This window comes from Hyla sarda, chromosome 1, assembly GCF_029499605.1.
Source record: "Hyla sarda isolate aHylSar1 chromosome 1, aHylSar1.hap1, whole genome shotgun sequence".
Classification (NCBI taxonomy): Eukaryota; Metazoa; Chordata; class Amphibia; order Anura; family Hylidae; genus Hyla; species Hyla sarda.
This window is the reverse complement of record NC_079189.1, coordinates 486,030,727-486,607,442: the sequence shown is the minus strand read 5'-3', so window position 1 is coordinate 486,607,442 and position 576,716 is coordinate 486,030,727. Positions and strand designations below refer to the sequence as shown.

Below are 576,716 nucleotides of genomic sequence, written 5' to 3'. Positions count from 1 at the left end.
TGACGCTGCAGCTCAAGGAGGGTGTGCTTTGCGGTGTACGAATGGCTGAAGTGCATGCAAAGCTTCCTGCCCATTTTTAGAATGTCTTGCAGATGGGGGGAACGCTTTAGGAACCGCTCGACAACCAGATTGAACACGTGTGCTATGCAGGGCGCATGACTCAGGCTTCCTTGACTCAGCACAGACAAGATGTTCTTCCCATTGCAGAGAAAGCCATGATTTGATTTCTTGACAAATCACTTTGAGCAGCTCCTCCCCTGTGTGACTCCGTTTGCCAAGGCAAACCAGGTGAAGAACAGCATGACACCGCCGTTCCCTGGACACTTGGTATGCTGAAGGGGCACTTTGACTTTTCCGTGCAGTGGAGGCTGAGGACATGGTGGAGGATGAGAGGCAGACATTGTTGCAGGCCCAATGGCGAGAGAGTGTGGAGGTGGAAGCGGCAATACCTGGCCAAGTTGCTGGTGTATTAAGCAGGCGACTTCGTAGGTTAGAGTGGGGTTCAGCGGCGCTGATCGGAACAGGCACAGCAGGTGAGGAAAGAACAGTTTATTTGGTAAAAATGCGACGTGTTTCACTGCGCTTGCGTGGTTTCATCAGGCATGACAAGAAGAGCTAAGGAGGAGTCTTATATACAAGGTAAAATTTTATTTAAATTCAAGCCATCAGTTTTCTGAAAGGTGCAGAGTAACCACTTGAAAAGGGAGGGACTGCAGCACCAGCAACTTGGACAGGAGCACATTCAGCTTCTGCCCTGTTGGATGAGTGGGTGCATACTGTTGTCTCTTGGAAATCGCTATGTTGATGGATTGCTGACTGAATGACTGATGAGAAGTAGAAGGAGCAGGAGCATCTGGACCAACAGAAGATGGGAATGACAGACAGCTCCCTTTGCTGAGGTGGTGGAGCCTTGGTTGGCTGAAACAGGGAGTGGCGCGCCACTGGGTGATGCAGCAGGCTGGACCACCACATCGGAGCCACGGTTCTCCCAGGCCGCTTTATGGTGACGCTGTATATGTTGACGCAGGGCCGTGGTGCCAACATTAGGACCCTGGCCACACTTCACCTTCTGCTGACATATCTTAAATGTGGCCATGTTAACCTCCTCTGGATGCTTGACGAAAGACTGCCACACCGCCAAGTAGCTGATCCCCCCCCCAACAGTCCGCACAGACTGACTGACTGCTACTGCCGCGGACTCCGGGAACCCCTGCTCCACTACCTCCCGGGCAGGTAGGCTGCCGCAAAGCAGGTGGTCTACCCCGGGCATGTTTGGCTCCAGACTTCCCACTGCTGCCACCCTGCTGACTCCCACCCATACTACCATCTTGCTGGCTGAGCTGCCACCTCAGGGGCAATCTGCACCCCTCTACTCCTGATGATGAGGGTTGCAGATTGCCTGTGAGGTGGCAGCTGCACCTGGCTCCCAAGTGTGATCGGCTTCATTATCGAGTTGTGTCTGCACATCACTGATGTTATCCTCAAAATCCTCAATGGTGTCTGTTTCAGGAGCCTGAACGCTCGCAACACCACCTCCCAAGCCACACTCCTCTTTACTACTTGCCCACCTAGCGGAGGAAGCGGCAGATGTCTCCTCCACATCTTGGCTGGGCAGTAGCTGCTGACTGTCCTCTAGTTGATCATCCTCACTGTATAGTGGAGCTGAGCCCACAGCATACAATACTTCTCTACGTGAGGGAACAGCATAGGACAGAGGCAGTTGGAGGACGGGGACTGTTCCTGGGCCATGCCAACTGAGGGTTGAGTCTGAGGAACCCACCGATTGTTGACTGGGGGTGTCGGATGTCACTTGGGATGAAGTGGAAGACCGAGTTAACCCATCAATGACGGCAGATGGGTTGCTGGTCGAGACACGACCGCTAGCTGATATCGGGAGTTCAGGCCTCTGGATGCGACTCCTGCTCCCACGTGCCCAGGGCCGGCGTTAGGGTGGGGCATCCTAGGCAGTTGCCTAGGGCCCCCATCCAAAAGGGCACCCCTGAAAAGCTTTAGGGCATTACTAACAATACTCAATTTTGCGCAAAATCGCAGCGTTTTTTGCCGTTATTTTACCACGAATTTGTGAAAAATGCAGTATTCAGGGCCTAAGGCACTAACACTCCTCCCCCCACGTTCGAAGGAACGCAGCAGGCAGCGCTCCACTAGTAAATCCCCCTCACATCCTGCTTGCGCTCCACTGCTCAGGGGCCCAGGCGCTGCCAGCACTTTTTTTTTTTTTACTTCTACTATGTGCTGAGGAGGCCAGGGGCTGCTGGGAGCTTCTACTGACGTGACCCTGGTGCAGAAGCTACGCAGCCTCAGCCAACCCGATCTTCAGCAATCACCTCCTGGGGGTAAGGAGAGGCTTTGGGTTGGGGATGTGTATTGTATATGTATGTGTATGATTTTGTATGATGTGTGTATATGTATTATGTGTGCATGATAGATTTGTGTATGTATGATGTGTGTGAGATGTTTATCTATGATGTATGTATGTATGAGGTTTGTTACAGTGTGTCACCCCAGTAGTAAGGAGATTAAATGAGGAGGAGGTGTGTTACAGTGTGTCACCCCAGTAGCAAGGGCATTACATGAGGAGGAGGTTTGTTGCAGTGTGTCACCCCAGTAGTAAGGATATTACATGAGGGGGAGGTTTGCTACAGTGTGTCACCCCAGTAGTTACGAGATTACATGAGGAGGAGGTTTGTTACAGTGTGTCACCCTAGTAGTAAGGTAATAACATGAAGAGGAGGTTTGTTACAGTGTGTCACCCAAGTAGTAAGGTCAGTACATGAGGAGGAGGCTTGTTACTGTGTGTCACCCCAGTAGTAAGGTGATTACATGAGGAGGAGGTTGTTACAGTGTGTCACCCCAGTAGTAAGGATATTACATAAGGGGGAGGTTTGTTACAGTGTGTCACCCCAGTAGTAAGGAGATTACATGAGGAGGAGATTTGTTACAGTGTGTCATCCCAGTAGTAAGGAGATTACACGAGGAGGAGGTTTGTTACTGTGTGTCACCCCAGTAGTAAGGAGATTACATGAGGAGGTTTGTTACAGTGTGTCACCCCAGTAGTAAGGAGATTACATGAGGAGGGGCCGCAATTTCCCCATCCCCCCCCTATTAATTTCCCCCATCACTATTAAGGACATCCTTATGTCCCGAAAGATCTTTTCGTGACACAAGGTTGCTCCCATTAACTCTCTGCGGCCCTGCATTAACTTTAAAAATGCAGGGGCTGCCGGGAGATAGCGCATGCCGGGACGTCACTGACATCCCGTGCGTGCGCCCATAGGAACGGAGGTGCGGAGCATCAAGCAGGAGGACGCCCGCTGGCCAGCATGGTAAGTTACCAGCGGCACGTCATCTTCAGTGCTCCAACCACTGCTCCTCTGGAGGAGCAGTGGTCGGAGCACTGAAGCAGGGCAATACATTGACATACAGCCTCCAGCCATACACTGTATATGGTTGTAGGCTGTATGTCTGTGGGGGGGGGGGGGAACATACTGCCAGCCTTATGTGGGGGAACATACTGCCAGCCTAATGTGGGGGAACATACTGCCAGCCTAAAGTGGGGGAACATACTGCCAACCTAATGTGGGGGAACATACTGCCAGCCTAATGTGGGGGAACATACTGCCAACCTAATATGGGGGAACATACTGCCAGCCTAATATGGGGGAACATACTGCCAGCCTAATGTGGGGGAACTATACTGCCAACCTAATGTGGGGGAACATACTGCCAGCCCAATGTGGGGGAACATACTGCCAGCCTAATGTGGGGGGAACTATACTGCCAGCCTAATGTGGGGGAACATACTGCCAGCCTAATGTGGGGGAACATACTGCCAGCCTAATGTGGGGGTAACTATACTGCCAACCTAATGTGGGGAAACTATACTGCCAACCTAATGTGGGGGTAACTATACTGCCAACCTAATGTGGGGAAACTATACTGCCAACCTAATGTGGGGAAACTATACTGCCAAACTAATGTGGGGGGGGGGCTATACTGCCAACCTAATGTGGGGGGAACTATACTGCCAACCTAATGTGGGGGAACTATACTGCCAAACTAATGTGGCGGGGGGGAACTATACTGCCAAACTAATGTGTGTGGGGGGGGGGCTATACTGCCAAACTAATGTGGGGGGGAACTATACTGCCAAACTAATGTGGGGGGGAACTGTGCTGCCAACTTAATATGGGGGGAACAATGCTGCATACTTAAAGGGGTAGTCCACTGCCCCAGCGTTCGGAACATTTTCAGTAGGCCAGGGGCGGGTGAGGCAGGGGAAGGGGGGGTGGCAACAAAATGGGTCAGGTCACCAGATGTTTCTGTCACAGAAATTCCATTTTCTGTGTCCGCACAGAATGCATAGCTGTCTATGAGACGCTGCATTCCTGTGCAGTCCCAGTGCCAGCATATTATGTTGGTGTCCTGCAGTTTGCAGAATATCTGCACGGAGATTCTACATGTGGACATTCTGTCTGTGAACTTAGCCTTATAGTATATGTGGGCGCTATTACTGATAGGTAGCATTGAGAAGATCACTGTTTATCTGTGTGCGGTGACTATTACTGTATAAAGAACAAAATTACAATATAAGGTTAGGGCTACATGGCAAAAATGGGTCACACAGTCAAAGATCGCCATGTAGTTCTCCTTGAATGGTGCTGAATCTCAGCTAATGTAAGTAAATGTGGTCACACATAGAGAAATCCAGCACAAATCAGTTCTTGCTCTTTAGGTGGTTTATTAAACCCATAAAACAGCATCATAAAATGTATGGCTTTCTGTGACCCTTTGGTTTCCTGTCACCATACATTTTATGATGCCGTTTTGCGCTGGATTTCTCTACGTGTGTCCTTACAATTGGCTGTTGCTCCACAGGTGTCCGTGTACTTCCGTCTTGCAAAGGGGGGAGCTGATCTGCACTAAATGGGGTCACATTGCGACCCCCAAATTACCACAGCCACAAATTTATCCTGGATGGAATTATTATGTTTCTCATGTTGTAGTCACAGCCATTTGTAGTTTTCAGCGCAGTCTCCTTTACTTGCATTAGCCGAGATGCAGCACAATTCAAGGGGCGCAACATAGTGATCTTTGGTCACGCAATCTAGGGGCCCCATTTTTCATTTTTGCCCAGGGCCACACTTAGTCTAAAACCAGCCCTGCACGTGCCCCTACTCTGCTGTGACCTCTGCCTGCACCTGATACATTTAGGCCTCTGCCACTCCTCTGTGCACGGCCTGGCACTACTCTGCCTGACATACTTATAGAACAGTGGTGTGCATATATATTTTACTTTTTGTAGAGCAATACGCCCCTATACAGCTGCAACAGAAACTTGCAGAACACTTAATGTGTGAGTATATATCCCTGCTTTACACTAACAGGCCACTATATGCTTTAAACAGAAAACACATACAACAGCGGAGTGCGTCAATATTTTACTTTTTATAGAGAAATACGTGTTTATCTTGGAGTGATTTCAGGTTTACTCCGTGAATTTTTACTCTGATTTACTAATCTGTCGCACATCAATTTCATTTTGTGTCGCACGGGTTGAAATTTGTGTTGCACACTAAATTGTGAAAGGGAATGGCCATGATTGATCAGTATTTTTTTTTAACCTTTTTTTTTTTGGTTGGGGCTGCCTTGATAAACTTTTTTTTGGTTGCAATATACCCTGAAATCTGTTGAATTGTAATTGAAAAAAATATTTAAAAAGTATTAGATTACAAAAAATATAATCCTGATTGTGATGTATTATGTACAAATTTTTATTATAAACTAAAAGGTTAATAAGTAATAAAAATGGGTAATTAACAGATATAATAATATTTCCAAAAAATGGGTTTAAGTAATATACAAAGGTCTATAAAAAGGTTTTCAACATAAACACTCGGTTTTAATTACTTTACCGACTGCTCAAAGCTGTAGGGTTTTGGTTTCAACAAACTCACTTTATTTAATGTATTTTCTCACACACTCAGAGTGATTTCTTTAGTTTTTTCGGGAACATGCCCCTTTTTTCAAGAACCACGCCCCTTTTGTAGGGTTTTAAATCCACTCGGAGAGATGCTGGTTCATGTCGGTAAAATGTGTTGCATAAAGTGTCGCACGAGCTGTGCGATACAATGAACCACGTGGTGTAAACCACGGCACAAAGAAAATGTGGTCGATACTTTTTGCTCCAAAATAGATTTTTTCTTTTTGGCGCAAAATTCTTTGAGAATCCCCCCTTCTGTGTACTTTAAAAAGATTCTTTGGTGCACACTGCTACTCCAGCGGGAAAATGCCCCAGCTCTCTGAAGTGTAAGGTAGAGAAGGAGTGCACGGTAGAGCAAAGGGGGGGGGGGGGGGGGGGCGATTTGCACAAAATTTATCAAAGGAGTGCACAACTTTACTAAATCTTGAGCAAGAGTGTAAATTAGACAAGCAGTGTAATCTGTGGGTAGATCTGTGTCTACAATAGACACCTAATGATAAATCTCCCCCATTGAGTGTTCCGCAAGTTTCTGTTGCAGCCGTATAGGGGCGTATTTCTCTATAAAAAGTAAAATATAGATGCACTCCGCTGTTGTATGTGTATTCTGGTGCAACCGTACCGGGGCGTATTGCTCTTAAAAAAAGTGATATAAGATATAAAATATATACGCACTCCGCAGTTCTACGTTTTTTCTGGTTAAAGCTAATACGGGGGCAGTAAGTGTAAAAGCACTAAAAGACTTGCGCACTAGATTGTTACGCTTATTTCTGGTGCAACCGTACTGGAACGTATTACTAAAAATAAAAGTGAAATATATATGCATGCACACCGCTGTTGTACGTGTTTTCTGTTATAAGCGTATAGTGGCCTGTTAGTGTAAAAGCAGGGAAATATATACACACATTGCGTGTTCCGCAAGTTTCTGGTGCAGCCGTATAGGAGCGTATTTCTCTATAAAATGTAAAATATAGACACACTCCGCTGTTGTATGTGTTTTCTGTTTCAAGTGTATGATGGCCTGTTAGCCCTCATTTACTAAGGTAATCCCATCACTTTTTATCGGGTTGTGCGACTAAAATGTCAGTTTTGTAAAAGTGGGCATGTCCACGTATATTGTCTGCTTTACATGATATTTTCAAAGGGGTGAGAATCCAGTTTACGTCAAAAATTTCACACCAGCTTTTTGATAGTGTAGAAATCACAGAAATGGTTGTAGTTTTATTTATTTATTTTTTTTTTTTTGGGGGGGGGAGATGTTATGTAATATAAAAATAAATAATTATTATTGAAAAATGTTATTAAAAAATATATATATATATATATTTTTTTTTTTTCTTGGTCGCTGCACCTGCACTCTTAAGCTCAGAAATGTTTTATTTATACAGTTATCGCTTGTCTGGGCACTAGTAACCATGGAATATTTCGTGAGATGTTTCCACCAGAATTTTCTTGGATGTAAAAGTTGGCATAAAAATTGCTGATTTTGGCACCAAACTCGGAAATTTTAGCGCAAAATAATAATAATAAAAAAAAAAACAATATGGCTGCAGCAAAAAAAAAATATTTTGGTGCAAAAAAAAAGTGGTGCAAAAAGCACCAAAGAGACCTTTGAAAATGTGAGGAGAAAAAAAAAAGGTGTGAATAATATCGCTGGAACAGAAATTACAGTAGTTTTTGAGAATCTCCCCCAGAATATCTGGGTTTAAAAAATTTGTAATTTTGCTGAACAATCTGTCCCCTTACCTATATATTAGGGGTGTGAATCGCCAAGAATTTGGCGATTCGATTCGAATCGCGATACCAGTGTGGCGATTCGATATATCCCGATATATCGCGATACCGTCTAGGTGACGATACATCGCGATATATCGCCCACCTGGGAGCATTCATAGATCCCAATAGACGCCGCTGTCAGCTTTGACAGCGGCGATCTAGTACTCCGGTGCTCACTTTTTTTTAATGTTATCCCGTCCGGGCTGCAAAATAAAATAAAACGCACTTTATCTTACCTGCCAACGAGCCCGCGGAGCTCCGTTACACTCCGGTACAGGTGTTCGGTCCCCTGGCTGTATTCTTCTTACTTCCTGTTAGTCCGGCACGTCACATGGAGCTTCAGCCTATCACCAGCGGAGGCGGGACATCACTGCGGCCAGTGATAGGCTGAAGCTCCATGTGACGTGCCGGACTAACAGGAAGTAAGAAGAATACAGCCCGGGGACTGAACACCTGTACCGGAGCTCCGGGGGCTCGTTGGCAGGTAAGATAAAGTGCGTTTTATTAAAAATTCCACATCCCTAAAAGAATCGATTCAAAAATATTTTGAATCGATTCTGTATCGGCAAATGAAAAATCGCGATTATCGCGAGAATCGATTTTTTCTTACATCCCTACTATATATCAGTGTTTACCAACCAGAATGCCTCCACGTGTTGCAAAACTTGGAATGCTGGGAGTTGCAGTTTTGCAAATGCTGCAGGCACCCTTGTAGCAAAAATTAGTGTGCAACATGGGTATGCAGCAGATTTGAATTTGTGGTTATGTGTAAGCATAACCACACACACATGCAACTCTGCTACATACACCTGATCACACACTCAGCTCTGCTACATACACACACACACTCAACTCTGATACATACACACTCACACACTCAGCTCTGCTACATGCACACATTCACACACTCAGCTCTGCTACATACACACATAAAACACTCAACTCTACTGCATACACACACTCGACTCTGCTACATACACACACACTCACACACTCAGCTCTGCTACATACACACACTCACAGACTCAGCTCTGCTACATACACACATTCACACACTCAGCTCTGCTACATACACACATAAAACACTCAACTCTACTGCATACACACACTCGGCTCTGCTACATACACACACACTCACACACTTAGCTCTGCTACATACACACACTCACAGACTCAGCTCTGCTACATACACACATTCACACACTCAGCTCTGCTACATACACACATAACACACTCAACTCTGCTACATACATACACTCGGCTCTGCTACATACACACACACACACTCACACACTCAACCCTGCTGCATACACGCAATCACACATAAACATAGACCTAACAGCTGTACCTCCTTCTCCCTCCCTGCACATACAGTGATATATTCTTAGCTGTATGGTCACCATGGTTAGATTACACAGGTGCAATCTCCTGCACTCATCAAGAACAGCAGGGAGTTTGAATTTTACACAGTTTGAAGTCTGAACTGTGCCAGGAAGTATTTCACCCGCTATATAACCCGGTGTATTATCCCAGTGTATGGGGTTAGACTGCGGGTGAAGGGTGATCACAAGTGGTCCATAAACATGTTTTTAAAAGGTACTTGGAAAGGTTTTAAGTATCTCAGAGATAATCTGACTGGCAGAAGCAGAGTAATCTCCCTAACTCACTCTTTGAAAAATGAAATCGATGATTTAGAGCACCTTCATATTTTAACACAAAACAGAGGTAAAATCTTTGATACATGTCCCCCAATATGTGTATATATTTCCCTGCTTTTACACTAACAGGCCACTATATGCTTGAAACAGAAAACACGTACAACAGCGGAGTGCGTATATATTTCACTTTTTTTTTGTAATACGCCCCAGTACGGTTGTACCAGAAATAAGCGTAACAATCTAGTGCGGAAGTCTTTTAGTGCTTTTACACTCACTGCCCCCTATTAGCTTTTACCAGAAAAATTACTCAGAACTGCAGAGTGCATATATTTTTCACAGTAATACACCCCAGTATGGTTGCAACAGAAAAAAGCGTTATCTCTCTCTCTGAACTGTCCCTGTCTGCACCATGGTTGCTTGCAGTCTTTGAATGGGGATTTCTCCCACTTCTGTACTCAATTGGCAGACTTTGAAACAACTTCTAAACTCTCCCTGCCTGCCTGCAGTGATGCGGGCATTAGGTTAACAGATTTGCCCTGTGCTGATCTGTATTGTCAGTAACGCTGATTAGTGACCACACAGTGTCTGCTCTCTCTCTAGCCAGAACGAATGCGGGCTTAAGGTGAATGGATTTGCCGCTGTAAAGATCTGTATTGTCAGTAACGGTGACCCACAGTAACGGTGCTCTCTCAGCAAATGCCCGTCTTCGGCAATGGCTGCCGAATATATTGGACTATGACATCAAAGGGCTGGGTGGCTGCTGATAGGCTGCATGTCGCCATGTGATCCTGCCTACCTGCCTTCCCAGACTTCCTTGCCTCATGTCTTCACACGTGTAGCTGCCATTTTAGCCCCCCGGCACGCACAAATGTAGTAAATAAAGTGATTTGTTACCACGAAGTGCGAGGAAATTCGGGTTTGTTCAGAAACAAATCAAATTCGGAACGAATTCGACTTCGTCAGCTTCGATTCTCCCATCTCTATTTATGGCACCAGTTGATTTAAAAAAAAAAATTCCACTGGAATATCCCTTTAATGCAGATCATTAATCCAAATTTACTTAATGGGGAACTCTGTTGAAAACTGGAGTTTTCCATCTTACCTATTTATAAGAACGTCCTTCAGATTAGACTTCAGATTTTTCGTTTTGTTTCGTTTTGGATAAAATTTTCGGTTCGGTAATATTTTTGCTTTTGATTTTTCGGATACATTCGGTATTCGGGTGTTCGGTTAGATTTTTCGGATACATTCGGTATTTGGGTTTCTATTTTCTTTCGGATATATTTGGTATTCGGGTACATTTGGGTAAATCTTTTTTAAGCAGGGGACCATTGTCGGGAGCGTGTGTGTGCAGGAAAAGAGGGCAGCCGCAGAAATCGGAACATTGGAAGACAGGTAAGAAATATAATTTTATGTGATTTATTATTAATACATAATGTAATGTTGAATGAATGAATGAGTAAATGAATGAATAAATGATTGATGTATTTGATCGATGTGTTTGATTGTCGGGTGATTCATGTATAACATATCATGTCACTTGCGCTAATACTGTTACTGTTACCAGGGTGCCTCCAGCTGTTGCAAAACTACAACACCCACCCTGCATGCCCTGACAGCCAAAGGCTGTCTGGGCATGCTGGGAGTTGCAGTTTTGCAACAGCTGGAAGCACACTTTGGCAAACATGCGCAATGCTTTTTAATTCATTTTCAAATTCCGCCCGCTTTTTTCAGAAATGGGTTAGTAGGTCAATGACATGCATAGTAATCGCTGTGGGAACATTTTTCATTCATAAAACCGCAGGCTTAATTGGATAATTGCCGTTTAGGACGTTGGGACCCAAAACGTTCTAAACGGCAATTATCCAATTAATTGCCGTTTTTGTACAGTAAAATCTCCCTTAGCCGACACCTCCCAATAGTGGACAGTTTTTAATTCCTCGGCAGAGTCCCATAAGAATTAATGTATTTTATGTGCCGGCCCTACCTTGTACACAGGGCCAACATCAGGGGGTACAGCTAATACCCCAGTAAGGGGCCCAGGCCCCCGCTGCACCCCCCTGCAGAAGCCCCAACACAGAAGCAGAAGAATGAAGTGGTCTCCGGCTTCTGTAAGTGCGCCAGCCACATCATTCAACCCCCTCCTTCCCAGATCCCCTCATGCCACTTTATTCCCCTGTGCCAAATCATCCCCCCCCTTATTTACCCCTGTACCACATCATTTCCTCTTAATCTCCCCCTATGCTTTTTAATTCCCCCTTTATTGCCCTCTGTGCAAATTCATCACTCCCTCTTTACCACCCCCTGTGACATTTTATCCCCCCTTTATCCCCCTGTGCCACTTCATAAAGGGGGTAATAACAGGGGAATGAAATGGCACGGGGAGGGGGGTAATCAAGGGGAAATTATGTGGCACAGGGGGTAAGGGGGGGATCATTTGGCACAATGAACGTGGGAATAGCATGGCACAGGGGGGGGGGAATGATATACAGGGGAGATTAAAGACACTAGGAGATTATTCTGTAATATTGCTTTTTATTGTGTTTTATAGGTAATTACACTCTGGAGTGAGTACAGTGCAGTATTTGGTCATATAGAAAGATTTTTGAGCCTTTTTTCCCAATAAGGGACATCTCTCAATATCGGACACTTTTTTATTCCTTGTGAGTGTCCGCTATTGGGAGATTCTACTGTACAGTAATTTAATCCTAAGAGTCTGTTTACACCAGTGTTAAATGTTGTGCACTGCATTAGTAAATGACATAATGGATGCACTATGTTCATGAGCCTAGCTACAGGGGGGTGCAGAGGTAACAGTGCCTGAAGGGCCTAAAGGTTCCAATTCCACAAAAGAACAATGGCCCTTCAACTTGCAATGGTCTGTGGTTACAAAATTTTCTACCAACAGTTGTCTTTTTTTTGTCCAGTTTAACTTTAAATCATACTGAACATACAATGTCATAGGTAGTCGGGATCTGCAGCACACGTAACTGGCTAGAAGATCCAGCCAATATATGGTTTGCTGATGCTGCTGGGCCTGGGCCTAAAAAATTTTATGGTAGCATTAGCTACCATAAATCTTCAATTTAAATTTAAAAATGTATTTCTTTATCTTAGGGATTGTGAAGCCCTAGTGTCTGCTCATGCTGCTGCCAGCTCCAGGCTGTGTTATCGGCAACTATGCTGTGCTGTGTCATTCATCCAATATATGGTTTACTGATGCTACAGCCACCTCCAGGCTGTGCTATTCATCCTATATACAGTTAACAGATGCTTCAGCTACCTCCAGGCTGTGCCATTCAGCCGCTATATGGTCTCCTCATGCTTCAGCCAAATCCATGCGGTGTCATTCAGCCACTATATGGTCTCTTCATACTGAAGCCACCTCCAGGCTCTGTCATTGTGCTGCCATGTGATATGTGACTCTTTGTTAGATTTGGTCCTTTGTACCCAAATGCCGGGGCCCGAGACACTTAAACTTGGGAGTTAAAATTTCAATTTCATAATCCTCAATTTCAATTTAAAACTTACATTTCTATTTAAAAATCTTAAATTTCAATGGTTTTCTCATGCTTCTTCCAACTCCAGGCTGTGCCATTCAGACACTATATGGTCTCCTCATGCTTCAGCCACTTCCAGGTAGTGTCATTCAGCCAATATATGGTTTTATGAAGCTGCTGCGCCTGAGCCTGGGCCTAAAATTTTTTATGGTTGCACTAGTTACCATAAATCTTCAATTTAAATTTCAAAATGCATCTTTTAATCTTAGGGATTGGGAAGCCCTAGTGTCTACTCATGCTGCTGCCACCTCCAGGCTGTGTCATTCAGCCACTATATGTTCTTCTCATGCTTCAGTCACATCCAAGCTGTGTCATTCAGGCACTACATGGTCTCCTCATGCTGCCAACACCTCCATGCTCTGTCATTCAGCCACTATATGGTCTCCTCATGCTTCAGCCACATTCAAGCTGTGTCATTCAGCCACTATATTGTCTCCTCATGCTGACAACAACTCCACGCTGTGTCATTCAGCCACAATATGGTCTCGTCATGCTGCAAACACCTCCACGCTATGTCATTCAGCCACTATATGGTCTCCTCATACTGATGCCACCTCCAGGCTCTGTCATTGTGCCACTCTGCAGCCATTGTGCCGCTCATTCTAAAAGCGATGCCTGCAATCTGCATGTCATACTGAATAACAGTATTATTTCGCTACCCCAGCACAATCCATATGCATTAGAACAAAGCAAAGTGTTCTACACCCCTTTTGAGGCTCTCTGTAGTCCAGAAATAGCCTTTTGTAATATAGATTCAAAAATTTTTCTATAAATTCGGCGGATCGGCCGAATCTAATTTTTCAAAAGTTCGCTCATCTCTAAAAATCAACATGCAGAGAGACAATGCTAAAAATTAATAATTTTGGACATTAAAAAGTTCACATTCATTTATATCACAACCTCCTACAGTATAGAAAGACCTAAACAGGAATTACAAGACTCAGATTACATTGACTTCTTTCTATCAGTGACCACAAGTATAATTGTTACCATGAAACGTTAGCTCATAAAACTTCACGTGAAATCAAGATTTGCTATAGAAACCAGATAAACATTATTACACTACAAATCAGATTCGAACAGTAAACAATGTGGGTCATGCAATCACTATGTTTCTTAAGGTCAGAATTGTCAGTGCACAGTCTTCTGCATACGGTAATAATTCTGTAAAGACTGAGATCATTCAGTAACAACCAATTTTACGTGTAAATTTTTTAAAAATTTTAAGAAATTTTAATTTTTTCCATGATTAACCCCTTAAGGACACAGCCCATTTGGACCCTAAGGATAAAGGAAATTTTCATTTTTGTGTTTTAGAGAGATATATCTCTTTTATTTTTTTCTATCTACACATCTATATGAGGGTTTGTTTTTTTGCTCAACTAATTGTACTGTGTAGGGAACCCTATAATTTTCCCATAAAATATACAGCACAATGCAAAAAAATATTATTTATTGTGGAAAATTAAAAAAGCTGCAATTGTTTTTGCACAGTGCACTTTACGGTAAAACTAACATGTTTTCTTCATTTTGTGGGTTAATGCAATTATACCCATGTTTACATTCTTTTCGATTATTGTACTACTAAAAAACTAATTTTCTAACAAGTACGTTTAAAATTGCCCTATATTGACCACCTATAACTTTCTAATTCTTCAGTATATGCTGCTTTATGAGGGCTGATTTGTTTTGTGCTGTGATCTATAGTTTTTATTGGTACCATTTTTGCAGTTACAAGGATTTATTATTATTATTAATAATAATAATAACAATGACAATGTCTCTCTCTAAATATATATATATATATATATATATGGAGAGAGAGAGAGAGAGAGAGAGAGAGAGAGAGAGAGAGAGAGAGAGAGAGAGAGAGAGAGAGAGAGAGAGGGAGAACATATTTTTAAATTCTTTTATTTTTTTATTATTAATTCAATTGATTTGATGCAATACTTCAGGGCTGTGGTACTAATGCATGAGACATTTATACTGACTAATACTTCCCTTCCGGGAGCTGGTGTCTAAATATTCTCTTTCACATCAAGCAGAATTTTCTTATCTCCTGATTAAACATTATGCCTAGTCCTTTTCCTATGGTGCCAATGTTTCCCTCCATACAGACTTTAAGCTTCTGTGCTGTTCTAATGCCTCTACTAGAGACCTAATGGCAGCTTTATATTTCATCTTGCTGTTTTTTTCTTCCCTTAAATGACTTGCCTCGCCATTCTTTCATGCTAAAATGGGAAGAATACCTGGGTGAACCCTTAACTGATACTGACTAGGGAATAATTTGGACTAGGGCTTAAAGGGGTACTCTGGTGTAAAACAATTTATTTATAATCGCCTGGTGCCAGAAAGTTATACAGATTTGTAAATAACTTCTATTAAAAAATCTTATTCCTTCCAGTACTTATCAGCTACTGCATACTACAGAGAAAGTTCTTATCTTTTTTAATTTATTTTCTGTCTGTCCACAGTCCTCTCTGCTGACACCTCTGTCCATGTCAGGAACTGTTCAGAGCAGGAACAAATCCCCATAGCAAACCCCTCCTGCTCTGGACAGTTTCTGACATGGACAGAAATAATACTGTTAATTCATAGAAGTAATTTACAAATCTGTTTAACTTACTGACACCAGTTGATTATAAATAAATTGTTTTACACTGGAGTAGCCCTAGTCCAAATTAATCCCTAGTCAGTATCAGTTAAGGGTGCACCCAGGTATTCTTCCCATTTTAGCATGTAAGAATGGCGAGGCAAGTCATTTAAGGGAAGAAAAAAAGCATATAGAGCTGCCATAAGGTCTCTAGTAGAGGCATTAGAACAGCACAGAAGTTTTAAGTCTATATGAAGGGAAACATTGGCACCATAGGAAAAGGACTAGGCATAATGTTTAATCAGGAGATAAGAAAATTCTGCTTGATGTGAAAGAGAATATTTAGACACCAGCTCCCGGAAGGGAAGTATCAGTCTGGTCCTGTGGTCCACAATGTCAGCAAGTTGGACAGACCCGTTTGTAACCAAGGAGCGAATGTCAGGGGAGAGCACTCAGATGCTAGTGGAAACCTGCGAGAACAGAACCTCTGAATCAGAATTAGAAGCTCACAAGTAGGAGGGTTGTAGGTCCCCGACATCAAGAGAATATTTGGGTAAATATATAATAATTGGAATAAGCAGGGAAACTTGACCAAGCCGAAATCCTGTAGAGATGAGTGGCTCAATAACACCAGAGAAGATCTGGAACTGCCAGGCCTCCCAAATTTTTTCCCTTCTAGAAGAACAGATTAACCCCTTAAGGACTGAGCCCTTTTTCACCTTAAGGCCATTTTTTGCACATCTGACCACTGTCACTTTAAACATTAATAACTCTGGAATGCTTTTAGTTTTCAATCTGATTCCGAGATTGCATCCTTTCTTGGTGAAAAATCCCAAAATTTGATGAAAATTTAAAAATTTTGCATTTTTCTAACTTTGAAGCTCTCTGCTTGTAAGGAAAATGGATATTCCAAATATTTTTTTTTTTTTTTTATTCACATATACAATATGTCTACTTTATGTTTGCATCATAAAATTGATGAGTTTTTACTTTTGGAAGACACCAGAGGGCTTCAAAGTTCAGCAGCAATTTTCCAATTTTTCACAAAATTTTGAAACTCGCTTTTTTTCAGGGACCAGTTCAGGTTTGAAGTGGATTTGAAGGGTCTTCATATTAGAAATACCCCATAAAAGACCCCATTATAAAAACTGCACCCCCCAAAGTATTCAAAATGACATTCAGTCAGCGTTTTAACCCTTTAGGTGTTTCACAGGAATAGCAGCAAAGTGAAGGAGAAAATTCACAATCTTCATTTTTTACACTCGCATGTTTGTGTAGACCCAATTTTTTTATTTTTGCAAGGGGTAAAAAGGAGAAAATTTTTACTTGTATTTGAAACCCAATTTCTCTCGAGTAAGCACATACCTAATGTTAATTGTTCGGCGGGCGCAGTAGAGGGCTCAGAAGGGAAGGAGCGACAAATGGTTTTTGGGGGGCATGTCACATTTAGGAAGCCCCTATGGTGCCAGAACAGCAAAAAAAAAAACACATGGCATACCATTTTGGAAACTAGACCCCTCGGGGAACATAACAAGGGGTAAAGTGAACCTTAATACCCCACAGGTGATTCACGACTATTGCATATGTAAAAAAAAATTCCCTAAAATGCTTGGTTTCCCAAAAGTTTTACATTTTTAAAAAGGGTAATAGCAGAAAATAACCCCCAAAATTTGAAGCCACATTTCTCCCGATTCAGAAAACACCCCATATGGGGGTGAAAAGTGCTCTGCTGGCGCACTACAGGTCTCAGAAGAGAAGGAGTCACATTTGGCTTTTTTGAAGGAAATTTTGCTCTGGGGGCATGCCGCATTTAGGAAGCCCCTATGGTGCCAGGACAGCAAAAAAAAACACATGGCATACCATTTTGGAAACTAGACCCCTCGGGGAACGTAACAAGGGGTAATGTGAACCTTAATACCCCACAGGGGTTTCACAACTTTTCCATATGTAAAAAATAAATAAAAAATTACCTAAAATGCTTGGTTTCCCAAAAATTTTACATTTTTAAAAAGGGTAATAGCCCAAAATACCCCCCAAAATTTATAACACAATTTCTCCCGAGTACGGCGATACCCCATATGTGACCTTAAACTGTTGCCTTGAAATACGACAGGGCTTCAAAGTGAGAGCGCCATGCGCATTTGAGGCCTAAATTAGGGCCTTGCATAGGGGTGGACATAGGGGTATTCTACGCCAGTGATTCCCAAATAGGGTGCCTCCAGCTGTTGTAAAACTCCCCGCATGCCTGGAGGCTTCGTTTTGGAAACAGTGGCGTACCAGACGTTTTTCATTTTTATTGGGGAGGGGGGCTGTGTAGGGGTATGTGTATATGTAGTGTTTTTACTTTTTATTTTGTGTTAGTGTAGTGTTTTTAGGGTACAGTCACACGGGCGGGGGTTCACAGTAGTTTCTCGCTGGCAGTTTGAGCTGCGGCAGAAAATTTGTCGCAGCTCAAACTTGCAGCCGGATACTTACTGTAATCCTCCGCCCATGTGAGTGTACCCTGTATGTTCACATTGGGGGGGGGGGGGGGGGAGAGAAACATCCAGCTGTTGCAAAACTATAACTCCCAGCATGTACGGTCTATCAGTGCATGCTGGGAGTTGTAGTTTTGCAACAGCTGGAGGCACACTGGTTGTGAAACACCGAGTTTGGTAACAAACTCAGTGTTTTGCAACCAGTGTGCCATCAGCTGTTGCAAAAGCTACAACCCCCAGCATGTACGGACAGCGGAAGGGCATGCTGGGTGTTGTAGTTATGCAACAGCGGGAGGCATACTACTTTGGCTGGGGATGCTGGGGATTGTAGTTATGCAACAGCTGGAGACACACTGGTTTGCTACTTAACTCAGTGTGCCTTCAGCTGTTGCAAAACTACAACTCTCAGCAGTCACCGACAGCCAACGGGCATGCTGGGAGTTGTAGTTATGCAACCACCAGATGCACCACTACAACTCCCACCATCAGTCCCACCATCACTGAGTCTACCCTGTCCCAGGTAAATTGGAACACCCGAGTTAGTCCATTGGAGGGGGCACAGTTCCGTGGACCCCATTGTATGTCCAAGGCTGGAAAATTCCCAGGCTGAAGCAATTGTGTATGTCATTGCTGTTCAGTCGAGAGACTAACTGTGTTTTGTGGGAGAACCACTGTTTTTTCAGGTTGATGCAATGTTAAAGAAAGTGCCTAGTGGATTTACCAAGAACTCCTGTAACCATTTGCGTAAGTGTATGTGCCCAGCTTATAGCCGTGATCCTTTACAGAGAACTCTAAATGTACCCAGACTGTGGAGCCTTACTCTAAAAATATATATTCAGAGTAATATATTTTGTTGAATCCTTTTTGCACAGGTGAATGCAAATATAGGCAGCGTAATAAAGTGTATATAGCGGGTTTATACAAAAATGTCTGGAATGTTGCATGTCTTTTTGTCCATGGCAATTTATATAGGAGGTATCCTGACTAGGTCAGGAGAAGCGTATTTACTACCTCACAGCAATGACAGTTACCAGCCAGGTACAGAGTATAGTGATAGTACCTTTGTATAAAGTTATCAGTATACAATTCCGTGAGATCTAGTCAGTCTAGCATAGATAATGCTAATGTCATGTACATAGTGCTTTGTGTATAACCTAGTCAAATGTCATGCCTAGGTAGGACTGTTGCTAATAAGTCTATTATTCCAGTCCATAATAGTCAAATGTCTAACCACTTTCCTGTCTATCATGTACAGGGTGCTCTACTGGCCAGAGACTTCTCCTGGGAGATAGATAAACAGTGACAGAGAGACCATGTATAAAGGTAATATTGTTATGTTGTCTAAAAATGTGTATCCTTGTGTATAATGTTCAGGGAAGAAGTAGCTATAACCAAAGGGCCCCAGCAGCTAAGGCATTCGGGTAGAAAGCCTCCGGCAGCCCGATCCGACTCAAATGTATGCAGTTGCAAGACTCAAAAACTTCACATGTCTAACCATCCCAGTTATCCATACCCTTGCTAACAAAGTAGCCTGTAAGGACATTCTAACCAATGCTACATGGACTTGTCCCCGGATATTTGTTGTTTATTCCTGAGCCCTGAGAAGACCATTCAGTATCAATGCCCCAGGAACTGTTTGTATCCCCAAGCCCCAGTGGTCACTTTAATGTCGTCCGCCGTCCAGGACTGGGCACCGAGGATGGCTGTATTTAAGAGAGGAAGTTTGTGGTGGCCCAGTACAGGAGTTGCATCCCTGTACCCTTGCTTCCCAGTCAGGAAGCCTCCATACAATGACCCCTGCCCCCCCCCCTCCTGTACCCTATGTATGTTCCTAAGTGCCTGTGTTGTTTAGTGTATTGCATATAAAATCTGTTATGCCTTTAAGAGATGTTGTCATGTGATTGTAACCAGGGAAGGTACCAGTGACCATTTGACCTCCAGGGTGACATATAGGAGCAAATTGTCCCAGTCTACCATAAGCCCTGTGGTCTCTGAAGTCACTGGTCATCTCCGTGGACCTAGCAAAGCTGTATAGACTGTCAGGGCCGCCATTAGGAATAGAACCGTAGTGTCTGGGCTCCCTAATTTCATGCAGCATGACAAGTCACAAAATGGCCATATTTTGGCATGTAAATGGATAAACAAGGGGGTCTGTAAATCATCTTTTATTCAAAAAGTGAGGGTCCAGCTGCTGAGATCCTACTGATCAACAGAACAAAGGAACAAAAGAGTTTTCTTGGTCCTCAGAGATAAGGTCAGCCATTGCTATTAAATACTGCGGTATAATATTTGACACCAATGGTTTCTTGCACTGTGGATCTACAATCAAGCTGTGAATTATAATATACCAGAACAAAGTGCTAAACTTTTCCCTAAGAAATTCAACATATATTTCTAGGGTGTATTCACATAAGAAGTATTCTGCCCATAGTTGATGCGCAGGATTTGAAGCTGTAGATTTCAATGTAAAGTAAAATTATTGAACACAGCATCAAATATACACAAAATACTGTACATGTAAATACACCCATAGGCACATTTAAATATAGATTATATACATGCAGCGGCGGATGAGCTACTATAGACAGACCTTTTCACAAAACCTTGCCCCCCCCTACCAACCTCACATTATACCAAACAAAACTAGTATACTGATACCACAATAAGATTATTACCACTACATAAAGGACAAATAATACCCCCACAACATTATTATACATTACCACCACACAGTGACCAAATATATGCATCCAGTACCTATACAGACTTCCTATCCATAGTGCTCCACACTGTGATAATGCCTCTTAAATAGTTTGCCCCCACACAGTAGTTACTCTCCTAATAGTATCCCCTTCAAGTAGATTGCCCCCTATAGTGGCCACACACAGTAGAACGAATCTCTAGAGGTGCCATCTTTAAGGATGCAACTTGAATACAATAGAGCATTCCATGTAATGATATTTGGATACTTATTATCTGGAAGCCCAATATCTTATGGATTATGTTGAGGATATATTTGTGGAACACTAAGTCACTGCATTTTTAGCAATGACAGCTGCACTGATGGCCGCCATTCATTTGTAAATTGAATATTTATATATATTTTGTTACCATTGATATCTATTTGTACACATTTTAACTTACATACTTATTAAAAGTTATATTTTAGGTTCCCTTTATATAGTTTATTTAGTGATTCGATAATTTGGGAGACCAGCACATTTATAATCATTTTTTCAGTAGTTAGCACACACAGTAGTTACCCCCATAAAAGTGCTCTGACACAGTAGTTTCCCCATTTATAGTGCCCCCACACAGTGGTGACCCCCTAATAGTCCCCACAGTAGTTTGATCCAAATATAGTGCTCCTCACAGAAGACAGTAGTGATGTTCTGATATCAGTATCAGTGCTGTTACTGGACATTTGCATGAGGTCTTGTACACGTACAAATGTTCCTGATACATATTTCAATATCTGCTAGGGGTTTGAGGAAAGAAGGGGCGCAGAGAAGCATGGTGAGCAGTGGTGTCACTGAGTTAGTGTGAGGAGCGATGAAAGCGGAGGCAGGGAGACGGTACAGCTGTCATACTAAGTGACAAGTGGAGGGAGGACAAACAGCATCACTTCTGGGGTTAGGGCTTCTGGTAAATTAGAAAGCTGGGTGACAAACAGTACAGAGTGCAGGGCTCACAGTACTTCTTTGGCTTTATGTGTACTGCCTGGCACCAAGCTTACCCAGTCTCCTGAAGAGAATATCTGTCTGGTGAGGGAGCTGCTTTAAAGACATAAAGTACCAGGTGTCACAATAGTAGTCTGCCATTCTGGAGACTTATAAAGCTGGGGAAGTACTGTAGGTCCTGTACTAAGACTCCTGAATGGCAGAATACTAGTGTGACACTTCAGCTCCTTTACTCCATGTCTCCTCTCCAATATGGCTGCTTCACCAGACAGATACTCCCTTCAGGAGACTGGGAAAGCTGAGTGACAGGCAGTACACATAAAGCTGGGGCAATAGTGTTAGCCCTGCACTGTGTACTGCCTGTCACCCAGTTTTCCGAGTCTCTTAAAGAGAGCATATACCCATATAGTGACCCACACAGTGGATACACATGTACATACACACACATTACCTGTATACAATTACAATACTAACAGACATGCAAACACAATTAGGCACAGGATATTTACACACATACACACTTACTTTTTATGCAAGATTAGGCAGTTTTAAGGGGTCCACATCTTGTGTAGCCACCAGCTTCACTGTCACACCTGCAGCCCTCTCTTCCTCCTTTTCCCCAACTGCAGAGCTGTATGTGGGGAAATGCTGAGCCTGGGAGCTTCCAAGCAGGTAAGTCCTGCAGAGTCCATGTAGGGCAGGGGGAGGTTTTTACTGACATGCAGTGTGGAGTGCAGGAGGAGGGTGACAGCCTGCGGGCCCCTGTGCACAGTGCTACAAGTTCGGGCCCCTGACAGCAGTACTGCCTGTACTGCCCTGATGGCAGCCCTGAAGACTGTTACATCTATCGGACTCAGTAAAGCTGCCGTTCCATAACTTGGCATCGGAGTCATTATTTGTCCCCGTGCCTAGCCCAGGATGCAGCGGCCTACCTTGGGTGGTGAAGCGGTTAAACCAAGCCCTGGTGTCATCAACACAAAGGGTTAATGTTGTCTTCCCCTAGGGCAGTGGTCGGCAAGCTGCGGCTCGCGAGCCACATGCGGCTCTTCACGCACTTTAATGCAGCTCTTGCAGTGCGGTCGGGCCGCGGCGGCCGCCCATGCACACTGGTAACATACAAGGGCCTGATACTAGTATCAGGCCCTTGTATGCATAGCAGCAGCGGCCGCATAGTGCCAACCACTGCTGTATACTAAAAACCAGGGTGCCTCCAGCTGTTGTGAAACTACAACTCCCAGCATGCCCGGACCAGCAATGGTTGTCCGGGCATGCTGGTAGTTGTAGTTTCACATCAGCTGGAGGCCCCCTGGTTATTAGTATACAGTATTAGTTTTTACCTGCTCTGGCCGCCCCCGTCTGCAGCTGCACACGGGAGCCGGCCCGGGCAGATAATCATAGATTTTCCTATGCCGGACATCCCTGTGTCCCGAAAAATCTTTTCGGGACATAAGGATGTCCGCGGGTCACTAACCATTCCCCGCCCGCCGCGCGTCCTCCTCGGGTCCTCCTGCGGTCTTCCTGCGATCCTCCGCCTCTCTATGGTTGTACGCACGGGACCTCAGTGACGTCCCGTGCATACAACCATAGAGGCGCAGGAGGACCGGAGGAAGAAGCACGCCGGCCGGAGCCTGGTAAGTGACCGGCGGCACGTCATCTTCAGTGTTCCGGTCACCGCTCCTCCGGTGATCCCCGGCCAGAGGAGCGGTGACCAGAACACTGTGGGGGGCAGTATACAGACATACAGCCTCCAGCCGTACACTGTATATGGCTTGAAGGTGTATGTCTGTGGGGGGGAGCTGCCTACCATTGTGGGGGGAACTATACTGCCAACTATTGTGGGGGAACTATACTGCCAACTATTGTGGGGGTGTCAGGATCCGGGTACTGTGAGGATACTGGTGGTGGATCCTCTGTGTCAGTGGGGTGATGACGTGGGCCGTACCAGGGTAACGGAGTCTAAGGAGTTACTGGTATTCACCAGAGCCCGCCGCAAACCCCGACTGACGGCTGAGATAGGCGCGGTACAAGGGATTAGGCAAGAGCAAGGTCGGACGTAGCAGAAGGTCAGGCAGCAAGGATCGTAGTCAGGGGCAACGGCAGAAGGTCTGGAACACTGGCTTGGGACATACAAGGAACGCTTTCACTGGCAAAATGGCAACAAGATCCGGCAATACAGGGAAGGGGAAGTGAGGTAATATAGACCAAGGCACAGGTGAAGTTACTAATTTGGGCCAGGCGCCAATCAGCGGCGCACTGGCCCTTTAAATCGCAGAGAGCCAGCGCGCATGCGCCCTAGGGAGCGGGGCCGCGCGCGCTGGGACTGGACAAACGGGGAACAGGTTAGGTAAGCAGGCTGGGATGCGAACCGCGAGCGGGCGCGTCCCGCATCGCGGGTCGCATCACCGCCAGAGACACTAGCGCAGCGCTCCCGGTCAGTGGGTCTGAGCGGGACACTGCGAGCAGGTAAACTCTGCGAGCGCTCCGGGGAGGAGTGGGGACCCGGAGCGCTCGGCGTAACAGGGGGGACTATACTGCCAACTATTGTGGGGGGAACTATACTGCCAACTATTGTGGGGGAACTATACTGCCAACTATTGTGGGGGGAACTGTACTGCCAACTATTGTGGGGGAACTATACTGCCAACTATTGTGGGGGAACTATACTGCCAACTATTGTGGGGGGGGGAGCTGCCTACCATTGTGGGGGAACTCTACTGCCAACTATTGTGGGGGGGGGGAGCTGCCTACCATTGTGGGGGAACTATACTGAACTATACTGCCAACTATTGTGGGGGAACTATACTGCCAACTATTGTGGGGGAACTATACTGCCAACTATTGGGGGGGGGGGGAGCTGCCTACCATTGTGGGGGAACTCTACTGCCAACTATTGTGGGGGGGAGCTGCCTACCATTGTGGGGGAACTATACTGCCAACTATTGTGGGGGGGAGCTGCCTACTATTGTGGGGGAACTTCCTAATATTGTGGGGGGGGGGGCTGCCAACTATTGCGGGGGAGCTGCTGACCTAATGTTTGGGAGCTGCTGAACTAATGTGGGGGAACTGCTGACCTAATGTGGGGGAGCTGTCTATTATTGTGGGGTAACTGCTGACCTAATGTGGGGGAGCCGCCTACTATTGTGGGGGAACATTCTGCCTACCTAATGTGGGGGGAACTATACTGCCTACCTAATGGGGGGGGGGGGACTACCAGGTACCGTACATCACGGTAGGAGGGGTAGTCTTATACTGTGAGTATATCCCAAACTCTATATTTTAACTGTGAAAGTTGGGGGTCGTCTTATACGCCCAGTCGTCTTATACACCGGCATATACGGTATATGTGAGGGGCACATGTCAGGGGGCATTATATGTGGGGGCACATGACAGGGGGCATTATAAGTGAGGGGCACATGTCAGGGGGGTATTATATTGTGAGGGGCACAGGACAAGGGGTATTATATATAAGGGGCACATGTCAGGGGGGCATTATATATGAAGGGCACATGGCAGGGGGGCATTATATGTGGGGGCAAATGACAGGACCCCCCCCCCCTTTCATGTGCCCCCACATATAATAAAAACTTATTGAAACTAAAAACAGTGTACCATCCTATGTATTTTCGGTTTTAAAAATGTGGCTATCAAAATACATTTCAATCGTGGTTTTGGCGAGATTTGGCTCAGTTGAAAAAAAAGGTTGCCCACCACTGCCCTAGGGTAATTCCATCTGCCCTCATCACACCCTCACCACATTGCTCATGCTAGAAGACTACATGTAACAAAAAAAGGAAGAGCTCTTCCTTTAAGAATAGTTTCTTCTTTAGAATATAATTAATATTTGTATTAATATTTTAATTTCTGGGAAATAAATAAAAGCAAACCCAAAGAAAGAAAGTGAAATATGACACAGACTAATGTTACATCTCCGGCTCTGCTCTATCTCCAGCTTTGTCCAGAAGTGTTTCCTGGACAAAGCCCCCTGGGCAAAACGCATCGGAGTTGTGGTGGGTTACTGGTCCTTGTCTTGAGTGGTCTTTTTCTTGAGTGGTCTTTAAAGTTTGATAGGTTATGTAATTTATGTGTTTAAAGGGTTATCCACTATAAGGTGATTTTAGTACGTACCTGGCAGACAGTAATGGACATGCTTAGGAAGGATCTGCGCTTGTCTTGGGGCTAAAGTGCTATGTCATGAGATTACCATAACACTGTGGCTAGCTTTTTGTGAACTTTTAATTCCTGTTTGACTTTTCTTTTTTTGACTACAAATACCACAATTCCATTTTCCTCCATCCCACACATCAGCCCCCCCACCCATTGAAACATAAATGAGCTGTATCCATTAAAAGACCTGTAATTTTCAATCAGGGTGCCTACAGCTGTTGCATTAGTTGCAGTTGATCTCTCTCCCACCAAACGATCCCTCCACCCATTGAAGCAGACAGGATCCCTGTCATCAGCTGACTAGTGAGTCAGGTCTTGGCCGCATTGCAAGCTGGGAAAAATCCGAGACAGCAGTCATTTTGCATGCTGTTAAAAATAAATAGTGTGGTGAAAATCAAAGAAGAATTGTGAGAAAACTGTCACATACATGTACAGACACTATATTATGAACTACACTAACTTTACAGCCTCTGTAGCATAGTCAAATAGTCTTATTTAAAAAAAAATCCTGGAATACCCCTTTAAGACCAAAGGACCCAACTATTTGGTTTACACTATTTGCATCCCCCCTTTTTCTGTCAGAGGTATTAATATTAGACTGAACTAATATGTAATTTTTGGTTTATAAAAAAAAAAATACTATTATATGTCTGCATGAGATGCACCTTACTAAACAAATAGTAAAGTTATAACTATTGCATAGATTAAAAAAAAATAAAAAAAAATACTATTCTGTAAATATTGTACTTCCCATTCTAGAGGTGTAAGTTTTCTCCAGACATGGAAGTGTAAGATCACTGGTTGTCAAATAGATGATGAAGTGTGATATATTTTATTGCAGTATAATACTGAGGGAGTAATCTGGGTATTAGATGCCATATACATTCTATACATCCTATTTTTTAAATGGTAGAATGAATTGACCTGTTTTTGCCCTAGGTGAATTTAATAATGTCATGGATGAGAGGTGAGACAGATGCAGACAATGTGATTTACAATCCTCATGAGGAAAGACACCTTTTGTAAAATTTACTGACTGAGTTGGGATTTATTGATATCTGGAGGCTCACAAATACAGAGGAGTTGAAATACTTATGTTTTTTTACTAGTTCATACAATGTGTTTTTAGGAATAGACTATGATGATGATTTTTAATACTGTCCATAAAAACAGATCATTCCCTAATTTTAACAATACTTCATTGTCTTCATTATCTTCATTCCTATGATGTGTTGTCTAGAGCTATGGAAAGGGAATTGTCATCAGAACATTACCTGTTGTTTAAATCAAGTTTTTATGTAAAAAAAAAAATAGTTTTGAACTTTTTCTAATTATCCATCTTACTATCTATATTTTGAAATAACCCTGAAAGCTTGCAACTTCCATTCTGGCCACTAGGCCTGAAACTAAGCTGAGACTTCCTGTTTTGTACAGATCACTTTCCAGAAGTCTTTTCCCTATCATTACACACAGGATAAGGCTGCATTCACATTAGGTTTAGGCACTTCGGCTGCCGTGTCCGGCTGGAAAATTTCAAAACCGTGAGCTCCTGCATCCCAGCCAAACTGGCGCCAAAACCCATTCACTTTAACCGCTTAAGGACTGAGCGATTTCACGTTTTTGCATTTTCGTTTTTCCTCCTTGCCTTTAAAAAATCATAACCCTTTCAACTTTGCACCTAAAAATCTGTATTATGGCTTATTTTTTGCACCACCAATTCTTCTTTGCAGTGACATTAGTCATTTTCCAGAAAAATCCACTGTGAAACGGGAAAAAAAATCCATTGTGCGACAAACTTGAAGAAAAAATGCCATTTTGTAAATTTTGGGGGCTTCCGTTTCTACGCAGTACATTTTTCAGTAAAAATAACACTTTATCTTTATTCTGTAGGTACATTCGGTTAAAATGATACCCTACTTGTTTAGCTTTGATTTTGGATTACTTCAGAAAAAAATCATAAATACATGCAGGAAAATTTATGCGTTTAAAATTGTCATTTTCTAAGCCCTATAACTTTTTAATTTTTCTGTATTCAGGGCGCTATGAGGGCTCATTTTTTGCGCCATAACCTGAAGTTTTTAGTGGTACCATTTTTGTTCTGATCAGACTTTTTGATCACTTTTTTGTGGTATAAAAAGTGATCAAAAATGCCCTATTTTGAACTTTTGAATTTTTTTGCGCGTACGCCATTGAATGTGCGGTTTTAAAAGCGGTATATTTTTATAATTCGGAAATTTCCGCCCGCGGTGATACCACATATGTTTATTTTTATTTGCACTGTTTTATTTGGTTACTAGGAAATGCCGGGTGATTTAAACTTTTAATTCAGAAGGGAATACCTGAAAGGGTTAACTTTTTTTTTTACACTTTTTTTTTTTGCGAGCTCATAGCTCCTATAGGGACCTATGAGCTTGCAATAGCTGATTGCATACACAGATTGTTGCCTTGCCGTTGCATGGCAACAAGCTGTGTAATCGGCGGTTGATTGCTCCAGCCTGTAACTCAGGCATGGAGCAATCAATCAGAGCCGGGACGCCGATGGAAGAAGGTAGGGACCTTCTTCTCTCCGGGTAGCTGATTGGGGCATCGCAATTTTATTGCGATGACCCCGATCAGCCCGACTGAGCAGCCGGGAAGCATTAACTTTCACTTTCAATGCGGTGCTCAGCTTTGAGCGCCGCATCGGAAGGGTTAATAGCGCATGGCCGAACGATCGCGGCCACGCACTATTAGCCGCAGGTCCTGGCTGTGAATAGGCACGTTATAGACAGGGACCGGACTTAGGACGTACTCATACGTCCTAAGTCCTTAAGGGGTTAATGAGCTGACCGGAGTCAGACAGTAAATTTTTGCCCCGTATCTGGTTTTGTGACCGGACCAAAAACCGTGGTATACTTCGATTTTAGGCCCATTCACAAAACCGGATACGGGGCAAAAATTATCCAACCAGAGTCACTGTTTGACTCCGGTCAGCTCATTAAAGTGAATGGATTTCAGCACTGGTCCGGCTGGAATATGGAAGCTGTGGAAAACCCTACAGATCAGAGCATGTGTAAAAAAAAAAAAGCAAAATGTAGGGAAAAGTGCAAAATGTAGGGAAACCTTAGTAAATACCATGGAAAAAATTGTAGGGAATTAAAACCCACAAAGAAAACTACATCCCACTCTTAGTAAATCAGGGCCAACGTATGGTAATGTTACGAGGGCACTAATGCCAGGCTGTCTGGTGTTGAGGCAGCACAGTATTAAGAGAGAGCAGAGAAGTAAATATGTTTTTTTGTTTTTGTTGTTCTGCCCCTCTCTGCTAACCAGAAGACACAAGGAATAAAAAGGACGGAAAATATCATTTAGGGTGGTTTCTAATTAAAGTCCACAGACTTAAAGTAAAAGATGACTTGCTCTTTCTATTCATACAGGTTTATAGGTATGATTTACAAAGGTCCAGCCGAGCATATGCATATTTGCATGCAGATTCAGCAGCCACAGAAGTGGCATAGAGTGGAACACTGTACAATTAAAAGAGGTGTTATTACTCAACTTTGTATAATGGGTGTTTTAAAAAAATATATAAATATGCCAATGTACATATACTTATTATTTTAATCAGATACTGGTGACTAGAGATGAGAGAATCGAAGTTGACAAACCCGAATTTGTTACAAATTTCATGAAAAATTTGATTTGCAACGAATATGAATATCGCGCAAATCGCTTCATTAAACTCCATTTTACAGCGTTCCAGGCTATTGGAGACCAAGATGGCGGATCCACATGTGAGTACATGGGGCAGGGGATTATGGGAGGGCGGGAAACAGCGGCGGGAATGAAGATAGGCGGGCTGACCCTGAACCACATGTGAGATGCAGCCTATCAGTGTTCACTGACCCCTGTGATGTAACAGCCCTATATAATCGGCGGCCATCTTGCCTCTCTTCATTTCATCTATGCACTCAGATGGAGAGGACGGGACTGTGTGTGTGTGTGTGTGAATAGCTCATACCACAGCGTTACACTGCAACTGCTAGTCACATCAGCATTAGGGAAAGGCAGGAGTGCAGAGTGCTGTGCTGTTACACTGAGAAGGATGATTGATTGCTAAACCTCCTATTCACGTTATTGAGCATTGCAGCAGAGAGGGGCAGATAGCTGTCAGCTGCCTCATATAGATCTCCAAGCTGCCTGAACTTTCTGAAGCATCTTATCTCCTCATTTTTCAGCCCAATTGAGTTTTTTTTTTTTTTTTTTTGCTCCACAAATCTTCTGCTGCTCAGAATTGTGTGACAGAGAGCAATTTACGGTTTAATCCCTGTATTTTTTTTGTTTTTTTGTGGTGCTGCACTGTTGGGTCCTGCTGCTGTTCAGAAATATGTGATTGTTCAGTGGACTGTAGTGCATTTGTACCATTTTGTACCTGTTAATCTGTCAAGGGGCTACATACTGTGCAAGTCCAAACAATAGTATTCACCAACTGCTTTTTTTTTTTAAATACAGAGTTTTTTCTGCATATAGTTACGCATATTACTGCCCTTATCAGTGCATACCACATAGGTACATCCAAGTATTGTACCATTTAGTACCTGTTAATCTGTCAAGGTGCTCCACACCGTCAAAGTCCAAACAATAGTATTCACCAGCTGGTGTTTTACAAAAATACAGAGTTTTTTCTGCGTATAGTTACGCATATTACTGCCATCATCAGTGCATACCGCATACGTACATCCAAGTATTGCAATATTTAGTACCTGTTAAGCTGTCAAGGTGCTCCATACTGTCAAAGTCCAAACAATAGTATTCACCGGCTGGTGTTTTACAAAAATACAGAGTTTTTTCTGCATATAGTTACGCATATTACTGCCCTCATCAGTGCATACCGCAAATGTACATCCAAGTATTGTACCATTTAGTACCTGTTAATCTGTCAAGGTGCTCCATACCGTCAAAGTCCAAACAATAGTATTCACTGGCTGGTGTTTTACAATAATACAGAGTTTTTTCTGCGTATAGTTATGCCTATTACTGCCCTCATCAGTGCATACCGTATAGGTACATCCAAGTATTGTACCATTTAGTACCTGTTAAGCTGTCAAGGTGCTCCATACCGTCAAAGTCCAAACAATAGTATTCACCGACTGGTGTTTTACAAAAATACAGAGTTTTTTCTGCGTATAGCTATGCCTATTACTGCCCTCATCAGTGCATACCGCATAGGTACATCCAAGTATTGTACCATTTAGTACCTGTTAAGCTGTCAAGGTGCTCCATACCGTCAAAGTCCAAACAATAGTATTCACCGTCTGGTGTTTTACAAAAATACAGAGTTTTTTCTCAGTATAGTTACGCATATTACCGCCCTCATCAGTGCATACCGCATAAGTACATCCAAGTAGTGTACCATCTTATACCTGTTAATCTGTAAAGGGCCTACATACTGTGAAAGTAATCACCTGCTGCTGTTCTAGACAAATACTGTTTAAAGAGTAGTGTAGCGTATTGTAATACCCTCACTACTCAGGCAGGCAGAGAAGTGCCAGGACGTGCACAGAGGAGTGGCAGATGCCTAAATACTTCAGGCAGATTTGGAAGCAGACTTGGGGCAAGTGGCAGCAGGAGTCGCAGCGAGAGGCCTGAGCTCCCGTTATCTGCCAGTGGTCGTGTCTCGACCAGCAACCCATCTGCCGTCGTCGATTAGTTAACATGCTCATCCACATCATCACAAGTGACATCTGACACCCCCAGTCAACAGTCGGTGGGTTCCTCAGACACAACCCTCAGTTGGCATGGCCCGGGAGCAGTCCCTGTCCTCCCGTTGCCTTTGCCCTATGCTGTTCCCTCTCCTAAAGAAGTATCTTATGCTGTGGGTTCAGCTCCACTATTTACTGAGGACAATCTAATAGAGTACAGTCAGCAGCTACTGGACAGCCAAGAAGGGGAGGAGACATAAGCTGCTTGCTCCGCTAGGCGGCCAAGTAGTGATGCGGAGAGTGACGTGGGAGGCGGTGTTGCAAGTGTTCAGGGTCCTGAAGCAGACACTGTTGGGGAACCTGAGGAGGACATCAGTGACGTGCACACACCTGTTGATGATGATGAAGCCGATTGCATTTGGGAGGCGGGTGCAGAAGGGGCTTCATCATCATCAGGAGAAGAGAGTTGCAGGTTGCCCTTGAGGCAGCAAGACGGTAGCACGGTTGGCAGACAGCGTGGTGGCAGGAGTGGAAATTCAGGAGCCAAACGTGCCCGAAGGAGACCACCTGCTTCGCGGCAGCCTACCTTTCCGAGAGGTAGTGGAACAGGGGTTCCTGTAGACGGCGCCAGTAGCAGTCAATTAGTGCGGACTGCGGGTGGGAAAATCAACTACTCGGCAGTGTGGAAGTTTTTCTTAAGGCATCCGGAGGAGGTTCACGTAGCCACATGCAAGATCTGTCGGCAGAAGGTGAAGCGTGGCCAGGGTCCCAATGTCAGCACCACGGCCCTGCGTGAACACATGCTTCGCCACCATAAAGCGGCCTGGGAGAACTGTGGCTCTGATGTAGTGATCCAGCCTGCTGCATCACCCATTGGCCATCCGCTCCCTCCTTCATCCAGCCAAGGCTCCACCACCTCAGCCGAAGGGAGCTGTGTGTCAAACCCTCCTTCTGTCGCTCCTGCTTCTCCCGCTTTTAGTCAGCCATTCTGCCAATAATCCATCGGCGAAGCCATGTCCAAGAGACAACAGTATGCGCCCACTCATCCAACGGCGCAGAAGTTGAATGTGCTCCTGTCCAAGTTGCTGGTGTTGCAGTCCCTCCCTTTTCAAGTGGTGGACTCTGCCCCTTTCAGAGAATTGATGGCTTGTGCCGAGCCGAGGTGGAAAGTCCCAAGCCGTCATTTCTTTGCGAAGAAGGCAGTACCAGCCCTGCATAAGTTTGTACAAGAGAAGGTGGGCCAGTCCTTGAGCCTGTCGGTGTGTTCAAAAGTGCACGGCAGCTCCGACATGTGGAGATGTAACTACAGGCAGGGACAATACTTGTCTTTTACGGCCCACTGGGTAAATGTGGTTCCTGCACAGCCACAACAGCAACTTGAACAGGTCACACCGCTTCCTGCTCCACGCTCTCGCTCCCAGGCAATTGGTCCTGTTACAGTGTGCGACGCCGCTTCCTCATCCTACCCGGTGTCCTCGGCCTCCGCTGCACATCCAAATCTCGGTGGCCCCTCATCGTACCATGTGTGTAGGGCACGGAGGTGTCAAGCTGTTCTTCACATGGTTTGCCTTAGCGAACGGAGTCACACAGGAGAGGAACTGCTAAAGTTCATTCATAAAGAAATCCGAGTATGGCTTACTCCACGAAATCTGGAAATGGGAACCATGGTGACCGACATTGGGAAGAACATCATGTCCGCGCTGCGACAAGGAAGTGTGAAACATGCGCCCTGCATGGCACACGTGTTGAATCTGGTTGTCAAGCACTTCCTCAAGTCTTTACGCCATTTGCAAAACATCCTGAAAATGGCAAGGAAACTGTGCATGCACTTCAGCCACTCGTACACCGCCAAGCACACCTTCCTTGAGCTTCAGCGTCAGAACGGTATCCCACAACATAGCCTTATTTGTGATGTTGCCACACGTTGGAATTCCACCCTTCATATGTTGGACAGAATATACGAACAAAGAAAAGCCATCACTGATTTCTTGATGATCCAAGCAGATAGGAGTACTCCCCAGTGTAACTTCAATGTGAACCAGTGGCAGCTCATACGTGACACCTGCCGTTTGCTGAGGCCCTTTGAGGAAGCCACATTATTTGTAAATCGCTTGGATTACGCCATGAACGACGTAATTCCACTCCTACATTTCCAACAACAAATGAATGAAACCATGGCTGGTCACGGCAATGGAGACGTTGCGCCTACATCAGAAGGCTACATGAGCCCTGTGAGGGCTGAACTGGAGGAGGAGGAGGATGAGGGGCAGAGCGGAGAACAGTTTAAGTTGGATGAGATGGCCAGTGTTTCTTGTCATCGGACAGTAGAGGAGGAGCAGGAGCAGCCAGAGGAGCTGGAGAGTTATGAGGAAGGCAAGACAGAGGACCCAGACACACTGTGGCAGTATGCAGTGGAGATGGAGGCAAGTAGTCCCTCCGAGTCACTGGCGCAAATGGCACGATGCATGCTCAGTTGCTTGCGTAGTGACCCCCGAATTGTCAAAATTCGTCAGCGGGATGACTTCTGGATCTCCACATTATTAGACCCTCGCTACCGTCCCAGAATGGGGGCCTTTTTTACACCCACTGAGAGGGAGGACAAACTGACCTACTATAGAGAGATTCTACGTAGTCAGTTGGCCGATCGGCCACATGGTCCATCCACTCGCAGGTCTGACTCGGGGGGCCCTCTGCGCTCACCTTCCGCTGCCATGGCTGCTGGGGAGGGGAGGGGGGGCAGGAGCAGTACCAGCTTAATCAGCAGCAGTCTGAGTCTACAGTCGTTGATGAGTAGCTTTCTTCACCCGAATAGTGAAGCAACTCCTCAGCAGCAGGTAGACATGGAGCAGGATGTGAACCAGCAGGTGGTAGCATACCTTGACATGACCATGCCAACAACCATTGAAGATCCGCTGGACTTCTGGGCAGCCAAACTTGATTTATGGTCGCAACTAGCAGAGTTTGCCGTGGAAAAGCTGTCCTGCCCTGCCAGTAGTGTGCCATCAGAACGGGTGTTTAGTGCGGCCGGGGCCATAGTCACCCCAAGGTGAACTCGTCTGTCCTCTAAAAATGTGGAGAGACTGATGTTTGTCCAGATGAATCAGGGATGGATCAGCCAGGATTTCCACCCACCAATGCCAGATGCCTCAGAGTAGATTGACCATGCTGCTACACCAACATATCCCAATTATGGTTGGTTATGAAACCCTCTTTGGTACTGCCATTGCCTGTTCCTGGCTCATCCTGTTTCTTTCAGGAACTACTTGCCTCACTGATGCTTCTGGCCTTGGGCCTTTAATTTTTGGAGGTTTAGCAGTAGTTAAATACATGCTTAATGCAAATGTCAACATTGATCTTTAAATGTAAGGGGTTATGAAACCCTCTTGGGTACTGCGAATGCCTGCTCCGGACTAATCCTGTGCCTTTCAAGAACTACTTGCCTCCCTGATGCCTCTGGCCTTGGGCCTTCAATTTTTGGATGTTTAGCAGTAGCTAAATACATGCTTAATGCAAATTTCAACATTGATCTTTAAATGTAAGGGGTTGTGAAACCCTCTTGGGTACTGTAAATGCCTGCTCCTCACTCATCCTGTATCTTTCAGGAACTACTTGCCTCACTGACGCTTCTGGCCTTGGGCCTTTAATTTTTGGATGGTTAGCAGTAGCTAAATACATGCTTAATGCAAATGTCAACATTGATCTTTAAATGTAAGGGGTTGTGAAACCCTCTTGGGTACTGTGAATGCCTGCTCCTCACTCATCCTGTGTCTTTCAGGAACTACTTGCCTCACTGACGCTTCTGGCCTTGGGCCTTTAATTTTTGGATGGTTAGCAGTAGCTAAATACATGCTTAATGCAAATGTCAACATTAATCTTTAAATGTAAGGGGTTATGAAACCCTCTTGGGTACTGCGAATGCCTGCTCCTGACTCATTCTGTGTCTTTCAGGAACTACTTGCCTCCCTGATACCTCAGGCCTTGGGCCTTCAATTTTTGGAAGTTTAGCAGAAGCTAATACATGCTTAATGCAAATTTCAACAATGATCTTTAAATTCTCGGTGCTCTGCTAGGGCCTTCTCTTACCCCGCCGGGGACGATCCGAGGACCTCACTAAACCATCCAATTGGTAGTAGAGACATGAGGTGTGTACAAAGGGCAGGGACTTAATGAGCCCGAGCTTATGACCCGCACTTAGTTGTGATTCTTCTTTCCTGGCAAATAATTGCAATCCCTGATCCCTATCGTGAACGGGGTTTAGCGGGTTAACCACACCTGTCGGTGAAAGATAGACACACGCTGGTCCGTTCAGTGTAGCGCGCGTGCAGCCCCGGACATCTGAGGGCATAACACACCTGTTAGTGCTCGATCTCGCGATTGATCATGCAATGTAAGGGGTTATTAGAGCCTCTTGGGTACTGCTGATGCCTACTTCTGACTGCTCCTGTGTCTTTCGGGAACTATTTGACTTCATGATGCTTCTGGGCTTGGGCCTTTAATTTTAGGATTTTTGAAATACATACATACATGCTTAATTTAAATTTCAACATTTATGGTGCAATGTATGGGGTTATTAAACACTCTTGGGTAGTGTTTTTTTCAAATTTTCTGATAAGTATCACAGTAATAACCATTACACCATTGAACGATTGTTGCGCATGATTTTTTAAGTAAAATTTTCTAAAAAAAATACGCAGAGGGATGAACTCTGCTTCTTTATTTCATAAAAAATTATTTTATAGAAGAATGTCTTTTGGTGGTCCACCGTCCTGCATTATAGAGTCTTCTGGACATGTGCTTGTTGTTAAACAAAGGTACAAAAATAAAAAATGGCCGGTCAGAGCTATGGAGACCTTGCGCGTACATCTTACGGCCACATGAGCCCTGTGGGTGCTTGTGAGATTAGGTCCTTTGTACCCACACGGCGGGGTCCGGGACACAAATTTTTATTTAAATAAAAAAAAAAAAAACACACATTTCAATGGTCTCCTCATGCTGCAGCCAACTCCAGGCTGCGTCATTCTGGTAATATATAGAGAGCACTCGCTATCCAAAATTTTCGTTAAAATTTTTGGTAAAAAATGTTTGTCTTTTTTATTAGGGATTGTGAAGCTTTGGTGCGTACTCATGCATCAGCCAACTCCAGTCTGTGTCATTCAGGCAATATATGGTTTACTGATGGCGCTGCTCTGCTTGGGTCTGGGAATTTCTAATTTTCTCATAGGTAGCATCCGCTATCCAAACGTCTTTTTCATAAATTTCTACAATTGTTGTGTTTTTTTGGGGTGGATTGTGAAGCCCTAGTGTGTACTCATGCATCAGCCAACTCCAGGCTGTGTCATTCAGGCAATATATAGGTAGCACCCGCTGTCCTAAATATTCTTACTTTTTTTTTTTTTTAATGGTTGTTTTTTCTTTGGGATTCTGAAGCACTGATGTGTACTCAATGCTGCTTCCTGCTACACTCTGTCAGCCCGTTGGTCCTGTGACAGTGTGCTACTCTGCCTCCACATCCTCCACTGTGTCTTAAGCCTCCACTGCCCGAACAAGTCTCAGGGGCCCTTCAGCATACCATGTGTGCAGGTCACGGCGGCGTCACGCTGTTCTTCACATGGTTTGCCTTGGTGAGAAGTCTTGGAAACAATGGCCGGTCAGGGCAATGGAGACTTTGCACCTACATCTCACGGCCACATGAGCCCTGTGGGGGCTTGTTGGATTTGGTCCTTCATACCCACATGCTGGGGTCCGGGACACGCAAAGGTGGTTTTAAATTTCAAATACAAAAATGATGGTGCTGCTGGGCCTGGGTCTTTTTCAATAATTTGGTTTTTTGGGGGGGGGGGGATTGTGAAGCACTGGTGTGTACTCGTGCATCAGCCAACTCCAGGCTGTGTCATTCAGGCAATATATGGTTTAATAATATATCACTGGGAAATTATTCTTCAATAAGAACACCCCTTTCCCCATGAGACTTCTCACTAATAGGGTGTATTGATAAAGATGCCCTTGGAGAGAAAAATTATGCTATATATGTGAAGTTAAGGAACATCCAATAAGGCAGTGATGCAAAAATAATATATAACTTTTATTCTGATTCTGTATCTAAAATACGAAAATTGTAAAAGTCCATAACTGGCAGTATAATTGGTCAACACAGGACCGTGCTCAAAAGATGGGTATAGGGTAACAGGTGAATACCTATATCTAAATAGTCCTACCTCATCCTAGGACTATCCCTCACTACGTTTAGTGTGGGTGGGGGTGGGGTTTAGTGATTTCCACTCGCAGGTGGTTGGCTAATTATTCTCTCATACTCCTGTCCAACGCGTTTCTCCCACTTGTTTTAGGGGTTCATCAGGGAACCGAGGAGGAGATACTAGGCTACCAGTATATAATCATATCACACCAGGGTACATAGAAATAGGTATATATGGACTAAGTTCAAATCAGTAGATAGTCAAGATCAATAGATGGTCTAATACCGACCAGATAAGCATTAGATAGAAGAGATAGATGTGTCAGTCAGTCACTGGCAAGTTGGAACCACAGTTGATGTCCAGATTGGTAAGTTTGCAGTCCGAAACAGTCATTCGGAGTGCTGTATACACCGTCAAAGAGTCCAAAATCAGTCTAATAACCACAAGCCACCATGTCATAACTTTAAATTCAGTAAAACATAAAGATTATTTATATGTAACACCACAGCCATATATGTGTCATCACATCCATGTAGGTTCCAATATTGGCAATAACATAGAGTGGTTGTTACTTCCACACAAAAATATAGTGCCACTCAGGTTCTATGCACATGTAGATGAACTTGGTTTTGAATAACCATGTATGAGGGCTTGGGTGGTTAATTCTCCTATGTAGACTGGCGGTGTTTATTGTTTATACTCTGGACCATGTGATCCCAGCAAATGATAATGCCCTGGTGGATGTACTGACAGATTGCCATCTAAGGTCTAATTAGACCTTCCACTTTGGGGCCCTATCCTTGGCCTCTAGGTGCTTGGACATCGCTGGATGGAGGTGATGTATGAATATGAATATATGGTTTACTGATGCCGCTGTGGGGCCTGGGTCTGGGAATTTCAAATCTTCTTATAGGTAGCACCTGCTATCCAAAGTCTTTTTCAAAAATTTCTAAAATTGTGGTGTTTTTTGGGGGGAATTGTGAAGCCAACTCCAGGCTGTGTCATTCAGGCAATATATGCTTTACTGATGTTGCTGTGGGGGCTTGTTGGATTTGGTCCTTCGTATCCGCACGATCCGGGACACGCAAAGGTTGTTTTAAATTTCAAATAAAAAAATGATGTCGCTGCTGGGTCTGGGTCTGGTGATTTACAATTTTCTCATAGGTAGCACCCGCTATCCAAAATCCTTTTTCAAAAATTAAAAAAATTGTGTTTTTTTGGGGGGGGGATTGTGAAGCCCTGATGTGTACTCGTGCATCAGCCAACTCCAGGCTGTGTCATTCAGGCAATATATGGGTAACTGATGCCGCTGTGGGGCCTGGGTCTGGTAATTTCAAATTTTTCTCATAGGTAGCACCCGCTATCCAGAATCTTTTTCAAAAATTTCTAAAACTGTTGTGTTTTTGAGGGAGGATTGTGAAGCCCTGGTGTGTACTCGTGCATCAGCCAACTCCAGGCTGTGTCATTCAGGCAATATATGGTTTATTGATGCCGCTGTGGGGCCTGGGTCTGGGAATTTCAAATTTTCTCATATGTAGCACCCGCTATCCAAAATCTTTTTCAAAAATTTCTATAATTGTGGTGTTTTTTGGGTGGAATTATGAAGCCCTGCTGTGTACTCGTGAATCAGCCAACTCCAGGCTGTGTCATTCAGGCAATATACGCTTTACTGATGTTGCTGTGGGGGCTTGTTGGATTTGGTCCTTCGTACCCACACGATGGGGTCCGGGACACGCAAAGGTTGTTTTAAATTTCAAATAAAAAAATTATAGCGCTGCTGGGCCTGGGTCTGGTAATTAAAAATTTTCTCATAGGTAGCACCCGCTATCCAAAATCTTTTTCAAAAGTTTATAAAATTGTTGTGTTTTTGGGGGGGATTGTGAAGCCCTGCTGTGTACTCGTGCATCAGCCAACTCCTGGCTGTGTCATTCAGGGAATAAGTCTACTTTTTCCCCTCCACTCCAACCTGGAGGGTCAATTGACCTCTTTGCCTCTGCAGTCATAAGAGATGTGAAAGCTCTCATTTATCCGGCAGCCACAGCCAACTTGACACAGAAAGAAAAGAAAGCACTGGCATGGCTAAAAAACAGGCCAGATATCGTCATAAAAAAAGCCGATAAAGGTAACAACACAGTCATACTCACAAGGAACCAATATGAGAAAGAGGCACATCGCCAGCTCAATGACTCACGGGTATCAGAGGGTAAAAGAGGATCCCACTCCAAGAGTTCTAAAAAACCTACAAACCTTCCTGAGAAAACAGGTAGAAGTAGGCACTCTATCAAAAAGGACAGCTGAAAACCTTTTTCCTGAACACACATCTAAACCGCAGTGGTACTATTTGCCCAAAATACATAAAGACAGTAAGGACCCCCCAGGGCGCCCCATCATGTCAGGAAATGGTTGGGCAACCGAATTTCTTTCCGAATATGTGGATTGGATCCTCCGTCCCATTTTGATAGACATACCGTCTTATTTAAAAGACACAAATATGTTCCTTGAAGAGCTACAGCATGCTACCTTCGACCCAGATGACAGAATAGCTTCCATCGACGTGGAATCACTTTATACCCGCATTCCACAAGATCTTGTAATGGCCACCATAAAAGAGTTCCTAATTGCAGCTAGCAAAACAGAACAAGTCATCGATTTTGTCACAGAGGCTCTGAGTTTCATTCTTAAAAATAACTTTTTTCAATTTGACGGACTTTGGTACAAACAGTGCACGGGAACGGCAATGGGGACACCAGTCTCCTGCACGTTTGCCAATATATTCCTGGCTTTTTTAGAAGCTAAAATGATCTATTCAGAGCAAAATCCCTTTCTGAGGCATCTCAAGATGTGTAAAAGATATGTAGACAATGTCTTCATAATAATGCATGGTTCTGAAGGAGATTTTAAACAGTTTGTTGCATATCTTAATGAGTATAATCAAATGAACATATTCTTCACCTCAGTCTATAGTGAAACAGAACTCCCTTTCTTGGACCTAGTGGTGTCCATGCAAAGTGGCTCAGTAACCACAAAAGGCTATAGAAAACCCTCTGCCCCCCTTCTGTACTTACATTACGATTCTTTCCATCCGTCACATACTAAAGAAGCGGTCCCCTATAGCCAATTCCTACGCCAGCGAAGGATCAACAGTAGAGAAGAAGATTTCCTCATACAAGCGGACACATTAAAGTCCCATCTAATTGCGGCTACCCTAAAAAATCCCTGGATATGGCTCTAGAGAGAGCAAAAAATACATAGAATATGAACAAAGCAGAAAGTTTTCTTTTTCTTTTAAATACAGCCCCATGGCCAGTGAAATCAGACGGGCAATCTTCAGACACTGGCATCTGATTGAAGAAGACACAAGTCTAAGAGAGATAGCCATCAACAAACCAGTAGTGGCATATCGGAAGACTACGACAATCAAAGACGTCTTAGTACGCAGCACTTATAAATCCCGTCAAGAAACCAAAAAGACCTGGTTGAATGGATCAAACCCCGTCGGCAACCACAGATGTGGGACTTGCTCCTTTTGCAAATTTCTTCTCCCAGGGAAGAACTATCAAATCGGGGGACACGAAGTCTATGTAAAAGACTTCATCACCTGCCGAAGTGACCACGTAATTTATTGCATAAAATGCCCCTGTCAAATGTTCTACATCGGTTCTACCACTAGATGTATGTTCATCAGGTTCAGAGAACATTTTAGACTTACCAGATTGGGCACTGGAGTGCCTAGAATCTCAAGTGACATCAGAGAGCATCATGATGGTGACCCTTCTGTCCTTTCTTTCTTCGGTCTGGAGAAAATAAAAGCAGCAGAACCTGGAAAAAATAAAAAAAACTACATTATTGCAAAGGGAAGCCAAATGGATCTCCAGTTTGAATGCGGTCAGCCCAGCAGGTTTTAATGAAAGAAATGAACTAAATGTATTTCTCTAACCGGAACTCTGATACACAATTCGCTTTTTATATGTAAAGTTTTTCACCTATCTGCTTCCCCTGTCTACCCTTCCCTTCTTTTTCTTTTGCAGGCGGGAGTATAAATTAATGTTACATTCGTAATTTTGTATGTTCACATGTTTTTTCATATGTCACTTCATCCTTGACCCCCCCCCCCCCGCATGCTTGACTGCCTTACATCCCCTCGTCTGATGAGCGCTGGGAGTTCCCATTTGCAACAGCTGGAGGGACACATACCTATGCCCACCGTGGCAGCCTCTTCTTCCCCCAATATGCTGTTGCGTTCCGGGACCGACGGTTTCTATCACCGCTCGTACCGGCACCCTCGATGCGCCCTTCATATGTTCGCTAATACAAACAGCTGGAGGTACATACAATGTAGCCCATAGTGGCACCCGCTCTCCTCCAGCATAGACGGGATGACAATCAGGAGCGCATCACTCGCGCCTGATTGGTAGTTGCAGCTGTCAGTCACCACGGCGTAGTTCTGACACGGCCAGATAAGAGGATATTACCTGGCCGTACACACTGGTCTGTAAGGCGTGACCAAGCGGTTTTTGCCGCGAAACGTTGCCGCAAGGGCTCCTCGGAGCTCTCTCTCTCCTGTCCTCCCCACAAACCTCACTGTACTTGGATCATCACATGGATTGTTTATGGATCTGAAATAAATCACTGGAAAGGGTGAGTGCTGCGCTGTGATTCTTTTCTTCTATATTGTCACACCTCTGTCTAAGTGCCACTGCACCTCCCAAGTGTACTGTACAGTTACCCCCGATAACAAAGACTATTGCAAGACCTGGTGCTGAGCACTTTCCTTCTCTGTATGCATACACAATATATGGGTTACTGATGCCGCTGTGGGGCCTGGGTCTGGGAATTTTCAAATTTTCTCATAGGTAGCACCCACTATCCAAAATCTTCGGTTTAAATTTCTTAATTCATCTTTTAATCTTAGGGATTGTGAAGGCCTAGTGCCTACTCATGCTGATGCCAGCTCCGGGCTGTGCCATTCATCCACTATATGGTGTCCTCATGCTGCCAACACCTCCACGCTGTGCCAGTCAGCACCTATATGGTGTCCTCATGCTGCCAACACCTCCACGCTGTGTCATTCAGCCACTATATGGTGTCCTCATGTTGCCAACACCTCTACGCTGTGCCATTCAGCCACTAAATGTTCTCCTCATGCCGCCAACACCTCCACGCTATGTTATTCAGTTACTATATGGTCTCCTGACACTAATGCCAACACCGGGCTCTGTCATTGTGCTGCTGTGTGGCAGTGATTCTAAAAGCGATGCCGGTAATCTGCATGTTATTCTGAATAACAGTATTATTTCACCACCCCAGCACATTCCATATGCGTTTTAGAACACAGCAAAGTGTTCTATACCCCTATAGAGGCTGTATGTAGGCTAGAAATAGCCTTTTTTAATATAAATTCGGATCGAAACAAACTTTTTCGGAAAATTCGGCGAATTGGCGGAATCGAATTTTTGAAAAGTTTGCTTATCTCTACTGGTGACCCTACAGTAAAATGCATGACAAAGCAGAAAAGTTGTACAAAAAGAAGTTTCAGCCTACTGCAGTGTTTCCTAAGCGCAGTGTTTCCTAAGTGTTCCCGCTGCCAGTGGCGTTGCGACCGGGGTGCGGCCCGCACCGGGTGACACCATCCTGATGGGGTGACACCAAGTACGCCTCCGGCCCTCACTTGCGCTGTTTCTGTGATAGCAAACAACCTCCCCCCCCCCACTCGCGCTGTCTCACTAGTCTCCGTACTAGTAGCACCCCCCCCCCCCCCGTCACCTGCACAGTGAACCGGCCTGCGCCCCCACGTCTTCTGTTGCGCCGGTCCGATGTCACTCCGCAGGGCCGCGCAGGAGGACGTGAGTGACGTCACTAGCAGAGCGCCCGGAGAGAAGGAGCGCTTCGCTGGATGGGTAAGTGAGTGTGTGTCTGTCTCACTCGATCTCTGTTTGTGTATCTCTCTCTCTGTCTGTGTGTGTGTGTGACAGTGACTCTCTGTGTGTGTGTGACTCTCTGACTTTGTGTGTGACTGTGTGTGACTCTGTCTGTGTGTGTGTGTCTCTCTCTCTGTCTGTGAGTGTGTCTCTCTGTGTGTGTGTGTGTTTGTGTGTGTGTCTCTGTCTGTCGCTATATCTGTCTGTGTGACTCTCTGTGTGTGACTCTCTGTCTGTGTGTGACTCTCTGTCTGTGTGTGACTCTGTGTGTGTGTGACTCTGTGTGTGTGTGTGTGTCTCTGTCTGTGAGTGTGTCTCTCTGACTGTGTGTGTGTGTGTCTCTCTCTCTCTATCTATCTGTGTGTGTCTCTGTGTTGTGTGTGTGGTTTTTTTTTTGTGTGGGGAGAGGGGGGGGGGGGGGGGTTGAACCAGCGATCTAATGTGGGGAGACTTTGACCTATTGTGGGGAACATGCAAGGGAACCTGCGGCCTAATGGGGGGAAACTATTACCAAATGTGGGGAATCTATGCTACCTAATGTGGGGAAACTGCTACCTAATGTGGGGAATCTGTGCTACCTAATGTGGGGAAACTGCAACCTAATGTGTGGAATCTGTGCTACCTAATGTGTGGAATCTGTGCTACCTAATGTGGGGAATCTGTGCTACCTAATGTGGGGAAATTACTACCTACTGTGGGGTAACTGGTACCAAATGTGGGGAATCTATGCTACCTAATGTGGGGAAACTGACACCTACCTAATGTGGGGGAACTGCTACCTACCTTAAGGGTACGTTCACACGCGCTGATTTTTTTGCGTGTTTTCCACTGCGTATTTGAAAGTGGGCGGGTTCTTCTCGGCTGTCCGCAGCAGATTTTCTGCGGCGGAATGTACACTGCGGAAAATCCGCCACAAGCCCCATTGGAGTCAGTAGGGACTGTGGCGGAATTTCCGCAGCGGAAAATCTGCTGCGGACAGCCGAGAAGAGCCCGCCCCCCTTTCAAATATGCAGCGGAAAACCCGCTAAAAAAATCCGCCCTTGTGAACGTACCCTAAAGGGGTAGTCCAGTGGTGAAAAACTTATCCCCTATCCTAAGAATAGGGGATAAGTTTGAGATCACGGGGGGTCCGACCGCTGGGGCCCCCTGCGATCTCTCTGTACGGGGGCCAGGCTCTCCGGCCAGATAGCAGGTGTCGACCTCTGCACGAAGCGGCGGCCGACATGCCCCCTCAATACATCTCTATGGCAGAGCGGGAGATTGCCGAAGGCAGCGCTTCGGCTCTGCCATAGAGTTGTATTGAGGGGCCGTGTCGGCCGCCTCTTCGTGCGGAGGTCGACACGCCCCCTTCCCGCGGGCTGCAGGGGGCCCCAGCGGTCGGACCCCCGCAATCTCAAACTTATCCCCTATCCTTAGGATAGGGGATAAGTTGTTCACCACTGGGTTCACCACTGGACTACTCCTTCAAGTGGGGGAACTGCTGCCTACCTAATGCTCCCCCCTGGCAGTAGCACCCTCATCTTCCACCAGCAAACCCCTCCAGCAGCAGCAGCAACTCCATCAGCAGATCCTGATGGTGGATGATGGGGGTGCTCCTGCCAGGAGGATGATGCTGCCAGGGGGGATGGCCAGTAGCACCCTCATCATCCTCCAGCAACACCCCCCCAGTACTAGCACCCCCATCATCCACTAGCAACACCACCAGATTTATATTCAGAGGGTACAGTATGTGGCAGATTAATATTCAGAGGGTACAGTATGTGTTGGGATTATATTCAGAATGTACAGTGTGTGGTAGTATTATATTCAGAGGGTACAGTGTGTGGCGGTATTATATTCAGAGGGTACAGTATGTGGCAGATTTATATTCAGAGTGTACAGTATGTGTTGGTATTATATTCAGAATGTACAGTATGTGTTGGTATTATATTCAGTGGGTATGGTGTATGGAAGGTTTATAATCAAAGAGTATAGTGTATAGTTGTATTATATTTAGAGGGTACAGTGTGTGGCGGTATTATATTCAGGGGTACAGTATGTGGCAGATTTATATTCAGAGGGTACAGTATGTGATGGTATTATATTCAGAATGTACAGTATGTGGTAGTATTATATTCAGAGGGTACAGTGTGTGGCGGTATTATATTCAGAGGGTACAGTATGTGGCAGATTTATATTCAGAGTGTACAGTATGTGTTGGTATTATATTCAGAATGTACAGTATGTGTTGGTATTATATTCAGTGGGTATGGTGTATGGAAGGTTTATAATCAAAGAGTATAGTGTATAGTAGTATTATATTTAGCGGATACAGTGTCTGGCAGGTTTATAATAATACTTGTTTTCATATAGAGGATGAGAATGCGCTGACATAGTGAGGAGACGTCTGGGCGTCACATTCTGCAGAGAGAAGTTTTAGCTGGACCAGGTACCATCTGAATTAGATAAGGGAAGACTATAGAGAAGACGTCACCGGTAGTCACTGATAGAGATGAGCGAATTTACAGTAAATTCGATTCGTCACGAACGACTGTGGATACAGTCCTAGGAGACTCTCTCTTAGGACTGTATCGACCTTTTCCAGCCCACCGGAGCACCTGAAGGCTGAACTAATTTATGCAGGAAAAGTCATCAACTGCCGAGCCGAGAAGTTTGTGACGAATCGAATTTACTGTAAATTCGCTCATCTCTAGTCACTGATATCATTGTACATTCTCCTCACTATAGAGAAGACGTCACCTGTAGTCACTGATATCATTGTGTATTCTCCTCTCTGTGTCCTATCAGAGCTGTAGTCACTTGTCAGTTCTACAGTTATGATGAGTGAAACTACAACTCCCAGCATAACCTTACCACTGCATAAAGGGGTACTCTACTGGAAAACATTTTTTTTAATCAACTGGTGCTACAAAGTTAAACAGATTTATAAATTACTTCTACTTAAAAATCGTAATCCTTCCAGTACTTATTAGCTGCTGTATAAGTGATTCACAGGAAGTTCTTTTCTTTTTTAATTTATTTTCTGTCTGACCACAGTGCTCTGTGCTGACACCTCTTTTTTATTATAAAAGTACAAAACAAGTTCATTTCACTGTAACAAAATTAACAAAACTGAACATAACAACAAACTATTCATCTCAAAATAACAACTTAAACCGGCCAGCCCAGATAAACCAAAAATAAATAAATAAATCATTACCTACTATAGTCCAACACACACACACACACACACATACCTAATGAACATAAATAAAGCTTTCCTCGCTGGGATCAAAAACTAAAAATATCCAAACTAGGAAACATAACCACACTGCCCCCCCCCCCCCCCCCCCTAATAACAAGACAAAAAATATGGCTAGCTGCCGTAACAAAAATAATCCAACTTGGATAACAAAATATATATTATTTTTTTATACATCTATATTTTTTTTCCTTTTTTATATACTATATATATATATATATATATATATATATATATATATATACATATATATACATACACATATCCACATACATACACATACACACATACATACATATATACATACACACATTTTTTCTTTTTTTTTCTTTTTTGTTTTTTAACTAGTACCTAGGGCACATCAAAAGAAAACCCTCTCCATAGGAGAGAAGCCCTACTGGTACCAAGACTGCCATACTCCAAAGACCTAATCTTCCCAAGGTCACCGGTGATATTCCTACAGACCTCCACCTCGGAGAGGATTTTCTGTTGGGTTGACACTAAACACCGTGCGTTCCACGTGTAGTACCTAACCACTAAACTAACTAAGAATAAAGTGCCCCGGTCTCGGCCACCCAGGGACCTGAATGCCCCATAAGCCCACTCCGGATAGGTAAGGCCGGCAAGTTGACTCCAGCCGATGGAAGCGCCCACCCGGTTGTAAACCCCTATATTAAAGGGACAATGAAGCAGGAAGTGGTCCATGCTTTCCAGCGTGTCCCCACACTCTTCTCGGGGACATCCCCGGTCATCAGAGTTCCTACACTTCAGGTTGTCCCTTACATATAGCTTCCCCTGAAAGCAGCGCCAGGCCAAGTCCCAAAACTTCTGGGGGATCCTTTTCATGTTCAAAAGATACAACCCCACCCTCAGATCCCGACCTGGGCAGTCCCTGAGCGCCAGAGGCTTCTGGAAGTGGGTCAACAGAACCCGTTTGTCAAGGAACTGCCTTGACTGGGTCCTGATCTCCCACACTCCCAGACCCCACCGACGTATCGCCTTCAGAGTCGGGGTAGCGTAAGCCGGAAGATATCCATGGGGCGTACGGAGGTCCTTCACTTGCCCTCCTGTCTCCCATTCCTGGAAGAAAGGCCGAAACCATTCCCTGCAGGAGAGTACCCACGGAGAAGCCCTCTCTGACCAGAGGTTTGCGATGTCGGCTTTCAAGAAGGTGTTCGTAAAGAACACCACAGGGTTTACCATAGATAAACCCCCTAGTCTCCTCGTGCGGTATGTAACCTCCCTCTTGGCAAGGTTCATCCTGTTCCCCCATAACAGTTGGAAAAACAGGCTGTAGATCCTAGTGTAGTAAGCCTCTGGCAAGATACATACACTGCCCAGATAGATAAACAAGGGGAGCAGGTACGATTTGATCAGGTGTACCCTTTCCCTGAGGGTCATAGACCAACCCTTCCACTGGTCCACCTTCTGAGCGGCATCCTGGAGCTTACCATCCCAGTTTTTGGTGGGATAATCATCCTGGCCGAATGTGATGCCTAAGACTTTTGCTGATTCTTGGGGCCCTGGAAGGGTGTCCGGGAGATCAAACATGGGATCCCCCCCCTCCCAGCCAGAGACTTTCACACTTATCCCGGTTGATCTTAGACCCGGATGCCTCCGAGTAGCGGTCCACCTCCGACATCACCACACCGACCTCCTCTCTCGTGGAGACGAAAATAGTGACATCGTCAGCGTACGCCACCACTCTCTGGGTGACAGCCGGCTCCGCCAGACTCATCCCGACTCCCGCCAACGGCCCACAATCTACCCTCCGGATGAAGGGATCGATTGCGAACACGTATAAAAGCGGGCTCAAAGGACAACCCTGACGGACTCCGGACCCCACCTCAAAAGAGCGGCCAGACCACCCGTTCACCAGCGGGAAACTCTCTGCCCCTGCATACAAGATCTTAAGCCAATTAACAAAAGTAGTTGGTAAGCCATATCTCAGGAGGACGGACCATAGGTACTCGTGGTTTACCCGATCAAATGCTTTGGCCTGATCAAAGGACAGAAAGTACCCCTTCCAAAGACCTGCACTACTCCGCTCCACTGCCTCCCTGACACTAAGGACAGCACTTAAGGTGCTTCGGCCTGGAACAGAGCAGTGCTGAGCCCCCGAAAGGAGCCGGGGTGCAAACTTCACCAGCCGATTAAACAGTATCTTGGCCAGAAGCTTCCTGTCCGTATTGAGAAGAGCCATGGGCCTCCAATTCTCAATCTGGCTAGGATCTTTACCCTTTGACAGAAGAATCAGGGCTGACCTCCTCACTGACTTCGGCAGAGTACCCGAGGAGAGACACTCATTGAATACCTCAGTCAAGAGGGGAGCTAAAGACTCCTTAAAGGTCCTGTACCACTCGGATGTTAAGCCATCCGGACCTGGTGACTTCTTGGGGGCGAGCCCCTCGATCGCCAGTCTCACTTCCTCTTCCCTGATTTCTTCTGCCAAAACATCAAGAGAGGGGTCTACCTCTGGCTCAGGAATGGTTTCAGTCAGGAAAACCGACATCCTGTCTCGATCTAGATCCTTCCTCCCCAAGAGGTGCGAGTAGAAGGATCTGACGACCTCCAAGATCCCTGATCTGGACCGATTCAGAGATCCTGTACTATCAATCAGTCCTGAAATGACTTTACTACTCACTGACATCTTACAGTTTCTGTAAGGGTCGGGCGAGCGGTACTTCCCGTAATCCCTCTCAAAAACCAAAGATGCGTGTCTATCGTACTGACACCTCATCAGCAAGGATTTCACTCTGGAGATATCCTCTCGGCTACCTCCAGTCGAGACGAGAAGCTCGAGTTTCCTCCTCAGACCCTGATACAAGCGATACCTGTTCAGGGACCTGAGGCTCGAGAGCTGGCGGAAGAACCCCGCAACCCGCTTCTTGAATATCTCCCACCACTCTGACTTACTACTACATAGGTCCAGTAAAGGTACCTGACTCTGAAGAAAATCCTCAAAGGACTGTCTTATCTCCACTTCCTTCAGGAGGGACGAATTCAGCTTCCAATAACCTTTTCCCATCCGGGGGGTCTCTGAAACATTCAGGGAAAACAAAATCATACAGTGATCGGAGAACTCCACCTCAACCACGGACACTGCAGAAGAGACGGCTTCCTCCTTTAAATAAAACCTATCTATCCTAGACCTGCGACTACCTTGATGATAGGTGAAACCCGCGTGGCCCGAGGGGCTCCGGATGTGGGCGTCCTCTAGGCGAGCTTCTCTAGTTATGCTAATCAGTGCCACACTATCACAAGTCAGCGGATCATTGGAGCCTCTCCGATCTTGGGACCTCGTGACATTATTGAAGTCCCCTCCAAAGATCACTTGCCGACTCGTAAAAAGAAAGGGCTTAATCCTCATAAAGAGATCTTTACGGCCCCGCTTAGTTTGCGGGGCATAGATGTTAATGAGCCGGAGCTCTTGTCCCTTCATGAAGACATCTAAGATCAGGCACCTCCCCATTTCTAATTCAATAACCCGTCGGCATTCAACAGGAGCGGTAAAAAGGACCGCCACCCCACTATACGGCTCAGCTGCAAGAGACCAGTGGGAGGGGCCGCGCCTCCACTCTCTTCTGGCTTTTACCAGAGAGGCTAGATCTGACAACCTGGTCTCTTGTAAAAAGAAAATATCGGCTTTAACACGGCCGAGAAAATCAAAGGCTGCAAATCTAGCCGTATCCGACTTTATGCTGGCACAATTAATAGATGCCAGCATCAATGGGGGGAGTGCCGCCATACAGGGTGATTAAATTAGACGGCCACACCCTTTACTTTTGCTTCCCTTTCTTTTTCGCCCCCTCATCCCCTGAAGAAGACGAGAGGGCAGGACCACACTTAGACCTTTTTTTGGATTCAGATTGATCCATTTGATCCCCGTCTCCATCCGGCCCCGGTCTAGCCCTGCCCTCCGAGGAAGGTGTCCCGAGAGGACAGGGCCCAGTTCCCCACAGAGGCTCTTTCTTCCTAGGCACCCCGCCCTCACCTTCCCCCTCCAAGGAGGGGGAGGAGATGGTATCGAGGACGAGGTACCGGTTTGACAGGTCAATCAGAGGGGGGGCAGTCAGGCTTCCGTTTTGGACCTGGCCCGTAGTACAAGGAACAGATGACTCTGACCTCTTCTTTCTCCCTTTCCTTTTGCCCTTATCTTTCTTTTTAGGCCTCTCCCCACTATCCTCATCCACACTTTCATAGTGGGAGGAATCAGAAAGGTCGGCCATATTGCCATCGTCTTTGCGCAGTCTCCTGATCTCCTCATCTAGCACGTTCTCCTCCAGGGCTTCAGCAGTTACAGGGCCAGCTTCAGGAGCAGGGGCTGAAGCTACCCCCGCCACCTGGGCACTCTCCAGCTCCCTACTCCTTCTACGATTTTCCTCCCGCCTTAGTTTGGCGGGGCCCTTTTTCCTCCTCACTAGCCCTGTTGCGCCCCCATCCCTGCTCATACCCTCCCCAGCCGAGGCAACTTCACAGCTCTCCTCAGCCGGAGCGGCCGCGCACGGGTGAAGGCGCTAGGACAACGGCTAAAAGGGTGTCCGAGGACACCACACCAGATGACCCACCCCACCACACAAAGCGCAGACCTGCACAGTACAGGCTGCGCTAAAGTGGGGGGGGCTGCCACACCTGTGACAGACCTTAGGCTGCCCCTGGTAGAAGACCTGAATCCTATCACGTCCAAGGAAGGCGGCTGACGGAATGTGGGCAACCGTACTGCCTGAACGCTTGAGTTTGACGGAAAACGTCCAGGCCCCGGACCAGATCCTGTGCTCATCAAAGTTTTTCTTGGGCATGTCCGTCACATCCCCATACCGACCGAGCCAGGTCATGATGTCATAACAAGAAAGCGACTCGTTACGGGTCAAAACAGTCACTTTCTTGACAGAGTTCTGACGGGAAATCGCCTTTACGGTGAAATCCCGCCAGCCGGGCTCGTTCTTCGCCACTTCATAGTTTGACCAGAAGAGTTCAAGACCCTCTGGCCGAACAAAACTGACGTCAAACTCAGACGAACCGTAGGGGTGAATCAGGGCAAAGATGTCACTCGCCCTGAATTCCATCTGAAGGAGGAGCTCAACCACTTTAGCGCGAGGTGGACACGCATCCTCGCCCCTCCAAATCAGACGGACCACATTCCTACGGTTATTGTCCTGCCCGGGTGTCGGGAGGGACCAGACCACCTCCCCATTCCGCTCTCGGAAAGCCCCCAAACCGTGTCTCTCTATCCAGAAAGACAGGTCGACCTCACCCCTTCCCTCTACCTGGATCGACCTGTCACCCCTGCGTAGAGCCTCCAGGAGGTGCTGTTGCAAATGGCCCCCAGGGCCGGACAGAGACGGGGACCCCCCTGAACCCCCGGCAGCGACATTAGCATAGTTCCTGGGAGCAGTCACTGCCGGGGGGGCAGCCGGACCAGACCCAGAGCCAGAACCACTTACAACACCATTCACACCACAACTCTCAACCTCTTTATTTCCAGCCATACTATTACCACTCCCATCAACATTCACTCCACTGACACTCCCACATACACTCCTCTCACCCACAACACTACTACACCCATCAATATCACATCCTACATTTTTGTCCTGACTAACAAATTCTGGGCTGGCTGGGACTTGTAGTATGGCTGGCTTTAGTAAAGTCCTTTGTGCTGGCTTAGCCGCTGCTGGGGTGGACGCCGATGGCTTCTCCTTCATGGCTGCTATCACATCCTGATTCTGGGACTGCCCCACCGGGCGCACCCCAGCTCCTCCCACAGCGCCAGCACCTGCTTCACCCGACTTCACAGGCTCTGTGGATAATCCCGGCGCCCGGACACTTCCCCCCCTCACAGGGGAGTGCCGGTAATGCCCACAGTACTCGGGGAACCGCCCCCCGAGCACCCAGGGGCATAACTTGTGCTGCCCACCATGAGCCCATCCTGCCCCTCCCTACCGGCAGGATGGGTGGGCTTCACATCTATTGCGTCTGCAGCTTTTACTGACGCCATGCTGTATCCCCCATGCTGGCTCCGTTCCACCACAGAAACGGAGTCTGGCAGTTTAGAGGACCCAGCAGCCTGAACCAGCTTTGCAGCTGGCCCAGACTGCTGGAAAGGACGGAACACATAATGCACAGTTTCCTGGGTCTTCTGTTTTTTTGCCTTTCTTTTTACTAATGTGTCATCACACTGGTCATCACCAAATGTAAAATTCTGGAGGTGGGCTGGGGACTCCTGCATCACTATAGCCCTCAGCAATCCCCCAGCCTCACTCTCCACATCATCATCCTCACTATCGCTTAGCGGTAGTGCCACCTGAGCCGGCTCTATGTAGCTGTCCTGAGTCTTAGTGGTCTGGGTGTCACAGGGAGTAGGGTCAGGCAATACATCATCCTCCACAACCTGTACACTTTCCTCCAACTTCTTCTCCTCCACCTCCTCCTCCTTTACACCAACACCACCATCCTCTCTTTCTTCACCGCCACTACTCTCCCCATCATCCACTTCCACCTTACCTGGGGATTTCATGGCGGCAAACCGATCCTGGTTCTCCATCTTTTCCCTGAAGAGACCGCTTCCAGGATCTCTGCTCTCCTCTCCTCCATCTTTGCAATGTCTTTCTTCAGGGCTGCAATCCTCTTTTTCAGTTCCAGTTTATTCTTTTTGGACCCAGAGCATGCCAGATTCTGGGTTCCACGCAGGTCCTCTCTCATCAACCTAAGCTCCCTACCGCAGCGGTCGTATTCCGCAAACCGTGCGGTCATGCGGGAGCAGTAGGTCTCGCTGGACTCTTCGGGCCCTCTCTCAGCCCACAACTCAATACTTTGCCTCCTCGCCTTCCTTCCACTGGATCTCTGGCTGGCACCCATTACCGGAGGAGCCGAGCCTGCATTGCTGCAGACTCTGCCAGATCTTCTTCCTCCGGCCGGAAAAATGGCTGTCGCTGTTTTCTCTCCACCCCCCGCCAGCCTGGAAGAACGGGGAGTGGAGACCAGGGGCTCCATGCAGGGAAAACTCTCCCAAGGAGCCTGCCACACCCCTGGGAAAGGTTGGTGAATCACCTGCTCTGCCTCTGGAACTCTGGAGAAACACAAAAAGGGACACACCCAAAGCTGCTTCACACACAACTGCTCCTGGCTACTGTGTTCCACAGGAAGCGCTCTCTGCTGACACTCTTTTTTTATTATAAAAGTACAAAACTTATACAAAAACACAAAACAAGCTTAACCAGCTATAACATAAATAAGAAATACACTGGTACCAAAGAACAAAAACAAAACCCTGCCTAACCGGCCAGCCCAGCTTTACAAAAACCTAAAATATGCCAACCCACCTAACCGAACCACACTCACACACATAACAAAAATGAACAAAAAAAAAAAAAAAAATAGCGCTTGGCTTATCAAAATATGAAAATAAAATTTAGCACTACCTGGCTACAACTCAAAATCATCCATATTCGGGAAACACAAAAAAAAAAAAAAAAAAAAAAAAAAAAAAAAAATTATAAATTAAAATTAAAATACAAAAGCACAACTTGGCTTTGCAAAATATAAACATAAACATAAAATTTAGCACTACCTGGCTACAAAAAAAAAAAAAAAAAAAATTTTTTAATAAAATAAACAACGTAACAACATGAGAAAATCAAGTAAACCACGTAACATAATAACTGGTCCGACTGCCATGACTACTGTAATGCTGTAATATAGAAACAAAATGAAAACAATATATAAACAATATACATACAAAATCACATGAACATAATAATATAGTATTTAACTAAAAATAAATATATATACACTAAAGAAAACCTACAAAAACAATAGAAAACCCTACCAAAATCCCTACACTAAAACTGTACCCTCTCCCACACCACCCCTCCTGCACATGGGTCAGAGTCCATACCGTTCGTACACAAAGTCCTGTCCCTAACTGACCCATGTCAGGTCCCCAAAAGAAAAGCAAACACCACCACCCACAAATACACCCTCCCCACCTAGCACTCCTCCCAACCAACTTACACACAGACTTATACATACTAACATATACACACTAAACCAAAGCTACCTTTGGCCCAAGTTTGGTCGCCTGTAAGCCCTTCATACCATATCAGCTTAAAACAAAACAAAAAGCTAGCGTGTGCATGCATTAGCCCACCACCAGGAAGAAGGATGGCAGACTTGATACATCAAAATAATTTTAAACTCTTTCCCTAACTCCCCCCTACAATTTTCCCTAATTCTATCCCTCCATTAAAACTGACCCTGCTCTCACCCTATCACTATCCCTATAACACTGCCCCTAACCAAAATAAAGGTACTCTACCTAAAAAGGTCTAGTACCTAGGGCACATCAAAAGAAAAACCTCTCCACAGGAGAGAAGCCCTACTGGTACCAAGACTGCCATACTCCAAAGACCTGATCTTCCCGAGGTCACCGGTGATGTTCCTACAGACCTCCACCTCGGAGAGGATTTTCTGTTGGGTCGACACTAAACACCGTGCGTTCCACGTGTAGTACCTAACCACTAAACTAACTAAGAATAAAGTGCCCCGATCTCGGCCACCCAGGTTCCTGAATGCCCCATAAGCCCACTCCGGATAGGTTAGGCCGGCAAGTTGACTCCAGCCGATGGAAGCGCCCACCCTGTTGTAAACCCCTATATTAAAGGGACAATGAAGCAGGAAGTGGTCCATGCTTTCCAGCGTGTCCCCGCACTCTTCTCGGGGACATCCCCGGTCATCAGAGTTCCTGCACTTCAGGTTGTCCCTTACATATAGCTTCCCCTGAAAGCAGCGCCAGGCCAAGTCCCAAAACTTCTGGGGGATCCTTTTCATGTTTAAAAGGTACAACCCCACCCTCAGATCCCGACCTGGGCAGTCCCTGAGCGCCAGAGGCTTCTGGAAATGGGTCAACAGAACCCGTTTGTCAAGGAACTGCCTTGACTGGGTCCTGATCTCCCACACTCCCAGACCCCACCGACGTATCGCCTTCAGAGTCAGGGTAGCATAAGCCGGAAGATATCCATGGGGCGTGCGGAGGTCCTTCACTCGCCCTCCTCTCTCCCATTCCTGGAAGAAAGGCCGAAACCATTCCCTGCAGGAGAGTACCCACGGAGGAGCCCTCTCTTTCCAGAGGTTTGCGATGTTAGCTTTCAAGAAGGTGTTCGTAAAGAACACCACAGGGTTTACCATAGATAAACCCCCTAGTCTCCTCGTGTGGTACGTAACCTCCCTCCTGACTAGGTTCATCCTGTTCCCCCATAACAGTTGGAAAAACAGGCTGTAGATCCTAGTGTAGTAAGCCTCTGGCAAGATACATACGCTGCCCAGATAGATAAACAAGGGGAGCAGGTACGATTTGATCAGGTGTACCCTTTCCCTGAGGGTCATAGACCAACCCTTCCATTGGTCCACCTTCTGAGCGGCATCCTGGAGCTTACCATCCCAGTTTTTGGTGGGATAATCATCCTGGCCGAATGTGATGCCTAAGACTTTTGCTGATTCTTGGGGCCCTGGAAGGGTGTCCGGGAGATCAAACGTGGGATCCCCCCCTCCCAGCCAGAGACTCTCACACTTATCCCGGTTGATCTTAGACCCGGATGCCTCCGAGTAGCGGTCCACCTCCGACATCACCACATCGACCTCCTCCTGTGAGGAGACGAAAATAGTGACATCGTCAGCGTACGCCACCACTCTCTGGGTGACATCCAGCTCCGCCAGACTCATCCCGACTCCCGCCAACGGCCCACAATCTACCCTCCGGACGAAGGGATCGATTGCAAACACGTATAAAAGCGGGCTCAAAGGACAACCCTGACGGACTCCGGACCCCACCTCAAAAGAGCGGCCAGACCAACCGTTCACCAGCGGGAAACTCTCTGCCCCTGCATACAAGATCTTAAGCCAATTAACAAAAGTACTCGGTAAGCCATATCTCAGGAGGACGGACCAGAGGTACTCGTGGTTCACCCGATCAAACGCCTTGGCCTGATCCAGGGACAGCAAGTACCCCTTCCAGAAACCCGCACTACTCCGCTCCACTGCCTCCCTGACACCAAGGACAGCACTTAAGGTGCTTCGGCCTGGAACAGAGCAGTGCTGAGTCCCCGAAAGGAGCCGGGGTGCAAACTTCACCAGCCGATTAAACAGTATCTTGGCCAGAAGCTTCCTGTCCGTATTGAGAAGAGCTATGGGCCTCCAATTCTCAATTCGGCTGGGATCTTTACCCTTTGAGAGAAGAATCAGGGCTGACCTCCTCATTGACTTCGGCAGAGTGCCCGAGGAGAGACACTCATTGAATACCTCAGTCAAGAGGGGAGCTAAAGACTCCTTAAAGGTCCTGTACCACTCGGATGTTAAGCCATCCGGACCTGGCGACTTCTTAGGGGCAAGCCCCTCGATCGCCAGTCTCACTTCCTCTTCCCTGATTTCTTCTGCCAAAACAACAAGAGAGGGGTCTACCCCTGGCTCAGGAATGGTTTCAGCCAGGAAAGCCGACATCCTGTCTCGATCTAGATCCTTCCTTCCCAAGAGGTGCGAGTAGAAGGATCTGACGACCTCCAAGATCCCTGATCTGGACCGATTCAGAGATCCCGTACTATCAATCAGTCCTGAAATGACTTTACTACTCACTGACATCTTACAGTTTCTGTAAGGGTCGGGCGAGCGGTACTTCCCGAAATCCCTCTCAAAAACCAAAGATGCGTGCCTATCGTACTGACACCTCATCAGCAAGGACTTCACTCTGGAGATATCCTCTCGGCTACCTCCAGTCGAGACGAGAAGCTCGAGTTTCCTCCTCAGACCCTGATACAAGCGATACCTGTTCAGGGACCTGAGGCTCGAGAGCTGGCGGAAGAACCCCGCAACCCGCTTCTTGAATATCTCCCACCACTCTGACTTACTACTACAAAGATCCAGTAAAGGTACCTGACTCTGAAGAAAATCCTCAAAGGACTGTCTTACCTCCGCTTCCTCCAGGAGGGACGAATTCAGCTTCCAATAACCTTTTCCCATCCGGGGGGTCTCTGAAACATTCAGGGAAAACAAAATCATACAGTGATCGGAGAACTCCACCTCAACCACGGACACTGCGGAAGAGACGGCTTCCTCCTTCAAATAAAACCTATCTATTCTAGACCTGCGACTACCTTGATGATAGGTGAAACCCGCGTGGCCCGAGGGGCTCCGGATGTGGGCATCCTCTAGGCGAGCTTCTCTAGTTATGCTAATCAGTGCCACACTATCGCAAGTCAGCGGACCATTGGAGCCTCTCCTATCTTGGGACCTCGTGACATTATTGAAGTCCCCTCCAAAGATCACCTGCCGACTCGTAAAAAGAAAGGGCTTAATCCTCATAAAGAGATCTTTACGGCCCCGCTTAGTTTGCGGGGCGTAGATGTTAATGAGTCGGAGCTCTTGTCCCTTCATGAAGACATCTAAGATCAGGCACCTCCCCATTTCTAATTCAATAACCCGTCGGCATTCAACAGGAGCGGTAAAAAGGACCGCCACCCCACTATACGACTCAGCCGCAAGAGACCAGTGGGAGGGGCCGCGCCTCCACTCTCTCCTGGCTTTTACCAGGGAGGCTAGATCTGACAACCTGGTCTCCTGCAGATACAAAATGTCGGCTTCAACACGGCCGAGAAAATCAAAGGCTGCAAATCTAGCCGTATCCGACTTTATGCTGGCACAATTAATAGATGCCAGCGTCAATGGGGTGAGTGCCGCCATACAGGGTGATTGAATTAGATGGCCTCACCATTTATTTCTTTTTCCCCTTCTTTTTAGCCCCCTCATCCCCCGAAGACGACGAAAGGGCAGGACCACTCTTACATCTTTTTTTAGACTCCGATTGGTCCATAAGGTCCCCGTGTCCGTCCGGCCCCGGTCTAGCCCTGCCCTCTGAGGAAGGTGCCTCGACAGGACAGGGCCCAGTTCCCCCCAGAGGCTCTTTCTCCCGAGGCACCCCGCCCTCACCTTCCCCCTCCAAGGAGGGGGAGGAGATGGTATCGAGGACGAGGTATCGGTTTGACAGGTCAATCAGAGGGGGGGCAGCCAGGCTTCCGCTTTGGACCTGGCCCGTAGTACCAGGAGCTTCAGAGGGCTCTGACCTCTTCTTTCTCCCTTTCCTTTTGCCCTTTTCTTTCTTTTTGGGCCTCACCCCACTTTCCTCATCCACACTTTCATAGTGGGAGGAATCGGAAGGGTCGGCCATATTGCTTTCCTCTCTGTGAAGTCTCCTGATCTCCTCATCCAGCACATTCTCCACCAGGGCTTCAGCAGTTACAGGGCCAGCTTCAGGAGCAGGGACTGAAGCTACCCCCGCCACCTGGGCACTCTCCAGCTCCCTACTCCTTCTACGATTTTCCTCCCGCCTTAGTTTGGCAGGGCCCTTTTTCCTCCTCACTAGCCCTGTTGCGCCCCCATCCCTGCCCGTACCCTCCCCAGCCGAGGCAACGTCACAGCTCTCCTCAGCTGGAGCGGCCGCCGCATGGGCGAAGGCGCTAGGACAACGGCTGAAAGGGTGTCCGAGGACACCACACAGGTGGCACCGGATCTGCCGACAGGATGCGGCCAGATGACCCACCCCACCACACAAAGCGCAGACCTGCAAAGTACAGGCTGCGCTAAAGTGGGTGGGGCTGCCACACCTGTGACAGACCTTAGGCTGCCCCTGGTAGAAGACCTGGATCCTATCACGTCCAAGGAAGGCGGCTGACGGAATGTGGGCAACCGTACTCCCTGAATGCTTGAGTTTGACGGAAAACGTCCAGGCCCCGGACCAGATCCCGTGCTCATCCAAGTTTTTCTTGGGCATGTCCGTCACATCCCCATACCGTCCGAGCCAGGTCATGATATCATAACAAGAAAGTGACTCGTTACGGGTCAAAACGGTCACCTTCTTGACAGCATTCTGACGGGAAATCGCCTTTACGGCGAACTCCCGCCAGCCGGGCTCGTTTTTTGCCACTTCGTAGTTCGACCAGAAGAGTTCAAGACCCTCCGGCCGAACGAAACTGACATCAAACTCAGACGAACCATAGGGGTGAATCAGAGCAAAGATGTCATTCGCCCTGAATTCCATCTGGAGGAGGAGCTCAACCACTTTAGCGCGAGGCGGGCACACATCCTTGCCCCTCCAAATCAGACGGACCACGTTCCTACGGTTATTGTCCTGCCCGGGTGTCGGGAGGGACCAGACCACCTCCCCATTCTGCTCTCGGAATGCCCCCAAACCGTGCCTCTCTATCCAGAAAGACAGGTCGACCTCACCCCTTCCCTCTACCTCGATTGACCTGTCGCCCCTACGTAGAGCCTCCAGGAGGCGCTGCTGCAAGTGACCCCCGGGGCCGGATGGAGAGGGGGACCCCCCGGCAGCGACATGAGCATAGCTCCTAGGAGCAGTCACTACCGGGGGGGCAGCCGAACCAGACCCAGACTCAGACCCAGGACCACCATTCACACCACTACACCCACCAACATTCACACCACAATTCTCATCATCCATACCAGACTTTGTATTCATACCACCACTACTCCCACCATTATTCACTCCACTAACACTCCCACATGCACTCTTCTCATTCACAACACTACCACACCCATCATCCTCACCCCCTACACTCGCGTTGTGCCTAACATATCCTGGGCTGGCTGGGACTTGTAGTACTGCCGGTTTTAACAGAGTCTTTTTCGCTGGCTTTGCTGTTGCTGGGGTCGACTCTGATGGCTCCTCCTCCATGGGCGATGTTACTGCCTGAGCCTGGGGCTGCCCCTCCGAGCGCACCCCAGCTCCTCCCACAACGCCATCACCATGTCTTCCCGACTGCACGGGCTCTGAGGCTGGCACTGGCACTCGGACACTCCCCCCCCTCACAGGAGAGTGCCCCGCAGCACCCACAGAACACACAGACCGACCGTTTTCCACTCCCGATGCCCGGACACTCCCCCCCCTCACAGAGGAGTGCCCTGCAGCGCCGGTAATGTCCACGGCACTCGGGGGACCGCCCCCCAAGCACACAGACATATCACTTATCTGGACACTCCCCCCCCTCACAGGGAAGTGCCCCTCAGTGCCAGCAACACCTGGGGAACCGCTCCCCAAACAAACAGTAGCATAGCTTGCCCCTGGTGCCTGGACACGCCCCCCGCCACCCTGGGGCGCTCCCGCAGCACCAGGGCTGCTCACCTTAAGCCCAATAGGACTTGCTGGCTCTATAGCGTCCTCTGCCGTCTTGGACGCCATGCTGTACCCCCCTTTCTGGCCCCGCTTCACCACAGAAACGGGGACTGGCAGTTTGGGGGGCCCAGCAGTCTGAACCAACTTTACAGCTGGCCCAGACTGCTGGAAAGGACGAAACACATAAGTCACAGTCTCCTGAACCTTCTGCCTTTTCTTCCTTTTCTTTACTAGATCATCTTTACCGAGATCCTCACCAAAGGTAAAATCCTCCATACGGGTAGGGGACTCCTGCTGTATAATGGCTTGCAGCAAACCCCCACTGGCCAGCTCCTCCTCACCGCTCTCCTCTGTCTCCCCATCACTGGAGGGTAGCGCCACCTGGGCTGGCTCAGGGTAGCTATCTTGGGGGGGCTGGGGCTCACACACACTAGGGGTGGCATCCATTTCACTTCCCACAGCCGACTCTCCGCCATCTTCCTCCCCTCCTTCCTCCTCACTGCTCTCCTGAGGGCAGCATGCACCATACTTCCTTTCCTTGAATCTCTCCTCATTAACCAGTTTTTCTTTTAGGAATCCTGCCCCCTCAGAGATTTTTCTTTTGGCCTCCTCCACCTCCGCCACCTCTATCTTCAGAGCCCGCACCTGGGCAGTGAACTTCTGCCTCTTACCTGTAGGGCCCTGGTCAGCCTGGTAGCGGGCAAATCTCAGGTCCTCTCTCAGAGTCCTCAGCTTCCTGCCCAGCTCTTCGTACTCCGCCATCTTTGCTTGTATCCTTGAGCCATATGTCGCCAATGACTCCCTTGGTCCCCGTGCCCCCCATTGCTGGGGTTCCGGGGTAACAGAAGGACCGCTGGTCTTTGCTGATGCCTTATGTCCCTCTGATCCGGTCAGGGGAGTGGGCTCCACATTTCTGCGGGCCCTGCTGGAACGTCTCACCCCGACCTTGAATCCGGCTGTAGACACTTTCTTCCCCCCTCTCGCCAGCCGGGAATGAGAGGTAGAAGCCCGAGGCTCCATGCAGGAAAGCCCTCCCAAGGAGCCTGCCACGCTCCTGGGAAAGCCCGATGTAAAAACCTGCTTCTCTGCCTGGAAGTCTGGAGAGCAAATGGAGCCACACCCGACAGCTGCACACACTGAAACCACAGGATGTGCTCTCTGCTGACACCTCTGTCCATGTCAAGAACTGTCCATAGTAGGAGCAAATCCCCATAGCAAACCTATCCTGCTCTGGACAGTTCCTAACATGGACAGACAGAGCACTGTGGACAGACTGGAAAGAACTACACAACTTCCTGTGGAGAATACAACAGCTGATAAGTACTGTAAGGATAAAAATTTTAAATAGAAGTAATTTAAAAATCTGTTTAACTTTCTGGCACCAGTTGATATAAAAGTAAATGTTTTCCAGTGGAGTACCCCTTTAAGTAATTCTGGGAGCAATTCTGGGAGTAATTCTATTTAAATGGTGAAAACTTCTTTAACACTTTCCTATTCTGTGGCAGCTGGTATATCTGATTATTATTCTGGAATTTCTCACAATGCGCTACAACAGTGGTGTCTGTCACAACAGGCTAAAAACTTACTGAGGGAGGGGGGGGAGGTATGGGGTGACACCATTTTCTACCGCACCGGGTGACACCAACCCTAGCAACGCCACTGCCCGCTGCCTCAGCGTTGGGAACATTTTGTTCAGGCGGCAGGGGTCGTGATGTCACGGCCACGCCCCTTGTGCTGTCATGGTCACGCCCCCTCAATGCAAGTCTATGGGAGGGGGCATGGAGGCCGCCATGCTCCCTCCCATAGACTTGCATTGAGGTGGCGTGACCGTGACATCACCACCCCTGCCATCAGCACCCAGGTTTTAAACGAATGCTGGGTGCTGCACAGAAATCACGGGGGTCCCAGCTGCGCGATCCCTATGATCAGACATCTTATCCCCTATCCTTTGTATAGAGGATAAGATGTTTAGGGATGGAGTACCCCTTTAAGTACCCCAACAGGTCATGATTTAAGGATCTCTCATACAGAGAACACTTGTGGTGATGCCTGATGCACTGAGCATAATTATATTACTTGTGAAAGACTAAGGAAATCCTAAAAACATGACATGCTAGGGGAAGTTGAGGACCGTGCTTTGGAAACATCGGCCTATTGTGTGTGCTCTAGTGGCCAGTTTGAAAACTGCAGTACAGTACTATAGTATTTATTTTCTCTTTCTCTTTCCAACTTTTTTCTTGATAGATTTCCTTTAAATACTATGAAATATTTAAGCTATTCACCCTTGGGCCATGTTTGCTATAGCTGAGCAATTTATTTTTGCTTAGGTACAAGCAGCAATTGATCCACGATGTTCTTTTTTTTTTATTATTATTTTTTTTTTTTTGGAAAGTGACAAAACTACTGTATATTAAGGCTTTACTGCTGTGGGCATGTTTCATTCCTCTGCTATATATCAATGTGCTGGATTTAAGCCGCATTTATTTTAAAAAACCATTTAATCACATGCAGCTGACCGGCATTCCTCTATAAACTGTATTTCACATACCAGCAGTAGACCTTTAATCCCCACGCATGTGTGAGTGTGAAATAGTAGTGTCAAGACGTACCTCTAATTCTTGAGGCAAGCATTTAAAACTAAACAGTTCTTCACATGCTGCCTTAAAACCCTGTGTCCCTGGATAATAAACAAACTCCTTTCCAGACATCACAAATGAGTGCATGTGCGTTTACGTTAGAGTTTTATCCAAAAAAACAAATTCTATAGACTGAGAATGTGAGTATTTCAACAAATGTGGGTCTGAAAATGGATTTAATTACACCGAGGCCATAAAGTTGAGGCACCTCTAAAATGATTGCAGTGTTAAGTATGCATATCTATCAGCCAAAAACTCCCAAGGAATTAATTTACAGTGACAAGTTGTTCTGACACACCCTTTCTATTCCAGCTAAACATCTACCATATCATATGTAAATATGTGGAGGGGTCACATGGTAGCAGAGAAGGTTTTGTAAAATGTCTGGTTTGCATTTAATGGTGAACATACCAAAATGAAAAAACAGAAATAGTGATATATATATATATATACATACATATATATATATATATATATATATATATATATATATATATATATATAATTATCTAAATGTGGTCTGAACGTCATTGGAACAGCTGCCTATATTTTAGTAATGAGCCTTATAATAAACATGTCTTTATAAGTGTAGCATCACCAATCCTCTTATAGAAGTCCTGGAAAAGACAAGGCAGAGCAAGCCCACTACATGAATAAAGTATACACAGATTTGTGAGAAAATGTATAAAAAAAAAGGTAGGGATATGTATTTGCAATGATTAAAGCAAGGATTAAAGAGCCTGTCTGGCAATGAATAAATGGGACAGGTGTAATGCCTGTGGTCGGCTCCCGCTGGGATGCTGTCACTCATTGCCACCTCCTGATCAGTGCCTCACTCTCTTTTCTCGACCATATTTCTCTGTTGTGGTTCCTGGTCTGGCCCAATTCTTTCCTCCACCTATCTTGGTCCGGCACTACCCATCTAAGGCTGATCTACGCAAACACATGTGCATGAGTAACATTGCAGTTTTTTTATAACAAAGGTTTTCTGAGAAGCTGTTTGATTCCCATTCCTATGTTGACCCATACCTGATCTCCTGACTCTGCCTGAACCCTGTGTACTGAATCATCTGCATCTGAGTGCCTGGCTGGACATCTTGGGTGAGTTTTACAAGGCACTGGGGCAGCAAACAAAAAATAAAGCTTTCACGCTTAGTGATAAAAGCACAAAATAAATCCTGCTGTTTCTGTGCTAACTATATAGAAATCATCCCTTTCTATACAAGTGGCTTACTACCAGCTACCCAACAAAGTAGACAACAAATGTGTTACACAAGTCACAATGTCCCCTTTTTTAGGCTGCAAACCTTTCAGATCCATGTGTCAGCAGATAAGAACCATTCGCTCCATCTAGTTTGCCCATGAGTGGTACAGGTTCCTCACAGCCTCAACTTGCAGACTACACCTAGTTTTAAAGCTCAGTAACTACCTGTCTTCAGCCCCTTTACTGATCTGGGCCTAACTGAAAAAATATCCTGGCCCAGGAAGGGGATGAAAGGGCACACTACCAACCTGTCTTTCATCCCATAAAAATCTGGACTCGAAAATAGGACTTACCAAAGTACTTAGCAAGTTAAGTCTTGCCAAGGAACTTAAGTATTTCTTGATTCCTCATATGTCAGCTTCTCAGGTTTCAGAAAGTGCAAATCAAACATGGTAGGTGATGGCCCTGGTAAAAATAAATCTAAATTTTTTGAGACAGAAATGGGAGATTGAATTTTATTACCACACACACTGTAACAAGCCCCCTCCTCATATAATTAGCTTACTACTAGGGTGGCACACTGTAACAAACCTTCTCCTCATTCTGCTGGCTGAGCGAGTGGTTCTGATGCTGGTTGTCTAACTTTCTTGAGGCAGGCAGAGTGCCCCCCATCAACAGGGCACTCTAGGTGGCTGCTTGTTTTGCCTATAGGCAGAGCTGGCCCTGGATGCCTCTCCCTATGCCAGTCACTGTACTGAATGCCCATTCAATTCAGAATACAATATGAACTCCACACTCTCACCCACTAAGCTCTCCACAGTGCACCTCCCTACATCTCTTCCATCATCTCTGTCTACTACCCTACCTGGAGCCTACATTCTGCTAATGACCTACAACTAACATCCTCCATAATCCAAGCCTCTCACTCCCTTCTCCAAGACTTCACTTAGGCTACACTAGTTCTTTCTAATGTGCTACCTCAGAAAATCAGACTTATTCCCAACACACAAAAGTCATGTCTGACCACAGTCCAACTGTACTTAAAGTCACATAACATAATGGTATCCACATCTTACAGTTTGACCACTGCTGAAAAATTTACCAACTACCAACATCCTTACCATATGGTCATATATAGCAAACTTATTTCAATTATTTTGAAAACTTTTTCATGCATCCATTTTTTTTCATGCAAAAAATAACCTCATTCACATTTGTGAAATGACCCTTAAGGGCAGGACAGGGAAGTGCTCAGTGACAAGATCAGAACCAAAACTGGAGTCAATAGCTAGAGACATGGTCAGAGCCAGGAGGCAACTTCTGGGTCAAAGTCAGTAACTATATCAGAGTCAGAACTAAGGCAGAACATTAGAACTAGAATCAGAACCAAAAGCAGGAAACCAGGAAACAAGCCAGGGTCAGAACATAGTAGAGACAATGCATGTGAAGCACAGGGGGGGGGCTGGAAGAAGCACACACCTACTGTGCGAAAACGGCTGTTTGCCTCTGAGCACCCCGCATCAATGAAGTCTCCCTGCTGGAACGGAATGCCCTAATGAGTATATACTACAGGAACGGTGAGTGCATAGCTTATATCTGTTTATGGATTTGTTGTATTTTTTGTCTAGCTCTTTATGAGCATTGCACCCCATTCAGTAGTAATTCCACATTGTTATCAGGCCGCTGTCCTGTTTATATTTCGGCTTTCCCCGGACTATGCATGTGTATGGACTATTTTTGACAGTGCCCTCTGTTTCCTTTTCTCTATAATGCATGTGAAGCACAGGACTTACAGTCACTACACTCCAGCTTCCTGATAGGCTACCCAGTCCTGCTGTCAGTGTGGCTGGTTGCCATGGCCCCTGAGTGGCGCCGTCAGGCCACAGAGGAGAAGCAAGAGAGATTAATGGTACAGTGCGGACAAGTATGTTACATTAACCTTAAAAGATTAAAGGGGTATTCCAGGCCAAAACTTTTTTTTATATATCAACTGGCTCCGGAAAGTTAAACAGATTTGTAAATTAATTCTATTAAAAAATCTTAATCCTTCCAATAGTTATTAGCTTCTGAAGTTGAGTTGTTGTTTTCTGTCTAACTGCTCTCTGATGACTCATGGCCTGGAATACCCCTTTATGGTATGTGGTGCAATTTAAAGCATACCTCCAGCGATGGTCCTGGCAGCAGAATATAGACTTGCATGGGACTTCTGATGGGGCAAGCCTCGAGCTCCAAGTTTCCGCAAAATTTAAACACGGATCCTGCCATAGGGACCATCATCAGGGGTACGCTCTAAACTGTCTGTATTTTGGCAGGGACAGAATTTTATGGTGTGATGTTTAACTGGATATTTTTTTCGATTGCATAAAGCCTTTATATATATATATATATATATATATATTGAAGAGTTTCTACACATGGACATCTTGCCAGATGTTCTTTGCTCAGTGAACAAGGAACATATTGCCATGAATGTAAATTAAATCATCTCAAGTGGATCCAACAGTGCTAAGGATTGCAGTCCCAGATAAGGAGTATGGAAATTTATTGCCTTTTCATTGTGATTTGGTCAAGTGAGGTGATGACCCCAAGATCTTTGTGCAGACAGATTTCCTTGGTCATAAAATACAAAATTCTTGCTTTTTTATCCAAACCTTTGCTCATATTCTTCTTTGTTCACAATGTGCTCTCTGATCTGCTTAGTACACATGGGTTTATCTTCATTATTTCATCTTTCTTGTTCTTATGACCCAGGATGTAAAGTAATCTTCACAATGATGTCTAATAATGAGAATTGATGATCATTACTATAAGTACTGTACTGTTACAGTTAGGTGGATTATGTATCCATATAATACATGAGCTGTGATCCTATAAGAGATATGGGAACATTTTCCTTAGAGATCAATATGTGAGCAGCTCCAACAGAGACTGTAGAGACTGTAGCTGTGGGTTGTACACTACAACCAACATACAGTTTACACATTGCAGTTTCCTTTATTTGTTGTTTTTTGTAATAATAATAAAGGTCCACATATGTGATATGCCGGCTTTTAGGAATAAATACATGTAGGGTCAGAAAAGATCTACAAAATCTTAAAAATGATATTACATACAAGGCACCTTCAAACATTATAGATATCAACATCATTCATAGGCATATTGGCAATGAAAGCTTGGCTTACAAAGGATTATATGCTGCCAAAACATATTGGATTTGTTTAGTTTGGTGTTGTGAATTCCTATTCAATGTAGTAAGTTTTGTTGCACTAATATCCACTGGGTGCATTTATTTGGCTTAATTTGTTGATGGTGGGGCTCCTATCCAAAGATCACAGGAAGTGGTGACCAGCTAAATGGTAAGAGAGTGGCTGGTAATGGACATGTTTCCAGGAGAAGTCATAGTACATTGTCCTGTCACACATGAGAAGATGTCATAGGTTGTCTTTATGGATACAATTGTATTATCAATACTCAGGTCTTAGAAATGATGTCTGCTTGTGTATCTGATGTTTCCTGTTGCAGTCAAAATTATTTAACCCCTATTGTAAATTAGGTGAATCTCCAAAATCTAAGAAGTTTCAGCTGTTTGCAAAAAATAAATAAATAAATGATTTAACACGACAGTAAGAGGTTTTTCCAAACGCAACACAAAAATGTCACAAAATGACTGCTGTAAGCTCAAATTTTTTTAACCCATGGATAGAATCCCTTATGAACCAGATATTATCTCAGCTGAGCTACATTAAAGGGGTTCTCCACCATAAGGTGATTTTAGTACGTACCTGGCAGACAGTAATGGACATGCTTAGGAAGGATCTGCGCTTGTCTTGGGCTAAATGGCTATGTTGTGAGATTACCATAACACTGTGGCTGGCTTTTTGTGAACTTGTATTTCCTGTTTTCAGTTTTCTTGTTTGCCTACAAATCCCATGATTCCATTTTCCTCCTTCCCACACATCAGCCACCCCACCCATTGAAACATAAATTAGCTGCAGACCTGTGGTTTTCAATCAGGGGGCCTCCAGCTGTTGCATTACTTGCAGATTGCTCTCTCCACCCATTGAAGCAGACAGGCTCCCTGTCATCAATAGTGAGTCAGGTCTCAGTCGCATTAATAGGTTTTAGCAGTGTATGTGTGATGCCTCATTCATCATAACAAACTCAACACAATTCAAATGCCTCTATCAAAGTCTCTCAATTCATCCAAGCACAAGTTTCTCATCACTTGCTTGCTTTATCTCAGAGAGTTTCCGTAGAAACAGCTTAGCCGAAAGACTAAGGAGGAAAATATACTGTGGAATTTTAATCTTACTTTGCCTTGTTTCCGTTTTCCTAACCTTACTCAGGGGACACCAGGGAGCTTGCCAAGCAAATGCCTTAATGCTATTATATCCAATAACAAAACAGAACATTGACAAAAAGATGAAATGACAAAATGATTACACCAAGGGCTATTCACATAGTTATGTTGTTCTATAAGACCCTTATTGGGTACACCTAGTAAATACCTTAATTTGTTTTCTTCTTTTCATAAGAAAATACTTTTTGTATGTTTTTTTTTTTTTTTTTTTTACCTATCGTTGGTATTGAACATGTGGGTATAGTTTCCTGTGTGCATACAAAATGCCAGCTTTGTATACCAGCATGTTTATATAAGTATACTTAAATGCTGCATAGCCTCAGGGCAGCATCATATACTCTCCAGGTGGTGCTTCTTGCCTGGTTGAAATTCTTTAAATATACTGGATACTGGCTATAGACTACAGAAAGCAGGGGATTATAATGTAAACGCTATGCCTATAGTATGGAGGAGACCTTTACTAATGATTGATGCCAAAAATATTTAGCCGACAATCCTGATTGAATAAGAGCACAATTTAAATAGCATTTCTTCTGTGTATACAAGTATACAGGAAATCAGCATTTCTCTATAAATGTAACCTTTAGGTTGATTTTTATAAACAATTGCTCCTGTATACATTTTGTGAGGTCTATAATAAAGCATTTTACAGTATTATGAATTCTTCAACCTTGGCTGCATCTTCCAAGGAAGCTTTAAAGACTAAGTTCACACATATTTTATGTTTTTTTATTTTACGCAAGCATTTTTCTCTATAAAGGACACTTTTTTTTTCAAATTACTGATAAAAATGCATATGTAAAATTAAATACATCGGATATTTTACACAGTATGAACTTGCCAGTTTTTTTAGCCAAAGCCAGAAATTTATTCAAAAGGAATGAGAAAGGACTTACATTTCCCCTTCCTCATGGATCCACTTCTGGTTTTGGCTCAAAAACTGCAGTTACAGTTTCACCCCTTAACAACCATGGATGTAAATGTATGTCCTGGTGCGGCGGTACTTAGCTTACCAGGACGTACATTTATGTCCTGTACATGACTGCCAGCATTGGAGCGATGATCGGGTCATGTTCGGCAGGTCCTGGATGCTGACAGCAGCCAGGGAACCCGCCGGTATTGGCCGACATCCGCGATCGCGTGGATATCTGCCAATAACCCCTCAGATGCCCCTTTAACCCCTTGAAGAAGAACTCCAGAATAGAAAAATTGTCCTCCATACTGCCGCCAGTAAAAAAAAATAAAGAGGTACATACCGTCCTTCGCTCCCCTGGTGCCTCCGGTAACCCACTCCGGTCTCCGCCGCGATCCACTTCCTGGTTGCCGGTGGTCGGCGAGTCATATTGCACTTAGCCAATCACCGGCCGCAGCAAAGTCCCGACTCGCCCAGCGATAGGCCTATCGCTGGCCGAGTCGGGACTTTGCTGCGGCCGGTGATTGGCTAAGTGCAATATGACTCACCGACTACCGGCAACCAGGAAGAGGATCGCGGCGGAGACCGGAGGGGGTTACCGGAGGCACATGGGGAGCGAAGGAAGGTATGTACCTCTTTATTTTGTTACTGCCGGCAGTATGGAGGACAATTTTTCCATTCTGGAGTTCTCCTTAAAATATGCCAGGCTTATCATACGCCCCCATTTCAAAGTCCTTAAGGACTGAGGGCATATGGGTACACCCATGGGATCTGGTCCTGAGACCCACCCATGTTGTCAATTCAGACCGGCGATTTGCGGCGATTACAGGTCAATCGGGTCTCTGGTGACCCGGTGACCTGGAAAAAAAGGGTGAATGGGGGTGTCCTAAACAGCCCCATTCACCCTTACCCAGCAGGAGTGAGGAAGCACGGGTGCCACCTCACGATCACGTGATTGATCGACGTGATTGAGCACTTGTGGGGTGTTAAGGCTCACTGTACCCCTTGTTCCTTGAGGGGTGTAGTTTCCAAAATAGTATGCCATGTGGTTTTTTTTTTTTCTGTTCTGGCACCATAGGGGCTTCCTAAATGCGACATGCCCCCCAAAAACCATTTCAGCAAAATTTGCTTTCCAAAAGCCAAATGGGACTGCTTCTCTACTGAGCATTGTAGTGCGCCCGCAGCGCACTTGACGTCCACACATGGGGTATTTCCATACTCAGAAGAGATGGGGTTACAAATTATGGGGCGCATTTTCCCCTATAACTCATTGTAAAAATTTTAAATTTGAAGTAAAACCAGCATTTTAGTGAAGAAAAAAAATTCATTTACACATCCAACTTTAACGAAAAGTCATCAAACACCTGTGGGGTGTTAAGGCTCACATAACCCCTTTTTACATTCCTTGCGGGGTATAGTTTCCAAAATAGTATGCCATGGTGTTTGGTTTATTTTGGGTTTTTTTCTGTTCTGGCACCATAGGGGCTTCCTAAATGGGACATGTCCCCCAAAAACCATTTCAGAAAAACTCACTCTCCAAAATCCCATTGTCGCTTTTTCCCTTCTGAGCCTTGTAGTGCATCCACAGAGCACTTGACATCCACATATGAGGTATTTCCTTACTCGAGAGAAAATGGGTTACAAATCTGGGGGGCTTTTTTTCCTTTTACCCCTTGAAAATTTTCAAAAACTGGGTCTACAAGAACATGCGAGTGTAAAAAATGAAGATTTAGAATTTTCTTCTTTACCTTGCTGCTATTCCTGTGAAACACCTAAACGGTTAACACACTTTCTGAATGTAATTTTGAAAACATTGGGGGTGCAGTTTTTATAATGGGGTAATTTATGGGGTTTTGCTAATATGAAAACCCCTCAAATCCACTTCAAAACTTAACTGGTCCCTGAAAAATTCCGATTTTGAATATTTTGTGAAAAATTGGAAAATTGATGCTGAACTTTGAAGCTTTCTGATGTCTTCCAAAAGTAAAAACTTTGTAATGAAAATATAAAGTAGACGTATTGTATATGTGAATCAATATATCATTTATTTGGAATATCTATTTTTTCTTACAAGCAGAGAGTTTCAAAGTTAGAAAAATGCAATATTTTCAAAATTTTCATAAAATTTGGGGATTTTTCACCAAGAAAGGATGCAAGTAATGAAGAAAATTTACCACTATGCTAAAGTAGAATATGTCACGAAAAAAACTCTCGGGATCAGAATAATCAGTAAAAGTTATTAATGCATAAAGTGACAGTGGTCTGAATTGCAAAAATGGGCTCAGTCCTTAAAGGGGTATTCCAGGCCAAAACTTTTTTTTGTATATCAACTGGCTCCGGAAAGTTAAAAAGATTTGTAAATTACTCCTATTAAAAAATCTTAATCCTTCCAATAGTTATTAGCTTCTGAAGTTGAGTTGTTGTTTTCTGTCTAACTGCTCTCTGATCATTCACGTCCCGGGAGCTGTGCAGTTCATATGGGGATATTTTCCCATCATGCACTGCTCCCGGGACGTGACATCATCATTGAGCAGTTAGACAGAAAACTTCAGAAGCTAATAACTATTGGAAGGATTAAGATTTTTTTTATAGAGGTAATTTATAAACCTGTTTAACTTTCCGGAGCCAGTTGATATAAATATATATATATATATATAGAACCAAGCAAAAAGGTGCAGCACTCCAATTCCGGTAGAAAAAGATTTGTGTATTTATTCACCACATCTCAAAAATACAGCAACGTTTCAGCTCAACAATAGAGCCTTTCTCAAGCTTAGTGACAACTGCTAGGTAGGGGGTTTTTATACCCAATCAAGTGTGTATAATCAACATACAATTAAAACAATCCAAAGTGTACAATTCATAATCAATACAGTGCAGTGGATTAATAAGTGCTCATACATAGAGTACTATTACAGTACATAAAGTGCTGGATGATTAAAAACATATACATAGATAAAAAATGCTTGAAACTGTAGACTCATAGTTAATAACATAATTATTGGTATGTAAAACACCTGTAGTGAACATGATTATATAATATAGTCGCATGGAAGAACTCACCCGCTCTGTGTGTCTAATGGCGCTGACGGCTTGTGGTATTCGGCTGTGCGCGTGCGCCAACCTTCTGATGCGGTCGGCTCGTACTGACTCGCCGGACGCATGCGTCAGAAACCAAAACACACGAGTCATGTGCTAAAGCACATGGCTTGTATGTCAGCTGACCCGTTGCCACGGATACCTCCGACGCAACAAGCTGTCGTAGGTGTCCGAAACGGGAAATGTATAATGAGTACATAGAATAACATGTGGTGGATGTGACATTATTAGTATGAGACATCACTAGTGCGTAATATTAACAAATTAGTACTAGAACATAACTAGTACTAGATGGTGCTTGGTGTAACACCTGTGCAGAAGTACTCAAAATTAAATACATAAACATTCTGTGAACATACATTGTAATATTATTATGTGTAATTATATAAGGATTCAATTGAATCTAGAGTGTGTTCCACCCATATAGAGGGTCATAGAGGGAGAGGACACCAGGGGATGGTCAGGGATTCTCTGGGTCAAAACGAATAAAAAATAATAAAAATATAATAAAAAATAAAAAATAAAAGAGTAATAAATAAAGAAGATGTAATAAATATAAAAAAATATAAAGAAAGAATAAAGAAATAAATATAAATAAAACTAAAGTCCATCATCAAGTAAAAACATTGTTTTAAAAAAATTTTTTTTTAAACAAAATGAATAAAGAAACAAATAATTAAATAGGATACAAGTTGTGGTCACATGATCTCCAACTGAAGGCAAAGGGACTGGTGTGTGTGTCACTTAACTCCCTGGTTTGTAGGGTACTGGTTGAGCCACCTAACAAGAAGCCCCACCAACACCACCAGAAGTCTCTCCGGTACAGAGGGAACAGAAGTCCCCTACCTCCAGAGAAACTCCATCTACAGCCAAAACGGGAGTGTGCCCGCTATTTCAGCAGCACCTGCTAGGACACATATACCACACCATCCCTCATGCATGCCAACCTGTTCTAGGGTAGACCACCAAGATATAGTAAATAAAGGAATAAAGAAATGTAATGAAAAAATATAAAGAATAAAAAAATATAAAAGTATAAAAATAAAAAAATAAAAATAAACAATGTGAAAAAAAATTATTACAAAATAAATATAATCGAACAAATATATTTAAACCAAACAAATGTGTTTGACCCAGATGCCTGCACCAACCACAGGTCTGACCTATACCTATGACCGCCCGTGGATGTCTACTTATAAGAAAGATATAATCAATCCACTTCAAAGTCTAAATATAGTGCCACAACCACCATAGTTAGTGTACTGTTTTTATTGGAATAGATGGTGCAGAATAAGCAAATACAACTATTCAGAGCGTGTGATGTTCTTCCAGCGTCTTGTTCAAGTATTGTAACAATCTGAAAACATGAACAAATAGATAAGTATTAATAAAGGCACAGCAATAGTCACATAAAATGCCTAGAATAGAGGTATATGGGTATATATGACCCTCTATATGGGTGGAACACACTCTAGATTCAATTGAATCCTTATATAATTACACATAATAATATTACAATGTATGTTCACAGAATGTTTATGTATTTAATTTTGAGTACTTCTGCACAGGTGTTACACCAAGCACCATCTAGTACTAGTTATGTTCTAGTACTAATTTGTTAATATTACGCACTAGTGATGTCTCATACTAATAATGTCACATCCACCACATGTTATTCTATGTACTCATTATACATTTCCCGTTTCGGACACCTACGACAGCTTGTTGCGTCGGAGGTATCCGTGGCAACGGGTCAGCTGACATACAAGCCATGTGCTTTAGCACATGACTCGTGTGTTTTGGTTTCTGACGCATGCGTCCGGCGAGTCAGTACGAGCCGACCGCATCAGAAGGTTGGCGCACGCGCACAGCCGAATACCACAAGCCGTCAGCGCCATTAGACACACAGAGCGGGTGAGTTCTTCCATGCGACTATATTATATAATCATGTTCACTACAGGTGTTTTACATACCAATAATTATGTTATTAACTATGAGTCTACAGTTTCAAGCATTTTTTATCTATGTATATGTTTTTAATCATCCAGCACTTTATGTACTGTAATAGTACTCTATGTATGAGCACTTATTAATCCACTGCACTGTATTGATTATGAATTGTACACTTTGGATTGTTTTAATTGTATGTTGATTATACACACTTGATTGGGTATAAAAACCCCCTACCTAGCAGTTGTCACTAAGCTTGAGAAAGGCTCTATTGTTGAGCTGAAACGTTGCTGTATTTTTGAGATGTGGTGAATAAATACACAAATCTTTTTCTACCGGAATTGGAGTGCTGCACCTTTTTGCTTGGTTCTAGTATCTGCTGGCCTTGATCGGGCCTGGTTTGCTTGGCACCCACTATATTTTTTTGAGTCGTGCTGCAATATTTTTTGTTTTTATATATATATATATATATATATATATATATATATATATATATATAAAAGGTTTTGCCTGGAATACCCCTTAAGGTGAAAAAGGGTTAAGGGGTTTAAAAAAAAAAAAAAAAAAAGTGGAAACTCTATTTAAGACTGTTTTCATACACAAACCCAGCAGAATGAAGGACTCATTTATTTCATTGTCTTATACAACTTATACATTGTGATGGCAAAATGAGGTCCTGGGTTCAGAATAGATGCATCTATGGACACAGTACATGAAGTTCTAAGCTTTTTTGTGTTTGTTTTTTTAGCCCCAGTGTGTCTTATATGTCTATGCTCTAAGGAGAATGCAATATTGCAATATTATTACTCCCATCAAGCTGGAGAGACAGGTTGTGGGACACTGCCAAAACTAATGGAAAGAAAAATAATTAAAATAAAGTATTTAACTTATTTTGGCCTTAAAGGGGTACTCCGGTGGAAAACAACTGGTGCCAGAAAGTTAAACAGATTTGTAAATAAATCCCTTACCTTGCTCCACTCCTGCTGCTGCTTCCTCTCGGCCCCAGCACGCGTGTCCCCGTTCCTTAGGGTGCACATGCGTGTCGGAGCTTTGAAATTTAAAGGGCCAGCGTGCCCATAATTAGTGTATACACCTGTCACCATGTTATAAGTTTTTTGCACCTCAAACGCCCCCCTGTCGGATCTTCAGTGCTCATTGCCTAAGAGAAAGCATTCCCATTGCCTGTTTTGCCTACCCGTGTTTCCAGACCTTCCTGCTACATTTCTTGACTCCGAACCTTTGCCGTCAGCCTAGACCTTCTGCTACATTGACTATGTCTCTGCGTCATCCTCCGGTACCCCGCTTTGCCCAGTTACCTGTGTGGTCGAGTCATGTCGGGGGTAGCGACCTGGGTGTCACCTGCCACAGCAAATCCATCCTGCTTTGCGGTTGGCTCTGATGAAGACCAGCGGCACCTTAGACTCCACTCCCCAATAAGGTCCGAGTCATCAGCAACACAGGTAGAGGATCCACATCTAGTTTTGTGACAGCCCGCATTCAGGTGCGTGACAGCTGCAGCACTGTTGTGTACTGCTGGTGTGAAAAAATACGTTTTTTAAGCATACTGTAGAGCATGTTTCTGACCACATAAGTGCATACCACATACCTACATCTAAGTAGTGTACTATTTTGTAGGCTGGGTTCACATCACATTTTTACCAATACAGGACTGCATACGGCTGGGGGGGAGCTAAAACCTTGTGCTCCCGTATCCCTGTCATATGCCGCCCGTATGTAATCAATTTCAATGAGCCGACCGGAGTGAAACGCTGACTCCGGTTGGCTAATTTTTGCCCTGTATGTGGTTTTCCACCGGACCTCAAACCGTGGTCGACTACGGTTTTATGTGCGGTGGGAAAACCACATACGGGGCAAAAATGAGCCGACCGGAGTCAGCGTTTCACTCCGGTTGGCTCATTGAAATGAATTACATAAAGGCTGCATACGGCAGGGATACGGGAGCGCCCAGTTTTAGCTCCCTCCAGCCGTATGCGGTCCCGTATCGGTAAAAACGTGATGTGAATCCAGCCATACCTGTTAATCTGTCAAGGGCCTAGTTACTGTGATATGCCAGACAAAAGTAATCACCGGCTGCTGTTTTACTCCAATAAGTTTTTTAGGCGTACTGTAGCACAATTTTCTGCCCTAATAGGTGCATAACACATACCTTCATCTGAGTAGTGTACTATTTTGTAATCTATAATCTGTCAAGTGGCTAGATACTGTGAAAGGCCAGGCAAAAGTAATCACCGGCTTACTTTTTTAAGCATACTGTAGCGCACTTTTCTCGCCTCTTTGTTCCACAACAAATGGTCTGCTGGTTATACTAGTCTGTAGACGGTATAATACACACCCAGCAGCGCATTCCTAATAGTCTGTGAGAGAGTGTAATTTTAGGTCTAGTACACAGCGACTGTGTGCTGCAGCTCTGTTGTGTGCTGCTGGTGTTGTGCAAAAATATGTTTTTTTAAGCATACTGTAGCGCATGTTTCTGCCCTTCTAAGTGCATACCACATACCTACATCTAAGTAGTGTACTACTTTGTACCTGTTGAGGGGGTTTCCAGGAATAAACGTTTTTTTATATATCAACTGGCTCCAGAAAGTTAAACAGATTTGTAAATTACTTCTATTAAAAAATCTTAATCCTTTCAGTACTTATGAGCTGCTGAAGTTGAGTTGTTCTTTTCTGTCTAAGTGCTCTCTGATGACACGTGTCTCGGGAACTGCCCAGTTTAGAAGCAAATCCCCATAGCAAACCCCTTCTACTCTGTGCAGTTCCAGAGACAAGCAGAGATGTCAGCAGAGAGCACTGTTGCAGACAGAAAACAACAACTCAACTTCAGCAGCTGATAATTTTTGAAAGGATTAAGATTTTTTAATAGAAGTAATTTACAAATCTGTTTAATTTTCTGGAGCCAGTTGACATAAAAAAAGTTTTTTCCATTTTTTTTTTTTTTTTACCCCTTTAATCCCTTAAGGACGCAGGATTTTTCAGTTTTTGCTTTTTCGTTTTTTCCTCCTTACCTTTTAAAAATCATAACCCTTTCAATTTTTCCACCTAAAAATCCATATTATGGCTTATCTTTTGTGTCACCAATTCTAATTTGCAGTGATATTAGTCATTTTACCCAAAATTCCACGGCGAAATGGAAAAAAAAATCATTGTGAGAAAAATCGAAGAAAAAACGCCATTTAGGTTTAATTTTGTCGTACTTCTGGAAAAAATCATAACTACATGCAGGAAAATTTATACATTTAAAAATGTCCTCTTCTGACCCCTATAACTTTTTAAAATTTTTCCACGTACAGGGATGTATGAGGGCTCATTTTTTGCACCGTGATCTGAAGTTTTTATCGGTATTTTGTTTTGATCAGGCTTTTTGATCACTTTTTATTCATTTTTTAATGGTATACAAAGTGACCAAAAATACGTTTTTTTGGACTTTGGAATTTTTTTTACGTGTACGCCATTGACCGTGCGATTTAATTAACAATATATTTTTATAGTTCGGACATTTACGCACACAGTGATACCATATATGTTTATTTTTATTTACACTGTTTTATTTTTTTAATGGGAAAAGGGGGGTGATTCAAACTTTTATTAGGGAAGGGGTTAAATGATCTTTAACACTTTTATTTTACTTTTTGTTTGCAATGTTATAGCCTCCATAGGGGCCTATAACATTACATGCACTGATCTTTTACACGGATCACTGGCATGTATTAACATGCCTGTGATCAGTGTTATCGGCGCTTGACTGCTCCTGCCTGGATCTCAGGCACGGGGCAGTCATTTGCCAATTGGACACCGAGGAGGCAGGTAAGGTCCCTCCCGGTGTCCTGTAAGCTGTTCGGGAGGCTGCGATTTCACCGGACAGCCCGAATGAGCAACCAGGATAGTTTCACTTTCGCTTCAGATGCGGCGGTCAGCTTTGATCGCCGCGTCTGAATGGTTAATACAGGGCATTACCGCGATCGGTGATGTCCTGTATTAGCCGCGGGTCCCGGCCGTTGATTGCCGCCAGGACCGACCCGATATGATGCAGGGTGATATAGCGGGAGTCGGAACAGGACGTAAATATACGTCCTTCGTCGTTAAGGAGTTAATCTGTCAAGGGCCTAGATACTGTGAAAGTCCAGGCAAAAGTAATCTCCGGCTGATGTTTTACTCCACTACTTCTTTAAGTGTACTGTAGCGCATTTTTGTGCCCATATAAGTGCATACCCCATACCTACATCTAAATAGTGTACTATTTTGTACCTGTTAATATGTCAAGGGCCTAGATACTGTGAAAGTCCAGGCAAGAGTAATCACTGGTTGGTGTTGTACTTCACTACTTCTTTAAGCGTACTGTAGGACATTTTTCTGCCCTCATAAGTGCATGCCACATACCTACATCTAAATAGTGTACTATTTTGTACCTGTTAATCTGTCAAGGGCCTAGATACTGTGAAAGGCCAGGCAAAAGTAATCACCAGCTGGTGTTTTACTCCAATACGTTTTTTAAGCGTACTGTATCACATTTTTCTGCCCTCATAAGTGCATACCACATACCTACATCTAAATAGTGTACTATATTGTACCTCTTAATCTGTCAAGGGCCTAGATACTGTGAAAGTCCAGGCAAAAGTTATCACCGGCTGATGTTTTACTCCACTGCTTTAAGCGTACTGTAACACATTTTTGTGCCCACATAAGTGCATGCCACATACCTAAATCAAAGTAGTGTACTATTTTGTACCTGTTAATCTGTCAAGGGCCTAGATACTGTGAAAGCACAGCCAAAAGTACACACCTGCTGCTGTTCTAGACAAATACTGTTTTAAACGCAGTGAAGCGTATTGTACTCCCCTCATATACGCACTAAGTATGTCAGGCAGAGATGTGCCAGGACATGCACAGAGGAGTGGTAGAGGCCTAAATTCATCAGGCAGAGGTCGCAGCAGAATAGGGGCGAGTGGCAGCAGTAGTCACAGCGAGAGGCCTGAGCTCCCGGTATCAGCTAATGTCTCGACCAGCAACCCAGCTGCTGTCATCGATTGGTTAACACAGTCATCCACTTAATCACAAGTGACATCTGATACCCCCAGTAAACAGTCGGTGGGTTCCTCAGACACAACCCTCAGTTGGCAGTCCCTGTCCTCCCATTGCCTCTGTCCTATGCTGTTCTCTCTCCTAAAGATGTATCTTATGCTGTGGGTTCAGCTCCACTATTCACTAAGGATGATCTAATAGAGGACATCCACCCCTTCCTCTGCTAGGCGGGCAAGTAGTGATGAGGAGAGTGACATGGGAGGCGGTGTTGCCAGTGTTCAGGGTCCTGAAGCAGACACTGGTGAGGAACCTGAAGAGGACATCAGTGACGTGCAGACATGATGAAGAAGCCGATCGCAATTGGCAGCCGGGTGCAGAAGGGGTTTCATTGTCATCAGTAGAAGAGGTTTGCAGGTTGCCCGTGAGGCAGCAGCAGAGCCAACAAGGTGGTAGCATGGTTGGCAGTCAGCATGGTGGCAGTAGTGGAACTTCTGGAGCCAAACGTGCCTGGGGGAGACCACCTGCTTCGCGGCAGCCTACCTTCCCAGGAGCTAGTGGAACAGGGGTTCCTGGAGACAGCGGCAGTAGCAGTCAATTAGGCCGGACTGTTGGTGGGAAAATCAGCTACTCAGCGGTGTGGCAGTTTTTCATCAAGCATCCGGAGGAGGTTAACATAGCCACATGCAAGATGTGTCGGCAGAATGTGCAGCATTTCCAGGGTCCCAATGTTGGCACCACGGCCCTGCGTCAACATATGCTGCGCCACCATGAAGCAACCTGGGTGAACCATGGCTCTAATGTAGTGGTCCAGTCTGCTGCATCACCCAGTGGCACACCGCTCCCTCTTTCAGCCAGCCAAGGCTCCACCACCTCAGCCGAAGGGAGTTGTGTGTCATGCCCTCCTTCTGTCGCTCAAGATGCTCCTGCTCCTCCAACTTTTAGGTATCATTCCCCCAACAATCCATCAGCAAAGCCATGTCCAAGAGACAACTGTATGCGCCCACTCATCCAACGGCCCAGAAGCTGAATGTGCTCCTGTCCAAGTTGCTGGTGCTGCAGTCCCTCCCTTTTCAAGTGGTGGACTCTGCACCTTTCAGAGAACTGCAAAGCCATCATTTCTTTGCAAAGAAGGCAGTACCAGCCCTGCACAATTTTGTGGAAGAGAAGGTGGGCCAGTCCTTGAGCCTGTCAGTGTGTACCAAAGTGCCCGGCAGCACCGACGTTTGAAGCTGTAACTGTGGTCAGGGACAATACATGTCCTTTACGGCCCACTGGGTGAATGTGGTTCCTGCATAGCCAAAACACCAACTTGGACAGGTCACGCCGCTTCCTCCTTCACGCTCTAAGGCTGTGACAGTGTGCAACTCCGCCTCCTCCTCCTCCGTGTCCTCAGCCTCCACTGCACAGACAAGTGCATACCATGTGTGCAAGGCACAGCAGTGTCACACTGTTCTTCATATGGTTTGCCTTGGCACAGTCACATAGGGGAGGAACTTCTAAAAGTCATTCATAAAGAGGCATCGGGGCATGGTTTACTCCACAAAAACTGGAAATGGGAACTGTGGTGACTGACAACGGAAAGAACATCTTTTATACCAAAAAGAACCAAGTTGATGCCAATACATTAAAAATTTGCTTTTATTGGATAATTTTTTTTAAAAAAAGCATAACAACATATATCTTTATAGTAATGTTCACCAGGTTACAGACATAAAAACGACCAAGACCAGCACCATATACTGACAGTATAGCTTCCTATATCACAGTTGCATATATAACATACAGGGTTAAAGCAGATTGTTATTATGCAGTATTGCTAAATACTATTATTGTATGAGGCCTGAATGCAGAAGGGCGCACTATCTAGCCCTGTTTCTTCCCATAATAGGAGTACCTGCTGCAATTTGCCTACAATCAATAGTGTAAACTTCAATAAGTGCTAACCACCTCTTAGCAGAAAGAACATCTTGTCTGCGCTGCGACAAGGAAGGCTGAGCCATGTGCCCTGCATGGCACACATGTTCAATCTGGTTGTCAAGCGGTTCCTGAAGTGTTCCCACGATTTGCAAGACATCCTAACAATGGGAAGGAAACTTTGCATGCACTTCAGCCACTCATACACCGCAAAGCACACCCTCCTTGAGCTGCAGAGTCAGAACTGTATCCCACAACATAGTCTGATTTGTGACATTGCCACACATTGGAATTCCACCCTCCATATGTTGGCCCGACTATACGAGCAGAGAAAATCACTGATTTCTTGATATCCCAAGCGGATAGGGGAACTCCCTTGTGTAACGTCAATGTCAACCAGTGGCAGCTCATATGTGACACCTGCCATTTGCTCGGACCCTTTGAGGAAGCCACATTATTAGTCAGTCACCAGGATTATGGGATGAACAACGTCATTCCGCTGGTTCATTTCCTACAGCACGTGTTGGAAAGGATTGCTGGTCAGGGCAATGGAGACTTGGCCCCTACATCTTACAGCCACATGAGCCCTGTGGGGGCTGAACTGGAGGAGGAGGGAGAGGGGGAGGGGCACAGTGGAGCACAGTTTAGGTTTTGCAAAATGGGCAGTTTTTCTAGTCATCTGACAGGAGAGGAGGAGCAGGAGCAGCCAGAGAGCTAGAGGGTTATGAGGACACGCCGTGGCAGCATACAGTGGAGATGGAGACTGGGAGTCTGCGCTCCCCTTCCACTGTCATGGCTGCTGGGGAGGGGTGGGGTGGCAGGAGCAATACCAGCTCCATCAGCAGCAGCCTACAGTTGCTGATGAGTACCTTTCTTCACCCGCATAGTGAAGCAATTCATCAGCAGCAGGTAGACCTGGAGCAGGACCTGAACCAGCAGGTGGTGGCATACCTTGACAAGTCCATGCCAACACACCTTGAAGATCCGCTGGACTTCTGGCCAGCCAAACTTGATTTTTGGTCGCAACTAGCAGAGTTTGCCCTAGAAAAGCTGTCCTGCCAGGCCAGTAGTGTGCCATCAGAGCAGGTGTTTAGTTTCCACCCACCAATGCCTGATGCATCAGAGTAGATTGACCATGGTGCCACACCAACACTTTACAAATATGGATATTGCCAATCAGATTTAAGGTGCTGCTTCCCAGTCACAAACAATTCTCCGTATCAGATCTTTTTTCACCCACCTTCATCACCGGTTAGTGGTATTGCCACCCACCGCAGCGGGTCACCGGGTCACTTTCAGGACTCCTGATGCTGCTGCTACAAACTCCAATCTCATTCAGCCACCATATGGTCTCCACATGCTTCCGCAGACTCCAGACTGTGCCATTAAGCCACTATATGGTCTTCTCATATGCTACCAACTCCAGGCTGTGCCATTCAGCCACTATATGTTCTACTCATGCTGCCGCCAACTCCAGTACAGTGCCATTCAGCCACTATATGGTCTCCTCATATGCTGCCTACTCCCGGCTGTGCCATTTAGCCACTGTATGTTCTACTCATGTTGCCGCCAACTCCAGGCTGTTCCATTCAGCCACTATATGGTCTCCTCATCTGCCGCCAACTCTAGGCTGTGCCATTCAGCCACTGTATGTTCTACTCATGCTGCTGCCAACTCCAGGCTGTGCCATTCAGCCACTGTATATTCTACTCATGCAGCCACAAGCTGCAGGCTGTGTCATTCAGCCACTATATGGTTTACTGATATTGCTGGGTCTGGGACATTAGCTACAAATTTTTATGGTAGCACTAGCTACCATAAATCTTCAATTTCAATTTTAAAATTCATCTTTACATTTTAGGGATTGTGAGGCCCTATGGTCTCTTCATGCTGCCGCGAGCTGCAGGCTGTGTCATTCAGCCTCTATATGGTTAACTGATGCTGCTGGGCCTGGGACAATACATCTTTTATGGTAGCACTAGCTACCATAAATCTTCAATTTAAATTTAAAAATTCATCTTTTAATCTTAGGGATTGTGAGGCCCTATGGTCTCCTCATGCTACTGCGAGCTGCAGGCTGTGTCATTCAGCCACTGTATGGTCTCCTCTTGCCAATCTGTCAATCTGCCAGATTATGGTCTGCTCATGCTGCTGCCACCTCTAGGCTCTGTCATAATGCCGTCATGTGACTCCTTGTTAGTTTGGGTTTTGTGGTCATACAGTATTAGTAAGTAAAGACCAGGACAGTAAACTTGGGAATCTAATACAAATTTTTAATAAAAAAAAAAATCGATGTAATCTTTTCAAGACTGAGGCCCTATGGTCGTCGCCGTCTTGTTACCTGTGGAATTATCACAAGAATCCAATGAAACAGCTTGGAGCGATAACAATGAAACATAACTGATTAAATGAAACATTCGCACTTTCACAGTCCGGGGGGTGCTGAGAAGCAGGGGCTGGAACAGGGGGTATCTCACCTGGCGGAGGACCGCCAGCTCAATTTTAAGATACAAGTACAAGCTTTTTCACTGCAGCCACTTCTAGCTTTATGCGCCCACTTATCCAATGGCACAGAAACTGAATGTGCTCCTGTCCAAGTTGCTGGTACTGCAGTTCCTCCCTTTTCAAGTGGACTTTCAGTGGTGTGCTGAGAGGCAGGGGCTGGAACAGGTGGTAGCTCGACTCGCGGCGCACCACTAGCTCAATGCTCACCAGAATGGGTAATCAAAAAATGTAAATAAAATGAAATTAAACAAAAATTTCATAAAAAAATCTGCCATGACGCGGAGAAGGCGTTTGACCGTGTGGATTGGGGCTTTCTTGACGCCACTCTGTCTCAGATTGGGTTGGGCACCCTGATGAAGGCTCGTATAATGGCTCTCTACTCTAATCCACAAGCTCAGGTCAGAGTGAACGGCCTCCTATCCCCACCGTTTGACATTGGCAATGGCACGAGGCAAGGCTGTCCCCTATCCCCGATTCTATACATTTTGTGCATGGAACATCTGCTTAACGCCATCCGGCAAAACAAAGACATCAAGGGACTCCAGACCCCCTCGTGCCAGTGCAAATGCACCGCCTTTGCAGACGACCTCCTGCTATACCTGTCTGCCCCCCTTATATCTCTCCCCTCGCTTCTCTCCACCATACGCACATTCTCTTACCATAGCAATTACAAGTTAAATCCATCCAAAAGCGAGGCCCTCAATATTACCCTTCCTTCAGAACTGGTCAATCATCTCCGTACTACATACCCCTTCAAATGGTGTGACAGATCCCTAAAATATTTAGGTGTCCAGATCCCCTCCAACCTGTCTGATACTTACACTCTAAACTTCCCCCCGTTATTGAAAATGCTGGGGCGGGACCTTGCCAGGTGGGAGCGCAGAGACTTTTCCTGGATAGGACGGATTAACATCCTGAAAATGAATGTCCTACCCCGCCTACTCTATCTGTTCTCTGCTATACCGACACTCCTCTCACGCTCTTTCTTCAGGGAGGTCTCTGCCCTCTTCACTAGCTTTGTCAGGGCCCATAAACCCCCGAGACTCAACAGGGAGATCCTATCCATGCGCAAACTTGACGGTGGCCTGGGTCTCCCTCATTGTCTTCACTACCACCTTGCAGCGGTCCTAGCCAGAGTACTGGATTGCCACACACTTGACAAAAACAAACTCTGGATAGCCCTAGAACGAGACGCCACTTCACTAGACCCCAAAACGCTACTGTGGCTCCCTGGGAAAAAACTTCCTCCTCACCTCACCACAGACATGCCTCCAGTCACAGCCTCGATTGCACACATCAAACGACACTTCTTACCTACCCTCGCGATCTACACGCCCGAGGGTCCACTGACGCCTGTTTTTGGCAACCCCCTCTTCCCAGCAGCACACTCTGCCTCTCTCTTCTTAGGAATGTCCAGGGCCGACTCTCCCACATTCTTCCACCTCCTCACGCCGACCTCCCTTAAACCACTTGATGCCCTATGTGGTGGTCCCCCTACATCTTTCACACAATCCTTCCAGTATTCACAACTGCATCACTTTTACAAGACTTCCAAATTCCCCCTCCATCTACACCGCACCCTCTCTCCGTTCGAGAAGCTATGTGTAGCCTCTGACAGGACTTTCCGTCCGATTAGCACTCTATATTCTCTCCTACTAGACTCCTTACGGACCACCCCATTACCTTATAGAAACGGGTGGGAGAAGGAACTAGACACATGCTTCTCTGACGAGGATTGGAAGAAAGCGTTACTGCAATGCCATAAACTGTCCACCTCCTGCAAAGCTCAGGAAACGAATTATAAAATACTAACTAGGTGGTACAGAGTCCCCTCCCTCCTCGCAAAATTTTACCCGGGTGTTTCTGACACGTGTTGGAGATGCGGAGAACCTGGGGGAAATATGACACATATTTGGCTGACATGTAAAGCCCTGACCTCCTTCTGGTCCCAAGTCTTAGACCTCATTCATAGGCTGACATCCATACAACTCCCTAAACTACCTGGCCCCCTCCTGCTATCCATGTTCCCATCTCCTTTACCGAAATGGCAAGCACGCCTCGCGGGCTTCATGGTCCTAGCAACGAGAACAGTCATACCAAGGAACTGGAAATCCGCCTCCCCACCTACACTCTCATCCTGGTTTCAGGAACTCTCCCACCTTCACCGGATGGAGGAGCTCCTAGCTGACTCCAGACATCAGGCAACGAAACATCACCTAATATGGGGCCCATGGACTGCCTTCCTATCTACTGACTCTTACAGAACATTATACACCTCACACTCCACCCACCCAGTCCAGGGAATCTCCCGGGTATGTTGAGTTCCCAACTCAAACTCCAGATCGCAGCCACGAGGAGGGGAACGAACCTGCTCACCGCACTTGGGAACCCACCGATGCGCTACCTGTAACACTTTGTACCACTACCATTCTTGTACTCATATGCTCTTTTCCTACCCTCTCTTTCCCCCTTTCCTTAACTACCACTTTCTCTTTCTCTTCCACTACCCTGTTGCCTTAGTACCTCTCTTTCTTCCCTCTCTCTGAACCTCTCTCTAAACAGTTGCTATAACTCTGATTAGATAGATAGTTGTTTTAGCTCTCCACGCTCACCTCTAGATACATGTCTCTCATGACTGACTTGTGACCAGCACGGCTACAATCTTGTATGCTTTCTCGCAGTCTTTATGCCAATGCAATGGTTTTATAGATCGGAGGTATCTACCTGATTACCTTTTGTAAGCATTTCAACTGATTGTTACTTGTTACTGCACAACTGTTTATTTGTTTCTCTTAAGGAAAATAAAAATTTCTACTTTAAAAAAAAAAAAAAAAAAAATCTGCCACATCCAGACACTCTGCTACAGGGATTCTAATAGCGATGCCTGTAATCTGCATGTCATACTGAATAACAGTATTATTTCACTAACACAGCACACTCCATATGCGTGTAAGGACAAAGCAAAGTGTTCTACACCCCTATTGAGCCTCTTTGCAGGCCAGAAATAGCAGTTTTAATAGTGATTCGCCACAAATAAATTTGGACCGAACCAAACATCTCTAGTGAAAACCAACCTTTTGTCAGTATCAACTATACATAAAGTGCAGTTTTTGTAAGTAGAACCTGATGGTGCTAGTAATATACAAGATTTCTGGGAAAAACTGCCGATTATTTCATGTTATTACATTTTTTGTGGATAAAATATATTCTATAAAATAAAAATATTTTACAATATCTCCAAAAAGCAATTAAATTCCCAATAAGCTTATACCTCCCCCAAAATTCGACAATTAACAATACCTTTCAGTAGAGGTCTGTATATTGGCTTCACTTTGTAGTCACATTCCACTGATATATTGTCCCCTTTTCCTTATACTGTTTAAATTTATACAATTTTTAAAAGATTAACTTGTGCCCTGTAACAGATTCCAGATACAATAATATGGCTCTGTGTGTAATGTGTGTTCTCATTTCATCATAGAATGGGTACTTTATAGGTAACTGCAACTAACTAAAAGTTTAGTCCATAATTATTATACAGTACAGTAATATAGGGTCTGCAAAATACATTAAGAAAAATAGGATCAAGTAAAAAAATAGCTTTTACTTTAATATTCTTGTGAGGGTCTTTAATGTGATTTTTCCCCACAGACACATCTGCATAAAAATCCAAAACAGTTTTGTCCATAGATGGGGCCTTTTGTAAGGGTTAGCCTGCTAGTTGTCTGCATATACTTGTATCATCAGTGCAAGTAACAAGAGGTACCAAAGCGGATGAAAGTAATGGCACCAGAACAGGTTTGGAGAGTATACTCTATTTTGTTTTTATAACCCTAGTAATCTGTAGTTTGTTATTTAAATCAGATAAGCCCTTTAATGAACATGTGTCTCTAAAATGAAAAACACAGTCATGATGGCCAGTGATTATAGAGACAGCCCATGTGTCTAGGTCTTTTTGGTTCCAAAAAGATAAGTAAACCAGCACAGGACTGAAATATTGAGGTGTGCAAAACAATCCAAGATATTTACACAAGTAAGACAAGTATACATGAAAGAGTTAGCAATAACATAAAAAAGAAAAGGATGTATAATAATCAATCTTTATTTACAGCATATATAAAGTACCGAGTAATATAGTACATGATGCCGATGAGAACTGTGGGTCTCTAAAAGCAGCCAAGGATTAGACAACCTGACGCATGTAAATATATTAACATCTGTGACCATAAAGGCAGGGAAGGAGTGCACACTATGCTCACCCACTACTCTGTCCCTGTCTACTTACGTACCTGCCCTAGACGATAGGTCCGTAACCACGGTGACAGTCACTTCCTAAATAAGTGAGGCACAGTCAAAAAGTTAAAACAATAGACTACAAAACTGACAAAAAGTCGGGAAAGGCTGGAGGTACACGACTAACAGAAAACAAACCTAAACACGCACACATAAAAATATGTAGTCAGAGTGCCGAGTCTAAACCTGGAGAGCACGAAGTACAGTAGCTGAGTATCAAAGGGAAGTCAAAAGCCAAGCCAAAAGTCACAAAACCAAAATAAACAGAATGAGCACAGAGATAGATAGGTAAGTTACTATCACAAGCAGTCAATACTGAAAAGGGCCTCCTTATATATGCCTGTGTGGTTTCCCGGTACCGTATTGCATCCAGTACCTAGTGCAGAGGTCCCCAATGTCAGAGTAACTACGTTCAGGTAGGGTTCCTCAGGTGGGACAGCCCCTAGTCGCCTCTCCTTAAGTCTAACTTAAATGTTAATAAATATACATATTAATAATCATAGCTATATTTTATAGGAATGTATAGTACTTACCTTGTTCAACGTCGCAGGACCTTCGGTCATGTGACCATGCTAGTAACCTCTATGGTATGTTGCAGGACCTTAGGAGGTCCTTGGGTCACGTGTTACCCACAAATCTCTGTAATAGTGATTGACATCAGTATGGACCAATTAGCATTAGTCCAGCCCCTGCCCATGTAAGGGAGCTGCGTCCAATTTTCGCTCTCTTGGGTTGCTGCTCTCGTGGATGCCGGACTAACAGGACGGTGTGCTATGCAACTTTCAAAGACATGCTAGGCCTCAAAACCTACAGCTTCAGTAGAACAAAAAATCGTGAGTTTTACTCTAATTCCTGCTAATGCTAGCGTGACTACTGGACCGCAATTAATTCCCCTAAATCCAGTGGAACAGTGCAATAGACTAAAAGACTTCTAAAGCTAAAGTCCCAACCATTGTCAATCTCCAAAGGAAGCTGTTGTTATGATAAGAGGCTGTCATGTTAATGAAGTGTACAGAAAATCTTCAGTAAAGTTAACACAGTTTACAGAAGCTTTCCGGTTGTGGACAATTCATTATTATTATCTACTTCAAACCTATCATCATATACATCCCTATCGTTCCTGGGTAGGGAGGCGGTAGGAAAAGCTTTATAGAGGAGCCCTCAACCTGGAGTCACGAATAGTAAGGGTTAACAAACACCCTTTTATACCCGCACAGCTACACTCCCCATACCCTACACCCCTTAGGCTATCACACCTGAGCTGCATGAGTCATAGGAAAAGTAAGCTGGGGCGGGTACCAGATCCTTATGTCCTTTGTAGTTTGTTGCTATAACCCAGCGCAGGAAAGTGAAACCATTTTGATATTTGCTATGAGCCAACTTATCCTTATTGTAAGCCACTGCACCCAATTTAGATCTATGCATAATGTACACTGTAATGTACACTGAGCATTTCCTAAGGAATGCAGAGAATTTGTATAGAAACTCTGGATATACTTGACTACTATTAATAGTAGGTATCAGATCAAAGATGTTGTCATTCAAAAAAGACAAGTAATCTTAATTGCAATGTAGTAAGGTGTGCCAAATATTTTAGGAGGTGTAGGCCTGAAATATATGCCAGCTAGGAGCTTGTGGGATTTGCCAACAATCTAAGGTATATGAGAGGCCTCCTGACAGTCCAGGAATTTGAATTTCCAAGCCAGATGTTTCTGTGAATCTCTGTGTGGAATACTAATGTGGAATTCTGCATGGAAATTCCAGTGTGTGAACATAGGCTAAAAGGCAACATATGTTGATTCTAGATCTTACAGGTCTACAATACCTCTGTGATTGTCACGATGCCGGCTGGCAGGTAGTGGATCCTCTGTGCCAGAGAGGGATTGGCGTGGACCGTGCTAGTGGACCGGTTCTAAGCCACTACTGGTTTTCACCAGAGCCCGCCGCAAAGCGGGATGGTCTTGCTGCGGCGGTAGTGACCAGGTCGTATCCACTAGCAACGGCTCACCTCTCTGGCTGCTGAAGATAGGCGCGGTACAAGGGAGTAGGCAAAAGCAAGGTCGGACGTAGCAGAAGGTCGGGGCAGGCAGCAAGGATCGTAGTCAGGGGCAACGGCAGAAGGTCTGGAAACACAGGCAAGGAACACACAAGGAACGCTTTCACTGGCACTAAGGCAACAAGATCCGGCGAGGGAGTGAAGGGGAAGTGAGGTGATATAGGGAAGTGCACAGGTGTAAACACTAATTGGAACCACTGCGCCAATCAGCGGCGCAGTGGCCCTTTAAATCGCAGAGACCCGGCGCGCGCGCGCCCTAGGGAGCGGGGCCGCGCGCGCCGGGACAGAACAGACGGAGAGCGAGTCAGGTAGGGGAGCCGGGGTGCGCATCGCGAGCGGGCGCTACCCGCATCGCGAATCGCATCCCGGCTGGCAGCGGAATCGCAGCGCCCCGGGTCAGAGGACGTGACTGGAGCGCTGCCGCGGGGAGAGTGAAGCGAGCGCTCCGGGGAGGAGCGGGGACCCGGAGCGCTCAGCGTAACAGTACCCCCCCCCTTGGGTCTCCCCCTCTTCTTAGAGCCTGAGAACCTGAGGAGCAGACTTTTGTCTAGGATGTTGTCCTCAGGTTCCCAGGATCTCTCTTCAGGACCACAACCCTCCCAGTCCACTAAAAAAAATTTTTTCCCTCTGACCTTTTTGGCAGCTAGAATTTCCTTGACCGAGAAGATGTCTGAGGAGCCGGAAACAGGAGTGGGAGGAACAGACTTGGGAGAAAAACGGTTGAGGATGAGTGGTTTGAGAAGAGAGACGTGAAAGGCATTAGGGATACGAAGAGAGGGAGGAAGAAGAAGTTTATAAGAGACAGGATTAATTTGACACAAAATTTTGAAAGGACCAAGATAGCGTGGTCCCAACTTGTAGCTAGGGACACGGAAGCGGACATATTTAGCGGAGAGCCATACCTTGTCTCCAGGGGAAAAAACGGGGGGAGCTCTTCTTTTCTTATCTGCGAACTTCTTCATGCGTGATGAAGCCTGTAAGAGAGAATTTTGGGTCTCTCTCCATATGATGGAAAGGTCACGAGAAATTTCATCCACAGCGGGCAGACCAGAGGGCAAGGGAGTAGGGAGGGGGGGAAGAGGGTGACGGCCGTACACCACGAAAAATGGGGATTTGGAGGAAGACTCAGAGACCCTGAAGTTATACGAGAATTCGGCCCATGGGAGGAGATCTGCCCAGTCATCCTGGCGGGAGGAAACAAAATGTCGCAAATAATCACCCAAGATCTGGTTAATCCTTTCTACTTGTCCATTGGACTGGGGATGATATGCAGAAGAAAAATTTAATTTAATCTTGAGTTGTTTACAGAGAGCCCTCCAGAATTTAGACACGAATTGGACGCCTCTATCCGAGACAATCTGCGTAGGCAATCCGTGAAGACGAAAAATGTGTACAAAAAATTGTTTAGCCAACTGAGGCGCAGAAGGAAGACCCGGAAGAGGGATGAAATGTGCCATTTTGGAGAATCGATCAACGACCACCCAAATAACAGTGTTGCCACGGGAAGGGGGTAAATCAGTAATAAAATCCATACCAATCAGAGACCAAGGCTGTTCGGGGACAGGCAGAGGATGAAGAAAACCAGCGGGCTTCTGGCGAGGAGTCTTATCCCGGGCACAGATAGTGCAGGCTCGCACAAAGTCCACAACATCCGTCTCCAGAGTCGGCCACCAATAGAAGCGGGAGATGAGTTGCACAGATTTCTTGATACCCGCATGACCTGCGAGATGGGAGGAGTGACCCCATTTGAGGATTCCGAGGCGTTGGCGAGGAGAAACAAAGGTCTTTCCTGGAGGAGTCTGCCTGATGGAGGCAGGAGAAGTGGAGATCAGGCAGTCAGGTGGAATGATGTGTTGCGGAGAGAGTTCAACTTCTGAGGCATCCGAGGAACGAGAGAGAGCATCGGCCCTAATGTTCTTATCGGCAGGACGAAAGTGAATCTCAAAATTAAATCGGGCAAAGAACAGAGACCACCGGGCCTGGCGAGGATTCAGCCGTTGGGCAGACTGGAGGTAGGAGAGGTTCTTGTGGTCGGTGTAGATAATAACAGGAGAACTTGATCCCTCCAGCAGATGCCTCCATTCCTCAAGTGCTAATTTAATGGCTAGAAGCTCTCGATCCCCGATGGAGTAGTTCCTCTCCGCTGGAGAGAAGGTCCTAGAGAAAAAACCACAAGTGACAGCATGCCCGGAAGAATTTTTTTGTAGAAGAACAGCTCCAGCTCCCACTGAGGAGGCATCAACCTCCAATAGGAAGGGTTTGGAAGGGTCAGGTCTGGAGAGGACGGGAGCCGAAGAAAAGGCAGACTTGAGTCGTTTAAGGGCGTCTTCTGCTTGAGGAGGCCAGGACTTGGGATCAGCATTTTTTTTGGTTAAAGCCACGATAGGAGCCACAATGGTAGAAAAATGTGGAATAAATTGCCTGTAATAATTGGCGAACCCCAAAAAGCGTTGGATAGCACGGAGTCCGGAGGGGCGTGGCCAATCTAAGACGGCAGAGAGTTTGTCTGGATCCATCTGTAGTCCCTGGCCAGAGACCAAATATCCTAGAAAAGGAAGAGATTGGCATTCAAACAGACATTTCTCAATTTTGGCATAGAGTTGGTTGTCACGAAGTCTCTGAAGAACCATACGGACATGCTGGCGGTGTTCTTCTAGATTGGCAGAAAAAATTAGGATATCGTCCAGATATACAACAACACAGGAGTATAACAGATCACGAAAAATTTCATTGACAAAGTCTTGGAAGACGGCAGGGGCGTTGCACAGTCCAAAGGGCATGACCAGATACTCAAAGTGTCCATCTCTGGTGTTAAATGCCGTTTTCCACTCGTCCCCCTCTCTGATGCGGATGAGGTTATAGGCGCCTCTTAAGTCCAATTTAGTGAAGATGTGGGCACCTTGGAGGCGATCAAAGAGTTCAGAGATGAGGGGTAAGGGGTAGCGGTTCTTAACCGTGATTTTATTAAGACCGCGGTAGTCAATGCAAGGACGTAGGGAGCCATCCTTTTTGGACACAAAGAAAAATCCGGCTCCGGCAGGAGAGGAGGATTTACGGATAAAGCCCTTTTTTAGATTCTCCTGGACGTATTCGGACATGGCAAGAGTCTCTGGGGCAGAGAGAGGATAAATTCTGCCCCGGGGTGGAGTAGTGCCCGGGAGGAGGTCGATAGGGCAATCATAAGGCCTGTGAGGAGGTAGAGTCTCAGCTTGTTTTTTGCAGAAAACATCCGCGAAGTCCATATAGGCCTTAGGGAGACCGGTTACTGGAGGAACCACAGAGTTACGGCAAGGGTTACTGGGAACCGGTTTTAGACAGTTCTTGGAACAAGAGGACCCCCAACTCTTGATCTCCCCAGTGGACCAATCCAGGGTAGGGGAATGAAGTTGAAGCCAGGGAAGTCCAAGGAGAATTTCCGAGGTGCAATTGGGGAGGACCAAAAGTTCAATCCTCTCATGATGAGATCCGATGCTCATAAGAAGGGGCTCCGTGCGGAAACGTATGGTACAGTCCAATCTTTCATTATTTACACAATTGATGTAGAGGGGTCTGGCGAGACTGGTCACCGGGATGTTGAACCTGTTGACGAGAGAGGCCAAAATAAAATTTCCTGCAGATCCAGAGTCCAAGAAGGCCACTGTAGAGAAGGAGAAGGCAGAGGCAGACATCCGCACAGGCACAGTAAGACGTGGAGAAGCAGAGTAGACATCAAGGACTGTCTCACTTTTGTGCGGAGTCAGCGTACGTCTTTCCAGGCGGGGAGGACGGATAGGACAATCTCTCAGGAAGTGTTCGGTACTAGCACAGTACAGGCAGAGGTTCTCCATACGGCGTCGTGTCCTCTCTTGAGGTGTCAGGCGAGACCGGTCGACCTGCATAGCCTCCACGGCGGGAGGCACAGGAACAGATTGCAGGGGACCAGAGGAGAGAGGAGCCGAGGAGGAGAAACGCCTCGTGCGAACAGAGTCCATATCTTGGCGGAGTTCCTGACGCCTTTCGGAAAAACGCATGTCAATGCGAGTGGCTAGGTGAATAAGTTCATGTAGATTAGCAGGAATTTCTCGTGCGGCCAGAACATCTTTAATGTTGCTGGATAGGCCTTTTTTGAAGGTCGCGCAGAGGGCCTCATTATTCCAGGACAATTCTGAAGCAAGAGTACGGAATTGTACGGCATACTCGCCAACGGAAGAATTACCCTGGACCAGGTTCAACAGGGCAGTCTCAGCAGAAGAGGCTCGGGCAGGTTCCTCAAAGACACTTCGGATTTCCGAGAAGAAGGAGTGTACAGAGGCAGTGACGGGGTCATTGCGGTCCCAGAGCGGTGTGGCCCATGACAGGGCTTTTCCGGACAGAAGGCTGACTACGAAAGCCACCTTAGACCTTTCAGTGGGAAACAGGTCCGACATCATCTCCAGATGCAGGGAACATTGGGAAAGAAAGCCACGGCAAAACTTAGAGTCCCCATCAAATTTATCCGGCAAGGATAAGCGTATCCCAGGAGCGGCCACTCGCTGCGGAGGAGGTGCAGGAGCTGGCGGAGGAGATGACTGCTGAAGCTGTGGTAGTAACTGTTGTAGCATAACGGTCAGTTGAGACAGCTGTTGGCCTTGTTGCGCTATCTGTTGTGACTGCTGGGCGACCACCGTGGTGAGGTCAGCGACAACTGGCAGAGGAACTTCAGCGGGATCCATGGCCGGATCTACTGTCACGATGCCGGCTGGCAGGTAGTGGATCCTCTGTGCCAGAGAGGGATTGGCGTGGACCGTGCTAGTGGACCGGTTCTAAGCCACTACTGGTTTTCACCAGAGCCCGCCGCAAAGCGGGATGGTCTTGCTGCGGCGGTAGTGACCAGGTCGTATCCACTAGCAACGGCTCACCTCTCTGGCTGCTGAAGATAGGCGCGGTACAAGGGAGTAGGCAAAAGCAAGGTCGGACGTAGCAGAAGGTCGGGGCAGGCAGCAAGGATCGTAGTCAGGGGCAACGGCAGAAGGTCTGGAAACACAGGCAAGGAACACACAAGGAACGCTTTCACTGGCACTAAGGCAACAAGATCCGGCGAGGGAGTGAAGGGGAAGTGAGGTGATATAGGGAAGTGCACAGGTGTAAACACTAATTGGAACCACTGCGCCAATCAGCGGCGCAGTGGCCCTTTAAATCGCAGAGACCCGGCGCGCGCGCGCCCTAGGGAGCGGGGCCGCGCGCGCCGGGACAGAACAGACGGAGAGCGAGTCAGGTAGGGGAGCCGGGGTGCGCATCGCGAGCGGGCGCTACCCGCATCGCGAATCGCATCCCGGCTGGCAGCGGAATCGCAGCGCCCCGGGTCAGAGGACGTGACCGGAGCGCTGCCGCGGGGAGAGTGAAGCGAGCGCTCCGGGGAGGAGCGGGGACCCGGAGCGCTCGGCGTAACAGTGATCTTCTATACCAGGCCCGGCACTGACTCAAACCTACCAAACTCCTGAGCATTCCGGCCTCCACCTTCGGAGACAAGTAGAAGTGGCAGCCTGCTCAGTCAAGCACTGACTGAGATGGAACTCCCAGTGATTGGCTAAAAGGTTAATCATTCTTGCTCATCTCGGAAGGTGGGGGCCAGAGCGCTCTGAGGATGGGTGACTAGCCAGGCCCCGTACAGAAGAATTACAGTTGTTTATTAAAAAAAAAATAAAAAAAACACATGCTTCACTCGAAGCAGACGCTGAGCAGGCGAATGGCGCAGGGCCGCCTGCTTGATTGACAGGCAGAGATCAAGTGCTGCAGCCCCTCAACCAAATCGGAATTTGAATTTCCAAGCCAGATGTTTCTGTGAATCTCTGTGTGGAATACTAATGTGGAATTCTGCATGGAAATTCCAGTGTGTGAACATAGCCTAAAAGGCAACATATGCTGATTCTAGATCTTACAGGTCTACAATACCTGTAACAGCACATCTACAATATAAATAAGTAATTAAAACTATAAGAATATCTAGATGATGAATTTTACGTGTATACACTTTGCAGTGTAGGGGAGTTTATATTGTAGAAATATCTCTCAAGTCTTCAAAATGCTTCCCAGTAATGTAAGCTTTTTCCTTCTCTGCGGAGAGCAGCTGTTAAACTGTGAAAGGACCATGGGATGATCCAAAATATACACCATACAGAACAAACTTTAATTGACTTGGATGGATTACAAAGACTGAAACTGGTCCTTTTCTTTTTATGGAGCTATATAGTAAAATATTACTGTCTTAGGCAATCATAGCATCTCTTTAAGTGGCCATTATCACATAATTAAGTAAATATATTCATGAGATTGCTTAATTGGACTGTACCAGGCAAATCTGCTGTATTCTGGGAAAACTTTGGCGCTTTAAATGTACATGCAGACTGACAAACTCCATTTTTTATATATGTTTTAGAATTTTCCTTTGTTACATTCTTTGGCAATACACATTATGCCCAGATTTGCAGCAAAATGAAAAGCGGGCATAGTGTTCGGGTTGGCATAGTGGTGCTTCAAGATATACTCCCCAGTGTGCAAATTAGCTAATTTGCATATTGTATAAAAAAAATAAACGTTTTCCCAGACAATGGCTCAGCACATCAAGATGCTAAAAATAGCATTCATTACTCAATAAAGTCCTCAAAACCGCAATGCCATAGGTTTAAAGCATTACAGGTTGTAAGAAAACAAAACTTCTAGTGGACTTGCACCCTATATTGTGAACATGATATGCTCATGTGGCAAGGAGGGGAGGAGGGGGAAGAGCACAAGTTGTCATGACCTACTTTTTTAATCAGGTTTTTATGTTAACCCTATTTTTTAAGATATTTGGGTGATTTTTTTAAAATATTTTTTTCTTTTTTTCCTATCCACATTTTTAAATAATTCTGAAATTTAGAAGAATCCATTCTGGACACTAGGTCTAAAATTAAGATAAGTATTCCTGTACAGATCATTTCCCAGTAATGTCTTCTGAGGAGCAGAGTGATAGGTGCCACAAGTAGAGAGATAACACTGGACCCACCACCATTCACAGCAAAAATAAGCATCCCTCCTATCTATAGAATGACCTCTAATAATGTTACAGAGAATGCCCAGTGCTACCTCCAATTCACCTGAATGGCACAACTCCTGTCTATTGTTATCTATGATCCATGAGTCCTGCTACAGATCATATCACTTACCTCTGTTAAAAACAGCTCAGGTAAGATAGCTGCCATATAAAAAAATGACAAAAAAAATACAATCTGAAAATAGAAACATATTAGTAGAAAAAAATATCTGGGTCTTATCAGTAAAAAAGACAATAATGTAACTAAAACCACAAATGTTAAAGGGGTACTCCGGTGCTTAGACATCTTATCCCCTATCCAAATCCTTTGAATAGGGGATAAGATGTCTAAGCACCGGAGAACCCCTTTAAGCAGATTTTACTGGTGGTTTGCTTTATAGTAACACAAATAGTTTGGCGGGAAAATAAATTCTCTCATTATAATCTTTGCCATAACATAGGCATACATTTACACTTTATGTTTAAGGGGGTTCTTAAAAGCAGGTTCCTGAACATTTTCCATTTGTCATTAAATGTATAAACTCTTCCAGGCAAAATAAAAAATGACTTGTGACCTGCTTGTTTTTTATTATGATATTCTATCTGCTAATGGCACAGCTTATTTCTGACAAAAAAAAAAAATGTTTAGTTGCTTACTATGTGAAAAGACAAAAAAGATGTAAAGGCTATGTTCACATCTTTATAACAGTTATAGCTGGTGATTGGCTCGGTGGGCTGTCACTCCTGCTTGTCTCATAAGGTGGGGGCTTGAGAACTTTGAGGATGGGTCAGTGGCCGAGCCCTGTATAGAAGAATGCTCCTCTACCTCAATCGGACACTTCCTGTAAGTCCATTTTTAACAAGAAAAAATACCCCTTAAAGGGGTTATCCAGGAAAAAACTTTTTTTTATATATCAACTGGCTCCAGAAAGTTAAACAGATTTGTAAATTACTTCTATTAAAAAATCTGAATTCTTTCAGTACTTATGAGCTTCTGAAGTTAAGGTTGTTCTTTTCTGTCTAAGTGCTCTATGATGACACGTGTCTCGGGAACCGCCGAGTTTAGAAGAGGTTTGCTATGGGGATTTGCTTCTAAACTGGGCGGATCCCGAGATACATGTCATCAGAGAGGATTTACACAGAAAAGAACAACCTTAACTTCAGAAGCTCATAGGTACTGAAAGGATTAAGATTTTTTTATAGAAGTAATTTACAAATCTGTTAAACTTTCTGGAGCCAGTTGATATATATAAAAAAAAGTTTTTTCCTGGAATACCCCTTTAACCCCTTAAGGACAATGGACGTACTCCTACGCCCCCGTTTCCGAGTCCTTAAGGACCGAGGACTTAGGAGTACGTCCTGTCCATTCCCGGCCCCCCGCCGCTAGCCGGAGGGGAGCCGGTGCCGGATGCCTGCTGAAATCGTTCAGCAGGCATCGCGGCATATCGCCCAGGGGGGTCAGTATGCCTCCCCATGTCGGCGATGGCCGCAGGTCGCTGGACAATTCAGTCCAGCGATCTGCGGCGATTCCGGGTCAATCGGGTCTCCAGTGACCCGGTGACCCGGAATTACTGGCTGATCGGGGCCGTCAGAGACGGCCCCGAACAGCCAGAGCCTGCAGGGGTGAGGTGGCACTGGTGCCACCTCACGATCGCCCTGATTCGTCGGCCGGATTCCCGGCCGACCAATCAGGGCGCCTGCTGCGGGTGTCACTCCCGCACCCGCTCCGCCCCTCTTCCGGAGGACGTGAGCGGGTGCGGGACGTGCACTCCTGGTGCTGTGGACCCCGATCCCCGGCGTTAATGTTGGGATCGGGGCCCCAGGAGCGACGGCAGTGGCGGCGGCGGCGGGACTGACCTGCGCGGCGATCAAGCAGCAGCAGGAGGTGAGTGACAGCCTCCTGCTGTTGCTTAGCAACAGCTCCCAGCATACAAAAAGGGCATGCTGGGAGTTGTAGTTATGCAACAGGAGGAGGCAGACTACCACAACTCCCAGCATGCACTTATGGGCATGCTGGGACTTATGGTTTTGCAACAGCTGGAGGCACATTCTTTCTATGGAAAAGTGTACCTTCAGCTGTTGTGTAACTACAACTCCCAGCTTGCACAAACAGCTAAAGTGCATGCTGGGAGTTGTAGTGGTGCATCTGCTGGTTGCATAACTACAACTCCCAGCATGCCCGTTGGCTGTCGGTGACTGCTGAGAGTTGTAGTTTTGCAACAGCTGAAGGCACACTGAGTTAAGTAGCAAACCAGTGTGTCTCCAGCTGTTGCATAACTACAATCCCCAGCATCCCCAGCCAAAGTAGTATGCCTCCCGCTGTTGCATAACTACAACACCCAGCATGCCCTTCCGCTGTCCGTACATGCTGGGGGTTGTAGCTTTTGCAACAGCTGAAGGCACACTGGTTGCAAAACACTGAGTTTGTTGCCAAACTCGGTGTTTCACAACCAGTGTGCCTTCAGCTGTTGCAAAACTACAACTCCCAGCATGCACTGATAGACCGTACATGCTGGGAGTTGTAGTTTTGCAACAGCTGGATGTTCCCCCCCCCCCCCCCCCAATGTGAATGTACAGGGTACACTCGCATGGGCGGAGGATTACAGTAAGTATCCGGCTGCAAGTTTGAGCTGTAGGCAAATTTTCTGCCGCTGCTCAAACTGCCAGCGAGAAACTACTGTGAACCCCCCGCCCGTGCGACTGTACCCTAAAAACACTACACTAACACAAAATAAAATAAAAAGTAAAAAACACTACATATACACATACCCCTATACAACCCCCCTCCCCTCCCCAATAAAAATGAAAAACGTCTGGTACGCCACTGTTTCCAAAACGGAGCCTCCAGCTGTTGCAAAACAACTACTCCCAGTATTACCAGACAGCCACTGACTGTCCAGGCATACTGGGACTTTTACAACAGCTGGAGGCACCCTATTTGGGAATCACTGGCGTAGAACACCCCTATGTCCACCCCTATGCAAGTCCCTAATTCAGGCCTCAAATGCGCATGGCACTCTCACTTTGGAGACCTGTCGTATTTCAAGGCAACAGTTTAGGGACACATATGGGGTATCACCGTACTCGGGAGAAATTGTGTTACAAATTATGGGGGGTATTTTCTGCTATTACCCTTTTTAAAAATCTAAAATTTTTGGGAAACCAACATTTTAGGTAAAAATTTTTTTTTTTTTTACATATGCAAAAGTTGTGAATCACCTGTGGGGTATTAAGGTTCACATTACCCCTTGTTACATTCCCCGAGGGGTCTAGTTTCCAAAATGATATGCCATGTGTTTTTTTTTTTTTGCTGTCCTGGCACCATAGGGGCTTCCTAAATGCGGCATGCCCCCAGAGCAAAATTTGCTTTCAAAAAGCCAAATGTGACTCCTCCTCTTCTGAGACCTGTAGTGTGCCAGCAGAGCACTTCTCACCCCCATATGGGGTGTTTTCTGAATCGGGAGAAATTGAGCTTCAAATTTTGGGGGGTATTTTCTGCTATTACCCTTTTAAAAAATGTAAAAATTTTGGGAAACCAAGCATTTTAGGTAAAAAAAAATTTTTTTTTAACATATGCAAAAGTCGTGAAACACCTGTAGGGTATTAAGGTTCACTTTACCCCTTTTTACGTTCCCCGAGGGGTCTGGTTTCCAAAATGGTATGCCATGTGTTTTTTTTTTTGCGGTTCTGGCACCATAGGGGCTTCCTAAATGCGGCATGCCCCCAGAGCAAAATTTGCTTTCAAAAAGCCAAATGTGACTCCTTCTCTTCTGAGACCTGTAGTGCGCCAGCAGAGCACTTTACACCCCCATATGGGGTGTTTTCTGAATCGGGAGAAATTGGGCTTCAAATTTTGGGGGGTATTTTCTGCTATTACCCTTTTTAAAAATGTTACATTTTTGGGAAACCAAGCATTTTAGGTAAAACATTTTTTTTTTTTTACATATGCAAAAGTCGTGAATCACCTGTGGGGTATTAAGGTTCACTTTACCCCTTGTTACGTTCCCTGAGGGGTCTAGTTTCCAAAATGGTATGCCATGTGGATTTTTTTTGCTGTCCTGGCACCATAGGGGCTTGCTAAAGGTGACATGTCCCCAAAAACCATTTGACGCTCCTTCCCTTCTGAGCCCTCTACTGCGCCCGCCGAACAATTAACATAGACATATGAGGTATGTGCTTACTCGAGAGAAATTGGGTTTCAAATACAAGTAAAAATGTTCTCCTTTTTACCCCTTGCAAAAATTCAAAAATTGGGTCTACAAGAACATGCGAGTGGAAAAAAATTAAGATTGTGAATTTTCTCCTTCACTTTTCTGCTATTCCTGTGAAACACCTAAAGGGTTAATACACTTATTGAATGTCATTTTGAATACTTTGGGGGGTGTAGTTTTTATAATGGGGTCATTTATGGGGTATTTCTAATATGAAGACCCTTCAAATCCACTTCAAACCTGAACTGGTCCATGAAAAATAGCGAGTTTGAAAATTTTGTGAAAAATTTCCAAATTGCTGCTGAACTTTGAAGCCCTCTGGTGTCTTCCAAAAGTAAAAACTCATAAATTTTATGATGCAAACATAAAGTAGACATATTGTATATGTGAACCCAAAAAATGTTTTATTTTGAATATCCATTTTCCTTACAAGCAGAGAGCTTCAAAGTTAGAAAAATGCAAAATTTTCATTTTTTTCATAAAATTTTGGGATTTTTCACCAAGAAAGGATGTAAGTTACCATAAAATTTTACCACTAAGTTAAAGTAGAATATGTCACGAAAAAACTATCTCAGAATCAGAATGATAACTAAAAGCATTCCAGAGTTATTAATGTTTAAAGTGACAGTGGTCAGAATTGCAAAAAACGCTCTGGTCCTTAAGGTGTAAAATGGCCTGGTCCTTAAGGAGTTAAAGTGAGTTTAGGACATGGATTTTCTTGCAGAATAATTACACCTGGTGATCACTGGGGGAGCTCAGCCAGCCACACTGATGTAACATTACATGCGCATGGAGTAGTGCGCATGGAGCAATGCAGTGGGATGCTACATTGGTGAAACAAGCCGGAAACTCAACCAAAGGATGAATCTACACAGACATTCCATCAACCGCCATAAAGAAAATGACCACTGCACCCCAGTTGGACACCATTTTACCCAATCAGGCCACTACATACATGACCTTACAATCAAGATACTGAGTAGTGTTGCTCGCGAATATTCGCAATGCAAATTTTATTCACGAATATCGCATATTCGCGAATTCGCGAATATTCGCGAATATAGCACTATATATTCGCAATTACGAATATTCTTTTTTTTTTTTTTTAACATTTTTTTTTTCACAGTACACATCACAGTGATCATCTCTCTCTGCTTCCAGCTTGTGTGGTGTAAAGAAGGCTCTAATACTACTGTTTGAGACTGGCGTACGAATTTTCGCATATGCTAATTTTCACATATGCTAATTTTCGCATATGCGAAAATAAATGCGAATATTATGAATATGCGGATTTAGCGAATATATGACGAATATTCGTCCATATATTCGAAAAATATCGCAAATTCGAATATGGCCTATGCTGCTCAACACTAATACTGAGAGGGAACTTCAAAAACACACAAGAGAGAAAGACATTTGAAGCCAAAATGATACTGTTTTTTGACTCGAAAAACATCGGACTCAATGTGGATTTGAGCTTCTTATCTCATTATCAAAATTTCTTATAACCTGTACTATACTGTACTGTATTCTCTTTTGCATCTCACATTGTCCTGCTTAATTACCAGTCTCTCCCCTGCTCCCCCCTCCCCCTTTTTCTCATCCTTATGTATTTAGTCTGTGTTCCCATAGCAGGACAATTTATGGCCCATCTTAGTGTGAATTCTCCACATCTATTGTCTTAACCCCTGCATATTTGTGAGATGTAACCTGTGTCTTCTGCTTGTGAACTTAGATTTGCTTTGGCCTTGATAAAGGGAGGAATCCCGAAAGCTTGTCTCTACAAAATGCTGTTAGTCCAATAAAAAAGGTATTACAAGATACTGCAACACTTTATGATTTGCATCACTGAACTAATACGGCTACTCAAATTTACTATATATATATATATATATATATATATATATATATATATATGTATGTATAAATTATGTAGAAACCTGCTTGTATTTGCAGCATTTCCATGAACATGAATGTAAAGTTCCTCTTGAAACACTGCAATACAATGCTAGGGTCTTTACTGATAAATATGGTAAATTCTATCATATTTCCGAAAACTAATGAATTTACGGAAGAATCAGAGAGGTCCTTTTCATTGTATCCTTGTGGGAGTTGACATTTCTGGAGCATGGAATCCCAAAACAAATATATATATATAAAAAAAAAGTCAAAACACAGACTAAAACAATTATATAATAAATGTTCCACTACATCATTATACAATAGCGAAAGATCAACTTTCCCAATCTTTTGAGAAAATAAATAGGACCTTAAGAAAACATTAAGGGTATTTATATCTGTTGTTTTTGTCTTTTCTCTGGTAACATTTAACGATTGTGCTGAATTGGGAAAAAATTATTAGATTTTTTATTTGTCTTTCCTGTAAGTGTCATGTCAAGTCCCATTCTTTTCAATGAAAATAAATGCAATACCTAACCCAGCCCATGGAGAGACATAGTGCTGTATCTTAAAGGGGTACTCCACATTTTGTTCCGAACACTGGAAAAGTGGAGTACCCCTTTAATAAAAGACATTAGGGTTGATTAACTAGAGTGGAGTGTAGTTTTCTTTGTGTTTTTTTTTCTTCCCGGACAGGTATTTACAAATTTTTCCCAATGTTTTGCTTTTTGGTAAATTTTTCTTTTCAAAGCTCAAATCTACCACATTTTATGTGGACACATTTGTAAATATGTTGTCGTTACGCCCCTTTTGTCTGAACCATGCCCCTTTTGTTGGTGTCATACCCCCCCCCCCCCCATATCAAGGGATGTTGATGATAACCTCTGACAAGTGTATTTGCATCATTCTCATTGGTCCACAAGTGAAAAGAAGAGAAATCCAGCACTGCAGGTCCAATGCAAGGAAATTTTTTATTGCATAAGAACACACGGACACATAATGTGGATCACAAGGTGACGCGTTTTGGAGAACTCTCTCACCTTAGTCGTACCGACTAAGGCGAGAGAGTTCGCCGAAACGCGTCACCTTCTGATCCACGTTATGTGTCTATGTGTTCTTATGCAATAAAACATTTCCTTGCATTGGACCTGCAGTGCTGGATTTCTCTTCTTGCTCAAGTCTGCATCTTCACGTGTAGTCCACACGTTTCCGTGCACTGTAACTAGGAGTGGTGAGCTGGACACCAGTGGAATGTGTGTTCTACAAGTGAAAAGAAGGAATATGAGAATATTCACATATGCAAATGTACGCGTATGTGAATATTCACATATGCAAATATGCCCATATGCGGAAAAACAAATATTTGCAATTTTGAATATATAGCCAATATATTCGCAATATTCACAAATTTGCGATATTCGCGATAAAAAAAGCACCCAACACTACCCCTGAACGATAGTTCAGGTGTTCACAACATTACTAAGGGTCCCCTGCAAATCTGTCCCAACATTGTTGTCCTATTTGGTCTATAAATGATCTTCTGATGTACAGAACATATGGTGACACCAGACAGCTGCTTCATGGAAGTAAATATGTCAGCTATACATCCCCAAGTACCATATACCAAGATACTAGTGAACATGTTGAATAAACTCTGACCCACCCCCACAGTGAGGTTTAGTGTTAATAACCCCTTCACATCCAGTGTGATTTCAATACCTCCTTGGGTTTGTAAGTGAACTCAAGTTGTGGAAGGCTGCTGTAAATGTGACCCTTCCGGGACACATGAAGTGCAGAACGTATTTGTTGCTGCTATATCTACAAATGTTGTCTTTGCGTGCAGGGTCTCCTCTGGTAAATTCTATTTTTATTTTACTTCTATATTTTCCTCCACTTTTTGTTCACTCGGCTAAAAAGGAAAATGGCAAATTCACTTTGTTTAAACAGATGTTTCTCGTTCACTATAACTTTTTCCAGATATAGTCTTTCCTTTAATGTTCATTTCTTGAGCGTGTGCCCTTTTTATTTTAAGATATTCTTTTCCCTTTCTTTAAATAACACCAGTGTTTCTGTAAGTATTGTTTTATTCTGTTAGGTAGTGGACCGTGCCTACGTCTTGAGAAAATTACAGATTACACCTCTGTGTTCCTGAGGACATAGTAATTATCTAAATATAGAAAGCTGGCTTACTTGATATGGAAAAAAGATGGAATTTATTTTGAAATGGAAGGGTCATTCACTGTTTATGTATAGGAATACCTGGTACAGTCAGCAGCACATATGGACAACAGTAGCTGCTAAAGAAAAGAAGTAAAGTTTATGTGAAAACATATCCCAATCATTGCTTTGTATCTGAACTGGTCTTTGTGTGAATTTTCTATGATTAATATGTTGGCCAGTAAGTGATTGTTATTCATTGCATTCAAATAAGTTTAAAGGAAACCTTTAAAATATATGAAGAATAGGCAAGCTAATTTTTTAAGATATAAAACCTAATCTTAAGCCTGTATGGAACATGAAGAAAAATCTAAGATTTGTAAACAGATACCAGTTTATTCAAGAGTAAAGATGGCGTTGAGAAATAAAAAAAAACTGAATTCAAGTTGAATTTCTCATTGTTCTGTATATGTATGTCTTTGAAGCTGAGTAGCGTATGCGCAAAACGGTACTTCTATGTAGCTGCACAGCATTAATTACATTACAAACTAATGTCAAGAATAAGCCTTCTTTGTATGTACACATGTAGAAGTATTTGTAATTTGAACTCACTCTTCAGAAAATTGCATGGCAGGCCCAGAAACAATTACCATCCCATAGTACAACAGGAACCCAAAAGACAAGCACATTTTTGTGAAGGCCTTTATACACATAAGTGAAAAGTTGGCTGAATCTGTCTGACCCATCTAATGTGTAAGGGTTCTTCCAACTTTCCCCCTATAATGATGTTGGGAGAGAGAGAAGGATGGGGCATGTTATATTTAAAATTCCCACACCCTTTGCTTTTGGGGAAAAAAAGTCACCACCAGAGCTGTCTGGCAGTGGCTTACCTTCTCTCTCCCCATTCAGAACACATGAATATCGTATTTTTCGCCGTATGAGACGCATTTTTTCTTCCCCAAAACTGGGGGGGGGGGGAAAGTTGGTGCATCTTATACGGCGAATATACATTAAAACGCTGTCCTATCGCAGTGGTCCCTGCGGCTATCAATGGCCGGGACCCGTGGCTAATACAGGACATCACCGATCGCGGTGATGCCCTGTATTAACCCTTCAGACACGGCGATCAAAGCTGACCGCCGCGTCTGAAGCGAAAGTGACACTAACCCGGCTGCTCAATCGGGCTGTTCGGGACCGCCGTGGTGAAATCGAGGCCCGAACAGCTTACAGGACACCGGGAGGGACCTTACCTGCCTCCTCGGTGTCTGCTCCGTACCGGGATCCCGTGCATGGCCGGCGCTCTCCTTCGTCGTCATCACGTCGTTGCGCACGGCATGCATAGCGGAGTGCATAGCGACGGGGACACCCCGGGGACGCGGCGACAGCGATGGAGGGCGACATCCAGGGCAGCAGTGACGGGTCTGGAGCGCCGGGGACAGGTGAGTATAACCTCCTATACCGGTGGTTTTCAACCTGCGGACCTCCAGATGTTGCAAAACTACAACTCCTGGCATGCCCGGACAGCCAATGGCTGTCCGGGCATGCTGGGAGTTGTAGTTTTGCAACATCTGGAGGTCCGCAGGTTGAAGGTTTAGAATCTTTTTTTTCTAGGGTTTCATCCTTTAAAATTGGGTGCGTCTTATATGCCGGAGCGTCTTATATGGCGAAAAATACATTATATGGGCAAGCTAAACATTCATATATATTCATTTTTAGATCGGAATTTTTTGACAGAAATCCCAACCAGAAAATTCCGCAGTGGGAATAGGTTAACGGAAAACCCATTCACCTGTACTTTACCCTCAGGCATCAGAATTTCCGACTAAAATTCAGAAGCGGAATTCCGGTCGGAAATTATGTAGTGGGAACCCTAAGACTAAAGGAAAGCAGCCCCTCTCAATAGGTTTTTGCAATCTAAATGGAATAGGAATAATGATGCATTAGGTACATGTTTCTTGTGTGAGCTTCAAAAGCCGAATTAGAAAAGTGTAATTTTTGTATCACAAAATACACTAATTAAAAAATAATAATTCCCCAAACGTGTTCAACTTAGAATGTGTTTAATCCACTGACTTTGTAATTCAACTGTGCAGGCTGGTAATATAGACTTTTTATAATGAGATTCTGTAGATAGACTGAAATGTACCTAGCAGAATTGGTAACCTAGTTTCTTTTCCATCCATTAATATGTAATCTGCACTTGCCCTGATACTTGAAACCATGATATCTTTGTGCTTTGGTGACTGCTACCTCCACTAATAATTATTATCCCTACAAACATTAAAGGTTTGCATTGTAGGCTCCAAGCAGTGTCAGTCCTTCTATTTAACTCCTGCGGAGTGCATGCTAACAAAATCCAAAGAAAAGAGCAAAGCGCTGCCTGCCATTGTCACACATGCCATAAAAACACCTCACGCAACATGATTCATTAAACACATACTCTTGACAATTGCAGTGAACCCATAACCCAATCACTGTTGAGGAAGGACTGCAGCCAAAGTCTTGTTTATTAAAGAGGGTTTATCTTTGATGTAATAGTAGTTAAGCTTCAAAATGTGAATCAGGGATTTACATTACTTTAGTTCTATTTATGTTGCTCTTTTTGAGCCATAAAAAGTAAAGTGTTAAAGTACCCTGCAGTGGTATGATGCCTAGAATTAAAAAGGTACTCCGGTGAAAAACTTTATTATTTTTTTTTTAAAATCAACTGGTGCCAGAAAGTTAAACAGATTTGTAAATGACTTCTATTAAAAAATATTAATCCTTCCTGTACTTATTAGCTGCTGAATACTACAGCGGAAATTCTTTTCTTTTTGAAACACAGAACTGTCTGCTGACATCACGAGCACAGTGCTCTCTGCTGACATCTCTGTCCATTTTAGGAACTGTCCAGAACAGCATATGTTTGCTATGGGGATTTCCTTTTACCCTGGACAGTTCCTAAAAATGGACAGAGGTGTCAGCAGAGAGCACTGTGCTCAGGATGTCAGCAGACAGCTCTGTGCTTCAAACGGAAAATAATTTCCACTGTAGTATTCAGCAGCTAATAAGTACAGGAAGGAGAAAGTGTTTTGGACATAAAAATGTACCGATTTCTGAGTCTGAAATAGCATGTTATCACTGCCCAAAATGAAACGTTATCACTTTTTTTTCAGTGCGGTCCAGAGCCGAAGCTCCCAATAACTTCAATGGGAGCTTCAGGGATTTACCTGCCCCCCATCTCCTGTGCTGTCCATGGTTCAGAGAAAGCTATGCAGAAGTGCATCACTAGTGTTGGGCACGAATATTCGCATTTCAAATTTTTATTGCGAATATCGCAAATTTGTTAATTCACGAATATTTCGAATATATTCACTATATGTTAAAAATTACGAATATTCACTTTTTTCTGCATATTACTTTTTTTTTTCCCTTGTGGGGCAATTAGAATTATGCAAATACACTTGTCAGAGGTTATCAACAACATCCCTGTTTTCTTTTTCGAATACGCGAATATGTGAATATAACGAATACGCGAAATTCACGAATATAGGACGAATATTCGTCTATATATTTGCAAAATATCGCAAATTTGAATATGGGCAATGCCGCTCATCACTATGCATTACATGAGCACATTATTTGCCGGTGTGAACATACCCTTAGTTATATATAAGTACAGTGATTGGAAAATCTTGGCAAAATGGTGGCCTTCTTTATTATTTATTAAAAGGGAACAGGTTTAAAGAGATTTTTCACAACAGACATTTTAGTGTCCATTTTACATGGAATAGGACTTTTTTTTCTTATAAAGTAGAATTTAAATTAGTATTGTATATTCTAATAGTCTTCTTGGCTGGCAACATTTACACATTGCCCCTCCTTGTAGATTGCACATTCAGCTTTACCTATTACCATTACATGTACAGAGACAAGGAGGAGCCATATAGGGTGACCATTAAAAACTCCTTGTAGTGTCAATTATTTCTGGAAATTTCTGTATAGAAGCTGTCACATAATATCAAAAATATATATTTTTAAATTACTTAAAAAAATCCAACTGTGTCTAGATTTTACTTTCACATACTTTAATGGTACCCTCTGGTGTTCTTTCATTCCTTTTTAAAACACCCAGTACGGGGCAGCATGGTGGGCCAGTGGTTAGCACTGTTGCCTTGCAGTGCTGGGGTCCTGGGCTCAAATCTTACAAAAGACAACATCTGCAAAGAATTTGTATGTTCTCTCTGTGTTAATTCCCATACTTCAAAACATACTGATGTTAGATTGTTAGCCCCAATGGGGACAGGGAGCAATTTGAGTGTACAGCGCTCAACCTGTGTGGCCATGTCCAATGCTGGCTCAACAGAGGGTGAAGGTCCCTCAGAGACAACTATGTCGCAGAATAGTATTGAGCAGCCCTGGAGTCGTCACTGCTTTCACAAAAAAATGTTTTAATGTGTTTTAATGTATTCTGACTTTGCTAAGTGTGTTTTCCATGTGCAAAATTTCTTGGCGGGGATTTGCACAAAAAAAACGGGATTTGCGCCAAAATTGCACCAAAGATCGATTGGTGCAAATGCTGAATTACTGACTAAAGTTAAAATCACACACAGGACCGTGTGATTTTGAGAAAGTTGTAAAAATGACAGTGGAGAAGATGCACCAAACTTTGGCGCAAAAAGACACTGCACCAAAGTATTGCGCCAAAGTTACATGAAAAAAAAAAACATAAATCCTTTGATAAATACCCCCCATTGGGTGGACATTCTGAGAGGGGCACTGTAACAGCTATGTAACAGAAATATTTAGACACAAAAGCAATTTTTTAATTATTCTTTTTTTCCATAATACATTTTTATTGTGAATTCTCACAAAAGAAAAAAAAAAATAAACAACATAGTACCGAAGCAAATGACATCTAACAGAAAAGGGCGCATATACGCCATGAAACACAATATAGGTGAATACAATGGTTGTAATAAATGAACCAAGAATACAAAGAGTAACTGAATAGATTGTCCGTGTCAGGTAGAGCACTGAGACATAACATTATCCATGTGAACTTGTCGGTGCAGGGAGCTCCGGTATCTCCAGTAGTTTCACAATTTTTAATTATTCTATTAAAAAATCATTTACAATCTAAGAGCAAAGTAACTGAGAAATGTGGGACCCCCAATGTTTTATTGTTATACCGTAATATGGATGTCAACTAATAAGTGTTCAATCTAAGACTAGAATTCCTGTTTTCTTTACATAGAGCATGAACTGTTATAATGTTACCATACCATAAAGAGAGATAAGGCTCATGCATAGCTGCACAATATTTTATTCCTAGCAGCATGTCTGCTCAATATTTATGATCTGCACTAGATATTCCTCAGGCAGTTATGCTCAAATAGATATATGGGGCAGGCAACCATGATGTTTGTCTAGAACAGATGAGGCTGTGGCTGCCAAGTGGATACACAGCTATATAAATGTATAGAGGATGTCTTGGAAATAACAAGACTTTAACAAATTAATAACAGACACATTTGCAGGTTTCCCCTTGATGGTCCAGCATCGTAATAAAACAATACTTCCATAATGTACTGTGAAAAAAAATGTCACACATTACTATCGCCTTTAAAGCATTATAAACAAAGCAGTAACTATGGGCAGTCACCTAATAATATCTGTCATCCCGGATCACTCATACCTAGCATGAACATATTTGGGAACATACATATACACTGTTTATATACAGGCACTGTCAGTTACATTTCTTGTACGACTCTGTGTCACCTTCGTGGATAGATAGGCTTGGAATGCCATGTAAAACTTCTTAAACTGACATTAAGGCCCTTTAGAAGATGAAGAACAGACCAGTGTAACGCTGAACCCTTCCCCATGCCTCCCTCCTTCTGCTTTGTTTCCAGACATTAAGGAGTCAAAAGTCAAATGCTCCATTTCTTTTCCTCCACTTTTTCAATCATTTCACTTAAACTATAGAAATTCAGTGATTCGAGTCCTATTACTCATTTGTAATCATTTCGATTTCCTTATTGTTTTTAGATTTTACCTTATTTAGTTATTGCTAAAAATGAATGCACATGAGTCTATTAACCCTTTAAGGACATGGCCTATTTTGGCCATAAGGACACAGCTCATTTTCATTGTAGCCTTTTCCTTTGCATTATACCGTGAGATCAGCTAAGCCAGGCTGCCACAGTGACTCGGCGATCCGGCAGCCGAATGCAGGTAAGAGGACCCTCTGCTGCCATTTTAGCTCATGAGCCCTGTGAGCTAGCCGAGATGTATCATTTAATTCTTTAGACGCCATGATCGGCATTGATCGTGGTGTTTAAAGGGTTACTGATAGCAGCTGACACTCACCACTATGAATCCAGCGCAGCTCCTTTGCTCACTTGAAAGTCATTTAATGATCCAAGGTGTTCATGTATGTTAAGTCCTGGTGCCAAGGGTGTACCTGTACAGGGCCTTCGTCAGGGAGGTACAGCAATTACTCCAGTAAGGGCTCCGGGCCTCCGCTGCACCCCCCTGCAGCAGCAACATCAAAGAAGGGGCTGACTGACCGTGGGGCACTCCAGCTTGAGAAGGGGCCCACTGCTGCCACTATCATTTTCTTTTTTTAAAGGGGTACTCCGGTGAAAACCTTTTTTCTTTTAAATCAATTGGTGCCAGAAAGTTAAACATATTTGTAAATTACTTCTATTAAAAAATCTTAATCCTTCCAGTACTTATTAGCTGCTGAATGCTACAGAGGAAATTCCTTTCTTTTTGGAACACTGATGACATCACGAGCACAGTGCTCTCTGCTGACATCTCTGTCCATTTTAGCAACCGTGCATAGCAGATGTATGCTAAGGGCAGCATGGTGGCTCAGTCGTTAGCACTGCTGCCATGCAGTGCTGGGGCCTTGGGTTCAAATCCCACTAAGGACAACAATAAATAAAGAGTTATTATTATTATAATGACGTCAGCAAAGAGCACTGTGCTCGTGATGTCATCAGAGAGAATTCCAAAAAGAAAATAATTTCCTTTGTAGTATTCAGCAGCTAAAAGTACAGGAAGGATTACGATTTTTTAATAGAAGTAATTTACAAATATGTTTAACTTTCTGGCACCAGTTGATTTAAAAGAAAAAAGTTTCTCACCGGAGTACCCCTTTAAATTCAGTCTGCGGTCAGCACAGGGGCCGTGGCTGCACTGACTTTCTGTGAGGAAAGGAGAGGGACACTCCGCTGCGTGCAGCCCTATTGGTGGAGCAGGCAAATATGGATTCAAACAACCGCTCGTGCCCCCGGAAAAAAGAGGACCTCTCCTGCCCACCACTGACTCTGCCTATCCAGAGGTTACTTTTTGCCAGGGAAGGGAGGGGGGATTTGTGTTGGCAGGTTGCAGTTTTGGAGGCATTATCTTAGTGTTTCATTAGCTTAGTGTTTCCTAACCAGGATGCCTCCTGTTTTAACAAAACTACAACTCCCAGCATGCCTTTGGCTGTCCGGGCGTGCTGGGAGTTGTAGTTTTGCAACAGCTGGAGGCACCCTGGTTGGGAAACACTGATCTATCTATCCTTCTATCTAATATCTATCTATTTTATATCTATTTATCTATCTCATATCTATCTACAGTATTTCATATTATATATATATATATATATATATATATATATATATATATATATACATACTGTATCTATCCAATGTCCAGTGTAGTGCCAATTATTGGCTCACAACAGCAATGTTTCAGTCCTACCATAGGACCATTTTCAAGCTTCCAAGCTTGAATTTGGTCCTGTAGTAGGACTGAAACGTTGCTGCTGTGATGTGAGCCAATAAATCCACTATTTTTGAGAGTGCCGTGCCATTGTTTTCTTCTATCTATCTATTTATTTATCTATCTATCTCAAATCTAATGCAGCACTCCACAGGTTGCGAAAAAAAGGTGGTTTTATTCCATCATGTGCATAGACAACGTTTCACCAGCCTCACGCTGGCTTTTTCAAGTGAATCATAGTGATACTGGTGGGTATTTATAGACCGCCCACTAGGTCATGTGACAAAGGTAATACATGATTGACATATGTAAATAAAGAGGTCATCAGAAAGCATTGTGCAAACAATAATATAAATAATATAAATCATCATCTATAGTGTTAAATACAAATAAAAGGACATCAGATCATCATCTAATATAGAATTACCGGTATTTAAGCATAATACATCAAAGTGCACTGGTAGTGATCTGTAAATCCGTGACGAGATGTGAATGCCTTCCGGGGTCCTGCCGCGATGTATCCCGGTCACAGGCGCCAATGCGCCTCACTGACAGGATATGAACTTATCTGAGCATGCGCAAGCCACGTCTAAGTCCGGAGTCGGGTTGCCATGGATGCGAGGACGCGCTCCTGGTGTTACGCTCCACCCGAACCCGGAAATGCTTCTACTCCTCAGCGATGCGCACATCACGTCCGGCGCATTGGCGCCTGTGACCGGGATACATCGCGGCAGGACCCCGGAAGGCATTCACATCTCGTCACGGATTTACAGATCACTACCAGTGCACTTTGATGTATTATGCTTAAATACCGGTAATTCTATATTAGATGATGATCTGATGTCCTTTTATTTGTATTTAACACTATAGATGATGATTTATATTATTTATATTATTGTTTGCACAATGCTTTCTGATGACCTCTTTATTTACATATGTCAATCATGTATTACCTTTGTCACATGACCTAGTGGGCGGTCTATAAATACCCACCAGTATCACTATGATTCACTTGAAAAAGCCAGCGTGAGGCTGGTGAAACGTTGTCTATGCACATGATGGAATAAAACCACCTTTTTTTCGCAACCTGTGGAGTGCTGCATCATATTTGCTATTGTCTGGATTAAGGAACCGGTGGACCCAGGTTCCAGCTATGCGGGCACCCCTCATCTCACTTTTCTTCTGGATTTTGGTTGTGCCGTTTTTATTCACATTGTATCTCAAATCTATCTATTTTATATCTATCTATCAATCAATCAATCATTCTTCCTTATATCTATCTATCTTTCAATCTTTCTTTCTTGTATCTATCTATCCATCCATTTAAGATCTATCTATATTTCTATCTTATATCTATCTCACATCCAGGGGCAGACTGACAGGTCAGGCACCCAGGCACTGCCCAAGGACTCGGGCCTGAAAGAGGCCCGTTGCTGCCAGCACCTTTTTTTGTTTCTTAAATCTACTCTCAGACTACTATGACTCAGACGCTGGGACAGGCTGCGGGCTCTTTAAAAAACAGCACAGGGGCTGCAAAGGGTAGCCACTATCTACCGGGGGCACTGCCTATCTGAAGGGGCACTATCTACTGTTGACATTACCTACCTGGGAGCATTACCTACTGGAAGCATTACGTAGCTGGTGGCATTATCTACTACCTTCTGGGGGCATTACCTACTTGGGGGCACTATCTACTGGGGGCATTACCTACTACTGACCTATCTGGGGACATTCCTTACTAACTACTGGGGGCATCACTTGAAACCTACCTAATGGAGGTGTTACCTACTACCTACATACTGGAGGCATTACAGACCTACTGGGGGTTTCCATCTTATAAGGGAAATTTCCTACCTTCCTACTGAGGGCATTAACTAAAAGGGGAGAGGAAACTACCTACCCACCACCACCCAATTTCCCTACCCTTTCCCCCCAACACACCTACTACCTCACAGGGACCCAAGGGGGGCATCATTTGGGGCACTGAAGGTAGGAAACAAGGGGTAACGTGCAGAAAAAGTGTGGAACCTAATATGTTTGTTGTCTGGCTGATTCTGTGGAGACGACTCATGGTTGGAAGAAGACTTTATGGTGATCAGATCAAAACTGAGAAGAAAAGGAAAAAGAACGACTCCAAGAAGATGCCCCCGTGATTCAGTAAATGTAACTGCACTGTAATCCCTTCTACGGTCTGCAGGCACTGTGTAGAGCCAGGGTCACTGCTATATGGGCTATGTATGGGGAAAATTGTTCTATGTTCAATGATTTTTATAAAGTCACTATGTGGTTCTAAAGGTAGTGGTCATGGTGGGACAATACTATTCTACCTTGTGTCTTGGTATGAATGGTAATATTGGTGTCAGTATACAGGATTTGGTCAGTAACAGTATGATGGAAATATGTATATTTCCTCCTTCCTTCCTCAGTGAACAAAAGGGCTCTTGTTTTTCATAGACATAGGGGAAAATAGTGGACGGGCCTTGGAGGCAAGCCTGGGGGAGGGGGCCAAAGCCTTGAGTTGTGTAAGGGCGCCCAAAATTTCTGATGGCAGTTCTGTACCTGTATGACTGATGTCTGCAAAGGATTAAAGAAGTTTCTGCTCCATTAGTCAGACAACTGACACCACAACCATTTTTTAAAACAAAGGGGCTACAGCTACTCTTGTCACCAGTTGCTTTTCAACAAATTGACACATGGTTATATTCAGGTGTACAGTGTCATACTGGCAGTATTGTAGTGCAGGAAACAACAACATAAGAGGCCGATGTGCTTCTGACCAATCTAGACTCTTTATTTTGTTTTGTGAGAGTTTGAGGACTACAGTATGCTACATAATAACTTTTAGATTGGGAAAAGGGGATCTGAGTTCAACCAGAGAAGGTAGGGAATAAAGAGATATTTACTCCTTAACCTCTTCAGGACATAGGGCGTATGGATACGCCCTGCATCCAGAGTCCTTAAGGACCGAGGGCGTATCCATACGCCCGTGGGAATTCCGGCCCCCACCGCTAGCCGGTTGGGGACCGGAGCCGGATGCCTGCTGAAATCGTTCAGCAGGCATCCCGGCATATCGCCCAGCGGGGTCATTATGTCCCCCCATGTCGGCGATCGTCGCAGATTGCTGGACAATTCAGTCCAGCGATCTGCGGCGATTCCGGGTCAATCGGGTCTCCAGTGACCCGGTGACCCGGAATTACTGGCTGTTCGGGGCCGTCTCTGACGGCCCCGAACAGCCAGAGCCTGCAGGGGTGAGGTGGCACTGGTGCCACCTCACGATCGCCCTGATTCGTCGGCCGGATTACCGGCCGACCAATCAGGGCGCCTGCTGCGGGTGTCACTCCCACACCCGCTCCGCCCCTCTTCCGGAGGACTTGAGCGGGTGCGGGACGTGCACCCCGGGTGCTGGGGACCCCGATCCCCGGCGCCCCTGTTGGGATCGGGGCCCCAGGAGCAGCTGCGGCGGCGGAGACGACGAGGGACTGACCTGTGCGGCGAGGATCGTTGGAGGTGAGTGACAGCCTCCTGCTGTTGCTTAGCAACAGCTCCCAGCATGCAAAAAGGGCATGCTGGGAGCTGTAGTTATGCAACAGCAGGAGGCAGACCACCACAACTCCCAGCATTCCCTTATGGGCATGCTGGGACTTATGGTTTTGCAACAGCTGGAGGCACATTCTTTCTATGGAAAAGTGTACCTTCAGCTGTTGTATAACTACAACTCCCAGCTTGCACAAACAGCTAAAGTGCATGCTGGGAGTTGTAGTGGTGCATCTGCTGGTTGCATAACTACAACTCCCAGCATGCCCGTTGGCTGTCGGTGACTGCTGAGAGTTGTAGTTTTGCAACAGCTGAAGGCACACTGGTTGTGAAACACTGAGTTTTTTTTACCTAACTCAGTGTTTCACGACCGGTGTGCCTCCAGCTGTTGCAAACTACAACTCTCAGCAGTCACCGTACACCATGCACCGTACATGCTGGGAGTTGTAGTTTTGCAACAGCTGGAGGCACACTGGTTGTGAAACACTGAGTTAGGTCACAAACTCAGTGATACATAACCAGTGTGCCTACAGCTGTTGCAAAACTGCAACTCTCAGCAGTCACCGACAGCCAATGGGCATGCTGGGAGTTGTAGTTATGCAACAGCTGGATGTCCCCCCCAATGTGAACGTACAGGGTACACTCACATGGGCGGAGGATTACAGTAAGTATCTGGCTGCAAGTTTGAGCTGCCGCAAACTTTCTGCTGCAGCACAAATTGCCAGCGAGAAACTACTGTGAACCCCCCGCCCGTGTGACTGTACCCTAAAAACACTACACTACACTAACACAAAATAAAATAAAAAGTAAAAAACACTACGTATACACATACCCCTACACAGCCCCCCTCCCCTCCCCAATAAAAATGAAAAACGTCTGGTACGCCACTGTTTCCAGAACGGAGCCTCCAGCTGTTGCAAAACAACTCCCAGTATTGTCGGACAGCCGTTGACTGTCCAGGCATGCTGGGAGTTTTGCAACAGCTGGAGGCACCCTGTTTGGGAATCACTGGCGTAGAATACCCCTATGTCCACCCCTATGCAATCCCTAATTTAGGCCTCAAATGCGCATGGCGCTTTCACTTTGGAGCCCTGTCGTATTTCAAGGCAACAGTTTAGGGCCACATATGGGGTATCGCCGTACTCGGGAGAAATTGTGTTACAAATTTTGGGGGGTATTTTCTGCTTTTACCCTTTTTAAAAATGTAAAATTTTTGGGAAAACAAGCATTTTAGGTAAAAAAAATTTTTTTTTTTTTTACATATGCAAAAGTCGTGAAACACCTGTGGGGTATAAAGGTTCACTTAACCCCTTGTTACGTTCCCCGAGGGGTCTAGTTTCCAAAATGGTATGCCATGTGGGTTTTTTTTTTGCTGTCCTGGCACCATAGGGGCTTCCTAAATGCGGCATGCCCCCAGAGAAAAATTTGCGTTCAAAAAGCCAAATGTGACTCCTCCTCTTCTGAGACCTGTAGTGCGCCAGCAGAGCACTTTTCACCCCCATATGGGGTGTTTTCTGAATCGGGAGAAATTGGGCTTCAAATTTTTAGGGGTATTTTGTGCTATTACCCTTTTTAAAAAATAAAAAATTTTTGGGAAAACAAGCATTTTAGGTAAAATTTTTTTTTTTTTTTTTACATTTGCAAAAGTCGTGAAACACCTGTGGGGTATTAAGGTTCACTTTATCCCATGTTACATTCCCCGAGGGGTCTAGTTTCCAAAATGGTATGCCATGTGTTTTTTTTTTGCTGTTCTGGCACCATAAGGGCTTCCTAAAGGTAACATGCCCCCCAAAAACCATTTCAGAAAAACGTACTCTCCAAAATCCCCTTGTCGCTCCTTCGCTTCTGAGGCCTCTACTGCGCCCGCCGAACACTTTACATAGACATATGAGGTATGTGCTTAGTCGAGAGAAATTGGGCTACAAATACAAGTAAAAATTTTGTCCTTTTACCCCTTGTAAAAATTCAAAAATTGGGTCTACAAGAACATGTGAGTGTAAAAAATGAAGATTGTGAATTTTCTCCTTCACTTTGCTTCTATTCCTGTGAAACACCTAAAGGGTTAAAACGCTGACTGAATGTCATTTTGAATACTTTTGGGGGTGTAGTTTTTATAATGGGGTCATTTATGGGGTATTTCTAATATGAAGACCCTTCAAATCCACTTCAAACCTGAACTGGTCCCTGAAAAATACTGAGTTTGAAAATTTTGTGAAAAATCGGAAAATTTCAGCTGAACTTTGAAGCCTCTGGTGTCTTCCAAAAGTAAAAACTCGTCAATTTTATGATGCAAACATAAAGTAGACATATTGTATATGTGAACCAAAAAAAAATGTATTCGTAATATCCATTTTCCTTACAAGCAGAGAGCTTCAAAGTTAGAAAAATGCAAAATTTTTAAATTTTTCATCAAATTTACGGATTTTTCACCAAGAAATGATGCAAGTATCGACAAAAATTTACCACTATGTTAAAGTAGAATATGTCACGAAAAAACAGTCTCGGAATCAGAATGATAACTAAAAGCATTCCAGAGATATTAATGTTTAAAGTGACAGTGGTCAGATGTGCAAAAAACGCTCCGGTCCTTAAGGCCAAAATGGGCTCCGTCCTGAAGGGGTTAAAGGGTACCTCTCATCAAAAAAACTTTTGATACATTATAGATTAATGTATGCAGAATAACTTTCCAATAGCATGTTATAAAAAAAAATATGCTTCTTTCTATTTAATTTTCCACTTTGAAAAAATGACCACTAGGGGTCTCCCTTCCAGTCCTTTTTTATAGATTTCAGACTCATGCAGGAGTCCTAAATCTCAGACTGCAGCTGGGACACAGACAAGCTCAACACTGCTCCCTGGCAGTGTGCAGTGGTGAGTTTGTCTGTGTCCCAGCTGCAGTCTGAGATTTAGGACTTCTGCATGAGTCTGAAATCTATAAAAAAGGACTGGAAGGGAGACCCCTAGTGGTCATTTTTTCAAAGTGGAAAATTAAATAGAAAAAAGCATATTTTTTTTATAACATGTTATTGGAAAGTTATTCTGCATACATTAATCTATACATAGTTACATAGTTAGTACGGTCGAAAAAAGACATATGTCCATCAAGTTCAACCAGGGAATTAAGGGGTAGGGGTGTGGCGCGATATTGGGGAAGGGATGGGATTTTATATTTCTTCATAAGCATTAATGTTATTTTGTTCCATAAATGTATCTAATCCTGTTTTAAAGCTGTTAATTGTTCCTACTGTGACCAGTTCCTGAGGTAGACCGTTCCATAAATTCACAGTCCTCACGGTAAAGAAGGCGTGTCGCCCCTTGAGACTAAACTTTTTCTTCTCCAGACGGAGGGAGTGTCCCCTCGTCCTTTGGGGGGGTTTAACCTGGAACAGTTTTTCTCCATATTTTTTGTATGGGCCATTAATATACTTATATACGTTTATCATATCCCCCCTTAAACGTCTCTTCTCAAGACTAAACAATTGTAACTCCTTTAATCGCTCCTCATAGCTAAGATGTTCCATGCCCCATATTAGTTTAGTCGCGCGTCTCTGCACCCTTTCCAACTCCGCAGTGTCCCTTTTATGGACAGGTGCCCAAAACTGAACAGCATATTCCAGGTGAGGCCGTACCAATGCTTTATAAAGGGGGAGTATTATGTCCCTGTCCCTTGAGTCCATGCCTCTTTTTATACATGACAATATCCTGCCGGCTTTGGAAGCAGCAGCCTGACATTGCATGCTATTCTGTAGTCTGTGATCTACAAGTACACCCAGATCCTTCTCTACCAGTGACTCTGCCAGTTTAATCCCCCCTAAGACATACGATGCATGCAGGTTATTAGTACCCAGATGCATAACTTTACATTTATCCACATTGAACCTCATTTGCCAAGTGGATGCCCAGACACTTAGTCTATCCAAGTCATCTTGTAACTTATGCACATCCTCTATAGACTGTACCGTGCTACAAAGCTTGGTGTCATCTGCAAAGATAGAAACAGAGCTGTTAATACCATCCTCTATATCATTGATAAATAAATTAAACAACAGCGGGCCCAGTACTGAACCTTGGGGTACACCACTAATTACCGGGGACCAATCAGAGTACGAATCATTGACCACCACTCTCTGGGTACGATCCATGAGCCAGTGTTCAATCCAGTTACAAACTAAAGTTTCCAAGCCCAAGGACCTTAACTTACCTGTCAGACGTCTGTGAGGGACAGTATCAAATGCTTTGGCAAAATCCAGAAACACTATATCCACAGCCATTCCTCTGTCAAGGCTTCTACTCACCTCTTCATAAAAGCAAATTAGATTGGTTTGACAACTTCTATCCTTAGTAAACCCATGCTGGCTATCACTTATAATACAATTATCCCCTATGTATTCCTGTATGTAATCCCTTATAAGTCCTTCAAACAATTTACCCACAATGCACGTTAAACTTACCGGTCTATAGTTTCCTGGGGAAGACCTAGAGCCCTTCTTGAAGATTGGCACCACATTCGCCTTGCGCCAGTCCCTTGGCACAATACCAGACACCAGAGAATCTCTAAATATCATGAACAGGGGTACAGATATTACTGAACTTACCTCTCTAAGAACTCTTGGGTGTAGTCCATCCGGCCCTGGGGATTTGCTTACATTTATATCACTTAACTTACCTTGTACCATCTCTACATTAAGCCAGTTCAGTACATTACATGATGTGTTACCAGCACTGACCTGGCCAATGTCAGCTCCTTTTTCCCTAGTATATACAGAACTAAAGAACCCATTCAGTAGCTCCGCCTTCTCTTGATCGCCTGTGACAACCTCCCCATTATCATTATTAAGGGGTCCTACATGCTCTGTCCTTTTTTTTTTTGCATTTATATATCTAAAAAAATATTTAGGATTAGTTTTGCTTTCTTTGGCCACCTGTCTCTCATTTTGAATTTTTGCTGTTTTTATTACATTTTTACAGATTTTATTAAGCTCTTTGTACTGTTTAAATGTTATCGCTGACCCATCAGATTTGTATTTTTTGAAGGCAATTTTTTTGTTGTTTATTGCTCTTTTAACATCATGTGTCAGCCATGTAGGATTTAATTTTAATCGTTTATATTTGTTCCCCTTTGGTATATATTTAGCTGTATAGTTATTTAGAGTTGATTTAAAGATGTCCCATTTACCTTCTGTATCAGTATTTGAGAACACTTCCCCCCAGTCTATGTCCTGTAGTGCAGCCCTCAGCCCAGGGAAGTTTGCCTTTTTAAAGTTATATGTTTTTGCCTTCCCCGCCTGTCTTTGTTTTCTACATTTTAAGTCAAAAGTAACTATATTGTGGTCGCTATTACCAAGGTTTTCCCGCACAGTTACATTACCAATCAGCTCTGCGTTGTTGGAAATGATCAGATCCAACAAGGCATCACTTCTTGTTGGGTCCTCCACAAACTGGCCCATAAAATTATCCTGCAATAAATTTAGGAATTGTCGCCCCTTTGTAGTTTTAGCCAACCCCGGACCCCAATCTATATCTGGATAGTTAAAATCTCCCATTATTACCACTGTACCTGCCCGGGTGGCCCTCTCTATTTGTTTATGAAGCCGAACATCTATCTCTTCAGTGATATTAGGGGGTCTGTAGATTACCCCAAATATTATTTTTTCAGTATTTCCCTCCTTTTGTAATTCTACCCACAGTGATTCCACCTCCTCAAAATCATCACACACTATGGCATCGTTCACACTGACTTTCATACCACTTCTTACATACAGACAGACTCCACCACCTTTTCTGTTCATTCTATCCTTGCGAAACAATGTAAACCCCTGCAGATTGACAGCCCAGTCATGCGAGGAGTCCAGCCATGTCTCAGTGACCCCAACTATATCAATATGTTCCTCCAGTATCAAGGCCTCAAGCTCCCCCATTTTATTTGCTAGGCTTCTGGCATTTGTGAACATACACTTTACATTTCCATCCTTTATGTTATTGGGGTTAATGGGATTCAAGGGTGTAAGTTTTATTTTCCTATGAAGCCTATTCCTATTAACTATAATGTATCAAAAGTTTTTTTGATGAGAGGTACCCTTTAAAGGGGTATTCCGCCCCTAGACATTTTATCCCCTATCCAAAGGATAGAGGATAAAATGTCAGATCGCCGCGGTCCCGCTGCTGGGGACCCCCGGGATCCCCGCTGCAGCACCGCGCTATCATTACAGCACAGAGCGAGTTGGCTCTGTGCGTAATGACGGGCGATACGGGGGATGGAGCAGCGTGACGTCATGGCTCCGCCCCTCGTGACATCACGGCCCGTTCCCTTAATGCAAGTCTATGGGAGGGGGCGTGACGATCGCCACGCCCCCTCCCATAGACTTGTATTGAAAGGGGCGGGCCGTGACATCACGAGGGGCGGAGCCGTGATGTAACGATGCTCTTGCCCCTGTACCGCCCATCATTACGTGCAGAGCGAACTCGCTCTGTGCTGTAATGATAGCGCGGTGCCGCAGCGGGGATCCCAGGGGTCCCCAGCAGCGGCACCGCGGCTAAAATGTCTAGGGGTGGAATACCCCTTTAACTTAGCGTATCCCCCTTTATCCAATGTTGTCATCAGTTACAGTAGCATACAAGACTTGGCAGAAAAGAAAGGATATATAAAGAAGCTCTTTCCCTCGTCACCTTTTCAAAGTAGTTTTCACTTAAAGTGAGTCTTATACTTTAATTAGGAGTCTGAGAACATGACTGGGAATGTATGCCATGCCAGAAATCTCTGCATAAGAAAAAAATACCCATCTGTGACCTGACAGAGTTTTAAATGCCAAATCAGACTCGGTAATCTTCTACCACTCTGTTCTCCAAAACCGGGGACCAAAGTTGGAGGTTTTAAAATCCCCCCTAAAACCAGATCTCTACAGTTTAATCAGTATGCAGTAGATGCAGTCATCTCTTATGCCTGTATGGCAATTTTTGGTTGAGAGTTCTTGATTTTATGGCACATATCTGTAAAGTGCTTTTAGAACAGTGAGAAACCTTGTTATATCATAATGCATATGCATTTCTATGATACATGTAAATGAAAGTAAATTATTAAGTAAAGTGAATTAACATAGACTATGCATATTCATATATCTTTCATACTGTCAAAATGTATTGAACTCTGTTTACTCTGTAAGGGTGGGTTCACACTACGTTTTGTCCCATACGGGAGCGCATACGGCAGGAGGGAGCTAAAAGCTCGCGCTCCCGTATGTAACCGTATGCGCTCCCGTATGCCATTCACTTCAATGAGCCGACCGGAGTGAAACGTTCGGTCCGGTCGGCTCATTTTTGCGCCGTATGCGCTTTTACAACCGGACCTAAAACCGTGGTTGACCACGGTTTTAGGTCCGGTTGTAAAAGCGCATACGGCGCAAAAATGAGCCGACCGGACCGAACGTTTCACTCCGGTCGGCTCATTGAAGTGAATGGCATACGGGAGCGCATACGGTCACATACGGGAGCGCGAGGTTTTAGCTCCCTCCTGCCATATGCGCTCCCGTATGGGACAAAACGTAGTGTGAACCCAGCCTAAGACAGTAATTGAAGGGGCAGGCCAGAGGTGATGGTGTCACTCAGGGGCTGGGCTTGATGCAAGCTAAATCTAAAGAGAAGTCTCAGGAGGGAGAGGGGATGTGGGAGAAAGTGAGCTGGTGCAACATATTAAAAGTACTGGACTTCTGGCATGTGGCAAGTGTTGTAAAAGCACCCAAAAATCATTATTGTTGACCATAAGTATGTATTGCAAAGTTACATATCTTGTGGTTATACATTCATTGATATCTAATTTGATGATACCGGAATACCCCTTTAAAGAAAATCTGTCATCAGTTTCACCTGCACTATCCTGTCGGTACAGACAGGTAGTGCAGGCACTGATGATAACCATACTTACCTGATCCCGTTCTGTGCTTCTGTTCTCCCATTATCTTTCTCCATATGTTCCATTCTGGAGCCGAATTGGAGTATGGAGCTAGCAGCGGGACCCAGCAGAGAAGCAGCAGCAATGACATCAGAAAGCTCCACCCATGCCCCAGGTTGGCCCCAGTAACGGAAGATACAAAGAAACATAGTGGGAGAACCGTAGCACAGAAGGGGATCAGGTAAGTATGGTTGTCATCAGTGTCACCTGCACTACCTGTCTGTTCCGACAGGTTAGTGCAGGTGACACTCATGACAGATTTCCTTTAACCTCTTAAGGACGTAGGGCGCACCTGTACGCCCTACGCCTGGTCCCGATAAATAAAACAAAGTCACGCCGTGAACCGGCGTCATACCGGGTCGGTCCCGGTGGCTAATGATAGCCGGGACCCTGGGCCACCGATTGTTGTGCAGCACACTATTAACCCTTTTTAAAGTTGATCGCCGCGTCTAAAATGAAAGTGAAAGCTTCCCGGCAGCTCAGTCGTGCTGATCGGGACCATCGCGATTTTCCCGGTCAGCTAGCACGCGAGCGGAGGTCCCCTTACCTTGCTCCGTCACGCACGATCTGTGATTGATTGCTCCAAGCCTGAGATACACGCTTGAGCAATCGACCGTCTATAACACTGATCAATGCAAAGCTATGGCTTTGCAGTGAACAGTGCAAAAGATCAGTGTGTGCAATGTTATAGCCCCCTATGGGAGCTATAACACTGCAAAAAAAAGTGAAAAAAAAAGTTAATAAAAGTCATTTAACCACTTCCCTAATAAAAGTTTGAATCATCCCCCTTTTCCCATAAAAAAAACAGTGTAAATAAAAATAAAAATAAACATATGTGGTATTGCCACGTGTGGAAATGTCCGAATTATAAAAATATATCGTTAATTAAACCGCATGGTCAATGGCGTACGCGCAAAAAAATCCAAAATAGCGTATTTTTGTTGACTTTTCATATAATAAAAAATGAATAAAAAGCGAGCAAAAAGTCCGATCAATACAAAAATTGTACCGATAAAAACTTACGGCGCAAAAAATTAGCCTTCATTCCGGCCTGTACACGGAAAAATAAAACAATTATAGGGGTCAGAAGATGCAAACTTTTAACGTATAAATTTTCCTGCATGTAGTTATGATTTTTTTCCGAAGTACGACAAAATCAAACCTATATAAGTAGAATATCAATTTAACCTTATGGACCTACAGAATAAAGATAAGGTGTCATTTTTCCTGAAAAATGAACTGTGTAGAAAAGGAAGCTCCCAAAAGTTAAAAAATTGCATTTTTTCTTCAATTTTGTAGCACAATTAATTTTTTTTTCTGTTTTGCCATGGATTTTTGGGTAAAATGACTAATGTCACTGCAAAGTCAAATTGGTGGTGCAAAAATAAGCCATCATATGGAATTTTACGTGCAAAATTGAAAGCGTTATGATTTTTTTAAAGTCATGAGGAAAAAATGAAAATGCAAAAATGGAAAAACTCTGCGTCCTTAAAAGGGCAGGGCCGGCCTTTGGGGTGTTATAGTGACAGGGGCGCCCATCGGCTGACACAGTTCGCTTTTATTTTTTTTTTAACTGGCTTGTCGGTGAGTAACTGCGACTGTCACTCACTGACCGCTGGAGCTGGGTGCCCGCAAGGACTATGACCGGGCCTCATAGTCCGGGGGGGCCCGCACATTTCTATTAATTTACCTTTTTCGAGGGTGCGGACACCTTAAGAATCATTGCTGGGCCGGACAGGCCAAGGGCTGATTGGAGTAGAGGCATCATGTTCCCCGCGCAGGCACGCACATCTACTCCAATCAACTGACCTGTCCCTGCCTACGTCCTGCGCGATCTCCAGCATCTTCCCACGTGCAGTGACAGGAGCAGCAGAAGTCTCATGCCGCTGCACCGATCCTCGGCAGGGTAAGTAAACCTGTGGGGGGGGGTTATGAGAGGGGCAGGGGGTGATGAGAGATGCAGGGGGTGATGAGAGATGCAGGGGGTGATGAGAGATGCAGGGGGTGATGAGAGATGCAGGGAGGGGGGTGATGAGAGGTGCAGGGGGGTTATGGAAGTGATGAGAGGTGCAGGGGGGGTGATGAGAGGTGCAGGGGGGATATGGGGGTGATGAGAGGTGCAGGGGGTGATGACAGGTGAAGGGGGGTTATGGGGTGATGAGAGGTGCAGGGGGGTGATGAGAGGTGCAGGGGGTGATGAGAGGTGCAGAGGGGGTGATGAGAGGTGTAGGGGGGTGATGAGAGGTGCAGGGGTGATAAGAGGTGCAGGGGGAGTTATGGGGGGATGAGAGGTGCAGGGGAAGTTATGGGGGTGATGAGAGGTGCAGGGGGGTGATGAGAGGTGCAGGGGGGGTGATGAGAGGTGCAGGGGGGTGATGAGAGGTGCAGGGGGGTGATGAGAGGTGCTGGGGGGTGATGAGAGGTGCTGGGGGGTGATGAGAGGTGCAGGGGGTGATGAGAGATGCAGGGGGGTGATGAGAGATGCAGGGGGGTGATGAGAGGTGCAGGGGGGTTATGGGGGTGATGAGAGGTGCAGGAGGGTTATGGGGGTGATGAGAGGTGCAGGGGGGGTTATAGGGGTGATGAGAGGTGCAGGGGGGGTTATGGGGGTGATGAGAGGTGCAGGGGGGTTATGGGGGTAATGAGAGGTGCAGGGGGTGATGAGAGGTGCAGGGAGGGGGTCAGAGGTGCAGGGGGGGTGATGAGAAGTGCAGGGGGTTATGAGAGGTGCAGGGGGGGTGATGAGAGGTGCAGGGGGGTTATGGGGGTGATGAGAGGTGCAGGGGTGGTGAGAGGTGCAGGGGGGGTGATGAGAGGTGCAGGGGGGGTGATGAGAGGTGCAGGGGGGTTATGGGGTTGATGAGAGTTGCAGGGGGGTTATGAGAGGTGCAGGGGGTTATGAGAGGTGCAGGGGGTTATGAGAGGTGCAGGGGGGTTATGGGGGTGATGAGAGGTGCAGGGGGGGTGATGAGAGGTGCAGGGAGGTTATGAGAGGTGCAGGGGGTGATGAGAGGTGCAGGGGGTGGTGAGAAGTGCAGGGGGGTGGTGAGAGGTGCAGTGGGGGTGATGAGAAGTGTAGGGGGGTGATGAGAGGTGCAGGGGGGTGATGAGAGGTGCAGGGGGGGTTATGGGGTTGATAAGAGGTGCCGGGGGTTGATGAGAGGTACAGAGGGGGTTATGGGGGTGATGAGGAGATGGGGGAGGGGTGATGGAGGTGATGAGGTGCAGGGGGGTAATGAAAGGTGCAGGGGGGTTATGGGGTTGATGAGAGGTCCAGGGGGGTTATGGAGGGGATGAGGGGTGCAGGGAGGGTTAAGGGGGTGATGAGGAGAGGGGGTTATAGTAGTGATGAGGATAGGTGCGGGGGGGGGAGTTATAGTAATGATGAGGAGAGGTTTGGCGGGGGTTTTGGGGGTGATGAGGACACAGAGGATAAGAGGGGGTGTATATGTATATATGATGTTTATGCATGTATGTCAGAATTATATTCAGGGGGTACAGTGTGTGGCAGGATTATATTTAGTGGGTACAGTGTATAGCAGGATTATATTCAGGGTACAGTGTGGGGCAGTATTATATTCAGGGTACAGTCAGTGTGTGGCAGGATTATATTCAGTGGGTACAGTGTATAGCAGTATTTTCTTTAGGGTACAGTGTATAGCAGGATTATATTCAGGGTACAGAGTGTGGCAGGATTATATTCAGTGGGTACAGTGTATAGCAGTATTATATTCAGGGTACAGTGTGGGGCAGTATTATATTCAGGGTACAGTGTGGGGCAGCATTATATTCAGCGGGTACAGTGTATAGCAGTATTATATTCAGGGTACATTGTGGTTCAGTATTTTATTTAGGGTACAGTGTGTGGCAGTATTATATCCAGGGTAGAGTGTGTGGCAGGATTATTTTTAGTGGGTACAGTGTACAGCAGTATTATATTCAGGGTACAGTGTGGGGCAGTGTTTTATTCAGGGTACAGTGTGGGGCAGCATTATATTCAGTAGGTACAGTATATGGCAGTATTATATTCAGGGTACAGTGTGTGGCAGGATTATTTTTAGTGGGTACAGTGTACAGCAGTATTAGATTCAGGTTACAGTGTGTGGTAGGATTATATTTAGTAGGTACAGTGTGCGGTAGGATTATATTTAGTGGGTACAGTGTATAGCAGTATCATATTCAGGGTACAGTGTATAGCAGTATTATATTCAGGGTACAGTGTATAGCAGTATCATATTCAGGGTACAGTGTATAGCAGTATTATATTCAGGGTACAGTGTGGGGCAGTATTATATTCAGGGTACAGTGTGGGGCAGTATTATATTCAGGGTACAGTGTATGGCAGGATTATATTCAGGGTGCAGTGTGGGGCAGTATTATATTCAGGGTACAGTGTGTGGCAGTATTATATTTAGGGTACAGTGTGTGGCAGTATTATATTCAGGGTACAGTGTATGGCAGGATTATATTTAGTGGGTACAGTGTATAGCAGTATTATATTCAGGGTACAGTGCGGGGCAGTTTTTTATTTAGGGTACACTTTCTGGCAAGGTTATAATGATTACTGCCTTCATGCAGAGAATGAGGATTTGCTGACAAAGTGAGGAGCCAATGATGTCTGGATGTCAGAGTCTGCAGAGAAGATGGAGCTGGAGGAAGACCTGGTCTCTGGACCACATGAAGAAGAAAAGATAACAGTGAAGATATCACTCAAGTCAGAAGACGTCACTCAGGTCACTGATATTATTGTGTATTTTCCTGACTGTCCCATCAGAGCTGTAGTCACTAGTAAGTTCTGCAGTGATGATGGGTAAAACTGTGTCCAATCTGTGTCTCTTAAGCTGTTACAAAACTACAACTCCCATTGGCAGAGGCTCTCCAGACATGATGGGGGTTTTAGCTTTCCAACAGCTGGAGAAACACTTCAACCGAGGTGATCGGTGGGGGTCTCAGCAGTACAAAACCACCTTTAACCTCTTAAGGACGTAGGGCGCACCTGTACGCCCTACGCCTGGTCCCGATAAATAAAACAAAGTCACGCCGTGAACCGGCGTCATACCGGGTCGGTCCCGGTGGCTAATGATAGCCGGGACCCTGGGCCACCGATTGTTGTGCAGCACACTATTAACCCTTTTTAAAGTTGATCGCCGCGTCTAAAATGAAAGTGAAAGCTTCCCGGCAGCTCAGTCGTGCTGATCGGGACCATCGCGATTTTCCCGGTCAGCTAGCACGCGAGCGGAGGTCCCCTTACCTTGCTCCGTCACGCACGATCTGTGATTGATTGCTCCAAGCCTGAGATACACGCTTGAGCAATCGACCGTCTATAACACTGATCAATGCAAAGCTATGGCTTTGCAGTGAACAGTGCAAAAGATCAGTGTGTGCAATGTTATAGCCCCCTATGGGAGCTATAACACTGCAAAAAAAAGTGAAAAAAAAAGTTAATAAAAGTCATTTAACCACTTCCCTAATAAAAGTTTGAATCATCCCCCTTTTCCCATAAAAAAAACAGTGTAAATAAAAATAAAAATAAACATATGTGGTATTGCCACGTGTGGAAATGTCCGAATTATAAAAATATATCGTTAATTAAACCGCATGGTCAATGGCGTACGCGCAAAAAATCCAAAATAGCGTATTTTTGTTGACTTTTCATATAATAAAAAATGAATAAAAAGCGAGCAAAAAGTCCGATCAATACAAAAATTGTACCGATAAAAACTTACGGCGCAAAAAATTAGCCTTCATTCCGGCCTGTACACGGAAAAATAAAACAATTATAGGGGTCAGAAGATGCAAACTTTTAACGTATAAATTTTCCTGCATGTAGTTATGATTTTTTCCGAAGTACGACAAAATCAAACCTATATAAGTAGAATATCAATTTAACCTTATGGACCTACAGAATAAAGATAAGGTGTCATTTTTCCTGAAAAATGAACTGTGTAGAAAAGGAAGCTCCCAAAAGTTAAAAAATTGCATTTTTTCTTCAATTTTGTAGCACAATTAATTTTTTTTTCTGTTTTGCCATGGATTTTTGGGTAAAATGACTAATGTCACTGCAAAGTCAAATTGGTGGTGCAAAAATAAGCCATCATATGGAATTTTACGTGCAAAATTGAAAGCGTTATGATTTTTTTAAAGTCATGAGGAAAAAATGAAAATGCAAAAATGGAAAAACTCTGCGTCCTTAAAAGGGCAGGGCCGGCCTTTGGGGTGTTATAGTGACAGGGGCGCCCATCGGCTGACACAGTTCGCTTTTATTTTTTTTTTAACTGGCTTGTCGGTGAGTAACTGCGACTGTCACTCACTGACCGCTGGAGCTGGGTGCCCGCAAGGACTATGACCGGGGCCTCATAGTCCGGGGGGCCCGCACATTTCTATTAATTTACCTTTTTCGAGGGTGCGGACACCTTAAGAATCATTGCTGGGCCGGACAGGCCAAGGGCTGATTGGAGTAGAGACATCATGTTCCCCGCGCAGGCACGCACATCTACTCCAATCAACTGACCTGTCCCTGCCTACGTCCTGCGCGATCTCCAGTATCTTCCCACGTGCAGTGACAGGAGCAGCAGAAGTCTCATGCCGCTGCACCGATCCTCGGCAGGGTAAGTAAACCTGTGGGGGGGGGTTATGAGAGGGGCAGGGGGTGATGAGAGATGCAGGGGGTGATGAGAGATGCAGGGGGTGATGAGAGATGCAGGGGGTGATGAGAGATGCAGGGAGGGGGGTGATGAGAGGTGCAGGGGGGTTATGGAAGTGATGAGAGGTGCAGGGGGGTGATGAGAGGTGCAGGGGGGATATGGGGGTGATGAGAGGTGCAGGGGTGTGATGACAGGTGAAGGGGGGTTATGGGGTGATGAGAGGTGCAGGGGGGTGATGAGAGGTGCAGGGGGTGATGAGAGGTGCAGAGGGGGTGATGAGAGGTGTAGGGGGGTGATGAGAGGTGCAGGGGGAGTTATGGGGGGATGAGAGGTGCAGGGGAAGTTATGGGGGTGATGAGAGGTGCAGGGGGGTGATGAGAGGTGCAGGGGGGGTGATGAGAGGTGCAGGGGGTGATGAGAGGTGCAGGGGGGTGATGAGAGGTGCTGGGGGGTGATGAGAGGTGCTGGGGGGTGATGAGAGGTGCAGGGGGTGATGAGAGATGCAGGGGGGTGATGAGAGGTGCAGGGGGTTATGGGGGTGATGAGAGGTGCAGGAGGGTTATGGGGGTGATGAGAGGTGCAGGGGGGGTTATAGGGGTGATGAGAGGTGCAGGGGGGTTATGGGGGTGATGAGAGGTGCAGGGGGGTTATGGGGGTAATGAGAGGTGCAGGGGGGTGATGAGAGGTGCAGGGAGGGGGTCAGAGGTGCAGGGGGGGTGATGAGAAGTGCAGGGGGGTTATGAGAGGTGCAGGGGGGGTGATGAGAGGTGCAGGGGGGTTATGGGGGTGATGAGAGGTGCAGGGGTGGTGAGAGGTGCAGGGGGGGTGATGAGAGGTGCAGGGGGTGACGAGAGGTGCAGGGGGGTTATGGGGTTGATGAGAGGTGCAGGGGGGTGATGAGAGGTGCAGGGGGTTATGAGAGGTGCAGGGGGTTATGAGAGGTGCAGGGGGTTATGAGAGGTGCAGGGGGGGTTATGGGGGTGATGAGAGGTGCAGGGGGGGTGATGAGAGGTGCAGGGAGGTTATGAGAGGTGCAGGGGGTGATGAGAGGTGCAGGGGGTGGTGAGAAGTGCAGGGGGGTGGTGAGAGGTGCAGTGGGGGTGATGAGAAGTGTAGGGGGGTGATGAGAGGTGCAGGGGGGGTGATGAGAGGTGCAGGGGGGTTATGGGGTTGATAAGAGGTGCCGGGGGTTGATGAGAGGTACAGAGGGGGTTATTGGGGTGATGAGGAGATGGGGGAGGGGTGATGGAGATGATGAGGTGCAGGGGGGTAATTAAAGGTGCAGGGGGGGTTTATGGGGTTGATGAGAGGTCCAGGGGGGTTTATGGAGGGGATGAGGGGTGCAGGGAGGGTTAAGGGGGTGATGAGGAGAGGGGGTTATAGTAGTGATGAGGATAGGTGCGGGGGGGGGAGTTATAGTAATGATGAGGAGAGGTTTGGCGGGGGTTTTGGGGGGTGATGAGGACACAGAGGATAAGAGGGGGTGTATATGTATATATGATGTTTATGCATGTATGTCAGAATTATATTCAGGGGGTACAGTGTGTGGCAGGATTATATTTAGTGGGTACAAGTGTATAGCAGGATTATATTCAGGGTACAGTGTGGGGCAGTATTATATTCAGGGTACAGTCAGTGTGTGGCAGGATTATATTCAGTGGGTACAGTGTATAGCAGTATTTTCTTTAGGGTACAGTGTATAGCAGGATTATATTCAGGGTACAGAGTGTGGCAGGATTATATTCAGTGGGTACAGTGTATAGCAGTATTATATTCAGGGTACAGTGTGGGGCAGTATTATATTCAGGGTACAGTGTGGGGCAGCATTATATTCAGCGGGTACAGTGTATAGCAGTATTATATTCAGGGTACATTGTGGTTCAGTATTTTATTTAGGGTACAGTGTGTGGCAGTATTATATCCAGGGTAGAGTGTGTGGCAGGATTATTTTTAGTGGGTACAGTGTACAGCAGTATTATATTCAGGGTACAGTGTGGGGCAGTGTTTTATTCAGGGTACAGTGTGGGGCAGCATTATATTCAGGTTACAAGTGTGTGGCAGGATTATATTCAGTAGGTACAGTATATGGCAGTATTATATTCAGGGTACAGTGTGTGGCAGGATTATTTTTAGTGGGTACAGTGTACAGCAGTATTAGATTCAGGTTACAGTGTGTGGTAGGATTATATTTAGTAGGTACAGTGTGCGGTAGGATTATATTTAGTGGGTACAGTGTATAGCAGTATCATATTCAGGGTACAGTGTATAGCAGTATTATATTCAGGGTACAGTGTATAGCAGTATCATATTCAGGGTACAGTGTATAGCAGTATTATATTCAGGGTACAGTGTGGGGGCAGTATTATATTCAGGGTACAGTGTATGGCAGGATTATATTCAGGGTGCAGTGTGGGGCAGTATTATATTCAGGGTACAGTGTGTGGCAGTATTATATTTAGGGTACAGTGTGTGGCAGTATTATATTCAGGGTACAGTGTATGGCAGGATTATATTTAGTGGGTACAGTGTATAGCAGTATTATATTCAGGGTACAGTGCGGGGCAGTTTTTTATTTAGGGTACACTTTCTGGCAAGGTTATAATGATTACTGCCTTCATGCAGAGAATGAGGATTTGCTGACAAAGTGAGGAGCCAATGATGTCTGGATGTCAGAGTCTGCAGAGAAGATGGAGCTGGAGGAAGACCTGGTCTCTGGACCACATGAAGAAGAAAAGATAACAGTGAAGATATCACTCAAGTCAGAAGACGTCACTCAGGTCACTGATATTATTGTGTATTTTCCTGACTGTCCCATCAGAGCTGTAGTCACTAGTAAGTTCTGCAGTGATGATGGGTAAAACTGTGTCCAATCTGTGTCTCTTAAGCTGTTACAAAACTACAACTCCCATTGGCAGAGGCTCTCCAGACATGATGGGGGTTTTAGCTTTCCAACAGCTGGAGAAACACTTCAACCGAGGTGATCGGTGGGGGTCTCAGCAGTACAAAACCATCCCACCATCCCACCATCCCCCCCCCCCCCCCCCCCCCCCGCGCGCGATCTCCTGCACAGGCCCCGGCAGTTTGCTTGAAGCTGGCGTCTGTACCCCGCATGAAGCTGAGGTGGGCATACCCCCTCCACGTATCTCCATGGAGGGGAGTGTCGGCCGGCGCTCCATACAGAATGCCCCCCTTCCAGCCAACTGCCGGGACCCCGTGCAGGAGATAGCGGGGGGCCCAATGCTTGGACCCCCCGCGATCTGTAACTTATCCTTAAAATAATACTGGGGGCAGGCCACGGGGGGGGGGGGGGGGTGCCACAAGGTTAGCTTGCACAGGGCGTCTGAACACCTAAGGCCGGCCCTGCTTAAGGGGTTAAGGGATTTGGCAGTGTCTCGGATCCTCTTTCACCCACTGTCTGTGATGTCCTTTGCTATGTTATTAACAAAATCTTCGGTCAACTAATTAGCACATAATGCTGCTTAAGAAGATTTTAATTCCTTAATCTCAAGTCTAAAACTATGAAGAAAATTCTATATCACTTTTAGAACAGATGTTTCAAAAGAATGTTCATATTTACAATTAAGGAAAACATCATTTTCATTTTCTGGGTACTCTCGCAGTAATTTTATGTGGCATATGTATAGATTCAAAAATTTCCTAGCAATTACGAGTATAAAAATAGAAGTGCTGGCCCCGTGTTTACTGAGAAGAAGAAAGAAAATATTCTACATCATGCAATTTAGTGTTAGGCTGGGTTCCCATCACGTTTTTGCCATACTGTTTTCAATCAGTTTTTCTAAAGAAAACAGTATGGCAAAAATAACGGATGGAACAGTATGGGAAAAAGTAAACCATATACTGTTTTTAAAAGTGCATACAGTTCCGTCCATTTTTATAAAAAAAAAAAAAACAAACATGGGAGGGGTGTTGGGTGGGGACTTTAGGATGCAAAATGCGCATGTGCAAAGTAAAAACCGTATACGGTTTCCCATATGGAACCGTATACATGTGAGTTTCCCATTGATGGCCATGTTAAAAAAAACATATGCAATTGCAGTACGATTTTTAAACCGGAGACAAAATCGTGGTCAACCACGGTTTTGACTCCGGTTTAAAAACCGTACTACAACCGCATACTTTTTTTTTACATGGCCGTCAATGGGAAACTCACATGTATACGGTTCCATACGGGGTATACGGTTTTTACTTTGCACATGCGCATTTGCATCCTAAAGTCCCCACCCAACACCCCTCCCATTAAAAATTCAAGTATTAAAACAGTATACGGTTTAAAAATGCATACGGTTTACTTTTTCCCATACTGTTCCATCCGTTTTTTTTTTTTTGCCATATGGTTTTCTTTAGAAAAACTGATTGAAAACAGTGTGGCAAAACATGATGTGAACCCAGCCTTAGATTGGAAAATATGGTGAGAAACAGTCAGTGACTGGAAGCAACTGGAGCATCTTTTCTTGCTGGGTTCACATCATGTTTTCCCCCATACGGGAGCGCATACGGCAGGGGAGAGCTGAAACCTTGCGCTCCCGTATGCCTTTCTTTGCGCTCCCGTATGTAATTCATTTCAATGAGCCGGCCGGTGTAAAACATTCGGTCTGGTCGGCTCATTTTTGCGCCGTAGGCGCTTTTACAACCGGACCTAAAACCGTGGTTGACCACAGTTTTAGGTCCGGGGAAAAAGCGCATACGGCGCAAAAATGAGCCAACCGGACTGAAAGTTTCACTCTGGCCGGCTCATTGAAATTAAATACATACGGGAGCGCATATAAAGGCATACGGGAGCGCAAGGTTTTAGCTCCCCCCTGCCGTATGCGCTTCCGTATGGGAGAAAACGTGATGTGAACCAGCCCTTAGACATACTGTTCTCATACTGTTCAGTCAGTGTAAATTTTAGGGTAAAAACACATGCACATCAAGGCAGCTGAAATGCAACCTAATCGTGTGTTTTCACCCAAAGTGTAAAAAAACACATCGTGGTAGCGTTGCAGTTCACAATATGCACTAAGTACTTCTGAAATGCTGCTGTTGACCTGCATTTTTTTTTATGCTTGCCAGTATTGCAAAATGCCAAATACCTAAAACTGGCAAGTATTTAAAAAAACACAGCATTTAAGTAGAACGAACACAATGCAATCACATTGTGTGTGGTTGTTACTCTTTGCCTAGGGCAGTGTTTTCCAACCAGGATGCCTCCAGCTGCTGCAAAACTACAACTGCCAGCATGCCCAGACAGCCTTTGGCTGTCCAGCCATGCCGAGAGTTGTAGTTTTACAACAGCTGGAGGCATCTTGGTTGGGAAACACTTGGATGGGGCTACATTTTGTAGTGCTACAGTCCTCAAGATTACACATAACTCAAAGCATTGCTTTGGACTGCAGTTGTAGATCAATACTTAAAGGGGTACTCCGGTAGAATTTTTTTTTTTCTTAAATAATCTGGTGCCAGAAAGTTATACAGGTTTGTAAATTACTTCTATATAAAAATCTTAATCCTTCCAGTACTTATTAGCTTCTGTATACTCCACAGAAAGTTATTTTCTTCTTGAATTTCCTTTTTGTCTGACCACAGTGCTCTCTGCTCACACCTCTGTTCATTTTAGGATCTGTCCAGAGCAGGATAGGTTTGCTATGGGGATTTGCTTCTACTCTGGGCAGTTCCTAAAATGATAAATATAGGGGAAGTTCCTAAAATATAGCTTTAATTAGTATGCATTAAGAGCCACCACAATATCAGGGAAGTGTACCCCAACCAACATAAAAACGTATAAATTTATTCACATAGCATGTATGGATTATGACCACACAAAGTCAGCAAATGCCAATTGTTCACAAAAATAGATAATTGACCAATATTCAACCACAGGGCAGCAGAACTGAGCCCCACTGGTTACTATGGATTAAAGTTAATAAAAACATCCACACATCATATAGCCTATTACAGTCACAAGGGTACAGGTGAATCACCTCGTACCGTTCTCAACGTACGTTACTATCCCTAGGTGTTGGTACATGCACACCGGGATGTCCTCAGGGGAACCAAAGTTATAATACATACATGCTATGGAATAATTTAATAAGTTTTTATGTTGGTTGGGGTACACTTCCCTGATATTGTGGTGGTTCTCATGGCCGGACTGGCCATCGGGCACGCAGGGCAATTGCCTGGTGGGCCGGGCAGTCCATTGGCCAGCTTTTCCTTGGTGCTTCAAGAACAGCGGTCACCCCTTTAAAAACCTCCTTTAAAGCAGGGACCGCCAGCTGCAGCTTTTAAAGCAGGGAGCGCCGGCCGCGGCACTTTAAGGCTAAGTTTTTACTTGTTTTTTTGTCCTGCGTTTTTGGTTTAAAAATAAAGCAAGAAAAAAACACCTGAAAAAACACCAGTGCAATTTCCTGCATCTGGCGTTTTTTCAGGCTTTTTTTCATTTGTGTGGAAATTGCATTTTTGGCCCCTTTGGCATATTTTTTTGGTACCCAAAATTTGTTGGGTACCAAAAAAAAAAAAGGATGCAGTAGTGATTAAAAAAATTTTTATTTAACAAAATTTATATTTTTTATAATGACGTTTTTTTTTAATAAAGTAATTTTTAATAAAGTGTGTGTGTTTCACTTTTTTTTCTCTCTTTTTTGACATTTTTTAGGTAGTACTACTACTCCCAGCATGGAACACACTGTTCCATGATGCAAAGAAAAAGGAAAAAAAGAGGCGCTCTCTGGAGTGCTGTTTATAGATCACACCTGATCCGTTGGAGTGGTCCAATGGAACAAGCGAGACCCTGTGATGGTAGCACGGTGGGTAGGATATGTGCAGTGTGCAGCTCACCCACAGGGGTACGGAAAAGTAGAAGTGGAGTGAATGGAAAAAAGGAGGGAATTGGGTGAAGCGCATCTGCTGGAAATGACGGGACTCGGAACGCCATGATAGCACAGGACAATATTTCTTAAAGATTTCTGACAACGTGTTTTGGCGCAGGCACGCGCCTTCCTCAGGTCCACAAAACAATCAAGTTGGTGCGTCCTGGGGTGTGTGGCTGGGCTATTGTCGCAAATAGCACAGCCACACACTAGTGTTGCTCGCGAATATTCGCAATGCAAATTTTATTAGCGAATATCGCATATTCGCGAACTCGCGAATATTTGCGAATGTAGCACTATATATTCGTAATTACGAATATTGTTTTTTTTTTTGTTTTTTTTTCAAAGTACACATCACAGTAATCACCCCTCTCTGCTTCCAGCTTGTGTGGTCTAAAGAAGGCTCTAATATTACTGTGTGAGACTGGCGTGCTAACTTTCGCTTATGCAAATTTTTCGCATATGGTAATTTTAGCACATGCTAATTTTTGTTTATGCTAATTTTCGAATATACGAAAATATTACGCGAATATTACGAATATGCAAATTTAGCGAATATATGATGAATATTCGTCCATATAAACGCAAAATATCACAAATTCTAATATGGCCTATGCCGCTCAACACTAGTCAACACGCGCTATCTGGCCAGCGAGCCAGGGCCCCGTACATGAGATCACGGGGCCCCCCAGCGGTCGGACCCCCAGCAATCTGAAACTTATCCCCTATCCTAGGGAAAGGGGATGTTTTTCAATACTGGACTACTCCTTTAATGGCCTCCAAAATTAATTGCCTCTGATGTATGGGCCTCAAGGGATCTTCCACTAAAAAAGATCACACAGCTTCCACTCCTCTGTCATGTGGTATGTTACTATATAATGAAGCAACATCAGTGTTGCCCACATATAGTCCTCTTCCCGTATGATATCTTTCAATAGGGTTAATAAACGCCCTTTTATTTCTGAGGTATGCTGGTAAAGACACCACACATTTCTGTAACTGATGGTCTATATATTCAGATAAACATCTGGCAACTATCGGACGATCAGGTGTTTTTTTTTTCCGGTTTTTATGTACCTTAGGTAGAAAATTTAAATAAGGTACATTTGGGTTGGGGTTAAATATATATCATGTTTTTCCCTCTTAAAGGGGTACTACGCACCAAGACATCTTTTCCCCTCTCCAAAGGACCCCTGTGATCTCGGTTGCAGCACCCTACTGTCATCACTGCACAGAGCAAACTTACTCTGTGCGTAATGACGGCTGATACAGGGGCCAGAACATCGGCATAGCCATTGACTGTCCTGGCATGCTGGGAGTTTTGCTACAGCTGGAGACACCCTATTTGGGAAGCACTGCCGTAGGGTAATTTGGTGGTGGATGCAAATCCCTAATTTAGGCCTCAAATGCACATGGTGCTCTTTCACTTTGGAGCCCTCTCATATTTCAAGGCAACAGTTTTGGGTTACACATTTTTTTTTCTCTTCTTTTACCCCTTAAGAAAAGGTAAATTTGGGGTCTACACCAGCATGTTAGTGTAAACAGAGTGTACCATATACATTTGAGGCCTAAACTGGTGATTTGCACAGGGGTAGCTGGTAGTTACAGCAGTTCTGACATAAACATAAAAAACACCCATATGTGACCCCCATTTTGAAAACTACACCCCTCACCTAAAGTAACAAGGGGTATAGTGAGCCTTAACATCCCACAGGTGTTTGACAAATTTTAGTTTAAGTTGGAGGTGAAAATAAAAAAATGTATATTTTTTTCTCCCTAAAATGCTGTTGTTACCCCAATTTTATCATTTTCACAAGGGGTAATAGGAGAAAAAGCTCCACAAAATTTGTAACCCCATTTCTTTTGAGTCAGAAAATACCCCACATGTGGATGTAAAGTGCTCTGCGGGTGAACTACAGGGCTCAGAACAGAAGGAGCACCATTGGGCTTTTGGAGAGAGAATCTGGCTGAAATTGAAGGCCATGTGCGTTTAGGCCTCCATGGTGCCAGAACAGTGACCCCACCCCCAGATGTGACCCCATTTTGGAAACTACACCCCTAATAAGAAGTGCAGTGAGCATTTACATCTCACAGGTGTCTGATAGATTTTTTTGAGCAGTCGTCTGTCAAAATGAAAACTGAAAATTTTTCATTTGCACAGCCCACTGTTCCAAAGATCTGTCAAATGCCAGTGGGGTTTAACCCCTTAAGGAACCAGCCCATTTTCACCTTACGGACCCAGCCATTTTTTGCACATCTGACCACTGTCACTTTAAGCATTAATAACTCTGGGATGCTTTTACTTTTCATTCTGATTCTGAGATTGTTTTTTTCATGACATATTCTACTTCATGTTAGTGGTAAATTTTGTTGAGGCTTGCATAATTTCTTGGTGAAAAATTCCAAAATTTGATGAAAAAATTGTAAATTTTGCATTTTTCTAACTTTGAAGCTCTCTGCTTGTGACAAAAACAGACATCCCAAATGAATTATATATTGATTCACAGATACAATATGTCTACTTTATATTTTCATCATAAAGTTGACAGGTTTTTACTTTTGGAAGACACCAGAGGGCTTCAAAGTTCAGCAGCACTTTTCCAATTTTTCACAACATTTTCTAAATTGGAATTTTTCAGGGACCAGTTCAGTTTTGAAGTGGATTTGAAGGGCCTTCATATTAGAAATACCCCACAAATGACCCCATTATAAAAACTGCACCCCTCAAAGTATCCAAAATGACATTTGGGTAAGTGTGTTAACCCTTTAGGTGTTTCACAGGAATAGCAGCAAAGTGAAGGAGAAAATTCAAAATCTCCATTTTTTACACTCGCATGTTCTTGTAGACCCAGTTTTTGAATTTTTACAAGGGGTAATAGGAGAAAAAGCCCCCCAAAATGTGTAACCCAATTTCTCTAGAGTAAGGAAATACCTCATATGTGTATGTCAAGTGTTTGGCTGGTGCAGTAGAGGGCTCAAAAGGGAAGGAGCAACAATGGGATTTTCGAGAGTGAATTTTTGCTGAAATGGTTTTTGGGGGGCATGTCACATTTTGGAAGCCCCTATGGTGCCAGAACAGCAGAAAACCCACACATGGCATACCATTTTGAAACTACACCCCTCAAGGCACGTACCAAGGGGTCCAGTGAGCCTTAACACACCACAGGTCTTTGACAACTTTTCGTTAAATGCGGATGTGTAAATGGAAAAAAAAAAATGTTTCACTAAAGTGAATTCACTTCCAGGCAGTGGAAGAGAGGTGGTTGTGGTTGTGATAAATATAAAGCAAATACACTATGTTGAGCTAGCGATTGTTTGTCTCTATACAAGAGTGTGAAGCATACAAGTGAGTGAGTATGAAATATTAGAATTTTTTTTTTCTTTTCTGTTAATTTTTGCAATCCTCAAATCTAGTATGACCTCCATGTTGGAAAAGGCAGTCCAGTGTGCATCTTGCACAATGTATGCAATCCTTGAACAACAGTTTGAGGGTGCAAATTGTTGTGCGAGATGTGTGCGAGTCGCTCATTTGGAAGCCCAGATCCTGGATCTAGAGGAGCAACTGGCAACACTGAGATGCATTGACAGCCCAGAGAGGAGTCTCCTGCTCACTGAGCAGGTAGGTACTCTTTGGGGTAGAGGTGGGGGAGGATAGTGGGACGGAGGTGCAGGACAGTCAGGCAGTTAGCTGTGTTACAGTTAGAAAACGGGGTAGAGGGAAAAGTGTCAGGGAGGCTAGTCCTGAACTGGCACACCCCAACAAGTTTGCCCTGTTGGCAGATGAGGGGGATGCCATTCAGTGAAATACAGCGAGATAAGGTAAACTCCCTGTTAATTTAACCTCGGTTGTATGTAAATTGTTTGAGGGTTTCCTAAGAGATGCTATTTTGGAATATCTTTATAAAAATAAATGTATGACCCTGTATCAGCATGGATTTATGAGGGATTGATCCTGTCAAACTAACCTGATCAGCTTTTATGAGGAGGTGATCTCCAGACTGGACCTGGGGCAATCGCTGGATGTCGTATATCTGGATTTTTCCAAAGCATTTGGTACGGTTCCACATTAAAGGTTGGTGCATAAAATGAGAAGGTTTGGGCTGGGGGAGAATGTGTGCAAGTGGGTAAGTAACTGGCTCAATGATAGGAAACAGAGGGTGGTTATTAATGGTACTTATTCTGATTGGGTGACTGTTACTTGTGGGGTACCACAGGGGTCCGTCTTGGGTCCTGTCCTATTTAATATATTCATGAATGACCTTGCAGAGGGGTTGAATAGTAAAGTAGCAATCTTTGCAGATGACACCAAACTCTGTAAAGCGGTAAACACTATAGAGGACAGTGCACTGTTACAAATGGATCTGGATAGGTTGGAGGTTTGGGCTGGGAAGTGGCAGATGAGGTTCAACACTGATAAATGTAAGGTAATGCACATGGGGAAGAAAAATCCGAGCTGGGATTATGTATTAAATGGGAGAACACTTGGGACGAATGACATGGAAAAGGACTTAGGAGTCTTAGGTAACAGTAAACTTAGCTGTAGTGACCAGTGTCGGGCAGCTGCTGCCAAGGCTAATAAAATCATGGGGTACATCAATAGGGGCATAGATGCCGACGACAAGGAAATAATTCTACCGCTGTAAAAATCACTAGTCAGACCTCACATAGAATACTGTGTACAGTACTGGACACCAGTGTACAAGAAAGATATAGTGGAGCTGGAGAGGGTTTAAATCCCACTAAGGACAACAATAAATAAATAAAGACGTATTATTATTATTATAATAACGTCAGCAGAGAGCACTGTGCTCGTGATGTCATCAGAGAGCATTCCAAAAAGAAAATAATTTCCTCCATAGTATTCAGCAGCTAATAAGTACAGGAAGGATTACAATTTTTTTATAGAAGTAATTTACAAATCTGTTTAACTTTCCGGAGCCAGTTGATTTAAAAGAAAAAAGGTTTTCAACGGAGTACCCCTTTAACCCCTTAATGACGCAGGACGTATTTTTACGTCCTGCGCCGGCTCCCGCGATATGAAGCGGGATCGCGCCGCGATCCCGCATCATATCGCGTATGTCCCGGCGCTCATCAACGGCCGGGACCCGCGGCTAATACCACACATCGCCGATCGCGGCGATGTGCTGTATTAACCCTTTAGAAGCGGCGGTCAAAGCTGACCGCCGCTTCTAAAGCGAAAGTGAAAGTGACCCGGCTGCTCAGTCGGGCTGTTCGGGACCGCCGCGGTGAAATCGCGGCGTTCCGAACAGCTGGCAGGACACCGGGAGGGCCCTTACCTGCCTCCTCGGTGTCTGATCGGCGAATGACTGCTCCGTGCCTGAGATCCAGGCAGGAGCAGTGAAGCGCCGATAACACTGATCACAGGCGTGTTAATACACGCCTGTGATCTGTGTAAAAGATCAGTGTATGCAGTGTTATAGGTCCCTATGGGACCTATAACACTGCAAAAAAAATGTAAAAAAAAATGTGTTAATAAAGGTAATTTAACCCCTTCCCTAATAAAAGTTTGAATCACCCCCCTTTTCCCATAAAAAAAATAAAACAGTGTAAAAAAAAAAAAAATAAACATATGTGGTATCGCCGCGTGCGTAAATGTCCAAACTATAAAAATATATCATTAATTAAACCGCACGGTCAATGGCGTACGCGCAAAAAAATTCCAAAGTCAAAAAAAGCGCATTTTTTGTCCCTTTTTATACCATTAAAAAATTTATAAAAAGTGATCAAAAAGTCTGATCAAAACAAAAATCATACCAATAAAAACTTCAGATCATGGCGCAAAAAATGAGTCCTGATACCGCCCTGTACGTGGCAAAATAAAAAAGTTATAGGGGTCAGAAGATGACATTTTTAAACGTGTAAATTTTCCTGCATGTAGTTATGATTTTTTCCAGAAGTGCAACAAAATCAAACCTATATAAGTAGGGTATCATTTTAACCGTATGGACCTACAGAATAATTATAAGGTGTATTTTTTTACCAAAATATGCACTGCGTAGAAACGGAAGCCCCCAAAAGTTACAAAATGGCATTTTTTCTTCGATTTTGTCGCACAATGATTTTTTTTTCCGTTTTGCCGTGCATTTTTGGGTAAAATGACTAATGTCACTGCAAAGTAGAATTGGCGACGCAAAAAATAAGCCATAATATGGATTTTTAGGTGGAAAATTGAAAGGGTTATGATTTTTAAAAGGTATTTTGCCCATTGAAACCAGTAGGCCCATTGTGGTCTATGGGGAAAAGCTGCTGAGTTGCCCATAGCAACCAATCAGATCGCTTCTTTCATTTTTGAAAAAGCCTCTGAAAAATGAAGGAAGTAATCTGATTGGTTGCTATGGGCAACTCAGAAACTTTTCCTCTGGACAGGTTTTGATAGATCTCACTCTATGGGGGAGATTCATCAAAACCAGTGTAGAGGAAGAGTTGTGCAGTCGCCCATAGCAACCAATCAGATTGCTTCTTTTATTTTTGAAAAGGCCTCTGAAAAATGAAGGAAGCAATCTGATTGGTTGCTATGGGCAACTCAGAAACTTTTCCAGGAAAATCTGCTGAGTTGCCCATAGCAACCAATCAGATCGCTTCTTTCATTTTGCAGAGGCATTGTGAAAAATGAAAGAAGCAATCTGATTGGTTGCTATGGGAAACTGCACAACTCTTCCTCTACACTGGTCTTGATGAATCTCCCCCATAGAGGGAGGTTTATCAAAACCTGTCCAGAGGAAAAGTTTCTGAGTTGCCCATAGCAACCAATCAGATCGCTTCTTTCATTTTTGAAAAAGCCTCTGAAAAATGAAGGAAGCAATTTGATTGGTTGCTATGGGCAACTCAACAGCTTTTCCAGGAAAATAAAGTTTAACCACAACACTGTAACACTCTGTCCACCCTGGGACTTGAACTAGTGACGGTCTCCCATCCCACTGTGCTGCCGAGATGGTCCTGCTTATCTTACATACAGTAAGATCCCCATAGACCACAATTAGCCGATTGGTTTTAATGGGCAAAAAATCACAGAGTTGATGCACTAGTCACAGTTCTCTATACCATTAATGAAGGGAGGGCTCAATATTCGCAAATTTGCGCATATGCGCACAAATTTTCACATATGCACAAAAAAAGCGAATATTCGTAATTATGAATATATAGTGCTATATTTGCAATATTCGCGAATTCGCGAATATGCTATATTCGCGATTAAAATTCAAATTGCGAATATTCGTGAACAACACTAGTCGCTGCAAATACAGTGAAGGAGTTTAAACATGCATGGGATAAGCATAAGGCTATCCTTCATATGAGATAGGGCCAGGGACTATTGATAGGATACAGATTATTGGGCAGACTAGATGGGCCAATTGGTTCTTATCTGCCGACACATTCTATGTTTCTATACTGTATGGATATCAGAAAAATGGTTCCAAGCTCTTATTTCTTTATTAAATTCACTACTTTGGGGCAGGAAAGCACGAGAATGAAATATGTTTCTTTAACGTTAGCTGAGCACGATGGGGGTTGGGCACTTCTTTTTTAGGTACTTTTTAGCACTAAAATTGCAGACTATTATGAGAAGGAGGGAAAATGTAGTCCTATTTTCTCTCTCTAAGTTATGTTCAAACTACGGAATTCCTGTGGAATTCCGCAAGCCGAATTCCACGGGCGGAATTCCGCGAGCCGAATTCCGCGGTGTGAATTTAACATTAGTGTGAATGGGTTTTCGCGAGACCCGTTCACACTGCGGAATTTCAACGCCGCTGAAATTGTTCTGCGCAAAGAAAGAACATGTTAATTCTTTGCACGGAAGTCTGCGAGCACTGCATAGCTGTCAATGGTGACGGCTCAGTGCCGCCCGGTTCTACCGCCGCCGGCTGCCAGTCTGAATCTCCGCTAGCTGAATTCAGCGAGCGGAGATTCCGTTCACACACTGTAGTGTGAACATACCCTAATGGGTCGTTATAAGGATATTTTTGAGATTTTGGAAGCTGGGATACTCATTACACCCATGCATATCTATATAATAAAGTATGGGAGGAACTTAAATTTTTTTTTAAATCACATGGAGTTTTGACTTTACTTCATTATGGTCGAATAAAGCACTTAAAGTATTCCTTAAAATTAAAGATTCACTATTTTGGATGAAAAGGGGCTTATTTATGTAAATCAATTATACGCTTTAGGTCAAATAAAGTCACTTGAAGAGATAGCCCATAAGTATGGGGTGGCAGACAATCAGAAACATTGTTTTTTACAAATAAGTAATGCAGATCATAAACCAATAAAAGGAAAAATTGGAGATTTCAGGGATTCTATATATAAGAAAAGTTTAATTAGACTATTTCCTTATGCGTAGTTGCTGTCTGGGCATGCTGGGAGTTGTGGTTCTGCAGCGGTTGGGGGTTCACAGCTTGAAGACCACTGCTATAGAGGGTGCAAATGTATCTGAGCCCTGGAACTCAAATAATGTGAAATATAAGATGATCAAAATAGAGCTCCTGCACTAATTACTTGGGTTCTGGGGTCTGTAAGGTCCATAGTAAAACATCAGGTTCTGTCTATAGCAGATACTAAATCATGGCAGCTCCAAGAAACAAGCAGTCATTCTGACATGTCACATGTGATGTCATAGACAGCTGGAGTAATGACATTCCACTGACAGCCGCCCGAGCCTTCAGTCTGTAGATTGTTCCAGTGAGATAGTGAGATTAGTGAGATTAGCGTCTTATTCTTCTACTTGTCTGAAATGGAGCTAAAAGGTTTGGGGTTCGTCCCCCTCCTGTTGGCGTTTTGGTGTGCGGCCTGGCTTGCCACCAGCTACATCATGACGGTCGTCCTCGGCCATGCCTCCTCGCCACTGATGAGCATCAGGTAAGATAAACAAGCACATGATTCTTATTTCATGGATTGGGAGTGAGGAAATATCTATAATAACATTGGTTTCTTTTCCTTCACAGTGACGTGGGAAATTTCTTTCCCGAAAGCATATTATTCAGAATTGGATTCATAGGGACATCCATTGGCACTTTGGTACTAACCTTTCTTATTTATAAGTATATGGTTATGCATACTGAAGAGTTCAGGGGTCAACATGTCCTGATCCAGAGGATCCTGCTGGCCATTGTGTGGGCCTCCTGTTTTGCCACAGCTGTCATGCATGTATTTTCCCCCAAAGAATATCCCAGGATACACTTTGTCAGCATGATAATTTCAATTACATGTGAAGCCTTATACTACCTTGGGCAGTCAATCCAGATGTATAAATTACCAGGAGCAAAAAAAGTCATCCACCATAGTAGATGCACCTGCTGTGGCCTGACTTTTGTCTGTGTCATTTTCTATTTTGGATATGAAACATTAAAGGAATTATTCTATAATGATGAAGACTGGGACGAGATCCGTGAAATCCCCATCATAATCATCGAGTGGGTGATGCTTCTACTGATCTTGATAAACATTGTGACCTATTATTCCACCATGCAGAGGTTATTGTTGACCGTCTCCAGAAACAGCTGCACACTCTCTCTTAGAGTAAAAATTGATGACTTCGGGGTGTAGACCACCACGTGGGCCATCAAGTGGACTTCTGGGAGAAATACTGCACAGGACATGGAAAAACATCTAAAGAAGAATAACTGGGGGACTACATATGGTGCCAGTAATCATGACACAATAATATGAGCTGGTGGTATTACCTATACAAAAAAATAAAATAAAAATAAATAAATAAATATTTGTGATAAGTGTAATACCTAGTTAGAAAAACAGAATCAAATTCATCATTATAACCACCCTCTCATTACCCTGTTTATTATTTTTCAAGCAAGCACTTTGTTCTAATTCGTCCACTCTCTGGCGTGCTCCTTGTATAAGGGGTTTGGGATACCCTTTTTGTTTAAAACGATCCTCCAGGTTATCTAGTTGTTGCTGGCAATATTTGTGTGGAAGAACAATTCCTTCGGATTCTTTTCATTTGACCAAATGGAATGTTCTTCTTCCATTATTTAAGATGGCAACTGTTAAAGTCGAGATAGCTGTTTGCATCCACCTCCTTAAAATAGATGGCAGTATGCAAACAGCCATCCTGAATATAGATATTTAAATCCAGGAACTCAAATTTTTTGGGGGACTGATGCAGCGCTGCCTTTAGCAATCTCTGGCTCTGCCATAGCGCTTTTTTTGAGGGGGCGTGTCGGCTGCCCCTTCGCCTGGTGGTCAACACTAGTGTTGCTCGCAAATATTCGCAATGCCAATATTATTCGTGCATATCACATATTCGCAAATTCGTGAATATTCGCCAATATAGCACTATATATTCGTAATTACGAATATTGTTTTTTTTATTTTTTCACAGTACACATCACAGTGATCATCCCTCTCTGCTTCCAGCTTGTGTGGTATAAAGAAGGCTCTAATACTACTGTGTGAGACTGGCGTACGAATTTTCGCACATGGGAAAATTAGCATATGCAAATTTTCATTTATGCAAATGTTCCACATATGGTAATTTTCGCACATGCGAATTTTCGTTTATGCTACTTTTCGCATATGCGAAAATATAATGCGAATATTACGAATATGCAAATTTAGCGAATATATGACGAATATTCGTCCATATATTCGTGAAATATCGCAAATTCGAATAGGGCCTATACTGCTCAACACTACCACACACCCCAGGACGCACCAACTTGTAGTACGGGAGTAGTAGTACCTGTATTAATAGACATATTGCCCGATGCGATCGTCCATAATATAGCAGAGATGTGGAGCTGCTCTATACAGTGCTCGCATCTCTGCAATATACTCCGGCCGGTCAGTGATGTGAATACAACAGCACTCATTCATATTTTCCACCCAGAGTGGGGATTGGCCGGATGGTTGCAGCCAATCACAGCTCTCAGAGGGAAATATGAATGAGTGATGTTCTATTCATATCACTGACCGGAGTACAGAGCAGAGATGCGAGTGCTGTATAGAGCCACTCAGCATCTCTGCAATAGATAGGATGATCACAGTGGACGTCAGGAGTGACACCCACTGTGATCTTTCCTTAACTTCAGGTACTACTACTCCCATCATGGAGCACACTCTGTTTCATGTGTGGAGCTGTAGTACCTGCAGTTAAGGAAAGCTCACAACAGATGTCACTCCTGACACCCGCTTTGATCCTAGTGTATAATGTATAATAGATGCGGCCGGCCGCTCTTCTATGTTCCACTGCACTGACGTGTATATACACCTATTCATATTTCCCAAAGAGTTGTGATTGGCTGGAACCATCTGGCCAATCACAGCTCTCTGTGGGAAATATGAATAGGTGTATATATACATCAGTGTAGGGGACCATAGAAGAGCGGCCGCCCGCATCTATACATTATACAGGAGGATCGCAATGGACCCGGGCCGATCCGTCAATTAGTACAGGTACTAATATATTAGTACAGGTACAGTGTGTGTTCCATGCTGGGAGTAGTAGTACTACCTAAAAATAAAGAATAAAAAGTGAAAAACACACACACACTACATTTTTATTATTGTCGGCTACATTTTTAGTGCCCTGCCCGCCCACATAAATTGATCCCTGTTTAAAAATTAATAAAAATGTTGTTATAAAAAAGATACATTTTGTTAAATACAATTTTTTCCATCACTACTGTATCTTTTATAAAAAAAAATTTAATGGTACCCTACGAAATTTTATTAAAAAAGGTATCTCCATCACTTTTTTGGATCGCTAAACTCCAAAAGAAAATAAAAAACGCCTGAAAAAACACCAAAGTTAAACCCACATGGCGTTTTTTTTTTACTCCCATAGACTTCTTGCGATTTTGATTTACAGCTAACATCTGGCCGCAGCGTTTTTTGGCTGAAAAAACACCATGTGGCAGAATTGGTGTTTTTCTTGGCATTTTTCCACAGGCGGCCGCAACTCTGAAAGCTGTGACTGCTGCTTTAAGAGCTGCGGCCGCCTGTCTCTGCTTTAAGTGCCACAGCCAGCGTTCCCTGCTTTAAAAGCTGCAGCTGGCTTGCTTTAAGTACGGAGGCCAGCGGTCCCTGCTTTAAGTACGGCGGACGGCAGTCCCTGCTTTAAGAGCAGCGGCCGCCTGTCGCCGCTTTAAGTGCTGCAGCCGGTGCTCCCTGCTTTAAAAGCTGTGGCCGGCGGTCCCTCCATTAAGAGCTGTTCCGTGCAGGCACGTCTCCTTACTCACGCCCCTGACGTCGGCCATTGGGATCAAGAGGGGGTACAAGGCTTTGAAATCCTAAGGGATCTGAAGAATGTTCGAGTGGAGGGAGGGTTGTAAAGGGATCCTGTGGGGTCTAAAAGGATTGCAGAGGGGTCTAAGGGGGTATAGGGATCCTGAGCTGAGGGGTCTTGAGGAGAATGGCAGAGGGGGATAGGGATCCTGAGGGGTCTGGAGGATGGATGAGGGGTGTGGGGGGCATAGGAATCCTGAGGGGTCTGGGGAGAATAGGGATCCTGAGGGGTATGGAGGAGGATGGCAGAGGGGTCTTGGGGGGAGGGATAGGGATCATGGGGGGGATAGGGATCCTTTGTGGTCTGCAGGTAGATGGCAGAGAGGTCTAAGGGGGGTGATAGGGATCCTAAGGGATCTGATGGAGGATGTCAGAGGGGTCTGGGGGGGATAGGGATCCTGAGGGGTCTGGAGAAGAATGAAAGATGGTTGCGGGTGGGGGGGGGGGGGGGAATAGGAATCCTGAGGGGTCTGGGGGAGGATGTCATAGGTATCTGAGGAGAATAGGGATCCTGAGGGGTCTGGAGGAGGATGAAAGAGGGGTGCAGGGGGGAAAAGGAATCCTGAGGGGTCTGGGGGAGGATGGCACAGGGTTCTGGGTGGGAGAGGGATATCGCGATCCGGGGGGGGGGGGGGCGGGGGCAGATGGCTAGGGATCCTGAGCGGCTTGGAGGGGGGAAAAGGGGTGCGGGTGCTTATAGGAATCCTGAGGAGTCTGGGAGAGGATGCCAGGTGGAAAATTTACATCTTTAGGGGTCAAGAGGAGGATAGCAGAGGGGTCTGGGAGGAGGAGGGGTAATGGGAACCAAAGGGGTCCGGAAGAGGATCGCAGAGGGGTCTGGTGGGGAGTGATAGGGATCCAGAGGGGTCTGGAGGAGGATGGCAGAGGGGTCTTGGGGGGAACAGGGATCCTGAGGGGTCTGGAAGAGGATGACAGAGGGGTCTGGGGGTAGGGAACCTGAGGGGCCTGTAGGAGGATGGCAGAGGGATCTGGGGGGGAGGGATACTAAGGGGTATGGAGGAGGATTACTGGAAGGATTAAGAATTTTAAATATAAATAATTTGTTGATTTAAAAAAATAAAATGTTTTCCAGTGGAGTACCCCTTTAAACAATTAGTAGTGCTACAAAAAGTCACAGTGTAGTCCAGGCCTTATTCATCCCAAAAGGAATAACAATAGAAAGTGATGACCAAGCAGTTTACCTGCAAAATGGCTCATTGCCAACAAAAGCTTTGCGGTGTGGAGCTCAACTTTCACCCGCACTCTGCATGTGGATTTAGGAATTATGTTCAAATAAATTCCTACTAACTCTTCATTGCAGTTACCCAGATTAGTTCTGTGTTTAATTTTTCTCTGGATATACCAATTGTTCTATATGTGCTCAATCTGCTGCAGCAACCCCGGTCCAGGTCCCCTTCCTCTCCACTACCTTTAGTTGTAGCTACATCCTTATAGGCCCCTTTGTTGTGCTGGTCGCTATATTGCCTCCTTCAGTACAATAGCTGTGTCCACACCATCACTAGTGGGTGTCAGCTGTAACTAACAGCTGACATCCTGCTGTAATGCCTAGAATCAAAGATTAAGCTGGTCATGGCTGTTTAACTTCTTGGATGCCTTGGTCAAATTGTGATTGCCTATTACTAAAACACTGGCAGGCAACAATATAATGCAGGACAGGATTCGCTGTATTATTGAAACAATTAGAAAATCTTTATAAATTTTGACTGTGAGCTGCAGTCGAAATGAATATATTTGGTGGCATACACTCTCATGAACTGCATCTTAAATTCAATTGTTTTCTGGTCTTGGTAATAAAGAATAGACAGAGGCAGGAAATATGGGTGACAATATTAAAAAGTCCCAGCAGAAGTGCTCCGATGATGTTCCTATACACTGAGCATTGGATGCAAAAGCCAGTGACTTCCTGTTCCTGTCCACACTTTGAGGATAACATTGTCAAGTTCTTAATCACCAAGAAGGAGTTACCGTATATACTCGAGTATAAGCCGAGTTTTTCAGCACGATTTTTCGTGCTGAAAACACCCCCCTCGGCTTATACTCGAGTGAACTCCCCCACCCGCAGTGGTCTTCAACCTGCGGACCTCCAGAGGTTTCAAAACTACAACTCCCAGCAAGCCCGGGCAGCCATCGGCTGTCCGGGCTTGCTGGGAGTTGTAGTTTTGAAACCTCCGGAGGTCCGCAGGTTGAAGACCACTGCGGCCTTCAACATCATCCAGCCCCCTCTCACCCCCTTTAGTTCTGAGTACTCACCTCCGCTCGGCGCTGGTCCGGTCCTGCAGGACTGTCCGGTGAGGAGGTGGTCCGGTGGGATAGTGTTCCGGGCTGCTATCTTCACCGGGGAGGCCTCTTCTAAGCGCTTCGGGCCCGGCCTCAGAATAGTCACGTTGCCGTGACAACGACGCAGAGGTGCGTCATTTGCGTCATTGTCAAGGCAACGCATCTATTCCGGGCCGGAAGCGCGGAGAAGAGGCGCCCCCGGTGAAGATAGCAGCCCGGACCACCTCCTCACCGGACCACCTCCTCACCGGACAGCCCTGCAGGACCAGACCAGCGCCGAGCGGAGGTGAGTACTCAGAACTAAAGGGGGTGAGAGGGGGGCTGGATGATGTTGAAGGCCGCAGTGGTCTTCAACCTGCGGACCTCCGGAGGTTTCAAAACTACAACTCCCAGCAAGCCCGGACAGCCGATGGCTGCCCGGGCTTGCTGGGAGTTGTAGTTTTGAAACCTCTGGAGGTCCGCAGGTTGAAGACCACTGAGGGCGAATGATGAGAAGAGGATGATGAAGGGGGGGTGTGGGGATGATGAAGGGGGGTGGGGATGATTACAAGGGGATGATGAAGGGGGGATGTGTGGGATGATAAGGGGATGATGAAGGGGGGATGTGCGGGATGATAAGGGGATGATGAAGGGGGGATGTGTGGGATGATAAGGGGATGATGAAGGGGGGATGTGTGGGATGATAAGGGGATGATGAAGGGGGGATGTGCGGGATGATAAGGGGATGATGAAGGGGGGATGTGTGGGATGATGACAAGGGGATGATGAAGGGGGATGTGTGGGATGATAAGGGGATGATGAAGGGGGGATGTGTGGGATGATGACAAGGGGATGATGATGAGGATGTTAATGACGGGTCTGGATGATGACAGGGGGGGATGAGGTATTTCCCACCCTAGGCTTATACTCGAGTCAATAACTTTTCCTGGGATTTTGGGTTGAAATTAGGGGTCTCGGCTTATACTCGGGTCGGCTTATACTCGAGTATATACGGTAATCATCTTCATTAGAGAAAACAAGGCTGAAAAAGGGTCTATCGGCAATACACTAATCTCTTCGTCGAGTATTTTAGTAAACTGGACTGCAAACATATACATATATGGACATTTACAGTATATCTGCAACTACATTTTCATTACATGTACACATGCTAAAAAAAAACACCTCGGAGATTGCTAAATTCAGTAAAGCTGCTATAAAAGCATGTAAAGTGACAGTGACCAAATAACTAGTCATCTGGCTCAAAAAACTTTTATATTCCAAGCGTTGACAAAGCATCGGAATTATATTTGCACAATACATTTAGGCAAAGTTTTTATGTTGTTTCACAGAATTCTAATGTCCAGAGGTCACTATAGGAACAACTTAATTGACAAAAAGTATAGCTGACAGGTAAGGACTTCCAAGGGGTGGGGGGGGGGGGTATCGGTGCTGGCCAAGGATCTTAGCCAGTGCCGATACCCCCCACCGCCCCTTGGAAGTCCTCACCTGTTGAATATTGCTCAGGTCGGGGAGGCTACAGACCAGATGTACTCTCTCATCCACGCAGACCATTGTTGTGTGTGAGTTCACACAACCGCCTTCGATAAGGTTTTTTTTACCACTTTAAATTGGACCCTCGAGTGGCGGTTTTACACTATGGAGCGCTCTTCTTTCTTGTTTAAAAAGTATAGTTGGGTCCACAGGGAAGACCAAGTTACTTCCAGCTGACCTGCATGGCATTGTCCCTGTGCACTAAAGACATACCTTGGAGAAGTGAGCACCCTTCCTGACTTGGTGCTCACTGCAAGAGAAGGGCTTTACAGACTATAATGGAGCTTGTCTCCTGCTACAGGTCGAATCGACTGCCAAGCCAGGAAGTGAAGCGCAAGCTAAGCTTTGGCTCATTAACTTTTGGATATTATGTCAATTATACTGTAGTCATTTTTTTCTCCTCTTTTTAAGTTTATTAGAATGGCTAGAAGAGAACTTCCATTTTACATTTGTTTCCTTTGTATGGTTTTTGTTGCATCAATTCTATCCAAAAATAAGCACTTTAGGGACTTTGCCTTATGCAACAAGTCTAAGTAGCAAATTCAATTACAGTGTTTCTATACTTTTTTAGTTCTACGCCCTACTAAGTCATATGGTCAAAATACTTTGGGGTTCGTGTATTAAGTGCATTACACCATTTTTTGGCAAGTTTTTTACTTTTTGGTTTACTTTTCCAATGCCCCGCAGATCTATCAAGCGATTGTTTTGCGCCTAGTTCCTCATCTTTTTATTTTGTTGGCTGAAGTGGGTGTGGTGTATGTGGTGTGCCTGTTTCTGATTTATTATTTAGCTTAAGTTGTTACGTTGAGTAGTATAATTGAGAGTGTGTGTGATCTGTTTTAGATATTCAAATATTTTAAAATCCTGTAAAGTGGCTCTAGCCTAAATAACACTTTTTTGTTATTTGGCACTACTTTGTGTCAATAGAACTTAATATGGACATAAGGAAATATTTTTATGTGTTTTTTTTTTTTTTTTTATCTGTAAAAATGATGGTTTACATGCATTTTATGGCCCTAAAATGACCTAAAATACCTTGTGTGAATATAGCCTAAAATATTGAACAAACTAAGATTCAAAATGAGGAACAAATACCAATCTGTTCATGCTCAGCCATTTCTCTAACCATTCAAAAAGTGAAATTTCTCATGACACACATTGGTTGCACAATATACTAATGGAAAGTCCTAATGGAACACCTGTGAGGTGTTAAGGCTAACTATACTCCTTGTTACATTCCTTGAGGGGTATAGTTTCCAAAATAGTATGCCATGTGTTTTTTATTTTTAATTTTTTTTTTGCTGTTATGGCACCATGGGGGCTTCCTAAATGCAACATGGCACCCAAAAACCATGACAGTCAAATTTGTTTAAAAAAATCGCACAGTTGCTCTTTCCCTCTTGAGCCATGTTGTGAGCCCGCGGAGCACTTTATATCAACATATGAGGTATTTCCATACTCAATTTTGGGGGGGCTTTTTCTCCTTATACTACTTTTAAAAATGAAAAAAAAATGGGGCTACAAGAACATGTTAGTGTAAAAAATGCTGATTTTGATTTTTCTCCTCCACTTTACTGCTATTCTTGTGAAACACCTAAAGGGTTAGCAAACTTTCTGAATGCCATTTTGAATACTTTGAGGGTGTAGTTTCTATAATGGGGTCTGTTATGGGGTATTTATCACAGAAAGGCCTCTCATATCAACTTCAAACTTAACTGGTTCCTGAAAAATTCAAATTTTGAAAATTTTGAAAATTGCTGCTATTCTTTGAAGCCCTCTAATGTCTTCAAAAAATAAAAACATGTCAACTGTATGATGTCAACATAAAGTAGACATATTGAGGGACATTTATCAATGTTTCCTTATGTATTCTTTTTTTTAGTAATTTTTTCCTTACTTTTTTTTTGCTTATGTGCGACGTATTTATCAACTGGTTTCAGCCTGTTGATAATTTTCTTTCACGTAAGCAATTTTTCCTTTTTTACTTTGGTAGTAGCTTTTTCTGCTCCATGTTTGAGCTGGAGTAAATTTAGTCAATTTTTAACGCTGTTGCGACTTTCTTTTGCGCAGTTGCGACTGTCGCAGTTAATAAATACCTGACTACCCGTAGTCCATTTTAAAATTATTACTACGTAGTTAATTTTTGGAAAACTTGCTTTTCTCGCTTTCCAGTCAAAATGTCGCACGAAAATTGAGTAGTCGCAGTTGAGACAATTTTGCGACAATTATAGTAAAGAAAACCTGACTAAACCCATTGATAAATGTCCATAATTGTATTTGTGAATCAATATAAAATGTATTTGACAGTGGTCAGAATTGCAAAAAAAGGGCTGAATCCTTAAGGTGAAAATGGGCTGAGTTCTTAAGGGGTTTTTGCACATCTGACCACTGTCACTTTAAAGGGGTACTCCGCCCCTAGACATTTTATCCCCCTATCCAAAGGATAGGGGATAAGATGTCAGATCGTACAATGCCACCGTAGTGCCAGAACAGTGGACTCCCCCACATGTGACCCCATTTTGGAAATTACACCCCTCACAGAATGTAATAAGGGGTGCAGTGAGCATTTACTCCCCACTGGCATTTGACAGATCTTTGGAACAGTGGGCTGTGCAAATGAAAAATTACATTTTTCATTTTCATGTGTGACTGTTCCAACAATCTGTCAGACACCTGTGGGGTGTAAATGCTCACTGCACCCCTTATTACATTATGTGAGGAGTGTAGTTTCCAAAATGGGGTCACATGTGGGGGGGGGTCCATTGTTCTGGCACTATGGGGGCTTTGTAAACAAATTTTCTCTCCAAAAGTCCAATGGCGCTGCTTCTCTTCTGAGCATTGTAGTTTGCCCGCAGAGCACTTTACATCCACATATTGGGTATGTTCTTACTCAGAAGAAATGGGGTTACAAATTTTGGGGGGCCTTTATTTTCCTATTTACCCCTTGTGAAAAAAAAGTATGGGGCAAAACCAGCATGTTAGTGTAATTTTTTTTTTTTTTATACTAACAGGCTGGTTTAGACCCCAACTTTTCCTATTCATAAGGGGTAAAAGGAGAAAAAGCCCCCCAAAATTTGTAACACAATTACTCCCGAGTACGGCGATACCTCATATGTGACCCTAAACTGTTTCCTTGAAATACGACAGGGCTCCAAAGTGAGAGAGCGCCATGCGCATTTGAGGACTAAATTAGGTGTCAGGATCAGGACTGGTATGCAGGAAGGACACAGGAGTGGATCCCCTGTGTCAGTGAGGCGATGGCGTGGGCCGTACCAGGGGAACGGAATCTAAGAGGTTACTGGTTTTCACCAGAGCCTGCCGCAAAGCGGGATGGACTTGCTGCGGCAGGTAACCCCCAGGTCGTTCCACCCGATAGCGACTCAACCTCACTGACAGCTGAGACAGGCGCCGTACACAAGGACAAGGCAAGGCGAGGTCAGACGTAGCAGAAGGTCAAGGCAGGCAGCAACGGTTCGTAGTCAGGGGCAATGGCAAAGGGTCTGGATACACAGGCAACGCTTTCTCTGGCACTAGGCAACAAGATCCGGCGAGGACAGGAAGGGGAAGTGGGATTACATAGTGTAGGAAGTGATTAGCACTGATTGGGCCAGGCACCAATTATTGGTGCACTGGCCCTTTAAATTTCAGAGGGCCGGTGCGCGCGCACGCCCTAGAGAGCGGGGTCGGGGGCGCGCCTGGACAGGACAGCAGGAGGATGGGGCAGGTGAGAGGATTGGGATGCGACCCGCGGGCGGGCGCGTCCCGCCACGCGGATCGCATCCCCGCCGGTGATAGCAGAGCAGCGCTCCCAGTCAGCGGGTCTGACCGGGGCGCTGCATGCAGAAGAACGCTGCGAGCACTCCGGGGAGGAGCAGGGACCCGGAGCGCTCGGCGTAACATTAGGGATTGCATAGGGGTGGACATAGGGGTATTCTAAGCCAGTGATTGCCAAACAGGGTGCCTCCAGCTGTTGCTAAACTACCAGCATGCCTGGACAGTCAGCGGCTGTCCCGAAATTTGGGGAGTTGTTGTTTTGCAACGGCTGGAGGCCCTGTTTTGGAAACACTGCCTTATGATACGTTTTTCATTTTTATTGGGAGGTGTATATGTAGTGTTATAAGGGGGTGTATATGTAGTGTTTTACCCTTTATTATGTGTTATTGTAGTGTAGTGTAGTATAGTAGTAGGGTACATTCGCAGTTGTGGGGTTTAGGGTGAGTTTCTCGCTAGGAGTTTGAGCTGTGGCGGAAAATTTGACGCAGCTCAAACTTCAAGCAGGAAACTCACTGTAAACCCACCCGTGTGAATGTACCCTGTACCCTCCAGCTGTTGCAAAGCTACAAGTCCCAGCATGCACTGACAGACTGTGCATGCTGGGAGTTGTAGTTTTGCCACAGCTGGAGGCAAACTGGTTGAAAAACCTTCAGTTAGGTTCTGTTACCTAACTAAGTATTTTCCAACCAGTGTGCCTCCAGCTGTTGCAAAACCAAAACTCCCAGCATGTACTGATCGCCGAAGGGCATGCTGGGAGATGTAGTTATACAACAGCTGGAGGTACGAGAATACAACTCCCAGCATGCAGAGACAGCCGTTTGCTGTTCGTGCATGCTGGGAGTTGTAGTTTTGCAAGATTTAGAGGGCCACGGTTTAGAAACCAACGCACAGTGATCTCCAAACTGTGGCCCTCCAGATGTTGCAAAACTACTGATCCGAGCATGCCCATACAGCAAACTGCTATGTGAGCATGCTGGGAGTTGTAGTTTTTCAACTTCTGGAGGGCTATAGTTTAGAGACCACTGTATAGTGGTCTCCAAACTGTAGCCCTCCAGATGTTGCTAGGCAGCAACTGACTGGCTTCCGTAGTCAGCAGGATCGCCGCATGCCGCACCAGGGAGTGGATCGCCGCCTGCCGCCACCGGTAAGGGACCTCTACTGGCTTGCCAATCATCCTGCTGTATGTGCCCGGGAGAGTGTCATAGAGAGATTTTTTAATAGAAGTAAATTACAAATCTGTTTAACTTTCTGGCCCAGTTGATTGAAAAATAAATGTTTTCGACCAGAGTACTCCTTTAACTAAAGTTTGTATCCTTCTGAAGGAAATAACATGCAGTGAGCACATCTCCCTGCTTATGCCAGGTTTAAGAAGAATCAACCAACAAAAACAACAAAATACTAAAATTCCCTTTTAGTAAAGGGTAAATGTGGATCCTCCAGCAGAGATATAATCATTAGAGATGGTTACCCAGACATGTTGAAAAAGGCCCACCAGGAGTATTCACATATACATACTACATTCCCTGATGAACCATTACCTACTTAATTATTGCGAAACAAGTTGGACAAATTATTGTTTATTACTATGTGTCAAACAGAGGCGCAGTTTTCTCACACCAAAAATGTTTACTGAGATATGTATAAGCTTATATGTAAAAATTGTTTCTGGATGTGTATACCACGATGGAGGTGATTGTCCTTGTGGGCTTTTTCCGGCGTGTCTTGGTAACCACCTCTAATTATTATATAGCTACTGGGAGATCTATATTTATCCATTACTAAAAGGGAATTTGGATTTTTGTATGATATAAATCCTTCTGTACTGTATATCCCACCTTAGTGACAGTCACCTGATAACCACAGTTGTGTATTTATACCAGGCTTAGCCACATGACAGTGTGAAATATACCATGAGCTATTGCTTACTGGGCTCAGCCACAGTGTCTCACTGCACTTCTCTGTTGTCTGGGGACAAGTTAAATGATACAAAAGAAAATACATGAAGTAAGCCCATATCTTTGAAGGAAATCTGCCCATAAGGCAGCGGTCTCCCAACTTTGGACCTCCAGATGTTGCAAAACTACAACTCACAGCAATGCAAGAAAGCCAATAAGGTGACTTGAGTATGGTGAATGCATCTGAAGTTAGCTTAAACTTTTAGATGGAACAGAAATGGGCATTCAAATGGACACATAGGGGGAGATTTATCAAAACCTATGCAAAGGAAAAGTTGCACAGTTGCCCATAACAACCAATCAGATCGCTTCTTTCATTTTGCAGAGGCCTTGTTAAATATGAAAGAAGCGAGCTAATTAGTTGCTATGGGCAACTGGGCAACTTTTCCTCTGGACAGGTTTTGATAAATATCCCATCCCATATTATTTTGATTTTAGAAGTGAATTGACACTAATCTGACATGAAATAATAACAAAAAAACAAACAAATAAACAATCATGTACAAAGATACACAACACAAAGGCACCAAACACTTTTGGTACTTTTGTGCCATTGTGTTGTGTATTTTTTGTACATGATTGTTTTTTTTTTTAGTTTTTTTTTTTTTTTTATAAAGTTGTAGTAGTATCTTTGGAGTTATAGTTCGTTAATCCTCTACACAGATCTTGGATTATTTGTCCTTTAGATTTGTTGCCCTCTTCTCTTGTCAGCAACACAGTGATCTGACACTGCCAACACACACAGAGGGATGCCCTACATCAAAATCAGTTCAGTTCAACCCGGCCCAGTGTGCTTCTGGACATAAAAACTGGCATTAAACTGGGCAGATGAGCACATTTAACCAATTAGAACAAGTAACTGATTATTTTAAAGGGATAAATAATTTGGGACACTGATCTGACACTGCCAACACAGAGTGAGGGATGCCCTACATTTACTGATTAGATAAGTAAAATGTGCCCATCTGCCCACTGTGATGCCAGGTTTTATGTCTGGAACCATTTTAGGCAAGACTGAACTGATTTTAATGCTGGGCATCCCTCTCTATGCCTCTGTGCTATCTGAACCAGTGATGGGCATAGCCTCTGTGGTATATGAACCAGTGATGGGCATAGCCTCTGTGCTATCTGAACCAGTGATGGGCATAGCCTCTGTGCTATCTGAACCAGTGATGGGCATAGCCTCTGTGCTATCTGAACCAGTGATGGGCATAGCCTCTGTGCTATCTGAACCAGTGATGGGCATAGCCTCTGTGCTATCTGAACCAGTGATGGGCATAGCCTCTGTGCTATCTGAACCAGTGATGGGCATAGCCTCTGTGCTATCTGAACCAGTGATGGGCATAGCCTCTGTGGTATATGAACCAGTGATGGGCATAGCCTCTGTGCTATCTGAACCAGTGATGGGCATAGCCTCTGTGCTATCTGAACCAGTGATGGGCATAGCCTCTGTGCTATCTGAACCAGTGATGGGCATAGCCTCTGTGCTATCTGAACCAGTGATGGGCATAGCCTCTGTGCTATCTGAACCAGTGATGGGCATAGCCTCTGTGCTATCTGAACCAGTGATGGGCATAGCCTCTGTGCTATCTGAACCAGTGATGGGCATAGCCTCTGTGCTATATGAACCAGTGATGGGCATAGCCTCTGTGCTATCTGAACCAGTGATGGTCATAGCCTCTGTGCTATCTGAACCAGTGATGGGCATAGCCTCTGTGCTATCTGAACCAGTGATGGGCATAGCCTTTGTGCTATCTGAACCAGTGATGGGCATAGCCTCTGTGCTATCTGAACCAGTGGTGGGCATAGCCTCTGTGCTATCTGAACCAGTGATGGGCATAGCCTCTGTGCTATCTGAACCAGTGATGGGCATAGCCTCTGTGCTATCTGAACCAGTGGTGGGCCTAGCCTCTGTGCTATCTGAACCAGTGATGGGCATAGCCTCTGTGCTATCTGAACCAGTGATGGGCATAGCCTCTGTGCTATCTGAACCAGTGATGGGCATAGCCTCTGTGCTATCTGAACCAGTGATGGGCATAGCCTCTGTGCTATCTGAACCAGTGATGGGCATAGCCTCTGTGCTATCTGAACCAGTGATGGGCATAGCCTCTGTGCTATCTGAACCAGTGATGGGCATAGCCTCTGTGCTATCTGAACCAGTGAATGTGCCCCTCTGCCCACTTTAATGCCAGTTTTTGTACCCAGAACCATTTCGGACCAGTCTGAACTTGATTTTGAGACAAGTCATCCCTGTCTGTATGCTAGCAGTGTCAGATAAGGGGTCCAAATTCACTTAACCCCTTGTAAACACCAGTTACGTATTGAAATCAGTAAAATGTGCCCCTCTGCCCACGTTGATGCCAATTTTTGTACCCAGAAACACTGTGGGTCAGGCTGAACTTAACTGATTTCATTGTGGTGTTCCTCTGTGTGTGTTGGCATTGTCAGATGAGTGACCCAAAGTCAATTGGCTTTTAATATTACAATATTAGGTGTTCACTACGATGCCCATTTCTGTGCCAGCTGTTTAGAATTCTCGGCTGATTTTACATGCATTTACCTCAGTGCCCTTTATTTTAATATAATTTATTATTAATTTAAGTTCGTTTTATTAAGAAACCAGTAAAAACAACCAAAAATCATCTTCTGTGAATAAGAAACTGGTGACTAAGAAGCCATTGGTGCTGCTGGTGACGTCATGTAGGGGGCGTGCCCTGCTGCCTGGATTAACCCTGTGTGTGTGTGAGGAGGCTGGCCTGCTGGCTGTTCAGTGACTGGGAGGCCGCTCAGTGCTGCAGCTGCCGCCGCTCCGGACACATCTCTTCCCCGGACGGACTCTGGAGGCTTCTATCGAGGAGACAAAGGTGATTTGAGCATGCTGAGCCCGGGGCCGGGGCCGGGGGGATGCTGTAGTGTAGGGACACTGCTGAGAGGTGACTGCTGGCTGACATGATGATCTGTGGGGACTGGTCCTGTGTGCGGACCTGGGAGCAGATGCTGAATGATTGTATCCATGGTAACGGGGCTGCCCCCAGAGCTTTGTTCTCAGGGGTGACACCGGCTGCACCTTCCCTCCTATTATACTGCCCCTGTATAACCTGTCTCCATTCTCTGTACAGATGTAGCAGAGCTGACATAGCCTCTTCACTTCGGGGTTGCAGTTCTGTAAGGCTTCTGTAGACCCACACATAAGACATGTAGATGACACACTCACCACTGCTACACCTGACTAATTCCGCTCTGCTGTGTCTGTATACCCGAGGGATAGTCCTTACAATGTACATTTCTTCATGTAGACGCATTCAGTCATAGTCAGTAGTGGCGCAGAATGTGACATGTAGCCATAGTCCCATCTGATCAGTGTAGAAATGATGAGAAATGATACATGGGCCTGTGATGGGTATGGATCATCATCATCACCATCATCATCACCATCATTATCATCACCATCATCATCATCATCATCATCATCACCATCATTGGACTGTTTTCTAAGCTTTTGGCTATGAAGGGTGATCACCATTTGACCTCAGAGATGTTATTCAGTGTGCTGACCTTTCTGGAGCAGCCCAACATTACCCAAGGGGCTCATTATTACCCGAGGGGCCCAACATTACCTGAGGGGCCCAACATTACCTGAGGGGCCCAGCATTACCCAAGGGGCTCATTATTACCCGAGGGGCCCAACATTACCCGAGGGGCCCAACATTACCTGAGGGGCTCATTATTACCCGAGGGGCCCAATATTACCCGAGGGGCCCAACATCACCTGAGGGGCTCATTATTACCTGAGGGGCCCAGCATTACCTGAGGGGCCCAACATTACCCAAGGGGCTCATTATTACCTGAGGGGCCCAACATTACCCGAGGGGCCCAACATTACCTAAGGGGCTCATTATTACCTGAGGGGCCCAACATTACCCAAGGGGCTCATTATTACCTGAGGGGCCCAACATTACCCGAGGGGCCCAACATTACCTAAGGGGCTCATTATTACCTGAGGGGCCCAGCATTACCTGAGGGGCCCAACATTACCCGAGGGGCTCATTATTACCCGAGGGGCCCAACATTACCCGAGGGGCCCAACATTACCTGAGGAGCTCATTATTACCTGAGGGGCCCAACATTACCCAAGGGGCTCATTATTACCTGAGGGGCCCAACATTACCCGAGGGGCCCAACATTACCTGAGGGGCTCATTATTACCTGAGGGGCCCAGCATTACCTGAGGGGCCCAACATTACCCGAGGAGCTCATCATTACCCGAGGGGCCCAACATTACCTGAGGGGCCCAACATTACCTGAGGAGCTCATTATTACCTGAGGGGCCCAGCATTACCTGAGGGGCTCATTATTACCTGAGGGGCCCAACATTACCTGAGGGGCTCATTATTACCTGAGGGGCCCATTATTACCTGAGGGGCCCATTATTACCTGAGGGGCCCATTATTACCTGAGGGGCTCATTATTACCTGAGGGGCCCAGCATTACCTGAGGGGCCCATTATTACCTGAGGGGCTCATTATTACCTGAGGGGCCCAGCATTACCTGAGGGGCTCATTATTACCTGAGGGGCCCAGCATTACCTGAGGGGCTCATTATTACCTGAGGGGCCCAACATTACCTGAGGGGCTCATTATTACCTGAGGGGCCCATTATTACCTGAGGGGCCCATTATTACCTGAGGGGCCCATTATTACCTGAGGGGCTCATTATTACCTGAGGGGCCCAGCATTACCTGAGGGGCCCATTATTACCTGAGGGGCTCATTATTACCTGAGGGGCCCAGCATTACCTGAGGGGCTCATTATTACCTGAGGGGCCCAGCATTACCTGAGGGGCCCAGCATTACCTGAGGGGCTCATTATTACCCGAAGGGCTCATTATTTCCTGAGGGGCTCATTATTACCTGAGGGGCTCATTATTACCTGAGGGGCCCAGCATTACCTGAGGGGCCCAGCATTACCTGAGGGGCTCATTATTACCTGAGGGGCCCAACATTACCCGAGGGGCTCATTATTACCCGAGGGGCTCATTATTTCCTGAGGGGCTCATTATTACCTGAGGGGCTCATTATTACCTGAGGGGCCCAGCATTACCTGAGGGGCTCATTATTACCTGAGGGGCCCAGCATTACCTGAGGGGCTCATTATTACCTGAGGGGCCCAGCATTACCTGAGGGGCTCATTATTACCTGAGGGGCCCAGCATTACCTGAGGGGCTGAACATTACCTGAGGGGCTCATTATTACCTGAAGGGCACAGCATTACCTGAGGGGCTGAACATTACCTGAGGGGCTCATTATTACCTGAGGGGCCCAACATTACCTGAGGGGCTGAACATTACCTGAGGGGCCCAGCATTACCTGAGGGGCTGAACATTACCTGAGGGGCCCAGCATTACCTGAGGGGCTCATTATTACCTGAGGGGCCCAGCATTACCTGAGGGGCTCATTATTACCTGAAGGGCACAGCATTACCTGAGGGGCTGAACATTACCTGAGGGGCTCATTATTACCTGAGGGGCTCATTATTACCTGAGGGGCCCAGCATTACCTTAGGGGCCCAGCATTACTGGAAGGGCTTAGCATTACCTGAGGGGCCCATTATTACCTGAGGGTCCAGCATTGCCTTATGGACCCAGTATTGACTGAGGGGCCAGCATTACCTTAGGGGCCCAGCATTGCCCGAGGGTCCAGGATTACCTTAGGGGCCCAGCTTTACCAAAGTATCCCAGCATTACCTTAGGTGCCCAGCATTACCTGAGGAGCCGAACATTACCCAAGGGGCTGAGCATTACCTGAGGAGCCAAGCATTACCTGATAAACTCCATATTACTTAGGGGGCCAGCATTGCCCTTGGTGTCCAGCATTGCCTTTGGGGTCCAGCATTACCTGAGGGGCCAGCATTACCTTAGGGGCCCAGCATTGCCCGAGGAGCCCAGGATTACCTTAGGCCCAGCTTTACCAAAGGATCCCAGCATTAACTTAGGTGCCCAGCAATACCTGAGGGGTCCAGTATTACCTGAGGGGCCCAGCATTACCTGAGGGGCCCAGCTTTACCTGATTGGTCCAGCTTTACCTGAGGGGCCCAGCTTTACCTGAGGGGCCCAGCTTTACCAGATTGGTCCAGCATTGCCTACTTCTCACACATTGTACAGGCAACATAGAGGATTAATACAATGCCTTCTTTTGTGAAGTTGAGAGGATAGTGTCGATTGTTACCAGCAAACAGATCAGAACTGTCCGACTGGTTACAAGGTCACGTGCCCTCTGTAATCCCCCCTGACAGAACAAAGCTGCTATGTTCACAAGGTGCTGATCACATGCTGCCTCAGGTTGTTCCTTGCTGTCATTTAGACGGAGGGGACACTGTAAACCTTTCTCTTTTGTGTCTAGTCCCGGATCCAGGATCTGTTATGTGCTGCAGACTCCTCTTTTTCCCATAATATGCATTATAGCAGTGCTCCCCAACCTGTGGCTCTCCAGCTGTGATTCCCAGCCCTTGGCTGTCAAGGCTTGCTGGGAGTTGTAGTTTTGCAACAGCTAGAGACAAAGGTTGGGGGAACACTGCATTATAGAATTATAGGTCACTAATAAGTGCGGCTCTACTGCTAGAAAGTGTATGACGCCTGCCCCTCAATGTCCTTTCAGCCTGTAATCCCTCAGATATCCTGTGTGTTTCGTAAGGTTCTTTTAGGTTGTCTAGTGACTGGAGAACCTGTCTGCCCCAGGAACTGTGGAATAAAAGGGATTTTCAACAAGCCGTTCAGTTGGGCATATATCATGTGTAGTCTGACAGAACAGAGATTAGTATTACCAGGAGACAGGGCTGGAAAAAACCTCATAACTCACATCCCAACAGGAGCCTGACATGTTTCTCCCCTCTCTGAACCATCTGAAGGTGGGACAGGCTTTGTGCGGAATATTTATGTGCCTGCTTCTCCTCCAGCGCTCTGTTAGATTTGTGTTCTGCCTCCTATAAGGTAAAGTCATTTTATCACTAATCTAAAAGCAATTCCTTGTGTTGTCTTCTGTGAAGGTAGGCTGGCTTCAGATGATCATAATACGGACACATTGTAATGCCCTTATTGTGTCCTTAAAGGGGTACTCCCACCCTAGACATCTTATCCCCTATCCAAAGGATAGAGGATAAGATGTCTGATCGCGGGGGTCCTGCCGCTGGGGACCCCCGTAATATTGCATGCGGCACCCACCTGTTTCTTGTCCGGAAGCGCTGGAGGGTCTGGGTCGCGACTATGGGAACGGAAGTTTGTGATGTCATGACTCCACCCCGTGTGATGTTACACTGTCCCCTCAATGCAAGTCTATGGGAGGGGGCGTGACGGCCGTCACGCCCCCTCCCATAGACTTGCATTGAGGGGACGGGGCGTGACGTCACACGGGGGCGGAGTCCTGACATCACGGACTTCCGTTCCCATAGTCGCGACCCAGACCCTCCAGCGCTTCCGGACAAGAAACAGGTGGGTGCCGCATGCAATATTACGGGGGTCCCCAGCGGCAGGACCCCCGCGATCAGACATCTTATCCCCTATCCTTTGGATAGGGGATAAGATGTCTAGGGTGGAAGTACCCCTTTAAGACATGCACTGCTGTTTCTTCTGACCCAAACTTATTTATTTCCTACAGTACCTTAGCAGAAAATAGGGGTTATGGTATTTGTTGTGTTCTGTTTTTAGGGTGCGTTCACACGTACGCAGATTTGATGCGCAGGATTTGATGCACAGGATTTTCTGCCGCAGATTTCAATGTAAACTAAATGATTGAGCACAGCTTCTAATCGGCAGTTACAATTCCTGCGCATCAAATCTACGCAGGATCCTGTATGTGTGAATGTAACCTTATATTGTTTTTTTTTTTTCCCCCCCACAGGGATGCCACATTGATTTCAATAGGAATCAACTGCATGGTTCATACAGTGCAGATGTTTCCAAGCGACCTTTGCATTAAAAAAATAAGTGACTTGTTACTTTTTTTAATGCGAAATGGCATGGACAATAGCATGGATGGAGATTAGTCTAAAAAAATAGGGGTTAAGAGGGGTATTTATCAAAGGATTTATGTGGGTTTTTTTAAAGTAACTTTGGCGCAATGCTTTGGCGCAGTGTCTTTTTGCGCCAAAGTTTGGCGCATTTTCTCCACTGTCATTTTTACAACTTTATCAAAATCACACTGTCCTGTGTGTGATTTTAACTTTAGTCAGTAATTCATCATTTGCGCCAATCGATCTTTAGCGCAATTTTGCGCCTTTAGGGTTTTTTTTTGGCACAAATCACCGCCAAAAAATTTTGCACATGGAAAACACATTTAGCAATGTCAGAAAATGTAAGGGCGTCAAAATACATTACATTTTTTTTTTTTTGTGAAAGCAGTGACGTCTCCAGGGCTGCTCGATACTATCCTGCGACATAGTTGTCTCTGAGGAACCTTCACCCTCTGTTGAGCCAGCATTGGACATGGCCACACAGGTTCAGGAAAGGTAAGCACTAAAGCAGTGGTCTCCAACCTGCGGACCTCCAGATGTTGCAAAACTACAACTCCCAGCATGCCCGGACAGCCGTTGGCTGTCCGGGCATGCTTGGAGTTGCAGTTTGGCAACATCTGGAGGTCCGCAGGTTTAAGACCACTGCACTAAAGTAACCAAAAAAAAAAACCGACTCTATTTGAAAATAAAATCCATTTCACATGGTGGCTATAAACCCCACAAAAGAAAATAACTCACGCCGCTTGCTGATATACTGCAGGAGGGACTCCAATATGGCTGCTCTACAGGGTAAAATACGCGTCCTCTGTGGTGGTAAGTTCTGTGTAAAAGGCTCTGTGAACAGCTGATTTCAACATTTGTGCCAAAATTACTAACAACTTGCACCAAATGATAAATTTGGTGCATGTTCACAAAAACCAAAGTGAAAAAAAAGGGTAAAAAGAAACTGTCAACAGGCAAAATTGATAAATACCCCCCGAAATACTTGGTCAAAACCACAGCAAAAGCATGGCAGCATGGCATGAAAATCAAGGTGAAGCAGATGCAGAATCCTTTCTAGCAAAAAAAAAAGTACGAAAAAGGAACCTGCCTCCTGTTTGTGGGAAAGCTTGGTAAGCCCCTTTGACCACTTTTCTAGACCCCTATAGCGACTGTGGCAGTGTGGGAGCGGGTGTTATATGACTACTTATCAAGGGAGATTTGTAAGAGTCTGGGAAAGCTGCCTGACACCCTAGAGGCCGGTGTAATGGTGGCTATGTCAGTTCTATGGCTTTCCCTTTAACAAACATGTCAGTAGAATTTTATTAAGTTTGTTACATTTTACTGGCTTTCCTAGAAATTGATATTTTGGTTTGATCCCAAAGAGTTTTGCTGTCAAAATATTTACATTAAGGGGAAACATATAAGTTACAGTAACACATGTATGGAGAAGGGAAATGTAGTTTATGCAATAGAGTATGGAATCTTTTTAAGAGGCCAAAAAAAAGATGCATATGACCGCATTTGCTGTGCGAGCACTTTTAGTACACATATTATTAGATATTGTTGCTAATATTAATGACTAGTAGTGAGGCAACATTACATGAAGTCCATTTAATGTAATAGTTCACACCAAGCCTGCACACGTGAGCTGCTACTTGCATTGGATCCGTGCCCCTCCAGTTGACCTTACCTTAGTAGGGTATATTCACATGTAATAGATATGTTGGAGAACTATTTGCAGTTGGAAATCACTTCTATTCAGGTGAATTGGGGTGTTTTGGCGGCAAGCACATGTATTTCTGCTGTGGTATATATATCTATGATAGATCTGCCATTTTTCAGCTTTATTCTCATTTAAACTGGGCCAAACTGAGGCAGAATTGTCAGGCAGATGGACTGTTTCTATCTCTTATATAGACTTTTAGACTTTGGTGAAAAGTGTTTACATACACATAGCCAACCCTTAAGGTCCACATACACTTTACTCAAAAGTCAGCCAGACTTGCAAACTATCTGAAGGGATTGACCAATATTGATTTTTTAAGGCCGATACCGATACTCTGTGGAGGTTAGGGCCGATAGCCGATAACTTATACCGATATTCCGGTATAAGTTATCGGCTATTTATCCCCCCGGCGACACGGCTGCAGATCATTGATTTAAAGCGGGCGCTTTAAATCAATGAACTGCAGCGGCATAGGCCATATTCGAATTCACGATATTTCGCGAATATATGGACAAATATTCGTCATATATCTGCTAACTTCGCATGTTCGTAATATTCGCGTTTTTTCGCATATGCGAAAATTCGCATATGTGAAAATCTATGAACTTTATAGCAAGTATACCAGTGTTACTTGATAGAAGCAGCAGAAGGGAGGGATCAATATTCGCCCAGCGGTCTCACACAGTAGTATTAGAGCCTTCTTTACACCACACAAGCTGGAAGCAGAGAAGGATGATCACTGTGATGTGTACTGTCAAAACAAAAAAAGCGAATATTCGTAATTTTTTATATATAGTGCCATATTCGCGAGCAACACTATGGGAGAGATAGCTAATTGGGCCAGCAGCTATTAAAGGTGTATGAAGAAATAAAGACAAAAAAGACAACCGGGAGGCAGCGCCTCGTGTATTACCCTTGGCAGGTGAGGGAACCAAAAAGTATGCTGAATGTACACCCAGGACTTAAGTCAGGGTGGCCGCTCACCTTAAAGTAGAAGAATTGCGCATATCACCCCTTGATTGGGGTACCAGATAGAGTTGGATGAGCTGCCGAGCCTGATGGTCACAGGAGCGTGTCAACGCCCTGTAGAAACTGGAATACTTGTGAGAAAAAAGACCAATGGATCCAGGCGCTGCTCTATCCAGGTATACACAGGATGCAGGTAAGTGTTCTTAATCAAGCAATTTTATTGAACACAAAACAACAAAAGGATCATGACGCGTTTCGGGGTAAATTCCCCTTCCTCAGATGATCTCTGAGGAAGGGGAATTTACCCCGAAACGCATCATGATCCTTTTGTTGTTTTGTGTTCAATAAAATTGCTTGATTAAGAACACTTACCTGCATCCTGTGTATACCTGGATAGAGCAGCGCCTGGATCCATTGGTCTTTTTTCTCACAAGTATTCCATTAAAGGTGTATGGCCACTTTTAGCTTTGGGCTCCTACTGATCGGACATTTATAGCATACCTATTGAGGTTTTTAAAATGTTATTTATGTGATAAGTACTATAACTTAGTTCTTTCGGCCACCGGATGATTAGTCTTTGTTGAACCTGTCCTCAGGAGCTACTAGAGAGCTACAGATCCTAGTTTTTGGCTTCGTGCACCACCATAACTGCAGGATCTTCATTCTCCTTCTGTAGAGCAGAAGGTTTAGTCTCACATACTGTATTTAACATTACTTTTTGTCTTTTGGGGGGGAAAGGGGACCAACAAAACATTGTCTGTCTGGTGAAACTTTCTTTTGCGATGTCATAGGCCAAACACCCTTTATTAGGTGACACCACTGTTCCATCATTGACCCCAACCCTAGAAGACACATTACAGTCTCAGTCCTAATTGTGCATAATGCTTTGGGAGCACAGTTGTCAGGGACTAAGATATTTACATTATTCAGGTACTAGTGTTACATTATCTGACTCATCCAAATATTTAGGATCATAGGTTGTTAAAATCTCTATAGCTACTGTCCTGTTTTCACTGTAATTTTGGCATAAGCAAAAACTTAGCAATTCTGCTAAAGCTGAATTAAGTCTCACGTGATACTGTGTCAGTTAGCAGCCAGCGACTGGCGCAGGATTATGGAAGATTTAAGTCATCAACACTTGCAATATGGAAAGCTGCCCATGCAAAGCCCAGACCCTTTAAATCTGCTGCAGAGTACTTTTTAATGAAGTTGGCGACACTTTTTACAATCTGTATGCAAATACCTTTCTCTCATATGTTCCAAGTAAATCTCTCACAGACGTTACTAGTAGCACGTGTTTCTTTTTGTCATCTATATTTGGACAAAAGCCTTTTTTTTCCCACAAAATTTGAGTGCTTTTATAAGTTTCAGTGTATATCAGTTTCAGAGTAGCAGGTTTCTTCTATGACCCAGTGGCCAGGATTCCAGCATACATTTGCGCACTTGAGTAATGTCCTTTTTTTCTGTAGGATTTTTATGTTGTCCTCATCTACTACTTTTATTATCTCGGATGAATCTAACAGATGAAGGAAGGGCATGGGATCTTATTACAGATAATAACCGGCTATATGTAGGTTTTATATTATATATCAAACCATACCAACTTATTACCTAACCATAGGATAGGAAACATGTATCTGAACTCAGGGTGATCCAAGGCTAACGTCAAAATGGAAAAGCAGTAACATATGTGCAAAGCCGCTCCATTCATTCTTTATGAGAGTCATTTATTGGCTATCTCCTTTGTCTCCCATAGAGAAGGAATGGAGCGGCAGTGAACATACATACGTGCCCACCACTGTATTCTGATGGTAGACTTAGGCCCACGTTCTCTGCATTGTCTAGGGTCCCAGCAGACTCTTATGATCACGTATTCCCTATCTGTGGTTACTATCACTTACGATCACTTATTCCCTGTGGATATCCATGGTGGGACAACTGCTTTAAGGATGTTGTTAATTAGTTCATAAAGTAAAGCATTTATCTAAAGGTGACCATACATTTGTTCAGCTGAGTTATCTCTCCCGACCTCCGCATACATGTGAATGTTCAGCATTGCCTAACGTTCATGTGTTGTCTATGGGGTGGGGTAAGCTGCAGCCAGACAGCTATGATGGTGGCTTATCCTTCCAACAATAAAATGGTTGGCTGATAAAAATCCAATATCTTGAAAGTCGGGAGGCCGTCATACACATTAGACAGTAGATTAAACACCTTTGTTGTGGCATTGGCTGATTTTAGTATAAAGTATATGGGCACCTATTGACACTGGTCCACAATCTGTGACTCTCTATCTGCTGCTACAATTCTAACATAACCTAACAGTTGTCATTTTTAACAACAGCTGTAGAGCCAAAGTTTGGGGTCCACTAATCTAAGGACATTACACAATGGGTGATTCAGTAATAATTGTGTTCTTTTATTTAAAGGGGTACATCGCTGCTCAGCGTTTGGAACAGACTGTTCCAAATGCTGGAGCCGGCGCCGAGACCTCGTGATGTCATAGTACCGCCCCTCCTGATGTCACCCCCTCAATGCAAGTCTGTGGGAGGGGGCATGACAGCCGTTGAGGGGGCGGGGCGTGATGTCATGAGCAGGTGGTGCTATGACTTCACAAGCTCCCGGCGCCAGTTCCAGCGTTCGGAACAGTTTGTTCCAAATGCTGGGCAACGGTGTACCCCTTTAATTGCGGAAATTGTTTAGAGAGTGGGCCCATATGTCTGACACTGTCACCACTGATTGGACTGTGTCAGACAGTGAAAGAAAACTCCCTATTGACGAAAGGAATGGTAACACCCAGGTGTCATACATTTCCAGAAAGACAGGACATCACAAGCAGCTGTACTTTATGGGAAGTGCTTTCTCCTTAAAGGGGTATTCCAGGCCAAAACTTTTTTTTATATATCAACTGGCTCTGGAAAGTTAAACAGATTTGTAAATTACTTCTATTAAAAAATCTTAATCCTTCCAATAGTTATTAGCTTCTGAAGTTGAGTTCTTGTTTTCTAACTGCTCTCTGATGACTCACGTCCCGGGAGCTGTGCAGCTCCTATGGGGATATTCTCCCATAATGCACAGCTCCCGGGACGTGACATCATCATTGAGCAGTTAGACAGAAAACTTCAGAAGCTAATAACTATTGGAAGGATTAAGATTTTTTAATAGAAGTAATTTACAAATCTGTTTAACTTTCCGAAGCCAGTTGATATATATATATATTAAAAAAAAAGGTTTTTCCTGGAATACCCCTTTAAACTCAGCCTACAATATGTCGTTCTGTCTTGAGCTCTTCAGAACATAAAAGCTCTTTCCCTACTGGGTAAATAAAAGAGAGGATTGTCATTCTTTTGATTAAATCTATGTACATAGAATAATGTAAGAACAATACGTCTTTTTTCTTCAAAAAGAGTTTACAAGAAAAGAAAATGAAAACACTTGTAGAATAGCCAATGACCTGGCACAGACTCAGCAGTGACTCCACTGGTGCACTTCTTCTCCCTTGATAGCTAAGTGTCTGAAGCAGTGACCTGTTTTCTTTACTGGCGGAGTGTGTGCAATTGTATCTAGCCTGGGGTAAGGCTAATATGACCAATGTGTCTTAATTCAATTGTCCTGGTGTTCCTACGTCTCCAGTCACAGCTGGCTCCGAGATGAATCGCTTGGAATAATTATTCTGGAATCGATTTTATATTTTCATTGCACCGCTTTTCTTGAGACCAAATTTGGTAATAGCTGGCTTCTGTGGTTTCGGAATGCTGTATGTGCGTTCTGGTATTGTTTAAGGTAAGCCGTAATGTACATTTAGAGGGCAACTGCTGTACCAGATTACAGATAACATAGGTGCATGCTTTACATTTTAGTCTTGGCTCTGAGCACCAAATCTTTCTGGTTATAATATGAAGTAAATTTGACAACAAAGTAACCTAAAGCAAACAAAGCAGAATTATTTATGACAACATATGAACTAGCTTAAAAGGATTATCTGGAGTTTCACTTTGTTTTCTTTTCTTTCTTTTTTTAACCTCTTAAGGACACAGGACGTAAATGTACTTAACGCACCAGGATGTACATTTACACCCTATGCATGACGCGAGCACCGAAGCAGTGCATCATGCACAGCAGGTCCCAGCTACTATCAGGGACCTGCCAGTAATGACGTACATCAGCGATCACACTCATGTCCGCCATTAACCCCTCAGATGCCATGATCAATACAGATCACTGCATTTTAGGCAATACGGCGCTTTAAATGGGTGATCTGATCGCCTGCAAAATATAATGTAAATGATTCCAAAAACAAAGTCCAAAATTGCTGTGTTTTGGTCACATCACATTCCCCCCAAAAATTATAAAATGCGATCAAATACTCAGATATATGCAAATGTGGTACTAAAAAAAAGTACAGATCAGGGTGCAAAAAATGAGCCCTCATACAGCCCCGTATATGGAAATATGAGAAAGTTATAGGTGGTCAAAATAGGGCAATTTTAAACATACTTATTTTGTGAAAAAAAGTTTTTTTTTTTTTTTTAAAGTAGTACAATAATAAAAAAAGCATATAACCATGGGTATTATTGTAATCGTATTGACCCACAGAATAAAGAAATCATGTTTGTTTCTCAAGCGTAAAGTGTACAGCGCAAAAAAGAAACCCTCCAAAATATACAAAATTTCTGTTTTCTTTTAATTTTCCTCACACAAAAAATAACTTTTTGGGTTTGCCGTACATTTTATGGCAAAATGAGTGATGTCATTACAAGTAACAATTGGTCACACAAAAAAACAAGCCCTCACATGGGTCTGTAGATGGAAATACACTGCTCAAAAAAATAAGGGTAACACTTAAACAACACAATGTAACTCCAAGTCAATCACACTTCTGTGAAATCACACTGTCCACTCAGTAAGCAACACTGATTGAAAATCAATTTCACATGCTGTTGTGCAAATGGAAAAGACAACCGGTGGAAATTATAGGCAATTAGCAAGACACCCCAATAAAGGAGTGGTTCTGCAGGTGGTGACCACAGACCACTTCTCAGTTCCTATTCCTCCTGGCTGATGTTTGTCACTTTTGAATGCTGGCAGTGCTTTCACTCTAGTGGTAGCATGAGACTGAGTCTACAACCCACTAAAGTGGCTCAGGTAGTGCAGTTCATCCAGAATGGCACATCAATGAAGATTTGCTGTGTCTTGTCAGCGTAGTGTCCAGAGCATGGAGATGCTACCAGGAGACAGGCCAGTACATCAGGAGAAGTGGAGGAGGCCGTAGAAAGGCAACAACCCAGCAGCAGGACCGCTACCTCCGCTTTTGTGCAAGGAGGAGCATTGCCAGAGCCCTGCAAAATGACCTCAAATGTGAATGTGTCCACTCAAATGGTCAGAAACAGGCTCCATGAGGGTGGTATGAAGGCCCGACATCCACAGATGGGGGTTGTGCTTACAGCCCAACACCGTGCAGGTTGTTTGGCATTCACCCGAGAACACCAAGATTGCTAAATTCGCCACTGGAACTCTGTGCTCTTCACAGATGAAAGCAGGTTCACACTGAGAAAGCATGAGGTAGCCTGACTGCCATTAGGTACCGAGATGAGATCCTCAGACCCCTTGTGAGACCATATGCTGGTGCGGTTTGCCCTGGGTTCCTCATAATGCAAGACTATGCTAGACCTCATATGGCTGGAGTGTGTCAGCAGTTCCTGCAAGAGGAAGGCATTGATGCTATGGACTGGCCCGCTCGTTGCCCAGACCTGAATCCGATTGAGCACATCTGGGACATCATGTCTCGCTCCATCCACCAACGCCAAGTTGCACCACAGACTGTCTTGGAGTTGGCAGATGCTTTAGTCCAGGTCTGGGTGGACAGCTCTCAGGAGACCATCTGCCACCTCATCAGGAGCATGCCCAGCCATTGTAGGGAGGTCATACAGGCACGTGGAGGCCACACACACTACTGAGCCTCATTTTGACTTGTTTTAAGGACATTACATCAAAATTGGATCAGCCTGTAGTGTGGTTTTCCACTTTGATTTTGAGTGTGACTCCATATCCAGACCTCCATGGGTTGATAAATTTGATTTCCATTGATAATTTTTGTGTGATTTTTTTGTCAGCACACTAAACTATGTAAAGACGAAAGTATTTCATATGATTAGTTCATTCGTTCAGATCTAGGATTTGTTACCTTAGTGTTCCGTTAATTTTTTTGAGCAGTGTATAAGAGTTATGATTTTTAGAAGGCGAGGAGGAAAAAAGGAAAACGCTAAAATAAAATTGGCCTGGTGCATAATGCCAAAATGGGCTGTGTCTTTAAGGGGTTAGTTAAGTTAATTTGTCAGGCTGGGATAAAAAAAAAGTAAATAATTATAAAAAAATGAAATAAAAAAATACTGTACTCATCTGCCTGATCCTCAGCTGCTACTGTTTTCAGAGTACCTGTTCCCAATCCTCCTTACTACCTGATCTGTAGACAAAGGAGTGCCTGAGTCAGGTAATTGCTACAGGATAAGTAATAAATGTCTGATTGATCGGGGCTTCACCACTGGGGCCGATCATTAGAGTAGGGGTCCTGATCCCACCAATTCTCTTTGGGCATTTGCAGTGAAGAGTAATTTTAAAATAACACCAGTGACGTTTGCTTCATACGGAGTGTGACTGATGTAAAAAACTCACCTTTTTAAAGGGGGGTATTCCCATCATCATACCTGATTGGTTTGACCACCGTGATCCCAACCAATCCTAAGAGGGATGAAAATTGTCCCCTGAATGAATTGAGCGCAGTGTTCTTGACAGTCTTTAGGAGCCCCATAGAGAATGGAGTGTTGGCTGCTCATGCTCACATATATTGCGTTCTGAAAAGTATGTTTTCTTTTTGCTCCACCATTAAAAATGTAGCCTTCTATTCTTTCCAATACATAGGGTACAGCCCAAACATATGGCAAAAAGACACTCTTTTGGCACACATTGACCTCACCGGGGACCATAATGTTATGTTTCCTCTTTGACCTTGAAAAGCCATTATATTATTATAAAGCATAGTGTTGCCTCCATAGCACAGGTAAAAGTGTTTAACTAAAGCCTCTTTTAAATGTGTCCCTGGTATTTCAGCTTACTGGGTCTCTGCGAAAGTCATGTGCTAAGTAGTAAGATATCAGGGTAACATCCCCCTTATTCCTGTATACTTAGCAGCAATAGTGAAAACTTTTCTGACTGTCCTCCTGAAATGCCATTACAGTTTCCCCAATAACTTATTCTTTGTAACCCTATGTTATAGAAGTTACTTTTTGGCTACCTATGAGTATGTTAGGAAATAATTTCCAACTTTAGAGTTCTGCCCTGGTGGCCTAGTAACAAGTTCCTGGTGAACTAGTGAAAAGTGCTTTGTTGTCTACTGATCAACTACGGTACCTTTCCCATGCTTTCTCAGTGTGAACAAAGCTGTGATAAACCCATTGGCAGGATACTTTTACTGTAGATTTCCATCACACGTAGACTGTTATAGATTATAGTTCTTCTGTCATAGAACAGGGCCCCAGGGGAGAATACAATGACCTCTCCTGGCAGGTACATTGTGAAGTAAGCTCTATGCCCTCCCTTAGCTTAGCACAATCCTGATAAAGATGGAGGCTTACTGCATAAAGGGTTAAGGTTGGAGCATATGTTTTTTTTTTATTAGTTCCTGTAAGGTTCAGAGCTTTTTGTGCCTTTATTTTCTTAATAAGACATAATCTAAAACAGTTTTTTGTAAAATGTTTAGCAGAATGTTTGAATTAAAATAATATGGTAATACCATTTTAAAGTCTGTCCCTGTATGCTCAGATGTCAGCTAGGATATCATATGTTATAGTATCAAGGGTTAATTGAAGCTAGAATAGCGAATAAGAGTGATGTCAAGGACATTTTACAAAATTCTGTGCATTTTCTCTGTTGACTAAAAGATGGCAGAATCGTATAAAGGGGTATTCCCACAATGTAAAGTTAGCCTTATCCATAGGGTAGGGGATAACTAGGTGATCAGTGGGGGTCTAACTGTCTGGAACATTGCTGATCACCAGAAAAGGGGAGAAATGTCCAAGGTAATGAAAGGAATGGGCCACACTTGCACTGCCAGCGTCTTCAGTGTCTTTGGAGTGGGGCTTGGCAGTGTTTGGAAGTTATCTCCTATGGATAGTGGGAAACTTTACATTGTGAGAATACCCCTAGATTTTGCCTACTTAAAGGGGTACTCCGCTGCTCAGCGTTTGGAACAAACTGTTCCGAACGCTGTAGCCGGCACCGGACTTGTGACGTCATAGCCCCGCCCCTCATGAAGTCACACCCTTCACCCTCAATGCAAGTCTATGGGAGGGGGCGTGACGGTGTCACGCCCCCTCCCATAGACTTGCATCGAGTGGACGGGGCTATGACATCAAGAGCTCCCGGCGCCGGCTCCAGCGTTCGGAACAGTTTGTTCCAAACGCTGAGCAGCGGAGTACTCCTTTAAGTAGGCAAAATCTAAGGCTTTGGTCACACTGTGATTGTACTATGCCTTGTGGTTGCGTTTTTAATTTGCATTTCTAGTTTTGATTGGTAAACTGCCATGTCTCAATAGGAGTCTACCAATCAAAATAAAGGAGCATCATGGCAAATACTACAGCAAACAGCAGAAGCTTGTAGAGCTTACAAACATAAGATATGTGGAAAGTGCCCTAAGTGGTCCAATCTCTTTATTGCTTACATTTCTATTAAGAACATCTTATCTGTGATCCTGCTTTGCAACTGAAGTGAGTCGAGCTGATAGGCCTTACTGTTCAAGCCATTGTGCACCTCTGGTGAAAGGTAGCACAATTTTGAAAGATGGATGGGGTATATGATGGATTGGAAAGTGTGGCATAAAGTGTAGAGGAAAAGTAATAGATATGTAAAGGCCAAAGTTTGATTTCTGTTAATTCACTTGGAATGGTTTGTCCCAAAATACAATACTTATTAACTATCAACTCAGCTATCTCTGCCAGGCCCTTAGAGATTGAATGGAGCGCCAGAGTGCATAATTGATAGCAACTCTATTGATTTGATGGAAACAGACCACCTTCCCGTGATTAGTGAGGCTCCTAAAGTTGGCCCCCAGAAGTCACACACTTATCACCTATCCTCTGGAGGATGACCTGCTCTCCCTGGTCTCCTGGTTATGTTGTGGACACACTGCAGCCTCAGTAATTGACTTTAATGTGATCTTGAAGGAGAAGTCCAGTGGTGAAAAACGTATCCCCTCTGTACGGGGCCAATCTCTTTGTACGGGGCCCCGGCTCGCTCGCCAGATAGCCCGTGTTGACCACCGCATGAAGCAGCGGCCGACACGCCCCCTCATTACATCGCTATGGCAGAGCCGGAGATTGCCGAAGGCAGCGCTCCAGTTCTGCCATAGAGTTGTATTGAGGGGGCGGGCCAGCCGCCGCTTTGTGCCGTGGTCAACACGCCCCCTTACCGCTGGCTGTCGGGGCCCCGTACAGGAGATCTGAAACTTATCCCCTATCCTTAGGATAAGGGATACGTTTTTCACCACTGGATAGCTCCTTTAACATCATCAGGATAGCAGGGAGAGCAAATCGTAAGGAGAAGTGTTGAGGTGTAAAGGTGGATTAGAGCACTGGAGTTGGACTTGGCTAGGTGAGTATGCTGTATTTTATTATTTTAGACCCCTAGCAGGCTATAGTTTTTTTTTTTAAATTTATGTTTGAAAACGCCTTTAATTCCTGTGCATCGAAAATTGAAGAGAAAAGAATGCCCTGCAGCCCACCAGTGACCGCAAATAAGATGAAATAAACACAGCTCATTGAAGTGAATGGGAATTAACTTTACAGTACAGTAGATGTTCTGTTTCATTAACCTTTTAAAGGGGTACTCTGGTGGAATTTTTTTTCGTTCTAAACAACTGGTGCCAGAAAGTTAAACAGATTTGTAAATTACTTCTATTAAAAAAATCTTAATCCTTCCAGTATTTATTAGCGACTATACACTACAGAGGAAATTCTTTTCTTTTTGGATTTCTTTTCCGTCACGACCACAGTGCTCTCTGCTGACACCTCTGTCCATGTCAGGAACTGTCCAGAGCAGAAGAAAATCCCCATAGCAAACATATGACAGTTCCTAAAATTGACAGAGGTGTCAGGAGAGCACTGTGGTCGTGACAGAAAAGAAATCCCAAAAGAAAAGAATTTCCTCTGTAATATACAGCCGCTAATAAGTGCTGGAAGGATTAAGAGTTTTTATTAGAAGTAATTTACAAATCTGTTTAACTTTCTGGCACCAGTTGGTTTTAAAACAAAAAAGTTTTCCACCAGAGTACCCCTTTAACCCCTTAAAGACTCAGCCCATTTTGGCCTTAAGGACTAAGACTATTTTATTTTTATGTTTTCGTTTTTTCCTCCTCGCCTTCAAAAAATCATAACTCTTTTATATTTTCATCCACAGACTAGCAGGAGGGCTTGTTTTTTGCACAACCAGTTGTCCGTTGTAATGCCATCACTCACTTTACCATAAAATGTATTGCGCAACCAAAAAAATACTATTTGTGTGGTAAAATTTAAAGGAAAACTGCAATTTAGCTAATTTACAACTTACGGTAAGAATGACGTGTTCTTTATTCTTTGGGTCAATACGATTAAAATGATACCCATGACCAGAGCAGAAGACCTGTGGAAGGCAGCGGAGGCAGGTCAGGGGACCTCTGTCTGCTGTTCTGGATGATCGGATCTCTGCGGCAGTGCTTCGGACGATCCGATCATCCATTTTTGTGACCGCAGCGCTACAGATGCCGTGATCTGTATTGATCATGGCATCTGAGGGCTTAATGGTGGACATCTGCGAGATCGCGGATGTCGGCCATTACCGGCAGGTCCCTGGCTGCTATCAGCAGCTGGGACCTGCCGCGCATGACCAGAGCATGGCTCATATACTCGGTTATGTATAGGACGTAAATGTACGTCCTGGTTTGTTAAGTACTAACTCACCAGGACACACATTTATGTCCTGCGTCGTTAAGGGGTTAATGACTGCCGATATGGCTTCATCAGCTGAACCCTCTCTATATGAACCAGGTGCTGGCTGTATCTTACACTTGACATCTGCCTGGTCCAATGCCAGCAGTTTAACTCTCTACATACTTGGCATGTAGAGGGTGACCTGACAGGTGCTGCAGCTATCATGGTCCTTGAATAGCATACAAGCAGAATTGTGGCTTTTTTTATTTTATTTTCAGCCCACAAATATTTTTTTTTCTTTTGCAGTACATTTTTAAATTCCCTTACTTTTTTAGGGTATGCTCACACGGATGTAGGGGCCCATTGTCAGTGGATCTGCAGCGTAAAATACGTTGCAGATCTATCCGTGTGAACGTACCCTTGAGTTCTCCCTTGAACAAATCTGTAATGCCGCCTTGTGGAGTTTGCCTTTCAAATTTATCAGCCACTGTAGACTGCATAGGTGTTTTAAGTACACTTCCTTCTGGAAGTCTTTTCTGAATTCCGCTTGCAGTGAAGGCCCCTCCCAATAGGAGATATTTCTTGCTAAATCCCCACTTGTGCTGCTGGTAGGACTTAAGGAAAGCATTCATTTTGAACAATAATTTATTTTTCCTTAGTACTACATCAGCACACAAATTGCCCTCCCTTATAACTTTTTGTGTTATTCTTTTTCTTTTTGTTAATACAGTACATAACATTTGTGTGGGAGGTCCCTCTTTATTAAGGGGTTGTTTATTATATTAATTAATTAAAGGGGTATTCCAGGCAAAAACGAAAGGATAGGTGATAAGATGTCTGATCGCATTCTATGCGTAGCTGCGTCTGAAGTTTCGGAAACCGTCGGGCTTCCAAGACGGGGACGTGACGTCACACCACGCCCCCTCCATTCATGTCTATGGGAGGTGGCGTTGCTGCCGTTATGCCCCCTCCCATAGAAATTAATAGAGGGGGCATGGAGTGACGTCACGTCCCCATCTCGGAAGCCCGGCGGTTTCCAAAACTTCAGACACAGCTACGCATAGAATGCGGGCTGCTGCAGGGAGATCGCGGGGGGTCCCAGCGGCGGGCCCCCCGCGATCAGACATCTTATCACCTATCCTTTTGATAGGGGATAAGATGTTTTTGCCCGGAATACCCCTTTAATTTCTTATTATAAAAGGGGGCAGAATATCCCACTTGTGCTGCTGTATGACTAAGGGAAAACACATTATTGTTAGATATTACCACTTCAGTGGTGTCTTTAAAAAGTACAAATGGCCCCATAAATGGAAAAATGTAAGCTTTATGGATCTTACAAAATAAGAAGTCAAATCTGTACCAAAAATTGTCAGCGGAAGGGGTTAATTAATGTCCAGAATAAAGATGCTGCTGCTTTTACAACCAGATCATTTAATTCAGAACTTTACACATACTAATAAATCTCACTTATGTCAGTTTTGAAAGGTGCCAGGAACATAAGTCATTGACTTCTCATTGACTTACATTTTATTATGAGATTCATTTTATGCCATTTTTTATACTTTCAGTGAAAACCAATAGTAAAGCGAGTGCTACTTGGACTATTGGACTAAATCTATGCCTCTTAGCTGGAATAGCTTTTAGGCATAATTTATGGTAAATTATAGTAAATTTGTTGGGCTGCAAAGGCCACGCACCCTCTCTTTTGTTTTGGAAAGTGATGAGTGTGACACACCAGAAAGTCAAAAACTTTTGCAGCTTACACAAAAATGTCCAACTTTGTTAAACCAGTTTTCTGGCAAGCAGAGCATTGTAAACCAATAAGTTTAAACTGTTGGAACTTTCAGAAAAGGATTTCAGCAGTCACATTCAAAACATAACAAATACAGTGACATTCAGTGTGTAGAAAAAAAATCCACGTTTAAGTAGATTTGGCCAAGGCTAAATAATCCAAAAAATAATAAAATTAAGGACAAGTCTGTAAAAGCTGGGTGGATCCCTGTAAATCAAGGACAAATAGCAACCACATCCCCCCTGCTTCCAGCTGTACAGTTTACTGTTCAATATCCCCGTTACAATCCTGTCCCACAAGGAGACTGTCTTTCTTCCAACCTATCCATTGCGCTGAGGCTGCCAGACTATTTTATCTCAACATGCAGATCTTTTTTTCTTCCTTTATCCTGGAAGTCTTCCTAATATCAGTAATGTAATATAAATTGTTGGCCCTATAAGACATTATCCCTGTAGCCCTATATAGAAGAAATAGCATTTTGGCTATGATGGAATTCTTCACCATGTCATTACGTCTCATCGCGTCCAACATTCTGACACTCCCTCATCACTAGAACTAAGTTTATCTCATCTACAACTAAAAGAAGGATGTCAAACCTCACCCGTAGACAAACTTACGCAACCTAATAATAACTTGGGTTCATGTCCTGTTTATAGTCTTGATCTTTTACTATGGAGGACGCCCAACATTTCATTGGCAGTGGTTTCTCCTGCACCATGAGGCTCTTCAGAAAGTGATTTGTAGCTATTCCCTCATAGCAATGGTTCTGCTGCTGCATTTATGGAAAATGTGTTCTGGTAAAATGAAACAATCCCTTTGAGCCACTGTAAAAATGTTATTAGAAAAAGTTATTATCATAAACGTCCTAATACTATAGTGTTTTTAGATTTTTTCCATATTTTAATCAGGGCCAATACCATAATAATACACTGCTCAAAAAAAAATGAAGGGAGCACTAAGATAACACATCCTAGATCTGAATGAATGAACTAATGGTATGAAATACTTTTGTCTTTACATAGTTGAATGTGCTGACAACAAAAGCGCAGAAAAATTATCAATGGAAATCAAATTTATCAACCCATGGTGGTCTGGATATGAAGTCACACTTAAAATTAAAATGGAAAACAACACTACCGGCTGATCCAACTTTGATGTAATGTCCTTAAAACAAGTCAAAATGAGGCTCAGTAGTGTGTGTGTGGCCTCCACATGCCTGTATGACCTCCCTACAATGCCTGGGCATGCTCCTGATGAGGTGGGGGGTGGTCTCCTGAGGGATGTCCTCCTAGACCTGGCCTAAAGCATCCACCAAGTCCTGGACAGTCTGTGGTGCAACGTGGCATTGGTGGATGAAGCGAAACATGATGTTCCAGATGTGCTCAATCGGATTCAGGTCTAGGGAATGGGCGGGCCAGTCCATAGCATCAATGCCTTCTTCTTGCAGGAACTGCTGACACACTCCAGCCACATGAGGTTTAGCATTGTCTTGCATTAGGAGGAACCCAGGGCCTTTGGCCCCAGCATATGGTCTCACAAGGGGTCTGAGGATCTCATCTCGGTACCTAATGGCAGTAAGGCTACCTCTGGCAAGCATATGGAGGGCTTTGCGGCCCCTCAAAAAATGCCACCCCACACCATTACTGATCCACTGCCAAACCGGTCATGGTGGAGAATGTTGCAGGCAGCAGAACGTTCTCCACGGCGTCTCCAGACTCTGTCACATGTGCTCAGTGTGAACCTGCTTTCATCTGTGAAGAGCACAGGGCGCCAGTAGCGAATTTGCCAATCTTGGTGTTCTCTGGCAAATGCCAAATGTCCTACACGGTGTTGGGCTGCGAGCACACCCCCAACCGGTGGACATCAGGCTTTCATACCACCCTCATGGAGTCTGTTTTGAGTGGACACATGCACATTTGTTGCCTGCTGGAGGTTTTGCAGCGCTCTGGCAGTGCCCCTTCTGCTCCTCCTTGCACAAATGTGGAGGTAGCGGTCCTGCTGCTGGGTTGTTGCCCTCCTACGACCTCCTCCACGTCTCATGATGTACTGGCCTGTCTCCTGTTAGCGCCTCCATGCTCTGGACACTATGCTGACAGACACAGAAAACCGTCTTGCCACAGCTCGCATTGATGTGCCATTCTGGATGAGCTTCACTGCTTGAGCCACTTGTATGGGTTGTAGACTCCGTCTCTTGCTACCACTAGAGTGAAAGCACCGCCAGCATTCAAAAGTGACCAAAACATTAGCCAGTAAGCATAGGATCTGTAAAGTGGTCTGTGGTCACCACCTGCAGAACCACTCCTTTATTGGGGTGTCTTGCTAATTGCCTATAATTTCCACCTGTTGTCTGTTCCATTTGCACAACAGCATGTGAAATCGATCAGTGTTCTTCCTGAGTGGACAGTGTGATTTCACAGAAGTGTGATTGACTTGGAGCTACATTGTTTTGTTTAAGTGTTCCCTTTATTTTTTTGAGCAGTGTACAAGTGGCATCAGCAAATTTCAGGAGCTGTTCTGACAAGACATAAAGCAGTGCCCAGAAAAGCTGTCACAATGTGCTTCTTATGGACTGCATAGTCTATGGCAGTATTTCCCAACCAGACATCCCTGACAAGATGCAGATTTTCTAAAACCTTGTCATGGGGTCCCAATCAAAAAACTTTAATTCAAATACAGGGATATGACGTGTTGGCCTTCAGCTGAAGCCATATTCTCTCCAGAAAATTCCTGGACACCTTAATAGAAACCCCCAGTCCCTATTATAGTCAATAGGTTTCACTGGGCGTAGCTTTTGCTCCTATGACAGAGGTAGAACAACAGAACTAACACAGATGTAAACAGAGCATGAGGAGACTTTTGGGTGGGAACATTATTTAAACTGAAAAATGCTGAAGACCAGGATCAAGGTTCTGTAACATAATATCTAATTGAACTTTCCACATTTTATTTGGTCAGATTTACAGAAAATACTTTTACATTCTTCATATAAAATATAGACACCACTATGACCTATAGACTGCTATAGATGCCCCTTTATAGCTTTATGTACAACCATAATAAGTTGGTATGTGTTAGCCCTTAAATGGGTACTCCACTGGTCAGTGTTCAGAACATTTAGTTCGGAACACTGTGTGCGCGCTGTGGGGGTTGGCCATGCCCCCTCATGACGTCACGCCATGCCCCCTCAATGCAAGTCTATGGGAGGGGGCATGGCGTGACGTCATGAGGGGGCATGGCCAACCCCCACAGCGTGCACACAGTGTTCCAAACTAAATGTTCCGAACGCTGGCCAGTGGAGTTCCCTGTTAATCTTTCATTACTTATTTTGTGTGTGATCTCTTTTATCATCAATCTATGCTTTTATGGTGATGCTGAATAAAATCTTTCTATTTGCGTAGTAAATATCTAGATATTATATATGCCATAATGATGGCTCTAGATAAATAGTGGGCAAACTAATGGTATGTGCCCCCACAAATATGTACTTTTGGCGTGTCTGAATGTGCAATTGCCTGATACCTTTGCCATGCCATTATTTTTCCCATAGAAAAACAAATAAGACCGGACAAGAAAAATCCAACCTTACTGCACTCTTCTGTGATATCAGATGATGGATGTGGGCAGCCACGAGACATAAGTTCACGTGCTGTGAATAGTTTATGCAACATTAAAAGTTTTGCCTAATAAGTACCGTAAATGTTTTGCATCATGCTGTCTTAGGTTTTTATTATGGTGCTAATACAATAGTTTAATTTGGCCAAAAATACAGGTATGTCCACCTTTCCTTACATTAAATTTAGTCAATTAATTTTTTTTTTAAATCAACTGGTGCCAGAAAGTTAAACAGATTTGTAAATTACTTCTATTAAAAAATCTCTACCCTTCCAGTACTTATTAGCAGCTGTATGCTACAGAGGAAACTCTTATCTTTTTGAATTTCTTTTTTGTCTTCTCCACAGTGCTCTCTGCTGACACCTCATGCCCATATCAGGAACTGTCCAGAGCAGGAAAAGGCCCCATAGAAAACTTATGCTGCTCTGGACAGTTCCTGGCACAGACATAGGTGTCAGCAGAGATCACTGTGGACAAGACAAAAAAGAAATTCAAAAAGAATAGAATTTTCTCTGTAGCATACAGCTGCTAATAATTACTGGAAGGATAAAGATTTTTCAATAGAAGAAATTTACAAATCTGTTTAACTTCCTGGCACCAGTTCATTTAAAAAAAAAAGTTTTCCACGGAGTACCCCTTTAAGAATATTACAACACGCTAGCAAAACTCTTAACAGGTCGCCACTTCTATCACAACCACTGGGTGGCCACATATAGACATATATAGCATATATGCCTCCTGCAAAATGTTTTTTTTTTTTTAAGCTAGTCTGCCTATGACCCTTATATTAAGCTTTGCCAAGCTGCAAGGAAAATAAAGAATGGCACTTTTGTAATTCACTATCATTTGAAAAAACTTTTAACATATCACATAGGCATGCCAAAAAGGTTTTGTTCAATCGAGGTTTGGGTGTTCAGACCACCATTAGATTCAGACTGTAGAAGCTCCCAGCTGAGAGCTTCACTCCCCGACTTACTGTCTCACACCTAGCAATCGGCTAGTCCACCCAGGGTAACCCATGTTGGACTTCTAATCTCCTTGCTCAAGATGCTGTATAACATTAAGCATTTCATGCTGACCGTTCAAATGAATAGCTGTCTAATGTACATTCTGGGTCCACCAGAGTGGCTCTTGGTTCTGGCTAAAAGAAGAGTTTTGAGATGAAAACCTGCCCCTCTCCCTATATGAACTATGAACAATAATTGCTGTTGTGAGAACCCCACTTTACATTTATAATCTGGATAACCCTGTATAAAAGGCAAGGTGATGAGGCAAAGAAGAGGTTAATGTGCACAGGATATTGCACAGGAGGAGAACTGTGATCTGTAGGACATTATCTCACTATGTAAATTACTGTGTTTCCTTAATGTCCATTATTCATTTTTTTGTCCTTGATGGCTATTATCAGTTTTTGGTTTTCACATAAAAGACTATGTAAAGTTGAAAGATAAACTGGAATGGCGGAAGAGGGATCAAATTCCTTTATGATAAGATAGGGAGAAAAAAGTGTACCGAACAGAAAGCTACATTTTTATTTCAGCTTTCAGATTTAGTGAACCATAATTTTTTATTAAATAATTCTAAAGATGCCAGTACACCTTAGATTTGGCAAACGCTCATTGTGCTGACAACTGTTCCTTTTTACCCCACATGCACATGCTCAGTTAAGACCCTTTTCACAGGCTGATTGAGTATTTCTGAGGATTATGCATATGGCCTGTGTAAAAGGGCCTGTGATCTGCCAACAAAGAACAAAATGCTCATTCATCGGCTGATTGTATCTTTTGTGCAGTAGAACATCAACTGCACATCACCCTGTGTAAACAGCAGATGCCTAGCTGACAATGATGAAAAATCCAGCAATCATCTGTATGATCACTGAGATCAGGCAAGCGTTCATGTGTTCTTGACTGAAAGAGGGTGTTAAAGCGCAACTGTCATGAACTCTGGGCACTATAACCTACACACAGCCTTTGTACTGTGTACAGATTGTGTGTACAGGATTGTTTTTACCATATTTTTGCAGGCTTTAATTACCCCAAAAAATGCTTTTGATCACAGCCACACACAGTCGGATAGGCGTGGCGTGAGGTACGCTATGCCCCGCTGCCGCCACGGCCACCCCCTGTGTCAGCGCTGGGACCATTGTGTGATTGACACAGGCACACTGAGGAGGCAGACGGCAGCGGGAGCCAGCACTCGCTGGGGGAGCAAGAGCTTGCCTGGATAACACGCGGTGGTGCACGTTAGATGAGCAGAGGGGCGCATGCCCTGGGACCTGTCTTTCAATCACACAGTGGTCCCAGCGGTGACACAAGATGGGCATGGTGGCGGGGCATAGTGTGCCTCGCGCCACGCCTATCCGACTGTGTGTGGCTGTGATCAAAAGCATTTTTTGGGGTGATGAAAGCTTGCAAAAATAAGGTAAAAACAATGCTGTACACACCATCTGCACACAGTACAAAGGCTGTGTGTAGGTTATAGCACCCAGAGTTCATGACAGTTGCGCTTTAAGGCACTATTAGAAACAACTTGTCTAGAACAAAGGATCAGATAATTTCCCTAAATATTTGGGATGCACACATACACATTAGATGAACAACCAATCTTTAGGTTTAAACAGTGCCGGCTCCACCTATAGGAAAGATAGTCAGCCCTCTAGAGCGCCCTTTGTGGGGGGCGCTGCTCTATCCACTGAAATAATCTTACTGCACACTGTCTCCACACAGGTCCCAACAGCAACCGCTCATCTTCTCCCTCCCTCAGCTTCATGACACGGCCTAATAGAGCACGCTCCTCCACCTAGGCACAACCGTATGATTATACAGGGCTCGAGTCCTGCAGGACTGACCCTAGAGTTGTGCTTACCCTCTCCCTCCACCTCCTCCCCCAACCAACCTTCTAGATACAGGAGTTAAAGGACCTGTGATGATGTCACCATCATGTGACCAGTGATATGTGGGGTGTAGGGCTGAGCCGTGCAGGATAGGATAAATGGTGGCTGGAGGACCTGTGTGATGCTGTGGAGGAGGCAGAACTGTGCTAGAGTGGAGGTCACATATCACTCCAGTAGTAAGGTAATTGCATGAGGATGAGATTTGTCACAGTGTGTAATACAGTAGTAATGTGATTACATAAGGAGGAGTTTTTTTTATAGTGTGTCACCCCACCCCCGCTGGGAGTATGCCAGTTTACCCTTTTTTAAAGGTTGGCTACGTATACTGCTGGCATGTGGGCAAAACAAGATTGGCCGATAAAGTGCCCTTGGATATAATGGGAGGGAGAGTTTGCGTATAAGCCGGTTCAGAGAGCTGTTTAGAGTATGTTCACACTGAGGAAATTCCTCTAGGAATTTCTTTGCTGAATTCAAAGTCCCATTAGTAATCGGTGTATTCATGTGGACTCTGCTGAAAGAATGAACATGATTATTCTTCCAGCAATACAATTCCTAGCGGCACTTTGGACGTCTGAATTAAGCAGCAGAATCCCATTGAAATCAATGGGAGCAAAATCTCTGTAGTGTGAAAGGGGCCTTTCAAGTGTGTCTTTCCCTCTGTCTGACTCTGACGAGTTGCTGGCACATATTATTGATTTTCCAAATGCATTGGGTTTAGGTGCAGCTGCCCTTAGGGGTAACAACTGTTTATTCGGGTTTCTGAAGCCAGTCAAACTCTTTGAAGCGTTTTTCCACTTTAGACAACCCCTTTATATTAGATAGGTCTCTTGGTCCCCTGCTAATAATCAGCAATCATCTGACATCTGTGGAGAAACCTAGCATTAAAGGGGTACTCTGGTGGAAAACTTTTTTTTATTTTTTTATTAATGAACTGGTGCCACAAAGTTAAACAGATTTGAAAATTATTTCTATTTAAAAATCTTAATCCTTTCAGTACTTGTTAGCAGCTGTATGTTACAGAGGAAATTATTTTATTTTTTAATTTATTTTTTGTCTTGTCCACAGTGCTCTCTGCTGACACCTCTGTAAGTGTCAGGAACTGTCCAGAGCAGCATAGGTTTGCTATGGGGATTTTCTGGACAATTCCTGATACGATCATCAGGTGTCAGCAGAGAGCACTGTGGGCAAGACAAAAAAGAAATTCCAAAAGAAAAGAATTTCCTCTGTAGAATATAGCAGCTAATAAGTACTGGAAGGGTTACGATTTTTTAACAGCAGTCATTTACAAATCTGTTTAACTTTCTGGCACCAGTTGATAAAAAAAAAAAGTGTTTTCTACCAGAGTACCCCTTTAAGTGTTCATTTTCCTTACAGCATCGCCACAGGGGAAGTAAAAGCATTACACAGTACCCATTAGGGTTTGTGTAATGCAGGACACGATCTTTGTGGTCCAATGGTGAGGGTCCTGAACAAGGAACCCCTCTTCTATTCCTTCAAAATTCCCCAGAAGTGTATAAAAACTGGACAGACCAATGAACGACTATGGGGGACATTTATCAATGTTTGCTTATTTATTCCTTTTTTTAGTTATTTTTTTCTTACAATTTTTTTTGCTTATGTGCGACTTATTTATCAACTGCTTTCAGCCTGTTGATAAATTTGTTTCACCTAAGCAATTTTTCTTTTTTTGCTTTGGTAGTGTTTTTTTCTGCTCCATGTCTGAGCTGGAGTAAATTTAGTAGGTTTTTTCATGTAATGCGACTTTTTTTGCGACTTTCGCACTTGATAAATCTCTGACCACTGCAAGTCAAAAATCACTTTTTGCTTTGGTAAGCAAGATTTTTATTTTTTGCTTAGGACACTGCACAACCAAAAAGTCGCAGAAAAAAGAGAGTAGTCGCACTTGCAACTTTTTTGCGACAATTTTAAGCAAAAAAAAATCTACTAAATGCTTTGATAAATCTCCCCCTATGTCCACACTTGTTGTTTATAAAATGAAATAATATAAAAAGTTATTTGTTTTATAAATCACATAAAATTCAAGCAAAAAAAATAAAATCTTACAAAAAAAAAACTCATAATAGCTTTTTACTAAGCTCTTAAGATGTATCTTCAACTCCTAGAAGGAGCCAACTCTAAATGATTAAGCCAGTGCATAGACCTGATTGGTACATATGCCAAAAAAATGTAAAATCTTAGTAGATTATGGTGATATGCTGTAAATTGTGTTATGGAATGTCATGTAAAGCCTTTTGACCTGCAAATAGAAGTTCAAATAGTTGGATAAGTTTTCCCCATAAGAATAATGAATTAGGGTATTTTGTCTGCTAGTAAATCTAAAACAGCGGCTCAATAGCAGCAAAGATGTAATTATTTAGGTGTCAGAAAACAATAATAAACATATAAGCATCTGTTGCCCAGTCGCCTGTTGTGAAGGTTTTTCCATCAACAACATTTATGAGATTATGGCACTAGAAAGAATGACATTGGACAGCAAAGAGGCTGTCAATCCAATAATTGTGGGAGGCACTGGGCTGCGATAGAGGAGGGAAGTTTATCTGGAATTTCTTAGATCGTGGTTTTGTAAATGTGGTTTAAATCTGTAAGGGTCCTTTAAGGGTAAGGTCAAGCTGCGGATGCGCCAACACCAGTCACTAGAGCGACATGTGTGTATGCTCATAATAAAGGAGCTTGCTCGTGACTGACATCAGCGATTCCGCAGCGTGAAATACATACAGTATCAATTGTGTTTTTGGTGCCTATTTTCTGCTACAGTTTTTCAAACCCATTGACTTTTATGGGAAGGAAAATCAGCAGCAGAAAATATGTAGGCGATACCAAATGTGGGAAAGTACCCTTAGGAAATATTAAAGAGGTACTCCGCTACTCAGCATTTGAAACAAACTGTTCCGAATGCTGGAGCGTTTGACATCATAGCCCCCTCATGATGTCACGCGCCACCCCCTCAATGCAGGTCTATGGGAGGGGGTGTGGCAGCTGTCATGCCCCCTCCCATAGACTTGCATTGAGGGGGCGGGGTGTGACATTGTGAGGGGTGGGGCTATGAAGTCACGAGCTCCCGGCTCCAGGGTTCGGAACTGTTTGTTCCAAATTCTGAGAAGCGGAGTACCCCTTTAAGGCCCCAATACACATTAGAAAAAAAATTAACTCTGACTTACTGTCTAATGCCTACGTCTCCAAACTGTAGACCTCCAGATGTGGCAAAACTACAACTTGCAGTTTTGCCCCATCTGGAGGTCCACAGTTTGGAGACTTGCTTGAGTCCTCCTGGCTCTTCCCTGACTGATGATATTGGGACAGAGAAGGATCAAGCATATTGGATTTTTTGTGTTTAGAGATAAATCACTGCCATAGATGTCTGGCAGCAGTTTTCTCTACTTTCTCCTTTCAGATCACACAAACGTTAAGACAAGATAAATGTTGGATTGGTTTGGGAGAGACAGCTGTCAGCCAAATGAAAGTTCAGCCTACAGCTCTCGCACGTGTATGGGTTCCTTTAGTCATAGTGTTATACCATCCCTGGGCTACCAACAAGTTCCCTGGGCTACTAACAAGTTAGGTTATTGTTATGAGAACAACTTTCACATACATGTTTCCTGAAAACGACATTGACAATTTAGCAATAAACTTGATTTGAAAGTATTAAGCTGTTGTCAGGTTAATAGGTGTTGTATGTGTTGTTTTTTAAAGGAAGTGTCTATTCTTAAGTTGTAGTCATAACAATGAGCACATGATTGCTTCCTATTTGTTTAGAAAGGAACACGTCATATAGCCAAGGCTGGGAATCCAGGTGTCTGTCAGGAATAATGCTTAGCAGAGCTCTATCTGCTTCTGCAGCTCAATCACTGGCTCTTTCTCTGGAACGGTTTAGGCATCAGTTGGGGGTGATTCATTCAGGCATCAATTAGGAAGAGAAACGTCAGTGGAAGTAGGGGAACGGGAAGTTCCTCTTGGCAATTGTTTCACCGAAATAACATTTTGAGAGAAAGCAGGTGTAACTGCAGTACAAACATGACCCTGTTCAATGGAAGAAACGATGCAGCAAGGGCTGAAAATGGCTACAATGGCTACTTTTTATCCTGTAAACCATGTTTTTGATGCAGAATAGTTCCCTTCTTTAAAATTTTTCTTTAAAGATTATTTTTTTCTTGATTAGTGCCCTTAGTTTCTGCACCCAATATGCTAATAAAGGTCTAGATTGTAGGCAGTCAGGTTCACACATGATTAAGGAGTCCGCCCCAAAACATAGCTTCAGATTCAGCAATGGATGTGAGTGATCAAGCTTTAAGCTCTTGCTACTTGTAATATTTAAAGTGATAACGTAACTATATTTTAGTGAAAGAAAAAGAATAAACAAAAAATCTTATGAATGGGTCTTTAAATTCCTTTATTCTATGTAAAAACTTTCTATTGCCTTGTACTCTGCATTGAGAACAGTGGTGACTGCCCTCTTAAGGTGCCCATACACCTTAGTCTAAAATCCAAACTCACCACCACCAGTGGACTGGGCCGACTGGTGTATGATAGCCTCCTGGCTCTCCACTGAGGGATATTGGTGGAGAGAAGGGTCGGGTGTGAGGTATTTTCAATGCCCATCCCTTTTGGAGAGAGAAGCTGGCACCGAAGTTGTCTGACTGTGGCTTACTACTCCCTCCCCATAGGGGAAACATGAACATTCTGCCATTTTATAGCTCAAAACAATATGATGTGAATATAAGCTCTCTCCCTGTTAAGAACAGATTGGTGATAACCACCAAATTGACAGTCAAGACCATCATTAGCATATTGGGGCTTAAAGTGATAGATAAAAAAAGACCCAAATCTAAGGAGTAGCAGCTCCACATGGGTGATGACGGGTGACATCATAACGTGTACTTGTCATCACAAAAATACTTTTGACATGTCATAGAGACATGTCAAATCTTTTTTTTATCAATCGGAGTGTTTCAACACAAGCAAGAGGGTCCAATAGAGTTCCATTGTGAGGCCATGGGGAGGCTTAGCACGCACCTCTCCTTGCTTGTTCTACTGAACACTTAGACCTGACCAATCAAAACTTTTGATATGTCTCTAGGACATATCAAAATTTGTTCTCAATAACAGTGCCCATTTGCTATTTTAATACTTGGGTCAGAAGACCTAGACAGTGTTCACACCCTGACTGATCACTAGAACGAGCGGAGTAGCTGTGTGCTTTTTTCTATGTTCTTTGTCTATGTGAGTGAGGGTCCCATAGAGTTGCATTATGAGACCATCTTAGTCACGTGACACAGATCCGGGAGAGAACGTCTAAGACATATGAAACATTTTGTGAAATGACAGTGCCCATTTAACCTTTAAATGCTATGGGACGGGAACCTATAAAAGTTGGCCATGGTAAAAAGGTATAAATTCCCCATGTGGAATTCCCACTTTTATTAATACCAATAACACTATAGGGTCTAACTTTTATTGCTGAGGGACTAGAAGAGTCAATAGTTAAATTTAGAAAGACTGAATGGAATGAAATCAATGGTTGTAACCATCAGATCAGAGCTAGAGATTGATCCAAGGAGCAAATCAATTTAGTGTATGAAGTCAGGAAGGTTACCTTTAATTGACACTTGGATCAACATGACACAGTGAGAACATGTAACACTGCAGGTTGAACATGTTATAGCGTAGATGTAGTCATTTGTGTCAAAGCAATTTAAATAGCTTGAAGAGAAAAAATTGCATGATCCCCCGTTCCAGCATCCTTTGTAAGAGCATAAATTAACCCATTTTATGAAGGATTTTTCAAATATAATTACAAAACATAAGGGTGAAATTAGCAACCTAGTATGCCAGTTTTCTGGTATAAAGAAAAGTCTGACCTTTAGCTAATCTAAACTGAAGTTTCTGCAAATGTATTTGCGCCACAGACTGAAATATACACCACTTCCGTTTTTGATGTTTTGTGAGCCAAAGTGGATCTGGCAAGAAAAAAAAATGTTTATTAATATTTCCCATTCCTTTCAGATCCTCTCCTGGCTTTGCCACCTGAACTCTATAAGGTTAGGTTCCCACACAGGTTTTTTTTCTGGTGTTTTTAGAAAAACTTCCACTGGAGTTTTTGAGCCAAAGTCAGAGGGGGATCAAGTATGAAGAAGTATGAAGAAGTAGCAGTCCTTCCTTTATATTTCCTATTCTTTTTGAATACACTTCGGACTTTGGCTCAAAAATTGCAGTGGCAGCTTTTCAAAAAACGCAAGAAAAAAACCTGTGGGGAAACCTAGCCTAAAAACTGCAGTGCTTTTAAAAAAAAAAATCAAAAAAAAAACTGCATATCACACTAATATTACATGATATTTTACATTATTCCTAAACGACATTAATTAACAAAATATTATTCACCGCCCATTTATGCCAATGCAATCTGTAACTGAAAAAGGTATTCAGCAAAAACACACAAATATGTATTATTATTATTTTTTGCATAATTTAGTTGTCATTTTTATTCATTATTGTATTAAACTTGATTTCTTACATTCAGTTGTATGTTTGTTACTGTCATCTTGCTGTTTAAACTTTCCATCTACAGCTTGTTTCGTCTCTTTCCCTGTTTATTTACATTTAAACAAAGGGATCGAGTCAGTTTTAGCTCTATTTGATACATTTTCTTTGTTAAGGCAAATGTTCGGAGCCGAGTCTGTGGCCACTTCAGTTTCTTTAAATATCTCCCATTTAATGCACATAATGTAAAACACAAGGCCAGTATTATGTCTGGTGTACTGGTTGTAGACATAGCTTGATCTGTCATGGTAACCCGGGTTGATATCTTGTACATACCAGCCAGCCTGTGGAGAGCCAAGCACCTACTGGGACACAGTTAAAAGACATCTCCAAGGAGGAAATAGACTAAATAAAGCTTATTTATAGGAAATGGAGGAGTGGTTCCGAGGAAGAAAATTATCACATTTGTCTAACAGAAGGAAAAAAATAGCAGGAATATTGGGTGAACATTTGCTCTGTATCACACAGAAATTCTGGTTGTTTGTATTAAATGCTTGCTTGGAAGCAACACTGTGTGTGGACAGCTCTCTCCCCCGTGTTTCCAGCACCAGCACACAGGCTAGCCGACAGCGTTTTTTTTTTTTATTAATTTTTTTAATTTTTATTCATAATCACTTTTTTTTTATTGTTTCTTACTTTGTGTAGGGCTGTTATATAATTGCATACATTTTTTGTTTGTTTGTTTTATTTTTTTTCTGCCTGAATTCATGTATACATACACATCCATTGTTCCATTTCCATGTTTTCCACATGTCTTTATTAAGTGTGATGTCATGATACATGTGATGTTCCTAAGAAAGTATAAAAAGTTTGGATTTTATCCTGTGTGTTATGCCATGGCTAAGGACCTGTAATGGTCCGAGACGCGTCGGCTCCTGCCTGATGCAAGTTTGTATCCACTGATCCTACAATAAAATACCTGTCGTTTTACCGCGCTTGGAGCTGGACATTCCTTTGTTATATCGTAAATGCTTGCTTGGGTTAGAATAAAGAATGTAGGACAAAGGGTAACATTTTTTGCACACTCTAAAGCTGGTTAGCCTTCTGTGCTTCTCCCAGTGCCTCCGGTATCCTGCTCCTGTCCACGGTGGGATGCTCTTCCTGGGCCCGTCACAGTACAGCTCAGTAAATCGCTGCCTGCAGCAGTGTCCCACCCCTTGAATGCGCCCAGTGCTGGTGGACGCACATCTTCAGTTCCACCTCCTGTAAACTCAAGATGGGAAGTAAATTCTGATGTTGTGCAGGCCAGCTTTTCCCTAGATGTGGTTTCTTCTCACCAGCACTTCGTACATTAGGTGGATATCCATTGACGGAATCAAAGGAACACTATAATAAGTATGTAAAAGAAAGGTCTAGACAATGGAGCATTTATTTAAATGATTCTAATTGAAAAATGGCCGTGTTTCATTCTAGCAGTGCGTTTTTGACCTAGCAAAAATATGTCAAATGACTTAATCACTGGAGCCGTGTTAAGTTCTTATATTGGCATGGCAATTATATGGCTTTTATAAAAGGATAACATTTGCATATTTTTCTTACAGAAGTTGAGAAATGCCCATAACATTTCAAGCAGTTTCTAAATATATTGTGTATCATGATCTGTCCCTTTGAGACAGTGACAGGAATGGTCGTCGGGAATCAATATATTTTGCCAAGGTACCTGTCCTATGTGGACACCAGGTTTCAGGAAGTGCATATCTCATTCGAGGAAAGCTGGGTGAGATATATGGAATTAAGGAAATAGTTAAAATACCTGGTGAGACTTAGCTTGTTAGGGAATTCTGTAAGTCCTGTTACTAGGCCTGGACTTTTAAATGATGAAAGGCAGGTTTGGTAGTGGGGGCCTTTCATTACCTTCCTGGGACAGTTCAGATGTTCAGGTTGGCTCCCATTCAGCACAGGTGCTGAGGCCGAGTAATAGTGGCCTTACAAAAGTTGTAACTAAGTCTTCAATGAGAGGCTTTTGGAGTTGGAGTCCTGAGGTAGGCGTCCTCAAAAATGGGACATTTACCATGTGTAAGAAACAATTTCTGGTCGCTGTTTTGTTGTGTGGCTAGTAGAAAGCCCCATATATTGACAGGGAAGATTTTGTGTAGTTAATGCCGGATTAAGTAGACAAGCAGGATTTATTTTGTATTTGTATCTGAAGTTACAGGGGTACTCCGGTGGAAAACAGTTTTTTTTTTTTTTTTTTAAATCAACTGGTGCCAGAAACTTAAACAGATTTGTAAATTACTTCAATTCAAAAATCTTAATCCTTCCAGTAGTTATCAGCTGTTGTATGCTCACTGTATGATCTGTATTCTGTATGATCTGCTGTATGATCACTCACAGTAATCACTGCCAATATATGCCTCTTGAGAACGCCATTGTTACGGCGAAACATGTAGAGGTTGGCAGGTAGTGTATGTTTTCAATCAGACACCTAGGCAGGTACTAACAATAGTGGTGAACTGCAGTATCGCGTTCATAATCACTAGGGGGTTATCCTTGTTAATACGAGTTGCTTTAATTTTGTCCTATCTTGGTGCTATTTTTTAACTTTTTTTTTTACCTTTTTCATTTGCGGTTTTAATAAATTAATTAATAAAAGTTCATTTTAGGGGTGTGCTAATAGAGGTGCTCTCTGCTGACATATCTGTCCATGTCAGGAACTAGTTAGTGGAAAACCGGTATGGCTTCGAGGTAGACGCCAGTTCCACGAGGCGCAGGATACAATCTCCTTGATTGTATCCTGCACCTCATGGAGCCGGCATTTACCTTGAAGCCATATCAATTTTCCACTATTGTTCAGCTGGAGGGCAGCGGATACCTTTGCTACCTGATGTGCTTACTAACTACTTGGGGTGAGTGGCTTTCATGCCTACATTTTATATTGACAGTTATCTCTTTTATTACATCAAGGAGGGCTTTTTATTTTCAGAGGAACTGTTCAGAGCAGGAGCAAATCCCCATAGCAAACCTCTCCTGCTCTGGACAGTTCCTGACATGGACAGAGGTGTCAGAAGAGAGCACCGTGGTCAGACAGAAAAGAAATTCAAAAAGAAAAGAACTTCCTCTGGAGCATACAGCAGCTAAGTACTGGAAGGATTTTTAAATATAAGTAATTTACAAATCTGTTTAACTTTCTGGCCCCACTTGATTAAAAAAAAAAATAATAATTGTTTTCTACTGAAGTACCCATTTAAAGACTGTGTTTGTTTTGTTACCTAAAAACATATTGGAGAGCCCTGTTCAAACATTACTTCCATTTCCCTGTCTCTTACTTCTATTTTGCTGCTATTTGAATGGTTATGTGGAGCTAATCTCTCATACCCTTCACAGAAAGGATCTTTTCAATAAGCTTGAATCACAAGGAACTTTAGAAAAGTACTATAGATACTCTCTGAGCTCTGTCTTTACTGTAAAGAAAGCTACATTATGGTTTCAAAATCACTATCCCTCAGCTGGTTTTGATATTATGCATATGGCCTCCAATCTGTCTTTAGCACCTCTGCTTACTAAACAAATGTAACACCAACTACTATCTGCTAAGCAATAGCAAATGCTTGTCAGATGTCCTAGACGAGTCTTTACTGCTTTTTACAACCATAAGGAACCAAGGAGGAACCAAGTCTTTGACATATTAACAAGAGTTCATAAGTTAAGGAATTTCCATAGGTTTAAAGAAACAGTACAAGTCTCTAGTGTTTGATACATTTTGGCACAATAGGCCTTAACCTGTAGTGCTTGACCTTCTTGTACTTATGTGCATGCTGATTTTGGTTAGACACTGGAGATACTGTATCTCAAATGAGATTTGTTGGCAATAAATAGTCACTGCAATCAGGTTAGACATTGGCTCCTTATCGGAGAGCGCAAAACAGAGGTATTTTCATTAAAACTACATGAGACCAACAATTACTGCAGAACATAAGACAGATACAAGTCTTCAAAACAAGTCAAACAAGTGAAGACAGAATTGGACATTGAAATACCTTGATGTGCCAGAAACAGACCTGCAATCCATTACTTGTAACTAAGTGTTTCATGCTCTTTCATGCAGAAAACAGCCAAAAAGCAGCACAGATGCTGAACTCTCATTTAAAAGCCTCATCCTGCCTTTTACTCTGATCGAGGATTGAATGAAAATAGTGAAGACCAAGTATGAAGTGACAAACTCTTACAGATGTCCGTCTAAAACTGTAATGAAAGAGCTTGTTGGCCATAGACCTGTTTCGGACCTATAAAGGCATGTTGAGTTTTTAACCATTGGCATCCATTGAAATACTGAAGTTGAATGTGAAGCTCCCAGCAGCAGGGCGGCACAATCAGCTTGAGGCTATGGAACCCACAATATGAATTTGGGATGTCTAGACAAGACAACCTTTTAACAACTACTACAAAAATAACATAAACATTAGCCCAGTGTGTCTAACATAGAACACGTGTAACAAGAAAAACAAAAAAGCCGCCAACTCTGCAACCAGAATAAATGTACAAAAAAAACTAAAATCAGGAACTCTTTTGCACAAATATTCCAGTACCATCCTATGCCTAGGCTAGTAGAAACAATATGCTTTATGTTTATAACCATTAAACTTTCTAAATCGCATATAAAAACATCAACTAACAACAATTAATATTAGAAAAATCAATCAATTAATATTAGAAAAAAATCAAGAGAAGTACTTAAAAAATATACCAAATAAAAACAAAGGAAAAGTAGAGGAAATGTAGGAAATCTTAACTCATAATATACAAGTTGTCATTTTTCAAACTATATAAATGAACGTATTGAGCTTGTAGTCTAAATGTGGAAACCCAGCCAGCAGAACCTTTGGCTATGGCTAAATGTGCAAACTCTGCCTATGCAACTGTACTCTGCCCCTAAACATGCTGCCCCCTCGTGACTTCATGTTCCACCCCCCTCAATACAATGGGAGGGGGCGAGGCGGCCGTCACGCTCCCTCCCATAGACTTTCATTAAGGGGACGGGCCGTGACATCACGAGGAGGCGGATCTTAGATGTCACAATGCTCCGGTCCTTGTATCGCCCGCCATTATGCACAGAGCGAGTTTGCTCTGTGCAGTGATGACAACGGGATGCCGCAGCCAAGCTTGCATGGGTCCCCGGTGGCAGGACCCCAGCGATCAGATATCTTATCCCCTATCCTTTGAATAGGGGATAAGATGTCTAGGGGTGGAGCACCCCTTTAAGCCATTCTCCCAGCCATGTTATAACTATGTGGCTGTGTTCACACAGTTATTTGGTTTTGGGCACATTTTGAGATCCATTTTATACCTCTAGAAATGTAGAAAAAATGGCAGTTTTTCTCTCATTGAATGACAAGCTAAATGCAAAAACATCTCTCAGTTCACATATAATTTATATTTAAAGGGGTGCTCCACCCCTAGACATCTTATCCCCTATCCAAAGAATAGGGGATAAGATGTCCGATTTCAGGGGTCCCGTCGCTGGGGGACCCCCGCAATCTCGGCTGCGGCACCCCAGAGCAAACTTCGCTCCGTGCAGGATGACTGGCGATGCGGTGTGGAGGCTCGTGATGTCAAGTTCACATCCGCTCGTGATGTCTTGGCCACACCCCCACATAGACCTGCATTGAGGGGGCGTGGCCATGACATCACGAGACTCAGGCGCTGCACCCTATGCTCTAAATGAACGCTGCATGCAGCATGGAGATTGTGGGGGTTCCGCCGCTGGGGACTCCCGCGATCTCCCTGCTGTACCCTGCGTTCTTATTCCCTTTGGATAGGGAATAAGATGTCTAGGGTCAGAGTACCCCTTTAAGTCTGTAAATATTACAGATAAAAATTTTAAGATTTTGCAAATGCCCCCAAAAGAGGTCTGAGGGCCTAAAAGTCTGACTTGCATTAAAGGTGTTGTCCAAGGATAACAAACCAGTGCTAATTTCTTCCAAAAACAGCGCCACGCATATCCTCAGGTTGTGTGTGTTATTTCAGCTCAGTTCAATTGAAGTGAATGGAGAAAAGTTATAATACACAACCTGAGGACAGGAGTGGGACAGTTTTTTTGGGAAGAAATTGGCTCTGGTTTTCTATTCCTGGACAACCCCTTTAAGGCATATGAACATTATAATGGGAGCCACTCTGTACAGGTAGCCCCTGTTCTGACAGACGTGAGCTGTATTTATGAGACAACACTTCAAATAATATTTGAATTAAAGAGAAAGTTTATGGGAAAACCAATTTCTGGTACTTTGGCTGCTAGTAAAGCTTTTTTGTTCTTTCTACTAAAGTCCAGTATCCTGTTACTGCAGATATAAAGATCCTGGGGTATGCAAACATTTGACCATTCAAGTACCAGGCAATAATAAAAAATATCCACAAAGGTCATAACCCTTGAAAGAAATCTGGTCTGCGTCAAATTCCAGACCAATAGTTTTTGAAAGTTCGGCTCTAGGTCTGAAAGGTTGTGATGTGATGGATGGATCTTCTTTTCTCACTTCACTTTTTTTTCACTACACTTTGGGGGTTATTTATCAATTGTGTTCTATTGCTTTTTTTGGTCTACTTTTGCAAAATCTTAAAATTGTTGCACAAATTGAGGGTTATTTTTGCGTTTTTGACCTTTTGGTGTTGCTAGACCATGCGGATGCAGTGGTCACGAATGTATTATCTGGATGTTTTTAATTTTTGTGCAAATTTTTCAGCAAATGATCACCTCCCGACCAGATCTAAAAAAAATTACTACTCCTGTCTGTTTGCCAAAAATTTTAATACATCAGCCAAAGTGAAAGAGAGGGAGATAGAGAGAGACAGAGTGAAAACATAAGGTAGAATATGTTTAAATAAATAAAATGTAAAAAAAAGAAAAAGAAAAAAAGTGCAAAGGAAAAGTAAAGCAGTTGTCCACAACAACAATCAGATATATTTTTTAAAGTACAAAAAAGGAATGGTAAGGCTAGAATTCCACTTGTAATGCCATGTGAGTTTTAACTTTGGCATTTTTGCAGGCGTTTTTTATTCTTTTTTGGACTTTAGCAATCCAAAAAAGTGATGGAGATACCTTTTTTTTTATAACATTTTATAGGGTACCATTAAAAAAAATAATAGTAAAAAAAGATACAGTAATGATGGAAAAACTTGTATTTAACAAAATTTACCTTTTTTACAACAACATTTGTATTCATTTTTAAACAGGGATCAATTTGTGTGTGCGAGCAGGGCACTAATTTTCAAATGTTTTTTCTTTTGTTTTTTTTTAAATTTTTTTAGGTAATACTACTACTCCCAGCATGGAACACACTGTTCCATGATTGGAGTAGTAGTGCCTGTACTAATTGACAGATTGCCCCGGGTTCGGTTGTGATCCTCCTGTATAATGCATAGATGCGGGCGGCCGCTCTTTTATGGTCCCCTGCACTGCCGTATATTTATACACCTATTCATATTTCCCACAGAGAGCTGTGATTGGCCAGATGGTTCCAACCAATCACAACTCTTTGGGAAATATGATTAGATATATATATACGTCAGTGCAGGTGACCATAGAAGAGCGGCCTGCCGCATCTATACATTATACAGGAGGATCACAGAGGGTGTCAGGAGTGACATCCGCTGTGATCTTTCCTTAACTGCAGGTACTACTGCTCCCAACATGGAGCACGCTCTGCTCCATGCTGGGAGCTGTATGTAGTACCTGCATTAACAGACAGATCGCAACAGGTGTCAAAAGTTACATTCGCTGCGATCTTACTATTAATGCAGGTACTACAGCTCCCAGCATGGAGCAGAGTGTGCTCCATGTTGGGAATAGTAGTACCTGCAGTTAAGGACAGAAAACGGTGGGTGTCACTCCTGACACCCTGTGCGATCGTCCTATCCATTGCAGAGATGCGGAGCGGCTCTATACAGCACTCGCATCTCTGCACTATACTCAGAATAGAACATCACTCATTCATATTTCCCTCTGAGAGCGGGGATTGGCACATGAGTGATATGATATGAATTTCTATTCACATGACTGGCCGGCCGGAGTACACAGCAGAGATGCAAGCGCTGCACAGAGCAATAGATAGGGCGATCGCATCCACCCGGGGAGATATGTCTATAAGTACAGGTACTACTACTCCCATCATGGAACAGTCTGTTCCATGCTGGGAGTAGTAGTACTACCTAAAAAAAATTAAAAATAGAGAAAGAAAAGTGAAACACACACACACCATATTACCAATTAATTAAAATGCTGCTATAAAAAATAAAAATGTCATAAAAAAAAAAATTCCCATTCCTACTGCTTTTTTTATAAACATTTTTTTATTATTATAATTTTTTTTTTGATACCCAACAAATTTCTGTGAAAAAAACACAGGAAAAAAGTGGATCCTAGCCTTGGAAGCAGGATAGACATCATCTGAAAATGGGGTAGAGAATGATCTGGGTGTAGATCTGTGCTAAATTTATAATGGTCACTGCGACAATATGAAAAATTTGGAGCAGCACCGCCAAAAAAAATCTAGACAAACCACAAGAATGATCTAGCCAAGACCATTATTGAAAATAACCCCCTTTGTTCCTTACTCCAATGAAGTCTTGCGTTTTTCATTGCAGAAGTTGCCAGCAGTGATCACCATGGCTGCTCAGAAAAATGTAACTAGCTAATAAACATGTTTGTTATGGGCCAAAATACTAGCATAATGCTTTGTGTTTGTCGTTAAAAGTTTAATCATGAAAAGATTAACGTGCCTGTCAGTGGTCAGCGCATAGCTTATTCTTATGTTGTTAGGAGACCATTATTCTTCACAGGCTGTTGTTATAATGTGCTTGTTGGACACAGTATGCATTAGAGTAAGGGGTATAAGCATATTAGAACCTTTACCAGAAATGTTTGTGGCACAGATAACTCCTCAACCAAGATCATTTATTTAGGGTTATGGGGTATTGCTGTGCCTTAGTAGGACTTATGGATGTCATCGATGGAGTTTCCTACTCTGGTAGGCTTGATATGTCTATGTATAACATGGACATTTATTCCATGGCTGCCATGTAATACTATATACACTGCTCTAAAAAATAAAGGGAACACTAAGATAACATATCCTAGATCTGAATGAACTAATTGTATGAAATACTTTCGTCTTTACATAGTTGAATGTGCTGACAACAAAATCCCCAAAAAGTATCAATGGAAATCAAATGTATCAACCCATGGAGGTCTGGATATGGAGTTACACTCAAAATCAAAGTGGAAAACCCACTACAGGCTGATCCAACTTTGATGTAATGTCCTTAAAACAAGTCAAAATGAGGCTCAGTAGTGTGTGTGGCTTCCACTTGCCCGTATGACCTCCCTACAATGCCTGGGCATGCTCCTGGACAGTCTGTGGTGCAACATGGCTTTGGTGGATGGAGCGAGACATGATGTCCCAGATGTGCTCAGTCGGATTCAGGTCTGGGTAACGGGTGTGCCAGTCCATAGCATCAATGCTTTCCTCATGCAGGAACTGCTGACACACTCCAGCCACATGAGGTCTAGCATTGTCTTGCATTAGGAGGAACCCAGGGCCAACCGCACCAGCATATGGTCTCACAAGGGGTCTGAGGATCTCATCTCGGTACCTAATGGCAGTCAGGCTACCTCTGGCAAGCACATGAAGGGCTGTGCGCCCCCCCCCAAAGAAATTCCAACCCACAATATTACTGACCCACCGCCAAACCGGTCATGCTGGAGGATGTTGCAGGCAGCAGAACGTTCTCCAAGGCATCTCCAAACTCGTCTGCCACATGTGCTCAGTGTGAACCTGCTTTCATCTGTGAAGAGCACAGGGCACCAGTGGCGAATTTGCCAATGTTGGTGTTCTCTGGCAAATGCCAAACGTCCTGCACGGTGTTGGGCTGTAGGCACCTGTGCACGTCGGGCCCTCATACCACCCTCATGGAGTCTATTTCTGACCGTTTGAGTGGACACATGCACATTTGTGACCTGCTGGAGGTCATTTTGCAGTGCTCTGGCAGTGCTCCTCCTGCTTCTCCTTGCAGAAAGGCGGAGGTAGCAGTCCTGCTGCTGGGTTGTTGCCCTTCTACGGCCTCCTCCATGTCTCCAGATGTACTGGCCTGTCTCCTGCCTCCATGCTCTGGACACTACACTGACAAACACAGCATACCTTTTTGCCACAGCTCGCATTGATGTGCTATCCTGGATGAGCTGCACTAGCTGAGCCACTTGTGTGGGTTGTAGACTCTATCTCATGCTACCACTAGAGTGAAAGCACCGCCAGCATTCAAAAGTGACCAAAACATCAGCCAGGAAGCATAGGAACTGAGAAGTGGTCTGTGGTCACCACCTGCAGAACCATTCCTTTATTGGAGGTGTCTTGCTAATTGCCTATAATTTCCACCTGTTCCATTTGCACAACAGCATGTGAAATTTATTGTCAATCAGTGTTGCTTCCTGAGTGGACAGTGTGATTTCACAGAAGTGTGATTGACTTGGAGTTACATTGTGTTGTTTAACTCCTTAAGGACGCAGGACGTACATGTACGTCCTGGTGCGGTGGTACTTAAGATGCCCGTGTCATGCGCGGCTGATCCCGGCTGCTGATCGCAGCCAGGGACCAGCCGGCAATGGCCGACGCCCGCGATCTCGCGGGCGTCCGCCATTAACCCCTCAGGTGCCGGAATCAATACAGATCCCGGCATCTGCGGCAGTGCGCGATTTGAATGAATGATCGGATTGTCCGCAGCGCTGCTGCGGGGATCCGATCATTCAGAACGCCGCACAGAGGTCCCCTCTCCTTCCTCCGTGCAGCTCCCGGCGTCTCCTGCTCTGGTCTGTGATCGAGCAGACCAGAGCAGAAGATCACCGAAAACACTGATCTGTTCTATGTCCTATACATAGAACAGATCAGTATTAGCAATCATGGTATTGCTATGAATAGTCCCCTATGGGACTATTCAAGTGTAAAAAAAATTTAAAAAAATGTAAAAGTAAAAAAAAAGTGAAAAATCCCCTCCCCCCAAAAAAAAGTAAAACGTCCGTTTTTTCCTATTTTACCCCCAAAAAGCGTAAAAAATTAATTTTATAGACATATTTGGTATCGCCGCGTGCGTAAATGTCCGAACTATTAAAATAAAATGTTAATGATCCCGTACGGTGAACGGCGTGAACGAAAAAAAAAAAAGTCCAAAATTGCTCCTTTTTAAATACATTTTATTAAAAAAAAAAAATTATAAAAAATGTATTAAAAGTTTTTTATATGCAAATGTGGTATCAAAAAAAAAGTACAGATCATGGCGCTAAAAATGAGCCCCCATACCGCCGCTTATACGGAAAAATAAAAAAGTTAGAGGTCATCAAAATAAAGGGATTATAAACGTACTAATTTGGTTAAAAAGTTTGTGATTTTTTTTAAGCGCAACAATAATAGAAAAGTATGTAATAATGGGTATCATTTTAATCGTATTGACCCTCAGAATAAAGAACACATGTCATTTTTACCATAAATTGTATGGCGTGAAAACGAAACCTTCCAAAATTAGCAAAATTGCTTTTTTCGTTTTAATTTCCCCACAAAAATAGTGTTTTTTGGTTGCGCCATACATTTTATGATATAATGAGTGATGTCATTACAAAGGACAACTGGTCGCGCAAAAAACAAGCCCTCATACTAGTCTGTGGATGAAAATATAAAAGAGTTATGATTTTTAGAAGGCGAGGAGGAAAAAATGAAAACGTAAAAATTAAATTGTCTGAGTCCTTAAGGCCAAAATGGGCTGAGTCCTTAAGGGGTTAAGTGTTCCCTTAATTTTTTTTGGGTCAGTTTATTTCCTGCAGTGGCCACAGCATAAATAAAGTTCTGTCTTCTATGGTGAATAACGTATGTCATACGTTTGTCATACTCTTAAAGGGTAACTCTTCAATCTCTAAAATGAAGAGGTAGAAGTGCTCAAATGTCACCGAGAAGAAAACTGTTTTTGAAAAAGTCATAGAGTGAATTTATCAAAGTTTGTGTGCCAGTTTTCTAGCGTTAAAATTTTTTTCAAAAAACAGCCAAAGAATCATAAATTCATTCTTACTCTGTGTTTACATATGTCCGTTCTATGTCCGTGCAGACATTCCACAGACAGCAGAGTGCCAGACCGCCTTAAAGTGTGCAGTCTCATAGATGGCAATGCATTTCCGAGTGTAATCCGCAAAAACATTAAGCAGGTTAAATGTTTTTGCGGACTCTGGAATCAGCAATATGTTGCTGCCGCAAAAATGCTTCCATGTGAACAGAGCAGCAGAATCCCATTGAAATCATTGGGACATACCCTTAGTATAAGAAAAGCAAAGATTAACTTTTCTTTGAACTTAAATGAACTTAAATATTGGATTTTTGCTTTTACGTCCTTGGTTAAAACCTATAGGGAAAGCATGACAGATGATCTCTATTCTCACATTTGACACTGCTACATTATCCATCTGCTGCTTATGTTCATGTGTAGTTTAAGTTAGTTCGCACCTTGACAGATCAGTGCTGATTTGGCGGCATGAGCCTGTATTAGGCAGGTACTTTGAATGTTATGGCTGAGAGGTGTAGAAGATAGTTTAGTATAAGGGTACGTTCACACTACAGAATCTCCGCTTGCAGAATTCTGCAAGCGGAGATTCTGTCTGGCAGGCGCCGCTGAAAAAACCATTGACGGCCATGCAGGGCTCGCAGAATTCCGCACAAAGAATGAACACGTTCATTCTCTGTGCGGAACAATTTCAGCGGCAGACAATTCCTCAGTGTGAATGGGTCTCATGGAAGACCCATTCACACTTATGGTACTGTTCACTGTGCGGAATTCCATAAGCATAATTCTGTGGGAATTCCGCAGTGTGAACAGAGATGATTCACACATGTATTATTGGCCATGCACAGTATCTAGTTGTGAATGTATATCTCTCTAGGAGCAAGACTGCAGTACTGAATACAAAGGCCTAGAAGCCTATATAAAAAGGTCATGCCATCTTATGAAGTGATGTCATATTCCTTGAGCATGCAACCACTTTATTACTTTTAATAGTCTGACCTCCGGGACCCATATCGGTCATGAGGATGAAGGGGCTGCAGTGCTGGTAGTTTGGGGGATTTTTCCCAGTCTTTTCCTGCATGCTTGCTCCCTTGAAGTGAATAGGAGTGGCTGCAGTTCCCAGCCTAATTTTTAGGATCAGTGGGCATCCCAGAGGTTGTACCCAACTAAGCATGAAGTAAAAGCTTCCTCTACATGTAATTACTTATGGTAAATTCTTATAAACTGGAGTGATGCTTGAGCAAGTAGTTCTTCTGGGTATATGATTCTGTATGTAGATCTATGGCACGCAGCGAACTCTGGATCTACCTTCACTTTTGTTTTGCAAATCATTATAACAGACTAAAAGTTTCCTTTTATGTGACTATCCACTGCAAACTAACTACATCATAAAAGTCTTAAACACTGACTGATTTATACCTTTATAGGCTGCTGTTTTAATGGATTGTTTCCTAAATACTCTTAGCATGTGCTGAATTTAATCAATTCCCGTCTTGTTGGCCTGCTATTTTTACTTAAGAGTCTTCATCCATCATCTATTCCAGAATGAGTATCCTTCCGATAGCAAAGCCAAACTGTGACTTCATTCATTGCTGTTGTGTTGTGGAGAGCTGCCTGTACATCATCAGATTGCCAGATACATGGTCTAATTGGTAATCCTATCCAGAGTGTTATGTACAGGGCCTGGTAGGGGTGTTGTACTTGTGATGTTACTATAATCTTACACTATGCCCTCTAAGACACCTTACATGATATTGATGACAATTTTGACACATGTGGCATTGATTTTAGAAGGCGCCAGCCAGGTTTTGTTTAATCCTGAAAAACACCTTTAATGCAGCAATGAGAGAAAGGCACAGTTTAGGCCATTGTTCCCTATACGGTGGCTCTCCAAGTATTGCAAAGTATAACTCTCTTCATGCAATGATAGCCTTCAATTGTTAGGGAATGAACCAGAGGTTGTGGTACATTTGCTTAAGCCCTGCCAAGTCGTCTCTACACTCATTTTAGTTATAATTATAACCGTTCTTTTTCATCTGGCCCAGACTGCCATGACTTCTGCCATTTACGTCTCACCTCTGTAGAGTTTCCCATGTGGACATTTTTGGCAGATCCCACCTTCTATACTATGATAAGCTCCTCATAATGCCACACACTGCTCCTTAATATGATAATGCCACAAGCTGTGTCCCCTTAAATGACGTATAATACAAATTTAATCCAAGGAAATTCTCTTCTCACTGGTTGTGAGTGTTACAAGTAGTTTAAGAGAATTAGAGATAACCAGACAGATCAAAGACCAATCAAGTGCAAGACGATTGTTGCTTTTTGTGATGATAAACAAGTTACACTTTGTGTAGAAGATCTCATGTATAGCACTACTAACCGTCCCTTCATTGCGGCCAAAGTACAAGTTTATGTTAAAATAGTAAATGTAGCAAAAGTGATATTCTGCTGTCTATAATACAGCAGATCAGTTTACTATGAAGTATGTGGATGTGCCCAATCCCTGTCTTTGTAGTGACTACCAATGAATTGTATAAATATGCTCTTATTTTTCCTATTTATTTTTGTTGAAAGACAGAGAGCTTTTTTAAACATCATAGCGAACTGGAGATAGTTCCGAGCATAAAAAGGAAATAGGTGATCAGACTGTCCGGTCATCAAGAGATTCCAAAAGTACTTGGAAAAGTGACATCACTAATATATTACTACAATCACTTACTATCCACCTAAATTACTGTGTGTCTATGTTATGCCAGTGGTCCTAAAAGCAATGCACTTTGGCATTATAGAGAGGGTGTCAGAAATAACCCCAGTAATAAAATTCTTTTGCCTTTGACCCCCTATCCAGTGGTTTTCTCTTATAAAAGAATGTGTATTTTATTGCAGCTTTGGTTTCTTGCGGAACGATTGTTGGAAGTCACTTGCATCAGATAAGTTAGTACTCACACGGTGATCTGGCGATAGATATCTGGCTGTTTTCCTTTTGTACTTAAAAAAGGAGTACAGCATTAATGAGAAATGTTCCATAAATTAGTCCTTAAACTCTTTTCATTAAGGAGCCAAGCTAAAAATATCTTTGGCATGTCAAAAGATTATTCTTGATATCTGGTCTTGAGTCAAGAATCTTTTCTTCTTTTGTCTGATGTACCGACTACTAAAGTTGTTATTGCAGAGAAGATTGTTGATATGCGTGCAGACTGTTAAAGGAGAGTGTTAGATATAATAATAAAGCAACTTGGCTTCATCGATAATAAAACTATTATTGAATTAAAATGACATACCATCTATAGAGTAAAATAGGATCTCTTATGACTCATATAAAATGTATCAAATATAATTTTGTTTAAAGTTTCATACTGGACAAAAAAAAATAAAAAATGTTGGCAACGGTACCAACAATGTACCCAATCTCCCACAACAAAATTGCACTTACCTAGAACCCTGAAATGCTGTAAGAGGTTTATCTGATCTGCTTTCTTGCTTTCAGACCTAATAATAGACATACTAGAGGAAATAAATCTTATAGCAGTTAAGGGTTTGGGTATAATTCTACTTTCAACTGGCTACCTTGTCTTGTCATGACAAGTGCACCTTTTTTTATCAAAGGGGTTACTTATCAAGGCAGCTTAATTCCAAAATCTATATTGGGGTATACAGATATTTCTGAGCAAGAGCTGCTAAGGAAACACTAAGCCTGTCCTACATGGACAGTTACTACTTTTCCTCTGCTGTGCCTTCTGCAAAGGAAATGTATATTAGACTACAAGATCTCCTTGCCAATAACAGCTAATCACTGGTAAATCAGAAGCCAGACCAAAGTCAATCAGCTAGTAGACTTTATTCTGAAAAGGGGTTGTCATGATGAGACATTGCAGCTTTGAGCCCCAAATCTTTCCTTTTGCCAACTTAGTAATTGCGCTCAAAGGACTTCCTGGCAGTGAGGATTATTGTGGGACTTACTACGTGAGGCTGTGTATGTTAGTCACCACGATGAGAAGGGTTGGAGATATGTTGAGATTTCATTACTTATATACTTCTTGACAAGCGTGCAGCTTGTGCATGTTTTTATTTTTATAATTCTAAAACAGTTTTTCCACCTTGTGATACCCCTCAGACATTCTTTTTCCTGAGGGCAACTGAAACAATTTTCTACAAAAGACAAAAAGCAGCTAAAAAGAGGCACAATAACTATATAACTATATATCTCTGTTAGCTACTGTATATATTCCAGTATAAGCCGACCCGAATATAAGCTGAGGCCCCTAATTTCACCCCAAAAACCCAGGAAAAGTTATTGACTCGACTATAAGCCTAGGGTAGGAAATACATCATCCCCCCGTCATCACCCCCCTTGTCATCATCCAGACCCCCGTCATTAACACCCCCGTCATCATCACTCTGTCATTTTCACCCCAGTCATCATCACCCTGTCATCATCACCCTGTCATCATCCCCCCCTGTCATCATCCAGACCCCCGTCATCATTCCCCCACCTTCATCATCACCGCCTGTCAATCCCTTCATCAGTGGTCTTCAACCTGCGGACCTCCAGATGTTGCAAAGCCATCGGCTGTCCGGGCATGATGGGGGTTGTAGTTTTGAAACATCTGGAGGTCCGCAGGTTGAAGACCACTGCGGCCTTCGTCATCATCCAGACCCCCCTTTAAGGTTTCTACTCACCTCCCCTCGGTGGGAAGGAAGGGTGAGCTGGTGCGGGCCATCTATGCTGCAGGGACTGTCCAGTGGGGAGGGTTAGTCGTTCCGGGCTGTCCATTTTCACCGGGAGGCCCTCTTCTCTCCTCCGGGCCGGCCCCGGACTAGTGACGTTGCCTTGACGATGACGCACAGGGACGTTCATGCACAGGTACGTCTGCTGTGCACGGACGTCCCTGTGCGCCGTCGTCAAGGCAACATCACTAGTCCGGGGTTGGCCCGGAGCGGAGAAGAGGGCTTCCCGGTGAAGACAGCCCTGAACGACTAACCCTCCCCACTGGACAGTCCCTGCAGCATAGATGGCCCGGGCCAGCTCACCCTTCCTTCCCACCGAGGGGAGGTAAGTAGAAAACTTAAAGGGGGGTCTGGATGATGACGAAGGCCGCAGTGGTCTTCAACCTGCGGACCTCCAGATGTTTCAAAACTACAACCCCCAGCATGCCCAGACAGCCGATGGCTGTCCGGGCATGCTGGGAGTTGTAGTTTTGCAACATCTGGAGGTCCGCAGGTTGAAGACCACTCAAGAAGGGATTGACAGATGGAGAGTTCACTCGAGTATAAGCGTTTCAGCTCGAAAAATTGCGCTTAAAAACTCGGCTTATACTCGAGTATATACGGTATCTAGATTACAATATTGATATGTCCAGTGACTCACAGATGACGTCTTCTTTGATCAGAATAGTTCACCTTGCTTTTTTTTTCATCCGGCCCAGACTGCCATGAGGATTTCTTCCAGCCACAACTCATCTCCTTCCCTTTTCCCCACATATAGGGTCCTTAATCAGTAATAATTATGCTATTTGGATGTCACGCACAGTAAAGTGGGTAGGTAGGTTGGTTGCTAGGGAGAGGCAGGCGGGATGGGGAAGAGTAGGTTGGGCCTCCCCATTAGGTAGATATATTGCTCCAGTGTGTAATTTACCTTAGTAAGCTTGTCACTCCTTGTGCACGTTCCAGAAAAAGGGAAGCTCATGGCTTCCAGTGGCTGCAGGATGATGCTGCCTGTGGCCTAGAAACCTCAAAGTACAGCCCCTCAGTTGTGAACCACTGTTCTAGAATATAGCATCATATATATTTGCAGTAGAATATAGCATCATATATATATATGAGCACTTGTTTTTTTCAACTATAATATTTAAACATCATCTTTTCTACAAGCATGCAAAACTTACAGTAAACATATGAGATCAATGTTTCAAAGTGTAGGCGCTATCTGAAATGTCCTGATATTATTGCTAAAAGATGTCAGATGCCAGTATTGTAAGTCGAATGGGTTTAGTGAAAATATGTACTTCTCACATGTGGTTTTCATAAATTCTTTAAAAATTGCTATTGCTTTATATTCATCCCTAGTTTCCAAGTTACTGAGTATATTCTACACATTCTACTCATGTATGGCTTAAATGTACTGTTGCTGATAAAAGAGAGTGCTCTTTTCCAGGAGTTGACTTTACTGCAATCAATTGAGTTACATTCCAAGTCATTTCTTCTTTGTATTTATTCTTTTTATGCATTCTTTGCTGTATGCTGGACATTGGTAATTTGCTAAGTAGATTTTAATGTTTTTGAAATGTTAATAGATTACTGAAAGTAATGGCCCTCTATTGGGGGACAGTTTTTTACACATACCCCAACATATTTGCGGATCTTGTAACATTCTTAAAAGTCAGTGTGTCTTATGTGAAAGGGGGGATCTAACTCTTTTCAAGTAACATTTTTCATATGCAATAATTGTTGGTGGATATTACCAATAATATGTTGAGGATGTCAGGTCGACCATTTCAGTTACACTACTGGACATAGCATGCTAACAAAACAATAATGTAAACAAAGACTAAGTTAAAGGGGTACTCCGGTGGAAAACTAATTTTTTCAAATCAACTAGTGCTAGTGAGTTAAACAGATTTGTAAATTACTTCTATTAAGAAATCTTAATTCTTCCAGCACTTATCAACTGTTGTATGCGCCAGAAGAACTTGTGGATATTTTCAGTCTGACCACAATGCTCTCTGCTGACACCTCTGTCTGTATCAGGAACTGTCCAGAGCAGGATAGGTTTTCTATGGGGATTTGCTCCTGCTCTAAATAGTTCCTGATAAGGACAGAGGTGTCAGCAGAGAGGTCACTGTGGTCAGACAGAAAAGAAATTCAATAAGAAATTAACAGCATACAGAAGCTGATAAGTACTGGAAGGATTAAGATTTTTTTTAATAGAAGTAACTTACAAATCTGTTTAACTTTCTGGAGCCAGTTGATCTGAATTTTTTTCCCACTGGTGTATCCCTTTAACTTTTACATGTTGCACTAAAAATGATGTAAGTACAGTAAGAACTAGGCTTTCTTCACCTTTCTGTCATGGCTTTCATTTGTAATGGATTTGGCTGATCCCATTGACATAATTGGTCCATTGGTTCCTGTATTATTTTAAAACTTCAAATACTATTTTTGTTAAAATGCTACAAAAACTGGGCAATAGAGAACCCAAATCTAGAGTCTGAGAGGAACTCTGCAGGGAGTTGTTAAAGGTTACAAAAACACAACTGCTTTCTTTTTTAAAATAGCGCCCCATCTGTCCACAGGATATATGTGGATTCGCAGTTCAGCCTTATTTACTTTAATAGAGCAGAGCTGCAATGAAACTAAATACAACATATGGACATAATTTTCTAACACAATTGTCTTAAGGAAAAATTGTCTTTGTTGCCCCTAGCAACCAAAGTGCAACTTTAATTTCTTTTAGTGCCCTTGAAAAAAAGAAAATTGTCTTTGTTGCCCATAGCAACCACAGTGCAGATTCAATTACTTTTAGTGCTCTTGAAAAATGAAGGCTGCACAGTTTTTGGTTGCCATAAATCTGTATTTTGTTATATTTAATGTTATATTCTTTTTAATACTTATTGGTCATCATGCTTATTTTGCTTTATCTTATTATTGCATCTTTGTTCTTCATGGTTGGAGAGGCAAATAAAACAATGTCTGATCACATGTATGATATAAGTTGGTGATCTAAGTGATCTGGTAAGGGAGGGGGTATGTAAATAAATAGAACTATCTCTTACCTTCCTCGCTTCTGCACCTCTACCGTAATACGGATCTTCTCTGCTTTCTCCGTTTCTTGAAACGTAATGTCACACGCCGAGACCAGACATTGCTGTAGCCGATTGGATGAGTGGGTGTGGGATGTCACATCACAAATCCAGAATAGTGGACCTCCGCTATATCGGCATGTGTCATAGGAGACAGTTCTTTTTTTTATTTTTATTAACCCCCACTCTAGTCACATTTAAAAGACAGGTTTTTCCCCGGATTACCCCTTTAATGTGTACACTGAGAAAAGCCCCTAGTGTATACATAAGCTTATCCAGAGGGCTGCATTAGCTTGACCGAATGTCCCTTTAGTCTCTATTGGGCCTGTATAAGACTGCATACCATGAAGAATAAGGTATGAAATGGCATAGTACACTACGCTATTACATAGAACAGAATACAAAGAACATGTACTATGCTGTATACTTTTTTTTTTTATCTGTGACAAATTCTTCTGTATACTTATGGCATACACTGCAGAAATATACATCAGGGGATTTTTTTTAGGGTAGTTAAAGGGTTGACTACTTTGCTGAGAAACATCTATAGAGTGTACTTGGACATCGTGGCTTGCATTGGGTGCATAGACATCTCTCAATAAAGTGACTCCCTAACTCGAAGACATTCTTCAATTCATCTTTTTTATTTCTTTTTTCTCTTGTTCTCAACTTCACAGTATATTTGGTACAAAACTTCATTCATACGATGTCTAATCTTGATCAGGGTCAGTTGGAAAACAACCTGTGCTCCATCCTGATGCGTGCTACATTTCAGAGTTAGCCTCCTTAGTCATGCTCGTGCACCCAATGCAAGTCCATGCATCCAATGCAAGCTACGATGTCCAGGTACACTCTGTAGAAGTTGCATGAATGAGGATTACTATATACCTTGTGCCTGTCGATGTGTGCCATACTATCCTCCTAGTGATTGAGATTACTGTGTTTTATAAGTACTTTGCTGAGAATGCCCATCAGAAATCTAGGATTGAGGTCCTTAAACAACCCCCAAAATGTTTGAAGCTTAGTTACAAATCCCACAGATTTTTTTGTAATCATTTTCCTTTTTTTCCCCTTTTTTTCAAAAATATGGTTGGCCGAGGTTAGATTTTCTTCCTTCTCTCTTTCAGAATAACCACATTTAAATTATACTTTGTTTGATGGACTTGAAGTCATTTTTTTTCCACTAAATGAACTATGTAATGCAACTACAGTATGGAAAATTTTACTAAGTCATCAGCCACAATTCAATAATTCACTTCTCTGCTTGCAATCTTCATAAATGTTCATTCAGCGAGATATAAGAGAACGAGATAAAATGTTATTTTTGTATTCTGATTGTGGAATGTAACATATGAAAGTTATCATGAATAAGAAGAAGCTGGATTTGTTGTTTTAACCACTTAAGGATGCAGGGCGTATGGGTAGGCCCCCGTTACTGAGTCCTTAAGGACTCATGGCTTGCCTGGGGTGTCCTGAGACCCCCCCCCATATCAAATCAGATCGGCGATTTGTGGCGATTCCGGGCTGATCGGGTCTCTGATAATCTGATAGCCCGGAAAATAGGGAAAATTGGAGCTGTCAGACAGCTCCGACCATCCTCAAGGATAGGAGCGAGGTGGCAGGGGTGCCATCTCCTCCTCTCCCCTGCCATTGGTCGGTTAGGACTGACTGACCAATGGCGGTTGGGGGCGGGGGGGGGGTTAAAGTTGAAATCCCCTCTCTGCACGGCCCTGGATGTCCCGGCAGAGCGGGGGGAAGATGGCGGCGGGTACCGGAGCACTTCAGGATGGTGAGGGACCAATGGCCAAAGGCTGTCTGGGCATGCTGGGAGTTGTAGTTTTGCAACATCTGGAGGGCCACAGTTTGGAGACCACTATACAGTGATGTCCAAGATGCCCAAGCTGTAGCCCTCCAGATGTTGCAAAACTACAACTCCCAGCATGCCTGGGCAGTCTCAGCATGCTGGGAGTTGTAGTTTTGCAACATCTGGAAGAGCACAGTTTGGAGACCACTATACAGTGGTGCCGAAACTGCAGCGCTCCAGATGTTGCAAAACTCCAACTCTGAGCATGCCTTGACGGCTCAGGCATGCTGGGAGTTGTAGTTCGACAACATCTGGCCCTTCAGATGTTGCCGAACTACAACTCCCAGCATGCCAGGGCAGTCTGAGCATGCTTGGAGTTGTAGTTTTGAAACATCTGGAGGGCTACAGTTTGGACACCACTACACAGTGGTCTCCAAACTTTTCTCCTCCAATTGTTGCATAACTACAACTCCCAACATGCCCTTCGGCTGTCTGGGCATGCTTGGAGCTGTAGTTTTGCAACAACTGGAGGCACACTGGTTGGGAACCATTGTCTGTTTCCTAACTCAGTGTTTCCCAACACGTGTGGCTCCATCTGTTGCAAAACTACAACTCCCAGCATGCACTGACAGACCATGCATGCTGGGAGTTGTAGTTTTGCAACAGCTGGAGGCACACAGGTTGGGAAACACTGAGTTAAGTAACTGTCAGTGTTTTGCAACCAGTGTGCCTCCACCTCTTCCATAACTTCAACCCCCCCAGCATGCACGGACAGCCAAAGGGCATGCTAGAAGTTGTAGTAGTATGCCTCCAGCTGTTGCAAAACTGAAAGTCCCAGCATGCCCTTCAGCTGTCACTGCATGCTGAGAGTTGTAGTTTTTGCAACAGCTGTAGGCACACTGGTTGCGAAACACAGAGTTTGTTACCTAGCTCAGTGTTTCGCAACCAGTGTGCCTACAGCTGTTGAAAACTACAACTCCCAGCATGCCATTTGGCTGTCTGTACATGCTGGGAGTGGTACTTTTGCTACAGCTGGAGACACACTGGTTGCGAAACTTTAAGTTAAGTAACAAACTCTCAGTGTTTTGCAACCAGTGTGCCTCCAGCTGTTGCATAACTACAACCTCCAACATGCACAGACAGCCAAAGGGCATATTGGGAGTACACGGGTGGGTTTACAGTGAGTTTCTCGCTGCAAGTTTGAGATGCAGCAAATTTTCCGCTGCAGCTCAAACTCCCAGCGGGAAACTCGCTGTGAACCCGCCTGTGTGAATGTACCCTTAAAACATTACACTACACTACACAAAATAAAAAGTAAAACACTACATGTACACATACCCCTACACATATACCCCCCTCTCCCCCAATAAAATTGATAAACATCTGGTATGGCACGGTTTCTAAAACAGAGCCTCCAGCTGTTGCAAAACAACAACTCCCAGTGTTGCCGGACAGCCATTGACAGCTGAAGGCACCCTCTTTGGGAAACACTGCCTTAGGGTAATTTTGGTATCGGACGCAAGTGTAATTCTTACATCCGGGTCCGTCCCTATGCAAATCCCTAATTTAGGCCTCAAATGCGCATGGCACTCTCTCACTTCAGAGCCCTGTTGTATTTTAAGGCAACGGTTTAGGTACACATATGGGGTATTTCCATACTCTGGAGAAATTGTCTAAAAAATTTTGGGGGGCTTTTTCTCCTTTTACCCCTTATGAAAAGGTAAAGTTGGGGTTTACTCCAGCATGTTATTGTAAAAAAGTTACATTTTTGCTGGTATGGAAATACCCCAAATGTGGATGTAAAATGCCCTGTGGGTGCACAGCAGGGCTTAGGAGTGAGAGCACCATGTACATTTGAGGTGATTTGCACAGGGGTGATTGATCGTTACAGCGGTTCTGACATTAACGCAAAAAAAACCCCCCCACATTTTGGAAACTACACCCCTCACAGAACGTAAAAAGGGGTATAGTGAGCCTTTACACTCCACAGGTGTTTGAAGAATTTTTGTTAGAGTTGGCATGTCACGCCCCCTCCCATAGACTTACATTGAGGGGGTGGAGCGTGAGGTCACACGGGGGGGCGGAGCCGTGATGTCACAACGCTCCGTCCCCGTGATCAACAGTAATCAGACCCGGAGCGAACACGCTCCAGGGACTGATTCTAACGGGGTGCTGCATGCAAGATCACGGGGGTCCCCAGCGGCGGGACCCCCACGATCAGGCATCTGATAAGATGTCTTATCGCCGGAGTTCCCCTTTAAACATTACAGCCCGGATGTGAAAGGTACTTTTTAACTCCCTTTAGCTACACTTTTATACTGTATAAGACAGGTTAATTTAAAAAGATAGCTTCAGTACTCATAATGGGGAGAACATAACACACATTTTTTAACATGAAAAGAAGCACTTTTTATCCAAGTTTTATCTCTACACTACAAATGTTCAAAGGGATTTCGGTTATTGACAGTGTGTCAGTGATGCATTGTTTTAGGTCATTCAGATCCTGTGGCCCTGGTGCAGATACACTGAGTCCTACATGTAACCCCACAGAAAAAAAAGTTTGCAGGGTGTTAGATCTGATGATCATGGAGGCCAGCGCAACATTGATCAATCATGGTTTTTGGTGCAGCTCATCCAATGGTCTGGTAGAATTTCACTGGGGTATTGGCGAACATTCATATTATCCTGCAGATTATGTTAGGCAGATCTTTCTCTAACTGTGGCCTTTCCTTCCAGTTGTCTACGTAGGAGTAGTCAGTGACAGTGTCCTCTGCCAAAAAAGATAAAAAATAAACTTTGCGCATGCTCATTGCTGCAAATTCCAACAGACAGATCTCTTTTTTTTTGTTTGATGCCACCATCTTATGTTACACTATGTAGGAACATTTTAAATTTGGCCCTTAAGAATGGAAGCTGTGCTGTGCTTGGTTACTATGGGCTACTAAGATGGTTTAGCTTTGATTTTCAGTCACTGACCATTTACCACCAATGTAACTTTAACCATTTGCCTTTTCTTTTGTGCCATCCTTTTTGAATCACTGTATATGGACATTGTATGGCCCATTTCAACCTTTAAAGCAAATAATACATGATTTGGTGTTTTGTCCTGTTTGTTTGCATATGCAGGTTGGATAAAGCCATACACGCTTCCTGACTATATATACAATTCAGTAAGGACAAGAAGTGTTCATCATGGTTGCTGGCTTATTTCTGATACAAAAGGATGTGCAGATGTTCAATGCTACATGGAGAATTCATTGAGGTTATTATCTTGCTAGTCCCTGCTTTTTGCTGTGTAAGCCACCTGAAACACTGTGCCAGACCAGGGAAGCAGATGTGCATTAGATTACATTAGTTAAGGACTTTTCATGCTCCATGCATTAGCCTTTTATTGCAGATGAATAATAGCTTTGTGTCTTACTCGGTGAATTAGAAACACAAGCCAACTAGTGCTATTGAACTGTAGGTCGTGATACAGTCTGTATTAGTATATTTCATCCAGCCTCTCTTATGTATTTACACGGGCAAGCAGAGCTTATTGACTTATTACCAGTCTGTTTTCTGGCATTTGTGCCGGCTCTTACTGGTTTGCCAGGTTTTCAATCAGCTTGGATATATTACCACCCTTTCATTTAGTTATTGGAATGGAGTCTATAGTGTAATGGTTCAGTGACTGGAGACACTATAGGAAACATATTCTTCATTAATTTTCAATTAAATTTATAGTGGGTGGAGAATAAATTAAATTGGGTTTTACTGTCTCTAACTGGACAAATTGAGTCAGCAGTGTGCAGGGAAAGGTCAGATATATGTTCAGTTATGGTTACACTTCCATGAATGTAGGCTGAATGTATAGTGGATGCCCAGTGTTAAATATACAATATTATATGGTAACATTTGTTGTTGTACACATTGCACAAGTATATTGGGGTATTGCAGATGGCTATAAAATATTAATGTGCTTCTATTTTACATACAGATGAGTATAAAATAATGCTTCTATTGAATACATATCCCTACCAAAATTGCCAGAATTATAGGAATACTTGGGTCTATTTAAGTTGTATTGTTTATGCATCTCTTAAAAGAAACCTGTGATCAGATTTGACCCTATATAATCGTGGACAACAGGTTATATCAGGTAAAATCAGCTTGCTTACAATATCTAAAAGTCCTTAGGGTCGGCAGCGGTTCTGGAGAAAATACATTTTAACACTTTAAGGACACAGCCAAGTGGCATATTTATATTTAAAAAAAAATAAGTATTACTTTTTGTTAAACATATTTTAAGTGCCCACAGGGGACTATTTATAGCAGCCGCTTGAAAGCTATTACTTTTTAGTGCTATGCATTGGCAAAGCACTGATCAGTAATATCGGCAATCCACTTAAACAGACTGCCAGACTTTGCAAGTGGATCCTGGAAGACTGACACGGAGGAGGTATGGGGGCCCCTGGCTGTTATTTTTACTCAATGGAGCCCCCTTCCATTAGTGTATATAAACATTGCATCTAGGCAGTATTGATCCCGGCATCAAAAGGGTAAATGGCAGGCATCAACATGATCGCTGATGGCTGCCATTTGTGGGGACCCATCATGCATAAGGCTCCTGTGCTCGCTTATTGTTCATAATGTAAATTCATATAATTGTATGTCCCAGGGCACCATGACGAACATTTACATTATGGGTCCCCTATGGGTTAAAATTGTCCTTCGCCATATGTACATTAGGAGCAAGTAGTCCCCAGGGCGTTATTCTTCCTGAGGCAGTTATTGCGGTTATGGGCTGTGTACTCTGGCATGATTGTCATCTCGGGCCCCACCAATGTCACAACTCATCACCAAGGCCAGAAGCAACACTATCCTTGTTAATGAAGCTGCTGGGCTCAAGAAACTTTAGGAGCATAGAGAGCAGACCGGGGACATCGGTGGTGCCTGGGCTGTCAATTACGCCAAAGTAGGCTTGAATATAGCCTGAAGTCACAGTGACTACCTCAGGAAGAAGGACACCCCTGGGACTACTTCATCCTAATTTACATACAATGCAGGACAACTTAAAATCTTATTTTCTAGCCCTGAAGACTTCCAGATATGGTAATAAAGAGTTTTACTTTATACAGCCTATTGCCAACAGTTATATGAGTCTTTAATATCATTTTACAGCCTTGGGTGCCCTGATCTAAACACTGTTTTTATTTTGTTGCTATTTCCCTCAAGCCCTAAGATATAGGGGTTTTACAATTTGGTTATTTATCTGTATTTTTCCCAAAATAGTCAGGTGGGTGGAAACTATATTTCACAAAGGAGTTTGAGCTTGATCTGTGCTCTCCATATTTACAACCCTCAGAGACTAAAAAAACAACTCATTTTCACACACACACACACACACACACACACACACACACACACACACACATATATATATATATATATATATATGTATATATATATATGTGCGTTTTAGTTACTTAACATTGTTTGTGGGTAAACAAATTAATAGCATTAGTGGTGAACCAAGCATGTTTTGGAGCTCTCATTTGCAGCCATTGACTCATCAGAGGAGGCCCATTTATTTGAAAGTTGCACATTATATTTAATGCCCTATATATCCAGTCTGTTGGAGAGAGTCAGCTTCACATATGTAGTCAATCTCTATTTTGTTATATTGTGCTTATATAAATGACCAAGTCAGGGAACTCAGCTATTTTGTGTGTGTCCCATTCACTATAATGGTGGGTAATTGTGGTTGTGTAACCGCGACTCCTTAAAAATAGAATATACAGGCCCCTAGTCTCTAAAACAGACACAGGACTCTCAGTGTCTTACCTACTGATATACTTTAAATGTGTGTAGTTGGGAAACTCATGTAACTCTGTTAAGTGCTCATGTAACTCTGTTATGTCCACACCAAAAATGACAGAATCTTTCAAATATAACATTCATTAATCTGACGTTTTGAAGATATATATATATATATATATATATATATATATATATATATATATAGTAAAAGGAGGACCACTAATTATTGCCCCGGGATGCCTGTTAGATGCCACTAAGCTGTGGTTGATCTATTTTTGTTAATATCGCCCCCTAAGGACAGCATATTAAATGGCAAATGCGTATAAATGGGTAGTCCAGGGAGCTGAACTTATCAGACACTTATTCCCTAGTCCAACCGCTGAGACCCTGTATGATTGCCTGTAAAGGGCCAAGTGACAGGCTGCTAAGCCAAACACTGTCTGAGTCGGGACAGAAAATCAGGCAGGGGGGGGGGGGGTATTGGGAGACAGCAGTCAGACCTGCGATTACAGAGAGCCCAGATCCTGTGGATAGTAGATAAGTGTCTGATAACTTCAGTTCTCTGTAACTGTACATTTATTTTAAGCATTTCCGTATTTGAAAAATCTGCTCCCATCCACTGTCTCAAAATAAAATACCCAAAATAGAAGAGAATGCCCATCAGCTTTGTTTGCAGGAACATTGTATAGAACAACAAATAAACAGGAAAGCACAAAAAAAGGTTAAGAAACCACATAAAAACAAAACCACCAAAGAGAAAACCAGATAAAAAAAGCTTGATTCAAAAATAAACCACAAAGCAACTGAACCCTGGAGATCCAGTTATGTTATGGAACGTTGCCCTCATGCTTAGTGTATGACTGTATTTAGGTTTAAGAATCATTGTAGGGATTTTATATGGTTGCCCACATAAGAATATTATATTGCTTTAATACTCCGTTTTATATTGTGTGTATGTTATTATTATTATTATTATTATTATTATTATTATTACCATTAAGGAAATGGTGTCTTACATTGTCTTATGGAAGTAAATATTGATCAAAAATACCTTTTCTAAATGAATAGTTGTATCTCATGAATTTCATGAACTGTCAGTACAGATCCGCTAACCATTATACAGTTATCATGTAGCTTCCTGCAGATATCTTCTAGGAGACCATACATACTTTATGGAGATGTTATCCTGGCTGGTATTTGCATTACTGCAGCTTACTGCAGGGGATCCAAACCAGGATACCACCAGCTGTTACAAAACTACAGATCCCAGCTTGCCTGGACAAACTTTGGCTGGGAGTTGTAGCTTTGTATCAGGAATCCATACATACTTCTAGGAAACCATACATACTTCATGGAGATGTTAATCCTGGCTGATTGCTTCTGAATCCAGAAACCCCATTCCCAAAATGGTATGTGCTTTGCTGCAGCTTACTGCTGGGTTTCCCAACCAGAGTGCCTCAAGCTTTAACAGAACTACAACTCCCAGCATTCATGGACATCCTTTGGCTGGGAGTTGTAGTTTTGTAACAGGAAGCCATACATACCAAACATACTTCTAGGAAACCATACATACTTCATGGCGATGTTAACCTGGCTGGTTGCATCCGAATCCAGAAACCCCACTCTTAAAATGGTATGTGCTTTGCTGCAGCTTACTGCAGGGTTTCCCAATCAGGGTTCCTTAAAACTTTTTTTTTAAATCAACTGGTGTCAGAAAGTTAAACAGATTTGTAAATCACTTCTATAAAAAAAGTACTTTCCAGTACTTTTTAGGGGCTGTATACTAAAGAGAAATCCAAAAAAGAAATGCATTTCCTCTGATGTCATGACCAGAGTGCTCTCTGCTGACCTCTGCTGTCCATTTTAGGAACTGCCAGAGCAGGAGAAAATCCCCATAGCAAACATATGCTGATCTGGACAGTTCCTAAAATGGACAGCAGAGGTCAGCAGAGAGCACTGTGGTCATGACATCAGAGGAAATGCATTTCTTTTTTGGATTTCTCTTTAGTATACAGCCCCTAAAAAGTACTGGAAGTGATTTTAGAAGTGATTTACAAATCTGTTTAACTTTCTTTCACCAGCTGATAAAAAAAAAAAAAAGTTTTCCACAGGAGTACCCCTTTAAGCTAATGAACAGGATGTCCAGCGCAGATAAAGGAACAAATTATTTATTGCATAAAAGCTTCAGTACAGAGAGGACATGACAAAGTGACGTGCTTTGGTCCTAACAGTGGACCTTAGTCATATGGTATCGTGTCACTTGGCGTTGCACACCCCAGTCCTAGCGCTAGAGGCTTGAGGAGTGAGCTGGACTTTCTTCTACTTGGTTTCTACTTACCCCTTTAAGCTATTACAAAGCTACAACCCCCAGCATGCCCGGACAGCCAAAGGCTGTCCGGCCATGCTGGGGGTTGTAGTTTTGCAACAGCTGGAGGCACCTTGGTAGGGTAATAATGCCATACTGTCACAAATAAGTGTCTGGGTTTCGTATATTAGTATGAAAACTCCCGGAAGAAGAGGAAAGGGGTTAAACTTTGCTTGCATTTTTAAAACATATTCCCTCTTATGGAATATGATTTCCCTATGAATAGGCTTTCCCAGGATTGAAAAGGTTCATGAGTTTCACACTTACTCTCATGGGACAACTGATTTAGCTGTTAGGTAAATGTCTTAGATGGCCGGTTGTAAGTGCATGTGGCGCCATATCTAGTTTAGAAGTTCGGTAGCTTTCCAAGCTCTACCCATTCCCAATAAAAATACATGTGATTGTTTCTTTCCTCCTCAAGTATATTATTTGACTAGCTCTGCTCAGAGATGGACCTCAGATTGAACGTAGATAAATATTTCTAAAGGGTCTTTTGGAACGGCTGCTGCGCTCTTCTTATTTTTATAGACTCAGAGTACAGAAAAGCTGATTTCTGCCCAAATCAAATAGAAAACCATTTGTATTACTTAGGCTAAGACTACACGGCATAGCACATCCAAGCCGTGCGGCCAAAATATTTGCTGCGACTTGCTATCATGTGACTTGGCTGGTAACAAAATAGTCAAGGTGTAGAGAAATGGGAGGCAAGTTGCGCATGACTGCAAAGTCATGTGCAAACTTGTTTGTGACTGTCACAGTTGCGATTTGTCGCATGTGGGACTCAACTCCATTTACTAAGATTACATGTTATGTTGTGCAACAAAAGTGGCCATGTAGCCCTATAACAGTGGTCATCAGTTACATCACTGCAACAAGCCAGCTTAATATTCATGAGGAGGCGTTGTTAGAGGAACAATCGGGAGATTGTGTATTTAGGGGTAAAGGAAAGCCCCCAGTGCACCAAGTGGCCTTATTTGCTTTTCAGTTAAACAGAAATAGAGGAAAGAAGGTTTCTACACCAGCACAGATGGAGGTTCTTTACTGTAAGAGCAGTGAGACTATGGAAGTTGTTATGGAGAACACAATAAGTTTTCAATTACATTTCTTAAGATTAAGGGAGATGTCTCATACCTGGAAGTACAGAAAAACGTACTCCCTATCCGCAGGACACACTAACGCTTTAATACACTGGTTTTTGGAGGAAGATGCTGAAAAGCTGATGAACTATTATTTTCACTTATGATTTTTTTCTGTTTCTCTTGTTTGTAGGAGCCTGTTGTGACAAGTTGACTGCACACATACAAGTAAGTATGTTTATATGCAATATCCTAATAATGTCATATTGGGGTAGAAATTTGTAGAAGGCCAAGAGCAAAAAGCAACCAAACATATTTTATTTGAAACTAATCAAGTTCTCCAGGATAGGGGAAAATTAGCTCTACCCTTACTTTAAGATTAATGCTCTACTCATGATCTTTTCCTAGCCTTGTATTCGATAATTGCAATTAAAACCTGAGTATGTGAACAAACCCCTAATCAATTGGATCTGATATTACCATTAATTAGCTGTGTTAAAGTACATCTGTAATACAAAAAGAGCGAGACTAATGGCTGGAGGGCAAAATATACAATAATCACTGATGGATCGCCAGAGGCAATCCAATAAAGGCCCTGAGGGTCCCAACCAAATATTGACTAATTACAGGACTTTAATTTGCGGGTCCAAAAACATAATAGTGGAAAAAAGAAGGAAAAAATCACACATTTAAAAGCACTATGTGCTCCTAACTAATAACTGAATAAGAGCTTAATGGGCTCAACTAGCTCCACTATTTTCTTAATTCGTAGGAGATACATTGTGTTTAGTATCCCAGAACTACTGATTGTTAGGGTACATAGCAGTTAAAACCATAACACTGCCCCCCTCAACGTTTCGCCACCATGTGGCTTTGTCAAGAGGCAAATGGGCAATGGCGAACAAAAACGCCGACCGGACCTTTTAACATCTCCTGTTATGATGTCACCAACGTTATTTCCAATCAAAAATGGCTCCCATCATCCATTGCGACAAAACCCTCCAATCGATCTAAATCAAGTATTGAGTGACAAGTGGGTGGCCAACCAAATAGCTCAAGAAGCTCACCACTGTATGTCTGCCACGTCTCTCTTCCTGATAGGAGTTCGTCTGGACTTCCGGCACCGACGTCATGTGTAAACAATGCGCAGAACAAACTGCGCGCGGACTTCGTCTCTGTAAGTACTTGAGAAGCTTACCGCGCATGTGCCAGAGTTTAAGCTGCGCGTTCTCAACTGCGCGAGAACTTAGCTGTTATGCCGCTTACTCATTGTATATGTGTGGATAGTGCCTGCGCACTAAAAGATGCGCGAACACTTTACCATCACCCGAGAAGAACAATAAATACAAGACACTTTGGTCCATTGCCAAAAACAGGGGATATGTAGAGGAAGTAAATAACAATAGCTAAGTTACTTATTAAGTGTTGCTAGTTGTTTAATTTTATTAGGGGTCACCACCTAGGTAAGTATACAGTGAGATAATTAAGGTGTGTACAAATCAATAGATAGATTCAGAGGACAAATATTAAGCATGATGATAACTAGACCCCTTCTCTGACCGCAGGGAAGGGGAAAGGAGAAGGGGAGAAAAAGAATAGAAAGAAAGGATCTCTATAAGGAATAGGGTTTGAATACGGCTGAAATGGGAGAATGGTCATATTAATAGACTTTGTGATATTAATGGAGGTGATTGGTACCGGTCGACTTAAGTGATAATAACCTTCAAATAATAACTCACAATTGATTAATTAGGTAGAACGTAAAACAGGTCACAAAAAGGCAGAAAAGGTAAAACCTTCATTTAATCCTTTCGGACTCAAACTTTGTAATTTGTAGATCCACTTTGCCTCAATACGCAAGAGGATCTTGTCTAGATCACCCCTTCTGGGACCTAACTTACACTTGATAAAGCCCCAAAATTGTAATTGGGACACGTCACCATTGTGGACTTCCCAGAGGTGTCTAGATAAAGGTGTATCCCCTTTATTTTTAATCATGCTGAGATGTTTTGATATTCTCCTCCGAAACTGCTGAACTGTTTTACCAACATAGAATTTAGGACATCCGCATTCCGCTATATATACAATACCCATGGTTTTGCAATTGATAAAATCTCTAATCTCATATTGGTGATTGTCAACTGGGTTAACGAAAGTTTTCTTTTTAGGTAAGAATTTGCAGAAAGTACATTTCCCACAAGGGAAAGACCCCACAATAGTAGAGGTCAACCAATTACTTGGGGCCCCCTCCGAATAATGGCTCCTTACTAGTTGCTCACGTAAATTTTTGCCCCTTCTGTAAGTGACAGAAGGATGCTGGGGGATCACTTCCCTAATTTCTGGATCGGCTAGTAGGATTGGCCAGTACTTCTGCAATATGTTCTTTACTTGTTTGTTGTTAGAATCATAGTTTCCTATGCATCTGATAACACGAGAAGTGTTATCAGGATGTCGGGTTTGTAGAAGATCATTTCTATCTGTCGCCCAGGCCCTAGCAAATGCCCTGTGTAGGGTTTTCTTAGGGTAACCACGTTCAATGAAGCGATTATAGAGTATATTACTCTCTTGTAAAAAGGAATCTTCAGTCGAGCAGTTCCTACGGGCTCTCAAGTACTGGCCCGTAGGAATCCCTCTCTTAAGAGGGACTGGATGGTAACTGGACCATTCCAAAAAGCTATTAGTAGAGGTAGGTTTACGATAAACTTTAGTTTTGACACTGCCATCAGACTCCAGAGATATCGTCAGATCTAAAAAGTTGATAGTAGTGGGATGGATTTCAAAGGTGAACTTCATCCCAATAGTGTTCATGTTAAGTTGGGTAACAAAATCGTGAAAAAGTGCTTCAGTGCCACCCCAAAAAAGTAAAATATCGTCAATGTAGCGACCCCAAAAAGAAATGTGAGAAGTGAAATCAGCCAAGTGCTCAGAGAAAACGATGGTGTCCTCCCACCACCCTAAAAAAAGATTTGCATAATTTGGTGCACACACCGTGCCCATTGCTGTGCCTTTCTTCTGAAAATAGAATTGTCTATCAAACAGAAAATAATTGTGAGTGAGTAGAAAAGATAATAGTGAAGAGATCAATTGATTATGTGCAGTGTAATGCATGCCTCTGGTGCAAAGAAAGTGATTGACAGCTTTTATTCCCAAATCGTGTTGAATATTAGTATAAAGTGATTCAACATCTAAACTGGCTATCATTGTACCAGGTGAAAAAGAAATCTCCTGGAGTCTGGTGACAGTGTCCTTAGTATCACGAAGGAATGATGGCAAAGTTGCCACAAATGGGGCCAAAAATTGATCAATGTACCCACTAATTCCTTCTGTAAGATTGTTGTTACCTGAAACTATTGGACGTCCAGGGACAGGGCGACAGAGTTTGTGTATTTTAGGTAGAGCATACATAGTTGCCACAGTAGGTTTTTCATTATAACAAACACGGAACTCATCATCTGAAATCAAATCTTGACCTTTTGCTTCTAGAAGTAAATTGTGGAGTTCAGATAGGAATCGTTCAGTAGGATTCCCATCTAATTTCATGTAGGTCTCACTGTCACTGAGCAACCTAAGAACCATGTTCTTATAGTCACTTCTGTCCATAATTACAATGTTGCCCCCCTTATCGGAGGGCTTGATTGTGATTGTATCATTACTCTCTAGTTGGCGCAACGCTTGAATTTCTCTAGTTGTTAGGTTCTTAACACTATTGAATCGGGATGGTTTAAGTTGGGATAGTTCATTACTTGCCATTCTTACAAATGTCTCGATGTTACTATATTGGGTAAAACTAGGAGTAAATTTAGATTTGGGTTTAACCGAGGAATATGGGGCACTAATAGTGCTAATTCCTGTCTCATTGTCCCGCAATAGTGATTCCAAATCTCGGACGACTTGTTCGTCCCGCTGGGACCTAACCAAAGGGTTCTGATCTCGGTGGAGGTGGAATTTATGTAACGCCAATTTGCGGGCAAAGAGATTTAGGTCTTTTACCCATTCGAAAGCATCATATTTGGGAGTCGGGGTGAAAGAAAGACCTTTGCTCAGAACCGATATTTGATCATCCGTAAGTATAAGAGATGATAAATTGCAGATGCGTGAAGCCTGATTTCCGACTAATTTTTCTGTGTTGGATATGCCCATTTTTCCCGGTCTCTCAGCTGTACACCCATTCCTAAAAAAGAGGGCGGAGCTATTGCAGTCATCCCATTGGGGGTAGAAAATTGCCCCATAGGTATCAATGGTGCTGCTGTGGTAATGGTGGGTGGTTGAGTCATTGGTACTGTTTGTAATGAAGTGGAATATGAGGCTGAGGTACCAGAGCATTCCAAATTTGGGGTGGACACAACAGAGTTAACTTGATTGATAGATGTATTGGGAAGATTTGTACGTACTGGATAGTGTGGATGTACGGACACCTGATTAGCAGTGGTATTCTTTCCACTGTTAGTATTTGATTTTTTAGGGGGGTATCTTCGCTTGTATTTCTGCGTGTATTTGGGTTTTGCAGACTGTGAAGGACCTGCTCCACCACAAGAGAATGTGTCTTCAGAGCCTGACACTTCTGACTCAGAAATATCCGTATACTGGGGAAATCTCTCTGTTGGTTTACGAATGTAAATTCGTCCTGTTTCAAAATCCCTTTTATCCCGAATATACTTCCTATGTTTTCTTTCTTTAATTTCAGATTGGAAGAGTTCGATGTGTTTTTGGAGTCTTTGTTCAAAATTGTTAAATTCAGAATGGGCTCTAAATCCTTGTATCTCACCTAACTGTCGATCTAATTGTACAGTAACCTCAGAGAAAACCTTCTTTTCGTAACCCAGAAGATACTCAAGCATACGTAGCGAGTTTTCTGTTAATAGTTGTTGCCAACCAGACAGAAACTCTGTATCACCCTGGTTGGAATTTGGTGTTATATTTATACGTAATCCTCTGTAAACAATTTTTTGCTGCAGATAGGTGTCTAAGCTTGTAATTTCCCACCAGGATCTTATGTATTGCTTGTAGGTCTTTTGGAGATTGCGAAATGCGGATTGGATGTCAATAAGATTGAGCGGCAGCTCGTTTGAGGAGAAAACGTGTGCAGCGTCACTTAAATAATTTTCAGGATTAGGTTTTCCTGCCAAAAAACCTTCCATCACTAACCTATGATAGGTATAGTCCGCGCGCAGTTTGTTCTGCGCATTGTTTACACATGACGTCGGTGCCGGAAGTCCAGACAAACTCCTATCAGGAAGAGAGACGTGGCAGACATACAGTGGTGAGCTTCTTGAGCTATTTGGTTGGCCACCCACTTGTCACTCAATACTTGATTTAGATAGATTGGAGGGTTTTGTTGCAATGGATGATGGGAGCCATTTTTGATTGGAAATAACGTTGGTGACATCATAACAGGAGATGTTAAAAGGTCCGGTCGGCGTTTTTGTTCGCCATTGCCCATTTGCCTCTTGACAAAGCCACTTGGTGGCGAAACGTTGAGGGGGGCAGTGTTATGGTTTTAACTGCTATGTACCCTAACAATCAGTAGTTCTGGGATACTAAACACAATGTATCTCCTACGAATTAAGAAAATAGTGGAGCTAGTTGAGCCCATTAAGCTCTTATTCAGTTATTAGTTAGGAGCACATAGTGCTTTTAAATGTGTGATTTTTTCCTTCTTTTTTCCACTATTATGTTTTTGGACCCGCAAATTAAAGTCCTGTAATTAGTCAATATTTAGTTGGGACCCTCAGGGCCTTTATTGGATTGCCTCTGGCGATCCATCAGTGATTAAAGTACATCTGTAGCCTAAATACACTTATCCCCTATCCTGTCTCTTGCACACGGGGCCATGGCCGACACGCCTCCTTAATGTAGTTCTATGGGAGAGGCATAGAGCTGTATGGGGAGGGGGCGTACCGTCAACCTCGCTACAGCACAGCGCGGCAATGCCCGTTTGGGAGATCGTTGGGAGACCCCCCTACAATCAAACTGTTATCCCAATTTTGTACCTAAAATTCCATATTATGGCTTATTTTTTGCAACACCAATTCTACTTTGCAGTGACATTAGTCAATTTACAAAAAAATCCACAACAAAACAGAAAAAAAAAATTCATTGTGCGACAAAATTGAGGAAAAATTGCCATTTTGTAGCTTTTAGGGGCTTCCGTTTCTACGCAGTGCCTTTTTCAGTAAAGATGACACCTTATCATTATTCTGTAGGTCCTATATGGTTAAAATTATACCCTACTTATATAGGTTAGATTTTGTCTTACCTCTAGAAAAAAATCATAACTGCATGCGCGAAAAGGAAAACGTTTAAAATTGTCATCTTCTGACCCCTATGGCCTTTTTTTATTTTTCCGCGTACGGCCGGACTAATTTTTTGTGCTATAAAAAGGGACCTAAATTACGCTATTTTTCCCGATCAGCCCGACTGAGCTGCCACAATGCAATTTTTTCAACTTTAGATGTGGCAACTTTGATCGCCATATCTAAAGGGTTAATAGCGTGCGGCACAACATTGGCGCCGGCGGGAGAGACCCGAGTTATAGATCGGGTGCAGGTTATATAATAGAGATATAATAGAACTGATAGACCATTTAACGTTTCCAGATTTTCCATTTTCAGATTAATGGTTGTCTAGTCTCGCTCCAACTGATCAGCTGACTGAAAGGGGCTGTGATGCTCCATTTAACAGTGGCTGTGCCTAGTATTACAGCACAGGAAAGGATATGGAGTGAAGTTCGGAGTATTCGACTCACTTGTTAGGATTGCAGTCCGGCGACTGGGAGTAGTAGCCTTGTCAGAAATGCACGGAGGGCAATGGATGTAAATCCAAGACAATTTATTGATACAAATATAATTTAAAAAAAATGAGACAAAGCATTTCGCGAGGGGGGCCCTCGCTTCATCAGGTCTAGGGTACCATACTATTGTGGAGCCTTAAATATTTTAAAAAAGTGCCGGAATGCTCCTGGGTGAGTGACGTCACCTACACACCAAAGCATGCAAAATTCTCATTCACATATATACATTTAAAAACCTTATATTTAGCATAATAGTAAGCCAACCAGAAAATGCATTCATTGTAAGCATTAAAGACAGTAAGAAGTATAACAGTATCTTGTATGTATGTATCCATATATTGCATGAGTTCGGATAGTGCTTTGCATCACTGCAGAGTGCACCAACCAGGGCAGCTGTAGAATCCTGCGCTGCGTTGTGCGGTAGGGGATTTGCTGCTCCAGCTGTTGTTCTGGCCACGGACAGTATGGGAGACCTGTCTGGACAGCTCAGGAGGGTCAGATTGCACTCACCAGATGGGACCTAGTAATTATTAAATTATATGTAGTCCTATTATTAAGTTGATGTTCAGGAAAAGCTATGGTACTATTCCATGTATAATGTATAGCATTTTTTGTATACATGTCGGCATAGCATGATTGATATATTAATTGTTGTATATTTATGAGAAGCTATATTACTATTACATGTATATTAGGAATTGGAGCGATAATCTATTGGGGAACACTCATAGTAATTTTTTCTCTGGTCACTAGCATGCATAATGGTCTTATTTTGGATAGATTTATAACCTCAAAATACAACCACTAGTATGTGCTGTATTATAGTGGTAGACATTTGGTAGTGGCAAAAAAAAATATATTGGTGATAACCACTATCATATAAGTAATGGGTTGAAATAGCATAGGTAAAATCACATGGTACACAATATAAATAAATTATACAATATAAAATAATTGGATATAAATTAAAATGATATAATAATATAATATAATAATGTGCATAAAATGTATATATATATATATATATATTAATATAAAAGATTATTATGATGGTTTTATAGAGAAAGAGGATACTTTGACTGTGGAGATATGTATGGATTATTATGTAATATTATGTTGGGGTGTATTACCGGTATTTAATTAATGAGCTCTGTTTCTTCGTTAAGACCACCTAGTGTCATTGTGCCCAATTTAAAGATCCAATACATCTCTCTTTTTATTAACTTTTTTTTATCTCTTAGAGGCGTTTTCTCCAATGTGATAAATCGGACAAATTGTGATGGGATTGGTCATTCCCGTGTGTTTCTCTGTACAGTGTTGGGATACACTGTGCAGGATTAAACCTTTGTTAATATTTCTTCTGTGTCCATTTAATCTTCGGTGTAACTCCTGGGTTGCAGTTCAGTCTCATTCATTAGAATCAGAGTGAGCTGCATAGATGTGCAGTACCAGGCAGGTTTGCTACAAATGCATTTCACTATGACTTGGAACCAATAAATGGGATAGAACACTTGCCAGGACATCATGACTCCTTTAGCCAGCTGATCAGTGAGTGAGTCATACTTGACCAATCTAATATTGATGGCATACCAAAGTCCCAAAAAACCTCTTAAAGCCACTGTTGTCAGTTTAGGTACAATCTTGTAACTTTTATGAGACTTCATTAGAATGATTTGCTTTTGTCCCAGTGTAAAGGTCTATTTGTCTTGATATTTTTGTCTAGTTCCAAGGCATATCTCAGTATCTCAAATGACCAAATATGATGCATAAAGTAGATATGAAAAATTCCTGGACTTCTTCATTACCTCAAAGAAGCATTCCACAAGAATGTACAAGGTTGCATCCAACTCAACTGGTATCTTAAGATCGGTTGAGTAAGATCTACATGGCTAATAATAAATTTGGCACACCTCTGCATTTCCATGTACCACAAATAGAAATCTCTGTTAGTAAACAGCTGGTGCAGATTTTCTGCTATAAATTATGCCAGTTTCTGGCTTAAATTTTAATAGATTATTTATATTGGCTATGCCCCCTTCCACTAAGCCCTTCACAGTTTTTACACCACTTTGAAAGTGGCAAAAGAAGTCTTAAATGTAAGGCAAATATGGTAATCCTCAAAGGTCCTTTGGCCACAAACTCATCACAGCTCAGCTCCACCTGGACCCCTCTTCTGCACAGTGTAGGATAAAATACTTATGGTGCCTCCTGCCTCAGCCCTGGGTGAGTGCCTCCACCTGTCTTTTCTCTCCCTCCCTTCATAAGCCCCACCCCTGAAATTTCAATGCATTTTTGGACAATAATACTGATAATTACATTTTTGGACGATCATGTTTAATTTCGAAATTTCTGTGTATCCATACTTTTGACATATCTGGGCAACATGTCAAAAGCTAAGATAAAAGATAGTAACCCTTTAAGATATTTCCAATATAATGAAACAATGCTGCTGTTTTCCAGAAAATGGATTATGTCTTGAATTGCAGCTTGGCTTCATTAAAGTGAATAAAGCTAACAGCAATAAAACATATAACCTGTGGATAGGTGTGACGCTGTTTGGGAAGAAAGCAGACATTAATTTTTTTTAACCCTGGATAACCCCTTTAAGGGCTTGTGTTTCTTCCCACTATACCCTCTCAAAATCAAGGATCTAGTTAACTGTGGTCAAACAGAGTAATATATGTATACTTAAAGGGCTACTCCGGTGGAAAACTTTTTTTTTTTTTTTTTTAAATCAACTGGTGCCAGAAAGTTAAACAGATTTGTAAATTACTTCTATTTAAAAAATTGTAATCCTTCCAGTACTTATTAGCTGCTGGATACTACAGAGGAAATTCTTTTCATTTTGGAACACAGTGCTCTCTGCTGACATCACGAGAACAGTGCTCTCTGCTGACATCTCTGTCCATTTTAGGAACCGTTAGGACAGTTCCTAAAAATGGACAGAGATGTCATCAGAGAGCACTGTGCTTGTGATCTCAGCAGAGAGCTCTGTGTTCCAAAAAGAAAATATTTTCCACTGTAGTATCCAGCAGCTAATAAGTACTGGAAGGATTACAATTTTTTAATAGAAGTAATTTACAAATCTGTTTAACTTTCTGGCACCAGTTGATTTAAAAAAAAAAAAAAAGTTTTCCACCGGAGTACCCCTTTAAGGGAATTTACTATCTGGGTAAAACTTTCCACAAGTAATCTTCCACAGAATAGGGGATAATTGTGGATCGGTGGGAGTGTAACCTCACCCAATCCCCAGAATGAAGTAAAAATGCAACCCTGAATGTACAGAAGACCCATAGAGGATGAATGGAGCAGTGGCCGCACATATTTACTTCTTTTAAATAATTGGCTGGATTCTAGTGGTCCGACCCCAACTGATCAGCAAGTTTCCCCTAATCCTGTGGATAGGGGATAACATGTGCACATGGTAAAAGCCCTTTAATGCCTCAAACTGATTTTATTATCTTTCAGAATTCAGTAACTCTACTTGAGAGTTAACACCTCTTGAACCAATGTTTATGTAAAGTCAATTACGGTTTATTCTACACATGTAGCCTGTTGTCAGAACTGTGTTTTACTGCTAATTATAAGATGAACATATAGGAAAATATAGCTTTTAATATAAATATGTAAGGGGCATTTTAATGCCATATTAAATGCCCAGGCACACCATAAACGACATTATGGGTTTATTTCATGTAACAGCAATATTTATTTTGTCTGGCATGTGAGACATTACTGGGCAAAATAAATATTCTTTACTTCATGACTTTATCTCATAAAGTTATTTATGGTGTGCCTGAGCCTTTCATATGCATTTATACAGCGGCTGTCTGAGGTCCCCATTTGTTTGCATTGCACCCAAATGTTCCTTTGAAGATCTCTCTCCATTAAATGGTTGTTTTTTACATTTTGAATTAATTACTATGTGCTACAATATCCAGCCCGTACATTTGTTAGGAGGCATTGCTTTGCCATTGACCCTGTCGTTTTGCAGTCATCAAACAGGGTTGAAGTAATAGCATGATGATATATTACCCATTACTAATCTTAACTACACGTTTCATGTCTTTCCCTTTGTAGTTGGCTTTAGCTGAATTATACAGATATATATATATATACTTTCCTCTTAGAAACATCTTGGGAATAATACATACAAATGGATCAAGAATTTACAGGGTTTAATAAGAATTTCTGCTCTGTAACCCTCCAACCATTTTATTTTCTCTTTAGTGGTTCTTTCTGTTTTTTGTAACATTTTTGGAAATGGAGTAAGGTCAAAGGAAAGCAAAGAGAGCATTTTGTAAATGGGGAAATTAGTATTCAAAATACAGTCAACAAACCAACAATGACTGTACATGTATCATTAATACTAGCAAAGTAGAACAACCTATATGCACAGACATATTGTACTGTATTAAACAATATGGTACTCACTTGATGCATATCTCGTATGTTAGCAATGTCAGCCTACACTCTTACAGTACAAAGTATATTTATAAAATATAGAAGTATTAATATTGTATTATTATTATTTGTTATAATTATTATTAATAATAATAATTTAAAAAAATATATTATTAACTGTCAGTAGGTCAGGACTGCATGAATAGAAAAATAGGGGGCTAATGGGATATGGAGGGGCTAGGGGGCTTATCTAGCAACTAGGGCCCAGATGAAGAGATAATATAGGGTAGCAGGGGTCCTGTCTGTGGCATGCCAGATCTGGAGCAGAAGAGGATAGAAGCACATGATAATAAAAGAAGGTAGTGATGGCCATCAGGCATTAGTCTCTAGGGGTCATGCATTCATGGTAGTGGTGGGCCAGAACTCCAGATTGGGTGTTTTATAATGGGCACTCTTAATACCCTATAGTTTAATTCTTTAATGAGCACCTGGTGCATTCCCCTGACTAAAGGGCACCTGTGAACACTTTTCAGATCTGTAGCCTGCCAAACTGACATATAACTATTTTGGTACAAGAGATGTGGGCTGAATATTATCAGATGCTATTCATAATTCTAACAAATGTAGGCTACTTTTATCTGGTAATTTACTCCGGAAATTAATAATAGTTTCATACATGAACTCCAGGTCTTTCAGATGGTAGAATGCAGAAATTTGCTGTGCCATCACTACTTATGTTGTTTTAGGATTTGGCACAGCACATTCGTTATGCTGCGGAGTTCTTTTTATATATATTTGCACAGCTGCACACATTCATATTTAGCACAGTGTTAAATGACAACCATAGACACGGCAGATAAAAGAAATATCTGGAATTCAGTAGTATAATTATTAGTATTAATATTCCTGCCACAAATACAAGTCTCCCAAATGTAGCACAAAGGCATGTAGTTGAATATTATTGGCTTTCTCAATTGACAATTGTTGTAATCAGTTACCCATAGTATTGTCACCTGCTGTCTTCTGTGAAATATGTGAACCTACGGTATGCATTTTTACTCATATCAATCTGTTGTATATACTTCAGCCAAAGCATAAAGCACACATACGTATAGCTATACACACATGCATGTCCACAGATAGACACCAGTGAGCATATCTCATCTCTTTCAGTGTTTGGACCTTTACACTTTTTATGATATTTTTGTTGGAAGAGACGGGAGGGAGTAAGTGAAAGGTGTGCAGCTGCTTTTTAAGTTAGCCCTTGAGACGTTGGCTTTGTATTTAGTAATTCATACAGTATTTTAGGAATAAGACCATCTTGGTCTTTATCCTTAACATCTGTTTGAACTTTAGACAGAAAAGGACATCTGCACTTAAATGCTGCTTCATTTTCAGAGGTCAAGAAAACAAACGCTACAATATTACCATTGACATTTCAAATATTTTCCACTCGGATTTTACTGTGGCATTAAGCTATTCTTCACAAAAATGAACCACATTTCTTCATTGCCAGTTTTATTAAAGAAGTTCTCCTGGATGGTGCAAGTGAGGATTGCATAAACAATGGGGAGGTCTGTTAATACTGGCGAGCAGCATGCCTGCCTCTCCCCCAGTGCGGCCTGTACTAAATTCATCAGAGTGCATGCCTTGCTGCTGAATCTGCTATATACTGCTATAGAACAATGCCAAGTTGGAAAGTAAAGAATGTTAGAAAACTTTTTGACAGTTGAAGTCTTGCCCAATTTCTCCAGTACATTGTTATGTTGAATAAAGTGGCTCGGGGGCTTCATAAATATGAGGTTTGGACCAAATGCCATAATTTTCAGTGAACAAATAAACTTATTTACTTATAAAATGCTTAGCTTAGACACCAATCTGGAGTACTAATCCACCACTTCCGTGATTGCATGACCTCAAAAGACTGATGCCTGGTCATATTCAGGTTATACTCTCTGACATAGATTCTAGTCAGCTGTCATTCTGTGGCACAGTATAGCTAAATCCTGAGTGCTTTTTCTCTCTGCATTATTTCACCTGAGTCATATTCTTCTTTTCAAAGTAAAATTTTACAGAATAATAACAAAAGGCAGAAAGAATCAGGTCCATAAACAAGCGCTTGAGTGTACAAAATGTCATGTACGTCACAAGCAGATGAATTAGGCACAGATAAAGAAAAGGCGGCATTGTCCATATGTTCTGCATTGAGTACTGAGGACAAACCAATGAGTAAAGAGGACAATAGAGTACAGTCAGGGGAAGAGTAAGAGAAAGGAAAATTGGGGATAAGAGATGGGTGAGGGAGAACAGAGAAAGAGAAGTGCTAGAAGAAAGGAAAGACAAGAACAGCTATGAAAGCAGGAGCAAGTTACTTCACAGGTCGGACCCACCTAAGAGCATCCCCAAACCCATGACAACATCCAACATTCTTTAGACAGCTGCACACTAACTAGAGAGATTTAAGGACCTGAAGTCACTCGAGGAGAAGAAATCAATTCAACCATAAGTTCTTCCATTCTGTGGAGGTACATGACTACCTTAAGCCAGTCCAAAAGGGTGGGGGAAGAGGACACTTTTAGACACGGGAATGATTGTTCTTGCGGCAAGGAGGATGGGACTAAGCAGTGACACAGTGTATCAAGGAAAGGAAAGCCGCAACATGGAGAGCAGGAGAGAGGCTGGATCAGAAAAAAAAATCATTATAGAGAAGGTTAGTTGGGTGGCTACCAAAATGACTGTAGGGTCAGGCACATAAATCAAATATGAGTCAGGGGGGCCCCTGTGTGCCCGTATCGCCAGCAAGTGTCTGAGACATTAGGATCAATACGAGAAAAAGGGGCAGGAACACCGTATACCACCGCATGAGAATTTTATTAGTCTTTTTATTAGACTTTTTTACAGCTGTATGCCAGGAATTGGTATCCAGAGAGCTCCCCAATTCCCATTCTTAGCTACAAATCAAAGGTAATGGAAGACTATGAAAGAAATAAATCAAGAGGTTGTGCAGAATTTACCTCATTTTAGCGGCCATTGTTGCTGTGGTGGTTTGTCTGTGGGGTGCTTAGTCGGGCAGCAGTGGGGCTGCCTGGCCACTGGGTCATTCACTTTGTGGGTTTAGTGTTGCAGCGGCCCCTGACTAGTATCTTGATACTTTAATACTGTTACGCCGAGCGCTCCGGGTCCCCGCTCCTCCCCGGAGCGCTCGCTACACTCTTCTCACTGCAGCGCTCCGGTCGGATCCACTGACCCGGGGCGCTGCGATACCGCCTCCAGCCGGGATGCGATTCGCGATGCGGGTAGCGCCCGCTCGCGATGCGCACCCCGGCTCCCGTACCTGACTCGCTCCCCGTCAGTCCTGTCCCGGCGCGCGCGGCCCCGCTCCCTAGGGCGCGCGCGCGCCGGGTCTTTGCGATTTAAAGGGCCACTGCGCCGCTGATTGGCGCAGTGGTTCCAATTAGTGTTATCACCTGTGCACTTCCCTATATCACCTCACTTCCCCTGCACTTCCTTGCCGGATCTTGTTGCCATCGTGCCAGTGAAAGCGTTTCCTTGTGTGTTCCTAGCCTGTGTTCCAGACCTCCTGCCGTTGCCCCTGACTACGATCCTTGCTGCCTGCCCCGACCTTCTGCTACGTCCGACCTTGCTTCTGTCTACTCCCTTGTACCGCGCCTATCTTCAGCAGCCAGAGAGGTTGAGCCGTTGCTAGTGGATACGACCTGGTCACTACCGCCGCAGCAAGACCATCCCGCTTTGCGGCGGGCTCTGGTGAAAACCAGTAGTGACTTAGAACCGATCCACTAGCACGGTCCACGCCAATCCCTCTCTGGCACAGAGGATCCACTACCTGCCAGCCGGCATCGTGACAGTAGATCCGGCCATGGATCCCGCTGAAGTTCCTCTGCCAGTTGTCGCTGACCTCACCACGGTGGTCGCCCAGCAGTCACAACAGATAGCGCAACAAGGCCAACAGCTGTCTCAACTGACCGTTATGCTACAGCAGTTACTACCACAGCTTCAGCAATCATCTCCTCCGCCAGCTCCTGCACCTCCTCCGCAGCGAGTGGCCGCTTCTGGACTACGACTATCCTTGCCGGATAAATTTGATGGGGACTCTAAATTTTGCCGTGGCTTCCTTTCCCAATGTTCATTGCACTTGGAGATGATGTCGGACCAGTTTCCCACTGAAAGGTCTAAGGTGGCTTTCGTAGTCAGCCTTCTGTCTGGAAAAGCCTTGTCTTGGGCCACACCGCTCTGGGACCGCAATGACCCCGTCACTGCCTCTGTACACTCCTTCTTCTCGGAAATTCGAAGTGTCTTTGAGGAACCTGCCCGAGCCTCTTCTGCTGAGACTGCCCTGTTGAACCTGGTCCAGGGTAATTCTTCCGTTGGCGAGTATGCCGTACAATTCCGTACTCTTGCTTCAGAATTATCCTGGAATAATGAGGCCCTCTGCGCGACCTTTAAAAAAGGCCTATCCAGCAACATTAAAGATGTTCTGGCCGCACGAGAAATCCCTGCTAATCTACATGAACTCATTCACCTAGCCACTCGCATTGACATGCGTTTTTCCGAAAGGCGTCAGGAGCTCCGCCAGGATATGGACTCTGTTCGCACGGGGCGTTTCTTCTCCCCGGCTCCTCTCTCCTCTGGTCCCCTGCAATCTGTTCCTGTGCCTCCCGCCGTGGAGGCTATGCAGGTCGACCGGTCTCGCCTGACACCTCAAGAGAGGACACGACGCCGCATGGAGAATCTCTGCCTGTACTGTGCTAGTACCGAACACTTCCTGAAGGATTGTCCTATCCGTCCTCCCCGCCTGGAAAGACGTACGCTGACTCCGCACAAAGGTGAGACAGTCCTTGATGTCTACTCTGCTTCTCCACGTCTTACTGTGCCTGTGCGGATATCGGCCTCTGCCTTCTCCTTCTCTACTGTGGCCTTCTTGGACTCCGGATCTGCAGGAAATTTTATTTTGGCCTCTCTCGTCAACAGGTTCAACATCCCGGTGATCAGTCTCGCCAGACCCCTCTACATCAATTGTGTAAATAATGAAAGATTGGACTGTACCATACGTTTCCGCACGGAGCCCCTCCTAATGTGCATCGGATCTCATCACGAGAGGATTGAACTTTTGGTCCTCCCCAATTGCACTTCTGAAATTCTCCTTGGACTTCCCTGGCTTCAACTTCATTCCCCAACCCTGGATTGGTCCTCTGGGGAGATCAAGAGTTGGGGGCCCTCTTGTTCCAAGGACTGCCTAAAACCGGTTCCCAGTAACCCTTGCCGTGACTCTGTGGTTCCTCCTGTAACCGGCCTCCCCAAGGCCTATATGGACTTTGCGGATGTTTTTTGCAAAAAACAAGCTGAGACTCTACCTCCTCACAGGCCTTATGATTGTCCTATCGACCTCCTCCCGGGCACTACTCCACCCCGGGGCAGAATCTATCCTCTGTCCGTCCCAGAGACTCTTGCCATGTCTGAATACGTCCAGGAAAATTTAAAAAAGGGCTTTATCCGTAAATCCTCCTCTCCTGCCGGAGCCGGATTTTTCTTTGTGTCCAAAAAAGATGGCTCCCTACGTCCTTGCATTGACTACCGCGGTCTTAATAAAATCACGGTTAAGAACCGCTACCCCCTACCCCTCATCTCTGAACTCTTTGATCGCCTCCAAGGTGCCCATATCTTTACCAAACTGGACTTAAGAGGTGCTTATAATCTCATCCGCATCAGAGAGGGGGATGAATGGAAAACGGCATTTAACACCAGAGATGGACACTTTGAGTATCTGGTCATGCCCTTTGGCCTGTGCAACGCCCCTGCCGTCTTCCAAGACTTTGTTAATGAAATTTTTCGTGATCTCCTATACTCCTGTGTTGTTGTATATCTAGACGATATCCTGATTTTTTCTGCCAATCTAGAAGAACACCGCCAGCATGTCCGTATGGTTCTTCAGAGACTTCGTGACAATCAACTCTATGCCAAAATAGAGAAATGTCTGTTTGAATGCCAATCTCTTCCTTTCCTAGGATACTTGGTCTCTGGCCAGGGACTACAAATGGATCCAGACAAACTCTCTGCCGTCTTAGATTGGCCACGCCCCTCCGGACTCCGTGCCATCCAACGTTTTTTGGGGTTCGCCAATTATTACAGGCAATTTATTCCACATTTTTCTACCATTGTGGCTCCTATCGTGGCTTTAACCAAAAAAAATGCCGATCCCAAGTCTTGGCCTCCTCAAGCGGAAGACGCCTTTAAACGGCTCAAGTCTGCCTTTTCTTCGGCTCCCGTGCTCTCCAGACCTGACCCATCTAAACCCTTCCTATTGGAGGTTGATGCCTCCTCAGTGGGAGCTGGAGCTGTCCTTCTACAAAAAAATTCTTCCGGGCATGCTGTTACTTGTGGTTTTTTTTCTAGGACCTTCTCTCTGGCGGAGAGGAACTACTCCATCGGGGATCGAGAGCTTCTAGCCATTAAATTAGCACTTGAGGAATGGAGGCATCTGCTGGAGGGATCAAGATTTCCAGTTATTATTTACACCGATCACAAAAACCTCTCCTACCTCCAGTCTGCCCAACGGCTGAATCCTCGCCAGGCCAGGTGGTCTCTGTTCTTTGCCCGATTTAATTTTGAAATTCACTTTCGGCCTGCCGATAAGAACATTAGGGCCGATGCTCTCTCTCGTTCCTCAGATGCTTCTGAAGTTGAACTCTCTCCTCAACACATCATTCCTCCTGACTGCCTGATTTCCACTTCTCCAGCCTCCATCAGGCAAACTCCTCCAGGAAAGACCTTTGTTTCTCCACGCCAACGCCTCGGAATCCTCAAATGGGGTCACTCCTCCCATCTCGCAGGTCATGCGGGCATCAAGAAATCTGTGCAACTCATCTCTCGCTTCTATTGGTGGCCGACTCTAGAGACAGATGTGGTGGACTTTGTGCGAGCCTGCACTATCTGTGCCCGGGATAAGACTCCTCGCCAGAAGCCCGCTGGTTTTCTTCATCCTCTGCCTGTCCCCGAACAGCCTTGGTCTCTGATTGGTATGGATTTTATTACTGACTTACCCCCATCCCGTGGCAACACTGTTATTTGGGTGGTCGTTGATCGATTCTCCAAAATGGCACATTTCATTCCTCTTCCTGGTCTTCCTTCAGCGCCTCAGTTGGCTAAACAATTTTTTGTACACATTTTTCGTCTTCACGGGTTGCCTACGCAGATCGTCTCGGATAGAGGCGTCCAATTCGTGTCTAAATTCTGGAGGGCTCTCTGTAAACAACTCAAGATTAAATTAAATTTTTCTTCTGCATATCATCCTCAATCCAATGGACAAGTAGAAAGAATTAACCAGGTCTTGGGTGATTATTTACGACATTTTGTTTCCTCCCGCCAGGATGACTGGGCAGATCTTCTACCATGGGCCGAATTCTCGTATAACTTCAGAGTCTCTGAATCCTCCTCCAAATCCCCATTTTTCGTGGTGTACGGCCGTCACCCTCTTCCCCCCCTCCCTACCCCCTTGCCCTCTGGTCTGCCCGCTGTGGATGAAATTTCTCGTGATCTTTCCATCATATGGAGAGAGACCCAAAATTCTCTCTTAAAGGCTTCTTCACGCATGAAGAAATTCGCGGATAAGAAAAGAAGAGCTCCTCCCATTTTTTCCCCTGGAGACAAGGTATGGCTCTCCGCTAAATATGTCCGCTTCCGTGTCCCTAGCTATAAGTTGGGACCACGCTATCTTGGTCCTTTCAAAATTTTGTGCCAGATTAATCCTGTCTCTTACAAACTTCTTCTTCCTCCTTCTCTTCGTATTCCTAATGCCTTTCACGTTTCTCTCCTTAAACCACTTATCATTAACCGTTTTTCTCCCAAATCTGTTCCTCCCACTCCTGTTTCCGGCTCCTCAGACATCTTCTCCGTCAAAGAGATTTTGGCATCCAAAAAGGTCAGAGGGAAAACCTTTTTTTTAGTGGATTGGGAGGGTTGTGGTCCAGAAGAGAGATCCTGGGAACCTGAGGACAATATCCTAGACAAAAGTCTGCTCCTCAGGTTCTCAGGCTCTAAGAAGAGGGGGAGACCCAAGGGGGGGGGGTACTGTTACGCCGAGCGCTCCGGGTCCCCGCTCCTCCCTGGAGCGCTCGCTACACTCTTCTCACTGCAGCGCTCCGGTCGGATCCACTGACCCGGGGCGCTGCGATACCGCCTCCAGCCGGGATGCGATTCGCGATGCGGGTAGCGCCCGCTCGCGATGCGCACCCCGGCTCCCGTACCTGACTCGCTCCCCGTCAGTCCTGTCCCGGCGCGCGCGGCCCCGCTCCCTAGGGCGCGCGCGCGCCGGGTCTTTGCGATTTAAAGGGCCACTGCGCCGCTGATTGGCGCAGTGGTTCCAATTAGTGTTATCACCTGTGCACTTCCCTATATCACCTCACTTCCCCTGCACTTCCTTGCCGGATCTTGTTGCCATCGTGCCAGTGAAAGCGTTTCCTTGTGTGTTCCTAGCCTGTGTTCCAGACCTCCTGCCGTTGCCCCTGACTACGATCCTTGCTGCCTGCCCCGACCTTCTGCTACGTCCGACCTTGCTTCTGTCTACTCCCTTGTACCGCGCCTATCTTCAGCAGCCAGAGAGGTTGAGCCGTTGCTAGTGGATACGACCTGGTCACTACCGCCGCAGCAAGACCATCCCGCTTTGCGGCGGGCTCTGGTGAAAACCAGTAGTGACTTAGAACCGATCCACTAGCACGGTCCACGCCAATCCCTCTCTGGCACAGAGGATCCACTACCTGCCAGCCGGCATCGTGACAAATACAGAGTAGTTTGGTGTCTTCCTTTGGCCTCATTGTTATATTTTTGCAGCAAAATTACTTATTAGCAGTTGTACATTCCAGATATACGTATGTATTCATACTGTAATCACTTGGGGCACCTCAAAGGGATATTCTGGTATCAACTATCACTAAACTAATATAGTGTTATCACTAATTGTACTAGCTTCACATGTTTTTGCTTGTATTACCCCTGACAGGGAGTTGTGTACTTTTATTTTCAGTGTGGTGGTGTTTCAGCAGTGCCATGGCTCCTTCTTTATGCCCAAGACAATGAATCACCCTCTGCTGTCTCAGGAGGCTTGGCATAATCTTGTCTCTGAGCCCTAGCCCTGTCACCTGAAGGATGTCAACATCTCTGACCAGACCCTTCTGCCTAAATTACCATCACCCTGTCATATACACATATAAATCTTTATTGGGACATTTAGGGAAGAATGTGCTGTGTTTACAATATGTTGCCTTGTGCTAAGAAATGCCACAGGCAGAGGAGCAGCCAGCTTTCTGTCTGTGTGGAGGGATAGTCTGTTGTGTTATGTAATGCTCTGCAGCCGCTGTGGGTGGAAAACTGACATGAGTGCTGTGGGCGGAGATGTGGCAGGATAGGAGGACTGTAATGAAGAGGGAAAACAATGCATTCTGGCAATTGTAGTACTGAGCAACTGCTCTACCAGGAAGTGCACTGATAAACTACAGAACAGCAAAACAAATGGATTCTTTGTGGTTTCAGAATTGGGGCAGAGAGGTTAGCAATGCTATAAGTTTCTGCAGCATTTAAATTTTTTTAACTGACATGGGTGCACCACTTTAACTCTGCACAGCTAATCTTATTTGACTCTTTTTAACAATCTACTTTAGATCACATTAAAAAGATTGAAGAAATTAAATGTTCTTGTATGGCAGGAACAGGACCGGCCTGTGGGTATTACATATGCAACTGTGTATTGCCTCCTGTTCTCTCTATATACTATACTTTCATGTTGGGCTGGGTTCCATAAACAGGCCTCCTGCAGGCCTCCTCCTCTGGGCATTATAAATTACTTCATTCTAGCATTTACTTCACAGGTATTTTGCCTTTGTATTTTTTTAGACACACAGAATGAAAATAATTTGTCGACCTTGAGAGATTTATGTGTTTCTTTTAACCTTATTGCTGACGGGACTGATTTGATCTATTGCATGGGAGGTGTACTATTCATTTTTCTTTCTTTTTTATCTTTCTTAAGAGAACACATAAGACAATTCAAAAGAGGCCACTCTAAGGAACAGGATGTGTTTACTCCCTTAGTAGAAATGAGCTCATCTATTATTAATTGGATGATTTGCATTACTTACAGCTACAGCTTACCATATAATGTTCCTGTACTACATAAGTAGTTTTCTTTTTTCTGAGCTCATATGTACATAGAAGGGCCCTTTAGTCAGTAGTTAATGGTTAATATATACAAGTTATTTAAAGGGAACCTATCATCACTTTCATGCTGCCTGAAACACGAGTCAGCTGGGATTCTTCTTCCTGCCCTTCTGGCCTTGACTGATAGATCTCTACTTATACCCATATAGGAAGGGATCTATCAGTCATGGCTGATGGGGCCAGGGGAAGCTGCTGGAACAATTTTGTTGATTCATGGATTAGGCAGCATAAAAGTGATGACAGGTTCCCTTTAAGTGTTCATGAGTCAGAATAACTTTTAGCTTTTTCCCATTTACACTTAGAAATCTTTTTGTAAGAAAATGTGATGCACACCGAGATACAGTACATGTTCTACTAAATCATTTGACTTTCTGGATGACTAGAAACCAATTTAGGCAGCCATGTAATCTGAGGATGTGCTGAAGCATGGACGCTGGATTGTTCTCTCATTTTATTATGAAATATAATTAGGAGATGATTAGAAAGATACCTTGGGAAAGTTTATGCCTGAATTATATATTGCTCCATTTATTAAGACTGCTGACCTATGATCTCTACTTTATCTACACCTTCTTTTGACTCTGACCATGGGCCAATTAAAATAAATGCATGGTGTTCTAATAATTTTTATCATGCAACATTTGATACAATGTGACTATGGGGGGAATTAATCGAGTGGTGTAGGTGAATGTCTTTTTACCCCATTAATTCATGTAGTGGAAACTGTCTACCTGCACCAAATGTATTACATGGATCAGGGCAAGTGATAAATCTGGTGCTGATCACATTTCTTACTGCAGTACACCACTTTGTATGGTGATTCCTCTGCCACTTTTAGTGTGACTCTTTATCCCGGGCAACAAAATGCGCCACTTTTTAATAATGCTGTCAACAGTCAGTTTTGTAAGCCAAGTCGGGGCTAGTGTAAATTTGCGCCTTATTAAGCGCAGTTGTGACCAAAGATGCGACAAGCTGAAATGTCGCATATGATAAATTCCTTACCACTGCAGGATATCACCTGAAATTGTGACTTGGTATGTTCTTTTAGACAAACCTTCTAAAGCAAAAGTCGAAAAGAAAAGATTTAAAACAGCAACTAAATAAAGAAAGAAGCAGTCGGCACTGTGGCTTGTACTCGGTGCACGTGGAAGGTAGTATAGCAAATGAAGATGGTCCCGGCACACGTTAGATAGCTTTACACTGTTTTATTAAGCTATCAGCTTAGCGTTACTACACGTGTTGCGGCTCCACCTGAGCCTTTCTCAACAGGCTCAGGTGTATATTTCCGAGGTATGCAATCACAGTAAATATACACAAGTCACAGTTCCCTTCTGTACAGCAGCAGTGCTCTCATAAAATGTGAGGTTCAGTTACATTTCAGAATAGTGTCAGATGTTATAGACTATATAGCACCAACCACTGCATGATACAGTGCTAGTCCTAGCATCAATATTGATTTTGATTTAGGTGTAGGTGTATATCTTGACCACTGGTGAGGACCAGATTTAGTCATATTCTAGCTACTAGGACCCTAGGAGAAAATGGATAAGCTCTGATATTCATTTTAGTGACTATAGACAAAATAGTGCCATACAAAAATCTCCTGTAAACATAAAAAATGTGATTTACTAAGCCTGACGTTTGAAGTAGGAGAAAGACCAGTGTAGGGGGGAGAGAATAAAGGCTTCTTCCATGGTTGTCTGTCCATTCTTGCTCCACCTTTCTTATTTCTTATCTCTGGCCTTCAGAATGACACACCTCACCTATACTGTAAAAGTTATGCCTAATGTTACCACTCTAGATCTGTACTACAGATAATACTGATATGCATAAAACCCCCTGTTTTGCAAGGGAAATCCATCACCAGATCATCAATTCTAATGCTCCAAAAATGTGAATGCAGTGTGTTTATAATTTGAGTCGCATCTAGCTTCTACGCGTGGTCGATGGGGGACACGTTTTGATCAAAAAGTGCCCTAAGAGCCTCCATTTTTTGACCAAGAGTGCCTCTTCAACCTTCTTTTTTGTATGCATCTAACTTCTAAGCACAGAATCTGTATTTTCTTATGTCTCGTCATGTATTCCATAAAGAATTTATTACTGTTCCAACTCATTTGATTGCTGTGTCACAAATGTATATTGCCCCTTTAATGTGCATAGTAGTTCACAGTTAATAATGCTGCAAGTTCCATTTATATGGATGCTGTGGGAATAAAGCGATTTTATTTGCTGTTTTTATAGGCATGACAAAAACTGATATAAACGCTCTATGCCTTTAACACATTGCCTTTCGTGCTCTGATGCTTTTCCCTGTGGTTAACATCAAATGACAGTATATTTAGGAACAATCAGCTCACTATATATTCTGTACATAGTGAAGACGGCCATTGTGTGCACTTGCATCATATTCATGAGATCAGGGCTTCATTGATACAGCTCACAATGTGATTGTCTGGGAGTCTAATTTGATGTTAGTTCTGTAAAAGAAGATGTGCAGAGAAAACCTATTTTTTTTAGTGTCCTGTCACAGGAGATTTGCCGTGGCAAGATCATTATCTTTGCATGTGGATAAAAAAGCTTTGCAGACTAGTCTGCCTTCCAAAGCAAGCCTCTTAAAAATGACTGCATTGAACTGTTGAACTTTAATAAGCAGGGAACACTCTGAATAAACGTTGGTAGGGATAAGGTGATCCTGTGCCTGGAACTTAGTCTGTAAGTAACATAAATCAAATATGTCATGAGTTGGAAAGGCAATGAATAAAATAACAGTGCATGAGTTTTTTTTCTTTTTTTCCCTTTGTTCTTTACTTGACCCAAAACCTTGTGAGCAATTATAATTATCATTTTCAGGAAATGTCACTTGACGTGAAAACCAGAAGCAAATGAGTCTGCAAGCGAATCTAGCTTCAAGTCTCCTTGAATTCTCACGCTTCCATCTTGTGAGATGTTTTGTGTATGATAGCTAGAGTTTATGAGTTTATTAGTTTTTTCTTTTTTATAAAGAAACACTCAACCATAATGTTTTAGATCATCAAATACATGCTTTTGCAACTTTAGCCTGCTCTATTGCTTTGCGCAGTTAGCTACTATTTTAAAATGTGCTTTATATATATATATATATATATATATATATATATATATATATGTCCAAATATGAACAGCACATCAAGATAAATAGATAGTTTTGAACGGGGTGCAAGCATACTTGGAGCCTCGGTCGCCGGTTCCTTAATCCATACAATACAAATAGATCATAGAAGAAAAGGTTCCAGCTCCCGAAAAAAATATAAGTTTTAAAAGTCCAAAATTTATTCAGTCCATATTAAAATCAAAAAGTCTTTTTGATTTTAATATGGACTGAATAAATTTTGGACTTTTAAAACTTACATTTTTTCGGGAGCTGGAACCTTTTCTTCTATGGTCTATCTATACCAGGACAACAGCTTGGCTTCTACTCCGGGCTTCCGAACCAATTCCTACGAGTGTCAGGATCAAATCATTACAAACGGTGAGCTGGCTATACACCTTTCTCTTTGTTTGAATACAAATAGATGCAGCACACCACGGCTTGAAAATCACGGTGCAAGGTTTATTCCATAGTGTATTCCAATAGACAACGTTTCACCAGCCTCACGCTGGCTGAAAAAGCCAGCGTGAGGCTGGTGAAACGTTGTCTATTGGAATACACTATGGAATAAACCTTGCACCGTGATTTTCAAGCCGTGGTGTGCTGCATCTATTTGTATTGTGTATATATATATATATATATATATATATATATATATATACTAGCGGAGTACCCGGCGTTGCCCGGTTTTTCCTTCCAAATCCTTGTTGGGGAGGAAAATAAACAAAGGAGGAAGCTTTTGACTTCATAACCCGTCCTCATATATTGTTGTCACATCCCAACCCCATATCCCGACCTCCTATCCCGACCTCCTATCCCGACCTCCTATCCCGTCCTCCTATCCCAACCTCCTATCCCGTCCTCCTATCCCGTACTCATCCTCCAATCTTGACCTCCTATCACGACCTCCTATCACGACCTCCTATCCCAACCTCCTATCTCATCCTCCTATCCAGTCCATCTATCCCGACCTCCTATCCCGGTCCTCCTATCCCAGTCCTCCTATCCCATCCTCCTATCCCCACCCGTAATATGTGTACCAGGTATTGAAATATCTCCAGCCATACGGAAGTTATCTGGGAACATACATTTACCATTGATTTGCATGGGACTTTAAACAAAAATCCTGATCCTCACAAATGGGGGTAGTTAAGGATTAAATAAACTATTGTATATTTTAAGTGGACATATAAGTAACATATGACCAAGTATTATTGAAATATCTCCAGCCGTTTGGAAGTTATGCAGTAATATATATTTCCCATTGACTTGTATGGAACTTTAAACATAAACCCTGCCCCTGGCAAATGGGGGTTAGTAAGGGTTAAATCACCTATCCTATGTTTGTTGTTGACATATAAGTAACATGTGTGCCAAGTTTCATGTTAATATCTTTGGCCATTTGGATGTGATGCTGGAACATACACACACACATACATACACACACACACGTTGAGTTTTATATATATATATACTAGCTGAGTACCCGGCGTTGCCTGGTTTTTCCTTCCTAATCCTTGTTGGGGAGGAAAATAAATAAAGGAGGAAGCTTTTGACTTCATATCCCATCCTCATATATTGTTGTCATATCCTGACCTCCTATCCCGTCATCATATCCCCACCTCCTATCCCGACCTCCTATTCTGTCCTCCTATCCCGTCCTCCTATCCCGTCCTCCTATGATGTCCTCCTATCCCGTCCTCCTATCCCGTCCTCCTAGTCCGTTCTCCTTTCCTGTCCTCATATTTCGACCTCCTTTCCCGTCCTCCTTTCCCATTCTCCTATCTCGACCTCCTTTCCCATCCTCCTATCTCGACCTCCTTTCCCGTCCTCCTTTCCCATCCTCCTTTCCCGTCCTCCTTTCCCGTCCTCCTATCCTGTCCATCCATCCCGTCCATCTATCCCGTCCTCCTATCCCGTCCTCCTATCCCGTCCTCCTTTCCCGTCCTCCTATCCCGTCCTCCTATCCCGTCCTCCTATCCCGACCTCCTATCCCGACCTCCTATCTCGACCTCCTATCCCGACCTCCTATCCCGACCTCCTATCCCGACCTCCTATCTCGACCTCCTATCCCGACCTCCTCTCTCGACCTCCTATCCCGACCTCCTCTCTCGACCTCCTATCCCGACCTCCTATCCCGACCTCCTATCTCGACCTCTTATCCCGACCTCCTATCTCGACCTCCTATCTCGACCTCCTATCCCGACCTCCTATCGCGTCCTCCTATCCCGTCCTCCTATCCCGACCTCCTATCCCGTCATCCTATCCCGTCCTCCTATCCCAACCTCCTATCTCGACCTCCTATGTCGACCTCCTATCCCGACCCATAATATGTGTACCAATTATTGAAATATCTCCAGCCGTACAGAAGTTATGTGGGAACATACATTTCCCATTGATTTGCATGGGACTTTAAACAAAAACCCCGACCCTCACAAATGGGGGTAGTTAAGGGTTAAATTAATTATCCTATATTTTAAGTGGATATATAAGTAACATGTGACCAAGTATTATCGAAATATCTCAAGCCGTTTGGAAGTTATGCAGTAACATATATTTCCCATTGACTTGCATGGGACTTTAAACATAAACCCCGCCCCTGGCAAATGGGGGTGAGTAAGGGTTAAATCACCTATCCTATGTTTGTTGTTGACATATAAGTAACATGTGTGCCAAGTTTCATGTTAATATCTTTTGCCGTTTGAACGTTTTTGTGGAACATACACATACACACACGTTGAGTTTTATATATATATATATATATATATATATATATATATATAGATAGATATATATAAATAATTGTCACTAAATCTGCATTGTTCTTAGGAAGTCACTAAGATCCTTGATCAGCATCCTTAGACAGTGCAAACTTAAGTGACAGACTACATATGTGGAAGCTTGCAGGACTTCGATCTTGGTCAAGGAGCACAGAACACCAGGAGACAGCCATTTCCTGGTTTAGGCACGCTTCATCTTTGCCTAAATGGTAAAACAGCCATCTCTTGGTTTTCTGTGTTCCTTGACCGAGATTGTCAATAAAAAAAGATTTATCTATTGCTAAGTGCCGCAAGCTTCTGTCGTTATGATATCCTTTTGTGTTAAATGGCCACTGTCGTAATTTTCTTTTAAAATATGTTATAGACTATACTGTAATAATATACTTTTCAATATACTTCTTTTAGAACTTATTAATATTTTTAGATGTAAAACAACAACACTTTTGCGGCCCCCTGTGGCTGCCGGCCGCTGCAGGCTTGGTCTCCTGCTGGCTTGGCAGAGACCAAACTCAGGAAATGCGGGTGGGACCTGATCTAAGCACTAAGATCTCTGCCCTTTCGCTCATGCAGAGGAGAATAAGCGATTTGTGGCGACAGGTCCGCTCCGATCTCCCTCCTCTCTAAGTTACACATGCGGAGAGGAGGGGGATGGCGATCTGTCTATTGGCACAGGTACTACTACTCCCATCATGGAACAGTCTGTTCCATGCTGGGAGTTGTAGTACTACCTAAAAAATGTAAATAAAATAGAGAAAAAAAGTAAAACACACACCCACTTTACTAATCACATTATTAAAATACATTACTAATAAAAATTTGCCGAGAATTTATTCGGATCAAATAGATTTTTTTTTTTTACATTCGACAAATTTGCTGAATTGAATTTTTCAAAAATTCACTCATCTCTAGTGAGAATCATAGTGAAGAATATTTAATTACAGCAGATTGTGTAAGAGATAAGTCTTTCTGATTATCATAATAAAAACAATGTAACCATTTCTTTCTCATGCAATGTAGTAGATTATGTATTGCACTAGAAATCCCAGGAGAAATGATTATATGTTGCCCTTCTGTTACCAGGTTTCTCAGAGATTTAATTACCAGTTATATCTGTGTTTTTCTCTTCCATTGCTCAATCCCATGGTATTGCCACATAGCCCAAATGTTACTGCACATTTCTCTGCCTTGCAGTAGACACAGAGCTCAGGCTTTCTGCTTCTAAAGTCTTGCTCCTATTCAGATGTTACAGAGATGATTTTCTTGTTCCTGGGCACAGATATAGATTCTTTCATGGGTCTGTTCTCACCGAAGAAGTGACAGGATCTCTTAGGTCACTCGCCCGATGCTGAAAATGAGGCTTTCATCAAGTGTCATTGAAATTATTGCCTGTTGTATCCTGATATTTGTCAGTTTATTGGGAAATACCATATTGATTTATTGCACATGGAAGTGCATTACAAGACGTCTGCCAACTTCATTTGCCCTAATTTTCAGCCTTGCATTTGCTCACGTAGTAAAGAATATTGTGATCAATGCTATGAATATTATTTTCAATGCTGGATTGGTCCCTAATTCTCATGTCTGCAAATTTGGATTGTTTACAGCATCCTTAACTACTAAGCTGGAGATTTGGTTTACCTTTTACTTGGCTGTATTCTACTGTGTGAAGCTCAGAAGAGTTGTCCATCCGCTGAGGACACCTCCTAATGGCAAATGGCGCAAGCATCATCTCATTGCTGTGTTTGTCTTGTGGGTCACAGGAATCGCAGTTTGCTGCCCTTACCTACTCTTTGGAAATCATATGCAAAATGAAGCACGACAGCTTCGCCTTAATACTACTTACCCCTTCTCCCACAGCTTCCTTTATGAAGAATGTACCCTTAATTTTCCAAATACTGCAGTTGAACTTTATTATCATCAGATCTTCATGGTCCTCACTGATCTAATCCCGCTAGCGCTTTTAATTCTAGTCAGTTTACGTATACTTATTCTATTTTGTGAGCAAAAGAAAGCAACTTATGGCAATATCTGGATTGGGCATGACCCTTCAGAGACTGAGGTCCTACGGGCATCCAAAGTGATAGTACTGTTAATGTTCCTTATTACTGCTCTGTGGGTTGCCCACTTTGTCCTTGTCTTGTTCTTAAAGTACATATGGTCGTGGTATCTAATCTCAACCCTACTTGTTGTGATGTTTTCTGGATACTCCAGCATTAACCCATACTTGCTAATGCTAATAAACTACAAAATCAGTTTGCAAATTAGATCCCTGAGCTCCTTCTGCTGTGCAAACAGTAAACCCAAGAATTTACCTACCAGCAGTCAGAAGTCCATACCTGAAGAACCGGCCACAGAAGACTGATCTTGTGGCTTTATACTTCACAAGGAAATTACATTGACCTTCATAATGGTTATGCAGTCTACAAAGTTTTGAGGTTGGATTAAGAAATAGGCAGGTACATAGTGTTTCATTACTGTCAGGCTTTGTTTATACTTCTATAATTCTCTTTTATCAGATTCCTATAGAATCCTAATGTAATGGATCCATTATAAACAGATCTCCTAAACAGACTGTAATGGATTCCTTATACCTTTTAAGGATTCAAAACCAAAGCCATGGCACCAGTGTAGACCGATCTTTAACTCTTCCTATGAAATTCACTTTGTAAATATTTTTGCTATCAGTACAATATTATTAGAAGTAATTGAATTACAGAGCAGAGCGGCTTGCCTGAGTTCATTTTTAAATTAGCCTGATATCTCTAAACTTTATGTAATGTTTACATATGCATTACTTCTATAACATGAGCTGAATTATAACTGTTTATATTAACTAACTGCAGGGGGTTCACTAGGGCTGTCACAGTTTAAGGTCCATTCCAACTTCATGGTCTTATCAAATAATTAGATTTTTATGAAAAAGGAAAAAACTATTATGTGAATGGACCCATAAATTAAGCTCCTTTTTTGTATTTTTATACAATATTCTTATGCACTCTACATACCACTGTTTATTAAAACCTTTATAATTTGAAATTACCTTTAGAATTATTGGCTATTCATAAAGGACAATGGCTGAAGTGTTAGTAATAAGTAATATTCTTTCTTTTTGCTTATTAACATTCTTACATTTCTGAATATATCAGAAGTATATACCATCACTATATACCATTAGCAATAACATTAAAACCAGATAGATGAAGTGCATAACATTGATTCTCGTGACAGTGGCTCCTGTCAATAGGTAGGATATATCATGTATCAAGTAAACAGTCAGTTCTCCATGTTGATGTGCTGGAAGTAGTATAAATGGTCAATTGTAAGGACCTAAGGGATTTTGACAGGCCAAATGGTGATGGATAGATGACTGTAGGAGAGAGTCTCTAAAACAGCAGATCTTGTGGGTCTAGAGTTCACAGTATGCACTGGATAGTGCAATGGTTCTTAGGCTCATTGAGGTGCTTGGGGAGTAAAGGCTAACCTGTCAGGTCCAATCCTGCAGAAGAGCTACTGTAGCATAAAATTGCTGAAAACATTATGGTGGCTATGATGGAGACATGTCCGAACACATAGTACATCACTGCTTGCTGCATATGGAACTGCATAGCCACAAACTACTCAGAGTACCCATGCTGTCCTCTGCGAAAGACATCTATATTAGTCATATGAGCATCAGAATTAGATCATGGACCATGAATGGGATCTGATCTAATAAATCATACTTTCCTTTACATTATGTGAATGGCCAGGTGTGAGTCACATAACTTGGGAAGAGATAGTATTAGTAGGTACTATGGAGAGAAGGCAAGCTAGTGGAGTAATTATAAGCAGTAAGATGCCTAAGCAATGTTCATTTGAGATATCTTGATTTTTGGTATTCATGAGAATTTTATTTTGACACATATCACCTACCCAAGCAAATGAAGTATACATCTTTTTGGCAATGTGTTATTCCAAAAATAATTTCAAATTTAATAAACAAAACAAAGAGATAAAGTTTTTGACTTGGCTTCCAAATTCGACTAGGTGTTAACCATGACAGCTCCACCACACAACTTAAAGGACCTAAGGGATCTGCTGCTAATGTCTTTATGCCAGGTACCACAGGACACTTTTAGAGGTTTTATGGAGTACATGCTTCTGTGGATTGGACCTCTTAGGCAGCATCATGGAACCTACAAAGCAATATTAGGCTGGTGGTTTAATGTAGCTTATCAGTGTACAGATATGTACATAATTAAGTTTGAGTATTGAGTACCGTATTTTATTTAACAGTTTCTAGGGCTCATATTGCCTTCTACCTTTCCCATATATCTGAATGGCAATTAAAGGGCTATTCCATCTCAAACATTAATGACATGTCCACTGTTACTACTTTGTCAGATACAACTTAGGCTATGTTCACATCTGCATTGGAGCTCCGTTTGGGGAGCCCTGTCAGAGAAACTGTTTAGTTATCGGGACCTGAGCCGGAAGAAAAAAACACTGAAACCATTATTTTTTTTGTCCGGTCCAATCCGTCTAAATAAATAGACACCAGACGGAAACCAAATGGACCCCTAAAGTCAATGGGGTCTGTCGGTGTCCATTGTGAATTTGACCGTCTGGCTCAGTTTTCTGGCCGAGAGCAGACTCTGTGCTGGAGGTTCAGGACAGAGTCCCCAACACAGATGTAAACTACACCTTAGCTGTTTATTTCTAAATATAAATGCCTGCTGTGCTGACTGCAGCAAAGGGGATAGGCAATGTTTTAGCAGCAAAGTTAAACTATACTGAGTTTTCGGTACAGCAGAGCTTACAGTGCTGCTCTTTCACAGCTGCCATTAACTTTTGTAGGAGTTATGAAAATAGCATAAAACAGCCCATTTGGCTGTTTTTGGAATCCACCACCATGACTAGGCCAAAAGTTTATGGCATTGCAGACATTTATGGCATATCCTGTGGATACACCATAAAGGTTTCAGATGGGAATACACCGTTAAGCTCCGTTATTTATCGTGTTTCTTTATCTTTGCATATACTAGATTTGCAATTTAGTACTCTAAGGATGCGTTCACACTGAGTAATTTAAGAGGAATTTATTCAAGTAATTCCTCTTGAACTCTCATCTCCAACTTAATGTACATCTCCTCTGCCCATTGGGTGGTATGTATCAATAATGGTGTAGCAATGTGTGATTTTATGTATGTTTTTTTGCGTCAAATGGAGCATATTTGCGCCAAAATTATCAATTGTCGTACGCAAGTTTCTAATTTTGCAACAAATGTAGCCCTACAAAAGGCGCAGAATTCCAGGCAGTAAATCTGACTTGGGGACATTCTAATTTTGGTAGCTATTTTCTCTGTCAATTTATTCATGGTGTAGATTTGCTCCTAAATGAAGGTATTTGCGCCTAAACTTGCGCCAAATCAAAAAGTCGCAATTAATGAATTCCAGATCAAAGAATGATTGTAACTGAAATCACGACTAACAAAGTGAAATCAGTGATTTTGTTCTAAGCCATTTGGCACAATTGTTTGTCGCAAAAAGTGACATAAAAGGAAATTTGAGACAAATCACAGTAAAAAAAAACTGGGTAAAATCCTTCATACATACCCCCCATTGACTTTAAGGTTTTTTCTACTGTCATGTTCACACTGCGGAAATTCTGCTAGCAGAATTCCGACGCTGAAATCCTTTCCGCTTGAAGAAAGAACATGTTCATTCTTCAAGCGGAATCCGCGTGCAGAATCCAATAGAAGTCAATGGTAAAAAAAATTCTGCCCTACATCGTTTTATAAGCAGAATTTGAGCGGAATTTATGCGGAATTCAGAAAAGTAGATTAAATAGCTTCCTCCTTCATTCCTCTTCATTTCCGCATGGAAATTCTTCTCGAATTCCGCTTGAATTTCGCTTGATGGATAAAATGACAGAAGGCAACAATTTCCTGACCGAAATTATTCCTTGTGAATTCCTCAGTGTGAATGCACCCTAAGAACTATTCTAGATGAACATGTAAGTGTAATTCGTAGAACTGTTGTCACTAGCCCAACACAACAAAGAGAGTAACCACACAACATTGCTTATACCTGCAGGGCTGTAGAAATGTGTATAGATCATATATTGTTTTTTGTCCTGGAATGACATAGTAAATATATAATACAAAAACTCCATTTCACTTTCTATGAAGACTGGGGGAAATAGAATTAGACTGCAATTGGATCAAATCTCGGTAGATTACTAATGGTTATTGGGTATATCTGTTAACACCCATATTGTATATAAAGCAAATTTTGTGTGCTAGATAACTTTAGTTCTGTAACCTATTTTTATACAGTAAATTTATTTGTTGCATATTAAAATGTATAATATGGAATTTTAAGTTACAAAAAGCATACAATACATAATAAAATATTATTTTATTACTTGGCACATTTTCATATTTGCCTCACATTTGCTTATGCATAACTCTGCTTGTTAGCCTATTTTTTTTTCTGAATTATTTATAGCTTATGATACCTTTTATTAGAAGCTATTTCAGTTTTTTTCATAGATCATTTGTAACCACAAATGTCTTATTTTTCTTTCAAAAAATTCAATGTGGTCTTGGATTTTCACCCTAGTCCAGAGTTTCAGAGTAAATCGTAACACATGTATGCTCTTTCCAGTAAGTGTAGTTATAGATGCTGACTTTAAGAAGAAATTAGATACACGTAGGGGCGCCAAATAGAACAGGTTGTAACACCAAAGGGTGCCCATTGGCATCATTCCCCTATTTTCTAAAATGTTCTAGAAACTTGGCAGAAGATTGCAATAGTGACGACATACTATGTTGAGGTCCGTGGAATAACCGACTGCATATCTCAGAGAAAACAACAGCCTCTTCTTTTTAGAATAGATTCCAACTCATCGGCCCTCATTTACTATTGCAAACCCGACATGTTTTGTCGGGTTGTGCGCCAGTTTCAGGCGCATTGCGCCTGAAATTCTGTCTGCGCCTGAATTTGCACCTGAAATTCTGTCTGCGCCTGAAATTGCGCAAGAAATGAAAAAACCCAACTAACTCTCCATTTTGCTAAGAAAACCCCGAAAAGGGGCGTGGCTGTCTGGAAAAATGGCGTGGTCACAGAAAAGGGGCATGTTCCCGACATTTTCACAAAATCCCAACACATTTACTAAAGTTTCCACAGAAAATGTGGTGGATTTCAGCTGAGGAAAACCCTATAGGTTAGAGCATGTGTAAAAAAAAAAAGCAAAGTGTAGGGAGAGTGGAAACTGTAGGGAAAGCTTAGTAAATACCAGGGAAAATAAATTGTGGGGAATTAAAACCCACAAAGAAACCTACACTCCACTCTTAGTAAATAAGGGCCATTGTCCTGCTACTGGGATAGGATAATCTACATTGATTTCCACCCATATGGGAATGCCATGATCTTCTTACCGTTCTGCGTTACTGGACCTCCCCACTCCATGTGCACCATGGCCAGGGCGGACCACTTTACTGAACCCCTGATCAACCCAAAATACTGTCAGTTCTAGAGGGAATCTTAACTCCTGATCAACCCACCAATCTTATCTGTTCTATAGAAGATCTTTCCTCCTGGAGGACCAATTAGTCATATTATCTCTGACATGACTCTTACAGCCGTGCTTGAGGGCTATGAGGACAACTAATCTATTTACTTAGCATGTAAATATGTTTTCCAGTTGTATGCAATACTAGAAAGAATTTACATATTAAGATGGATACGGTTTGACTTACCTGCCAACAAGTTGCTAATTCTCGTCTCTCCAGTCAGCAATTTATGTTTTGACAATATTTTATGACAGATTAGTTGCTAGGGATTCACTGGCTAACAGATATTTTTGGGGGATGTAACACAATTTACTAATGCTGGAGTATCTTTAGACTGTTTAGTCTAAGTTAATACCAAAGATTAGTTGGCTTACTTTATACCAGAATCATTTACCAACCATAATGAATAAAAGCATTGTACCTTTTGCAGTAAGCTACGCCCATTGTTGGACAAGTCGTAAAAGCATCTAAAATATATGTTATACAACTTATATACATCAGATTTTGCACTAAAACGTATATATATATATATATATATATATATATATATATATATATATATGTCACAATTCGGCTGGTGGATCCTCTGTGCCAGAGAGGGATTGGCGTGGACCGTGTTGGTGGACTGGTTCTAAGTTGCTACTGGTAGTCACCAGAGCCCGCCGCAAAGCGGGATGGTCTTGCAGCGGCGGTAGCAACCAGGTCGTGTCCACCAGCAATGGCTCAACCTCTCTGACTGCTGAAGATAGGCGCGGTACAAGGGAGTAGACAAGAGCAAGGTCGGACGTAGCAGAAGGTCAGGGCAGGCAGCAAGGATCGTAGTCAGGGGCAACGGCAGGAGGTCTGGAACACCGGCTAGGAACACACAAGGGAACGCTTTCACTGGCACAATGGCAACAAGATCCGGCGAGGGAGTGCAGGGGAAGTGAGGTATAAGTGGGGAGTGCACAGGTGAACATACTGATTAGGCCTGCTGCGCCAATCAGTGGCGCAGTGGCCCTTTAAATTGCAGAGACCCGGCGCGCGCGCGCCCTAAGGAGCAAGGCCGCGCGCGCCGGGACAAGACAGACGGGGAACGGGTCAGGTACGGGAGCCGGGATGCGCATCGCGAGCGGGCGCCTCCTGCGTCGCGAATCGCATCCCGGCTGGGAGAGATATTGCAGCGCACCCGGTCAGCAGGTCTGACCGGGGCGTTGCGAATGAGAGGATGCTGCAAGCGCTCCCGGGAGGAGTGGGGACCCGGAGCGCTCGGCGTAACAGTACCCCCCCCCTTGGGTCTCCCCCTCCTCTTGGAGCCTGAGAACCTGAGGATGAGACTTTTGTCTAGGATGTTGTCCTCAGGTTCCCAGGATCTCTCCTCTGGGCCACAGTTTTCCCAATCTACCAAAAAAAATATTTTACCTCTGACAGTCTTGGAGGCCAGAATCTCCTTCACAAAGAAGACGTCAGATGAACCGGAAACAGGAGTGGGAGAAACAACTTTGGGAGAGAAACAGTTAAGGATGAGTGGTTTAAGGAGAGAGACATGGAAGGCATTGGGAATACGGAGAGAAGGAGGAAGAAGGAGTTTGTAAGAGACAGGGTTAATCTGGCACAAGATTTTGAAAGGACCAAGATAGCGTGGTCCCAGTTTGTAACTGGGGACACGAAAGCGGACATATTTAGCGGAGAGCCATACCTTGTCTCCGGGAGCAAAAATGGGGGGAGTTGTTCTTTTTTTATCTTCAAATTTTTTCATCCGGGATGAAGCCTGTAAAAGAGAATTTTGGGTTTCTTTCCATATGGTGGAAAGATCACGAGTCACTTCATCCACAGCGGGCAAACCAGAGGGCAAGGGAGTAGGGAGGGGAGGAAGAGGGTGACGGCCGTACACCACGAAAAATGGGGATTTAGCAGAAGATTCGGAGACTCTGAAGTTGTATGAGAATTCGGCCCATGGTAGAAGATCTGCCCAGTCGTCCTGGCGGGAGGAAACAAAATGCCCTAAATAGTCACCCAGGACCTGATTAATTCTTTCTACCTGCCCATTGGATTGGGGATGATAAGAAGAAGAGAAGTTTAATTTGATCTTGAGCTGTTTACAGAGGGCCCTCCAGAATTTAGACACAAATTGGACGCCTCTATCCGAGACGATATGCGTGGGCAAACCGTGAAGGCGAAAAATGTGTACAAAGAATTGCTTTGCCAACTGAGGCGCTGAAGGAAGACCAGGAAGAGGAATAAAATGTGCCATCTTGGAAAATCGATCAACGACCACCCAAACAACTGTGTTGCCACGGGATGAGGGCAAGTCCGTAATAAAGTCCATACCAATCTGTGACCAAGGCTGTTCAGGAACAGGCAGAGGATGAAGGAGACCAGCAGGCTTCTGGCGAGGAGTCTTATCCCGGGCACAGACAGTACAGGCCCGCACGAAATCAACAACATCAGTCTCCAGAGTCGGCCACCAATAAAATCGAGAGATGAGTTGCAAGGATTTTTTGATGCCCGCATGGCCTGCGAGGTGGGAGGAGTGTCCCCATTTGAGAATCCCGAGACGCTGGCGTGGAGAAACGAAGGTCTTCCCTGGAGGAGTTTGCCTGATGGAAGCTGGAGAAGTGGAGATCAGACAGTCCGGAGGAATGATGTGTTGCGGAGAGACCTCTACTTCAGAGGCATCAGAAGAACGAGAGAGAGCATCGGCCCTAATGTTCTTGTCAGCAGGGCGAAAATGGATTTCAAAGTTAAAACGGGCAAAGAACAACGACCACCTAGCCTGGCGAGGGTTCAGTCGTTGGGCAGACTGGAGATAGGAGAGATTCTTGTGATCAGTGTATATAATAACTGGATATTTTGATCCCTCCAGCAGGTGCCTCCATTCCTCAAGCGCCAATTTTATTTTTTTTCAAATTCAAAAACTCATGCGCCAATTTAATGGCCAGTAGTTCTCGATCACCAATGGAGTAGTTTTTCTCCGCCGGAGAGAAGGTCCTAGAAAAAAACCCACAAGTAACAGCATGCCCGGAAGAATTTTTTTTGTAGAAGGACAGCTCCAGCTCCCACAGAGGATGCATCTACCTCCAATAGAAAGGGTTTAGATGGGTCAGGTCTGGAGAGCACGGGAGCAGAAGAAAAGGCAGACTTGAGATGTTTAAATGCGTCTTCCGCTTGGGGAGACCAGGACTTAGGATTGGCATTTTTCTTGGTTAAAGCCACGATAGGGGCCACAATAGTGGAGAAGTGTGGAATGAATTGTCTGTAATAATTGGCGAACCCCAAAAAACGTTGGATAGCACGGAGTCCGGAGGGGCGTGGCCAATCTAACACGGCAGATAGTTTATCTGGGTCCATTTGTAGTCCCTGGCCAGAGACCAAGTATCCTAGGAAAGGAAGAGATTGATATTCAAAGAGACATTTCTCCATTTTGGCATAAAGTTGATTGTCCCGAAGTCTCTGAAGAACCATGCGGACATGCTGGCGGTGTTCTTCTAAGTTGGCAGAAAAAATCAGAATATCGTCCAGATAAACCACAACACAGGTATATAGGAGATCACGAAAAATTTCATTAACAAAGTCTTGGAAGACGGCAGGGGCGTTGCACAGGCCAAAGGGCATGACCAGATACTCAAAGTGTCCATCTCTGGTGTTAAATGCAGTCTTCCATTCGTCCCCCTCCCTGATGCGGATGAGATTATAAGCACCTCTTAAGTCCAGTTTGGTAAAGATGTGGGCGCCTTGTAGGCGATCAAAGCGTTCCGAGATAAGAGGTAAGGGGTAGCGTTTTTTTACCGTGATTTTATTAAGTCCGCGGTAATCAATGCAAGGGCGTAGGGAGCCATCTTTTTTGGAAACAAAAAAAAATCCAGCTCCAGCAGGAGAGGAGGACTTGCGGATAAACCCCTTTTTAAAATTCTCCTGGATGTACTCCGACATGGCTTGAGTCTCTGGAGCAAACAGAGGATAGATTCTGCCCCGGGGTGGAGTAGTACCCGGGAGGAGGTCAATAGGACAGTCATAAGGCCTGTGAGGAGGTAAAGTCTCTGCTTGCTTTTTGCAAAAAACATCAGCATAGTCCATATAAGCCTTAGGAAGACCAGATACCGGGGGAATCACAGGGTCACTACTGTGAGTACTGGGAACCGGTTTAAGACAGTCCCTGTAACAAGAAGTACCCCAGTTCTTGATCTCTCCTGTGGACCAATCAAGGGTTGGGGAATGGCGTTGAAGCCACGGTAATCCAAGAAGAATTTCTGAAGTGCAGTTGGAGAGGACCAAAAATTCAATTTTTTCGTGATGGGGTCCGATGCACATTAGGAGAGGTTCCATGCGGTAACGCACGGTACAGTCCAATCTTTCATTGTTAACAGAATTGATGTAGAGGGGTCTGGCGAGACTGGTCACCGGGATGTTGAACCTGTTGATGAGAGAGGCCAAAATAAAATTTCCAGCAGATCCGGAATCCAAGAAGGCCATAGCAGAGAAGGAGAAGGTAGAAGAAGATATCCGCACAGGCACAGTAACGCGTGGAGAAGCAGAGTTCACATCAAGAACTGTCTCATCTTTGTGCGGAGTCAGCGTACGTCTTTCCAGGCGGGGAGGACGGATAGGACAATCCTTCAAGAAGTGTTCGGTACCGGCACAGTACAGGCAAAGATTCTCCATGCGGCGTCGTGTCCTCTCTTGAGGTGTCAAGCGAGACCGGTCAACTTGCATAGCCTCCACGGCGGGAGGCACAGGAACGGATTGCAGAGGACCAGAGGAGAGAGGAGCCGGGGAGAGAAACCGCCTCGTGCGAACAAAGTCCATATCCTGGCGGAGCTCCTGACGCCTTTCGGAAAAACGCATGTCAATGCGGGTGGCAAGATGAATAAGTTCATGCAGGTTAGCAGGAATTTCTCGTGCGGCCAGCACATCTTTAATGTTACTGGATAGGCCTTTTTTAAAGGTCGCGCAGAGGGCCTCGTTATTCCAGGATAATTCGGAGGCAAGAGTACGGAATTGGATGGCGTACTCGCCAACAGAAGAATTACCCTGGACCAGGTTCAGCAGGGCAGTCTCAGCAGAAGAGGCTCGGGCAGGTTCCTCAAAGACACTTCGAATCTCCGTGAAGAAGGAGTGTACAGAGGCAGTGACAGGGTCATTGCGGTCCCAGAGCGGTGTGGCCCATGACAGAGCTTTCCCAGACAGAAGGCTGACTACAAAAGCCACCTTAGACCTTTCAGTAGGAAACTGGTCCGACATCATCTCCAAGTGCAGGGAACATTGCGAAAGAAAGCCACGGCAAAACTTAGAGTCCCCATCAAATTTATCCGGCAAGGATAATCGTAGGCTGGAAGCGGCCACTCGCTGCGGAGGAGGTGCAGGAGCTGGCGGAGGAGATTGTTGCTGAAGCTGTGGTAATAGCTGCTGTAGCATCACGGTCAGTTGAGACAGCTGGTGGCCTTGTTGCGCTATCTGTTGCGACTGCTGGGCGACCACCGTGGTGAGGTCGGCGACAACTGGCAGTGGGACTTCAGCGGGATCCATGGCCGGATCTACTGTCACGATTCGGCTGGCTGGAGGTGGATCCTCTGTGCCAGAGAGGGTTAGGCTGATTAGGCCTGCTGCGCCAATCAGTGGCGCAGTGGCCCTTTAAATTGCAGAGACCCGGCGCGCGCGCGCCCTAAGGGGCCGCGCGCGCCGGGACAAGACAGATGGGGAACGGGTCAGGTACGGGAGCCGGGATGCGCATCGCGAGCGGGCGCCTCCTGCGTCGCGAATCGCATCCCGGCTGGGAGAGATATTGCAGCGCACCCGGTCAGCAGGTCTGACCGGGGCGCTGCGAATGAGAGGATGCTGCGAGCGCTCCGGGGAGGAGCGGGGACCCGGAGCGCTCGGCGTAACAATATATATATATATATATATATATATATATATATATAAACAAAGAATACGTTGTCCAGCACTATTGATTCCAAACTATTATACGGACCTGGGCTAAATATACAGCAACAGGAGAATACAGCAGCACACTGTTAGCACAAAGATATAGATAAAACATGAGTATATAGATACAACATGAGAAGCTATACAGCTCTGGTGCAGTAATGAAATAGTGAGATACTTAGCTTGCATTTTGGCGGCCAAATAGCTTGGACCATCTCACCACGGTAAGGTGATCTCATTGGGACGGACCCTACACTATGAATATGCCTCTGTGTGAATAGATCAGCAGGCATTGCAGGATCTGGAACATCCAAATCACCTTATATACACCTGATAGAGGTGGGTGGGTTGCAAGAACCAACATGGAGGTAGCCACTCCCCCATATGTGTAATACTAACAAAGAATAAGTTGGCCAGCACTATTGATTCCAAACTATTATACAGACCTGGCTTACAGGTGCAGGCTGCTGGGCAAATATACAGCAACAGGAGAATACAGCAGCACACTGCTAGCACAAAGATATAGATAAAACATGAGTATATAGATCCAACATGAGCTGAATAGCTTCTCATGTTGTATCTATATACTCATGTCTTATCTATATCTTTGTGCTAGCAGTGTGCTGCTGTATTCTCCTGTTGCTATATATATATATATATATATATATATATATATATATATTGAGAAAAGAAGAAGGTCCGGCACTTCAGGTGAAGGATTAAAACCAGCTTTCCTTTATTCAAAACCTTGACACAGTCCACATACAGTACAACAACTGACGCGTTTCACCCACGATTAAGCCTCAACGTGGGCGAAACGTGTCAGATGTTGTTCTGTATGTGAACTGTGTCAAGGTTTTGAATAAAGGAAAGCTGGTTTTGATCCTTCACCTGAAGTGCCGGACCTTCTTCTTTTCTCAATTGGATTGTGGGCCGAGGGCGGAACCGGATGATCCGTGGCACAGGTGAGCCATTTGGATGTTCAGTGGGAAGCGTACTCCACAACTTGCATTATATATATATATATATATATATATATATATATATATATATATATGAATATATTTTGAAAATGGGATGTATACCGTACACAGGTCTCTTTCAAAGGGGTTGCCTGGCTCAGACTGTGTTTCCATTAGAGATAAGCCACATTTTTTTGCTGAGGACTCCTTTGTCAGTGTGATCATTTATTTCTCTGAAATTCCAAATATTTTTTGCCTCTAGTTGACATTGATCAAGTAAAATAAACATTTCCTTAAATTAGTAAAAATGTATGTTAAACCCCAAAATTATTTTTCCATATGGTGTCTTCTTTTATTGGAGTCTGAATTGGGGGATTTTCCAGAGTATTAGGGAAAGTACAGTAAGATTTCTGTTATGACTTTCATACTCTTCATACATGACTGTGATGCCCCTGTGTAAAACACTAGAGCAAAGCCAACTAGAAAGAAAACAGACCAAGAGTGTAAATAAAAGTTATAGATTTAGCGGATATTTTATCTGCCTTATACCAATTTCCTTGTTGTTTTGGATAAATGTAACACAGCTTTCTTTTTTTTAAAATTAATTGTAAATTTACACCAGTATTAGAGAGCCAGTAACCAGTTATTAAACTACTTCATTTGGAACCCCAAAGTATTTTTCTTTCAGTGGAAATCTTATTATTTCCTGAGTAAGCTATTTTTGGAATACAGTGGCAGTTTATAACCTGGAGCCAGCCTCTAAGTTTTTTCACAGCCAAAGACATAAAATATGTTCTGGATGCTCAAATGTACTTTCAGTCTATCTGCCCAACAAAGCAACACGGCCAAGTAGTGAGCCTAGTCCAAGGCGAAACGGAAATACAATCCTGAAATATGAAAAGTATTAAAGTTTGTGGTGTTAGTATCCCCTCGGGATGAATTCAAAGTAAGGAACTCAAGAAGTAGCTCATTTCTAGGGAAATGGGGTGGATAGTAACTTGACACCATGGTAAATTTTATTACATGATTAAAAGAATACCTCCTGCTACTTTCCTAGCACCTGAGGGGTGTTTAGATTCTGCATTTAGTTACAATGTCAGGTCATTTTCATTAATATTCCCTGCCGTGAGGGTTGGTTAATATGGGTTCAATCATGCAACAATATGACTTGTTAGATAAGAAAACCATTCATATCCGTGGGCACGCCATACATGTTATTCTTTAATTATGCTTCCATTTATATGATGCAAGTGTTAGGTAATAGGTTTTAATAGTATTGTATAGCATATGTATGTATATCCACATGGGGCAGTAGTGTGCCATAGTGTATTAGTCACTTTTGATTTCAAAGGTCAATAAATATGTGTAAGCATCTGTTTTTTCTCTTAAAGTGTTTTCACACACGACTGGAATGTGTACGTCTGCTCGGTGTCCTGTTCTCTGCATTTTACTTGTTAATGACCTTTATGACAGATATTTCATTCTGCTGTGCATGTTTAAAGATCCTTACATTCATTTTCAAAGGTGTTGAAAATAAGTCCATTATGTCCATCATTGTGTTTAATTCCGTGAAGACAGCAAAGGGCCCATGTGAAAGAACAGTATATGGGCATCTTGTTCTCCAGTAGCTCATCATAGGGCACCTACCTTGTTGATCTCTAGGAGCCCACTACTTTAGGTAAGACAAGCCATGAAACTTGCTAAATTAGTACCTAATAGCCAATCTTATTGATTGCCCTCCTCATCTGCTCGGGCCCTGCACAGCTGCATTGGTTGCACAACTTGTGGGTAACCCAATTACTTTAGCAATGCTAGAAAATAAAATACTTATTGGATTAAAAATAATAGTCCTTATAAAGGAGTTCTATTAAAAACCTTGCCTCATAAAGACAACCCCTGTCCCTATGCCATATTGACATCATAGATAAGAGTGACCCAATTTACCATGTGTTTAAATTGTCTACAATTCACTTATAGGCAATTACAGGTTTACCCAGCAAAATTGACTGTTTGCTGGGGGGGGGGGGGGGGGGGCGGGGGGGAGAGGGTTGCTATGAGAAGCTAGACTTGTGATCAGATGTTTGTATGCAAAGCTTTATTCTTGGGAATGGGTTGTCTTTAAACTCTTGGTTTATTTAAAAGAACAACAGTCACTAACATTGGTTTAAAGGCAAACTCTCATTCTGCCTGGACCACAAGTTATCAGGCTGGTCCCTGGTGGGTTCTGTGTGCCCTACCGGCCTTGATTGAGAGATCTCTTCCTATAACCAAACAGGGATAGATCTATCAATCAAGGCTGGTGGTCAAGGGGGAAGTCATCGGGGACCATTCAAATGAGTTGTGGTTTTAGCAACATGAAAGTGATGAGAGGTTCCCTTTAGCATGTCATCGATCTATGTTCTTTAGTACAAGGTAGGTATAAGGGCTGCAGTTTTACAAACACCCCTAAGACTAGCTATATAGACTGACAGTTGACTGCAGTTCTGTAGATGACTTTTCAGACAGAGGTTGTGCAGTGATGATATTTGTATTCTTGGGGGTCCATACACTGAAAATCTAACTATGCTTTAATACAGAAAAGTATTCATGACAAAGTGATGCATAAAGGGGGAGTTCTTTGGGTTTCTCTGAATAATGGTAGTTGAGACAAGCATGTAGTATACTCATATTTTGTGATATATTTGTAGTTAAAAAATATGGTCCTTAATGGAGATTCAAGGATTTGAAACAGAATCTGGTTTCCATTTATGCTAATATTTGGTGACATTTACTTGAATATTGATCAGCTTATAGAACTAAATAGACGGTTCCACCGTGTGTTTAGGCAAATGGCACACTTCAGAATGCATTATTCAGAGTTAACAAATCTGCATGAGCCTTTTGCCTAAGGCTCGATTGACCTCTGCACTGTTTATCATCTGTCTTCTTATTCCAGCACAAGACTGCTGTTCCATAGGGAATTCACTGTACTTTGCGTGAGGTTAAGTAATTCTCTGAAATATTGTTCCCTGGTTTCACAGACAAATGTTTGTGATTTTCTGAAACTGATGTCATGCCACTTCGCTGGTTTTATGTTCTTATTCAGTAGTTGCTTTATATGGGTTCAATCAATGTAATCTATAACTGTTGTGAGCATGATTTCTGAAGTTACCAGACCTTGGTGTAATCTTTTGTATCTTTTCCAACACATACATTGAGCACAATGCACATAAGAGTCTTTTATGCAAAGGCATAGTAGTAAAGATTGATAACTGTTAAGCATTACAGCATAATGTCAGTCAGATGAAAGCGTGCATTTATCTTCATGATCGGTATACCAATAGCTTGACGCACACATAACAGATGATCTACTGTATTTTAGCTGACTTATTATATTGTATATAGCCAAAAATGACTGCTATCATGAATGGTCAAAATAGCTATGGATATGAGCACCAGTGATCACTGTAAACAGCTAAAGCTTAGTTTGGGAATAGAAAAGCTAGAGAAGTCACCATTTGTGTGATCAGTAAAGCCAAAGAATGTAGGGTTAATCCACTTAGCTATGTAAATCCATTGTGGATTTTTGAGCGAATCTGCAGCAGAAATAGGAAAAACAGTGAACATTACTCTATGGGTTGTTATGTCCGCAGCAATGCTCTATATGTGTTTTTTTTTTATAGTTTACTGTTTTTTAAACAAATATTTTTTTAAATAAAAAAATAGGTCAGTTTTTATGACTAAGCTTTACTAAACGTTACTTCACCTTTTTTCAGTCCAACTATAAGACTTGAAGCTGCATTCATCTGTATGATCACTGGAGTACTACATGGCCTAATAGAGTTCTACCTTTGGCACATATGTGTCCCTTATCACGCCCCTTATTGCTATGGACAGTCATTGGTGGGGTGTCAATAGGCAAAACTACTCACATGCACTGGTCATTATTGAATGTGGCATCTAAGGGGTTAGACAGCAGGGGTCAGAGGTAGGGATGAGCGAATCGAATCTGAAAATCCGAATTTGTTACAAATTTCATAAAAATGATGTCTGCCACTAACCCCTTAGGTGCCATGATCAATAGAGATCACGGCATCTGCAGCAGTGCGGCACTGCCACGGGGATGAGATCAGCCAAGATGGCAGATGGAGGTCCCCGCACCTGCCTCCATCCGTCTCCCGGGGTCTTCTGCACTGATCTGCCTTCCAGCAGACCAGAGCAGAAGATCGCAGATAATACTGATCACTCGTCATTGCGCCGTGCAGCGCATAGCAACAACGCAGGGGACGCCACACCGGAGGCCAGAAGCAGCGCGGACCCGACCCCGGCAACAGGTAATTATACAACCGGGGATGGGGGAGGCAATGGGGCAGCGGCGCCGGCAATGGGTGCTGCTGCCCCTTCTCTCCCCCTGTCTATCGGCGCCGCTGCCCCATTGCCGGCGCCGCTTTTCTCCCCCTGGCTATCGGCACTGGCAATGGGGCAGCGGCACCGATAGCCAGGGGGAGAGAAGGGGCAGCGGTGCCGATAGCAGGGGGAGAGAAGCGGCGGCAGCAGGGCTCTAGACTCCAGGACAGGCAGGGGTAGAGAAGCCAGCAGCGACGGCAGGTCCCTGCATCTGCAAAAGCCGCTGCAGTTCATTGAATTAAAGCGCCAGCTTTATATAATTGAACTGCGGCTTATCGGCATATAACACGCAGATAGACTTTAGGCTAAAAATTTTAGCCCAAAAAATGTGTGTTATACGCCGATAAATACCGTAAGTAACTGTGGGTATCATTTTACTAGTACTGACCCAGAGAATAAAGAAAACTTGTAATTTTTACGGTAAAGTGTACGGCACAAAAAGGAAACCCCCCCAAATTTGCAAAGTTATGATTTTCGTTAAAATTTCCTTACACAATTTTTTTGGGGGGGTTTACCATACATTTTAGGATAAAATGAGTGATGTCATTACAAAGTGCAACTGGTTGCACCAAAAACAAGCCCTCATATATGTCTGTGAATCAAAATATAAAAGAGTTATGAACTTTAGAAGGCGAGGAGGAAAAAACGCAAAATTTTAATTGGCTGTGTCCTTAAGGTGAAAATGGGCTGAGTCCTTAAGGGGTTAAACTTCATTTAGTGCGGTCCAGGCTCCATTGCATCTAAGATGGAGGCTCCACATGTCAGGACACGGGGCAAGAAACGCTGGGAAGTGAGGAACACAGGTAGGTGGGATGACCCTGAATCACATCCACCATCAGCAGCCAGCCACTATCACATCCACTATCAGCAGCCAGCCACCCCTGTGATGTCACAGCCCTATATAATCAGCAGCCATCTCGCGGCCAGTCACTTCAGCGTTCTATTGCAGAGAGAGGGACAGAGAGCAGTGTGTGTTGCACAGAAAAGCATTTTTACAGCAGCGATTCACCCCAAGCCCAAATCCAGCATAGAAGCACTGATAGGGAAGGGAGGAAGATTCAGAGAGAGTGCAATTTTGGGGACTGTGTGCTGCAGCACTGGTGTGTACAACAACTGAAAAGCTAATAGTAGACAGCCAGTTAGGGTGAGCAGAGCACTAAAAGCCATAATAATCTGCTATTAGTGCCTAATACAGGTTGCGTAGCGGAGCATATTGTCCTATATTAAGTGTAACCTGTGTGTAAATAAGTGGTGTACCATTTTGTTCCTGTTAAAGTCTTAAGCGCCTAGTTACTGTGAAAGGGCAGCCAAAAGTGCACACCTGCAGCTGTTCTACACAAATACTGTTTTAAGCGTACTGGAGCGTATTGTAATCCTCTCATAAGTGCATACCATGTATGTACATCTACGTAGTGTACCATTTTGTTCCTGTTATAGTCCTAAGGGCATAGTTACTGTGAAAGGCCAGCCAAAAGTACACATCTGCTGCTGTTCTAGGCAAATACTGTTTTAAGCATAATGGAGCGTATTGTACTCCCATCATAAGTGCATACCAAGTACATACATCTACGTAGTGTACCATTTTGTTCCTGTTATAGTCCTAAGGGCCTAGTTACTGTGAAAGGCCAACCAGAAGTACACACCTGCTGCTGTTCTAAGCAAATACTGCTTTAAGCGTAGTGGAGGATATTGTACTCCCCTCATAAGTGCATACCACATACGTACATCTACGTGGTGTACCATTTTGTTCCTGTTATAGTCCTAAGGGCTTAGTTACTGTGAAAGGCCAGCCAAAAGTATACACCTGCTGCTTTTCTAGACAAATATTGTTTTAAGCGTAGTGGAGCATATTGTATTCTCCTGATATGTGCACTAAGTATGTCAGGCAGAGAAATGCCAGGACATGCACAGAGGAGTGACAGAGGCCTAAATTCATCAGGCACAGGCAGAGGTCGCAGCAGACTAGGGGCGAGGGGCAGTAGGAGTCGCAACGAGAGGCCTGAGCTCCTGGTATCAGCTAGCAGTCGTGTCTCGACCAGTAACCCATCTGCTGTCATTGACTGGGTAACTCGGTCATCTACGTCATCACAAGTGACATCTGACACCCCCAGTCAACAGTTGGTGGGTTCCTCAGACACAACCATCAGTTGGCATGGCCCAGGAGCAGTCCCTGTCCTTCAATTGCCTCTGTCCTATGCTGGTTCAGCTCCACTTTTTTTAGTCAGGACAATCTACTAGAGGACAGTCAGCAGTTACTGCCCAGCCAAGAAGTGGAGGAGACATCCCCCATTTCCTTCGCTAGGCGGGCAAGTAGTGATGAGGAGAGTGGTGTGGTAGGTGGTGTTGGGAGCATTCAGGCTCCTAAAGCACACAATGTTCAGGAACCTGAGGAGGACATCAGTGACGTGCAATGATGAAGCCGATTGCACTTGGGAGCCATGTGCAGAAGGGGCTTCATCATCATCAGGAGAAGATGCTGGCAGGTTGCCCGTGAGGTTGGGAATCAGCATGGGGGCAGCAGTAGAAAGTCTGGAGCCAAACGTTCCCACGGTAGACCACGTGCTGTGCGACAGCCTACATGCCCGGGAGGTAGTGGAACAGGGGTCCCTGGAGTCGGCGGCAGTAGCAGTCAGTCAGTGCGGACTGTTGGGGGAAAAATCAGCTACTCTGCGGTGTGGCAGTTTTTCATCAAGTATCCGGAGGATGTTAACATGGCCACATGAAATTTTAACCCCTTAAGGACCCAGCCCATTTTCACCTTAAAGACCCGGGCATTTTTTGCACATCTGACCACTGTTACTTTAAGCATTAATAACTCTGAGATGTTTTTACTTTTCATTCTGATTCCGAGATCGTTTTTTCGTGACATTTTCTTACTTATGTTAGTGGTAAAAATTTCGTTGATAATTGAATAATTTCTTGGTGAAAAATGCCAAAATTTGATGTAAAATGTGAAAATTTTTAAAATGTTGCATTTTTTTTTTACTTTGAAACTCTCTGCTTATAAGCAAAATTGGACATCCCAAATACATATATATTGATTCAGATATACAATATGTCTACTATGTTTGCATCATAAAGTTGACATGTTTTTACTTTTGGAAGACATCAGAGGGCTTCAAAGTTCAGCAGCAATTTTCCAGTTTTTCACAAAATTTTCAAAATAGGAATTTCAGTGGGACCAGTTCAGTTTTGAAGGGGATTCGAGGCGCCTTCATATTAGAAATACCTCATACATGACCCCATTATAAAAACTGCACCCCTCAAAGTATTCAAAATGACATTCAGTAAGTGTGTTAACCCTTTAGGTGTTTCACAGGAATAGCAGCAAAGTGAAGGAGAAAATTCAAAATCTTCATTTTTTACACTCGCATGTAGACCAAGTTTTTGAATTTTTACAAGGGGTAAAAGGAAAAAAATCACCCTAAAATTTGTAACCCAATTTCTCTCGAGTAAGGAAATATCTCATATGTGTTTGTCAAGTGCTCTGTGTGTGCACTAGAGGGCTCAGAAGGGAAGGAGTGACAATGGGATTTTGGAGAGTGAGTTTTTCTGAAATGGTTTTTGGGGGGCATGTCACATTTAGAAAGCTCCTATGATGCCAGAACAGCAAAACATAACAACGGGTCCAGTGAGCTTTAACACCCCACAGATGTTTGACGACTTTTCGTTAAAGTTGGATGTGTAAATGAAAAAAATATATATATTTTATTATTAAAATGCTGTTTTTTCCCCCAAAAATGTATTTTTATAAGGGGTAATAGGAGAAAATGCCTGTACGCTGTGTGCGAAGTGATGCTATGCAGTGCCGTATATTTACGGCGCATGTCCTTAAGGGGTTAATCTTTTCAATTGTGAGGCCCTATGGTCTCCTCATGCTGCTGGCACATTACATAAAAAAATTGTTATGTTTATTTATTTAAAATCTTCAATTTACATTTTTAAATATATCTTTAATCTTTTCAATTGTGAGGCCCTATGGTCTCGTCAGGCTGTTGCCACCTCAAGGCTGGGTCATTCTGCCACTATATGGTCTCCTCTTGCTTCTGCAAATTCCAGGCTGTGTCATTCTGCCACATAATGGTCTCCTCATGCTGCTGCCACCTCCAGACTGTGTAATTGAGCCACCATACAGTCTCCTCATGCTGTTGGCACCTTAAATTAAACTTTTTATCCATCTAAAAATTTTCAATTAAAATTTTACTAAATATCTTTAATCTTTTCTATTGTTATCTTTAATCTTTTCTCTGAGAGGCAAGGGCTGGAACAGGTGGTAGCTTGCCTGGCGGGGGACTGCCAGCTCGATTTTAAGATACGAGTACAAGCTTTTTCACTGCAGCCACTTCTAGCTTTATGCGCCCACTTATCCAACGGAACAGAAGCTGAATGTGCTCCTGTCCAAGTTGCTGGTACTGCAGTCCCTCCCTTTTTAAGTGGACACTCAGAGCATGGGGGTGCGCTGAGAGGCAGCAGCTGGGACAGGCAGTAGCTGGCCTCGCAGTGGACCACTAGCTCGATTTTAAGATACAAGTACAGAAAATTATACACTGCAGCAATTATACACTATTGGAGCTGGAATTACCGTGGCTGCTGGCACCACACTTGCCCTCCATTGGGTCCTCAACAGAGGTGAGCGAATCTAATCAGACAAATCAAATTTTTTTAAAATTCACTCCTCTCTAGTCGTCGTCATATATTACCTCTGGAATTACCACAAGAATCTAATGAAACCATTGTTACGCCTAGCGCTCCGGGTCCCCGCTCCTCCCCGGAGCGCGTACGGCGTCTCTCTCTCCGCAGCGCCCCGGTCAGTCCCGCTGACCGGGAGCGCTGCACTGTCATGGCCGTCGGGGATGCGATTCGCACAGCGGGACGCGCCCGCTCGCGAATCGCATCCCAGGTCACTTACCCGTTCCCGTCTCCTGCTGTCATGTGCTGGCGCGCGCGGCTCCGCTCTCTAGGGCGCGCGCACGCCAGCTCCCTGAGACTTAAAGGGCCAGTGCACCAATGATTGGTGCCTGGCCCAATTAGCTTAATTGGCTCCCACCTGCTCCCTGGCTATATCTGAGCTCCTCCCTTGCACTCCCTTGCCGGATCTTGTTGCCCTTGTGCCTAGTGAAAGCGTTTTGTGTGTCTAAAGCCTGTGTACCAGAACTTCTGCTATCCACCCTGACTACGAACCTTGCCGCCTGCCCCCGACCTTCTGCTACGTCCGACCTTGCTTCTGTCTACTCCCTTGTACCGCGCCTATCTTCAGCAGTCAGAGAGGTTGAGCCGTTGCTAGTGGATACGACCTGGTCACTACCGCCGCAGCAAGACCATCCCGCTTTGCGGCGGGCTCTGGTGAAAACCAGTAGTGACTTAGAACCGGTCCACTAGCACGGTCCACGCCAATCCCTCTCTGGCACAGAGGATCCACCTCCTGCCAGCCGGCACCGTGACAGTAGATCCGGCCATGGATCCCGCTGAAGTTCCTCTGCCAGTTGTCGCCGACCTCCCAACACTGGTCGCCCAGCAAGCCCGACAAGAGCACCAGCTGTCGTACTTGACCACCATGACACAGCAACTCCAGTCGCAGCTACAGCAGCTCCAGTCACAGCAACAGCAATTTCAGTCTCAGCTACAGCAGCAACAACCATCTCCTCCGCCAGCTCCTGCACCTCTTCCGCAGCGAGTGGCCACTCCTAGCCTCCGCCTGTCCTTGCCGGACAAATTTAATGGGGACTCTAAGTTTTGCCGTGGCTTTCTTTCGCAATGTTCCCTGCACTTGGAGATGATGTCGGACCAGTTTCCTACTGAAAGGTCTAAGGTGGCTTTCGTAGTCAGCCTTCTGTCTGGAAAAGCCCTGTCATGGGCCACACCGCTCTGGGACCGCAATGACCCCGTCACTGCCTCTGTACACTCCTTCTTCTCGGAAATTCGAAGTGTCTTTGAGGAACCTGCCCGAGCCTCTTCTGCTGAGACTGCCCTGCTGAACCTGGTCCAGGGTAATTCTTCCGTTGGCAAGTACGCCATACAATTCCGTACTCTTGCTTCAGAACTATCCTGGAATAATGAGGCCCTCTGCGCGACCTTTAAAAAAGGCCTATCCAGCAACATTAAAGATGTTCTGGCCGCACGAGAAACTCCTGCTAACCTGCATGAACTCATTCATCTAGCCACTCGCATTGACATGCGTTTTTCTGAGAGGCATCAAGAGCTCCGCCAGGAAAAAGACTTAGATCTCTGGACACCTCTCCCACAGTCTCCATTGCAATCTGCGCCTAGGCCTCCCGCCGAGGAGGCCATGCAAGTGGATCGGTCTCGCCTGACCCTGGAAGAGAGGAATCGCCGTAAGGAAGAGAATCTTTGTCTGTACTGTGCCAGTACCGAACATTTTTTGGTGGATTGCCCTATCCGTCCTCCACGTCTAGGAAACGCACGCTCGCACCCAGCTCTCGTGGGTGTGGCGTCTCTTGATGCTAAGTCGGCTTCTCCACGTCTCACGGTGCCTGTACGGATTTCTACTTCAGCCAGCTCTTCCCTCTCAGCCGTGGCCTGCCTGGACTCTGGTGCCTCTGGGAATTTTATTCGGGAGTCCTTGGTGAATAAATTCCGCATCCCGGTGACCCGTCTTGTCAAGCCACTCCACATTTCCGCGGTCAACGGAGCCAGGTTGGATTGCACCGTGCGTTACCGCACGAAGCCCCTCCTAATGTGCATCGGAAATCATCACGAAAAAATTGAGTTTTTTGTCCTCTCCAATTGCACGTCCGAAATTCTCCTTGGACTACCCTGGCTTCAACACCATTCCCCAACCCTGGATTGGTCCACAGGGGAGATCAAGAGCTGGGGTACCTCTTGCTTCAAGGACTGCCTTAAACCGGTTCCCAGTACTCCCTGCCGTGACCCTGTGGTTCCTCCTGTATCCGGTCTCCCTAAGGTCGTTATGGACTCTGCCTGCCTTAAGAAGTGCCTCTCCCCCCCTCCCAGTCCAGTCAGGCAAGCCTCGGTGCCTCCTCATGGCCCTCGTCCTGGTGTCACACTGCCCCGTGCCAGGCCTCGCCCTCTGCCCTCCCTCCCCATTCCTACTCCTGCTGTTCTGCCTGCCGTTGAGGAATCCCTCCATCCTTTCCCGGTGTCCTCATCCCAGGGGAGGCAGTTACCGGACAAAGAGAAGGGGAGACCTAAGGGGGGGGGGGTACTGTTACGCCTAGCGCTCCGGGTCCCCGCTCCTCCCCGGAGCGCGTACGGCGTCTCTCTCTCCGCAGCGCCCCGGTCGGTCCCGCTGACCGGAAGCGCTGCACTGTCATGGCCGTCGGGGATGCGATTCGCACAGCGGGACGCGCCCGCTCGCGAATCGCATCCCAGGTCACTTACCCGTTCCCGTCTCCTGCTGTCATGTGCTGGCGCGCGCGGCTCCGCTCTCTAGGGCGCGCGCGCGCCAGCTCCCTGAGACTTAAAGGGCCAGTGCACCAATGATTGGTGCCTGGCCCAATTAGCTTAATTGGCTCCCACCTGCTCCCTGGCTATATCTGAGCTCCTCCCTTGCACTCCCTTGCCGGATCTTGTTGCCCTTGTGCCTAGTGAAAGCGTTTTGTGTGTCTAAAGCCTGTGTACCAGAACTTCTGCTATCCACCCTGACTACGAACCTTGCCGCCTGCCCCCGACCTTCTGCTACGTCCGACCTTGCTTCTGTCTACTCCCTTGTACCGCGCCTATCTTCAGCAGTCAGAGAGGTTGAGCCGTTGCTAGTGGATACGACCTGGTCACTACCGCCGCAGCAAGACCATCCCGCTTTGCGGCGGGCTCTGGTGAAAACCAGTAGTGACTTAGAACCGGTCCACTAGCACGGTCCACGCCAATCCCTCTCTGGCACAGAGGATCCACCTCCTGCCAGCCGGCACCGTGACAACCATAACTGATTAAATGAAACATTTGCAGTTCCGCACACAGTGAGACAGTCGGGGGCGGGGGCTCTGAGAGGCAGGGGCTGGAACATGTGGTAGCTCGCCTTGCGGCAGACCGCCAGCTCGATGCTCACCATAATGGATCCTCAAAAAAGGATTTAAAAAAATGTTAATATTCAAATAAAATAAAATAAAAACTACATAAAAATATCTCTTTAATCTCTTCAATTGTGATGCTATATGGTCTCTCGACCCTTCTGCCACATCCAGATGCTCTTTGTCAGTAATTCTAATAGCGATGCCGGTAATCTGCATGTCATACTGAATAACAGTATTATTTCACTAACACAGCACACTCCCTATGCGTGTTACGACAAGGCAAAGTGTTCTACACCCCTATTGAGCCTCTCTGTAGGCCAGAAATAGCCATTTTAATAGAAATTTGCCGTGAAAAATTCAGGCCGAATCAAATTTTTCAAAAATTTGCTTATCTCTAGTCAGAGGTTTTACTAATTCCAGGTGGGAATCATAGCCAGGTTACTGCTGTTGATGGCGCAAGGACATCTTTTGTGCTCCATCATGACGATAATGTATAACATAAAGCCTTTAGGTAAGGCATTATGTGATGTTCAGGCATATATTGGTACATTAAGGGGTTAACTTCTTCAGCACATTCAATATTCCACACCAATTTCTTTACGCACTCTTTACATGGCTTAGCTCATCCAATGGTACATTAGAACTGAATGTGTTAACTTTTTTGTGCAGTGAGTCAAGATAACTCACTAGGTAAACTTACAAGACTATATAAAACTTCAGACAAGACACTGTGATATATCAATGAGTTGGCAAACCCACCTCTTCTACATCTGTAGTTGATATAAGAAACAAAAGCTTTTAGGTACTTTTCTAGCAGACTTTCTATCATTCTCACATAACTGAAAAAGAGTGGGATCCTACTTCAGCACCATAAAGTGAGAGTGTTGTATTTTGCCTTTCTGTGATGTGTACTGTGAAAAAAAAAATATTCTTCATAATGAATATATTTAGCTATATTCTAAATATTTGCGAAATCGCGAAGTGCTGATATTCTCGATAAGATTCGCTATTCGAATATTCGCTCTCAACACTACTAAATTCACACTAGTAAACATACGAGTAAACGTAACTCAAGTAATGTTTTTTAACCTTGTGGTTGTGATAGTGTGGCTTTCCCACAGTTCCGTTGTGACCCCCTTCATGCAGAGAAAACCTTTTGGACAGCCATAGAGCACAGTGTAGCAAATCAATAAGAAATTGTGCAAAAATTTCATGGAGCAGAACATTTTTATTTTTCTATGAATGTTGTTTTCCTGTCAAGCTTCCTCTGAGATAGATAGCTTGAGTGTAACACTTGTACTGTAGTAAACTATAACCTGCAGACAATTACTGAGAAGTAAGAAAATGGACAGGCCTTTTACACAAGAAGACAGGAATGAATAGTCGTAATTGACTTCACAAGCTTCCCTTTCAATTATGTATGCAGTAAACTCCACAGGGAGCTCTTATAAAGAGCTGTTTACAAACCTGGTATTACAAGACAGAATCCATTATAGACAGGGTGATATGAACAACTATTTCTCTAATGTACAGTAAATGGATGGAAATGGCATTCTTGTTATTGAATGATAAGAGATGAAATATTCTGGATTATTGAATCACTGCAGAATAGTATTAAGAATTTATCAGGAACCTTCAGGAAGATCCATAAACCTGTGCAATGTAAAGAGGTTATCCCACAGAAGACATTAACTCTGGGATTGGTGATACATGAGTGCTGGGTCCCCCATTGCTGGAGCCCAATGATCACTAAATCTACGTGTGTGGGGCTGACCAAGACAGTGGAGTACAATGTGCTTTTCCATCGGTCTAATAGACATAAGGGGTATTTAAAACTGAATTAACTTTTTTTTTTTTGTAAAAGTGCACTGTAAAGTGCACCAGTGGGTTGAAAAAGTGGTGCAGCACACATTTTTAAATTAATTTTTTTTGTACCACGTGCAACAATTTTTTAAGGGGTCCGGTTTTGAAAAAGGGCGGACATTGGTCAGGACTTAAAGAGTACTTGTCATTATGAAAAAGTTTTACCAAGATCGCCAATCAGGAGAATGAGCCGGGAGAAGTCTGCACAGCCGCAAGTTCCTTTCCCAGCCTCCCCCTTGCCCGTGTCATGTAATCAGTATACTCATAGACTTACATAGTGATTTTGTCTTGATCACGTGACACGGAGCCGAGAGAGAATGCGGGAGGTCATTCTTCTGAACACCGAAGGTCTGAGCACTCAGACCCCTGCTGATCCAACCTTTTGACATTTCGCAAGGACATGTCAAAAGTTTTTCATAATGACAGTGGTTATTTAAATTGAGCAACCTTTTCAATTGTATGCACCAAAAAAACCTGGCCTTACCTATACCACCTAAAAGGTGGTTCAGACTAAGAGTATACAGTGCTAAAATGCACCAGATTTTCAAACAGCCTTATACACTGTTATAAATCTGGTGCAAGTTTTTGAAAAGCCCTCCCATTGAATGAGCAGCAGGGCAGTTTTTTCTACAGCCCTATTAAATCTCCTCCTCACTCGCACAGTTAGATAGGAAGGGAGCTCTGAAACACCCATTCTAGTGTGAATCATCCTTTAACCCCTTAAGGACTGAGCCCTTTTTTGCAATTCTGATCACTGTCACTTTATGCATTAATAACTCTGGGATACTTTTACCGATTATTCTGTATGCTTGATATTTGCATCATAAAGTTGACATGTTTTTACTTTTCAAAGACATCAGAGGGCTTCAAAGTTCAACAGCAATTTTCAAATTTTTCACAAAATGTTCAAAATCTGAATTTTTCAGGGACCAGTTCAGTTTTGAAGTGGATTTGAGGGGTCTTCATATTATAAATACCCCATAAATGACCCCATTATAAAAAATGCACCCCCCAAAGAATTTAAAATTACATTCAGATAGTGTGTTAACCTTTTAGGTGTTTCACAGGAATAGCAGCAAAGAGAAGGAGAAAATTCAAAATCTTCATTTGTTACATGCATGTTCTTGTAGATCCAGTTTTTGAAATTTTACAAGGGGTAAAAGGAAAAAAAAGCCCCCAAAATTTGTAACCCAATTTCTCTCGATTAAGGAAATAACTCATATGTGGATGTCAAGTGCTCAGTGGACCCCCCCCCCCCCCACATGTGACCCCATTTTGGAAACGGCACCCCTCACAGAATTTAATATGGGGTGTAGTGAACATTTACACCCCACTGGCATTTGACAGATCTTTAGAACAGGGGGCTGTGCAAATGAAAAATCTAATTTCACGGACCACTGTTCCAAAAATCTGTTAGACACCTGTGGGATGTAAATGCTCACTGTACCCCTTATTACATTACGCTAGGGGTGTAGTTTCCAAAATGGGGTCACATGTGGGGGGGGGTCCATTGTTCTGGCACTATGGGGGCTTTGTAAACACATGGCCTTCAATTTCGGACACATTCTCTTGCCAAAAGCCCAACGGTGCTCCTTCTCTTCTGAGCATTGTAGTTCATGCAGAGCCATTTACATCCACATATGGGGTATGTTCTTACTCAGAAGAAATGGGGCTACAAGTTTTGGGGGGCTTTTTTCCTATTCTCCCTTATGAAAATGAAAAATGTAGGATAACACCAGCATTTTAGTGAAAAAAAATGTTTTTTTTTCATTTTCACATCCAACTTTAACGAAAATTCGTCAAACCCCTGTGTGGTGTTAAGGCTTACTATACCCCTTGTTACATTCTGAGAGGGCTGTAGTTTCCAAAATGTGGTCATGTCTGGCTCCCCGCTCACCCGATACCTGCTGCTGTGCGGCCCCACTCCGCTGTCCCGTTCTCCCGATCGCATCATGGCATCCTATGGAGGAGCATGTGACACACACGTCACTCCTCCTCCCCTGCGCCCAGCGTAATGTTACCGAGGAAGCAGAGTGATGTATATGTTACATTCTCCTCCATAGGATGCCATAATGCGATCAGGAGAACGGGACAGCGGAGCGGCAACACTTGAGGACAGCCGCAGGTGAGCTGCCTACAAGAAGAGGGGGAGCCTGCTGTCTATAAGGGGATCTTCTGTCTATAGAGAAGGGGGGCTGCTCCTGTCGCCGCCACCGCATCAGAGGGGACCCCTGCTGGACCAGGGCAAGGTAGGAGACCCCCATCGGCCCAGATCGCCGCCATGATCGCCGTCCCGATCACCGCCCAGCTGGGTTGTGATTGGTCGGTAGTTCCGACAGATCAATCACTTAATCGTGAGGCGGCACCCATGCCACCTCACTCCTGCTGGGTAAGGGTGAATGGGGCTGTCTCGGACAGCCCCATTCACCCTTTTTTTCCGGATCACCAGACACCCGATTGACCCGGAATAGCCGCAAATCGCCAGTCTGAATTGACCGGCGATTTGCGGCCATCAACGACATGGGGTGGGGGGGTCAGGACCCCCCAGGGGTTGGCACGGGGTGCCTGCTGATAGATGTCAGCAGTCACCCCGGTCCTTTCCGCTCGCCCTCAGTCCTTAAGGACTTTAAAACGGGGGTGTATGGATACGCCCCGCATCCTTAAGACATAATAAAAAGGGAAGGCAAACTGGTTTCAAAGAAAGTCCTTATTGATCTTCCACTGCAGCCATGCTAAGGGTTTCCATTTTTCTGCTGATCTCTACTTTCTGGTTCCCATATCAGTAATTTTATTCCATCAGACAGCTCTTTAATGCTTTTGTGCTTTCCTATTTATTGTAATAAGTACTGTATAGTTGTAGAGAGTGTCTAATATGAATTTATGAAAGCAATGGTAGTCAGGCATTACAATAGACCTATTCAAGCTAGTTTAAACTAGCAGTGAATGTGACAGTGAATAATCTTTCCATTTGAATGTAATTTACTATATATATATATATATATATATATATATATATATCTGTGTGTGAGAGGATATACTGTAATGTTCTTGAGCATATATATATATATTTTTCATATTATGTAGCTTTCAAACCCAGCTACTGACAAGGAGCGTCTGTATTAAAGGGGTTCTCTTATACTCAGGTTTTAATATTTCTTCATCCTTAAAGTTGATGAGTGTTTCTTCTGTTTCCTGAACAATTTCAGTCTTAGTGCTTGCTTAATCTAAAATGGAATTAAAGATCCTCAGTACATTCTTCAGTCGGGGTTATGCTTCTCTATTTCAGCCACAAACAGTTCCTTTTCCTTCCTTAAAGAAACTCAACCTCTGTGTATTGCTTTCTTTCCTCTGCAGTTGGCAGCCAACTCCACTTCACCTGGATGAGTCATTGGCAAGCGTGCTATTAATGCAAAGTCTCTGAACTTGTGAAATGATGTAGACTCTTTTAGTCTTGTGTAGACTATGTTTTACTGGGTTTCAGTAATGGAAATACTTCATGCCAGAATCAGGCAGTATGTCACTCTCTGGCTGCTTTGCCCTAGCATACCATGCCATGTTCAGATTTGCATTTTCCAACTGGGTCTAAAAGTGTCTGTTTACAAGATATCATGGACTCTCAAACCTTCTGTAACCTAAGGGTCTCTAGGTGTTGGGGAAGTACCATCTTAGCATGGCCACTGACACATAGTAAGTCTTGAGTGTGCAATGACTATAAATTAATTAAACTTTCTTCATAGTCTAAAGGGGTTGTCCAATATAAGGAAACGTTTGAGCTATAGTTCCCCAGAACTTCTGCTGGATTCTTTAAAAAAAGAATGTTGTCTTCCTCTTCTCATATCATCCCTATCCTGTTAGGCTAGGTTTCCACACAGGTTTTTTCTGCCGTTTTTTGTAAAACTGCCACTGCAGATTTTGACCCATAGTCAGAAGTGGATCCCTGAGGAAAGAGAACAACAACTCCTTCTTTAAAATTCCCCATTCCTTTTGAATACACTTCTGGCTTTGACACAAAATCTGCAGTGGCAGTTTTCCCAAAAATTCCCCCCATCCTTACGCCATGTTCACACGTCAGAATTTCTGTGTGGAATTCCACTTGGAATGCTTGAAATTCAGCTGCAGCAGAGTCCTGTTGAATTCAACATGATTCTCTTGTGCTGTGCACAGGGCAGAAATTCCATGCCAGAAGTTTCCAGCCCAGAAATTTTGTTTTCCATGTCTGCAGAAAGAATGAACCTGTTCATTCTTTCTGCGGACACCAAACTGAATGCATAGCCCTCTATGACACGGTGCATTCCTGTGAGGTCCTAGTGCCGACATATTGTGCTGGCGAGTGCAATTTGCGGAATGTCCGTAAGGAGATTTTCCGTGTGAACATTGCCCCTACTATATTTGTCAGTAAAGGCCACAAATATCTGTCTTTATGGGTATTTTCACACACTGGATCCGCAGTTGCGGACCCACAGTTGTTAAATCCGCAGTTGCATAAAAAATTTATAGGATAGACCTTGTAAAATCTGCATTTGCCGTTCTGCAATTGTGAATTTTACTAGTTCAAATCCAGTGTGTGTGAATACTCTCCTAGGATGCATTCCCACATGGCGTATACGCAGCGTATTTCACGATGTGCAAAATTTACGGCAGCAGCGGGAAATACTCTGCTTATTCCTTGCTCAATATCCACACAGGGCTTTCCGGCGGCAGCCCTATGTGTGCAGTGAGTTTTGAAGGCGGAGCTCTAAAACTCACTACACTATAGGGCTGCCGCCGCAAAGCCCTGTGTGTATAGTGATCAAGGAATTAGCAGCTTATTTCCCACTGCTGCCTTAAATTTTACGCCGTGTGGGAACGCACCCTTAGGCTGGAATATACACACTTCAGCGTGTAATTTGGCATGGCCCCAGGCATTTCTGACATATCTGATTGCCTGTGCTGTTGTGTACACTGATCTATGCTGTATATACTATATAAAATAACATGCATGTCCGTGATCTGCAATAGCGCTATTAAACATAATAATCTAATTGTCCAATATCTTTGTACAGGCAACATAGCACTACTTTTTTCTTACCTTACAGGGGAGGGCAGTTCATCGATCCCAACAGTATAGCGTTCAAGTGTGAATACTACCTCTTTTCCCCCTATTGTATTTTCACTGTATATTAAGTTTTTTTTTGCTTTTCTCATTGTGATTCATTAGTTTATAGCTCCATGGACAAACCATCTGTCACACATCAGATGTTAACTGCTGGCTCCTGAAGTCATGTAACATTTCATAATCCTGACCTCTCTGCTGGAAATACCGTAACATCCCATCTTTCATTCATAAAGACCGGAGCTATACGTATTTCATATGCTGTCAAATGTTTCAGAACTATGTGCCCTGGCATTTGGCTTTGAGAAGGAAGTGTGCCCAGCTGCAGCAGTTTATTCCCATTGTACTAGATCTCCAACTTAGGAAGTAATACCGTATGCCGTTTATGTATTTTCCTCTGTACCTAATCTGATATATCCATTATAATCATCCTTTGAGAGTAGTTCAGGGCTGAAACAGAGCTTAGAATGCAAACTGATCTTTATGTGAATAGGTCCATGTGTAACATTGAGTAAATGAACTGTTGGAATCGATTGCTTGTGACACATTGACGATCCTGATATGAGCTATGGCTTCCTTGTGATTTGGCTCATTACAACCGTTGTTATGACAAGATGTTTTTTTGCATGGAGAACACGTGTAGACACAATGGCTGACCATATCAGGGCTATTGCTGAATATGCACTAGTTTGCACATCTTTGTTAGCTGTAATAGCTAAGAAATCTGCCAAATTTTTATTACATTTTTTTTTGTATTTTAAGTTTTCATGCATACAGATGTGTCCACATTTTCCTTTCCTTGAATTAAGACAAGGACTCAAGTTTCTCTTGATTCAAATTCAATACAATGCGAAGACATGCATGTAAATCACATAACAGGTCACAATTCACATCACAACCAAAGGGTGGACACACACAGACGAATATATCATATACATCACCTGACAAGAGTATTAAAAAAAACTTTTTTTCCCCAGAACAAGTTATCGCGTGACATATTTTGGCCCACAACCCCTGTCCATAGCATGCTTATATCATTGAGGAGATTGGCTCTGGCAAGGCAGTACCTGTAAATGTTCTATTACATTGCAGAGATAAGTTCAGAATGCAGCTTGAAACAAAATTGTAATGGAGCTGGATGTGGATCCTGTAACCTGTGTGGCTGATGACTCAGACCGTATTGGAGAGCGGAGTCTAAGGTGCCGCTGGTCTTCACCAGAGCTCGCCGCAAGGCAGGATGGGCTTGCTGCGGCAGGTGACACCCAGGTCGCTACCCGCGACACGGCTCGACCACACATGTAGCTGGGCAATGCAAGGTACCGAAGGATAAGGCAGTAGTGTAGTCAATGTAGCAGAAGGTCAAGGCAAGGGGCAATGGTGCGGAGTCTAATAACGTAGTGCAAGGTCTGGATACATGGGAAAGGCTAACAAGCTAAAGGGTCACTTAATCTCAGGCTAGGGGCACTGACGATCCGGTAGGGAAATGTGGGAGTTGCAGGGACTTTATAATGTAGTGTCAGGTGCAAACAGTAATTATGGGCGTGCGCGCCCTAGGAGATAGGTACGCACGCGCCGGAGCTGAGACATAGGGGAGGAGGCGGCAGCGGAACATGGTGAGTGACGGGCCGGAATTCGCATGCGGGCGCGTCCCGCGATGTGAATCCTAGCCCCGCTGGCAGAAGGGGACACAGGGACTCTGTGCTCACGGCCGGTGCTTGCAGCCAGGGTGCAAAGTGTAACAAAAGTATTTTTATTACAAGACAGTTTATCAAGCTTGGGGTTATTTAGTTTAGAGAAAAGACGTCTTAGGGGCGATCTGATCACAATGTACAAATATATGAATGGTCAATACAGAGATCGTTCTTATGAACTTTTAATACCTAAGCCAGTAACCATGACAAGAGGGCATCCTCTATGTCTAGAGGAAAGAAGGTTTCACCATCATTACAGACAGAGATTCTTTACAGTAAGAGCAGTGAGACTATGGAACTCTCTGCCACATGATGTTGTGATGTCTGACTCAATAAATAAATTCAAGAGGGTCCTGGATGTTTTTCTGTAAAATTATAATATTACAGGTTATGGATACTAGATTTATGGGGATAGAACGTTGATCCAGGGATTTATTCTGATCTCCATATTGGAGTCGGGAAGGAATTTTTACTCCATTAGCATCAGCCTCAGGCTAGGATTCCAATGAGGTTTTTTTCCCACCAGCAGAAACGCCAGAAAGACTGCCACAGCTTTTTCCTGCGTTTCCTCTTGTCCACTAGTGGTTTAGTTTGATCCTTAAAACCTTTTGGCTCACAGCAGCACATACACCAACGTAACTGTAGGCCCCCCATTTTCCTGACAGAAGTATCCTTTTGGCCTCCATCAGGGTGGTATGTGCTAGTATTTTTTCCTTTGTTTTTTAATGGATAGAAAAGTGCACCCAGTGGCCAATGTTTGCCACTGTATGTCTAAAGATATGTCGGGTGTACAAATTGGGGAACACTCCTAGCGTATCATTTAAATGCATAGAAAAACACAGTGGGGAAATGTATCAATGGTTTTTGTGTGTTTTTTTTTTTTTTTTTGGCAAAAAGTTGGTACAAATGTTTGAGCAATTGCTTATTTGTACAAAAATTTGCAACTTTTTTATTCCAGTTTTCTCATAAAAGCAGTTATATTTCCTTTAGTGTGTACATAGGCTAAGTTATTAGGTTCAATCTGTTTATCGTGATACTTATGTAGCAATGACCTAAGCTGATCTGAATATTCACACAAGCTACAGTCACATCGGTACAGTTGTATTACAGTAGCAATGCTTCTAGGTTTGGGTATGGAGCCACCATATATCAGCACATGGAGAAGGGTGTGTAATATAGACCCATAGGGGCTCTTACATTTTCTGTGCACATAGCAATGCTAGAATAGAAATAAGGCCATAATAGACTGCTTCTGGTGTTTTCCATTTAGCAACAGATTATTGTTCTGACGATATAGGAAAAGTCAATTAAGTATACAATACAGCGATACTATGAAGAGGTTCCAAATGTGGAGTTTTTCTTCAGCATTATACATGGATTCTCTGTGTAAATTGTCTTCACATTTTGATGGGCAGTGTGCAGGGTGTCAGAAATGTCTTGAGGACCTGGATTGAAACTTGATGAGGTTGTTAAAATACTTAGCAATGTAATAGTTTACTAACAAGTCTTTCATCTAACGTTAAAAAAAAAACATTTGTGCAGTGTTATGCCCAATTAGGTTGTGCTGTAATTTGTTTTTAACAACCCGAAGAAAAACTATTTGGCTTTCACACAAACATTGATCCTTCTTCTCTCTTTGATGATGCCATTAACACTCCGCATGGGGTGTATGCATGCCGCTCTTATTACAGTACAGCCAATTTAAGCATGGCACATTTTTAAATGTCTACTTTTCTTCTCCTAACAGGTCCAAGTAACTCAGTCTTCAGCTAAAAATGATCATTGATGTATAATGGAAGCTCCGGAGTACCTCGATTTAGATGAGATTGATTTCAGTGATGATATATCTGTAAGTAGATCTGTTTATATATTTAGCATGTGTGTTATATGGTTATATAGTTTCTGTAATGGAAAAAACAGAAATGCATTAAATCCAAGCCTTCATATGGTCCAGATGTTTTATATTGTTGTATGTTTGTCACTTTTCACTTTAGAAGTAAGCTCCAATACAGATCTTTTGGTTCCATTGTTCTCTTAGCATTTTTTTTTGCTACTGTAGATGTCATTTCTTATTTTAGTATTTTTTACTATTTCACAGTGAGATAAGAGAAAGAAAAAGCCGGCGACTCACCATTCGTACGTCTTCAGACTTCTTTATTGAAATACTCACATAATTAACTCGGGAGGGGACATAAATAGGAGGGGTACAGATAGGCGTTTCGCACTGTCTAGTGCTTCATCTGGCCATACCATACCATAGTACCATAGTATGGCCGGATGAAGCACAAGACAGTGCGAAACGGAGCTAATCGACTATCTGTACCCCTCCTGTTTATGTCCCCACCCGAGTTAATTATGTGAGTATTTCAATAAAGAAGTCTGAAGACTTACGAATGGTGAGTCGCCGGCTTTTTCTTTCTCTGATCTCACTGTGATTTGAAGTTCTACTATAGAAGCTAGAGCACCACCAATACGTCTATCCGCCACAGTACTGATACCCGAATCCCTGTCCACCCCCTATGGCTTCTGTAGTGCCGGGCTCTCTTGTCTAAATATAGTTTTTACTATTTTTTTTATCAGAATTTGCAGCATTTTTAACTTAGTTTTGTCAGGGTTAATAACTCATTTATGAATTATGAATTATTAATAATGGTCAACAAAAATATGAAAAATATTATGATCCTTATGAATTGCCAAAAATATACAAACAATGCAATTCACCATATCTGGGCCCAACTGTTTTCCCATATATGAGTTCTTTGAAGTAGTGGTAGAAGTAACTTTAGCAATATAATAAAATAATAACTCAGTTATTCTAAAAATGATATGTACATTTATTGCTTACAATTGATATACAATATATGAATCAATGATACATTAGTAAGTTATTTAATAATATTAAACTTAGTCACAGAAGTAGGTTAGTTCAGATATCAGTTATATTACTTTGCATAGAGATCATAAGAATATATGATATCTAATGGGCATTTTACGTGTATAAAATGGGAGTAAACCCTGCCCAATTCTAACCACGACTATCTCTGGTAAGATACAGTACTAAATATATAATTTATAGTATTCTACTAATCAGGAAGACTTAAATTAAGTTTCCTCGTGGGAATTATTATATCATGTGTTGCAGCAGAGGAAGTACCCTTTAGACTATGCTAATATACAATATGATCATTGCATTGATCCCCATAAGACGTGACCCATTCATCTGCAGTAGAAGGGGGTGTGGCTTATAAACTACTATTACCATCTTATAATTGAGGTTATATATAAGCCAGGTCTGCTCCTATACATAACATAATTCTGTCCACATTAAAAGGGAGGTAACTTAATCAAATAAGAAACCTGTGTATCTTACCGAGAGTACTTCTGTATAAAAGAAAGATGGCTGCCCGGGGTCCATGGAAACGTCTGTAGTCATAAACAGTTATCAGAGAAGAAATTACTTATTGGATCAAGTTTTCTCCCTGGCTCTTCATGGCTCCACCCCTTCAGGTAGCCTCTAGGAACTTCTGTGATGAGGATGAGGTCCCTCTTTCGGTGTTCCTTATAGTTTTTCTCTGTCCTCCTTACACCTGCTTTTAGCTTGTTTTTTGACTTAACCCCTTAAGGACCAAGGACGTACCGGTACGTCCTTGGTCCTGCTCTCCTGATATAACGCGGGGTTACACAGTAACCCCGCATCATATCATGGCGGGCCCAGCGTCATAGTGAAGCCGGGACCCGCCTCTAATAGCGTGCAGCGCCGATTGCGGCGCTGCACGCTATTAACCCTTTAGCCGCGCGCTCAGAGCTGAGCTGCGCGGCTAAAAGCGAAAGTTGCCGGCTAGCTCAGTGGGCTGTTCGGGATAGCCGCGGCGAAATCACGGAATTCCCGAACAGCTTACAGGACAGCGGTAGGGCCCCTTCCTGCCTCCTCGCTGTCCGATCGCCGAATGACTGCTCAGTGCCTGAGATCCAGGCATGAGCAGTCATGCGGCAGAATCGTCTATCACTGGTTTCCTATGAGAAACCAGTGATCAATGATGAAGATCAGTGTATGCAGTGTTATTGTTACGCCTAGCGCTCCGGGTCCCCGCTCCTCCCCGGAGCGCTCACGGCGTCTATCTCCCCGCAGCGCCCCGGTCAGTCCCGCTGACCGGGAGCGCTGCACTGTCATGGCCGTCGGGGATGCGATTCGCACAGCGGGACGCGCCCGCTCGCGAATCGCATCCCAGGTCACTTACCCGTCCCGGTCCCCTGCTGTCATGTGCTGGCGCGCGCGGCTCCGCTCTCTAGGGCGCGCGCGCCAGCTCTCTGCGACTTAAAGGGCCAGTGCACCAATGATTGGTGCCTGGCCCAGTTAGCTTAATTGGCTCCCACCTGCTCCCTGGCTATATCTGATCTCCTTCCTTGCACTCCCTTGCCGGATCTTGTTGCCTTGTGCCAGTGAAAGCGTTTAGTGTGTCCAAAGCCTGTGTACCTGAACTTCTGCTATCCATCCTGACTACGAACCTTGCCGCCTGCCCCCGACCTTCTGCTACGTCTGACCTTGCCTCTGCCTAGTCCTTCTGTCCCACGCCTTCTCAGCAGTCAGCGAGGTTTAGCCGTTGCTAGTGGATACTACCTGGTTGCTACTGCCGCAGTAAGACCATCCCGCTTTGCGGCGGGCTCTGGTGAAAACCAGTAGCCTCTTAGAACCGGTCCACTAGCACGCTCCACGCCAATCCCTCGCTGACACAGCGGATCCACAACCCGTAAGCCGAATCGTGACAGTAGATCCGGCCATGGATCCCGCTGAGGTGCCGCTGCCAAGTCTCGCTGATCTTCCCACGGTGGTCGCTCAGCAATCGCAGCAGATTGCCCAACAAGGACAGCAGCTGTCGCAGTTGACCGCCATGTTACAGCAACTTCTGCCTCTGCTACAGCAGCAACCATCTCCTCCGCCAGCTCCTGCACCTCCTCCGCAGCGAGTGGCCGCTCCTAGCCTCCGCTTGTCCCTGCCGGACAAATTTGATGGGGACTCTAAACTCTGCCGTGGATTTTTGTCTCAGTGTTCCCTGCATATGGAGATGTTGTCGGACTTGTTTCCTACAGAACGGTCTAAGGTGGCGTTTGTAGTAAGCCTTCTCTCAGGAAAGGCCTTGTCTTGGGCCACACCGCTCTGGGACCGCAATGATCCTGCCACAGCCTCAGTCCAGGCCTTCTTCGCTGAAGTCCGGAGTGTCTTCGAGGAGCCAGCCCGAGCTTCTTCTGCCGAGACTGCCCTGTTGAACCTGGTCCAGGGTAATTCTTCAGTGGGCGAGTACGCCATCCAATTTCGTACTCTTGCTTCCGAGTTATCATGGAATAACGAGGCTCTCTGCGCGACCTTTAAAAAAGGCCTATCCAGTCGCATCAAGGATGTGCTGGCCGCACGAGAGATTCCTGCCAACCTCCAAGAACTCATTCATTTGGCTACCCGCATTGACATGCGTTTTTCTGAGCGACACCAAGAGCTCCGCCTGGAAAAAGACTTAGATCTCTGGGCACCTCTCCCACAGCATCCTTTGCAGTCTACGCCTGGGCCTCCCGCCGAGGAGGCCATGCAAGTGGATCGGTCTCGCCTGACCCAGGAAGAGAGGAATCGCCGTAGGGAAGAAAATCTCTGTCTTTACTGTGCCAGTACCGAGCATTTCTTGGTGGATTGCCCTATCCGTCCTCCACGTCTGGGAAACGCACGCACGCACCCAGCTCACGTGGGTGTGGCGTCTCTTGGTTCCAAGTCTGCTTCTCCACGTCTCACGGTGCCCGTGCGGATTTCTCCTTCAGCCAACTCCTCTCTCTCAGCCGTGGCCTGCTTGGACTCTGGTGCCTCTGGTAATTTTATTTTGGAGTCGTTTGTGAATAAATTCCGCATCCCGGTAACCCGTCTCGTCAAGCCGCTCTACATTTCCGCGGTCAATGGAGTCAGACTGGATTGCACTGTGCGTTACCGCACAGAACCCCTCCTGATGTGTATTGGACCCCACCACGAAAGGATTGAGCTCTTCGTTCTCCCCAACTGTACCTCTGAGGTCCTCCTCGGTCTGCCATGGCTCCGCCTTCATTCTCCCACCCTTGATTGGACCATCGGGGAGATCAAGAACTGGGACTCTGCCTGCCATAGGAAGTGCCTCTCCCCCCCTCCCAGTCCCGTCAGGCAAACCTCAGTGCCTCCTCATGGCCCCCGTCCTGGTGTCACACTGCCCCGTGCCAGGCTTCGCCCTCTGCCCTCCCTCCCCATTCCCACTCCTGCTGTACTGCCTGCCGTTGAGGAAACCCTCCATTCTTTCCCGGTGTCCTCATCTCAGGGGAGGCAGTTACCGGTCAAAGAAAAGGGGAGACCTAAGGGGGGGGGTACTGTTACGCCTAGCGCTCCGGGTCCCCGCTCCTCCCCGGAGCGCTCACGGCGTCTATCTCCCCGCAGCGCCCCGGTCAGTCCCGCTGACCGGGAGCGCTGCACTGTCATGGCCGTCGGGGATGCGATTCGCACAGCGGGACGCGCCCGCTCGCGAATCGCATCCCAGGTCACTTACCCGTCCCGGTCCCCTGCTGTCATGTGCTGGCGCGCGCGGCTCCGCTCTCTAGGGCGCGCGCGCCAGCTCTCTGCGACTTAAAGGGCCAGTGCACCAATGATTGGTGCCTGGCCCAGTTAGCTTAATTGGCTCCCACCTGCTCCCTGGCTATATCTGATCTCCTTCCTTGCACTCCCTTGCCGGATCTTGTTGCCTTGTGCCAGTGAAAGCGTTTAGTGTGTCCAAAGCCTGTGTACCTGAACTTCTGCTATCCATCCTGACTACGAACCTTGCCGCCTGCCCCCGACCTTCTGCTACGTCTGACCTTGCCTCTGCCTAGTCCTTCTGTCCCACGCCTTCTCAGCAGTCAGCGAGGTTGAGCCGTTGCTAGTGGATACTACCTGGTTTCTACTGCCGCAGCAAGACCATCCCGCTTTGCGGCGGGCTCTGGTGAAAACCAGTAGCCTCTTAGAACCGGTCCACTAGCACGCTCCACGCCAATCCCTCGCTGACACAGCGGATCCACAACCCGTAAGCCGAATCGTGACAGTTATAGGTCCCTATGGGACCTATAACACTGAAAAAAAAAGTGAATAAAGATCATTTAACTCCTCCCCTATTAAAAGTTTGAATCACCCACCTTTTCCAATAAAAAAAACACAGTGTAAATAAAAAAAATAAATAAAGATATATGGTATCACCGCGTGCGGAAATGTCTGAATTATAAAAATATGTAATTAATTAAACTGCTTGGGCAATGGCGTGCGTGCAAAAAAATTCCAAAGTCCAAAATAGTGCATTTTTGGTCGATCAATAAGTCCTATCATTGCAAACATGGTACCGTTAAAAACTTCAGATCACGGCGCAAAAAATGAGCCCTCATACCGCCTCATACACGGAAAAATAAAAAAGTTATAGGGGTCAGAAGATGACAATTTTAAACGCATTAATTTTCCTGCATGTAGTTTTGATTTTTTCCAGAAGTCCGACAAAATCAAACCTATATAAGTAGGGTATCATTTTAATCGTATGGACCTACAGAATATAGATAAGGTGTCATTGTTACCCAAAAATGTACTACGTAGAAACGGAAGCCCCCAAAATTTACAAAACAGCGGTTTTTTTCAATTTTGTCGCACAATGATTTTTTTTTCCGTTTCACTGTAGATTTTTGGGCAAAATGACTGACGTCATTACAAAGTAGAATTGGTGGCACAAAAAATAAGCCATCATATGGATTTTTAGGTGCAAAATTGAAAGATTTTTTAAAGGCAAGGAGCAAAAAACGGAAAAACGGAAAAAAAACGGTCCTTAAGGGGTTAAAGATCCACCCAAACAAATATCAGATCATGTATAAAATAGAAAAAATAAAGTGACTGGTTCTCAAGCTCAACACCACGAGGAGAAGCTCATCCATAGCCACAGCCGCAGGGAGCCGCTACACCACCAGAGCGAGGACGGACAGCTTACCATTACCGGAGCAGGGAAGGACTTCGCCGAGGCACCGGAGGTATAGGGTAAGAGGTACATAGTACCACCACTACTCTCCCCTTACCTGCAAAATTCAGCCTTGCAGCCGCTGGAGCCTCCCAGTCTGCGGCCCACTGTGGGACTGCTCTCACACGGACTCCTCGCTCTGTATATTACCAGCGCGGTTGCAGTACCGCGATCATATTCCCCGGCTGTCGGCTTATACTTTGCAAGTTGTCAGCGCGGGCACATCACTGCGATCATATTCCCCCGCTGTTGGCTGGTACATTGTACTTTGGGAGTCACGCCCGCAACATTGTTTGACTGTTACTTTGTTTCTGCGGTCGCAGTACCACTAATTCTACACAGTGGATATTACTATATGGCTACAATATCGTCGCTTGAACTGTGGTGAACTGTTACACGGTCGGAGTACCGAGATCATATATGAAACACAGATTGTCCAGTATGGAATTAGATTTGCAGATTTATGAGCAAGCGATTTGATTAGTGCTTAAGTCTATGGACTCTGCTGATTATTTGCTTACTATTGTTATTTTTATTTTTACTTTTGTTTTATTGTAAATACTGGAAAGTATAAGTGCTAGGGCCCAACACTTTTTCCTTTTTATACATTATAATAAATTGTACCAATTTTTGATCTATCCAAGTTTTCTCCATTTTTTCTTTTCTCTGTCTCCCTTTTTTCCTTTCTTCTCTTTTTTCTTTTCTTTTCTCTCACTTCACTACACCTATACACCATTTAATTACAATCACTACTCCTTCAAACTGATAATAACTTATTTACACTACACCACCAACAACTCATCAGTTCAAATCCATCTACATTACACCACCAACAATACTTCTCTAACTCTTAAAATTAATTACTTAACACATCCATAACTACATTCATACATGTACACCATCTTTTCTTCTTAAGACCTTGAGAACCAGTCACTTTATTTTTTCTATTTTAAATATCAGATCATCCAATGATGTTGGGGGTGGGTGTATGTATGGAAATCATGTTCTAGTTACATGACATCACAGCTATAATTGTGTTATAGATATAAAAGATTATTGTGGCCACCTTATCACCCGTATACACATCAACATCTTTGTACTACTATGCCATTGATACTTCTCAGGCATCATAAATAGATGGCCAGAGATACAGATAAATAGAATGCAAATACAACCTATTGTAAAACACACACACCTGTATCCAGGTATACAGAGCAGACCCCCCCATTGGAGTAAAAAATGACAGACAATGAGTTTCACTCTCCAGGACTTTCCTTGGAGACTTGTCAAACATCATGGGTATTGTCCTGTGTAATCCATTTTGATTACTTCCACCTTCCACTCTGTCTTTCTCAAACATACTGTTTTTCTCAAACTTCCTGAGTTGGTGAAAATTCATTAAATTGAATCATTTTGATTCAATATGAACGCTTTGCCATGTTGTATCTTTCATACATCTTTCATATCATAACATCTGATTATATCGGTACCAAAAAGCCTGACAGTTTCCAATTTTGTTTGCCACTGTTGTGGCCAAGGGAACATTTTTTTTAAGCAGCAAATTCATCTTTGATTGAGGGCCATCTTCTAATAGAAATCCTACTATACTCAGTTTTCACTCAATGACCACTTTGTTAGGTACACATTTGTTAAAGGGATTATCTGGGGAATAAAACTTATCTTCTATCCACAGGATAGGAGAAAGTAACTCACCTTCCCTCCAATATCCAGAATGTGGGCCACCAATTAGACACTTATCCAAATGCTGTTGATAGGGGTATACGTTTTATTCCCCCCAAATAAACCTTTAACGCATATATACAATCAGCCAATATAAATGCATGCCAATATATGGGACATCTTTAGTTTGGTCCATACACCTGAATCGCTGTTTCCTGTGCAGTTGTTTGATGATGCCCAGCAGGCAGACTGGTTTCCTGATCTAGAAATAACTGGTAATGTGGGATAAATGTCAAAATGGTTCAAGACGGAGGCAATAGTAACTTAAATGGGCACTCTCATTAACACTAATGTACTTTGTTAAAAAAAAAAATGAAGTTTTTTATATTTTATTTTGTTCAAAAAAGCTGCCACTAGGTGTCTCCCTACTTATCCAGAGCACATTTTCTCCAATCTTTTACAGAGATTTTGGACTCCTGCTGGCCTGGCAGATGTCCAAAAGCAGGAAATGCTGAGGGGTGTGTGCAGCCTTATCCAATCATAGCTCATCTCACACACTGAACTGCTGTTGGCTGTGTGTAGCAGAGTGAGGGAGGAAGTTCTTCCCTCTATGGCTTCAGATGATGTCAAGCCTGCTGGGTAACGCCCCTTCCCAGTCTGTAAATCTGACTGAGACTGAACAGAAAATACAGAGCATTATCAAGGTAGAAAACTAACAAATAATAAAAATGAGCGAAGGGGTGGTTTATCATGATGTGGGCAGTGAGCTGGGAGGATTATAAAATTTTACAAGATCATGACAGGTACTCTTTAAATAATATCAGCTGCAAGAGTAATTGCATGGAGCGAATATCTGCCCGACTGGCCGATATCACCCAGTGTAATAGGACCAGAGATCAGGAAAAAAATAGCAAACACTCTTTTCTTGGCTGATCGCTTCTTTTTGACAGGTTAAAGCACCTTGTTTGACAGCTGCACGTCTCCTTGTGTACTAGTGGATGTGTGGCCAACAATTGATGGAAGAATAGGGCTGTACAAACAATCTAGCGATCATTTGTGCTGCCCTGTCCCATGATTGTCAAGCTTTGTAATAGGCTCTGTAAATGAACACAGATCCATGAGATTGGTCAATGAGCACATCACACCATCTTATAGGGTCCTTACACCAAAACTGTACCATGCAGATGATACAGTCAGTATGTGGTGTGAACTATGATATAAAAGTCAGGTCAGGATATTTCTGATACTTTGCGTGGTGGTGAATGGATATAATTGTACCCACTAATATCAGTCTATAAGGATATCATACTGTTGACCTTATTTAATGGAAGTTAGTCTTAGTGGCACATTCACTTTAAACCATTTCCCTTTAAAGCTTTAATTCTGACCTGTAATTCACCTTAGAGGTTGAATTTCGGAATATGTTCTCAGATTCTGCAGAATGAGTCTGCCACACATCACTGGTAATCCAATGTAAACATGGAGGTCATTTTACCTGCTCCAGCGGTAATAAGGGATTTTACTGGTGCTTTCCTGAAACCGAGCAACTAGATGGCTAACCTCACATTGCCTGAACATTATTCTGAGCCTTAAACTAGAAGTGAATACAAAATTTAGTCTGCGTACACATCGTAGTATGTGTCTGAGGCAGTCAGCGTATTACACTAAATTGGTATTTTTTCTGAAGTAGCTTTATTCTATATTGTAATTTGGAATAGTTTGTTATTTTATATTGCTAAGATGAGCTTTTGTTCCATGATCTGAATAGTGTTGAGCGGCATAGGCCATATTCGAATTCGCGAATATTCGCGCATATATGGACGAATATTCGTCATATATTCGCGAATATTCGCATATTCGTTATATTCTCATTTTATTTTCGCATATGCGAAAATTCGCGTATGCGAAAATCAACATATGTGAATATTAGCATATACAAAATTGACATACGCGAAAATTCGCATATGCGAAAAATCGCATATGCGAAAATTAGCATATGCTAATTTTCGCATATGCCAATTTTTGCACGCCAGTCTCACACAGTAGTAATACAGCCTTCTTTACACCACACAAGCTGGAAGCAGAGAGGGGTGATCACTGTGATGTGTACTGTGAAAAAAAAAAACAAAAAAAAAAACGAATATTCGTAATTACGAATATATAGCGCTATATTCGTGAAATTCGCGAATATGCGATATTCGCGAATAATATTAGAATTGCGAATATTCGTGAGCAACACTAGATCTGAACTGGTGGAGTGTATACAATATGTATACAAAATATTTTGGTAAGTTATATAATGTGTACAGCTGTAGCAGACCTGAAGCTAATATTTAGCTTTGTTTTGTGCACCTTGATAGTTACATAGTTCATAAGATTGAAAAAAGGCCAGCATCCATCAAGTTCAACCTATATCCCTACTGTGTTGATCCAGAGGCAAAAAAAAAAAAAAAAAAAACCTTATGAGGCTGATGCCAATTGCCCAATATTACGAGGGGGGGGGGGGGGGGTTGTATTCCTTCCCGACTCCAAATATGGCAATCAGAATATATCTGGGTACTGTAGTCCTCCCATTCCCTGTATTACTCTGGTTGCCCGTCTTTGAACCCTCTCCAGCTCCAGTTTTTGTTGACTAAAACTCCTTAGTCCTTTTCTATGTCAGTCATCCCCAGTGTTTCCCTATTTAATACATAATCCCAGTCTGGATTTTTCCTCCCCATGTGCATAGCCTTACATTTATCAGTGTTGAACCTCATCTGCTACTTCCCAGCCCAAACCTCCAAGCCTGTCCTCTATCGTGTCATCCCCTTTACACAGTGTGTATCATCTGCAAAGATTGACGCTTTACTATACAATGCCTTTACTAGGTCATTAATAAATATATTTAAAAGAAAAAGGCCCAAAACGAACCCCTGCGATTTTCACTAGTAACAGTAACTTAATTAGAGTAAGTACCAATAATAACCACCCTCTGTTTCCTATCACTGAGCCAGTTTCTTACCCACTTACACACATTCTCACCCAGCCAAAGCATTCTTATTTTATGTACCAACATTTTATGTGGCACAGTATCAAATACTTTCGAAAAATCGAAAATATATGATGCCCAGGTATTTGACCTGGTCCAGTCTTGAGCTCACCTTCTCATAAAAGCTGATCAGGTTAGTTTGACAGGACCTATCCCTCATAAACCCATGCTGATATGGAGTCATACATTTATTTTCATTGCAAGACTCCAATATAGCATCTCTTAGAAAACCCTCAATTTAAATACATCAAAAGTTAAGCTAACAGGTCTATAATTCCTGTGGGTTATTTTTTGGCCTCTTTTGAATATTTGCTAAGTTACAGTCCTGTGGAACAGACTTTATCACTATAAAGTCCTTAAATATTAGAAATAGGGATCTGTGTATTACATTACTTAACACCCTTAGTATGCGGGGGTGAATACCATCTGGACCTGGTTCTTTATCTATTTAGTTTTTTTTAGGCAGCACTTCTTCCTGGGTTAGACAGGTGACGTACTGGGGAGTTTACCTTATCTCAATGTATTTTACCTGCCATTTCATTTTCCTCTATGAATACAGTGAAAAAGAATTTGTTCAATATATAAAAGTATATATACTTTTTTTCATCCCTGTCTATAATTTCTCCCTCATAATTTTTTGAAGGGCCAACCCTTTCATTTTTAACCTTTGTTGCTTTCCTAAAGTCCATTGTTCTTGTGGCTCCTTGAAAGGTTTTCTTTTTGAAGGACATGTCATAGTCTATTGTGGTCACCATTTCCTAGCTGTTCTCCTACCCACACATTTCACACTTTGTCAGGTCTATTGGTTAATATTTTACCAGAGAAAAGTAAGCTAAGCTGTGATTGGTTTCTGTGCGTATATAAGAAATTTTTTGTCTCAGACAGATATAGTAAATTGGGCTCCTGTTTCTCTAAGCCTACAGACTATTTTGTTGGAATAATTTACAAAAAATATTTGATGTACACTATGGTGTACCTGTTGAGTGTACAGAGGTGTTAAAGGACAACTGCAGCATGTTTACACTTACAGTATCCCCTATCCACAGGATAGGGCATAAGTGTTTGATCTCGGGGCGTCTGACCGCTGGGACCCTCGTGATCTCCTGAATGGGGCCCCTGCATTAGCGCTCAGTGAGAGCGCTAATGCACATAGCCTCGACCTAGAGAGGTCGACGGTTTCACCCCTCCCGATACAGTTCTACGGGAGAGGCGGGGAGGCACTAACATTGCCTCCCCACCTCTCCCATAGAACTGCATGGAGGAGGCAGTGTGACGTCGCGGCCGACACACCTCCTGCACGGGAGAGCCGCGTCAAAGCCGTGGCCCGTGCAGGAGATCGCGGGGGGGGGGGGTCTCAGCAGTGCTCAGATCCCCCCCCCCCCCCCCCCCCGCGATCAAACACTTATCCCGTATCCTGTATCTTGCAGCAGATGTCCTTTAACCCCTTAAATGGGCACTATCATGAAATCTAAAAATGTATATGTTGTAGTACTTAAGTACTACAACATATCTCTAATATACTTTAATTTAAAAAAGGGATTTTAAACCAGTTTAAAATCACTTTAAAATTTGGCGACTAGGGATCGCCCTCCTAGTGGCCGAATGCATTCGGCAGTGACGTCACTACTGAATTTCGACTCATTTAAGCTTGGCAATGAGTCGAAATTCAGTCACTGCGGTGCTCGCTCCCGCCTGTCAATCAGACAGGCGGGAGCGAGCGCTTTGAAGGAAGTGGATGCGCGCAGGCTCCCGGGGACAAGGTAAAGTATTATGCCGGGGGGGGGGGTTGCATGTTCACCTATACAGTATGCCTCCAGTTTCCCCACTACTACTCCCAGCATGCCCTGACAGCCAATAGATGTCAGGGCAAGCTGGGAGTTGTAGTGGGGAAACAGCTGGAGGGATACTGAATAGGTGAAATAAGGGGGGTGGGGAGGGGATGTGGGTTGAGCGGCGGGGCCGGGGGGTTGCGGGCTGCACGGCGGGTACTCTGAATGGGTGAACTAAGGAGGAGGGGGAGTGAGTTGAGCGGCGCGACGGGCTGGGGGTGGTTGCGGGCTGCGCGGCGGGGAGCGGTATGTGCGGCCATCACAGATCCAGTGTTCACAAATACAGGGTGCCTCCAGTTGTTTCCCCACTACAACTCCCAGCATGCCCTGACAGCCAATAGATGTCAGAGCAAGCTGGGAGTTGCAGTGGGGAAACAGCTGGAGGCGCCCTGTATAGGTGAACTACGGGCAGAAGTGTCAGCCCAAGCAGGCATCAGTGACGTGGTGCCTGCTGGGGAAGTCTGCCTGGTAGTGAGCACACTACCAAGCAGACAAAAAGTCATTTTTAACATGTAAAAAAAAAAAATTAGAGGCAGGGAGGGGGTTAGGGATAGATGGGTAATATGCAGGGACAGAAAAAAGAAAAAAAGTGATGGTGGGAGCTACCCTTTAAGGACTCAGCCCATTTGGCCTTACGTTTTAGTTTTTTCCTCCTCGCCTTCAAAAAATCTTAAATTTTCTTATATTTTCATCCACAGACTAGAATGAGGGCTTGTTTTTTGCGGGACCAGTTGTCCGTTGTAATGCCATCACTCACTTTACCATAAAATGTATGGCACAACCAAAAACATACTATTTGTGTGGGGAAATTAAAAAGAAAACCGCAGTTTCGCAAATTTTGGAAGGTTACGTTTTCACGGCGTACAATTTATGGCTAAAATGACATGTGTTCTTTATTCTTTGGGTCAATACGATTAAAATGATACCATGATAACATACTTTTCTATTACTGTTGCGCTTAAAAAAAATCGCAAACTTTTTAACCAAATTAGTACGTTTAAAATCCCCCTCTTATGAAGACCTATAACTTTTTCATTTTTCCGTATAAGCGGCGGTATAAGGTCTAATTTTTTGCGCCGTGATCTGTAATTTTTATTGACACCATATTTGCTAAAACTTTTAATACATTGTTTATTAATTTTTTGGGAATAAAATGTTATAAAAAAAAGCAGCTATTTTGGACTTTTTTTTTATGTTCATGCTGTTCACCGTTCGGTATCATTAACATTTTATTGTAATAGTTCAGATATTTACGCACACGGCGATACCGAATATGTATATAAAAAAATGTTACACTTTTTGGGGGTGAAATAGGGAAAATGGGGCAATGTATGTTTTTTGGGGGAGGGGTTTTTCTAAATTTTTTTTACTTTTATTTATTTTTTTACTTTTATTTTTACACTTTAATAGTCCCCATAGGGGACTATTTATAGCAATCATTTGATTTCTAATACTGTTCAGTGCTATGCATAGGACATAGCACTGATCAGTATTATCAGTCATCTTCTGCTCTGGTCTGCTCGATCCCAGACCAGAGCAGAAGACCCATGGAAGGCAATGGAAGGCAGGTGAGGGGACCTCTGTCTGCCGTTCTGGATGATCGGATCGCCGGGGCAGTGCTGTGGGCGATCCGATCATCCATTTTAGTGACCGCGATGCTGCAGATGCTGTGATTTGTATTGATCACGGCATCTGTGGGGTTAATGGTGGACATCCGCGCGATCGCGGATGTCCGCCATTACTAGCGGGTCCCTGGCTGCAATCAGCAGCCTGGATCTGCCACGCATGACCCGAGCATCGCTCCGATGCTCGGGGTTATTCACAGGTCGTAAATGTACGTCCTGGTGGGTTAAGTACCAGCTCACCAGGACGTACATTTACGTCCGGCGTCGTTAAGGGGTTAATGTACATTGTAATACTAACTTATACCAGGGAGTGTACGCAGCTTTTAATAGACCAAATATAGTCTACTTGTGGCAATGTCTGGTCTGATTTATGTTATATGTCTTATTAAAGTTATAAAAAGTTTGATACTCTACCCCTTTTTATCACCCAAATAAAATGTATCCTGACTTAAAGCAGACTAAACATAGTTATAGAAAGACTATGCTTGGTCTATTAATGCCTATGGACATGCCACAGTATAAGTCAGTATTACACAGAAGACTCACAGCCTACAGTCAAAATGTAATGTAAATACTCTCTTAGATGAAATCATATATTGGTACATGTAGTCCTATAAATGTTGTGATTTGTCGTAAATATGTTGGGAGTGACCACACTTTGGCCAAATGACAAACTCAGCTATGTTATACTGAAGTGTAATGTTTCTATTTAAGAAGAATATGAATAGTAAGGTAAACTCGTATGTGCATGAAATTGTTGTGCATGTCTTGGCTGTGTTAATCTCTCAACTAAAGAAGTGTTTTTACTTATAAAGAATCATATAGAGATATTGTTTTATAGTCAATGTATAAAAATGTTCCATGAGGAAATAAATGAGCGCACAGTATTATAATGAGCACTACTGAGCAGAAATGTGTTGGTGGGAACATGCAGGCTTCTAGGCTTTATTTAATGGAGAGGGCTTTTTTTTGTGGTGTATTGACCTTAACACTAAACACTTCCCACAAAAATGTAGGCAGGAAAGCAGTTTTCTAAGCTCTGAATGGTTTCCTTTTTCCTCCAATTGACACATCACTTTCTATGACTTCCTTTCAAAATACATTGTGGCTATTGTTCCCAGGGAGAAGGCTGGTTTAGCACATACAAGGATCAAACCTCTCGCCTCTGTAATGTTTTAACATTTTTTTCAAGATGAAGGAGACACTTTGTAAAATAAAGTTATTACTGCTATAACCTTCTCACATAAACCCTGCCTTCATTTGTGTCTCATTATTATAGCACACTTGGACCTGTTAACAATCAGGTTTGCTAAAAGGCTTTTGGCATGTGTTCCATCGCATGCAAAGAAAATGTTCAACCTCTCTAAAAAATAAATAAAAAACACACAAAAGAAAAACATCCAAAAACAAAATAACATTTTATTCTATCTAACAGATGTAACATAACTCAGAGTTGATTATTGTAGAGCTGAGTTTGCCATTTGGCAAAGCTGAGTGAGAGAAGAAAGATGCAGAGCATTGTGCGGCATACTCAGTTTTTTTGTGATGTAAAAGTAAACCAAAAGCAAAAATGGCACAAAATAAGGATGAAAATAAAGACCAATAAAAATGACTGGAAACATAGCCTAATAATTCAAATAGGTATAAGTGAATATACTGCCTTAGTGCTAAACATGTCCATATACATACTACAAACATTGCATTGAGCAGTGCCCAGTCAGTGCCATGCTGCCAACCATAACACATTATTTGCCCAGATACTTTCATATATTCTTTTTCTTCTGAAAAAAGCTACTTTGCATCCTGTTTTCCCATGAAGCAATTCACAGCTTGTACTCCACACTATTCGCTAAGTCACCTATATTGCTATTTAAAGCCAAACAAAAGTCAGAGGGTAGTATACTTTTCTTGCATACAGCTGAACAGCCCAGAGTGGGATTCTGTACCTACATAGGGCCATATGGTGCCAACATAGCGCCATACTATGCTGACTAGATCACAGAAATGTCAACATAGGCCCTCATTTACTTAGAAAATCGGGTTGTAAGTCTATCTTGCTTTCTTACCCAATTGCTTTTTCCCCCTGGTATTTATTATTATGTTACATCCTGTTTGTCGCACGTGCGTTTTGTTGGTTTTGGTTTCCAACTCCTCTGAGTCGTCGGGAAAAAATCCACAACAATTCAACATATTCGGGTTGAAAACCTTTATAAATACGTGGGAAAGCTCAGAAATGTCGGGTTACGCCCCTTTTTCGGGTTTGGGAGAATCCACATCGGGTCCCTCGGGAAAAAATGTTGCATCGCGTCACAGACTGGTGCACGATGTCTGCGACATGTAGCAGACAAAGATGCGCCAAAAAAAAACCAACAAAACAAGGCGGGTTTAGAATAGTAAATGAGGGCCATAGTGTCATGTTGGATGCCAATACAGTGCCCATGCTTGAATGTTTGAAATCTGGAACTATTCTACTGTATCTAAGACATTTGAGAAAAATATGTTTATCTTGGACATTATCCCGGATAAGAATAACATACCTGATGTCTTCCAGAAACAGCGCTTCTCCTGTCTTCAGTTTGTGTGTGGTATAGCAGCTCAGTTCCATTGAAACGAATGAAGCTGTGTTGCAATACAATCCTGACACTGTTTTTAGGAGAAATCAACTAGGTTTTTCTAATCCTAAATAACCCCTTTAGACCAATGGGCTTATCTCAAGGGCATTTTACCTGCTATACCACATGCCACAAAAGGGTATGAAATGAAAGTCCTATTTCTAGGTTGCCCTACTGACTGATACTAAGCTACTCATATCCATAAACATAGAATAGACTTCCATGTGGTTTCTGCATGGAAGTGGTGATGGAAGTGATTTAATACTTTATTGTAAATTGGAAGGTGAAAGCTGTTATGGATGAAGTGTTCGCATCAATGACAGGCGTGCTTTCCCAAGAGACCCACTGGATATATGTCCGACTTTAACATATGTTCATTTGTTGTATAACACTTTAGAATTTGATAGTTACAGCATGTAAAGTAGATTCATATAAAACCTAAATAAGGTCAGTGGGCAAAAACACAGTATATTGGTATAAAAATGTTTGACATATCATCTAGTGAAAGGAAGCCTGCTGTTCTGGGAAATGCTATATCCAGGGCCGCTCGGTTACATAGTTACTGCACAGACACACAAGTAGTTAGTGATATCATCAGATCATTTGCTGCTGGCAGGCATTCCAGTAATAGGAGCCGTTCCAGGCCAAAATCCTAAAGTTCCCTAGCTGAACCTGAAAAATATGCCTTGCAGTTTTGATAAAAATTTCACGGCTTGTTTATATATATTTTTCTTGATTTTGGAACGATGAAGATATAATCTCCAGGTCATCTAAAAGGCAACATACATTTAAAAAGTTGTTTTCGATAAAGTTTCAATAAAGTTTTTTTTTTTTCCATTGGTGTGGATTACAAAAAGACTATGAGCTGGTAAAGGATAAAGACCATTATTCAGATTCCTTTAGTTTTGTCTGGTTGGTTGCCATGGTTTTGACAAGTGCTTTTGAACTGTGAGCGCTCCCCGGTTGTTGGTTAGTTAGGTTTAACAAAAGTGATTATGAGCTCAATGGGCCAGTTAAATACAACATTTAAGATACATTAAGGTCATTTTAAAAGAAGCTGAGTTGGACTATACTCGCTAGTGAGGCCAGTTGAAAAGGATTTAGACTATGTATGCTGTATATCTCAAGTGAGACCAGAAAGATATGTATATATATATATATATATATATATATATATATATATTTATATTGCTGAAGCTATAGAGGAAAGAAAAAGCTGTACTTACCTACCACCAATCCAATGCTGGTCTCCCACATCAGCTTCCATTTTTCTGCTTTCGGTCCCCTGCTCGTCTTTTGTGCCTGCGTTTAAGAAAAGAGCTGGGAGCAGGACCTGCCCACTCAACCAATCACTGGCTACAGCGGTGTCCCATTTCTGCCAATGATTAGCTGAGCAAGCAGGCCCTGCCATGAGCTCCTGTCTTTAAAGCAGGGAGAAGATCCAGAAGGAGATGAACAGTAGCTGCGGCAGGACCAGCGGGGAACTGGGGTAGGTAGTTTTTTTTTTTTTTTTTTTTTGCATTTCTCACTGCAATACCCCTTTAGTGAAGCCCCACATTTCTTCCAGTAACATGTCATGCAATGGAGTATGCCCTTATTTAACAGAAAAAAACTCTTAGTGCTAACATAGAAAATCAAAGGCAATGTTTAGGCCATCGACATCACACAGCATTATGGATCTATAATGTATTACTTAGCATGCTGCCTTGTAATCCAGTAGTCACTTCTTCTGTTGGGTTCACATATGGTGAGACCCTCATGTGATTTTTCAAACTTGTATTTTACTCTTTTATGTAGAAGTGTGGCAAAGATTATCCAACAATTATTTTTAGAAATCATAAATTTTAATCAAAATATTTAAATGAAGGTTGGAAAAGGAAGCTAACAAAATGCAACCAAGTAATCTTATAATAAATTTTTGTTAGGGGAAAACAGAACAAAGAGATACTAATCCACTCTGGCACCAAGACATTCATATTAATAGCAACATCTTTAATGTGGTGGATTTTGTGGTTACTGTACACAGCTTTACTCTCTTTTATTTCACATTTTGCTATAAATATTTTATTTGTAAAATCTGTGCATTGTTAGAGTTGCTCCACTTTCCACATTTGTTTTTGATTGGTGTCTTCAGTATGATATTTGAAAGAGGAGAAAGCATTTTTAACTCTGGCCTTGCAAAGAGTGTGGTTGGTATGGAATCTGAAATTGTGTCCATAATAGGCCTGCTGAATATTACTTAATGTTTATATAACAATGAACGTAGTGGAAATGCAGAATAGCTGGGTCTCTTGAGGTTTAAGGAGTGACTACCACTTTTAAATTCCTAAAGAAAACTTAGTGGCTACTTTGTGTGCTTTCAATTACTGCCCCAGAGCGATGTAGGTCTTTATACAGGAACACACACTCCTCCCTTGTTATGGAAAATATCACACAGACTGTAAAACCCTGTTCACATCATGTTATCGTACTGTGTTTAGTGTATACACTGTGAAAGCTGCCACTGTACACACTGGCTTGTATAGATCAGTTTAGTGCACACAAAAAAGACATGGCATAGCATACTAAACTATACGCTTTTCCATTAATCCGCATTCAATAAATAAAGTATTAAAAAGTATCCAGTAAAAAGATAAAAGTTTTCAAAGTGCAATGTATGGAATTTGCTACCGGTCTTCATTAAATGGGCACTGTCAGATTCAAAATCTTTTATATGTTGTTACTGATTAACATTAAAAACCTTTTGTAATATGGTTGTTTAAAATTTTTGAATATTTGATAAAGAAAATGGCTACTCGAAAATCCCTCCACTAGGGATCCCATACCTACGGGGACATTAACCAGTCCTGCAGCAGCATCAGGCTTGTCCATGAGTCATGGACAAAAGATGACTCATGGACTAGGCTGCATGAAAAGACACACTTATCACTTCCTACCACAACAAGGGAGGTACACATCCCTTTCCCCTGTGAGCTAATAAAAAGAGATATTTTTATAATAAATATAGGTGATAGAGGCATAAAAATAGATGTACATGGTCAGGATTACTGAGTAACTTCTTATTTGTGGGATCTGACAGGTACGCTTTAATATATGTTTCTGCCATATACATTAAAAGGGATATATATATCAACTGGCTCCAGAAAGTTAAACAGATTTGTAAATTACTTCTATTAAGAAATATTAATCCTCTCAGTACTTATGAGCTTCTGAAGTTGAGTTGATCTTTTCTGTCTAAGTGCTCTCTGATGACATGTGTCTCGGGAACCACCCAGTTTAGAAGAGGTTTGCTATGGGGATTTGCTTCTAAGCTGGGCGGTTCCCGAGACACGTGTCATCAGAGAGCACTTAGACAAAAAAGAACAACTCAACTTCAGAAGCTCATAAGTACTGAAAGAATTAAGATTTTTTTAATAGAAGTAATTTGCAAATCTGTTTAACGTTCCGGAGCCAGTTGATATTTAAAAAAAGGTTTTTCCTGGAGAACCCCTTTAAACAGAGGCCAGTAACAGGATGTTATGCTAGACCTCATGCATTATTTTACATACACTGCTATTTTCCATTTAAAGTGTAGACATTTTTAGTTTGTGTGTATATATATATATATATATATATATATATATATATATATATATACACACAGTCATGGCCGTAAATGTTGGCACCCCTGAAATTTTTCTAGAAATTGAAGTATTTCTCACAGAAAAGGATTGCAGTAACACATGTTTGTGTGTATTGGAACTAAATCAAAAAAAGGGAGGAAAAAAAGGAAATTGGACATAATGTTACACGAAACTCCAAAAATGGTCTGGACAAAATTATTGGCATGCTTTCAAAATTGTGGAAAAATAAGATTGTTTCAAGCATGTGATTCTCCTTTAAACTCACCTGGGGCAAGTAACAGGTGTGGGCAATATAAAAATCACACTTGAAAGCAGATAAAAAGGAGAGAAGTTCACTTAGTCTTTGCATTGTGTGTCTGTGTAGGCCGAACACACTAAGCATTAACATCAGAAAGAGGAGAAGAGAACTGTCTGAGGACTTGAGAACCAAAATTGAGGAAAAATATCAACAATCTCAAGGTTACAAGTCCATCTCCATAGATCTAGATTTGCCTTTGTCCACAGTGCGCAACATTATCAAGAAGTTTGCAACCCATGGCACTGTAGGTAATCTCCCTGGGCTTGGATGGAAGAGAACAATTGATGAAAGGTGTCAACGCAGGATAGTCTGGATGGTGAATAAGCAGCCCCAAACAAGTTCCAAAGATATTCAAGCTGTCCTGCAGGCTCAGGGAGCATCAGTGTCAGCGTGAACTATCCGTTGACATTTAAATGAAATGAAACGCAATGGCAGGAGACCCAGGAGGACCCCACTGCTGACACTGAGACATAAAAAAGCAATATTACATTTTGCCAAAATGAACTTGAATAAGCCATAAGCCAAAATCCTTCTTGGAAAACGTCTTGTGGACAGATGAGACCAAGATAGAGCTTTTTGGTAAAGCACATCCTTCTACTGTTTACCGAAAACAGAATGAGGCCTACAAAGAAAAGAACACAGTACCTACAGTGAAATATGGTGGAGGTTCAATGTTGTTTCTGGGTTGTTTTGCTGCCTCTGGCACTTGGTGCCTTGAATGTGTGCAAGGCATCATGAAATCTGAGTATTACCAATGGATTTTGGGTCGCACTGTACAGCCCAGTGTCAGAAAGCTGGGTTTGCATCTGAGATCTTGGGTCTTCCAGCAGGACAATGACCCCAGACATACATCAAAAAGCACCCAGAAATGCATAGCAACAAAGCGCTGGAGAGTTCTGAAGTGGCCAGCAATGAGTCCAGATCTAAATCCCTTTGAACACCTGTGAGAGATCTTAAAATTGCTATTGGGAAAAGTCGCCCTTCCAATAAGAGAGACCTGGAGCAGTTTGAAAAGGAAGAGTGGTCCAACATTCCGACTGAGAGGTGTAAGAAGCGATTTGATTCGTTTTTTCCAAAGGTTGTACAACCAAATATTAAGTTAAGGGTGTCAATAATTTTGTCCAGCCCATTTTTGGAGTTTGGTGGGACATTATGTCCAATTGTTTTTTCCCCTTCCTTTTTTGGTTTAGTTCCAATACATACAAAGGGAATAAACATGTGTATAGCAAAACATGTGTTACAGCAGTCCTTTTCTGTGAGAAATGCTTCATTTTCTAGAAAAATTTCAGGGGTACCAACATTTACGCCCATGACTAAGGATATTGACTGCATATATATGTGTATGAAATAATGCCCTGATAAATAAACCATAGCATTCAAGAGTGTGCTTTTTTATTCTCATGACTTTACATAACAGTGTACTATCCAGCAATGTACACAATATAACCTGCATAGAGCCTCAATCTCAGAAAGCTTTTTCTGATCCTTCTGTAAAGAGATAACCTGATGCCTGATAACCAGGAATAAAAAATTGGCTATAAGAAATATTTTTTTAGTTATGGTCAGGAAAGGATTCATATAGCCTATATTTGTTTAGTACCAAAATACTGCTGCGTTTTAGTCATCTAAGTCCTCCTGCATATGGTTTAGATGATGCTGTTACTTTATTGAACTTACCTAATTTTTCTGAAATAGTGTATTGTGTATACAGTATTCATTCATGTATCTTAAGGTAAACATTGGGAGCAAAAAAAGAAAACAGGCATTGAGTTATGTTTAAAGTTTTCCTCATCTTCCTGAGTCTCCCTTTTGTTACATAGTTTCCTAACTAGCATGGCTCACACAATGTTTAATCTTAATGTGAGTTGGTTAAAATGCCTTCCACCCACTCAAAGTGCTGGAAATTGCATTTAGGATTTGTTTTAAAAGCACAAATTTAGTCATGGGAACTTGGTTCCTTCACCAGTTTACATTGTTGAGGATAATCCATGTTGTTGTATCTTCCTCAGTATTCCATAACATCCCTGAAGACAATTCCAGAACTATGCCGAAGATGTGATGTCCAGAACGATGATAGATCAGGTAAGCTTGGTGTTTATGAAATATGAGTCAGTAGTCAATAAAATACATACATTAGGAGCTTTCCTGATTTTATGCCTCTTTTTATATGTTTTTCATGGCATATTTAGATAACAGGCACTTGTCATATAGTAAACCCTTCATTATGGCAAAGAGCCAAGACTAGGTTCACACTGCTTTTCTAGGTCTTTTACCGGACTGTACGTTGGCAACCTGTCAATAGCAAAAAGCCAAAGTAGAGCCCAATAGACTCATTGACCACAGTCAACCATGTTTTAGAGTCCTGACCAGACAGCGGATACATTGAGAAAAGCAACCAGACATGGTTACAATTAAAGCTCTACGTCGGTTTCCCATTTTGACAGGCTGCTAACGTGTAGCCAACCTAGAGCCCAGAAATCCAGTGTGAATGTAGCTAAGAAGTTTTGATTTGTAAAGATAAGACTTCCACTGTTTGCTTAAATAAAGAGGAGTAAGTGCGCTGCTGAGCTCTGTGCTCCTTTGGCTTTGATCAACTTTGTTTGGTTCTCCTTGGAGAGCCAAAAGTCTAAACCAACATTGCTAACCCTGCTTTATTTTGGGTCATCTGAATAAAACTGTAATAAGCCAGGAGGCACAACACTCAGTCAGGAATCTTTGCTCTTTCTACACATACCAGAAATGTGAATCTACCAAGCCACTATCCATTTGGTGCTGGCTAGATTGTGGTGCATAATCTAAGGGATCCCCTGATCTTCATCATTAATCCATTGCTTTAGAAGTATTCCAGGACATGGTACCCAGAATAGTGTCAAATTGGTGCTAGTAATGTTAAAGAAGTAGTAGCATAGTTAGGAACGAAGCCAGGGATCTTCATCAGGAGAGTATTCAGGAAGCAACAGGTCAGAAGACATGATAAGAGCTGAGTGGAGAAGGACTCCTGAGGTCAGTGCCAGGAACAGAACAACTGGTATCAGATATGCAATCTTAAGAGTTGCAGAAGTAATATCAAGGATGGAGCCAAGTTTTTTTTTTCAGGCGCTAGTTTCTTTCCAAAATAAATACTTTTTGTTAAATTTTTTGGCATATTTAAATAACATTGTTTTAAATAAAGACAGGGGCAGAAGATGCACCAGATTTATTACAGTGGCGCACTCTGTGTGATAGACTTTGTTCATCTTTGTACTCCCTACTGGGATTATCTCTACAACAAGTGATTGAGGAGCCCACCCGGAGGGAGGTCATTTTGGATTTCTTATTCACAAATGGGGGTTTGGCATATGATGTTACTATAGAGGCGAAAGCTTGTAATTTAGTGATCACCTGTCAGTGTGGTTAAATATAAGAAGAGTAAAGGAGTCACACCACATAAAAACAAAAGTTTTTTAGATTTTAGAAAAACCGACTTTACAAAAATTAGATTAATCATAAATGAGTCCCTATCAGACTGGAATGGATTACATGGAGTCCAGGAGAAATGGGACTACTTAAAAGATGCATTATTGAAGACAACAGAAAATTGCATTAGACTTTTCAGTAAAAGCAGAAAAAGGAAGAGACCACTGTGGTACTGAGCAGAAGTGGCCAAAATCATAAGAAACAAAAAAGCTAACATTTAGTAATTAAAAAAACAACTGAGCATTAGGCAGAAAGAGGCCAAGCAAGTTATAACATGTTCTAAAGCGCAGGCAGAATAAAAACTAGCTCAGTCTGTAAAAAAAGGGGATAAGACATTCTTCAGATATATAAATGAAAAAAGGAAATTAAAACAAGGAATAACTAAATTAAAAACAAAGGAAGGAAGGTATGTAGAAGAGCATAAAGTGATAGCGGACTGCCTTAATGAATACTTATGTTCAGTTTTTACAGAAGAAAAAGAAGGAAAAGGACCTCAATTAGGGAGAAAGACTAATGAATCGTTTGATGCATGTGTCTTTACAGAGGAAGAGGTTCTACATTTGCTGTCTAAAGTTAAGATGAATAAGTCACAGGGGCCTGATGGGATACACCCAAAATTATTAAAAGAGCTTAGCAGTGAACTAGCAAAACCGTTAACAGATTTATTTAACCAATCACTGGTAACAGGAGTCGTCCCAGAAGATGGAAATTAGCAAATGTCGTGCCCATTCACAAGAGAGGTAGTAGGGAGGAATCAAGCAACTATAGGCCAGTAAGTCTGACATCAATATTGGAAAAATTAATGAAAACCTACTAAAGGATAGGATTGTAAAACATCTAAAATTCCATGGATTGCAAGCTGAAAAACAACATGGGTTTACTTCAGGGAGATCATGTCAAACAAATCTTATAGATTTTTTTTGATTGGGTGACTAAATTAATAGATGGCGGAGCGACAGTAGATATCTCATATCTAGATTTTAGTAAGGCTTTTGACACTGTCCCTCATAGAAGACGTATCAATAAACTACAGTTATTGAGGTTGGACTCCCATATTAAGTGGATTAGGCAGTGGCTGAGTGACAGACAACAGAGGGTTGTAGTCAATGGAGAATATTCAGAGCAAGTTCTTGTTACCAGTGGGGACCTCAGGGAAGTACTGTTGCTTTGCACTGTCTATACACAGTAGCTGTGTATGGGTAGTAGCATAACTGCATCATCCCTCGCTGATCCTGGTGCTTTCTCTCTCTAAATAGACTTAATATATGTCGTACCTTATTCCAGAGAATTGAGTACTGCATTGAGTAAAGCTATTTTGAGTAAGACTGAAAGCTCCAGGAAAAAGCCAAGAGTGCATTGCCATTTGAGAACCAACAGTAGCAGGCTATTCCAGGAGCTCTCAGTCCAGCTCTAAATAGATTTACCTGATGTTGCTTTATATAGCTTTACTAGATGCCGTACCCAATACCAGAGACAGAGAGCATCGGGAATTTGTACACAAAAGGGTAATATAGAGTAATAAAATAATAATTAAATTAAATAAATAATAAAATAAATTACAAGAAAACTTAAAATTATTTATTTGTTTTCATAATAAAGAATAAATAAATCACAGTTATACTTTAATCTCTCTCTACTGCTGATGTGCTGTACCAAGTAAGGTGTTATAATTCTTATGTCCAGTTCAGTTTAACATCTTGTGAAGCGATATTCAGACTACATGGGAAGCTGAGCTATAATAGTATGTACAGTACTTAGTTTGCAAGATAGCAGTTGTGTAATTTTATGGTTCACATAACCTGCTTTATACCGCACCCATGTTCACTGGAATTACAGACAGCTGTGTGAAGGAGCTTGAGGCCTTGCTTAGCATTCAGATGCCCCCAAGCACAAGCTATAATAGGAACTGAAGAACGAAAGTCATTACCTGAAAAACTCCTTTAAACTTTAAATGCTACTTCAGTGTAGGCAGTAGACAGAAGATATTACTGTCAGGACCGCTGCCTCTTCCACAATACTGGAGCTCAACTCCTCAAATCGCACAGTGTTTTACCAGTGGATAGGTCTCCAATGAACAAAAAACGGCCAAAGTCATTGATCATCGATGATACACAGAGAAGACCTATACAGTGTCTTTTGCTCTCTTCTTCAAGATATGGGTCAGCCGAGGACATTTATAGGGGTAAATATGTTGGCAATGAGGGATACAGTTATTATCGTTCCTTATATGATGTGCATTGAATCATTTTAATTGATTACATATTTCTTGTTTCAGTTTGTAGACTTGGATCAGAAAATGCATATTTGTATTCTTGTGATATTAGATCCGTGTACATGATGCTTGTTATGATACCAAAATTGTATATTCATCACATTGTAGCTATTATAGATATCTAACCAACTACAACACACAAAACTCTTTTTTAATGTAGGTAGGTTGAAGTCAATAGTGTGTTGCAGTATTATATAGTACTTTAAATATTTATCTTCTTGCTTTCACATGCTTCTTTTATTGGTTACTCGTAGAGTGTAAGTAAAAGGGGTATATTTTTTTCAGAACAAAACCCATACTACTTGTATATAAAAAAAAAATAAAACCTGTACTCACCTCCAGCCTTCCTGTGGTTCTGACCGTTGTCCTGCTCCAGTCCCCAGCTGCAATCATCTTCCTGAGCGAAAGTGCGACACCTGAACCCGGAGGGATATCAGGGGCCAGTGTGTCAAACTGTGGCTCATCCAGGGGTCAAGTCCTGGGGAAAAAAGTGTGGGAACTCACCCAAGATTTCCACTTAAAGGGGTACTCCGCCCCTAGACTTCTTATCCCCCATCCTTTGGATGTCTGATCGCAGGGGTCCCGCCGCTGGGGACCCCCACAATCTCCCTGCTGCACCCAGCATTCATTTAGAGCATTGGGTGCAGCGCCAGAGGCTTGAAACGGCATGACGGCCATCACGTCCCCTCCCATAGACTTGCATTGAAGGGGCATGGCCGTGATGTCACGAGCCTCTGCCTCCCTTTGCCAGTCATTCGGCACAGAGCGAAGTTCACTCCATGCATCGGATGTCTGGGGTGCCATAGCCGAGATCGCTGGGGTCCCCAGCGGCGGGACCCCCGCGTTCAGACATCTTATCCCCTATCCAAGATGGGGGATGTCTAGGGGCGGAGTACCCCTTTAAGGGCTGGTCCTGCAGGACTCCTGCTAATGGGAAATGCGTTCCTGCTGTGGAAAAAGTGCAGGAACTCCGTTCCCATGAGTTCCTGCAGGACTTGAGCCCTGGGCTCATCCAATCACTGGCCGCAGCAATGTCTCACGAGCCGCGAGGTTCTTGACAAATCGAATCACTGTAAGTTCGCTCATCTCTAGTCGCCAGCTCAAGTGACTGCAGAAGGAAGCTCTATAATCTGATGTCACTGACAGGTTAGAATCCTTCAGGCTGTAACAAGTATCTGATTTACTAAGCAACATGATAATGAAGGGGAATTATTTTGCATGCATATAATCTATATCCTCAGGACCAACACTGCAATGGTGTTGAAAAATAGTAATCATTAAAAAATTCCTACCATTTAGCTGCTATTGAGAGAGAGAAGGCGAAAATCTGTCAGATGGACTTTCTGCTCACTTCATGTTAGAGATAAGAGAGTATCTCACCAGCACAAATAGTTGAGGAGGGGGAGAAAAGCCTTGGAGGGCAGCTCATACAGGCTAGATAAAGTTGAAAAGCTCACAAATGTGCAGGAAAGAATCATATAGACTGTCTACAAGTATAAAGAGAAAAAGTAATCAATATTTACCAGCTGTACCATAATAAGTAAAAAGCAAGAATATATTTTTTCAAGAAGTCCAAAAGAAACACCATTCACAATAGCTTTTTTTTCCATGTAAAAACTTTTCCCAAACATAGATCATCAGTTTGTGATTGGTAGTACCATTAACCGCTAGAGGACACGTGACATACATGTACATTGCTGTGCCCTGGTACTTAGCACATAGCAGTGTACATCGTGAGGTTCCTTGATTACCGCATCTCCTGACATGATAATCAATCCTGCTGATGTCCGCCATTAACCCTTCAGATGCCGTGAGCAATACTGATCATGGCATCTGAAGAATATATGTGGGGCCTGAGGGTACTCATCGGACCACCCGCAGCACAATTTCAGGGTTCAGATCAGTAAAGATTGCATATTTTGTCATACACAGCATGCATTGCTATTTTTCCCATTCATTTAATGAACACCAGGACAGGACCCAACATGACTCTGTTGGGCACCATTGTTGTATAATGTTTCATAGATCCATTACAGTTTTTATTTCATTTTTCTGCTTCTATGAACACAGAAGACAAAATGGAATCTATTTTTTTTTATCTAGCATTTCTACAGGTTCAAAATATGAGGTGGCAGAAACGCCTCAGCCGATTAATTCCTACTATATTGCAGTGTCCAACTTTCCATTTCTAAGATCTTTAGATTGGAAAAAGGAGTTTTTCTTTTGAGGCTGACCACAGTTAAGCCAAAAAGATTTGGGCATCAAGAGAACTATCTAATTTGTAAATATTTTAAAGGGGGAATGATGGATGAATCAGTAATAAATGTGCACTGGAGAGTCTCAGTACAAACAAACAGCCCATTATCTCTCTCAAATATTTGGACTCTGTCTGATGCTAATTCTTCTTATCCAAATCTGTCCACTAAACCACAAGACGCACATAATCCCATCATACATAATCTTCATTTGACAGTTTTGTAGTAGAGCTCCATCTTGTGTGCAGATGAATAACATTTGCTGTCCATTCCATTCATATAAATACTTTCTCTGTTGTAGGAGTGCTACTTCTTTCTTTCCATTGCTTATAAGCGAGACACATTTACTAATGGGACATGGTTCAAACACACTGGTGAAGGTTGTTATACATTTGTGCTACAGCAGTAAGAAATAGTTAACCCCTTAAGGACCAAGAACATTTTGACCTTCAGAACCAGGCCAATTGTATTTTTTCATTTTTGTTTTTTCCTCCTCGCCATCCACAGACCCATATGAGGGTTTATTTTTTGCATGACCAATTGTACTTTGTAATGATACCTCTCATTTTACCATAAAATGTACGGCGAACCCCAAACATTTTTTTTTAGTGAGGAAATTTACATGAAACCACAATTTAGCAAATTTTGGAGGGTTTCATTTTCACGCTGTACACTTTACGGTAAAAAAAAATTCTTTATTCTGTGGGTTAATACGATTAAAATGATACCCATCTTTGCATACTTTTCTATTATTGTACAAAAATTTTTTTTTTTTTTTTTACAAAATCAGTATGTTTAAAATTGCCCTATTTTGACCACCTAAAACTTTTTCATTTTTCCATATACGTGGCTGTATGAGGGCTCATTTTTTGCATCATGATCTGTACTTTTTATCAATATCACATTTGCATATATGAAACTTTTAAATCACTTTTTATAAAAAAAAATTGGAATAAAATGTGACAAAAAAGCAGCAATTTTTTTCTTTCACGTTTACGCCATTCACCGTACGGTATCATTAACATTATATTTTGATAGTTCTGACATTTATGCACGCGGTAATACCAAATATGTTTATTAGTTATTATTTTTACGCTTTTTGGGGGTAAAATCGTAAAAGGGATGATTTACATTTTTATTGGGGGAGGGCCGTACGGCCTGACGAAGTGCCCATTTGCACGATACGGACCGTGGCCGCCGTCTGAGCTCCCCCAACACCATTTACCGCCTCCCTGCTGAAGACTCCTGAGGGTTATTCTTTCTGAAGGATCCTGCTGAAGTCTGATCGTGTGAGTGCTCCGTTTTCATTTTCTCCGTTAGGATTATATATATTTCGCTATATACGTGATGCACCACTACTGACATTGATATCGGGACTGTGTATAACTCCACTCCTGCTAGCAGCTGCTATACCAATTTTTTTGTGCAAATATTGCTACTATTTAAACAGTATTTTACCCAGTTCCAATTCTCTTCTATTTCTGCCTTTTTTCTTTCTTGGTTGTAATTTAGTTTTTCAGTTGGTTTGTAAAAGTAAGGTTTGTTGGAAACATCTCCAATAAAACTACTGGATCAAAAAAATATCTCTGTTTTCAAACTGTAATGTAGTGTTTAAAATGATGGGCATAACCCTAGTGGACTATGTGCACATTCCTCACTCATTAACATGCTGGCATAGTAGCAATCCTGGGTCATAGCTTACTGGTACCTGAACATTTTTGTGCCATCTCCCCTTGATCATTGGCTTCTTAAAACACTTGTATGTTATCCCTAAATCAATACCGCCAGAACAAGCAACAGTGAAACCTGTGTCAGGGTAGCTTGGTCTGTATTACTTTGCTTATTTATTTATAGATGTTCTTTTTCATGCCTTAATAAAGTGTCCTAGGCTTTACTGCATATCTTCCTACCTATTCTTTATAACTGTACCTTTGTATCTATCTTTGCACCAGATTATGTGGACCAGAACCTCCTTACCTGTTGTTTCTAGCTTAAGGACCTAGTGACCTGCACTTCTGTGTCTGATGCCCCTCATTTTCAACCTGAATATACAACATTTTCCACTTCTATTTCACTGCTAGGTTTAGTAGTTAAATGTTATGACTGCCTTTATTAATGTTAATCATTCCAGTGCTAACAAGAGAGAAGTGTTTAACATAGTGAATTACTGTAATCTAAATAATCAGAAACAGTCTAGACAAACATACTTCTGGCTAACTGAGAATGACAAGTGAGCAGCCTTCACATAAAAACAGCACAATATATGGACAAAAGTATTGGTACACCTACACGTTATACCTACAGGAGCTTAAAGGATCCCCCATTCTTAATCTATAGGCATTCATATGGTGTTGGTCTTCCCTTAGCAGTTATACCAGTTTTCATTCTTATAGGAAGACATTCTCATGTGTATGGGTATTTTGCCCATTCATCCAGAAAAGCATTTGTAAAGTCAAATACAGGTGGGCCTATCTTATAAACTCCATTGTAGCTCCAAAGCTGTTAAAGGGGGTTGAGGTCAATACTCTGTGGGCAGGTCAAGTTCTTCCACGTCAAACTCACCCAACCATGTCTTTATTGATGCACTGGATCACCTTCTGGAACAGAAAAGGGTCTTTCCTAAAGCTGTTCCCACAAATTTGGAAGCATAGTATTGTCAAAAAAGTCTTGCTGGCACCCTTGGCTAGCGTTTTGGGATTCTCCTTAATTTAGATCTGTAGAATATCATACATACCTTTGCCTTTCTTCAGTTGCAGGACTTTTTCTCTTTTTTGGATTGTTGTGTCCCAGCAGTCCAAGGTCATGTTTCACAGTAGCATTTACATTGTCCTGCTATGCACAGTTCCTTCCATGGCCATAGTGCTCCTTTTTTTATTTCTTCCTTTTTGTTTGTCAATCATTGACCTACTCATTATATATATATATGATAGCTAGCTTTGCTCCGGCATAATGATACACAGGTCTTTTATTCTCTGCCAGCATGGTGGACTCTCTATCAGATTGGTTCTTTCAAGTGCCTTATTTGTGTCTTTTGTTGTTTTATATTTCTACACTTACTGTATGTTAACGCAATGTTTGCTTCTTGCTATTTATGATGCTTCATGTTTTTGGGAGGGTCTTTTAAGAGGGTTGTCATACAACCCCTTAATGGTTGAGTGACTGTGGGTCCTTCATCACATTGAATTAATTCTCCAGAGGCAGCAGTTGGGATGTGACTTATAGTGAAGACTGTGACCCAGCAAACATAAGTAAGGGCATTTGTGCACGGGCGAGACTTCTCTGATAACGGGTGCTGATCAGTGAGATCATTGTTTGTTTACAAAGCCTGTACAAGGCTCAGTCAATCTTGTGCCCAGGCCACATGAACGATCACTGAATCATTTGTGTGATCCTTTAAATTCATTGTTATTTGTCTGCACATCCCCTGTATATACAGCGCGGTGTGCGGCTGATAACAGGAATGTAAATGGTTGCACAAAAGATTCAATCAGCCAACAAACAAGCATTTACCTGATATTCAGCTCATGTAAAACTAAGAAAAGTCTGAATTTGTCAGTAAACAGCAAGAAAACATAGGAATCTACAAGGAAATACAATTGACAAACCTACTAAAGCATATTAATGAGATCTTGCTTAGAGACAAAGCTTGGTCAATCACATTAGGTAGGATTCATCTCAACCCTCTAAACAAACAAAGAAGTAAATAAACAGTAGCACAAAAAAGTTTGGATAGTTGAGAGCCCAGTTATAAGCCAGAACAGCAGATCTATGTCTGCAAGGCTGACAAGAAGCTGAAAGTGTAGCCGAGTCTTCCCTGCTGGTCAGACCATTGTGCAGAAAGAAGTGTTTTCATAAGGCTTAGACAGAATTCATTTCCATTCGCTGCCTTTAATGGTTCCTGTCAGAATGAAACAGCTGGGGAGCATATGGTATTCATTTCCCTGTATTACTTGAAAAAAATTTCACATGTAAATAGAACTTACATAAAAATAAAGACCATGAACCCAGAATCTTATATAAGACATGAATAAATGGGCACAATGGTGACTCTGTACTGGACAAACTGGGATTTCCGTTATTTCAAGATAACATGAAGCTTAGGCTTTGCGGGCGGTTGTGTAGATCTTACCCAAAGTTTCAAGTTACTTTAATTTCTTCTTCCACTTCCTGGACTGTAATACTGGTGGGGACTGATATTGCCTATATGTATTATAAAGGGAACTGTATGATGTCTACTGTAGCTCATAATTGGCATGATGATGAAGAAAGGTGGCTGCAAGTAAAGGTTTGGGCTTTGAGAATATCTTACACCTAGAGGGTATAAAAGTATTGTCAAGTTATGGCGACTGCAGAAGAATAGAGAGACAAGACAGGACTCACCAATAAGTGGGGTACTTTATTCTAGGGTTGAGCACGAATATTCAAAATGTGAATTTTTACCGCGAATATCGGCACTTCGCGATTTCGCGAATATTTTAGAATATAGCGCTATATTTTCATAATGATGAATATTCGTTTTTTTTTCTTCACAGTACACATCACAACAATGATGTGTACTGTGTAAAAAAAAAAGTGATCATCCATCCCTGCTTCCAGCTTGTGGTCCAAAGAAGGCTCCAATATTATTTACTGTTTCAGTCGGTGTGGAGCGTGAATATTTCCTATATGCGAATTCCTATATTCGTCCATATATTCACGAAATATCGCTAATTCGAATATGGCCCCTGCCGATGCATCTCCCACTGTCTGTCTGACTCCCTGACCTGCCGCTGTATGTTTGCAACTGAAGAATAAAGTAGCCCACTTATTGGTAAGTGCCGTCTTGTCTCTCCGTTCTTCTGCATTCAAGTTCTTACATTCACCTGACTGAGCACCATCTCTTAGGGGACAGTTGTGGTGTTGGAGCGTGGTATCCTAACCATATTTTGGATTCTGCAGCAGTGCCGGTGGCTGCTTTCTTCTTTATGCAAGTTATGGCCACTACAAACAGCTACTAAATGTCCACAACAACAGTACCACACAGAATTCAGTTCAGGTACACTATGTATTTGGTGGGTAAACCAAGAGAACTTACATGCATGTACTACCTCTGGTCTTTTGGTATGGCATATATATTGGTAAAATGCATTAATTGTCATTTTATAACAGTAGTATTGGAATGATTCTCTTCTGAGTATTCTGAATAGATAGAGTTGTAGTAGTTGTAGAGTTGTGTGAAATCTTTGAAAGGAGTTCAGACCATAGGTCATCCAAAATGCATGAAAAGCTGCAAGGCAAATAGAAGGAATTGATTTACATGAATTACAGAACATTTTTTCACTCTTAGTTTTGTAGTCCCCTCAGGTGCATTTAATGATGAGACACCTATCAAAGGAATGAAAAATGTCTTAAGGTTCCCATACACTTTTATTCAGCCGACTGCTATCTCTCCCAGTCTCCTCATATACATGAATGTCCAGGATGGCAGTGGCTTATCTCTGAGAACTAAAGGGCTGCGTAGCTGACACGGAACCTGCCCAATTTTTCTTTCTCCTGACATGATCTGTGAGGGAAGAGTCAAGAGCTTCTAACACACAATATGGGAATCTGCTGAACTCATCCAAGTTAGCAGGTTAAGCTGAATTTTGACTAAAGTACATGTATGTCCTAGATTTAAATAGTAAACATGATGTAACATAGATTTAGGTTATTTTTCTATAAAGTGTATATTAGTGTATTGTGTCATTGTGTAGCTGTGAAGAGTCTGTGAAATCACAGAGGTATCCGAGGCCCTATAGTTTCCAGCCTAGATTGTAGCTTAACTTATGATCTCAACTACTAGTTTTATCAGACCTGTTGATCTTACCATACATATTCTATGGATTTCCTCTTTTATGGTGTCTTACAATCCCATGCATTGAGAGCTGTTACAAACTTACCTAAGCAAGGTCGGATCCTCACCGTTCAGAAAGTGATGTCCCATCACTTTCACGTATAAGAAAACTCCCTTTAAAAATAAATAATTTAAATAAACAACAATGTTTTAAGCTACATTACTCTAGCAGTGTTTCAGTTCTGAGTGTAGATGTGGGTATGTCCCTTTGTAATAGAAGTATGGCTTACTGTATCTTTAACTAGGTTTTCTTGCAAACAAAACCATATGTGGTTTGTCATTCATTAAAATGCTTGAAATGGTTTAGTCAGTTTCAATGAACCAAACATTTTCCCATTTACAAGTGAAATTTAACTTCAAATTCCTAAAATATTCTGGTAATGATCTGAGAGGCAGGTGCACTGCAGCCAGCAACAAGTAGACTTACAAATGTCTCCCTATAAAGAAATGGCTGAAATAGAATAAAAAAGAGAGATGTGCTCCTAGTAAAATATTGCATTGGTAAGATAGCGTGTGCAAGGTTAATTGCACCTTACGGCGTAACACCTTCTGGTGCATGTAGACTCGCTCGTAGTCCGTAGGTTGTCAGGGGTGGCTGCCTCGGCGTCCTTCACCATAACCTCCGAGGGACGGTGCAGTATAGAAACAAGTGAAAAAATAAAAAGCTGGACGTTTTCGAATGGTGCCTGCCCCAATAAGTAATATATTCCAAAGTTTGCTGAACAATTGGCATTTATTTGGGTAAATTGCAGCACAGTCGTTTCGAACCCAGGCTGGGGTTCTTCCTCAGGCAGTAGATATTTCCAGACACGGAGCGCACCAACTTAAATATGCATGGACATTCAAATGCTACTGGGTCACAAGCAAAAAGTTTAAAAATTAAGATAAAATACAAGTTATGTATAACATAAAATTGTAATAGTTCTCATTTCTTTAAAACCAAAAAGATGTAAATTTTTTATTAGAAAGAAGAATACACTTCGGGGTGCCTTTACTGTTTCATTCTGCAGCACTGCAGGTCTCCGTAAGGGAACCTCTGCTGCAGTGATGTAAGAATGCGCATAGTATTATTTCTAATTTCTTTAGAATAGTAAGTGGTATTATTTGCTTATATTTTAAAGAAGAAACAAAAATAATTTTATTCTGCAGCGCTGGAGACCTCCGCCGGGAAGTCCACGTTGCAGTAATATGAAGATGTGCATCATTTTGGTTATGGTCTCTTTGAGGCAATAATGGGTATTATGGTTTCTTTGTAATGATACAGGGAATTCATTGGGGACACTTCTATTATTTAATCCGGCATATATCGCAGCGCTGGAGCACTTCACACCGGAACCCACGCTTTGCTAAACTTATCTTAGTCCCTTCTTCTAAATATAAGCAAATAATACCGCCTATTATTATAAAGAAATTAGAAATAATACTATGCGCATTCTTACGTCACTGCAGACCTGCAGCGCTGCAGAATGAAACAGTAAAGACACCCCGAAGTGTATTCTTCTTTCTAATAAAAAAATTAACATATCTTTGGTTTTAAAGAATTGAGAACTATTACAATTTTATGTTATATATAACTTTGTATTTTATCTTATTTTTTTTTACTTTTTACTTGTGACCCTGTAGCATTTGAATGTCCATGCATATTTAAGTTGGAGCGCCCCGCATCTGGAAATATTGACTGCCTTAGGAAGAACCCGGCCCAGGTTTGAAATGACTGTGTTGCATTTTACCCAAATAAATGCCAGTTGTTCTATAAAGAAATAGGTTGATGCAATGTGATGCAATGTAACTCTGACATGCCATATACAATAAGGTGCCACTTGAGTTATATGTCTTGTTGGCAGTCAATAGGAACAGGGTATCTTTGTCTTGCACATATTTAAAAAAAAAATCTAATTAGTAAAACACTGAGATCTTGATACTCAAGGATCTTTTTTGTATATTCCTTGAGCTTTAGTTATACCAGTGCTGGGCACTCAAGGATTTTGCCCCAGTTCCCAGGCTTCACATGAAAAGCTTTAATAGCAATCAGAATAAGCACTACTTTACTGTCCTTAGTCATTATGTGGCAAAGGCAGGCAGTAGGGGGCATTCTTATGATGGTAGAATGAGGCCAGTAAACATACATGTCTTCTCTGTTCTTAAAGTAATACAAATTGTGTATTTGTGGATGTGAACATCTCCTTCATAGGCTGTATTGTATTTTTGTGTCATTGTAAGATTAGATTTACACATAGAAGCAACTTTCACTACTCTTCAAGTCTGTTCCATTCATGTGAATGGGGTTTTCTCCTTGGGAAGCATATGGATTTCAGCAAACAGTTGCAGAAATGTCCACATGGGAATATCCCCTAAAAGACAAGTTTCTAGCTAGTACAGTCAGCCATCAGGCACCTTTATTTTTAATGTCTGTTTCTTCTATGGACAAACTTTTCATAGAAAATGGCACCCCTAGCTATTCTTATCCTCCTTTTACAGCTTTGTGAACATATTTTGAAACATTAGTAATTTAAGATGATTGTAGAACAAAGACTTAAATGGGCACTGTCAGATTCAAAAACATGTTATATGTTGTACATCTTGGCAAAACATTAACCTTTCTAATATACTTCATAAGAAAAATGTATTTCCTTTTTATAGAAATCTTGGCTTATAAAATCATGGCTTTTTGAAGGTGGGCTAGCACTCTCTTGTCTGATAGTACTCATCTGTGCTCTCTCCTGTCTGATAGCACTCCTCTGTGGTCTCTCCTGTCTGATAGTACTCCTCTGTGCTCTCTCCTGTCTGATAGTACTCCTCTGTGCTCTCTCCTGTCTGATAGCACTCCTCTGTGCTCTCTCCTGTCTGATAGGACTCCTCTGTACTCTCTCCTGTCTGATAGCACTCCTCTGTGCTCTCTCCTGTCTGACAGGACTTCTCAGTGCTCTCTCCTGTCTGATAGGACTCCTCTGTGCTCTCTCCTGTCTGATAGTACTCCTCTGTGCTCTCTCCTTGTCTTGAGCACAGAGGAGTCCTATCAGACAGGAGAGAGAACACATAGGAGTACTTTCAGACAGGAGAGAGCACAGAGGAGTTTTATCAGACAGAAGAGAGTACAGAGGAGTACTATCAGTCAGGAGAGCGCACAGAGAAGTCCTATCACACAGGAGAGAGCCCAGAGGAGTCCTATCAGACAGGCGAGAGCACAGAGGAGTCCTATCAGACAGGAGAGAGCACAGAGGAGTCCTATCAGGAGAGAGCACAGAGGAGTCCTATCAGACAGGAGAGAACACATAGGAGTACTATCAGACAGGAGAGAGCACAGAGGAGTTTTATCAGACAGAAGAGAGTACAGAGGAGTACTATCAGTCAGGAGAGCGCACAGAGAAGTCCTATCAGACAGGAGAGAGCCCAGAGGAGTACTATCAGACAGGCGAGAGCACAGAGGAGTACTATCAGACAGGCAAGAGCACAGAGGAGTACTATCAGATCGGAGAGAGCACAGAGGAGTACTATCAGACAGGAGAGAGCACAGAGAAGTACTATCAGACAGGAGAGAGCACAGAGGAGTCCTATCAGATAGGGGAGAGCACAGAGGAGTGCTATCAGATAGGAGAGAGCACAGAGGAGTACTACCAGACAGGAGAGAGCACAGAGGAGTACTATCAGACAGGAGAGAGCACAGAGGAGTGCTATCAGACAGGAGAGAGCACAGAGGAGTGCTATCAGATAGGGGAGAGCACAGAGGAGTACTATCAGATAGGGGAGAGCACAGAGGAGTGCTATCAGACAGGCGAGAGCACAGAGGAGTCCTATCAGACAGGAGAGAGCACAGAGGAGTACTATCAGACAGGAGAGAGCACGGGGGGAGTGCTAGCCCACCCTCACTTACTGGATTTTGTCCATGCCTGTGCTTCAGCTTGGACAAAGCCATGATTTTATAAGCCATGATTTCTATAAAAAGGAAATACATTTTTCTTATGGAGTATATTAGAAAGGTTCATGTTTTGCCAAGATGCACAACATATAAAAAGTTTTTGAATCTGATAGTGCCCATTTAAAAATTAAAAACTTTAAAAGTGCAGAAAAATATGTTTTTTTTTGTATGTGGTTTATGCTGGGGATCTGAGTTGTTCTTTTGAACAAAGCTTATTTAAAACACAAACTTGTTTCTGATTGTGTTCTCTTATGAAAACTAAGATACCAGGGCTGTAGGAAGCTATGGCTGGGCCCCGAGCCTTTTAGGCATTTGGGCCCCCTCTAGCACTTCAGTGCACATATTACTAGTGTGAAGAGTGAAAACTGCCTTTAACCATTGGACCCTTGGGTGCAGGTCCAATTGTACTTTGCACCGTAGCAATACATGTACATAAATACAGCACACCAGCAGGGAATAGACTTTTCCTTATAGACTTTTCCTAACAGTGCTTTCACAAAAACAACTGACAGGACTCACACCCTTTGGGATCCCTTGGCTTCAGACTATTCTGCCTTATAGATAAGACTTACTTGATATTCGCGGGTTCAGCTGTAGGCAGTGCAGAGTTAGCAGTTGCAATAAGGCCTAACATTTAAAGACTCCTCTGGTATATAAAAAGGCACCAGTATGACATGATATCATAGTATTGAATGGTAATATTTATCCTAGTGCGGACCACCAGCTGGCATAGGGAGTCTTATCTAGCAGGTAATGCTCAACATTTGCACACATGATATATTGGTGTCATAGTGTACATAGTAGGTGTGAAGTTCTGGGAATCTTGAAGTTACATAACCTCATACAGTACTGCTTCTTGGTGGACAGTATGAGTTTCACTGGACAGAACTGATTTTCTGTGCTTTTTTGACTCTTTCCGATATGTCCTCAATTTGCTATAGATAAAGTTCAAGTCGATAGTGGGTGTTAGCAGGGCTGAACCTCAGCTTATGTATTTGGGACAAGCTTGTTCTGATAAGAGTCGCCCTTTTCACATGTCTTCATGAGGTGAAGCTCTAGTACAAAGTAACTAGTAACGTGTTTCAAATTTCAGTCCTCGAGATAGTGGTTGCTTTGTAAACTGCTCCTGTAGCACAGATCAGCTGTCTGTGAACCTAAAAAAAAATTGTTATGCTAAAAAGTAGTAGTTAGTGGATTCCATGAGGTTTCTTTAAATTTAAAATTCCTAACTTCACATTTAATGTTAATATAAATCTAAAAAATGTTGATTGTTCACTGAAAATAATATTCCTAAAAAACATTACATTCCTAAAAAATGTTTATATAACACAAAAAATATTTTTTATTCCTAAAAATGATTATATGCTGGAAGGTTGTATACAGTAGATTTCTTGTTCTTGTCTGCTGGAATAATGACTGCTTTGATCATGAAAACAGACAGAAATATGATCACCTTCATGGGTGAATATGTCAAGGGTTCAAAGTAGATATATACCAAGAATATATAATTTTTTTTTGCTGCTTTTTTTTTACTTCATTATATGACAAACTTTATAATTGTGTATGAAGAAGAATGACCCAGCAACCCAGCAGTCATTTGGTGTGGTATGGCTTCCCCGCAGCAGAACATATCCAGTTACAAGTTATAGACGTAAATAAGCTTATTAAGTACTTTCTTCCCAAATGAGTCACATATTGCTGTCTCTGCTAGTGGCCACAGTGTTAAGACCAGAGAGACGGGATATTGTTGTGCTGTAGTCTAAGATATTTACTTTAATGATTTTAAAACTAGCTAAGACAAGAGTAACCATAGACTAAGAAGACATGATTTAGGCTAGGTTCTCACTACATTTAGGACTTTGCCAACATTCAGCAGGCAAAATTCTGCCTGTGGTCAGCACTGCCAAAACTATCAGCAGTAGGACCATGCGGAGGTGCGCAGTTCTGTGGAATTCTGCCCAGAGAATAAACATGTTGAATATTTGAGGGGACATCCTTTAAACTGACAGAATTCCGCTGCAAAAATTCTACAGTGTGCACAGAGCAGAAAAATCCCATTGAAAACAGTGTGACTCTGCTGCAAGCAGAATTCCGCCAGATGAATGTTCCCAGTGTGGATGAGCCCTTAGAAATGTTTTCCACTTGACTTGACTTAAAAATAGAGGCCCATATATGCCATGCAACCAAGCAAGCCATTTTTTTATTCTGTGCAGAATCCACATTTAAATACCAGCTTATGCAATATGACATAGCTTCATAACATAAATTGACTACTAGATTTTAATGTCCACATTTTAATGTCCTTATGCCTTAAAACCCTATGGAATTCTGCAGTCAGTTGCCTATATTATGACTGTTTAACATCCATCTGAAACCATTCTTAGTACTAAACTGACAGTAATCCTTTTGAAATCACAATACAGGAATCTCCTCCAAGGTTATATTCAGACATCGTATTTTGGTAAGGGTTTTTACAAAGAAACCATGAGTAGATCCGACCCACAAAAAAAAAAAAAGAAAAAAAACTATTTCGTAAAGATGTGTACCTTGTTTTGTACTTTGGAAATATACTGACCAAAATACTACACATGAACTCAGTGTCCTTTGACTATTAATATTTGCACAGTGCTGCATATGATAAAATGACCATAGCGAACGTTAATAAATCATTGTAAGAAAAATTTGAAAAAAAATCAATGTTTCTTATGTGTTAGGAACTTACCTAGACACGTTCTAGTGGTGTCCTAGGTCTTCTCTGTATGGCATTGTTCAGTTACTATGGCTGCCAGCCATAGGTTAGCCTATATAAGGCAGTTCAGTTGCTGGGCCAATCAAGCGTGGCTCTGATGATCCATCCTGTCTGACAGCGCCAGATTCTACTGCTGGCCACAGTCTATTGTGAGTGGAGTTTCTGCCATCACATGTATTCCTAAAGGCCTACTGCTGTTTGCCTGGACCTCTGACCTCTTCCGGTTCCTTGACTTCTGCCTCTGGATTCTGATTTGCACTTGATGAGATCTCCGGCTTGTTTTCTGGTACTGCTTTAGTTTCTGTATTGGTATTGACGCTGTGCTCTGTTTCTGCCCCCTAGTCTCTGCTTATTCTCTGCACTTTTGTGCTGTTGCTGACCTTGCTACATTTTGGTTTTCCTTATGCACTTAGCCTGTTTAGGGAATGTCACCCAGTTGGGGGTCACTAGTTAAGGCGAATAATCTAAGTAGGTAGGAGAAGTGGGTTGGGTACACCTTAGGGCTTCACTGTTTCACATGAGAAACCTTGGCGTGGTGTGCGGGCTCAGGTATGTCCTTCATATAAGGATATACTGGCTAATGTCTCATTTTTACATCAGTTTTGAGGATTAGCTAATATCATTGTATATATTCACCACAGGATTGAAACCCCACTCTTGTCTGTAGGTGCGGGTCCTCTACCCCATTGTATGTGTGCACAATTGCACTTGGGGTTGAGCACCTGTTATCACCTTGAGACTACGTTGTTTTGTTTTTCGGCTTCACTGTTTCACCTACTCATAACAATATTATACAATATTTTATGATAACACATACAAATATAGATTACTTTGCTCCAATGTATTTAAAATAAAAAATGAAGCATCTTTGTAAGTCATCCTGTTTAACAATTTCCTACCATTTTCTATTGATAGATGAAATGCAAATCAGTGTGTTCCCATTGTAAGGCCTTGTTCACACCACAATTTTTGCCTCAGAGACACAGATATGTCTACGAAATGTTAAAATGACATGCCAACGAGTCCATGCTTGGACAGGCTTGGGCCCAATTCATTTTAATGGCCCTAGTGTAGTCAGCAAGTGTCTACGTTCAGATCATTTGTAGAATTTTGGCTCTGACCGCTTGTTGCACTTTTAAGTAGGGATCGACCGATTATCGGTATGGCCGATATTATCGGCCGATAATCACGATTTTGGGCATTATCGGTATCGGCAATTATCTTGCCGATAAGCCGATAATGCCCCGCCCCCCGCACCGCCCCCACCGCACCGCGACCACCACCCACTCGACCCGCTGCACCGCACCTCCGACCCACCGCACCGCGTTGCACCCCCCACCGTGATGCTAGGCGGTATACCGGTATGGATTTTTTCCCATACCGCTATACCGGTCGGGCCCCTCCCCCACCCTCCGAGTGAATAAAAAAATTAAACTTACCCGTAATGGGGGTGGTCCAGGCCATCCTTCCTTCATGTAGTGTCCGGGGGCGTTCCGGGTGGAGGGTGGTCCGGGCTGTCCTTCTTCTCCCACGGTCTTCTTCTCCACTCCGGGCAGGCTCCGGCCTAGTACGCTGCATAGACGCCGCTACGCCGTGACGTCAGGTGCGTCGCTGCGCACGGGCGTCACTGCGCAGCGACGTCTATGCAGCGTACTAGGCCGGAGCCTGCCCGGAGTGGAGAAGAGGACCGCCGGAGAAGAAGGACAGCCCGGACCGGACCACCCTCCACCCGGAACGCCCCCGAACACTACATGAACGATGGATGGATGGCCCGGACCACCCTGACAGGTAGGGGGAGAGAAGCGGGTGGCGGCGGCGGTCTATGGCCCCGCAAAAGCCACAGCAGATCATTGATTTAAAGCGCCCGCTTTAAATCAATGATCTGCAGCGGTGTCGCAGGGGGTTAAATAGCCGATAACTTATACCGGAATATCGGTATAAGTTATCAGCTATCGGCCCTAACCTGCACCGATTATCGGTATCGGCCCTAAAAAACCGATATCGGTCGATCCCTACTTTTAAGTCTTAGACAAAACTCAGATGTGTTGGGAAAATGACCTGAACAGAATCACTGGCTATGCTTAAGCCATTGAAATGAATGGCGCCCAAGCCTGTCTGAGCACAGACACGTTTGCATGTCATTTGGCATTTTTCCCACAAATCGTGGTATAAACCTAGCCTAACAGATGACAAACAAGCTATGTAGTTTGATCCTGCAGTAATGCTTCCTGTGGACATTAAACTTCTTCTTGTTAACCTATTTATGTTATTACTATATTATTACTATGTGTTTTTTTTTTTTGTTCACATCATAGTAGTGTGACTGGTGATCCCAGCTGTATATTTTCAAACTTTTATATTTCTGGTGTAATTGAGGGTGAGGCTGTTCAGCTGCAAGCCCTAGTACTACATAAACATTGTCTGCTGGAAAGGTATCAATGTTTATATAAAATAAAATTATTAGTAATAGAAATAAACAATGTAGAATTAAGCTGTTGTGTTTTTGTTTCCCTAATGTTTCCGTGATGCAGTACAAGACTATTCAGGAAAGCTTTCCATGTTAAACTCCTTATATGGGAAGCATTGGTCCTGAGTACTGAATGTTGGGCCAGACAGAAAATGCTCTGAATGGCCCTAAGTTAAAATGAGCCACTTAAGAATATGTAGTTCCCAAAAATATGTACCGTATATCTATATTTGAAAACCAGACATAATGATAATAACTGATCCGTATAAGCAAATTGAATCTCTTTATGTTAGTCGGCATAGAAGATCCTGGCTACTAATCATTTGTTTAAATGATTCTTGTCATGTAAAAAAAAAAAAAAACTTTTTATATGTTGTAGAGACATATCAGATGCTTGAATTGGTCAGGGTCTGAGTGTCCCAACCCCAACCGATCACAAGAATGAGCCTAAAGAATATAAAAATTTTAGGTATCCTTTAACTGTAATTTAAAACCACTTTCGACTTGTCAGGGTTATAGAGTTGTAAGACCCCCACCAATTGCTGAAATGAAGGGGACAGAAGTGCTCAGCCCCTTCGGCTTTGAATGACTTTTCTCAAGACTCCTCAGAGATGTCAGGTGAGCAGTGTACATATTCATAGTCCATAAACCATGCTGCTTGAGTCTATGAAAATGGGCACTGCATCTAGGAGCCAAGGCAAATGGAAGGGAAGAAGCAGCTCGGGACCACGCCAGTGACTTGTTGTTTAAGCAGCATGAAAAGTGAGGATAGGTTCCCTTTAATAAGGTGGGACTCAAGAGGAGTATGTAAGGGTAATTGTATTGGCAGATAATATTGTTTTCTTTAGAACAGTGTAAAACATTGTATACTCTCATTGTCAAGGATTTCTAGAAACGATGACCTACAAAATAGATTATAAAAGTTATTTGGAGGAAATTTGGTAAATAACTATATTCCTCCTTGAATTTCCACATATACAAATACTGCATACATTACTTATATACTACTTAAGGTGCACTTACTACTACAGAATACCTACTGTATGTCATTACAGTGTCATTTTAGTGACCGATCAGACTTAATCTTACTTTCTAAGCCACTGAATTATATTTTACAAAGTGGAACATATGACTTTTGACCATCTCTATAGGTTTAGGCTTCTGGAATTTACTGCCCAACTCCGTTAGCACATTTTGTTTCCTTAGGAGACATTGGCCTGACAGTGCAGGAATGGATTTGCGAGGTATAGCGTATCAGCCTGGGATCTTCAGCTATGAGCTACAGTCATTTGTCTAAAAAATATTAGTCAGTTATTATGTATAGCCAGTGGAAAAGTTCAATCTGCCCAGTTCTTGGCAATGATATTAACATGTTTATGAGTTTAAACCTTTCAAGAGTCTTCTACTATTTTTTTATAACTCGGAATACTATATTTTAGGAGCCTACTTTTTCAGAAGACAAACACTACCTTAATGTCATCTTTACTGCCATATATATTATAACATCAGTACAAAATGAATACCAAATCAACAGACAATGTAGACATTTTAATTCTGATATTTCATTTTTCTAGACAAGTACTTTAGCATTGCTACTCCTTCCTTTTAAGGTTGTGATGAGCCAGTTGAAACACAAAGCATCCAAAAAAATAAAAAAACACTGCATTTTTTCCCAATTAAATTGCATTGATTTTAATGGGAACATCTCTAATTCAGTTTTTTTCAGTTTTTTTTTAAATTTGACACCCTTTAGGTCTGTTTACAGAACAAACAGCTGGTTTCCAAATTGCATATAAACATTTGCTGTAGGAAAAAAAAACAGATGAAAAAAAGTTACAAAAATGTAAAAAGGCTGAAGAAACAAAACACCTGAAAGTTTGTAAAAACAGATGAAAAAAAGAGTCTTAAAATACCTTGTGTACACAAATCCAAAGGGACTAACTAGGGAGCAGGGAAGAGGAGCTTGCTGATGAGAGAAGCCTAGTGAATTCTCATTCACAACTCAGCACATAATGCTGCTCTTTTCCTGCTGTAGATTTTATCACTGACTGCTGCCATTCAGAGTCAAGCATGATTTATTGTTGGGGAAGGATAGTTTAGAAGAAAAAACATGTAGTGTGTGCTGCTGACTGTTTACAACAACACAGCATGCACACAGATAGTGAAAACAGTTGGCTGGCAGCCACTACACAGAGCTGCACAGACTTCTGGGAGTTATAGTCTGGGCTGCAAGCAAGGAAAAAGCAGACACAAGAGCTGCCAAAACCACATATATAACTACAGGGAACATAGAACAGGTATTGTGTTGGCTTTGGGGCATTTTTATGAGACATGAGAGCTGCGCAAAATCTTCAGCACATGCGCTCTGCATACAGAGCGCAGCGCTCAGGGGGCATGTGACTCCACGTCACTAGGACGTGGAGTTGAAAAAAATGCATATGCGAATAAGGGGGGCAGGCTTAGGCACCTTCCGCCAGGGCCCAAAGTATGACTGCTGGCGGGAGACACGGCTGCAGAGCGCAACTAAGGGGGTGAATTACGGGACTTTTCAAGACAAAAACTCGGTAGCAACCCAACAAAAAAATGTAAGTGACCCCTGTATGGACTCCTGTTCACCTACACTATAACCCAGTGTATTAGGTTTAGTGTGGGTGAACTTGCTGACAGTTTTCCTTTAAAGCATTTTCTGCAGCAGAAGATCTTCAGAAAGCCACAGGGAAATCCACATTAGCTAATCCACACCAAATTTCAAAACTTTTATTGCAAATTTCCGCTTTTGCAGATAATGCGTCAACACATGTTAACAATTGCTGCAGTGGTTACATGTCGACGAAGCATGCCATCATGGGTCCAGGGTCAGATTTGTAGTAGAATTATCCGCACCCATTTGGAGATTTGTAGTAGAATTATCCGCACCCATTTGGACATATTCTAAAGCTATTTCACCATATAAAAGAAATTACACATACCATTGAGCTATACATAATAAATGAGAGGAAAGATGGGAACATTTTTTTCCTACTGAAGCAGCAAAAAAAAGAAAAAAACGCACAAGGTCAGGAGTTCAGAAGTCAGGAAACAATCAATTATGGGTCATTACCTGCAGCTTATAGTCCCGTATATCACACATGTCAATGCAAACTGCTGCCACCTGCTATACCATACCCACAGCATGTGAATACACTCCAGAGATTAGGTTTGTTCACAGAGTAGAAATACTAATGGGATGCAAATAGCTAAAATGTTTATGAGAAATCATCACTACTTAACATGTAAAATGTACTCAGGACCACAGCCCTTTGAGGGCATATGGATATCATAGAAGAGTGGTTCCCTTCGCTGGGCCCCCTTTGTGTGCATTAGAGAACCTATCAGTTAGGGAGGCTTCTGCTTTATTAGATCTGACATGTCTATCAATGGCCATTCATTTAATGGACTGCCATGTAATTCTACATTTCTTCTGAAGCTTCTGCTGTGAAAATAAACCTCCATGTATACTCCTTATATATATAAACTCATTGACATACAATTCTAAGGCTATGTTCACACTTCGGAATGACCACACAGAAAATCTCTATGCGGACATTCCAGAGAATGTGGATGCTGACATTATATGCCGACGTTAGGACCGCACAGGAATGCACCATGTCATAGAGGGCTATGCATTCTGTGCGGATTTTGGTGAATGAATGAACAGGTACATTTTTTTCTGTGGACTCGGTAATCTGAAGTTCAGGAAATTCCGCCGTGCCCACAGCGCAGCAGAATCCAGTTGAATTCAACGGGGCTCTTCTGCTCTGGAATCTCCATGCAGAATTCCAATGCAGAATTCCTTATGGAAATTCTGAGGTGTGAACATAGCCTAATAATCCATTGGGCCTTGTATTTCAGTTCCATAATGCAGTCATGTGCATGAATAAAAGAACAATATGTTTTTATACATATGATTAACCAGAATTGTCACCTCTCTGTACAGAATTGTTTACAGAATTTCTTTGTGCACTGTGAGAATCCATGGAGTTTATGATTTGTCTGTATATTCTAAGGATCTAAATCAGACAGCAGGTTCATACTTCTTACACACATTACTGAGAAAGTCTCACACTACTTATACTAAAATAACCTTGATTATATTGTGAGGTCTTTGGGACAAAACATCAACTAATATCTTACCTAGGCCCACTTCCTGTTCCTGTTGGCTGACACCCTTGATGCTACATTGTTTATCTACATTGTTTGGAAGGATAAAATGATTCTTACAGGGATTGCACTCAAGCTGGCGATATAGTATTATGGTAAAAATAGGTTTTATGATCACATGTACATTCATAGAAAGAACTTTCCCATTCTGGACATTGTTAAGCCACAACTGCCAAACATTTGCTACTGTTATACTTAGTTTATTGTTCTATTTGTAGGCAAGAATGTACCAGTTTTATAGTTTTTTTTTCCACTAATTTATTGGTGTTTATTTTGCTAACCTTTTAGTGGCCAATGCAAACTGGAACTGCGGAGTGTCTACTCTTATTGGCAACACACAAAAGCCGACAGGTATCGCAGATGTCTACAGTAAATTCCGACCCGTTAAAAGGGTTTCTCCATTGAAGCATCAACCAGAGAGTCCAAAACTAAATGAAAGTGATGATCAAAAAGAAGAAAAGGAAGAAAATGAGAAAAATGGTGAACCGGGAAAAGATGGTGTCCCTGGAGATGACAATGGATTTAAGTGTAAGAGCATCGAGTCGAATGGATTGCTTGGCGAGTTAGAACATTATGACCTAGATATGGATGAGATTTTGGATGTGCCTTACATTAAATCCAATCAACCATTGACTCTCTTTACCAAAGTAGCATCGGAAAAAAGGACCTCAAGCATACATCCATTGTCCAAGGGTAAAAATGGTCCTATGGGCACCCTAGAGAACATAACGCCCAATGCCACTCAGTTTTGTATATTGTCTCCGGTTAAAAACTCAACTCAGTCTACCATCCTTGATCAAAGCAGGAATTCATCTGGGGGATTAGACCTTTCACAGTCTAACATTCAGTGCAGCTCAGTCCATGAAGCTGAATACCATAACAAGAGCTTTCTGAATAGAACTCTGTCTGATTCCCATGCACAGAAGCTTGAAAAGACCATGCCTAACTGCCAGCTCCGGGCATTTCACCTGCCGGGGACAGACTCTCAACTGGATGGCATAAACGGTAATGCAAACTGGAATCACTCTGAATCGGAAGACATGAAAAAGATCAAAAGCATTTTAAATATTGTTAAAGAAGGACAGATATCCTTACTGGTAAGTACCAAAATATAAAGCAAAATTATTAGATAGGCCAGTTATTTATTTTCCTACATACAGTGGTGTATTTTTATTTACTGCACAGTGACAGCAGTGAAGACTCTGTAAGACATAACACAGGATAATGCTGCTTTTCAATTAACCTTCTTACTATGTGCAGAGTATGTGCAGTGTATGTGTATACTGCTTACTTCCACTGAGTGTTACAGTTTGTTAACCCTTTAACTTGTCTTCAAGCTTTGCAGCTCTGTCTGGTTCCAATCGGCTTATTGTCATTGGCTCACCGTGGGAACACCATGTTGCCTTCATTAGTATTCAGAAGGATTCTCCCCAGCTTTTTGTAACAGCTATTCAACGACAAGAGCTGAACGCAAAGTCTAAAAGGTCCCACGGCCCATCCAAATATTTCATTAGCATCCGCTTTGGTGATTAGGTATGACAATTGTAGGTTACCAAAGGAACAGATTGTAAAAAAACACAGCTTGGTGGAGAAAAATAAGGTCACTTGTGCTGTTTGATTGTATAGAAAAGGATGTGAATTGCGCTTCCTATACTCTGTTAATGCCATATAGGCAGGGGATGATGGTCCTTATACTTCCACATTTCTAAACTGAGATGCTGTATGTTCACACATTGCAGATTTGTTATAGAAATTTCTGCAGCTGACAATCTCTCCATCTGAATAGGGTTGTTTCTTCAGCCTGTGCATGCATTTTTTACAGCCCCCATTCAGATGTAATCACAAATGTCTGCAATAATGTGTGCCACATGTGAATATACCGTGAAATGATTCTGCACATATTCACAAAGCTTTAATTTTGGTCAAACGTCTGGGAAAACTATGTGTAAGTATGTAGATGAAACAGATCTAAAATATGGCTGTGTGACTGTGCCCTAAAACAGAAAAATATAGGAACAACTTCTCAGTTGCTGACATGAGTTAGACACTATTCACACCATATTTGGCCCAAACATTTGAGGTATTCTTTCTTTCTTTACATTTAATTGTTATCAACTTTGTATCATTGTAACAAAAGCATATCATTTTTTTGCAGAATTGAATAGTCTGTACTTTTCAACACTGTAAAGAAACAGTATCCATGTGTTTACCTGTTACCTTCCTCCACGTTTGGCCCTTAAAAATGTATGGCTATGTCACAGGATACATCTGGATAGTTTTTGCCTGGCATATACAGAAGTCAGAAAATCTGCATGAGAACAACCGTTATGTGCAAAAATGTGGCAACTTTTGGACACTTTGATCCACATGTATGTAGAGACATACAGCTCTACGTAAATAAGGGTGCCCATGCTGGTGTGGAATTTTTTACGACCGGCTTGTGAGAAACCGGTCTTGATGTGTCACTTCATCTTTGCTAAACAAACTCATCCAGATGTAGTCCATGAGGCAAGTTTCACACCAGCATATGACTTTCTTTTTTTGCAACTGTATCATGGCCAAGTGTCCTGGCTGACCATGGATTTAATGACCAAAACTCCTTATCACTATTATGGCATTTTTGGTAACATATGGGGGAGGTTTATTATGTCCAGTGTTCTGGTGCGCCACAGATAAGTGAAGCTCTTCCCATTTTCGGTCCACTGGATATACTTAGAGGCACACGTCTTTTAGTAAATCCAACGATGCTGTGGCTGCCTCAGATATATGTATCACAGGGGGGTACACATTAATAAAATATAGCTTTTAATGGATAACGTAAAACAACAAACCCCACAACACACTTGGTGTAAGGACACCCTTAAAAAAGGGCACTAAGGACTAGTGCCCTGTCACAGGGATTGACAGACTGTTAGGGTGATGTATGTCTGTATCAGGGTTGTTGGGAGAGTAGGGCCAGGACAGGTAGAAGGTCCCTAGTTGACCCTATTGGGGAGATGTAGTGATGTCTACCCCTACTCCCACAGGGACTGTCGGGGCACTCGCCCTAAAAAGAGCGACACCTGCCCCGAGCTACCCCTTGGACTACACCCTAGAAGTCCCTAGGTGATATAAGTAACTTCCTTCCACTGGCATCACCCGACGCGTTTCTCCCACATCGGTGGCTTCCTCAGGGGTTAACCAGGCAAATAACAACAGTAGTTCAAAATAACACAAGGGAAAAAAAAGAGTGGTATCACCAAAAAATACACAAGTGCATAAGAACATAAATCCCACACAGTGTATAAAACAACATAAAGTGAACCATGGACTGGTGAGTATTGGCATATAGCACATACCTGGTCCGGTGAGTGATGCTATCTGTCTATGCCATGTACCTGGGGGTAGTTGTCCACCCACAGGTGTATACTCACAAACAAGTCCCTTGGAGCCACAATAGCGGTTTCCCTGTGTGCGTTTACCACAGTGGTGGTAACGCGCTGCCTCGGGTGTCCTAGGCCGAGGCAGCGCGTTACCACCACTGTGGTGAAAGCACGCAGGGAAACCGCCATTGCGGCTCCAAGGGACTTGTTTTTGAGTATACACCTGTGGGTGGACAACTACCCCCAGGTACATGGCATAGACAGATAGCATCACTCACCGGACCAGGTATGTGCTATATGCCAATACTCACCAGTCCATGGTTCACTTTATGTTGTTTTATACACTGTGTGGGATTTATGTTCTTATGCACTTGTGTATTTTTTGGTGATACCACTCTTTTTTTTCCTTGTGTTATTTTGAACTACTGTTGTTATTTGCCTGGTTAACCCCTGAGGAAGCCACCGATGTGGGAGAAACGCGTCGGGTGATGCCAGTGCAAGGAAGTTACTTATATCACCTAGGGACTTCTAGGGTGTAGTCCAAGGGGTAGCTCGGGGCAGGGGTCGCTCTTTTTAGGGCAAGTGCCCCGACAGTCCCTGTGGGAGTAGGGGTAGACCTCACTACATCTCCCCAATAGGGTCAATTAGGGACCTTCTACCTGTCCTGGCCCTACTCTCCCAACAACCCTGATACAGACATACATCACCCTAACAGTCTGTCAATCCCTGTGACAGGGCACTAGTCCTTAGTGCCCTTTTTTAAGGGTGTCCTTACACCAAGTGTGTTGTGGGTTTTTTTGTTTTAAGGTATCCATTAAAAGCTATATTTTATTAACGTGTACCCCCCCGTGATACATTTAATTTATCTGGTACTCTTGGTGTCCCACAAGTGGACAATCTGTGAAACTGCCGCAGATATATATTACCTATTGAGGTGATGTGTATTCTGTGACTTTAGGTGTTGCATGTTGGCTCTAAAGTCGCAATTGAGGAACTCATCTCTGAACACCCCCTCTATGCGAGGCCCAGCCCCCTTTCAGTCTCCTTCCAGCCTCCTTCATGCCTTCTTGGAGTGAGCGGTGTAAATGCTACAAATAGTCACACGTTATCACTGAAATGGTACAAACATGTGCTCAAAAGCAAATCACCATTTATGTGCAAATTGGATGTACAGGCATTTAAAGGGATACTCCAGAGGAAAAAAAATTCAAATCAACTGGTGCCAGAAAGTTAAACAGATTTGTAAATGACTAATATTTAAAGATCTTAATCCTTCCAGTACTTATCAGCTGCTACAGAGGAAGTTGTATAGTTCTTTTCTGTCTGACCACAGTGCTCTTTGCTGGCACCTCTGTCCGTGTCAGGAACTGTCCAGAGTAGAAGCAAATCTCCATAGCAAACCTCTCCTGATCTGGACAATTCCTGACATGGACAGAGGTGTCAGCAGAGAGCAATGTGGTCAGACTGAAAAGAACTACACAACTTCCTATGTAGTATATCTGTAGTATATAGCAGGATAAATACTGGAAGGATTCAATTTTTTAAATAGAAGAAATTTACAAATGTGCTTAACTTTCTGGCACCAGTTGATTTGAAAATTTTTTTTCCTCCGGAGTACCCCTTTAACACAACAGAGCATACTGCTTTTTAATAAAACACCATTGACCTCTAAAGGCGACTAAAATCCTACAAACCAAAAAATTGCATATGTACATGGTAATATTTTAATACTAAAATCCAGGAAAAAATTGGTTCACATTGCTTTAGACCCCACCACCACCACCAAAGTGCAAAAGTCATTGTAAAATGTTGTGTCTCAGTCCCGTTGTCTTCCACTCTTTACAACCACTTCAGCATGTTAAGTGTTTCATGTTTTTCTGGTACACCATATTTTTCTTGAATTGTTATTTTACAAGAATACCAAAATGAAAGGTTTACTGGAATCTAGTAAAAGTGACATTTACAGCACCTACTGAGGTATTCCTACTGGAGTTGGCACATCCTACAGTAACTAAGTAGCTTCTTCTGCAATCTTTTTGGATATTGCATTCATACAAGTTTGGAACAAGTTCTTACAACAAGGAAGGATTCACATTTTAACTTCCCAGACAACCAATTCGATGTGTGAAAACTAGGGATAAACCACAAACGGTATTCTGTGTAAAGTTGGCCAAGACCTTGGAGAATATTAGGATGACTTGGATTCTTGTCAACCCATAAGACTCAGCCAACTGACCTGATTCCTTTGAGCTGGTGTCTCCAAGCGCCAGAATAACATATGAGATTATGTATTTTAAAGGGACACTAATACCACAATATATTCTGAGGAGAAGCAAATGTAATAATGTATTTTACTTTGCTTCTAGTGTCTTAATACAGAGTTGGCAACTTAAACTATGTGTTCCTTTCTTCCTTTTGCCTTTCTTTACTTTAAATCAGTGGTCTCTAAACAGTGGCCCTCCAGCTGTTGTAAATCTACAACATCCAGCATGCGCATACAGCCATTGGCTGTCTAAGCATGCTGGGAATTGTAGTTTTGCAACATCTGTAGGGTCACTGTTTAAAGACACCTGATTTAAACAAATGGCTAAATTCAAAGTTCATTTAAAGGAGAACTACAGCCAAAACTAAGTTATGCCCTATACACAGGATAAGGGATAAGTAGCTGATCGCCGGAGGGTCCGACCACAAGGACCCCCTGTGATCTTTGGAACAGGACCTAGCTTTCAGTGAGGAACGTGTGGTGCAGATGGCACACGCTCCATTCATTTCTATGGGAGCGCCGTAGAGACCCGAGTACAGCACTCGGGCATCAATGGAGTGCAAGTTGTCTACCGGTAGACGACAGGCGCTCCTTCACTAACAGCCGGGGTCCCTGAGATCACGGGGGGGTGGGGATCCAACTGCTGGGACCCTCAAGATCTCCGGAACAGGGCCCCGGCTTTCAGAAAAAAGCATGTGTTGTCTACCGACCTCGGTTGTTAGTGAAGGAACGTGTGTCGTCTTCCGGTAGATGGCACGTGCTCCATTCATTTCTATGGGAGCACCATACTCGGGTCTCGGGTCTCTTCATCATTCCCAAGAAATGATTAGTTGTGATTTTTCTTAGACTGGGTTCACATCACGTTTTTGCCATACTGTTTTCAATCCGTTTATCTAAAAAAAAACATATGGCAAAAAAAACGGATGGAACAGTATGGGAAAAAAGTAAACCGTATGTGTTTTTAAACAGTATACTGTTTTTAAAAGTGCATACAGTTCTGTCAGTTTTTATAGAAAAAAAAAACATACGTTTTAGAAAATGTTGTTCATTTTTAATGGGAGGGGTCTAGGGTGGGGACTTTAGGATGCAAATGCGCATGTGCAAAGTAAAAACCGTATATGTTTTTCCCGTATGGAACCATATACATGTGCGTTTCCCATTGACGTCCATGTAAAAAAAAAACGTATGCGGTTGCAGTACGGTTTTTAAACCGGAGATAAAATCATGGTCAACCATGGTTTTTACTCCGGTTTAAAAATCGTACTGTAACCGCATACGTTTTTTTTAACATGGACGTCAATGGGAAACGCACATGTATACGGTTCCATACGGGAAAACTTATACTTTTCACATGCGCATTTGAATCCTAAAGTCCCCACCCAAGACCTCTCCCATTAAAAATGGACAAAATTTTCAAAAACGTATGTTTTTTTTTTCTATAAAAACGGACAGAACTGTATGCACTTTTAAAAACAGTATACTGTTTAAAAACGCATACGGTTAACTTTTTCCCATACTGTTCCATCCGTCTTTTGCCATACGGTTTTCTTTAGAAAAACGGATTGAAAACAGTATGGCAAAAACGTGATGTGAACCCAGCCTTACAACAACTTCACAGAAGCAAAAATCCCACACATGTACACACGAGTCAAGTTTATCACACCGTGTGCGATTTTTGTTAAAGGGGTATTCCAGGCCAAAACTTGTGCAGTTCCTATGGGGATATTCTATATCCTATGGGGAGCTGTGCAGTTCCTATGGGGATATTCTCCCATCATGCACAGCTCCCGGGACGTGACATCATCATTGAGCAGTTAGACAGAAAACTTCAGAAGCTAATAACTATTGGAAGGATTAAGATTTTTTAATAGAAGTAATTTACAAATCTGTTTAACTTTCCGGAGCCAGTTGATATATATATATATATATATATATATATACACAAAAGTTTTGCCTGGAATACCCCTTTAAATTAGGTATACGTGTACATAACTTGAGCCTGGTAAATTCATTGTAGAAACGTGTGTAGCTAAACACACAGGGGGAGATTTATCAAAACCGTTTTAGAAGAAAAGTGATGCAGATGCCCAAAGCAACCAATCACATTGCTTCTTTCTTTGTTGTGTTGAGGAAAGCACCACTCCTCCCTTACATAGATTTTGATAACTTTCCCCCGCAGTGTAAATGCCCCCACCAAGAAGTCCACATATACTTGCATAGGTCTGCTGTTAACTGCAATGAAAAAGTATCTTTTTTTAATATAGGGTAATTTAAAATTGACTTTACTCTTTAATACAATGGGATATTGACATCTCTATGCCAAACATATGCCAAAATGACCCTATCGGCATTGTCGCCCAAGTCTACAGCAGGCTTGTCAGCATGTATAGTGAAGATTTTTCTAACAGTTATAGTTGATAGATTAGAATACTGACAATTTCCTGTAGTAATATAAGTAACTTATATAATCATATGCACATAACTATCAAAGAGTCAGTATGACGGCGGTACCATGTTAACCCATCCCCCATATACTTAGTCCAACCTAGGTCACTATAGGGTTCTATGGTGATCTCTGCCCAATTTAGAACTATGGGGGTCGGAATGTTACTGCCCCATCACATCTGCACAAATGTGCTTTCATTCCATCCATGCTGAGCTTTAGTCTGGTGAGACTTGACATTGGCAGCATTTGGAGATTTTGTGAGGTCTATACATTAGAACTAAATACAGCATTGCTAAGCACTATGCCACATGGGCATTCAGTCATTCCTGTACTATGCTATTTTCATTATTAGCCATTTTGCTAGCTTCAGAAAATGACCCTGGATAAAGATGACTGCCCAGACATGGCTAAGTATTTTATAACTCCATACGTGTGATCCGATATCATCTTTGTTATTCGACTGGTATGTTTTTCTTTAACATACGATAAAGAAGTAACAGCAGTAAGCCAGACAGAGACTATTATACACTGCTCAAAAAAACAAAGGGGACACTTAAACAACACAATGTAACTCCAAGTCAATCACACTTGTGTGAAATCACACTGTCCTCTCAGGAAACAACACTGATTGACAATCAATTTCACAGGCTGTTGTGCAAATGGAACAGACAACAGGTGGAAATTATAGGCAATTAGCAAGACACCCCCAATAAAGGAGTGGTTCTTCAGGTGGTGACCACAGACCACTTCTCAGTTCCTATGCTTCCTGGTTGATGTTTTGGTCACTTTTGAATGCTGTCAGTGCTTTCACTCTAGTGGTAGGATGAGATGGAGTCTACAACCCACACAAGTGACTAAGGTAGTACAGCTCATCCAGGATGGCACATCAATGCGAGCTGTGGCAAGAAGGTTTGCTATGTCTGTCAGTGTAGTGTCCAGAGCATGGAGGCACTACCAGGAGACAGGCCAATATATCAGGAGACGTGGAGGAGGCTGTAGGAGGGCATCAACCTAGCAGCAGGACCGCTACCTCCACCTTTGTGCAAGGAGGTAGCACTGCCAGATCCCTGCAAAATGACCTCCAGCATGCCACAAATGTGCATGTGTCCTCTCAAACCGTCATAAACAGACTCCATGAGGGTGGTATGAGGGCCCGATGTCCACAGGTGGGGGTTTTGCTTACAGCCCAAAACTGTGCAGGACGTTTGGCATTTGTCAGAAAACACCAAGATTGGCAAATTCGCCACTGGTGCCCTGTGCTCTCCAGAGATGAAAGCAGGTTCACACTGAGCACATGTGACAGACGTGACAGAGTCTGGAGACGCCGTGGAGAACGTTCTGCTGCCTGCAACATCCTCCAGCATGACCGGTTTGGCGGTGGGTCAGTAATGGTGTGGGGTGGCATTTCTTTAGGGGGACGCACAGCCCTCCATGTGCTTGCCAGAGGTAGCCTGACTGCCATTAGGTGCGAGATCCTCAAACTCCTTGTGAGACCATATGCTGATGTGGTTGGCCCTGGGTTCCTCCTAATGCAAAACAATGCTAGACCTCATGTGGCTGGAGTGTGTCAACAGTTCCTGCAAGAGGAAGGCATTGAGGCTAAGGACTGTCCCACCCATTCCCCAGACCTGAATCCGATTGAGTACATCTGGGACATCAAGTCTCGCTCCATCCACCAATGCCACGTTGCACCCGAGACTGTCCAGGAGTTGGCAGATGCTTTAGTACAGGTCTGGGATGACATCCCTCAGGAGACCATCCGCCACCTCATCAGGAGCATGCACAAGGATTGTAGGGAGGTCATACGGGCGCGTGAAGGCCACACACACTACTGAGCCTCATTTTGACTTATTTTAAGGACATTACATCAAAGTTGGATCAGCCTGTAGTGTGGTTTTCCATTTTGAGTGTGACTCCATATCCAGACCTCCATGAGTTGATACATTTGATTTCCATTGATAATTTTTGTGTGATTTTATTGTCAGCACATTCAACTACGTAAAGACAAAAGTATTTCATACGATTAGTTCATTCATTCAAATCTAGGATGTGTTATCTTAGTGTTCCCTTTATGTTTTGGAGCAGTGTATATTTTACAAACTAGCTGAGAACATTTTATACATAGCCATATGATTACATGGTATCTTTTCTCCTAAGCTTAGTGAAAATAACCAGTCTCCTCTTAAAATGGCATTCATTCTGTCCGAGCCAGGCTCCAGAGGGCTGGCATGCTTGTGGTTACTTGTCATGGTATAATTCAGCCGTAGACAAGAACATTTCCAAAGTGCTATGGCCAGATCATCATTCTTAGTTTATGAGGAATCCTATAGTCATTACAGGGGCAGTGAAAAACTGATATACAGAAATACTTAACTGCTTGTTGCAACTGTACTGTCAGAGCTCACTAGATAGAGGCATACTTGGTAATTAAATGAATTGGCTTAGAACTCAGCTTAGGCTCCTATGGAACCTGTCATCTGTGAGTGCGAGACAGCGGGGGCAAATGATACTCAGCTGCACACTTCTCCCTGTTGGTAAAACCGTGGCTAGGGGTCTGGGGCTCTCTGACATGTCAAAAGTTTTCTAAAATGACAGTGGCACTATATGTACAATATATTACATAAAATATATTTTTATTATTTATTTATTCAGTTATTTATACTTGTTTTATGCAATGTCCTATCATTCAACAAAAAACAATGTGATACTGTGTTAGCCAGAAACACCTACATGATATTTTTGTGTCAAACAGGAACACTGAGGCTTCTTCAACAGAGAGGGTCACAACATTAAGAAATGTTCAGCAATGTATCCTCACAATAGACCATCAATATTACATCGGTAGGACTTCAACTTCCAGCACCCCCGCCAATCAGTGCTCATTTGAGTGCTGCAGCCTCTTTACTGTTTGCAAGTGCTTGTACCTGCAACCATCTAACTATAGAGGTGGAGCAATGTTGTATTATTTATAGAAGAATAATAGAGGTGAAAACTAAAGCTGACCCCAGTGATTTCAGGGGACCTGTATGGTTGTCCTACAACTCTACCTTCATGGCAGATGTGGAGGAAAAGACAAATGAACATGAAGGGGAGATCCCTTGTGCCCCATGTTAAAGGACTACAAAGGAAACGTTAAATAGTTTTAGACTTTGTTCACATCTCATTTTTTATATCAGAGGTATACATTGAAGACATTCCTAACATGCACTCATTGGCCACTTTATAAGAAATACCTGTTCAAATGCTTGGTAACACAAGTAGATAATCAGCCAATCACATGGCAGCAACTCAATACGTTAGGCACATGTAGACAAGACAACTCGCTGAAGTTCAAACCGAGCATCAGAATAAAAAAGAAAGGGGATTTAAGTGACTTTGAATGTGACATAGTTGTTGGTTCAGAAACTGCTGATTTGCTGGGATTTTCTCGCAAAACCATCTCTAGGGTTTACAGCGAATGGTTTTGTAAAGAGAAACTATCCAGTGAGTGGCACTTCTGCGGATAAACATGCCTTGTTGGGCAGACTGGTTTGAGATGACAGTAAGCCAACAGTAACTCAAATTACTATCTTTTTACAACCAAGATATTCAGAATATCATCTCTGAATGCATCTTTATTATAGGAGAAGGCATCTTGTGTCTTTCATTTCAGCTAAGAACAGGAAAATGAGGCTACAATTCTCACAGGCTTACCAAAATTGGACAACAGACAAGACTGGAAGAACATTGTGTTATCTAATGAGACTCAATTCCAGCCGTGACATTTAGATTGCAGGGTCAGAATTTGACGTGAACAACATAAAAGCATGGATCCATTCTGCTTTGTATGAACTGTTTAGGCTGATGGTGATGGTGTAATGGTGTAGGAGACACTTTATTGGCACACTTTTGGCCCCTTAGTAGTAATTGAGCATTGTTTAATCATCTCAGGCATGACAGTGAGGTCTCTGTATGGGTGTAGGTGGTCGGCACTTCCGCAATGGTGGTGGTGCACGAGGCAAAGATACTATAATATGCAAAGAAGGCCCAGCACTCTCCAAGGTAGATGCAAGAATGTGAAGTTTATTCACATAAGTGGACAGAACGCGTTTCGGCGGGATAGCCTTCCTCTGCTGTCTCAGAGCAGAGGGAGGCTATCCCGCCGAAACGCGTTCTGTCCACTTATGTGAATAAACTTTACATTCTTGCATCTACCTTGGTTAGTGAGGTCTCTGTAGACCAGGCCTCCACAGTTACCAGAACTCAATCCACATATTTGGGAAGTGGTGGAGCATTCTAGATGTATACACTACACGCACAAAACAAATTTGAATTGAAACAGCCAGCTAAACAGAAACAGACAGGGTTGACACTGATCTTCTGTTGCACATATATCACTAACAGAAATTGTCCTAATTTTAAGAAATAACTGAAAAGGACTATTCTCTTGTTGTCAGGAGTCATGATTTATTTCAGACATGTTGTAATTTCCAGTCTCTGGACTCACAGCATGAAGTGTGATACCACTGTAGCATTTCATATAACTAGACATTAATGTTTAGAAATTAATCACTCATACATTTCTTTAGATGTAGCTTTAGTTTTCCCACACTTTTGTACCCAGGAGGCTCTCACTCACCACTCTGCAGACTTCACTAGGAAAGGGTTTGGTTATTAATAGCTATTCAGCCATATGAAAGAAATTTTATTTTTTTGCCCTTTAAATCAAAGGCATATCATAGGTAGATAAACATATATGCAAGGGTCAAAATTCTATTTGTTAAAGGTTTAAAGCACATTGGGGGTAATTTTAGCATTGGTATTACCCAGGCTTTGTGGTGTTGGTTTGTGACACAATTTGTTGCAGTTACTGTTTAGAGACATTCATTGCTACTTATGCTTTAGTCCAAGGAAGGGATTGTTTAGCACAGCAGTTCTTCAGGAAGATGCTAAATTTATTGATAAGACACAGTTCACATAGGGCAAAGAGAAAAGTGACATGTTTTGATTTTCCAAGTGAGTACGATTAGGATTGCTTGAACAATCGAAACGCGTCAGTTTTCTCTTTGCCCTATGTAAACGGTGTCTTATCAATAATTTTTGCATCTTCTTGAAGTGCTGCTGTTGGCCATTCCTTTCCTTGGACTATTTGCATTGGGGTGTGGTTCACACCGGTCCGTGTTATGGCAAGGCATACGGGGGTGGGCTGAATTGCTTCTTTCTTTGTATTACTTATGTTTTAGATGCTTTTTCTAAAGTTGTGTAACTGTGCCATAGTCTGGTTTTTGTAGTCATGAATTTATCATGGCAATTTGTTGCACAATTTGTTGCAATTCCGTTAATTTGTTTAAAATCTATACCTGCCCTGATTGCATTGCACAATGGGTACCAACGAGTCCTAATGGATCCCATTGACTTAGAATGGGACCCACCTGTTTTCCATCTGATATCTGTTGTTTTGCAGGAGTTGAGTATCTTCTGTTTGTCTTTGTTACCTCTACTATGACATGGGATCAGAACAGACAAGTGTGGGTAGGGGAAGAAGTAAGTGAATCCCCATCATCTCAGCACATCACCGCAGTACAGTATCTCTGAAATATGTGTAAAACTTCGGTTCCTCTAAACAATGGGGGGGATTTATCAAAGGATTTAGACTGGTTTTTCTTGTCTAAATTTGTCGCACAGAAAGTCGCAGTCTAAATCTGTGCGACTTTTCTGCGACTTTTGCTCTAGAGGATTTTTAGAACATGATGCATGCAAGTCTATTTTAGACTGAAATGCATTGAAAAATGCATTGGTGCTGAATTTATCAAAAGCGACAAGTCGCATAGGCTGAAAGTACGCCGAAATGTCAGACCATGTTGGAGCAGGTTTAAATATAGACTAAAGCATAGATCATGCAGTCTGTGCACAGAATTTATCAAGAGCCGTGCGCCATTTGATAAATTAGGTGCACAATAGACCGGCCTAACCCTCTGTAGTTTGGTCTATATTGATGCGGGACATAGACAACTTTGATAAATATCCCCCAATGTCTTTATTCTGCTGGCTGCAAAAAATTTTAAGTCTTGCAATGGTTTTACTACTTTGCATGATGTTCATTCAGCAAAATTGCTCCTGTTATGTTTTACAGTGTTTCTTCTTGTCTTCTTTGTTTTCCTGGTACTATATGTATTCATTTCTCTAAAAGCTTTCCTTTGTCTGCCAACTCTTGTACTTCCATTAAACATCTCATCATTCTTTCGGAGAGTATTAAAGGTATCAACTGAAGAGTTTTCAATGTATAATATAGGAAGGCAGTATAGTCCAAACTGTGTCAGTATACTTAACCAAATGACAAATCAAATAAGGCCACTGCCGTTGCTATGCGATTATTATAATTTTTTTCTGTTAATGGAAGCTTTTTCATTTAATTCAAGTGTAAATAATAATAATACGCAGATGTCTAGTTTTTAATATACATCTAGTCAAGCAACCATATTAACATGTATTAAGATCAATAGATTTAAAGAACTTGACCTTTTTATAAATAAAACGTGTTGACAATTTGTTTGGGCTGAATGCCATTGTGTTGTCACAAGCACACCCTGCTTTATGTCACACTAGATGTCACACTTTGTACAACATATCCAGCAGAGATACAGCACCCTTTATCTTACTTTTATATTAACAAGATGGACAGCAAAGCATTGTTTTGCCGCAAGAATGAATTGAAAATAACCAGGACAGTCCAACATGGATAGTCAAGATACTGTTAAAGAAACATTAAACTTTTACTGGTCATTTATGTCACTTATGTGTTGAGTTCTTTTCTTGTTTTTATGTTGTTTTTTAAAACTACACATTAGAATATACCTTCATGGCAAACAAAAAATGGGGGATATGAAGCACGACATTTTTTGTTTGTTTTGCAAATTTTATTGAATTAACTTATAGGGTTATGATTTTAAAAATACAGTAATTTCTTTACATATCAGTAAGTGATCTAATAATCTTTATCCATGGTGTTTGCATTCTATGGTACTTAAAAGCTTCTTAAATTCTGTCAAATCTTTCACCCCACCTCCCCACCACTCATGTTCAGACACCTATCATGTGGATAGAGGATAAATATTGTTACGCCGAGCGCTCCGGGTCCCCGTTCCTCCCCGGAGCGCTCGCCTCATCTTTGTTGTTGCAGCGCCCCGGTCAGATCCACTGACCGGGTGCGCTGCGGTCCCGCCCTCAGCCGGGATGCGATTCGCGATGCGGATAGCGCCCGCTCGCGATGCGCACCCCGGTCCCCGTACCTGACTCGCTCTCCCTCGGTCCTGTCCCGGCGCGCGCGGCCCCGCTCCCTAGGGCGCGCGCGCGCCGGGTCTCTGCGATTTAAAGGGCCAGTGCACCAATGATGGTGCCTGGCCCAATCTTCCCAATTAGCTTAATTGGCTCCCACCTGTGCACTTCCCTATATCACCTCACTTCCCCTGCACTCCCTTGCCGGATCTTGTTGCACTTGTGCCTAGTGAAAGCGTTCCCTTGTCTGTTCCTAGTCCGTGTTCCTGACCTCCTGCCGTTGCCCCTGACTACGATCCTTGCCGCCTGCCCCCGACCTTCTGCTACGTCCGACCTTGCTTCTGCCTACTCCCTTGTACCGCGCCTGTCATCAGCAGTCAGAGAGGTGAGCCGTTGCTAGTGGATACGACCTGGTCACTACCGCCGCAGCAAGACCATCCCGCTTTGCGGCGGGCTCTGGTGAAAACCAGTAGTGACTTAGAACCGGTCCACTAGCGCGGTCCTCGCCAATCCCTCTCTGACACAGAGGATCCACTACCTGCCAGCCGACATCGTGACAGTAGATCCGGCCATGGATCCCGCTGAAGTTCCTCTGCCAGTTGTCGCTGACCTCACCACGGTGGCCGCCCAGCAAGCCCGACAGATCGCCCTTCTAACCCGTCAGCTGTCGGAAATGTCCACCATTTCGCACCAACTTCAGTCGCAACTTCTCCAGCAATCTTCTCCTCCGCCAGCTCCTGCACCTCCTCCGCAGCGAGTGGCCACTCCTAGCCTCCGCCTGTCCTTGCCGGACAAATTTAATGGGGACTCTAAGTATTGCCGTGGCTTTCTTTCGCAATGTTCCCAGCACTTGGAGATGATGTCGGACCAGTTTCCTACTGAAAGGTCTAAGGTGGCTTTCGTGTTCTGCCTTCTGTCTGGAAAAGCCCTGTCATGGGCCGCACCGCTCTGGGACCGCAAGGACCCCGTCACTGCCTCTGTACACTCCTTCTTCTCGGAAATTCGAAGTGTCTTTGAGGAACCTGCCCGAGCTTCTTCAGCCGAGATTGCCCTGCTGAACCTGGCCCAGGGTGTTTCTTCCGTTGGCGAGTACGCCATTCAGTTCCGTGCTCTTGCTTACGAGTTGTCCTGGAATAGTGAGGTTCTCTGCGCGACCTTTAAAAAAGGCCTATCCAGCAACATTAAAGATGTTCTGGCCGCACGAGAGACTCCTGCTGACCTACATGAACTCATTCATCTAGCCACTCGCATTGACATGCGTTCTTCCGGATGGCGTCTGGAGCTCCGCCTGGATATGGACTTTGTTCGCACGAAGCGTTTTTTCTCTCCGGCTCCTCTCTCCTCTGGTCCTCTGCAATCTGTTCCTGTGCTTCCCGCCGCGGAGGCTATGCAAGTTGACCGGTCTTGCTTGACACCTCAAGAGAGGACACGACGCCGCATGGAGAATCTTTGCCTGTACTATGCCGGTACCGAACACTTCCTGAAGGATTGTCCTATCCGTCCTCCCCGCCTGGAAAGACGTACGCTGACTCCGCACAAAGGTGACACAGTTCTTGATGTCAACTCTGCTTCTCCACGCCTTACTGTGCCTGTGCGGATATCTGCCTCTACCTTCTCCTTCTCTACTATGCTCTTCTTGGATTCCGGATCTGCAGGAAAATTTTTTTTGGCCTCTCTCATCAACAGGTTCTACGTTCCTGTGACCAGTCTCGCCAGACCCCTCTACATCTATTGTTTTTACAATAAAAGATTGGACTGTCTCGTACGTTTCCACACAGAACCCCTCCTAATTTGCATCGGACCTCATCACGGAAAAATTGAGTTTTTTTTCCTCAGGTTCTTTGGCCCCAAGAAGAGGGGGAGACCCAAGGGGGGGGGTACTGTTACGCCGAGCGCTCCGGGTCCCCGTTCCTCCCCGGAGCGCTCGCCTCATCTTTGTTGTTGCAGCGCCCCGGTCAGATCCACTGACCGGGTGCGCTGCGGTCCCGCCCTCAGCCGGGATGCGATTCGCGATGCGGATAGCGCCCGCTCGCGATGCGCACCCCGGTCCCCGTACCTGACTCGCTCTCCCTCGGTCCTGTCCCGGCGCGCGCGGCCCCGCTCCCTAGGGCGCGCGCGCGCCGGGTCTCTGCGATTTAAAGGGCCAGTGCACCAATGATGGTGCCTGGCCCAATCTTCCCAATTAGCTTAATTGGCTCCCACCTGTGCACTTCCCTATATCACCTCACTTCCCCTGCACTCCCTTGCCGGATCTTGTTGCACTTGTGCCTAGTGAAAGCGTTCCCTTGTCTGTTCCTAGTCCGTGTTCCTGACCTCCTGCCGTTGCCCCTGACTACGATCCTTGCCGCCTGCCCCCGACCTTCTGCTACGTCCGACCTTGCTTCTGCCTACTCCCTTGTACCTCGCCTATCTTCAGCATCTTCAGCAGCCAGAGAGGTGAGCCGTTGCTAGTGGATACGACCTGGTCACTACCGCCGCAGCAAGACCATCCCGCTTTGCGGCGGGCTCTGGTGAAAACCTGTAGTGGCTTAGAACCGGTCCACTAGCGCGGTCCTCGCCATCCCTCTCTGGCACAGAGGATCCACTACCAGCCAGCCGGCATCGTGACAAATATTTAAAGTTGGAATACCCCTTTAAGTGAATAATGATTTATTTAAAGTAAAAAAATATATACATTATCACTTGGCCCAAGGGTTTTATCCCTGTTTTCCAGAATATATCTTTCAGTGATAATGTGACTTGTTTTTAGAGCTAATCTTGAATTTTCAGAAGACGGTTACTCGGTGCCAGTAAACTTGACATCTCTTCCTTTTCTCTTCACAGCCTCACATTGCTGTAGATAATTTAGACAAAATCCATGATGAAAGTGGAAACAATCTTCTGCACATTGCAGCATCCTATGGACATGCCGAGTGTTTACAACATCTCACCTCACTTATGGGGGAGGACTGCTTAAGTGAAAGGAATGAAGAAAAGCTGACGCCTGCTGGATTGGCAATAAAGGTAATAGTCATGCCAGATAAACATTCAAGTGTTTTTGCCTTTGAAGCAAAATAACAGTACACATGTATGATAATCTAAAGCAGTCTGCAGCTTCAACCACCAGCCAAAAGCATACAGGGCATGCTGGGTCATAGTATTTATAATACGCCCCTTTTTTCCCCAGAGGTTTACCATATGTAGTGTCAATATGTTCCAATATAATCTAGAATTATGTCTAGTCCTGAAAAATATTTTGAGTCCCACAAAACCCAAAATATATATTGAGGAGATAAATCGAAAATAGTCACTAGTAAACCACTTCTGATCAATTAAAATAAATGGGCCCGCTACGGGTACTCTACAGTATATGTCTGCATACTTTTTTGCCTTTTGACAAAGAAATAGACCCTGCCGAGTGATAGTTATATTAGATATTTTGACTTTATGGACAAGGTTTCAGTGCTTCGCGGGTAAGGGGGGAGGGGGGTTTGAGGGGTAGAAAACCGGGTCCAACCATCGATATCCATACTAAAAAGAAATAAAAATGTCTTTACTTACCTTTTTGTGTAGTTTGGCACCTATAATGCTGTCTCCTAGTCGGGCATTTTCTATATATTGTTGCCCTACTTTTCTCTGTGGGTGGTCCTGAGTCCGAGGTGAGTGGTGGGGGGGATTGGGTACTGTCCTCCTGGTCGTTATTACCTGTTTCTATAGATTTTTCCTTGCCAAGGGGTGTAGTTCTGTTATTGCTACTTTTCGCTACATATGGCTTTTTCCCCTCTTCAGTACTAGGCACATATGATTGGTTGCCCTATCACTTCCTATAGGGGTTTGTTAATTTCACCACCGGATATAGCTAAGGTGGAGGAAGAGGTGACCCTTGTGTCCCATTCCCTCTTCCCTTTCTAAATTATTGGGGGGGAGGGAGCAGCTTATGGTTCCTTTATTCTGTCCTCACTGAATGGAAACAGAGGGAGCCTCAATGGCTTTAGGAGCTTCTGGAAGGGAGTTAGTTCAGTTGGCTGCGCCATTTTTCTGGGGTTTGGTTATTGTTTTTGCTGGAGTTTGGGGCGGGTTTTGTGTGCATTGTTCCAAGTGATGATATGTTGTCTTTATTGTTTCTCCATATAAGGCTATGCATAATGCTTACTCTTTCTTATTTCTTTTATGTGTATAGTTTCCTGGAACGTTAACCCCTTAAGGACTTTGCAATTCTGACCACTGTCACTTTATGCATTAGTAACTCTGGGATGCTTTTACCATTTATTCTGATTCCGAGATAGCTTTTTTGTGATATATTCTACTATAAGATCCTTCTACGTAAAAAATCCCCAAATTTAATGAAAATGTTGAAAATTTGCATTTTTCTAATTTGAAACTCTCTGCTTGTAAGGAAAATGGATATTCCAAATAAATGTTATATTGATTCTAAAATACAATATGTCCACTTTATGTTGGCATCAGAAAGTTGACGTGTTTTTACTTTTTATGACATTACAGGGCTTCAAAGTATAGCAATAATTTTCAAAATTTTCACCAAAATTTTATTTTTCATTTTCATGGACCACTGTAAATAAAAAACTGTCAGACACCTGTGGGGTGTAAATGTTCACTTTACCCCTAATTACATTCTGTAAGGGTGTAGTTTCCAAAATGGGGTCACATGTGGGGGGGTCCACTGTACTGGCACCACGGGGGGCTTTGTAAACACACATGGCCTTCAATTCCAGACACATTCTCTCTAAAAAAGATCAATGGCGCTCCTTCTCTTCTGAGTATTGTAGTGCGCCCGTAGAGCACTTTACATCCACATATGGGGCATTTCCATACTCAGAAGAAATGGGGTTATAAATTTTGGGGGGCTTTTTCCTATTATCCCTTGTGAAAATAAAAAATTTGGGATAACAACAAATTTTTGGGGAAAAAAAATTCATTTTCACATCCAACTTTAACAAATATTTGTCAAACACCTGTGGGGTGTTAAGGCTCACTATACCCCTTGTTACGTTTTGTGAGGGGTGTAGTTTCCAAAATGGGGTCACATGTGGGTGTTTTTTTTTTTTTGTGTGTTTATGTCAGAACCGCTGTAACAATCAGCCACCCCTGTGCAAATCACCTCAAATGTACATGGTGCTCTCGCTCCTGAGCCTTGTTGTGTGCCCGCAGAGCATTTTACTTCCACATATGGGGTATTTCCGTACTCAGAAGAAATTGCATTACACATTTTGGGGGTCTTTTTTTCCTCTTACTGAAAAGTATGGGGCAACACCAGCATGTCAGTGTAAAAAATGTCATTCTTTTACAATAACATGCTGGTATAGACCCCAACTTTACCTTTTCATAAGGGGTAAAAGGAGAAAAAGCCCCCCCCCAAAAAAAAAAAACGGAAATAACCTATGTGTGGCACTAAACTGTTGCCTTGAAATACGACAGGGCTCCGAAGTGAGAGAGCGCCATGCGCATTTGAGTCCTAAATTAGGGATTTGCATAGGGACTGACCCGGATGCAAGAATTACACTCCGATACCAAAATTATCCTACCGGCAGTGTTTCCCAAATAGTGTGCCTCCAGCTGTTGCACAACTCCCAGCATGCCTGGACAGTCAGTGGCTGTCCGGCAACACTGGGAGTTGTTGTTTTGCAACAGCTGGAGGCTCAGTTTTAGAAACCGTGCCGTACCAGACGATTCTAATTTTTATTGGTCGGGGGGGTTGTAAACTGTGTAGGGGGTGTGCATATGCAGTGTTTTACCCTTTATTTTGTGTAGGTGTATTGTAGTATTTTAGGGTACAATCACACGGGCAGGGGTCCACAGCGAGTTTCCCACTGGGAGTTTGAGCTGCAGCGGAAAATTTGCTGCATCTCAAACTTGCTGCGAGAAACTCACTGTAAGTCCGAACGTGTGAATGTACCCTGTACATTCACATGAAGGGGGCGGGCAAACCTCCTGCTGTTGAAAAACTACAACTCCCAGCATGCCCTTTGGCTGTCCGTGCATGCTGGGGGTTGCAGTTATGCAACATCTGGAGGCACACTGGTTGCAAAACACTGAGTTAGGTAACAAACTCTCAGTGTTACGCAACCAGTGTGCATTCAGCTGTTGCAAAAACTACAACCCCCAGCATGCACGGACAGCAGAAGGGCATGCTGGGACTTGTAGTTTTGCAACATCTGGAGTGCTACTGAATAGTGGTGTCCAAACTGTGCTCTTCCAGATGTTGAAAAACTACATCTCCCAGCATGCTGAGACTGTCCAGGCATGCTGGGAGTTGTAGTTCGGCAACATCTGAAGGGCCAGATGTTACAGAACTACAACTCTCAGCATGAATGGACAGTCTGAGCATGCTTAGAGTTGTAGTTTTGCAACATCTGTAGGGCTACAGCTTGGGCACCACTGTATAGTGGTCTCCAAACTGTGGCCCTCCAGATGTTGCAAAGCTTCAACTCCCATCATGCCCAGACAGCCTTTGGCTGTCTGGACATGCTGGGAGCAGTTGTTTGGCAACTCCTAGAATGCAGCAGTGAAGGTCACTTACCACTGATCTTCACTGCTGCCTTCACAGCTGCTCCGCCGACACCTCCTCACTACCACAAATCCTGCCGCCAATCCCGCCGTGATTGCCGGTCCCGACGCCATCCTAAACTGCTCCAGTACTCGCCGCCATCTTCCCCCCTGCTCTGCCCGACATCCAGGGGCGGGCAGAGCAGGGATTTCAACTGCAACTCCAACTGCCATTAGTCCTAACCGACCAATGGCAGGGGATAGGAGGAGGTGGCATCACTGCCACCTCGCTCCTATCCTTCAGGATGGTCGGGGATCTCCGATCATCCCTATTTTCCGGGCTATCGGGTCATCAGAGACCCGATAAGCCCGGAATTGCCGCAAATCAACGATCTGAATTGATCGGCAATTTGCAGCGACCGACGATATGGGGGGACCTCAGGACCCCCCTGGGCGATATGCCATGATGCCTGCTGAACGATATCAGAAGACTTCCCGGTCCATTCCCTGCCCGGCAAGCGTCAGGGGCCGGAAGAACGAAGGGCGTACCTTAAGAACTCGGAAACAGGGGTATATGGGTACTCGTTGTATCCTTAAGGGGTTAAGAGACTGAGGTCCCCCCCCCAAAATGCAGCATGGTCCTTCGTCACCTTAAGAGATTGTCAGTGGATATTGCCCTACAAGAAACACATTTGGACACGATTTTAATAGGATGAAAAAATGGTGGGTTGGACAGGTTGAGGGATCCCCAGCTATTGACCATAGGGCTGGGGTTATTATTCTCATACACAAATCTTTTCAGGGGGAAATTTTGTCCCCCTCACATGATGACGAGGGACGTATCTGCTCTATTCATGTGAAGACAGCTTCAGAGGAATTGGAAGTTTTTAATGTGTACGGTCCTAATGTCCCTGACGATTCCTTTTTTTTACCGGACTGCTAGGGTAATGGGGAGTGTGGCACACTCACGGGTGGTAGCGGGCGACTTTAAAGGGGTTATCCACCATAAGGTGATTTAGTACGTACCTGCCAGACAGTAATGGACATGCTTAGGAAGGATCTGTGCTTGCCTTGGGGCTAAATGGCTGTGTTGCGAGATTACCATAATACTGTGACTAGCTTTTTGTGAACTGGTATTTCCTGCTTCAGTTTTCTTTTTTTGACTACAAATCCCAGAATTCCATTTTCCTCCCTCCCACACATCAGCCACCCCACCCATTGAAACACAAATGAGCTGCATCCATTCAAAAGACCTGTGGTTTTCAATCAGGGTGCCTACAGCTCTTGCATTAGTTGCAGATTGATCTCTCTCCCACCCAGCGATCGCTCCACCCACTGAAGCAGACAGGCTCCCTGTCATCAGCTGACTAGTGAGTCTGGTCTCGGCCACATTGCAACCTGGGAAAAATCTGCTGTTAAAAATTAATATTGGGGTTAAAACCGTCACACACAGGTACAGACACTACATAATGAACTACACTAATTTTACAACCCCTGTAGCATAGTCAAATAAAAAAAAATCCTTGAATACCCCTTTAACTTAGTCATGGATGTTTCCGAAGATGGACGCAGTAACAGGTCTTCTTGTCCTCTTCAACGCCCTTCTGACTCTTACTTGGCTCGCTGGGCTTCTCAGACGGCTTTGATAGATGTATGGTGTATGCTGCACCCGGAGGCAAGGGAATATAGTCATTATTCCCATGCACATGATGGTCGAGACTGGCCTACTGTTTTTTGCCTACTCCTTTGCTGTCTAGGTTGCAGCATATTAATTTGAAAGACATGGTTATTTCTGATCATGCTCCCTTGTTGCTACATCTGACTGACCTTATCCCTAGAGGCACGCAATTTATCTGGAGGTTCCCCTCGGGGATAGCTAGAGACAACCAGTTTCAGTCTTTCCTAAAAGGGTGGTGGACGGGTATGCAGCTGATAATGGTGATCACGCTGTCACCCCTCAGCTCTTTTGGGACGCTGCTAAAGCTGTCCTGAGGGGACGGATTATGGCGTATGCCTCATCTCTTAAACGAAAGATAGCATCTCAGTTACTGCGGTTACACACCACCATTAAATCGTCTTGTACGGCCTTCACTGTCTCCCCCTCGCCCCAGACTAAAGAGGCGTGGTCCCTAGCTAAATCTGCATATGCAACCTGGATGGAAAAAAAAAAGACAATCTGTCTAGTACTTAGTATGAGGCTTCTTTGTTCGTTATGGCAACAAACCAGGCCGCTTACTGGCACGTTTTGCCAAGGGTGCTCTCCCTCACACCCACACCCACATGAAAGACACGACAGGCACGACTCACAGGAACCCTAAGATTATATTAAACATCCTATGTACTTACTTTCAAGATCTCTCACCTTCCATCCCTCACTGAGGAAGAGCTTTCATATTTGAATGCTCCTGTCACAGGGGAGGAATGGAATTTGATTGAGCCTGCATCTTAGAATTCTTATGTGGAGGGTTTCTCATACCTGATGGGGTTGGGGGTATATGGTTATGTAATAATTACTGTTGGATGGCATTTCATGCCTATTCGGAAGTCTGTTGTGATTGCATATTTCCACTGGGTTATGTCCCAGTCCTGTCTATTGGCTATGTAATATTGAAAAACCCAATAAAAATATGTTTAAAAAAAAAAAAAGAACATTGGAGGGACCAGAACCTGTGGGGACCGAGGTAAGTGATTGTCATTTATTTTTTATTCTTACCAGCCCCAGCAACGCAACATAAAAAAAAAAATGATGGGGCTGCTTATCCACCATCTGGACTATCCTGCGTTGACACTTTTCATCAATTTTTCTCTTCCGACCACGCCCAGGGAGATTAGCTACAGTGCCATGGGCTGCAAACTTCTTGACAATGTTTCGCACTGTGGACAAAGGCAAATCTAGATCTCTGGAGATGGACTTGTAACCTTGAGATTGTTGAAATTTTTCAACAATTTTGGTTCACACACACACAGGCACACACAGACACACAATGCAAAGACTGTGTCATGTGTGATTTTTATTTTGCCCACACCTGTTACTTGCCCCAGGTGAGTTTAAAGGAGCATCACATGCTTGAAACAATCTTATTTTTCCACAATTTTGAAATTTTGAATTTTTGGAGTTTTGTGTGACATTATGTCCAATTTGCTTTTTTCCTCCCTTTTTGTGGTTTAGTTCCAATACACACAAAGGGAATAAACATGTGTATAGAAAAACATGTGTTACTGCAATCCTTTTCTGTGAGAAATATTTTATTTTCTAGAAAAATTTCAGGGGCGCCAATATTTACGGCCATGACTGTATATACAGTATTTATTGCACATTTTTAACACAGCTGCGACTTTAGAGCAGAAAAGTCACAGAGGAGAGGAGGTGGTGTTACAAAGTGATGTTCTGAAGTAATTTACCGTATATACTCGAGTATAAGCCGAGTTTTTCAGCACGATTTTTCGTGCTGAAAACACCCCCCTCGGCTTATACTCGAGTGAACTCTCCACCTGCAGTGGTCTTCAACCTGCGGACCTCCAGAGGTTTCAAAACTACAACTCCCAGCAAGCCCGGGCAGCCATCGGCTGTCCGGGCTTGCTGGGAGTTGTAGTTTTGAAACCTCCGGAGGTCCGCAGGTTGAAGACCACTGCGGCCTTCGACATCATCCAGCCCCCTCTCACCCCCTTTAGTTCTGTACAGTACTCACCTCCGCTCGGCGCTGGTCCGGTGCCGCAGGACTGTCCGGAGAGGAGATGGTCCGGTGGGATAGTGGTTCCGGGCTGCTATCTTCACCGGGGAGGCCTCTTCTAAGCGCTTCGGGCCCGGCCCCAGAATATTCACGTTGCCTTGACAACGACGCAGAGGTACGTTCATTGCCAACGTACTTCTGCGTCATCGTCCAGGCAACGCCTCTATTCTGGGCCCGAAGCGCGGAGAAGAGGCGCCCCCAGTGAAGATAGCAGCCCGGAACCACTATCCCACCGGACCACCTCCTCACCGGACAGTCCTGCAGGACGGGACCAGCGCCGAGCGGAGGTGAGTACTGTACAGAACTAAAGGGGGGCGAGAGGGGGCTGGATGATGTCGAAGGCCGCAGTGGTCTTCAACCTGCGGACCTCCGGAGGTTTCAAAACTACAACTCCCAGCAAGCCCGGACAGCCGATGGCTGCCCGGGCTTGCTGGGAGTTATAGTTTTGAAACCTCTGGAGGTCCGCAGGTCTAAGACCACTGCGGGCGGATGATGACAAGAGGATGATGAAGGGGGGGGTGTGGGATGATGAAGGGGGGGTGTGGGATGATGAAGGGGGGGTGTGGGATGATGAAGGGGGGGTGTGGGATGATGATGGGGGGTGTGTGGGATGATGACAAGGGGATGATGAAGGGGGGGGTGTGGGATGATTATAAGGGGATGATGAAGGGGGTGGGGATGATGACAAGGGGATGATGAAGGGGGTGGGGATGATGAAGGGGGGTGTGTGGGATGATGATGAAGGGGGGTGGGGATGATGACAAGGGGATGATGAAGGGGGGGTGTGGGATGATGACAAGGGGATAATGACAGGTGATGATGATGAGGGTCTGGATGATGACAGGCGGTGGTGATGATGAGGATGTTAATGACGGGGGTCTGGATGATGACAGGGGGGATGATGTATTTCCCAACCTAGGCTTATACTCGAGTCAATAACTTTTCCTGGGATTTTGGGTTGAAATTAGGGGTCTCGGCTTATACTCGGGTCGGCTTATACTCGAGTATATACGGTATTGGTTTTTGCTTATGTAAGCCAAATTTATCAACCCCCTGTAATAGTATGATAAATATGTCACACATAAGCAAAACCAAAGCTAAAAAAAATGACTTCAGAACTTGCTTATCAAAGCAACAATGATAAATGTCCCCCTATGCTTTTAATAACATACAACCTATTGCATGTTTAGGAGCAATCTTTAGTGAAAATGCTTAGTTGGGACTTAGTTGGGTTATGAATGTAATAATTAGAAACCAGGCCAAACATTGCACCTCCGTCTGCTCATGTGTTTTACGACTTAGCAAGTGTATATTTACTTTCGTGTTAAGTAATATAGGGGCTTTATACCATACTGTGCCTTTTGAAAACATATTCTTTAACTTAGTCTAATAAAAAACTATCACCTCCATTTAACGTGTTGACATTTGATTTTCTGCATTGCTTAAGGTATTGGAGACCTGCCATTCCCTAATAAATACCTATAAACCAAAGAACTTATGAAAAGAGGAGAAAATAAATGAAAGTCATATATTTTTCAGAAACCTCTATGCTGAAGTATACAAGTCATGTTAACGCGGCAGTGCTTGTGGCTATTTCCTGTTTTATATTACATATTTAGCTACTCCATTGTGCTGTTATAATGCTTCAGCACAATGTGTTATAAATGCTAAAGTAGTAATAGTAGTAGTTAAATAAAATGTTTCTTCCATTTATAAAAATATATATTTTTATGTATCTGAATCTTTTCTCACTGTTGACACTGCTGAATCATCCAGTAGCTATCTACTGTAAGGGTATGTTCCCAGATTCCACTTTCGAAAATCTGCCATGGCTCAAACTGGCAGAAGGAATCTAGCATGTGTGAGCGTAACTGTTACACTCCGCGCTCCGGCCGGTGGTTGAGCATGGAGTCCCTATGTCCCCTTCTGCCGGCAGGGCTGGGATTCCCATAGCGGGACACGCCCACATGCGAATCCCAGCTCGACACTCCCCATACTCCGCTGCCGCCTCCTACTCTGTGTCTCAGCTCCGGCGTGCACGTCCCCGTCTCCTAGGGCGCGCGTGCCGGAGGTCTGAAATTTAAAGAGCCAGTACACCCATAATTACTGTTGCACCTGTCACTATATTATAAACTTCCTGCACCTCCCCCACTTCTCTGCCGGATCTTCAGTACCCCTAGCCTGAGATTAAGCAGTCCATATTGCCTGTTTGCCTTACCCGTGTATCCAGACCTTCCGCTACAATATTAGACTCCGCACCTTTGCCGCCTGCCTTAACCTTCTTCTACGTTTGACTACATTACTGCCTTATCCTTCGGTACCTCGCCTTGCCCAGCTACCTGTGTGGTCGAGCCGTGTTGGGGGTAGCGACCTGGGTGTCGCCTGCCGCAGCAAGCCCATCCTGCCGTGCGGCGGGCTCTGGTGAAGACCAGCGGCACCTTAGACTCTGCTCCCCGATACGGTCCGAGTCATCAGCCACACAGGTAGAGGATCCACATCCAGCTCCGTTACAATAACCTAAGCGTAAATTCCCATGTGCCTGTTTTGCTGCTGATTTTGCTATCCATTGTCTTCATCGGGTAGGAAAATCTGCTGCGGAAAATCGCTGCAAAACATGCACGTTTGAACATACCCTAACTACTTAATTGTTTTACTGATATAATCCATTATGAATAGAAAGGTCAGGGTGGTCAGATGGGTAGAATGATACCTCTGCTGTTTGTCGTTACACCAATAACACAATATTTTCGTCTCTTCTCTCATGTAACAATCACATGGCTATTAAAGGGGTACTCAGCCACTAGGCATCTTATCCACTATCCAAAAGCATACGGGATAAGATGTCTGATCGCGCCACTTGGGCCCCCCGCTATCTCAGCTGCGGCACCCCAGACTTGGCTCCGTGCCAGATGACTGGTGATGCGGGGCGGAGGCTCGTGATGTCACGGCCACGCCCCCTCACTGCAAGTCTAGTTCTGCAGCTCAGTTCCATTGAAGTGAATGGAGCTAAGTTGTAATACCACACCCAAAGTGGAGACAAGGAGGGTGCGTTCTTTAAAAGAAATTCCTGGAATACTCCTTTAGGATACGTTCACACACGCAGATTTTTTGGCGGGTTTTCCGCTGCGTATTTAAAAGTGGGCGGACTCATCTCGGCTGTCCGCAGCAGATTTTCCGCAGTGTACATTCCGCCACGGAAAATCGGCTGCGGACGGCCGAGAAGAGCCCATCCACTTTCAAATACGCAGCGGAAAACCCGCTATAAAATCTGCACGTGTGAACGTACCCTTAAAGTATTTGAATCCACATAGTGCCGTTTATATCAGCTCGAATTTGCATGTTTCTGCTGCTACTATTACATAGACTTTACAAAAAGACCATATTCCAATTCATGTCAAAGTATTTAAAATGTGCAGAAGCAAAATATGTTGATTATAAATGGAGCTTTAAGTCATTTTAGGGGAGAACCGTCTACTTTACAGGCTTGATTCATATCCTCAAGTGTATACAAACTGACAGGTTTTCTAATGCTTTTGCCATAAGGTTCAGTCATGGTGAAGTTTTTTTAATTTTATTTTGGATAGTTTCCAATGTGGAGTCTGTCTGGTTCAACAAAGATTAAATATATTTGGAAAAAGAGAAAAGAGGGAATTCTCCAAGACACCTTCCAGTCGTAAAAAAGACATAATTATTTGGAAAAAAAAATACATAAAATATACATCTAAGCCTACAAACAGCCAGTGCAACTAACATTTTATGCTTTTTATTCTTGTCATTTTGACCTAAATCCAATGTTTACGAATGATTAGTTATAATACGAGTCATAGAATGAAGTCATGTAGCTAGGAGACGTGTAAAGATTTCAGCACCTAGAGTGCTTCTTCCAATAAATGGTAATGTCATAAAATAGTAGCCATAACTTAATAATATTGCTTGTCCCAAAAATACCACTCCCATACAAAACTTTGTAAATGGACCAGCGCTTGCTGTTTATATCTTAAATGCATATAACTAGACTGTGCTGATGGCTGTTTTTTATATATATATATATATATATATATATATATATATATATATATATATATATATATATATATAGATATATATATATATATGTAAACATTTGTGAATTTTATTTATGTATTTATTTTTTTTTTTTTTTTTACTTTTGTAAAGTGTTTGACCTGCCTCCCTAAATATTACTCTTAGGCTAAGTTTCTACTTGTTTTTTTGTCCTACGTTTTATGGTTTGAAAAAAAAACGCAAGAAAAAAGTGCAAGAAAATGCAAGTGCAATTTCCTGCATCTGGCGTTTTTTTCTGCCATTTTTTTGTGTGGAAATTGCACCTTTGCAGTTTTTTTTTTTTTGTACCTAAAATTTGTTGGGTACCAAAAAAAAAAAAGGATGCAGTAGTGATGGAAAAAATGTATTTAATGAAATTTATATATTTTATAACAAATTTTTAATTAATTGTTAATAAAGTGTGTGTGTTTCACTTTTTTTCTCAATTTGTAATTTTTTTTAGGTAGTACTACTACTCCCAACGTGGAGCACACTCTGCTCCATGCTGGGAGCTGTAGTACCTGCATTAATAGACAGATCGCAGCGAGTGTAATTTCTGACACCTGTTGTAATCTGTCTATTAATGCAGGTACTATAACTCCCAGAATTGAGCAGTTAACCCTTTAAGGACCCAGCCAATTTTCACTGTAGGACCCGGCCATTTTTTGCACATCTGACCACTGTCACTTTAAACATTAATAACTCTGGAATGCTTTTAGTTATCATTCTGATTACGAGATTGTTTTTTCGTGACATATTCTACTTTAACATAGTGGTAAAATTTTGTGGTAACTTGCATCATTTCTTGGTGAAAAATCCCAAAATTTGATGAAAAATTTGAAAATTTAGCATTTTTCTAACTTTGAAGCTCTCTGCTTGTAAGGAAAATGGATATTCCAAATAAAAAAATTTTTTATTCACATATACAATATGTCTACTTTATGTTTGCATCATAAAATTGACAAGTTTTTACTTTTGGAAGACACCAGAGGGCTTCAAAGTTCAGCAGCAATTTTCAAATTTTTCACAAAATTTTCAAACTCACAATTTTTCAGGGACCAGTTCAGGTTTGAAGTGGATTTAAAGGGTCTTCATATTAGAAATACCCCACAAATGACCCCATTATAAAAACTGCACCCCCCAAAGTATTCAAAATGACATTCAGTAAGTGTTTTAACCCTTTAGGTATTTCACAGGAATAGCAGCAAAGTGAAGGAGAAAATTCACAATCTTAATTTTTTACACTCGCATGTTCTTGTAGACCCAATTTTTGAATTTTTAAAAGGGGTAAAAGGAGCAAATGTATACTTATGTTTGTAGCCCAATTTCTCTTGAGTAAGCACATACCTCATATGTCTATGTAAATTGTTCGGCGGGCGCAGTAGAGGGCTCAGAAGCGAAGAACGACAAGGGGATTTTGGAGAGTACGTTTTTCTGAAATGGTTTTTGGGGGCATGTCACCTTTAGGAAGCCCCTATGGTGCCAGAACAGCAAAAAAAAACACATGCCATACCATTTTGGAAACTAGACCCCTTGAGGAACGTAACAAGGAATAAAGTGAGCCTTAATACCCCACAGGTATTTCACGACTTTTGCATATGTAAAAAAAATATATATATTTTTCACGAAAATGTGTGTTTCCCCCCAAATTTCACTTTTTTTGCAAGGGTTAATAGCAGAAAAGACCTCCCAAAATTTGTAACCCCATCTCTTATGAGTATGGAGGTACCCCATAAGTTGACCTGAAGTGCACTATGGGTGAACTGCAATGCTCAGAAGAGAAGGAGTCATATTTGGCTTTTTGAGAGCAAAAATGTCGCATTTAGGAAGCCCCTATGGTGCCAAAACAGCAAAAAAAAAAAAAAAAAAACACATGGCATACCATTTTGGAAACTAGACCCCTTGAGGAACGTAACAAGGAATAAAGTGAGCCTTAATACCCCACAGGGGTTTCACGACTTTCGCATTTGTAAAAAAAATTAAAAAAAATTTCACTAAAATGTGTCTTTCCCCCCAAATTTCAAATTTTTGCAAGGGTTAATAGCAGAAAAGACCCCCCAAAATTTGTAACCCCATCTCTTCTGAGTATGGAAATACCCCATGTGTGGAAATCAAGTGCTCTGCTGGTGCACTACAATGCTCAGAAGAGAAGGAGCGCCATTGAGCTTTTGGGAAAAAAATTTTTGGAATGGAAGTCAGGGGCCATGTGCGTTTACAAAGCCCCACGTGGTGCCAGAACAGTGGATCCCCCCACATATGACCCTATTTTGGAAACTAAACCCCTCACAGAATTTAATAAGGGGTGAAGTGTGTATTTACACCCCACTGGCGTTTGACAGATCTTTGGAACAGTGGGCTGTGCAAATGAAAAATAAAATTTTTCATTTTCACGGACCACTGTTCCAAAAATCTGTCAGACACCTGTGGGGCGTAAATGCTCATTGTACCCCTTATTACATTACATGAGGGGTGTAGTTTCCAAAATGGGGTCACATGTGGGTATTTCACCTGTGCAAATCACCAATTTAGGCCTCAAATGTACATAGTGCGCTCTCATTCCTGAGCCTTGTTGTGCGCCCACAGAGCATTTTACGACCACATATGGGGTATTTCTGTACTCAGGAGAAATTGCGGGGGTCTTTTTTTCCTTTTAACGCTTGTGAAAATAAAAAGTATAGGGCAACACTAGCATGTTAGTGTAATTTTTTTTTATTTTTTTTACACTAACAAGCCACAACTTTTCCTTTTCATAAGGGGTAAAAGGAGAAAAAGCCCCCTATATTTGTAGTGCAATTTCTCCCGAGTTCGGAGATACCCCATATGTGGCCCTAAACTGTTTCCTTGAAATACGACAGGGCTCTGAAGTGAGAGAGTGCCATGCGCATTTGAGGACTAAATTAGGGATCGCATAGGGGTGGACATAGGGGTATTCTACACCAGTGATTCCCAAACAGGGTGCCTCCAGCTGTTGCTAAATTCCCAGCATGCCTGGACAGTCAGTGGCTGTCCGGAAATGCTGGGAGTTGTTGTTTTGCAACAGCTGGAGGCTCCGTTTTGGAAACACTGCCATACAATACGGTTTTCATTTTTATTGGTGGGGGACAGTGTAAGGGGGTGTATATGTAGTGTTTTACTCCTTATTATGTGTTAGTGTAGTGTAGCGTAGTGTTTTTAGGGTACATTTACACTGGCGTGTTACGGTGAGTTTCCCGCTAGGAGAAAAATTTGCTGCAGCCCAAACTTGAAGCAGGAAACTTACCGTAAGCCTGCCCGTGTGAATGTACCCTGTACGTTCACACGGGGGGGGGGCAAACCTCCAGCTGTTTCAAAACTACAACTCCCAGCATGTACTGACAGACCGTGCATGCTGGGAGTTGTACTTTTGCAACAGGTGGAGGCACACTGGTTGGAAAAAGTTTAGTTAGGTTCTGTTACCTAACTCAGCATTTTCTAACCAGTGTGCCTCCAGCTGTTGCAAAACTACAACTCCCAGCATGTACTGATCGCCGACGGGCATGCTGGGAGAAGTAGTTATGCAATAGCTGGAGGTACGCAACTACAACTCCCAGCATGCCGAGACAGCTGATTGCTGTTTGGACATGCTGGGATTTGCAGTTTTGCAAAATCTGGGGGGCTACAGTTTTAGAGAACACTGCAAAGTGATCTCCAAACTGTGGTCCTCCAGCTGTTGCAAAACTACAATTCCCAGCATGCCCTGACAGCAAACAGTTATTTGGGAATGCTAGGAGTTGTAGTTTTGCAAGATCTGGAGGGCTACAGTTTAGGGACCACTATATGGTGGTCTCAAACTGTAGCCCTCCAGCTGTTGCAAAACTACATATTCCAGCATGCCCAAACAGCTGTCTGGGAATGCTGGGAGTTGTAGTTTTGCAACATCTGGAGGGCTACAGTTAGAGACCACTGTATAATGGTCTCAAACTGTAGCCGGTCCCCGTCGTTTCCCCGTCCTGTCCCGCCTATTGTGGGAGGGCAGGACGGGGAAAACGAAAGTAATACCCCCCCCCCCCCGCCCCTGATCTGCTATTGGTGGTCGTGTCTAGACCACCAATAGCAGGGATAGGAGGGGTGGCACCCGTGCCACCTCACTCCTATCACTTCAGGGGGATCGTGGGTGTCTTAGAAACCCGCGATCCCCCTTACATTCTGGGTCACCGGGTCACTATAGACCCGTAATGACCCAGAATTGCGCAAATCGCAAGTGTGAATTCACTTGCGATTTGTCGCGATCGCCGACATGGGGGGGTCTAATGACCCCCCCTGGGCATTTGCACGGGAAGCCTGCTGAATGATTTCAGCAGGCATCCCGCTCCGATCCCCGCCCGGCGCACGGCGGGGACCGGAACTGCCCATGACGTAACTGTACGTCATGGGTCCTTAAGACCCAGGGTGTCGGGACGTACCGTTACGTCATAGGTCCTGAACGGGTTAAGGAAAGTGTGTTCCTGTGTTCCATGCTGGGAGTAGTAGTACTACCTAAAAAAAAATGTAAAAATTAAGAAAAAAAGTGAAAAGCATACACACACTATATTTTTATTATTGTCGGCTACATTTTTAGTGCCCTACCCGCCCACATAAATTGATCCCTGTTTTAAAAATTAATAAAAATTTTGTTATAAAAAAAGATAAATTTCGTTAGATATAATTTTTTCCTTCACTACTGTATCTTTTTTATTTTTATTTTTTAATGGTATCCTACGAAATTTTATTAAAAAAGGTATCTCCATCACTTTTTTGGATCGCTAAAGTCCAAAAAAAGAATAAAAACCGCCTGAAAAAATGCCAAAGTTAAAACCCACATATTGTTTTTCTTGGCATTTTTTCACTCCCATAGACTTCTATGGAAAAAAAAAGCCACGATTTTGACAAAAAAATCGCCAGTGGCTCTACATGCTGCGATTTTGGAAAACCGCCAAGGAGCTGAAAAACGGCAAAAAAAAAATGAAAAAATACCAAAAGGATTTAAAAAAACATCAAAGTGAAAAGCGCCAATAAGAATTTTGCGATTTCTCATTGATTTACAGCTCTCTTATCATCCATTTCAGCATATCTCCCCCCAAGCAGCCGAAGTGACTGTGTGCCGACAGGAGGAGTGGCTAGGAGTAGAGAGTAGAGGCCGAGGTGTGTGTCCTGTCTGTACAGTGTGTAGTACAGACTCTGTAGCCTCCGGACCTCCAGTCACTGTATCAGCCTGTCCGGAGTCTCAGGAGAGGACCTGTGTGTGATGCTGCTACTGCGGTGCACACAGGTCCTGACATCCCTGACTGGCTGATACAGTGAGTTGTCGGGACTCCTGTGCCCCAGACACTGCCAGCCCACAGGGCAGCCGGCCTACCGAGAATTTTCCCTTCATCAACCAAAGGCTGTCTGGGCATGCTGGAAGTTGTAGTTTTACAACAGCTGGAAGCACCCTGGTTGGAAAACACTGCATTAGATGGACATTTAAGATTGAATGAACACTAGAGGGCGCCATAACAAATATGTAACAATAAAATCTAGACCCAGAAGTATTTTTTTTTTTTTATTGATTCCAAATGAAAAAATGTTTGTTTTTTCATGTTAAATGAAACCAAGGAATGTACTATTTGATTCCGGGATATTTTCATTAATAAATGAGTTATCCGTTATACACTGCTCAAAATAATAAAGGGAACACTTAAACAACACAATGTAGCTCCAAGTCAATGACACTTCTGTGAAATCACACTGTCCACTCAGGAAGCAACACTGATTGACAATCAATTTCACATCCTGTTGTGCAAATGGAACAGACAACAGGTGGAAATTATAGGCAATTAGCAAGACAACCACAATAAAGGAGTGGTTCTGCAGGTGGTGACCACAGACCACTTCTCAGTTCCTATGCTTCCTGGCTGATGTTTTGGTCACTTTTGAATGCTGGCGGTGCTTTCACTCTAGTGGTAGCATGAGACGGAGTCTACAACCCACACAAGTGGCTCAGGTAGTGCAGCTCATCCAGGATGGCACATCAATGCGAGCTGTGGCAAGAAGGTTTGCTGTGTCTGTCAGCGTAGTGTCCAGAGCATGGAGGCGCTACCAGGAGACAGGCCAGTACATCAGGAGACATGGAGGAAGTGGTAAAAGGGAAACAACCCAGCAGCAGGACCGCTACCTCCGCCTTTGTGCAAGGATAGGGGATAAGTTTTTCTTCATAATACTTATCCTTTAAGTGGTAGACTGTTTCAGATATCTGTGGTACCTGCCTGACCAATCAAGTGATTCCTGTATTTTTCCTTTTAAGGCCATATTCACATGGCTGAAAGTGTGCGAAATGTCTGCCCGGAAAACACGAGCAGACATTCCGTACATTTTAATCCTTTATCGGGCGCTAGAACTGCTCGAAAATGCTGCATATCATGGATGGCAATGCATTGTTGAGCAAAATCCACAAAAAGAATAGACATGTCTTTTCTTCCTGCAGATGCAGAAATCGAGATTTTTGAGGCAGAAAAAGCGGAAATTATGGCGCGTGAATGGGACAGCGGAATCACCATTCAATTCATTGTGTGAAATTTCCAAGCAGAATTTTTAGGCGGAATTCTGCATGAAAATTCTTCTGTGTGAACATAGCCTAAGAATTGGAAACAGAGTGCCACCTAGTGTTCTTCATTATGGGTAGTTACCCTGTTGCTCAGGAGGGAATGAACTTGTTATGTCTTTAGGGACATAGGGGGATGTTATCATTGGTTTTACTCTTGTTTTGTGGTGTAAATTTGTCACACAATTTGTCTCAGATGCTGTTTAAAGACTTTTCATTGTGACTATTGCTTTAGAAAGTCTTTCAAAAAGAACATACCAATTTGTGATTTCACTTGATATCATTCAGTGGTCAGTAATTTATGATGTGCTTTTTCAGTTTGTCGCATCTTTTGTTGCAACTGTGCTGAGATGCAAATCTACACCAGCCCTGACTTGGCTTTAAAAACAGCATTATTAGAAAGTCACAAACTTTGTTACACGTTTTAAAAAGTCGCACAAAAAGTTGCAGAAGATTCTCCATACAAAGTGGAGTACTGAAGTAAGAAATGTGATCAGCACCATATTTATCACGTGCCCTGTAATACATTTAGTGCAGGTACACAGTTTCCACCACACAAATTAATGGGGTAAAAAGACGTTCACTTGCACATTGATGAATTCCCCCATAGGCTTTTTCCCTATAAAATGTTGATGTCAGGCTGTCACTACCTGTTTGATAGATTACTTTATGGAGCTGAATTATTATTAATTCTTAAATTATATATGTATGAAAACTAGTAAAGCTGTATGTGAAGCAGTCTGTAGTTTATTTATGGTAAAAAAAATAAAAAAAAAATAAGGTAGGAATTGCTTCTCCTACCCATATTACATCATATGCTATCATTATCGCCTATGGTCAAGGCTGCCAAAAAGTTACTTATCCAACTCACAAATACCTTCTCTAAAGAAAATAATGGAAAATGACAGCTGCATCCTGTCCCGCTGTATTATGTGGTACTGAATACCCCACCACCAGATTCTAGTCACCTACCATGAAGCCTCCAGTGATTCATTTGACTATAAACCTATACTGATAACTCACCTGAGATCTACACCTGACATACATTGTTAGAGACTAGATTTCCTAAGATGTCATGATACCAAACTCTCAACTGGTCAAAAACCAGAATGATCCAGAAAGTAATGTTCAGTTAGGAGACTGAAGGATTGTTTCCACATTAAAGGGGAACTCCATTGGAAACATGTAGAAAACAAATGTTTTCAAATCAACTGGTGCCTGAAAGTTAAACAGATTTGTAAATGACTTCTATTAAAAAAATCTTGATCCTTCCAGTACTTATTAGCTGCTGTATAAAACAGAGACATTTGTTAATTTCTTTTCTGTCTGCTCTCTGCTGACACTCCTGTCCTTGTCAGGAACTGCCCAGATTAGAATTGAACTGCCCTTAGAAAACCTCTCCTGCTCTGGACAGTTCCTGACACAGACAAAGGTGTCAGCAGAGAGCACTGTTGTCAGGCTGGAAAGAACTTCACAAATTTCTCAGTATATAAAAAAGCAGGATACTGCTTACCGTAGAGAATGTTGAACATATTGCTTTCTTTTTATTTATACTGATAAGTACAATTTGACACTGACAGTGTTGATATTCAATATATTTACTGGTATATTTCCTTTATGAGATAAAAATCTTGTTTGTGAGCAAATTTTCAAGGATTTAATTTCATATTTGGTGGCCTGACCATGTACCATGTACACTTTCATAATCTATTAAAAAATGAGAAACAAAGCCACTTTTCACTAGTCTTTTATTTAAAATCTGCTACTGTTTACTGTATGTCTACAAATTCTAGAGAGCATAGGTGTCTCCATACTAACATACTGCAAACAAACCCTGTGTAGTCTAATCCTACAGTTGTTCTTCCTTCTATCTGTCCCCTACTACTTCCTTAAAGGGGTACTCCACTAGAAAACTTTTTTTTTAATCAACTGTTGCCAGAAAGTTAAACAGATTTGTAAATTACTTCTATTTAAAAAAAATCTTAATCTTTCCAGTACTTATCAGCTGCTGTTAAGATCCACAAGTTCTTTTCTTTTTGAATTTCCTTTTTGCCTGACCACAGTGCTCTCTGCTGATACCTCTGTTCATTTTAGGAACTGTCCAGAGCAGGAGAGGTTTGCTATTGGGACAGTTCCTAAAATGGACAGAGGTGTCAGCAGAGAGCACTGTGGTCAGGCAGAAAGGAAATTCAAAAAGAAAAGAACTTCCTATGGATCATAACAGCAGCTGATAAGTACTGAAAGGATTGAGATTTTTAATTGAAGTAATTTATAAATCTAATGGCAGCGAGACAGGAAAGGGGAGAGCACACAAGAGTCAGACTTCACCTGTACTGGAATGCAGCGCGGACTCAGCAACCTAGCTCAGTATCTCCTGTAGGGTGCACATACACAAGCATAAGGTATCAACAAGGATAAATAAAAAAGCATGTACGTGCACTCACCGCTCGGCGGAGATATCTGTATGACGGAGTCCGGTTCACGGGGAGCTGGGTCTCAGCATCAGTGCAGGTAGTATGGCGCTCGGAGGCTACGCCGGCAGTTTTGCACGTGAGTGCCGGAAGAAGCACACACTCACGTGCGAAACTGCCTGCGTAGCCTCTGAGCGCCATACTACCTGCACTGATGCTGAGACCCAGCTTCCCATGAACCGGACTCTGTCATACAGATATCTCCGCCTAACGGTGAGTGCGGGTACGTGCTTTTTTATTTAATTTATAAATCTGTTTAACTTTCTGGCACCAGTTTATTTAATTTTTTTCCCCAGTGGAGTACCCCTTTAAAAGGGTACTCCACTGCCCCAGCATTCGGAACATTTTGTTCCAAACGCTGGGTTGGAGCTGCGGGGGTCGTGATATCATGGCCATGCCCCCTCTTGATGTCATGCCATGCCCCCTCAATGCAAGTCTATGGGAGGGGTGTGGCAGCTGCCATGCACCTCCCATAGACTTGCATTGAGGGGGCATGGCATCTTGACCCCCGCAGCTCGCACCCAGCGTTCAGAACAAAATGTGCCGAACGCTGGGGCAGTGGAGTACCCCTTTAAGTGCTTTTAATAAGTAAGAAGTAGGGGAAGATAAAAAAAATTGCCAGATCAGATCATACAAGATTTGCTCTCAGTATGTTGCCATAAAAACACATTCGGAGAGATTTATCAAAACCTGTACAAAGGAAAAGCTGACCCATAGCAACCAATCAGATTGATTCTTCAATTTTTAAAAAGACAGCTTGTGAAATATGGCATATCTGAAGGTTGTCCATTAAAGTTTGCACTAAAAATTAGACAGTTTAGTAAATATGGGCCAATGAATCATATTAGGTGCAGATTTGGAATCGGCAGTGCATTTCTACCTGTGTGTTCTGAATGTACTATGGCATAAGATGAAGCACTAGGCATAATACAGTGTATCTTTTGTTTCTCTTGGTGTTTTCTCTGAAGAAAAAGTTTGACTAAGTTATCCTTCAGTATCATTCATTTATTTGACCTTTTGCAAGCACAGCAGAAGTTTATTTTTTTTTATTTTTCCATTTGGAATAGAACATATGGAATTAGGGAAACAGCTGCATGTCGCACTTGTAGTGAAAGCCTTAACACTTGTAGCTTCTTAACAGTAGGTAACTTTAATAAGATATGTGATTTCTGGCAAAAATTTGAATGGAAAGTGTAACTTAACTGAATATAGTTAAGCTGTCATGTGTATTATAGTATTCAGAATTTTTTTTTTTAAATATAATAATAATATATATATGTAATTTTTCTTCATTCAGATGGGTCAACTGGAGTGCGTACGGTGGATGGTTAGTGAAACTGAAGCTATTGCTGAGCTAAGTTGTTCTAAGGACCACCCTAGCCTTATCCATTATGCAGCCAGCTATGGTCAGGTATGTTAATGTAACAAGAAAATATCTTTTATTTGTAGACATCATATGATTGTATTATTCTACCTTCTGAAATACATTACTGTCTCTTTAAAAGACAGTAGGGAAAATCGACTGCCATTACACACAAATGAATATCTCCGGTTAAAGGGGTCAAATGAACTAGTGATAGAATGACTTGTAAAAATATAAATCCTTCCATTACTTATCAGCTTCTGTATGCTCCACAGGAAGTTGTATTTCTTACTGGAGTTCTTTTCTTTCTGACCACAGTGCTCTCTGCTGAGACTTTTGTCTGTGTCAGGAACTGTCCAGAGTAGAAGCAAATCCACATAGCAAACCTCTCCTGCTCCAAACAGTTCCTGATACAGACAGAGGTGTCAGCAGAGAGCACTGTGGTCAGAAGCAGTTTACAAATCTGTTAAACTTTCTAGTGCCAATTGATTCTAAAAAAATTTTTTCACCGGAGTACCCCTTTAAACTACCTTACAGGAAAATGACAAAAGTGCATTTGTTTTTCTGGGAGAGAAAACATTGTCATATGCATCTAGTTCCCTCTGTTCCCATGGTCTTCAGGTGCCTTCTCTCTGTGAAAAAGCTGCATTTTAAGCTGTGTGTTGAAGGATGTGGCATAAACTGAGGGTCAAATGAACTTAAAGCATAACCCTGATCATGCTCCATCCACTCCACCCTGATCATGTACTTGCAGCTTTGTAGCCCAAGATTACTGCAGTAAGGATACAGATTTGCCTGAAGTCTCATGCAAGTCTATGGGACATAGGCCTTCTTATCTCATGATCAGTGGTGGTCCCAGCAGTCAGACCCCCATGATCAGCTAGTTATCACCTATCCTTGTCTTTCTCAAACTTTTTGTTCTGGGACCTCAGACCAAGGTGTTTTCTGGGCATTACTTGACAGACCATGGGGATGCTTAGGCCTCACCATCTGTGGTAAATGTCCATGCATGAAAAATTATTGCTTAGTCTACCTTTTGTTGTTTTAAGACTCTGTATAACATTAAATTAAAAGGGCTATCCAGCGAACGTAATAAAAAAAATAAAAAACTCAGATCAGCATAGGACATTAACCTTGCATCTATTATTCTACTGTGATGTTTGAATCTCCTGTACATGGCTCTAATAAATATATATATATATATATATATATATATATATATATATAGACAGAGATATATCTCCCCAATAAAGCTCTACTAAAACATAATATATATAGGTTGTATATATACATTACATATACATATATATATATATATATATATATATATATATATATATATATATTTAAATAAAAATACATATACGCACTTATGTATTTTTTTTCATACAAGTAATTGTGCATATTAGATATCTTTTATATACATATACAAATATTTTTATATATTATATATCATCAGTGTTTCCCAACCAGAGTGCCTCCAGCTGTTGCAAAACTAAAACTCCCAGCATGCCTAGGCAACCAGAGGCTGTCGGGGCATGCTGGGAGTTGTAGTTTTGCAACATCTGGAGGGCCCCAGTTTGGAAACCACTGTGCAATGGTCTACAAACTATGCCCCTGCAGATGTTGCACAACTACAACTCCGAGCATGCCAAGACGGTCCATGCACGTTTGGACTTGTAGTTCTGCAACATTTGGTCCTTTTCATGTTGCTGAACTACAACTCCCAGTATGCCTGTACAGTGTGGACATGCTGGGAGCTGTAGTATTGCAACATCTGGAGGGAAAAAGTTTGGTGACCATTACACAGTGGTTTCAAAACCGTAAAACTGTGCACTTCCATCTGTTGCATAAATAAAACTCTCAGCATACACTTCAGCTGTCAGTGCATGCTGGGAGTTTTAGTTTTGCAACATCTGGAGGGTAACAGTTTGGAGACCACTGTGCAGTGGTCTACAAAATGCACTCCTCCAGATGTTGCAAAACTACAATTCCCAGCATGCTCAGACAGTCCATTCATGCTGGGAGTTGTAGTTCGGCAACATCTGGTCCTTCATATGTTGCCGAACTACAACTCCTAGCATGCTTGGACAATCTGGGCATGCTGGGAATTGCAGTTTTGCAACATCTGAAGGGGCACAGTTTGGAGACCACTAGAGTGAAATCTCCCGCTGTTCCTCGCAGATGGAGAGTCAAGTGGTCCGTCTCAGCAGTTGAGTCATGTGATCTCTGTCTCAGAAGGTGGTGGCTGTAGGAGGAGGGACAGCAGCCGAGATGGAGATACCAGAACAGGGAAAAAGAAAAGTGTTTTGATGACATTTCACCATAGGAATAGTGTTGGAAGGAGTGTACATTTTTTAATGGATGTTTATTGCAAAAATAAATAAAAAACTATGAAGGAGGAAACTAATAATAGATAAAAATTATTAACTGAACTACCCCTTTAAGTACAAAACAAGTGAATAATGTTGCTAAACCAAAAGTGATTGCAGCCAGGGATAGTATGGCACAGCTTATCTCCCCAGCTGTGCCACACAAACAACTAGGAGGCCTCTTACTGGTACTCCTAGAAATGTGACTTTATAGATCTTCTTGCTGCATTTACTCTAATGTGATGAGTTTGCCTTGTACATTGATATGATCTGGTTAAAATACACAACTGTTACACTTATTTTTTCAATCGCATTTAAAAGGTTGAATAGGTCTGATTGATTCCTGGCTCTCTCATAGTGACATTACTGATGCAGGTAGCTGTATTCTCACTGTAAGCAGGTTTAAAGGGGTATTACACCCTAGACACCTTATTCCCTATCCAAAGGATAGGTGATAAGATGTCTGATCGCAGGGGACCCCCGCGATCTCCCTGCTGCACCCGGTGTTCGTTTAGAGTGTCAGGTGCAGTGCCGGAGGCTCGTGACATCACGACCACGCCCCGCTTGTAATGTCATGGCCACACACCTTTAATGCAAGTTTGTGGGTGGGGGCATGATGGCCATGACATCACGAGTAGACGTGGTTGTGATGTCCCAGCCACACCCCGCTCGTGACCTTGACATCGCTGCCACGCTCCACTTGTGACATCATGGCCACACCCCTCAATGCAAGTCATCCGCCCTGCATTGCCAGTCATCCGGCACAGAGCGAAGTTTGCTCTGTGCACCGGATGTCTAGGGTGCCGTAGACAAGATCGCGGGGGGCCCCAGCAGCATGACCCCCGAGATCAGACATCTTATCCCCTATCCTTTAGATAGGAGATAAGATGTCTAGGGGCGGAGTACCCCTTTAATGTGCAGGGAATACAGTAACACCTGAATAAATGCAGAAATTGTATATAATGTAGGAATGCAGTATGACGACTCCTTTGCTGTTCATACAGTCAGTACTCTGAACCTTACACACAGTTCATATACTCCTGGTGAGACTGAATAATAGCTCTAAGCTGCCGGACTGGATTAGACTAATAGAATAATGGGAATTCCACCTCAGTGCATAGTCACAGCCTTAAATACCCAGCAGTGACAGCTTACATATCTTACTGTCATTAATCTGGTGATTTACGCCTGTTTAAAGGGCAGCTTGTTAAAAGTACATTAAAAAAAACTCAGATTCCTCGGCTACTGGGTCATCTAATAGTAGGGATAGCTGGAAGCTGTGCGATATATCAGTCTTTATTAATTGATCTCTAGATCACATATAAATTTACTTAAGTATGTGTCTCCAGATATATATTATTCCGTTCCTAGACTCCATCCCATGAAATGGCAAAGGAATGTATTACATTTTGAATAAACATTAAGCAGCACAGTCATCAGCACCAGGCAAGACGAGGACAGATACAAGGGCCCATTGGACCTAGGGAGCCCATGGTGACTTGGGTAAACATACTCTACTAATGCCAAGAAGAAGGTGCGATAGACAGAGGCCTACTGTACCAAGGCTGTTATATGCCTGTAATCTCTATGTTAACATTGCTGTGTACATCTCAGTCATACACTGCTGACAAGATTCACACAAAATGGGGAAGTTAAAAATCAGCAATTCTACAGATTTTACTGCGGAAACACTGCAGCCCCATAGCAGAATGCATAACTGCGTTTTTTTACATTTGGGCCTCATTTATGAATACTTTCATACACTAAAAATAAAACTTTTACCTATAGCTCAGGTTTCACTTTTCCAGAGCAGTTTAGAAGAAAAATCAGTGCTGGTTGACATAGGCAACAAGAACAGTTTTACTGGTAGACAGTTTTGATAAATGAAGCCCAATGTTTTGTTATGCCTTTTCATTTACTTTGCATAATCCACAGGCTGGTGCAGAATTTTTCTCTTTATGTTAAACTGTATTCACACATTGAGGGTAAATTGGATTTTTTTTTACAACTTTTTCTGAATTCAGACAAAACACTGTTGTTTTGCAGCAATTTCAAAACATTAAATGGGCACTGTCAGATATAAAAATGTTTTATATGTTGTACATCTTGGAAAAACATTAACGTTTCTGATATACTCCTGTCTGAAATTACTCCTCAGTTCTCTCTCCTGTCTGATAGTACTCCTCTGTGCACTCTCCTGTCTGATAGTACTCCTCTGTGCACTCTCCTGTCTGATAGTACGCTTCTATGCTCTCTCCTGTCTGATAGTACTCCTCTGTGCTCCCTCCTGTCTGATAGTACTCCTCAGTGCTCTCTCCTGTCTGATAGGACTCCTTTGTGCTCTCTCCTGTCTTATAGTACTCCTCTGTGCTCTCTCCTGTCTGATAGCACTCCTCTGTGCACTCTCCTGTCTGATAGTACTCCTCTGTGCTCTCTCCTGTCTGATAGCACTCCTCTGTGCACTCTCCTGTCTGATAGTACTCCTCTGTGCTCTCTCCTGTCTGATAGTACTCCTCTGTGCACTCTCCTGTCTGATAGTACTCCTCTGTGCACACTCCTGTCTGATAGTACGCTTCTATGCTCTCTCCTGTCTGATAGTACTCCTCTGTGCTATCTCCTGTCTGGTAGCACTCCTCTGTGCTCTCTTCTGTCTGATACTACTTCTCTGTGCTCTCCCCTGTCTGATAGCACTCCTCTGTGCTCTCTCCTGTCTGATAGCACTCCTCTGTGCTCTCCCCTGTCTGATAGCACTCCTCTGTGCTCTCTCCTGTCTGATAGTACTCCTCTGTGCTCTCTCCTGTCTGATTGGACTCCTCTGTGCTATCTCCTGTCTGATAGTACTCCTCTGTGCTCTCTTCTGTCTGATAGTACTCCTCTGTGCTCTCTCCTGTCTACTGATAGTGCTCTTCTGTGCTCTCTCCTGTCTGCTGATAGTACTCCTCTGTGCTCTCTCCTGTCTGATAACACTCCTCTGTGCTCTCTCCTGTGTGATAGCACTACTCTGTGCTCTCTCTTATATGATAGTACTAATTTGTGCTCTCTCCTGTCTGATAGGACTCCTCTGTGCTCTCTCCTGTCTGATAGTACTCCTCTGTGCTCTCTCCTGTCTGATAGCACTCCTCTGTGCTCTCCCCTGTCTGATAGCACTCCTCTGTGCTCTCTCCTGTCTGATAGTACTCCTCTGTGCTCTCTCCTGTCTGATAGTACTCCTCCGTGCTCTCCCCTGTCTGATAGCACTCCTCTGTGCTCTCTCCTGTCTGATAGTACTCCTCTGTGCTCTCTCCTGTCTGATAGTACTCCTCTGTGCTCTCTCCTGTCTGATAGCACTACTCTGTGCTCTCTCTTATATGATAGTACTCATTTGTGCTCTCTCCTGTCTGATAGGACTCCTCTGTGCTCTCTCCTGTCTGATAGGACTCCTCTTTGCTCTCTCCTGTCTGATAACACTCCTCTGTGCTCTCTCCTGTCTGATAGGAATCCTCTGTGCTATATCCTGTCTGATAGCACTACTCTGTGCTCTCTCTTATATGATAGTACTCATTTGTGCTCTCTCCTGTTTGATAGGACTCCTCTGTGCTCTCTCCTGTCTGATAGTGCTGCTCTGTACTCTCTCCTGTCTGATAGGACTCCTCTGTGCTCTCTCCTGTCTGATAGTACTCCTCTGTGCTCTCTCCTGTCTGATAGCACTCCTCTGTGCTCTCTCCTGTCTGAGCACTCCCCTGTTCTCTCTCCTGTCTGATAGGACTACTCTGTGCTCTTTACTGTCTCATAGCACTCCTCTGTGCTCTCTCCTGTCTGATAGCGCTCCTCTGTTTTCTCTCCTGTCTGATAGTATTCCTTTGTGCTCTCTCCTGTCTGATAACACTCCTCTGTGCTCTCTCCTGTCTGATAGTATTCCTCTGTGCTCTCTCCTGTCTGATAACACTCCTCTGTGCTCTCTTCTGTCTGATAGTACTCCTCTGTGCTCTCTCCTGTCTGATAGCACTCCTCTGTGCTCTCTCCTGTCTGATAACACTCCTCTGTGCTCTCTCCTGTCTGATAGTACTCCTCTGTGCTCTCTCCTGTCTGATAGCACTCCTCTGTGCTCTCTCCTGTCTGATAGCACTCCTCTGTGCTCTCCCCTGTCTGATAGCACTCCTCTGTGCTCTCTCCTGTCTGATAGTACTCCTCTGTGCTCTCTCCTGTCTGATTGGACTCCTCTGTGCTATCTCCTGTCTGATAGTACTCCTCTGTGCTCTCTTCTGTCTGATAGTACTCCTCTGTGCTCTCTCCTGTCTACTGATAGTGCTCTTCTGTGCTCTCTCCTGTCTGCTGATAGTACTCCTCTGTGCTCTCTCCTGTCTGATAACACTCCTCTGTGCTCTCTCCTGTGTGATAGCACTACTCTGTGCTCTCTCTTATATGATAGTACTCATTTGTGCTCTCTCCTGTCTGATAGGACTCCTCTGTGCTCTCTCCTGTCTGATAGTACTCCTCTGTGCTCTCCCCTGTCTGATAGCACTCCTCTGTGCTCTCTCCTGTCTGATAGTACTCCTCTGTGCTCTCTCCTGTCTGATAGTACTCCTCCGTGCTCTCCCCTGTCTGATAGCACTCCTCTGTGCTCTCTCCTGTCTGATAGTACTCCTCTGTGATCTCTCCTGTCTGATAGTACTCCTCTGTGCTCTCTCCTGTCTGATAGCACTACTCTGTGCTCTCTCTTATATGATAGTACTCATTTGTGCTCACTCCTGTCTGATAGGACTCCTCTGTGCTCTCTCCTGTCTGATAGGACTCCTCTTTGCTCTCTCCTGTCTGATAACACTCCTCTGTGCTCTCTCCTGTCTGATAGCAATCCTCTGTGCTATATCCTGTCTGATAGCACTACTCTGTGCTCTCTCTTATATGATAGTACTCATTTGTGCTCTCTCCTGTTTGATAGGACTCCTCTGTGCTCTCTCCTGTCTGAGCACTCCCCTGTTCTCTCTCCTGTCTGATAGGACTACTCTGTGCTCTTTACTGTCTCATAGCACTCCTCTGTGCTCTCTCCTGTCTGATAGCGCTCCTCTGTTTTCTCTCCTGTCTGATAGTATTCCTTTGTGCTCTCTCCTGTCTGATAACACTCCTCTGTGCTCTCTCCTGTCTGATAGTATTCCTCTGTGCTCTCTCCTGTCTGATAACACTCCTCTGTGCTCTCTTCTGTCTGATAGTACTCCTCTGTGCTCTCTCCTGTCTGATAGCACTCCTCTGTGCTCTCTCCTGTCTGATAACACTCCTCTGTGCTCTCTCCTGTCTGATAGTACTCCTCTGTTCTCTCTCCTGTCTGATAGTACTCCTCTGTGCTCTTTCCTGTCTGATAGTACTCCCCTGTGCTCTCTCCTTTGTCTGATAGTACTCCTCTGTGCTATCTCCTGTCTGGTAGCACTCCTCTGTGCTCTTTCCTGTCTGGTACTACTTCTCTGTGCTCTCTCCTGTCTGATAGCACTCCTATGTTCTCTCTCCTGTCTGATAGTACTCCTCTGTGCTCTCTCCTGTCTGATAGCACTCCTCTGTGCTCTCTCCTGTATAATAGTACTCCTCTGTGCTCTCTCTTGTCTGATAGTACTCCTCTGTGCTCTCTCCTGTCTGATAGTACTCCTCTGTGCTCTCTCCTGTCTGATAGTACTCCTCTGTGTCTGATAGCACTCCTCTGTGTTCACTCCTGTCCTATCAGACAGAAGAGAGCACAGAGGAGTACTATCAGACAGGAGAGCAAACAAAGGACAGCTAGCCCACCGTCACTTACTGGACTTTTTCCATGCCTGTGCTTCAGCTTTGACAAGTATAGTAACCCTTTCATGACCCAGGGTTTTTCCATTTTTGCACTTTCGTTTTTTCCTCCTTACCTTTAAAAAAATCATAACTCTTTCAATTTTGCACCTAAAAATCCATATGATGGCTTATTATTTGTGCCACCAATTCTACTTTGTAATGACATCAGTCGTTTTACCCAAAAATCTACAGAGAAACGGAAAAAAAATTAATTGTGCGACAAAATTGAAGAAAAAACACAATTTTGTATCTTTTGGGGGCTTCCGTTTCTACGCAGTACATTTTTCGGTAAAAATGACACCTTATATTTATTTTGTAGGTCCATACGATTAAAATGATACCCTACTTATATAGGTTTGTTTTTATTGTACTTCTGGAAAAAATCATAACTACATGCAGGAAAATGTATACGTTTAAAATTGTCATCTTCTGACCCCTATAACTTTTTTATTTTTCTGCGTATGGGACGGTATGAGGGCTAATTTTTTGCGTTGTGATCTGAAGTTTTTAGTGGTAGCATTTTTGTAATGATCAGACTTTTTGATCGCTTTTTATTCATTTTTTCATGATATTAAAAGTGACCAAAAATATGCTTTTTTGGACTTTGGAATTTTTTTGCGTGTACGCCATTGACCGTACAGTTGAATTAATTATATATTTGTATAATTCGGACATTTCCGCATGCGAAGATACCACATATGTTTATTTTTATTTTATTTACACAGTTTTTTTTTTTTTATAGGAAAAGGGGGTGATTCAAACTTTTATTAGGGAAGGGGTTAAATGATCTTTATTAACTTTTTTTTTTCACTTTTTGCAGTGTTATAGCTCCCATAGGGACCTATAACACTGCACACGCTGATCTTTTACATTGATCATTGGTTTCTCATAGGAAACCAGTGATCAATGATTCTGCCATTTGACTGCTCATGCCTGGATCTCAGGCACTGAGCAGTCATTCGGCGATCGGACAGCATGGAGGCAGGTAGGGATCCTCCGGCTGTCATGTAAGCTGTTCGGGATGCTGCAATTTTGCCGCGGCGATCCCGAGCAGCTGCCTGAGCTAACCGGCATTAGTTTACTTTCACTTTAGATGCGGCATTCAACTTTGAACGCTGTGTCTAAAGGGTTAATAGCGCGCGGCACCGCGATCACTGCCGCGCGCTATTAGCCACGGGTCCCGGCCGCTGCTAGGTGCCGGGCCCGACCCGCTATGACGAGGGGCCACGCCGTGGCCCCACGTTATAGAATGGGAGCCGACCCATGACATACATGTATGCCATGGGTCGGGAAGGGGTTAAAAAGGTTAATGTTTTGCCAAGATGTACAACATATAAATAGTTTTTGAATCTGACAGTGCCCATTTAAATGCAAAAAACGGCATCATATTCACGATACAGGAGCAAACCCTAAGACTAGATGTGAGAGAAAGAAATGTAAAAGAAAGGATTCCAAGTATCCTTTCTCTTATATTCACTCCAGTTTATCACTTAAAAACTTTATCAAAATATGCATGTGTTAAATTCACCTGAGATAGAGATGTCCATGTAAAATACAAAGTGCATTATCATCAGCAGAAGCATAAGACCTATGGTTGTTGGAGTTTGCCTGACTTTGGAGGTTCATTCTAACTTCACAAAAGCCTCTGTCTCTAGCCCATAGCGGTGTATAAGATTGTCTGCAGAAGCCATTCCAAGTTTACTGCAGCGTGATGCATCTACCAGAGGGGATATGAAATGCAGAATATTTCATGGATAACAGTTGTTAAGTGGCTTCATAAAACTTTGCCTCATTCCTTCTGCCAATATACCTAGGTTTTAGTAACCCCTGTTTCATAGCATTTCTCTTGAAAATAATTATATTGACTGAGAACTGTCTTTCTCAAATCCCTACATAGGAAAAAATACTTTTGTGGCTTCTTCAATTTATGCAAGAGCAAGGGATTTCTTTGGATGAAACGGACAAATGTGGAAACAGTGCAGTTAATATAGCGTCTCAGAATGGATATCTGGGTTGTGTGCAGGTAAGAAGTGTCGCAATAGGGCTCTTATTAAAATATTTAACTTGTTACTATGTGAAGCTTGTCCTGGGGCTTTGATCTGCATGTAAAGCATGAAATGTTTAGTATGTTGTATTGTCACATTTAATGGCACTTCCTGTATTTTTTGTTTATTTAGAACTGTTATTGGATTTGTCTAAGCAATCTCTGTTATACTTTTCCTACCTTTAAGATACTCATTGGGACTACCCAACAAATAATCTAAAGGTGCCCTTAGATATTAGGATAGGTTAACACTTATGCTATACTTATACATCAGAATCCCTGAAAGCCTTGACAACAGAAGGATTGGGAGTTAAAGGGGTACTCTGCCATTTTGAAAATATGTATATGTAATTGGGGTTATAGAAAATAGAAAGAAAAGCTATACTTGCCTAGTCTCAGTCCCCCGATTGATACTATTGCAGCTCACTTTCTGCTCCTTCTTATCCCCCAGTCTCATGTCTTATTCCTAATTCTGAGATGAAAGCTCAGAGCAAAATATGCCCCCTCAACCAGTCACTAGCCTATATTGGACATCCTTCTAGCCAGTGAATGGCTGAGCGAGCAGGTCCTGCTCAGAGCTTTCATCTTGAAAGCAGGCAAAAGGCAAGGAATTTGGGGACTGGAAGGAGCCAAACAGGAGCTGCAGTGGGACCAGTGGGAAACTGGGGTTATATATATTTTTTCCATTTGGAAAAATGGAAAAAAGCTATATATATATATATATATATATATATATATATATATATATATATATGGCTTTTTTCAATTTTTCCAAAGTCCCAACAATATACAAAATACTCCCTTAATTTGCCCAATCTTTTTTTTCTTAACCCCAACCTCTGCAGAACAAACTAAGGGTGGGTTCACATTAGGAGTTGCTCTTGTGCTACACATCAGGATGCTGTCAAAATGGGGTGCTGATGTGTGCGTACTTGCTTGTCCCTGCTCACTTTAATGGCCTGAACATAGTCAACAAGTGACATACATGTGTTTTTACCAGAACTCAGAAGTGCAGCATACCACTTTTTTGAGTCCTGGCCAATACTCATATTTGTGCAGGAAATGACTCAAAGGTAGGCACTAGTTTGCTATGCTTGGGCCATGTCGAACTCCCGCTTTAAAATAATTTTGTAACTAGCTGTTGGTGACAAGAAGTAGCAAAGCCTCCTTGGAGATCATAGGGTACTACTGCTGATTGTAAAGGGGGCTTTAAAGGGGTATTCCCATTTACTAAATCCTGTCTCTGTGTGTAGAGCATGGCAGAATAAACAGGTTTGAATTTGGCTTTATTTAGCAAACTTTCCTGGTTCTGTTGATATCTCTTCTTATCTCCCCTTTTGTACCCGTCTACCATCTCTGTTTTAGAAGTTGTGGTTACGTCATGCTCATAGTGACCGGAGGAGCTCCTGAGCGCACCTCAAGCTCCCTGCTCAGGCTTATCTCAGCACATTCATCATGTCTGACAGCTGCAGGCATATTGCTTGAGCTTGGGAGCTGTCAGGCACAAAAGCAGATGACCTCTTTCTGACGACAGCCCATCCACCAGCAATCCCCGGAGTGTGAGCTGGACAACAGTAGCAGAGGGAGGTTATCAGGGGAGATGAGACAACCCTTTTAAGCTTATATGCTGAATCTGACTATTTACTCCTCTATTTATTCATGTATTTGCTTGAAACAGTAGCTAAAACAAACTGCATTTACAGGTTTCCTGGAAAAACTTTGTTTTAAATAAAGGCAAGTTTGACATCACAGAGTTCCAGTTTATTTGCCAGGAATGTCATAAAAAATTATATGTCTCTAATAAATATCATTATGATATGAAAGGAGAAATACATGAAAGCATGTTTATAATTTTAAAATGAATTGAATTATTGCTTAATTCTCTATATAAAGTCAGTTTCCAGACAGCAGAGAACAGGGACAGAGTGTGAGCCCAAAAGAGAAGCACTATACGGGCAGTATCTATTTTGTCTCAGACTGGTTAATAAGAGCACCTACAATATTTCTTTCTTCTCTGTCCTGTAATTGAAAACATATCAAAAGCCGTAATCATTGACTATGTACCAAAGCAAATGCCAAAAGGTTGTCTGAACGTAATGAGTCAAGTTTTGGCAATGTCTAAAACATTAGCTGTCCTCTAAAATATACATTAATAAAAAATGGAAGAGCCAACATTTCAGATGCTTTATGTCTGTTGCCAGATATCATAAACTGATGTTTTTTCATGGAAAAATGGCTTAGATAGCAAATACTCTCTTTTGACAACATAATTGTTGATTTATTTTTTTATTAATTTTTTTATGAACTAATATATTTTAGTGCCATGGCTGGTCGTGTGTTTGAAGTATCACATCTCTAATGAGGTGTGAATATTTCTTTTAGTCAATCCATGTGGTCAGAATGGATAGTTTTTCTAAGATCAGAGCTTCTTCTAATGTAGGGACCTGGAGGTGGGATTCTGGAGGAGTTTTAGCTTAACTCTTAGATTGGCAACTGTTCATAGTTTTACTTGAGAAGCATATATTGGAAGAAATATTAACATGTTACAATTTTATTTTGCAGACATTAGTTGAATATGGAGCAAATGTCACCATTCAGAATCATGCTGGAGAGAAACCATCTCAAAGTGCTGAGCATCAAGGCCATAGCATGTGCGCCCGATACTTAGTGGTGGTGGAGACCTGCATGTCATTGGCATCACAAGTTGTCAAGCTCACCAAGCAACTTAAAGAGTAAGAAGGGTTACGACTATAAGATGCTGACACCCTGTATTTTTTTATATTGCCTTTTAGAACAGAAACATTCACTCGAGGACTCTTGGCTGTGGAGAACCACATATCATTCACTCAAGGCAATAGATTTAATGGGCTGCGATTGATTTCAGCAGGTGTCTATAAAAAAGGGTACTCTGATGTAATACTTTTTTTTTAATCAACTGGTGCCAGAAAGTTAAACAGATCTGTAAATGACTTCTATTAAAAAATCTTAATCCTTCCAGTACTTATTATTCTTTTCTGTCTGTCCACAGTGCTCTCTGATGACACCTCTGTCCATGTCAGGAACTGTCAAGAGCAGGAGAAAATCCCCATAGCAAACATATTCTGCTCTGGACATGTCCTAAAATGGACAAAGGTGTCAGCAGAGAGCACTGTGGACAGATAGAAAATAAATCCAAAAAGAAAAGAATTTCCCTCTGTAGTATTCAGCAGCTAATAAGTACTGGAAGGATTAAGATTTTTTAATAGAAGTCATTTACAAATCAGTTTAACCTTTTGGCACCAGCTGATTTAAAAAAAAATAGTTTTTCACCGGAGTACCCTTTTAATGTTCAGTGTATACATAGTGGTCCCATTATTATGTAAGGTGATCAGATCAGGGAAACATAGGGTACTCTTGGTTTGATAAATGTATCCCGCAGTGCTGCACATCCTCCCCATGTCGGGAAATTAATGATTTTTGAACAGCGAGAGCAGAGCTTCTGTTCTGATCGAGAAGAAATGCTGTCACCTCCCCCTGCAAGCGCTGAAAGCCAGTGAGCCGCGGGCACTGCAGAGCTTCTGATCTTCGTCCCTTTAATCAGAACAGAAGCCCTGCGCCCGCGGTTCACTGGCTTTCAGCGCTTGCAGGGGGAGGTGACAGCAGCTTCCGTTCTCCGATCAGAACAGAAGCCCTGTGCCCGCGCCCAGCACTACATCAACATTAAAATAATAACAACAACGTATGATATTAATATGGAATTCAAAAACAAGGAAAAGAAATGAGAAAGGAGAAATTTTTTTGGTGTGCTTGGATGGCCTGGTGGTCAAAGATAGCTCTCCATATGCTCCAAAATGTTTCATCATAGCTGCAGTTTACTCTAAGGCTTCTTTCACACTGCCATTAGGACACGGCAGTGTGACGGCCATCAGGGGAGCTGAGGGGAATAGTGGGAGAAAAAATACTGCTTTGGCCGTCTTTTTCTCCCGCTACAAAATAACGGCACCTGAAGGACCTCATTATAGTAAATGAGCCCATGGTGCCCCGTCCGGATAATGGCCGTTTGGGGACGGGTCACAACAGCAGTGTGAAAGTAGCCTAACAGCAGATTTAGGAATCCCACTGTACGAAATGTGAAGAATAAATAAGTAAGGATTTTTTTTTGGCAGATGTCAGTTTAATATTTTTAGTGGCCTTTAAGGGGATTTTGCCTAATAGACAATCTCTATCTCTAACCAACACCTTCTAAGCTCTAGTAGGGCCCTGTGCCTCATCAAATATCAGAGATTGTTCATTTGTTTGCAGTTACAAGTATTTTACATGTTTACTCCTTCCCTGTTGATGCTATACAAATCATGGTATGAAAATGTGACATCACAGGCCAGTAGTAGCCACACAATTCACCAGTATTACCTTTATCCCCCAGTGTCCATCCTTTACTCCAAGTAACTGGATTTAATTTCACAGTAGGCTACTGCCATAAGCCAAAATCAATGGCGGGAGGCAAAATAATGGTTCTCAATCTACTGAATGAAGTTGATCGTGACTGAATAACCTCAGTTTGACAGATGTTAGGAAGGCAATATTTGGGCTCTCAGTGATATTTGGCCTTTAACTTTGGAGGACTTTGAAATGTAGTTTTCCATGTAGCCCAGTAGTGTTAGCCATCCTTTTTAATAACTAGTGCCTGCATGGTAAATTCTATAGCAGTACACATGAAAAGCAGAGCTGTGTGGTAGAGTAGTAATTTACAGCCAGTTGTACTCCGCAATGCATAAAACAGCTTGAGGTTAATGGGTTTCTTTAGAAGTTAGGAAGCCTTCTATAGAATGAAAGTAAAATATATGCTGCTCAAAAAAATAAAGGGAACACTTAAACAACACAGTGTAACTCAGAGTCAATCACACTTCTGTGAAATCACACTGTCCACTCAGGAAGCAACACTGATTGACAATTAATATCACATGCTGTTGTGCAAATGGAACAGACAACAGGTGAAAATTATAGGCAATTAGCAAGACACAATAAAGGAGTGGTTCTGCAGCTGGTGGCCACGGACCACTACTCAGTTCCTATGCTTCCTGGCTGATGTTTTGGTCACTTTTGAATGCTGGCGGTGCTTTCACGCTAGTCGTAGAGTGAAGACAGAGTCTACAACCCACACAAGTGGCTCAGATAGTGCAGCTCATCCAGGATGGCACATCAATGCGAGCTGTGGCAGGAAGGTTTACTGTGTCTGTCAGCGTAATGTCTAGAGCATGGAGATGCCACCAGGCGACAGGCCAGTACATCAGGAGATGTGGAGAAGGCCGTAGGAGGGCAACAATACAGCTGCAGGACCTCTACCTTTGCCTTTGTGCATGGAAGAGCAAAATGACCTCCAGCAGGCCACAAATGTGCAGGTGTGCACTCAAACGGTCAGAAACAGACTCCATAAGGGTGGTATTGAGGGCAAGACATCCACAGGTGGGGGTTGTTCTTACAGCCCAACACCGTGCAGGACGTTTGGCATTTGCCAGAGAACACCAAGATTGGCAAATCCGCCACTGGCGCCCTGTGCTCTTCACAGATGAAAGCAGGTTCACACTGAGCACATGTGACAGACGTGACAAAGTCTGGAGACGCTGTGGAGAATGTTCTGCTGCCTGCAACATCCTCCAGCATGAACGGTTTGGTAGTGGGTCAGTAATGGTGTGGGGTGGCATTTCTTTGGGGGGGCGCACAGCCCTCCATGTGCTTTCCAGAGGTAGCCTGACTCCCATTAGGTACCGAGATGAGATCCTCAGACCCCTTGTGAGACGACATGCTGGTGCGGTTGACCCTGGGTTCCTCCTAATCCAAGACAATGCTAAACCTCATGTGGCTAGACTGTGTCAGCAGTTCCTGCAAGAGGAAGGCATTGAAGCTATAGACTGGCCCGCCTGTTCCCCAGACCTGAATCCGATCTGAGCACATCTGAGACATCATGTCTCGCTCCATCCACTAATGCCATGTTGCACCACAGACTTTGCAGGAGTTGGCAGATGCTTTAGCCCAAGTCTGGGAGGACATCCCTCAGAAGACCATCCGCCACCTCATAAGGAGCATGCCCAGGCATTGTAGGGAGGTCATACGGGCACGTGGAGGCCACACACATTACGGAGCCTCATTTTGACTTGTTTTAAGGACATTACATCAAAGTTGTTACATCAGCCTGTAGTGTGGTTTTCTATTTTGACTTCAGCACATTCAACTATGTAAAGATGGAAGTATTTCATACGATTAGTTCATTCATTCAGATCTAGGATGTGGTATCTTGATGTTCCCTTAATTTTTTTATAGTGGAGTGTGTTTTTTGTAGTTTACACTAATAAACAGAAGGTACACTGCTCAAATAAATAAAGGGAACACTAAGATAACACATCCTAGATCTGAATAAATGAACTTATCGAATGAAATACTTTCATGAATGTGCTGCCAACAAAATCACACAAAAATTATCAATTGGAATCAAATTTATCAACCCATGGAGGTCTGGATATGGAGTCACACTCAATATCAAAGTGGAAAACCACACTACAGACTGATAAAAACTTTGATGTAATGTCCTTAAAACAAGTAAAAAATTAGGCTCAGTAGTGTGTGTGGGCTCCACGTGCCCTTATGACCTCCCTACAACACCTGGGCATGCTCCTGATGAGGTGGTGGATGGTCTCCTGAGGGATGACCTCCCAGACCTGGACTAAAGCATCCACCAACTCCTGGACAGTCTGTGGTGCAATGTGGCATTGGTGGATGGAGCGAGACATGATGTCCCAGATGTGCTCAATCGGATTCAGGTCTGAGTAGTGAGCGAGCCAGTCCATAGCATCAATGTCTTCCTCTTGCAGAAACTGCTGACACATTTAAGCCACATGAGGTCCAGCATTGTCTTGCATTAGGAGGAACCCAGGGCCAACAGCACCAGCATATGGTCTCACAAGGGGTCTGAGGATCTCATCTCGGTACCTAATGGCAGTCAGCATACCTCTGGCAACCATATGGAGGGCTTTGCAGCCCCCTAAAGAAATGCCACCCCACATCATTACTGACCCACTGTCAAACTGGTCATGTTGGAGAATGATGCAGGCAGCAGAACATTCTCCATGCCGTCTCCAGACTCTGTCACATGTGCTCAGTGCTAACCTGCTTTCATCTGTGAAGAGCACAGGGCGCCAGTGGCAAATTTGCAATCTTCGTGTTCTCTGGCAAATGCCAAATGTCCCGCACAGTGTTGGGCTGTAAGCAAAACCCCACTTGTGGAGGTCGGGCCCTCATACCACCCTCATGGAGTCTATTTATGACCGTTTGAGTGGACACATGCATATTTGTGGCCTGCTGGAGGTCATTTTGCAGGGCTCTGGCAGTGCTCCTCCTGCTCCTCCTTGCACAAAGGCAGAGGTAGCGGCTCTGCTGCTGGGTTGTTGCCCTCCTATGGCCTCCTCCACGTTTCCTGATGTACTGGCCTGTCTCCTGCTAGTGCCTCCATGCTCTGGACACTACGCTGACAGACACAGCAAACCTTCTTGCCACAGCTTGCATTGATGTGCCATCCTGGATGAGTTGCACTACCTGAGCCACTTGTGTGGGTTCTAGACTCTGTCTCATGCTACCACTAGAGTGAAAGCACCGCCAGCATTCAAAAGTGACCAAAACATCAGCCAGGAAGCATAGGAACTGAGAAGTGGTCTGTGGTCACCACCTGCAGAACCACTCCTTTATTGGGGGTGTCTTGCTAATTGCCTATAATTTCCACCTGTTGTCTGTTCCATTTGCACAACAGCATGTGAAATTGAAGTGTTGCTTCTTGAGTGGACAGTGTGATTTCACAGAAGTGTGATTGACTTGGAGTTACATCATGTTGTTTAAGTGTTTCCTTTATTTTTTGAGCAGTGTCCAAGGTCTTTTACTGACATGACAATGCACAAATTGGGAAGAAAGCTGTAGATCATATGTTTGCTTAATATCTAGTCTGGTCTGCTATTCTATAACAGTGTAGATGGAGGGTTTTTTGAGTTTAAAACCAGTAGAATAATTTGGAGTTGCTCCTCAACTCAAAAACATAGAAAAATAAAAAAGCAACTATATGTTATTCACTTGCAAGGAATCCATAACATACAGTATATATTACTTAAGTAGCAAAGGTGATGAATATAAATACACTTACTGACAAAAAATTATTAGAATATTAGAGCAAACAGATACAAGATTATTGTAGACAGCTGTACAAATAAAAGGAGGCTCTAGTGTTGGGCAGCCTCTAGCATGAATAATAGATGGAATATGGTTGGACATGGAGGCATAAAGGTTCCTCATAGCATCCTGCTGCACAATTGCCTACCACAGATGTTGCAGCTGTGCCTGCAGATCCTGCCTGCAAGAAGGTCGCCAAAGCCTGCTCCCCATTAATGCTTGACAAAAAAAATCTGGTGGCCTAAGAAGGGTCGCAATCTGGCAGAGATATTGCTGTGTGTGGGTGGGCATTACCCTGTTAAAAATGCTAGTGGGAAGCCTTCCATGTCTGCAGGATGTCCTGCACATATCTCTGAGCTGTTAGTGTCCCTTGTATCACTACTAGAATGACTAGAAGGCTCACCAGAAATATCACACCAGAAGTTGGGGTAGTTTGTTGCTCCACCGTAGAGGCAGGATTGAAGCGCTAACCACAAGGCCTTCATGCTCAAAGTAGGAATAAATAGTGGTGCCAGCTCCCATAAAAATATAAATCTTTAATCCATCCATTAAAAATTTGGACAAAAAACGCACTGATAAAAGTCAACTGAAATGCCGACACATTTCGGTTTATCAATAAACCTTAATCATAGCAGCATATGATTAAGGTTTATTTATAAACTGAAATGCGTCAGCATTTCATTTGGCTTTTATTACTGTGTTTTTTGTACAAATTTTTAATAGATGGATTAAATATAATTTTTTTTTTTTATGTGAGCTGGAACCACTATTTTTTTTCTACTATGTGTCTTTACCTGAGATCCGGCCCAGCTACTCTCTGTGCTTCCACATGCAACTCTCCGTGATGTGAGAAATTGAATCTTCAAATTGTGAGATGACTGTTTATTTTCATCCCTTTCTTCATAGTCAAACCCAGCTCATAAACAGAACCTTGATTAATCGCTAAAGGCAATGTGGTTCCAGTCCATAGCAGTCCAAGTTTCTTGTTCACGACACCACTGCAAATAAAGGCGATGGTGGCTGGCTGTCATTGGAAAGACCTGTAATGGGTGCAGTGACCACCAAATTTCCTCTCTACTGTTGGTCTGTCTCGGCTGTTTGCCATGTGTGTCGGTTCCCTCATGTAACCCCTGCTCTCAACACCTACTAACAGCTTGGTCAAAACGGCCTAGTTCAGTCACAAAACATCAAAACGACATCCTGCATCTCCCAGTCCAATGATGTGTTCCCTTCTAAAGTCTGCTAACTGGGTAAAATCTATATGAGTGCATAGTTGAGGCATGTCTACTCGTTAACAGTCCGTCTTTTTTTATCAATAAATGTATACAATAGCAATGCGCAAAATAATGTTCAGAAGTAATTCAAGTTATTATTATTTAACTAAACGCTTCCTATGGGGACAGAGGGCAAAAACTTGTTAAAGTGAAGCAGAGGAACATACCTTAGCTGGTCTGAAACCTTGTATCTGTAATCGTAGCCAAAAAAAAGGAATCATTAAACAATTCTGGAGCCTTTTGATGGCTAGCATGGTACAACCCTGTGCAACCCAACCCTGTACTACCATGACTTAGAATATGAATTTTCTTTAACACATTGTTAGTCATTGTCTGTGAATGAGTTATTGTTTCTCATTGTAATACCAGCAGTAGCAGATATAGAAGAAGTAGTAGTAATAAATGTCACACATTATGATCCCGATAGTTGTCTACTGGATTGATTGGATGTCAGTAATAATCCTGAACAGTTTTCCCCTATACTGGTCTCACAAAAACCATCTCCACTGAAGCTGTTTACACATGGCAGATTTGTTCCCCAAATTCTGGTAACTGTTACATTGAACTTAACGTTGTCTAAAACATGTAAGGGGTACTCCAATGGAAAACATTTTTTTTTAAATCAAGTGGTGCCAGAAAGTTAAACAGATTAATAAATGAATTCTATTTGAAAATCTTAATCCTTCCATTACTTATCAGATGCTATATGCTCCACAGGAAGTTCTTTTCTTTTTGATTTTTTTTTCTGTCTGACCACAGTGCTCTCTGCTGACACCTCTGTCCATGTCAGGAACTGTCCAGGGCAGGATTGGTTTGCTATGGGGATTTGCTCGTGCCCTGGATAGTTGCTGACATGGACGGAGGTGTCAGCAGAGAGCACTGTGGTCAGACAGAAAAGACATTCAAAAAGTAAAGAACTTCCTCTGTAGTATACAGCAGCTGATAACTACTGGAAGGATTAAGATTTTTAAATAGAAGTAATTTGCAAATCTGTTTAACTTTCTGGCACCAGTTGATTTAAAAAAAAAATAGTTTTTCACCAGAGTACCCCTTTAATCCACATGCTTCAGAAACTACTCCATAGGTACAGAATGAATTTCTTGTTGTATGTATACAGCCCCTAACCAATTTGTATGGTGATGTGTTACTGTACAGTCTAGCTGCACATATTTTTAGTATTCCAAACCAATAATTATAGTCCATAGGATATGCAGTAGGCAGAGGAGTGTCATGATGCTCCTGTGCTTAGATCTGTACCTGCGCCCATCAGCAAGCTGTATTACATAGTGCTGCCCAACACGAATGTTGTGCATTTACTGCTATATGTCATTGTGCCTCCATTCTATACTATTATAGGACTGCTGTTCTCCAATATGTCTAAAGGGTCTACAGGACCCCTGAGACAGTCTGTTTGCAATTACAGCTCTATTGACCAGTACTGTATTATTGGGAATGTGACAGCAAAATCAAGTCAAGATGTTTCCTTATAAAAGCAATGCCGTCTTTTATTTACAGGCAGACGGCAGAGCGGATCAGTTTACAGACGCATCTCCAACAGCTACTGGAAGCCCAGAGGTCTCTGCCAACATCCTCCAGGTACTAGAACCCCACCTGTTCCTCTTCTACTAGAGAGAAAAAAGATTTAAAGGGGTATTCCGGGCAAAAATATTTTATCCCCTAGGGGATAAGGCGTCTGATCACGGGGGGCCCGCTGCTGAGACCCCGCACAACTCCCCCCCCCCCCCCCCCCCCCCGCGTGCTGAATCTCCAGGTTTCTGGGACTGGGTACGTGACGTCACGCCACGCCCCCTCCATTCATGTCTATGGGAGGGGGTGTGATTGCCGTCACGCTCCCTCCCATAGACATGAATGGAGCGGTCGTGGCGTGACGTCACATCCCCAGTCCCGGAAACCCAGAGGTTTCCGAAACTAGAGACGCAGTCCCAGCATAGAATGTGGGTGCTGCAGGGAGATCGCAGGGGTCTCAGCAGTGGGCCCCCCGCGATCAGACACCTTAACCCCTATCCTTTGGATAGGGGATAAAATATTTTTGCCCGGAATACCCCTTTAAGTTTTGATGTTGAAAAAGAAAAGGAAGCAAAAAAAAGCTTGTGTGTTGTTGTTTCCATAGCTTGTTTATGGCAGTTATGGCAATAGTTTTCCGTCTACTAACAATGGTACTTTGTCAATATATCAATCAGATTCCAGATATTACTTTCACCTATGCTTTATTAACACTTTATTCAGCAAGCACAATGTGGTTTCTGTCAAGCTTCATGTTTTTTTCCTATCAAAAACACCAGAACCTTCACAGAACATATTAAAGTCAATGGTATGTCTGTCTAAATCCATCAGAAAACAGTGGTCATGTCTGTTATAACAGAAGTCATAATGCTAGAATGAACAAGGCCTAATATATTTGGGTAGATACTTGTATTATACTTAACTTTTTACTTTACCTTAAATATCTCTGTTACCCTTAAATAGAGGTGTATATAATTTATGGGCTGTGAAAAATAGGCCCCAAGTGCTGTATGCTCAAATATTGATCTTTGCTTAGTTTTATTTCTACTTCCTTCTCAAAGTCTTGCATATAATGTGTACATTATCACAGGCTAGGATTTCACATCTTGAAATTCACTTATGGGTCTTTTAATACATTGACTATTTGTTTAGCACATATATACGGGGGGAAGCCTTACCATCATAGCACACCATTAAGTTGAGATGGTGATCAGTAAAGGACCTCATCATCTAGCATGCTATAGTGTAATATAACCAGAGCTACAGAACAGATCTGTATGTGCAGGGAAAACCCATTAACAGAATGTAACCCGAGGACAGAAGCTTTACAACAAGGTGCCAAACCTTCAGCCTTTGGAACAATTTTCTAATTTTAATAGTATGGCATATTCTTTATAGACCAGAAATAAGGTTAATGGATACATGTAAAACATATTTTTTTTTACCATTTCTGCTCTCCCTAAGTATAGAATTGCTATATCATTCTCAATTTAGAGGATGTAGAAGCAAAAGTGAACAACATAAAAAAAAAATATGGAGAAGTAAAAAATAAGCAAAAAAAAACAAAAAACATTAATAGCCTTAAAGTCCTTTGAGCACAACTGCTATCTTTGTACCCCTAGCAGGTGTGTCTAGATTAGTATATCTGTAGGCATTTCTGTGCCCCTTATAGCTAGTTAAAAGCATGGAGCTGTGGATATTTGGACTTTTCTAAGGCATTTGATACTATTCCACACAAGGTTAGCACATAAAATCAGCATGCTGGGACTAAGAGAGGATATTTGGCTCAGTATTAGGAAACAGAGGGTGGTTATTGATTAATACTCTAATTGGGTCACAGTAAATTGTGGGGTACCACAGAAGTCAATATTAGGTTCTCTGTTTTTTATACTTTTTTTAATGACCTTGTAGAGGGATTACAAAATAGAATTTAAATATTTGCAGATAATACTAAGCGCTGTAAGGGTGCATTACAGTACCAAGACAGGTTATCAAGCTTGGGGTTACTTCATTTTGAGAAAAGATGTCTTAGGAGTAATCTGATGAGTAAGCATCCATAAGGGGTTCTTTTTTGCCTTCCACTTGATCAACACAGTAGGGTTAGAAGTTGAACTTGATGGACTCTAAAAGTTCTGATTCAATTCCCAGCCACGTCTCCTCTTCATCGCTCTCAGTTTTTGAGCCTGTAACGGAGGATGAGGTTTCCAGGCTCCTCTCCTCCATGCGCCCCACTACCTGCTCTAGTGACCCCATTCCTTCACACCTCATCCAGTCTCTCTCCTGCTATCAGCTGTCACCTAACTAAAATCTTTAACCTCTCCCTCTCTTCTGGGGTCTTTCCCTCCTCCTTCAAACACTCTATCATACCACTATTGAAAAAACCATCTCTGGACCCATCCTGTGCAGCCAACTATCGACCCGTCTCAAATCTCACCTTTATCTCCAAACTCCTGGAACGCTTGGTCTACTCCCGCCTTATCCGCTATCTCTCCGAGAACTCTCTCCTTGACCTCTTACAGTCTGGTTTCCGCTCCCTTCACTCCACAGAAACGGCCCTAAACAAAGTCACTAACGATCTTCTGACGGCCAAATCAAATGGCAATTTCTCTTTACTGATTCTCTTGGACCTGTCTGCGGCTTTTGACACTGTGGATCACCAACTCCTCCTCAGTAGTCTCCGCTCCATCGGTCTCAAGGACTCTGCTCTCGCCTGGTTTTCCTCCTATCTTTCTGGCCGCTCCTTTAGCGTCTCGTTTTCTGGCTCTACTTCTTCTCCTCTTCCCCTTGCTGTCGGGGTTCCCCATGGATCGGTCCTGGGTCCTCTACTCTTTTCACTCTACACATCCCCCATTGGAAAAACAATCAGTAGATTTGGTTTCCAGTACCACCTCTATGCTGATGACACCCAACTCTATACCTCTTCCTCCAACATCACCCCTGCACTCCTACAGAATGCCAGTGACTGTCTCTCTGCCGTCTCAGACATCATGTCCTCTTTATATCTGAAACTAAATCTTTCTAAAACAGAACTTCTTGTTTTTTCTCCATCAACTGATACTGTACCTAACCCTGACATTTCCATCTCGGTATGTGGTACTACCATAACTCCCGGGCAGCAGGCTCGCTGTCTTGGAAATATACTTGACTCTGATCTGTCTTTCACTCCCCATATTTAGTCCCTTTCACGTTCTTGTCACCTGCATCTCAAAAACATTTCCAGAATCCGCCCATTTCTCACTACTGAAACTGCTAAAACTCTCATTATTGCTTTGATTCACTCCCGCCTCGACCACTGTAACTCTTTACTAATAGGCCTTCCTTTCTCCAAACTCTCTCCTCTCCAGTCCATCCTTAATGCCGCAGCCAGAGTCATCTTCCTCTACAGCCGCTACACCGACGCCTCCTCCCTGTGCCAGTCACTACACTGGTTACCAATTCAGTCCAGAATACAGTACAAAATCCTCAGTCTCACACACAAAGCTCTCCACAATGCTGCACCTCCCTACATCTCCTCTCTCATCTCTGTCTACCATCCTACACGTTCTCTCCGATCTGCTAATGACCTCACACTAACATCTTCTATAATCCGAACTTCTCACTCCCGTCTCCAAGACTTCACTTGTGCTGCACCAGTTCTCTGGAATGCTATACCTCAATCCCTCAGACTCAACAACAACATCCATAGTTTCAAATGTGGCCTAAAAACACATCTCTTCAGACAGGCCTATAACATTCTCTAATTGGCCTCAACATATCCTCAACATATCCCCACACCTCTTGTTTGAATAGTTATTGTGTAATATTATGTCTGATACTTGTCTTTGTTTGTACCCCATAATTGTAAGCGCTGCGGAATCTGTAGGCGCTATATAAATAAATAAAATAAAATAAATCATAGTAAATGTATTCAGGGTGATGATTCTTTGCGTTCACTATATTATCTTCTTCGCAGTTCCCCATCATCCCCTGCTTCAGGGAGTCCCCAGCGGAAGACACTTGAATTTGAGGATCTTACACAGAAAAATAAACTTAACGGCATCCATGAGAGCTATCCATTACTAAGCACATCAGCTCCCAGCAGACTTAGGTGTAGAGCGCTAGATGAAGAGTCTGATAAGATTTTGCGACAGTTATTAGGAAAAGACTTGGCAGACAATGTTACCAGTCCTGAAAAATTGTCACTGGAATTCCAAGATGGGACATCATCCAAGAGTGGTAAACGGATCCCTCTGGAAAAAAGAGAGTTCAAGCTTGCCCGATTACGGCAACTGATGCAAAGGTCTCTTAGTGAGTCCGATACAGACTCCAACAACTCAGAGGATCAAAAGCATACACCCATTAGAAAAGCTGATAAGCCAAGGCCACAGCCTATAGTAGAAAATGTGGAAAATTCTGAAGCTCTTCAGCTGATGATAAAAAAGCATACACAGTCAAACACTGCAGGAAGACGGTTTGTTTTGGGGTTAAAATCTAAATCTGTGGATGGCCATAGTCCATCACCAACATCTGAAAGTAGTGACCCTGACTATGAACCTCAGTACCAAACAGGGAGCATACCTCAGTCTTCAGGTTCCACAGACTTTACAAGTTCTTCTGCACAAAAAGCAACAAGCCCTAAAAGTGCTTTAAAATCTCCTTCTTCAAAACGCAGGACTTCACAAAATCTAAAACTCAGGGTGACCTTTGAGGACCCAATTGTTCAAGTGGAACAGACTGAGGTAGATCTAAATGAAGGTAAAGACAAAGATGGTGGAAAGACTCAGAAGTCCCAATCTAATGGTGAAGTTGGGGAACAACATAAAAAACCATTTGGTGCTTTTCGATCCATTATGGAGACTTTTAGTGGAAACCAGAACAACAACAATAATACTCAGTCTGGAAATCCCGTCAAAACATCGTCGTCTTCATCTTCGCTGTCATTTTCCTCATTAAGCAGAAAATCAGGAGACACAAAGGCATCACCTTCAAGCCATTCAAAGGGGAAAAGCAAAAATGTAAGTGTGAAGAAGAGTGGTTCTTCTTAAACAACTTTAGATTATTAAGTCTATGTATATTAAAGTCATTTTATAGTCAGGAGTTCCTATAGTAGCTTATTTATTGGAGAAAAAAAGGCATATTTTTTTGTCAGAAATCTCATTCTAAACAAACATACAGGTGTGTCCTTCTTTGTCTTTCTTGGCTTGATTTAGCCTTAGACGAGCTATATGTACCTGTATTTGGCCACCCATTTGGATATCCCTGCATACCCAGCATCCCTGTCTCCACCCCCTCTGCTTCAATATGCCCGTTTACCTCGTGCTTACATGGACAAAGGGGGTTCCATAAATATTCACAAGGTGGGTGGGCATATGTGAGCAGAGTGGAGGAGGCAGGGATTCGGTGTATGCCAGCTCCTACCTCCATTGTGCAAAGTGAGGTAATTACTATACTAGCAATGCAGGCTAATACCGGCTTTATCTCAAGAACGGCATCACCAATCCGGGTGAGTAATACATCATTTTAATCTGGTTCACCCACACTATAACTCTGTGTATTACTGCACATGAACCAGCTGTCAGTTTCTCTTTTATTATATCAACATTATTGTACCTTAGCTCACTTTTAAAAATCCTAGTGCTTGTTCACACCTATTATTGCCTGCTTTCTCAAAATGTATCTGGGATTATATATAGATCCACACATGAAAGAGGCGACCGCAGAACATAAGAGTGTCATAAAGTGCCGATAACTTTTATTCCATTATTATGTTCATGGAACTAAGGTTATCTGCACTTTACAGTCTAAAATGTTATTTGTTTAACAATGAAGAGGGATATCAATCACTGTGTTATTAATAGGGTTCCACCTGCTGGGACCTCCATAGACCAAGAGAATGAAGGTGTAATTTGGCTTTTCTGACACAGCACCAGATTTGGTATGTGGTATTGCATTTAAAGCGGTACTTCTCCCCTAGACATGTCTGATCACTGGGCTCCCACCGCTGGGAACCCCCACAATCTCTCCTGCAGCACCCCCGTGCCTGATGAAGGGCGATGCAGGGGACGGAGTATCATGATGTCACGGCCCCGCCACCTCAATACAAGTCTATGGGAGTGGGCATGACGGCCACTATGCCCCCCTTCCATAGACTTGCATTGAGGGTGTGGGATCGTAACATCACGATACTCTGGCCCCTGTATTGCTCCGTGCAGCAGATGACAGGGGGTTCTGCAAGAGAGATCGCGGGACACTCTACTCATGAAGAAATATTACTCCTTTATAAGAGATGTTGTTTCTAGTGATGGACCTCCCCTGCAATCTCATAGATATTTTATCAGTGTTTAATATCTGACAACCTCTTTAAGCTAAGGATAATTAATTATATACAGTATCTCTCATACTCATTAGTGAGTACACCTTTTTGTTAATATGTTTTTCTATCTTTTCATGTGACAACACTGAAGAAATGACAGTCTGTTATAATGTTAAGTAGTGAGTGCACATTCCCACCACCATGCTTGACTGTAGGCAAGACACACTTGTCTTAGTTCTCCTTACTAGTGTTGAGCGGCATAGGCCATATTCGAATTCGCGAATATTCGCGAATATATGGACGAATATTCGTCATATATTCGCATATTCGTAATATTCTTGGTTTATTTTCGCATACGCGAAAATTCGTGCATACGAAAATTAACATATGCGAAAATTAGCATATACAAAAATCAACATAATGGAAAATTCGCATATGCGAAAATTAGCATATGCTAATTTTCGCATATGCGAACATTCGCACGCTGGTCTCATACAGTAGTATTAGAGCCTTCTTACACCACACAAGCTGGAAGCAGAGAGGGATGATCACTGTGATGTGTACTGTGAAAAAAAAAAAAACGAATATTCGTAATTATGAATATATAGTGCTATATTCGCGAATATTCGCGAATTCGCGAATATGCGATATTCGCGAATAAAATTCGTATTGCGAATATTCGCGAGCAACACTACTCCTTACCTGGTTGCTGCAACACACGCTTGACTCCATCTGAACCAAATAAGTTTTTCTTGGTCTCATCGGATTACAGAATATGGTAAGAGTAATCCATGTCCTTAGTCTTTCTTGTACGTCATCTTTAGAAGAGGCTTCTGTCTGGGACAACAGCCATGCAAACTAATTTAATGCAGTTTGCAGTGTATGGTCTGAGCTGTTCTGAGTGAAACCTGTCCTGTGAAACCACTGTATGGTCTTGCCCACCATTAGCAGCTCAGTTTTAGAGTCTTGACAATCTTTTTAGATCATAGGCCATCTTTATGTAGAGCAATAATTCTTTTTTTCAGATCCTCAGAGAGTTTTTTTGCCATGAGGTGCCATGTAAAACTTCCAGTGACCGGTATTAAAGGTTGTAAGAGCAATACCACCAAATTTATGAAACCTGCTCCTAATTTACCCCTGAGACCTTGTAACACCAATGAGTAACATTACTCTAGGGAGGAAAATGGCTTATTGAGCCCAATTTGGACATTTCCACTTAGGAATTTACTCATTTTTTTCCCAAGGTTTAGACATTAACCCCTTAACGACCAAGGACGTAAATGTACATCCTGATGTGGCCGTACTTATGTGCACCAGGACGTTCATTTACACCCTGTACATGACCGCGAGCACCAGAGCGATGCTCAGGTCATGCGTGGCAGGTCTTGGCTGCTGATAGCTGATCGCGCGGATGTCTGCCATTAACCCTTCAGATGCCGTGATCAATACAGATCACGGCATTTGCGGCAGTGTGGCTACACTTTATGCCGATCTGATCGCCTGCGGCAACGCCGCGGAGATCAGTTTAGCTAACCTGGCTCCGCCGCCTTCCCGGCTTCTTGTGCTCTAATCTGCCTTCCAGTAAACCAGAGCAGAAGATCGCTGATAATGCTGATCAGCACTATTATGGATAGCACTGAACAGTATTAGCAATCAAGTTATTGCTATAAATAGTCCCCTATGGGAACATAAAAAGTGTAAAAAAAAGAAGTAAAAAAAAGTTTTAAAAAGTTCAAAAAAAAGTTCAAAAAATTTAGAAAAATCCCCTCCCCCAATAAAAATGAAAAATGTCCCTTTTTCCTATTTTACACTCAAAAAGTGTAAAAAAATAAAAAATAAATCACATTTGGTGCATAAATGTCCGAACTATTAAAATATAATGTTAATGATCCCGTACTGTGAACGGCGTGAAGGTTAAAAAATAAATCCCAAATTGCTGCTTTTTTGTCACATTTTATAAAAAAAAATATATATATATATAAAAATGTTATATACAAATGTGGTATCAATAAAAAGTACAGATCACAGCGCAAGAAGTGAGCCCTCATACCGCTGCTTATACGGAAAACTGAAAAAGTTATAGGTCGCCAAAATAGAAGGATTTTAAACATACTAATTTGGTTAAAAATTTGCAGTTTTATTTTAAGTGCAACAATAATAGAAAAGTATGTATTCATAGGTATCATTTTAATCGTATTGACCCACAGAATAAAGAACTCGTCATTTTTACCATAAATTGTACGGCATGAAAACGAAACCTTCCAAAATTTGCAAAATTGTGGTTTTCTGTTTAATTTCCCCACACAAATAGTATTCTTTTGGTTGCGCCATACATTTTATGGTAAAATGAGTGATGTCATTACAAAGGACAACTGGTCTCGCAAAAAACAAGCCCTCATATTTAGTCTGTGGATGAAAACATAAAAGAGTTACGATTTTTAGAAGGCGAGGAGGAAAAAACTAAAACGCAAAAATAAAATTGGCCTGATCCTTAAGGTCAAAATGGGCTTGGCCCTTAAGGGGTTAATGGCTGTGTATTGAGTTACTTTGAGGGTACACAAAATTAAACACGGTTATACAGGCTGCGCACTCACTACTTTACATTGTAGCATTGAGTTTAATTTATTCAGTGTTGTCACATTAAAAGATATAATTAAAGATTTACAAAAATGTGAGGGGTGTACTTACTAATGTGAGATACTTTATGTCTATATAAGCAGTTAGATTCTTACTTTCATGTGCAGGTTGTATTACAAGCACTTCAACATGTAATTGACTTTGGTATATATTAGCATGCTGCATGTTGCATGTACTGACCTGTATATTGCCGTTTCCCAGGAACCTTGCACCTGCTCTGCCAAAATGTCCTCAATGGCATTGCTTGAGGACCTTCTTCCTAATCATGCATGGTATGTGGTGGTGGTGTTGACTCAATTGATTTTCTTCTTTCTTATTCTTTTTTCATATCCATTTAATCTCTTATTATGTAAAAACCATAAATCAACTAAGTAGAATATATTCAGCCCTTCCATTGCAATTAACAACAAACATCTATAGCACTATCATGCTGACAGCTCTAGCAATGCAATTTTGGCTATACTGGTAAGCCTCATATAAAATGAGAGGACTCCTCATAAATCCATTTTGCCGCATGCTACATCTTGGCATTGCCTGTAGTCTCTGCTGAGCAGGAGTCATTTAACAGATGATGTGTATGGAAACTACATTTCCTGTCAAGTGTGGGAAAGTCACCTCCAAAATGCTGAAGCGTGTACAGTCCAAGACCAGAAAATATTCTTTCTTTTACAGTAAAATTCTGTTTACAATGTGTCAGTGGCAAATTTATAATCTCCTACAAGTTGGGAAGGAAGGTGTTACAGTATGTGTTTCATAGTACTTCGTACAAAAAAAAAAAAAAAAACATTTACGAAAAGAAAATGGTGTGGTGATGACATTGCTGGGTTTACATCTATATTTACAGATCAGCTGTGTAGTGGCTGTTAAGTGATTTGTTGTTTCTTTGTTTCTACCATAGGCCTAGATCAATGGTTAAAAAAAAAAAAAAAAACACAGGTCTTTCATTTTATTCCCAGTATGCGGTGGTAAGAACCTAACCTGTGGTCCAAGGACGGACAATCAGTGAACTGGCGTCAGGGTTAGGCACCTTTAGGCTTTTTTAAGTGCATATAATCCATGAAGGCCCCCCTCGCAACGTACAGACCTTAAGGCCATGTTCACATGTCAGAATTTCCCCACTAAAATCCGGCACAGAGATTCCGCTTCAGCAGAGTCCCATTGAATTCAATGGGATTGTGATGCGCTGTGCACACGGCGGAATTTCCGTGCCAGATGTTTCCGGCACGGAAATTCCATTTTCCGTGTCCACACAAAGAATGAACACGTTCTCTGTGTGGACATTCCTTTGTGTGAACTAGAGATGAGCGAACTTACAGTAAATTCGATTCGTCACGAACTTCTCGGCTCGGCAGTTGATGACTTTTCCTGCATAAATTAGTTCAGCTTTCAGGTGCTCCGATGGGCTGGAAAAGGTGGATACAGTCCTTGGAGACTCTTTCCTAGGAATGTATCCACCTTTTCCAGCCCACCGGAGCACCTGAAGGCTGAACTAATTTACGCAGGATAAGTTATCAACTGCCGATCCGAGAAGTTTGTGACGAATCGAATTTACTGTAAGTTCGCTCATCTCTAGTGTGAACATAGCCTAAACGTTCTGCTCCTAATGATAACATAGGACATCTTCAAAGTCTTATGGAGACCATACTGTACCTTAAAGGGTCAGAGCTGTTTGGCAGCTTGATGAGTACCTACATAATATTAGGCAGATAGACTTAATGTTCTTACTGACCAGTATTTCAGTCATATAGTCCAGTGGTAGGAGATAGCAAACAGGCTAAACCACTATAAGCCATACTTCATAACTACTAGTCTTGAGTCCGGGCTGCATAGTGTTTGCACATATATTAAAAAGGTTCACTGTTCTCTCATCTTGCTATGGAGCATTATTCCATATTGCAGAAGAACATCAGTATGGCTACTGTTTTGCATAAGATAGATGTATAGGGACTGATGTTATTAAGTGAAAAAGAACAATAGCCATCACCCTTTATTGCTTTTTCGATGATCTTACAACATGCTCTTGATCTGGCCTTGTAGGATGTGTACTCCAAGCAAGAGAACAAAACTACAATATTTTTTTTTTAAGTCTCTGTTGCTTTGCATTAATTTTTCTTTGGTTAAATATACTGCAATTGATCAAGTATGCCTCTAAGTAATTGATACACCAGAAAGTCATTACCAGTGCTAGTGCTGCCTTACCATAACAAACATATCGGATAAGAGTAGGACCTCAGTAATGAGGCAGAACAGTTGTTGTACTGAAAATGTAGTATATTTCTTAAAAACAAATTGTGCTTGTATTTGAAGACATTGAAAGATTGCACATATGTATTCATTAATACATTATTAGCAGTTATCTTACATTACTAGTAGTCTAATCTTTTGGTTGTGATCTTTCAGTTATTTACATTAGTCATTCTGTTTCCATGGACCTTTTTACAATATTAATTTTAATTAGAACAAGTGGATTTCATTAAGTCACCATCAAGGCAGAACGTCTAGTGGCTTTTACGGATGCATTCACATAGAATATACATGCACATGTGTATAAGCACATGTGAAACAGATGAAATAGGAAATGTCTCAAAAGCTACAAAATTCCAGCAGCTGTACAGTATATGTGTCAGCCGAAACAACTACAATATCTACAAAAACTAGATATAGTAGTTGATATAGAATCCACTAAACTTTTTTAATTATGTACCCATGCACAAAAGACCCTCCCACATTTAAAAATGACCCACCCTTAAAAACCCATGAACCCCAGAAAAGGTGGGGAGCATCCACCTAATACCACAGAACTACTGTAGCCCCTACATCAGGTATTGCCTATTGGCACAAATAACCGTACATAACTGACCATGAATACAAAATGAAATAAAACAATCAAGTACCTAAATGGGACATGCTGGGAGTAGATATGATGCACCCCACCACCACCTCGACACGTGTTTCTTCACCCTTTGTCATGAAGTCACCCTTCCTCAAGGTTTTCGTTGTGTCAGATCATTACTGCAACCAATTAAAACAATAAATATGTCTGTCAAAAATAATAATACTTATCTTTCTTATTGAATTGGCACCAGGTTGAGTACAAGGCATAGGTGGGGGAGGCAGATGTATAATGGTGGCCATGCACATTAAATAAATGTCAGCAAAACCCACGTATTTTTGCAATGCCGATCAGCAATCTAATGAGTGTAGGGGCTTCCCAGCACTCCTTTGATGTCATGGGAGAGAAGCATCAGACATTTGGATTTTAACTGCTGAATCTGTTTGTTCTTGGAGAAATAAGCTACTACTAGAGGTCTATCCCAACTGTCTCCACTGAAAACACTTGTATGCTCGGCTGTGTATGGAGTGATCGGGCAAGATAGTTGCCAAACAAGCATTCAATGTTAACTATGCAGTATGTACTCGGGAAACTCTGGTACTTTAAGCATACCTGTCAGATCCCCCCAAAAAATGTAAAAAATAATATATTACTCAGTACCTAATCCTGACCATGTTCATCTAATTTTTATGCCTCTACCTATATTTATTATAAAAATACCTCTTTTCATTAGCTCACAGTGTTAGAAATCCTGTCAGAGGAAGGGGCGTGTCCCTCCCTTGTGGTGGTTGGAGGTGATTGGTGTGTCTGTTTTTGCAGCCTTGTCCATGAGTCATCTCTTGTCCATGATTCTCTTTCGTTAATAGGTTCAGTATTCCAGTAACCTGTCTCGTCAAGCCGCTCTTCATCTCTTCAGTAAACGTAGAGAAATTGGACTGCACTGTGCGCTACCGCACTGAACCCCTGCCCATGAGCATTGGACTTCACCATGAAAAAATTTAATTTTTCGTTCTGCCTAACTGCACCTCTGAAGTTCTTCTCGGCTTGCCATGGCTCCGGCGTCATGCTCCTACCCTCGACTAGACCACCAGGGAGATCAAAAGTTGGGGTCCTTCTTGTCACAAGTGATGTCTCACATCTGCTTCCACTAGTCAAACCCCTGAGGCTTCTTCTTTATCAGGCCTTCCCAAGGCTTACCAGGACTATTCAGATGTATTCTGCAAAAAGCAAGCAGAGGTCTTACCTCCACATAGACCTTATGATTGTCCCATTGACCTTCTTCCTGGTACCACTCCGCCCCGTGGCAGGATTTACCCTCTGTCAGCCCAAGAGACTCAAGCCATGACGGAGTATATCCAGGAGAACTTAAAAAGGGGTTTTATTCGGAAATCCTCATCCCCAGCTGGAGCGGGGTTCTTCTTTATTTCTAAAAAGATGGATCCTTTCGCCCATGTATTGACTACCGCGGTTTAAACAAGATTACCATCAAAACCTGCTATCCCCTGCCTTTGATCTCCAAACTCTTTGGCCGTCTACGCGGAGCAAGTATCTTCACCAAACTGGACTTAAGGGGCGCGTATAATCTTATTCGCATCCGTAAAGGTGATGAGTGGAAAACCGCTTTCAATACCAGAGATGGACATTTTGAGTATCTAGTTATGCCCTTTGGGCTCTGCAACGCCCCTGCAGTCTTCCAGGACTTTGTTAATGAGATCTTTCGGGACTTATTGTATACCTGTGTTGTGATCTACTTGGATGACATCTTGATTTTTTCCTCTAACTTAGAGGAACACCGTCGTCATGTCCGTCAAGTGCTCCAAAGACTCCGTGAAAACCACCTATACGCTAAATTTGAAAAATGTCTCTTTGATTGCAACAGTCTTCCTTTCCTAGGTTATCTAGTCTCTGGCCAAGGGCTTCAAATGGATCCAGATAAACTGTCGGCGGTTTTGGATTGGCCACGCCCTTCTGGACTCCGTGCCATCAAACGCTTCCTGGGATTCGCCAACTATTATCGACAGTTTATTCCCCACTTCTCCATCATTGTGGCCCCTATTGTGGCTCTGACTAAGAGGAATGCTAATCCAAAGTCGTGGCCTCCACAAGCAGATGAGGCCTTCAAACATCTCAAAGCTGCCTTCGCCTCTGCACCAGTTTTGTCCAGACCAGATCCGTTGAAACCATTCTTCCTGGAAGTAGATGCTTCCTCAGTCGGAGCCGGAGCCATACTTCTGCAAAAAAAGGCTACCGGACGTAACATTACTTGTGGTTTTTTCTCAAAGACTTTCTCTCCGGCAGAAAAGAACTACTCTATTGGAGATCGTGAACTCCTGGCCATCAAGTTAGCACTCGAGGAGTGGAGACATCTTTTGGAGGGTTCCAAACACCCCATTGTCATTTACACTGACCACAAGAATTTGTCTTACCTCCAGTCCGCTCAGCGTCTGAATCCTCGCCAGGCTAGATGGTCGTTGTTTTTTGCCCACTTCAACTTCGAGATACACTTCTGTCCCGCTGACAAGAATGTCAGAGCTGATGCCCTTTCTCGTTCCTCTGATGCCTCCGAGTCTGAAGCCCCCTTGCAGCATATTATACCACCTGAGTGCCTGGTCTCCTCTGCTCCAGCCTCACTGGGGAAAATCCCCCTGGAAAGACTTTTGTTTCTACACGCCTTCGCCTCAGGATCCTCAAATGGGGGCATTCTTCTCACCTGGCTGGTCATGCTGGCATTAAAAAGTCCATTCAGCTAATCTCCCGTCTGTATTGGTGGCCTACACTGGAGGGTGACGTTACTGATTTTGTTCGGGCTTGTACTGTTTGTGCCCGTGATAAAACTCCTCGCCAGAAGCCTGCTGGACTCCTCTATCCTTTGCCCATCCCTGAGCAACCATGGTCCCAAATTGCCATGGATTTCATTACAGATCTTCCCGTATCCCATGGCAACACCGTCATCTGGGTGGTCGTTGATCGTTTTTCCAAAATGGCTCACTTTATTCCGCTTCCAGGCCTTCCTTCTGCGCCACAGTTGGCGAAGCAATTTTTTCTGCAGATTTTTCGTCTTCACGGGCTTCCCACGCATATCGTCTCGGATAGAGGCGTTCAATTTGTGTCAAAATTTTGGAGAGCTCTCTGTAATCAATTAAAGATCAAATTAAATTTCTCGTCCTCCTATCACCCCCGATCCAATGGACAAGTGGAAAGAGTAAACCAGATTCTTGGTGACTACTTGCGACATGTTGTCTCCTCCCGCCAAGATGATTGGGTCGACCTTCTGACCTGGGCTGAATTCTCGTACAATTTCAAAAATTCTGAATCCTCCACCAAATCCCCATTCTTTGTGGTGTACGGCCATCACCCTCTGCCCCCCCTCCCCATTCCCACTTCTTCTGGAGTTCGTGCGGTGGATGAAGTAACCCGGGACTTCTCCGCTATCTGGAAGGAGACTCAAAAGTCGCTCCTACTGGCCTTGTCTCGAATGAAGAGACATGCAGATAAAAAGAGAAGAACTGCTCCTGTCTTTCTCCCTGGGGACAAAGTGTGTCTCTCTGCCAAATACATATGCTTTCGTGTCCCTAGCTACAAGTTGGGTCCTCGCTACCTTGGTCCTTTTAAAATCAAGAATCAAATTAATTCTGTCTCTTACAAACTTCATCTTCCTTCTTCTCTTCGCATTCCTAACTCTTTCCATGTGTCTCTTCTCAAACCTTTTGTGCTTAACCACTTTTCTCCCAAGGTTACTGTTCCTGCTCCTGTTTCTGGCTCCTCTAATGTCTTCACTGTCAAAGAGATCCTTGCCTCCAAGATCGTCCGAGGTAAAAGATTTTTTTAAATTGATTGGGAGAATTGTGGCCCTGAAGAGAGGTCCTGGGAACCTGAGGCCAAAAAGGAGCTTGTCCGCAGATTCCTGGGCTCCAAAATGAGGGAGAGACCTAAGGGGGGGTACTGTTACGCCGAGTGCTCCGGGTCCCTGCTCCTCCCCGGAGCGCTTGCGGCGTTCTTCTGTGTGCAGCTCCCCGGTCAGACCCGCTGACCGGGAGCGCTGCACTGTTATCGCCGGCGGGGATGCGATCTGCGTAGCGGGACGCGCCCGCCCGCGGGTCGCATCCCAATCATCTCACCTGTCCCGTTCCCCTGCTGTCATGTCCCGGCACGCACGGCCCTGCTCCCTAGGGCGCGTGCGCGCCGGCTCTCTGAAACTTAAAGGGCCAGTGCACCACTAATTGGTGCCTTGCCCAATCAGTGGTAATCACTCCCAAACATATATAAACCCACTTCCCCTCCCTATCCTTGCCGGATCTTGTTGCCTTGTGCCCTGTGAAAGCGGTTTAGTGTGTTCCCAAGCCTGTGTACCCAAACCGTCTGCTGTTGCCCCTGACTACGAACCTCGCTGCCTGCCCTGACCTTCTGCTACGTCTGACCTCGCCTCCGTCTAGTCCTTGTGTACCGCGCCTGTCTCAGCTGTCAGTGAGGTTGAGTCGCTATCGGGTGAAACAACCTGGGGGTTACCTGCCGCTGCAAGTCCATCCCGCTTTGTGGCGGGCTCTGGTGAAAACCAGTAACCTTTTAGACTCCGTTCCCCTGGTACGGCCCACGCCATCACCTCACTGACACAGAGGATCCACCACCAGTGTCCTCTCCGCATACCAGTCCGGATCCTGACAGCCATTGCATACCATTCCACTGGTAAAACACTTTACCTTGAATTAGTTTTAAGAGAAGACAAATATATCATAAAACAAATTATGGTTGATAATGAATCTGTCATATCTCTGTGTTATGGCTCTACATAAAACAGAAGCCATGGCAATAGTGTGAACAGAACCTTACTACTATTACTATATGTATTCAATGTTCCTTAAAATACCACATGGAGAGCAGCAGTTATGTTCTTTAACAAAATAACACAGATGTATAGATATATAAGAAACTAGGATGTGGTCACATTTCCTGACCAATAACTAATGTAGAACAGAAGGAAAGTGCTCAAACATTCCCATACTCTATTCCAAAATCTGCACATATAAAACAGTTGCCTTATTACTAACAGATAAACCACCACATTGTAGAAATAAACACCAGTCCAGGCATAGTGTGGGGGAAATCCACAGATTCATTACTCTACAACGTGATTTTAATTTGCAGCTCCTTCTAGAAGAAATCCTATGCAAATCTTCAGGGTCAGCAACTTTATACAAACTGGGTGTTCCAAGTCTAGACTAATGGAATGAACTCCCATTTTTTAACAAATTAAACTCTGACAGGGCTTGGCTATTGGAATTAATGGAATGTCGAAACCTATTATTAAGGGTTCTGAGACTTGTTTGGGGAGATTTATTAAAACCATTGCAGAGGAAAAGCTTACCAGTTGCCCATAGCAACCAATCAGATTGTTTCTTTTGTTTTTCAGAGGCCTTTTAAAAAATTGAAGACGTTATTTGGTTCCTATGGGCAACTGGTCAGCTTTTCCTCTGCAGCGGTTTGGATGAATCTCCCTAGTTGACTTTTAGACATGTCATAAGGGTAGCTGTAGTTAGGAGGGACCATGGACGCATCTACAGAGGACTTTTTGTTTTTTAAGGATGAGCACTGTAAATAATGGGTTAGTTCTTGTGCTCATATTGTAAACTTTCCAAATGGATCAAGTACCAAGCCTCAAAGCCTTTTAGAAGAATCTATTTGAAGCATGTTGTTAAAAAAAACTATATAGATCAGTTATACCAGACCACTTTTATCTAGTTTGACCAATGACTGCAAGTTTGGGTTTTAGATAATAGACACATAATACAGTAACAATATTCATAAAGGCATATTCTCATTTATTGCATATTGCTAAGTTTTTCCTCTATTAATTTAGCAGAGATGTCCTATCTATTGGATCCCCATGAATCCTGAGAATGAAGGGCTACAGCTAGAGTTCAACCCTGTGTCACATTAAGTGTTTTCCTACACACCAGCCCCCAGAAATAGCCTAAACCAGAAATGTGACCTCTTCATTCTCTGGATTGGTGAGCGTCCCAGAGTTAGATTGGTGGGGGTCTTAGATTCATAGTTTTGGTGACCCACACCACCCTTATAGAAAGATTTGTATTTAAAAAAATATATAATAAAAGGGGGTAATTGCAATGGAGATTTTGGCTCCCTGCCCCACCATACACCGCACAAGTAGGATGTTGACCTGCATGAACATTAATACAGTAGATGGGGCACTATATGACTCCAATAATAAAAGCCCTGTTTGGCAACTGTCAGCTTGAATTACATATCTATACTGTATCAATCTATCTATCCATCGGCCTGTCTATATGTCAACCTACCTTTCTTTGTCTGTCTGTCTGTCTAAAGATAGTTTCCTACTGCATCTTGTATATGTCAAGGAAAAGGGGTTCTCCAATGTATAACTCTCTAACATTTACCTATGACAGACGCCACTGAGTGTCAAACTGTTACTGTCATTTAAGAATCGTTTTTGACATGTTAAAAGTTTTGATCATTTGGGATGAGGTGCTGAGACCCTGACTGCTCAAAAAACGGGGTAGAAGCACTTATCTGAGCGCTATTTCTCCCTGCCATCTTCTTGCTGCAGGAAATGAATTCTATAGAAAATAGAAGCCCATTTTCTATAAGTTGAGCACTTTTTTCCCTTTTGTTTAAGCAATCAATGAGAGATCCAAGCACCCTGACCCACACTGATCAAAGCCTTTAAAACATCTCTACGATATGTAAAAACGTTTTTAAGTTTTTCTTTTTTTGGTAACGGGGCATCTATAAATATGCTTACCGCTTGTGCCAGGAACTTAGTATTGGTTTTGACTGCACCTCATTTGTCAGTTTCCTAAAATGTCCTAGAATGTACTCTCTGACAAAAGCATCTGTCTGACATTCAGAAAAGTTTGGGAACAGCTGAGAAGCATATGGATATGACAGTTTAATGTGTTTGGTTTACGTTCAATACATGATCCATCATTTCTAATGAAAAATAAAATAATTTGACATCTGCACACATCTTTGCTTGGTGCTTCACCGGCATTTCCCTATCTTGCCAAAAATGAATGCATAGAGCTTGCCTTAAAGTTAAAGCTTGCAAAATGAAATTCATCTGAACCTCCCTTACTCTGCTATTGTGAAGAATTACCATACTGGTTATTTTCATCACTGTAAATCATTTCTACATTATCTCTAGATTTATCATTTCTTCTCTTGTAACACTGACATCATTAGCTAAACATCGGAGGTCATGGAGACCGTCACTATTCACGCAGCTGTAGACTACATGAGTAGGCCAAGATTGTACATATGTTTGCTGCATACTCAGCACATTTGTTGCCTGCCTAAACATCTGACAGCTGTAAAATGGTTTGGAGTTCTGTCTTTTCAAAACCAATTTTCATTATATTGTCCAGGTTATGGAACTTTTAAAATAACACAAATTGTCCCTTCAAACCAATGCCAAAAATTGCAATGCTAACAGTGATGACGTGTCAGTTCTGTTGACCCGTGCCACATCTACATGTTGTGGGTGCCCCATGCCAAGTCAGTTCCATGGCTGTAAACTAGCAATAGCAATCTGTTTTATGTATAATGGCTTTCCAGTTCCAGTTTAAAATGAATACATTCAATACCTTTGACTTAGAAAGACTTCTTTAACCATTAAAGAGACGGGAACATGAGTTATTCTGGGTACAATTGGGAGCCGAGCCTTTGATATATGTGAGAAACTGAGGATGAGTTATCCTTCTTCATTGTGTGACCAGTCAAGTCACTACTTCACAGCTGTTATTGACAGAATTTTCTGGACAGTATGATAAAATGGTATTTCATTCCAAAAAAACAAAAACACATGGCAGCCTGCTAAGACTGTAAGATTAAAGATAAGCATACACGCCTCACCTGTTGTAGTGTTGACACCCCCGTCTGACCAGGTCCCTCTGTTCTGTTCAGCGCATTTCTGGTTCCGCTGATGTTGATTAAAACATGATACAGCCAATTAGAGATTCTGCATTGTGTTAGGAACATCAGCAGGAGGACCAGGAGAGCATATCATCGGAAGAAGTAAATAGAGGGACCAGGACAGGTCAGGGCACCAATGCTGGAGCCAGTGAGATGAGTATACTTTATTTTGTTACTTTATAGCCCCAGCAGACATATTTTTTCAGAATATCCCTCCAACTTTTTTTTTCATGTTTTGAACAGTAACTGTTTAAAGTCTACTAATAATAAGCAGATTATTTTTTAGAGTCTACTGACCATAGGCAGATCACCCAGCAATCAGCTGTATTATTAGGTCCTAAAATTAGGTGATGTATGTATATAGCACAAAGTTGTTGGGTTCTCCAGAATAAAAAAAATTTCTGGAAAACCTAGCCACTTTTCACTTTTTTATAGTGATTATCCACTTTCGTTTTTCCGTATACATTCTTTTTTATAATATAAAATATCATTTTTTTTTTTTTTTTTTTTTGCACCTTGATCTGTAGTTTTCCTCGGTACCACTTTTACATATAGGTGAGTTTTTGATAACTTTTTATCCCATTATTTTTGGAATGTGATTTGGTCTTTTTTTTTTTTTTTACGTTTATCATTAACAGGATCATTAACATTCTATTTTAATAGTTTGGACATGATCGCTAATGTCCACCGATAGCACCTGGTGCCTAACTGCTCTTAGCAGCAAGGACTCTTGATCTATAGTCTGGAAGAGACCCAGGATGCACATTTATGTCCTGGTGCTTCAAGTACCAGGCAGCAAGGGCATAGAAGTATGTCCTATGTCCCATAGGTGTTAAGCTGGTACATATTGCTATTAATCATCCCTGCTTTTTAAGTGCCAGCACAGTATATCTAACATAGTTCATAAATCAAATTTTAAGGCAATGTGGACCAAGTATAGTATTTTGTGAGGTGTTAGGACTGGATGGAGGTCTGTTTTTTCTGTGTTTTTTTAAATGTAAAATTATTAGCATCTCCAGTTATGTACAAGTTTCCACAAATCATTAGTGCAAAGACCTCGTAATGCAGTATGTCTCAAGCACGGTCCTCAAATACTCCCAACAGGTCATGTCTTCAGGATTTCCTTGGTCTTTCACAGGTGATATGACTGTTGTGTTGCCAGATTCAAATCACCTGTGAAAGACTGAAAAGGAATCCTGAAAAGATGACCAGTTGCGGTACTTGAGGACTGCGCTTGAAAAACACTTTTGTGTTACACATTGGCCCTCATTTACTTAGAAAATCGGGTTGTAAGTCTATCTTGCTTTCTTACCCGACTGCTTTTTTCCCCTGGTATTTATTATTATGTCGCATCCTGTTTGTCGCACGTGGTTTTTGTAGGTTTTGGTTTCAAACTCCTCTGAGTTGTCGGGAAAAAAAAATCCACAACAATTCAACAAATTCGGGTTTGAAACCTTTATAAATACGTGGGAAAGCTCAGAAATGTCGGGTTACGCCCCTTTTTTGGGTTTGGGAGAATCCACATCGGGTCCGTCGGGAAAAAATGTCGCATCGTGTCGCAGACTGGCGCACGATGTCTGTGACATGGCGCAGACAAAGATGCGCCAAAAAAACCCGACAAAAGAAGTCGGGTTTAGAATAGTAAATGAGGGCCATTGTATTACATAAAAATGTCACATTCTTTTCTTATAAGACTCCTCTCCCTCTGCTCTATTCTCACTCTTTCAGTTTAATGATGACCTCTGTACACATGAGGCAGAGAGGAAAGAATTTTTCAGCTTCAGTGAGAGATTAGGTTACAACTACCCATAGAAATCTGTGGAAAGGGAAAGGGGAGGAGCAGCAAGAAAAATTATAATTATTATTATTATGAAACTGCTCTATGCTGCTATGTGTAAATCCATTGTCATTGATCGGTGCAAGAGATGAGGAGGAGATCGTGAAAAGGGTAGATAAAGGCATTTTTCTGTATGAAGACATAGTTATATTACATAGTTTCTTATTGTAACTTGTGCTATTGATTTATAAAAGGCTTTTTAATTGGAGGTACATCTTCATATATAACTGCATGTTTTTCATTATGCATTTATTAACCCAAAATGTACTGACTGACATAAGCGCTATAGTGCATTTCTCTGAGTTTTTCTTTATTAGTATGTATCAGTCATTATTTCAAAGTATGGCAATAAACATATATATTTTTTTTTATTTATTTATTTTTTCTCTTTATGTTTTTTTTAGGCCTAAATCAGTCGGTGGATCAATGAAGATTTTGTTCAGTGACATACATCCTGAAGAACATGACATTCAAGAATTTTTCTTATGAGTCTGACTTAAGATGTCCAGCATAAAATCTGCAGCAGCACCAGTGAAGGCCATTGATCCCCTGTGGCCTTTTATCTTCCATGTCTTTTGTTTTGATGCACAGATATGGGTTTTTCACAGTGTGGGTACTGTTTAACTGTAGAGATTTTTTTTCATATGGACTATGGATTGCATGGACAATGTCTTGGTTTTTGCTCTGATTGTAAAAGTTACATTTTGTTCTACTGTTTTCATCAACTTTCTATTTAGTTACTGTATATGATATTTATTACTGACAACAGGTTCATCCCATTGTTTCCGATTTTACCAAATCATTTGACCTTTATTAGGCTGGTTTTAAACACGTTTTTTTTTATGGTAGTTTCCTTTTTTTGTGTTTATGTAGCCAGATGTATACATACTTCATACACTGCATTTGTTTGTTTTTTATGGATCAGTGACATTTGTTTATTAAATGCAGCAAACTCTGGGTATGGCATCTTTTCAGGCATTTTTCCTTCTAAAGGACTTGAAAAACCTTAAAAAATGCATATACAAAGTAACACTAAATAAAAACGTCCTTAAAAAAATACAAAAAAAATCATATAAAATCCAATACATTTTTTAAAAAAATGTTGGTTTGCCAGAAAACAACACTATGTAAAGGAGCCCTTATTCTTCTTTTTAGGTGGGTTTTGCAAAATTGTGTCCAAATTGGTCAATTATTATACCTTTATTCTGAGTTATATGGTATGTGCCCTAAAATGCAAAATGTTTAGAGGTTCTTGGAATAAGCATCCATGTCACTAGGAAGTACAACCTCTGCTGCACAATGCTGAGACGACAGCAGTAGTTTTCCAAATCACACCACATCCTCCCTTCATTTCTGTTTATTGTTAGAGATCTCCCTGCACCCTTAAAGGGGTACTCCTTTGCTCAGCGTTTGGAACAAAATGTTCCGAACGCTTAGAGCCGGCTTAGAGCCGTGACATCATAGCCCTCATGATGTCACGGCCCGCCCCCTCAATGCAAGTCTATGGTAGGGGGCGTGACAGCTGTCACGTCCCCTCCCATAGATTTGCATTGAGGGGGTGGGGTGTGACATCATGAGGGGGCAGGGCTATGACGTCAAGAGCACCCGATGCCGGCTCTAAGCATTCGGAGCATTTTATTCCATATGCTGAGCAGCAGAGTACCCCTTTAAAGCTTCCTTCATTCTTTACAAGTCAAATTTCCTAGTGGAAGAGTTCTTATAAGTAAATAGCTCAGTGAGACAGAAATTCATAAGCCTTTCCAAAGTATGAAGGCTACAGGAAGGTAAACAGCATAAATTGTGCAATATTTAAATTTAAAATTCTAAATCTTATGTCAAGGCTTTGGCTATACAGGGGTTAGATACAGAGGTGAGATTACCCATAACCCCCTGAACTACACATACATGAAGTTTCAGAACACTGAAAAATGGTGGGAAGAAGTTATAACATTGAGGTCATCTGGACAGATTCACAACAATACATTAAATAATTATTTACAAATGATGATGTTCCCAGGATCCTATTCCTTACCATTCTTTATTCAAAAACAATCCAAACATTCCTAATATTAGATTCCAGAGTAGTACATGACATGAGGCTTATATACAATGCATTTTTTTTCTTTCTTTTCCCATAATATTTTGTATGTAATTTTTAATGGTAAAAGTAACCTCAAGTGACTTTGACAGCCGTATCATTTGAAAAACCTGGATATTTCGCTTTTTCTTGGATAATGTCCTAAATGCTAACAACATCCAGTTTTATCAGAGAATATCATGTACTTAATAGTAATTTATGTCTTTCACCCTTTAAAGTTAAAAGCAGAGATAAATCACTGTGACAAATTGGACTGCACAAAATTAACATTAGAATTTTCTTCTAGAGCATGACCGGTAATTCTAATGGAAAGAAGATGCTTTAATAAATAGGACTTTGTAGAGCCATGGCTGTTGTGTTCACCAGACTGTTAGGATACATGTTTTCCTTTTGTGCTGTAATCGGGTATGTCACACAGTTTCCTCTATATCCTACAATTTTAATGTCATTTGCAGACAAAAGGCCAAAATGGATATCTCCAGAGTAGACATCGACCAACTTTAGTGCCACAAGTTATCTGTGAGACTCCCATTAACTGTTAAAGGGGTACTCCACTGCCCCAGTGTTGGGAACATTTTGTTCCCAGCGCTTGGAGCGGGTGGCAGGGGTCGTGATGTCATTCCCACGCCTCTCGTGATGTCACGCCACGCCCCCTCAATGCAAGTCTATGGGAGGGAGCGTGGGGACCAACACACCCCGTCCCACAGACTTACATTGAGGGGGTGTGGTGTGACATCACAAGGGGCATGGTCATGATGTACAACCCCCGCCACTCGCACCCAGCATTCTAAATAAACTTCAGGTGCTGCACAGAGATCATAGTGGTTCCAGCTGCGGGACTCCAGTGATCAGACATCTTATCCCCTATCCTTTGGATAGGGGATAAGATGTCTAGGTACGGAGTATCACTTTAAAGGGAACCTGTTGAGGTGGCCATACACATTATCTAAGGGTAGGTTGATGGCGGAGTAGCTGTTGAAAAACGATTATCTGATAAACCATCTTTTCACAGACACAGCTGTACTCATTTTAGTTCATATTCATAGGTAAAGTTATTCAAACTGGCCATACATGATCAATAACACCGGTGAAGGGTAAATAATCTTTAAGTGATCTTTTGTCCGTCACCTGAAAATTCAAACATGGCTAACTTTTTTTTAGGCAATAACAGACTGTCATTGGTCGGCTAAAACAATCATTCCTTGTTAAATTTAAAGGGGTATTCCAGGAAAAAACTTTATACATATATGGCTCTAGAAAGTTAAACAGATTTGTAAATTACTTCTATTAAAAAATCTTAATCCTTTCCAATAATTATCAGCTGCGGAAGTTGAGTTGTTCTTTTCTGTCTGGCAACAGTGCTCTCTGCTGACATGTCTGCTTGTCTCGGGAACTGCACAGAGTAGAAGAGGTTTGCTATGGGGATTTGCTTCTACGCTGAGCAGTTCCCAAGACAGTGTCATCAGAGAGCACTTAGACAGAAAAGAACAACTCAACTTCAGAAGCTCATAAGTACTGAAAGGCTTAAGATTTTTAATAGAAGTAATTTACAAATTTGTTTAACTTTCTAGAGCCAGTTGATATATAAAAAAAAGTTTTTTCCTGGATAACCCTTTTAACTCAATTAACAATTGTTTTGATAAAAATAATTTTTTTCATCAGCTTTAATCTAAGGTGTATGGACATTTTTTGGAGTTTCATACTGTCTGAACCAAGGGCAGCATGAAATATAAGAACAGTCTCTGTTGTTACAACAAACTATGATATAGTTAAATGAATGCCGAGTTTTAGTGGAGTCCTAGTTTTAAAACCAGTTAGGAACAGGGCTTCCTGTCTTCAAGGCAGTCTCCGACTTCTCCTTACCAGCTTTGTGCCTATGTCTGCAGTTCTAAGCATAATATAGAGTTGACATATTCCCTTGAAAGTAATGAACGAAATGCCACCATGTGCACTTGTATGACTACATGTTTTCATCTCTGCACTCTGTCACATTATGCCCCTACAGTTCCCATGACAAATCTAGTCTCTACAGACAGAAGACACATCGGGACAAACATGGATTTGCTTAGTGTTTCTAGGGATAGGCTCCTATTCTAGTTGTCAAATGCCCTATTACTTTATGGACAGTGTAGAATTATATAGGGAGTGCAACAATTCCTAATCTGGCTTTGCTTGGATTGAACATCCATTGTACATGATGGCTTTAAAGGATATCTGCATGATCAAGCCTTTGTCTCCTTTCCATATTATGGATTGTTCTTTAATGCATTATGTGGCACTACATATAATGTTTCCATTACCAATTTATTTAAAAACATACTTTAGCTATATTATTGTAGGTAAAGTTTTAACTACTCAACTTTCTGGAAATATCAAGTCTAATTATAGCACACAAACTATACTTTATCACTTGGTCTTTGTACATAACCTTTTTAAATTATTGACATTCCACCATCTGATACAAGCACATGCACTCTAAATTTAGCCCAAGACTGGGGTCATCTTCCTAATTCACTTCTAGATTCATGTGTAAAGCCTCCCCTCTTCTCTTCTAGGCACCTATTTCAATGACTGCTTTTGACCAGAACAGATAGGTCTTAGGTTGGGTTTACGTCATACAGTATTTCAGCAGTATGTCAATACCCTGTCAAAAAAGTATGCTGACAAATAGCATGGCATACTGGAAGTGGGCCCACTATAGACCAAACATAATAAACAAGTGACTAGGTTTGTACCATTTTTAAACTGATCTTAGTCATTTTTTGACTATGTCTATTTAATTAAACTCATTGGACCTGCTGCAGTGGTATGAGTCAGGAGATCTAATGCTGTATAGCCGCAGCTACAAGATAGACCACTATTCCCAAACGCGGTCCTCAAGCACCCCCAACAGGTCATGTTTTCTGGATTTCCTTAATCTTTCACAGGTGATATAACTGTGGTGATGCCTGATTCCCTGACCAGAATTATATCACCTGTGAAAGACTAAGGAAATCCAGAAAACAAGATCTGTTGGGGGTGCTTGAGGACCGCATTTGGGAAACACTGAGATAAACCATGTCTCCTAACAGAAAAACAAAAACACTGCAGAAGATGCTCTCAGGACTTTTAAGCCTCTGGCAGCAGAAATAGTCCCTGTTGTCATCTGATCTATAGTTAAAACATGTAAGATTTCATGGGGAAAATGTTATTGTAATATGTTAGTTTTCTTTATTGCAAAATAGGGAACTCATCATCCTATGATAAACCTTCTAGCTCCTTACTCATATATGGAGAAGAGTTATACACTGTATTGGTTGCTATCATCAACCTGTAAAACAAAAAAATCAAAACCCACCTAAAAATTTAGACCACTTTCTACAACAACCTTTTGTGAATTTTGTTACTTTTTGTGCATTTTCTTTTTTTTACATTTGAGCAGATAGGTTACCAGTGTAAAAAAAATAAATAAAAACTTCCTCAAGAGGATTCCATTTACCATGTAGCACTATTATTGGATAAATGAAATATGGAAATAGTTTGTAAAACGTCAGTGTTTGTAACCGTGTGAGGATACGGATATTTATGCAGCTGCATGGGATGAGCGGGGCGGAGGGTTTTGTACTGTAAATTTACTGTTTAATTGTTTATTGTCCTCTTCTCATATTTTTTGTACATGAACAAAGAGGGTGTTTTTCTGAGCCTTTAACACTTTATAAAATGGAAATATCTGCAAACCGTTCATCACGTAGACTGCTAACTATGAAATAGATGATGAGACGGTTTCTATTTTACAATGGCTGTTTCTTAAATCTTAGGTGAGCACTCAGTCTTGTAAGAAATATTTTACCTAAAATGAGCACTTTTTTCTATTCAAGTTGGTTTGGATTTTGTGGATTTAATTGTACATTTTTAATGATTAACAATAAAAATTAACCTGAAACACTTTGTACTACTGTGTCAAGGATTTCTTTTATTATGTAAAAATTTGCCAGTATACAGTACATTAACCCCTTAAGGATGCAGGGTTTTTCCATTGTTGCACTTTCGTTTTTTCCTCATCACCTTCTAAAAATCAGTTTCTAAAAATCAAAAACTCTTTCAATTTTGCACCTACAGACTCATATGAGGACTTTTTTTTTTTTGCGCCAACAATTGTACTTTATAATTACATTAATCATTTCACCACAAAATGTATGGCGAACCAGAAAAAATATATAAAAATATATAAAAAAAGGCCATTTTGTAAATTATGGAGGCTACCGTTTCTACGCAGTGCACTTTTCAGTAAAAATGACATAATATCTTTATTCTCTAGAGCCATACGGTTACAAGGATACCTAATTTATATAGGTTTTATTTTATTTTACTATTATAACTACATGCACCACAAATGTATGTGTAAAATTGTCATCTTCTGACCCCTATAACGTTAAAATTTTTCCATATACGGGGCCGTATGACATTTTTGTTTTAATGGGATTTTTGATCACTTTTTATACATTTTGTTAGGGTATACAAAGTGACCAAAAACCATGCAATTTTGGACTTTGGAATTTTTTTTTACGTCTACGCCATTGACCGTGTGGTTTAATTAACATTATATTTTTGTAATTTGGACATTTACGCATGCAGCGATACCACATATGTTTATTTTTTATTATGTCTACATATTTTTTATATGGAATTTGGGAAAAGGGGGGTGATTCAAACTTTAAATATGGAAGGGTTTAGTGGGTGTGTTTTTAAACTTTTTATTTAACTTTTTTTTTTACACTTTTAGTCCCTTTAGGGGACTTTTAGGAGGAATCAGTAGATTGCTCATACAGATCATACAGATCTGTGTGCTCTGCGCCTGATTGATAAAGCCTGGTTAAGGTAGGCTCTATCAATGACAGAGCTGAGACAGCAGCAGCAGGAGAGGTAAGCCCTCTGGTTACCTCCACACCGTGCTGTGGGGAGGGCGATCTACTGCACTACACCACCAGGGATGGTTAAATTGTCCCTTTAGATGCCACTGTCAACTTTGGGTTAATAGCTGGATGTAGTGTTCGCCACATGCCGGCTATTAACGCTGGCCCCCAGCTACAGGAATCAGCTGGGGGCCGGTAGGTATGGCGTGGGCTTGAGTCAGGAGCCCATGCCATACACCACTTGCCGTGTCAGGGACGAGCCGGCTCGTCCTTAGACGGCAACCGGTTAAACAATTAGATATATAGATAGATAGACCTTATACACCAATTATCTCAAATTGAGGCCCTCCAGATGTTTCAAAACGTCAACTCCCAGCATGCCAACAGCTGTCCCAGCATGCCAACCCTACATCCTACATATTTGTTATTAGCTTTATTCCACACTGTTGCTCCCTATGTGCATTTGTCTCAAAATCATAAAGAAAAGAAAGCACAACATATTTTCTTCCTACCTGAGGGCTGGGGTAAGGGAAGGAGGAGGTGGGGGGAAGAAGAGGATATGTGACAGGTTTGAGCAAAGAAAAAGTTATAGTAATAGCTATCCTATGGTGTCTGCATATCTTGGCAGCAAATACAGCAGACAGATTCCCTTTAAATACACCAAGTTGAATTTATCTTTAACAGGGTTATGCCTGTCATAACTCTGGGATGCTTTTACCTTTCATACTGACTGTTTTTTCGAGAAATATTCTACTTTATATTAGTGGTAAAAATTTTGTCGATACTTGCATCATTTCTTGGTGAAAAATTCCAAAATTTTATGAAAAAATTAATAATGGTGCATTTTTTTTAACTTTGAAGCTCTCTGCTTATAAGGAAAATGGATATTCCCAATAAATTATATATCGATTCATATATACAATATGTCTACTTTATATTTGCATTGTAAAGTTGACATGTTTTTACTTTTGGAAGACATATGGGCTTCAAAGTATAGCAGCAATTTTCCAATTTTTCACAGAATTTTCAAAATCGAAATTTTTCAGGGACCAGTTCAGCTTTGAAGTGGATTTTAGGGGCCTTCTTATTAGAAATACCCCATATATGACGCCATTATAAAAACTGCACCCCTCAAAGTATTCAAAATGATATTCAAAAGGTTTGTTAACCCTTTAGGTGTTTCAGGGGAATAGCAGCAAATTGAAGGAGAAAATTCTAAATCTTTATTTTTTACACTGGCATGTTCTTGTAGACCCAGTTTTTGAATTTTTGCAAGGGGTAATAGGAGAAAAAGCCCCCCAAAATTTGTAACCCAATTTCTCTTGAGTAAGGAAATACCTCTTATGTGTATGTCAAGTGTTCGGCGGGCGCAGTAGAGGGCTTAGAAGGGAAGGAGCGACAATGGGATTTTGGAGAGTGAATTTTGCTGAAATGGTTTTTGGGGGACATGTCGCAATTAGGAAGCCCCTATGGTGCCAGAACAGCAGAAAACCCTCCACATGGTATACCATTTTGGAAACTACACACCTGAAGGCACGTAACAAGGGGTACAGTGAGCCTTAACACCCCCCCCCCCCCAGGTGTTTGACGACTTTTCGTTAAAGTTGGATGTGTAAATAAAGTGCAGTTTTTTCCCCAAATTTACCATTTTTACAAAAGGTAATGGGAGAAAATGCCCCCCCAAATTTGTAACCCCATCTCTTCTGAATATGGAAATACCCCATGTTAGGATGTAAAATGCTCTGCAGGCAAACTACAATGCTCAGAAGAGAAGAAGTCACATTTGGCTTTTGGAAAGCAAATTTTGCTGAAATTGTTTTTGGTGGGCATGTTGCATTTAGGAAGCCCCTATGGTGCCAGCACAGCAAAAAAAAAAAAAAAAAACACATGGCATACTGTTTTGGAAACTACACGCCTCAAGGAACGTAAAAGGGGTATAGTGAGCCTTAACACCTCACAAGTGTTTCACGACTTTTTGTTAAAGTTGGATGCGTAAATGAAAAAAAAATGCTGGTTTTCTCTCAAATTTTACATTTTTACAAGGGGTAATAGGAGAAAATGACCCCCAAAATGTGTAACCCCATTTCTTCTGAGTATGGAAATACCCCATGTGTGGATGTCAAGTGCTCTGCTGGCGAACTACAATGCTCAGAAGAGAAGAAGTGCCATTGAGCTTCTATAGAGTGAATTTGTTTGGAATGGAAGTTAGGGGCCATGTGTGTTTACAAAGCCCCCCGTGGTGCCAGAACAGTGGACCCCCCCCCCACACACATGTGACCCCATTTTGGAAACAACACCCCTCACAGAATTTAATAAGGGGTGCAGTCATTATTTACACTCCACTGGCGTTTGACAGATCTTTGGAACATTGGGCTGTGCAAATGAAAAATTACATTTTTCATTTTCACGGACCACTGTTCTAAAAATCTGCCGGACACCTGTGGGGCGTAAATGCTCACTGCACCCCTTATTACATTCTGTGAGGGGTGTTGTTTCCAAAATTGGGTCACATGTGGTCCATTGTTCTGGCACTATGGGGGCTTTGTAAACACACTGGGCCTTCAATTCCGGACAAATGTTCTCTTCAAAAGCCCAATGGCTCTCCCTCTCTTCTGAGCATTGTAGTGCACCAGCAGAGCGCTTTATATCCACACATGGGGTATGTTCTTACTCAGAAGAAATGGGGCTACAAATTTTGAGGGGATTTTTTTTCCTATTTTCCCTTGTGAAAATGAAAAATTTAGGGTAACACCAGCATTTTAGTGAAAATTTTTTTTTTTTTTCATCCAACTTTAACGAAAATTCATCAAACACCTGTGGGGTGTTAAGGCTCACTATACCCCTTGTTAAGTTCCGTGAGGGGTCTAGTTTCCAAAATGGGGTCACATGTGCGTATGTTTTTTTTTTTGTGTTTATGTCAGAACCGCTGTAAAATCAGCCACCCCTGTGCAAATCACCAATTTAGGCCTCAAATGTACATAGTGCGCTCTCACTCTTGAGCCTTGTTGTTCGCCTGCAGAGCATTTTACGCCCACATATGGGGTATTTCCCTACTCAGGAGAAATTGCGTTACAAATTTTGGGGGTCTTTTTTACTTTAACCGCTTGTGAAAATAAAAAGTATGGGGCAACACAAGCATGTTAGTGTAACATTTTTAAATTTTTTTACACTAACAGGCTGGTGTAGCCCCCAAATTTTCCTTTTCATAAGGGATAAAAGTAGAAAAAGCCCCCCAAAATTTGTAGTGCAGTTTCTCCTGGGTACGGAAATACCCCATATGTGGCTCTAAACTGTTTCCTTGAAATACGACAGGGCTCTGAAATGAGAGAGCGCCATGCGCATTTGAGGACTAAATTAGGGATTGCATAGAGGTGGTCATAGGGATATTCTAAGCCAGTGATTCCCAAACAGGGTGCCTCCAGCTGTTGCTAAACCCCCAGCATAGCTGGACAGTCAGTGGCTGTCCAGAAATGCTGGGAGTTGTTGTTTTACAACAGCTGGAGGCTCCATTTTGGAAACACTGCCATACAATACGTTTTTCATTTTTATTGGGGGTGGACAGTGTAAGGGAGTGTATATGTAGTGTTTTACTCTTTATTATGTGTTAGTGTACTGTAGTGTTTTTAGGGTACATTCGCACTGGCGGGTTACGGTGAGTTTTCCGCTAGGAGTTTGCGCTGCGGCGAAAAATTTGCCGCAGCTCAAACTTCAAGAAACTTACTGTAAACCTGCCCGTGTGAATGTACCCTGTACATTCACATGGGGGGCAAACCTCCAGCTGTTTCAAAACTACAACTCCCAGCATGTACTGACAGACCGTGCATGCTGGGAGTTGTTCTTTTGCAACAGCCGAAGGCACACTCGTTCAGTTAGTTTCTGTTACCTAACTCAGTATTTTCCAACCAGTGTGCCTCCAGCTGTTGCAAAACTACAACTCCCAGCATGTACTGATTGCTGAAGGGCATGCTGGGAGATGTAGTTATGCAACAGCTGGAGGTACGCAACTACAACTCCCAGCATGCCGAGACAGCTGTTTGCTGTCTGGGCATGCTTTTATTTGCAGTTTTGCAACATCTGGAGAGCTGCAGTTTAGAAACCACTGCATAGTGATCTCCAAACTGTGACCCTCCAGATGTTGCAAAACTACAAATCCTAGCATGCCTAGATAGCTGTCCGGGCATGTTGGGAGTTGTAGTTTTGCAACATCTGGAGGATCACAGTTTGAAGATCACTGTATAGTGGTCTCAAACTGTGACCCTCCAGCTGTTGCAAAACTACAAATCCCAGCATGCCCAAACAGCTGTCTGGGCATGCTGGGAGTTGTAGTTTTGCAACATTTGGAGGGTCACAGTTTGGAGATCACTGTGCAGTGGTCTCAAACTGTAGCCCTACAGATGTTGCTAAGCAACTCACCAGCTTCCGCAGGAAACAGGGAGCCAGCCACACGACATCGCCACCCGCCGATCTCCACCGTCGATCGTCGCCTCCGCTGCCATGGATGGGTAAGTGGACTACGTCTCCAGTTCTCTGTCATTTCCCCGTTCTGCTCCGCCTATTGTGGGTGGGCAGAATGGGGAAACCGAAAGTTAACCCCCCACCCCCGATCTGCTATTGGTCGTCGTGTCTATTTGACCAATAGCAGGGATAGGAGGGGTGGCACCCCTTAAACTTCACTCCTATCCCTTCAGGCGGACCAGGGGTGTCTTGGAAAACCCAGATCCCCCTTATTTTCCATGTCACCGTGTCACTATAGACCCATATTACCTGGATTTGCCGTGATCTACGACATGGAAGGGTCTGATGACCCCCCTGGGCATTTGCACGGGATGCCTGCTGAATGATTTCAGCAGGCATCCCGGTGCGATCCCCACCCGGTGCGCGGCGGGGACCGGAATTCCCCATGACGTACGCGTACGTCATGGGTCCTTAAGTACCAGGGTGCCTTAAGGACCCTTGACGTACGCGTACGTCATGACACCCTGGTACTTAAGGACCCATGACGTATGCGTACGTCATGGAGTATTCCACCCACGCAGCGCTCCGGGCGGGGATCGGACCGGGATGCCTGCTGAAATCATTCAGCAGGCATCCCGTACAAACACCCAGGGGGGTCATCAGACCCCCCATGCGCGATTCGGGTCATTACGGGTCTATGGTGACCCGGAATATAAGGGGGATCGCGGTTGTCCAAGACACCGACGATCCCCCTGAAGGGATAGGAGTGAGGTGGCAGGGGTGCCACCCCTCCTATCCCTGCTATTGGTCGTATAGACGCAACGACCAATAGCAGATCGGGGGGGGTTTACTTTTGGTTTCCCCGTTCTTCCCACCCACAATAGGCGGGGCAGGACGGGGAAACCGACAGGAACTGGCGTTGAAGGTCACTTACCGATCTGCAGAGGCTGCGGGCGACAGTGATCGACGGGTGGCGATGTCGTGCTGCTGGCTCCCTGGATTCTACGGAAGCCGGTGAATTGCTTAGCAATATCTGGAGGGTTACAGTTTGAGACCACTAACAGTGGTCTCTAAACTATAGCCCTCCAGATGTTACAAAACTAAAACTACCAGCATGCCCAAACAGCTGTTTGGGCATGATGGGAGTTGTAGTTTTGCAACAGCTGGAGGTCTACAATTTAGAGACCACTGCACAGTGATCTTCAAACTGTAGCCCTCTAGATCTTGCAAAACTACAACCCCTAGCATGCCCACACAGCAGTTTGCTGTGTGGGCATGCTGGGATTTGTAGTTTTGCAACATCTGGAGGTTAACAGTTTGGAGATCACTGTGCAGTGGACTCTAAACTGTAGCCCTCCAGATGTTGCAAATCCCAGCATGCCCAAACAGCAAACAGCTGTCTCAGCATGCTGGGAGTTGTAGTTACGCACCTCCAGTTGTTGCATAATTACATCTCCCAGCATGGCCTTCGGTGATCAGTACATGCTGGGAGTTGTGGTTTTGCAACAGCTGAAGACACACTGGTTGGAAAAATACTGAGTTAGGTACAGGAACTTACTGAAGGTTTTCCAACCAGTGTGCCTCCAGCTGTTGCAAAAGTACAACTCCCAGCATGCACGGTCTGTCAGTACATGCTGGGAGTTGTAGTTTTCAAAACAGCTGGAGGTTTGCATCCCCATGTGAACGTACAGGGTACATTCACACGGGCAGGTTTACAGTAAGTTTCCTGCTTGAAGTTTGGGCTGCAGCAAATTTTTCGCCGCAGCGCAAACTCCTAGCGGGGAACTCACCGTAACCTGCCAGTGAGAATGTACCCTAAAAACACTACACTACACTAACACATAATAAAGGGTAAAACACAACATATACACCCCCTTACACTGTCCCCCCAATAAAAATGAAAAATGAATTGTATGGCAGTGTTTCCAAAATGGAGCCTTCAGCTGTTGCAAAACAACAACTCCCAGCATTTCCGGACAGGCACTGACTGTCCAGGCATGCTGGGAGTTTAGCAACAGCTGGAGGCACCCTGTTTGGGAATCACTGGCGTAGAATACCCCTATATCCACCCCTATGCAATCCCTAATTTAGTCCTCAAATGCGCATGGAGCTCTCTCACTTCAGAGCCCTGTCGTATTTCAAGGAAACAGTTTAGAGCCACAAATGGGGTATTACCGTACTCGGGAGAAATTGCACTACAAATTTTGAGGGGCTTTTTCTCCTTTTACCCCTTATGAAAAGGAAAAGTTGGGGGCTAAACCAGCCTCTTAGTGTAAAAAAAAATATAAAATTTTACACTAACAGTACGGAAATACCCCATATGTGGGCGTAAAATGCTCTGCGGGCACACAACAAGGCTCATGAGTGAGAGAACACTATGTACATTTGAGGCCTAAATTGGTGATTTGCACAGGGGTGGCTGATTTTACAGCGGTTCTGACATAAAAGCAAAAAAAGATATACCCACATGTGACCCCATTTTGGAAACTACACCCCTCACGGAACGTGAAAATTCTTCAAAGTTGGATGGAAAAAAAAACAAAACATTTTTTTCACTAAAATGCTGGTGTTACCCTAAATTTTTCATTTTCACAAGGGAAAATAGTTAAAAAGCCCCCAAAATGTGTAACTCCATTTCTTCTGAATAAGAACATACCCCATGTGTGGATGTAAAGTGCTCTGCGGGCGAACTGCAATGCTCAGAAGAGAAGGAGTGCCATTAGGCTTTTAAAGAGAAAATTTGTCCTGAATTGAAGGCCACGTATGTTTAAAAAGCCCCCATAGTGCCAGAACAATGGACCCTCCCACCACATGTGACCCCATTTTGGAAATGTAATAAGAGGTACAATGAGCATTTACGCCCCACAGGTGTCTGACAGATATTTGAAACAGTGGTCCGTGAAAATGAAAAATTTAATTTTTCATTTGCACAGCCCACTGTTCCAAAGATCTGTCAATCACCAGTGGGGTGTAAATACTGACTGCACCCCTTATTAAATTCTGTGAGGGGTGAAGTTTCCAAAATAGGGTCACATGTGGGGGGGGGGTCCCCTGTTCTGGCAGCACGTGGGACTTTGTAAACGCACATGGCCCCTGACTTCCATTACAAACAATTTTCTTTTTCCAAAAGCTCAATGGTGCTCCTTCTCTTCTGAGCATTGTAGTGCGCCAGCAGAGCACTTGACATTCACACATGGGGTATTTCCATACTCAGAAGAGATGGGGTTAAAAATTTTGGGGGTCATTTTGTCCTATTTTCCCTTGTAAAAATTTTAAATTTGAGGGGAAACTAGCACTTTAGTGGAAAAAAAAATCATTTACACATCCAATTTTAACAAAAAGTCGTCAAACAACTGTGGGGTGTTAAGGCTCACTGGACCCCTTGTTACATGCCTTTAGGGGTGTAGTTTCCAAAATAGTATGCCATGTGTTTTTTTTTTTTTGCTGTCCTGGCACCATGGGGGCTTCCTAAATGTTACATGCCCCCCAAAAACCATTTCAGAAAAACTCACTCTCCAAAATCTGACTGTCGCTCCTTCCCTTCTGAGCCCTCTATTGCGCCCACCGAACACTTGACATACACATATGAGGTATTTTCTTACTCGAGAGAAATTGGGTTACACATTTTAGGAAGATTTCTCTCCTTTTACCCCTTGGAAAAATTCAATAGCTGGGTCTACAAGAACATGCCAGTGTAAAAAATTAAGATTTAAAATTTTCTCCTTCAATTTGCTGCTATTCCTGTGAAACACCTAAAGGGTTAACAAACCTTTTCAATGTCATTTTGAATACTTTCAGGGGTGCAGTTTTTATAATGGGGTCATTTGTGGAGTATTTCTAATATGAAAGCCCTTCAAATCCACTTCAAAACAGAACTGTTCCCTGAAATATTTCGATTTTGAAAATTTTTTGAAAAATTGGAAAATTGCTGCTATACTTTGAAGCCCTCTGATGTGTTCCAAAAGTAAAAACATGTCAACTTTATGATGGAAACATAAAGTAGACATATTGTATATGTGAATCAATATATCATTTATTTGGAATATTCATTTTCCTTATAAGCAGAGAGCTTCAAAGTTAGAAAAATGCAAAATTTTCAATTTTTTCATCAAATTTTGGAATTTTTCACCAAGAAATGATGCAAGTACCGACATAATTTTACCACTAACATAAAGTAGAATATGTCACGAAAAAACTATCTCAGAATCAGAATGAAAGTTAAAAGCATCTCAGAGTTATTAATGTTTAAAGTGACAGTGGTCAGATGTGCAAATAATGGCCGGGTCCTACAGTGAAAATTGGCTGGCCCGTGGAAATTATTTTTTTTTTTAATCAACTGGTGCCAGAAAGTTAAACAGATTTGTAAATTACTTCTTTTAAAAAATTGTAATCCTTCCAGCACTTATTAGCTGCTGAATACTACAGAGGAAATGGTTTTCTTTTTGGAACACAGAGCTCTCTGCTGACATCATGACCACAGTGCTCTCTGCTGACATCTCTGTCCATTTAAAGAACTGTCCAGAGTAAGAGAAAATCCCCATAGAAAACATATGCTGCTCTGAACAGTTCCTAAAATGGACAGAGATGTCAGCAGAGAGCACTGTGGTCATGATGGGAGTTGTAGCCCCCATGATGGGAGTTGTAGTTTAGCAACAATTGGAGGCTCCCTCTTTAGGAACACACTGCATTATGTGCCCTCTCCCCAGGGGAGAGCCCAAAAATGTACTAACCCATTTTTCGTGTATTTATTTTCTTGTCATTTCAGATACGTGAATGCGGAGGACTACCTGAGATTCGGTGGACTGTGACGATGATCAGCGTTTTTTAATGTCAATAAAAGGGTTAACGAGGGCTTTGGGGAGTGTTTTTTTAAATAAATTTTTTATTTAATGTGTTTTGTTTTTTATAATTGAAATTTCCGGCTTAGTAGTGGAAACCGTCTTGTAGACGGAATCTATTACTAAGCTGGGCTTAGCGTTAGCCCCCAAAACAGCTAGCGCTAACCCCCAATTATTACCCCGGTACTCACCACCACAGGGGTGCCGGGAAGAGCCAATACCAACAGGCCCGAAGCGTCAAAAATAGCGCTCCTTGGCCTAGGCGGTAACAGGCTGCGGTTATTTAGGCTGGGGAAGGCCAGTAACAATGGTGCTCGCCCACCCTGGTAACGTCAGGCTGTTGCTGATTGGTTGGTGTCTGACTGACACTGAAAATATGGGTAACCCTATGTGTTGTTGTTCTTTTTGTAATAAAAAAAAGTGTGTGGTTCCCCATATTTTCAGTGTCAGTCAGATACCAACCAATCAGCAACAGCCTGACTTACCAGGGTGGGCGAGGACCATTGTTACTGGCTCTCCCCAAACTAAATAACCCCAGCCTGTTACCGCCTAGGCCCAGGAGTGCTATTTTTGACACTCCAGGCCTGTTGGTACTGGCTCTTCCCTGCGACCCTGTGGTGGTGGGTAATGGGGTAAAAATTGGGGGTTAGCGCTAGCTGTTTTTGGGGCTAACGCTAAGCCCGGCTTAGTAATAGATTCCGTCTACAAGACAGCTTCCACTACTAAGCATGAAAAATTCAATAAAAAAACACGACACATTGAAAAAAAATTTATTTAAAAAAAAACACTCCCCACACAGCCCTCATTAAACCTTTTATTGACATAAAAAAAGCTGGTCATCATCGCAATACACTGAATCTGACGTAGTCCTCCCCATTCACGTATCTGAAATGAGAAAAAAAAAAGGTTAGGGCATCATTTGCGATCTCACCTTGGGAGTGCGCCCATACTGCAGTGTGTAACAGGGAGCCTCCAATTGTTCTTGTCTGACTACTGTATCCTGTATATACAGTCATCTATAGATGGCTGTATTTACAGGAGAGCGCACAAAGATTTAACTTAGAACTGCTCAGCACCAGTGTGGGTTATCTCTTTCCTTGCTGGGCTCCTGTATAGTATACATGGATACACTATGCCCCCTGTATACTATACAGCGGGCGGAGGTAAGTAGTGATGCTCTGCACCCTGTATATGTATATGCTATACATCACTCCTTACCTCCTTACACTTCGTGGGGCGGGCACTCTGCATCCGACCCTTGGAGTAGTACCTGAAGGCAGTGAAAAAAATGCACACAGGGTACAAAAATTTTTGTTTCCTCACACCAGCAAAAATGCAAGAAAAAACACAAGGGGGGAGATTAATCAAAACCTATGTAGAGGAAGAGCGGTGCAGTTGCCCATAGCAACATATCAGATCGCTCCTTTCATTTTTTTAAAGAAGCAATCTGATTGGTTGCCATGGGCAACTGCACTACTCTTCCTCTGCACAGTTTTTGATAAATCTCCCCCAAGAAAAATTACCAAAATGCAGGAAAAGCTGGGACCGTTTTTCAGGCGTTTTTGCTGGTGGACAAAAAAAAACCTCAGTGGAATCCTGAAAAACAATAGAACAAAAGCTCAGCATCCAGGATACACCACTTTTCCTGTGAGTTGTAAAACAGGTCTACAAATAGAACTGTGTGGAGATTTAGACCATTGCACGAAATTTATCATGGGGCTTGCACAAGTTTGATAAATTTGGAGAAAATGCACCAAATTTAGACCAACCAAAATGATCTACAAAAAACGTCTACCAATAACAACATTGATACATCTCCCCCATAGAGTTTTATATATATATAGATTTAAAAATCTTTAATCCTTCTATTACTTATCAATTTCTATTTGCTCCACAAGAAGTTAATTTCTTTTTTTTCTTTCCCTTTCCAGTCTGACCACAGTGCTCTCTGCTGACACCTCTGTCAATTTTAGGAACTGTCTGGAGCAGGAGAGGTTTGGTATGGGGATTTGCTCCTACTCTGAACAGTTCCTAAAATGCAGAGTACACTGTGGTCAGACAGAAAGGAAATTTGAAAAGAAAATAACTTCCTGTGGAGCAAACAGCAGCTTTTTAAATAGAACAAATTTACAAATCTGTTTAACTTTCTGGCACCAGTTGATTATTTTCCAGGGGAGTACCCCTTTAAATGAGAGGAGAAAAAAAAATCAAAAACGCAAAAATAAACATTGTCCCAGTCCAAAAGGGATAAAAAAAAAAGGGATAACAATAGAAAGTTCAAGCAAAGTGGTCAACATGTGAATGTTCAAATGTATAGATCCTCCACGTGTAGTTCCAAAAAAACAAAAAAAAAAAAAAAACTAAACAGATGAGCAAATATCTGTAAGAACATTTTTTTTTTTTTGCAGATAAAGAAAAAAAATGTCACAACACAGACACTGCAATATTCAGAAAATAGGCACAGGTATTCTGAGAAAGCATAGCAATGAATATCTCACCTTAGCTGACTGTACATGGCTCAGTCTCACAAGTGCCACTAGATGGCGATGCTGCTGCATGTTTCCATAAGTTTGTACCATTTCAACATTTTTTTGTTTGAATATTTATAGTATGTATATTATATCAAAGTAAAAACAAAGTGCCAGCACTGGAAACCATCTATCCCGCAAGAGACCAGTTGGAGTGCCAGTCCCGAACCACAGACAAAGTATCAATCACAGTCAGAGACCCTAAGTTAAGCCTAATAAAATTTAAGTATTGATCATAATTCAGGTGTAATGGCTTTGAATTAACAATCTATCTGTGAAATATTATCTTGTTTCTAATAAAAAATTATAATTAAAAAATAAATGGGTGTGAATTAGAAAAAACTAAAGCAAAAGACTTGTATCTTTTGCCTATAGCAACTACATTTGATCTAGATCACTTTGAAAGATAGTGGGCAAGGTTTTTTTTAATTACATTTTTCAATGAATCTCCCATTTCAAAACTTCTGACACTGGTTATTTCTCCAACCCTATGATATACAATAGTATAATGCAACCAAGTTGCATTTGCACTTTATACCATTTATTGTACTTATGGGGAGAGACTTATCAAAACCTGTGCAGAGGCAAAGTGGCCTAGTTGCCCATAGCAACCAATCAGATCGCTTCTTTCGTTTTGCAGAGGCCTTGTCAAAAAATACAAGAAGGGATCTGATTGGTTGCTATGGGCAACAAGGCAACTTTTCCTCTGGACAGGTTTTGATAAATCTCCCCCATGGTCTATTCACACTTCAGAATTTCTGAGGGGAGAAATTCTGAATTCCGAAATCCATTGGTGCTAGGACTGGGTGTACATGTGGTATCACTATTGAAAGCTATGCAGTCCGTATGGAATTCCGCTAAAAGAATGAAAAAGTTTACAGTTTTGCAGAAATTCTGCAGCACCAATGAATAATACATTACTGTAGTAGATGTACAGCAGTGGGGATCAAAAGTTTGAGCACCCCAGGTAAAAATTTGTATTAACCTCTTAAGGACCAAGGACGTATGAGTACGTCCTTGGTCCCGCTCCCGTGATATAACGCGTGGTCCCACGCTGACCCCGCATCATATCATGGCAGGCCCGGCATCATAGTGAAGCCGGGACCCGCCTCTAATAGCGCGCGGCACTGATCGCGGTGCCGCGCGCTATTAACTCTTTAGCCGCGCGCTCAAAGCTGAGCCACGCGGCTGAAAGTAAAAGTGCCCAGCTAGCTCAGGGAGCTGTTCGGGATCGCCGCGGCATCCCGAATAGCTGTACTACAGGAGGAAGGTCTCTTACCTTCCTTCCTGCAGTCCGATCACCGATTGAATGCTTCAAGCCTGAGATCGCCGAAAACATTGATCATTGCATCTCTATGGAGATGCATTGAACAGTGTTAAAGATCAGTAAATGCAATGTTATAGCCCCCTATGGGGGCTATAATATTTCAAAAGAAAAGTGTAAAAAAAATCATTAACCTTTGAATTATCCCTTCCCCTAATAAAAGTTTGAATCACCCGGCATTTCCAATAATAAAAAAAAACTGTGTAAGTAAAAACAAAAATAAACATATGTGGTATCGCCGCGTGTGGAAACCTCCGAATTAAAAAAATATACCACAAATTAAACCGCATGGTCAATGGCGTACGCGCAAAAAAATTCCAAAGACCAAAATAACATATTTTTGGTCACTTTTTCTATCATGAAAAGATTAATAAAAAGCAATCAAAAAGTCAGATCTATGCAAAAATGGTACCAACAAAAACTTCAGATCACTGCGCAAAAAATTAACCCTCATAGCGCCCTGAACACGGAAAAATAAAAAAGTTATAGGGGTCAGAAGATGACAATTTTAAACGTATTAATTTTCCTGCATGTAGTTAAGTGTAGATTTTTTTTCTGAACTAATACAAAATCAAACCTATACAAGTAGGGTATCATTTTAACCGTATGGACCTAGAGAATAAAGATAAGGTGTCATTTTTACCGAAAAATGTACTACGTAGAAACGGAAGCCCCCAAAATTTACAAAATGGCTGTATTTTTTCAATTTTGTCGCACAATGATTTTTTCCCCGTTTCTCCGTAGATTTTTGGGTAGAATTACTGATATCATTACAAAGTAGAATTGGTGGCGCAAAAAATAAGCCATAATACAGATTTTTAGGTGCAAAATTTAAAGAGTTATGATTTTTTAAAGGTAAGGAGGAAAAATGAAAGAGCAAAAAGGAAAAACACCCGGTCCTTAAGGGGTTAAAGGACAACTGCAGCGCAATATACACTTATCCCCTATCTACAAGATAGGGGATAAGTGTTTGATCGCGGGGGTCCGACCGCTGGGACCCCCCGAGATCTCCCTAACGTGCTAAGGCGCGTAGCGCTGACCTAGAGGTCGACGGTGACGCCCCGTCTCCTCCCTGTCCTCATACAGTTCTATGGGGGAGCCGGGGAGGCACGAACACTGCCTCCCGGCCTCTCCCATAGAGATGCATGGAGGAGGCATGCCGGCCGTCATGCTGCGGCACAGCCGCGGCCCCGTACAGGAGTTCGTGGGGGGTCCCAGCGGTCGGACCCCTCCCCCGATCAAACATTTATCCCCTATCTTGTAGATAGGGGATAAGTGTATATTGCGCTGCAGTTGTCCTTTAATGTGCATAAAAAAGCCAAGGAAAGATGGAAAAATCTCCAAAAGGCATCAAATTACAGATTAGACATTCGTATAATATGTCAACAAAAGTTAGATTTTATTTCCATCATTTACACTTTCAAAATAACAGAAAACAAAAAAATGGCATATGCAAAAGTTTGGGCACCCTGCAGAATTTATAGCATGCACTGCCCCCTTTGCAAAGCTGATACCTGCCAGTCTCATGGATTGTTCTCAATCATCATCTGGGAAGATCAGGTGATGTCATTCTCAAAGGTTTTAAATGCCCAGACTCATCTGACCTTGCATCAGCAATCAGCACCATGGGTTCTTCAAAGCAGTTGTCTAGAAATCTGAAACTGAAAATAGTTGACGCTCACAAAGCTGGAGAAGGCTGGGGACCCCCGCAATCTTGCATTCAGCTCCCAACTCGGGGAGCTGCACGCCGCGCTGCCAGCTCAGAATCTTCTTCATAGCGGGGGCAGGGTGTGACGTCACACGGCTGCGGAGTCGTGACGTCACGATACTCCGGCCCCGTGGTAGTCACACGGCAGATTCTGAGCTGGTAGCGCGGCGTGCAGCTCCCCAAGGTGGGTGCTGAATGCAAGATTGTGGGGGTCCCCAGCGGCGGGTCAGACATCTTATCCCTTATCCTTTGGATAGGGGATAAGATGTCTTAGGGCTTGTCCTCCCCTCATAAGTGCATACCACATACCTACATCTAAGTGGTGTACCATTTTGTTCCTGTTAAAGTCTTAAGGGCCTAGATACTGTGAAAGGCCAAGGAAAAAGTACACACCTGCTGATGTTGTAGACAAATACTGTTTTAAGTGTAGTGAAGCATATTGTACTCCCTTCATATACGCACTAAGTATGTCACGCAGAGAAGTGTCAGGACATGCACAGAGGAGTGGCAGAGGCCTAAATTCATCAGGCAGAGGTCGCAGCAGACTAAGGGCGAGTGGCAGCAGGAGTCGCAGCGAGAGGCCTGAGCTCTCGGTATCAGCCAGTGGTCGTGTCTCGGCCAGTAACCCATCTGCCATCATCGATTGGTTAACACAGTCATCCACTTCATCACAAGTGACATCTGACACCCCCAGTCAACAGTCGGTGGGTTCCTCAGACACAACCCTCAGTTGGCATGGACCAGGAGCAGTCCCTGTCCTTTCATTGCCTCTGCCCTATGCTGTTCACTCCCCCACAGAAGTATCTTATGCTTTGGGTTCAGCTCCACTATTTAGTGAGGACGATCTACTAGAGGACAGTCAGCAGCTACTGCTCAGCCAAGGGGTGAAGGAGACATCCGCCGCTTCCTCCGTGTCACCCAGTGGCACGCCGCTGCCTGTTTCAGCTAGCCAAAGCTCCACCACCTCAGCCCAAGGGAGCTGTGTGTCATACCCTCATTCTGTCGCTCCAGATGCTTCTGCTCCTCCTACTTGTAGTCAGCCATTCTGCCAACAATCCATAGGTGAAGCCATGTCCAAGAGACAACAGTATGCGCCCACTCATCCAACGGCGCAGAAGCTGAATGTGCTCCTGTCTAAGTTGCTGGTGCTGCAGTACCTCCCTTTTCAAGTGGTAGACTCTGCAACTTTCAGAGAACTAATGGCTTGTGCTGAGCTTAGGTGGAGAGTCCCAAGCCCTCATTTCTTTGCGAAGTAGGCAGTACCAGCCCTGCACAATATTGTGGGCCTGTCCTTGAGCCTGTCGGTGTGTACCAAAGTGCACGGCAGCGCCGACATGTGGAGCTGTAACTACGGTCAGGGACAATACATGTCGTTTACGGCCCACTGGATGAATATGGTTCCTGCACAGACACAACAGCAACTTGGACAGTTCCTGAAGTGTTCCCCCCATCTGCAAGACATCCTAACAATAGGAAGGAAACTTTGCATGCACTTAAGCCACTCGTACACCGCAAAGCACACCCTCCTTGAGATGCAGTGTCAGAACGGTATCCCCCAACATATTTTGATTTGCAACGTTTCCACATGTTGGAATTCCACCCTCCATGGGTTGGACTGACTATATGAACATAGAAAAGCCATCACTGATTTCGAGATGATCAAAGCGGATAGGGAAACTCCCCTGTGTAACTTCAATGTCAACCAGTGGCAGCTCATACATGACACCTGCCGTTTGCTCAGGCCCTTTGAGGAAGCCACATTATTAGTCAGTTGCCAGGATTATAGGATGAACGTCATTCCGCTGCTTCATCTACTACAACATGTGTTGGAAACAATGGCTGGTCAGGGCACTGGAGACGTGGTGCTTACATCTCACAGCCACATGAGCCCTGTAGGGGCTGAACTGGAGGAGGAGGGGGAGGGGATAGTGGAGCACAGTTTAGGCTTCGTGAAATGGGCAGTTTTTCTAGTCATCTGACAGGAGAGGAGGAGCAGGAGCAGCCAGAGGAGCTAGAGGGTTATGAGGAAGGCGAGACAGAGGACCCAGACACGACGTGGCAGTATGCAGTGGAGATGGAGGCAGGGAGTCCCTCTGAGTCACTTGCACAAATGGCACGATGCATGCTCACTTGCTTGCGCAGTGACCGCCGAATTGTCACCATTCGGCAGCGGGATGACTTCTGGCTCTCCACCTTATTGGACCCTTGCTACCAGCACAAAATGGGAGCCTTTTTTACACCCACTGAGAGGGAGGACAAAATGACCTACCATTTTGTACGTAGTCAGTTGGCCGATGCCTATCGGCACCATCGTCCATCCTCTCACAGGTCTGACTCGGGGGGCTCTCTGTGCTCACCTTCCACTGCCATGGCTGCTGGGGAGGGGTGGAGTGGCAGGAGCAGTACCAGCTCCATCAGCAGCAGCCTGAGTCTACAGTCGCTGATGAGTAGCTTTCTTCACATAGTGAAGCAACTGATCAGCAGCAGGTAGACCTGGAGCAGGACCTGAACCAGCAGGTGGTGGCATACCTTGACATGACCACGCCAACAAACCTTGAAGATCCGCTGGACATATGGGCAGCCAAACTTGATTTGTGGCCGCAATTAGCAGAGTTTGCTCTGGAAAAGCTGCCCTGCCCAGCCAGAAGTGTGCCATCAGAGCAGGTGTTTAGTGCAGCGGGGGCCATAGTAACCCCAAGGAGAATTCGCCTGTATACGAAAAATGTGGAGAGACTGGCCTTTGTGAAGATGAATCAGGCATGGATCAGCCAGGATTTCCACCCACCAATGCATGATGCATCAGAGTAGATTGACCATGGTGCCACACCAACACTTCACAAATATGGATAGTGCTAAACATATTTAAGGCGCTGCTCCACAGTTACAGACATTCCTCTGCATCAGACCACAAGTAAGTATTGAGGATATGCATCAGATAAAACTTAAATTTTAATAATTTTCTTAGGATAAAATATATGTACCCAATTTTCTTTTAAATCAAACAAAATGAAATGTGTGCAAAAAACACCATGTGCCACCTACACCACCAAGTATTGATGTGATGCAAAGACCTCTAAAAGGTGGAAGGGAACAATGTATGGTCCATTATAACTGGTGGGGGTAAAAACTTCCCCTGTAAGGCCCTACTCTCGCATTATTAATTCCCTTTTTGGCAAGTGTTACTCGCCCTAAAAAGGACGGCCCCATACAGGAACCTCTCCCTATTTCCCCCTACAAACACTGCTATTTCCCATGGTTTTTAGATGGAAATGGAGAGAGTTTCTTGTGTGGGGCCACCCATTTTTGGGTGAGTAACACTTGCCAAAAAGGGAATTAATAGGGCGCGTGTAGGGCCTTACAGGGGAAGTTTTTACCCCCGCCTGCTACAATGGGCAATACGTTGTTCCCTTCCACCTTTCCGAGGAAAGTGTTACTCGCCCTAAAAAGGGCGGCCCCACACAGGAACTAATCTCTATTTCCAGCTAAAAACCCTGGGAAATGGCAGTGTTTGTAGGGGAAAAAAGGGAGATGTTCCTGTGTGGGGCCGCCCTTTTTAGGGCGAGTAACACTTGCCAAGAAGGGAATTAATAATGAGAGAGTAAGGCCTTTCAAATACGCAGCGGAAAACCTGCAAAAACAAATAGCGTAGTTTGCAGTTTTCTCAGGGCTTCCTTAGGGATTGATATAGGTAAAGATTCTAGAAGATTAAGAAATTTGGGTAGTGTGGCCAGTTTAATGGCTGCTATCCTACCCAGGAGGCACAATGGTAGTAGATTCCATTTCTCTAAAAGGGATTTGATTTCTTGAACAAGCTGTGGGAAATGTTGTTTATATAGCGTTGAGTATTTAAAGGTTAGTTTAATCCCTAGATATCTGAGGGAGATTTTCCACTTGTATGTGTAAGTTCTTTAAAGGGTTAAAAGAACTGATTCTTTAATGTTGATGGGCAGTGCCTCGGTTTTATTGACATTTATTTTGTAGCCAGAGAAATGTCCAAATCTATCCAACACTAGCTGAGTACCCGGTGTTGCCCAGTTTTTCCTTCCTAATCCTTGTTGGGGAGGAAAATCAACAAAGGAGGAAGCTTTTGACTTCATATCCCATCTCCGTATATTGTTGTCATATCCCAACCCCATATCTCGTCCCCATATCCCATCCTCATATCTCAACCGCATATCCCGTCCTCATACCCCGACCTTATATCCTGTCCTCATATCCCGTCCTAAAATCTCGACCTCATATCCCAACCTCCTATCTCTTCCTCATATCTCGACCTCCTGTCCTTCCTCCTATGTCAACCTTGTATCCCATCCTCATATCCCGAACTCATATCCTGTCCTTATATCCTGTCCTTATGTCCTATCCTCATATCCTGTCCTCAGATGGGACTGATTTGTGATGAAGATATTGTAAGCTGAAAATAGAAGGGGACGTAACTTTGTGGGACTGGGCGTGATTTGCAAGCCCGACTGATGCACAAAAAGGGTAGAGGATAAAAGGGGTTGTGCTTAAACAGTGGGCATGTCTTTGTGAGAAGGGGTGTGGCTTGCAAGCCGGACAGACACATTCACCAGGAGATGCAGAGTGGAGCTTGTGGAGTAAGGTACTGGAAGTCCCATATACTCGCATGGGACTTGAAACAAAAACCCATCTTTTATATAAGGGTGTAGGTAAGGGTTCATTTAACTATCATATCTTTTTATTTGACATATAAGTAATATGTGACCAGGTATTATTGAAATATCTCCAGCCGTATGGAAGTTATGTGGGAACATACATTTCTCATTAATTTGCATGAGACTTTAAACGAAAACCCAGACCTTCACAACTGGGGTAGTTAAGGGTTAAATTAACTAAACTATATTTTAAGTGGACATATAAGTAACATGTGACCAAGTATTATCGAAATATCTCCACCCGTTTGGAAGTTATGCAATAACATAAATTTCCCAAAGACTTGTATGTGACTTTTAACAAAAACCCTGACCCTTGCAAATGGGGTAAGTAAGGGTTAAATTACCTATCCTATGTTTGTTGTTGACATATAAGTAACATGTGTGCAAAGTTTCATGTTAATATCTTTAGCCATTTGGATGTGATACTGGAAAAAAACACACATACACACATACATACACGCACACACACACACACACTCATTGGCCCTCATTTACTATTGCAAACCCAACATGTTTTGTCGGGTTGTGGGCCAGATTCTGTCGCATTGCGCCAGAAATTTTGTCTGCTCCAGATTTTGCACCAGAATTTGCGCCAGAATTGAAAAAACCCGACTAACTCTCCATTTTGCTATGAAAACCCGACATTTTCACAAAAACCCAACACATTTACTAAGGTTTCCACATAAAATGAGGTTTATTTATTAACGTGATCCCGACTCTTTTTTGTCGGGTTTTGCGCCCAAATTGTGTCGCACATCCCTTGTGACACAATTTGCGACCAAAAAAACCAAAACCCTCCATTTTACAAGAAAAGGGGGCGTGACCACGGGATAAAGTGGGCGTGGTCCCGACAGAAGGGGCGTGGTCCCGACAGTTTTGAAAAATCCCAACATATTTACTGAGGTTTCCACAGAAAAAGTGTTGTATTTGAGCTGAGAAAAACCCGACAGATCAGAACAGTTGTAAAAAAAGCAAAATGTAGGGAAAAGTGCGAAATGTAGGGAAACCTTAGTAAATACCTTGGGAAAATACCAGTGGGAAATCAAAACCCACAAAGAAACCTACACTCCACTCTTAGTAAATAAACCCCAATGTTGTGGATTTGAGCTGAGGAAAACCAGGCAGATCAGAGCATGTGTAAAAAAAGCAAAGTGTAGGGAAAGTGGAAAAAAGCGCCTTTGAGTTTTAGATATATGTACTAGCTAAGTACTCGGCATTGCCCGGATTTTACTTCCTAATCTTTGTTGGGGAGGAGAATAAACAAAGGAGGAAGCTTTTGGCTTCATATCCTGTCATCATATATTGTTGTCATATAACAACCTCATATCCCGTCCTCATATCCCGATCTCATAACCCGATCTCATATCCCGTCATCATATCTCGACCTCATATCCTGACCTCCTATCCTGTCCTCATATCCCGACCTCATATCTTGACCTCATATCCCATCGTCACATCTCGACCTCCTACCCCAACCTCCTATTTTCTCCTCCTATTCCGTCCTCAAATCTCAACCTAATATCCCATCCTCATATCCGATCCTCATATCCCGACCTCCTATCTTGACCTCATATCCCGACCTCCTATCCTGTCCTCCTATCTCGACCTCATATCCCGACCTCATATCCCAACCTCATATCCCGTCCTCATATCCCGACCTCATAGCCTGACCCCATATCCCATCCTATTTTTGTGAGATGGCTTGTGGCTTGCAAGCTGGACCGACACATTCACCAGGAGATGCAGAGTGGAGCTTGTGGAGTAAGGTACTGGAAGTCCCATACACTTGCCTGGTTTTTCCTTCCTAATCCTTGTTGGGGAGGAATATCAACGAATAAGGAAGCTTTTAACTTCATATCCCATCCTCATATATTGTTGTCATATCCCAACCTCATATCCCGTCCTCATATCCCCACCTCGTATCCTGACCTCCTATCCCATCCTCATATCTCAACCTCATATCCTGTCCTCCTTTCCTGATCTCCTATCTCGACCTCATATCCCGTCCTCATATCCTGACCTCCTATCCCGACCTCCTATCCTGACCTCATATTCCGTTCTCATATTCCGACCTCCTATCTTGCCCTCAGATCCCGTTCTCATATCCCGTCCTCATATCTTGACCTCATATCTCGACCTCCTATCCCAACCTCCTATCCATCCTCATATTCCGTCCTCATATCTCAACCTCATATCCCGTCCTCATATCCCGACCTATCTGGACCTCATTTCCCGTCCTCCTATGTCGACCTCATATCCCGACCTTATATAGCGTCCTTATATCCCGTCCTCATATCCCGACCTCATATCCCGACCTCATATCCCGTCATCATATCTCGACCTCATATCCTGACCTCCTATCCTGTCCTCATATCCCGACCTCATATCCCGACCTCATATCCCCTCATCATATCTCGACCTCATATCCTGACCTCCTATCCTGTCCTCATATCCTGACCTCATATCCTGTCCTCATATCCCGTCCTCCTATCTCAACCTCATATCTCGTCCTCATATCCCATCCTCATATCTCGACCTCCTATCCCAACCTCCTATTTTCTCCTCCTATTCCGTCCTCAAATCTCAACCTAATATCCCATCCTCATATCCCATCCTCATATCCCGACCTCCTATCTTGACCTCATATCCCGACCTCCTATCCTGTCCTCCTATCTCAACCTCATATCCCAACCTCATACCCCAACCTCATATCCCATCCTCATATCCCGACCTCATATCCCAACCTCATAGCCCGCCCCATATCCAGTCCTATCGTTGAGAGATGGCTTGTGGCTTGCAAGCTGGACCGACACATTCACCAGGAGATGCAGAGCGGAGCTTGTGGAGTAAGGTACTGGAAGTCCCATATACTTGCCTGGTTTTTCCCTCCTAATCCTTGTTGGGGAGGAATATCAACAAATAAGGAAGCTTTTAACTTCATATCCCATCCTCATATATTGTTGTCATATCCCAACCCCATATCCCGTCCTCATATCCCCACCTCGTATCCTGACCTCCTATCCCATCCTCATATCTCAACCTCATATCCTGTCCTCCTTTCCTGATCTCCTATCTCGATCTCATATCCCGTCCTCGTATCCCGACCTCCTATCCCGACCTCCTATCCTGACCTCATATTCCGTTCTCATATTCCGACCTCCTATCTTGCCCTCAGATCCCGTTCTCATATCCCGTCCTCATATCTTGACCTCATATCTCGACCTCCTATCCCAACCTCCTATCCATCCTCATATTCCGTCCTCATATCTCAACCTCATATCCCGTCCTCATATCCCGACCTATCTGGACCTCATTTCCCGTCCTCCTATGTCGACCTCATATCCCGACCTTATATAGCGTCCTTATATCCCGTCCTCATATCCCGACCTCATATCCCGACCTCATATCCCGTCATCATATCTCGACCTCATATCCTGACCTCCTATCCTGTCCTCATATCCCGACCTCATATCCTGACCTCATATCCCCTCATCATATCTCGACCTCATATCCTGACCTCCTATCCTGTCCTCATATCCTGACCTCATATCCTGTCCTCATATCCCGACCTCATATCCCGTCCTCCTATCTCAACCTCATATCTCGTCCTCATATCCCATCCTCATATCTCGACCTCCTATCCCAACCTCCTATTTTCTCCTCCTATTCCGTCCTCAAATCTCAACCTAATATCCCATCCTCATATCCAATCCTCATATCCCGACCTCCTATCTTGACCTCATATCCCGACCTCCTATCCTGTCCTCCTATCTCAACCTCATATCCCGACCTCATATCCCAACCTCATATCCCATCCTCATATCCCGACCTCATATCCCAACCTCATAGCCCGCCCCATATCCAGTCCTATCGTTGTGAGATGGCTTGTGGCTTGCAAGCTGGACCGACACATTCACCAGGAGATGCAGAGCGGAGCTTGTGGAGTAAGGTACTGGAAGTCCCATATACTTGCCTGGTTTTTCCTTCCTAATCCTTGTTGGGGAGGAATATCAACAAATAAGGAAGCTTTTAACTTCATATCCCATCCTCATATATTGTTGTCATATCCCAACCCCATATCCCATCCTCATATACCGACCTCATATCCCGTCCTCATATCCCCACCTCGTATCCTGACCTCCTATCCCATCCTCATATCTCAACCTCATATCCTGTCCTCCTTTCCTGACCTCCTATCTCGACCTCATATCCCGTCCTCATATCCCGACCCCCTATCACGACCTCATATCCTGTCCTCATATCCCGTCATCATATCCTGACCTCATATCTGAACCTCCTATCCCAACCTCCTATCCTGACCTCATATTCCGTTCTCATATTCCGACCTCCTATCTTGCCCTCATATCCCGTTCTCATATCCCGTCCTCATATCTTGACCTCATATCTCGACCTCCTATTCCAACTTCCTATCCATCCTCATATTCCGTCCTCATATCTCAACCTCATATCCCGTCCTCATATCCCGACCTATCTGGACCTCATTTCCCGTCCTCCTATGTCGACCTCATATCCCGACCTTATATAGCGTCCTTATATCCCGTCCTCATATCCCGACCTCATATCCCGACCTCATATCCCGTCATCATATATCGACCTCATATCCTGACCTCCTATCCTGTCCTCATATCCTGACCTCATATCCTGTCCTCATATCCCGACCTCATATCCCGTCCTCCTATCTCAACCTCATATCTCGTCCTCATATCCCATCCTCATATCTCGACCTCCTATCCCAACCTCCTATTCTGTCCTCCTATTCCGTCCTCAAATCTCAACCTAATATCCCGACCTCCTATCTTGACCTCATATCCCGTCCTCATATCCCAACCTCCTATCCTGTCCTCCTATCTCGACCTCATATCCTGACCTCATATCCCGTCCTCATATCCTGACCTCCTATCCTGACCTCATATCCTGTCCTCATATCCCATCATCATATCCTGACCTCATATCTCAATTTCCTATCCCAACCTCCTATCCTGACCTCATATTCCGTTCTCATATTCCGACCTCCTATCTCGACCTCATATCCCGTCCTCATATCTTGACCTCCTATCTCGACCTCCTATCCCAACCTCCTATCCGTCCTCATATTCCGTCCTCATATCTCAACCTCATATCCCGTCCTCATGTCCAAACCTATCTGGACCTCATGTCCCGTCCTCCTATGTCAATCTCATATCCCGACCTTATATAGCATCCTTATATCTCGTCCTCATATCCCAACCTCATATGCCGTACTTTTGTTCCATCCTCATATCCTGTCCTCGGGTGGAACTGATTTGTGATGAAACTGATTTGTGATGATATTGGAAGCTGAAAATAGAAGGGGACGTGGCTTTGTGGGACTGGGACTGATTTGCAAGCCAGAACAATGCACAAAAACAGTAGATAATAAAAGGGATGGGGCTTAAAATGTGGGCGTGTCTTTGTGAGATGCGGTGTGGCTTGCAAGCCGGATTGACACATTCGCCAGGAGATGCAGAGCGGAGCTTGTGGAGTAAGGTACTGGAAGTTCCATATACTTTAATATAAGGGTATAGGTAAGGGTTAATTTAACTATCATATATTTTTATTTGACATATAAGTAATATGTGTACCAAGTATTATTTAAATATCTCCAGCCATACGGAAGTTATGTGGGAACATAGATTTCCCATTTATTTGCATGGGACTTTAAACAAAAAACCCGACCCTCACAAATGGGGTAGTTAAGGGTTAAATTAACTATCCTATATTTTAAGTGGACATATAAGTAACATGTGACCAAGTATTATCGAAATATCTCCAGCCATTTGTAAGTTATGCAGTAACATATATTTCCCATAGACTTGTATGGGACTTTAACCTCTTAAGGACACAGTATACCTGTATGCCCAGTCCCTGTGTTTAAAACACTGGGTGTTTGCATCATACCGGGTCGGTCCTGGCTGCTATTGATAGCCGGGACCCTGGGCTAACAGCGTCCGGCACAGATCGTGGTGCTGCACGCTATTAACTCTTCAGATGCGGCGATCGCCACGTCGAAAACTAAAGTAAAAGCTTCCCGGCAGTGAGCGGAGGCCCCCTTACCTTGCTCCGTTGCGTCCAATCGCCGTTTGATTGTTCTAAGCCTGAGCTACAGGCTTAAGCAATCAACCCGCTATTACTCTGATCCATGCAAAGCAGGAATCAGGGGAAAAGATCAGTGTGTGCAGTGTTATAGCCCCCTATGGGAGCTAGAACACTGCAAAAAAAAAAAAGTGGAAAAATGTTAATAAAGGTCATTTAACCCCTTCCCTAATAAAAGTTTGAATCACCCGCCCTTTTCCCATAAAAAAAAAACCTGTGTAAATAAAAATATGTGATATCTCCGCGTGCGTAAATGTCCAAGCTATAAAAATATATAGTTAATTAACCCCTTAATGACTCAGCGTTTTTCCGTTTTTGCATTTTCATTTTTTCCTCATCACCTTATAAAAATCATAACGCTTTGAATTTTGCACCTTAAAACCCATATGGTGGCTTATTTTTTGCGCCACCAATTCTACTTTTCAGTGCCATTAGTCATTTTACCAAAAAATCCACATCGAAACGGAAAAAAAAACATAATTGTGCGACAAAATTGAAGAAAAAATTTCATTTTGTAACTTTTGGGGGCTTCCGTTTCTACCCAGTGCATTTTTTGGTCAAAATTACACCTTATCTTTATTCTGTAGGTCCATACGGTTAAAATGATACCCTACTTATGTAAGTTTGATTTTGTCGCACTTCTGAAAAAAATCATAACTACGTGAAGGAAAATTTTTACGTTTAAAATTGTCATTTTCTGACCTCTGTAACTTTTTTATTTTTCCGCGTACGGGTCAGTATGAGGGCTAATTTTTTGCACCGTGTTCTGAAGTTTTTATTGATCGGACTTTTTGATCGCTTTTTATTATTTTTTTATGATATAAAAGTGACCAAAAATACGCTATTTTGGACTTTGGAATTTTTTTGCGCGAACGCCATTGACCATGCGGTTTAATGAATTACATAATTTTATAGTTAAGACATTTACGCACGCGGCGATACCACATATGTAAATTTTTATTTTTATTTACACTGTTTTTTTATGAGAAAAGGGGGGTGTTTCAAACTTTTATTAGGGAAGGGGTTAAATGACCTTTTTTAACTTTTTTTCCCACTTTTTTTTTGCAGTGCTATAGCTCCCATAGGGACCTATAACACTGACACACTGATCTCCTATGCTGATCCCTGCAAAGCCATAGCTTTGTGAGATAGGGGCTTGATTGCTCAAGCCTGTAGCTCAGGCTTGGAGCAATCAATCGACAATCAGACGGCGCGGAGACAGGTAAGGAGACCTCCGCCTGCGTCCCAGCTGATCGGAACATCGCGATTTTATCTCGATGTCCCGATCAGCCCGACTGAGCTGCCATGAAGCGTTTACTTTTGTTTTCAGACGCGGCGGTCAACTTTGATTGCCCGTCTGAAGGGTTAACAGTGCGCGGCACAACGATCGGTGCCGCACGCTGTTAGCCCAGGGTCCCGGCTATCGTTAGCAGCCGGGACCGACCTGGTTTGATGCGGGGTCACGCCGTGACCCCGTTTTTCACACCGGGACCGAGCTAAGGGCGTACAGCTACACCGTGAGTCCTGAAGAGGTTAAACCGCATGGTCAATGGTGTACGCGCAAAAAAATTCCATAGTCCAAAATAGCGTATTTTTGGTCACTTTTTATATCATAATAAAATTAATAAAAAGTGATCAATAAGTCCGATCAATGCAAAAATGGTACAGATAAAAACACGTCACAAAAATGAGCCCTCATACCGTCCCGTACGAGGAAAAATAAAAAAAGTTGTAGGGGTCAGAAGATGACAATTTTCCTGCATGTAGTTATGATTTTTTTCAGAAGTACGACAAAATCAAACCTATATAAGTAGGGTATCATTTTAATTGTATGGACCTACAGAATAAAGATAAGGTGTCATTTGTACCAAAAAATGGACGGTGTAGAAACAGAGGCCCCCAAAATTTACAAAATGAAATTTGTTCTTAAATTTTGTCGCACAATGAATTTTTTTTCCATTTCGCCGTGGATTTTTTTGTAAAATGACTAATGTCACTGCAAAGTAGAATTGGTGGTGCAAAAAATAAGCCATCATATGGAATTTTATGTGCAAAATTGAAAGTGTTATGATTTTTAGAAGGTGAGGGGGAAAAAATGAAAATGCAAAAACAGAAAAACCCTGAGTCCTTAAGGGGTTAAATAGAAACCCTGACCCTGGCAAATGGGGGTGAGTAAGGCTTAAATTACCTATCCTAAGTTTCTTGTTGACATATAAGTAACATGTGTGACAAGTTTCATGTTAATATCTTTAGCTGTTTAGACGTGATTGTGGATCATACATACACACATACATACACTCATACACACACACTGGCCGGCATTTATCATTGTAGGTGTAAGTGAAGCATTTTTCTGCACCTTTTTTTTTTTGTGTGCTGGTAATGTGTAAGAGCACCACATTTATTAAATGGTCACACAGCATTTGATAAATTTTTTGCAGGTCACATTTTCTTAAATTTCTCTCTCCACATACACCAAAAAGCTAAGCTAAGTCTGGGCTGGGGTAGTTTAGAGACTTTTCAGTGGCTTTGCGCCTTTTTTGCGCCTTTTCACAAAAAGGCGCAGTTCATAAAACCCTTCCATATCATGTGTATTGCCAAAATCAGTGGATTGCTACTCAAAATCAGCAGAAATGTGTAAACCAAAAGGCGCAAAAAAGGCGCAAATAAGAAAAAACAATCTAAAGACAATAATAAATGTCGGCCATTGAGTTATATATATATATATAGATTAAATGTCAATTGGGTAGGGAAATTAGGGGATTATAAATAGTTCTGAGTACATCATCCACAAGGAGTGACACCTTGAACTCCCTATCCCTATCACTGCCAACCAGTTCTTAAAGGGGTACTCCGCCCCTAGACATCTTATTCCCTATCCAAAGGATAGGGGATAAGATGTCTTATCGCGGTGGTCCCGCCGATGGGGACCCCCGCAATCTCCCTGCATCACCCGGCTTTTATTTAGAGCGTCGGATGCAGTGCTGGAGGGTCATGACATCAAGGCCATGCCCCCACAATGCAAGTCTATGGGAAGGTGCATGGCGGACATCAGGCCCCCCCCCCCCCCCCATAGACTTGCAGTGAGGGGACGTGGCCATGATGTCATGAGCCTCTGCCCCCATCGCCAGTCGTCCCTCACAGAGCGAACTTGTGGAGTCCCGCAGCCAAGATAGTAATGCCATGTAGTAATGGATTGGTTTGATCATATTCACCTAATGTTAAAGGGGTACTCCACTCCTAGACATCTTATCCCCTATTAAAAACTACAACTCCAAGCATGCCTGGATAGCCTAAGGCATGCTTGGAGTTGTGGTTTTGCAATAACTGGAGACACCTTGGTTGGGAAACACTGACTTATTAATATACTACAGGCATCAATGATTGTTGCTACCTCTGCTACTGCGATGTACTAGAAATCTGTCAGTGAATGATCAGTAAGGCTGGGTTCACACCACGTTTTTCAAATACGGTAACCGTATACGATTTTCCGCAAAAAAACGTATCCGACCGTATCCGAAACCGTATGCATAGAGAATGCATTGTAAACCGTATTCCAAATGTTGTGTACGGTTGCATCCGTTTTGCCTCAGATACGGTTTTGCCGATTTTTCAACCGTAGGCAAAAACGCTGTCGACCACGTTTTTTGCCTCCGGTTGTAAAACCGTATGCAAACCGTATGCGGTTGTTTTAACATTGTTGTCTATGAGAACCGTACACAGATTTTCAGAATGTGGTTGCACAAGGTTTTTCTAATCCATTTTTGGAGTTGACACATGCGCAGAAGGAATTTCAATAGAACAATAGTAACTTTATTAAATTGCTGGAAAACTAATTCCAACAAAATAGCAAAACCGTTGGCAAAAACTGATGCAAACGGATAGAACCGTACGGGGAAAAACCGTATACGTTTTAATTTGGAGTCATACGGTTGTATACGGTTGCATACGTTTTTTGCCATACGTTTTTTTAGCGGAAAACCGTATACGGTAACCGTATTAGAAAAACGTGGTGTGAACCCAGTCTAACTCGGTGTAGACACTCCTAGAAGGATGGAGGATAGGAGATTACTGGATATAGTTTTATTATTGACTTCTATGCAGGGGCATTGCTAGGTCTCCAAAAGAACCGGGGCACGGGCCATGGGTGTGGCTGAGGGCGGAGCCACAAAAAGGAGGGGGGAAAGGGGGCGGGCCACTCATGACAATACAAAATTTTGCTTTACGCAGCTGATGCTACTTCAAGCCAGGGAACACAAGCGCCAATGAGGAGCATTACAGCACAGATGTGTTAGGTGAGGTTACTCTATGTTCTAAGCTGGATGGGGCTCAGGTGACAGGAGCAGGGGTTCAAGTTTTTAACAGGTTCCCTACTTGGCGTAAAGGACGCCCCTAGTGTAGAGCATTGCGGAAAATTATTTCAACTATAATAAACAAATTTACCAATTGCCAAGTAAGGGAAAAGCGCTAAGGATGTTTTAACCATGTGATACTGCAACTCCCAGTATGATATAAGCAATGGTGAAGAAATGCTGGGAGTAGTTGTTTCACTAAACATAACTGCAGCCAGGGCCGTTTGAAGGAATTTGGGGGCCCCAAGCAAAATAGACATGGACCCCCCGCAAAGCCTACAGGAACCACAGCATAGCCATACAGTTTAAGTTTACCCACAATTTATATAAATAAAAAAGGAGATTAACATTGCAATTTTCATGCACATTAAATGCGATAGCAGTATTTGCACTGTGCAAATACTGCTGTTGCATTTAATGTGCATGAAATTTGAACATTTTCAATAACTGAACATTTGCGAAAAACACCACTGTACCATGCAAATTGTATGGTACAGTGGTGTTTTTTGCAAATGTTTAATGTATATTCGATACAATGTAGTACCCCCAGATTAACCCCCTCCCCACAGTAGGCAGGTAGTACCCCTAGATTAACCCCCTCCCCCCAGCAGGCAGGTAGTACCCCCAGATTAACCCCCGTAGGCATGTAGCACCCCCACATTAACCCCCTCCCCCCCAGTAGGCAGGTAGTACCCCCCGCACCCCAGGTGGGGGTTCATCTGGGGGTGCTACCTTCCTACTGGGGGGAAGAGGGGGTTAATCTGGGGGTACTACCTTCCTACTGGTTGGGAGGGGGTTCATCTGGGGGTTACTACCTATCTACTGGGGGGCCCCAGATTACCCCCTCCCCCCAGTAGGCAGGTAGTACCCCCAGATTAACCCCCCCCCCCAGTAGGCAGGTAGTACCCTCTGTACCCCAGGAGGGGGTTAATCTGGGGGTGCTACCTTCCTAATGAGGGGGGAGGGTGTTAATCTGGGGGTACTACCTTCTTACAGGGCGGGGGTGGAGGTTAATCTTGGGGTACTACCTTCCTACTGGTGGGGAGGGGGTTAATCTGGGGGTACTACCTACCTACTGGGGGGCCCCAGATTACCCCCCCCAGTAGGCAGGTAGTACCCCAGATTAACTCCCTCCCCCCAGTAGACCGGCAGTACCCCCAGGTTAACCCCCCCAGTATGCAGGTAGTACCCCCTGTACCCCAGGAGGGGGTTCATCTGGGGGTGTTACCTTCCTACTGGAGGGGAGGGGTTAATCTGGGGGTACTACCTGACTACTGGGGGTCCCAGATTAACTCCCTCCTCACCCAATAGGAAGGTAGTACCCCAGATTAAACCCCCCCAGTAGGCAGGTAGTACCCCCTGTACCACAGGAGGGGGTTCATCTGGGGGTGCTACCTTCCTACTGGGGGGAGGGGGTTAATCTGGGGGTACTACCTGACTACTGGGGGGGGCAGATTAACCCCCCTCCCCCCCCAGTAGGCAGGTAGTATCCCCAGATTAACCCCCTTCTCCCCCAGTATGAAGGTAGTACCCCAGATTAATCCCCTTCTACCCAATAGGCAGGTAGTACCCCAGACTAAACCCCTCCCCCCAGACCCAGTAGGCAAGTAGTTAGGGGTACTCACCACAGTCAGGGTCACTGAAATGTAACTGACGCCACACGACGCGCACATTCAGCTGCCTGCTGAACGGGATAGGGAAGGAGGACAGGCAAACAAAGGCTCTGCTTCGGGGCCCCGGGCCAGCTCGGGGCCCCAAGCAATTGCTTGGTTTGCCTGTTCTCTTCCGACGGGCCTGACTGCAGCATGTGCAAGTGACACAATCAGGAGAATATAGCATAATATTATAGACTCACATGGGCATCTTCTCTGAGTCAATCACAGGGGGCGTCTTCTCTGATCGGAGGAGCTCACTTTTCCTTTTCTTCTCTATCCGGCCAAGACCATCATAAAGACTTCTCCCGGCCTTGACTCGTCTCCATAGAACCTGCCAGACAAACATTTTAGGCTCTTTTCTCCAGCACAATCCTCACCTCTATACAAACCCCCATTTGTTTTGCCCCATAGTAATAGTGCCCACATATATAGTTGTAGACCTGTGTGCCCTCGTATATAGTTGTAAGCAACTCTTTGCCATATATATATATTTTTATATATATATATATATATATATATATATATATATATATAGGCCCTCTCTATAATACAGGATATAACTCAGGATCAGAACAGGATAAGTAATGTAAGCACAGTATGTACATAGTGACTTCACCGGCAGAATAGTAAGTACAGCTCTGGAGTATAATACAGGATATAATTCAGGATCAGTACAGGATAAGCAATGTTGTGGTAGCGGGGTGTGACGTGCAGGGCAGATGCTGTTACCCTAGGGGCAGATGGCATTAACCCCTTGTATTCGTGACACCAGGGCGTGGTTTAGTCTATACACACCCAAAGGTATACTGCTGGACAGGGCTGCCATCAGACATCACACAGCTGAAGGCCTGGACCCCCGTGGCCATCTCCTGGGAATGCCTGCTATCCTCCCCATCATCTATGAAAAAAAATTTTTAAACACAGGACAAGAAAAACAAGATCCTGTGAGTTCAATGAGAAAGGAAGGAAAAAGGAAATATCACCATACATATTACCATCATACTGTTACTGACCTAATTCTGTATACTACAGAGCTTAAAGGGGTACTTTGCTACTTTACTTCTTATCCCCTATACACAAGATAGATTGTTTCTGATTGCAAGGGGTCCGACCACAGAAACCCCTCACGATTTCCTGCATGTCGCTCTCCTAGCGCATTCATCTCTATGGAAGAGCCAGAAATACATGAGCGCTGTAGATAACCCTGCTTCATTTGCAAAAAGAATAGTTACCAGTACAGAGCCATATACCACAAGCACTCACCCCAACATACGTTTCGCGCCAATGCGCTTCGTCAGGGAGCATAATTTATTCAAGGTTTATGATTTATTTCTCCTACAATACCTGTGATTACCATAGTACTCTGTAGACTTCATTCCAGTCTGTGGATTGGGTGGGGTAACACCTGAATAGTCTTGCACAAGGCAACATCTAGCCATTGGCCAGCTGTAAGACCCATGTACCTCTGCACATAACCAACAGAACACAGTAAAGGCATTACACAATAATTGTCAAGTGTATATTTAATAATGATCCAAATGACAAAAAACATTGTGCTTGTCCTGGTGGATGATGACACTGTGATCAGTGAAAACAGGTGCCTATAGTATTCACCATTCAAGGATTGTGGTATAATGACCAATGATCTTAGTGTACTCCAGGAAAATGCTTCCCAGACCATGACACTGCCACCCTTGCCGAGTTATACCACAACGGTGCACCCACAGTATACAGCATCATGCTATTTATTTATTTATGCCAGATACAGACCCAACCATCAATATGGTTCAGCAAAAGCAGGACCTTTCACTCTAGACAACCTTCTGACTTGTGTCCAAGGTCCATTTGATATCTTTACTTGGCCCATTTTAGGCATTGTTTGCAATAATGAAGGGTTGCGAGGAGCACACTTGTTGGTCTTCGGCTATTGAACCCAAGCCAATACAATGCACACTGTATTGTTATTGTGGACATTTGTGTGATGTCCCAGTACGGGATATGCTCCTGCAGTCCTGTCTGGTTGAGTCCCTGTACATCCTCAGGGCTCACCTCCAGTTTTCGCCCATTATATGTATAAGTTATATACTAAGGGTCACATGATTGTTAGTCACATGATAAGGGTTGTCACCTGTTCAAGTCATATGTTTTGTTACCCAGAGAGCACCAGATGACCCGCATGTAGCCTATGGGCTTCTTGCACAACCCCCCTTTATAAGGAAGGGAGGAGCTGCAATCTCTCGCCTTTCTCTCTTGTGTTTCACTTTCTGCTGAGGTCAAGTCCAGATGTCTCAGGGTCAGTTTCCAGCACATCTGGAGGCCTCAACCTAAATTGCAGCCACAAGTAAGTAAAGTCATCTTTATCTGCTGTCATTACCTTCAGTCAAGTCAAGAAAATTATAGTCAGCATGGCCGGCACCTATAGTCTCTTAAGTCACTGCAAGTCCCAACAAGCTGCGAGGTCCCCTGTGTTACTGGTCACCTCTCTGGGATCCTGGTCGAACTGCATAGACTGTACCATCTGTCTACCTAAGTAAAAGCTACCGTTAACCTTAACTTGGCCTTGGACTATTATTTGCCCCTGCCTAATCTAGGACTAGCGGTACTACCTTCTGGAGGTTACATAGGCAAACCATGCCACGAACGCGAAGGGGTTAATACATCTACCCCTGGGCAACACCATCTGCCCTTTACATCTCACATCACACACCGACGACACAACATTTGCCTTACTTATCTGCTGTTGTACTTCTGGGTGAAGTGGTCCACTGCGGAATGTCGTTGCTGAGATACCAAAGGTGCCACCTGACACTCACCTTTTGGATTAACCACACTTTGCCTTCCACTCTGTAACCGTTGGATGTCAGAAGTCTGCGATGATACTGGAGCAACCAACAAGTGAGGCTGTTTCAGAAATACTGGCACCCCTATGTCCCAACAATCCACAGTTTAAGACACTCAAGTAACAACAGACTATAATACTAGGTTGCATTGGTATCTCAATGGCCTTAAAGACAATTAATTTTTTCCTCATGTTGAAGATGGACTCCAATAGGTTAATGACCCAGCTTGACATAACCATGTTGTCAAAGTTCCTTTTGGTATCCCACCACTGACTGGTTGTCAGCACTGGCCACGTCACTACACACATAAAGCTAGACTACAGGCACGGCTAATAGATTCTCCAGAGATCACCCAACAACACAACAACTTGCTGTCACAGGAAGGAGAGGTAGTGACTTGTAGGTGATATATTGACTAATCGAGGGTGTCTGGTGTATGGATCCTGGCAGAGCCCCCCTCCATCAGACACCCCCACCCTCCTTGTGAAAATGTTACAAAATTACTCCAGGTGTGCCATACCCACAGGGCATCCACTAGAAAACCCACACTGTGCTGTTAGGGTAGCGCAACACAGCATGAGCTGCATCACTGACCAAAGATGCCTCTATAGGAAAAGGTGGGGCAATCCAATAAGATTTGTGAAGTATGTTTCCCTCCCTTTTTATTAAGAATAGGATACTTCATATAAGATAATATCAAGGGCACTATAAGGACGTCATGGACAGCAGAGCTGCTCCCTGTGCTTTCAGCCCTGCTCGTAATATATTCTACAAGGCATTGAAATGGAATACGATGATATCAATGGCTGGGATCTCAGTCATTAATTACAAGTCAGCCGGATGATGGTTACTAAGTAAATGCTAAGAAATAGTTCTGCTTTGAAAGATAGAGATATGAGACCAGAGAACAGGATACATTTATATTGTAGATTAATTGCTGATAGCTGGTTATCTACACAGAGGTAAAAGACAACGCATGCAAGTTTCAGCCATTGCCTTAGTTAAGCTTTATGCACGTGAACCTTTGACAGCTCCATACAAGGAGCCCTATCTTCATACAATGGTTTGCAAATATTTTTGTATGAATGCAAAATAGAACTAAAGATCTATAACCCCTATTAAGTTGTATAGAATATACCATTAAGTACAAATCAAAAGATTCTTATATATATATATATATATATATATATATATATATATATATAAAAAAATAATATAAGTGCATATAATTAAACATGTATGGGGGAATCTGCAGGCAACTCACAAGTGACCCCTACGACTATAACTCTGGTCCCTTGGCCAGGTAGGCTGTCACATTTAAACAATGCTCTAATGGTACAAAGGGTCCCAAAGTGTGTCAAGAAAACATCCCTCACGCCATTACACCACCACCACCACCAGCCTGAACCGTTCATACACAGCAGAATGGATCCATGTTTTTATGTTGTTTACACCAGATTCTGACCCTGCAATCTGAACGTCACAGCTGGAATCAAGACTCATCAGACCAGGCAACATTCTTCCAAACATTCATTGTCCAATTTGGGTTAACCAGTGCAAATTGTAGCTTCCTGTTCCTAGCTGACAGGGGTGACACCTGCTGTGGTCTTCTGCTGCTGTAGCCCATCTGCTTAAGGTTGGGTGTATGGTCATTCAGAGACAAACTATAATGTCCAAAGCTATATAATGAAAATGTAAGAATCATTAAGTCACTAAAGGAGGAAATGGGGACGGATGATGTGTGGGTTGTGCTACTGATAATGGACATCAATTGCACATGTATTTAAATTGAAGACAATATGATTGTATACATTTGCATTGTAAAGCTGGGTTCACACTAATGTTGGAATTCCAGGTTTTTTTATACAATGTGTGCGCTATTCTATAGATTTTTATAGAGCACGTTGTTAGATTTAAACGCATGCATTTTTGACTGAAATTTTTTTTTATACTGTGTGTACTGTGTGAACTCAGTTTGTGTTTTTATGTCTAAAGAAAAAAAAGGCTCACATCCCCTTTAACCCCTTAAGGACACATGACGTACTGGAACGTCATGTGTCCGCTCCCAATCTATAACGCGGGGCCGCGGCGTTTTTCCATTTCACTGTAGATTTTTGGGCAAAATGACTGACGTCATTACAAAGTAGAATTGGTGGCACAAAAAATAAGCCATCATATGGATTTTTAGGTGCAAAATTGAAAGAGTTATGATTTTTTAAAGGCAAGGGGCAAAAAACGAAAATGCAAAAACTCCCGGTCCTTAAGGGGTTAAAAAAGGAACACAGACATAAAAGCCACAACTTTGGTGTAAACCTGGCCTTGCATAAGGAGCTAAACAATGCCCTACAATATTTTTAAGCCTATTGTTTCCTTTTGCCCGCATTAATGGAGTATAAATGTTAGCAGAAAGTGATTCTGCCAATGAAAAATCCCTTATACCAATAAAACATGGAGCGATCCATATGGTATGTGCAGTTTTATCTAATTGATAAGACTTCTCAGCACTTCCTGCATTGTTGTACCGACAGATCCGCCCTGAATAATTGAAGAATACAGATTTCCTTTCACATTCGGAGACAAGACTATCAGTGTTTCTCTCAACAATAAAAGCTCTCGCTGCCCCTGCAGCATCTTGTAATTTAATTAAACGAATCCCAGGAGACAAATAGAACTTTTATGAGACACTTTAGTGAAACACAATGAAGTACACAAGCACCGAATTCTCTCTGAAATAAGACTTACAACTTCCACTAGGTGGGGCTATTATCCCACAAAACTAACAATTATAGTCTATTTTTTTGTACTTTAATTATCTTTGAAAATAGAATTAAAAATTCGACCTACCCTTTATAATGTAAAGAAAATTATGTTTTGTTATTTATAATAATATTAATATAGCGTGCTTAAAATAAGTGCATATCTCGGTAGGGTTATAGGAAAGTTGACAGGGGACACTGGACTATGCTTAAAAAATCGATTATGCTTTCAAGAGATTGTCTGTTTTGGACATTCCTAGCCCTCTTTCAGATTTCCTAACAATGGGTCCATTGTGGAATTGCCTGATAGGAGCTATTGTTACACACAGAAGAGCTTATAGACAGCGGTGGCTTCTGTTGACTTTTGACTTAAAGCGTACCTGTCAGTGCAAAAAAAAAAAAAAGTTTTATATTACCCAGTACCTAATCCTGACCATGTATATCTATTTTTTTGTGTGTCTAGCACCTTTATTTTTTATTTATTTTTTATTTCACTTTTATTGTTGCTCACATGCATGAATTCCTCTCCAAGAGAGGAGGCGTGGCCTCACTGTGCAGGCCTCAGCATGACATGACTCAGTCAGCCTGGCAGTCATGCAGTCACTCCAGGCTGCTATGTAACCCCTTCCTCTGTGTTTTCATGCTGCACATTTGCCTCCAGCTGTTGCAAAACTACAACTCCCAGCATGCCGGGACAGGCAACAGCTTTCCAAGCATGCTGGGAGTTGTAGTTGTGCAACAGCTGCAGGCTCCCTGTTGGGAAACACTGCTCTATAGAGCCCAAGCTTTCTCCCTCCCCTGCTGCAAGTTCCCCTGCTAATGTGGCTCCCATGCTCAGTGCCACTGTACCCCCTAACCCCCACACTCCAACAGACACCTGTGACACCAGCACTGACCTTTTGCTCAGCGCAAGCGCTGCTCTACAGACCCAGTTGGCAGCACTGCTCCCCTGCACTTCATGGGACCAGGACGTACCTGTTGTAAAAATGTACCTGTTGCCGCCGATTTCTCTGCCGCCTCCCCTCTATGATGCCCACTCCCCTAGATGCCTGCTCCTGTGGGTGCACGCTGCTCTAAGGATCAATCCAGCCTTAGGGTGAGTGAGTCTGTGGGCAGGCCCTTCTTTGCAGATAGCAGCTGCGCTGACTGTGTGTGCGCGCTTCCTGCGCTCGTTCACAGCCAGTGCGTGCCCGTGCATAAGCTGTATTGCATACAGCAGAGATCGCCTATACTGGATACCGACACGCTTTACGGCCGGCATCTGGTATGCTGCAAAATACAGACCAGTCTGTCTGACTAACGACAGATGACCCCTAGTGGCAGCTATTTTTAGATAAAATTTCTAGGGAAAATTGAAATTTTTTAAAATAAATTTATATTGTAAAATATATAGCCATCATATAACTAGTTCTATAATATGTAAAAAGTTTTTAACAATTACAGTGCCTCTTTAAGTGTAAGCTTTGCTCCCAACACTTCCCCAACAGATGATATCAGGAGAGAAAAGGACCAGGTACGTTGGATTTAAAATTTCATCTTTCACTTTTGTTCTCAGAGCTAAGTGGCAGTGCCTTGGCAAATGTCCATGTGTATGGAGAGATCTGGTGATAGCTGTTGGCAGCTAGAACATTCTTAAATGTGTATGGCCACCATAACAGGTCTTCATTTCCCCTATACTGATGTCAGTATGTACCACCTTAAATTTAGTGTAAATGACAGCAGACGGACTTTCTAATTAAAGATTGGTCATGCTGAATTTTTTATTTTATTTTTTATTTATTCATTTTCTAACAACATACAAAAACATGCAACAAGAAAAAACATGTGGACCATTTCTCTAAGACAGTACATTTAATTTTTTTTTATTTTCTTCTACAGTCTGACCTTTATAGTCTGGTGGACATTCTGTGGAGATCAAGTTCAACTTCTGCCTATCAGTATAAAAGACAACTGTCCACAACCTCAAACAGTCACACTCCAAACTCCACTATGGCCAAGACCAAAGAGCTGTCAAAGGACACCAGAAACAAAATTGCAGACCTGCACCCTGCTGGGAAGACTGAATCTGCAATAGGCAAGCAGCGTGGAGTGAAGAAATCAACTGTGGGAGCAATTATTAGAAAATGGAAGACATACGAGAACACTGATTATCTTCCTCAAGCTGGGGTTCCACGCAAGATCTCACCCCGTGGTGTCAAAATGATCACAAGAACAGTGAGCAAAAATCCGAGAACCACTAGGGGGGACCTAGTGAATGACCTGCATAGAGCTGGCACCAAAGTAATAAAGGCTACCATCAGTAACACACTACGCCACCAAGGACTCAAATCATGCTGTGCCAGACGTGTCCCCCTGCTTAAGCCAGTACATGTCTTGGCCCATCTGATGTTTTCTAGAGCATTTGGATGATCCAGAAGAGGATTGGTAGAATGTCATATGGTCAGATAAAACCAAAGTAGAACTTTTTGGTAAAAACTCAACTCCTCATGTTTGGAAGAGAAAGAATGCTGAGTTGCATCCAAAGAACACCATACCTACTGTAAAGCATGGGGGTGGAAACATGATCTGTGTAAAAAAAAGAATGAATGGGGCCATGTATCTTGAGATTTTGTGTGAAAACCTCCTTCCATCAGCAAGGGCATTAAAGATGAAACGTGGCTGGGTCTTTCAGCATGACAATGATCCTAAACACACTGACCGGGCAACACAGGAGTGGTTTCATAAGAAGCTGTCACGATTCGGCTTACGGGTTGTGGATCCGCTGTGTCAGCGAGGGATTGGCGTGGACCGTGCTAGTGGACCGGTTCTAAGAGGCTACTGGTTTTCACCAGAGCCCGCCGCAAAGCGGGATGGTCTTGCTGCGGCAGTAGCAACCAGGTCGTATCCACTAGCAACGGCTCAACCTCGCTGACTGCTGAGAAGGCGTGGGACAGAAGGACTAGGCAGAGGCAAGGTCAGACGTAGCAGAAGGTCGGGGGCAGGCGGCAAGGTTCGTAGTCAGGATGGATAGCAGAAGTTCAGGTAACACAGGCTTTGGACACACTAAACGCTTTCACTGGCACAAGGCAACAAGATCCGGCAAGGGAGTGCATGGGAGGAGATCAGATATAGCCAGGGAGCAGGTGGAAGCCAATTAAGCTAATTGGGCCAGACACCAATCATTGGTGCACTGGCCCTTTAAGTCTCAGAGAGCTGGCGCGCGCGCGCCCTAGAGAGCGGAGCCGCGCGCGCCAGCACATGACAGCAGGGGACCGGGACGGGTAAGTGACCTGGGATGCGATTCGCGAGCGGGCGCGTCCCGCTGTGCGAATCGCATCCCCAACGGCCATGACAGTGCAGCGCTCCCGGTCAGCGGGACTGACCGGGGTGCTGCAGGGAAAAAGACGCCGTGAGCGCTCCGGGGAGGAGCGGGGACCCGGAGCGCTAGGCGTAACAGAAGCATTTCAAGGTCCTGGAGTGGCCTAGCCAGTCTCCAGATCTCAACCCCATAGAAAACCTTTGGAGGGAGTTGAAAGTCTGTGTTTCCCAGAAACAGCCCCAAAACATCACTGCTCTAGAGAAGACAGGCATGGAGGAATGGGCCAAAATACCAGCAACAGTGTGTCAAAACCTTCGGAAGACTTACAGGAAACATTTGACTTCTGTCATTGTCAACAAAGGGTATATAACAAAGTATTGACATGAACTTTTGTTATTGACCAAATACTTATTTTCCACCATGATTTGCAAATAAATTCTTTAAAAATAAGACAACGTGATTTTATGGATTTATTTTCTCATTATATCTCTCATAGTTGAGGTATACCTATGATGAAAATTACAGGTCTCTCATCTTTTTAAGTGGGAGAACTTGCACAATTGGTTGCTGACTAAATAAATTTTTTCCCCACTGTATGGTACTCTCAACAGGACTACTGGGTGAGTTCATTAATAGTAACCATATAGGAGAATTTATACTTGTTTATGGGCAACATGTTGCAAGACAGGAAAAACATATATCTTTAGAGCAATTTTTAAATATGACTTTCCTACAAACTTATTATTCTAAGACCTCCTTATTACGAACTGTCTTCTCAGTTCCCCGATTCTTATAGGAAACTAAACAGCTTACACAACATCTCTCCAGATCCCCAACTCTTTCCATAATTCTTTTATTGTCAGAATCAAAAACTTTGTGTTGTACATCTTGGCAAAACATTATCCTTTGTAAAATACTTCATAAATAAATGTGATCTCCTTTTTTTTTTTTTTTTTTTTTTTTTTAAATCATGGCGTCCCCATACCATCCAGAACATGATCCTGTCTGGCTGCAGCATCATCTTTGTCCCAGCTGAAGCACAGGCTTGTTGGAGCAGAACTAGCACTTCTCTGTGCTCACTCTTGTCCTGTCTGTCAGATTCCTGTCTGAAACCAGAGAGGAGGGGGTTACTGAGCAGTCTGCAGTGATTGGATGAAGAGTCAGGAAGGAAGTGAATGTATGGTGAGTGAGAGCGGGCTCTGCTTGCCTCAGAAATGCCCTTTCCTGAGCAGTGGATGTCAGAATGATTGAGAAGCTATACAGAGGGATATGGGATCCAAATTCAGAGGCTAGACACATAAAAAGACATGTAAAGGATCTGCATGAAAAAAAATTCATGAAAAAAAAGCTGTTTATTAGGTATGTGTCCTCAGCTAACACCAAGTGCCCCATCCCATATGCCCCAACTAATTTTGTACACTTGCGCACATTGTCACAGATGATTACTGCTAATGCTCATGGGTTTATATTGACTCTAGCTTTACTGGTATAGTCGCTGCTATTTGTTTTCTCTCAATACTACTAACCTGTACACACTATGATAATTGTAAAAACTGTGAACTATGAAAATGGTAAAATATGATATGCATAAAAACATTGGGGGGAGATTTATCAAAACCTGTCCAGAGGAAAAGTTCCTGAGTTGCCCATAGCAACCAATCAGATGGCTTCTTTAATTTCTGAAAAGGCCTCTGCAAAATGAAAGAAGCGAGCTGATTGGTTGCTATGGGCAACTCAGCAACTTTTCCTCTGGACAGGTTTTGATAAATATCCCTTCTTAAGTTTAACCCTTGTAGGACTCTATTTATGAGAGTAATCTACCAAAATGCTTCTCTATTTAGTAGCTTGTGTTTTATGTCGCCTATTCTGGGATTACCCCTAAACTTCTCAATGCCATAAATTTTAAATGCATCTGTTTTGCTATTATGGCTATTGATGAAATGCATGGAAGCACTAGACTAGTCCAGCACAAAACTCATTATTTTCATGTTCACACAGAGCATATAAAGGAACATTCACAATGGTACAGGTGACGCGTTTCGGGCCTGGAAGTTGGCCTTAGTGTGATTGTGAGAACTGACCACTGAATGAATGTATTTTATGAGTTTTACAGTAGTAAAGTAGAGAATTAATTTAATGTTTTTTCTTTGCTGCAATTTTCCTAGCACAATTTAATTCATGATTTTTGTACCCTCTGCATTGAAGTCTTTATTTGAGGTCCTGTGCTTCTTTATCAAAATCTTTCATATTTTTCTTATCATTTTGAGGTGTGTAAGTTTCCTGATGGGGATTGCTGTCTGATGTCAACAGGGTGGAGGCCAACTGCTTGCAATATGTTATTACTGGATATCGGTTTGCGATGTGTGGTAGTTTAAATATATTCCTCCAGAATGCCTTTTAGTTGTAAATCCAAAAATACCATGTCTGTGGTTACTGAGTTGCCATAGCAACCAATCAGATTGCTTCTCTCATTTTAACAAGGCCTCTGCAATATTAAAGAAACAACCTGATTGGTTACTATGGGCAACTCAGCAACTTTTCCTCTGAACGGGTTTTGATAAAATTCCCCAAATACGTTTAAAAAAATAAATAAACCATTTATCCAATAGTCATTTCTCCAAGAAGTATCCACCTTCATCTGAATCCATTCCTGGTCTTGGTGCTGAATGCAAAGTCAAGGAATCCCTCAATGTCTATAGGAGGACTGGAGAGACTTTGGTGCTGAAGAAATATGTGGTGGGCCAGCCAGAAAACATTATTGTGCCTGTCCTGACATAAATTCTTTCCTGTTCAAGGACACGAGAAAAGGAGCTATAAAGGTAAGAGAAATCTTGTCACTCTTTCCTAGCAATGTCCCCACCACAACTCACTCGTGCCTCTTCACTGAAGGTCCCCTCAGAGTTTCCTCTTTGTCTATTTTGGAGACATATTACCATTATATGTAACATTATAGGCTATAATGATGATCTAGGGGGAAGATGGTTTTTAGAAATATGCTGGTTATCAAATTGTCCATGTTTTACCCATATATAGAAACATGTAGACGCTCGCAATCAATAACAAGGCTATTAACGCCTCATCCCTTCCAAATGCTCATGTCGAATACATCAGTATGCCACAAGTGAATGTATTTTGATCAAAGTATTATTACAGTTAACATTTACATGTAGCTCTATTTGAACTAAAGCTCTTCTGCTATAAACATTTCTAATTCTTTCACCTAAAATATTTTAAATGAATGGGTAAGTGGGGGCTTTACTCTTATCTGGTAATAGGTATTGTATGCGAGGAGGTCCGTAGATATGTCTCTGTAATGTAACCCCTAAAAGGGCGTCACTTCTATACTTGAGTGTATTCTCTCCTGTTTAACATAGACAATTAGTTCTTAATGGCTGGAAAGTAGGAGATGGAAAACAGGTTAAGAAATAATGAAGGAATGCATGGTGTGAGATGTGCACAACGCTAATGTGGAGGCCTAAAGTAACTATAGATCTTATACATTAAGGGAGGCCTCAGGACTCACAGACCTCCTAGGAGAAACAACTAAGAAATAATGAGATACCATTGGCCCACAAGATAAAGAGGGGGATCAGTATAAGAGCATCTTACTAATGGTTGGCTAAAAGGGCCATGATAACGTTAGATAAAAGAAGACACTAAAAGCAAAAATGTTTTATTATATATACAGTTGTCCTCTTTGAAATGTTTAGGATATATGTAGATAAAACCACTAAAAGCTATATATATGTATACAGCTGTATAGCTGAAAATTTGTGTCAAATAGTTGGAATCAATCCCAAGAAAGCCGCAATAAACACTTTACCACTATGGTGATCAATAGTTATTACATTTTTTTTCTATCATATATATTTGCAGTGATACAAAATGTTTACATAACATAAAGTAAGTAAAGGCAGCATATTTGAACAGTTGTCACGATTCGGCTAGCTGGATGTGGATCCTCTGTGTCAGCGAGGGATTGGCGTGGACCGTGTCGGTGGACCGGTTCTAAGATGCTACTGGTATTCACCAGAGCCCGCCACAAAGCGGGATGGTCTTGCTGCGGCGGTAGCAACCAGGTCGTATCCACCGGCAACGGCTCAACCTCGCTGACTGCTGAGAAGGCGTAGGACAGAAGGACTAGGCAGAGGCAAGGTCAGACGTAGCAGAAGGTCGGGGCAGGCGGCAAGGTTCGTAGTCGATGTGGATAGCAGAATATCTGGAAACACAGGCTTGGACAACACTAAACGCTTTCACTGGCACAAGGCAACAAGATCCGGCAAGGGAGTGCAGGGGAAGTGAGGTATTATAGCCAGGGAGCAGATGGAAGCTAATTAAGCTGATTGGGCCAGGCACCAATCATTGGGGCACTGGCCCTTTAAATCTTAGAGAGCTGGCGCATGACAGCCGGGGACCGGGACGGGTAAGTGACTTGGGATGTTATTCGCGAGCGGACGCGTCCCGCTATGCGAATCGCATCCCCGCCGGCAAAGTCAGTGCAGCGCTCCTCGTCAGCGGGTCTGACCGGGGCGCTGCAGAGAGAGAGATGCCGTGAGCGCTCCGGGGAGGAGCAGGGACCCGGAGCGCTCGGTGTAACAACAGTCAGTACTTAAGGATTCCCATTGGTTACATGAACAAAATTACCTTTATTCTTTTTCTGAAAGAGGACATATAAATGAAGTTTCACCAAAAATGCTATCCCTCAACAGCAAAGTATAACCAATAAAAATGTAAAAAAAATCAGGCTTATTATGGTGTGTACAGATTACGGGAATGGGTCATCTTAGTGAATGACCTAGGCAGGGCTGGTGCAAGGATTTTTGCCACCCTAGCCAAAAGCTAATTTTACCGCCACATTGACCCACCCTTTGACACACCCCACCTTAGTACTGGGGTCACACACTGTAACAAACCTCTTCCTCATGCTGCTGGCTGAGTAAGTGGTTCGGGTGCTGATCCAGCTTTCTTGTGGCAGACAGAGCGGTGTCCCCCATTAAAAGGGGTGCTCTAGGCGGCTGCCTATTTTGACTATAGGCCGAGTTGGCCCTGGACCTGGACCTGGGCCTCCTATAAAGTAGCTCCCGTTCTTCCTACTGGACAGTCTCACAAGTTTTCAGGAGATTTAATGGCTGTGACTTAACACAGAACTGTATGTCGCATTTATATAGCAGTTATTGCTTAATATATAATATATATTCGGTGGTCGATAGGATGATTTACATATTCTCTGTGCACCAGTATTTTGAACATTTTGTTTATTAGAAGGTTGGATCAGCATAGTTAAAAGTAGATTTTTGACTAAAGAGTTAATTTCTAATAAGAATAAAGAGAATGTGTTATGTTATCTGGCACAATAGACCACTGAAGTCTGAGGCATTTATGTTTTATAGTGTTTTAAAAGTAGATCTTAAAGAAATGTGAAAAGGATGTAGAATCAGGATGACATGTAAATGGCAGGGAACATTTACTACCAGTATAGCTGTATCAGTATGCATATACTGTAAGGATATATGATCATGTGATCATTTGTTGTGTTTTGATGCTTTTTCATAGCTATTTGGCATTATTTTCTAACAAAAGCAAACATTGGAGTTGTCTTCTGCTGGACCTTTGGGGCCTTAGTTCTTTTATTATAGGGGTCTAGATTGTGCCAGATAATCCTCTGCTAGATCAATCTAACTCAGTCTGATTTTTTGTATTGATAGGAGATAAACTGCTGACAAAGGTTATTTGTGAACTGCTCTGACCAGCTTTAAATTGTGCTGAGGGTATTGTATAGTAATGTGACTACAATAATTTCTGTGCTTAGGTTTGGCTACAAAATGACAAAAGCACAGACAGTATTGCTCAAAATATTGTAGATACAGACAGCACTTCCCAGGAATTTATATATGGGTTGTTATGAGTTGCGCTCCTGGCTCCTCTGCTTCCTCTGACTGCCGGCGTGCGCATACATGTTTCCTAGGGCTCGCGCGCCGGCTCTCTGAAATTTAAAGGGTCAGCGGACCGGCAATTGGTTCTTGCCGACCGCTGACCCTATAAAGTGTCTCCACTTCCTCTTGACCACTGCCGGATCTTTTTGTCTTGTAGCCATTGAGAAAGCATATCTTGCAGTGACCTGACTATATCGTGTAAAAGTACAATTTTTCTATGTTTCCTAACCACACACCTTGCCGCCATCCCTGACCTTCCTGCCAGTCCTGTCTCTGAATTTCCTTATTAAATTGTATCACGCCTCACTTCAACCGCCACTGTGGGTTAGTTGTAGCAGGGTAGCGACCTGGGAGTTCGCCTGCCGCAGCAAGTCCATCCCGTTTTGTGGCGGGCTCTGGTGAAAACCAGTGGCTCCTTAGACTCCGCTCATGCGGCTTTCTCCAGTGGTACAGCGAATCCACTGCTTAGACTGTTACAGTAAGATCCGGCCATGGATGCCACCAAGGTGCCTCTGCTGAGCATTGCTGATCTCACCACCATCGTGGCCCAACAGTTTCAACAAATGAACCAGTTATCTGCTATGATGCAGCAGCTCCTCTCCGTCCAGCAGCAGCAACCACAACCTGCCCCAGTGTTAACAGTTTCTGTGGCATCCTTCGGTCCCAAGCTTCGTTTGACCCTGCCGTCGAAGTATGAAGGGGACCCAAAATTGTGCAAGGGGTTCATGACCCAGTGCTCCATGCATGTGGGACTAATGGTCGACCAATTTCCGACTAAGCGTGCCAAGGGGGCATTTGTGGTCAATCTTCTCTCTCGGAAGGCTCTTGCCTGGGCAACCCCTCTTTGGGACAGAAGTGATCCAGTGACAACCAGCCTGCAAGCCTTCCTCTCGGAGTTCCGCAGCGTCTTGGAAGTGCCAGCATGGGCCTCCTCGGCCAAAACCGCGCTTTTGAACCTTCGCCAAGGGGACTCTTCTGTTGGTGATTACACGGTCCAGTTCTGCACTTTAGCCACTGAACTGAACTGGAATGGTTTGGCCTTATGTGCCACTTTTAAAAAGGGCCTCTCCAGCAGAGTCAAGGATGCACTGGCCACACGGGACCTTCCATCCTCCCTGAGTGAGCTTATTCTGTTGGCTACCCGCACCGCTCTGCTCTTCGCCGAGGGGAAGGAAGAAGTCCGCAAAGAATGCGAACCAGTCCGGAGACGTCGTCTTCCCCGACTGGCCCTGATGTTCCAGTGGCCGCCTCGACCACCTATGAAGGTGGATCGAGCCCACTTGACCAAGCAAGAGAGGTCTCACCGACGCAAAGAAAATTTGTGTCTCTATTGTGCCAGTGTGGAGCATTTCAGCAGTAATTGCCCCCTTTGGCCTAACCGTCTGGAAAAACACATGAACCTAGGGCATGTGGGAGAGGCGTCTTTCTAGGTGTGAATACTCGCTCTCCTTGGTTGACCATGCCGGTTCAACTTTCCACCTCTTCTGGATCCTTGTTCCACGCTTCAACCTTTTTGGATTCCAACTCTGCTGGGAACTTCATTAATGCCTCCCTGGTCCACAAATATCATCTTCCGATCATACACCTTGCTAAGCCTTTAGACATTTATTCCGTCAATGGAGAATACCTGAACTACGTGGTGCAATTTCTCACTGAACCACTAATGTAGCAAGTCTTGAACAAGGAGAGGATCAAGTTCTATGTGCTTCCGCACTGTTCTTCCTTGGTTCTTCTTGGTCTTCCCTGGCAACGTCACTCACGATTCTTGACTGGCATTGCGGCAAAGTCTCTCGCTGGGGACAAGACTGTCTGACTCGCTGTCTGGTGACTGCACAACTGAAGTGTTCCATGCCTCCTCCTTCTCTACCGGGTCTGCCTCTTCCATATCAGGACTTTGCAGATGTATTCTGCGAAAAACAGGCTGAGAGTTTTCCTCCTCATCATCCCTATGACTCTCCGATTGACCTTCAGCCTGGTTCTACGCCTCTGTGAGGAAGAATCTACCCTTTCTCGGCTCCTGAAAGTAAAGCCAAGGCAGAGTATATCAAGGAGAATCTCCAGACGGGATTCATCCAGAAGTCATCTTCCCTTGCTGGTGCTGGATTTTACTCGGATCATAAAAATCTCCTGTATTTACAGTCCACTCAACGACTGAATCCTCGACAGGCCAGATGGTCTCTTTTCCAGATTTTATTTCCTTATTCATTTTCGGCCAACGGCCAAGAATGTTAAAGCTGATGCTCTTTCTAGGTCCTCCTATGTAGTGGGCCTGGACTTCACCCTAGGGCATATTGTCCCACCTGACTGATTGATTGAGGTTGCGCCAGTCGACCTTCAGAAAGTACCCTCGGGGAAGTCTTTTGTGCCTTTCCTCCTAAGACTTAACCATTTAAGGACCTAGGGCGTATGGATACGCCTTGACGTCCTGGTACTTAAGGACCCAGGGCGTATCCATACGCCCGTGGGAATTTCGGTCCCCGCCGCGCGCCGGACGGGGACCGGATTGGGGTGACTGCTGATATCTATCAGCAGACACCCCGCGCAAATGCCCAGGGGGGTCATCAGACCCCCCCCAATGTCGGCGATCGGCGCAAATCGCAAGTGAATTCACACTTGCGATTTGCGCCGATTCCGGGTCATACGGGTCTATGGTGATCCATAATATAAGGGGGATCGCGGTTGTCTAAGACACCTACGATCCCCCTGAAGGGATAGGAGTGAGCTGGCAGGGGTGCCATCCCTCCTATCCTTGCTATTGGTCTGCTATTGATCGTCAGAAGCGACGACCAATAGCAGATCGGGGGTGGGGGGGTTAACTTTCGTTTTCCCCGTCCTGCCCACCCACAATAGGCGGGGCAGAACGGGAAAACGAAGGGGACCGGGTGCCGACGTCCACTTACCCGTCCGGAGGCAGCGGCTCCCTGGATCCTACGGAAGCCGATAAGTTGATCTGGAGGGCTACAGTCTGAGACTGTGGTCTCAAAACTCTAGCTCTCCAGATGTTGCAAAAATACAACTTCCAGCATGCCCAGACAGCTGTTTGGGCATGCTGGAATATGTAGTTTTGCAACAGCTGTTACAGTGGTCTCTATACAGTGGTCTCTAAACTATATCCCTCCAGATCTTGCAAAACTACAACTCCTAGCATGCCCACATAGCTGTTTGCTGTCTGGGCATGCTGGGATTTCTAGTTTTGCAACATCTGGAGGTCCACAGTTTGGAGATCACTGTGCAGCGGTCTATAATCTGTAGCCCTCCAGATGTTGCAAAACTGCAAATCCCAGCATGCCCAGACAGCAAACAGTTGTTGTAACAGAACCTAACTGAAGGTTTTCCAACCAGTGTGCCTCCAGCTGTTGCAAAAGTACAACTCCCAGCATGCACGGTCTGTCAGTAATGCTGGGTGTTGTAGTTTTGAAACAGCTGGAGGTTCACACGGACAGGTTTACAGTAAAATTCCTGCTTCAAGTTTGGGCTGTGGCACAAACTCCTAGCAGGAAACTCACCGTAACACACCAGTGCGAATGTACCCTGAAAACACTACACTACACTAACACATAATAAAGGTTAAAACACTACATATACACCCCTTACACTGTCCCCCCCAATAAAAATTAAAAACGTCTTGTACGGCAGTGTTTCCAAAACGGAGCCTCCAGCTGTTGCAAAACAACTCCCAGCATTTCTGGACAGCCACTGACTGTCCAGGCATGCTGGGAGTTTAGAAACAGCTGATGGCACCCTGTTTGGCAATCACTGGCGTAGAATACCTCTATGTCCACCCCTCTGCAATCCCTAATTTAGTCCTCAAATGCGCATGGCGCTCTCTCACTTCGTAGCCCTGTCGTATTTCAAGGAAACCGTTTAAGGACACATATGGGGTATTTCCGTACTCGGGAGAAATTGCACTACAAATTTATCGGGGCTTTTTCTCTTTTTACCCCTCATGAAAAGGTAAAAGTTGGGGGCTACACCAGCCTGTTAGTGTAAAAAAATAAAAAAATTTTACACTAACATGCTGGTGTTGCCCCATACTTTTTATTTTCACAAGCGGTAAAAGGAAAAAAAGACCCCCAAAATTTGTAATGCAATTTCTCCTGAGTACGGAAATACCCCATATGTGGAAGCAAAATGCTCTGCGGACACACAACAAGGCACAAGAGTGAGAGCGCACTATGTACATTTGAGGCCTACATTGGTGATTTGCACAAGGGTGGCTGATTTAACAGCGGTTCTGACATAAACGCAAAAAAATAAATACCCACATGTGACTCCATTTTGGAAACTACACCCCTCACGGAACGTGACAAGGGGTATAGTGAGCCTTAACACCCCACAGGTGTTTGACGAATTTTCATTAAAGTTGGATGGTAAAATGAAAAAAAAAAAATTTCACTAAAATGCTGGCGTTACCCTAAATAAGTTCACAAGGGAAAATAGTAAAAAAGCCCCTCAAAATTTGCAACCTCATCTCTTCTGAGTAAGTATATACACCATATGTGAATGTAAAGTGCTCTGCTGGTGAACTACAATGCTCAGAAGAGAAGGAGCGCCATTGGGATGTTGAAGAGAAAATTTGTCCGGAATTGAAGGCCAATTGTTTACAAAGCCCCCATAGTGCCAGAACAATGGACCCCGACACATGTGACCCCATTTTGGAAACTACACCCCTCGTGTAATGTAATAAGGGGTACAGTGAGCATTTATGCCCACAGGTGTCTGGCAGATTTTTGGAACAGTGGTCCGTGAAAATGAAAAATAAAATGTTTCATTTGCACTGCCACTGTTTCAAAGATCTGTCAAATGCCAGTGGGGTGTAAATACTCACTGCATCCCTTATTAAATTCTGTGAGGGGTGTAGTTTTCAAAATGGGGTCACATGTGGGGGGGTCAACTGTTCTGGCACCATGGGGGGCTTTGTAAACGCACATGGCCCCTGACTACCATTCCAAATGAATTCTCTTTCCAAAAGCTCAATGGCACTCCTCCTCTTCTGAGCATTGTAGTTCGCCAGCAGAGCACTTGATGTCCATACATGGAGTATTTCCATACTCAGAAGAAATGGGGTTACAAATTTTAGGGGTCATTTTCTCCTATTACCCCTTGTAAAATGTAAAATTTAGGGAAAAACTGCATTTTAGTAAAAAAAATATTTTTTTTCATTTACACATCCAACTTTAAAAAAAATTGGTCAAACACTTGTGGGTAGTTAAGGCTCACTATACCCCTTGCTATGTTCCTTAAGGGGTGTAGTTTCCAAAATAGTATGCCATGCGGGTATTTTTTTGCTATTCTGGCACCACAGGGGCTTCCTAAATGCGACATGCCCCCAAAAAACCATTTCAGCAAAAGTTACTTTCAAAAAGCCAAATGTGACTCCTTCTCTTCTGAGCATTGTAGTTCCCCAGCAGAGCATTTAACGTCCTAACATGAGATATTTCCATACTCAGAAGAGATGGGGTTACAAATTTGGGGGGGCATTTTCTCCCATTACCCTTTGTAAAAATGGTAAATTTGGGGGAAAAACTGCACTTTAGTGAAAAAAAGTTTTTTCCATTTACACATCCGACTTTAATGAAAAGTTGTCAAACACCTGTGGAGTGTTAAGGCTAACTGGACCCCTTGTTACGTGCCTTGAGGGGTGTAGTTTTCAAAATGGTATGCCATGTGGGGCTTTCTGCTGTTCTGGCACCATAGGGGGCTTTCTAAATGTGACATGCCCCCCAAAAACCATTTCAGAAAAATTCACTCTCCAAAATCCCATTGTTGCTCCTTCCCTTCTGAGCCCTCTACTGCACCGGCCGAACACTTGACATACACATATGACGTATTTCCTTACTCGAGAGAAATTGGGTTACAACTTTTGAGGGCTTTTTCTCCTATTACCACTTGAAAAAATTCAAAAACTGGGTCTACAAGAACATGCGAGTGTAAAAAATGAAGATTTTGAATTCTTTCCTTCAATTTGCTGCTATTTTTGTGAAACACCTAAAGGGTTAAACACTTACTGAATGTCATTTTCGATACTTTGAGGGGTGCAGTTTTTATAATTGGGTCATTTTGGGGTATTTCTAATATGAAGGCCCTTCAAATCCACTTCAAAACTGAACTGGTCCCTGAAAAATTCCGATTTCGAAAATGTTGTGAAAAATTGGAAAATTGCTGCTGAACTTTGAAGCCCTCTGGTGTCTTCCAAAAGTAAAAACATGTAAGATTTATGATGCAAGCATAAAGTAGACGTATTGTATTTGTGAATCAAAATATAATTTATTTGGAATATAAATTTTCCTTAAAAGCAGAGAGCTTCAAAGTTTAAAAAAATGCAAAAAAAATTTTTCATCAAATTTTGGAATTTTTCACCAACAAATTATAAAAGTATCGACAAAATGTTACCACTAACATAAAGTAGAATATGTCACCAAAAAACAATCTCGGAATCAGAATGAAAGGTAAAAGCATCCTAGAGTTGGTCAGATGTTAAAAAAATGGCCAGGTCCTTAAGGTATATTTGGGCTGGGTCCTTAAGGGGTTAAAGAGTACCTATCACTATCTAAACTTTCCCTAATCCCCCTCCCCCTCTGTCCCTGACTTTGACAAAGTCTTTCCCTGCATTTATTTTGCTTTAAAACCCCCTAAAATACCTTTTTTCTATGCTCTTTGGTAATGCAGTTGTAAGCAGAGAGCAGGGGATGTTGTCATAGCAACGGCAAGTCCGGAGAGCAGTGCATATATAATTAGCCATGTGGAAAGTGGACAGAGGGGAGAGGAACTGAGAAAAAGAGAAGAGGGACTGTATCATCTCTGTTTGATCCCTGCTTGTGTATGAGCTGAGTGCTCTCCCTCCCTCCCTCCTGCCTGTCTGACAGGCTGGGAGCTGCACTGACTGGATTTCAGACACACTCACTGGGCCACATTTATCATTGTCTTTAGACAGTTTTTTGTGTCTAAAAAAGAAGCAAGCAGGGTTTCTGCGCCTTTTTTTGCCCCTTTTTGTTTACACATTTCTGCTGATTTTGAGTTGCAATCCACTGACTTTGGCAATAGACGTGATATGGAAGGGATTTATCATTGCGCCTTTTGTAAAGAGGAGCAAAAAAAGGCGCAAAGCCAATGAAAAGTCTCTAAAACTACACCAGCCCAGACATGGTGTAGCTTTTTGGTGTATGTGAAGACAGACATTTCAGAAAATGTGACCTGCACAAAATTTATCAAATGCTCTTTGACCATTTAATAAATTTGGTGCTCCTGCACATTATCAGCACACACAAAAAAAAAAGGTGTAAAAAAATGCTTCACTTACACTACAATGCTAAATGTGGGCCACTGAGTCCAAATGCTTGCTGACAGGATTGCTAGGGAGACCCCTAACAAGGTAAAAAAAAAAAACATGAAAGGAGAATTTTTTTTAAATAAAAGCAATTAAAAATTGTAGAGTAGGGCTTTATCTTTAATATATAAAAAGTTTGTTTCATGAGAAGTACACTTTAAGGTGTTGATCTGGGGACATTCTTCTTTGCTAGCCAGGCATCCTGGAGTGCAGAAGTCCTTTCTGCTCATCTCCTGTCATTACTGGTGGCCGGACCTGAAATGTAATGTTACAGATTTTGTTCATTCCTGCACTACCCGTGACAAGATTCCTCGTCTCAAGCCTACGGGCCAGGTAGAGAGGTGAACCAAATTTTAGGGGATTATGTCCACCATTTTGTTTCTGCATGGCAGGATGATGGGCCAATCTGTTACCTTGGGCGGAGTTTTCCTTTAACCACCTGGACTCTAAGGCTCCAAAAACTTCTCCATTCTTCATTGTCTACAGTTGCCACCCTCTTCCACTGTTCACTGCTTCTGGGGTTCCTCCTCCCGCATGAATTCTAAGGCCGTCAAGAAGAGAAGGCCACCCCCAGTTTTCTCTCCTGGGGACAGGGGCTGTCTGTCTGCCAAATATGTACATCTGAGGATCCCGAGTTACAAACTGGGTCCTTGGTTCCTGGGTCCTTTTAAGATCTTGCACCGTATTAACCCGGTGTCATATAAGCTCCATTTGCCACCATCTCTTCACATCTCGACCTCCTTCCATGTCTCCCTCCTTAAGCCACTAGTCCTCAACTCCTTCTCCCAGGGGAATGTCTTTCCCACTCCTGTGTCTGGTGCTCCTGATGTTTTTGAGGTAAAAGAGATTCTGGCCACCAAAATTGTCAGGGGAAATGATTCTTCCTGGTGGACTGGAAAGGGTTTGGTCCTGAAAAAAGGTCCTGGGAATTAGAAGAGAACATTCTTGATCGGGATCTCGTGCTGAGGTTCTTACGGCCTAAAAAGAGGGGGAGACGTAAGGGGGGGTACTGTTATTAGTCATGCCTTCCTCTTGACCCCTGCTGGATCTTTTTGCCTTGTAGCCATTGAGAAAGCGTAACTTGCAGTGACCTGACTATACCGTGTACCTGTACCGTTTTTCTACGTTTCCTGACCACGCACCTTGCCGCCAGCCCTGACCTTCCTGCCAGTCCCTGTGTCTGAATTTCCAAATAAAATTGTATCACGCCTCACCTCAGCTGCCACTGTGGGTTAGTTGTACCAGGGGTAGCAACCTAACAGTCTCAGGATCAAAGCAATATACGGCAGGTATGAGAAAATTTACATAACAGGTTACCAAGAGATATAGCGGCATGTTTACCAGGAATGCACATGGGTGAACAAATACTAATGTCAGAACACTATACAGAACAGACTACACTATTACAGGATAATATAAGACCATACACAGAAACCACACCTGGTATAGGGGCACAGGAGGAAGCAATGGATCAGGACCTATACTGTGGCAGAGTAAAAAAAAGCAAACAGATCAGAATACAGGTCTGGATACAGGTTTGGGTTCTAACAGGGATGAACAGAAATACTACACATACCAGGTAGAGATGAGTGAATCAAAGCTGATGAACCCGAATTAGTTACAAATTTCATGAAAATTTCTATTCTCAATGAATGCGAATATCGCCGTGATTATATTGCCATGCTTCTATCGCACGAATCGCTTCATTAAACTCCATTTAGTGCACTCCAGGGCATCTAAAATGGCGGATCCACCTGTCAGGACATCGGGCAAGGAACGCTGGGAAGGCGGGAAGGCAAGGCGGGAAGGCAGGGGGGCAGGATAACCCTGAATCACATGCAGGATGCAGCCTATCAGCAGCCAGACACCCCTGTGATTTCACAGCCCTATATATTTGGCAGCCATATTCCGGCTCGTCATTTCATTTATTAAACTGCAGAGAGATAGGACGGACATCGCTGTGTGTGTGTTACACAGAAAAGCTTTTTGCCACAGCGTTCCACCTCAGCACAGCATTTTTGCACAGAAACTAATTCTTACTGCAGCAATTAACCCCTCAGTCACTGTAAACAGCATTGTATTACAGGGAGGGGCAGAGAGCTGTATGTTGCCTCAGCTGCAGAAATGTTTTCAGATGGGGGGGGGGGAAATATTTTTTTAAGGGCAAATCTGTGTCTTTGTTCTGCTGGTTATACTAGTCTGTAGATGGTATAATCCATACTCAGCAGTCCATTCCTAATAGTATTTGAGACACATTGACTGTTGACTGCAGCACTGTTGTGTAGCCAACAGTCAATGTGTTTTTTAGCGCACTGTAATGCATTTTTCTGCCCTCATAAGTGCATACCACATACTTACATCAAAGGGGTGTACTATTTTGTACCTAATAATCTGTCAAGGGCCAACAACATGTGAAATGATAGCCAAAAGTAATCACCGGCTGGTGTTTTACTCCAATACGTTTTTTTAAGCGTACTGTAACACATTTTTCTGCCCTTATAAGTGCATACCACATACCTACAGCTAAGTGGTGTACTTTTTTGTACCTGTTAATCAGTCAAGGGCCTAGATACTGTGAAAGTCCAGGCAAAAGTAATCACCGACTGGTGTTTTACTAAAATATGTTTCGTTAAGTGTACTGTAGCGCATTACTCTGCCCTCATAAGTGCATACCACATACCTACATCTAAGTAGTGTACTATTTTGTAGATGTTACTCTGTCAAGGGCCTAGATACTGGAAAGTCCAGGCAAAAGTAATCACCAGCTGGTGTTTTACTCCAATACGTTTTTTTAAGTGTACTGCAGTGCATTTTTCTGCCCTCTTTGTTCCACAACAAATCATCTGCTGGTTATACTAGTCTGTAGATGATATAATGCATACATAGCAGTAAATTCCTAATAGTCTGTGAGAGAGCGCAACTAGGGGAGAGTGGCAGCAGGAGTCGCAGCGAGAGGCCTAAGCTCCCGGTATCAGCTAGCGGTCGTGTCTCGACCAGCAACTCATCTGCCGTCATCGTTTGGTTAACATGGTCATCCACTTCATCACAAGTGACATCTGATACCCCCAGCCAACAGTCGGTGGGTTCCTCAGACACAACCTTCAGTTAGCATGGCCCAGGAGAAGTCCCTGTCCTCCCATTGCCTCTGTCCTATGCTGTTCCCCTCCTAAAGAGGTATCTTATGCTGTGGGTTCAGCTCCACTATTCAGTGAGGATGATCTAATAAAGGACAGTCAGCAGCTACTGCCCAGCCAAGAAGTGGAGAAGACATCCGCCGCTTCCTCCGCTAGGTGGGCAAGTACTGAGGAGCGTGACGTCGAAGACGGTGTTGCCAGCATTCAATGTCCTAAAGCAGACAATGTTGAGGAACCTGAGGAGGACATCAGTGATGTGCAGACACTTGTTGGTGATGATGAAGCTGATCGCACTTGGCTTCATCATCATCAGGAGAAAAGGGTTGCAGGTTGCCTGTGAGGCAGCAGCTGAGCCAGCAAGGTGGTAGCATGGTTGGCAGTCAGCATGGTAACAAAAGTGGAACTTCTGGAGCCAAACATGCCCAGGGGAGACCACCTGCTTCCCGGCAGTCTACCTTCCCGGGAGGTAGTGGAAAAGGGGTTCCTGGAGACGGGGGCAGTAGTAGTCAATTAGTGTGGACTGTTGGTGGAAAAATCGGGTACTCGGCAGTGTGGCAGTTTTTCATCAAGCATCCGGAGAAGGTTAACATAGCCACATGCAAGATATGTCGGCAGAAGGTGAAGTGTGGCCAGGGTCCCAATGTTGGCACCACGGCCCTGGGAGAACCATGACTCCGATGTAATGGTCCAGCCTGCTGCATCACCCAGTGGCACGCCGCTCCCTCTTTCAGCCAGCCAAGGCTCCACCACCTCAGCCGAAGGGAGCTGTGTGTCATACCCTCCTTCTGTCACTCATGAGGCTCCTGCTCCTCCTACTTTTAGTCAGTCATTCCACCAACAATCCATTGGCGAAGCCATGTCCAAGAGACAACAGTATGCACCCACTCATCCAACGGTGCAGAAGCTGGATGTGCTCCTGTCTAATTTGCTGGTGCTGCAGTGCCTCCCTTTTCTAGTGGTGGATTATTCCCCTTTCAGAGAACTGATGGCTTGTGCCGAGCCGAGGTGGAGAGTGCAAAGCCGTCATTTCTTTGCGAAGAAGGCAGTACCAGCCCTGCACCATTTTGTGGAAGAGAAGGTGGGCCAGTCCTTGAGCCTGTCAGTGTGTACCAAAGTGCATGGCAGTGCCGTCGTCTGGAGCTGTAACTACGGTCAGGGACAATACATGTCCTTTACGGCTCACTGGGTAGTGTGGTTCCTGTACTCGACAAAAACTGGAAATGGGAACCATGGTGACTAACAATGGGAAGAACTTCTTGTATGCGCTGCGACAAGGAAGGCTGAACCATGCGCCCTGCATGGCACACGTGTTCAATCTGGTTGTGAAGCAGTTCCTGAAGTGCATTTGCAAGACATCCTAACAATGTACTTGTACACGGTAAAGCACACCCTCCTTAAGCTGCAGCGTCAGAACAGTATCCCCCAACATAGTCTGATTTGTGACATTGCCACACGTTGAAATTCCACCCTCCCTATGTTGGGCTGCCTGTACGAACAGAGAAATGCTATCACCGATTTCATGATGATCCAAGCGGATAGGGGTACTCCCCTGTGTAACTTCAATGTGAATCAGTGGCAGCTCATACATGACACCTGCCGTTTGCTCAAGCCCCCAGGGGGGGCGCCCTGAATAAGCACATTTTGAGCAAACGATCGTTGGGGTTTGGTGGGTTTGGTCTGGCATCCATTAGTGTGTTTATATATTTCTTATGTCCTGTTTAACAGTGTTGTGTCTTATGACTCATTGATAGTCTTTGATATTTTTTGTATACCCACACTGTCTTAGGCATATATATATATTTATTTTTTTTTTGCTGTGTTTTGTCAGACCCTCTATCCACTTAGTTCTCTGCTGTATTCTGGTGCCTTACTGCTTTTTCTTTCCTTTTTTTTCTAACAATTTTTTTCAGATATATGTTTTTTATGTTGCTTTTTCAAGTGTAATCCAATAAAAATTTATATTTTTTATACTTTATTATGGTCCTGTGCATCTATCTTCTTTGATTCGGTGGTGCTAGTTCTATTGCACAGTAACCTACTTAGTTGTAGGGGTTTTCTTCGTTGGTGTTCATGGATCAGCCCAGTGCTTTAAGTGGCCCAAAAGAGGTGTCGGTACTGTACTTTTGGTTTGAGGCACACCGCGGAAAAAAAAAAATTCGCCGGGCACCCCTACCGAAGTTGACGAGCAAAAACAAAAAAAAAGGATTACGCAATGCACAACGGGGAAGATTAATCAAAATCTGTCAGGAGGAAAAGTTGCTGAGTTGCCAACAGCAACCAATCAGATTGCTTCTTTCATTTTTCAGAGGCCTTGTTAAAAAATGGAAGAGGCAATCTGATTGGTTGCTATGGGCAAGTGGGCAACATTTCCTCTGGACAGGTTTTGATAAATCTCCAATATCTATTTATCTGTGGGTATGTAGTTATGTAGTTTACAGTGCTGCTTTATGCAGCAACTCACAAATGACGTGTTCTCTAATCAGTGTCGTTCTCTTCTCCATCTGGCCTGGGCCATCATCACGGTTTCTTCCAGCCACAATTCTTCACTGTTAAACCTGCAAAACAAACCTATTAGGCTCTGCACTTTATCAGCATCAGTCTCCAGATTCCCCTTTTACAAGTGGAGAGGAATGCAGGGGCATATAGGTGTAAAGGGGTGTAGAAAAGTGTACATGGGTGACAGGTGTGTAGAGGAGTGTACATGGGTGGCATAGAGGTGTAGAGGAGTGTACATGGGGGACAGGTGTATAGAGGAGTGTACATGGGTGGCAGAGGGGTGTAGAGGGGTGTACATGGGTGACAGAGGGGTGTACATGGGTGACAGAGGGGTGTAGAAGAGTGTATATGGGTGATAGAGAGGTGTAGAGGGGTGTACATGGGTGACAGAGGGGTATAGAGGAGTGTACATGGGTGACAGAGGGGTATAGAGGAGTGTATATGGGTAACATAGGGGTGTACATGGGTGACAGAGGGGTATAGAGGAGTGTACATGGGTGACAGAGGGGTGTAGAGGAGTGTACATGGGTAACAGGGGTATAGGGGAGTGTACATGGGTGACAGAGGGGTGTAGAGGGGTGTACATGGGTGACAGAGGGGTGTACATGGGTGACAGAGGGGTATAGAGGAGTGTACATGGGTGACAGAGGGGTGTAGAAGAGTGTACATGGGTGACAGAGGGGTGTAGAAGAGTGTACATGGGTGACAGGGGGCATAGGGGGTGTACATGGGTGACAAAGGGGTGTAGATGGGTGACAGAGGGGTGTAGAAGAGTGTAGATGGGTGACAGGAGTGGACATGGGTGACAAGGATGTGATCAGAGGGGTGGAGAATGGGGGATGAAAATGGGTGACAGAGGGGTGGATAGGTGGACATGGATGACAGGAGGGTGGACAAGTGGTTAATAGAGGGGTGGAGAGGAGCGACAAAGGGGTGAATAGGGGGTGGACATGGGTGAAAAGTGTAGACTGGGGGGTGGTCAGAGGGGTGAACATGTGTAACAGGGGAATGGACGGGGTGACAGAGGGGTGAATAGGGGGTGGACATGGGTGACAGGTGTATACTGGGGGGTGGTCAGAAGGGTGGACAGGGGGGGTGAACATGTGTGACAGGGGAATGGACAAGGGTGACAGAAGGGTGGCCAAGGTGGACATGAATGACAGGAGGGTGGACAAGCAGTTAAAAGAGGGGTGACAGGGGTGACAGAGGGGTGAATAGGGGGTGGACACGGGTGACGGGGTAGACTGTGGGGTGGATATGTGTGACAGGGGGTAGACTGGGGGCGGACTGGGGCGTGAACATGGGTGACAGGGGGTGGACATGGATGACAGGAGTGGGGGGGTGGACAGGGTTAAGAAACGGTAACAGAGGGGTGGACATGGATGACAGGAGTGGGGGGTGGACAGGGATAAAAAGGGGTAACAGAGGGGTGGACACGGATGACAGGACTGGGGGGTGGACAGGGTTAAGAAGGGGTAACAGAGGGGTGGACATGGATGACAGGAGTGGGGGGTGGACAGGGTTAAGAAGGGGTAACAGAGGGGTGGACATGGATGACAGGAGTGGGGGAGTGGAGAGGGTTGGGACGATGGGAGATGCATGGGGGAGGGAGATGCAGGGAGACAAAGGGATATGCAGGGGGACGCTGTGTGCGCACGCACAGCAAAGCGCACAGATACTTCCCTTCCCCCCTCTGTGCCGTGAGTCAGAGGCACGCAGGCCAGGTCGGGAAATAAAAAATAAAAAATAAAAAGTGCAAATTAGCGTTCCGGTACTCTAAAAGCGCGTTCTGGGCGCAGGAAGAGGTGCTGGTACTGTCAATAGGCATTTTTGAAAGTGGCGTACTGCGTACCGCCGCGTTCCGGCTCACTTAAGGCACTGGATCAGCCAGGATTTCCACCCACCAATGCCTGATGCATCAGAGTAGATTGACCAAGGTGCCACACCAACACTTCACTAATATGGATAGTGCCAAACAGATTTAAGGCGCTGCTCCCCAGTTACAAACATTCCTCTGCATCAGACCTTTTTTCACCCACCTTGATCACCGGGCACTGGTATTGCCACCCACTGCCCCCCTTTATCACTGGGTCCCTTTCAGGACTCCTGATGCTGCTGCTGCCACCTCCAGGCTGTACCATTCAGCCACTATATGGTCTCCTCATGCTTCAGCCACCTTCAGGCTGTGCCATTCAAACACTATATGGTCTCCTCATGCTGCTACAAACTCCAGACAGTGCCATTCAGCCACTATATGGTCTCCTCATGCTTCAGTCACCTCCAGGCTGTGCCTTTCAGACAATATATGGTCTACTTATGCTGCCACAAACTCCAGGCTGTGCCATTCAGCCACTATATGGTCTCCTCATGCTTCCGCCACATCCAGGCTGTGCCATTCAGCCACTATATGGTATCCTCATGCTTCAGCCAACTCTATAGCCAAACTATATGGTCTCCTCATGCTACCACAAATTCCAGGCGGTCATTCAGCCACTATATGGTCTTCTCATACTGATGCCACCTCCAGGCTCTTTCATTGTGCCGCCATGTGACTCCTTATTAGATTTAGTCCTTTGTAACCACACTCTGGGGCCCAGGACATTAAAACTTGGGAGTGTAATCTTAAATTTCAATTACAAAATCTTCAATTTCAATTTAAAAATTCATCTTTTAATCTTAGGGATTGTGAAGCCCTATTGTCAGCTCCAGGCTGTGCCATTCAGTCACTATATGGTTTACTGATGCTGCTAGGCCTGGGACATTACCTAAAAATATTTTATGGTAGCACTAGCTACCATAAATCTTCAATTATAATTTTAAAATTCATCTTTTAATCTTAGGGATTGTGAATCCCTATTGTCAACTCATGCTGCCGCCAGTTCCAGGCTGTGTCATTCAGCCCCTTTTTGGTTTACTGATGCTGCTGAGCCTGGGACACTACCTAAAAATATTTTATGGTAGCACTAGCTACCATAAATCTTCAATTTCAGTTTTAAAATTCATCTTTTAATCTTAGGGATTGTGAAGCCCTTGTCTACTCATGCTTCCGCCAGCTCCATCATTGTGCTAACATATGGTCTCCTTATGCTGTTGGCCCCTTAAATTTAACTTTTAAAATTTTAATATATCTAAAATCTTCAAATTAAAATTTCAAAAATATCTTTAATCTTCTCTATTGTGAGTCCCTATGGTCTTGTCCGGCTGTTGCCACCTCAAGACTGGGTCGTTCTGCCACTATATGGTCTCCTCGTGCTGCTTCCAATTTTAGGCTGTGTTATTCTGCCAGATTATGGTCTCCTTATGCTGCTGCCTCCTCTAGGCTTTTTCATTGTACCTCCATGTGACTCCTTGTAACGGTGCAGGGTGTAGATCCACTGACCTGTGTGGCTGATGACATGGGCCATATCGGGGAGTGTAGTCTAAGATGCTGCTGGTCTTTACCAGTGCCCGCCACAAGGCAGGATGGGCTTGCTGCAGCAGGCGATAACCAGGTCGCTACCCTCGATACGCCTCGATCACACAGGTAGCTGGGCGAGGCGAAGTACAGTAGGATGAGGTAGAGACGAAGTTGGACTAGCAGAAGGTCAAGGCAGGCAGCGAAGATTCGTAGTCAATTAACGTAGCGGAAGGGTCAGAACACAGGCTAGGCAACAGACAATGGGTACGCTTAATCTAAAGCAATAGGCACTGAAGATCGGGCAGGGAAGAGGGGGAGGAGCTGGTTTATATGTATGGAGAGGACCAGTCACCAAATAGTGGTGCGCTGGTCCTTCAAATCTGGATAAGCCGACGCACGCATGTCCTAGGAGGCAGGGGCACGCATAGGGAGGCAGAGAGCCGGGCAGCAGCAGGTAATGAATGGGCCGCTATTTGCATGCAAGCTCATCCCGTGGCAGGCTGCGGACACTCATGATCGGGACACCGGATCGGAGCACTCACTGTGACAGTACCCCCACCCCCCTTTTGGTCTTCCCCTCTTTTTTGAGGACAACATTTTTTGAATGAGATTACAGTCAAGAATATTGTCCTGCGGCTCCCAAGACCTGTCCTCCGGCCCAAATCGTTCCCAATCTACAAGGAAAAAACGTTTTCCTCTGATAAACTTGGAGTCCAGAAATTCCTTGATGATGTAAACATCTGAGGTACCTGAGATGGGGGTAGGAGAAATGTCTTTTTTAGAGAAGCGGTTATAGATAACTGGTTTCAAGAGGGAGACATGAAAAGAATTTGTGATCCAGAGAGAAGATGGTAGATGGAGAGAATAAGCCACAGGATTTAAACATTTCTTGATCTTATAAGGTCCCAAATGGCGAGGGCCCAGTTTATAACAGGGTACCTTAAAATGGATATACTTGGAAGATAACCACACTCGAATTCGGGAGGAGAATGTCTATTCTTGTCCCCTTGAGATTTCATACGGGTCGTGGCATTTAAAAGGGAGTAACGGGTCTTCTGCCAGATGGAGGCGAAATTCCGTACTTGTTCATCAGCCATAGGAACACTGGAGGAAGAAGACAAGGAAAGAGGAGGACGAGGATGAAGTCCATAGACCACAAAGAAAGGTGAAGTCCCAGTAGATTCGGAATCTCTATGATTGTAAGAAAACTCAGCCCACGGAAGTAAATCGGCCCTGTCGTCTTGACTAGCTGAAAGAAAATGGCAAAGATAGTTGCCCAAGACCTGGTTCACCCTTTCGACCTGTCCATTGGTTTGTGTGTGGTAACCTGAGGAAAAATCCAATTTCTTGATCTTATAAGGTCCCAAATAGCGAGGTCCCAGTTTATAATAGAGTATCTTAAAACAGATATACTTGGAAGATAACCACACTCTGTCCCCAGGAGAGAATTCAGGAGGAGAACGTCTTTTCTTCTCCGCTTGAGATTTCATACGGGCCGTGGCATATAATAGGGAGTGACGGGTCTTCTGCCACATGGAAGCAAAATTCCGTACTTGTTTATCAGCCATAGGAAGACTGGAGGAAGAAGATAAGGGAAGAGGAGGACAAGGATAAAGTCCATAGACCACAAAGAAAGGTGAAGTCCCAGTAGATTCGGAATCCCTATGGTTGTAAGAACACTTGGCCCAGGGAAGTAAATCGTCCCAGTCGTCTTGACGAGCTGAAACAAAATGGCGAACATAGACGCCCAAGACCTGCTTCCCCCTTTCGACCTTTCCATTGGTTTGTGGGTGGGAACCTGAGGAAAAATCCAATTTTACTTGGAGACGTGAGCAGAGGGCCCTTCAGAACTTAGAGACGAACTGGACTCCTTGGTCGGATACAATATGAGAAGCCAAACCATAAAAGCACGAGCTATGGCAAAGAAAAAGTTTGGCAAGCTATGGTTCAGATTGTAATCCAGGCAGAGGCACAAAATGAGCCATTTTAGAGAATCGTTCTTCTACAACCCAAATGACCGTATTGCTGCCAGAATAAGGAAGGTCTGTAATAAAGTCCAATATCGGTCCAGGGCAATTCTGGAATTGGCAAAGGATGTAGAAGACCTGCAGGTTTGGAACAGGAACAAGAATGGACAAAATCAATGAGATCCTGTTTTAAAGTAGGCCACCAATACTGTCTGGAGATGAGCTGCAAGGATTTATGAATTCCGTCATGACCGGCCAGAAGAGAAGAATGACCCCATTTCAAGACTCGGAGTCTTAAATGGGGAGATGCGTACGTCTTCCCAGGAGGCAGGTGCTGAAGACCGTCTCGCTGCAGAGATGAGACGATCAGGAGGAATAATGTGCTGAGGGTGGGATTCCTATTCCTGGTCTTGAACATCTGAGGACCTAGATAGAGTATAAGCTCCTTCTTCTCTGCTGGACAGAAGTAAACATAAAAGTCGAATCTGGAGAAGAAGAGGGACCAACGAGCTTGCCGAGGGTTGAGACGATGGGCCGACATGAAGAGCAAGTTCTTATGGTCAGAATAAATTGTAAGCAGATGTATAGAGCCTTCCAAGAGGTGACATCATTCTTCCAAAGCCAACTTTATTGCCAAAAGCTCACAATCTCCAATGGCATAATTTCTCTCTGCAGGAGAGAAGGTCTTAGAGAAAAACCTGCAGGTTACAGTTTTTCCTTTAGAGGACTTTTGCATGAACACTGCACCTGCTCCAACTGAAGAAGCATCCACTTCCAAAATAAACTACTTGCCAGGATCGAGTCTTGATGAAACAGGAGCGGAAGTGAATGCGGACATTAAGTGTTTGAATGCTTCTTCAGCCTCTGGAGTTCAGATCTTTGGATTAGCAGACTTCTTAGTGAGAGAAATGATGAGAGCTACCAAGGTGGAGTAGTGAGAAATAAATTGCCGATAATTATTGGCAAGGCCGAGAAAACGCTGAATAGCTTTCAAGCCTGTTAAAATAATTACAACGTGAAACAGCTGGACCAAATTAAAAATAAATTATTATTAATTAATTAAGCAAGATTACAATGAAACATGCATACACGTAGCATATTTTCACACATCCTACTGGCATATGCAATTTGATCAGATAAGATCACTGTCTTTATAGTGTAAATTGTGTAAATTGTCCGTAGTTCAGCCAATCCAGAATAAAAATTTACGTGGTATAGTTTTCTTTATCTTCCTTACCTTGACTCCATATGGCTCTTGGCAGGACGTGATGACATGGGCATATTACACTCATAAGCAAAACGTAGACAGAATAAATTTTTTAAGAAAAGCAAAATCTTCATGACAAAGCAAAAGTGTAATTGTTTCATTGTCTTTTAAGAATCAACTTGATATTAAACTCAGGAAAGGTGGTAGAAATTCATTGATTTCTTTGACAAGCCAGAAGGTCGTGGCCAGTCCAGTGAAAAAGTACACTTCTCAAGTTTAGCGTAGAGATGATTGTCTCGGAGACGCTGTAAAACTTGGCGGAGGTGAGAGCTGTGAGTCTGGACCTTGGGTGAGTAAATGAGTATGTCATCCAAATTGACAACAACACAGGAGTATAAGAGGTCACGAAATATATCATTAACAAACTCTTGGAAGACTGCTGGAGCATTACAGAGTCCTAATGGCATCGCAAGATACTGGAAATGTCCATCACGAGTATTAAACACAGTCTTCCATTCGTCTCCTTCTCGTATGCAGATCAAATTACAGGCCCCACGAAGTTTGAGTTTGGAGAAAATCCTGGCACCACGCAGACGATCAAATAATTCTCAGATCAAAGGAAGTAATTTTATTCAAGCCATGGTAGTCGATGCAAGGTCGCAAAGAGGACGACTTTCTGAAAAATCCATTCTGAAGATTTTCTTGGATGTAATCAGACATGACCTGAGTTTCAGGAACAGACAAAGGATAAATTCTGCCCTGAGTAGGTGGGGTGCCCGGCAATAAATCGATTGGACAATCATAGGGACAATTTGGTGGTAAAACTTCAGCTTGTTTTTCACTAAAGCCGTCAGCAAAGTCCTGAAGAAACGATGGCAGACCATCTTTTAAGAATCAACTTGATATTAAACTCAGGAAAGGTGGTAGAAATTCATTGATTTCTTTGACAAGCCAGAAGGTCGTGGCCAGTCCAGTGAAAAAGTACACTTCTCAAGTTTAGCGTAGAGATGATTGTCTCGGAGACGCTGTAAAACTTGGCGGAGGTGAGAGCTGTGAGTCTGGACCTTGGGTGAGTAAATGAGTATGTCATCCAAATTGACAACAACACAGGAGTATAAGAGGTCACGAAATATATCATTAACAAACTCTTGGAAGACTGCTGGAGCATTACAGAGTCCTAATGGCATCGCAAGATACTGGAAATGTCCATCACGAGTATTAAACACAGTCTTCCATTCGTCTCCTTCTCGTATGCAGATCAAATTACAGGCCCCACGAAGTTTGAGTTTGGAGAAAATCCTGGCACCACGCAGACGATCAAATAATTCTCAGATCAAAGGAAGTAATTTTATTCAAGCCATGGTAGTCGATGCAAGGTCGCAAAGAGGACGACTTTCTGAAAAATCCATTCTGAAGATTTTCTTGGATGTAATCAGACATGACCTGAGTTTCAGGAACAGACAAAGGATAAATTCTGCCCTGAGTAGGTGGGGTGCCCGGCAATAAATCGATTGGACAATCATAGGGACAATTTGGTGGTAAAACTTCAGCTTGTTTTTCACTAAAGCCGTCAGCAAAGTCCTGAAGAAACGATGGCAGACCAGGCAGAGGAACAGTACAAGAGACCAACTTGGACGGACGGGTGTTAAGCATTGTGATCCGGCCGCACACGCCGGCCGTGAGTGCTTTGTTCCTGCTGTCAGCAGGACTGGGATTTGCATTGTGGGACGCGCCCGCATGCGAGCCTCAGCCCGTCACTTACCATGCTCCTCTGACTCCTCCGCTGCTGCTTCTCAGCTCCGGCACACGTGTCCCCATCCCCTAGGGTACACACGCCGGAGCTCTGAAATTTAAAGGGCCAGTGCACCCATAATTATATTACACACCTGACACTCGTCTATAAGTTCTTGAACCCCCCCTTTTCCCTGCCAGATCTTCAGTGCCACTAGCCTGAGATTAAGCGTTTCATTTTGCCTGTTTCTCTTATCCATGCATCCAGACCTTCCCACTACGTTATTTGACTTTGCACCTTTGCCGCCTGCCCTGACCTTTTGCTACGTCTGACTACGCTACTGCCTTATCCTTCGGTACCTCGCCTTGCCCAGCTACCTGTGTGGTTGAGCCGTGTTGGGGGTGGAGACCTGGGTGTCACCTGCCGCCGCAAGCCCATCCTGCCTTGCGGCGGGCTCTAGTGAAGACCAACAGCACCTTAGACTCCACTCCCCGATACCGTCCGAGTCCAGCTCCGTAACAACGGCTATGTAAACAGTTGTTAAAGCAATAGGTTCCCCAATTAAGTACTTCTCCAGTCTTCCAATCGAGATGTGGAGCATGTAATTGCAACCAAGGAAGGCCAAGTAGAAGAGTGGAGGTACAATGAGGAAGTACATAGAAGGACAATTTCTCCTTATGCAGAACTTCAAATTGCATAGGTAAGGGTTCTGTGCAAAATAAGACAGCACAGTCCAGATTTTCTCCGTTGACCGAAGAGATGTACAAAGGCTTCAGAAGGCGGGATACTGGCAGACGATATCTATGTACTAAGGAAAAAACAAAGAGATTAAAAATAGAGGGGAGCGCTTCAATCTGGATCAGTAGTAACTTACTCCACGTTGGGGGGGGGGATGCAACATTTATTGCAAACCCCCCCCCCCTTCAAGTTGGTATGTAGTATTGCTGGAGTGAATTGTTCCGTCATTAAACAGAACAATGCGGTGCCTGATGAAGGAGGTGGCGAAAGCCCTTGTAACCTCAGAAACGCGTCGCAAATAAACTTTGTGAAGAATACATGCCGCATCGTTCTGTTTAATGACGGACCAATTCACTCCAGCATTACTACATGCCAACTTGGAGGGGGGGTTCTCAATAAATGTTGCATCCCCCCGACATGGAGTAAGTTACTACTGATCCATGTATATCCCCTTTTTCTCCCCTATCCTTTTAACTGATGTCCTTCTGAGCGCTGGTTATTTTTATCTATTTCTCCCTATATGTACAGACCCAGAGTCCAGGAAAGCTAGAATGGAAATAGTCTCTTTGGAGGGTAGAGAAAGCTGGACCGTCAAATTCAAGTTTGGAGAGGAGGTATTCACACCTAGGGAGGCCTCTCCCACAAACCCTAAATGCAAGCGTTTCCTTGTGACTGTGGATGCAGAGGACAATCGCTGAGGAAATTATCTGCACTGGCATAGTAGAAGCAAAGATTCTTGGCTCGTCGGCGAGTTCTTTCCTGCAGGGTCAGGCGGGACTGGTCAACCTGTATAGCCTCCACTGTTGGAGGCAACATAGAAGGTTGAAGTGGTTGCTGGAAGACAGGTGCCAGGTGAGGAAAGCACCGAGGTCATGCAGACTTCCTTTCTTGACGTAGTTCCTCACGCCGTTCAGACAAATGGATGCCTATCCGGGAAGCCAACTGTATAAGTTCACTCAGGGTAGATGGCAATTCCCGGGCAGTGAGGGCTGTCTTGATATGACTAGATAGTCCTCTCTTGAAAGTGGTGCAAAGAGCTTCATTGTTCCAAGATAACTCCGATGCCAGGGTACGAAATCGAATGGCGTACTCGCCCACAGAGGAGTTGCCCAGGGAAAGGCTCAGCAAAGCCATCTCTGTGGAAGAAGCTTGTGCAGGTTCTTCAAAGACACCCCGACATTCAGTCAGGAAAGCCTGAAGATTAGGTGTGAGTGGATTACTGTGATCCCATAGCGGATTTGCCCAGGCCAAGGCCCTTCCAGTTAAGAGACTGAGGACAAAGGCCACCTTCGCTCGTTCCGTAGGGAACTGTTCCGCCATGAGTTCATGGAGCACTGAGTCACAAAACCATGACAAGACTTAGGATCCCCCTCATACTTCTCAGGGAGAGACAAATGGAGTTTAGATCCGGAGATGACTGCAGGAGCAGGAGGCAAGACTGGAGAAGGAGGAGGCTGTGGCTGCTGAGGTTGTTGTTGAGCAGACAGCAACTGCTCCGTCATGGCTGACAATTGGCTTAACTGTTGTGCCTGCTGGGCCAACTGCTGCAACTGGAGCGCCACAATAGAAGCAAGATCCGGATTATTAGGCAGAGGAACCCCAGCGGGATCCATGGCCGGATCTTGCTGTAACAGTGCAGGGTGTGGATCCACTGACCGGTGTGGCTGATGACACAGGACGTATTGGGGAGTGGAGTCTAAGGTGCCGCTGGTCTTCACTAAAGGCTGCCGCAAGGCAGGATGGGCTTGCTGCGGCAGGCTACACCCAGGTCACAACCCCCAATACGACTCGACCACACAGGCAGCTTGGCGAGGCAAGTACAGTAGGATGAGGCAGAGACGAAGTAGGACTAGTAGAAGGTCAAGGCAGGCGGTGAAAGTTCATAGTCAATTAACATAGAGGAAGGGTCACAACACAGGCTAGGCAACAGACAATGGGTACACTTAATCTCAGGCAATAGGCACTGAAGAGGGAAGAGGGGGAGGAGCTGGTTTATATAACGTCTGAAGAGGACCAGGCACCAATTAGTGGTGCGCTGTCCCTTTAAATCCAGAAAAGCAAGCGTGCTCGTGCCCTAGGAGGTGGGTGGGAGGCAGAGAGCTGGGCAGCAACAGGTAATGAATGGGCACATGCGGGCACATCCCGCGATGCGAATCGCGGCCCCGCCGGAGGAACGAGGCAGTGGGCGCTCACGGTCGGGACACTGGACTGGAGTGCTCGCCGTGACACTCCTTGAAAGATTGGGTTTTGTGGTCATACAGTATTAGTATAAAGTAAACACCAGGACATAAAACTTGGGAATCTAATATAAATCTTAAATTTTAATTTAAAAATATCGATATAATCTTTTTTATTTTGCCCTTATGCCTATGTAATCAATGATCATCTACATCATATTACCTGTGGAATTATCACAAGAATCCAATAAAACAGCTTGGAGCGATAACAATGAACCATAACTGATTAAATGAAACATTCACACTTTCATATCCAGGGGGGCGATGAGAGGCTGGGGCTGGAACAGGGGGTATCTCGCCTGGCGGAGGACCACCAGCTCAATGCTCACCAGAATGGGTACTCAAAAAAATTAAATAAATTAAAATTAAATTAAATTAAAATTACATAAAAAATCTCTTTATTTTCTTCAATTTTGAGACCATATGGTCTCCCTGTTGCCACATTGACGCTCTGCAGCAGTGATTCTAATAGCAATGCCTGTAATCTGCATGTCATACTGAATAACAGTATTATTTCACTAACACAGCACCCTCCATATGCGTGAAGGACAAATCAAAGTGCTCTGCACCCCTATTGAGGCTCTTTGTAGGTCAGAAATAAATTCTGTCCGAACCCAATTCTTTCAGAAAATTCGGCGAATTGGCCGAATAACATTTTTCAAGAGTTCGCTTATCTCTAATAAGGCATAAGGGCAAAATAAAAAAGGCAATGGATCAGGACCCATACTGTGGTGGAGAACAAAACACAAATCAGGATATAAGTTACAGATACAAACTAGACAAGATTAAACCGACCATGAGTACAGACAGATCACAAAACAAACAGAACTTAGGCTAAAAGCTTAACAAATGGGTCAGAACGACAAAGCCATGGGTAAAACAAAGTAACATGTCTGGACTGAAACCAACTGGACTAAAACTAGAACACAGCTGAAATCAAATATCTCTCCCTAACTGCTGATTGGCCCAGGCCTGTAACTCTGACTAGAGCGCAACATGCCAAGCCTTGCCAGGTGCGATCCTTACAGGCAGTATGTTAATGTACTGAAATCATGCATTATGCATTGACCGGCGAAAATCATGGAAAATAATAAGGAAACATTATCATAAAAAATAATGCATAATAATACTAATTTAAAAAAAATAAAATAAAAAATAATATAGATTAAAAAATGAAAATAATAATACAACTAAGAATAAAGATTATAAGTGGGCAAGTAATAATTGTAGTGAATAATTAAAAGGAACAGGAAGGTAGTGTGGGTGACACTGATTATGTATAATGAGATTATATGTATTTTAAAAACACTCACTTCAGGTACTTCAATATGGTTTTATATTTTTTGCTACTATCTTTGTCTTTAAAAGCCTAATATTTGTAATGGGTTTAATTCCCCTATTAGAGTTAGAAACAACAAAACCCTGTAATGACATAAATAGTGAGAACTGTAAAAACTAATTTATAGATAAATGTGGTGCCAAGTTAGAATGCATTAACAAGGTAGGGCTGTAGGGTCTCTCTAGGTAAGATAATATATTGCTTTCATTAAAAAGCAATCTGCATGGACCATATCCACTAACACTGGAAACTCTGCAGCTGTCACCTTTATCAAGGGAATAAGAGCAAACCACTACATTTTAATCACTGGACTTTGTCAGGAACAAAAAACAGTCTGCTCCCCACTAATCAACAGACATGTATCCTGATAAAGAGAGGGAATTGGAAAAAGACAGTTTCGGCATGTACCACAAGGTCTCCACTGAAATGAAGAGGACAGGGCAATTTTACCACGTCACACTATTAAATGCTGTACAATGGTCCACAACACTTATTACATATCATCAACAGGGTATCACTACCAAACTAAATAGGCATACAAAAGTTAACAATCGTAACTTAATCCTCTTTCAAATTTGAAAAATATGAAAATTTGCTTTTATTTCACACATTATTCATTCCTTCATAAATGTCAGCTTTATTTTAGTCTCTTTTAGCATGTGATTGCTCTGGTTGCTTATACTGTAATATTGATATACCCTGGTGATCTGTGGTGGCTGACTTTTAGGACCCTATTACACGGATTATTGACTAGCGATCTGCCAGGGAACAAGTAAATGCTCATCGGGTAATCGAGTTGTTTTAACCAGTTAAATGATCGGCTGTTGGCTGCATATCTCCATCTTTGATTGGGGATGTTTGACCAACGGATGATTGAAGCAAAGGGCAACACAAGCCATGCAATGGGCATGGAAAACAAGTGCCGATCTTTGAGATTGGCAATTCTTCACGTAGATGCTTAGGCCAAAGTGGTTTTGGTAATCTATGAATATTAGTAAATTGCAGACAATGATATTACACATTGTACATGAAAAAATAGAGGTAACTTTGAGGACAGTACAGAGCCATCACAAGTCCTACTTGTTAAGTACTGATCGACATGTCTGCTCGATAAAAAAAAAAAAATGCAGAATTGGATGGTAACTAATTGGTGGCATTATAATTAAAGGGGTACTCCAGTGGAAAACTTTATTTTTTAAATCAACTGGTGCCAGAAAGTTAAACAGATTTGTAAATTACTTCTATTAAAAAAATCTTAATCCTTCCAATACTTTTTAGGGGCTTTATACTACAGAGGAAATGCTTATCTTTTTAGATGTATCTGATGTCATGACCACAGTGCTCTCTGCTGACCTCTGCTGTCCATTTTAGGAACTGTCCAGAGAAGCATATGTTTGCTTTGGGGATTTTCTCCTGCTCTGAACAGTTCCTAAAATGGACAGCAGAGGTCAGCATAGAGCACTGTGGTCATGACATCAGAGACATCTAAAAAGATAAGCATTTCCTCTGTAGTATACAGCCCCTAAAAAGTATTGGAAGGATTAAGATTTTTTAATAGAAGTAATTTACAAATCTGATTAACTTTCTTGCATCAGTTGATTTTGTAAAAAAAGTTTTCCACGGGAGTACCCCTTTAATGCAGTAATAACATAGTCAGGTATGGAGCTAAGGGTAGTCACTCGTAAAGCAGTAAATGATGAACAAGCCAAAGGATGGGAGCAAAGTCAGAAAGGGAGTCAAGGGTCAGAGCTAAGAGTAGAAGAGAAACAATCCAAGGTTAGAGGCAGAGGCAAACTCCAAAAACAAGGCTGAGGTTAGGGTCATGGTGATTTAGGAGTCAACCCAAGAAGAACAGCACAAGGAACCAGAGTCAGGACAGGAAATGAACAACAATCAGCATGCATGGCAGGATGATTTCTCTTTAAATTGGCAATCACGCCTGCAGATACTAATGACAAACCAACCAGAGGAGGAGAGATACATCCCGTTCCAACAGGGCTGCAGCTAATCTCTGTCCTCTAGTGCTTTCTGATACCGTTGTTTGCCACAATACGTTAATAACATCTACAGAATTGTTAAACTGCTAAGGCCAAGAGAAATGCTAAGCATTGACATCCAGGTTGCATAAATGCTATGGGGGACTGAGTCTGTTTTTTTTACAAAAAAAAAAATATCTAGTAAAATGTTTTATGCTATAAGTTCTGTGTCCACTGGTCATTAAAAAGGTTTTCCTATTCAGAAACCTTCTGCCTCTACTATCATATCCACAGTAGTTCCTTAAAACTGAGATTTTCGGGATTGCAAAATCAGTCAAAAGCTCTTGCATAATTTTTACTAGTATTGATATGGTCTGGAAGAAAGAAGTTGGATTTCCTATATAGAGAATTCATGTTACCCTGTTTATCAAGAAATTCCACTTAAAGGGGTACCCCGGTGGAAAAAAAAAAAAGTTTTCAAATCCACTGGTGCCAGAAAGTTATACAGATTTGTAAATTACTTCTATTTAAAAATCTTAATCCTTCCAGTACTTATCAGCTGCTGTATGCTCCAGAGAAAGTTGTGAAGTTCTTACCAGTCTAACCACAGTGCTCTCTGCTGACACCTCTGTTCATGTCAGCAACTGTCCCAAGCAGAAAAGATTTTCTATGGGGATTTGCTTCTATTCTGGACAGTTCCTGACATGGACAGAGGTGTCAGCAAAGAGCACTTTGGTCAGACTGAAAAGAACTCCACAACTTTCTCTGTAGTATACAGCAGCTGGTAAGTACTGGAAGGATTAAGATTTTTTTATAGAAATAATTTACAAATCTATTTAACTTTCTGGCATCAGTTTGATTTGAAAAGATGTGCTTTCTACCAGAGTACTCCTGTAAAGTATCACCTGGAGGACACCTGAAGGTGCCTGTCTGAATTACTGAAATTAAGCACTAATGGTGTAATAGTATACAATTTCCTCATAAGTCATCTCCAGAGGATAAATGGAAGCAGGAAAGGAAATCATAGGTGCACTTCACCTCTTTTCTTCAGTAGTATCCAATATCGGCCAATTCTCTGGAAGACACAGATAAAATACTCTACCCCTGGTACCCCTGGGAGGTGCAAATCTTGGAACCATCAGAATGTTACGACTAAATGAAAGGTGCACTAGGAATATCTTTGCTTGTTTCTGAAAAAGATGTCGATGATCCAGAGGAATAATTGATCTGAGCAGGAACAAAGGAGTGTCAACCAGGTCAAAAAGGGTAGTACTGGAAAGATGAAGGACCCATTTGGCTGATCTTTCAATGGATGCAGAATGTCAGAGCCAGAGTAACACCAAAACAAAGGATTTCTGGAATGTTAAAGGCCAAGAAGGACATTTTCCAATGTAAAAAAACTTGCATTTGCAAATGAACTGGCATAGTATAGCGACTTTATGTGGAAATTAAAAATTGTGAGTTCTTAATGGAGATGAGACATAGATGTTTTGGAAGTGGCAGCAGAAGAAACTGAAGGTACTCAAGTAAGTTTCTTGCAGTCCTCTACAGAGTCCAGAAAAACAAGGCTGGATTCATTAAGTTGTCTGAAACTCATGGTGAAACAAGCCAATAAGTTATAATTGGAAAAAGGACTCACTCTCACCTTGACCTTGAATTTTCTACAACATCCAACCACATATGTCCTTCCTGCGGCTGAACAATCCAACTCACTCATGGGGGAAAATTATTACAGGTGGAATCCAGGTGAGGATTTGGACCAGTACATCCCTTTCTTAGGGCCTTCCATAGAAAGATGGATCCTTGCCAAAGTGAAAAAGTATGGCGCTGCACCTCAAAGATTCCATATAGGGTCATTTTAAACCCACAAGAATTACTTCTAAGTTAGCACTTCTCTCAATGAGCAAGGAGATATGGAGTAGCAGGAGAAGAGGAAGCTTCTGGTTGTCTAGCAGCAAGACATGCCGGCCAGCAGGAGCTGCTGACATGGTGCTGGAACTGGAGAAGGTCAGTACAGATACAGTCCTGCTGTATTAGGGGTATGCTACAAGGATACAGTATAATACCTAACTTTCTTCTACATAATTTGCTAAAAACTTTTGAAACACTATGTAGTTCATACAAAAACATGCATAAACTATACATAGTTACATAGTTAGTACGGTTGAAAAAAGACATACATCCATCAAGTTCAACCAGGAAATTGAAGGGTAGGGGTGTGGCGCGATATTGGGGAAGGGATGGGATTTTATATTTCTTCATAAGCATTAATGTTATTTTGTTCCAGGAATGTATCTAACCCTGTTTTAAAGCTGTTAATTTTTCCTGCTGTGACCAGTTCCTGAGGTAGACTGTTCCATAAGTTCACAGTTCTTATGGTAAAGAAGGCGTGTCCCTCCTTGAGACTAAACCTTTTCTTCTCCAGACGGAGGGAGTGCCCCCTCGTCCTTTGGGAGGTTTGACCTGGAACAGTTTTTCTCCATATTTTTTGTATGGGCCATTAATATACTTATATAAATTTATCATATCCCCATCTTAAACGTCTCTTCTCAAGACTAAACAATTGTAACTCTTTTAATCGCTCTTCATAGCTAAGATGTTCCATGCCCCATATTAGTTTAGTCACACGTCTCTGCACCCTTTCCAGCTCTGCAGTGTCCCTTTTATGGACTGGTGCCCAAAACTGAAGAGCATATTCCAGGTGAGGCTGTACCAATGCTTTATAAAGGGGGAGTATTATGTCCCTGTCCCTCTAGTCCATGCCTCTTTTTATACATGACAACATCCTGCCGGCCTTGGAAGCAGCAGCCTGACATTGCATGCTATTCTAAAGTCTGTGATCTACAAGTACACCCATATCCTTCTCTACCAGTGACTCTGCCAGTTTAATCCCCCCTAAGACATACGACGCATGCATGTTATTAGTACCCAGATGCATAACTTTACATTTATCCACATTGAACCTCATTTGCCAAGTGGATGCCCAGACACTTAGTCTATCCAAGTCATCTTGTAACCTATACACCTCCTCTATAGACTGTACAGTGCTACAAAGCTTGGTGTCATCTGCAAAGATAGAAACAGAGCTGTTAATGCCATCCTCTATATCATTGATAAATAAATTAAACAACAGCGGGCCCAGTACTGAACCTCGGGGTACACCACTAATAACCGGGGACCAATCAGAGTACGAATCATTGACCACCACTCTCTGGGTACGATCCATGAGCCAGTGTTCAATACAGTTACAAACTAAAGTTTCCACACCCAAAGACCTTAACTTACCTGTCAGACATCTATGAGGGACAGTATCAAACGCTTTAGCAAAATCCAGAAACACTATATCCACAGCCATTCCTCTGTCAAGGCTTCTACTCACATCTTCATAAAAGCAAATTAGATTGGTTTGACAACTTCTATCCTTAGTAAACCCAGTATAGGGCTATGAGAATGTGATTAGTGATATCATCCAGTCACTTTTAGTGAGGCATCAAGTTCAGTTGTCACATTTCTGCAGTAGTTGACATACTCCGGTCAACTGCATATGAGTGATATTTTAAAATAGCAAAGTCAGATCAATGGTAAAACTAATACCAATAGCTGTGGTATAAGAAGTTTCATTAACGTAAATGGTATAATACTTAAGTAACTATATATTTTTTGTATTCTATATTAAATTAATAACAAATCATGTTATGACACAGCAAACAAAATGTTATATAAGATTCTATTTAAAATGCAATCAAATTAAAAATACAAATCTAGTGCTTTAGGAAGGATGACACATAACTAGTCAATGTCTTGGCCTGGTTTTCATCAAAACATTTTTAAGTGTGATGCTTCTTTTCCCTACTTAAATCACTAGAGAGCTCTAGATAACAAAACTATGTTGACATTTGGGCACCTAATAGAAAGATAGCACTATACATACAGTACTTGTGTTGGGGTAAATAGTAATGAAAAACAGTAGACGCTTGAAACAATCATCACCACATGTGGATAAGCTTTTTTTCTAACCTAATGTTAACACCATAGACATTTTATTTAATGCAGTAGTTGTGAACTGGAATCAGTGAAGTGTTTTCTAAATAAGAATGGAGAGCATGGCCTCTAACTGCAATGGATGTAACTAGAGATGAGCCAATTTTTGAAAAATTTGATTTGTATTTGATTTGGCTGATTGCCAAATTTTCAAAAAAAAGTCGTTTCGATCCAAATAAATTCTCTACAAATTTTTATTAGTAATGTATTTTAATATTGTGTTTAAAAAAGTGTGTGTGTGTTTCACTTTTTTTCTAATTTTTTTTTACATTTTTTAGGTAGTATTACTACTCCCAACATGGAACAGACTGTTCCATGATGGGAGTAGTAGTACCTGTGCTAATAGACAGATCACCCCGGGTGTCACTTCTAACACCCACTGCAATCGTCCTGTATAATGTATAGATGCGGATGGCTTTCTCGCATCTAGATAAGACCATATATTGGATGAATGACACAGCCTGGAGGTGGTTGAAGCATCAGTAAAACATATATTGGATGAATGGCACAGCCTGGAGGTGGCTGAAGCATGAGGATACCATATAGTGTCTGAATGGTACAGCCTGGAGTTGGCAGAAGCATGAGGAGACCATTGAAATTTAAGATATGTAAATAGAAATATAAGATTTTGAAATTGAAATTGAGGATTTTGAAATTGAAATTTTAACTTCCATGTTTTAGTGTCCGGGGCCCCGGTGTATGGGTACAACATATAGTTGCTGAATGACACAGCTGGGAGGTGGCAGCAGCAACATCAGGAATCCTGAAAGTGACCCTAATGCAGAGGCATTTCTGAAACTGGGGACCAGCACCTTATTTATGTTTTGCAGTATCCATGGCAGCACAATAAGAGAGACTGGAGGTGGTAGCATCAGCATAAGGACATCAAAGAGCAGTACAATTAGAGAGCCTGGAGGTCACAACATCAGCATGAAGAGACCATAGAGCAGCACAATTTTAGAGCCTGAAAGTGGCAGCATCAAAATGAGGAGACCATAGAGCAGCACAATAAGAGAGATTGGAGGTGGCAGCATCAGCATGAGGAGACCATATGGCGGCTCAATGACAGAGCATGGAGGTGGCAGCATCAGCATGAGTAGACCATATGGCGGTACAATAACAGAGCCTGGAGGTGGTAGCATTAGTATGAGGAGACCATAGAGCAGCACAATGACAGAGCCTTGAGGTAGCAGCAGCAGCATGAGGGCCATGCCAAGTGAGGGTTGAGTCTGAGGAAGCCACCGACTGTTGACTGAGGGTGTCGGATGTTGCTTGGGATGAAGTGGATGACCGAGTGAACCGTTTAATCACGGCTGCTGGGTTGCTGGTCGAGACACCACTGCTAGCTGACACCAGGAGCTCAGACCTCTCGCTGCGACTCCGGCTGCCACACGCCCCTACTCTGCTGCGACCTGTGCCTGATGAATTTAGGCCTATGTCACTCCACTGAGCACATCCTGGTACTACTCTGTCTGACATACTTATTGCATATATCAGGGGAGTACAATACGCTTCACTACACTTAAAACTGTATTTGTCTAGAACAGCAGCAGGTGTGTACTATTAGCTGTCCTTTCACAGTATATAGGCCCTTGACAGATTAACAGGCACAAAAAAGTACACTACTTAGATGTAGGTATGTAGTATGCACTTATGAGGGCAGAAAAATGGGCTATAGTACGCTTAAAAAATCATCTGAGTACAACACCAGCCGCTGAGTACTTTTGCCTGGACTTTCACTGTATCTAGGCCCTTGACAGATTAACAGGTACAAAATAGTACACTACTTAGATGTAGGTATGGGGTATGCACTTATGAGGGCAGAAAAATGCGCTACTGTAAGCTTCAAAAATTATTTGTGTGAAACACCAGTCGGTGATTACTTTTGGCTATCCTTTCACAGTATGTAGGCCCTTGACAGATTAACAGGCACAAAAAAGTACACCACTTAGATGTAAGTATGTGGTATGCACTTATGAGGGCAGAAAACTGCGCTACAGTACGCTTAAAAAAACACATTTTAGTAAAACACCAGCCAGTGATTACTTTTGCCCCGACTTTCACAGTATCTAGGCCCTTGACAGATTAACAGGTACAAAATAGTTCACTACTGAGATGTAGGTACGTGGTATGCACTTATGAGGGCAGAAAAATGCACTACAGTACACTTAAAAAAGTATCTAAGTAAAAATTCCAGCTGTGAGTACTTTTACCTGGACTTTCACAGTATCTAGACCCTTGACAGATTAACAGGTTTAAAATAGTACACTACTTAGATGTATGTATGTGGTACGCACTTATGAGTGCAGAAAAATGCGCTACAGTACACTTAATAAACGTTTTGGAGTAAAACACCAGCCGGTGATTACTTTTGGCTGTCCTTTCTCAGTATGTAGGCCCTTGACAGATTAACAGGTTCAAAATAGTACACTACTTAGATGTACGTATGTGCTATGCACTTATGAGGGCAGAAAAATGCGCTACAGTACACTTAAAAAAGTATTTGAGTAAATACACCAGCCGGTGAGTGCTTTTTCCTGGACTTTCACAATATCTAGGCCCTTGACAGACTAACAGGTTTAAAACAATACGCTACTTAAATGTAGGTATGTGGTATGCACTTATGAGGGCAGAAAAATGTGATACAGTACCCCTAATAAACGTATTAGAGGAATACACCAGACAATGATTACTTTTGGCTGTCCTTTCACAGTATGCAGACCCTTGACAGATAACAGGTACAACACAGTACACTACTTAGATGGAAGTATGTGGTATGCACTTATGAGAGCAGAAAAATGTGCTACTGTACGCTTAAAAAAACTTATTTTAGTAAAACACTAGCCGGTGACTACTTTTGCCTGGACTTTCACAGTATTTAGGCCCTTGACAGATTAACAGGTACAAAATAGTACACTACTTAGATGTAGGTATGTGGTATGCCCTTAGGAGGGCAGAAAAATGTGCTACAGTACGCTTAATAAACGTGTTGCAGTAAAACACCAGCCGGTGATTACTTTTGACTGTCCTTTCACAGTATGTAGGCCCTTGACAGATTAACAGGCAAAAAATAGTACACCACTTAGATGTACTGTAGGTATGTGGTATGCACTTATGAGGGCAGAAAAATGTGCTACTGTACACTTAAAAAAAACATATTTCAGTAAAACGTCAGCCGGTGATTATTTTTGCCTGGACTTTCACAGTATCTAGGCCCTTGAAGGATTAACAGGTACAAAATAGTACACTACTTAGATGTATTTATGTGGTATGCACATGCGGTACAGTACAGCAGTACACATCAGTGCTGCAGCACAAAAAAGCTGTGCACTAAACACAAAATTGCACTCTGTCAAAGACTATTAGGAATGGGTATTATACCATCTACAGACTAGTATAACCAGCAGATGATCTTTTGTGGAACACAAAAATTGTGCTGAAAATGTATTCCTTCCTCCTCTGCTAAGGTTTATGAAGTTGAGTAAGCTTGTTGAAATGTATTACGCAACACACAGCTATCTGCACCTCTCTGTAATACAATGATGAAGAAAGTAACTGGGAGGTTAATGGCTGCAGTAAAAATCCCCTTCAGTGAAAAAAACACTACTCTCTGTCCACCAGAACGCTGATGTGACTAGGATGTGAAACGCGGCTGGAATGAGCTTTTCTGTGTAACACACACAGCGATGTCCGTCCTATCTGTATGCAGTGTAATGAATGATATGATGAGCTGCAAAATGGCTGCTGATATATAGGGCTGTGACATCACAGGGGTGACTGGCTGCTGGTAGGCTGCATCCTGCATGTGATTCAGGGCCAACCCACCTATTAACTACCATTCCCATCTACCTACTACCCTTCCCACCTTGCCTTCCCGCCTTCCTTGCCCCATGTACTGATATGTGGATATGCTATTTTAGATGCCCTGGAGCCTGGACCACAGTAAATCGAGTTTAAAGGGGTACTCCGGTGAAAACCTTTTTTCTTTTAAATCACCTGGTGGCAGAAAGTTAAACATATTTGTAAATTACTTCTATTAAAAAATCTTTATCCTTCCTGTACTTATTAGCTGCTGAATACTACTGAGGAAATTCTTTTCTTTTTGGAATGCTCTCTGATGACATCACGAGCACAGTTCTCTCTGCTGACGTTATTATAATAATAATAACGCTTTATTTATTGTTGTCCTTAGTGGGATTTGAACCCAAGTCCCAAGCACTGCAAGGCAGCAGTGCTAACCACTGAGCCTCCATGCTGTCCTTAGCATACATCTCCTATGCACGGTTGCTAAAACGGACAGAGATGTCAGCAGAGAGCACTGTGCTCGTGATGTCATCAGTGTTCCAAAAAGAAAGGAATTTACTCTGTAGCATTCAGCAGCTAATAAGTACTGGAAGGATTAAGATTTTTTAATAGAAGTAATTTACAAATATGTTTAATTTTCTGCCACCAGTTGATTTAAAAGAAATCATAGAATCGCAGCAATATAAACATCGAATATATAATGAAATTCGTAGTGAATTCGTGTTCGTCAGCTTCGATTCACTCCTCTCTAGTGTGCACTATATTTTAACAAATACTAATAAAGAATATGTTTTAGTCCTTCTATCTATCAGTTCAGGATATATATATATATATATATATATATATATATACCTATTCCTATTTCCCACACAGAGTTGTGATTGGTTGGAATTATCTGGCCAATCACAGCTCTCTGTGGGAAATATGAATAGGTGTATATACGGCAGTGCAGGGGACCATAAAAGAGCGTCCGGCCGCATCTATACATTATACAGGAGGATCGCAATTGGCCTCAGAAGTGACATGGGCGATCTGTCAATTAGTACAGGTACTACTACTCCCATCATGGAGCAGTGTGTTCCATGCTGGGAGTAGTAGTACTACCTAAAAAATGTAAAAAAAAAGTGAAAAACAAACACACACTACATTTTTATTATTGTCGGCTAAATATGTGTGCCCTGCCTGCCCACATAAATTGATCCCTGTTTAAAAATTAATTAAAATTTTGTTATAAAAAAGATACATTTCATTAAATACAATTTTTTCCATCATTACTGTATCTTTTTTAATATGTATTTTTATGGTACCCTGCGAAATTTTATTTAAAAAGGTATCGCCGTCACTTTTTTAGATCGCTAAAGTTAATATTTTCTCCATTATTGCCTCCAAAATGGACCATTCTAATAACGCAAACTGATGCAAAGGGATGTCATTTAGTGGCATCCATTTGCATCAGTTTTCATCTGTTTGTATCAGCCGTCAGCAGATTCCCGCAGCCTGGACTACTACTACTCCCATAATGGAACAGACTTCTTTCCATGATGGGAGTAGTAGTATCCCTGGCTGCGGAAGTCTGCAGGTTGCTGGGGAGGCTACATTAGTGTTTGTACTACTACCCCCAACATGGAACAGACTCTGTTCCATGATGGGGTAGTAGTACAGGGGAGAAGGGATTGATCATACCAGGTCTCACTTGACCCGATGCAATCAGCAGCTATAAAGCAGGGGAGCGAGCGGCATGCTCCGCTCCCCTGCGATGAATGTACTAGTGTAAACTTTCATTTTTAAATCCCCCACCGAGAGCGCTGAATGGCCGACACCGAGGAGCCATTCAGGGCTCCTGGCGGGGTTTTTAAACTCCTACTTTGTCCCCCAAATTTATGCCCCCATGCATGTTTATAATAATTTATTGGCCCCAGTGTGTTTATAATAATTCATAATAATAAAAATGAATAATAGATATATACGGCAAATACTCATACTACAGTGGGACCAGAGAAGAGCGGACTGCTGCCCGCATTTATACATTATACAGGAGGATCGTATCAGGTGTCATAAATGACACTCGCTGTGATCTGTCTATTAATGCAGGTACTGAAGCTCCATGTTCGGAGCATTAGTACCTGCAGTTGAGAACAGATCACAGCAGATGTCACTCCTGACACCCGCTGCGATCTTGCTATCTATTGCAGAGGTGTGAGCGCAGGAGAAAGCCGCTCTCATCTATGCATTATACAGGACGATCGCAGGGGTGTCGCTAATGAAGAAATGCGTTATGTAGAATCGAGTCGAAGTTCGGATTCGGTCCAAATCGCTCATCTCTAGATGTAAAAGTCTCTGAGCTCAATGGATATAACAGTCTCTCAACTCTTCCCAGGCCCTTCTCTGAAGCACGTGACTCTGGTTCCTCTGGAAATTTTTTAACCTCTTCAGGACACAGGGCGTATGGATACGCCCTGCATTCCGAGTCCTTAAGGACCGAGGGCGTATCCATACGCCCGTGGGAAATCCGGTCCCCACCGCTAGCCGGTTGGGGACCGGAGCCGGATGCCTGCTGAAATCATTCAGCAGGCACCCTGGCACATCGCCCAGGGGGTCCTGAGACCCCCCCATGTTGGCGATCGGAGAAAATCGCATGTCAATTCAGACATGCGATTTTCTCCAATTCCGGGCTGATCGGGTCTCTGGTGACCCGATCACCTGGAAAATAGGGCTGATCGGAGTTGTCAACAACAGCCCCGATCAGCCTAAAGGATAGGAGTGAGGTCGCAAAGCTGCGATTTACTCCTATCCCCTGGCATTAGTCAGAACGGAGTTATGACCAATGGCAGCGCAGGACAGGGGGTTGCCATGGCAGCCCCCCGTTCTGCCTTCCCCTAGATGTCGAGGGGCTCTGGGAAGAAGATGGAGGCCGTACCTGCAGGAGAAGATGCCTGGGGACCTGGGATCTTCGCTGGAGCCTGCAGGATCCTGATCAGATAGGGAATCGACAGTGGGGGGGGGGGGGGGGGGGGAATTGAAAGTGAAAGTAAATCGATCTTTACTGTTGCAACCACTAGGGGGGCCAAACTGCAACTCCCAGCATGCCCAGAGAGCCAAAGGCTCTCTGGGCATGCTGGGAGTTGTAGTTTTGCCATGTCTGGAGGGTCACAGTTTGGAGACCACTGTTACAGTGGTGCCCAAACAGTAGCCCTCCAGATGTTGCCAAACTACAACTCTCAGCATGCCTCGACCGCCCAGGCATGCGGGGAGTTGTAGTTCTGTAACATCTGTCCCTTCAGATTTAGCAATTTTCATGACATTTTTGAAAATTGCTGCTCTACTTTGAAGCCCTCTAATTTTTTCAAAAAGCAAAAGTATGTCCATTTTATGATGCCAATATAAAGTGGACATATTGTGTTTGTGAAGAAAAAAAAAATGTATTTGTAATATCCATTTTCCTTACAATTAGAGAGCTTCAAAGTAAGAAAAATGCAAAATTTTCAAAATTTTCATGAAATTTGGGGATTTTTCACCAAAAAAGGATGCAATTAACGCCGAAAATTTACCACCAAAATAAAGTAGAATATGTCACGAAAAAACAATCTCAGAATCAGAATATTCGGTAAAAGCGTTTTCGCATCATTAATTTGTAAAGTGACGGTGGTCATAATTGCGAAAAAGGGCTCAGTCCTTAAGGTGAAAAAGGGCTGCGTCCTTAAGGGGTTAAATAGCTACTTCAACCAAGCAGTGCACATTTTTAAGATTGCCAATCGGAAACTGCCTACCCAAGAAGCTTGGTGGCTACTGTCAGGCCACTTTTTCACAATCGAAACTAGCTCTTCAGCTTTGTCTTGTCTAGCACACTAACACCACTGCACTCCCCTGAACTCAGTCCACATCCTAAGTGCTCTCAGAACCTCCCATCAAGAACTACATTTCCTCCTACTTTGCCAACTTCTGCAGGCCACATACACGACTTAAAGGGGTACTCTACCCCTAGACATCTTATCCCCTATCCAAAGTATAGGGGATAAGATGTCTGATAGCGGGGGTCCCACCACTGGGGACCCCCACGATCTTGACTGTTGCACCCCAGACATCCGGTGCACGGAGCGAAATTCACTTAGTGCCCGGTAACTGGCGATGCAGGGCACAGGCTCGTGATGTCACAGTAAAGCCCCACTCGTGACATCACGACCATGTCCCCTCAATTCAAGTCTATGGGAGGGGGCGTGACACCCGTCACGCTCCCTCCCATAGACTTGCATTGAGGGGGCATGGCTGTGACATCACGAGCAGGGTGCGGCTGTGACGTCACGAGCCTCTGGCGCTACACCCGACGCTCTAAACGAACATTGGGTGCAGATGGGAGATCTCGGGGGTCCCCAGTAACAGGACCCCAGCAATCAGACATCTTATCCCCTATCCTTTGGATAGGGGATGAGATGTCTAGGGGCGGAGTACCCCTTTAAAAAGATGTTAGCTGTCTATTCTGACCCCCCTATAAACTTGTCTCAGCCAAGTGTACATGTGTTTTCTCAATGGGTAGAGGGAAAAAAGATGCTGTCAAACACACCTGGCAATAGCTTATCTACCCTGAGAACACAAGAATTCCAACTGCCCAGTCCTTCTTTACTCCAATATCTGCCATTGGGGAAGAGATAGGAGGCCCTCATACATATTTGATCTGAGGTGTACAAACTTTTTTGGTCTGTGGGCCACCAGAGGAGTTATATTATTTAATAGCATAATTTATGGTACATATACATCTATCTTAGCATTAATTTATTTGGAGGGGTATATAAAAAAGTTCACCACGGAGATTGAAGTGCTGGCACTGCTCTCCCTCTATGTACTCTCCCTTAAACAGTCTAAATGCGTACTCTAGCAGCGTATCTTCGTGCGGTGGTGCTCATGTACTGCGATAGTAATAGGATGAATGCAACTCCAAACAATCAAGAAGAAAGTACAGGCAACTCACCACATAGTAGTAACTTCGTGTTTATTTCTGGGACATGCAGGTAAAGCGGCTCCACGCCACACCGGGATGCCGAACACTAGTGCGTTAACCGATGACAGCTGTTTCTTTCCTTTCAGGAACTTCAACAGATCGTCTCACGTCTCACGATCTGTTGAAGTTCCTGAAAGGAAAGAAACAGCTGTCATCGGTTAACGCACTAGTGTTCGGCATCCCGGTGTGGCGTGGAGCCGCTTTACCTGCATGTCCCAGAAATAAACACGAAGTTACTACTATGTGGTGAGTTGCCTGTACTTTCTTCTTGATTGTTTGGAGTTGTATATAAAAAAGTGCATCTCCCTTATTGATATACAGTATATATATATATATATATATATATATATATATATATACAGTGACCCCTCGACCTACGATGGCCCCGACATAGGATAATTTCATGTTGAAGGCAGCATCAACATACGATGCTTTTTTATGTCGGGGCCATCGCATAAACGGCTATCCGGCAGCGCAGACTGCTTCAGCTGCTGCCGGATAGACGTTTTTGGTGCCCCGTGAGCTCCGGTGATGGTCACTTACCTGTCCTCGGGGCTCCGGCGCGTCCTTTTCGGGATCCTCTGCATCGTCGGCGCTCTCCATCGACGTCATCATGTCGCTGCGCACGCCGTCCCGTCATCCAATAGGAGCGGCGTGCGTAGCGACGTGATGGCGGCGACGGAGAGCGCGGATGCCGGTGAAGCAGAGGCCTTGCCGGAGCGTCGGGGATGCGGCGACAGCGATGGACGGCGACATCCCGGACAGCGGTGGCGAGCGGTGATGGTCCAGAGCGGCGGGGACAGGTGAGTACAACTTCCTCTAACAGTGGTCTACAACCTGCGGACCTCCAGATGTTGCAACATCTGGAGGTCCGCAGGTTGTAGACCACTGTCCTATACTTTACATTGCACGGATCCCTCAACATGTGATGGTTTCAACAAACGATGGTCCGTTTGGAACGGATTACCATTGTATGTTGAGGGACCACTATATATATATATATATATATATATATATATATATATATATATATATATATACATATAACAATGATCCCAACCTACAAACACTTATTCAATTATTTCCTGTTTGACAAAATTTGCTGTAATTCTGTTAATTCTACCTCTTAGTGAAAATAACAGGTTTGAATCCAACCAGTTTAATCACTGTACCAAAATGAAAAAAAAAAATGTTGAGAGACAGTTAAAATCAGTAAGGGTGCATCCATCTTTGAACCATATCCAGTTTTGTTGCTGAACTGAAAACCGTGGTCTGCCGTTCCGCTCATTTAAATGAATGGAGTGCGGTGCGGGGATATGTGCAGCAGCCGTATTGCACAAATGTGGGGTGAATGCACCCTGAAATGAAATGGCAGAAATAAGCAGTATCAATCATAGAATATGTTACTGTATATATATTTCCTTCAGCTCCGGGTATATAAACTTTATAAACTTAAACTATAAACAAACTTTGAAAACACAATTATGAAATTTAATGCTGGCTTTACCTGAAACTCATAAGTTTTTTACAACCATGACAAAAGAGTCACATCATTATAACACACATTTCTTAGATATAACAGTATTAGTCACAAAGCCAATAGTTCCAGCAATGGCGTCCATAGTGTCAGCCACAGAGTCTCTTTCTCCTCAAAATGCAGGCTAAAGGTATACAGTGGTCCCTCAACATACGATGGTAATCCATTCCAAATGAACCATCGTTTGCTGAAACCATTGTATGTTGAGGGATCCGTGCAATGTAAAGTATAGGAAGTAATACTCACCTGTCCATGCCGCTCCGGACCCGTCACCGCTGCCCTGGATGTCGCCCTCCAATGCTGTCTCCGCGTTCCCGGGGTGTCCCCGACGCTCCGGACATCACTGCTTCCCCGGGATCCTCTCTCTCCGTCGCCGCCATCACATCACTACGCACGCTGCTCCTATTGGATGACGGGACGGCGTGCTCAACGACGTGATGACGACAATGGAGAGCGCCGGCGATGCAGCGGAGCCTGAAGAGGACCTCCGGAGCCCCTAGGACAGGTGAATGATCGTCACTGCAGCACACGGGGCATCGTAAACGGCTATCCGGCGGCAGCTGAAGCAGTCTGAGCTGCCGGATAGCCTGACATACAAAAGCATCGTATGTTGATGCTGCCTTCAACATGCGATGGCCTCTGAGAGGCCATCGCATGTTGAAATTATCGTATGTCGGGGCCATCGTAGGTCAGGGGGGGTCACTGTATACACAACCAACACAAAATATAGGACATAAACTCTGTAGATGCTGCAACAGCATCCAATCACAAATGGGCAAGATGCCACGCAAACAATAAACCTGCAAAACTTGCCCAATTGTATATAAAGAAATTACACAAAAATTCATGTATAATCAAAATAATATACTTTATTGGGAATTTATGATAAACAACAAAAATGATATGACCCACCGTCCCTGTTTAAAACATATACACAATGGGCAGGTTAAAATAAATTGATGGGGTAACATCCTGAATGACATACAATATTTACAAAGATAGTAACTGTTGTATAAATATATGTATATTACAAACCAGCCGAATTGATAATAAGTAATAAGGATACATATAAAGTGACCTGTGCCATAAATACAAATCAATATTATAGAAAAATAAATTGTAAACCATAGACTATAAAGTGGAGTAACAGTTACTATCTTTGTAGATATTGTATGTCATTCAGGATGTTCCCCCATCAATTTATTTTAACCTGTCAATTAGCCCTCATTTACTAATGTCAACCCGACTTTTTTTGTCGGGTTGTGCGACCAAATTTGTGTCGCATTGCCCATGCAACACAAATTTGGTCGCACAACCCGACAAAATATATCATCACTCGGAGTGTTTTTAAACCCGTCAAAATATGCATGGTTATCACAAAAAGGGGTGTGTTTCCGACAAAAAAGAAAAAACACTCGGAATATGATGATAAACTCAAACCTGTGAATTTTTCTTCACTAAAACCCGACAGCTCTGAGCTGTCAGGAAATTACTGAAAACCGAGTGAATCCTACCACCATCATGGAACAGGGTGTGTTCCATGTTGGGGGTAGTAGTACAGGGGCTAAGGGGTTGATCGCATCGGGTCTCACTTCTGAGACCCGATCCAATCAAAAGTTATGAAGCAGGGGATCGGGCGGCATGCTCCACTCCCCAGCGATGTATGATGTGTTTTACTTTCATTTTCAAATTCCCCGCCAGGATCCCTGAATGGGCAGTACTGAAGAGCCATTCAGGGATCCCTGCGGGGTTCTCAAATAGAAGAGCTGCGGTGGGGAAAGATATATAGAATCGCTGGGGGGAATGTATATGTCCCCACAGCTTCTATATATCTTGCCCCCTGCTTCGCTATATTTCATATACCCCCCGCAGCGTGTATATATATACCCCCCGCACAGCTCTATCATATACACACCACAGCGCATGTAGATATATATTATATATGCCCCCCGCACAGCGCATCTATACACATACCTCTGAAGCACTATCAATGACTAATGCTTGTCATTGATAGCGCTTCAGAGGTATATGTGTATAGAAGCGAAGTGGGGACCAGACATATAGCGTTATCTGGTCCCCATTTCGCTTCTATACCCAATCCTCCTGAGTACAAACAGCACAGCTGCCCCATCGCCTCCCCCATCCCATGTGTTATAATTACCTGTTCCTGGGTTCCGCAATCCTTCTGGCTCTGGCGCTGTTGCTGTGCACTGTCACTGTGCGCACTGACGGTGTCGTCGCATTGGGGACGTCACTCGTCATTGCGCTCAGTGACAGCGCACAGCAACAGCAGAGATCGCGGGGTCCCCAGCGGCCGGACCCTTGCGATCAGACATGTTATCCCCTATCCTTTGGATAGGGGATAACATACCTAGCAACGAAGTATCCCTTTAAGAAGGTGCTTTGAAGTTATCTCTATGCATTGCACTTACCTGGTGGGTTTGGGCAGCTGTGTAACAAATCCAACTTCATTGGTGGTTATGCTGTTAGGAATATTATTTTACTGCATGTTGCTTTTTAAAGTCTTATTCTTTTTGTCCAGTACTATTGTATGCAAAGTAAATGTGTATCCTAGTGGTTACAAAAATAATAAAGCACCAACAATGAGTTGTTGAAATCAAATTAATTTATACTATATGTGTGAATGTAATGGTGATATATGTACATTTACATTTTAGGTTGAAAGAATAAATTGATCATGTAAAATCTACAATAGAAAAGAGAACTGAAAGAGAATAGAAAAGAAAACTGTGGGAACTGATTACGCTTGTGGGTGGATCAAACATTTCTCTCTATTGGTGGTATGTCTGGGTCACCCAGGATCTGTTCACCATGTGAACATGTTTGCTCCTAATTTCTCCTAATAGCTTGATTAGAATGTCCTAGATGGCTGGCAATTAGTCATAATGACCACCCTGTTTTTCTTAGTTCCCCTCTCAAACTGGTCAAAATGTACACTACATGTAGTACACTACACAAAAGTAGCCCCTGAGAGCCTTTTTAGCGGGGACACATCAGACCACACCTGTAATCATTTACATATCTGTCAGCGATGTAACTGCATGTCAAGTTATATCTAAGTGCATTATATTTATTATTTAGTTAGTTAGTTAGTTATTGTCAATCAGTGTGTATAAGGGAGAAGGGCCGACACATTTTTATACTGACTTTATTAGCTTCTACATAATAAAATGAATAAAAGAATACTTATTCTAAGAATACTTTTGCTGTGAATGTTCAGGTACTATATAAATACTCTTTATTTGTTGTTATTTTTCCTAATAAATGTATGTGATCATAACACGGCCTTGCTTGAGTAGAAGTGTTACTTATCCTAAATTTTCATTTACAGCTGATTAATGGTCTTCATCAAGAGAAGCTTGGAGAGGGGAACGTCTATCAGATGAACTGGAATGTGTTTACTCCTCCTGCACACTGTACAGGAAAAAAGATTTGTAGCAGGGAAGGTTCCAAATCTTTAATGAATAAAAATAAGATGACTTCAGGGAGAAATGTGGTATTGACAAATTAGATTGGCTATCTATACATATTAATTATGCTGGTCAGGTTTGGTTGCGCTGACACAGCCATGCTCATAGATAATTTATTTTAATTCTCAAAGCAGATGTCAGTGCAATGAACTGCAAAAACAGGCCGGCAAAAGTAAAAAAAAATAAACATGGCAAAACTTTGAATTTTACAGTACAGCTAAAAAAAGCAGATATACATTTTATAGAGGGGTGCAAAAGCAGCTCATATAGAGCTTTTACTGCATATATTTTACTGTTTTATATATTTTTTTGTTATACAAATTTTATCAGGAGCATAAAGATCCAGATATTTTCTTCAACCCCCGTGATCTTCCACGCCGCACCCCATTAGAATCAGCCCCCGGAGCGTGTTCGCTCCGGGACTGATTACTAGCAATCACGGGGACGGAGCATTGTGACGTCACGGCTCCGCCCCCGTGTGACATCACTATGCTCCGTCCCCGTGATCGCTAGTAATCAGACCCGGAGCAAGCTGGCTGATTCTAACGGGGTGCGGCATGGAAGATCACCGGGGTCCCCAGTGGCTGGACCCCCGCAATCAGGCATCTTATCCCCTATCCTTTGGATAGGGGATAAGATGTCTTAGTGCCAGAGTACCCCTTTAAGTCAATCACTCAATTATTATTATTTACTGTAGGAAACTCCTTTTCCCATTAGCTTTTATCCAGTTTAACTTTTATATTATACCTTTTACTCCTAAAGCAAGAAACAATGCCTTATATGACACACCCGAAATGTGCCCAATGGATGCTGTCATGGTTCCTTTCTCTTGGATATCAAGAAAAGTTGTTCATAATGCACAATTTTTCCTGTAGAATTTGAGATGGCTGTTGACTGAGAGACCGCTTCACCCATTGAAGCATGGACAGGCTCCCTTTTAACATCAGACTAGTGATAAGACATCAGTCATTTTGTATGCTGCTAAAAATGAACATCCAGGGCAAAGATCACATTGAACTGCAAGACCGGCTATCAAATACAGGTACAGACACTATATTATGAACAACACTGACTTTACAGCCCCTGTGGCACAGTCAAATAAATAAATAAAGCTTGTAATACCCTTTAATGTCAGTGAAACTGCTTAAAGGTACAAGGTTTAGTAACTACAATGCCAACCATACTACTCGACTAATAACAGAGAAGCAAAAAAGAGAAGCAAAAAAGCATGTTGCATTATATGCACTTATTGTTTTCAATGAGTGCACTACGGCCCTTCAGGTTATTCAAGTTGTGTTCAATGGGATTTTCAGGTTAAGATAATAAAGAGATTGTTCTACCATTGATATAAACTCATTGAAATAGGGAGGACAAATTCACAGATCTAACAGATGCCATAAGGAAAACAAGCCAGTTGTTGACCCCCTGAACATGAGCACCTGCTGGCTTCTTGTTGTTGAGCTGCAGCCAGGTACCTATGGGATGGGGGATCAGGGCAGGTGAGTGCAACTTCTTTTTTTTTTTGTTTTTTGTGCCAGCTCGAGCATGTTACCAATAATTGTGTGGTCTCGACAACCCCTTTAATGATAAAAAAAAAAAAAGATAATGATAAAGCTGATAGAAATGACTGATGGAAATGGATGATCAGTCTCCATCCTATTGAGATCAATATGAACTGTCTCTGTGTCACAAGTTACAAATTGTCTCATTTGCTTCTGATTCCCAAATAACAGCTAGAATACCAGGTAATGTTGGTGATGGGTATACAGTATAGTTACCATGTAACTTATGATTATATGCCATTCCTCAAGAATAAACTGTAGGCCTAGTTACATTAACCCTTTAGGTGATCCTAATGACCACCGTTACTTTTCAGAAATGTAAATTCATCATTTTGTATTGCTGATCTACTATAGTTATTAAGGAAACAGATTCAATGGTGGAAAAATGTCCTATCAATTTTGAAGAGACTATGGAGAGTTGAAAGTGGTGTACCATTCCTCTATAAGATGCCATATTAGACAAAATAAAATAAGACAGTATGACATAAATTGCAGGCACAAGGCTGGCCTTTCTCTGAGAGTTTTTATTGCCCAAATTAATATAGTAGTTGCCAAATCCCAAAAAGTAATTTTCAACAATTTTCTCTGCCAGGAAAAATGTGTGTAATCCATCACTAAGAAAACTGCTTTCCAGAATGCTGCAAATGGTTGAATTGTCTTTTTTTCCCCAGTCTTATTTTCCAGTAGGGGACAGGAGGACTTGATGTTGATTGCTTGATTGGATGCAGTGGGACCCTTTAAAAATAGTAAAAACCAAATAAGCAATCGTGTACAAATCAAATGTGTTCCAACATCAATCACCCGCTCCCAACAATGCCCTGTGTATTTACACAGAATATCGCCATTAAAACTTGCCAAAATTAATTGCCACCATTGAACTTAATAGCCATTTGTGACAATCCTTTAGAAGGGGAAAGAAATATTATGGATACAGAAAAATGTCTACAGGGACCTATAGAGGCATCTGCTTTCTTTTAATATCATGTACTGTCGTGCAGGTCAGATTATAATGCTATTTTAATTCACTCAGTCTGTTACGCTATATTCTATATTTTTTTAATTCTATCTTTGTGAAATTGAAAATTATATTCTCTTCTTGTAGACATTTAACCTGATTTATAATTTCGGTACAGCAGTTGGCAAAGTCATATATGCAGGTCTTGTATACAGCACACCAAGTATTATACAGGGGGTACTACATGACTACATGTTCCTCTGTATTGTGCTCAGTAAGACATTGTATTCTGCACTTTCATCATACTTTTTTTTCACAGCATCAAAGATAACAGAATTCTTTGTTGTTGTAGAGTCAAGACTTTGTATTTTCAGAAATGTACCATAAATTAAAGACAGGGATCTCTGTTCCCACATCCATAGAGTTAAATGGTAAAATTCCGGCTGCCTGCAACCAATACAAGGTGAAGCCAGCTGCGCTTGAATTTATACTGTCCCAACCAAACTCAATGGGAACTATATAAATCTGTAAGCGGCAAACTGTCCCTAGTGGCAGGTGCAGACAGACAGAATGTTATAGGTTACCTCTGGGGCCCAAATGTATCAATATCGACTTCTTCTATATCAGTCTTATTTAATTTTGCAGAAGATATTTTGAGTTTATTATGCAATAATTTAATTTTATAAGCAATTTGTTACAATGAAAGTATTTTAGATAGGAGAAAGTATAGTGTTATTGATTTAGTTTGGCGGCTTATATTTTTTGCTAGCAACATGAGATACGGCTTTTTTTTTTCAAGTTTTTAACATAAAGGAAGATTACGTACCTTGCGACCCAAATAATTATATGTACACACAGTGTACACAATTATAAATATGAAGAAAAAAAAAAAAACATATATTCACCATGGAGCTTGTTTACCTATTTGGAAAGCAAAGTTCACTATAAGAAAATGAAGCTTTAAAGCAATACAGTGATCCCTCAACTTACAATGGCATTAACATACAATGGTCGTCCTGGACCATTGTAACATGAAACCAGACTCAACATACAATGCTACATGCAGTCCAGATCTGTGAAACATGTCAATTGCTGGAAGATCTGACCAATCAAAATGGGCATTCACTGGTAAAACACCTGTATTACTGAAGTGCATGCACTGACTGGCTGTCTGGTAGCGCCCCCTACAGTACAGGGTGGTACTGCATGTTCTGTACTACTCTTTACCTGTTCCACAGTTAGCTGCTCCTTTGGACACCAGGTAAGGGTGGCTCCATTTTACTTTTTTAGGACACTGTGTATACTGTACAGGACCCTGAAGAAGCTCCTGTCTTCTACATAGACAGTGATTTACAGCTCCCAGCAGATCTTTCTTACTTTTATATGTAAGGAATTGCTTTATCTATATTAGTTATCTACTTATTTTTCTTTAATTCTCACTTTTTCCTATTTTTGATAACATTTTGGTGGCTTCAGATCCAATTGCAAGGTTTCTATAGAGTTATGGTCTCAATATACAATGGTTTCAACATACGATAGTCATCCTGGAACCAATTCATATTGTAACTTGAGGGACCACTGTATTCTGGAGAGTAATTTTTTTTTTATAATACATTGTTTTAATAAATTTCTAATATAATAAAACTTTATTAAAAAAAAAAAAGCTAAATTTTTGTGTCATGTGCTTTTACATGTGTGGCAGCAGTAAGCGGATACGGGGCTCTCTGCTGTCACTAGCGTCCATGTGGAAAACTGCAAGGCTGATCCTGCTAGATTCTAGAGAGAAAGCCCCCCCCTAGAGTATTGTGTATTCTAATGTCTAGCTAAAATACTTTAGACAACTTTATACACAGTACACTGGGGGAGGCTCTCTATTACTAGTGCTGTCAGAGCGAGCAATAAGTGATTGAGCAGGAACCAGAGCATGAGCAGCCTTGTAGTTCTTGACATGGACATTGGTGCCAACATGAAAAAGTAAAATACCAGTTGCAGAGTACACAAGAAGAGCTCTCACAGCACTAGGACGTGAGAGCTGTCTGTAAACGAACTGTGCATGCACTCCTGCTTCAGAGTGCAGTGCAGAATATGTCCATCAAGTTCAACCTAAAGAACTACTGTCTTTAACCTTTAAAGAGGTACTCTGGTGGGAAAAAAAAAATTCAAATCAACTGGTGCCAGAAAGTTAAACAGATTTGTGAATTACTTCTAATAAAAAACCTTAATCTTTCCAGTACTTACCAGCTGCTCTTTACTACAGAGGAAGTTGAGTTGTTCTTTTCTGTATGACCACAGTGCTCTCTACTGTCCATGTCAAGAACTGTCCAGAGCAGGAGAGGTTTGCTATGGGGATTTGTGTGTCTGCAGAGAGCACTGTGGTCAGACTGAAAAGAACAACTCAACTTCCTCTGTAGTATACAGCAGCTGATAAGTACTGGAAGGATTAAGATTTTTTAATTGAAAGAATTTACAAATGTTTTTCACCGGAGAATTTAGACCAAACATGTCACTATTGTGTGTGGCCACTAGAGATGAGCAAACTTTTCAGAAGTTTGGCTGCCGGGGGTTGCCAAACTTTTGAAAAGCGGTCGGTTGGCAGCAAAAAGTTCATCAATTAAATGTTTTTTTTTTCATAAAAAAATAAAAACCCTTATTTTCATTCTCAGCCAGATACCAACCAAGCAACAATAGCCTGGTACTCATGTGTCGGTGGGTAATAACTGGGGGTTAGTGCTAGCTGAATTTGGGCTTGGTAATGGATTCGAAACCCTGGCTTGGTAATGGATTCTGTGAGACGGCTCCCACTGGTAAGTCTGCAAAAAAATTTTTTTTTAAATTACACGTTTTAAAAACTTTTATTACAAAAACTACTCCCCCACAAGCCCTTGTTAACCATTTTATTTAAAAAAAAAAACAGAGCTGTTCATTGACATAGTCCACAGAATCAGAAGTAGTCCCCTGCATTCACGAATCTAAAATGAGAAGAAAGGAAAAGATAAAAACGGGTTAGTACAACAACTGGAGGCTTGCTGATGCTAAACTACAACTCACATGATTCCCAGAAACCCTTTGGCTGTCTGGAAATGATGGGAGTTTTAGTTAAGCAACAGCGAGCCTCCAGTTGTTGCTTAACTACAACTTCCATCATGAATTGTAGTTAAGCAACAGCTGGAGGCTCCCTGTTTGGGAACGTACTGACAGAAAGGATCTGTTCACATACATTTTTAACATGCCTTTTTAAAACAAAAAGGCAAGCTAAAATTGCACAATGTGAACAGACCCCATACTTACCAACCTTCGCCTTGGTCCGGGACTCTTCTGTAGCGCAACCTCTAATGATGTCATCATTAGACCGACGGACCAAGAGGAAGGTTGGTAAGTGGATCTTCTTCTGTATACAGTATGTATGTACAGCAAAAGCTGTATACTGTACTATCCCCAAAGGGTTAATTAGCGCTAAGCAGAGCTAATTAACCCTTTCATTGCTGGACTAAGGCATAGCGCTCTGCCCAGCAAGACATTCTTTGACAACTTTTCACAACTTTGTAACACGAGCCACATGGCTGTGTGTTGAGTTATTTTGAGGGGATATTAACGTTAAACACTGTTAGAGTGCGTTCACACACTATTATTAGCAGCGGGAAACCTGCTGCGAGTTACGCTACCATTGATTTGAATGGGTCCACAGACATTCCGCAATAGTGTCAGATTTGCGGACTGTCTGCGGACCCATTCAAATCAATGGTAGCGTAACTCACAGCTGGTTTTCCGCAGTGGGAAACTCACTGCTAGCTACTAGTGTGTGAACGCACCCTCAGGCTAAGTTTCCTCTTGTTTATTTTTCTATTCAACAGGAATAGGACATATAAAGGAAGGACTTAAACTTCTCCTCCCTTATGGATCCACTTCAGACTTTGGCTCAAAAACTGCACTGGCAGTATTCCAAAAACTGCCAGAAAAAAACAAGTGGAAACTTAGCCTTATACAGGCTGTGCACTCACTACTTTACATTGTAGCAAAGTGTCATTTCTTTAGTGTTTTAGTGTTGTCACATCAAGAGATAGAATTAATTATTTACAAAAATGTGAGGACTTATCTGAGATTAGTGACTGTGTTAGGGGTGTTTGGTCAACAGTTACACCTTAACACATGTCTAATATATTGCCTTATTACAAGTCACTAGTTATTGGCTGCTATTATCAGAAGAATTATGGATGCAGCTATAAAGCCTATCTATTTAATCAAGTCTGTGCTGTTCCTTATTTAATTTAATGCTATAATTCATGCATAATACACATTATCCTAAATTTAATTTTGGCATGCCCTTTCTGCAGCATCTCAAGAGATAATCTGACTATGTGTATACTAATAAATGTTCACCTTTGCTATGAGCCTTTTCAGTTTTTCTTTAAACACAAGGCTCTAATTGCAACATTACTCTTTAATATTAGTGATCAGATGCCTTGTGAGTGATCAATACCGCAGCTTCTCTTATCATTGATATATTTCAATGGAGCGAGCCAGAGTATCTATATAATTATATATTTGCTCTGTTTCCTCTGGGAAGGAACCTTTGATTCACTTGCACTTCTAAAATGTCCTTCAAAACGGAGCTGTGTTCACTAAAGGCATTACAATTTAGTGAGACAAATTAGACTAAACTTTTTATCTCTGCAGTTTTGCACATGCACTGATTAAACTAGTATTTCTTCCAAAGATTGCTGGAGAAGATAAATGAAGCGGGGCAGCAATTAGAGTAAGGAAAAAGTAAAGATTGTCTGACATGATTTAAGTTTACCGCTAAGGTACTTTGTCATTTTGTCTCTATAATCTCTATCAGAATTGACTAAAACAGTAAGCATAAATCATTAGACTAATTTATTTCATCACATTGTGGTCTGGGAGAAGAAGAATTCATTGTTTTCTGAGGACCCAGGGGAAAGATGAAGCCGTGCTGAACTTTATTTTTTTATTTTTTTCAAAGGGATCAATAATTAGTTTTCTTATCTCTTCAAAACCATATTTTCATTGAGGCAAGCAGGAATCCTGTAATACCAGTGAGGGACTATAGAGGTTTTAGGTTTAGCATCAGAGAGAAAGGTATTGGTCATTGTAGCTCAGATTCTTACAATGAATGCCAGCATTACAGAAGAGCTTAATTACCACCAATAGATATACATAGGGCTGTGTTCACACATTGCGGCTAATTAGCTGTACTGCAACTAATTACCGTGTGCGTTGATGTTAAAAAACACTTCCTGCTCAGATTAGAGGATACGGCGGGAGGGCCCTTACCTTCCTCCTTGCCATCTGATAGGTAATCCAAACTCCAGTCAGCCATGGCAGGCAAGAGCAGCAGAGCACGGATAACACTGATTAATGCTATGTTATGGCATAGCATTGAATAGTGTATGCAGTCTGAAGATTGCATGTAAAAGCCCCCTTTGGGGACTATAAACTTGTGTAAAAAAAAGTTTAAAAAAAAGTTAATAAAAGTGATTTAACCCCTTCCATAATAAAAGTTTGAATCTCCCCCCCTTTTCCAATAAAAAAATTAATAAATAAACATATGTGGTATCACCCTGTGCATATAATATTACCTTAACCACATGGTCAATGGCGTAAACATATAAAAAAAAATACCAAAGTCCAGAATAAGGAATCTTAGGTAACTTTGTAAACCATAAAAAATGTATAAACAGTGAAAAAAAAAGTCCCATCAAAACAAAAATAAAATACCAATAAAAACTGCAGACCACGGTGCAGAAAATTAACCCTCATATAGCCAGATATGTGAAAAAATATAAAAGTTATAGGGGTGAGAAGATGACAATTAGTAGTAAAATAAAATAAAGCCTACATAAATTGGGTATCCTTGTAACCGTATGGACCTACAGAATAAAGCTAAGGTGTCATTTTTACTGAAAAGTGCACTGCGTAGAATCAGAATCCCCCAAAAGTTTGAAAATGTAGTTGTTGTTTTTTATTTCACCCCACAAATAAGATTTTTTTTTGTTTCCCCACAGATCATGTTATAAAATAAGTGATGTAATTAAAAAGTACAAATGGTGACGCAAAACACAAGCCCTTATATGGGTCTGTATGTGCAAAATTGAAAGTGTTATGATTTTTAGAAGAGGAGGAGGAAAGGGGTTAATTGCTTTATCTAAAAAAAATGTTTTAAAAAGGGGGTTATTGAAACTTTTACTAGGTAAAGGGCTTATTCACATTTATTAACTTTTGTTAACTGGCTATGAAGCTAGCTCAGCTCCTGAGCGCACTTCATAGTTCAGGAGCAGGCACAGGGCATACATTTACACCCTGTGTCCCTAAGGTAATACACATACACTATTGGATAGCTCGCTTCCATGCAAACCTGTCAGCAAAATTGCTGCAAAATAAAATGTGTGTTCCCTGCTAACATGTATGCCCATAATAAATGAAAAAATAAACAAAAAAAGTAAGTAAAGTAAATTGTAAAAATAAATAAATAAAATCATAACAAGAGAATTTTTTTTATAAAAAAAGGTATTAAAAGCCCGCTTCATAACAGAAAATACTCACATCACACACTCACCAATTTTAGATGTTCTGCATAATACAAATGCATTTTGCAAGGATGTAAGGTACTCAGGCACTAACATGTTCCTGTCATGTAGGATGTACATTGAATTAAAAATTAAATAATCTAGCCTTTATTTAAAAAAAAAATGTTCCTTGGTCCTATCTGCTTTTGAACTTTCATAAAAAAAATTACTGTACCTGATGTTTATCACCCATGTACATAGCCTATGTCTAAAGCTAAGGAAGGGCGATACCGCTACATTAAATTAGGGCATTTGTTTTTGGCACTTTAGCGATTTGGCATCGATATGGACATGAGAATGAGAGGATCCATTTTTTAGGTAAAAAGTGGTACCAGAAGGTTAAACAGTTTTGTAAATGATTCTATTTAAAAATCTTAACCCTTCCAGTAATTATTTGCTGCTGTATACTACAGATATACTACAGAGAAATTTGTGAAGTCTGACCACAATGCTCTCTGCTGACACCTCTGTCCATGTCAGGAACTGTCCAGTGCAGGAGAGATTTTTTATGGGGATATGCTTCTAATGCTTCTGGACAGTTCCTGACATGGCAGAGCAGCATAGAGTACTGTCAGACTGGAAAGAACTGCACAATTTTTTCTGCAGTATATAGCAGCTGACAGATACTGGAAGGCTTCCGATTTTTTAATAGAAGTAATTAACAATTCTATTTAACTTTCTGGCACCAGTTGATTTGAAAACAGTGGTTTTCCACTTGTTTCCATCAGAGTTCCCCTTTAACCAGTATTAACCCCTTAAAGCATATGGACGTTTAAGCGTCTCCTGAGGTATGACGCCCGCTCAGCAGGTGAGCGCACATCATACCTTGTGGGTCCCAGTTTCTATAAGCAACCAGGACCCGTGCCTATTGCCGGACATTGCCTATCGGGCTGTTATCCGGCATTAACTCTTTAGACGCGGCGATCAAAGTTGATCGCCACGTCTAAAGTCAAAGTAAAAGCTTCCTGGCAGCTCAGTCGGACTGATCGGAACCATTGTGGTAAAATCACGATGTCCCGATCAGCTAGGATGCAGCAGAAGGGTGCCTTACCTGCCTCCTGCACATCCGGACGCCGATTGATTTCTCCAAGCCTGAAATCCAATGGCAGTAATCATTGTATTGAATAAATGTACTGCATGTTATAACATTGCAAATAAAAGTGAAAAAAAAGTTAATAAAGATCATTTAACCCCTTCCCTAATAAAAGTTTGAATCACCCCCTTTTCCCAATAAAAAAAACTGTAAATACAAATAAACATATGTGGTATCGTCACGTGCGTAAATGTCTGAACTATAAAAATATATCATTAACCCCTTAATGATGAAGGACGTATATGTATGTCCTCCGTCGGCTCCCACGATATGCCGGTGTCCCCGCGTCATATCGGGTCGGTCCCGGTGGCTATCACGGCTAATACAGGACATCACCGATTGCGGTGATGCCTTGTATTAACCCTTCAGATGCGGTGATCAAAGCTCACCGCCACTTCTGAAATGAAAGTGAAAGTAACCCGGCTGCTCAATCGGGCTGTTCGGGACCGCTGCGGTGAAATTGCGGCATCCTGAACAGCTGACAGGACACCGGGAGGGCCCTTACCTGCCTCCTCGGTGTCCGATCAACAAATTACTGCTCCGTGCCTGAGATCCAGGCAGGAGCAGTCAAACGCCGATAACACTGATCACAGGCTTGTTAATACACGCCAGTGATCAGCATGAGAGGACAGTGTGTGCAGTGTTATAGGTCCCTATGGGAGCTATAACACTGCAAAAAAAAAAGATCATTTAACCCCCTTCCCTAATAAAAGCTTTAATCACCCCCCTTTTCCCATAAAAAAATAAAACAGTGTAAATAAAAATAAACATATGTGGTATCGCCGTGTGCATAAATGTCCAAACTATAAAAATATATAATTAATTAAACCGCACGGTCAATGGCGTACACGTAAAAAAATTCCACAGTCCAAAAAAGCATATTTTTGGTCACTTTTTATACCAGTAAAAATGTAATAAAAAGTGATCAAAAAGTCTGATCAAAACAAAAATGGTACCGATAAAAACTTCCAATCACTGCGCAAAAAATGAGTCCTCATACTGCCCTGTACATGGAAAAATAAAAAAGTTATAGAGGTCAAAAGAGGACATTTTTAAACGTAGAAATTTTCCTGCATGTAGTTATGATTTTTTTCCGAAGTACGACAATATCCAACCTATATAAGTACGGGACCATTTCAACCATATGGACCTACAGAATAATGATAAGGTGTCATTTTTACCAAAAAAGGTACTGCTTAGAAATGGAAGCCCCAAAAAATTACAAAATTGTGTTTTTTCTTCCATTTTGTCGCACAATGATTTTTTTCCCGTTTCACCGTAGATTTTGCAGTAAAGTGATCCATCATATGGATTTTTAGGCGCAAAATTGAAAGTGTTATTTTTTTTAGAAGGTGATACGGAAAAAACAAAAATGCAAAAACTGAAAAACCCTCCATCCTTTAGGTTAAAACATGAAAATATTGGAAAAACTGTATTTTTTCCGATTTGTTAAATTTTTCCCAAATAAAATCTACAAAAATCTACAAAATTAATTGATATCTAAAGTGTCCTGGAAAAATAATAGTAGGATAGACAAAAAAAAAAAACTTTAGAATACAGCATTATAAAAGGTGAATTAATTAGTCATATAAACTCAGCACATGGCACCAGTTGTACTTTGATTTAGGCTACATTTATGACATATCATTAGGGATGAACTATATTCAGTATTTCACATTTTTAGGTCACATGGCACTGAGCCTTTTTTTTTTTGTTATGTATGTATAATTACATACAGATAAAAATGTTGTTTCTCTTTATGTGAAGGACCATAGTAAATCATACCTGATTTTTTATATCTTGGTAGCGTGTGTACAGTATATATATATATATATATATATATATATATATATATATATGTCTAACAAACAATGGTAACCAGTGAAGCCAAATACTGTATTTACTCACTTGCCCTATATTTCATGTAGCTGTATTTGTTTTTCTTTAGGGTAGAAGAACGAAACATATAAACAGAGAAACATTAGTTTTTGTACAATTGAAGTTAAACTGATAAATTAGGTCTTGTGTATTGAACAGGAGTTGGAGCCAATTGCCATGGGAGTAATTTGACTCCTTTGAAGACCCCACTAACTTAATTGGTGCCAGTTTGGGGGCTGAAAGAAGCATTTAAGTCTGTAGCAGCGGGGCACCATACTGCTTGAGAATGGAGAAGACAAGTACTCTATCTGACAAGGGAAGTCATATATAGATTTTTGTGTCTATTGTTTTCACTTAACTGTGTGTGCACTTTACCTAGTCAATCAAATATAATTGACACCACTGGGTTCTGTTGTTTGTGGATGACAGGACTTAAAGGAAAATGAAAAAATGTGCAAGTATATCTTTTTACTTAAAGGCTGTGGATGTGTTATCTGCTAGTTATGCAATGCTTTTGTCCAACAGAATTCGTTTAGATGATTAAAATGTAGATAAATATATTATTTACTTTACAGTGTTAATTTAGGTCAATTATTGTGTAAATATTTAAGATTTTTTTTTTCAATATATTGGCTTACTTACATTTTTTTCTTATATAGAGTTAACTGTAAACCCTGAAATCCCTGCATAAGCAATGGCCCTGATTAAGAGTGGAGTTTAGTTTTCTTTTGGTGGTTTTCATTCCCTACAATTTTTTTTCCATGGTATTTATTAAGGTTTTCCTACATTTTTCACTTTTCCCTACATTTTTTTCTTTTTTACACATGCTCTAATCTGTCGGGTTTTCCTCAGCTCAAATCCACCACATTTTCTGTGGAAACTTTTGTAAATATGTTGGGTTTTTGTGAAAATGTCAGGGACCATGCTCACTTTTTCCACCCAACATGCCCCCTTGTTTTTTTCAATTCTGGCGCGCACATTCTGGCGCAGACAGAATTTCTGACGCACAACCCAACAAAACATGTTGGGTTTACCGTAGTAAATCAGGGCCAATGTGATTTAAATTAAATCTAAAATCCTCAAAAATCTAATTATAAATGTCATACTTATTGTAGGCCCCAAAAATTAATCACTATGCTTAATAGAATAATAGCATGATGTGTCCGCCATGTTGTATGAATTCTCAGAAGGCCTAAGCGACGTTCATTGAAAGACCAAAGTATCTCTCTAGAAATGTGTATTCCTGTCAATGTTTGAAAAGGTGTCATCTCTTCTAAAAGACATGTAAATAGGAACTATGGGTATGACAAACAAGTCAAGACAATACCCATGATGTTTGACAAGTCTCCAAGCAGAGTCCTGGAGAGTGAAACTCATTGTCTGTCATTTTGACTCCAATGGGGGGTCTGCTCTGTACACCTGGATACAGGTGTGTGTGTGTGTGTGTCTAATAATGGGTTGTATTTGCATTCTATTTATCTACATATCTGGCCATCTAGTTGAGATGCCTGAGAAGTATCAATGGCATTGTCTTGTCTTGGATTATGTGTATACTGGTGATAAGGTGGCCACAATAATCTTTTGCATCTCTAACAAAATTATAGTACATTAGACTCTGAATCTACATAGTTAATACCCACCAGTCATCAATGGATGACATATTTGTTGGGTGGATCTTTAAGACAGAAAACAAGCTAAAAGCAGGTGTAAGAGAGGACTAGAGAAAAAACTACAGGGAACACAGAAAGAGGGACCCCATCCTCATTACTGAAGTTCCTATTGGCTACCTGAAGGGGCAGAGCCATAAAGAGTCAGGGGGAGAAACTTTAGTCCATAAGTAATTTCTTCTCTGATAACGGGTTATGACTACAGGCGTTCCCATGGACCCCGGGCAGCCATCTTTCTTTCGTCCAGAAGTACTCTCGGTAAGATACACAGGTTTCTTATTTGATTAAGTTACCTTCTTTTAATGTGGACAGAATTATCTTATGGGGAGGAGAAGACCTGGCTTATATATAACCTCAATTATGAGATGGTAATAGTAGTTTATAAGCCACACCCCCTTGTACTGCAGATGAACAGGGCGAATCTTATGGTGATCAAGGCAATGAGCATATCGCATATTAGCATAGTCTAAATGGGATTTTCCTCTGCTCCCCCACATAAAATAATTTCCATGAGGAAACTTAATTTAAGTCTTCCTAATTTGTAACGTATTATAAATTATATATTTAGTACCGTATCTTACCAGAAATTGTGGTTAGAACTGGGCGGGGTTTACTCCCATTTTATACATGTAAAATGCCCATTAGATATCATGTAATATAATGATCTCTACATAAAATAATATAACTGATATCTGAACTAACCTACTTCCGTGACTAAGTTTAATATGGTTAAATATCTTACTAATCTACATCATTATTTTATGTCTGACCTTATGTCATTGAAATACTTCATACTATTTCATTTACATTATGGTCTGTTTATTACTCTTTTATGTTAATCAATTGTAACAATAAATGTACATATCATTTTTAAAATAACTGCATTATTATTTAATTATATTGCAAAAGTTACTTCTACCACTACTTCAAAGAACTCATATCTGGGAAAATAGTCGGGCCCAGATATGGTGAATTGCATTATTTGTGTATTTTTGGAAATTCATAACTGTCATAATATTTTTCATATTTGTGTTGACCATAATTAATAATTCATAATTCATAAATTAATTATTAACCCCGACATTAATGGAGGCACTTTTGAGATCGTAGTTTGAGCTAGAGTACTTTTGCAAGATTAATTATTTGTGACTATTGTATAACTCACACTGTGTAATTCCATTACTAGACATTGTATTGTTTGCTTGGTAGAGTGTGGCCATAGTCATCACAGTTGGTTATGATAAAGTGTCATAAGGAGTACGCCACCTAGTGGTTGGCAACCTTGCTATATAAGTCACTGTTATGTACATATTTACTGGCATTGAAGGCAAGAGTAAGACCAAAGATTATTTTGGAATCTTAAAAGCCCCATATGGGTGGGGTCCATACAGGCAGAGTCACTGTCTGGTATTGTAGAGAATAAACCCTCCAGAACCACAGGGGAAAGTTGCAGACACGTGTTAATTCAGATTTGCAACCAATGCATGACAAGTAAATCAACCGCAGGAAGTTGTATTGTCTATGCTAAACACAATTGATGTGTTTTATCGCAAAAAATGAATTGTAAATTGTCCCAAGATAGGGAAAAGATGTAGGTTTAATTTGCCTAGTTGATTGGGTCCTGATTCTGTTCCATAGTCTGACCATGAATCTTCCTATTTATTCCTAGCCAATTAGCTCCATTAGAGGAGAGAATACCCAAAAGTTTCCCTTATGTGCAATGGACTCAGATCACAAATAGTGGACTGTAATTGAAGTCTCAGGGAACAGGGCGTGGCAGGACAAATAGAGGAACTTTATAATTAAAGTCTGACCCCATGTTTTTGATAAAAGAATCTATAAGTGAACAACAATTAAACAGGTTAGTAATGTTGATATAACCTTGTTTTTCTTTTTTTAGTGTTCCTGATTCTTAAGTTGCATAAATGAAAGACAAATAAACCGGCTACAGGAGTTCGAATTGTCTGTGCAACATAATTGTTCAACATCAACTAAAATTGATATAGTTATCCCAAAATATTATTAATAAGGTAGGGAACCAACTCAGGTTTTACAAGCCTTGGTGATAACGGGTCTAGGGTTCTGGTCCATATGTGACTCAGAATGTTCCTATAATTTAAGCCCAATACCTCCTATAGTTGAGAGTTTACCCCCATAAGTATAATGGACACCAGTCACTAACTTGACTGAAAATGAAGTCCTAGATTACAGGGAAGTGAGTATTATAACTCAGAGCCTGGTAGGATAATAGAGAAACTTTGTGAATAAAGTTTGACCAGATAGGTAGAATTTCCAAGTGCAAGTGAATTATACATGTTAGTTACTATGAATGCTAACCATGTTTTCTTGCTAACAATTTCTTGTAGGATTTTACATGTACAATCTGCACTTGTCACAGATATTTTTTAACCCCCAAGGAGGGGAATTGTGTTTTTTATAACTCTGATTAATCTTTTCAGTTTACAGTGTTTATTCACCTGTTGTGAATTTCTTCCAGGAGTATACCTGGACAACAGAACGCTGCAAGCTAAGCATGTTTTGTATAGTAAGATATAAAATTATGTTAACACTTACCAGCCCCCTATAATTTAGAAGGGGGGAGGGGGGAATAAAAAAGCATGACTGTATTTGAATACTTAGGTTAAAGGGGTATTCCAGGATTTTTTTTTATTTGACTATGCTACAGGGGCTGTAAAGTTAGTTTAGTTCATAATATAGTGTCTGTACCTGTGTGTGACAGTTTTCTCACAATTATTCTGTGATTTTCACCCCACTATTTATTTTTAACAGCATACAAAATTATTGTTGTCTCAGATTTTTCCCAGCTTGCAATGCGGCCGAGACCTGACACACTAGTCAGCTGATAACAGGAAGCCTGTCTGCTTCAATGGATGGAGCGATCGCTTGGTGGTAGAGAGATCAATTTGCAACTAATGCAACAGCTTTAGGCACCCTGATTGAAAACCACAGGTCTTTTGATGGATGCAGCTCATTTATGTTTCAAAGGGTGGGGTGGCTGATGTTTGGGAGGAAAATGGATATGTAGTCAAAAAAATAAAAGTCAAACAGGAAACACAAGTTCACAAAAAGCTAGCCACAGTATTATGGTAATCTCACAACATAGCCACTTAGCCCCAAGACAAGCGCAGATCCTTCCTAAGCATGTCCATTACTGCCTGCCAGGTACGCACAAAAATCCCCTTATGGTGGATAACCCCTTTCATTAAACCCTAAGTGCCATAAAAGTCTCCTAAGATAGGAGAAGAACGAGAGTAGTTTGCAAAAACAGTAAGCCGTGTTTTGTTTTTTTATTTGCAAAGGATGTAAGCCCCCATAACTTTGTCCACCTTAGTTGGGAGGGGGAGCACATTCCTCAGTACTAGGTGCATGTCATCTTCTCTGCAAAAGGTCAAACCTCATGGGAGGGGGAGATCCTCCTTGTATGGAAATTCCTAATTCATGAGGTGAATTAAAAGAGAAAAGAAAAAGTTTTTTTATATATATAGTTGAGACAGGAGTGTTCAGTGAAACAAATGCTTAATTCATTTCATAATTGTAACAAGTTAAATGATAACAATAATAGCTTTATTGATAATTGAATACTAACAAAATTTTTCCACCGGATCATTAATTTGATGTTTGTGTAGAGTGTTGTTTATTTTATGGTTAAAGACAGCAAAGCAGCTGTGCCCTGTGCCATGGATAATTCATATGTTTCCATAAGATGCCAAGAGCAAGAACTGAAGTCACAACATCCAAAATTGAAGATGGATACACATTATATATTCCATATTGTCATGCTCCGCGCTCCGGCCACATGCACCGGCCCTTATCCCCAACTGCCGGCAGGGCTGGGATTCGCATCGCTGGATGCGCCCGCATACGAATCCCAGCCTGTCACGCACCTCTTCCCTGCTGCCTCCACTGTGTCTCAGCTCCGGTGCATGCGTCCCCATCCCTTAGGGCGCTCGCGTGCCGGAGCTCAAATATTTAAAGGGCCAGTACACCCATAATTATTGTGTACACCTGACACCATTCTATAAGTCTCTCACCTCTCACACTTCCCTGTCAGATCTTCAGTGCCCCTAGCCTGAGATTAAGCAACTGGGTGGTCACCTTGTGGATGTGGTGGTCAGGATGTTGCTGTGCAGGTTATAAAGGGTGCTATTAACCCTGGTCAGTCATGACGCCAGGGTGAGGGTTAAATCGTGTGTGTCTTGGCCTATCGCAGACCTGGGCATTGTACGGCCCGCGGGCCACATACAGCCCTTTGATTGGCTCTGACTGGCCCGCGCTCACTGTCGGGCCGTACAATGCCCAGGTCTGCACCATCAGCCTGTGACAGGGAGAGCCCGTACAGTGCTGACAGGCAGAAGAAGGGAGCGTGCACTCTCTCCCCCCCACCCTTCTCTCTGCCATGCAGTCGTAGAACCTCGGAAAGCAGAGGAGAGGAGGGGAGGGAGATGAGGAGGAGAGGCCGTGTATCCTGTCTGCTCCGCCCCCTCCCCTCAGCTCTAAACTTCAGCCGGGTGAGTGTGTTTATATGTGTCTGTGTTGTCTGTGTGTGTTTATATGTGTATCTTTGTGTATGTGTGTGTTTATATGTGTATCTTTGTGTATGTGTGTGTTTATATGTGTATCTTTGTGTATGTGTGTGCTTATATGTGTATCTTTGTGTTTGTGTGTGTTCATATGTGTGTCTTTGTGTATGTGTGTGTTTATATGTGTGTCTTTGTGTATGTGTCTGTCTCTGTATGTGTGTGACAGTGTAGGGGGGGGGAGCTGCCTCATGTGGGGGAAAACTGTGGTAATCTGGGGGACATCTATGCTGCCTAATTTGGGGGACATCTATGCTGCCTAATCTGGGGGACAACTATGTTCCTAATATGGAGGAAAACTATGCTCCTAATCTGGGGGACATCTATGCTGCCTAATCTGGGGGAAAACTATGCTGCCTAATCTGGGGGACAACTATGCTCCTAATAAGGGGGAAAACTATGCTCCTAATCTGGGGGACATCTATGCTGCTTAATCTGGGGGACAACTATGTTCCTAATATGGGGGAAAACTATGCTCCTAATCTGGAAGACATCTATGCTGCCTAATCTTGGGGACAACTATGTTCCTAATATGGGGGAAAACTATGCTCCTAATCTGGGGGACATCTATGCTGCCTAATCTGGGGGAAAACTATGCTGCCTAATCTGGGGGATAACTATGCTCCTAATATGGGGGAAAACAATGCTCCAAATCTGGGGGACATCTATGCTGCCTAATCTGGGGGACAACTATGTTCCTAATATGTGGGACAACTATGCTGCCTAATCGGGGGACAACTATGCTGCCTGATCTGGGGGACAACTATGCTGCCTAATCTGGGGGAAAACTATGGTAATCTGGGGGAAAACTATGCTCCTAATATGGGGGAAAACTATGCTCCTAATCTGGGGGACAACTATGCTCCTACTCTGGGGGACAACTATGCTGCCTAATCTGGGGGGAACTATGATCCTAATCTGGGGGACAACTATGCTCCTATTCTGGGGGAAAACTATGCTGCCTAATCTGGGGGACAACTATGCTCCTAATCTGGGGGGAACTATGATCCTAATCTGGGGGACAACTATTATATGTTTATCTTTGTGTATGTGTGTGTTTATATGTGTATCTTTGTGTATGTGTGTCTTTGTGTATGTGTGTGTTTATATGTGTGTCTTTGTGTATGTGTGTGTTTATATGTGTATCTTTGTGTATGTGTGTGTTTATATGTGTATCTTTGTGTATGTGTGTGCTTATATGTGTATCTTTGTGTTTGTGTGTGTTTATATGTGTGTCTTTGTGTATGTGTGTGTTTATATGTGTGTCTTTGTGTATGTGTCTGTCTCTGTATGTGTGTGACAGTGTAGGGGGGGGAGCTGCCTCATGTGGGGGAAAACTGTGGTAATCTGGGGGACATCTATGCTGCCTAATCTGGGGGACATCTATGCTGCCTAATCTGGGGGACAACTATGTTCCTAATATGGAGGAAAACTATGCTCCTAATCTGGGGGACATCTATGCTGCCCAATCTGGGGGCAAACTATGCTGCTTAATATGGGGGAAAACTATGCTCCTAATCTGGAAGACATCTATGCTGCCTAATCTGGGGGACAACTATGTTCCTAATATGGGGGAAAACTATGCTCCTAATCTGGGGGACATCTATGCTGCCTAATCTGGGGGAAAACTATGCTGCCTAATCTGGGGGATAACTATGCTCCTAATATGGGGGAAAACAATGCTCCAAATCTGGGGGACATCTATGCTGCCTAATCTGGGGGACAACTATGTTCCTAATATGGGGGAAAACTATGCTCCTAATCTGGGGGACATCTATGCTGCCTAATCTGGGGGGAAAACTATGCTCCTAATCTGGGGGACAACTATGCTGCCTAATCTGGGGGAAAACTATGCTCCTAATCTGGGGGACAACTATGCTGCCTAATCTGGGGGACAACTATGCTGCCTAATCTGGGGGAAAACTATGCTCCTAATCTGGGGGACAACTATGCTGCCTAATCGGGGGACAACTATGCTGCCTGATCTGGGGGACAACTATGCTGCCTAATCTGGGGGAAAACTATGTTAATCTGGGGGAAAACTATGCTCCTAATATGGGGGAAAACTATGCTCCTAATCTGGGGGACAACTATGCTCCTACTCTGGGGGACAACTATGCTGCCTAATCTGGGGGGAACTATGATCCTAATCTGGGGGACAACTATGCTCCTATTCTGGGGGAAAACTATGCTGCCTAATCTGGGGGACAACTATGCTCCTAATCTGGGGGGAACTATGATCCTAATCTGGGGGACAACTATTATATGTGTATCTTTGTGTATGTGTGTTTATATGTGTATCTTTGTGTATGTGTGTCTTTGTGTATGTGTGTGTTTATCTGTGTGTCTTTGTGTATGTGTCAGTCTCTGTATGTGTGTGACAGTGTGGGGGGCGACCTGCCTCATGTGGGGGAAAATTGTGGTAATCTGGGGGGCATCTATTCTGCCTAATCTGGGGGACATCTATGCTGCCTAATCTGGGGGACAACTATGTTCCTAATATGGGGGAAAACTATGCTCCTAATCTGGGGGACACCTATGCTGCCTAATCTGGGGGACAACTATGCTCCTAATATGGGGGAAAACTATGCTCCTAATCTGGGGGACATCTATGCTGCCTAATCTGGGGGACAACTATGTTCCTAATATGGGGGAAAACTATGCTCCTAATCTGGGGGACATCTATGCTGCCTAATCTGGGGGACAACTATGCTCCTAATATGGGGGGAAACTATGCCCCAAATCTGGGGGAGATCTATGCTGCCTAATCTTGGGGACAACTATGTTCCTAATATGGGGGAAAACTATGCTCCTAATCTGGGGACATCTATGCTGCCTAATCTTGGGGAAAACTATGCTCCTAATCTGGGGGACAACTATGCTGCCTAATCTGGGGGGAAACTATGCTCCTAATCTGGGGGACAACTATGCTCCTAATATGGGGGGAAACTATGCCCCAAATCTGGGGGACATCTATGCTGCCTAATCGGGGGGACAACTATGTTCCTAATATGGGGGAAACTATGCTCCTAATCCGGGGGACATCTATGCTGCCTAATCTGGGGGAAAACTATGCTCTTAATCTGGGGGACAATTATGCTGCCTAATCTGGGGGAAAACTATACTCCTAATCTGGGGGACAACTATGCTGCCTAATCTGGTAGACAACTATGCTGTCTAATCTGGGGGAAAACTATGCTAATCTCGGGGAAAACTATGATCCTAATCTGGGGGAAAACTGTGCTTCTAATCTGGGGGACAACTATGCTGCCTAATCTGGGGGACAACTATGCTGCCTAATCTGGGGGACAACTATGCTGCCTAATCTGGGGGGAACTATGATCCTAATCTGGGGGACAACTATGCTCCTAATCTGGGGGAAAACGATAATGCCTAATCTGGGGGACAACTATGCTCCTAATCTGGGGGGAACTATGATTCTAATCTGGGGGACAACTATGCTCCTAATCTGGGGGGAACTAGGATCCTAATCTGTGGGGGGAACTATGATCTTAATCTGGGGGGAACTATGATGCTAATCTGGGGGACAACTATGCTCCTAATCTGGGGGACAACTATGCTCCTAATCTGGGGAAAACTATGCTGCCTAATCTGGGGGACAACTATGCTGCCTAATCTGGGGGGAACTATGCTCCTAATCTGGGGAAAAACTATGCTCCTAATCTGGGGGGAAACTATGCTGCCTAATCTGGGGGGAAAACTATGCTCCTAATCTGGGGGAAAACTATGCTACTAATCTGGGCGACAACTATGCTGCCTAATCTGGGAGAAAACTATGCTCCTAATCTGGGGGACAACTATGCTGCATAATCTGGGGGACAACTATGCTGCCTAATCTGGGGGAAAACGATTCTGCCTAATCTGGGGGACAACTATGCTGTCTAATCTGGGGGGAACTATGCTCCTAATCTGAGGAAAAACTATGCTCCTAATCTGGGGGGAAACTATGCTGCCTAATCTGGGGGAAAACTATGCTCCTAATCTGGGGGACAACTATGCTGCCTAATCTCGGGAACAACTATGCTGCCTAATCTGGGGGACAACTATGCTGCCTAATCTGGGGGGAACTATGCTCCTAATCTAGGGGAAAACTCTGCTCCTAATCTGGGGGGAAACCATGCTAATCTGGGGGGAAAACCACCCTGCCCTCCACAATATTTTTAGCTTCTCATGTGGCCGCATGGAAAAAATAGTTACCCACCCCTGGCCTATCGCCACCCTTCCCAAGGACAATGGGTGTTTGCAGAATAAAGTATTGTCCACCAGGGACGTGCACACATAGGAGTGAAAGGGGGCTGGAGCCCCTGCCCTTTTCCTCACCTGCCCCTCTAGTGCCCTCACAAAAAAAGCTGCAGACTCAGGGTGATGCAGTAAAAAAGGATCCGTTGCTGGGGAGATTTGTATGTGGTTTAATGGTGGGTGCTGTGCCCTTCCTGCAGCAAGGGGGCGCCACTCACCCTGTCATTATCTGCCATTTCTCTGCTTCTCTCCAAACAGGAGACAGGAGCAAAAGAGGCAGAGAGAAGCCCCGCCCACAGCATGTCCCGGCCAGAAACTCCAGCCTGTGCAGAGGGGGATGGTGCCCTTACTTACTGTAAGTAACTGAAAATATAAGTGAGTGATTGTCAGTGTGTGTATGTATGTATGTATGTATAGATGTGTGTGTGTGTGTGTGTGTGTATGTATGTATAGATGTGTGTGTGTGTATATATGTGTGTGTGTATCTCTATGTATGTGCTTGTGCAGAGAGGGATGACTGGGGCCTTAGTGTGACTGTATGTCAGTGTGAGGTGTACATATGTGTGTTTGTGTGTGTGTGTCTATCTCTATGTATGTGCCTATATATGTGAGCAAGTGAATCTATGTGTGTGTATGTATGTGTGTGTATGTATATATGTGTGTGTGTATATGTGCATGTATGTGTGTATATATATATGAGCAAGTGAATCTATCTTTCTATGTGTGTGTGTGTGTGTGTATGTATATATATATGAGCAAGTGAATATATGTATGTATGTATGTATGTATGTGTGTATGTATGTGTGTGTGTATGTATGTGTGTGTGTGTATATATATATATATATATATATATATATATATACATATATATATATATATATATATATATATGAGCAAGTGAATCTATGTATGTGTGTATATATCTGTGAGTGATTGTATGTGTGTACCTGTATGTATGATGTGCTTATTGGTTATGTCTTTTAGTATCTATTCCATGTTATATGTGTGTCTGTGTATTTATGTTTCTTAATGTATATTTGTACCTGTATGTATGTGTCAGTGTCTCTATGTATGTGTGTATATTACCTATGTACTGTTTGTGCCTTTATGTTATGTGCTTGTATGTATTGTATGAAGCACATTATTAGGGAATTATTGGAGGAATGTAAGCACAGTATATAGGGAATTTATGGAAGCACAGTATATATTTCATTATATTGGAACATTATATTTTTATGTATGCTGGCACTGTGTATATATCTTTAGGGTGCGTTCACATGTGCCTATTTTTGCTGCAGATCTGCTGCAGATTTTGCTTACCATTGACAATGGGAAGAGAAATCTGCTAAAGCAAATCTGCAGCAGAAAATACGCACGTGTGAACGCACCCTTAGTGGTGGCACAGAATAGTTAAATAATAGTGGCACAGTATATAGTTCATTAATGGTGGCACAGTATATAGTTCATTAATGGTGGCACAGTATATAGGGAATTAATAGATGAATGGTGGCACAATATATAGTTCATTAATGGTGGCACGGTATATAGTTCATTAATGGTGGCACGGTATATAGTTCATTAATGGTGGCACAGTATATAGTTCATTAATGGTGGCACAGTATATAGGGAATTAATAGATGAATGGTGGCACAGTATATAGTTCATGAATGGTGGCACAGTATATAGGGAATTAATAGATGAATGGTGGCACAGTATATAGTTCATTAATGGTGGCACAGTATATAGTTCATTAATGGTGGCACAGTATATAGTTCATTAATGGTGGCACAGTATATAGGGAATTAATAGATGAATGGTGGCACAGTATATAGTTCATTAATGGTGGCACAGTATATAGGGAATTAATAGATGAATGGTGGCACAGTATATAGTTCATTAATGGTGGCACAGTATATAGTTCATTAATGGTGGCACAGTATATAGTTCATTAATGGTGGCACAGTATATAGGGAATTAATAGATGAATGGTGGCACAGTATATAGTTCATTAATGGTGGCACAGTATATAGGGAATTAATAGATGAATGGTGGCACAGTATATAGTTCATTAATGGTGGCACAGTATATAGTTCATTAATGGTGGCACAGTATATAGTTCATTAATGGTGGCACAGTATATAGTTCATTAATAGTGGCACAGTATATAGGAAATTAATAGATGAATGGTGGCACAGTATATAGGGAATTAATAGATGAATGGTGGCACAGTATATAGGGAATTAATAGATGAATGGTGGCACAGTATATAGGGAATTAATAGATGAATGGTGGCACAGTATATAGGGAATTAATAGATGAATGGTGGCACAGTATATAGTTCATAAAGGGGGGTACGGTATATAATTAAAGGGAAACTGACAGGCTGTTTACTCACACTAAACCCAATACACTAGGTTACAGTGCATGTATACAAAAATTGGTCTTTCCATTTTCTAGGTATTGCCCCACATTGCTAGTATGCGAAGTCAGTCTTGTGCACAATGGAGGCGGAGCTTCCCTGCCTCCATTCTGTATGCTGTGCTATGCCTGGCCGGCTTTGTATATGTATAATTTTTTTTTTTGCCGACTTGTATATTGCAGCATGTAAGCATATATTAGTGTGGTGTCCATCTCTTCAGTGTAAGAACCAGAGCTGTGTGGAGATTCCTGCATAAGGTGGGTGATGGGTGATTGGTGCTGGGTGATTGGGGGATTGGGGATGGGGGGATTGGGGATGGGTGCTGGGTGATTGGTGCTGGGTGATTGGTGCTGGGTGATGGGGGGATTGGGGATGGGTGATTGGTGATGGGTGCTGGGTGATGGGTGCTGGGGGATTGGGGATGGGTGATTGGGGATGGGTGATGGGTGCTGGGTGATTGGGGATAGGTGAGGCCGGGTACAGTGCACGTTCTTTCATATAGAGCTCAGACCGGGGCATATAGGGGGAGATTTATTAAAACCTTTGCAGAGGAAAATCCTTCTGCAAAACCATCTGATTGGTTGCTATGGGCGACTGCACCGCTCTTTCTCTGCACAGGTGTTGATAAATCTCCTCTATAATACAGTATATTATAGGGCAGCTGTCACATGTTTTCTGTAAATAAGACTGACAGCACAGCCAAAAGTGTATATACACATGGCAGACCTTCATAGAAACTGTTCTTGACTCGATTTTACAAAAACACCAACTTTTATGGGGATAGGAATGTCGAGGAGGCCTGGCGGGAGTCCATTAAGTCTGGCAGATGTTTTTTAAATTATGAGAAGTGCCCTCTTTTTTACTTGAGCCCCTGCCCTTCAAAATGTCTGTGCACGTCCCTGTTGTCCACAACCAGAGCTTCGCTGAAAACTTGCATCAACTTTTACTGAAGATTTTCTGTAACATGCGAACATACAAACAGTCTTTGTAACAGAGTCTATGAATAGCTTGGCTGAGATCGACCGTTGGTTGGGACTTTGAGCAGGTTCTTTAGCTTGCACGAATTTAGTATGCGCAGATCCGCTGGATATGGGGTTAAGTTTAGGTCCAGGGTCCTTGCCAGTAATTTCGGAGAATTTATAAGAACTCACTATGCAATTCAGCCGAGGCCGCAAGGCTTTGGCCTAATAATTGTCGTTGTAAGTTGCGGAGGTCCTACCTCATTCATTGACAGCAACCCAAGAGAGAGAATAATGGCCGCAGCTCCCTTAAATTGGTAGGGGCTGGCCGTTCCAGGATTGGTCCATGCCATCTGTCAATCAGCCTCACAAAGTATTGTGGGTATCACATGGCCTATGAACCTCCAAAGGTCCTTTGCATTAACCATAGAGACTAAACCTCGTCACGTGACCCGCAGGTCCTGCGATACTAGCGCAAGGTAAGTACACTTTCTATATACATTTATTTACATTTAGTTGTGCAATATATTAGTTATCTAAGAGGTGACTAGGGGAAGACTAAACCTGAGGACCCCACAGTTCCTAGGAACTCTGACTTTGGGGACCCATACCAAGGTACTGTATGTAATACGGTACCGGGACACCACACAACCCTTATAACCTGTTAGCCTTACCCGTGTATCCAGACTTTCCGCTATATTATTAGACTCTGCACCTTGCCTTGACCTTCTGCTACGTTTGACTACGCTACTACCTTATCCTTCGGTACCTCGCCTTGCCCAGCTACCTGTGTGGTCCAGCCATGTCAGGGGTAGCGACCTGGGTGTCGCCTGCCACAGCAAGCCCATCCTGCCTTGCAGCGGGCTCTGGTGAAGACCAGCGGCACCTTTGACTCCGCTCCCCGATACGGTCCGAGTCATCAGCCACACAGGTTAGAGGATCTACATCCAGCTTCATTACAGCAAGATCCGGCCATGGATCCCACTGGGGTTCGTCTGCCTGATAGTCCGGATCTCACTTCCATCGTGGTGCATCAGTTTCCTATGGAACAAGCAAAGGTGGCCTTTATCCTCAGTCTTTTACCTGGAAGGGCTTTGGCCTGGGCAACTCCGCTTTGGGATCTAAGTGATGCTCTCACAACCAATCTCCAGGCATTCCTGACGGAATTACGGAGTGTCATCGAAGAACCTGCTCGAGCTTCCTCCGCTGAGACGACATTGCTGAGTCTTACTCAGGGCAACTCCTCTGTGGGCGAGTATGCCATTTGGTTTTGTACCCTGGCATCAGAGTTAACATGGAATGAAGAAGCTCTTTGCGCCACCTTCAAGAGAGGATTATCAAATCAAATCAAGGATGTCCTCGCTGCCCAGGAATTGCCATCTAATCTGAATGAGTTTATACAGTTGGCATCTCGAATTGATATCCGTTTTTCAGAGCAACGTGAGGAACTACGCCAAGAAGGGGAGTCTGCATGACCTTGGCGCTTTCCTCGTCTGGCACCTGTCTTCCAGCAACCACCGCAACCTCCTCCCTTGCCTACCGCAGTGGAGGCTATGCAGGTGGATCGGTCTCGCCTGACCCAAAAGGAAAGGACTCGCCGACGAACTGAGAATCTATGCCTATACTGCGCCAGTGCGGATCACTTCCTAAAAGATTGTCCTCTGTTTCCTCAGTCACAGGGAAATGCTTGCACCTAGGGTTTGGGGGAGAGGCCTCCCTAGGTTTAAATATCACCTCTCCACGCTTAAATATAACGATCCAACTTTTCCTACCTTCCAAAGAGATCATCTCTGTTCTTGCCTCTTTGAACTCTGGCTCGCGGGAAATCTTATTGATGCTTCCCTAGTACATAGGCATCGTCTGCCAGTGTCCCGCCTGTTAAAGCCTCTGTACATCTCTACAGTGAATGGTGAAAGACTGTACTGTACTGTGCAATATGGCACAGAACCATTGTCTATGCAGGTCGGAGCCTTGCATAGGGAGAACTTGTCCTTCTTTGTTCTCCCTCCTTGTACTTCTCCTCTCTTGCTTGGCCTACCGTGGTTGCAACTCCATGCTCTGGAGGAGTTCTTTCCTGGGGTTGGCATTGCAACAACCACTGTATCCACATATGTATCTCATAATTGGGACCATCATCTTGTCCTATGCCCGACTTGCCTTCCTTTCCATGCTGATGTGTTCAGTGAAAAGCAAGCCGAAGTGTTACCACCGCATCCTCCCTACAACTGTCCAATTGACTTGCTAGCTGACACCACACCTCCCAGGGGCAGAATCTACCCTTTGTCTGTTCCTGAAACTTTGGCCATGTCTAATTACATCCAGGAGAACCTTCAGAAGGAATTTATCAGGAAGTCATCTTCCCCTGCAGATGCCGTTTTTTTCTTTGTGGAAAAAAAAGACGGGTCTTTGCGACCTTGCATCGTCTACCGAGGTCTAAATAAAATTACAGTTAAGAACCGCTACCCACTTCCTTTAATCTCGAAGTTGTTTGATCGTCTGCGAAGTGCCAAAATCTTCTCTAAATTGGATCTTCGTGGGGTTTATAATTTGATTCGCATATGAGAAGGAGACGAATGGAAGACGGCATTTAATACTTGTGACGGTCATTTCGAGTTTCTAGTGATGCCATTCGGACTCTCCAGCAGCCTTCCAGGAGTTTGTCAATTATATTTTTCGCGACCTCTTATACTCCTGTGTTTTTGTTTATTTAGATGACATACTCATCTACTCACCCAATATCCAGTCTCACCCGTGTATCCAGACCTTATACGCTACGTTATTAGACTCCGCAACTTTGACGCCTGCTCGACCTTCTGCTAAGTTTGACTACGCTATTGCCTTATCCTTTGGTACCTCACCTTGCCCGGCTACCTGTGTGGTCGAGCCATTTTGGGGGTAGCAACCTGGGTGCCCTGTGGCGGGCTATGGTGAAGACCAGTGGCAACTTAGACTCCGCTCCCCGATACAGTCCGAGTCATCAGCCACACATGTTAGAGGATCCACATCCAGCTCCGTTACACATATGATTGGTGGTGGTATTGCATAACTGGAAAAAAAAAACTGAACTGTTATAATAACCCATATGTGTCTAACATATTGTCTTCCGTGTCTCTCATGTGTGACTAGCTTGTTGTCACTATTTACCAATGAACAATATATTACTCTGTTTAGAGGTCGTCTCAAATTTTGGATTATTATCCTAAATAGACGTAAAGCCTAGGGCAGTATTAGCCTAGCAGAGGATGAATAGTTATACCTATTCAGGATTACCCTGTAGTTTATTTTTCTTTGGTAGTAACATAAAATTATCCTCAACTTAGTTGCTAGCTAAAGTATGGCATAGGACAAAGGCCTAAAGAAGGCAGGTGTTTGTGTGCTATAGTCCATGTTGTGTTTTCTCATACTGTGTTTTTTTATTTTTAAGGCCTAGGTGATTGCCCAAAATGGGATCACGTGTTAATGGAAGGACAGATGGCGGAATCCTAACGCCTTTTTATCCGGAAACGAGAGAGCCCGGGAACAGAGCTAACCGAGATGCAAGAGACGTCCAGTCGGAGCCAACCCAGATGACTCCAAGATGTATCCAGAAGGGACAAGAAGAGATTTGTCAGCCACATTCGAAATACATCACAACAGGGAGATTTAATATGAAAAGTATTGGAGATTGCAGACATAAGGACATGATGCTAAAGCATCGCTCGCAAATTTGAATAGCCAATAGCTGGACAAGCAAGGAAGCCATTACTTTGAGTTTTAATTTCAGCAGCAACGTTATTAGGAGGACCAAAGAAATAGTTTAACTAGAGACACGTTTCCAGAGAAGTCTATGACGAAACGATTTTCTCTCTACAGTGGTCATCAAATTATTTTTTTATAACAATATACGTTCTATGAACTGGTGCGTTCAGTACTAACACAAGTAAAGTAACATACTTGAAGTGAAGTACACTAACCATAGAGTTTGCGAGTTAGACACATGTTGTAAAAGTACACATTAAGTTGTGATTCATTTATTCCAAGGTTGACAATTGTATTCTTCAATCCATAATGATTTGGAGTAATAAGCCCTCTCTTTGTATTTCAACATAGTCATCTTCTTAAAAGGGTACTTCCGTGGGGGATGAACAGCACTTCAGTAAGTAACAACAAATTTTTAAAAATAATTTTCATGGAGATACTGTAGCCTGGACAAAAAAAAAAATCTATTCACATGGGTCAGATCTGCTGTGAATTTACCTGAAGATTTGCAGCCACAGCCCCATATAATATTCTGGATTTGTGATTTATTTCACCTCTTTTAAAGTATAGGGGTATGAGATCTATGGTAAATCTGTAACAAAATCTGCACATAACACCTTTATTTTGCTGTGTATTTGTGACCTATCTGCAAGAAAAAAAAATCCTGACCTATGTGGCTATATTGTATATAGTGGACACTGGACCAAATTTACATTTAAAAATGTTCCAAAATTCGAGCACTATTTGTACCAAACAAACCGGCAGAGTTTTGGAGTGGAATTCAGTGGAAATAGGCACAAAAGACTGGTACAAACCATATTTATGGGAATATTTTCTGGGCATGTTCTGTGACCTGTCCAAAGGTCATTTCACAGGCTTCAGCCGTTATGAATGGTGGTAGATCTTCTGTTATCTATCTACTGATGTCACCTTTCACTGTAATCCTGCTGTTACGCCGAGCGCTCCGGGTCCCCGCTCCTCCCCGGAGCGCTCGCTACACTCTCGTCACTGCAGCGCTCCGGTCAGATCCACTGACCCGGGGCGCTGCAATACCGCCTCCAGCCGGGATGCGATTCGCGATGCGGGTGGCGCCCGCTCGCGATGCGCACCCCGGCTCCCTTACCTGACTCGCTCTCCGTCGGTCCTGTCCCGGCGCGCGCGGCCCCGCTCCCTAGGGCGCGCGCGCGCCGGGTCTTTGCGATTTAAAGGGCCACTGCGCCGCTGATTGGCGCAGTGGTTCTAATTAGTGTGTTCACCTGTGCACTCCTTATTTATACCTCACTTCCCCTGCACTCCCTCGCCGGATCTTGTTGCCATTGTGCCAGTGAAAGCGTTTCCTTGTGTGTTCCTAGCCTGTGTTCCAGACCTCCTGCCGTTGCCCCTGACTACGATCCTTGCTGCCTGCCCCGACCTTCTGCTACGTCCGACCTTGCTTCTGTCTACTCCCTTGTACCGCGCCTATCTTCAGCAGTCAGAGAGGTTGAGCCGTTGCTAGTGGATACGACCTGGTCACTACCGCCGCAGCAAGACCATCCCGCTTTGCGGCGGGCTCTGGTGAAAACCAGTAGTGACTTAGAACCGATCCACTAGCACGGTCCACGCCAATCCCTCTCTGGCACAGAGGATCCACTACCTGCCAGCCGGCATCGTGACAGTAGATCCGGCCATGGATCCCGCTGAAGTTCCTCTGCCAGTTGTCGCCGACCTCACCACGGTGGTCGCCCAGCAGTCACAACAGATAGCGCAACAAGGCCAACAGCTGTCTCAACTGACCGTGATGCTACAGCAGCTACTACCACAGCTTCAGCAATCATCTCCTCCGCCAGCTCCTGCACCCCCTCCGCAGCGAGTGGCCGCTTCTGGTCTACGACTATCCTTGCCGGATAAATTTGATGGGGACTCTAAATTCTGCCGTGGCTTTCTTTCCCAATGTTCCCTGCACTTGGAGATGATGTCGGACCAGTTTCCTACTGAAAGGTCTAAGGTGGCTTTCGTAGTCAGCCTTCTGTCTGGAAAAGCTCTGTCATGGGCCACACCGCTCTGGGACCGCAATGACCCCGTCACTGCCTCTATACACTCCTTCTTCTCGGAAATTCGAAGTGTCTTTGAGGAACCTGCCCGAGCCTCTTCTGCTGAGACTGCCCTGTTGAACCTGGTCCAGGGTAATTCTTCCGTTGGCGAGTACGCCGTACAATTCCGTACTCTTGCTTCAGAATTATCCTGGAATAATGAGGCCCTCTGCGCGACCTTTAAAAAAGGCCTATCCAGCAACATTAAAGATGTTCTGGCCGCACGAGAAATCCCTGCTAACCTACATGAACTCATTCATCTAGCCACTCGCATTGACATGCGTTTTTCCGAAAGGCGTCAGGAGCTCCGCCAGGATATGGACTTTGTTCGCACGAGGCGTTTTTTCTCCCCGGCTCCTCTCTCCTCTGGTCCCCTGCAATCCGTTCCTGTGCCTCCCGCCGTGGAGGCTATGCAGGTCGACCGGTCTCGCCTGACACCTCAAGAGAGGACACGACGCCGCATGGAGAATCTCTGCCTGTACTGTGCCAGTACCGAACACTTCCTGAAGGATTGTCCTATCCGTCCTCCCCGCCTGGAAAGACGTACGCTGACTCCGCACAAAGGTGAGACAGTCCTTGATGTCTACTCTGCTTCTCCACGTCTTACTGTGCCTGTGCGGATATCTGCCTCTGCCTTCTCCTTCTCTACTATGGCGTTCTTGGATTCCGGATCTGCAGGAAATTTTATTTTGGCCTCTCTCGTCAACAGGTTCAACATCCCGGTGACCAGTCTCGCCAGACCCCTCTACATCAATTGTGTAAACAATGAAAGATTGGACTGTACCATACGTTTCCGCACGGAGCCCCTTCTAATGTGCATCGGACCTCATCACGAGAAGATTGAATTTTTGGTCCTCCCCAATTGCACTTCCGAAATTCTCCTTGGACTACCCTGGCTTCAACTCCATTCCCCAACCCTGGATTGGTCCACTGGGGAGATCAAGAGTTGGGGGCCCTCTTGTTTCAAGGACTGCCTAAAACCGGTTCCCAGTACCCCTTGCCGTGACTCTGTGGTTCCCCCTGTAACCGGTCTCCCTAAGGCCTATATGGACTTTGCGGATGTTTTTTGCAAAAAACAAGCTGAGACTCTACCTCCTCACAGGCCTTATGATTGTCCTATTGACCTCCTCCCGGGCACTACTCCACCCCGGGGCAGAATTTATCCTCTGTCCGCCCCAGAGACTCTTGCTATGTCTGAGTACATCCAGGAAAATTTAAAAAAGGGCTTTATCCGTAAATCCTCCTCTCCTGCCGGAGCCGGATTTTTCTTTGTGTCCAAAAAAGATGGCTCTCTACGTCCTTGCATTGACTACCGCGGTCTTAATAAAATCACGGTAAAGAACCGCTACCCCCTACCCCTCATCTCTGAACTCTTTGATCGCCTCCAAGGTGCCCACATCTTTACCAAACTGGACTTAAGAGGTGCTTATAATCTCATCCGCATCAGAGAGGGGGATGAATGGAAAACGGCATTTAACACTAGAGATGGACACTTTGAGTATCTGGTCATGCCCTTTGGCCTGTGCAACGCCCCTGCCGTCTTCCAAGACTTTGTTAATGAAATTTTTCGTGATCTCTTATACTCCTGTGTTGTTGTATATCTGGACGATATCCTGATTTTTTCTGCCAATCTAGAAGAACACCGCCAGCATGTCCGTATGGTTCTTCAGAGACTTCGTGACAATCAACTTTATGCCAAGATAGAGAAATGTCTGTTTGAATGCCAATCTCTTCCTTTCCTAGGATACTTGGTCTCTGGCCAGGGACTACAAATGGATCCAGACAAACTCTCTGCCGTCTTAGATTGGCCACGCCCCTCCGGACTCCGTGCTATCCAACGTTTTTTGGGGTTCGCCAATTATTACAGGCAATTTATTCCACATTTTTCTACCGTTGTGGCTCCTATCGTGGCTTTAACCAAAAAAAATGCCAATCCCAAGTCTTGGCCTCCTCAAGCGGAAGACGCCTTTAAACGGCTCAAGTCTGCCTTTTCTTCGGCTCCCGTGCTCTCCAGACCTGACCCATCTAAACCCTTCCTATTGGAGGTTGATGCCTCCTCTGTAGGAGCTGGAGCGGTCCTTCTACAAAAAAATTCTTCCGGGCATGCTGTTACTTGTGGTTTTTTTTCTAGGACCTTCTCTCCGGCGGAGAGGAACTACTCCATCGGGGATCGAGAGCTTCTAGCCATTAAATTAGCACTTGAGGAATGGAGGCATCTGCTGGAGGGATCAAGATTTCCAGTTATTATTTACACCGATCACAAGAACCTCTCCTATCTCCAGTCTGCCCAACGGCTGAATCCTCGCCAGGCCAGGTGGTCTCTGTTCTTTGCCCGATTTAATTTTGAAATTCACTTTCGGCCTGCCGATAAGAACATTAGGGCCGATGCTCTCTCTCGTTCCTCGGATGCCTCGGAAGTTGAACTCTCTCCGCAACACATCATTCCTCCTGACTGCCTGATTTCCACTTCTCCAGCCTCCATCAGGCAAACTCCTCCAGGAAAGACCTTCGTCTCTCCACGCCAACGCCTCGGAATCCTCAAATGGGGTCACTCCTCCCATCTCGCAGGTCATGCAGGCATCAAGAAATCTGTGCAACTCATCTCTCGCTTCTATTGGTGGCCGACTCTGGAGACGGATGTCGTGGACTTTGTGCGAGCCTGCACTGTCTGTGCCCGGGATAAGACTCCTCGCCAGAAGCCCGCTGGTTTTCTTCATCCTCTGCCTGTCCCCGAACAGCCTTGGTCTCTGATTGGTCTCTGACTGGATTTTATTACAGACTTACCCCCATCCCGTGGCAACACTGTTGTTTGGGTGGTCGTTGATCGATTCTCCAAAATGGCACATTTCATCCCTCTTCCTGGTCTTCCTTCAGCGCCTCAGTTGGCTAAACAATTTTTTGTACACATTTTTCGTCTTCACGGGTTGCCCACGCAGATCGTCTCGGATAGAGGCGTCCAATTCGTGTCAAAATTCTGGAGGGCTCTCTGTAAACAACTCAAGATTAAATTAAACTTTTCTTCTGCATATCATCCTCAATCCAATGGACAAGTAGAAAGAATTAACCAGGTCTTGGGTGATTATTTACGACATTTTGTTTCCTCCCGCCAGGATGAATGGGAAGATCTTCTACCATGGGCCGAATTCTCGTATAACTTCAGAGTCTCTGAATCTTCCTCCAAATCCCCATTTTTCGTGGTGTACGGCCGTCACCCTCTTCCTCCCCTCCCTACCCCCTTGCCCTCTGGTCTGCCCGCTGTGGATGAAATTTCTCGTGATCTTTCCACCATATGGAGAGAGACCCAAAATTCTCTCTTACAGGCTTCATCACGCATGAAGAAGTTTGCTGATAAGAAAAGAAGAGCTCCTCCCATTTTTTCTCCTGGAGACAAGGTATGGCTCTCCGCTAAATATGTCCGCTTCCGTGTCCCTAGCTACAAGTTGGGACCACGCTATCTTGGTCCTTTCAAAATTTTGTGCCAGATTAATCCTGTCTCTTACAAACTTCTTCTTCCTCCTTCTCTTCGTATTCCTAATGCCTTTCACGTTTATCTTCTTAAACCACTTATCATCAACCGTTTCTCTCCCAAACTTGTTTCCCCCACTCCTGTTTCCGGCTCCTCGGACATCTTCTCCGTCAAAGAGATTCTGGCATCCAAGAAGGTCAGAGGGAAAACTTTTTTTTTAGTTGATTGGGAGGGTTGTGGTCCAGAAGAGAGATCCTGGGAACCTGAGGACAATATTCTAGACAAAAGTCTGGTCCTCAGGTTCTCAGGCTCTAAGAAGAGGGGGAGACCCAAGGGGGGGGGTACTGTTACGCCGAGCGCTCCGGGTCCCCGCTCCTCCCCGGAGCGCTCGCTACACTCTCGTCACTGCAGCGCTCCGGTCAGATCCACTGACCCGGGGCGCTGCAATACCGCCTCCAGCCGGGATGCGATTCGCGATGCGGGTGGCGCCCGCTCGCGATGCGCACCCCGGCTCCCGTACCTGACTCGCTCTCCGTCGGTCCTGTCCCGGCGCGCGCGGCCCCGCTCCCTAGGGCGCGCGCGCGCCGGGTCTTTGCGATTTAAAGGGCCACTGCGCCGCTGATTGGCGCAGTGGTTCTAATTAGTGTGTTCACCTGTGCACTCCTTATTTATACCTCACTTCCCCTGCACTCCCTCGCCGGATCTTGTTGCCATTGTGCCAGTGAAAGCGTTTCCTTGTGTGTTCCTAGCCTGTGTTCCAGACCTCCTGCCGTTGCCCCTGACTACGATCCTTGCTGCCTGCCCCGACCTTCTGCTACGTCCGACCTTGCTTCTGTCTACTCCCTTGTACCGCGCCTATCTTCAGCAGTCAGAGAGGTTGAGCCGTTGCTAGTGGATACGACCTGGTCACTACCGCCGCAGCAAGACCATCCCGCTTTGCGGCGGGCTCTGGTGAAAACCAGTAGTGACTTAGAACCGATCCACTAGCACGGTCCACGCCAATCCCTCTCTGGCACAGAGGATCCACTACCTGCCAGCCAGCATCGTGACACCTGCATATGAGGATAAGAAGAAGACTACTGGAAAGTGATCTGTACAGAACAGGAAAGCTCAGGTAGTTTTTGGCTTAGGCTAAATTCCCACTGCCATTGTGCTCCATCTTGTTCTGGATCCGTTCTGCTCTTTTTTTGTGCTAAATGGACCAAAAGTGGGTCGGAGCACCACTGACACCACCGGGTCCTAACGGATCCCATTGACTTGAACAGTGTCTGTTGGGGATCCAGTATTTTATAGGAGTTAAGCGGAGAAAACAAAAATAGGACAAGCACAATTTTTTTTCTCCACTCAACTCCTGTCCCTTCGACGGACTGGTAGAAGGAGCTCCATTTACTAGAGCACCACAGCAATGTGACAAGAACGAAAGCTGCAAGACTTTAGGAGCATTTTGCAATAAAAAAAAATAACAAAAATGGAAAATTAGAAAAAATATCACCAACACTGTATAACTAAGACTATAAAAGGTTATGCAACATTATGCAGCAGCATGGAAACATTGCTACTTTCATATTTGTTAAGGTCTATGTTCAGCAGATATATCACATGCCAATATATCCTGAAACAACACAATATTATAGATTATTATTATTTTTTATTTTTTTTCAATTTAATTGTAGAAACACAGTAACTGGGCTAAAAAAAAAAAAAAAAAAAAAAAAAAAGGAAGTTAAATCTTCATAGCTCATTCAGTAAATTTTTTTTAAGACTGAAGCACCAGCTTTAACAAGCTCAAGTTTACTCCTGAAACTTTCCTACATTTGTTTGTGATCAATTGGAGAGCGCGTAGTCCCCATAAGAAAACCTGTAAACATTGACCATTTTAACTTAGGCCTCAGCAGGGATTCTCTCAGACAAGAGTATCATTTCAGTGTGTGTTCTTTCGTCAGGCTAGTTTGCAATAAATATCTGCCCATTATGTCAGGTCAGGCATGCTTTGTGTCGTCATGGTTCAGTAGTCACTACCACCCTTCCAAACATGGCCTGAAGCCTCCATTGATGATACATACAACTGTCAAGTTCTTAAGCTGTCAATGTTACCAGGAATGCTTTTTTTATCATCCCAACAAGGTCTCTGCCCTGCATTCTTGCAGACGGCCTTTGATGATGGCTTGTATTCCTACAGTTTCAAAGAATTCCACAAGGTTCAATTTAGAAAATTCAATACTATGAGGAACAAACCTTTTTATTATTTTTACCTGAGTCTGATTGAAGTTGTCAGTTGTTTGTTCTCAGATAATTTTCCCAATGAAGTGGGCTGCTGCCATATGTCCCATCGTTTTACAAAACACTGGACAATAGATAGTATTTAGTGAAATCTTGAGTTCAATGCTGTTAAACAATACATTAGTGCGAAATCATATAGTTTTTAGCATAACCATCAAAAGTACCACTTTACCTTGTAATAGTAACAGTCTAATCTGTGAAATTATTATAAAGATACAATTGTTCAGATGTGCATTATAAAGGGGTTTGATTGATCTAAAGCTTTGTTTGGCAGGCTTTTAGTTCAAAATATATTTATGTTAACTATTCTATATCAGATACATGCCAGGATTTTACAGGGGTTCTCCACTTTTGATAATCCCTACTTTTAAAAGGTTCTATTTATATTAATCTTATACATCTTTACAAAGTATTCTCTTGCTAGGTCCCCCAGAGACCAACAGTCATTTGTTAGGCAGAACAGGAAAGGTCCTAGAAAGCGAGAAATACTCTTTGTTGCAGTCCTCCACTCTGATTATCCCTACATTTCATAATGGAATGCTTGAATTTTTTATTACATCTGTGTCTGCAGTTTCTTGCTCTAAAGGTAGCCATAGATTTTCAATAACTGTTGGCCATGGCCAGGGGCGTTGCTAGGTCTCTAAAAGACCCAGAGTCTAGAGCCCACAGCCCAGCCACACCCTTAACCACACCCTCAACCATGCCCCTAACCACACCCTTTACCACACCCTCAGCCACACCCCTAACCACACCCTTAACCACATCCCTTAAACACACCCTCAAACACACCTCTAACCACACCCAATCATCTTCTTTAATACTCTCCTACTACTGTACACTACATGTACATGGACAACACTTTACGTTTTGGGAATATCTCTAAGAGAAATAAAGTTATAAGTCTGTCACCTGAGCTTAGGAGGACCTACTATACTGAGACTGACAACCACCACCATTATTACCACCACAGACCATATACAGTATATATATGCACACATCCAGCCTGCACTAGTACGGTACAGTACTCTAGTACAGTAGTCCAGTATACATACACCCAGCTAGCACTACAACAGTATAATCAGGATCTATCATTCGTATATCATACATACATCTATTATACATACTCACATCTATCATACAAACATATATCATACATACATACATAGATCTATCATACATACACACATCTATTATTCAGACATCATACATTCATACATCTATCATATATGCAAACATATATCATACACACATCTATCGTACATACATGCCTGAATACATCTATTATACATACATACATTATAAATACATCTATAATACATGCATACATTTATTATACATACACACATCTAACATACAGTACATACATCTGTCATACATACATGCATACATCTATTACACATACAGTAGGTGTCAGGCCCAAGGCCTGATTATTAAAATCCTGTATGTGTATTATAAATTATAACTGTGTGTGATGGATTGTCCAGGACATGGGTGAGAGGTCATTCGGACGGTGTGTCCTTTTGTGTATTGCATTTTATTGGGGGTCTGGCTGTTTGTTTACATCTCCTTTGAAGTCAAAGGCTTTTTTGAAGTCATGCACTCTGGTCCCATCCTATAATCAAACAGATAAGGGGCCAGGAAGAGAGAAGACCCCCTGGTGGGATCAGAGGGGAGGGGGGAATGGAGTCTCCCAAGAAAGCAGATATGATATTTAAAACAATGCTAGACTCAGGGTGTTGAAGGCTGTGCCCCACGCTGACAAGACCATCCTAAGAACAGCTGGAACTCTCTCATGGACTGATACCATCATGCTGTAAGAACTTCATCTTTTGTTTTCTGAACTTGTCTTGCAAAACTATTTTATATATTTTTATACCTGTATGTCATTTGTTCCTGTATTTTTATATATTTAGCACTGTGATGCCTTTTATCAGATTAAATGTTTAATTAATCAGCTCTGGTCTTTGATCTCTAAATATATGAGCTCACCTTTCTGAAGGCAGCTCTGGTAAAACACGTTTATCTAAGGGTTAATTTGGTGACTTGCTGGGACTAGTAGTGGATACCCAGAGGTCTGGTGGCTTTAACCCTTGCACCATTACACTCTCTCTAGCGTCTTAGCTGGACTGATAGGGTGTGATCGGGACAACTGGTGGCAGCGTCGGGATATATTTAGAGATTTTTAGTGCTTGCTGGATTTTACCTGTAAGGAAATCTTAGCACTAAAAAAGAAATTGCATACATCTTTTTGTGGGTAAATTCCAAAGACAGAGCTCAGTGCTGGTTTAAAAGACATACAAAAAGAGTGCAAGACAGTTCTGTCCTCCCCATCTCCTGTTTTACCTGCTCTGTCTCATCTCGGAAATATGGAGGCATATCGCAAGCAGTCCAAGCCTGCACTGGAGCTAATGTGCCAAGAAAAGGACATCCCTACTGCAGGAAAGAAAAAGGAACAACTTATTGCTGATCTTGTGGAGTATGATGCCCGTGCAGAAGAGCTGAGTGACATGAGACAAAGTCCTACAACTGGAACTGCCATCCAAGGACTGATATCTCCTGGGGAATACAACATTACTCCCCATCAGGACAGTACTCCACATGAGGCCTTGGACTGTGGACTGCCTTACAACACCTTGGGAATGTGAATGCCAATATGAAACTCCAACTGCTTCTCCAGTACCAAACTGCAGAGAGAGAGGCACGAGCCCCAGAAAGAGAGGCCCAGGCACGAGCCGCAGAAAGAGAGGCCCAGGCACAAGCCGCAGAAAGAGAGGCCCAGCGAAGGCATGAACTGGAAGTTCTGAGGCTGAGAGGGGATGCTTCATCCGCACGGAGTGATGTGCAGGATCAAGGAGACCACAAACCCCGCTTGGAACATTTCCCCATGTTGGAGAAAGATGGTGATCTGGATGTTTTCCTGAGGGGATTTGAAAAGGTTTGCCGGCAGTTCCATCTACCTAAGGAACAGTGGGGATGATATCTAATCCCACGGCTGCGAGGGAAAGCTCTGGATGTGTTTGCTTCTCTTCCCTCTGAAAGTGATCAGGACTATGAGGCAATAAAATCTGCCCTGCTAAAAAGTTTTAATCAGACTCCAGAGGCTTATCGGAAAAGATTTAGGACTTTGCAACAAAGCGCCACAGAAAGCTGCACTGAACATGCAGGTCAGCTAAGCACTGCATTCAGGCAATGGACTGGGGGCCTACAAGTCACTACCTATGAGGCCCTGGAGGACTTGATGGTCCTGGATCAGTTTCTCCAAACACGGAGCTTTGAAGCCAGAGAGTGGATTTTGGACCACAAGCCCAAGACAGCCTTGGAAGCAGCAGAACTAGGAGAGGACTTTGCCAACAACCGGGCGCCAGCAGCAAAGTGTGGATCTGCACAAGCTGGAGCAAGTACCTGGAGTGGAGCCACACAACCACAAAGCACCACCAGGTCAGCCGGGAAAGTCTTGCCATCATTCCCAAAAGCAACAGGAGCCACATTGGGTCAGAGGGGACACCCGCCGATGTTACAGATGCAACAATATTCAGCAGCTGAGTGCCACTTGCCCCAACAAAAAGAATTCTCCACCAGCAGCTGGAGGACACACAGCCATTCTTCTGGTGTCTGAAGCGGTGGAGAAAAGAGCAGATAACCTGTAGAGTGTAACTGTGGGTGACTGGGTGACAGTGGGTTTGCGAGATTCTAGAGCCTCCTTTACCTTGGTGCGGCCTGAAGTGGTGGATACAGAGGACATCATCCCTGGAAGAACCATGGCTTTGAAAGGAATTGGAGGTGTGCGGCCTGCTGTGCCCATGGCCCGTGTGTACCTGGATTGGGGTACAGGCAAGGGTTTGCGGGAGGTGGGGGTCTCTGAGGACATCCCTGTTAATGTTCTGCTGGGGAATGATTTGGGTCGGATGCTCTGTCATTATGCTCCAGACCACACTACCTGCACACCGGAAGGGCTAGGAGAGAGCCCTGTTCATTCTGAGGTACTGTGCGAGACTTTGGGAGACACTGCGAAATGTGGTAACTGGGAGGGGGTGCAGGGGATTGATAATTGTTTACCTGTGACTGAATCAGTAATGTTTTCCAAAAGTGGAATGGGGTGTATTGTAAAATGTGGTGACAATGCATTGCCAATGCCAAAACCTAGTGGAGATGGGCTAGGGGGAGGGGTTGGTGTGCCCCTGGTGACATGTAAGGATGAGGGACCAGCAGTGAGTGATATGTCCCAATCCTGTGAGTCTAAGGAGGAGGAGGGAAGGAGTGATAGCCCTGTGTATGATGCCTGTATTGTTATGTCTAGAACTGAGGGGGAGGAAGGTAAACCCCAGGGAGGCATACCAATGGTGGCAGTGGTAACGCATCAGCAGCATGCCAGGGCTGCAGCTTTAAAAGGAAGCGAGGATGGTGATGCAAGGGGCAAGCTGTGTGATTTGCAAGCCCCAGCAGAGGAAGGTGGAGATGCTAGTTCCCCTGGGGGAAATGTGCTCCCTGATAACACGAGACGAGATGAGACAACATGCTGAACATACAGGTGTTGACACAAATGGGCATCGGGCATATTAAGAAAATGATATCTTGTACTGGGAGTCCCTTTCCAAAGGCATGCTAGGGGCCCAGGAGCAGTGGCGTTGCTAGGGTTGGTGTCACCCGGTGCGGTAGAAAATGGTGTCACCCCATACCTCCCCCCCTCAGTAAGTTTTTAGCCTGTTGTGACAGACACCACTGTTGTAGCGCATTGTGAGAAATTCCAGTATAATAATCAGATATACCAGTTGCCACAGAATAGGAAAGTGTTAAAGAAGTTTTCACCATTGAAATATACAGCTCCCAGAATTACTTAAAGGGGTACTCCACTGGAAAACATTTACTTTTATATCAACTGGTGTCAGAAAGTTAAACAGATTTTTAAATTACTTCTATTTAAAATTTTAATACTTACAGTACTTATAAGCTGGTGTATGCTCCACAGGAAGTTGTGTAGTTCTTTCCAGTCTGACCACAGTGCTATTTGCTGACACCTCTGTCCATGTCAGGAACTGTCCAGAGCAGGATAGGTTTGCTATGGGGATTTGTTCCTACTATGGACAGTTCTTGACATGGACAGAGGTGTCAGCACAGAGCACTGTGGTCAGACAGAAAATAAATTAAAAAAGAAAATAACTTCCTGTGAATCGCTTATACAGCAGCTAATAAGTACTGGAAGGATTAAGATTTTTAAATAGAAGTAATTTACAAATCTGTTTAACTTTGTAGCACCAGTTGATTAAAAAAAATGTTTTTCAGTAGAGTACCCCTTTGAGCAGTGGTGAGGTTATGCTGGGAGTTGTAGTTTCACTGACCTAACTGTAGAACTGACAAGTGACTCCAGCTCTGATAAGACATAGAGAGGAGAATATACAATGATATCAGTGACTACAGGTGACGTCTTCTCTATAGTGAGGAGAATACACAATGATATCAGTGATTACAGGTGACGTCTTCTCTATAGTGAGGAGAATACACAATGATATCAGTGACTACAGGTGACGTCTTCTCTATAGTGAGGAGAATACACAATAATATCAGTGACTACATTTGACGTCTTCTCTAGTGAGGAGAATACACAATGATATCCGTGACTACAGGTGACGTCTTCTCTATAGTGAGGAGAATACACAATGATATCAGTGATTACAGGTGACGTCTTCTCTATAGTGAGGAGAATGTACAATGATATCAGTGACTACAGGTGACGTCTTCTCTATAGTGAGGAGAATACACAATGATATCAGTGACTACAGGTGACGTCTTCTCCATAGTCTTCCCTTATCTAATTCAGATGGTACATACCGCCAGGACTTGTTCCAGCTAAAACTTTTGTCTGTAGAATGTGACGCCCAGACGTCTCCTCACTATGTCAGCGCATTCTCATCCTCTATATGAAAACAAGTATTATTATAAACCTGACAGACATTGTATCCTCTAAATATAATACTACTATACACTACACTCTTTGATTACAAACCTTCCATACACCATACCCACTGTATATAATACTACCACACACTGTACATTCTGAATATAATACCAACACATACTGTACACTCTGAATATAAATCTGCCACATACTGTACCCCTGAATATAATACCGCCACACACCGTATCCACTGAATATAATACTACCACATACTGTACCCTCTGAATATAATACTACCACAAACTGCGCCCTCTGAATATAATACTACCACAAACTGCACCCTCTGAATATAAATCTGCCACATACTGTACACTCTGAATATAAATCTGCCACATACTGTACCCTCTGAATATAAATCTGCCACATACTGTACCCCTGAATATAAATCTGCCACATACTGTACCCCTGAATATAAATCTGCCACATACTGTACCCCTGAATATAATACCGCCACATACTGTACCCTCTGAATATAATACTACCACCCACTGCGCCCTCTGAATACTTAGAGATGAGCAAACTACAGTAAATTCAACTCGTCACAAACTTCTCTGCTCGGCAGTTGATCACTTTTCCTGCATAAATTAGTTCAGCTTTCAGGTGCTCCCGTGGGCTGGAAAAGGTGGATACAGTCCTAGGGGACTCTTTCCTAGGAATGTATCCACCTTTTTCAGCCCACCGGAGCACCTGAAGGCTGAACTAATTTACGCAGGATAAGTCATCAACTGCCGAGCCGAGAAGTTTGTAATGAATCGAATTTACTATAAGTTCGCTCATCTCTAATAATACTACCACAAACTGCGCACTCTGAATATAATACTACCACAAACTGCGCCCTCTGAATTTAACGTTGCCATACAGTGCACCCTCTGAATATAATACCACAACCTCAGTAACACCCCTCAACATCCATTAGCTGATGCTATTACCACGGGAGGGGGGTATTGGTGGTGTTGCTAGTGGATGATGGGGGTGCTACTACTGGGGGGGTGTTGCTGGAGGATGATGAGGGTGCTACTGGCCATCCCCCCTGGCAGTATCACCTCCATCATCCATCGGCAGGATCATCCTCCTGGCAGGAGCACCTCCATCATCCACCATCAGGATCTGCTGATGGAGGTGCTGCTGGGGGGGGGGGGGGTTGCTGGTGGATGATGAGGGTGCTACTGCCAGGGGGGGAGCATTAGGTAGGCAGCAGTTCCCCCACATTAGATAGGTCGCAGTTTCCCCACATTAGGTAGCATCTATTCCCCATATTAGGCAGCATAGATTCCCCACATTTGGTACCAGTTACCCCACATTAGGTAGCAATTTCCCCACATTAGGTAGCACAGATTCCCCACATTAGGTAGCAATTTCCCCACATTAGGTAGCACAGATTCCCCACATTCGGTAGCACAGATTCCCCACATAAGGTAGCACAGATTCCCCACATAAGGTAGCACAGACTCCCCACATTTGGTAGACTCTCCACATTAAGGTAGCATAGACTCCCCACATTTGGTAGACTCTCCACATTAAGGTAGCATAGACTCCGCACATTTGGTAGACTCTCCACATTAAGGTAGCATAGACTCTGCACATTTGGTAGTAGTTTCCCCACATTAGGCCGCAGATTCCCTTGCAGGTTCCCCACAATGGGTCAAAGTTTCCCCCCCCCCCCCCCCACACACACACGAAAAAAACAAAACACATACAACACAGAGAGACAAACACACACACACACTCACAGACAGACACACACACACAGAGTCACACACACACAGAGTCACACACAGTCACACACACACAGAGTCACACACAGAGTCACACACACACACAGAGTCACACACAGTCACACAGAGTCACACACACACTCAGAGAGTCACACAAACACACACAGTCACATACACACAGTCACACACACACAGTCTCACACACACAAGCATAGATAGAGACATACAGACAGAGAGACAGACATACACACTCACCCATCCAGCGCAGCGCTCCTTCTCACCGGGCGCCGTGCGAGTGACGTAACTGACGTCCTCCTGCGCGGCCATGCGGTGTGACGTCAGGCCGGCGCAGACGTGGGAGCGGAGGCCGGGCACAGTACTGGTGAAGGTGAGGCGGGGTGTGATGATGGACGGGCGCACAGTGAAGGTGAAAGAGGGGGGTTGCTGACGGACGGGCGCACCGCACACACAGCGCGGGGGGGGTGCCGACGGATGGGAGGCCGGTCGGGCACAGGTGGGGGGGGGGTGCTGCGGAGCGTCTTGGTGTCACCCCATTAGGTTGGTGTCACCCGGTGCGGGCCGCACCCCCCGCACCCAGGTCGCAACGCCACTGCCCAGGAGGGAGATAGGCAGATAGTGGTTCCTAGGCAGTACAGGAAAGAGCTGCTGAGGTTGGCCCATGAGACCCCCCTGGCAGGACATTTGGGAGTGGCCTATGCGGTCATAGAGAAGGAATGTCTAGCTGTGGTCTGGGCTTTGCAAAAATTACAGCCATACCTGTATGGCAGGGATTTTATTGTCATAACTGATCACAACCCTCTACATTGTTTGGACAGAGTGTCCTGTAACAATGGCACCTTGAAACAAATGCTAAAAACATTTGTAGAATCGGAGGGCAGAGACTGGGGAAAGTATTTACCCCATCTGTTATTTGCTTACAGGGAGGTACCCCAAGAGCCTACAGGTTTCTCGCCCTTTGAGTTATTATATGGTCACAAAGTGCGGGGGCCCCGAGATTTAGTTAGGGAAGAATGTGAAGGGGGCTGCTACCTGCCCCTGAGACTTCTGTGGTGGAGTATGCTCTGAGATTCAGGGACAGGATGCAGACATTGACTGGGCTGGCACATGACAACCTCACAGCAGCACAGTCCAGGCAGAAGTAATGGTATGATCACAATGCAAGGGATCGGGCCTATGAAGTGGGACAGAAGGTAATGGTTCTGAACCCCATCAGGCAGAATAAGTTGCAGGCTGCCTGGGAGGGTCCCTTCCCGGTCCCTTCCCCATTCTGCAGCGCCTAGAACCCACCACATATGTAGTTGCCCTTGATGAGAAAGGTCAGAGGCAGAGACAGTACCACATTAATAAGGCATACTATGACCCTGAGGAGGTGGTACTCAGTGTATGTAGTGCACCAGAGGAAGGGCTGTGTAGTGATCCCCTACTAGACCTAGTGGAGGAAGCTAAGAGCCAGGGATCCCTTCAGGATGTAGAGATCAATCCACAGCTCTAAGATGAAAGGAGGAGGCAGCTTAATCAGGTACTAGGCCCCTTCAGTGCCATCTTTGCCTGGGAATGCAGGGCCTGTGGTGTCAAGAAAAGAAATAGATGGTTAAGGGAGACAGATCTATCAGCCTGGATAGGCAAGATCTCTCTGTCCCCATCTTAAGGGGGAGGTGTCAGGCCCAAGGCCTGATTATTAAAATCCTATATGTGTATTATAAATTATAACTGTGTGATGGATTGTCCAGGACATGGGTGAGAGGTCATTCGGACTGTGTGTCCTTTTGTGTATTGAATTTTATTGGGGGTCTGGCTGTTTGTTTACATCTCCTTTGAAGTCAAAGGCTTTTTTGAAGTCATGCACTCTGGTCCCATCCTATAATCAAACAGATAAGGGGCCAGGAAGAGAGAAGACCCCCTGGTGGGATCAGAGGGGAGGGGGGAATGGAGTCTCCCTCCCAAGAACGCAGATAGGATATTTAAAACAATGCTAGACTCAGGGTGTTGAAGGCTGTGCCCCACGCTGACAAGACCATCCGAAGAACAGCTAGAACTCTCTCATGGACTGATACCATTATGCTGTAAGAACTTTATCTTTTGTTTTCTGAACTTGTCTTGCAAAACTATTTTATATATTTTTATACCTGTATGTCATTTGTTCCTGTATTTTTATATATTTAGCACTGTGATACCTTTTATCAGATTAAATGTTTAATTAATCAGCTCTGGTCTTTGATCTCTAAATATATGAGCTCACCTTTCTGAAGGCAGCTCTAGTAAAACACGTTTATATAAGGCTTAATTTGGTGACTTGCTGGGACTAGTAGTGGATACCCAGAGGTCTGGCAGCTTTAACCCTTGCACCATCACACTCTCTCTAGCGTCTTAGCTGGACCGATAGGGTGTGGTCGTGACAGTAGGTCAAAAAAGTATTTAGTCAGCCACCAATTGTGCAAGTTCTCCCACTTAATAAGATGAGAGAGGCCTGTAATTTTCAACATAGGTATACCTCAACTATGTTCCCCTGCATCATTGCAGTTCCAGATGTGATATATTTCAACTATAAGAGACATTATGAGAAAAAAATCCATAAAATCACATTGTCTGATTTTTAAAGAATTTATTTGCAAATTATGGTGGAAAATAAGTATTTGGTCAATAACAAAAGTTCATCTCAATACTTTGTTATATACCCTTTGTTGGCAATGACAGAAGTCAAACGTTTTCTATAAGTCTTCACAAGGTTTTCACACACTGTTGCTGGTATTTTGACACATTCCTCCATGCAGATCTCCTCTAGAGCAGTGATGTTTTGGGGCTGTCGCTGGGCAACATGGACTTTCAACTCCCTCCAAAGGTTTTCTAAGGGGTTGAAATCTGGAGACTGGCTAGGCCACTCCAGGACCTTGAAATGCTTCTTACGTAGCCACTAGTTCGTTGCCCGGGCGGTGTGTTTGGGAACATTGTCATGCTGAAAGACCCAGCCACATTTCATCTTCAATGCACTCGCTGATGGAAAGAGGTTTTCACTCAAAATCTCACGATACATGGCCCCATTCATTCTTTCCTTTACACGGATCAGTCTTCCTGGTCCCTTAGCAATAAAACAGCCCCAAAGCATGATGCTGAGTTTTTACTAAAAAGTTCTACTTTGGTTTGATCTGACCATATGACATTCTCCCAATCCTCTTCTGGATCATCCAAATTCTCTCTAGCAAACTTCAGATGGGCCAGGACATGTACTGGCTTAAGCAGGGGCACACGTCTGGCACTGCATCATTTGAGTCCCTGGCGGTGTAGTGTGTTACTGATGGTAGCCTTTGTTACTTTGGTTCCAGCTCTTTGCAGGTCATTAACTAGGTCCCACAGTGTGGTTCTGGGATTTTGCTCACCATTTTTGTGATCATTTTGACGCCACGGGGTGAGATCTTGCGTGAAGCCCCATATTGAGGGAGATTATTAGTGGTCTTGTATGTCTTCCATTTTCTAATAATTGCTCTCACAGTTGATTTCTTCACACCAAGCTGCTTGCCTATTGCAGATTCAGTCTTCCCAGCCGGGCGCTTGTCTACAATTTTGTTTCTGGTGTCCTTCGACAGCTCTTTGGTCTTGGTGATAATACAGTTTGGAGTGTGACTGTTTGAGGTTGTGGACAGGTGTTTTTCATACTGATAACAAGTTCAAACAGCTGATAACAAGTTCAAACAGCTGGATTTTGTTCTCATTATGTCTCTCATAGTTGAGGTATACCTATGATGAAAATGAAAGGCCTCTCTCATCTTTTTAAGTGGGAGAACTTGCACAATTGGTGGCTCACTAAATACTTGTTTTCCCCACTGTAAAACATCACACATCTATCATGTAATCACCCCTAACCCCCCTAGCACACTCACCCTTCTGACATGGAGATCACACCACTCATCAGGGTAAGGGGATCAGAGGCAGCGCCGACTATGTGGGTCATCAACTCCTTGCTCCCTTTCGACGCTGGTGTGATTTGCCCAGGACGCAAGGAATTTTATAAAAAAAAACTACAGGCTAGGAACTGCAACTGCCCGATCCCATGGAACTTGGGGGTCGGTGTAATGGCCAAGAGGGAAGCTCCTGCACAGCATCTGACATGCCTATGTGCCGCGGCATGTCATGCCATGCCCCATCCCAGAATTCACTGCTGTCTTAAAGCAGTGTGGTGGCAATAATTATTATAAAAAATAAAAAAAAAGCTCCAGCCTGAGACCCGGGGCTATAGCCCAAATAGTGGACTCCCCCCCCCCTCCCCCCTCCTATCATGGCCAACAGTTCTCCCTGCTGACCTCCCCATACACAAGATCATTCGGCATGGCCGAATGTTTGTGTTGTCTAAAGAGAGAGGAGGGATAAGTCCACATCTTATTAATGATCAAAGATTAACAATTTCCATAATCCAGAACGCTCACAATTTTGCCATACTGTTTTTGAATCAGTTTTTGTTTTGGAAAACTTATCCCTCAAAAATTTACAAATGTGTATGCTATCGTGAGCTTAATACTGTTTCTATTGACTGTAATGTTATGAAAACTGTATGCCTTTTTATAGAAGTCACAAAGCCCTTTGTAAACATAAAAACAGGACACAAAGGGACACAAAACTGGTTGCATGCAGCTTTGTGCACAGCAAAAAAACGCAGAAAACACTTACACAACCAGATATTTCTTGTTGTTTACGTTTTGGTACAACAGGTTAAGGTATATGGATTGTTTTACGGTTGTGTACAGTTTTCAAATACAAAACCCTATATGAGAGTCAAATAGCAAAATGGTGATGTGAATACACCCTTATAAGTTGGGGGGGGGGACTTATTCCCTGACAAAATTACACTGGAAATGAATAGTTTATATGGTAAAATAAAGGGAGCCAATAAAAAGTACAAGTTCTGCAAAAAATAAGGCCACATACGGCTCTTGTGGGGGAAAGATTAAAATGTGAAGAGGAAGAAACATAAGGGGAAATTCTAAATTCGTGGATCGAGAAGAAGTTAATTACTATAGACCTCGTGAGTCGTGAGTTTGCATGCCATGAGTTTTTAAGTATCATGTGATCACAGCATAGTACAGGCTTTGACTAAGGACCCATTCCGAAATGTGTAAGCCATTCATATGTGTTTCCAACTTTGTACTGATTTTTAATGACATGAAATAAAAGATGGGGGATTTTCTTGTGGACTTTGCAGAGGTACTGGATATTTGTATTTCTCATATTTGTGGGTGTATATTCAAAATGTTATGTGGCAACACAGCTGACATACCTTTGTGGGCATTCTCACCTGTGTTTTTTTTTTTTTTTATTATTTCTAGATTTGGATTTGTTAGATTATGTGGATGACCAGGTTATTTAATAATTTAATGCTAATTAGGCTAATGAGGGTTGTGCAAGGGTGCATTTTTTGTAATATATTTTTTTTAAATGTGTTTTTTCTACTTTTCTTTACTCTGCAGGGTTATTAGCGAAAAATAACCTCCCATTATTACACCGTAAACCACCACCACAAGAATACCGAGAAGAGCTAGGTAAAAAAAAATAAAAAAAAATAAAATGGCACTAAGAGGCAATTAGTAACATGCTGATATTATTAAAGAGTACCTCTCATGATCTTGTTACATTTCATAATCCTCCCAGTTCACTGCCCTCATCATGATAAACCACCCCCTGCCATTACTTTTATTATGTTTTAGTTTTCTACCTTGATATTGCTCTGTATTTTCTGCTCATTCTCAGTCACATTCACAGACTGGGAAGGGGAGTTAACCAGCAGGTGTGACATCATCTGAAGCCATACAGGGGAGAACTTTTTCCCTCACTCTGCTACACACAGAGAGCAGTTCAGTGTGTGAGATGAGCTATGATAGGAGAAGGCTGCCCATTTATGGCTGGGGAAGGCCAAACACAATAGGGGAAACATTTTTTTATAAATAAATTATTTTTTTCAAAGTATGTGGTTTTATTTTCCTTTTAATATAAAGAGTTAAAAATCAGGTAAGTCTTACCCTAGAAGGTATTAGGTTCAAGGAGAAGAGCTGATTCTATGCTACATTGGCATGGCAAACAGGAGAAATGATTAGCCTATTTTCAAATACATTGGCAAAAGTGAATCACAAACCTGATGAATTAATCATCCAGTGGATTCTACCAAATGCCTGAACTTTACTTCATACTGAATAGTATTAATCAAACATGTAATAAGATTTTCCAGTATATTATGCAGCCATGCTAAAGAAGAAGGAAGAAGCCCTATATACCCAGACCCAACTGCGGATACTTGACCCAAGGAATGGATGGAAGCAAACATGTGCTATCACAGATCCCTCGGCAGGGACCACTTTATTTATAAAAAAAAAGTGCAAAGTACAGATTACGTATTTCGAGGGAAACACCCTCTTCATCAGATCTATACACTATAGGAACACTGAAGTTTAAATAATGGAGAATACAACAGTGGGCAGAGCTACAGGTGCCAAACAAATGTAAACAGAAGTAAACAGAAAGTACAAACAAATTGCATGAAAATATCGGCAAATTCATGTGAAACATATACAGATCCATCAGTCAGAACATATATATAATAATAAAAGTGAAAACAGAAATTCATGAGGTGTTGAGTAATTCAGTTTCTGTAGTAGGTGGTTGAAGACCGGAGGTCTCTTATTCTTCTGCGCTGCACACAGGTACAGCGCTCAAAGAGTCAAGTGCGCATCATTGGGGGGGGCACAGAGCACGTGTCTCTAGAGTGACCAGTTATATTCTTTCGGCTCATCATCGCTCGCCAAAACCAGGAAGCCGAGCTCACCTTTGTAAATAGGTGCGTGTGGATGGGTTCCCTAGAAAATGGGTCATGTGACCGGACCTGGGGCCAATCAGATCACAGGATCAGCGGCTGCTGTTATACTATATGATTCTAACAGTCGCTGATGCTGTGCGAGAATCTCGCACGTCTGTTGCTATGTCACAAGCGGAGATGGTGCACGGGGGGAATCAATATATCGATATAAATAAACATGTCAGCTAAATTAATAAAGTATAATAATATTTAGTGTATGTACAGTATAGCAATGGTACCGGTATGAGAGGTTGCCATATAGGTGTGGGCACCCATATTGGTTATGTATAGAATTATTTGTAAAGTGTATATCGTATATTAAAATTTGTATAGAGAGGGGGAATACGGAAGGAGAAGGGTATATACAAGTGGGGCTCAAAGATATATATATCGCTCATTATTAACGGAGAAGGGTACAACAATCATATTTGTATAACTCATTATTATAGGAAAAAGGTATATCAAAGATATATATGTCACTCATTATTAGAGTTTAGATGGTGGGATGAATTAAATAGTAAATTAAAAGTATTAAAAGTATTAAATAGTAAATTAAACAATATTGAGTAAAAAATAATGTATATATGGCAACAAAGTATTGGGAACCTAGATACATACAGTAGCTCCCAGTGGAGTTAGTAACTATGATTAGAACAGGGATTACAGGGAACATTCAATAAGTTTGTTTAAACCTGCTGGTATAAGTGTGTGGAGCTTATATATCCAGTAGTTTTCTCATTTACTGAGTATTAAACCTTCGGGGATCATTTTTGGGGACACTCTCAATGGGGGTGATGGTGACATAACTGAAATTCTGGTTATGACATTCAGTTATGTAACATGAAACCATTGACAGTATTGCTCCTATGTTTATTAACACGTGTTGTATATTACTGCAACACGCTGTGCCCCTAGTATATTACAGGCACACAGTATGCCCCTGGTTTAGTACTGCCTCTTTGTATGCCCCTGGCATATTACTGGCACATGCTATATCCCTGGTATATTACTGCCACATACTATGTCCCTGGTATATTACTGCCATACACTATTCCCCCAAATATAATTTTGACAAACACTGTGCCATGTACCGAATAATTGTACCATAAAACAATGAATGATGCCACTGTGCCCCCACAATGAATGATACCACTGTACCCCAGAATAAATGATGCCACTGTGCCCCCAGAATAAATGATGACACTGTTCCCCCACAATGTATAATGCAACTGTGCCCCCAGAATAAATGATGCCACTGTTCCCCAGAATAAATGATGACACTGTTCCCCCACAATGTATAATGCAACTGTGCCCCCAGAATAAATGATGCCACTGTGCCCCCAGAATAAATGATGACACTGTTCCCCCACAATGTATAATGCAACTGTGCCCCCAGAATAAATGATGACACTGTGCCCCCAGAATAAATGGTGACACTGTGCCCCCACAATGAAAGATAAATAAATAATAAATAGAGAAAATGAGCAAAGGAGAGAAATCATATTTTAATGTTCTCCTATTAATTCATGGGGTTTCCCAGGACGCAGTAGATCCTCTTTAAGTACCATGTCATCATACATCGCCTTCTAAAAAAAATGGGTTTTGCCCTGCAACTTGCAAGCTATGACTAAGAACTAATTTCAAGACACGAAAGCTGTTTACATTGTACCCATGTTTGCATTAGCTTTTAACAGCATGGAAATGAAAAGATATTTATGGACTTGGCTGAGAGGATGTATATTTCTCAAATCATCCCTTAGAATTAAAATTACCCTTAAAGGGGTACTCCGCCCCTAGACATCTTATCCCCTATCCAAAGGATAGGGGATAAGATGTCAGATCGCCACGGTACCGCTGCTGGGGAGCCCTGGGATCCCCGCTGCGGCACTGCGCTATCATTACAGCACAGAGCGAGTTCGCTCTGCACGTAATGACGCGCAATACAGGGGCCGGAGCATCGTTACGTCACAGCCCTGCCCCTTGTGACGTCACGGCCCGCCCCTTTCAAT

The 576,716-nt window shown here is 43.1% G+C and overlaps 3 protein-coding genes across 7 annotated transcripts; all 3 read left to right on the top strand.

Moving 5' to 3' along the window:
- Positions 1-147,418: 147,418 nt before the first annotated feature.
- LOC130310195 (uncharacterized) lies at positions 147,419-148,833 on the top strand. The gene is made up of 2 exons (XM_056552380.1): positions 147,419-148,016; positions 148,103-148,833. Exons 1-2 carry the CDS (start codon positions 147,892-147,894, stop codon positions 148,701-148,703), a joined length of 726 nt encoding a protein of 241 aa, XP_056408355.1. The 5' UTR covers positions 147,419-147,891; the 3' UTR covers positions 148,704-148,833.
- A 14,836-nt stretch (positions 148,834-163,669) lies between these two features.
- SNCAIP (synuclein alpha interacting protein) lies at positions 163,670-429,777 on the top strand. 5 transcript variants are annotated; one of them, XM_056537347.1, is made up of 14 exons: positions 163,670-163,827; positions 169,355-169,461; positions 228,526-228,560; positions 292,850-292,951; positions 315,831-315,903; positions 341,297-342,105; positions 359,157-359,336; positions 380,955-381,068; positions 391,077-391,202; positions 393,786-393,955; positions 402,200-402,280; positions 406,161-407,202; positions 411,339-411,409; positions 424,159-429,777. In XM_056537347.1, exons 4-14 carry the CDS (start codon positions 292,895-292,897, stop codon positions 424,241-424,243), a joined length of 2,808 nt encoding a protein of 935 aa, XP_056393322.1. In that variant the 5' UTR covers positions 163,670-163,827; positions 169,355-169,461; positions 228,526-228,560; positions 292,850-292,894; the 3' UTR covers positions 424,244-429,777. The 5 variants fall into 5 exon arrangements, with proteins under 5 accessions (XP_056393322.1, XP_056393321.1, XP_056393323.1 ...); XM_056537346.1 differs by lacking the exon at positions 169,355-169,461; XM_056537348.1 differs by lacking the exons at positions 169,355-169,461; positions 228,526-228,560.
- LOC130272655 (olfactory receptor class A-like protein 4) lies at positions 257,012-258,022 on the top strand. The gene has a single exon (XM_056518512.1). The coding sequence runs from the start codon at positions 257,012-257,014 to the stop codon at positions 258,020-258,022; it is 1,011 nt and encodes a 336-aa protein (XP_056374487.1).
- Positions 429,778-576,716: the final 146,939 nt, after the last annotated feature.

Coding starts and splice junctions, on each gene's coding strand:
- LOC130310195 (XM_056552380.1), top strand. CDS start 147,892: ATGGAGCTAAAAGGTTTGGGGTTCGTCCCCCTCCTGTTGGCGTTTTGG. Junction 148,017..148,102: donor TCGCCACTGATGAGCATCAG/GTAAGATAAACA, acceptor TTTCCTTCACAG/TGACGTGGGAAATTTCTTTC.
- LOC130272655 (XM_056518512.1), top strand. CDS start 257,012: ATGAGGCTTTCATCAAGTGTCATTGAAATTATTGCCTGTTGTATCCTG.
- SNCAIP (XM_056537348.1), top strand. CDS start 292,895: ATGGAAGCTCCGGAGTACCTCGATTTAGATGAGATTGATTTCAGTGAT. Junction 342,106..359,156: donor AAGGACAGATATCCTTACTG/GTAAGTACCAAA, acceptor TTCTCTTCACAG/CCTCACATTGCTGTAGATAA. Junction 393,956..402,199: donor CTCACCAAGCAACTTAAAGA/GTAAGAAGGGTT, acceptor TTTTATTTACAG/GCAGACGGCAGAGCGGATCA.